Genomic DNA, 526540 nt, shown 5'->3' with positions numbered 1-526540 from the left:
AAATCCTAAACCCCAGTACCTCAGAATGCTACTGTATTTGGAGACAGGGTTTTTTAAAGAGGTAATTAAGTGGGGCGCCTGGGTGGCTCAGTCTGGTAAGCATCTGCCTTCTGCTCAGGTCATGATCTCAGAGTCTTGGGATCGAGCCCTGAGTGGGGCACCCAGCTCAGCAGGGAGTCTGCTTTTCCCCCCTCCCCCCTCTTCCTCTACCTCTTCCCCAGTTTGTGCTTGCTCTCTCTCTCTCTCTCTCTCTCTCTCTCAAATAAATATCTTTTAAAGAGAGAGACAGAGAGGTAATTAAGGTATAATGAGGTTTTATGGTTGGATCCAAATACAATATGCCTGATGTCCTCATAAGAAGGGGAGATTAGGACACAGACATGAGCATACACACTGAAGGAAAGGTATGTGTAGACAGGAAGGAGACGAGCATCTATCAGCTAAGGAGTGAGGTCTCAGAAGAAATCGACCCTGCTGACATCTCAACCTTGAACTCCTGGCCTACAAAACTGTGAGAAAATAAATGTTGTTCAAGTCATCCAGTCTGTGGTACTTTGTTATGGCAGCCTGAGCAAACAAATATGCTTGGTGACGTTTTTTGTTTTTATTTAGTTTAGTTTTGTTTGTTCATTTTTTAAATAGATTTTATTTATTTATTTGACAGAAAGAGAGCCCAAACGGGGGGAGCAGCAGAGGGAGAGGGAGAAGCTGACTCCCTGCTGAGCAGGGAGCTGGATGTGGGGCTTGATCCCAGGACCCAGACTCTTAACCAACTAAGCCCCCAGGAGACCCAGTTCAGTTTTGTTATTTAGATTCTACAAGACAGTCTTTGTGCAAGCATCTGTATTAGTGTCCCGGAGCTGCTGTAACAATTTACCATAAACTCAGTGGCTAACACCATCAAAACTGATTTTCTCCCAGTCTGGAGGATAGAGGTTTGAAGTCAGTTTCATTGCAGTAAAATCAAGATGCTGGGAGGGCTGCATTCCCTCTGGAAGCTCTGGGGGACATCCCTTCCTTGTCCCTTCCACTTTTAAAGGCTGCTGGCATTCCTTGGTTTATGGCTGTGCGGCTCCAGTCTCTCCCTGCAGGGGCATCTTTTCCTCTCCTGTCTGCATCACATCTCCCTCAGCCTCTCTTTCAGAGTGATACTTGTGATTATATCCAGGTTAATCTGGTCAACTAATATTCAACAAAGCAGGAAAGACTATCCACTAGACAAAAGACAATCTCTTCAATAAATGGTGCTGGGGAAATTTGACAGCCACGTGCAGAAGAATAAACTAGACCACTCCCTTGCACCATACACAAAGATAAACTCAAAATGGATGAAAGATCTAAATGTGAGACAAGATTCTATCCAGGTTAATCCAGACAATCTCCCCTTGTCATGCTCTTTCACTCAATCACTTTTATAAAGACCCAGTTCTCTGTGAGGTGACAGTTCCAGATCCCAGGGACGGGACCTGCTGTCTTTGGGACCCCTGGTGGAGCCCCTGACTGTATGGAAAAGGGGGGTGCCTTCAGATTCTCACTAGGTGAAACCAAGTTACCTTCCAGTTAGTAATGTTTCACGAGCAAGGTGTTTCATGTACCTGTTCATTTTGAGATCATGGAGAAAGGTGGAAATGGAAGCTAAGAATGCTGGGACTGCTAAAAACCAGCACAGAGGGGATCCCTGGGTGGCTCAGAGGTTTGGCGCCTGCCTTTGGCCCAGGGTGCGACCCTGGAGTCCCCGATCGAGTCCCACGTCGGGCTCCCTGCATGGCCTGCTTCTCTCTCTGCCTGTGTCTCTGCCTCTCTCTCTCTGTCTCTCTCTCTCTCTCTCTATGTCTATCATGAATAAATAAATAAAATCTTAAAAAAAAAACAGCACAGAATATTTCTGTAGTGACCTCCATTTTGAACTTTAGCTTCTTACGCCAAAGTTTCAGATTTTGTATTCTGGAATTGAAATAAGTAATTTGAATGTAAAAAGTAGGATACAGAGCTAGCCAATAAGTGTGGGCAATCTCTAAGTGTTTTGACAAATCTTTATATTCACTGTGAGGTTTTGTATTCCAGAAATCCTGCTCTGTGTCCACCCGCCGCAGCCAGTACAGGCCAATGCCAAGAGAGGTGGCAAGTGATTGTATGTTAGACCAGCTGATGTTCCTGTGGAGAAAGCACTTTTGACCTCTGAACTCCTAGTGGCAAAGGGCCCAGAAAAGAAAAGCTGACTCTTAGAATTGCCTTTAATGCCTCTTCACGGGAATCAGAAACTACCATGTCCCCATTTGCCCAGCACGTGAGCTCTGTACCTTTGAGTCTTTGAAGGCCTCCTAAGGTGAGCCCTCTGACCACTTTCAAAATGAGGTCAGAGATTGCTGGCTTCTGCACTGCCAGTAAAGTCTACTAATAACAATACCTCCTATTAGTCTAGATTAATCTAGTATTTTACAATAAAGAGCTCTTTGGTACAGGTTCCCTTTCCCAGTCACTAGGAACACAAAAGGAGATAATATACATTTTAGCTCTTAGGTATTATTTCAACCCAGGTAATTATAATTCACTGAATTCCCAAAACTCAGGGAGGAACATGAAGGAAGTATTATTATGCTCATTCTCCAAATAAGGAAGTTGAGTGTTAAAAGCTAATTTCAAAAAAAAAAAACAAAATGACTTTCGTATAGATTTTTAATATGAGCATTTATGAAATATTTTGTTAAACTCATTTGATAAGCAAACCAGGCAGATGGTACAGCCAGTTTAAAAAAGAAGTCAAGGGGCACCTGGGTGGCTCAGTGGTTGAACATCTGCCTTTAGCTCAGGTTGAGATCCCACGGTCCTGGGATCAAGTATCCCATCAGGCTCCCTGCAGGAAGCCTGCTTCTCCCTTTGCCTTTATCTCTGCCTCTCTCCCTGTATCTCTCATGAATAAATAAATAAAATCTTTCTAAAAATTTAAAAATTTAAAATAAAAAAGAAGTCAAGAAGCATATATTTTATGGTTTAAAGGAAGCTTGAAGTAAATTGAGAATAGAAGCCAAACTGTTGTCTACCCCCACCAGAGGCAGAGGGAGACAAAGGTCAATGAAACTCATACTGGACAGGACAAAATTTGTATGCCTGTTACTTAGCATGTAAAGAGTTATAAAATAACTCCTATGGAATCAAAACCAAGTAACTTTAGGAAGGGTGGGTAGGCAATATGTAGGGTTTCCCAATTAGAACCTGGATGTGAATCATAGACTTTCTGGCATCAAACACAGAGTTTGGCCAACCCCACTGTGTGGTCCCAGCCTCTGAGAAAGATATTGCTTTGTCTCCTTCATTAGGGGAAATAAGGAGGTCTCCAAAATCCGCAAATGAAAGCATGAAAGGTAAACCAGTTAGAGACTTCCTGCTATCCACAGTCAGCCCTGCTTTGCCTTGAAACACTCACTGCAGCAGCCAATAGACCAAGAGGCAGGTGAACCCAGCTCTTGGGGGGACCACCCAGACCTCTCCTGAGACTGGCATACAACTTCTGAATAAAGGCCAGCTCTGGAATTTGCTCAGATGCATACTACTTCTCACTGCAGTTGGAATAGCAATTTGAATTGGAACGAAAAGTAACTGTTTCCTTCCAAATTCAGGCGGAAAATATCTAAGAGTAGTCAAAAGTACCAGTATGTGTTGACTCAAACAGGGGCTTAAGTCAGAGACCTGGCTTGGTCATAACTTTAGGGAAGAAAATCTTCACCCTGGAATAATAAAACTATAGCAGTTTATGAAAATTTGACAGCTTACAGTCCTGAACATTCCATACTAGAAATAAATATAAAAGCAGCACAGTCTCAAATTATATATCTGTATTCTAAATTTTATTTGGTGTTTTAGATTTACTGAGCTTAAAAAAAAAAAAAAAAGATAACATTAACAACTTTACCTATCACCAATGACCTAAAAAATGTGGCAACTCAAAAAGAAACAAATAATCATTTCAGTGTCGACTTTCCCAGAAATCTAGGACATCACCAAACCTTGTGGTCCCTTTGGGCTTTTCACTTGGAAAGAATGATGTCCCTTTCTTTTTCTTGCCTTTATGCCTGAAGCCTTTTAAAATCCTGTTCATAAGCTAAATGATTTAGAAAAAAACAAACAACAAAAAGAAACATCTTAACACCAGATAGCAAAACACTGCTTCTTTACAAGAGGCATTATCATTTGTTCTGTTTTTGGTTTTACTTTTCTTGTTATTGTCATTTTCACTTAAAAATTTTTTTAATTATTTTTTCAAGGATCTTTTTCAGCTTAAACATGTTTAACATGAGTAAAATAGTAGGGACTATTCTGTAATAAATGTCTTTAAAGAATAATGTGAAGACCCCTAAATTCAAGTCCAAACCAAAGAAAGGTGAAAAATGAAGAGAATAATGAAACAAGGAGATGAGACTATCAGTGATAGCCCTGTGAGATTTATCTGAAATTATAGGGGAGATAAAGTGATCTAATTTGTCATTAAGATGAGAGAATAAACCACTGACATGAAGAAATGCTTTGATGGTTCATGGAACCATTCACTGCCAGACACTGTTAGGATTCAAATTACTCACATGGATTTAAAAAGAGGTAAAAAAAAAAAAAAAAAAAAAAAAAAAAAAAGATGATCGCAAAAGATATTAACACAGCCTGCTTAGCAATAATTTTCCAATGATACATTATGAATAATTGTAATTCTTCAATACCTTCTAACCTACCGAGTGTAGTTCCTGATTACTGACAGCCAGCCACAACAGGATCTCTAAAAGCAGGAGGAAGCAGTAGCCAAAAGATGCTTCTTGTCAAAGTTACCTTTCAGGGGACACCTGGGTGGCTCAGTGGTTGAGCATCTGCTTTTGGATCAGGTCATGATCCTGGGGTCCTGGGATGGAGTCCCACATTAGGCTCCCCATGGGGAGCCTGCTTCTCCCTCTGCTTATGTCTCTGCTTCTCTCTCTGTATCTCTCATGAATAAATAAAATATTTTTAAAAAAATTACCTTTCAAAAAATACTTGGATCATGTCACTTCTCTTCTTAAAAATTTTTACTGGCTCCGTGTTGACATTGGAAATGTCCCAAACTCTGGAACAAGATAAAGTTTGTACTCTAGTAGCTGGCCCAGCTTTACATGTCCAGTCCCATAATAGCCACTTCTATGAACTGAATTGTGTCCCCCCAGATTCATGCTCTGGGACCTATCCCCCAGAGTGATGGTATTTGGAGATGAAGCCTTTGAGACATAATTAGAGTTACAAGAGGTCATGAGGCTAGGGCCCTCGTGATGGGATTAATATCCTTATAAGAAGAGACACCAGAGACCTTGTTCCCCCTGTAACCCTAAGCATGCACCTAGGAAAGGCCATGTGAGGACATAGTGACAAGGCTGTTGTCTACAAGCCAGAAACAGAGCCTTCACAGAAAATGAACCAGCTGGCACCTTGACCTTGGACTCCCCAGCCTCCGGAACTGTGAGAAATAAATTTCTCTTATTTAGACCTCCAGTCAATGGTATTCTGTTAAGGCAGCTGAAGCAGACTAAAACAGTCACTTTTTCCAAACAAAACTCTAGTCCCACTAAAATCCCATCCCCTCACTACCTAAATGCCTTTGCATATGCTGTTTTTCTACCCAGAATCATCTCCCTCCCCTTCCCTGTGTTTTTAACAACAGGGGCAATTGCAAAACAAAGATCTGCTACTGTCAGCTTCAACTTTTTTTTTTTTTTTGTCAGCTTCATCTTTAAAATATTTTGTTGCTTAAAATATTTGTTTCTTATTGAAAGAGATGTACAACTTAAACTTGGGAGGTACATTGCAACATACTTGCATTTATCCATGCATTTCATTGGAAACTTGGCCTCACCTATGTCTACCTATTTTAATAGCTAGTCTTGGTTATCTTAAACATTATTCTGAAGATTCCTCTGTTAACTTTGATCAAAACTATCCTCTTCTAACTGGAATCTTGCTTCTGCTTAGTCTGTGACCATTACTATGGTTGACCTTTTTTTTTTCTTTCTTTTTTATTATTTTTTATTAAAAATGTCTTTCATTATTTGAAACCAAAGACACTTCAACATTGCCTTTTGGAACACAGACAATTTTGTTTCCAGATTGCTTTTACTATTTCCAGTCGTTGTTTGACTACATGGATCAGTTATTCTGAACATAATAATGATATACGCTTCAAAATGTAAGCAGATCCTGTGTTCATAACAAAGAATATCCCAGAAAAAAAGTACTTTACATTGCAATATTGAAAATTTATTCTGATTTTATCATAGAATCCTTCACCAAAGCCCCATGCCCAAATTCTATAAATGATGCTACACACCATATTAAACCAAAGCGAGTTGTATATCTATCACTTGAACAGTGCAATACTTTCTAAAGTATACATAGATCAATTAGGCAAATGCAATAACTAACCATTAAAAGAAAACTGTATTAATATGATAGGCTAATTAGATGAGATATGATTGTTAGTCTTCTGCTAAACTCAAAGTTGAGATTCATTTCTTCAAAAGTGGTTGGAACTGTATTTCATTTATGTCTGACCTTCAACAAGTACAGATACATATAAAAAACACCTAAGTTTTGTGTTGCTTTTCACGCTTCTGAAGATGCTCACATTATATTTCTCATACTACCAAGAACATGTGGTTCATGATAATCTCAAGCATATTGGTTAATATCAGATTTGCTTGCTGTTATGCTATGAATTATATAGAAATACAGGCAATGGGGAGAGCAAAGTCAGGGTCAACCACAAGTAAGTCCATTTCTGTCAGCCCCTCATGAAGCACCAGGAGATCCAAACCGCCACTGTACTACAGGTCTCTGGGATGGTTGTAGAGAGGCCAGGTCACACTGTCATCCAGCACTAGCATTTTGACTCTTTAGACTGTCTCTTAAAATATATGTTTTCCATTTACCCAAGTAAAAATTTGGGGGGATGTATTCTGGAATTGGTCCCTTAGTGGAAAGATTTATGATCTGTTTATGCTTAGACTTATCATAAGAATAATCTTAAATTCATTTTCTAATGCAGAATGTTCTTAATTCCTTATTGTAGAAACAACTGGAAAATTTCACTATTCAAAATGTGACTTTGTAGTATAACTGAAAGTCAAGTAAATCAGACCATCCTGTAAAAATTTAATTATATTTGATGATAAACCATAATGCCTTGAACATATTACAAAACTTGTATAACTAAATGAGATGTTTTCACTTATTAAAAAAAATTAGACATTGATCTAAACTTGTTGGAATTCCTCCTTTGAAAGCATCTTTAAGGCAGCCCCGGGTGGCTCAGCGGTTTAGCACTGCCTTCAGTCCAGGGCCTGATCCTGGAGACCCAGGATGGAGTCCCATGTCAGTCTCCCTGCATGGAGCCTACTTCTCCCTCTGCCTGTGTCTCTGCCTCTCTCTCTCTCTGTGTCTCTCATGAATGAATAAATAAAATCTTAAAAAAAAAAAAAAGAAAGCATCTTTAGAGACTGTTTTTAAGCCATCATCATCACTGACTTCTTTGCTTTATAGCCATTTCTTAACATTTTTTATGGGAAAAAATTAAAAACAAAACTATATTGCTCACATAGTAACTCAGTTTTTTTTTTTTAAGTAAAATCCTTCTTCAAAGAACAAATATAAATCATACTTATTCTTACTGCCCCCAAGAAACCATAAATACTGTCAGGTCACATGGTCTGGGGTATGATGAGCTAGAAGCAGGTAACTCAAAGACAGACCTGGCTGACATAATGGCTCATGAGCTGGTTGGATCAAGTGGTAAAAGACAAAAGCCAAAGTGAGGGGCTGGGGAAAGATCTAAGGACACCTGGATGCTAAATCTGTCTCCACCATCTTGGAGGAGCCCCTAGACCTCTTGGGCTTCAGTTATTTCACCTGTATTGTGAGAAAGCAGGCTTCAAGGATGTTCAAGGTCTACTGTTATAGTACTAAACCCATTTTCCTCTTCCATTGTATGAGAAGAGGTAAAAACAAGTATTTCAAAGTTATAAAGTTAGAGCATAAAGAAAAACCTAGGGGATCCCTGGGTGGCGCAGCGGTTTGGCGCCTGCCTTTGGCCCAGGGCGCGATCCTGGAGACCCGGGATCGAATCCCACATCAGGCTCCCAGTGCATGGAGCCTGCTTCTCCCTCTGCCTGTGTCTCTGCCTCTCTCTCTCTCTGTGACTATCATAAATAAATAAATTAAAAATAAAAATCTAAAAAAAAAAAAGAAAAACCTAATTATTTTTCCCCATATTTATACAGAATGTTGATTTAGAGAAAATTTACAATCAGGTACAATAAAAAATGTGTTTAACTGGGGATCCCTGGGTGGCTCAGCGGTTTAGCGCCTGCTTTTGGCCCGGGGCGCGATCCCGGAGGCTCCGGATCAAGTCCCGCATCGGGCTCTTGGCATAGAGCCTGCTTCTCTCTCTCTCTCTCTGTCTATCATGAATAAATAAATAAAATCTTAAAAAAAAAAAAAGAAAAAAGAAAGAAAGAAAGCAGAAAACAATTTAGTTTTTTTTTTTTTTAATGTGTTTAACTAGGTATAAGGCCTGCAAGTGCTTTTAGAGTCCCCGGAGAAAGAGAACAAACAAAAAATGGAATTCTTTGGGCCATTTTCAATCTTAGGCCTGCCTTTTTACACATCAGGTGCAAGGCCTTCCCCACAGGGGCCATTAAAACATCCTGCATTACAATAGAAACAATTTTGGTTTCCCCATCTCCCCCGCTAACATACAGTTTTAAATTTAAATTAAATTAATTAACATATAATATATCATTGGTTCAGAGGTAGAGCTCAGTGGTTCATCAGTCTTATGACCCAGCACTCCTTACATCACATGCCCTCCTTAATCTCCATCATCCAGTTACCCCATCCCTTCACCCCCTCCCCTCCAGCAGCCCTCAGTTTGTTTCCTAGAGTTCAGTGTCTCTTATGCTTTGCCTCCCTCTCTGATTCGCCTTGTTTTATTTTTCCCTTCCTTCCCATATGCTCCTCTGTTTTATTTCTTAAATTCCACATATGAGTGATGTCATATAATTGTCTTTCTCTGATTGTTTTATTTCACTTATCATAATGCCTTCTAGTTTCATCCAAATTGTTGCAAATGGTGAGACACCTGGGTGGCTCGGTGGTTGAGCATCTGCCTTTGGCTCAGGGCGTGATTCTGGAGTCCCGGGATTGAGTCCCACATCAGTCTTCCTGGATGGAGCCTGCTTCCTCTACTTATGTCTCTGCCTGTGTGTGTGTGTGTGTGTGTGTGTGTGTGTGTGTGTGTGTGTGTCTCATGAATAAATAAATAAAATCTTAAAAAAGAAAAAAACCCAAATTGTTGCAAATGGTAAGATTTCACTCTTTTTGATGACTGAGTTGTATTCCCTTGTAATATATATCTTCTTTATTCATTCATCTGTCGATGGACATCTGGGCTCTTCCTGTAGTTTGACTATTGTGGACATTGCTGTTATAAACATTGGGATGCAGGTGCCCCTATATTTACATCTTTGGGCTAAATACTTAGTAGTGCAATTGCTGGGTCATAGGGTAGCTCTATTTTTGACTTTTTGAGGAACTTCCATACTGTTTTCCAGAATGGCTGCACCAGCTTGCATTCCCACTAACAGTATAAGAGTGTTCTCCTTTCTTCACATCCTTGCCAACATTTGTTGTTTCCTAACTTGTAAATTTTAGCCATTCTGAATGGTGTGAGGTGGTATCTCATTGTGGTTTTAATTTGTATCTCTCTGATGCCAAATGATGTTGAGCATTTTCTAATGTGTCTGTTGACCCCCCACCCAACACACTTTAATGGACATGCTGATCAAATAAATTTAGCCCATTTGACTAAATAGCATTATTATCTTCGGAGAAATTGTTTTAAAAAGATGAGGTGGACATTTTCAGTTTTCAAGACCCTATACAGGAGTGTTCTTTTTCTGATCTAGAAAGACACTTTCCTAACATAGTACATATGGTATCTATAAAGTTACTTTCCTTTTTTTCAAGTTAAATTCTTCATCTGGTTTCAGATCATTATACAAGAAAGAGTTGAGGCTATGGAACATCATTTATAATAAACTCAACATTAAAGTTTTCAGGCCATATTCATTTATTTCTTTTGGTCAAATTCTAGGCTTATAATTATCAAATTTGAAAATTGTTGAGGTATCCTTCACATAATGCCAGGTTTGATACTTGTAAAACCCTACTAGCAAAGATGACAAATATGAAAAACAGACAAGTACTGTTGCAGGATTTATCTGCCTTTACTGCCTGTGGTTCTTGGTCACGTAGCTTTTAAGAATGAAGAGGTAGACCAGAGAAAGAGTGGTGGGCAGCAAAGCAAAGTTGATTGAGCAATAGTACAGATCTCCTGGAGAGGAAGGGGACCTGAGAGGGCTGCCCTCAGAGTTTCTAAGTTTAGGGGTTTTTCTGAGCTTTTGCAGTACTATCTTCAGCAATCAGGGTGTGCTTAGTTGTGCCATTCAGGGCTTTGGTCACGCATCTGTCTACCTATTAGGTTAAAGTTCACGTACTGATGGTCTTTTTTGCTGACATCTGGGAGTATGTGTCTTAACTGCCCCTTGGTCATGATAGTGACAAATGCTTTGTGGTTAATTGTCTTATTTTAGGACATTTTGCAGAAGTCATTTCTGCAAAGGCTGCAAAACAAGATGTTAGTGCTGTTTTCTTTTCTTTTCTTTTCTTTTCTTTTTTTTTTTTTTTTTTTGCTGTTTTAGTTGTCCTGACTCCATTACTTTCTGTTGGGAACCCCAGCCCTGACCACTGAACTTTCCAACTCTTAACAGTACCACATGATATAAGAAGCTCTGTAATAGAATACCTAAATCCAGTTTGAGAGATTAAGAAAGTAGGATATGAACTGGAACCTGAACAATGAGTGGGGATTAGCCAGATTTGTGCAGGGCTGGGGGAAAGAGAAGAATGTTAGGATAGAAAGAGCAGTATTTGCTTATATGTAAAATTTGGACCAAAATACTATGAAGGTCCAGCAACAATTATACCTTAATAACTAATAAAACAAGGCATATCAGAATCTACAATTTAGTAAAAAACAACAAACAAACAAACAAAACCAGTCCCCTCAAATTGGGAAAATAAGCAAGGGCACTTTTGGTTTGCAACAGGATAGTGGATGGTTATAAGAACTTTTTGGAAGCCAAGCATCAGGGATGCTTGACACCCTGAAATATTACAGAGAATACTGCATAATATCTATTGTCTAAGACCTTGAGATCACAACTAGAGCCAAAACCAAGACACTTAACTCACTGTACCAGTCGGGCACCCTAGTAACATCTGTTTTTATCTTTGTTTTAATTTCTCTTTTAAAAAATATTTTTTTTATTTATTTGAGATAGAGAGAGCAAACACAGAGGGAGAAGGGGAAGCAGACTCCCCTCTGGGCAGAATACCCAACGAGGGACTCGATTCCAGGGCCTCGAGATGGTGACCTCAGTCAAAGGCAGACGCTTAACTGATTGAGCCATCCAGGAGCCCTCTTGTTTTGATTTCTTAATACAAACAAACTCTTTTCTCCCCCTACACTTAATTTTACCTTGGCAGACACTGACTTCTATGCATTTTCACTACAGTCCTGATGATGAGATATTAGTGTTCACTTTTGAGGGGGAACTAGATGTGGCCAGTGAGGAAGGCTGTGTTCTAGGGTCTGAATTCTGGATACTTGGCTTGGAATTCTAATTTCCCACTGATGTGTTCTAAAATCTTAGGTGAGCCAGTGACCTTTCTGGATCCTCTTTCCTCATCTGTAAAATGAAGGTTATAAAGAACCTATCTTCTGGGGTTGCTTAGAGCAGTAGAAGAAATAATGTATGTCAAATATTTTATACAGTATCTGCAACAAAGTACTTCACAAAAAAACAGATGGCATTTAGGGTTAAGGATAGACTTTGGAGAGATGAGGGTAGATAATAGTGAAAGATAAGACTGGACAGGCAAGTAGGACCAGGTGAACAGACATGTTTGTTAAGCATTAATTTCTAAACACTGCCCACATGATACATCAAATCTTTTTCTCTGCTACAAACATACTTAGAAAGTGAATTGTCATTTCTGGGGCACCTGGCTGGCTCAGTCAGTGGAGTGTGCAACTCTTGATCTTGGGTGTGAGTTCGAACCCCACATAAGGCAAGGAGATTATTTTAAAAATAAGATGTTAGAGCAACTTGGATGGCTCAGTCAGTTAAGTTTCTGGCTCTTGATTTTGGCTCAGATCATAATCTTAGGATCATGAGATATAGTCCCATGTGTCAAGCTCTGCACTCAGTGGAGAGTCTGCTTGAGATTCTCTCCCACCCCCTCTGCCCTTTCCCACCCCCTGCTCACACTCTCTTTAAGTAAGTAAATAGATAATTAATTAATTAAAATTTTTTTAAAAATAAAGCAAATTTCATTTCTACAAGAGAGAAATTAAGGTTCAAAGTAAAGTGCTTTGTTGGCATTTATTTAATAAATATTCATTCATGAGACTGTCTCCTCAATCCTAAAATGTTAGGTGGTTGGGAGAGGAATGTTAATAGCAGGTGCTCTTTTGCTTTTCATTCCTAAACCACAGATTCCACACCCTTCTGCATAACCTATTAGGAAATCCACCCATGACTCTTGTAGGATTTAAACCTTAGACTGATTCCCTAAGGGGTCGTTGGCAGAAATAAAAAGTGACTCATTCGACAGAATTAGGATCCTGGGATTCTTGATTCTATTTTTAAAGGTATTAGGGCTGGAAAATTCAAGTTATAATAGCAAAACTACATGGGTAAGTTAACTGAGAAAGAATGACAAATCTAATTTTCCCAGGAGTGCAAGTTGCAAAGTCACAATCCCTTGGCAAGGTAGGAACAAAGCTTGTACACAGTTGATTAATGTGGTGACTTGGCCACCAGGTGTGACATATGCTAAGCTAAATCCAGACAAAAGAAGCTTAAGTAATATAAAATTAATGCAGACTCTGTTTGATCTTTGCATTTATTGTTCCTTTATTCAAGGGTCATTGAACAAAATAAGGCCTAGGACATTGTAAGTGAGTATGTGGCAACAGCAGGATTCCTGGTATTTTATCAAGTATAATCCATGGCGTTATGTCTTCTCAATTCTTTCTAGGTGCTTTCAAGTTGGGAAGAATAAAACACTATTGGAAATAATGAATGAAAAAAAATCTAGAAAATAAATCTGGATATCCAGATTCAGTGACTTTTTTTTTTACAGTGATCTCTACTCCATATTATAGTCTAAGTATATCATAGTTCTGCTATTTACTAACTGGTAAGCTTCCCATCCAGGAGAGGTTGGGGTTGGAGATGTAAAAAATAAAAATCATATTCTTAGAACAAATACGATTGTGTGACACTGCATTTCAACGAAAAAGTAATGGACATGTTGGAACTTTCTCAGAGTTAGACTAAAAATCAATCTTAAACCATGGTAAGGCCAAAAAAAAAAAAAAAGGTGGGGGGAAGGAATTTATTTATTGTGCTAATTATCTGAACAGTTCATTGCAGGACAGCTGTGAACAGAAGCAAGAGACTGCACCAGCAGGCTCTTTTCTCCACCTCTGGCTGTTTTTCCTCTGTTGTCCTTGTTCTTAGGTCTAAGTGCTGGCAAAGGTGGTACCTGGCAATCTTTGTCAAAATGCCATTATCTCTCTAGCTGCAGATCCCAGTAAAAGGGTGCATCTCTCTGCTTAACAATTAGAATTGCAATCCATAACCTAGCTTGAATTACGGGTCATCCTGACATTTGGGGAACTGAGTAAATTAACAGGTTAGTGTCTATTTCTGACACTTATACATTGTGCCATGACCATGACCCACTAGCTTATGGCTGAAGATTAAGATCCTTTAAATTTTTCTTTATATAATGTACTTGCAATAAAATTATCAACAAACACACAAAATTTAATTTATTACCATTATATAGATAGATGTTTATTCAATCTATTGTTCTTGGAGCCAATTTTGAGAGTGGAAAGGGGAGCCACAGGGATGGGGGCGGGGTGGGGGAGATAGGCTCCAGAGACAGAGAACATCCAGTATTTCCTGTTAGATGTGAGAGAGGGTGCAAAAAGAAAGAAAGAAATGATGAAAGAAACAAAGAAAGAGAAAGGAGGGAATTTGTGAAAGCTGGCACAGTGTCAAAGCATAAACAAAATGCCTTCCAGAACAGATTGTATAAAAGGCATTTCATAAGTTAAACAATCCTCTAACTGTCAAGGTTGTGAAAGAGACCAGAGGCTAAGAAAGGAAGGAGTCTCTCTTCTTTCTGTATTGGTTAAAGCAGAAATTCCCAGGATCTTCCTTGTTGTTTTCACTGCCAATAGTATGAAAATTGATAGTCATTTAAATTTAAATTAACTCAGTCCATTTTAAAATATGTTCTTTATACTCACAGTGGACTACAAAAATTTACTTTTGTGGTTTTAAACGTCTTTGTTGGTAGAATGGAGAGACAATCTTATTCCTTCCAAACAGCATTATATCATGTTTTTCAAAGACATGGTAAGTATTGCGGAAAATTATTTTCTGAAGATACTTACAGATTTTAGCTGTTGATAGCTGGCATCACTCCTTAAGGCGATTCTGATTTCACTGACCAAATAAAATAAAATGTCAAACCTTCCTCAGGTTTGACTGAAACTAATGACAATCTGAGCCAGTATAGAAGATGTAATCTCTCTAAAGGTCTATTGTTTTTCCAGCCTGGAAATGGCTTTTCACTCCCACTTATTATATGTTGACACTGTACTGGGGCTTCACACGTATTTTATCTAACAGCTTTCTAGGGTAGATGCTACTGATCTTCTCAAAGTTACCTAAGAAGGACCTGAGTGAGACTGGGTAGCTGGGCTAAGTTGTAAAGCTAAGACACGGATCCAGGTCTGCATGAACTAAAGTTCATGTTCCTTCCACTTTACCTACTCCAGCATGTATAATTTTGTTGGTTTGATACACAGATAGAAGTAGAACAATCTGGATGCTAGTTATTGTGTCCCTATATCTACAGTAACCATTGTCTAAGTCCAAATTTTGACAAATCAGGAGAGCAAACCAAGTTTGAATTTACTGACAAATACCTGCCATCCTGGTATCTTGCAGAAGAACATTTAAATGTTTTCTAAACCAGATGTAGAAGAGGCATAGCTGAGTTTCTTTTAAATGAAAATTAGAACAAAAAAATGAGAAAAGGAAAACATAGAAAAAATTAGAGATAGCTATACCCTTTGCAAAATGAAGAGTAAGTCACATCTTTGTGCAAAGGTAGGCTGTGGGGCTGACTTAGGATTGGGGTTAAAGCTTTTCTTCACAAGCAGGTTGATGCTCCAGATTCCACACAACGAAGCTTGGAAGCAACATACATCGGCAAGAACTCTTGCCTGAAAGTGACAGAAACCCACTTTGAACCAATATAGAAAAAAAGAAAAAGAATTAGTTATCTTACAACATGTAAAGGAGTGAACATCCAAACTACATGAAAAGCAAAGATGCAGTTGGGTTGCAGGACACTATAGATCAAGAATTTGAATGTTACCAGATCGCTCCTCTCTCTTGCTTATTTTCTCTCTCTCTCACTTGCTGTCTCTGCATTGTGCCAATTTTTTGGCACACGGAGGTAGGCTTTCTTCATGAGGCAGGAAATGTGATCACTCACAGCACCCAAGTTTACATTTTAATTCCATCATAGGACAGACTGCCTATACTACATTCCTGTTCCCAAGAAACAATCAAAGGGATGCCTGAGTAGAACAGTTGGGTTTAGAAGCCCATCCCTGGAGTGTCAATGCTTTCTAGGAGGCAGAGTTAAACAGAGAACAGCATGATTGCAGTGGAAAGAGAAGTAGTTTCCAAAAGATAGAGTTGCTTTTTCCAGAAGAAGGCAGGAGATTTACAGTAGAACAAATAGCAAACAGACTCCATAAGATTGTCTTGTCTCAGTGACTTTTAAAACCAAAGATTATAAATTGTCAAATTCTCCTGTATGATAAATTTAATCTTTAATTGATGGATAAAATATTTCATTTGCTAATACCCTATTTTATTGTGAAAGGGGTTTAAAATAACTTAAAGGGATCCATGAAATATATAATAAACTGCCAAATATGCCAATAAATCATAAATTTATACAAATTATATTAGGAAGAAAATGGAAAAACAAATATGGGACAAAAAATAGAAGTAAAATTGAATTAATTGAAAATGCAATCATGCTGGCATTTTGAGGCTACAGATTTTTCTTTATGGCAGGGAATTAGAAAAGGGAATCTGGTAATATAATTCATGATATGTGTAAAATAGAACAAATTAATTTCTCAAGATGAGCAAGACTATTTGTTATACTAGAACCAGAAAATAAATGTTCTAAGGTGGTTTTGTTTTTTTTTTTAAGATTTATTTATTCATTCATGAGAGACACAGACTGAGAGAGAGAGAGTCAGAGACACAGGCAGAGGGAGAATCACGCTCCTCACAGGGAGCCTGATGCGGGACTCCATCCCCGATCCCGGGATCACGACCCAAGCTGAAGGCAGGCCCCCAACTGCTGAGCCACCCAGTCATCCCTCTAAGATGTTTCTTGAAGTAGAGGGTGTGGTTTCTAATAACATGAGTTCCACAGGAGGATTGATAAAGACATTCTCAGTACAATCCCAGGGCATCATACCAAACACAATTCAGGAACAATTTTAGAGGGAATAAAACAATATATTCTGGAAATACATCTTTTTTAAAGATTTTATTTATTTATTCATGAGGGACACACACACAGAGAGAGAGAGAGAGAGAGAGAGGCAGAGACACAGGCAAAGGGAGAAGCAGGCTCCCTGCAGGGAGCCCAATGTGGGACTCGATCCGGGGACTCCAAGATCACACCCTGGGCCAAAGGCAGGCGCTAAACTGCTGAGCCACCCAGGGATCCCCTGGAACTACACCTTGTTGCTCTTTTCATTTTATTTTATACTTTTCATCTCTTAGCTCTTAAGAGGCTTAATCCAGTGGTAAATTTCATGCATTCATTCAATTAACAAATATTGTGAAATACCTACCCCTTGACTGACATAGACGTTTGGAATACAGTGAGAATAAAACATAAAGGAATGAATGAAATGTGTATCCTTCCAAAATCATCCATGGACATTGTTTCTCTTAATGGAGCTTTTAATAGATACTTGAGTAACAAAGAATTCAAGAATGTATCTCTGGCAAGTAGCTAACAACTTCTCTGTCACCAATTAAGGACACATTCATATGGCTCCTGAGGGGAAGAGCTAAGGTTAGAATGGATAACTTGTAAGAAAACAAAGAATGTGAAGACATTTTCCTGAAGCCATTCAACTTCTCTAGGAGGTGAAAGCCATAGGCCCAACCAAGATCATCCTTAGAAAATAATAAATGTCGAAAAGCCTCAAATTTCTCTTCCAGATAACTTGACAATTATTTTAGTTGACAATTATACATCTGTGTATCTGAACGTTGATCCCAACATTGTAAGATTCCTGTGATAAGTCAGGAACACCAAGTTTTGAACTGCTGTGTGGTCTTGCATCCAAAAGAGACTCCTTGTCACATCAGTAGAAAAGATATCATGCTACATTGATTCCTAATAATAGTTTAAAGACAGAATTATCAACCAAAAATAACTTTGAAGTAGTTATCCTTTTGTTTGTTTTTTTTGAAGAGGCAATAGTTAATAAAACAAACTGTCCATTATAGACCCTACACTACGATTTACAAAACTGTATTATGCATATCTATTAAAGTAGTTTCCAAAGATCTATATGCAGGCCTATGGGGTAGTTCCTTTTTGAGTACACTGTATCCTGATTCAGTGGCTTCCCTGAAACAGCCACAAAAGAAGTATCCCAGAGAACTCAGTGGGTTGTTAATGTTAAATTCTCTCATCACAATGAGGAGTTATACAGGATTGACTGTACACCAAAATGACAGTTTGGGTTTGGGTATCATAGATATTGATCTAAGGATATTATTATTGTTAACTTTACTGTCATCAGCCAATAGATTAAGTTGATTTATGAACTCATTCATGTAATATCTATGAGGATATATCCCTTATAATTTGCTTTGTCAAGATAGCATGAAACTTATTAATATGCCAATTTATTAATTGCGCTGGTTTACTGACTCCATTTTGTAATGAAATTAACCTATCAGTTCCTTTCCACTATTATTTGTGCGTGTAGTTTTATGATAAACTCTCTACATCCACATGGAAAACCTGCTATTTATATTAAAATAATTAAGTTTAGCCTATAAGATCTATTAAATCAAAAGATGACAATAAATCAGAAATGATGCAAAAATTCTGAACTTTTATTTCTTGTCAGATATGTGAAAAAGAGCATTTTACCTAATGCTTAGGATGCTGGGGTGGCTCAGTTGTTTAAGTGTCTGCCTTTGGCTCAGGTTATGATCCCAGGGTCCTGGGCTTGAGCCCTGTGTCAGGCTCTCTGCTCAGTGGGAAGCCTGATTCTCCCTCTCCATCTGCCTGCCATTCCCTCTGCTTGTGCTTCTCTCTGCATCTAATAAATAAATAAAATCTTTAAAAAATTGTTTACCTAATGCTTGTCTATTTTTTATAAAGGAATAGACATAGTCTGGCATATATGATGCACTCAGCAAATGTCTGTTAAATGAACTCCACTGAGCAGATGACTCTATCATTTAAAGAAGACAGAGGGTTTCCTTTTTGTAAATAGATAGACTATTTTTTAGCTCTTAGTGCAGAAATTGAGGTGAGTTAATTCAGGTGATCCTGACTTTAAATTGTGAGTAGCTCTAGGGATCTGTGTCTATCTAAATTGATTAGTCAAATACTCTAAGTAGTATTGTTAGTTCTGTTTAGAGAAAATTCTATTATAAATTTCTAGTGAAAACTTGACTATCCAGAAATCTCTGGGAACTAAATATTCTAAAAAGCCAAGCAATAAAAGTCGCTAAGTGTTACTCTCTTCAGCTGGAAAATTATTTGGCGGTACTTTTTGTTTTGTTTTAACCATTTAAAATAGAAATTTTGATAAATACACAGGTTTCTGTTTTTCTAAACAGAATCTCCTGAACACATCTACTTTTTCTTATGTGCTACAAAATGTTATTGTAGACACCAGTTACAGCATTGCCCTCAGCACTGATTAAAATATGTAGTCGCCGAGACAGATTTTTCTTTTGATTTTTATTTTCCTGTCTGAAAAGAACTATCAACTGTAGGCACAATGTTGCAGAGCAGATCTTTAGAATTTATTCATCTTGTGTACCTATAAGAGCTCCCTCTGCCCCCTCCCCTAGCACCTGGCAACCACTTTTGGTTATATATCCAAAAGAATAGAAATCAGGACTTTTTTTAGGCTTTTAACATTTATTTATTCATGAGAGATAAGAGGGGCAGAGACATAGGCAGAGGGAGAAACAAGCTCACTGAAGGAGACCCCAATGTGGGACTCGATCCCAGAACTCTGGGATCAAGCCCTGAGCTAGAGGCAAACACTCAACCACTAAGCCACCCAGGCATCCCAGAAATCAGGATTTTAAAGAGATATCTACCCTCTCATGTTCATTACATCATTATTCATAATAGCCAAGAGATGGAAACAATCTAAATGTCCACTGATGAATGAATGGATAAAGAAAATGTAGTAGATACATAAAATAGAATATTATTCAGCCTCAAAAAAGTAGGAAATCCTGCCATTTGCAACAACATGGATGAACCTGGAGGGCATTGTGCTAAATGAAATAAAGCGATTGTCGGAACAAATATTGCATGATTCCACTTACATGAGATATCTAACATAGTGAAACTTAAAAAAAAATACAGGGACTTTTTAAAAAAATAGAACCTGCTAGTTCTATGAAAAAAAATGAAAAAAAAAAAGCAGAAAAATAAATCTTTGTCAGAGAAACCAGGGTAAATATGGAAACTTAGCATGAGTTGCTTTTTTAAATTCCCAGATGGCTTTGAGCACACTGGCTCACATCTTAATTGGAAATCCATCGTGTCTGGCATCAGTTTGTGCTTCCAGACACTTGTTTCACCACTAAGCTAGTTCTAGCCTGATAGTAAGATATGGAGTCCTGAGCTTCTGAGCTATTATTAACACAGAATCACCACACAGTCTTAAATTAACCTTAAAAAGTTAACATGTTTGGTAGAAACCACAGACCTCTCTTTAAGTTTCCGCCATTTGTTGGTCTGTTATTAGAAATGTTCATTGCCTCCTGGGTTTAGATCTCCTTCTCTTTAGCAGGACTATACCTATTAGATTTTATTTCATGCAATCTTGCTTCAAACTCTGGAAAATGCAAATTTTCATAAGGGAAAATAGTAGACATGTATATAGGATCTTAGTATGGAACACTTAATAATTTTATGTTACAAGGTCCTTTATGAGGACTCTTTATTAATTTTGAAAAAGAACTCTTTCCAGTGTATATTTGTAAGAAAAAAAAAACCCTCTAGGCTTTTAGTATGCCTCTGCTTTTTCATTCCCAAGGGAGTCAGGGAAGACAAGAGGCTGAGTGAGATAGCCAGGGCCAGAGACAGAGGGACAGCACACTCACAGGCCAGGACCAGCCTGGCTCATGCCAGAGCAGGAGGTAGCCAACAGCAGCCATGCCAGAAAGAGCTGGCAAGGAAGCCTGGGTCATGCAGCCAGAGGCAGCCAGGTCAGGGGAGGTCAAAGCAGAGTGTAGCCTATCAGAGTTCTCAGGACAGAAGGCTCGGCCCTGGCCCTGCCTTTCCCTGTGACCAGGCATTCTTCAAGTGGTTGTATCTCAGGTGCTGATTCCCATTACATTGCTTTTCCCTCCCCACCTCCAGTGCTTCTGAATGACGGTAAATTCCTTTGTGTTGGGGCTTCAGCAGCTCATTCTGAGTCTAAAGTTAGTATTAGTCATATATTGAACCCATGTCAATCAGGGCAAATTGGAGAAACACAATCAATAAACAATTTGGCCTGACTGACTTCTATGAGAAATGTTGGATTATTTTTTTAAGTAAATGCCTTATTTCCAAACATAATCTCAAAGACTTTTTTCGTGTATTAAAAAAATAGTAAGTAATGTTTCTTTCCTGTGTGGTTTATAGTAGAACCCATGTATAGTACAACCCTTGTATAGTAGAACCCTTTTATAGCATGCTTTATTATTTAAACGGATTTGTGAATGAAATAAGACACAAAGCCATTATTTTCTATGTCACAAATACAGCAAAATTGTATTACAATATAGATGACTTTTTGAAGTGCCTTTCAAACTAATGTTAGAAACAAAACTATCTTTTTAATCCACTTAAATCTGAGCAGCTCTGTAAAGTTATGAATAAGTAAAGTGTTTTGTTTGTTTTCCTTTCTGGGATCTACTTATCCCCATAGGTTCCTCTCTTATCCCACTGAGCACCTTTGCCCTTGACCCATGAAACCCTGCTGCCTATAGGATGGGTTCAGGATCTAATTCCTAATATTTTCATCACCCAAATCCTCCTCAATTACCTATCCCCTTTCTTCTTCTCTCCATGTACACAGACATCCAAAGTTTTAAATAATTTCCTTGCCATCCTGACAAGTGTGATGTCACTTTCAAGCAAGGAAACTTGTTCTCTCACTAGCCTGTATGTAACATGTAGAGACTATGCAGAAATAGGTCCTCTTTCAGAATTGGTGGTTGTGAGCTTCACCACTCTGGAAAGCAAGACTTGGAAATACTCTGACAAAGGAGGTATCAGTTCCCCACAGCAGTGCTGCCCCCTCTCCCTTATTTCTAGAGAGAGAGCCAAGGGGAGAGGGCAGGTCCCAGGGAGACAAAGAATCCCAAGCAGGCTTCACGTCCAGTGCAGAGCCCAATGTGGGTCTCAATCTCATGACCCTGAGATCATGACTTGAGCTGAAATCAAGAGTCAGATGCTTAACCAACTGAGCTACCCAGGCCCCCCTGTGTTGCTCTTTTCAATACAAGGTGCTGCTCAAAGTGACATGAGTGTCAAGACAGGTTTGCTGAGTCCCAGCTGTTCTGACTGCAATGATTAACACTGGCCTTGGACAGCACTTAGTATCTGCATTTTGTGTCTTCTTTTATAAAATGAGGGGTTAATCATCGCTAAGGTCTAACTTATTTGCTCATCTTGTTCCTACAAAAGGGCAAATAGAGAATCAGGAAATCCCAGTTCCATTTCCAGCTCTGTGTTGAAAGACCAGGAGGTAGGGCCTGCTTAAATGCTATTTCCCCAAATGCAAAGGATGGATATCTTGAGTAACTCACAAAAGTGATAGCAAAGTTATAATAATTGGATTATAATGGTTTAAATAATTTAAAATAAGAATGTAAGGGGCTCTTCACCTAAACTTAGCTTAGTGCAATGGTACTTATCAAGATAGACTCATCTGACTTTTGGGGCAGAAGACCTTGCCTTTGCTAGTGAAAATAGCCAAGCAGAACAATGGTGTCCAACCCAGGACTTCACGAGCTGAGCCAAGAACAGAGGATGGAAACAGACAATATTTTTCCTGACCTGGTGTGTGCACCAGTCTCATCCTTTCTGGCTCAGGGCACCTGCCTTTACTAAAGCAAAGTCTGGCTGAGGCTGGAAGCTACTGTGGATAATCTAGGTTTGCATGTGCCTTGGGGGCTCTTAAGGAGTAAAGAGGACATTCTTGAGCAGCTCTTCATCTCAGTGAATTCTTTTTACCAGCCCCCCCCCCCTTCCCTGATCCTGAGGTCTATATCTTCTCAAACATCTTAGGTCAACTCAGGATTTTTTTTTTTTTAAGGATGCTCTGCTGCTGCTGTTCACATAATGTCAAGTCAGGGCTGTCTTAGCTTCGAGTTTGTACCACCATCAGGAGCATTTAATTTGATGTACTTTGTTTTAAGGCCAGCCCTGAATAGTACTAGTTGTCTTCTGTCTCTTTCTGAAGTGCGCTTTCTCCTCTTTCACAAATGTTTATCTTCTTTAATAAACATTAAAGGCTTTTACCCAAATGTGGGAAGCAGCTGAGAGTTATTCTGATGCTGAGGCTTCAGTCACTTCTATTTCTCCGAAGAACATTATTATGTGATTTCACTAAGGGAGGGAAGGAACAGAAGCATATGCTGTTTGTTTACAGTGTTTCTCTGAGTACAATAAGCAGAGAGATTCTGGAGGAGCAGATTAGGATGTGGCCAGCTCATTGGACTCTGGAATATCTGAGAGAGATGTGGGTACTGATTCAATACCCAAAAAAGATGAGGCATTTGTGTAGTGACATCAGTTTTAATGAATGGCCTACACAGGCTTGCATTCGATCTTTCCAAATCACATTGGAAATGAAATTAAGCATCTGATAAGTGATCTTTAAGTCAATTTAGGGATAATTTAGTTTTTGTGTGAGTTGTGTTTGTTTTCAATGTCTTGTTAATTAAATCACAGTGTGTGGGAGCCAGGTCCTAGACTCAGGCCCTGGCTCAGAAATTGATTTTACTGTCCTTCCTACTTACAAAATATGGGTGATATGAACAGTCATAATGCCTTGGGGGAACATAAAATGCCAGTGAAGCTAGCTCCAGGAATTCTGTGAGAAGGATATCAGGGGCAATTAACTTTGGCTCTTCCTTTGTGTACAAGAAACTCAATAAAACATCTACATAGAACAAAATTTGTCCAGGAAGGTCCAGGCAAATCTGGCAGGGTGATGTCAGAATTTTATCCTATGCCAGTTCTGATTATACTGGAATTAATGTACAGTTCAGATGAAAAGAAAAAAAGAAAGAAAGAAACAGATACGGATTTAGGGTGGTTGGGTGGAAGATTTAGTTTCTCACCTAAGTTCATAGGTGGAATGAAGAGGAGGTGAAATTTCAGAGCTAAATTTGGAAGCCTGCATCTCCCCATTTGGTCCTTGTCACCATCCTGAGTCACTGAGAATCCACCATTCCCACACTTCAGATCTGCTGCTGCCACCAAATGTCCATAATCCCTGATAAAGTACTACCTATTCCAGGGTTATCTGTCTTTTATTAAGTTATTCTAGAAGACATCATAATCATCAAAGGAACACATGGGTAATTTTGTGTCCCGCAGCTGCGTACACCTCAGACTTACCAATCTTAAGGAAGAGGACAAGACATGTATCTCTTCCCAGGTTTTGTTTCCCTCAAGGGAGAGTCAGTCCAGAGAGAAACCAGCAGGCTATTTACCAGATATTAGCTTCAGCTTTATCGACCTTTAGAAATGGACAATACTCTTACCCTTCAATCCTTTGAATACTGGAAAGAGAATTAGAAAGGCCCACTCTTGCTTTCTGGGTCTTTCTGTTCTCTCATCCATGCTCTAAAAGACATGTAATTCTTCTAATGAGAAAACTATCTAAAGTTTGCATTTTTATTTTTAAGACTTATGTGATAGAGTTTTTCCTGGGGCAGTGACTTGATCCACCTTGAGTAATCATTAGTATCAACTCATAATTACTGATTTGCTTACACACTTTTTTTTCTCCAGCCCCATCTTCCATACTCTGAATACATTCTGAATTGTTTATATAACTAAAGAGAAATGAAAATAATGTTGGTTTATTTATTTAGGAAATTATCTGTTTTAGCAAGATAAATTAACTTAGTTTGCCACCTCGGGTATTTCCCTGGAGTGGGAAGCACACACCTTCAAGATCAGCTTGCCATTGCTCCTGGAAATGTACCATAGTAGCTGTGGGCAGGTGAGGTTCTGGCCCAGTATTATCATGCATTCTCTTTCCTTCACTGTCAAGTGTAAGGTCAGGCATGAGAAAGATCTGTGAAAATGGTACTGTCATTTCAAAGTAGGAAGTGATAACAATTTATAAATATTGGGGTAAGACAAATGTCACTTAGTAAATATTTATTTTTCATAAACTATCATCTTCCCCTGGATTCTGGGGATATAGGAATACACAAGATAGACAACAGACCCTGTTTCTAGGTCATTTGGGGTTCCCTGACTGACACAACAAGCCTTAATGGAAGGATTCAGCTACAAATCTCAATTGGTAGGGCATATTTTACTCTTCAGAGGGTGATCTCACAGGCCGGCTTAGTGGTTTCTGGGTTTTCACAGGGAGTTTGTCACATGTGCTCAAAAATAAACCCACTGATGATTTTCTGCCTAGGTTCTTCCTCATTGCCCATCGGCTTGAGAGAGAGCCTGAGTCTCTGCCCTCTGTGAGGACATGGCTCCCCTGGCTTCCACGGGTAACCCTGCTGCTCTCTCCAGCTCTGCAGCAAAGTTGCCCTTGACGGTACACAAGTGGAAATGAATTTCCCTCTGTCCAACACGGTGTCATAATTTGTCACATGGGTTTGAAGCAGCACTGAAACAGCTCTCTCAGCTTCTGTCTGCTATATCTTCCTTGCTAGGATGCCTGACTTTACTTCCAGGATCTACCTGAAGAAAAGACAAACAACACTACTGAGTGCTCATATGCATTAGGCACTGTTCTAAGCATTTCACTTGGGCTCAAGCTTAAATGAACTCATTTAAGCTGCACAAAAGCCTATGTTGGGTGCAGGTGGGCAGTGCTATTATCTTTCCCATTTTAGAGATGAGAAAGGTAAGGTGTGATATATTAGTTTTCTGTTGCTACACAACAGAAAACATACACCACAAACATAGTGGCTTAAAACAACAAACACTATATCACATTTTCTATGGGTCAGAGCATGGCGTAATGAGGCCTCTTCTTAAGGTGTCTCACAAGAGTGCAGTCAGGGTGTTGGCTAGGGCTCAGGTCTCAGCTGGAAGACTGACTGGGAAAGGCTCTGTTTCCAATCTCATGCACGTGGCTGTTGGCAAGATTCAGTTCCTTTGGAACATTGAATTGAGGGTTTCAGTTCCTAGCTGGCTGTTGTCCAGCAGATGCCCTCACTTTCGTGTCATGTGGGTCTCACCAGCATGGTGACCTGTTTCATTAAAGCCAGTAAGGGGAGAACCCACCAGGGAGACAAAAGTCATAATCTTTTGTAAACGATAACCCAAAGCCTTTGACATATTCTGCTTAGAAGCAAGTCACAGATCCTGCCCATACTCAAGGTGGAGAAGATTATACAAAAGTGTGCCTACTAGGAGACATAGATCATTTGGGACCATCTCAGAGTCTGTGTGGCACACAGATAGAGGTTAAGTTTTATATATAAACTTATGTATATACCTAGTTTTTTTTTTTTTTTTTAGGATTTTATTTACTCATGAGAGACACACAGAGAGAGGCAGAGGCATAGGCAGAGGGAGAAGCTCCCTGCAGGGATCCCAATGTAGGACTTGATCCCAGGATCCTGGGATCATGACCTGAGCCAAAGCCTGACGCTCAACCACTGAGCCACCCAGGCGCCCCAAATTACCTAGTTTTAACCCTTTTGGGCTATTGTAACAAAACACCACAGACTGAATGGTTTATAAACAACAGACTTTTTTTTTTTTTTTTTCTTTTTTCACAGTTCTAGAGGCTGAGAAGTGCAAGATCATGACACTGGCAGATTTAGTGTCTGGTGAGGGCTCACTTCACTATAATCTCATGTGGCAGAAATGGCCAGGGAGCTCCCTGGGGTCTCTTTTATAAACACTAATCTCATTCATGAAGGCTCTCCTCTCATCAGCTAACGGCTTCCTAACGGCCCCCGCCTGTTAATACTATCACCTTGAAGATTAAGGCTGCAACATATGAATTTTAGGTAGAGACATGAACATTCACTCTATAGCACTTGCCCCAGGATAAGCCACTAATAGAAAAGCCAGCATCTGAGCACAGACTATCTAGCTCCAGAGGGAAATGAGACTCAAATAGCTTGAGGATTGGCTGCCCACAGAAGTAAGTCTGGACTTATATTGTGTCACCTTTCAGGTGAGTTAAGAAAACAAGGGTTGCTGATGATGTAGGCTTTTTTGAGGTTGATCATCTTCCCCCACACAGGCTTACAAAAAAAAATAAAAAATAAAAACAACATGAGGTGGTTTTGACACAATTATCTAAATCTCCAGGAGCTTTTACAAAAATAATCAGAAGATAGGGTAACACTCCCTGCTCCATTTTCAGGCAGCAGTAGCTCTGGGCTAGAACTAAGTAATGACTTTGTAACAATGTGCTTCTCTGATCCCAACAAGTGCCTTCGGCCCACTTCCTGTTACTAGCAGGCCAGGGAGCTGCAGGCTGGCAACTTGCTTCCTCTGCAACTGAACAGAGATGAGGGTATGAGCACTGAACAGTGAGCTCATTTCCAGGATAAATTAAAAGTGGTTTTTCCCAGATACCTAACCTATATACAATTTCTGTGAATAATGTGAAATTGATACATTGAAATTAACTTTGTTAACCTAAGAGCACATTTGGGAGTGGGGTAATATTTAAAGTTACATTTATATTTGTAGACAACTGATTGAGACTACTTCTTTATTACCCCCACCTGGGAGAAGGCTGCCTGCTTATGGCTCCTGCCCCATTTGGTTCAACCTAGTGGTGGCTACCTGAAATGTAAACACAACACCGTGCAGGTACTCAACAGCCTTTCTGGGGACAAAAGTATTTGTGTGTTTATTTGGTCAATGGATGTATATTTTGTGTGGTAGGAATTATATTAATGTCTTATTATAATAACTGAGGGGATCCCTGGGTGGCGCAGCGGTTTGGCGCCTGCCTTTGGCCCAGGGCACGATCCTGGAGACCCGGGATCGAATCCCACGTCAGGCTCCCGGTGCATGGAGCCTGCTTCTCCCTCTGCCTGTGTCTCTGCCTCTCTCTCTCTCTGTGTGTGTGACTATCATTAAAAAAATAATAATATAAAAAAATATATATAATAACTGAAATTATGAAACATTTAAATGCACATAATTTCAACAATGTCGTAGGGTGAGTCTGTGCTATAAAAGAACAGTACCAGGCAGCCCCAGTGGCTCAGCGGTTTAGCGCTGCTTTCAGCCCAGGGTGTGATCCTGGAGACCCAGGATCGAGTCCCATGTCGGGCTCCCTACATGGAGCCTGCTTCTCCCTCTGCCTATGTCTCTGCCTCTCTTTCTCTCTGTGTCTCTCATGAATAAATAAATGAAATCTTAAAAAAAAAAAAAAAAAAAAAACAGTACCTGGATTTTTTACTTTTTCCAACATTCCATGGCTCCTTGGCTCAAATTCCTCTATTTGCCTACAGCTGCAAGGTTGATTTGGGGTTATGAATATTATCGTTGGTAGGTTCTTTCTAAATTACCATATAATTTATGCTAATTGTCATATTCTACATACCTCAAAGAAACTTATATAGAAAATATAATTACAGCTATTAGATTCTAAACTCCGGCAATTAGGTGATTCAAAGTGGCTCTTTTTGTAATTCCTTACAAGCATATCACAAAAGAGGAAGGATATTTCCCACTGCAGTCCCAGCTGGGAATTCCAATTGTCCCATGATTTCCCAGCTGAAATCATCCCCCACCCTCTCACACTTGTCTCTGGCCAAGGATGCTTTCCTTAATTAGTACATGACTTAAACTTCAGTCCAGACTTATCTGTTGCCTTGGTCCCTGGGCTACCTGAGCATAGGCTCGTCTAAGAAAGAAAACCTTCTTGTATGTTGATGTTATTTTCCTGACATTGAACGAAAGGAAGAACAATTTGTCTGATTGTTGAATTTGCCTTATCAACAGAATTTGCATTCTCTGGCAACTTCTCTCTCTTACAGTCTAGTCTGGTGCTTAGGCTTTGTACTTCTCTCTCTCTTTTTTTTTTTTAATTTTTATTTATTTATGATAGTCACACAGAGAGAGGGAGAGGCAGAGACATAGTCAGAGGGAGAAGCAGGCTCCATGCACCGGGAGCCCGACGTGGGATTCGATCCCGGGTCTCCAGGATCGCACCCTGGGCCAAAGGCAGGCGCTAAACTGCTGCGCCCCCCAGGGATCCCAGGCTTTGTACTTCTCTTTGTGATGTTATTATACTCTTAGGGTTCTCATTATCTTCCCCATCTTAAGAATGGCCTTTAGAAAAAAAAAACACTAGGAGCTATGCCTCCATCTAAACCAGTGCAAGACAGCCTGCAGAGTGTGTTTGGAGGAGTTGTAAGGTCCTCCTTTTTTTGAGGCAGTAGGTAGCTCAAACTTACCTACTCCTTATCATGAAACTCAGGTGAAACATTAGAACGCACACGATTGACAATGTTAACAATGTCCTATAGCAAGACCTCTTTTTTACTTTAAATTTCCAGGATTCCTTTCACTCCTCTGGGAGATTAAGCCACACAGATGATAGCTTTGTTCTAGAAGTCCATGTCAACTGTGTATATACTAGAGAAGAGAGAATATTTGAGGAAACCTGTGACTTGTGGCATTCTCTCTGATTGCCACTGATGTTTTAGATACATTTCCCTTAGAAAGGGCACTAAGAGAAGTTTATCCAAGGAGTTAGAACATAGGACAGAAAATGAAAATGGGGATAAGATGAAAGGAGTAGAGTACATATTTTGTTTATGAAGCAGCAAGTATTCCTTAAGTATCCACAGTATGCACGGTAGGATACTAGGTACTGAGGGGAGATACAAAACCAATGCAATACACACCTCCAGGGATTTGAGATCCTCTGTAAGCTGACATACATTTGTAAGACTGGTAACACCGCCATGAGGCACAGGTCCAAGTGCTGACAATCAATAGTATGTGCTATAGCAGTCTTTCACAGAGGACATGGGGTTGGAGATTAAGAAGGAGGAAGTGGCTGACCTTCCTTACATGGGCACCGGTGACCTGGAACTGTACTATGCATGGTGTTTGATGCAGAAGAAAAGGAAACTATTCAGGCTAGAATGAAACATGTTCTTTGAGCCACTGAAGGCAGGTGTTGAGACTTTACCAATGGGCCCTGGCCATTATAGATATCTGAATAGACACATAACATTATGAAAAGGATGTCTTAGGAAGAACTGTGTCAGTGGTGGGTTTGAGGGGGGAAACACTAGATGAGGAATGACTGGTAGGGAACAGCAGAAATCCAAATGTGCCTAGGATGGTAACTAGGAATAAATGTGAAAGACAGGAATAAAGGGGTTTTTGTGTACGTGTGTGTGTGTGTGTGTGTGTTTTGTGTTTTGTTTTGTTTTGGATTGCTGGGCATGGAAAAGTACTGAGATAGAAAGGGTAAAGAGGATTGAAGTTTACAGCCTGAGTGACTCAGCCTGAGGGGGTGACCTAGTATCAGCTCGGTGATGCAGTAAAGGGAAAAGCCCCAGATTTCAGTAAGTACAATCATGGAATCATGAGGTTTTAAAGCTAGAGAGGGCTCTAGGGATTATTTATTCTGGCACTTCATCTTGTAGGAGAGCAACTGAGGCAAAGGGCAGATATGTGACTCAATCCAGGATAGTGAGCAAGGGAGGGAGGCAAGACTGTAGCAGCCCCCATGTATTCTCCCACCACGTCATCCTGCCTGCTTCACTGTCCTTTCTGCATCATTCTCTGTCTCTCAAACTCTGGACTCGCAAGCAAATTTGACAAAGTAAGAAAAATAGACTGAATTTCTCAAAAAGCTAAATTTATTCATTTAAAGAACTGACCTTTATTCTGTGATTATGTACTGGCTAATGGTGTTAAAATCTCCTTTCATGTATGAAATGAATCATTAATATCAGTAGTGCCATTTTTTACCGTTTTTCTTAGCACAATAACACAATAAGAGCGAATAATTTAAGTTCTTTCTTCAGTTTGGGATTTTTTTTTATACTGGTCTTGAAAATCTAAATATCCGAGAGTCACTTCTCAGGAGGATGGCAAATTATGTGTGATCTTTTCCAAGCCATACCGGTTGGCGGGGGGTGAGGTGGGGGTGTAAATAGTAGCCATAGAAAAGATTACAGAACAGTGTTTTCCTGTCTCTGCTTCCACCCGCAAGGCCAGGATTAGTAATTTTTTATCAAAAACAGGTCTCTTGCTGGTACTGGGCAGGAGCCCAGGGGATGGACACTGGTCTATGGGGAGGGGATGAGAGATGCCCCCTCCCCCCACGATTCTGAATCTGATTCTTGGCCTTAGACCAAGGCTTGCTGGTAGTAGCGGCCCAGCAATGAGCCCCAATATGGACCCCAATTCTTTGGCATGGCCACGTGATACTTCTTTAATCCTCAGTCATTTGTAAAGTCTTCTGCGAAAGTGGCATTCAAGGCACCTTTCCATGCAGACCGCCTTGTTGCAGAAAGCCCCAGGCCCTTACGGAACTAGACCTTGCTGGGCTATCCCGCCTGCGTCCCAGGGAGGCTCCGCGACGCCTCAGTCCTGGTCTGAGCTCAGTCCCGGGATAGGTAGAACCTGCAAGGGACACTGAGCTGCAGGACTCAGGTGCATTGGGTTAGCAGGCAGGAAGGCCCGTGGCAGCGACCTGCAAAGAAACCTGCCCCGCTGCCTCCTCAATATGACCTAATGGGAAGGGAAACCGCACCGAGAATTAAGGGATCTGGCTGCTTATCCTACAATTTAGGGAGCTAAACACGCCAGTCCACATGGGCCTGGTTCCTCAATTCCCGAACTCCGAGTCTACGATTCCTTCTAGGAATACAAGATCCCAAAGTCCAAGAGGGCTTGGTAGCAGTGTGGGCGCGGAAACAACCCCCACCCCCCAGACGCGCCAAGCCCCAGAGTCTCGGGACCCCACCCTGCAGCTTCCGGGCGAGTATCCGAGGGCGGAGTGCGCGTCCCCGCGGGGCTCGGCGCGCGCGTCTCCGCGGGGCTCAGCGTGCGCGTCCCCGCGGGGCTCAGCGTGCGCGTCTCCGCGGGGCTTAGCGTGCGCGTCCCCGCGGGGCTCAGCGTGCGCGTCTCCGCGGGGCTCAGCGTGCGCGTCTCCGCGGGGTTGCAGCCGCCGCCGCTGCCGCCGCGGTGGCCGGGCCGGGCCCGTCTGGGGGGCGGGGCCGAGCGGGGCGGGGCCGGGCGGGGCCGAGCGGGGCGGGGCCGCCTGAGGGGGGCGGCCGCCGGGGGAGGTGGCGGAGGCGCCGGCCGGGAGGAGAAAAGGCGGCGGCCCGGCGGGGCTGAGAGGCCCGGCGGAGGAGGCGGACCGCGCGGGGCTGCGGGGCGCGGAGCGGCCGGGACCGCGCGGAGCAGCCGAGCACGGCGGCCTCGGCAGGCAGGGCCTGGGCCGCGGTTCGGCCGCGCGGGGCGGTGAGTGTCGGGAGGCCGGCGGGGCAGGCCGGCGGGGGAGGCCGGAGGCGGCGGCCGGGCCGTGCGAGGCCCGCGGCCGTGGGTCGGTCCCGAGGGCCGGGCCTGCGCCGAGCGAACAGAGGCCCGCCGAGGAGGGACGGCAAATGGCGACCCGACGCCGGGGACCGACCCCCGAGTCCCCGGGCCTGTCTGTGGGCGGGGGGGGCGGGGCCCGGCAGCCCTCGGGACCTCGAGAACCCGGCGTCGGGTCCCTCTGCCTTCGGGAGCTTGGGTGACGGGACAGACGGTCCAAGTAAGGCGGGGACGCGCCATCGCGGTCCCCCGGGATGAGAGAAGTTGGTGACTTTGCCGTTCCTGGTGGCGAGCGGGAGCGGCCGCCGTCCTAGCCTCAGCCCCTGCTAAAGGGAAACTCCCTGATCGCCAGGGCCGGGGGCTGCTCTTTGCGGCGGGTGCTCGGAGGGGGCGGCGGGGCGCGCGCTGGGTCGGGTCCGGCCGCCGGAGTCGGTTTTCGGCCGCGCTTCCCGCACTCGGACCGCCTCTTGCTTTTCTTTCCGAGCCGTGTCGTAAGCCCCAGATAAAGGATGGTTGGGAAGGAATTGACCTTTTATCCCACAACTGCTTTGTTGACTCGGATCCAAGATGACGCTATTTATGGGCATTCTGATACCAGCGTAGGCTAAAGCTTAAAACTTTGAATAAATAACAAACTTCCCAGACTCTTTGGACTATTCGTGCGTGTGCGTGTACCGCGTGGTGTATCCTTTAGAGACCTAAGAAGTTACAGGAGCAGGTTGTGCATTTGCCCCTATTTATTACCGTTTTGGAAAGCACTCCGGTTTTCAACGCAGCAAAGGGAAAAGAATAGCATAAAGTGTATGTTTAGGATTTTTCTTTTCTTTTCTTTTCTTTTCTTTTTTTAAGAATTTTTTTTTTTTTTTTTTTTTTTTTTTTTTTTTTTTTTACTTGACAGAGCACAACCCCGGAGCGGCAGGCAGAGGAGGGGGACGAGCAGGTCCCGGCGCCGCAGGGAGCCCCGTGGGGTCCGCCGGGGATCCCGGGACCGTGAGCTGGGCCAAAGGCAGACGCTTAACCGACCGGGCCACCTAGGTGCTCTCACTTCCTTTTTTTTTTTTTTTTTTTTTTTTTTAAGAAAATACTTTATTTATTTATATTAAGAATTTTTCTAAGGGTTCAGTTTTTCGGTATACAGTTTCCGCTGAATCACTGTTCTTTATGCTTAGTCACAGTTTCTTACTCCAGAAGCTTAATCGGGGATAACATGGTGTTTTGGTAACGTGTAAGTTGCCGATTCGTTTTTATCTAGTACTTTAATGCAGTGACATAAGGTTTCTGTGTGTGTGTGTGTGTGATTCTGGAAATACTCGGTGGAGTTTTGTAAATGTTCTCAGAGAACTGAAGTTTTTTGATACAGGCAAACTTTTATGCACTCTGGGTGTGCTGGGTATTTTATTTCAGTCCAGTATTTCTCCATCTCTAGCGTTGGACACTTTTAAAAAAATACAAAGTGTCATAATAAAATACCTATTAAAGGACAATAACACTTTGAAATAACACTTACAGTTAGGCAGGTACTTTGAGGTCACCACGTGGGTGTGGTTAATGTGTGTTTACTATTTGATACACTGTATTACTGAAATGTGGCTTTTAATGGGATAAGTCCTATGCTACTTTGTATGATTTTGGATACATCTTTTTTTTTTTTTTTTTCCTTTTTTTTTGGATACTCTTTTAACTGAGTTCCTAGGATTGTTTGTTTCATTCAAAGGAGGTATTTGGCTTCTTTGACAGTCTTCAATCATAGACTATGTAAAATATTTAATTTCAAATTCAGGTTGATGAAATATGTGAGATTGGCATTGAGCTCATGGTTTTTACATTGTAGGTAGCTAGATAGTTAAATACAGATAAGCATACCTCAATTAAAATCCAGTCTCTGAAAATCCTTTACAAAAAAAGGTACATCTTTTCATTGGAAAATGTTAACTAACATAGGTTATTTTCTCATACAATTGCTTTTTATAAGGTTTACAAGTAGAAATGACCTGATATAAAAAATAGTTTTACAGAAAGCTTTGCCTACATAAACATGGCTGTTGTGTAAAGTGAGTACATCCCTTTTCTGAGTATTAGACTGTATCCTGTTGGATATACACATAACCAATCTCTGTAGAGTTCTAAATTGTTTTCACAGTAGAGTAATTGCCTCAAGGTCACAAAGCTGAGATCCCTTGGAAACCCCTTCCCCTGTGCCATGCTGCCCATTTTAATAAGCTGAGTACCACCATTTAGGTGTATTATTTTTATCTGAGGATCGACGCAAACAGGTTCTAGTCCAAAGCATTAAATATTAATATTATTTTAAGTTCTGATGTAAGTCTGTAATAATTTCATTTGCTTATTTAGTGGAGAACATTGCAAGTAGTTAGAACTATCACTTTGGAATTAGCTACTCATGACCATATTTAGACACAGAAGGTATATGTTTTGATTATATCATAACTGGAAGGGAAACATTTGACAATTTTCCATATAATTAGGTCGTCATTCTATAAATAAAAAGAGCTAAAATTTGATAAAAGGAATGAATACAGTGTAACCCACTTAGCCATTTTGGACTCATCAGGAGTGCAAGTGCTTTGAGTTTGGAGTTTAAGGTAGTGGATTTTTTAATCTTGCCTAGTCACCGCACACCCCCCCCCCCCCCCCCCGCCACACACACACACACCCCTTTTAAACCAGTGAAATAAGATGTCCAGCTGAGGTTATAGATTTGCTGTGGTCTTTAAAACTGCATTTGGTCAGCAAATCACCCAGCAGGTGTTTGTATTTAATATTAATTGTACAACTAATTGTATTACTCTAGTACTATACAAGAAGGATGAGACTTACTCAGAGGAGCTTATAACTGATTGCTAAATGTAAAATTTCAGTCACAGACTTGTGTTAACTAATTGAACAGGTCTGTCTAGTTGTATTTCAGCCTCACATTGAAGCAACATAGAATAGAATTGTTTCATCTAGTACCATATTAACTGCAATATTAAACAGTTGGCTGATGCCACTTCCTTTTTTGAGCTGCTTTTCTTAGCCCTGTACCTACTTAGGCACGTGCGTATGTGTGGACACCTCAACCTCTGCTTTTCTTGTTGAAACTGATGCCTCTATATCCAAGTAACCAGTAACCAGAGCACACAGTTGATTAGGGAGTTAAAATAGTGGAAAAATATACGAGTAAATGTTTACTTCTGTGCCTTTTATGACTATTTTTTAAGATTTTAAGATAATGGAAGGTTGAAATGAACTTTCTTTGATTTCCTTGTCCCTTTGACTTGCTTTTTTTAATAGACGGTTTATCTTACTCTATATATAATGCTTGGAATGTATGATTTAGGAACTCAGTAAATGTTTGAGCACTATAGACTTTTTATAGCTGGTACAATAAGGTAATTTTGACTTAATTTGTGTAATACTAGGTTTGTAAAATTGTATTTTTTGATGAAGTATATGTAGTTTTCCATGAAATCAAGAATCTCGTTTTGGAATCCATTTGCCTGTTTATTATAGTATAAATCTTTCGTTTATTCATTTTTCTAAAATAAGTGAAGCTCCAATTAGGCACAGTCTGGAATATAGGAAACATAGGAATGGATGAGAACGAGATGGTTCTGCCACCTTCATGGAGCTTATAGTTTTCCTGTGGAGGTAGATATTAAAGGATAATGACTAGTTGTGACTAGTATAACCAAGGAAATATACAATGTGTAATGAGCACACAGCATCGTATGAGATCCATACCTTTGTCTTTGGTATTTGGAAAGTAACATATGGGCTGAGATTAAAGATTTGAGGCAGGAGTTATGGGGTGGGAGGGCGCCGCCCATCTTTGCATGTGTCTTGCTGACAGAGGTACACATAGCAGCAAGCTGTGTTGAGTACTTTGAGTGACTTGACTTAGCATATTTTAAAATCACACTAACTTGCAATGCTTTATTTATCTCCTTAATTATTTTAACGAATCTGGAAAAATAAAGAAATGGTTTTCTGAAGGCAATTATTTTTATGTATAGAAATAGCTTTAAATAACAAGGCCTCCTTTCACTGTATGGGACAATGCCATGTCTTAAACTATTTTTATGGATTGCTTGTCAGTCACAGAGTATGAATTGGCCAAGAATTTCTGTTTGAAAAAATTGAAACTATTGTAAGACATTTAATCATTTACAAATATTTTCTTTTTTTTTTTTACTTTTTTTACAAATATTTTCTAATCTAATGAGACTTCTTCCAGTTGCTCAAATTTAAGTGTAAATTATAGAGATGTTAAGATTCGTTTTCAAGAGAGTTTAAGAAAACTTAATATTGAGGAGTTTTAAATTAAGGTTTTGTTGAACTTGAAGCCTCAGTTTTAGCAACATGTTTTCTGATGGGCCTGCTGTGTGTTCAACTGATGTATCAGGGACGGATGTTTTAAACTCGTTTCACAGAATTCATGAGCAATTGCAAGATACTTTATGGAGGCATATTTAATCTGATAATGATCTTGATTAGAAAAAGGATGGATCAAAAAAAAAGAAAAAAAAAAAAAAGAAAAAGGATGGATCTGAAAGTTTTAATTTCTGAAGCAGAGGGTTTTATTCCCAGAATACTCTTTGGTTATTATCTAGTCCATTTTCTTAACTTATTTCTTAATATATTTACTTGTAAAATGAATTACACTTGATTCTTTGTATAGCTAGCTGTCTTGAAAATGGCTAAATTTATATTTTTCTGCAAATTTTACTATTTCAAATGCAAGTTATTTTAAAATTAGTCTTTAAAACTGATATTCAAAGCAAAGCTATGTGCTATTGTAATCACAGAGAGCCAAAAAGACTTTCTTGACCACAGGGGTGATTAAGTGTTGGAATAAACTACAAGCAAAATTGTGTAATCTCCATTCCTCAAATAACATCTTAAAATTGGATCACCAGTTACTGAAGTGCTGCCTGTTTTCTTAAACTTTTATGAGTAAACGTATCTGTTGTTGTCCATGTGCATTGATCCAGATCCAGATTGAAATCCTAGTTCTGCCACTTACTAGGGGATGACCCTGGACAAGTCCCTTCAGCCTCTCTGAACCTCAGTTTGCTCTTGGTTGTTATGAGGATTAAAGAACATTAAGTGAGAAATTTGGTGACAGGAGAAAACTGGTACAAATTAGTGTTCTTTTTTCCTTCTAAGTCTGCTTCAGTAAAGAGATATTGTGCACTCATTGCTGTGGATATTTTTATTTTTTAAAAACAGTTTTCTTTCTTTTTTAAAAAAATATTTCACTTATTTATTCATGAGAGACACAGAGAGAGAAGCAGGCTCCATGCAGGGAGCCCAACTGGCACTCATCACGGGTCTCCAGGATCAGGCCCTGGGCTGAAGGCGGCGCTAAACTGCTGAGCCACTCGGGCTGCCCTTAAAACAGTTTTCTTATTCTGAAGGGAGTAGTGTGGAATTAACTATTTACTTTGAAGCTTGAGAGCCCTCTATGTCTTCCTTTCAAACTTGTTGCTGTTTTACATTGAACTTAGTTGTCTATAGCAGTTGCTATTTTAAACACTTTGAATTAAGTGATATTTCAGAGATGTGTTCGGCCTAGTGTGGTCATATGATGTGCCATAACATAAAGTGTTCCTACAAGTTGCGAGAGCAGTGGTCACTTCTGCGGAACTGCTTGTATTTTTAGGTTCTCTCTTAGTAACAGGCTTATAACCCTCAACATGTGAGATGAACTCCATCTAGTTGTTGCAAAATAAGAACACTACAGCTGCTTTCATAATCTAATCACTTGGTAAAATTCGCCTTAATTCTTAATAATGTTTCTTTTTTAACATCTGTTTAATTTACAAATGTTTGTCGTCATTAGGCTGTCATTTCTTCTACTGTGACTCTTTAGCATGTCTGTGTTTAACTTATGGGTTCTGTCTTAACCTATAAACATTCAGAAGTATTCAGATTCATAATTTGTAATTTTTAAACACAATTTAAAAATATAATTTTGTTTTTAAATGCATGCCTTTCCCCCCCCCACCCCTATTATCAGTAAGTGCCATAATATCAACTCAGAACTTCTCTACTTAATCAGTAGAGCTCTAACAATATGAGGTAGACTTTTGTTATTTTGTTTTTGTTCGAGGAAATCATCCCTGGACTGGACAAAAATAAATAGCAATTTCAGGAGTAATTATTTTACATTAGCCAACTGGAACCCAGAGAGCACTTGTGGAAAAATATGTCAGAGAATTAGGAATCTTGTATGCATTGAAGTGATGAAAACAGGCTAAGAATTGACTTATTTACGCAGCAAATTGTTGTCTATTACAGTGTAATTTAATTTGGGGAATATTGAGATGAGTTGCCTGTCTCATTTGGCTATAGAGATCTGAAGTTTGGGAGAGGGATCTGGGCAAGGGTTATAGAGAAGTTTTCAGCATATGGGTGGTAATTGAAGCTTTTGAGAAATTGAGAGCACCCAGGGAGGATGTATAGAATGAACAAGAAATGACATGATTTCTGAGGAGGAACATTTTAGAAGAAGAGATTAAGAAATAACCAAAAAGGTAGGGAGAAAACCAGGGAAATAAAACATCCTAAGGAAAGACAAATTGTTCAAAAAGGAGGGAATAGTCATAATGAAGTCTGTAAAAAAAAAAAAAAAAAAAAATTGCCCTTTGGATTTAGCTCAGAGGATCTCAGAGAAGTTTTAATGACTGGCAGTCAAAAGAAAGCCAGATTAGAGGACTGTAGAGCTTATGGGAGGTATGAAGGGTTTTTGTTGTTGTTTTAATTGGTTTTTGGTTTTATTCTGGAAGCTTGAAAAGGAAAAACAATAGTAGAGGGAGATACTGTTTTATTATTTAGGTTTTAAAAAATGAAATAGTTTTTAAAATTTTTACTGCTCGTAGGAACAAGCCAATAAAGAAGTTGAATATTATAGACCAAAACACATTGAATAGGATTAGTACTTATATTTAAATCAGTATATTGTGCTGATATACTGCACAGTGATTTCCTGTTACCTAAAGTCTGAACTCCTTAGAGCAACATATAGCACAGTCTTCATGATTTGCTTTATTTCTATCATCCTGCCCTATCTCTCACAGCTACCTAGCATTACACCTTGTGATCCAGCAATGCTAGGAAATTTGTGGTTTCCTGATCATGTTTTGCTACTTGTTTTTCTCCATTTACATATGCTGTTGCTTCAGCATTCAATACTTCCCTTCCTTGCCAATGCTCTCCTTCCATGCTTAAGATTTCCCATCTTTGAAGATTACTATGAATTCTTCTCAAGCCCCTACACTTAGTGATAATTATCTTCTCTGTGTTAATCTGATTTTACTTTTGTCAGATTGATCACATAATAACATGACATGACTTTTACTGTTGTATCTCTGACCTCCTGCTCTAGCTCCTTGAGAGGAGGTACCATGTCTGACTAATCATTATATTGCCAAACCAAACACAGTGCATAGTAGTTAAACAATAAATAGGTGTTGAATGAATGAATGGAAACTGTGGCCCTCAGAAGTAAGTGATTTGCGCATAGCCAGGAACTGGAGCTGGAACTTGTATTTTGTAAATTCCCTGTTTGTTTCAATTAAGGCTTACTGTGGTGATTTGGTGTAGAATGTATTAAGGCATATGTAGGAGTGATGAATAGATGAAATCTTAAATGAATTCCTGTATTTAGGGGAATAAAAAGAAAACTTCTAGTAGTTTTAGTTAAATATATTCATGAAATTCAGATCATTCTCTCTTAGGAATATGATGAGGTCAGTGTACTATGGAGTGCTTCAGAATCAGTTTATTTGAAACTGAAAAAGTGAAAGCTAAAGCATTCTTTGAAATCTAAAAGTCAGGGTAGCCTGGGTGGCTCAGCGGTTTAGTGCCGCCTTCGGCCCAGGGCGTGATCCTGGAGATCCGGGATCGAGTCCCACGTCAGGCTTCCTGCATGGAGCCTGCTTCTCCCTCTGCCTGTGTCTCTGCCTCTCTCTCTGTGTGCCTTTCATTGATAAATAAAAAGCTTAAAAAAAAAAGAATAGCTTCCCCCTTAAAAAAAAAAAAAGAAATCTAAAAGTCAAATATAAAAAAATAAATAAATAAAAAATAAAAGTCAAATATGCATAAATTTGTTTTGGGCATCAATTTATATACTACACAGTATACTAGAATTGTAATAAGCATTATATTTTGAAACATTTGGCCTCTTAGGCATGTTGTTATATGGTATATAGAAATGAACTTTTGCATTGTTACTTGATATGAAGTACTCAAGTTGTTTCAAGATAAATTGATTATATGTAAAATAAACTTGTTTAGTATGCTTATTTTATATATTTCATCGTAAGATAAGTCACTATACCTTTATGACTTGATTTATGTTATTCAGCAGTTTTTAAAAATTAACCACTTTTTGCCTAATTTCTTTTTTCCATCTCAACAACTAGAGTTGGACTGGCCATTATGGAGGAGGAGCTGCAGCATTCACACTGTGTGAATTGTGTCAGTAGACGGTGTATGACCAGACCAGAACCTGGGATTTCCTGCGACTTGATTGGTTGTCCATTGGTGTGTGGAGCAGTTTTCCATTCTTGTAAAGCTGATGAGCATCGACTTTTATGTCCATATGAACGAGTGCCTTGCTTAAATAGTGACTTCGGATGTCCATTTACAATGGCTCGAAATAAAGTTGCTGAACATCTAGAAATGTGTCCTGCAAGTGTGGTGTGCTGTACTATGGAGTGGAACCGATGGCCAGTTAGTTATGCAGATCGGAAATCATATGAAAATCTAAGCAGAGATGTTGATGAAGTGGCACAATTAGATATGGCCTTGGCCCTTCAAGACCAAAGGATGCTTTTAGAGTCTCTCAAAGTAGCCACCATGATGTCAAAAGCGACTGATAAAGTATCAGAACCTAGAGAACAAATCTCAGTTAAATCAAGTGTCCCAGAAATACCACATGCTAATGGTTTGGTGTCTGTTGATGAAGAATCTTACGGTGCACTTTATCAAGCTACTGTAGAAACAACCAGAAGTTTGGCAGCTGCTTTAGATATCCTGAATACTGCCACAAGAGACATTGGCATGTTAAGTACAAGTCTTTGCACTTCCCCAAGTGAAATGAATGAAGAGCAAAATGCCAGGGGAAGCTTGCAGAATAGACACTTGAACGACCAGGACCATCTTTATGACGATGAGATAGGAGCAGTAGGTGGAATTGACCATAACAACACAAGTCTGGATGTCCAGTGTGAACAAAATGGTTCCAGTGATTTATTGTGTGACTCGAATACCAGTTCTTATGGCACTTCTGCTCTTTGTAATGGCTTTTCTTTGGAAAATCTATGTACACAGGCCATAGACCAAAATCAGAAATTATATGGTGATTCAAAACAAAGTACCTTAACAAATGGAGAATGTATAGCATCAGATGGCACCTCACCACCTTCCAGTTCACTTTCAGTAGCAGCACAACTTAGGGAAGCACTACCATCTAGTGCTCTGCCTAATGGCACAGTTCAGCATATCCTCATGCCAGATGATGGGGATGAAGGAGCTTTGTGTTGGAGAAAAGTAGATTTAGGAGACTTGAGGAATGTTGATGTCTTATCTTTAGGTCATCCTCCATTCAAATTTCTTTCTAACTCCTGTTGGTCTAAACCAAAAGAGGATAAAGCAGTAGATACATCAGATTTGGAGGTTGCAGAAGATCCAATGGGCCTCCAAGGAATAGATCTAATTACAGCAGCATTGCTCTTTTGTCTAGGAGATTCTCCAGGTGGGAGGGGTATATCTGATAGTCGCATGGTTGATGTTTATCACATTGACTTTGGGACTCAGACTTTTTCACTTCCATCTGCAATATTAGCTACAAATACAATGGTTGGAGAAATAGCTTCAGCTTCAGCTTGTGATCATGCCAACCCACAGCTTTCAAATCCAAGTCCTTTTCAGACACTTGGGCTGGATTTAGTATTGGAGTGTGTTGCTAGGTACCAACCCAAGCAGCGTTCAATGTTTACATTTGTTTGTGGACAGTTATTTAGGAGAAAAGAATTTTCTTCCCATTTTAAGAATGTGCATGGTGACATTCATGCTGGACTCAATGGCTGGATGGAACAGAGGTGTCCTTTAGCATACTATGGTTGTACCTATTCTCAGCGTAGATTTTGTCCATCAACACAAGGAGCAAAGATTATACATGACCGCCATTTGAGGTCATTTGGAGTTCAACCATGTGTATCTACAGTATTAGTAGAGCCTGCTAGAAACTGTGTATTGGGATTACATAGTGACCATCTAAGTAGTCTTCCTTTTGAGGTCCTACAACATATTGCAGGCTTTCTTGATGGCTTCAGTTTATGCCAGCTCTCCTGTGTATCCAGATTAATGAGGGATGTATGTGGCAGCCTGCTTCAGTCTCGTGGAATGGTCATACTGCAGTGGGGGAAAAGGAAGTATCCAGAAGGAAATTCGTCATGGCAAATAAAAGAAAAGGTTAGTTGAATCTTAACTATATCATCCCCTTATTTGACATACAGTAGATACTTAATGTTGCAGAATTAATAAAGTTAAAATCTTGTTGAAAAATTGACCATCCTTTAAAACTTATACTTTAATTCAACAGACTTTTTAAAAATAATGATAATTAATGAAAAACTAGAATTTTTGTCATAATCACATGTTTACTACAGCCATCCTAGTACTAGGTTCTAATTTAATATGAAGAAGGCCACTTCTGTTACTTCAGTTGAGCAGTTCTATACTCCGTTCTTCTGTAACAACTCCTTTTGAGTCTGTGCTAACTGCCTTCTAATTTGAGTTCCATCTGAAACATTTTCACTGTAGGACAATGGAAGAAGCAAGAAGAGGTTTTCTGCTGCTTATAATTGGCAGTTTCTTTCCATTCCTAGCAACTTCTTTCTTAGAACTTAGTATTTCAGGTAGAACTTAAAAAGAGGGAAATGAGAAGAGTTATAGATGCTACTACTAGTAAGTGACCAATGGAGTATTTGGGGGCTAGAAAACATGATGGATGTGGAAAAGTGTTAGGTCGAAGTGAGGTAAGAGTAGGGTAGTTAGATTTGATATTGGTAGGGACTCTGGGTTTAGTAGAGTACAAGAGAGTGTTGCATATTGGAGGCATTACCTGTAGATGTAGCAGATCTGGCAGCAAGTCCTGGTTCCACCATTTTTCTCTTGTGAAAATCCATTTTAGCCCACCTTTATTTTATTTTGTTTTATTTTTATTTATTATTATATTTTAAAGTAATCTCTACACCCAACATGGGGCTCAAATTCACAACACTGAGATCAAGAGTCAATATGCTTTACTGACTGAGCCAGAAAGGCACCCCTACTTTTGTCTACTTTCTGTTTGAGGCACTAATAGAAACTAGAAGTCATTATAAATATATTTTATTGCAGGAGTTTTTCATTTTAGAATATAAACATTTTGCATTTTATAAAGTAGGAAAAGTTTGCCAAATTTCACTTTGGTTGCAGAGTTCAAATTTCTGGCTTTGTTTTTACCACCCTTAGTTTTTCTCAGACTTTTACTCATTGCTTCAGTTTTTCAGAATTCTACATCATCATCTGTGTTCTTCTGAGGCTTTGACCAACAATTTGAATATACTATTTATTTTATTATGTTTTTCCCCAAATGGGAATTTTGATGGCAGAAAGTTTTATACTTGCTGTGTATATGTGTGTATACACATACAGATAACTTGGTATCTTTCTACCATTTGAGATGGGGTACTTTGAGCATGATCTCTTTTTGTCCTTGCCCACTAATATTGACCTATGAGATGAAATATTTTCTAGGGATTCTATTCCTGCAAGAAAATCTTACCTACTCTTGGAGTTTAAATTATCATCATTTATACAGATTACTCATACATCCATATCCTGGCCACTTTCTCCTGAACTCCACAGTGTTATATACAAGCATCTTCACTTGATTATCTCACAGGTTCATCAAAAGCAGCATGTCCAACCTACTCCGCATCTTTATTCCTCTTTAAAAAAAAAAAAAAAAAAGATTTATTTTATTTTAGAGAGTTTTGTGCACATTGGGGAGGAACAGAAGGAGAGAGAGAATGTCAAGTAGACTCCCTACTGAGCACAGAACCCACTGTGGGGCTCAGTCTCACCACACTGAGACCATGAACTGAACTGAAACCAAGAGTCAGATGTTCAAACCACTGAGCTACCCAGGTGCCCCTCTGTCCCTCTTAATCTCAGCGAGTGGCATTATTATTTATCAGATTGCCTAAACTAGGAATTTGGGAGTAAGGGTTGACTTCTTTTTTCCCCCTTTATTTCCATATCTAGGTAATCATAAAACCCTCCTGAGGCTTCCTTCTTCATACCCCTCAGGTTTGCTTTACTGTTCCCACTGCCTAGTTCTGTCCTCTTCAACTCTCTCTCCACAATAGCCTGACTGGGTTTCTTTTTTCTTTTTTTTTAATTTATTTTTTATTGGTGTTCAATTTGCCAACATCCAGAATAACACCCAGTGCTCATCCCATCAAGTGCCCCCCTCAGTGCTTGTCACCCAGTCACCCCCACCCCCCGCCCACCTCCCTTTCTACTACCCCTTGTTCGTTTCCCAGAGTTAGGAGTCTCTCATGTTCTGTCTCCTGACTGGGTTTCTATTCCTAACTGGGTCACTTCCCAACATACTCTCTATATAAGGACTAGAGTGATAAATATTTTCATAAATACAGTTCTTACACTATAGTTTTTAATAGTTTTTAAGTTTTTATAGTTTTTATGTTTGTTCATTGCTCTGGGACAGAGAAAGACTCCTTAAGGAACCATTTAAGACTTAATAATCTTGTTCTTACTTACTTCTTCAGTTTCTTCTTGTTATTTCATATTCCAGCTATGTTGATTTACTTACAGTTTCCTGATGTTTTCTTTCTTAGGGCCTTCAGATGTGTTTCCTACATCTGAACACTTGCAATATCCTAGACTTCTGTTAACCTATTTACTCTGTCTCTATTTTATGGATGAAGAAATTGAAGTTTAGAGAGCTGAAGTAACTTGTCCAACCAATTGATGGATTCACATCTAGGAAACCTGTCTCTGGAGTTTGTGGTGTTCATCATCTGCTCATTTTACAGATCTTACTTCTTTAGGAAAGCCTTCTGGAACCCTACCCTGAAGCTTTCAGGGAGGTATACTGCTCTGTACTCCAATATATTCTTCTACTCTGCATACCCCTACTAGAGCACTCTGTATGCTGTTTCATAATTCACTGATGAATTGTTGGTTTCATTGGACTGTAAGGTCCTTGAGAAGTGAGACTCTCTGGGAACCAAATATCTACTGCCTAGAACCTCACTGCCATGTAGTGGGCACTAAGTAAGTACTTGAGGAATACTTCTGGATGAAAAATTGGCCCATTATTAAGAAACCATCAGGAGATGGGAATCATCCATTTTTTTCTTAGTGTTTCACCAGATTCTTGTGGAAGTGGGGAGGCTGTCTGCCGTGATTGAATCTTTCATGAATTTGTTCTGCTGAGGCTTAACAAAACTCCTAATTCTTCCTATAGTTTCTTAGGTATGGGGAATTGTAAGGGAGGCTAGTGATATCTGTAATGTCTATTGGTAGCTACTCTCTAGGCCTTCATGGACTCCTGGGAAAGAACCCTACAGTAGGCATAATCAATATAATAACCCTAAGGAATACTGGGAGTAAGTACCTTTTATGCTGAACAGTGGTGATTTCTGTTGCCAGCTGAAAAATAAGTGTTCCCAAAGAAGTTGAAGGTATCTGGCCACCTTGGAAGGCATTACCTTCCTTTCATGAGACAGTCTAATGAGTGCTGAAGGCTTTCTTCAAATCCGTGACTGCTTTCTTAGAGTATCTGCTGTTTACTGGGCATTAAGTGTGCACTAACATTTGCCTGGTGATAAGCTTAGCTAGGATGCCTAGGCTTCATCTGTCCCATTCATGCTTGTACCTGGGTCTGTCCTCCATTTGTGCTTATTACCTGTGTTTGGGTAGCTTTATATTTAGAATTGTAAAGATGAGAAGAGGCCACAACTGTCATTGCTGGACTAATAAGATGACATTGTTTCAACACTTAGAGTTGCTGAGCTGGCTAAAGGGGAAGTAGCTCATATTTTTACCAACAGACACATGAATAGGGATGGTAGCTGAATTTTTGTCTAGAAATGGCATTTTACAATGATTTGGAATAAAGTAAGATTCATTTTACAAAAGCGTTTTTTTTTTAATTTTTATTTATTTATGATAGTCACAGAGAGAGAGAGAGAGAGAGGCATAGACACAGGCAGAGGGAGAAGCAGGCTCCATGCACCGCGAGCCTGATGTGGGATTCGATCCCGGGTCTCCAGGATCACGCCCTGGGCCAAAGGCAGGCGCCAAACCACTGCGCCACCCAGGGATCCCACAAAAGCGTTTTATATAAATTTTCAGAAACGTGTTGAATAAATTGAAATACCTGTACTCATGAATATTACTAAGTACCTTTAGTGCTTATAAATAGTGGAATGATAAGGCACTTTGGCAAAATATTAGTGTATTTTTTAAAGGTTTTATTTATTTATTGGAACATGCACGAGTGCATGAGCAGGGGAAGGGGCAGAAGGAGAGGGAGAAATAGACTTCATCCTGAGAAGGGAGCCCATTGTGGGGTTGATCCCAGGATCCTGGGATCATGACCTCAGCCAAAGGCAGACACTTAACTGAGCCACAAGGCACCCCATATTAGTGTATTTTTTAGTATACTTCATGTAGTATAATAGGAATGGAAGAAAAACTTCAGAAAAAAAATAATACGTGTATCACCAATATCTCCAGACTCTGAGTAATTCTATATGTCCAATTGGATAGGATGAAAGAAGAGTGTGTAATATATTATTTTAGGAAGTACCTCTGAATTTACAAGGTTATGATTTTTTAAAAAATTGCTTAGGGGCACCTGGGTGGCTTGGTGCATGGCTCACGTCATGAGATTGAGCCCTTTGTCTGGCTCAGCATGCTCAATGGGGAGTCAGCTTGAGATTCTCTCTGTCCCTCTCTCCACTTGGGTCCTCTCTCTCCTTTCTTCCCTCCTTTCTCTCTCAAAATTTCTTAAAAAATTACTTAATAAGCCAAGTTGGATGTAGTATTTAATGTCGATTTTTGCTTTTCATTTATTTTTTTTGGTTACTGCATTTATCGAAGTTAAAATATCATAGGAGTGATTTATTCTATAGTTATTTGATAAACAGATTTGTCTCCAAATGGATTTACTCCTTTTCAGTTTTGTAGCTAACTACTTGGAACTTTATAGGATATTTCTCTAACAGTAGAAATGTTTGCAGGTGGAGTAAGAAGTGTATTTTGATTTTTGTAAATTGACTTGTTTAAATCTGAAGTAGAATTTTCTTTTAGGTGTGGCGATTCAGCACTGCATTTTGTTCTGTTAATGAATGGAAATTTGCTGACATCCTAAGCATGGCTGACCACTTGAAGAAATGCAGTTACAATATTGTAGAGAAACGGGAAGAAGCCATCCCATTGCCATGTATGTGTGTGACACGAGAACTCACTAAAGAGGGCCGTTCACTCCGCTCAGTTTTAAAACCTGTACTTTAAAAACTGTAATTCTACTTGCACACACATGCAAGCACCTAGTATAATTTCTTTGTAATATGTGACACTTTATTAATGTATTAAAGATTACAACTAGCTAAATTTATTGCCACTATGTATATAATGTTTTGAAGTGACATATATTTTTATAAAGTACTGTTTAGTTGGGAAAAAGTTGCCTTAATGTTTGAAATGTGTGAAATTTTTGGAACTTGCTGGACAGGGTGATTTAATTTTTAGCTGCATAATTTTCAGAATTAGTATTTTTAATGGTGTGCATATTTTAGTTTTTAAATTTTTTGTTTCTTAAACTAACAAGATCCTGACCAATTTGTCCCTCATGTTTTTTGTGGGTTATAACCCATGCATTCAGAAAGCAAAACTTTGATTCAAATTTTTGCAGCATAAGTTTTTCAGATAAAGACATTCAATTGTTTAAGGACTGCCATAAATCAAAGGATTTTTATTTTAGTGCTCCCCTTATACAATTGTTGATACATTGATGATCTTTAATATATATTTATGTAATATTTAAAATCATGACTAATGTTTGGTAATGCATTTATCATGTTTTAAAAATACCCACAAAAGTGTTTTCATCTTATGTATTTGCAGCTCTTATACAGAGAGTGACCACATGCAACTTCCTTTTTTTCTAAGACACCACATCCAAAGACTCTTAGCAATGTGTTTTATAAAATGAAAGCCAACAAAAAGCATGAACTTATTTAAATTTGAAACTGTTCATGGTATGATATATTTGCTAGGTTTTTGATATTGGAAAGAAGAAAATATACCTCATTTAAAGTTCAGATTGGACATATTGTATGAATAAATTTCAAATAATCAGAATGCAAAGGGCTTAACTTTATTTCCTAAGCATTTAGAATTTTTGCCTTTTTATGTTTATAAAAGTCACAACTGATACTATTTTAAGACATTTAACAATGTGAAATTTGGGGTCTTTGTAAAGTGACAATCATGAAATGGAAAAATATGTCTCTGTTGACAGTTTCCTTAAACCATTTCCAGGTTTATTTCCCATTTACTTCTCTACCAAAATGTAAGAATTGCATCTTTGTGTGAAGATTAAGGTATAACAGAAAAATATTCGGAGTCCTATTTTTGAAGTATTGTATTATAGTTTTCAAATTGATTTACACTATTATTAACCTAATGTGGTCAGTTAAAAAAATGAATATATCAATATTTAGAAATAAATTTCAAAGATTGGGGAATACTTAAATAATTTGTTTCAATTAGCTTTCAGTATTTGGTAGTCTAAAATGGATGACAAGTTATCTTGTTATACAATATCAAACTTATATTGTGTTTTCTCTTGCTACATTAGTCCCTGAGAGTGCTCTATTGTTACTAGGGTAACAACACTATGGCAGTTAAACTGGGCAGATGTGTTCCTTGGGCATTAGAGAAGGACTCTGAACTGCTTAAGACTCCTTTTGGTTGGATCAAGCCCTTATTACAGTTGAAAATATAGCATTAAAGACTAATCAATTACTTTGTCTCACCTATCATTTCAGTTAGAACATTTCTCAGTACTTAAACTTTCAACTGTGAGATTGAATTATATAAATTGTCTATTTCTGAAAAAGTCAGAAATAAGATAAAAAACTCTAAGATAGAACTGCCTTTCCAAGTTTTGCTGAAGAATGTGTCTGGTTAGGATAGCACAAACATTAATGTTTTGTTTTATGGTTGTGCTTGTTTGGTTTTTAAGTTTAGATTCCTTGTTTCTACACTGGATCATGAGATATTTAACAGTTTTCCACCTTATATTTCTTTTACACATCTTTGGCTGTTTTCTTTTTTGTTTGTTATGCCACCATATGATTTTGTTAAAATGTTTTCTTTGTGCAACATTTGTTCAAATTCTAATAAAATTAATATTTTTCCTTTATGTGGCTCAGTAACTTAAAAGGAAAAACTTTTGTTTAAATAAAATTTTAATACTTGTTTGAAAGATTCCAAATGCAGTGTTTCTAAGTAGATTTTCTGCATATTGTAGGAGTTGTTTGTTATCATTGCTCACCCATGTTTTACTGGTGAGAATTTTTTTTTAATATGAAAAACTCAATTAACTTTCTGTGCCCTTTCAGTGTCCTCCTGAAAGTAGTCCCATCTAAGAGTATTGAAAGGCTGAAGAGTTTCTGGCGATACTGTTTTTCTAAAACCTGTCATGGGAACAAATCTATCTAGCCTTTTAAGTGTGAAAAGGTTTGTATGTCATTTAAATGTCATTGTCATTCTTTGCTCATTTCTTAGTTTTTTCTAATCAGCAAGATAAAGGGCAAGTATGAAGATGGAAGAAAATATCTGTATTCACTTTTATCTGCTGCCTCCTTTGCCAGAACTGCATGTCTTTCTCTTTCTCTCTTTAGAATGCATCTTGCTCACTCCTTCTCTCCCTCTTTTCATTAATTTAGTAACTACAGTATCACCTTTTATCTACTTATCTCCCTTTCTCTGCCCTTCTCTTTCTCTCTGTCTATTGAGATTCACAGATTATTTACAGTAGAGGTTCCCAAAATGTCCCTGGACCAGTAGCATCAGCATCACCTGGGAATTTGTTAGAAATGCAGATTCTTGGGTCTCTCTGTAGACCTAACCAGAAGCTCTAGTGTGGAAACTAGTAAGTCTGCTTTAATAAAGGCCTTCAGGGGATTCTGATTTCACAGTTAAGTATGAGAACTTAGAGAGGAGCCTGGGACTTGCCAGCTGTTCTCCTGAATGATGTGGTATTGGAGTGGGTATGTTTGTGTATATATACACGTATAATCGAAAATTAAGAGTAATGGCAAGTTATTTGTTACCATTTGGTTAAGTTAAATGATGTTTGTTGTTTCCATCTTATAGCTATATGTCAAAGTACATTGGGTACTATGGTGGTTGGACATTTTTTTAAAAACTAGTATTTACTAATATTTAAGATTTACTGTTATTACTAGTATTTCACTTGTGTTTCTTCTCTTCAAAGTAAATTGCAGTGCAACTTACAGTTTATTAGCATTAACCTTTAGCCATCATTTGTTCTCATTCTTGTTCAGTGGTTGCAGTCATGTGAACATACTAGATTTCTAGGATAAGAGTAGAAGTAGACAAATACTGGGTTAAATCCTACAAAAATATGAGAATCCTTTCAACCCTATCATTAGGAGATACTAACGATTGAGTTTCTGGTTTATTAGTAGTATAGAATCTGTTTTACTCTTTAACCCTATGCTACATATCCCATCAATGTACTTGCTATTAATTATCCCCTGACCATGGATATTGGGATCTTTGTAACTTTGAAGATAATATGGTTTTCAACAAAACTTCCTTATCCCTTGAACATATGGTAGCTAATGTTACTATATTAATAGCATATGGTTAACCTCTGGCAATCTGAATGTAGTTTTTGGCATTTAGAAGTAAAATAGATTTCTTTACATGTTGCATCCCAATCTAAAAAGACCTAGAATTTATTAATTTAAAAAATTTTCTAAGGGATAGTTATGCAAACATTAAAAAATGTGTTTCCTGCATGATGCATCATATCAGAAGGTGATGGATTGGGACCTCCAGGGGTGAATGTTCAGAATTGTAATAGAAGAAAGCAATTGGCCCGCATTCTCTCAGTAGACTGGACAAAGTCTGGATGGAAGGAATTTCACTAATAGGTGTTTTGGCTGGTTGTCTAAATATTGCTCTAAGTAGTTTTATTTAACACACTCATGAGGCCTAGAAAGTAAGAGAATATTTGTCATCCCTTTAGAGAATATCAACTCATCAATGACTCATCGACTGTATTTAATGTAATTCAGTGATGGGTTTTGTTAGGATTTGATCTAAATCTGATTTCCAAAAAAAAGTTTTGAGGTGTGTAAATGAAGGCCAACTTTAGTAAACTTCTTTTTAAATAAGAGAAGAGGAAGGATGGTTTCCTTCTAATGTCACCTTTTATGTAATTATTTTCTTTTCTTTGATTTAAAAGATCAAAGTAAGTTCAAAAGATAAATCTTTCCAAGTTTCTATTTTAATGATGAAAAAACTGAGGTACTCAGAGTTGAGTAGTGATGACTTTCTGGGGATACTTCAGAGAAATGTGTCCTGACATGGTTTACTTTTCTACTTTACAAATGCAGAAAGAGAAGGGACACTTAGATACAAGGAAATTACTTTGGAAAATACTGTTGCCTACCATACTTGATTCCTAATATCTGTTTTGGAAAGTTATATTGGGTAATACCAAGAGGGAAAAAAGTAGAAATAAACGAAGTATGGGTGTTGTTCTGAAAATCCTTTGCAAAAACTAGGTCTTCTGCTGAGTTTTTACAAGTATTTATTTGCATGTATAATCTCCATAAATTGGCCAAGAGGATTTTAATAGATCTTGAGGTATATTAACAGAGATACATCTTGAGGTGTTTTTTTCCTTTTTTACCTTAGAACATTTTTTTTAAAGATTTTATTTATTCACAAGAGACAGAGAGAGAGGCAGAGACACAGGCAGAGGGAGAAGCAGGCTTCGTGCAGGGAGCCCGACGTGGGACCTGATCCTGGGTCCCCAGGATCACACCCTGGGCCGAAGGTGGCGCTAAACCGCTGAGCCACCAAGGGCTGCCCTCCTTAGAAAAATTCAAAACTGACATTTTTGTGTTCAGAATGCTTGACATTCAAATGTGTTATTTAGGGAGTGACTTTTCATTAATTCAATAGTTACAAAGAAATGGTTAACAGGATGCTTCATGAATGTGCTCTATGTAGTAAAAAGTCATTGATATGAATCTACTGTTTTATGATTTTTTTTTCTCTTTGACATGCTGGTCTGAGTATTGTTTACTATAAAGAAAAGCATTTCTGAAGCAAAATGACAACTTAAGTTTTTTTCTTTTCACTAACACCAGGGATTTTAAGCATCCCCCAAATCATTTTATTAATCTATTTGCATGCAAGTATTGTGATAGGAAATGGTTCTTCAATACATAGCTAGTTCTAGTAGTGATAATATAGTGTGTTTGAAAGTAATAAAACTACATTTCTGTTGAACTCTTTAAGACTAACCAACTCATCAAGTCAAATTATCCTTTCCCAGGAAAAGCAAGTTCATAAGGTTTAATTTTTATGTTCTTCTAATATAAAGTGCTAGAATTCTTTTTTTCTCAGACAAGATCCTGAAACAGATAAATAGATTGATGTAAGCCTTGGTTCATTCTATGGCAAAGAAACTGACACATGATAGCTTTCCACACCCCTTTTCAGTCAAAGAGTAAAATTAATTGTTACACTATTCATTGATCTAATAATATAAAAACAGTAGCGATAATGTGTTATTGCTCAAAAGATTGAAGTTGAAGATAGGAGATCCTGCTCTTTGCTGTCCTGGAATTCTCTTTTCAGTGAAATCCTTTTTTTTTTTTTCCATGTTAATTGTCATTACTGCTTTTTTATGCTACGACTTCAGCTTTCTGACCTGTTGATCAAAATAACCGAGATGAAGTATGTAGAGTTTTAAAAAACTTGTTCTAATCAGCATTATGTCTAGTAGTTTTGGTAAGTTTAGATTTGATTAAGTAACACATTCAGCTTCTTTTAAAGTCTCAGCTTACAAATTTGTAGCTATAAAAAACAAGTCAGCATTCAGATTTAACTACATTATTTGATTATAAGAAGTCAAACCATGGAAATGGAAATGATTTAAGTATAACATCTGTCCAAGAGTAGAATTACCCAGTGAATATTTAATTATGTCACATGGGTGTCTTTTGTATCAATTGATAACTTAAAAAAACTATGACTTATATTAGGAAGAGATTTAAAATAGAGAATGGTATTGATTTCCTACAACATTCCAAAAGCTTTGTGATAAAAACTCTGGCATATGAAATAAATTGTTTTGAATTGTTACTAATTCAGTGGAAATGAATTCTTAAGATTTTTGTGCTGCATATAAAACGTTGTTCATTTGATCAGTGTTCAAGCACCAATCAGTTCTAAAAACTTGAATGCATTCTGAAAGGTAATTGTACTGACTCATTCACTTACCTCAGATGTCATTTAGATTCCAATATATCTTTTCTTCCCATGATTTACATTTATGGTTGGTTTTTCTGAAATGCTAAAGGGTATGGTAGTTCTTGAAAAATTTGTGAAGTAAAAGAAACTAATTATATTTAGTTATATTAGTTTAGCCTTTTATATAAGGCTACAAATTGTGATTCCATTTATGTGAATTATCCAGAATAGGTAAATCCATTGAGACAGGAATCAGATTAATGGTTGCTAAGGGCAGGCGGGGAGGAGTGGGGATAGTGGGAGGTGATTGCTAATGGGAACTGCTTTTGTTTTAGTGATGAAAATATTTTAGAACAGGATAGTGTTGATTATACAACATTGTGAATGACTAAATATGCTGCTGAATTGTACACCTTAAAATGGTAAGTTTTATGTTGTATGTATTTAACCACAATTACAAAGCGGGAGTAATTTGCAGTTATTACCAAAGCCAAAAAGCACCTTGCTCTCAAGTTTTGTGAAATGCTCAAGTTATGAATTAATTTACAGCATTAGTAATGTGACAAATTTATTCAGTTTAAAGTCCTAATGAAATTCATGAATCCCATAACCGAAATACTGCTAACGGCAGCAGAAATAAAGTTGTAATTCATCACAATTTATTAATACAATTTGAACTGAGCAATTGGCTTTAGTGTCAATGTTCATCTTTCACCTTTTACCTTATGATTCTTTGGGGAACATTTCAATCACATTTTTTAAAGGTCTGTTTTTAAAATCATGCTTTGAAAACAATTTGTATAATTTTCAGGATCTTTTTTATAGTTTTATACGTTGTGTTTCTTTTAAAGAGTAAATACAGTGATGTATTACATAAGACTAAATTAATAAATTGAATCATTGTATACATTTTGTATTCTTTTGTATTATCTTGTGGGAGAAACATTTGAATCTTGGGATTGGTAGATACTTTAATGATTGTTTAGGGTCTCATTTGATATTTGGAGAAATGAAAGCTGAATTTGTCACTTTGTTCATTCAACAAGCATTTATTGAGCACTCATGCCAGGCGTAGTGGAGGCTTGATTCTGGAAGGTTGTGACTGAGGCTACACAGGGAATGCCTACTTCCTTTCCCTTCCCCTCCTGCCCTTCTCATAAAATCTAGTAACTATGCCAGACACACGGACAAATGGAGAAGTTCCAGAGAAGGAAATGCTTTAGGCAGAGATTCTCTCTCAAATAATAAATAAATCTTAAAAAAAAAAAAACTTTATCAATTAACTGAATGAGGTTGATGGTGTGAACTAAAGGATCAGAATAAACAGTAGATGAAGAGACTTGCAGTGCAGTAGCTTTACCCACTGCAACAGGGTCTGAAGTCAAAGAGAATCAGAAGAAGGAAAATAATTGCAATAACTTCTACTGTAATAACTTTGTTGTGATTTTTCACTTAATGATTTCTTGTTAATTTTATGATATTGTAATAGGACTTATTACCAAATACATCATTTGACCATATTTCCTTAATCATCAGTTCTTATTCCATCTCCTTGTAGGCTATATTCCTGCACCATTTCCCAAACACCGAATATACTTTTGGGTCTCTCAGCCTTTACTTATACCTTTCCTTTGTCTAGAATGCCCTCCCCCAACTTCTTTGTTTGGTAAAACCTTGGTTCATTGGTGAGGATCCATTTCTGATGTCACTTGTTTTTTTCTAGATCCTCCCAAGCCCTTGAATCACTCTTGTCTATGATCTTTGCCCCCCCCTTTTTCACTTGTACCTCTTTTCAGTATTTATCACACTGTACTGCTCTTATCTATTTGCTGGTATCTGTACACTTGTGGGTCATTCTAGGTAGAAACCATGTCTTACTTGACTTTGGATTCCTGAGCTTAGCAGAGGGCTTTACACACATAGATACCTGTTGAACTAATCATGGAAAATGAATGAATAATTTTCAATGCTGTTTCAGTTAGCTTTTGCTGCATAACATGCCACCCCAAAACTTCATGGCTTGAAACATGTTTAATTAGCTCATGATTAGTTGGTTGGGCTATTCTGATCTGGCTTAACTTGGCTGATCTCTGTCTGGTTGGCTCACACATCCATGGTCAGCTGATGGGTCAGCTGGAGGTTAGATGATCTAAAACAGCCTTTCTGACATGTCTGGCAGTTGGCAGTCTTTGGCAGGGGTCATGGGAATGATTAGGCTATATGTCCCTCATCATCATCCCTCAGGCTAGCCCAAGCTTATTTACGTGAGAGTAGCAAGAACAGCAAGAGAGAAAGTCCCAATGTGCAAACCCACTCTAAGTCATGGTTTGCCATATTTGTTAATGTCCCATTTTCCAAAGCAGTTACATATCCAAGCCCAGATTCAAAGGATAGGGGCAGACTACTTCAATGGGAGGAGCAGCAAAGTCCTATTGCAAATGAGTGTGTATCTATATGGGAATGGGGAGAATCGTGCCCACTTAAGTCTACTACAAATGCTTAGGGAACTCCCAAATCTGGAAGTCCCTCCTTCCCTCTTTAGATTTTTCTTATAAAAACCTTTGAATATTTTAAATTAGGGACAATTAAAAAATCAAAATTATCTTCTTTGTTTTTTGCCAACTGGAGAGGATAAGAAAGTATTGAATTTTGTTCTTCAGAAAATCTTCAGTATTTCTCGAGATGGAGTCAGAATAAAAGAATCACATTCTTGAAAGTCCTCTATGTTTCACTCCTTTCTGCTCAAGGGAGGACCAGGAAGTTATCAAATCCTGTTGTTTACTCTTACTGGTCCAGTGTGATGCAGAAATAGCAAGACTTTTAAATTTTTTTTTTGTGTGTGTGTGTGAATTTAAATTCAATTAGTGGCAAGATTTTCTATCAAGGATGCTGTGGTAGTACAGGGTAAACATACAAGTTATGGAGCAAAGGTACCAGAGCTGGAACATGGAGAAAAGTTTGGGAAACTTTGGGACCCAGGGTACGAGAGAGAAAAGGTTGTTTTGAAAAATACTAATACAGCTTATGTTGTGGAATATTTTTTTTGATGTTCTTTGGCAGAGACAAATAAAGCTTGGAATTCTTATTCTAAAACCTTTTTGACTTATGAATCATGCTTCCTTGAATGTAACTCAGTGTAATGACTGAGCCACATAGGACACCAATTACGTTCAGTTTACAAAATTAGAATAATAGCCCTGAAGGTATAATGTTGATAAATTAGTAGGCTTCAGAAATATGTTATGAGCGGAGAAATTTTATGACCAAAATTCATGTGTGGAGCTAATTCTGAGTAGCAATGCAGTCTGGGGCTGGGGGGGGGGGGGGCATTCCTGAGGGTTGCGTTCGCAGCTGCCAGTGGTAGGCGAACATTGTTTTGGGAGCAGGGACAAACTGCCCAGGGCAGAGGAGCAGCAGCAGAGGGAGCATGGTGCCAGGAAAGGGACTCCTTATACTTGGGTTTACAGGATCTGCATTCATGGCCTATCTCTCATGACTAATATTAGTAATTTGTGTAACCCCCTTTTTTTTTCTTTATCACTTATTATAGGGGATTATGAATTTATTAAATTTTTCAAAGAACCAACTTTGCCTTTCTCCCTTGTTTGTTACATGACACTGACTCTTGCCTCTTCTCTTTATTTTCTTTGTTTCTTCCTTGTGTGTAATTTGCTCTTTTTGCTCTTTTAAAACAAAGTTTTTTTACTTATTTGAGAGAGCACGTGCGTGAACATGCGAGTAGTGGGTGGGGCAGCAGGAAAGAATCTTCAAGAGGACTCCCTGCTGAATGTGGAGACTGATTTGGGACTTACTGGCCCCCAGGAACCTGATATAACCTGAGCCAAAACCGAGAGTCCGTCTCTTATCCGACTGAGCCACCCAAGGTGCCCCTAATTTGCTCTTTATTTTATTTTAAAAAAGATTTTATTTATTTATTTAGGAGAGACACACAGTGAGGCAGAGACATAGGCAGCAGGAGAAGCAGGCTCCCGTGGGGAGCCTGATGCAGGACCCCATCCTAAAACTTGGGGATCAGCCCTGAGCCAAAGGCAGGCGCTCAACCACTGAGCCTCCCGGGTGCCCCCAATTTGCTCTTTATTTACCAGCTTCTTATTGGTGGAAATTTAGATAAATGATTTTAAGCCTTTTTTTCTTTTCTAATATATGCATCAAAAGATAAAAATTCCCTTAAACCACTGCTTCATTTTCATCCCACAAATTTTGATATTATTTCATTATTTATTTCAAAAATACTTTTTGACTTCTACGATTCCTTCTTTTATTTATTTAGAAGTATGCTATTAACTTTCCAAATGGGAGGAATTTTATAGATAGCAGTTGTTAATGATTTCTAATTCCATTGTGTTCAGATTTTTCAAACTTTTGAAATTTATTGTGACTTTTATTTATTTTTAAAATTTTTTTAAAAGATTTTATTTATTTAGTCATGAGAGACACACAGAGGAAGAGACACAGGCAGAGAGAGAAGCAGGCTCCATGCAGGGACCATGCAGGGACCCCGACATGGGACTCCATCCCAGGACTCCAGGATCATGTCCTGGGCCGAAGATGGTGCTAAACCACTGAGCCACCCGGGCTGCCCCAATTGTGACTTTCATTTTACGACCCAGCACACGGCCAATGTTGATGGCAACCCATGTGCACCAGATGGGACAGAATGTGAATTCTGCAGCTTGGGCTGTAGCATTGGGTAAGCATCATGCAGATGTTCTATTTTCTTTTACTGATTTCTTTTGCACTTGCTCTGTCAATGATTGAGAGAGAGGTGTTTAAATCTCCAACTGTGATTGTGGATTTCTATGTTTTCAGTTTTGTCAGTTTTTGCTTCAGGTATTTGAAAGCTTGTAACAAGCGTATACTTTATTATTATTATTATTATTATTATTATTATTATTATTATTATGCCTTCCTGATAAATTGACCCTTTTGTCTTTGTGAAACATTATGCCTGATCTCTCGTAAAAGGCCATGGAAAGGAAACACTATGGAAAATAAATAAAAATAGGAGAAAGAGGAATCAGGAAGGAGGGGGCGAGAGGCAGCTTGCAATTTAAAAAAGTGATCGAAGTAAGCCTCCTTAAGAAGACAACATTTGAGCAAAGACTTGCAAAAGTTAGAGTGGCTATCTAGAGGAAGAGCGTTCCAGCCAAGCTGCAGTGGCACGTGCAGATGCCCCTGAGAGCAGTGTGCTAAATATTTTCAAGGAAAATTAGTGTGGCTGAGGAGGTATAAGTGCTGGGGGAAATAGCAGGAGAGACAGAGGAAGAGATAATGGGACACGAGATCAAGAGCCTTGAAGGTTTTTGTGAGCCTTTGCGTTTTATGTGAAGTGAGGAGTCATTATGGGCTTTGAGTCTGACTTACTCCATGCTGAGGTCCTCTTAAAGGAATCATCCTGGCTGCTGTACTGAGTCTAGGTTATGGTGGAGCAAGGAATAGAAGCATGAAAACCTGTTTGCAGCCTATTGTAATCCAGGCAAAGGAAGGGGATGATTTGGGCCAGGATGTTAGCAGTGGCTTTAATGAAGTATAAGAGAAAAGGAGAGATCAAGGATAACTTCAAGTGTTTTGTACTGAATAAGTGAAACTATCATCCCCATTGTCCAAGTAGGAAACTAATCTATAACTCAATTCATTAGTAACTCCTCAGAAGATGGGTAACAGGGAATTAACATTTAATGAGGCTTTTGTTAAGAACAGCTGTTGTGTGGATGGAGCTAGAGTGTATTTTTTTTTTTTTAAAGATAAATGGATGGATGGATTGATTTATTTATTTGAGAGAGAAAGAGTAGGAGGAAGGGCAAAGGGAAAGGGAAAGTGCAGAGCCCGATTTGGGGCTCGATCTCACAACCCTGAGATCATGACCTGAGCCCAAATCAAGAGTTAGATGCTTAACTAACTGAGCCGCCCAGCTGCTCGTATAGCTAGAATGTATGATGCTAAGTGAAGTAAGTCAGTCAGAGAAGGACAAATACCATGTGACTTTGCTCATATGTGAAATTTAAGAAGCAAAACAGATGAACATAGGGAGGAAAAAAAAAAAAAAAAGAGAGGCAAACCAGAAAAGAGACTCTTAACTATAGAGGACACACTGAGGGCTGCTGGAGGGGAGGTGGCCTAGGGGATGGGCTAGATGGGTGCTGGGTGTTAGGAGGGCACTTGTGATGAGCACTAAATTCTACTCCTGAAACTGATATCACACTGTTGGTTAACTTACTGGAATTTAAATAAAAACTTGAAGAAAAAAAAATAGCTGTTGTGATAGTTGTGTCTATGGCTCTCAGACAGTAAAGGACACTGTGCGTCTTTGGTTGAATGTGATAGAAACACTTGAGGGGCATCCTTTAAATGAAATATTTTGTGATGTGGGCAAAGGAGGCCAAAACTTCTTACAAATTAAGTGAATTCTTTTTTAAAAAAAGATTTTTATTTATCTATTTATTTCAGAGAGAGAAAAAGCAAGCACAAGCCAAGGAGAGAGGCAGAGCGTGAAGGAGAAGCAGACCAGATGTCTTGCTGAGACCTAGCTGGATCCCAGGACCTCGGGACCCCAGGATCATGACCTGAGCATAAGGCAGAGACTTTAACTGACAGAGACACCCAGGCACCCCACAAATTAAGTGAATTCTTTAGCTAGTAACAAAGATGCCTGATGTTATTTGTAATATTGCCTTAAAATCCATACAGATTATACTACCAAAAGCATAATGGGATTTATGAAGAGTCTCACTCATGTGCTGTGGAGAAGGTATGTCTTGCATAATGTAGGTATATTTGTGGGAATTTTTGGAAGTGAACGTCGTAAAATGCATGTTGTTCATGTAAGAACATGAGATAAATCTGCTATTCTAAGAAAGATGTTTTAAAGTGTTAAAAAATAGTACATGTAAAATATAGAGATGTAGGTTATATAGGTAAAAATGAGAACTATTAACATCAAATTTCTTTTTTTTTTTTTAAGATTTTATTTATTTATTCATGAGAAGCACAGAGAGGAGAGAGAGAGAGAGAGGCACAGACACAGGCAGAGGGAGAGGCAGACTCCATGCAGATGTGGGACTCGATCCCGACTCCAGGATCAGGCCCTGGGCTGAAGGCGGCACTAAACCGCTGAGCCACCTGGGCTGCCCCTAACATCAAATTTCTATCACCCAACAATAATCATACTTAACTACTTTAGTTTTTATATTTCTAGATTTTTCTTAAGCATATTTTTTACTCATACTTAACTACTTTAGTTTTTATATTTCTAGATTTTTCTTAAGCATATTTTTTACTTAATTGATACTATACTGTAAATATCATTTTGTGAGTTATTTTTCCCAATTAATGATTTCTATTTTCTTTTTCAGTAAATTTTTGTCCTACCTATACCCAGGTTATATTCAATAATACCCAATTCTACAAAATGTTCTTTATAGTTGGTTTGTCCAATGCAGTATCTAATCTAAACCCACATATTACATCTGGTTGCTATATATTTTAAGTGTCTTTTTAAACTAGCACAATCCCTTTTTTAATGACACTGACTTATTGAAAAATCTGGACCAGATTTCCTCATTTAGCTTTTTCCTGCATTCCTTGTATTACTTGAAAATTGAAAGTTGAGTTAACCATTTTTGACTAACCTGTATCTTAGCAGATACTATATGTATGATACCTCTAATACTTTAAAAATATGACAAAGGATATAATTAACATAAAAATTACACATAAAAATAATTCAAATCTCTCATTTAGTCATCAGACTCAACTCTATCTTTGTGAAATTCTTTGCCACAGCAACACAGGGAAAGTGAAAGATAAAGTTTTATATCCTTTGCTTTTCTTTTCCCTCTTTCTAGGGGAGGTACACATGAGAAATGAAATGTACAATTGACGAGCAGAAGAAAAACAAGGGAACTTTTCATTTATAAATTATGTAATATGTACTATTAGGTCATAAATTTATTTCATTATTTAAAATCTCAAAATATGAGAGTGACATTATTGAGAATATCAGAGTATGGACCTCAAATGTCCTCTTCTACATAAGAGTAATGAAAATACTGGTAAATATAGTCAAAATAAACTTTTTTTAGAACTCAGGAAATTAACCAAAGATTTGCAACAATCCAGGGAACATTTATTCAAGGAAAATGGCTGAATCTCAGTAAGAACAACAAGCTTTGTGGCATTTTGACCTACGCCAATCCCATCTTCCTCTCCTAAGCTCCACGGAAATCTTGACAACCAACAACTTATAATTATGGTGAAGACTGGCAGCCTAGCAGCAATGGGAGGAGTCAGAATGGGTTTGGAGGTATTTCAAAGTCCCATTTTTAGAGAAATGTAATTATTTAAACTATCTGGAAGTTTCTTTGCAAATTCCACTTGCAATGCATATCTTTATTTGACCTGAATGAGAGATCACCCAATGTGAACAGCCTTTATCTAGGGGCATTTATTGGAAATAACCAGTGATAGCTAAACTCTGTAGCTATGCGAGGTGATGATAATAGCTGGGGCAAACATAGTTTAATGAAAACATTTAAAAGGAAAGGCTGAGGAATGCCATGTTCATGGAGGGTTTTGTTGGTAATCTCTAAGTCTATGAGCACACGTAGGGCTGTATGCATATTCCATAAAGACCTAAGAAGGCCATAAGCCCTTACCTTTGACTGACTTTGAGGCTTTACGTAGAAGGCTGAAAATTGAAATCATGTCCCACCCCCATGTGGAGACCTTTGAGAAAGAGTGGACTTCTGAGAAAGAACCTAGACAGTAGATCAAATCCACATGAGGAAATAAAGAGCACTAGTAAAAGTAACTGTGCAGGTAAATATAAAAGTCAATATAAATGCAGTTCTTACTTGTGAGTTTTTTCATCTTAAAAGATAGTTCTATAATAATTATAAATCTGTATACATGGGCATATAACATATAAATATATAATTTATATAAAATAACGGCACAATAGAAGGGGAAGGAAAGGAGATATATAGGAGCATAATTTTAATGCTTTTGATACTAAGATGGTATTAACGTGAACTATATTGTTTTAAATTATGATGTATTAGTTTCCTAGGGTTTTCACATCAAATTACCACTAATTGAGTAGCTGAAGAACGTAGGAATTTATTCTCTCCTAGTTCTTCAGTCTAAAAGTCTGAAATCAAAGTGGCAGGGATTCCAGCCTTCCTTGGAGGTTCTAGAGAATGCTTCCTTTGCTTCATTATAGCTTTTGGTGACTTCTGACAATCCTTGGAATTTCTTGGCTCTGGCTGCATCACTTCAATCCCTGTCTCTGTCATTGCATGGTCTTCTTCCCTATGTCTGTCTCTGTGGGTCCTCTCTTCTTAAAAAGACACCAGTCACTGAATTTACAGCCCATCCCAATCTAGTCTGATGTCATCTTAACTAATTGCATCTGCAAAGACTATTTTCTGAGATTCTGGGTTCTGGGTAAACATGAATGTCTGGCTAGACATTCAACCTAATGTTAATTGTAATCCACAGGGTAATCTTTTTGTTGAAAAAAAACCTAAAAATATAATGAAAGAAACAAAAATGAAATAGAAATGATACACTGAAAACTATTTAGCATAAACAAAGGCAGTAATGGAGGAATAGAACATAAAAGACATAAAACATTTAGAAAATAAATAGTGAAATGGTAGACATAATAAATAGAAGGGAAAAATTGATGAAATCAGTATAGTCTAGGGTATGATATACTGTTTACAAGAAATACCTTTAGATTTAAAGGAATACATACATTAAGATAAGAATGCAAAAAAAAGATATATCATGGAAACAGTAACCAAAAGAGAGCTGAGTGGATATACTAATATCAGACAAAATAGACTTAAAAAAATTGTCTCTAGATACAAAGAGGGAAATTTCATAATGATAAACTGGGTAGTCCATCAAGAAGATATAATAATAATAATAATAAATATATATGCATTTAACAAGGGAAGCACAAAATTCATGAGGCAAAAATTGTCAAAATTGAAAGGAGAAATACACAATTAACAATAATAGTTAAACCTTCAATAATCTATTTTCAATAATAGAACAAGTATTCAGAAAATCAAGGATCTAGAAAACTTGATTAACACTATTAATCAACTAGACCTAACAGACACTTACACATTCCATCTGGCCATAGCAGAATACTTAATCTTCTCAAGCGCACAGGGAGCATTGTCCAATGGAGATAATATTTTAGACATCAAACAATACATTTAAAGGCATCAAGCATACATAATATATTCTCTGACCACAACACAATGAAATTATAAATCAATAATAGAAGGAAATTTGGGAAATTCACAACTATGTGGACATCAAGTATCACACTCCCAAATAACCAATGGATGAAAGAAGAAATCACAAAATAAGTTAGAAAATACTTTCAAATGAATAAAATTGAAAAAACAAAATACATATGGGATGCAGCTAAAGCAGTGCTACAAAGAAATATATAGCTATAAATATCTACTTTAAAAAGAAGAAATATCTCAATTAGTAACCCAATCTACTTTAGGAACTTCAGAAAAAATAAAAAAGCAAACTAAACTCAAAACAAACAGAAAAGAGGAAAAATAAAGACCAGAGAGTAAATAAGTGAAATGGCAAATAGAAAAAACATAGGCAATATCAACCAACTCAAAAGTTATTTCTTTAGAAAGATCAACAAAATTCAGGCACCTGGGTGGCTCAGTTGGTTAAGCATCTGCCTTTGGCTCAGGTCATGATCTCAGGGTCTTGGATCCTAGCCACGTATCTGGTTCCCTGATCAGTGGGGAGTCTGCTTCTCCCTCTCCCTCTGCCCCTCCCTGCCACTCATGTACTCGCTCATTCTCTCTCTCACTTGCTCTCTCTCTCTTTCTCAAATAAATAAAATCTTTTTTAAAAAAAGATTTTATTTATTTATTCATAGAGACAGAGAGGCAGAGACACAGGCAGAGGGAGAAGCAGGCATCAGAGAGCCTGACGAGGGACGGGACTCGATCCAGGGTCTCCAGGATCACGCCCTGGGCTGCAGGCAGCGCTAAACCGCTGCGCCACCGGGGCTGCCCCCCAAAAATAAAATATTTTTAAAAAATCAACAAAATTGATGTATCTCTAGCTAGACTGATCAAGCAACACAGAGACAAGACAAATTACCAGAACAAGGAATGCAAGAAAGGACATTGCTACCTCCCTTATAGAAATAAAAACAACATAATAATGGTAATACTAAACAATTTTATGGCAACAAATTAGAAAACCTAAATGAAATGGACAAATTCCTAGAAAGACACAAATTAAAAATGACTAAAGAAAAATCGGATATCTGAATAGACCTATAACAAGTACAAGGTATTGATTAATTATTTTAAAACTTCCCCCAAGAAAAATCCCAGTCCTATATGGCCATGCTATTGAATTCTGCCAAATATATAAAGAAGAATTGACAATAATCCTTCACAAACTCTTCCAAAAGATAAAGGGGAGAGCATCATGAGGCCAGTATTACTCTGACACTAAAACCAAATAAAGACATCATAAGAAAACTATAGCTGAACATCCCTTATGAATATAAGTGCAAACATTTTCAGCAAAGTGCTAACAAACCAACTCCAGCAACATGTAAAAAAATATGAACCATAGCATGTGAAATTTATCCCAGGAATTCAAGGTTAGTTCAACATAAGAAAATTATTTCATGTGATAAACCATATTAATAGAATAAAGGATAGAACCCACATGATTAAATAGTCACAGAAAAAGCATTTGACAAAATACAACACTCTTTCCTGATAAAACCATTCATCAAGCAAAGAATCGAAGGGAACTTTCTCAACCTGCTAAAGGGTGTATACAGAAAATCCACATCTACTGTTAAACTTAATGGCAAAGACTGAAAGCTTTCTTAAGTTCAGAGACAAGACAATGATAACTCTTCTCACCATTTCTTTTTTTTTCTTTTTTAATTAAATTCAATTACCCAATGTATAGTGCATCATTATTTTCAGATGTAATGTTCAATATTATCAGTTGCATATAACACCCAGTGCTCATCACATCATGTGCCCTCCTAATGCCCATCACCCAATTACCCCATCCCCTCACCCATCTCCCCTCCACTAACCCTCAGTTTCTGGTTTTTCTCCCTCTCTGATGACTTCCCATTCAGTTTTTCATACGTTCCCCCTATGATCTTCTGTGCTGTTTCTTATATTCCACATATGAGTAAAACCATATAATTCTCTTTCTCTCATTGAGTTATTTTGTTCAGCCTAATACCCTTCAGTTTCATCCATGCTGATGTAAATGGTAACTATTCATCTTTTCTGATGGCTGATTCCATTGTATATATATATATACCACATCTTCTTTATCCATTCATCTGTTGATGCACATCTTGGCTCTTCCTACAGTTTGGCTATTGTGGACATTGCTGCTATGAATATTGGGATGCAGGTGCCTCTTATGATTATTACATTAGTATCTTGGAGGTAAATACCTAGTAGTGCAACTGCTGGGTCATAAGGTAGCTCTATTTTTAATTTCTTGAGGAACGTCCATACCGTTTTCCAGAGTGGCTGTACCAGCTTGTATTCCCACTAACAGTGTAAGAGAGTTCCCCTTTCTCTGCATCCTTGTCAGCCTTTGCTATTTCCTGTCCTGTTAATTTTAGCCATTCTGATCTGTCTTCTCACCATTTTATTCAACATTGTATCAAATGTTCCAACCAGAGCAATTAGGCAAAAAATTAAGTTTTAAAAAATCTGAATTTGAGGGATGCCTGGGTGGCTCAGTGGTTGAGCGTCTGCTTTCAGCTCAGGGTATGATCCCATAGTTCTGGGATCAAGTCCCACCTCAGGCTCCTTGCATGGAGCCTGCTTCTCCTCCCTCTGGCTATGTCACTGCCTCTCTCTGCCTCTCTCTGTGTCTCTCACGAATTAATAAATAAAATCTTAAAAAATTAAAAAAATCTGAATTTGAAATGAATAAGGAAAACTGTATTTGCAGACTGATAAGATCTAGTATATAAAAAATTCTAAGGCATATACTACAGGACTATTAGAACTAATGAAAAGTTCACCAAGTTTGCATATACATAATCAAGTTTAAATAAATTGAATAAAAACTTTAAAAATCAATTTTATCTCTTATAGAAATAAGAAATTAAAATTAAAGAAATCAGTTTAATTTATAGTAGCATCAAAATAATATTTAAGAATAAATTTAGCCAGGGTGCCTGGGCAGCTCAATCAATCTGACTCCTGGTTTCAGCTCAGATCAATCTTAGGGTCATGAGATGGAGCCCTGCACTGGGCTTCATGTTCAGCATGGAGTCTGCTTGAGTTTCTCCCTCTCCCTCTACCCACCTCCTAAAATAAATTAAAAAATCTTTTAAAAAAATTAACCAAAGAATTTCAGCCTATATGCTAAAAGCTATAAAATATTGTTAAAAGAAATTGAAGATCTAAGTAAACTGAAAAATAGTTTGTTTGTGGAAACAAAGCCTTAATATTGTTAAGATGGCAATATTCCCCAAGTTGATCTATATATTCAATATAATTCCTATCAAATCTCCAAAATGTCTTTTTTACTTAAATAGACAAGCTGATCCTAAAATTTGCATGCAGATGCCAAAATAGAATAGCCAAGACAATCTTGAAAAAGAAAAGTTTTTTCTCACCTTTTCCAATTTTGAAGCTTACTATAAAGCTACATTAATCAAGACAGTATGGTCCTGTTATAAGGATAGACATATAGACTAAGAGAGTACAATTAAGAGTCCAGAAATCAACTCTTACATTTATAAATTTTCAACAAGCATGCCAACACAATTCAATGGGGTGAGGGTGTCAAAGTAGTTTTTTCAATAAATGATTTTGGGACAATGAGACACCTTCCTCATGCTACACACAAAAATTTACTCAAAATGGAGCAACAATATAAATGTAAGAGCTAAACTATAAAAATTTTAGAAGAAAAAAAACATAGGCATAAATATTTGTAATTTTGGATTAGGCAATGTTTCCTTTTATATGACATCAAAAAAAAAGCAACAAAATCAAAAACAGATAAATTGGCCTTCATCAAAATTAAAAAAATTTTCATGTCTTATCTTGACATTTTAGAAGCTAAACATTCTAAAATTATTAAATCATCCTTTGCTGGCATTATATTTTCCAGCTTTAGATTCTTCACCTTGCTTTTATCTAAAGTTGTCATATATTGATTTTGCTTTTTCTCAAATCATGTTAGAGTCTATAGGTATGCCTTTTCTTTTCTTTTCTTTTCTTTTCTTTTCTTTTCTTTTCTTCTTTTCTTTTCTTTTCTTTTCTTTTCTTTTCTTTTCCTTTCTTTTCTTTCTTTTTTAAATAGGCTCCACACCCATGAGAAAATTTCATGTCACAGTATATTATCAAGAGAGAGAAAAGACAATCTATAGAATGGGAGAAAATATTTGCATATTATATATATATGATATCTGCAGTATCATGAATATATAAAGAATTTAAAACTCAACTATAAAAAGACAACCCAAATAAAAAATGGGCAATGGGTATGAATAGACACTTCTCCAAAGATGATAAACAAATGGCCAGTAGCACATGAAAAGCTGCTCAACTTCCTTAGTCATTAGAGAAATGCAAATCAAAATTGCAATGAGATAGCACTTCACACCCACTAGGGTAGCTATAATTAAAAAGTAGAAAAATAACAAGCATTGGCAAGGATGTGAAGAAATTGGAACACTTATACATTACTGATGAGAATGGAAAATACTGCAGCCACCTCACAAATAGTAAAATTGTGTTTTAATTTTAAAAAGTTAAAAAATAGAGCTGCTTACTATATGGCCTTGTAATCCCACTCTTAAGCATATATATTGAGAGCGTTGCAAGCATATGGTTACACAAAAACTCGTGCACAAGTGTTCCTGGGAGCTTTATTCGTATTTGCCAAAAAGGAGAAACAACATAAATGTCTGTCAGTGAGAGGTGGATAGACAAAATACAGAATATCCATACAATGAAATATTGTTTGGTGATAAAAAGGGATGAATTATTAATGCATTCTATGACTTGGCTGCATCTTGAAATATTGTGTTATGTGAAAAATGAAGCCACATGCAAAAGGCCACTATTGCATTGGTCCATTTGTATGAAATGTCCAGAATAAACAAATCCATACAGAAGGAAAGTTTATTAGTGGTTTCCAGGGCTGAGGTAATAAAGGTATAGACAGTTACCCTTTATAGACAGTTATTTATGAGTATGGGGTTTTGGGAATGGTGAAAATATTTGTGAATATACTGTAAAGCAGTGAATTTTACATTTAAAAAGAATGCATTCTATGGCATATCTTACAAATGTGTCTCAATTTAAAATATCCAATATGGGGGTGCCTGTGTGGTTTAGCTGGTTAAATATCTGACTCTTGGTTTCAGCTCAGGTCATGATCTCAGGGTCAGGGGACAGAGCCTAGTGTCTGGCTCTGTGCTGGGCATGGAGTCTGTTTGGAATTCTCAAAAAAAAAAAAAAAAAAAAAGGAATTCTCTGTCTGCTTTTCTGTGCCCCACCTCCTCGGCTGTCTTGCTCTCTCTAAAAAATAAAAAATAGGGATGCCTGCATGGCTCAGCGGTTGAGTGTTTGCCTTCAGCTCAGGGCGTGATCCTGGGATCCTGGGATCAAGTCTTGCATTGAGCTCCCCACAGGGAGCCTGCTTCTCCCTCTCCCTATGTCTCTGCCTCTCTCTGTGTGTCTCATGAATAAATAAATAAATTCTTATAAATAAATAAATAAATAAATAAATAAATAAATAAATAAATATCCAGTATGTAAAATTCACAGTTTAATATTGTTAACGTAAAGAGAGTTTTGAAAAGTTTGCCTGTGCTTTGTTTTGTCTGCTTTTAATTTGATCCATTCACACTGTGTGTTGTTACAAACAGAAGTGTTCAGAGCATGAATCTCGTTTGTTTGCCGCAGAGTAGATCTACCACTCATAATTTCCTCATTTATCTTTGCTGTTATCTGCATTAAAAATTTATCCATGTGTAAAATTAAAAATAAAACAAAACTGATTACAACATCACCACTCATAAGCACTTTCAATAATTCATTATTCTTGCAAAGTAAAAGGTTCAGCTGCCATAGTCCCCCATTAGTGAGTGTGGCGCAGAAATAGACTTGGGGTATTTACCATTCTCTTCATGTTAACTCTAACATCCTCTCCATTCTTGCCCACTCAACCAAACATTTCTGGAAAGCCAATGTGTGGAAAGGACGTTTGTACAGGGATGAACTTTAAACAGTGTTCCTGTCAAACTTAAGATCTTTGACACTAATAGAAATTATTATAAGAGATGCTGGAGGTGAGTATTTGAGAACAATGCAAGTCTTAGGTTACTGAAATATTAGCCTCCTGAAATAGCCTCCTAAATATATAGTATCTCTTTTTTGGATTATTATGTTCATATTGCCATTCTACCATTATTCAGCTCTGCTTTCACCTTTAATTAGTGCTTTCTTGGAGTTGCCGTTGCTACCTTAGGGAGGTAAAGATGGGCCTTAGGAAGTCCTGATATCAAAGAGTGAGTGGGGACCTCTAGCTCATTGTTTTCATTGAGTGCTGTCAGGGTGCTGATAACACTGAATGTCAAAAAAAGTATTTTCTAGACAAAACACTGAAAGGAATGCAGAGCCACCCAGCCATGCTGTGTTCCTGACCTGTCTGGAGCATCTCCATCTCTTCCTTCTTAGCAGGGAAACTTGGTCCTAACTTCACAGAAAATAGAAGACTGGGTAAGAAGCATTTTCCTACCCATATTTATTCCAACTTTTTCTGCATGTGTACCATCTTTAGTCCTCAATCCCCCCCTTTTTTCTCCTTAAAACACTCCTCCTTGATAACAAAGCTAATCCACTGAGCCAGTGTTTGGGATTCCATCTTTCTCTCCTAGCCCTCAGTGGAAATGTGCTCCATTGACCAGCATTTATTGCTCTGTACATCCAAATTCTATCTCCATACTAACTTTCCCTCAGTGTGCCAATATGATTATCTTCTCCCTCTCATTTCAAAGCAGAAAGCTCCACATGTGCTTCACTGTCCACCTCCCTTCCATCCATCCCATCCTATCTCCTGACTCTTTATGTTGAGCCTCTTGAAAGAGCAGTTTGCTCTCACCCTGCATTAGCTCATGTCTCAATCACTAAGCACCTTGAGCAATTTGACTTCCCTTCAACAAAGGCAAATAAATCATTCTCAGCAAAGACTAAAAAAATTTTTTTAAAAGAATTTATTTATTTGAGAGAGAGAGCAAGAGAACATACACTTGAGAGAGAATAGGAGCAGGGGCAAGGGGCAGAGAGAGAGAGAGAGAGAGAGAGAGAAGCAGACTCCCCGTTGAGCAAGAGGCTGATGTAGGACTAAATCCCAGGACCCGGGGATCATGACCTGAGCTGAAGGCAGACTGTTAATGGACTGAGCCCCCAGGTGCCCCAGAAAATTTGAATTTTCAATTCCATTAGGGTATTTGAAACTCTTGTTCCTAATTTTTTTTTCTTGTTCCTAAATCTCCCCTTATACTACATCCTCCTACTTTTCCTGTATTTATTTTGGCTGCTCTTAGCTGGACTTCTCTTAAGTGCATGGACCACATCTTATTTGTCTTCCCTTTATCAATCTTGGTGCATCAGACAGAGCAAACACAGAAATATTTGTCAAATAAATGAATAAATACTCTTTCTCCATCTCCAGGCTCTTCCCTAACACCAGGGCACACCAGAGCTTCATCCTTGGTTCTTTTCTTCACTCATTCTGCCCATTTAACTGGAAAATCCCATGTACTGTTGTTCACCTTCAGATACTCTAGATTTGGTAACTTCCATATCTAAACCTCTTCTAAACTCTGTAGTGATTGAGCCAATTGTCTTCCAGTTAACATCTCCTGAATGGCCTGCACATACCACAGTTCCGCATGTACAAAGCCTTCCTCATCTCTCCTGCCAAAAACACTCCTTTATAAGAGTATTGATCAGTTGTTAACAGCCTAGATACTGAGGCCAGACTATCTCTGTTCCCATTTAGTTGCTCCCTGGGTGGTGCTTTGCTACCTTTGGCCCTCAAAGAGAAACATTCATGAGACAAATCTTTTTCTTACCAATAGACTCCCTTTTTATAGCATAAGCTAGGTGAGTCTCTGAATTTTTTCTCTTTGCCAAAGCCTTAGATTCCTTCTTCGATTATTCTAGTTTGGGATGGACTAGAGCCTGAAGGAATCAGTGGGAAAGGTACGTGTGTGTGTGTGTGTGTGTGTGTGTGTGAGTTCCATTATGTGAAAAATTATGATAAGAAAAAAGAGGAAAAATTACATTTTGCCACATAATAAAATAAATACATTTTAAAATCTTTTTATGAGGGCAGCCCTGGTGGCTCAGTGGTTTAGTGCCGCCTTCAGCCCAGGGTGTGATCCTGGAGACCCCGGGGTTGAGTCCCACGTTGGGCTCCCTGCATGGAGCCTACTTCTCCCTCTGCCTGTGTCTCTGCCTCTCTCTCTCTCTCTCTCTCTCTCTTTGTGTCTCTTATGAATAAATAAATAAAATCTTAGAAAAAATATTTTTATGTATCTAGAGATAGATACTGAGCATCAAAAGATTTAAAAATTTTTCAAGCACAAATGTAGTAAGTCTATATTACAATCATATTACTAGCTCCTGAAAATTGGTGGTTGCTAAGTAATTTCTTTTTCCTTTTAAAAAATATTTTATTTGTTCATTTGAGAAAGGGAGAGAAAACATGAGCCTGGTGAGGGGCAGAAGGAGACGGAGAAGCAGACACCACACTGCATAGGGAACTGGATGTGGGGCTGGGCTCCATCCGAGGACCCCAAGAGATCATGACCTGAGCAGAAGGCAGACAGTTAACAAACCAAGACACCCAGGTGTCCCTAAATAATTTCACTTTCTAAAACTTATTCAGTTATATCTCATTGACCTATCTGCTTGTCTAGAATTGCCTTAGATATTGATTATAAATAACCACTGGGTTAATACTAATATACCCAAAGTTTTTATCACTTACTTGTTTAAGTAAAAAGTAAATGTTTCCAGGGGTGCCTGGGTGGCTCAGTTGGTCAAGTGTCTGACTCTTGGTTTTGGCTCAGGTCATGATCTCATGGGTTCTGGGACTGAGCCCTGTGTGGGGCTTCATGCTCAGTGGGAAGTCTCCTTGAAAGATCCTCTCCTCTGACCCTTCCCCTGCTCTCTCTCTCCAAAAATAAATAATTAAATCTTTTTAAAAAAGTAAATTTGTTCACAGTTTATAGATTTGTACAATGAACAGTTCAAATATATCATCGGTCCTAGGATGTTTTACTATTACATCTTAATTTATTCAATGGCTTTTTTGCTTTGATACTCAACTATCAAAGCCAAAAAATTAAAAGATTAGTAATTATATGACCGCATTTATTTAATGTGAAATATATTTATAAAAATGCAAAAAGTGGGTATATAATTAGGGAGTCATGATCAATGAAGAACAAAATTAATCCTATGACTGGGAATGAGCATCTATTCATTGTGCTGTGAGGTAGGCAGGGTAAGTACTTTGCTACTGTCATTGTCCCTATATTCAAGATGATACAACTGAATCAACATGACAGAAGATTCCTTACCTTCCTTAGCAGGTGAGACTTTAGAGGAAGTCTGATGAGTAAGTAGTACTCCCCAAAGTGCTTCAAAGGTATTTGGCCATTCTCTGGCTTCCATTTCTACTATGAGAAAACAGCTGTCAGTCTAGTTCTCTTTCCTTTTTTTTTTTTGTTTTCTCAACCTGCTTTTAAGATAAACTCTTTATTATTGGTGTTCTTTGTTTTCATTATGATAGATTTAGGTGTGGATTATTTATTTATCCCATTTGAGATTCATCATAATTCTTCAATCTGAAGATTTATATCTCTCAAGAAGACATACTATAAATGGCATCAAAGAAATGTGAACAGTAAATAGAAGGAAGCGGAGAAAGAGAGGGGTTTAGTTAGTTTGTTTCAAAATGAGAGAGGTAGTTACTGATGTATCTGATCTGGTAAAGAAAGAAAAATTGGTGGCACATTGGGGAGGGGCTGTTAGCATGCCCTTGAATAGATGAGAGGGGCTGAGATTATGCAGAGTTGGAGTTAGCCTTAGACTGGAGGACTGACATGTACTAAAGAAGGACGAGTTCATACATGTTTTATTAGGTAGAAAAGGTAGCAGCAAGAGTGTGTTATTCTTTTTTTATTATTTCTATATTTTCAATAAAAATTTCTTCAAATTGGCTTTTTCATATGTTGCTATGTAAGTCAACGTGAAAGAGCAATTTGTGTCAGAAATTTGTAGGGAGCTTAGAAAAATGATATTTGTCTAGAGCAGTGGTTCTCAATCAGGAATGCTATTACAACCCAGGGTGACATCTGGAGACATTTTGGTTGACATAACTGCAGATATGCTACTGACATCTAGTGAGCAGAGGCCACAGATGCTGCTAAACATCCCACAAAGCACAGAAAAGCCCCACGAAATGAAGAATTATTTGGCCTCATAGGTCAATAGTGCTGGTGTAGAGCAGTGGTGAAAAGCTTTTCTGTAAATGATAAGATAGCAAACATTTTAGGCTTGGAGGCATTTGGTTTCTGTTGCATCTACTCAGCTCTACCATTGTAGTATGAAAGTAGCCAAAGACAACATGCAAATGAGTGAACCTACCAGTGTTCTAACTAACATCATTTACAAAAACAGGTGAATGTCTCATTGACCAGTTTCCTGGCCCATGATCTAACAGAATCCTTTACTTTTTCTGGAAGCAGAGTTTGGACTTATTATAGTTGACAACCATGATTAAAGCCTCTGCATGCCTGTTAAATGTTGGCTATATACCTAGTTGGTGCTTACTGAATACTTTCAAATCCAGACAAATAATTCTAAGTAAGTCACCTATTTTTTTTTATCTCAAACATTAAATATCTTCTTGCCACTTTTTCCCCATGAGATGACCTCTTAGTAGCCACTGTTCCTATCCACATCCTCATAATTTGGGGCTTCTCATGTCTACTTTTCCCCATGACTAGAGTGATCTCTTTCCTCCATACCCAGACCCATTAGTGGTCTTACACACACATACACACAGCCAGACAACATTGAAAGGTGATTATTTTTTTAAAAATTTTTATTTATTTATTTATGATAGGCACACAGTGAGAGAGAGAGAGGTAGAGACACAGGCAGAGGGAGAAGCAGGCTCCATGCACCAGGAGCCCGACGTGGGCCTCGATCTCAGGTCTCCAGGATCGCACCCTGGGCCAAAGGCAGGTGCTAAACCACTGCGCCACCCAGGGATCCCACAAGGTGATTATTTATTATTGACCTCATTATCCATCTAATGGTTTATTTTTCTCCTAACATTTTTTTAAAAGATTTTATTTATTTATTCATGAGACACACACACACACACACACACACACACACACACACAGAGAAAGAGAGGCAGAGACACAGGCAGAGGGAGAAAGGCTCCATGCAGGGAGCCCAATGCGGGACTCGATCCCAGGACCCCAAGATCATGCCCTGGGCCGAAGGCAGACGCTAAACCACTGGGTCACCCAGGGATCCCCATTTTTATCCTAACATTATTACTCAGCACATACACATACTAAACAGATACAGTTTTTCATTTCATTGAAAAAGACTCACTAATTCTCTTTAGGATTTGTGAATCCAAATATTATGATATTGTAGTTTAAGCAAATCCTTAAATCATTCAAAATCGTTTTGTCTGGTCAGACACTGAAATGATATTCCTTATAGTACTCTACAATTTATTTTATTACTTTACAAATTTCAGAAGTCAAGAAAAACGCTACCTTTCACCTCTTTTTAAAGTCATATAAGTTTCTTAGAAATCTATATCCATTCTTGATTTTGAGACACTAAGTCAGAATTATTGTCCAGTTTTCTTCATGTTATCTTTAGCTTAGTTCCAAAAAAAGAATCACATCTAGATAGTGAGTAGAAAAATTATCTTGGGGCAGCTGGGGTGGCTCAGCTGTTTAGCACTGCCTTCAGCCCAGGGTGTGATCCTGGAGACCCGAGATTGAGTCCCACGTCCAGCTCCCTGCATTGAGCCTGCTTCTCCCTCTGCCTGTGTCCCTGCCTCTCTCTCTCTCTGCCTCTCATGAATAAATGAATAAAATCTTAAAAAAAAAAAAGAAACATTATCTTGATATTTTTAATATTTTCCACTGAAGATGTAGCTTGTATTATGTTTGAGAACTTATATGTACTCTGACTATTGAAAACTTTTTTTCCTCATACCATAGTAATTAGTTTTGTATTTATTCTCAGCAAGGCTAGAATTCATTATACATATAGATCTTAGATCTTTAAAGTATAACTTTTTTTTCCTAATAATGGATCACTCTTAATGTACTGTGAAGGAAGAAAGATAGCTAATGTGGTTCAGATATTTCAAAAGAATTTGTTAGAAGTTGAAAACTAAGATAAATAAAAGAAGGTAGGTCAGAGGGTAAGATGATTAGATGAAATAGTAATTAGCTTATGGAAATTAGATGGAAGAGTCAAGTAGAAAACAAAAGAATTCCTGTGCATGATAGGCAATGAAAACCATGATAAAGAATGCTTTTTTAAGCTTCTACTTTCATATCTTGAAAATGTTAGGTGTATCTTGAAAAGGTTAGGTTGCACAGGAGCATTACTCCAAAGATTTCAAGTTTTCTGCTTCAGAATAATATCAAACTCATACAAGATGAATTAAAAACTTCTCCACCAAAGTGTATCTTTATCATAGCAAAAAATGGATAGACTTGAGAGGCAACCAGAAAAGATCTTACCTCTGTGAATTTGGGAGTTAAATTCCTCCTGTTGATTATCTACATTATTGCACTAATTAATACATATCCCCCCCCTCCAATTGCTTAAATTGATTCACAAGAATGTGAAATCAACATTTAAGAAAATAGTATTTTTTGTACTTCTTAGTTTAATTCAACCTTTTTAGTATTAAATATTAATAATTACTTTTTTAAGTTAGAAATACATTTTCAAGGATGGTATGGCTTCTATTTTTTATTTATTTATTTTAAATATTTTATTCATGAGAGACAGAGAGAGAGAAAGGCAGAGACACAGGCAGAGGGAGAAGCAGGCTCCATGCAGGGAGCCCGACATGGGACTTGATCCCAGGTCTCCAGGGTCACGCCCTGGGCCAAAGGGAGGCACTAAACCACTGAGCCACCCAGGCTGCTCCTGGCTTCTATTTTTAAAAGTTGATCCCTAAATCTCTACTTATATAATTTTGAATTGTTTTGATAACCTTGATTTCCTCACTTCTCAGGACTATATTTGCTGTGTAATTAATTTAATGTCATTTGAACTGTAGCATTTTTTATGAGGTAGCAATAAAATCAAAGCCTCCAAATATTTTATAAAAAAGTATAAAGCCTTTAGAGTCAAAAGCTTTGGATTCAAGTATCAACTCAGCCACTTGCTAATTTGTAACAGAGAAAAAAATTAAGTAACCAGTTAAGTTTCAGTATCTTAACCAGCAAAATGGAATCATAATTTCTAGTTAAGGGGATTTTATTAGAGAATGTAACCAAAATCTGAAGCTCAGTGACTGCCACAATGTAGCTCCTATTAAATTATCACTTCTATTATTACCAAACTATTTAAGAACATTCAAGTATTTTGAAGAAATTAGACATTTTCCTAAATATTTTGCATTTTTATTCAGATGTTTTGCTTATCTAAACAATGAGGTGCAATTTAGACTGTTCTGTATAAACAAATACTAACCCTGTGAAATTTCTTTATGCCTAAAATAGTTTTGTTTTGCATATTTCTGCTTGTAGAAAAATGTCACACTTTCAGTTTTCCAAGTACAAATTGTCAAACAGGTCCTATCTAAAAGAGAGCTGTTTTCTGAAGCCAGTAAATACAAGGGAATTTAGTAAAATTTTCCTGATTTTACCATTTTCCCATTGTTACTTAGCAACCAGCTAATACTTTAGAAAAACCTCCTTTTTATACTAAATTACCATTGAAATTTGTTTCTGCAGCCAAACTGAAGATCAAATATGCAATCATAGTTTCCCTGAAGGACACAGTTGGAACCTAGCTTATACTGCCTCATCACCACTAAAAGCCCAATGTTTTACCCTTCCTACTTAGAAATATCATTATGTGTTGTTACTTATGCATAATAAATTCATAATAAAGTTTCTGAGAGTGGCTGTGAATGGTAATGTGTTGTGCAGCCAACCAGGCCTCTTTAATACCTAATATGTGCCAGTCCTCCAGAAACATTTAATGTTTTGAGAACACATTAAATAAAATGTAATATGAGTAAGGCAACAGTCCATTCTGGTTTGCCTGAGATGAATCTAGTTCATATCTATTGTAAATCAATTAACACTGTTAACTATTTTACCATCTTTTCTCATTCTCAAAATTTATCTGCTTTAGACAATAAGTTACATGGTCACCCTGGATCTGAAAAATTTGGAGGCAGTTTGGAAGAGGGCAATAGAAATAATTAGAGGCATAGGAAAAGTTTCTATGAAGAAATGAATAAAAGAGTTAGATTTATTTATTGGTTGAAGAAAAGGGTAAACTTAGGGAGATTATACTCTTCAATGAGAAAATACAGAAGAAGGTACTCTAAGAGGAATCAAAAGCCTTGGTCTGCTTTCCAACTCAGGTCTGCATAGAATTAAAACTGCTACATTAAAGATCTGCTGTATACAAAGTAGAGATTTAGAAGATGTACATGCTGGATTGCACCCAATAAAGGTTATTGTTTCCTATTTTGAATATTACTTAAAGAACAAATAAGCTATGAACATACTCTATGGTTGCAGTTCTATTTTTTTTTTTTTTTTTTTTTTTATTCATGAGAGACAGAGAGAGTGAGGCAGAGACACAGGCAGGAGGAGAAGCAGGCTCCATACAGGGAGCCCCACGTGGGACTCGATCCCGGGACTCCAGGATCACGCCCTGGGCTGAAGGCACCAAACCACTGAGCCACCCAGGGATCCCAGGAGTTCTACTTTTACAGAACTACTTATATAGTTTTGGTTCCCAGAGACACTTGTGCAAATGTACACCAGGATGTACATATCACGCTGTTAATAGCTTTATGTTTTTTTCTTAATTTTTTAAACCCGGAATGTTTATAGTGACTAATCGCTGAAATCCTTAAGATGAACTGGATGCTGCAGCAGCTGCCCTCTTGAGCTTAGGTGTCGTTCGTTCACGGAATCCAGGCCTGAATCTGCGGTATACAATTTTAAGGTGCCTCATTCGACTGGTCCGGTGCTAGTCGTACCAGCTTTTAGCCTTGGCCCTCCAGTTATACTTTCCCTTCCGCTTGGCAGGGGAGCCACATTTGCTGCAGGTGGACTTCTGAAGGTGGTAGGCCTTAGAGCCACGCGGTGGCACAACGTGTGCTTCTTATTGTGACACTTTCCAAACGATGACGTCCCCTTTGTCATCTTGTTTCCGTGGCAGACGCCCAAAAGCTTTATGTTTGTAATAGGGCCATACTGAAAATAATTCATCTATTAACAATGAAATTGATAAAATATGGGATATTTAACCAAAGAAATATGCTGTACATAAACAAAAATAATTGAACTATATACTCACATGCCACAATATGTATGTGTTTCCAAAACACTGTTGAGCAAAAGGCTTAAGTTACAAAAGAAAACATGCAACATGGTTTCATTTCTACAAAATTCAAAAAAATAGGTGAAACCTAGTTTCTTTATATGGGTGCTCCAGAAGCAAATCCTAAATCAAGGATTTAGGTTCAAGTATTAAGTTGAAACATATGAAACTAACTGATACTCAATCGTTTGTGATTTACACAAATGGCAAATATGGTTCAGTGAAAGAGTTTATTTGGGAGGGAATGAAAATGCAGTAGAGGTGGGGAAATAGATAAGGAACAGAAGCAGATGATACAGGGTATATTTTCAAGCCAGTTACCACTGTGGATGACGAGAGCCTAATCCCATCAGGGAAACTCAAGGGAGCCAGAATTTTGGACATACCAGAATTAACTTATTTTAGGGGCAAGGAAGGTAAGATATTTATACACCATTTCCTATTCTTTTTTCTGAGAGGACATGCAGTAAATACGATGTAGGGCAGATGTGCTGCCAACCCAAGAAGGACATGTAATATGAGAGGGACATAAACCCTGGTGGTTTTAGGTCATAGATATCTTGAGGACTTTTGTGACCAAATCATCACCTCGTCCTGACTGAACACCTAATGCTTCAGCCTTTCCCAAAAGGCTGCTTGAAGGGAGTGTGTAGAGAAAGAGAAAACAATAGGGAATATTTCATAGGTTGGAAGTTGGGAGGAGAGATTCATCTTAAGTAAGTGGGGTGTAAGACTAGTGGTCTCCTGGCTGGGGAGATAAGGAACAGCATCAAGATCAATCCCCATTTACTTTGAGGTCCTTGGTGGGGAGGGAGATTGTCCTCCCACTGGAAGGTAAAGTAACATATGAGAATGATACACCTCCAGTTCCTGAGTACAGGGATCAGTGTATTTTGTTGCAAAGGGTCAAAGATCCTCTTCTTTTTTGGATGGGTTAACCTGGAAAGAAGGTAGGATAATAAATTTCTCTACTCTAAAGAATTTTAAGATTGCTCTTGAACATAACCCAGGACAATACAATTTCCAGAAACATTTTATTTGTTTTGAGAACACATTAAATAAAATGTAATATGAGTAAGGCAACAGTCCATTCTGGTTTGCCTGAGATGAATCTAGTTCATATCTATTGTAAATCAATTAACACTGTTAACTATTTTACCATCTTTTTCCATTCTCAAAATTTATCTGCTTTGGACAATAAGTTACATGGTAACTTTTCAAGTGGTATTTATTTCCTTGAATATCTCAAGGGAAGAAGTAGGTTTAAAATGCTGATGATATGTGGAACTATAACCTTTAAAGTATAGTAGAAGATATTCTTAAAAAGCTTTATAATTTTACTGTTCACAAAACCGAAATATCACTAATATTTATTTTCTTGAAGAAAATAACTTTTCTCAGTCATTGATGGTGTATGTTCTGGTGGATGAACCATTAACACTTGAAGTTACCACATAGAATGAAGAGAAAGAGCATGGGAACAAGAGGAAGTGTGTCTCTCTGATAATCCTTTATGTTTTAGAAATTTAGATGTATAGATGAAAACAAATAAATGAGAAACTTAAAAAATGTTTTTATAAGAGTCCCAGTTTCCTCATGTATCAAACAAAGAGACTGGAACATGGAGCTCCTTCTGGCTTTTAAAACTCTGCCATCCTAAATACAATTGTTCTTTCTTTGAATTTTCTAACTTAGGGCAATGTGGTAAACCAATTCTATGAAAGTGACTATTCAAGGCATTAATCTGGTGATATAAATTATGTTTTCATTTATTCATTCTGTGGAGGAATTTCTACATTGATCATAGAATCAATTGCTCCTCCACCTGGCACATAAAAACTTAATTAAACCACAGTATTTTTTTTCCAGGTGAATTTACTGGCCCTGCAGTGACTATGTCAGAGCTGGACACTTACTGAAAATTAAAGATTCTGGAAAATCAATCCTTTCCCCAAAGTGATAATAAATCATACTTTCTAAAAAGAATATTATTGCAGCCCAAAGATATTTACTTAAAAAAGCAATCTCATGTACCTAATGTAATAATACTTCAGGAAGTTTGATAGCTAAATGAGAATATTAAATATATATTAGCCTTGCCATGATTAATACTGTTTGCCTGCTAAGCTTGTGGGTGGTGCACTCATATATATACTCACTGCTACAGCTAATATAGCAAATAGATTAGAACAATTTACAATAGGGCAGCCCGGGTGGCACAGTGGTTTAGCACCACCTTCAGCCCAGGGCATGATCCTGGGGACCTGGGATCGAGTCCAATGTCGGGCTCCCTGCATGGAGCCTGCTTCTCCCTCTGCCTATGTCTCTGCCTCTCTCTCTCTCTCTCTCTCTCTGTCTGTCATGAATAAATAAAATCTTAAAAAAAGAACAATTTACAATATACTAATTCTTGCTATTATGAAATAGCATAATTGAGCTCATGTCTTCATATTGAACTAAAGTGTATGAAATGGTTCACCTCTTGATTTTAATAAATTTGATATCCTCTCTTTGGACAGTGAACACCCAAGATATTTTCTTTTCTCTATTTCCCATTTCTTCATTATATAACATATAATAATAATATATGGTCATTATAATATGCTTTTTTCCTTATTATTTTTATTAAAAATTGTGAAACATGTGAGAGCATATATCTAGTTTAACATGTAATTGATCAATGCAAAATATGTCATATAGTTATCTTAGAAAAAACATTTTCTGGGATCCTTACCTGTGTTAATCTAACATTACCTTAAACATGCTTTGAGATTTTCTCTTTCTGCTTTTCTTGATGCGGTTACTTGACTTGGAATACCAGTGTTCTTTCACCTCCACTTCTTTCTTGTTTTCTGTCCATTACAAGCTCTGGTTGAAAGTCCTTCATGATCTGATATCAGACCCAACCCATCCAGGTCCTTGGGGCTTCAGTCCTCTTCTGACATTTACAATGCCTGTGGCTAGTTGTCAGTGGCTGCTTGGTGACAGGTAATTTAGTATTGTTAAATTTGAAGAAATTAATTTTTGTGCCATAATTTGGCTTTTCAAGTGGTATTTATTTCCAGCAACTATACCAATAAACTCTTTGAGAGCAAGAATCACATCTTATATTTGTTCATATCAAGTCACCTAACCAATGCTGTATACCTCAAAAGTATTTGTATATTGGGGTGCCTGAGTGATACAGTCAGTTGAGCAACCAACTCTTGGTTTTGGCTTAGGTCATGACCTCAGGGTTGTGAGATGGAGCCCCATGTCAGGCTCTGCACTCAGCTTGGAGTCTGCTTAAGACTCTCTCCCTCCCTCTGCTTCTTCCCCCTGTGCTTGCATTCCCTCCGCTCCCCCCCCCCAATTAATAAATAAATCTTCAAAAGTATTTGTATGTTGATTGTCTGTTGTGAAATAGTTGTCCTTTTTGGAAGAATTTGAAAAAATAAAAAGGTTATTCTTCCTAACCTTCCTAACCTAACCAAATCAGTACCTTAGAGTATGCTGGAGGGAGCAAATCCTCCTCGGTTCTTAGGAACCAGGTTGATGTGCATTTTCCTTTGAAAAACAGGAGTTCAAAACTCAAATGACTTAAAGAGACCCACAGCTGATCTAATAGTTGACTTGCTGTTTTTGGTAATAGTTTTATTGAGATATTATTCATATAAGTCATTTATTTAAAGTGTATAATCCAATAGTTTTTTGTATATTCACAGATTTGTGCAACCATCACCACAACCACTTTTAAAATACTTTTAACACTCCCTCTCCAAAACCCTATGCCTTTTACCAGTTACTCCTCACTTTTCCCCATTCTCCCCTTGTTTTCTGACCTGGAACAACCACTAATCTCCTTTCCATCTCTGTAGACTTGCCTATTCAGGACATTTCAAATAAATGGAATCACATAATATGTGGTGGTCTTGGGACGCCTGGGTGGCTCAGCGGTTTAGCTCCTGCCTTTGGCCCAGGGCGTGATCCTGGAGACCCAGGATCGAGTCCCACATCGGGCTCCCTGCCTGGAGCCTGCTTCTCTCTCTGCCTGTGTCTCTGCCTCTTTCTCTGTGTCTCTCATGAATAAATAAATAAAATCTTAAAGAAATATATGTAGTGGTCTTTTGTGACTGGCCTTTTGACACAGCATAACATTTTCAAAGTCAAGCCATATTATAACATACATCAGTACTTTATTCTTTTTTTTTTTTTTTTTTTTTTTTTTACCTTTACTTTATTCCTTTTAATGGCCAGATATAGCACATTTAGTTGATTTGGTCATCAGTTGATAGACATTTGAGTTGTTTTCAGTTTTTGGCTATTAAGAATAATGTTGGTATGCACATTCACTTGCAGATTTCTGAATGGACATATTTTTTCATACCTTGTGAAGGAGTGGGATTGCTGGGTCATATGGCAGCACTATGTTTAAACTTTGGAGGAACTGTCAAATTTTTTTCCAAAATGGCTGCACTATTTTACATTTTAATTAACAACAAAGGAAGTTTCCAATATGTCCACATCTTTGATACTTTCTTTTTAATGCTATCATGAAAACCAGTAAAAACAACAGCAGCAGCAACAACAACAACAACAACAACTCTTGGTGTATGAGGATGAACAGCAACTTGGCCCCAATTTCAGGGAGACAATGTGGGCGTGGTGGAGACTGGAGTGTCAGGAGTTCAAGCGCATCCAAAGGGGGAGGCAGACCTTTCTCAGCTCCAGCCCATTGTGCCTTGGAAGCTGTGGCCCCTTCCTGCAAAATCTAGTTTTTCAAGAGAAGACAAAAATTTGGACATTCCTGTGAAATTTTCTAATATTTATATTTTGGCAACGAATTAAATAAAAGGTCATGTATGCCTGACAGTTGTGGTCTGCTGTTTTGTGCCCTTTGCTACAGAGAGTACCCCCAAGTGTCTAAGATCAGGGTCCAGTGATGTTGCCGCCACTATGTTACTTCCCTCAGAGGGAACAACAGTTGCTGTTGTTACAATTTTTCCATCCAGAGGAACTCCTCCCTACCCTTATCCCACTCCACCCCCCTTTGTAAATCCTACAAGCCCTTTTTAATGTGGAGGCATAGGGAGAATAATGCCTCACTCTATTTGGTCACAGTTCTACCTGAAATTAAAGGGGAATGTGCTAAGTCAGGTTAAGAAAACTGTTTCTCTCATAATAGCGGTCTCTGGCCTCCTTCTAAGGAAGGAAGCATTTGAATTTTTGTTTCCTGTTTCGTTCATCTCTTGGAGTTCCCTGAGCTACAGAAGGGCTGTGGAGTGTCTGGTGCAGTTCCTGCATAACCGAGTCTTAGCAGGGAGTGCAGACTCTCCCACAGGGCAGAGCCCAAAGGCCCACGATATCGACATAGTGGATGTATATAACGTCTAGGTCACTGTTTTATTTATTTATTTATTTATTTATTTATTTATTTATTTATTTATTTATTTATTTATTTATTTATTATTCATGAGAGACACACAGAAGAGAAGCAGAGATATAGGCAGAGGGAGATCCAGGCTCCATGCAGGGAGCCCCATGTGGGACTTGATCCCGGGACTCCAGGATCACCCCTGGGCCAAAAGGGAGCGCTCAACCGCTGAGCCACCCAGGCGTCCCTAGGTTCTAAACCTAGAGACCTCTGTATTTGTCCAGGCTGCTGCATATATGCTGTTTACAGCTGTAATTTCACTAAGGATCTGTCCCAATGAATAGTATTGAGATGTACCAACTGTATCTAAACAGTTGTGTGTGTGTGTGTGTGTGTGTGTGTGTTTTGGTTTTGCTTTCTTTTGTTTTTGTTTTTACATTTTTAGAGTAGGGCTGTAGCTTATATATGCCTTTTTGAGAATTGGAATAATTCCCTGCCAGCAGAAGGAAATAGTGAATTTTGTTAGCCTTGAGCAATCTCAGCCCCCAAGACTTTATATGTAGATTTGCCTGGTGGCACTAGGCTTACCCAGGAGCAGATATTTTATGGGAGGAAAGAGGGACCCAGAACAAAAGGTTTGCAAGTGCAGTATGGACTGAGTTTCAGCACTGCTCCTGCACCCCTCATCCCTTCCTCCCAGGGCTTCTGTGCTGGATATGAGTTACACAACTATGTGCTGAGTCTTTGCCTGCAGAGGCTACTGGGTCAGGAATTTCTGGGTGCAATTCCTGCTTCATCATTTGTTAGCTGTATGGCCTTAGGCAAATCAGTTACTGTTCAAACAATTTGTGTTCTTTTCTGGATAATGGAGATTATAACTATGTCATAAAAATGCTGACTAGATTAAATGTGTTTGACACTCAGCTCAGTGCCTAGCCCATGGTAGATAGGAGTTCAGTAATCAAGATGTTATTATTATACTTTTTTAAAAAAATATTTTATTTATTTATTCATGAGAGACATAGAAAGAGAGACAGAGGGAGAAGCAGACTCCCTGTGGGGAGCCGGATGCGGGACTTGATCTCAGGACCCTGGAATCACAACTTGAGCCAAAGGCAGAAGCTCTACCACTGAGCCAACCAGGTGCCCCTATTATACATTGTTAAGAAAAAGTATCCAAAACCTAGAACTGAGGGTGACTGCCTGTCCTGCGCGCTGGAACAGTGTCCTCCGGGTCCATTCGAATTATTTCATTCTCTACAAGATTATTTGTGCCTGCTTTATGTTACTACTTACTATTGGTTAGGGCCCTCACCCCCAAAGCTATATATTCAATATTGTAGATGTTTATCTGTTTAAGATGCAAGTGATTTCTGTGAGGTAGGATAGATAAATCCGAAGGTTACAGTTTTATTGCTCAGTGGGAAATTAATCACTTTTGTATTTAATCTAGTAATCTTCTAGCAGTCTTTCAGAGTCTATATACATTAGATCTGTAGTTCTTTTTGAAATATTTTTACCATCCTTCTGGTTCCCTCTTTAATTTATATGAGAGCCATTTTGGAAAATTATACTTTGACAATGTCCATAGTGCATGTTTGGACAAGTATATACTTTTGAGTAAGTGGCTAGTTCCACTGATTAAAGTATGAGTACACCTCCTCCTCCTCAACTATTTCTGCATTTCCAGGGAAGCTCATAGTCTTTACTCAGCTCCTGCTTTATCCTTTCTTTCCTATTAAAGGTCAATAGGTCTTCTATTTCACTTCAGTCTTCTCCTTTCCAGTTACTATCAACTCTTGCTTTCCTTTGCAGGATCCTCATCAGTGTCCAGTTGAAGTAAAGCAATGTTTTCAAACCAACCTGTTTGTCCTCCTTTCTCCATGTCAGAAGTAAGCACCCTAAATAGTCTCACTTTTAAAATATTTTTTACTTTTGATATAAACACATACAATGATTAGGAAAATAAGCAAAGGGTGGATTAGAAAGTGTTCAAATTCTTAAAAAGTACTTGCCAGGCTTGCCTCCCCCACCCCTTGCCCCCCTGCCCTGCTGTCCTTCCCAACCTTATTCTCCATTCCCCATTTAAGTATAAATGAGCCAGCTCTACTTTTAGCTAACCTATTTCCTTTTTCTCAAACTCTTTGAAAGGTCCCTTGGGAGTTTCAAATCATCCCTTCCAGCCACCACTCTTTTATTCCTAAGGGTTATCAAGCCCTCTACCCTTTTTGAGAAAGGTGCTAACTAGCCTGCCGTTCAAATTCCCACAGACCTAGGAGGATCTTTTTCAATTTGAAGGGAGCTCTAAACCGTGTCTCTAATCTCAAGGTCCAGCCACCTGGCTTGACCCTCTACTTTCCCTAGGAAAAGCCAGTTGAGGTCATTGCCTAACAGAATCCAGGCTTGATCGACCTGTTGGGAAGTGCCCAGAGGAGGTGTGGGTATTATAATGCTGACACCAGCAGGTGTAGGAGGGTGGTGGGATGTGCCAGGGAAGGGACAAGTCAATGTCTTTTGAAAAGGTGTATGCTTCAATGTAATTTTATACTTATACTGTTTAAAAAAATCAATATTTCTATAGCATAAATTACAGGAAAAATGCATGGCTAAACTGACTCTTGGTGATACAATAAAAATGCAGTACTTGTCTATATGGTGGGATGGGGTGGGAAGTGGAATTGCTGGAATCTCCTGCAGATAGGAGATTTTTATATGTATTAACAAAGGACATGGATTTTTTAAATAGTTGAGAAATGTGGAATTTTTGGACAAAGCCTTGGTATAGTTCAAATCTGTCTATTGCTCCAGATCCTCAAAGGGATTTTCAAGTAGCTTAACCTACAATTTTCCAACTCAGAAAGAAGTAAGCTGCAATATGCAAAATTTCTGAGCTGTAATCAAATTCTCTAAGGAAGGTTTTGTTTGTTTTTATTACTTTTTTTAAGCTACAAAATTGGAAATAGTATATGTGGCACATTTAACTCTTAGTATGTTCTGACAAGTAATAAAGTAATGCTTATAACGGTCCCTGAACTATTTGGGTGAAATATGGTTTGCATCAGTGAGTGTGTGTATACATATACAATATTATAAAGGAAGATTTATGATAACTCACTGACTAGTGGAAAGATTGCTTCAGAAAACATAAATTACCATAGTTGCAAATAATAGCTTTCCCTGAGGGAGCTTTGAAAGAATTTACATTTGAATTGGATCCTGAAACTGTAAATGTGAATTTATCACCCATTCTTTAAGAAATATCATGGCTATATATAAGATAGCACTATAGAAATGAAATTCAATGACAACAAATTAGTTTGGTCTTCCAAAAATTATTATCAGAATTATGTTACTTTACTGAGCTCATTCTTGCTCTAAATTCAGCTTGTCTTCAGAGCATTAAGAATCTGACCTCAAATGGATTCCATAAATAATCACTTTTATTAAATACCATGATTCTTTGAGATGTAAAAAGAAATATCACATGGAGAAACTCAACCAGGAAAAAAAAGGCTGGGAATAATGCAGCTTAATAACTGGTGAAAGTTTTCACCTTGACTTTTCAAATTTGTGTTTCCATTGTCAACAAGGTAGATGTATAAAGGAGTAACAATGACTATTTTCTGGGGTCTGAGGTCAAATCCACTCTAAATACCACGATATCTGTGTCTTTATAGACTCTTGGATTATTTTAGATTCATCTGTTTTCATCATTTCTAAGGATGAAATTGGTAATAGGAAATAATTATAGGAAGTTATTTTTCATTTTAAGAGCTAGTGGAGAATACCTCACTTAAGTATGGTGGGATTTAAAGGCATTCTGTAAGTGATTTTCCTAGAAATCAAATTATGTATACATTATGTGTATTATATATCCCTTTAACTGTAAGTGGAAAGAATGACTTTCAGCATTGGCTCTGTCCCTTCCTTGCTGTGGGCTGCTTACTAAAACTCTGCACCTTTCCCTCAAATATTAAAATGGAAATATAATATTTGTTACTTCATAGGATTGGTGAGAGAATTAAATGAGATAATATGAATTTGAAAACCACATGCTTAGTTCATAATAAGGGCTCAATGGCTATTACAATTTTTGACAAACGATTGACAAAATATGATTGAGGCTTTGGAATATGTCCTTCTGGTCTTGTTCTTCTTTCCAATTGCATCTTACTTAATTCACAATGTAGCCATCATATTTGTACTATATTTCAATCTATGCCATAAAATAAGCTTTATTTATTAAACATAAACAAGTTTTATTTTAATGCCATTAAAAATAACGAATGAGATACATTTGTAATCATAGAATTATGGTCTTTGTTTTACTTTGGAAAGGCCTTGGAAGTATATTCTCTATAAGGGATTAAAGGGGGTACTTCCAACTGTTAAAATTACTCCTTTATGATAGAAAAGGAAAGAAAATAATGCCTCTTGAACAAATATATTGCCTGCTTGCTTTTTCTTTTCTTTCTCTCCTTTTCTTCTTTCTCTTTCTTTCTTTCTTTCTTTCTTTCTTTCTTTCTTTCTTTCTTTCTTTCTTTCTTTCTTTCTTCTTTTCTTTTTTCTCTTTCTTTCTTTCTTTCTTTCTCTTCCTTCCTTCCTTCCTTCCTTCCTTCCTTCCTTCCTTCCTTCCTTCCTTCCTTCCTTCCTTCCTTCCTCCCTTTCCTTTCCTTTCCTTTCCTTTCCTTTCCTTTCCTTTCCTTTCCTTTCCTTTCCTTTCTTTTTTTCTTTTCTCCTCCCTTCCTTTTTTTCTTTCCTGCTTCCTGTTCTCTCTCCTTTCTTCTTTCCTTCCTCCCTTCTTTCCTTTTCTCCTTCCTCTCCTTCTTCTTGTTGCTATTTTATCCACGGAATGGGCAGTACTCACTTGGGACGAGCTGGTGGGAATAATGCCATTTGGAAAGTATACAGCACAGGCTGCATAGCACAACACAATAAAGTCCTGACCTGTCAGCTCCCAGGATTCCTGCATGACCAAATGACTCTTAATTTCCCAAAATTAGTCTAAGAATATTTTGTAACAGCAATTTGAATAAACTGACTCACATGCCACTGTGATTTAATGTGTGCTTTGGTACTGAATCAGCCATGTTTGGCCAGCCTTGCTGTCTTCACATTTTTCTTTGTGTTTATCCTTAGCTTAGCAACCAACCAACCAGTGAGTGGAATATCAATATTTAAGAGTGAAGCAGATTAGTTTACTGACTGTTCCACTGAGAGATCGAGTTTGTATGGTTTACATTTTTATTCTTCTTTTTGTACTTATGATATTCTGAATGCATGAAATTTTGGTCCCCCCCTCCCCCATTTTTCACAGGGTTTCAAATACTTGTAAAAATGTGACTTAAGAGATATTTTATATGTCTCTAGTTTGGATAAGAGATTGCTGTGTTACGTGTTGATGAACATACAAATGTAAGAACAGAAGAACAACTTTATCAAAGAATCAAAAAGTAACACATATGTAAACAGGACAGATGGTCATCTTAAGGCAGTAACAAAAATTAAATACGTCTCCCAACCCATGCAGGCTTTTTTTTTGACCCAACAGCTGTAAATCTGTATTTCTTGACATAAAAACGTTTTAAGTTGTTTACTGAAAGCAAATTTCAAACAAGTTTTATTTTAATGCCATCCAAAAATAATGATTGACATACATTTGTAATCGTAGAATGGTCTTTGTTTTACTTTGGAAAGGTCTTGGAAGTATTTACTCCGAACCTGTTTTACAGATATTAAAACTATAACAGTTTTTGAAAAAAAGAAAGCGAGCCTGTGCTATTTCAGGCATCGAATTGGACTAGGCCCGGGAAAAGTAACCGGTGCTTTTGTCGCAGGAGCCCTGGGCCCACCAACCGGAGAAACCTTCGGGGCGAGCGGGGTCTTCCGAGGGGACTGTTCTACTCCCTCCTCGCAACGAGCGGAGGCCCACGGGGAGGGCCGGGGAGGGGCTGGGGGGGGCCGGGGAGGGCCGGGGGGGGGGCCGGGGAGGGCTGGGGAGGGGCCGGGAGGGGCCGGGAGGGCCCACGGGGACGGCCGGGGAGGGCCGGGGAGGGGCCGGGGAGGGCCGGGGAGGGCCGGGGAGGGCCCGGGCGCCCCGGCCCCCCGCCTCCTCACCGTGCCGGCCGCCTTCCACGCGCCAGTCCCTTTTCCCACGACCCGCACCGACAGAATTTCGAGTCCGGGGAAGAGGGCTGGAGGCCGCGGGGCTCCGGGAGGCCGCCGCGGGGGGGGGGGGGGGCGGGCAGCGTCCTTGCCGCGGGGGGACACGTGTGCCCCGCGTGATGCTGCCCAGGCCCGGGGCCACCCACGCCGGGAGCCGGGAGCCGGGAGCCGGGAGCCGGGAGCCGCGCCGCCCGCCGCCATGCGGTTCCGCTTCGGGGTGGTGGTGCCGCCCGCGGGCGCCGGGGCCGCGCCGGAGCTGCTGGTCGTGGGGTCGCGGCCCGAGCTGGGGCGCTGGGAGCCGCGCGGGGCCGTGCGCCTGAGGCCGGCGGGCTCGGCGGCGGGCGGCGGGGCGCGGGCGCTGCAGGAGCCCGGCCTGTGGCTCGGGGAGGTGGAGCTGGCGCCCGGGGAGGCGGCGCGCGACGGGGCGGAGCCGGCCCGCGTGGACACCTTCTGGTACAAGTTCCTGAAGCGCGAGCCGGGAGGAGCGCTCTCCTGGGAAGGTACGGGGGCGGCCGCTCCACCCGCCAAAGCCGAGGCCTCGGCCTCGCCCCGCCCCGCCCCCGGCTGCCGGCCGCACGGGCCCCGCGGCTCCCGGCGCCGCGCTCGGCCGCCCGCTCGCCTTGGTCCCCGCGCGCCCCCCGCCCCCGCCCCCGCCCCCCGCGCGCCCTCCCCGGCGCCCCTCCCCCCACCCCTCCCCGCCCCGCCTTCTCCCCGGCGCCCCGTCCCCCCCGCGTCCTCGCCCCTTCCCCCCGCCCCCGTGCCCCTCCACCGCCCCTCCCCCCTCCACCGCGGCGCCCCTCCCCCCGCGCGCCCTCCCCGGCGCCCCGCCCCCTCCCCCGCGCCCCTCCCCCCGCGCGCCCTCCCCGGCGCCCCGCCCCCTCCCCCGCGCCCCTCCCCCCGCGCGCCCTCCCCGGCGCCCCGCCCCCGCCCCTTCCCCCCGCCCCGCCCCGCCCCGCCCCCCGCGGGCGCTGAGGAATCCCCCGCCCGCGAAGCCCGCCTCTTGGCTGGTGCCGCTGCTACTTCCTGCATGGTAGTTAGTCCTTTTTCTTAGATTGGGGAGTGAACGAAATGCAAAGACATTGAGTGTATCTCTTTTTGGGTTTTTAAAAAAATGTATTGGGATATACTCTGATTTCCTAAGATTAAAAAAGCCTATATAAGCTAGTTGTAAAAAAAAAAATAAAATCAAATTTCAAGGTAAAAACTTGTTTCCTCCACACACCTTAAGCCCACTTGGTGCCGCCCAGTACGTGTACGTCTGTCCACCTACCTATCCTGCATCCATCTCACACACAGATTATATATTAGTCCGTATCTTGCCTTTTCTTGCTTAACGGTATGTTGTGGATACCTTTTAGTGTCACTTTGTATAGATGTATTTCATTTTTTAAATGGCAACAAAATACATTTTTAAGAATTTTTATTATTTATTTATTCATTCATGAGTGACACACAGAGGGAGGCAGAGACACGGGCAGAGGGAGAAGCAGGCCCCATGCAGGGGCCCGACGTGGGACTCAACCCCGGGTCCCCAGGATCAGGCCCTGGGCTGAAGGCGGTGCAAAACCGCTAGAGCCTCACGGGCTGCGCAATGGCAACAAAATATTGTGCATCTAAGTACACTTTTAAGTGGTTTTCGTTTCCCTGTTAAAAACAATAATTAGCTTAATTGAAAGTCCGTGTATAGAGTTACCTTTGAGTATTTGGCAGTGTTGCTGTAGGGTAGATTCTGAGAAGAGAAAAATGTTAGGTCAGAGTATGGCCTTATTTTACATTTCAATAAGGACTGCCAAATTATACCTTGAAAAGGTTATACCAGTGTAGGCTCGCGTCTGCCATATGTGAACTTAGCTCTTTAAATGTGGTGTGCAAAGTAGAGGATTGGAATTGTGTGACTCCGTAGTTGTCTAAAGCTGATTAAATGAACGTCTCTGTAGAAGTTTATATGACAAAAATGGGCCATTTAATCCATAATGATGTGGAAACCATCAGTAAAGAACATGAGTTTTGTTTTGTTTTGTTTTGTTTTTTTAAAGACTTTCTGACTTATTCATGAGAGACACAGAGACATAAGCAGAGGGAGAAGCAGGCTCCCTGTGGGAAGCCTGATGCCGAACTCCATCCCATGACTCTGCCATCAGCACCTGAGCTGAAGGCAGATGCTCAACCACTGAGCCCCCCAGGTGCCCCAAGAGTCTGAGTATTTTATAATGCATTTATATATTATCCTTGTCCCACTGGGTTTTAGGGCCAGGTGGCATTCATTGTCATTTTGTATTACTATGCCAGAAAGGGAGGGTATCCTTGCCAGTTTATGCCCTTCTTTACAGGACACTACTTTTATTGATAATATTATATAATTTTTCACAATAAAATATCTGATAATTTTAATAAAAGTTAAGGACTTCCCCTTCCCTAGACCTCTCCTTTTCTATTTTTAGCTTTTCTGATATTCCTTCCAAAGTTCTAAGTAATTTGCCTATCTTGCTATTAATGTATCAAGTTTAACTTTTCTGTTCTTAGATTTCTGAGTTACTATATAAATTATAAATAACATTTTAAAATTAAAATTAGACATATCTATTGACAGCAGCTATTTATGCATAAATTTAACCATCATACTTCCAGTGAAATATGAGGAAATTAAGTTCACCACCTCTTCGTCCCTGCTGATTTTTCCGTTTTTATTTTATATAAAAACTATATATGTATATAATTGTTGACTTGCTATTATATAGAAAATTCTGTTACAGTGATTCAATTATGTAGAAAGTCCTATTTAAGAGGATAAGGAAAAATATCTTACCTACACATTCTTCTCCCTGTCCTTCCTTTGGCTAATTACTTTCTCTACATTGGTAAGTTTAATATAACTTATATTTTGTTTTATAATTGTGACTATCCTTTCTTGTTTTAGATTGACAGGTTGATTCTAAGAATGGTAAATTAACAAAGAGCATCATGAGAAGCATCCTAGTCAGTGTTTAGAGCAAGGATTCTGGAACAGGATGCCTGAGGTCACCAACCCATGTATAACCTTGGGCAGGTTACTTCACCTTTCTGTGCTGTTGCTGAAAGAACTAAGCTGGCTAATAAGTCTAAAGGAATTAGAATGGGACTTATATTAAGTGTTAAATAAGAGTTAGTCGTCGTTATATTTACTGTTACAATTAGGAAATAATTATTGCAGAACCAATTAGTGCAATTAGACTCCTAAAAAAGGAAAGGTAATTCTGTGATGTGGAACCTGTGCTACCAAGAGGAAAAATTCTTTTTCTCTTCACCATAAACCATGATCAGATTTTACTTAAAATGATACCAGGGTTTGTTTTACTTCATATTTAGCTGGTAATGTTCTTCTACAACTTGTTTAAAAATTTCTCCTTAAGGGCAGCCTGGGTGGCTCAGCGGTTTAGTGCCACCTGCAGTCCAGGGTTTGATCCTGGAGACCTTGGATCGAGTCCCACATCCGGCTCCCTGCATGGATGGAGCCTGCTTCTCCCTCTGCCTGTGTCTCTGCCTCTCTCTCTGTGTTGCTCATGAATAAATAAATAAAATCTCTTAAAAAAATTCTCCTTAATTTTTTTTATCTTTTATTTTTATTTTACCAGAAGCAACACATTGATCATCAAATTTCCTAGTTTGATTGTGGTATTTGATGAATGCAAATTTCTCATTTTTTGAGAAATTTTTGCCTTGAAAAATTGGGATTCTTGTTCTCATTTTCACTGATGTATAGCTTTCAGAGAACAGCTATCTGGGACTTTTTTTTTTTTTTTTTTTAATTGAATACCTGTGTTAGTTACATTGTTTTGGATTTCATGTCTTCCTCTTTCTTAAATATCTCACTCATTTTGTTGGATTGTATCCTAAAATAATTTTGAAGAAACAGTAAATGGGAGATAAAATATCCAGGCTCTTAAATGCCTGAAAATGTCTTTATTTTGCCCTCACACTTGACTGAACATTTGGTAGACTATTCTAGTCTCAAATTAATTTTCCCTTTGAAGGCTTTGCTTCAGTACCTTGTAGTACCCAATGAAATGTATAATTATGATGTCAAACTAAGCCCATTCCTTTATATGCAATGTTTTTTTTCTTCCCCTTTTGAGGCTTTACAATCTTTCCTTAAATTAGTTTACCAGGATGTATCTGAGTTCTCTTTTGTTTATATCATTTGACAATGGGCTGGCTCTTTCCATTTCAGGAATTGTGTCTTTCAACTCAGAGAGATTTTTAATTATTTCATTTCCTCCCCTATTTTCTCTGTTCTTTCCTCTGAAATGTCTGTTAGCCAAGTAATGTACCTTCTGCATACATGTGAGTATCTTTTAAGTTTTGTCTTATATTTTCCATGATTTGTGTTTGGATGCATTTTCTGGACAGTGTTTCCCAGATCACTGAATGGTTTTTAATACTAGCTATTCCATTACCTAGTCATTACACTGGATTTTTTTTTTATTTTTGGCAATCATATTTTTAGTCTTTGCATTTTCCTGTTGTTCTTTGATTTGTTTGTTTGTTTGTTTTTCAGAGTTGCTTGTTTTTCCTGTATGGATACAATTAATGTCTGAATCTTTCCAATGACATTAAAAGTTGATTCTGTCTTGCATTAACATTTTTCCTTTATGGGCATTTGTTTTTTTTATACTATAGGTTTCCCTCAAATATTGGACAATCTTTGGATGACCATTCATTTTTATGAATAAAGAATATATTGATTAGCATAGGTAGTTGGACTAGTTTCTTATTTCAGTTGCTTATGTTTACCCCAAATCCCCTCTAAATGGGAGGACATGCATGGGATACTGTGTAATTTGGCAGATTTTGCAGAGAGGTTTCCCTCCGTAGGGTATGAGGCTGGGGAGCCAGCAGGCTCTAGGTGCTTACCATTAGCAAAGTAAAACCAGAAAAACAAGCAAATGAAATCTTACTATGGGGAAAAATATTTAGCATATTTTATTCCTAAATGGAGTTACCTTTTCTTTCTCTTCTTTTTTACTTTCACCTCTACTGGGTGGGTCCATATATCTCAAGATCTGTTTCACCTAGATCTCTAGCCTGTACCCCACTGGGGCCCTTTCCAGAAAGACCTTTCCCTCTTATGTTTAGAGCATACTGAATTCATGTTGAGGATAGGGTGGGCTGGAAGGAGGTGTGTGGGAAACCTTTCCTTACAGTCTTCTCCAGGCATTTGTGTATTTGTTAGGTCTCTTCTTACCTGTTTTTTTATTTTATTTTATTTTATTTTTATTTATTCATGAGAGACACAGAGCGAGGCAGAGACATAGACAGAGGGAGAAGCAGGCTCCCTACGGGGAACCCTATAAAGGACTCTGTCCTGGGATCCCAGGACCATGACCTGAGTCTGAGGACAGATGCTAAACCACTGAGCACCCAGGCATCCCACCTGTTGCTGTTTTTTAGAAGTCTTTTCTAACTCTTCCCTCAGTCTTTCTCATAATGCCTCTTCTTTCCCTCATACCTCATCTCACAGTTTAAAATTACATTAGTTATATTAACCTAGACTCTGATCACAAGTAATGGAAACAGAGTATGAACCAGCCTAAAAATTATTAACTCATATAACCAAACTAAAAGAAGCATAGAGTTTAACCTCTCTCTCCTCACTCACTCTCCAGCTGTCTCTCTTCCCCTTGGGTTTGCTTTACTCCAGTCAAGCAAATGCTTGACTTCATTCCCTCATGTGGACTCTTACCAAGCTAGACTTCCCAACAAGGAGCTCCAGGCTTACATATTCAAAGCCAGAGAAGAAAATATATTCTTCCCTCACAGCTCTAGTTAGAAAAATGTGTGGGGAAAACCTGGAGTTTACCTTCCTTGAACTAATTATTCTTGCCAGGAAGGTGGGAGCACAATGAGCATGTCCAACAGCAAACACTTCTTGGAGCAGAGGAGAAACACTTCTCTCCACAAAATGTGTACTGTTTCAGGGGCAGTTTAGAATGCAGAGGGCTGTAAGTTAACAGAAAAACACAACAAACAGTTGCTTAAACAAATTTAACGTTTCTGCTATTTAATGTACATAGATAGATGGTGGTAATAATACTCCACAGCTCATGGATGTCAGGAGAGGTATCATTGCATCTTCTTGGCTTTTTCCTCAAGACAACAGCTGCCACTCTAGTCATCACATCTGCATTCAGTGGAATATGGGGAGGAGAGAGAAGAGTAGAAAAGTCAACCATGGGTATCCCTTTTATCTGGAAAGCGGTAACCTCAGCAGATTACTCTCCTCCCCACAACACACATAATTCTTTTCAGTTGGTAATTGTGAATAAAGCTGCTATAAAACATTGATGTGCAAGTTATTATGTAAACCTAAAGTTTTCAAATCAGTTGGGTAAATTACTGGATCATATGAAATTGTGTTTAGCTTTGTAAGAAACTGCCAAACCATCTTCCGGAATGGCCATAGCATTTTTCATTCCCACCAGCAAGGAATGAGAGTGCCTATTGCTACACATTCTCATCAGTGCTTGATTTTGTTCGTTTTTTTGGGTTTTAACTATTCTTATAGTCGTGCAGTGGTATCTGATTTTTTAAATTTACAGTTCCCTAATAATACATGATGTTGAGCATCTTTTTACATGTTTATTTGCCATCCGAATATCTTTTTTAGTTGGGTGTCTGCTCAGATTTTTTCTCCATTTTTTAGTTAGGTTGTTTGTTTTGAAGAGTTCTTTGATTTTGAAGAGTTCTTTGAATATTTGGGTAGAACTTCTAAAGAGATATGTGATTTGCAAGTATTTTCTCACTATGAGTTGTCTTTCATCTCTTAACAGTGTTATTTACAATGTAAAACTTTTAATGCAGTCCAACTTACCATTTTTTTCTTTTGTGGATTATGCTTTTTGTTTTGAAAAAACTCATTTCTAAATCCAAGGTCATCTAGATTTTCTCCTGTGCTATCTTCTAGAAGCTTTTTATACTCTTGCATGTTACATTTTGTGTTAACTTTTATTTATTTATGTGTCTAAGTTCTTTTTTTATATGCTCATCCAATGTTCCAGCACCATTTGTTGAAAATTCTTTCCTTCCTTTTTTTCATGTGCCTTTATTAAAATTCATTTGACGATATTTGCACTGATCTGTGCCCATTCTTTCACTCATGTCACACTGTGTTGATTACTATAGCTTTGTGTTAACTTGAAATATTAGTAGTATGAATCTTCCATCTTTGTTTTCTTCAGTATAGTGTTGTCTCTTTTTGGTGTTTTGCCTTTTCATTTACATTTTAGAATCAATTTGTTGATATTATGAAATAGCTTGCTGTGATTTGATTGGGATTGTATTGAATCTATCAAGTTCAGAAAAATTGACATCTTAACAATATCAAGTTTTTCAGTTTATGAACCTGGAATACATCTCCATTTAATTAGGTCTTCTTTGATTTCTTTCATTAGTATTTTATAGTTCTCCACATACAGATCTGTACATGTTTTGTTAGATTTTTACATTTTGGGGGGTATGTGTGCTATTTTAAGTGGCATATTTAAAACCTTTTTAATTTTAAATTTCAGTAGTTTATTGCTGATATATAGGAAAGATTCATTTTCATATCTATTGATGTTTGGATGCTGGACATTTAGTTTTTCATTATTTTAGAGTTTGGAATTTCTTTTCTGGTAGTTATTTGTGGATTAGTTTGTTACTTTTGAAGATTATCTTGAAAGTTCAAAAGGCAAATCTGTAATAGTTTTTAGTGTAGGGCTAATTTAGCCCTACTACTAGGCAGTGGACCTCCTATGTTCTCTTTTGAATGCCTCAGTGTATTAAATAAGATTTCCTCACTCTGATGGAAATGCAAATGTTTCCTGGTTTTGTGTGAGCTCTGCAAGTTGTTTGGCATTCAGTATTCAGAAATTTATTCTATTTGTTTTTTTTCTGTGGCTTGCCATTTGTTCTTTGTATGGCTCTATCAAATTTCATCTTATGTATCCACAGATTGGCACGAAGCCAAAGAATCTAAGATATCTTTATGTAGATTTATGGAAGTCTTTCCTTTCATGGCTTTCTCATTTCTGGAATTTGGCCTTACAAATTCTAATCAACCTAAATTTGGATTTCTAGTTCCTCAATCACTGAGACTATTGAGTTCTATTTGGAATCCCATCCCTGTATCATGGTTCAGAAATTCTCTACAGGTAGAAATTCATGACATTCATATTGTTCACCTTGTTTCTTTTTCTTCTGTCAGAACTTATACTCATATGCTGCCTTTTGTTCAACATTTAAAAAGTGTTTTATATATTGTGCCATTTTTTTTTTTTAGTTGTTACTTTTATAGGCAGGAGAAGTCTTGGACTGATTTTTAAACATTTGCAGGTAAGTATTTTTCCAGCATATTTTTAAAAATTTTGTAAAAGAATTCCTGATTTTGTTGTTTATTTCTAATATATTTATGTATATGTGTGTGTATATATGTACATGTATTCATACATACATACACAGTCTAGTCTATATGTCTCTTGTTAAAATTAGGTTGTTTTCTTTGAGAGTGTCTTCTAAAAGGGATAATTAGTAACCACACTAAGGTTGTTATGAGGACTAGTTTATAAAATGCCTGTAACAAAGTAGTAGCTGTGACTTTAAGATAGCCAACAATTTATAGCAGCTGAATTTCCTTGGTCTTTCCATTTTCAAGATGAAATTTATTGATCTTAAAGATAGTTTATGTTCATAGAAGCAGCAACAGTTTTATATAATATTGGACTAATCCATACACTGACCCCAAAGTATTTGCCAAATATATTTTAGACTATCCTGCAATCTCCCAATAATTATTTGCCTTACCCATTTCTACTTGTACTTTTTTTTTTTTGAGATTTTAAAATTTATTCATGAGAGACACACAGAGAGAGGCAGAGACATAGGCAGAGAGAGAAGCAGGCTCCATGAAGGGAGCCCAACGTGGGACTCGATCCCAGGTCTCCAGGATCACGCCCTGGGCTAAAGGCAGGCGCCAAACTGCTGAGCCACCCAGACGTCCCACTACTTGTACTTTCTACTCCAGCTGTAATATACCTTGGTGAAGACTGGGTTTGAGTGGAGGATAGTTGGACATGTACAAAAGGCAATACAAGTGGAAGGATCTGGCAGAGAGTTATGCGAGAATAGCTGAATGAGATATGAATGACAAGTATAAAGATGACTTTGAAGAGTGACATATGGCATGGTCAAGAAAGATTTATTTTAGTAATATTTTATTACAGTTGTATGAAAAATTCTAACTAAAAATTATGATAAATGAAATTTTACTATTTCTAGGTCAGTGGCAATTGTTGTATGGTGATATCATATGATAATGGAGAAAGTGGGGCCCAGAGAGGCTTAGCAAATAACCTAAGCCCACACACAATGCTAGCCTGTGGGAAACACAGGCTGTGGGAAACACCTTCTTTGGGCAGGTGACATGATTTGGCACTAGGCAGGGCATGGAAATTTGGTAAGTGAATTATAGTATTCCATACATGAACTCTAACTCTAGGACTTCATAGATGAGGAGGAGTTTATGCTGTTTGCATGAGATCTGGGATATCCAGGACTTAGATATTGAGCATCTGCCTTTGGCTCAGGTCATGATCCCTGGGTCCTGGGATCGAGTTCCGCATCAGGTTCCCCGCAGGGAGCCTGCTTCTCCCTCTGCCTGTGTCTCTGCCTCTCTCTCATGAATAAATAAATAAAATATTAAAAAAAAAAGATCTGGGATTTTTCTGTATTATCAGTGAGAAGGGAATTGACAGAGAATGAGACAAAATAGAGAAGTGAATTGATACTCTCTTTACTCCAAAGGATCCTTCTCCTCACATTCTCTCATCCTGCCTCCCTACTCCTTTCTCTTCAGAGCATTCATTTAATATGTTCCATTAGCCAGAATGACCTAAAGTTTTAACACCATCAAGGAGGATATTCAAACCAAAATAAAAAGCATTTTTTCCCCTCTTGGATCAAAACCAGTTGTACCAGATGGAGGAAAATAATCCAGGAGTAAATATTACTGCAGTTTCTTGTTCCATCTCCCCAGTACCTGATCCTCCATCATTTACCAGAGAGTTAATGGGAGCAGAAATGAAAGTGCTTGCTGCTTTTAGAGGATTTGTTCATGTCTCCTAGAAGCAGAATGAGGTTCTAATTTTAGGGAAAGTTGGAGAAAATATTGTTGCATGCTCACACAGTGGGGAGGGAAAAAAGTTATGAACATTTTTTTTTTCAAAAGGTGGTAAAACAACTACAGTCTTAACAATGTTCTTTGGTGCTCCTATAGAGATAACATAATCAGCTGGATAAAGCATTAGTTTAAACAAGTATAACATATTTTATGGTGTTTAATTTGGAGATATAAAATGCATATACTGGAAATTTTATGCTTCATTAAATGTTTCTTTGTGTAAAGATAATGCTCCTGAGTATTTGGGATGTGAGTGTCAAATGAGGAAAAGGTTTACAAATTGGATTTGTAGAAAACCAGAGAATGGATGGATAGCTTAATGAGGCAAGAAAAGTATAAGGAGATTTCAACTTTCTGTGCCAGAGAAGGGCTCAGCTGGCCGGTCAGGTCTGACTAGCTGGGCTTCCACTGGGTGTGAGAGATGGCTCTGTGTCTTTGTAATGGCACTGGTGCCAGTGCTTCTGGACAGGAAAGCTCATTAAAATGTTCTATTATTCCAAGATCATCCTCAACTTGAATATTGTTATCTGGAAAATTTTCTGTTTTCTGCTCCGATGGTGGGATCCTGGGCTGTGTCCAGCTAGCTCAGAGCTGTATTATAGCCAGTATATGCTGAGTGAGAAGCTTGACAGTTTCAGTCCTATGACCTTCGTGTTTTTAAATGTTAAATCATAATGTCACATTAACATAACATAGAGCTTTATCCTGAATTTTAGTTAATTAAACCATAGAGGATTAGAGGAATGGTTATGATGAAATCATTTCCTTTTCAGTTTAGTCGTAAAAGGCTCTATATTATGTCCACGAGCAAAGACAAATTTAATCATTTCACCTATGATTGCTAAAATTTCTGGATGTTATATTTGTAGATTTTATGAACTATTTGTACCTTTGTAAAAGTTAATATAATATTTAAATTCATGTCTTTTGTCATAAATTACCAATTTATTACCTTCTTCATTTGATTGAAATCACTAAAAATCTATCTATTTGATGAGCATGACAACCATTACCCAGAACAATTCCTGAGCTGGAGAAATTTTGAACTCCCATACACAGAAAACTGTATTTGGGGTTACACTGGTTTTTTTTCCCACAATCTTAGGTTCAGAAATATTCTTAATATCTATTGAATTCTGAGGTTGGACAAATTCTGAGTATTGAGTACAAAAATACGTTGGTTTAAAGTGTTGCTTTAACATTTACTAGTTCAGAATAATTATGAGGAAGTGTTGAGCTAATACATGTGAACATTCTTTGTAAATGGATGTCATAATTATTTTGTATTAAAAATATTGACAAGGTTTTGTCATTGGCTTATTTATGTTTATCATTTTTTTAGTGATACTTCACATTTATTTGCAATGAAGGAGTATCCCATAAAATTTTTTATTAGAAAAGCACTTTACCCTTGAGCTGTATATATATTTCTGCAAAGGCTTCAGTCTTCACTTACTAATCTGTTTAGAAATTTGAATCTGCAGTTTTTACTTGATATACTTTTTGATTATGATTAAATGAGGTTTTGTTATTTTTCAGAGAGATGCACTTAGAATTCATTAGTGAATCAATATAATTAGGTGTGAGGAATATAGAGAGACATAATCCAAATCAAACTTAAAAAAGGGAACTCTTTTAGGTACTCTGCTATTACAAAGGTGAAAAAATACTATGAAAATAAAAATGTATTAATTTCATTAAATGTCACATTTTAGTATTGTTTGAAACCTTATTTTGGTATTAGCCATTGAGAGAGGATGTCTATAACTTTCCTTTCCTCATTTAGGAAAATAAAAAAACCCTAATAAATCAGAATAGGTGTTGGGTTCATTTATTCAACCCATTTTACACACAATTTTGAGGTTCCGTTATCCACCTGGCATTGTGATAAGTGCTGGGAAACAATGATGAAAAATTCACAGCTCTTGAATTTAAGAGATTTATATTCTAGCTGAGGAAAATAAAAGGCTTATCATCAAGGAAGGAATATAACAGAAACCTGAAAATCTATGCACAGTGTAGTGGAGGAAATTTGTCCCTGTAATAATTCAGGAATGGAAGAGGGGTTGGGAAAGTTTTATGGAGGGGGTAGTATTTTAAACTTGGTATTTATTTATTTATTTATTTATTTATTTATTTATTTATTTATTTTTTTAAATTTTTTTTTTAATTTTTATTTATTTATGATAGTCACATAGAGAGAGAGAGAGAGAGAGAGAGAGAGAGAGGCAGAGACATAGGCAGAGTGAGAAGCAGGCTCCATGCACCGGGAGCCTGATGTGGGATTCGATCCCGGGTCTCCAGGATCGCGCCCTGGGCCAAAGGCAGGCGCCAAACCGCTGCGCCACCCAGGGATCCCTAAACTTGGTATTTAAAGAAAATCAGGATCTTCCCTTATTATTTTTCTTCTGTAATTATGAAAATAAGAGCAACACAAGTATTCTTAAAAATCTGTCTGATGTGAATCCAAGAGGAAATTGGTGCTCTGACTTTACCTTCTATGAGTGAGAATTATGGTTTTATTGAAGTGACAAGGGAAAAGCCAGAGTCTGGGGATTCAAAGGCATTTAGTATTTAAGCTTTTTGTGGTAGGTCTCCTGGGAGTCCTGTGGTGGGTGACTGAGTTGTAGAGTTTCTGGTGAAGGAATGCTGAGGGAGAGCGCTGGAGGGGCAGCTGGTAAGAAATGTGGAAATGAGGACTTCAGGAGACAGAAGGGCAGTGCTTCTGGGGTGGTGAGTAGGGCCTTCTTTCTTTCACCACTCCAAAGGGAAACCCTGTGTTATACTAATCGATCCCCATTTTTCCCTCCACCCATTCTTTGGCTAATGTAGTAATGTACTTTCTGTCTATGGATTTGTCTATTCTGAATGTTTCATATAAATGGAACCATACAAAATGGCTCCTTGTAACTGACTATACATGCTTCAAGCTTCATTCATAGTTTTATTGCTAAGTAACAATTTGTTGTATAGATATACCACATTCAATTTATTCGCTCATCGGTTGATGGACATAGGGGTTGTTTTCACTTTTTGAATGATGCTGCTGTGAACTTTTGTGTAGACATATGTTTTCACTTCTTTTATTTATTTGTTTGTTTTCACTACTTTTGGGTATATATCCAGAAGTGGAATTGCTGAGTCATGGTAACTCCATGGTTTACCTTTTGAAGAACTGCCAAACTTTTTCAAAGTGACTGTATCGTTTTATATTTCCACCAACGTTGTCGTTGTGGGAGAGTTTCAATTTCTCTATATCTTTCACAACACTTGTTATTGCCTGTATTTTTAATTTTAACCATCCTAGGGGGTGTGAAGTGGCATCCCATTATGGTCTTGATTTGCATTTCTCTAATGACTGTAACCGATAGGTAATATTGAACAACTTTTCTTTCTTTCTTTCTTTCTTCTTTTTTTTTTTTTTAGATTTTTAAATTTATTTATTCATGAGAAACACACAGAGAGAGAGAGAGAGAGAGAGAGAGAGGCAGAGACACAGGCAGAGGAAGAAGCAGGCTCCATGCAAGGAGCCTGACGTGGGACTGGATCCCGCCCGGGTCTCCAGGATCACATCCTGGGCTGCAGCCGGCAAACCGTTGCGCTACCGGGGCTGCCCCTTGAACAACTTTTCATGTGCTTATTGGCCATATGTCAATCAGAAGATCATGTGTGAGTGTCTCTTCTTGAAGAAATATCTATTTATATCTCTGACCATCTTTAGTTAGGTTATTTGCCTTTCAGTTGTTGTTGTTGTAAGAGTCCATGTTTTTTAAAAATCTACTTCTGGTGGCTATACAGATAAATACTACCAGCTATACCGCGCTGGTAGGCAGCTGACACACCTAACTTGGGCTGAACATTGAAGTCTTTACTTTGAAATGCATGAATTGGTTTTGTATAGTACTTTGTTGTAAACAAGTAAGGCGATATGGTTTAATGGTGATTTAATGGAATTGTCTGTTAAATACATTTATCTTCCTTGGCCTACTATTACCAAGTTCTATTTTTCTGTGCACCACCAGTAAATATAAGTGCCCTTTGAGCTTCTTTCTTCAGATCACCTCTTATCTTAAACTACATTCTTCATTTGAAGGACTGTCTCCATACTTGTGATGATATAGCCCTAGCTCTAATCTCTCTTCTGGACTGATCCATTATTCTATTGTCTATAAGACTTTTTCGTCTGGATGTCCTGTAAGTACTATAAACTCAATATATCCAAACCTCAACTACTGGTCAACCTTCACGAAGCTTTCTTTTCCCCTGTGTTCCTGATTTAAAGACACTAGCTCAGTCACTTAAGTATGTGGAAGCATAACTTCTTAGGCTGAGCTGATTGCATGATGAACCCTTGAGGTATGCCAAGCATTTCCTAGTCCACATCCTTAAGAGATTTTGATTTAATTGTTCTAGGATTGGCCAGGGAATAAGAATTTTACAATTTCCCCAGGTGCTTTTGATAACCAGCTGGTTTGGGAGATCATTGTAAGAGATTCTATAAGTTGAAATGTTTTAGTTCTCTCCCCACTCTGCCTCCAAACTATCTCTTTTTATTTTCTGTTACCTCTGTTACGTTTTGGTTCTTTGGCGTTTCAGTGGCTTTTTGCATGATCTAACTCCTTTGTGTCCTTTCTCTATTCAATACTTCCTCCATGCTCTTGCCAGAATTATCTTTCTAGAATACAGATTGGACAGTGTCGCATGTGCAAATAAAAATTCTTTGATGATTTCTTATTTCCTGTAAGATAAATCTAAATTTCTTATTATGACTTTGAGGCTCCTAACAATCTGTCAGTCACCTACTTATGTCTGCACTTCTGCCACTCCCTGAAAACAGTCTATGTTTCAGCCACCCAGACTCTTATTCCCCCCAACATTTTATGGAACTTTTTGATAGTGCTATGCCCTTTTCTTGGATTTGTGTCACAACTGTGCCAGTCTTAGATCTGCCGTGAACCATGCTACATTATTCCATTGGCTTTGGTGGAATAATATGAAAGCCAATCAGAAGTAGCTTCTTCAGATAATTTATATTTATTATACAATTCTTAAATACAACAAATGATTATATAATATAAAGCTATTGGATTTATTGAAACCAAACCTTCTGATTGATGCACAACACTCACACATGCACATACCTATTTCTTTGGATTAGGGATACAGAGGATTAGTATCTTAATCTCCATGGGTGTCTGTCATGGTCCATTAGTGGCATTGTAGGAAAGATCTTTTTCTTTTTCTCTGGCAGCTGCCGAGGCCATCAGTGGTGATTGGATTCTGTGTGAAGGCTTTCATTAGAGCTTCTGATCAGAGACTTATCCTTCCAGCATTAGCAGAGGGAGGGAATAGTATTCACTCCTTCAGCTGGAGTATGTCATATTGAGCTATGAAAATAGCACGCAGTTTAGTGAACTCACATGGTTTGGTCACATATATGATTAGTGCACATGCTGTCTCCATTGCCCCCATTCAATGGTTGTGATTTTTATATAGATTTAAGTTGGATGACTCTAATGTGTTGATCCAAGGTATAATTTGTATGCATTTGGCTCTGATGAAGCTTCAGTTTTATTTATATGTACATTAAGCAATCCAGACATGTTGCTTCTGATCAGATGTGGTATCCTTCACTGGACACAGGCAACTTTCATGAGTTTATATCGACAAAATGCTAAATCAGTACTGAGACTTAGAGCCATAATTCAAAATTATAAACATTCTAAATACCTTTCTATTTGTTTAATGCATACTTATGTGTATCTCACATGTTTGATACCTACATAGCCTAAGTCCTCCAGCCTTCTATGATAACTCTTTTTTGGACCATTTATTTAAAAATGCTTGAGTTCTCAATGGACATACCAAGAGATTTTACTTCTTTTTGTAACCCAGAACCACCTTTCCCATGGGGTATGACATACTGCTATTGTTTACCAGTGTCCACATCCTTTCCCTGTGGGTGAATTATTCTTCTTTGGCCTGCTGAAGAAGAATATCTTTGTCATATGGCTTATTTTGACCAATAGAACATAAGAGGAAATGGTGTTGCTTTGTGCACTCTTTTCTCTCAGCCAAGAGATTACTATTGATGTTCCAAATAGTAACTGCTCTGTCTGATGATCCCAGCATGAAGATGATGAAAATGTGAAGAATGGCCCTGACTTAACCAGTCTACAGTGAATGCCACCATGGGCAAGAAGTAGACTTTTGCTCTTCTATGCCACCTGATAACTTGGGTATTTATTATCATAGCATGTCCTATGATCTAAAACAATGCTAGCATTTGGCAAATTTTCATTAAATGGTTGATGAATGAATGAACTCTTGAGCAAGGCACTTTCCAGGTGTCTCAACTTAGTATACTCATACTCTCTGTGTTCCCATCTTCATTGTATTTCTGGACTAGTGACTTTGTAGCCTAGGTTAGAAATGCACCATTGTCTTCAAACAACATTTTTTCTAAAAGACATTTGAGGAAAAAAAAAAAACACATTATTTCACGAAGGAGACATGTAAATAATATAGAATATAACACAAACCTCACAGGAATTTTTAAAGGAAAAATACAAGCCTTCCAAGAATTTTCATGACAGTGGGGTACTGGATCAAGCTATGTTTCTGAAACCCCTTGAAAATATTGGAGAAGTCTTGATAATCTTTGAGTCTCTGTTTTCTCTTCTCTAAAATACAGTAATTAGATGAGAGTAGTCAAAGACCCTTTAGGAGGGGCTACATGGTGTAAACAGCAGTGACCTAGGAACCAGCAGCCTTGGGCTCCGGTGTCTGCTTTGCTCCTAAATATGCGTAGGACTCTGTCAAGTCATTTAATTGACTAGAACCTCTGAAAAAGATGTACTCACACAACTGCTATCTGTCCTACTGGATTTTATTTTTGAGGAATAAAAGATTTGAAAGTACTTGAAAATTATTAAGCTTTAATTATAATTAAAATTATTAATTATAAAATTATTATCATTCCAATTGAAAATTGATAGGAAATTCTTGCAATCTTTTCAAATTTGAGGATTTCATTGATGTTGTAATTCCACTGGGTGGCAGTATTTCACTTGTACTCTACTATGATCCTATAGTTGGTGCGTAAGCTTAAAGAAAAAAGTTTAATCACAATCTCATTCTCTCCCAAACCTTATCTTTCCACTTTCGCATCCTCTGTATTCCCTATCTCCCAAAACAATTCTGAAAAAGACAGTTACCATTCATTTAAAAAAGATTTAATGACATAAATGTGAAGACAGTCACTCTAAGCAGTTTATCCAGAACTTTTGCTTCATTTGGGAAGAAGTGTTAAGATAGCTTAATTTTGCTTAGATGTAAGCAAATTAATGTAGGTAATTAAAACCAGTTAAAAATCACCTACAAAAATCTTGAAGTTGGCTTTTTTTGGTGAATGCTTTAAAAATGATTTTTTTTTCAATAAACTCAGGTAGACATTTTTGATTGATAATACTATGGATGCTTATTTTATCCTCTGTATCATAAGATCATAAGGTCGTTATGCCAATTCCTTTGATGTCTATTGGAAACATTCATCATGGTTCCATATCAGTTAACTTTATGCCAGAATTTCTTAGAGAATTAATACTGCAAGATGAGTTAAATAAGACAATTACCTTTATAAAGCTTGGTAAGCGATTCCTCGCTTACTCCTGTTGATATTAAGGCCTCAATGTAAGTGGTGGGCAATGTAAGTGATGGGCAAGATCTACTAGCGTGGTCTTGTCCCGTAGCATGGAAAACATAACAGTTCTTTAGCAACATAATAGGATGCTAGTTTTCATTTGTAAGGAGATCATTGATGCAATTTTTAAATGGCCGAAATTATTTCATTCTGTACCAGAGAAAGCAGCTACTTTGAAAAAATTAGGCTGTTTATAAAACTTGATATAGAGAAATATTCATTTTTAAATGGTGATATTTGATAGCAAATTTTAATTTTGTGCCAAGTAAGTCTTTGCTGTTTTCAGGGAGAGAAAAAAAAAAAGTTAAAAAAATGGTTGTCTAAATTTGAATTGATATGTAAATGAAAATTTCATCTCTTTCTCTGATGGCCATAATTATAAAGCACAATTCCTTTTTCTAGTATACATAATATGATAAGCTGTATGCATTGTGTGCATGAGCATTGAAAGCATTTTTTTGAGGAAGATTATTCATAGCCTTGCATTTATTCTCAAAGGAACTTAGGACACACAGAAAGTAAAAAGGAACGTTGATGGTTCACCATCATTACATATTTTTAAGTAGCTTTAAAATTGCTTTAGAAGTCTTACCTCATCAAATAATAGTCCTCATTTATATGAGGGGAAAAATGGAAGAACAGCACATCTTGGTTTGAGTAAAGAATTTTAGAAAAATCTCCCAGTGTTTTGGTCCACAAATTAGAAAGTGACAGCTAACTAATAGATGAGATAGGTGGATTCATGCAGTTGAACAACTGAGCCTAATGTACTCTGATTGATGAACCAATACAACATAAGGGAGAGTGCAAGTGGCTTTTTACACACACACACACACACACACACACACACACACACACAGCCACTTTTTACTTTATTCTAGATCTTTTCCTGCTAAATCTTTATATCGGTAACCTGGGAAGCATGCTTATCAAATTTCCTGATAAGAGATAACTGGGAGAGATAGTGGCTATTTCGCTTGAGAGAAGCAGTATTCAAAATATGAAGTCCCCAAAGTAGGAATAAACCCAAAAGAAGAAAATAGAAGTCAAGTCTTATATTTGTGTAAGTTATTTTATAAAAATAGAGAACTAGAGAAATTTGTCTTGATAACAATTCAAAGTGAAAAGATTTGGGAGTTTTGATTAGTTTTGATTTTAGGGAGACGAAGCTGGCATTGTTTGGGAAGAAATTGGTCAGAATTTATAAAGTCGGTGAGTTGCCAGAAAAATCAGTGGCCTTGTCTTTGGAACATGAGCCCATGTGGAGTTACTGTTATTGTAGTCTTGTCTTGAAACATACATGTCTGAACAAAGCTGTTTTAAAACAATTTGAGCTCATTTTGGAATATACCTGTTTTGTTAGTGTACAGTTTGCAAAAAGACAAGAAAGACTGGAAGAGATGTAAGAGGGGAAAATGGCAGTTAAGAGTTCTTATTGAACACGAGCTGTGGTAGGTCATCTGCTAAATCCTTCATGTGGATTATCTAATAGAATTCCCTCACAACAACCCTGTGAGGTAGATAGTACTAGGATTCCTTTTTCGCAAATGAGACCACGGAGGCAGATATTGCTTACGTGAATTTCTCATTACTGTTTACAGACAGTAAATAGTGTGGCTTGGAATGGAGTCCCAGTCTGGATCATGAGCCCCTGCATTTAATTGCTCTACTATACTGCCTTCTAGAAGAGAAGTATTATGGAGCCAGTAGAGGAAAGATTTAACAGAGAGTGGTCACTATCTTTATATGCTGTAGGCAGGTAAAGAAAGATGAAAAATGAATCTGACAGGGGATAACTTCATTTCAAGTTTTTTTCAGTGACTTGTTGAGGGCAGATGTCAAATTGTAGTGCTCTGAAGAATAAATATTGAAGGAGGGTGTATTTGGTGAGGACAGGGCTAGTCAGGGGAAAGATAAAGTTATAAGAGATGATGGCCAGGCAGCCAACAGGAAAACTGGAAGCAGAGGCATGGGGAGTTTTATGGCTAGAAATGGAAGGACATTTTCTGTTACAGTAAAGAGGTTCTACAAACCAAACATATCAGGAACTATACAAATAATCTGTTCTCTTTTCAACTGTCTTTTGGGAAGTTTCAGTTTTTCAACATAAAGTACACTAAAATGGTTTTAGTTTTGGGGCACCTGGGTGGCTCAGTCGGTTAAGCATCCGACTCTTGGCTTCTGCTCTGGTCATGATCTCAGGGCCAAGAGGCTGAGCCTATGCTGGGCTCTGTGCTCAGCAGGGGAGTCCACTTGAGATTCTCTCCCTTTTCCTCTGCCCCCTGCACCCGACTCATGTGTGCGCACACACACACACACACACACACACTCTCTCTCTCTCTCTCTTCCTCACTAAAATAAACTTTAAAAAATGATTTTAGTTTTACTTTTGATTTATTTAAAGATACTTTACAGTTTACCCAATACATGCATTGGGTACTTTTGAATGAAATTAGGTAAAGACATTGATACCTTAAGAAATGTTGTTTTTCCTCTAAAATGGTTTGCTAGAGAAAGATGACATGCTTAGACTCATCACAATTACTCTCAGTGGCCTAATTAGCATTTTTCCCTACCCCGACCCCCACTTTTCTTGTCTAACAGAATCTTGATTTACTTTCATAGCACTGGGATGGATCGTTATTACTTTAATCTGTGTGGTGCTCTTATTCCCCCGAGCTAGCAGTTGGTCTAAGGATAGCTGTGTTACCTAGTTCTGGTTAATGAGATGTAAGAAGTCTTTCAAGTTAGGCTCCTAGGAAAGCTTTCACTTTTCTCATGAAGATGAACAGAGACTCTGCCCTTTCTCATGGCTAGGAAGTGGAGTGTCCAGACATGATGCCTAGGGGTCAACCTTTGAACATGAGCCGACAAGTATGACAACAAGGTCACTATGTGAAGGATGGCAAAGCAGACATTTAGAAAGCACTTAGTGTTACATCAGTTCTGGGCTCCTCTTGTTATGTGAGAGACCTGTATTCACTCAAGTCACTGTTGGTCAGATTTTGTGTTGCTTGCATCAAAGTCCTAAGACCAGCAAAATCCTTCTTCAGCTGTTTCTTATAAGGATGTGGTTTATGGTTATGGTAACGTTTAAGACCATCTCTCTGATCAACCCTCATTACAGCCTGTAATGTCTCATTAAAAGGGTTGAAAACAATATGGCTTATCCATTTCAGAAACAATTTAGTCTTTAAAAATTATATTTGACCACTCTAGCCTGTATTTCAGTTAGTTGTGCATTTCTAGTTTCTTTCAAGTAACTAGAGTAGTGCCTGCATTATGTTTGCATCAACTCTATAGTATCAGAAAATATTTGTGCTGTGAAAGAAACCAAAGCATAAAGACATTAGAGATGGTTTTCACTTCAGAACTAGATCAGTTCAAGGGAATGTTTTATTAAACCCTTTGTCTCACATTCTAGAAAATCTTAATTGAAGAGAGATATTGTACCTAAACATTTACTTACTATGAAACTGCTGAAATGTGTGTCTCTCTGGTTAGCATGAGGTTAAATGTAAAATAATCCTCAATGTTCTTCCGAGTTCCTGGGATGAATAGGATTATTTTGTGTTCTTTGCATCTAAACGTTCACACTCTTGAAATATGGCTGCTAGGGAAGGTTATCACCTTCTGACTCGGCATTGTTTGGCTTAAAGTACGCAAAGATAGGTGACATGGGAGCTTTTGTAGTGGGCATAAAGGTATGAAAAATGAACTAGTGAAAACTGGTTGGAAGGATTTTCTATCTATAGTGAGTCTAATACTATATAGATGCTTTATCTATTTTTAGAGTGTGACTTGGATTTGTGTTCAGATGATGAAACACAGTGAAATTTCTAGTCAATTCTAAGAGTGCTATGGAGAGAAAAATTGACCTACCAATTTAAAAACAACGAAAGTCTAGACACTACCATAAAAATGGTTTAAATGACAGTGGGGAAAATCAACATTAAACATTATTAGCGCAATAAACAAAAATTTATTAAACACATGAATAAACATCTCTGCATGTGACATAGAAAGTAAATGCAGTATCCAGGAAATATATCCAATTATCCAGAGATGGAGCATTTTAATATGCCTATCTTCTTGTTTAAGCTCTTGAGTCATGGCATAATTAGCTACCAAAAGATTTGATCGCTTCAAATCAGATGGTCAAATCTTTGGCTTTGCTCTTGACTATCACCACATTAAGTGAATTATTAATATTTTAGTCTTGGTGCTTTGAGTCAAGCCTAATAAGAGCTATCTAAGGTTCAGATTTTCCTTTAAAATTATATAAGGAGAGCTCTGTTACTGTATTTAATTTTAAATCGAAGTGTAAGTTCCGGTTATGCCATTGTTTGGGATACTTTTCAAGAAAAGCTTCAATCCTTGAGATGCTTTCCATTTTGAAATGTGTGTATCATCATGAATCACTAATTAATGTGAATCTTCCACGTTAAAAAAAATCAGACTTCTTAAATAATAGCTAGAGAAGTGGTATCTCTATTCTCTGCTTTTCCAAGTCAGTTGTTTTACAGTGCTTGCTTTAGAATTTGGTAAGTAATATGAACCCACCTAGACTCTATTAGGTCATCACTTTACTCACTGGGATAAACAGATTTGTTGCTATTATCTATTTTCTGCTTTGAATCATACTCATTCATACATTGCTGTGCCCTCTGCTATGTATCCAGAACATACCCTGGTGTCAGTCACAACTTGAGGGTCATCCCCTCCATCACAAATCCTTTCTTGGTAATTCTGGCTCATACCGGTCCAACCATCCCCATTTTTCAGCCATCTACATCCATGTACACTTTGGGAAACTATCATAGGCTTCTTTCCTAGTGAGCCAGTTGCTCCTTACAATACATTTCAACATAATATTCCAGTCACCATACGTTGAAAGTGGCATCAGAAAGGAAACCTATTTGCCATTCTTGAATATTCTATTTATGTGTTAGTACTTTATCATGTGGTTTTACAATTATTTTCATAACTTAAGGTAGCTTTGTTTCATTCACTAATTGCTTTGTGTAATCTTTGTCTAATGAACAGGGTTTATTCATTGTGGGAATCATATTTTCAGTTTCATTTGTCAACCTCACTTTACTGCAGGACTGGATATATAAGCTCTCAATAATACTTGGATATGAACTGGATTAAACTCTAGAATATTTCATGTATATATGAGTGCATTAGTCTGCTTAGGCTGCTATAGCAAAGTATTAAAGACTGATGACAAATAACAAAAATTAATTTTCTCACAGTTCTGGAAGTTGGGAGTCCCAGATCAGAGAGCTGTCAAATCTGGTGAGCACCCCTTCTGGCTTGCTGATGGCTGCCTTCTCACTGTGTTTTCATGTGGTCTTTCCTTTAGGCCTGCATAGAGAGACATCTCTGGTGTCCCCTCCCTTTTTTGTGAAGACATTAGTCCTATTGGGTTAGGGCCTCACCCTTATGATTTCATTTAACTTTAATTACTTCCCTGAAGGCCCTATATCTAGATACAGTCCACCTTGGGGTTTAGAGCTTCAATGTATAAATTTTGGGGAGAACATAATTTAGTTCATAACAATGAGATATTACATATTGATAAATCTTTTAAGAAAAGAACTATTGAATTTTTCTTTTTCTAGAAGTTCTTTTCCCCCCCTCATATATTTTTTCAACCTAGCTTGATGTAAGCCTCCCTTTCACCCATATCTTTCTGTAATCATTTAAGTTTCCCCTTCTAATGTTTTCTGCTTTGTATGGTTGGGCAGGTGTTAATTTTTTTCTTAAAATTCTTAGCTGGAACTGATCAAGGTTTTTCTAGGAATTTACTTAAAAGATTCCCTGTGGAGGCTTGGCAGAGAGTGGGTCCAAGGTTAAGCTTTATTAATCACTCCTGCTGTTCCTCTTTTTTGCACACCGCAAGCTCACCTTTGAGAGGTCCAACACATCATATCTGGCTACCAGACAGCTGTCTCAAGGACTTTTGCGGATTATCCCATAGAGTTTGAAGCATGTATCAATGGTCTTAAGTCTGATTATTAATGAGAAAAAAATGAGTCAAGGCCTATTATGGACAAAGGTATGAGCCTGCTGACTTAGAGTTTCATCAAGTAATTGTCTTAGGCTGAATGACTCATTTTTGACTAAAAGGGTTAGGTAAGTTTCTATGTCCCTATGTACTGAGAGGATGATATTTATGTATCCCACATTTCAACTTGTCATTTGCCATAAAAATTGCAAGCATCATTAATCATCAGTCTTGTGCTTTGAAAGACAATCACACAGACACACATGTATACACAAGTGCATGCATGCATGCACATGCGTGCATACACACTTGCATGCGTGCACACACACACACACACCTGAGCTAGGTGTTTGATTTATTACCATAATCACCGTGTCACATTTGATATTGTCTTTCTTGGTTCTCTAGACTCTAGCCTCCTTAACAAATAATATTTTCATATCTTTCATAGCAAAGTGTTGTTATCTCTAATTCCTGTTTTTATCATTGCTAAGTGGGCCACTTACTTGTGTTTGTACTCATTATTATTTTTAATCAAAACCCTCAGAGCTCTTCCTGAATTTATTGGATTGTTTTGTGTTGGATTTTTCTTAGGAGTTATTTCAGCTTTAACTATGTAAACCTCCTATTATTTTAGTGGAATACAATACAGGAATGGGGCTTTGTCCCCTTTTGCCTGAGTTAGTATCGAATTTTCTTCATATCCCCAGGTAGTCATTGATTTCCTAGTCTTCATTTGTCAGATAACATTGTTTTTGCCATTAGCAGGAAGTGTTGTCTACTTACATTTTTCATTTAATATTTGTGCATTTCTTTAATGAAATAAGATAAAAATATTTAAAAATATTCTATTGAAGTTGTATTATTTATCATTTTCTTATTAGAGCTCATTGTTTTATTTCTTAACACTTCATTCTGTTATGCATGTGCAGGTTCTGAATATAGATATTTATTTTACTATATAAATGTAATCAGTCCCTATTCCTAAAGATTTGGGAGTTTGGAACCTCTCTAATTTGCCTGTGTAAGCAATGAAGGCTTACATCCTCATGGTCGTCCTTGACTTTGGTTTCCTGCTTCCACTCTGCTTAGCAGATGTGCCTTCTTGTGGCACTGCTTAGGCTACCCTATTCTACATCAAGTCAATGTAGGCAAGGAATCCAGTTTTGTTTTTTAAAGATTTTATTCATTTATTCATGAGAGACAGATTGAGAGAGAGAGAGAGAGAGAGAGGGAGGCAGAGATACAGGCAGAGAGAGAAGCAGGCTCCATGCAGGGAGCCCAACGTGGGACTCCATCTTGGGTCTCCAGGATCACACTCTGGGCTGAAGGCAGCGCTAAACTGATGAGCCACCTGGGCTGCCCAGGAATCCAATTTTTAAATAAATTTTTATTCTTGGATTATCTTCTCTCCACACAAGAAATTGATGTGAATGTCATAGATTATATTGAGAGTTGGAGAAAGGGAGAAGAGAGGATGTTACAGAAGGGCAGACAGCTTCATATTAAATACCCAAAATGCTTTTACCTGCTCTTTGGTGTTCTCATCACCAGCTTGTTCTGATTATCTGCTTCACCTTATGTAGTTTACCAGCTAAGTCTTCTCTTTCCTCTTTCTCCATCTTACCTTTCCTTCTTAATCTTCACATCCTTTTCCCCCATCCTCTCTTTCCTTGATTTCATCTGAGTCCCCTAGTCTATAAAGTAGTTCAGCTGTCTCCCATTACTAGCCCCAAACTCAGCTATTTCTACCATTGCATATTGCAATTCATCAAACTGAACAATTGGAACAGTCTACTCTCAAGAGGCATTTGGTTGAACAAAAATATTTCTTTGTGTTTTATTTTGTTTTGCATTTGCCATTAGAACCGAATATCAAAATGCCAAAGAGTTGGTAATGATTATACCTTGTTTGTACAACTTTATGCACCAATAGCTTCTGAGGTAGTAACAGCTGGGGCATGAGAGAGATTTGATTTGGGTGAATTACTAGCTAGAGATTAATGTGTCAGGTTCAGATTTTATGTTCATGTGCTAGAAATCAAACCTTCAAAGCAATTAAACTACAAGGAGGATAGATTAAAATAAAATAACATGAATAATAATTAGAATTTTAATTTTAAGTGGACTACACTATCCAGTAGATTTTGCTTATGCAATATAATTTCAAAACTTCTAACTTTGTAAAAAGTAAACTTACTTTAAGCTGAATTTTCAAACTCATACAACTATTCGAAGTCATGTGTTGGTTTCTTACTCTTTGGTTTTTATTGGAGTGTCAGGGAGCAGGCCTCTTCTTTCTTCACATTTCTTCACTTTATTTTAACTTACCTACTTTGCCTTGATGAACAAATAACATGATGGCCAAATTTGCTAAAGTAGGTGCTTAATGTTAATTAAATCAACCCTTTCTGCCAATAAGAGATCAGTTTATCCTACTTCAGTGAGCTGTTTGTATGTTTATTTATTTTAAATTAATGCTAATGAATAACTGGCAAAGGCTAGCTCTAATCTGGACAGATAATTTACTCGTACCTACTCTCCCCCCCCATTCATTCTCCTGCCACAAAGTTATTCCTTTAACCTTGTACAGCACAGCCAACTGGCTCTTTTATAAGGGTAGATGAGAGTTGGAAAAGTTAACTGAACTTCTAGTCATAAATCATCACTGTGGCATTAAACAGTGTGTTATATATATTGTATTCTTAGGCCAGTCTTCTGGAACAGAAAATGAATTGGAAGCCTAAAAATGTTCCAGTCTTTCTGGAAAAAATAAAACAAAAACACCCAAGAGTTATATGTTTATTAAACTTTTTATTTTGAGGTAATTGTATATTCACAAGCATTTATTAGAAATAATAGGGAAAGATACTGTGTTGCTTTTATTATTTCCCTCAAGGGTAACATTTTCATTACTACAAGGATCTCCAGGTTACTCTTATAGCCACGCCCACTTCTCCTCCTCCACCAGAACCCTAGGCAACTACTAATCTGTTCTCTATCTCTATAAATGTTTTCATTTCAAGAATGCTATATACATGGAATCTTACAGTATGTAATTTTTTGAGATTGTCATTTTTTCACTTAGCATAATTCATTGGAGATTCACCTAGGGTGTTGCACACATCAATAGGTCAGTCATTTTTATGGCTAAATCATGGTGTTGATGTATTATAATTTGTGAAAACATTCACATACTAAAGGACATCTGGGTTGTTTCTAGGTTATTTAATGAATAAAACTACAGTAAGATTCTTCTACAGGTTTTTGTGTGGATAAAAGTTTGGTTTCTCTGAGATAAAGGCCAGGAGTAGAGTTGGGTTGTATAGTTCTTCCAAGTTTAATGTTTCTAGGTTATTTAATGAATAAAACTACAGTAAGATTCTTCTACAGGTTTTTGTGTGGATAAAAGTTTGGTTTCTCTGAGATAAAGGCCAGGAGTAGAGTTGGGTTGTGTAGTTCTTCCAAGTTTAATGTTTTAAAGAAATCGCTTAACATTTTTCCAGAGTGATTGTACTCTTTTATATTCTATTAGCAGTGTATGAGTTATCCAGTTTCTCCCAGCCTTGTATCCAGCATTTGGTGGTGTTATTATTTTTTATTTTATAAAAATAAAAAAAAATTTATAGGTGTATAGTGATCCTCATTTTGGCTTTAATTTGCATTTTCCTTAAGACAAGTAATATTGAACATCTTTTCAAGTACTTATTTGCCATCTGTATATCTTCTTTGGTGAAATGTCACTTCTTATCTTTTTCCCAATGCTAACTGGATTTTTGATTTACTTACTGTTAAATTTCGAGAGTTAATATTCTGGATGCTAGTTCTTTGTTGGGGCATATATGATTTGCAGTATTTTATTCTAATCTATAACATGTATTTCTCCTAACAAAGTCTGTTGCAGAACAAAAGTTTATAATTTTGATGCAATCAAATTTATACATTTTTTTTGAATTGTGCTTTTAGTGTGAAGTCTTCTAACTGAATACTAAATTTTTTTTCCTATTTGCTTTTCTAAAAGTTTTAAGTTCCACCTTTTATATTTAAGTCTACAATCCATTTTTAATTAATTTTTGTATAAGATGTAGAGGTTGAGTCATCCAATCCATTAACATGGTATGTCTTACCATTTATTAGATCTTTGATTTCTTTTTACCACATTTTGTTGTTTTAAGCATACAAGTTGTGTACATGTTTTTCTAAGAGTTATGTCTAAATGGATGGTATTTTATTTAATATTAATGGCCAAATGTTCATTGTTAGTATATGGAAATACAATTTATTTTGCATGCTTATCTTTAACTTGTGGCTTTGCTAAACTCTTATTCTAGGAGATTTTTAAAAATTATTATTGAATCCTTGTGATTTTCTTCATAGACAATCATGTCATCTGTAAATAAGTACAGTTTTCTTTCTTTATTTCGTTTATCTTTATATCAATGCCCTATGTTGAAGAGATTGTATAGAATTGGTATTGATTCTTCTTTAAACATTTGGTAGAATTGTTCATTGAAACTACATGCGCTTTGAGAGTTCTCTTTTGGGGGTTTTAAAATTACGTGTCCAATATCCTTAAGAGTTATAGGGATATTCAAATTATGTATTTCATATGAAATGAGTTTCGGTAATTTGTGGTTTGAAGATGGTTTATTTATTTGTATGTTTATTTTTTAAGATTTTATTTATTTGAGAGCATGAGTGGGGGCTGGGGAGTGGGAGGCATAAGGAGAGGAAGAAGCAGACTCCCCACTGAGCAAAGAGTCCAAGATGCATGGAGCTTGATCTCAGGATCCTGAGACCATGACCTAAGCCAAAGGCAGACACTTAACTGACTGAGTCACCCAGGTGCCCTGGGGATGGTTCATTTCATCTAAGTTGTTAAATTATGTGTGTGTTTTTTTTAATAGTTTCTCTTATACTTTTGATACCTGGAAGGTCTTTAGTGATGTCCCTTCTTTCTTTCTCTCTTTTTCTTCCTTCCTTTAATAATTTGTGCCTTTTCTCACTTTTCTTTGCCAGTCTTGTTAGAGATTTGCCAGTTTTAGTGATCTTTTCAACAAATAAGCTATTTGTTTCATTGATTTTCTCTGATGTTTTTCTGCTTTTAATTTCATTGATTTCCATTCTCTATTCTTTCTTTCTTTCTGTTTGCCTTGGATTTATTTGGCTCTTCTTTTAATTTCTTGAAGTGGGGCTTAGATAATAGACTTGAAACTTTTCCTATTTTTACTGTATGCATTTAGTACTATTAATTTCCCTTACGGCATTGCTTTAGCTGTGCCCCAATATTTTGATATACATTATTTTGATTTTCACTCATTCCAATATATTTTTAATAACTTTGAGACTTCCTTTTGACCCATAGATTATTTAGAAGTATGTGTATTAATTTCCAATTATTTGAATATTATCCGATTATCTGTTATTGGTTTCCAGTTTGATTCTATTGATGTTGGAGAAAACATGTGTGATTTAATTCTAAAGTTTTGATATTTTCTTATGGTCCAGGATATGATTTATCTTGGTATATGTTCTGTACACACTTGAAAACATGCATTCTACTATTATTGGGTGGTGTGTTTTATAAATGTCAATTAGATTCCATTGGCTGATGGTAATATTGAGTTATTTTATTCTTTGTTGATTTTTTGTCTAGTTGTCCCATCAATTGTTGTAAGGGAGGTGTTGAAGTTTCCAACTATAATTCAAGACTTGCCTATTTTCTATTCAGTTGTCTTAGTTTTTGTTTCACATATTTTGCAGCTCTGTTTTTTGGTATGTACACCTTTAGAATTCTTATAGCACCTTGACAGATCGATACTTTTAACATCATATATTTTCTCTATATATCTCTAGTAATTTTCTTTGCTATGAAGGTTCTACTTTATATAATATTAATGGAACCACTGTGCTTTTTAAAAAATTTTTTTCATGGTATATCTTTTTCTACACTTTTACTCCCCACCTGCCTATAATTTGAAGTGAGTTTCTTCTAGACATAATTTTTTAAAAAGCCTACTCTGGGGGATCCCTGGGTGGCGCAGCGGTTTAGCGCCTGCCTTTGGCCCAGGGCACGATCCTGGAGACCCGGGATCGAATCCCATATCGGGCTCCTGGTGCATGGAGCCTGCTTCTCCCTCTGCCTATGTCTCCACCTCTCTCTCTCTCTCTCTCTCTCTCTGTGACTATCATAAAAAAAAAAAAAAAAAAAAGCCTACTCTGCCACTCTCTGTTTTTTTTTTTTTTTTTGCACTCTATATTTTATTTGGTGTATTTAGACTATTTATGTTTAATGTATTTATTGATTATGTTAGGACAAGTTTGTCTTTTTTTTGTTTGTTTTAGTTTTCTGGGTTTTTTCCTACCTTTATATTGGCATGTATAGTTCATATTTGAACATTTATTTTAGAATTTCAATTTGATTTACCTACATTTATACATACCTAACTTAACAGAATTGACTGGTGTCATTATTTTGTTCATTTGAATAAAGTCAAGGAATCTTACCTTCCTTTTTATCCTTTTGCACTTCTCCATATAATTGTCTTAATATTTCCTCCCAATACACGTAGAACCACATCAGGTAGCATTATAATTTTTGTTAGAAACCCAAAAGGAGAAGGAAAGTCTGTTGTTTTTACTCATATATTTGCTTACCCTTTTTGTCCTTCCTGATGTTTAATGATTTTCTTTCTGCTTAGAGATCTCCTGCTACTCATTCATTTTAGAAACCTACTGATGTTAGCATTGTTGTTCTCCTCAATTGTTATTTTTCTCTGGCTACATTCACAATTTTTCCTTCATTTTTGGTTTTCATAAACTTAATTATGATATGTAGTTGCATGGATTTCTTTGTGTTTTTCCTGTGTGGAGTTTGCTCAGCTTCTTGAATCTGTAGGTTTATGTTTATTGGCAAGTTTGGAAAGTTCTTAGGCATTATCTTCTCAAATGTTTTTCACTTCACACTCTTCTCTCTTTTCAGAACTCCAATTACATGAATGTTAGATCTTTTGTTATAGTTCCACGGGTCTTTAAATTTCTATTCTTTTCTCAGCCTATTTTCTCTCCTTTGCTTAGTTCGAGTAATTTCTATTGTTCTACCTTGCAGCTTGCTGATTCTTTCTTCTGTCTCCTTCATTGTACTCTTGAGCCTATCCACTGAGGTTTTTATTTCAATTGTTGTCTTTTTTAGCTCTAAAATTTCCATTTGGCTCTTCTTTATGTTGTCTAGTTTTTGCCGAGACTTTCTATTTTTTCACTTGTTTCAAATGTGTTTTAATGGGTTGTTGAAGCTTAAAATCTTTTTCAGATAATTCTAACATCTCTGTTATCTTGATGTTGGCATCTTTCAAGCATTTAAAAATTTTCAGTTTGAGACGTTTGTGATTTTTGATATAATGAATGACTCTGTTGAAACCTGGACATTTTGAGTATTGTATAATGTGACCCTGAATCTTATTCAAATCTTCTGGTTTAACTGGATTCCTCTAGCACTGCTCCAGGAGGAGAGTGGGAGTGCTACCTCATTACCCAGGTTCCCCATCCATTGACAACTGAAGGGATTGAACTATTACTACTGAGTGGTGTGGGAGTTCCAGCTCTCCATTAGGCCTCCACTGATATCTCCTTGGATGAAAGAAATAGAAGTGTTTTGTTACTTCTCCTAAAACATATATGTGTAAAAATGAATAATTCAAAAACCTAATTCCAGGAGTGAAGACTTCTTAAGAAGTTGATGTTATGTAAATAATTTTTCTTGAACATCATAATTTATGTGTATTTGAGCTCCTCAAAAGTAGTATTTATTTAAGTTGTTACATTTAAATTGTAAGTCTAGTGGTGCCTAGGTGGCTCAGTTGGTTAGGCATCTGACTCTTGGCTTCAACTCAGGTCATGGTCTCAGGATTTTGAGATATCAGGCCTGCACCCTCCTCACAATTGGGCTCTGTGCTCAGCATGGAGTCTGCTTAGGATTCTCCTTCTCCCTCTCTCTCTGCTCCTCTCCTCACTTGGTCTTGCTATCTCTCAAATAGATAAATAAATAAATAAATAAATAAATAAATAAATAAATAAATAAGATTTTAAATTGTCATAAGTCTAGGGGCACCTGGCTGGCTCAGTTGGTAGAGCACCCAACTGTTGGTAGAGCACCCAACTGTTGATATCAGGGTCATGAGTTCAAGCTCCACACTGGGCATGGAGCCTACTTAAAATTAAAAGTAAACAAACAAATAAATTGCTGTAAGTCTATTTTACTGATATTATACTGAACAGTGGGAGCTGCAGATATTCTTTTATTAAACCAAAAAGTAATAAATACTTGTGCTTTGTGACAAATCCAACAAATTCAGAATAAATTGGTCCTCTTCATCCCAGTTCCATTCTCCAGATGTAACTATTAACAGTCAGACATGCATTCACCCAATTTTTAGTCTTTATTTACACTTAAAAAAAAAGATTTTATTTATCTATTCATGAAAGACAGAGAGAGAGAGAGAGACAGAGAGATAGGCAGAGGGAGAAGCAGTCTCCATGCAGGGAGCCCGATGTGGAACTTGATCCTGGGACTCCAGGATCAGGCCATGAGCTGAAGGCAGACACTTAACCACTGAGCCACCCATGCGTCCCTTATTTACACTTTCAATCATGTTTCCCCACTTCACTTACTCACTACCAGTCTTTCTCTCCATTTTCTCTTTCAATGTAATCTTTGTAAGCTCATTCTTCTTTATCCAGCTATTAAATGTTGGGATGCTTTCAAACTTGGGTCTAGAAACCTTTTCTTCTACATCACTATTGTTTTTCTTTGTGACTCATCTATATCCTTGCCTTAACTGCCATTTACACTTAGAGAACTCATACATTTATTTCATACAAATATTTCATATCTTAGTGAATGGTACCACTATATATTGAGTTCTCTTTGCCATAAGCCTAGAGTTATTTTTGGTTCTTTTTCTCCTTGACCTCTAATGTCCAGTTAATCACCATGCCCTGTGGTTTTTCCTTCTTAAATCTTTCCACTCCTTTCCATTACTACCTCTAGGCTTTCATCATCTGTCTAGGCTAGAGCACTAGTTTCCTAAATGGACTTTTTGCTTTAATCTCATTGCATTTGAATTAACATTTTTTTTAAAGATTTCATTTATTTATTCATGAGAGACACACACACACAGAGAGGCAGAGACACAGGCAGAGGGAGAAGCAGGCTCCATGCAGGGAGCCCAACGCAGGACTTGATCCCAGGTCTCCAGGATCACGCCCTGGGCTGAAGGCGGCGCTAAACTGCTGAGCCACCCGGGCTGCCCCTGAATTAAATTTTTACTCTGTAACCAGAGAGATAATTTCAAAACAAAAATTTAGTCATGTTACCTGCCTACTTAAAATATTTCATTTTTTTTGTTTTTCCTATGGTAAATACCGAAATCCTTAACATGACCTAGAACAAGGTAGATCATGTAGTTAACTTTTAATAAGTATTTGTGGGAAAATGAATAGATGAACTTTCATAGTTTAGAGTATGTGCTATTAAAATAGTATTGTTACACACATGTATCTCTATGTATCTTTTAAAATTCTTGTTATATTTCTATTTGATATGTTTCTAGAAGTGGGGTTGCTGGTATAGCTTTGTTTTCATCTATGAAATATAAAGGGTAAAGGACTAGTCGGTGTAGTGCCTTGTAGCCATCAAGAGAAAGAGTCTGATCAAGGAAGATCAGTGATGATTTATTAAGGGAGCTACCATCTTGTATCTCCCACCTGATGAAAGGGAGTTTTATCCTAAAGAATTGTCCAATGACTTAAGGATTTTTTGCCTTTGAGATTTTATGCCAAATAACTTTAGGTAAAATATTTTGTAAGACAGAGCAAGGAACAAATAAGTCAGATTTTCATATTTGTAACAAGTGTGACTTATTCCTATCTTTATTTTGCTTACATGTTTTTTGTATTAAAGACTATATTCAGAAATTAGGTAGTTTAAGGAAAGGAATGATTTGAAATGGTGTGGTCACATAAGAAGGGCAAATAGAAATAATTTATGAATTATAATTTCGTAGAAATAAAGGATCTGTTTACTAGTGTAGTAGATACTGGGCAGAATGTGATATAGGCAAATAGTGTTTTCAGAGGTGTGCTCTTCCTTCTCTGTCTCTTTTGGTTCATTCCGTGGAGGGAGGATGGTGTGTGGTGGTGCTTATAAAGTAGGCATAAAACAATATGAAGGCATCAAATGCCTGAAAGATGGGGAACTAAAGGTATCAGTTTGCTCCTAGCCCAGCACTTGCCAGTTTTGTGACCTTGAACAAGGTAGCTAATCTCTGTGATACTTAGTTTCCCAACTGAAAATAGTACTAACCACTAATTTTCATGCAGACTAGGTTGGATGTGATCATTTGTTTTATTATTTATTAATGTATTTATTTTAATAATTCATTTGTTTGAGCTGATACTGAAATAGTTTATTACTGATTCTTTTTATTACTGATTTTAGTTATGAATTTGCATACCAGAAAGATAAAAAGGCTGCAAATTGACTCACAATGGGTGGTTAGGGTACTGAGAGGTATCACTAAACTCTGAGAGTTAATGCTTTTAGAAATATGCATGTATTCAAAGGGAGCACAGAGCTCTATGAAATTTGTATGTAACTACAATTTTTTGTCTGTTTTTCTCCTCTAGTCCATTCTTTGTTCATACTGAAATGTGTAGATTAAGCAGCTTTATTTTCTTCTTCCTATTAATTTTGCATCAGTTACTTTGTGGCTATTTAAGCAAAACATTCACTTAATTGCTCTGTTTGTCTTTCTTCTTGTTCCAGGCAATGGACCTCACCACGACCGTTGCTGTACTTATAATGAAAACAACTTGGTAGATGGTGTTTACTGTCTCCCAATAGGACACTGGATTGAGGCCACTGGGCACACCAATGAGATGAAGCACACCACAGACTTCTATTTTAATATTGCAGGCCACCAAGCCATGCATTATTCAAGGTAAAAATAGTGCCATGTTTATAAGCATAGAAGTAGGACAAGAGGTAGTATTAGGACAATGGAAGTGTTGACTGTGTTCAAAACAGCAGTGTCTCCCTTTGGAGGGGTTATAGGCCTGCAGTATTTTAAGGAGATAAATTACAGTGAATCAGTATGTGAGCTTTTCTGGTTCTAGATGTGAAGGATCCTTTGTATAGAATTTTTTTTTATTAATTACATATTCTGGCATCAAGTTATTTTGACCAGATTGCAGTTAGTCAGTCTTTCTATTTACATAGTAATTCCTAGATCAGCATTGATTTTTTTATGCTACTAATGAACATGGAAACAAAAACTGGTGTCTCTTTTAAGCTTTTATTCAGATATATTTGTGAAAATGTAGGCATAAAACTAGGTTAGATATGACCATTTACTCTATTATTTAGTAGTATATATATTTTTTTATTTTATTTGTTATGCCAGCAACATGTGCCGTAATAAAAATTCAAACAAAAAGGATGCTAACTGCAAAGTAAGGTTCAATACACTCTTCTTCATTACTGCTCATCAGAAGTAATTATTTCCAATGATTTTATGGTTAGTTTTTCTGGAGTTTAATTCCAAGTCTTAAATAATATTCATATACTTTATTTGTTAATGTATCAATTTTAAAAATAGCTATTGTTTCCCATCTATGGCATGAAAGATATTAAGCTCACTTATACTTATTTTCTTTCCCCAGTCCCAATTCCTACCAACTTATTAAAAACATTCTTTGTTATTTAACTTCATAGAAATTCTATGTTTTGACCCATAAATTTTTGACAGTGCCTCTTGATTTCCTACTAGGTAAGTTCCTGTATTACCCAGGAAAATACCTGTGTATTTTCTTCCACATCTACTTCTACCTATTAACTCCTGTTTTGCATTATTTTCACATTTTCATGGTTTATGGTTAAATCATCAAACTATAAAAGACATAGGCAGAGGGAGAAGCAGGCTCTCTGCGCGGAGTCCAATGTAGGACTTGATCCCAGGACCTGAGATCACGACCTGGGCCAAAGACAGACACTCAGCCACTGAGCCATCCAGGTGCTTGACCTTTCCATTTTTGTTGTTAGTTTTAAATATAAGTTGAAATTCTTAGTTGTTCGTATTTATTATTGGAAAGGATACACTTTCATGTGTATAACATGATTTAATATTGGTATACACTGTGAAATGATCACCATAGTAAGTCTAGTTTCCTTTGTCACTGGAGAAGTTACATAATAAACATATGATATTATTTTTTTAAAGACTTTATTTATTTATTTGTGAGAGACAGAGAGAGAGAGAGAGGCAGAGACATAGGCAGAGGGAGAAGCAGGCTCCATGCAGGGAGCCTGACGTGGGACTCGATCTCAGGACTCCAGGATCACACCCTGAGTCAAAGGCAGATGCTCAACTGCTGAGCCACCCAGGCATCCCTACATATGATAATATTGACTATAGTCACCATGCTGTACGTTACATCCCTATGACTTATTTATTTTATGACTATAAGTTTGCACCTTTTAACTCTTTTCTCCCATATCACTCTACCTCCTAACCCTTCCCCATCAATATGTTCTCTTCATCTATGAGTTATGTTTTGTTTTGTTTGTTTTGTTTTTTAGATTCCACATGTAAGTGAAATCATACTGTGTCTTTTTCTGTCTTATTTCAGTCAGCATACTCTCAAGTTATAGCCATGTTGTCGCAAATGAAGATTTGATTCTCTTTTTATAGTTGAGTAGTATTCCATTGTGTGTTATCTGTGTGTATGTATGTATGTGTATGTGAGATAATCATGTCTTTTTCCATTCATCCATCAGTAGACATTGGTTCTTTCCACATCTTGGCTATTGTGGATAATACTGCAATGAACATAGGGATGCATATATGTTTTTGAATTAATGTTTTCATATTTTTAGATAAATAACCAGAAGTGGAATTGCTGGATCATATGGTACTTCTATTTTAGTTATTTCCATACTTTCTTCCACAGTGGCTACACAAATTTGCATTCCCACCAACAGTGAATGAGGGTTCCCTTTTTTCCTTTTTTTAAAAAAGATTTTATTTATTTATTCACAAGAGACACGAGAGAGAGAAAGAGAGAGAGAGGCAGAGTGAGGAGAAGCAGGCTCCTCGCAAGGAGCCCAATGTGAGACTCTGTCTCGGATCCCAGAATTATGCCCTTTGGCATGAGCCCAAGGCAGATGCTCAACCATTGAGCCACCCAGGCGTCCCAAGGTTCCCTTTTTCTTTTCTTTTCTTTTCTTTTCTTTTCTTTTCTTTTCTTTTCTTTTCTTTTCTTTTCTTTTCTTTTCTTTTCTTTCTTTTCTTTTTCTTTTTCTTTCTTTTCTTTTCTTCCTTTCCTTTCCTTTCCTTTCCTTTCCTTTCCTTTCCTTTCCTTTCCTTTCCTTTCCTTTCCTTTTTTTCTTTTCTTTTCTTTTCTCTTTTTCTTCTTCTTTCTTTCTTTCCTTTCTTTCTTCTTTCTTTCTTTCTTTCTTTCTTTCTTTCTTTCTTTCTTCTTTCTTTCTTTCTTTCTTTTTCTTTCCTTCTTTTCTTTTTTTAAAGATTTTATTTATTTATTCATGAGAGACAGAGACACAGGCAGAGGGAAAAGCAGGTTCCATGCAGGGAGCCCGAAGTGAGACTCGATTCCGGGTCTCCAGGATCACACTCCGGGCTGCAGGCGGCGGTAAACCGCTGCGCCATCGGCGCTGTCCCCTTTTTTTCTATGTCCTCACTACGCTTGTTATTTCTTGTCTTTTTTATAGCAACCATTCTAACCTGTTAGCATATCTCATTGTGATTTTTTAAAAATTATTTATTTATTCATGAGAGACACAGAGAGAAAGAGGCAGAGGGAGAAGCAAGCTCCATGCAGGGAGCCTGACACGGCATTTGATCCTGGGTCTCCAGGATCACACCCTGGGCTGAAGGCCCTGCTAAACCAGTAAGCCACCCAGGCTGCCCATCTCATTGTGATTTCGATTGCATCTGTGTTCATCACATTCTAGCAGATGTTAGCAGGATATCTCATTGTGATTTTGATTTGCATCTGTGTTCATCAGAGAGATTGGCCTGTAATTCTCTTTTTTTGTGGTGTTCTTGTCTGATTTTGGTACTAGGATAATCCTGGCCTTGGAAAATGCTCTTGGAAGAAATCTTCATATTCAATTTTTTAGAAGAATTTGAGAAGGATAGATATGAAAATTTCTTTGAATGTTTGGTAGAATTCACTGGTGAGGCCTCTGGTCTTGGACTTTGTTTAATTGGGGGGTTTTTGATTACTGATTCAATCTCCTTGCTAGTAATTAGTGTATTCAGATTTTCTATTTCTTCATGATTCAGTCTTAAAAGATTCTGTTTCAAGGAATTTACCCACTTTGTCTCAGTTGTCAATTCGTTGTCATATAATTTTTCATAATAGTCCTTTATGATTTTTTATATTTCTTTGGTATCATTTATAACTTTCCCTCTTTCATTTCGGAAGTTATTTATTTAAGACTTCTCCCTCTTTTTTAAAGTGAGTCTAGCTAAGGGTTTATCAAATTAAATTTTTTTTTCAAAGAACCAACTCTTAGTTTATTTTTTTCTATTGTCTTTTTAGTTTTTGTTTCATTGATCTCTTTTCTGAGCTTTAGTTCCTTCCTTTTACTAATTCAGGGTTTCAATTTTTCCTTTTTTTTTTTTTTTCTAATTACTTAGGTGTAATGTTTGCTTATTTGGATTTTTCTTATGTCTTGAGGTTAGCCTATATCACTATGAATTTTCCTCTTAGAACTACTTTTGCTATAGATCATAGATATTGGTATATTGTATTGTAATTCTCGTTTGCCTCGAGGTATTTTTTTATTTCTCCTTTTCTTTCTTTGTTGACTCATTTGTTCAGTTTTCTTTTTGTGATTAATTTCTAGTTTCATATCATTGTGGTCTGAAAAAATGTTTTGTATGATTTCAATCTTTTTAAATTTGTTGAGACTTGTTTTGTGGCTGGATTATGATCTACCCCAGAGAATGTTCCATGTGCACTTGAGAAGAATGTGTATTTTGCTACTTTTGCATGGAATATTCTGTATATAGTGGAGTATTAAATTCTATTATTATTGTATTATCTTGCCAGATTTTTCCCTTTATCATTATGTAATACCCATCTTTGTCTTTTATTTCATTCTTTGTTTTAAAGTTTATTTTATCTGCTGTAAATAGAGCTACCTCAGGTTTCTTTTGGTATCCACTTGCATGAAATATCTTTATCCTTTCAGTTTCAGTTTGTGTATGTCTGTATATCTGAGGTGAGTCACTTGTAGGCAGCAAATAGATGGGTCTTGATTTTTAATCTATGTATTTTGGTTAGAGAATTTATGTGAAAGTAATTATAGATAGATATTCTTTTGTCAGTTGTTTTCTGTTTTATAGTTTCTTTCTATTCCTTTCTTTTCTTACTCTCTTCTCTTGTGATGTGATGACTTTCTGTAGTGTTATGTTTAGGTTCCCTTCTTATTTTTTGTGTATTTGCTATTGGTTGTTGCTTTGTGATAACCATGAGGCTTACATCTATCAATCTATCTATATTTGTGCCAGTCTATTTTGAGTTGATAGTGAGTTAAGTTTGAATGCAGTCTAAAACTCTACATAATTTATTGCCCCCCATGTTTTATGTTTTTTTTTTTTTAAGATTTTATTTATTTATTCATGAGAAACACAGAGAAGAGGCAGAGACACAGGCAGAGGGAGAAGGAAAAGCAGGCTCCATGCAGGGAACCTGATGCAGGACTTGATCCCGGGTCTCCAGGATCACGCCCTGGGCTGAAAGCAGTGCTAAACTTCTGGGCCACCGGACTGCACATGGTTTATGTTTTTGATGTCACATTTGACACCTTTTTATTTTGTGTATACCTTAACTAATTTTTCATTACTTTTACTACCTTTGTCTTTTTAACTTCATGCTAGCTTTTTAAGTGATTAGTACACTTCTTTTACTCTATATTTATTTTTAACAGATTTTTACTTTCATATGTTTTCTTATAACTAATTAATGTCCTTTATTTTTAGCTTAAAGAAGTCCATTTAACATTTCTTATAAGGCTGGTTTAGTTTTTGCTTGTCTGTAAAACTTTTAATCTTTTTTTTAATTCTGAGTGAATAATCTTGCCAGGTAGAGAGCATTTTTGGTTAGAAGTTTTTTGCTTTTAGGACTTTAAATATATCATGCCACTTTTCTCTGGCCTGCAAAGTTTTTGCTGAAAAATCTGCTGATAGTCGTGTGTGTGTGTTTGTGTGTGTGTGTGTGTGAGTGTGTGTAGTTTCCCTTGTATGTAATAATACAAGTTTCCCTTGTATTATTTTTCTCTTGTTACTTTTACAATTCTCTTTTTGTCTTTAACTTTTGATTATAAGTTATTTGATTAAAATTAATTAACATTTTAATTATAACATGTCTTGCTATGCATCTCTTTGAGTTCTTCTTGGAAATTTCTTGACTTCCTAGATATGGATGTTTGTTTCCTTCCCCAGGTTAAGGAAGTTTACAGCCATTATTTCTTTAAATAGGTTCTGTCCCTTTACCTCCCTTCCTTCTGGGACCACTGTATGAAGAATGTTGTTCCTCTTGATGTTGTCCTATAGATACCTTAAGCTGTTTAAACTTAAAAAAATTTTTTTTTCTGCTCTGTTTAGGAGCATTCCACTATTCTGTTTTCTATGTCAATGATCCTTTCTTCTGCTTCATCTAGTTTGCTATTGAGCCACTCAATAGTGTATTTTTCACTTCATTTATTGTATTCTGTAGCTCTGTGGCTTCTGTTTGGTACTTTCTTCTATTTTCCATCACTTACTTGAAGTTTTCTATGTTCATTCATTCTTCCAAGATTGGTGAGGATCTTTATGACCTCTTTATCAGGTGATTTACTTGTCTTTATTTCAGTAAGGTTTTTTTTTCCCTGGGATTTTATCTTGTTCTTTTGTTTGGAACATGCTCCTTTGTTTCTTCATTTTGCTTGACTCAATTTCATTTTTTAAAAGATATTATTATTTTTTTTTATTTTGGAGAAAGAGAGAAAAAGAGAGAGAGAGAGAGAGCACACATGAGTGGTAGGAGGGAGAGAGGAAGAGAGAGAGAGAGAGAAAGTGATGGGGGGAAAAGAGAGAATGAATGAATCTCAAGCAAACTCCACTCTAAGCATGGAGCCCAATGCAGGGCTTGATTCCAGACCCTGAGATCATGACCTGAGCTGAAATCAAGAGTTGGCCACTTAAACTAAGCCACTCAGGTGCCCTGACTCTCTTTTGTTTTTATGTATTAGGTGAAACAGATATCTTTTTTAGTCTTGAAGGCATGGTCACAGAAAGATCGGTCGTGTGTTTAAATCTGCTCTCCGTGCAGTTATCTGTAGGTAGTAACCTGCCAAGAACTATCTCTCTGATGTTTCATCTCTGTGGGGCTCACAAATATAAGCTTCCCTAGCCATCAGTGCCAGAATTCAGGAGAAAGTCCTCTGTGTGGTCTGCATGCATGGCTGGCTTTGGCAGGGCTCTGGGGGAGCACTGGTTTGGGGTTACTCATCTGCCAGACCTAACGGGACAGAATTGTAGGGGACCATTGAGCTGGGGCATGCCTACCAACTGGATTTAGTGGAGCAGGGTCACAGGACAGTGTGCAGGCCCAGTGAGTGGTGCTAGTGAGTTAGAGAGAGAGAGTGCAAAAATGGTGATTGCCAGTGCCAGCATTGTCAAGTTCAAAGGAGAATGCACAAATGATGCCTGCTAGCACCTCTGTCCCTAGAGAGAGCTCCAATAGCCAACTGCCCCTTTGGCAGGTGCTTTAAGATTAGCCAATGAAACTCCTTCACATATAGTCTAGATGTGTTTCACCCTGATACTTTTTCACTAGGGGCTCCAGGTTAGTGAGTCTGTGCACGACCCCTTTAAGAATCTCATTTTCCAGCAGCCCTTTGAGTCTCCTGGATGTAACTGTTGGTTTCCAAGCTGGATGTTTGGAAGGCTCCTCTCTCTAGTGTAGATCCCAAGGGTTGGTGTAAACTGAAGTAGGGCTTGAACAGTGTGCTTGGTATTTGTGAAATCCCATATGTTTGTGCTCGTGCAGAGGTGTAGCTCCTATAGGACTAGGTCTTTGCCTCTCTTACCCATTTCAATTTGGCTTTTTAATCCTTTGTTGTAGAGGAGCTGATCATCCAGTTTTCAGGGCTTTTTCAAAGAAAGTTGTGTATATAGCTGTAGATTTGATGTGTCTGTAGGAGGAGGTGAGCTCAGGGTCTTCCTACACTGCCATCCTGAACTTGCCTCATTATTTTTTTAAAAGACTATTCGTGAGAGACACAGAGAGAGAGAGACAGAGACACAGGCAGAGAGAGAAGCAGGCACCATGCAGGAGCCTGATGTGGGACTCGATCCCAGGACTCCAGGATCACGCCCTGAGCTGCAGGCAGATGCTCAACTGCTGAGCCACCCAGGTGTCCCTATTTTTTTATTTTTTATTTTGTATATTATATTTTATTTTTTAAAGATTTTATTTATTTATTCATGAGTGACAGAGAGAGAGAGAGAGAGGCAGAGACACACAGGCAGAGGGAGAAGCAGGCTCCATGCAGGGAGCCCGATGACTCAGTCCTGGGTCTCCAGGACAATGCCCCAGGCCAAAGGCAGGCACTAAACCACTGAGCCACCCAGGGATCCCCTGTCCCTATTTTTTTTAAATATAGATTTGTGGGTCCCCTGAGTCCTGGGAATCTTTCTTTCTAAATTCTCCATATGATTCTCTTAGACATAAAAGTTTGAGAATATGTGTTATTAGTTCAATAATGACAGTAGCTTAGAATTTATTTATTTTTATTTTTTAAAGATTTCGTTTATTTATTCATGAGAGACACAGAGAGAGGCAGAAATGTAGGCAGAGGGTGAAGCAGGCTCCCCACAAGGAGGCTGTTGCAGGACTGGATCCCAGGACTCACTCTGGGATCAGGACCTGAGCCAAAGGCCAGTGCTCAACCACTGAGCCACCCAGGTGTCCCAGTAACTTAGAATTTAAAAAAGGATGGTTTTATGTATCTTCAGTCATTTTAGTTCAACTGCCCTTATGAATTAATTCCAGCCACCATTTATCTTCATGTGAAACTGGACAAGATAAAGATGTGAGTTCAGTTTATAAGAGTTGTAAAGACATTCATATATTTCATTATTAAGTTCAAAACATCTAATTATTTGCTTACTATATTCATCTATGTATAATGCTAAGGTAATTTGTGAATTTATTATAGCTGTTGAGATAGATACAATATATGTCTGAACATATGTAATAGAGATCCTCAAACTTACCTAGTAATTTTGTAATCTCAAATGATCATCCATTAGTTTGAATATGGGAGTGGAATTATGCCTGTACTTTTTTTTTATGGTTGGGATAAATCTTATTAGACTGTTGAGTTGTCACTATTCTTCATAATGACAAGATTTTCAAGAATACAAATATCTAACAGTTAAATTTTACATAATGTGGCAAATTCATTCACCCAGTGAAAATTGTGTGGGTTATTCTGTGTAGTCCCTATGTTCAGTGCTAGATAATCAAAGATGGAGAGCCTATGGTCCCGGCTTTTAGAAACTCATGTTCTTATGAAAATGTAAGCAGGTGCAATACAATGAGAAACTTGTTTTGCTGAAGTTGTATATGTGGTGTAATGAAGGATGGGAGGAGAAGTCTTTAGTTCAAGGAAATCTTTATGAATAAAACTTGAATGAAAGGGTGCTTGGTTGGCTCAGTGGTTGAGCATCTGGTTTGGCTCAGGTCGTGACCCCAGGGTCCTGGGATTGAGTCCTGAGTTCGGATCCCTTCAGGGAGCCTGCTTCTCCCTCTGACTGTGTCTCTGCCTCTTTCTCTCCATGTCTTTCATGAATAAATAAATAAAATCTTTAAAAAAAATGGAAACGTGAAGGAGAACATTTAGGGGAGGGAAGTCAAGTAAGAATAGCATGTGCAAATATATGCAGGTATGAGAATAATGTTCAGCTGACCAAATAATTTTATCCAGTTGGGATAATTTTGAGAGTAAAAAGAGGTACTTTTAATACTTAGCCTGCACAACATGTTAAAATAGGACTCTTCTGGGCACACCAGAATATAGGGCAACCTGAAGAACATGTCATCCAGAAGAGAACCTTCTGGTACCTCTTAATATTCAGATCCAGAGAGATACACTGATAAAAACTCTGGGACTATGGATATTCTTTTATAGAAATCCACATGCATTATGTAATATATCTGTGTTTAGGGAGTATATGTCGTACATCTTGGTTTTCAATTTTAACAAAGATACACATATTCAACAAATTTAGTAGATCTACAAGGTTTATTATGAAAAGAAGTCTTCCTATATCCCTATATCTCCCCCAATTTGGTCTTGTACAGGCAACCATTTTCACATCCTTAAGCTAATTATTTGCTAATTACCTTCAGGTAAATGATAATGTCATTATATTGCTACTTCTTGGTTTTAGTTTTAGGTATTACCAATTGATCTCACACTACAAAATGTGAAGATTTAGATCTTTTTTTGGTTCTTTCCCCCGACAAATCTCAGTGACATCTCTTCTATTGTTGTCTTCCCAATATAGTTATACAATAATTTTGATAAAATCAGTACTTTACATGTTTATTTGTATGCCTGTGTAAATGCTATTTAACACATCTAACTCTTCACAAATATATACAGTTCCTTTGAAGGATGTAGAGCTTTCATGGTTGCTATTGAGAAGTCAAAGTCATTATGGTTCTTTATCCTTTATGTTTGAATTGTTCCCTCCCCCACCCGAGAAGCCTATAGAATCTTTTCATTTCTAATATTATGAAATTTCATGATGGTACATCTTGATATAGGTCTAATTTATCTATTTTGCTGAGTGCTCATTGAGTAGACTTTTGAATTCTGTAAACTCAGATACTTCTTTGAAAGTAAATTTGAGTTATTTTTTTTTCTTTGAGTTATTTCTTTTCTTTCCTTTCTTTGAAAGGAAATATTTCTATTTCCTTTCTTTCTAGAACTCCTATCATTCAAATATTGGAACCCTGGGCTGAGTCTTTCATATTTTGGATATCTTTGTCTATTTTTTTTCTCTTCTAATATATTTCTTTCAATCCATTTTATCTTCTATCACTGCTGTTTAGTTTTTATTTTATTTTTTTTTAGGAGCTCTTCATTCAATTATGAGAGACTTGTTTAACTTTTGCCATAGAATAAACTGTCAGTCTTATTCAGGACTAGGGAGAGAAAGTTTTCCAGCTGAGGAAAGTGGGAAAATGAATCTGATGGTCCAGCTGCTTCTCATACAACTTGCAACTAGTTTTTATTCCTTTCACCTGCATCCAGAATGCCTGGTAATACCAGTGTCTGAACCTGTTGGGGATTCTGTAATGTAATTCCAGTCTGTTCTTAGCTTTTTTCCACTCTTGGCCTTAGGATTTAGTGTTTTTAGGTCTTCTAAGTTTTTCAGTAATTAACTGTTGGCTTTGTAGTTTCCAGAATTTCGAACTTGTCATTTTTTCTTCCTCTTCTTTCTTGTGGCTTTATGTTTTTAATTTTTCACAAAATCTCTTTAGATTCTTTTTTTAAAGGGATTTGGTGAAAATGTCATGTTACATATGTGGAACCAACTTGTTGAACATAAAACTTGGTAAACAGTAGCTCAATAAATATTAAATTCATTCATTATTTCTTGGATTTAGGTTGTATTCCGTTCTTCTGGTCCATGTAAGATTCTACCTTGCTGGAATAAGATTTTAAAAATCAGCCACATTCAGGCTATACTTGGTACCAACCGATATCTCCATCTTCAATAGATTTTTTTCAATGGAAAAGAATGAATATTTTCATTAAAGACACAGATAACTAATTTAATGAAGCTTTAGTGGAAAGGGATTGTAATTTCTGTATTTTGAAAAGACTTATTGCCAAATAAACACATTTCAGGAGACATAAATTAGACTTTATGAAAATCACACTTTACATGCTTTTAAAAAAGTTATGGTTCAGAAAATATATTATGAAAGCATGCTTTTACTTTGTAGCTGCTTTGTTTTATAAAGAAAAGATATACCATGATTTTCAAAACTCAAAATTATTTTAAACACTGTAGAACAATAATTTTGCACTTTAAAAAATGCTGTTGTATCTAGCACATTTTCTAAAATGAATGAAATTAATTACTTTGGAGAGAGAGTGAGGAATTTGGGTGCCAGCCCAGCTCTTTCATTTATTGCTGGGTAACCTTAGGACAATCCTGTAACAATTGTGGATTTCAATTTCCTGATTTGCAAAGTGAGCTCGTTGAACTAGATGACTGTTAAAGGCAAATCTGCAAATAAACAAGGAATAAAATTAAGTTTAAAAACTAAGGCTTATGCAGCATTTTGCCAATATATTACATTGGCCTAACAATGACTACATTTAATATAAGCTTCTCTGGTTTTAGACCAAATACCTGCAACATACTGCTGCCTCTAGGTGGTACTTTCTCTAATTTCTGTACGTTCAGTCCAATTCCAGAAGCTATGTTTAGAAATACACATATTTTATAGCCTGTGTACACTCATTAGCAAGTATGTATATACTTATATAATAATATATTTACATTGCTTACATTTATAATAGAATTTTGACAATAAATCTCTTTCGGAATAAAGAATAGCCACAATATTTTGTACGCAACAGGATCAATCACATTGTCCTACTTCTATAGTTCATAATCAAGACATTATTGGTTAAGGGAAGAATCTAGTTTCACTTGGCATTTACGTCTGATTGAATGATTTGAGATTTTTTTAAACATTGAGGCCAAGATTGCCTTCATCCTAGTAGGAGAAGAAAAAAGCATAATCTTCCTTTCTGTTGAGTTCTTCTGATTAGGCAATGATTTTTATTGAGTATTAACTGAATATGTGAGACGGCTCGAATAATTCCTTTTTTCTATATAAATAAAATTGTTCATATTTTATAAGGTCAAATTAATTGGTGGATATCTTCTTTTTCTAATATTAAAATATATTTTATATGAAACATTTAAATATGTTAAATAAAATAGATATTTTATATGTATATTTATACTGGGATGATTTATTTTTCAACGTCATATCAAAAAATATTAGTGATAGATAATAGCATTCTATTTTTTTTTAAAGATTTTATTTATTCATGAGAGACACACAGAGAGAGGCAGAGATACAGGCAGAGGGAGAAACAGGCTCCCTGCAAGGAGCCCAATGCAGGACTGGATCCTGGATCCCAGGATCACGCCCTGAGCCAAAGGCAGATAGTCAACCGTTGAGCCACCCAGGCGTCCCAGATAATAGCATTCTAATGATAGTATGGACAAATACAAACATACTCCTTAATTCTTGTTTAGGAGTCACTTAAAACATATCTAGTAATATAACTTCTTGCTGGTGTGCTGTTGTGGAATCCTACAAGTATAACAAAAGTAGCTGGATTCTGGGCAGCCTGGGTGGCTCAGTGGTTTAGTGCTGCCTTCGGCTCAGGTCATGATCCTGGGGTCCTGGGATCGAGTCCCATGTCTGGCTCCCTGCATGGAGCCTGCTTCTCCCTCTGCCTGTGTCTCTGCCTCTCTCTCTCTCTGTGTCTTTCATGAGTGAATAAATAAAGTCTTTTTAAAAAAAGTAGCTGGATTCCGTGCTGCCTTGAATTTTATCAACAGCATTGTTAAATTATGATTGAAATGTCTTGAGCACTACTGAATGAGAGAAATGCTTGATTGAAGGAAGAAACTGTTGTCAGATCTCAGTTTGTGTCTGAATGGTAGGAATTGTAGTAGGAGGACTATTCTGTTATACTAGTTAAGCAAACTGGATTACTAAGTCATTATGTGGGTAAAATATGAAAAATTTACTTTAAAAATATGAATTTTTACACCAAAGAGCAGAGAAATGAGGATATATAGGGCAGGAGACCGTAATTATTATTTTATTTTATTTTAAGATTTTACTTATATGAGAGAGAGAGAGAGAGAGAGAAAGCAGGGGGAGGAGCAGAGGGAGATAGATAAGCAGACTCCGTGCTGAGTGTAGACCTGATGCTGGCTTGATCTCACAACCCTGAGATCATGACTGGAGCTGAAATCAAGACTCAATGCCTAACTGACTGAGCCACCTTGGTGCTCCAGGGGACAGTAATTTATTAGATGAGTGCTACTGTAGAATGTTTCAATGTTAGAGAGCATCTCATAGGTGTTTGAGAAAAAGTAATGATTACAAAAAAGGAGAGCTGTAGGCACAAAATCTTTGTGTAAGCAGGAGTGAATTGAATCCAGAACAAACAGTTCATGCATGGTCATGGGAGGAAGGCAGAGTGTTTGGGCATGGGTGCAGGTAGGTCAGTGTAATAGTGAAAACATGTGGAAGTTCAATTTTTCATTGCTTCTATTTTCTTAGTGAAATAGGAAGCAAGGTCATCAGATGACAGTGATAAGAGAGAGGAATTTTGGCTTTGGATGAGATATAGACACTAGGTAACTAATGGAATGTAAATGTACTGATTCATGAATTTTAATTTTTACAAGACTTTCCCAATTCCAGTATTCTTGTGGCCATGACAACCAAAGAAGGGTTATTCTCTCATAATAAGTGAATACAGAAGACAGAATATTTTTGACAAACTGAGATAACCTTTTTTTTATGGTTTCTGTGTGACTCTAGCCAGATCAGAAAGGAATCTATTTAACATATTAAAATGGAGTCTTGGTAGGTTGGGGATTATATACCATGTTTTTTAGAGCTATAATTAAATTTATTATGTTTAGCCATTATGGAAGGTCCACTTCAGGAAGACCAGTGAATGTATTTATATTAGAATCAGTGAATACATCAGGGAATTCTATTTGTTGTCAGGGGGTTGGAATATTAGATCATGTTGTCGTAACTGACTAGTTTCTCAGATGATAGCTTCATCTTTGCTGAACAGAATAGAAGGGTTATCAAATCCATGGAGGAGGGTTCAGTTAAGAAATAGTAGTCAAGGGGATCCCTGGGTAGCTCAGTGGTTTGGCGCCTGCCTTTGGCCCAGGGTGTGATCCTGGAGTCCCAGGATCAAGTCCCGTGTCGGGCTCCCAGCATGGAGCCTGCTTCTCCTTCTGCTTGTGTCTCTGCCTCTCTCTCTCTCTCTCTCTCTCTATGTCTATCATGAATAAATAAATAAATCTTAAAAAAAAAAGAAATAGTCGAAATGCATATGTTACTGTATATGAGAATCAATTTTGCTGTTGGCTATTTTCATATCATATAGACTCTATCATGACTTTTCTGTTCACAGCCTCTGTTTTGAAAAATGAGATCTTTATTTTCACACTTTGATAAATTACAAAATGCCATCCTCATTCTTCTTTTTTCTAAGTCCTTTAAAGTTTTTTCTTTGAATGTCATGTAGATTTATGCTTCTTGATAAATGAATCAATAACAAACATATTAACTTAATTCATTAGCATGTGTAAACATTACTCTGAAAAAATACAGGTGTATCAACCCACACACTCACACACACACCACATACAAGTATACTTGGAAAGGTTCTTCATTGTTTTCTACCTGCAGGCCACACGTGTTTGACAGAGTGCTGGGACAGGACTACATTAAGACCCAGGGTAATAAGAGCAAGTTTTAGATGTTGCACAAGGATTGTAATGAGCAAGTAAAACCAACATAATGCTTTATAACCCCTTGACAACTTCTGAGTGTGAGAGAACGGGAACCTTACCCAGCATGATCTCATGTTACTGAGAAGCATAGTAGGAACCAAAGCTGTATAATAGCTGACTTCATTCCTAGATTCTCCTCCATGTAGCTGTCTTCCCCTCATAAGAGAGGGCCTCCATTTTCTTGTGCTAGAGCATTTTACTGTCAACTTCTGATCAAAACACATTTTGGAATGCAAACAAATGACCAAAACAAGCCCATTTATTTTTGCTAATCAAATTTTATTTTGTTGTCTTGAAATCTTTTATTTATTTATTTTAGAGAGAGGGAGGGAGTATGCAAGCAGTGGGGGAGGGGCAGAAGGAGAGAGGGGAGAGCATCTCAAGCAGGCTCCTCACTCAGCATGGAGCCCAACATGGGGCTCAGTCCCACAACCCTGAGATCACAACCTGATTTGAAATCAAGAGTTGAATGCTTAACCAACTACGTCACCCATTGCTAATCAAATTCTAAAGTTTATATGGTCCACATAAATCTAGATAAGTTAAATTAATTATAAGAAGAACCTGAAAACTTTTCTTTTTTTCCTAGTACTTTCATGCCATTTTTTGAAAAGTGATATTTACTCACCTCTTTGCCTTATAGTTTTAACTCACTTGCTTATCGTTTTCCACCTTATCTTGAACTATTGTGCCAGTTGCTTATCTTATTCCTTCTTCTCCTAGATTGCAGATCCTGTCCCAACGCCTCTTTCTTCCCTAAGACTCCTTTTTTGGCCTGTTTTGTTTTTCTTGGGCAATTATTATTAATCTTCTAAAGTTAGTTGCTAGCATTCCCATAGCTACACCCTTTCCTCAGAATGTTTATTGCACTTGCCATTATGAATAGGTGTTCTGGTTTTAGAGGAAGGCATTTTATGAGAGGATCTTCCAGTATAAACTATGTCTCGTTTTTCTACTGCTACTCTAACTTAATTATTGAGGTCTGATTCCTCATGCTAAATTTTATGGAAACTGAGTATATAAAGTCCCAAAGCTCAAAGAGACATATTTACATTTAATAGGAAGTCACCAGAAAATTCATTTAAATGGTGATCTTCCCAGGGATTTACGAGTTTATTTCTAGGTTTTATTTATTTATTTATTGGCTTAGTTTTAGGAGGGAAGAGAAACCTAAAGCTAAAATTAATGATCAATCAGGAGTGAAACTTAACTCAAAAATGACAAATCAACAGGAAGCATGGTGAAGTTGTTATAAAAATAGATTTACACACATTATGAGAAGCCATTTTGTTGTGCAAGTGAAGTATCTGTATCAGTAAAGCTACTTGTATGTTTAGTTATATCCTAGAAAAATTAGAAAAGAAGAAAAAAGAAAGAAGGGCAGAGAAGATAGTGGGAAGGAAGAAGGAATATAATTGACTTTTTTGGGTGGGGAGAGGGTGGCTTGGCTACTTTTCATTCAATTTTTCTAGGGTAGCAGATGGTAACATGGATTATTTTTTCAATCCCATTTCCTTCTGAAGCATGCTCTGTCCCTTGAAAGTTCATTCTGAATAATCTATTGTTTCTGGTGTTACTAGAGGTTTTGGAGTAGGGCTTCTCATTTGTCTTACTGCTTACAGCCATGGTGAGGTCTTTTCAAAGAAAACAAAGCCCAGGGATGCAGTGAAAGAAGATGCATTCTCAGAGGGATCAGCAATGCATTGATCAATGGTTCTCCACCAGAATAATCACTGTTTACAGTTGCTAGGGTTTTGAAAGCTGTTCTTTAATTTGGGATATTCAAATTAGATATTGTTAATTAAGTCAGGGCAGAGTCAATAAAAATGGTATCACAAGATTTGGAAATACATGTGGTTAATTGATTATAGAAATAGATTTAAACATTAGAAGACCAAATTCCGAAATACCCTTTTTATGATCTTGTTTAACATTATTTCCTGCTTGAAAAGAAACAAACCCAAAAAGCTGAATTTAGAAGTGTCTTTTTGATTCTATACCATGTGCCCTGTACTGTGTTATGTACTGTTAAAAATTTTCTACTTAAATAATAATGAAATTATACGGCATTTATTTATATCACAGAAGCATTCTTCACTTTGTGAAAAGATTCCCTTACATTTAGACTGGAAAACATTCCCAGCATAGAGCCAAGTGTCACATCACTCCCTGGCCTGAATTAATAGCACCCAAGGGATGTTTATGTCCTGGTCACTGTCACTATGACTGGGAGAAAGTAAGAAAGAAAAAAAAGTTTCAAAACTGTAAACAGTTATTAGCCAGTGAATTTATATTTCAAGGATGAGTAATGAGAAGTTTAAGCTGAAATTCAGGCTCAGATGAACTGCATTTAAAATGGGACTTTGCTTACAAAATCTTATTTTTTTTAATAGGGAGAGACCATGGTATTTAACATTTTATGAATTAAGGAAATTAGTTACAGTTTTATTTACCTCACATTCTTACTTTCTCATCCTAATAAAATCTTTTCAGTAATCACACTGCTGAGTTATAGAAAATGCCTTCTGGGTAAAGCACAATGCTGGCTTAAAATTGTGCTTTCAATTTTTATCATTATTAAAAAGTAAAACTTCATAGAGGGTTGGGTAGAGGATCACTGGCTTGCACAAGGGCAGAGCATGTGATTCATATCATAGTCTATGTGACCTCACTTTCTCGCTCCACTTGCTTTGTACTTTGTGAAGACTACTTTGCTGTAGGTAAAGGGCTTGGTTCAGTAATAATTTTAGACACCATATAGAGATCTAGTTGGTGGGCCTTGTCTATCTTTTGGGTTGATATATACTTTAAAATTTTATAGTAGATTTGTGGCCCAAGATATCATAAGTTCTAAGAAGTTACCTGCATTAATATGTTTTAGATTGTCAGTCAAGTGATTGATAGTTCATCATATTTCCTCTGGGACTCTGCTTGAGCTAACGCCTCTTATGTTATTTAATCTGTAGGCATATCCAACTTCACATTGATGAGGTTTAGAACACACTACCCAAAATATGCCACCGTGGCATACTGAATATTTTTTTTTAAGAGTTTAAATTATTTATTCATGAGAGACACAGAGAGAGAGGCAGAGACATGGGCAGAGGGAGAAACAGGCTCCCCACAGAGACCTTAATGCAGGACTCAATCCCAGGACCCTGGGATCACAACCTGAGCCGAAGGCAGACACTCAACCACTGAGCCACTCAGGTGCCCTAGCATATTGAATATTTTAAGCTGGAAAAATCTGAGAAACAGCATGTACAGAAAGGACTTTCTGATCTCCCCCCAAGTAGATCGTAAGACCCTTGTGTGAGAGGTGTCCTCCTTACACCTGGAGGAAAGGAGCATCTGTTTTTGAAGTCTGAGAGGACTCCAAATGCATAGGCCTTGTTAGGTTTCTCCTAGTTTACCATTGCCTCATATCCTTTTGCCCTCACATTTTCGTACCACTTTCCATTCTTCATCAAAATGAGTAGTAAATGCTCAGGTTTAACTACTTTATGTAGGTCCTAATTTCCTTTTGAGGGCTTCTATGTCATAAAAACATATTAAATATTATATTAAATATAAAAAGTCATATTAATATAGAGATATATTTGTACACTTTTCTCCTGTGAATCTGCCTTTTGTCAGTCTAATTTATAGAGCCCTAGCTGGATAACATAGAAAGGTAGTAGGAAAAAATTTTTCCTTTACAATAACAGTCTGAAAAATTATTCAGCAGCTTGTATAGGAAAAGTATCTAAACCTAGAAATATCTAGGAAACATTTAGAGAATGTTTCTAAATACTGTAGGAAAATGGAGATTAAAAAAATACATTACTTAATCTATTGGCAAGATTAATAGTTAACATTAGTTTCATAAAATCAAAACTACTTCTGGATTTTGAATTTAGAAAGCTATTATGGCTTTTCACTGCTTTAATTTATAAAAGGCAAAATAGATTTTTCTAATACTTAGGATTTTGAAATAGCCTTATAATGCACATGTCATCCCAGAGTAAATTTTTTATTGCTTAATTATGAATTGGATTTTAATGGAAACAACCTAACTTTCATCTGGAATTCAGTGAACTGTGCCATTACAGAATATGATTGAAATAAGATATTTTAGTTGTATTTTAAATGAAAAGAATAGGAAAGGCATCTGCTGGGATTTTTGCTTTTAGAAATAAAAGTAAGAAACAACTAACTCTGGCTGAAACTATCTCAGAGTTCTAGTAATTGTAATAAGGAGAAATAATGAGTTTGGGAGCAAAAGTCACCTATGGTGTTGTAAATGGTGAGTCCAAACTACAGATCTTCATGAAGAAATAAGAAGGCTGTAAAATTTTAAAATTCTATAGAGTGCAGAAAAGGTCAGTTATTTAATGGAACATATCTATAAATAAAATGCAAAATAAAGAGAGGGGTAAAATATGACTGCATGCTTGGACGGATGCAGACAGTATTTACTATGCAAGTATGGCTTAAAGTGTTTCATTTTGTTGACTAATTTCTTCAGTTTATTTAAAGATGTTTGTTTTTGGATGCTTTCTTGCTAATGCAAATACTTTTTTTGTTGTTTTTGGAAAATCAAAATAGTAAATACAGAGTGTATACACATCAAGGTATCTAGGGTACTGAGCAAAATTAAGGAAATGAAGCAAACAATTGAGGAAAGAGTTTTAGGATATACTAAGCTGGTGGGAATTTGGTATTATCAGTTTTGGAGAAAGTTGAAGGGTAGTCCAGTGAAGTATGCCACCTGTGTGCCCATATGTCTGAGTTCAGCAGATGCTGGGCACAGAGATTGTAAATCTTCAGATGTTTTAAGAGTGAAATGACAGTCTTTTGATTAGAGCATGACATTGGTCCTTAAAATGAACTTGAAAATCTTAACAAAAGGCCACTTCCTGTTCTTCCACTTCTAATAAAAACCCTCTCTATAGCAGCCTCAGAATCCAACTGACCAAACAAATTTTTACAAAAATTCCACTTACGTTGCAACTCAGATCCTTGATTATGGATCAAGTGTTTAGAAGAAGCTAGCATAGAGAGAGAAGGAGCAAATGGGAGAAAGGGAAGAGAAAAGAATGTAAATGAGAAAAAGCAAAGGACAGAAAGAAAAACTAAATATATCCTAATGATGAGAATAAATCCTATCTGTCAGGAAGTATAGCTTCCATAAAGAAAATTCCAACAAAAACTACAGCACATACCTGGAAAAATTAGAATCAGAAGGATTCAGTTTCTCAAATAAAAAAAATGGAGCATATTCTTTTGTTTATTATAATTTATCACTGTTCAAATTTTATTGTTGATTCTAAACCTATTAGAGACATTCTCTAAAATGAATCCTGCCTTATTTTCTTAGTAGACACAAAAAATTTCTAGCATTTCCTACTAAATAAGGTAATAGGTAAGGTAATAAACCTAAGATCCAAGAGAATATTTTACCCCATCAGTGCAATATTGAATTGTGTCCATTTTTATCTACAAAACTGGGCAAATTTCATGCTGCCAGGCTATCAAAGGATTGTTGAAGAGCCTTGTAGAGCAGGGATTTTTTTTTTTAAGACATCAAATATCATGCTTGACGTTTTATGAATAAGAACATCAGTAGTCACAATTTCCTGGATCAGGAAATTGTTCCATCCAACTTCATATGGCTTCTTTGGTAAGAGCATTGTAACCATGTCAACTATTTCCCATCATGTTGACATTATGTCATCATACAGACATATATATATCTAGATATTGACCAGGGCCTTTCTCTGATGCCACCTCCCACGGATCCTTCTCTGGTAGTGGGTGTAGAGACCTGCCTATTTCATCCACTATTGTATTCCCAGCCTTGCTTGTATTCCCTATCCTTTGGTTACATATGCTTGTTGATCACTTCTTATCTTACGGGAAAGTTATTTAAAAATGCATCCTGACAGGAATACAATATACTCCTTCAGTGCAGGATGTGTCTGAATTCAGCTTCACATTTATTCACTGCGTTTAATACAATGCCTTGCATATAACTTTATATGTGTAGATTGAACGGTGAACTTCATGAACTTTAATGGATCATTATTATTTGCCATCTAGGAACTTACCCAAAACTTTGGGAATTCATAGGTAGGTCTTATGTGGTGCCACAAAGTGGGGTGGAGGGGAAAACAAATGAATTGTTACAAAGTTATAGCATGGCCATCATCAGGCCCAATGCCTTCTCCCCATACTTGATTCTTTTCCCTCAGTGCCAGAGAGTCTCCCCTGCTATTGTTGGCAATTCAGAGGGGATCTTTTTCAGAAGTAGCTTAATTATGATGAGTACAAATTTCTGTGGATAGAGTGGGCCCATGGGCATAGAGAAGGGTGAAGAAATCTAAATTATAAGAAAATTATAAAGAATTTTAGAATGTTATGGGGCAATGTTACAGAATCATAGAGGGAAACTCAGATTAAGGTGGTTGAATATTTCATGTTCACTGTGCAAAAACAGAGTAGGCCTGAGATTGCCTGTTCTTAGAGAAACCTGCTTTCAAGTTTGGCCCTTCTGGTGTTCTCTGAGGATTTGGCTAGTAAATGGTACCTTGGACTGATTGAAAACTTTCCCTAAATAAAAGTGGTACTCACTGTGCCTAAAATATGCAAAGAATGTGTTTATGTTTAATTCTTGCCTTCCTTTTGGGAGTCCAGAATTTTGGTTTGTGCTTTGCAGGGAGTGCCTACATAGCAGTCCCCGCCCTCCCCCCACAGTAAAAACCATTGGCAGTGTCTCTAATGAGCTACTCTAGTAGATAATACTTCTTATTTATTGTCACAGCTTGTTGCTAGAAGAATAAAGCATAAGGAGGGCGGAGGACTCTTGGAATCTTGCACCTGGTTAGACAAACTCATGTGCACTTTTTCCCTTTGCTGATTTTGTTTTATATCCTTTCATTGCAATAAATCTCAGCTGTGAGTACAACTATATGCTGAGTCTATGCGATCTTCTAGCAAATCATAGAACCTTCGATGGTCTTGAGTGGCACCTCTAATCTGTAGGACCCAGTCCAGCTAATGTCTTGAGCCAGTCCTGACCATGACTGCAGGCTATCAGAAGGCTCATCACCACCAATCAGTAGGGGCATAGGTAGCCATTTTGCCTTAGACCAGTATCTGGTCAGCTAGTATGAATCCAAGGTACATATGTGCCTGTAATGTGTAGGTGGGTTTTTCATTATATTTTAAAATTAATTTCTGCTTTTATAACGTGGGCATTAAAAGCATGGGCTCTGAGTTGGGATGCCAAGGTTTGAGTTCCAGCTTTGCTATTTCCTAGCAGTAGGACTTTGGATACATTACTTAACTGTAGTGCATCATCTGTAAGATAATGATAATAATAAAACTTACTTTAATAGCCTATTGCCAAGCTGAAATGAGATAAAGTATTGTGCTGATTCTTTTGGCTTGGCTCAGTGGTTTTCTATTTCAACCATTTCCTGTGATTAGTAGTGTAAGGTTGGGCTCTTCTATTAGTTGCAGACCTGTGATATATTCACTCTATTGGCTTTGGGTTAGTTGTGTTTCTGGAGGCAGGTTTTGCAAGCCTGTGTCCATGCTGCCATTTTTCCTGGAAATCAATCTACTTTTAAATGTTCAAAATTGATACCATAAATGAAACTACAAGGTGCTGACATTTAATTAGTCTTCTATTTCTTATATATTTTTCTTAGTTCATTAGTAGCAGGGAAATGATTGAAAACATAAAAATAAGTAAGTAAACAAAATTTTACTGAGCATCTGCTACCTACTATTATGTTAAGTAACTACTTGGACTAATTCATCTTATTCTTCCAACACTTTATAACATGGATATTAATATCCATATTTTAATGATAAAGACCCTAACCCAAAGACAAGTTAAATCCATTCACTACATTAGGTAGCCACTAAATTGCAGAACTGGGATTCAAACACAGGACTCTTGGTTTTAAGAACTGCTGTCCTTAAATACTGTCCAAGTATTATGCTATCTCATTATGAAAAACATAATGAAAGTCAATACTAATTCTAATTTCAGAAATGAAAATTAGGAGATAAGAAAGAAGACCTCTATGTTTGCTATATATGCTCATTTAAAAGCATATATAGTCATACTTTATGACTTTTAAAGTCATACTTTCTGAGATTTTTGTAGCAGAATTTATTGTGGTTTCTGTGGCCTAACTTTTATCATCATTATAGACTTTTGAAGTCTAACACCTTAACTGATAACTTCCTTACTCTTTTGCATATTAGGAAATTTCTGGATTTGCTCGGAACATTTCCTTTTCAATTATTGTGGGAAAAATAGGTCTTAGCTATATCCTCAGACTGCATTTTTGAGTCAAAAACCTAAAGATATCCAGCAGTAGCAACTCTTAAAAACATCTTCCCAACATGAAGGATTAAGCTGGTTTTTGGCTTTATGATATAGTTAATTTTAATTAGATAAATTTATATATTTGTAACAACTTAAACAACTTTTGAATTAGTAAATGCCAATGTTCTATTATTTTCCTTCTTTTTAAAGTAGTGTTTTGGGTTTCATCAGAACCATTTCAATAGACATAAGATTTTTACCTATGCCAATCCCTGAAGAAATTCTCTTTTAAAGATTTAGGGAGATCTAAAGCCTGACAAGCAACATCTTCATCAAGTAGCATATTTCTTGCATATTTGAGTCCTTCAGATTTCAAGTTATTATGATTTTTAGAGTAATTTTGTTTTGTAAACTTGAAAATAAATTATGACTTCCACCTCTCAAATATTATTTTAGAGGACTGGTGGGTGTCACTGTTTTGAGAGTTCTTTCATGTTAAGAACTCTACCTCATTTACATCCATATTTTTGCAACCCATTTCAGTGACTAGGTACTAAGTACATAGTCTAAAATGCTAAGCAGTTCCTTGGATTGTTTTTTTCTTGATCATTGTAGCTATACCTGAGTAGCTTTTACTTAGTAGCTGTTTTGCACTTCTCTAGCTGCTTTGGACAGTTTCTAGTATGTACAGGAATAGATGTTTAGGCATTTAAATAATACTGTATGATAGAATATAATGGTAATAAACCATTAGGAAGGCCAGTCCTGTTTTCATTTCACAGTGGAACATTGCTGTTTGGAATACCAAGTTCCTGGAACTTCCAAAAGTCCGGTTATGCTTTAGTATCAAAATAGCATGCGTGTATGTGTGTGTGCATACAACCTAATCAAACCTAATAAATCAAACCTAATAAATCAAGAAATCCATCCAGTCTTGGGTAGTGACAAAGTAACTCACAATGGTAAGAATGTTACCCTCAAGAAGCTGACAGTTTAAAGGAGGAAATAGACTTATAAACATCCAATCAGTGATGGCAAAAATCTAACATTAAACAAGTAAAGTAAGGGATTATGGAAACAGGGAGATTGCCCCAAACTTTAGGAACTTTAGAAAACAATTCTATTGACACCTGAGACTCAAACTAAGCAGAAATTGGTTTTATTTATTTATTTTTATTCTTAAACATTTTATTTATTCATGAGAGACACAGAGAGAGACAGAGGCATAGGCAGAGGGAGAAGCAGGCTCCCCACGAGGAGCCTGATGTGGGACTAGATCCCTGGACTCCAGGATCATGGCCTGAGCCAAGGCTTAACTGCCAAGTCACCCAGGCATCCCAAATTGGTTTTAATCTTAGCAATTCAGTAGCTAGTTAAACTATAAGCCAAATTCTCTGCTTCACTTTATCCTTTAAACTTTGAGTAATCAGGAAGTGGTATCAGTGAGAATAGATCACATATACCTTCCAGTGCTGGGAAAATAAAGAAGTGAGTTGGAATCTAGGTCAGGTGGTGATAAACTTGATAAATCAACTTTGTAAAGCTCCTAAGGCAGCCAGGAATTTCTGTTGAGCTCTGAGTATGGTAGATCAAAACCTTTTCTGTATTTCCTACAATCAAAAATTTTTAATAACATAGCAAGTTAATTATTTCTTAGTTAATTATTTCTTGGTCCTGAAATGATTTTATGCTTGTCTGTGCTTTTATGCAGTATTAGAATTGCATAGCTTGTGCAGAAAATGGTAAAATTGACACTTTAAGAGTATATCATTTGATCAACAAATATAGGGGGTTCTGAGATCAGAATGATGCAAGACCAAAGAAAAGCTCCTTGACTTCTTGGAGCTTACTACCCAATTGGAATGGTAAGGCATTAAATGTCTGAACATTCTAGTAACAATGTATACATTAAACAAGTTAAGAGAACAATAGACTTGCTCCTAGAGGTAGCATGTGATATACATCTGTGATTATTAATCGTATGTATTGGATTTCGTATCTTGGGCCACAGCACCCAGATATTTGGTCAGTTATTATTTTAGATATTTCTGTGAAGGTACTTCTTAGATGAGATTAACATTTAAAGCAGGAGACTTTGAGTAAAATATATTACCCTCTACAATGTGGGTGGGCCTTATCCAGTCAGTTGAGGACCTTAATAGAAAAAGACTGACCTTTCCAGAAGAGGGGCTTCTGCCAGCAGATGACCTTTGGATTTTAACTACAATATTGTCTCTTCTCTGAGTCTCCAGCCTGCTGGCCTACCCTGTACATTTTGGACTTGCCCACCTCTAGCTGCTTGAGCCGATTTCAGAGAATAAATCTGTTTCTCTATGTGCATATGCAGTTAATTCTGTTTTGTTTCTCTATAGAATGGTGAACACTACAGTACCAATGGCCATTAAGTACTGTGACTTGAGCTGAAAAAAAAAATTAGCTGTAAGATTGAGTGTCATATATATCTTCCTTCCTTCTCCCGTATTTAATCTTTCTTCCTAGATGATGAGCTCCTAGAGATCAGTGCAAACAATATCAAAGGGCAGTTTGGATAAAGACATTGAGGGAGAGTAACCTTTAATTCCTATGTTTAAAGCAGTCAGAGATTAATGTACAAAAAAGCTATGCTTCTCATATGGATTTTGCTCTTGACTGGTTATTAGGAGGCTTTTAGAAATAATAAGCAGTCCTTTGGAAAACATTAGATGAAAAGTCTAGACTTCACTCTCCGAGAGTTGCATGGCATTATACAAATAGGCCTATGTTACTGGGCCTCCGTTTCTGCTTATAAATTAAGCAAAGATAATAGAAGTTCATGAACCCACCAAAAGAGGCAAAACTAATCTATACATTAAAAGTCCAAAAAGTGGCTATGCTCTAAAAATAATTTTTTTAAAAAAATTGAATTCCAGTGTAGTAAACATACAGTGTTATATTAGGTTCAGATGTACAATATGGTCATTCCACAATTCCATATATTACTCAGTACTCATCAAGATAAGTGTACTTTAATCCTCTTCAACTATTTCACTCATCTCCCTACCCACCTCCCCGCTGGCAATTATCTATTTGATCTCTATATTTAAGAATTTGTATTTTGGTTTGTGTCTCTTTTTTTCCTTTGTTTTGTTTCTTAAATTCCACATATGAGTGGAATCATATGGTATTGGTCTTTCTCTGGCTTATTTTGCTTAGCGTCTTATTCTCTAGATCATCCACGTTGCTGTAATTGGAAAGATTGATTTTTTGATGGACACTTGGGCTACTTCCATAATTTGTTAGTTTTTTAAAAGATTTTATTTTTAAGTAATCTCAATGCCCAACAGGTTGCTCAAACTCATAACCTTGAGATCAAGAGTCTCACTTTCTACTGACTGAGCCAGCCAGGCACCCCTAATTTGGCTATTGTAAATTTTGCAATAACTATAGGATGCATATAGCCTTTTGAAATAATGTTTTGGTATTCTTAGCATAAATACCTAGTAGTGCAATTACTGGGTAGTTCTATTTTTAACTTTTTGAGGGAACTCCATACTGTCTTCCACAGTGGCTGCACCAGTTTGCATTTCCACCAACAGTACATGTGGATTCCTTTTTCTCTCCATATTCTTACTAACACTTGTTTTTTGTATTTTTGATTTTAGCCATGTTACAGTGATGTTGAGCCTCTTTTCATGTGTCTGTTGGCCATCTGGATGTCTTCTTTGGAGAAATGTCTGTTCATGTCTTCTGCCCATTTTTAAATGATATTATTATTATTATTATTATTTTGGTATTGAGCTGTGTAAGTTCTTTTTTTGTTTGAGAGAGAGAGAGAGGGAGAGAGAGATTTCACAAGTGGGGGAGGGGGGGCAGAGAGAGAGAGAGGGAGGAAAGAATCTTAAGTAGACTCCACCCTCAGCACAGAGCTTGATTTGGGGGCTTGATCTCAGGACACTGAGATCATGACCTGAGCTGAAGTTAACAGTCAGATACTTAACTGACTGAGCCACCCAAGTGCCCCTGTAAAAGTGCTTTATATATTTTGGATATTAACCCTTTATTGAATATGTCATTTACAGATGTCTTCTCCTATTTGGTAGATTGTTTTGTTGGTGGTTTCCTTCGCTGTGCAGAAAATCTGTGATCTGTTCTTGAGGATGTTCTTTTTTTTTTTTCTTTTTTCTCTTGTTTTTTTATCTTGAGGATGTTCTACGTGTACTTGAAAAGAATGTGTAGTCTGCTGTTTAGGGTGGACTGTTCTGAATTTGTATGTTAAATCCATCTGGTCCAGTGTGTTTCCTTATTGATTTTCTTTTTAGATGATCTGTCCATTGACATAAGTGGGGTGTTAAAGTCCCTTACTATTATTGTATTACTATCCATTACTTCCTTTATGTTTGTTATTAAGTTTTATGTATTTCAGTGCTTCCATGTTAGGTACATAAATATTTACAATTGTTACATCTTCTTGTTGGATTGTCTTCCTTTTTATTATATAGTGTCCTTCTTTGTCTCTTGTTACAGTCCTTGTAAAAAAACTCTATTTTGAGTCCTTGCAAAACTCTATTTTGTCCAGTATTAGTATTATTCTGACTTTCTTTTGATATCCATTTGCATGATTAATGTTTCTTCAACCCCTTGCTTTCAATGTGCAGGTGTCTGAAATGAGTCTCTTGTAGGTTTGTTTATTTAGATTTATAGATAGGTTTATTTATTTATTTATTTATTTATTTATTTATCCCTTCCATCACCCTATGTTTTTGATTGGAGCATTTAGTCCATTTACATTACTTTGAATGAATTAAATGCCATTTCCACACAAAGTAATTATTGATAGGTATTTATTGCTATTTTCTTACTGTTTTGTGGTCATTTTTGTAGTTTTTCTCAGATCTTTTTTTCTCTTACTGTTTTCTCTTATGGTTTGCTCGCTTTCTTTAGTGATATACTTATATTCCTTTCTCTTTATTTTTTGAGTGTCTCTTAACTGGTTTTTGGTTTGTGGTTAGCATCAGGTTTGTATATAACATCTTCTGTCTTTTTTTCTTTTAAGATTTATTTATTTATTCATGAGAAACACACAGAAAGGGAGGCAGAGACATAGGCAGAGGGAGAAGCAGGCTCTTCTTAGGAGCCCAATGCAGGACTCAATCCTGAATCCTGGGATCATGGTCTGAGCCACCCAGGTGTCTCATAACATCTTCTGTCTATATTAAGTTGATGGTCACTTAAGTTTGAACCTATTTATTTGCTCCTCCCCTCTCTACATTTTAGGTATATAGTGTCTTACTTTATGTCCTTTTTTGGTGAGTTCTTTGATTTTTATAGATATGCTTACTTTTACTGCTTTTGTGCTTCCTACTTTTCTTACTTTTACTTAATAATCTTTCTTTTCCACTCAGAGTCCCCTTTAATGTTTCTTGTAGGGTTGGTTTAGTGGTCATGAACTTGTTTAGCTTTTGTTTGTCTGGTAAACTCCTTATCTCTCTTATTCTGAAAGATAAGATAGTGGATATCTTTCTAATGATTATAAAGCAGTAAGAAGAAAGTCTTCTAGGGTTTGTAGTTCTATTTCTGGATTTGGGTGCTGGCTATATGGTTATATTCAGTTTGTAAAAAGATTTATTGAGCAGTCGACTTATATGTATTTTTAATGTATGCTATTTTCAATAGAAAGTTTTTAAAAGTTCATGTAGCCAGTCTTGCAAATACTTAAAAAATTGACAGAGTGAAAAAAATCCAAATGTGTTACAAAGATAAACAACCAAAATGACTTGTTGCAACATTTCAGTAGTTTCCATCAGAAAATTAGGTTCCCATTCAAAGCAAACAAGTAGGGATGGTAAAATAAAAGGCAGAGTAAAACAAAATTTTTTTGAAGTCCATTAACTGATTTTCAGTAGATCTACTTAAATTGTGTTTTAGATCTGTGATACTGTACTTATTTTACTTATTGATGTTTATCTCAAGAATGTGATAGGCCAATTGGTTGTATTTGTTAAAGTGCTTTCCAGTGTTTGCTAAAACACATTGGAAAAGCCAACATAATAGCAGTATAACCTTTTATAGATCATAAAAGAAACAAAGCCTCTTAAAAGTATATTTGGAGCTTCATGGGTCCTAGTCAGAAAATGAAATTCTTTAGTGATTCAATAAAGCCATGGGACCATCATCCTTTTATGCACTATAAGTATCATGCCAGCTGCATGCCTACTTTTAATATCAACAAGAAGTGGATGGATAGAATTTTCACTTCCGTAATTTGTGTTGGAAACAATAAAACATACATGAACATTTTCTGCAGATCCCTTTGATCTATTTAATAAAATAACCATCCGAATTATGAAATTTTTTTAAAAAGCTCTTGAGTTGCTGAGGGACATACTATAGCAGGTGTGTTGGTCACTAGGGTGGGCATCAATATTACTTAGAGCTCTCAATCACTGCCACACACCCTCTTCTGTTGTGGTTATTTTATATTCATGACCGTTCTTATTCCTTTCCTTGTGTAAATGTAAAAAATCCCACCACTTAATTCCTGATTCTGTTTGCTGGAAAGAGAAGGCAATTCATTAATGTATCACTCAATATTTCTCACTGCAGACATGCTATGCATTGCTAGGCAGAGGTAAGGGCTCTCAGGAAAGCTTCCTTTACATTGATAGAAACAGGTGTTCTTTTTTAGTTGTCAAGTCAGCTCCCTTCTGAGAATCTCAGATAAGTGGTCCAAATTACATCTAAGAGGAAAATTCGCCCAAGCATAATTACTTTTCATCAGGGTGCCACAAATAATGAAAAGAACAGAACACTGGAAGTATATTGTAGTCTACTTAATCACCATCATTTTAAAAAGCTGATGTTGAATTCCTTACTTCAAGACAAATTGTATAGCTTTGGTGGAAAACTAGGCATATTTTCTAAACACTAAATTATATTTCTTCTAATTCACATTTGGCTAAGAAAAGCTGGCGAGTCCTTATAGCAACAAAGTATAAGAGATAAGGTTTGCAGCTGCCATTTCAAACAGTCATTTTTGTCTATTCTTTAATAGCTTCCTGTGTTTTTATTCATATTGAATGAATCCCCTTCTTTATCTTTCTTGGCAAGATAAATTTCGTCAGGGTTGCCATCGATGCAGGACATAGGAAGATGCCTTAAGTCACCTTGCCCCCTCATCTCCTATTGTCTCTCACCTCTACCCAAGAATGAAACTTGTGGAAAGCAACAGATTATTAGTATGGGTAGAAATAGTAAAGCTTTGCCCAGTGGTGAACAGTGGCCTAGCACCATGCCTAAGAAATCCTGGTCATCAGAATTTTAGATAGCATTTTTTTTTTTTTTTCACTTAAGAGAAGTTCTAGAACTGAAAATCTTCAGTTGAGGCGTGATGGAAAATCTGAGACCAAAAAACTGGGTGTGACTACAGCCTCAACCATTGACTAGATATGGGGAAGTTGCTTAAACTTTGCATGGCTTGGTTTATTCATCTATAAAACTATCCTATCCTGTAATAATACCTATCCTAAAAAAATCAAGCAGCCTAACAAAAACATTTTTTTCTAGGATTTTATGTGATTAATAGTGGTAATTATAAATGAAATATAATATTTTGGGGAGGATGTATAGGCTTTGGGGGAGAACATGGGAGAAAGTTCCTGTTATACATTAGCACCTTCAACCAGGGTCAAAACCTTCAAGACACCTTCTGTTTTCCCAATTGCTTTGTTTGTCTCCCATCAGCAGTTCTTCCTCTGTGATCCTTGCTTTTTATCCTTTCTAGCCAATTATTGAGAGCCTCCTACCCTTATAGCCACTCTCTCTTTCCATCCCACATTGATGAACGTTTCCTTTGTTCCTTCAGCCAAATGAGTTTATGTACTAAATATGCCCATTCATAAAATCAAATTTGTCTGTCTTGATGATTAAGTTATTCTGGGTAGAGCTGTAGGCTTCCCAATACATTACATGTAAGGCAGTGTTCAGTAAGCTTTTCTGTAAAGGGTTGGGCAGTATGTATTTTAGGCTCGCTGTATCGTATGGTTTCTGTTGCAGGTAGTCAGCTCTTTTGTTGTAACGTGAAAGTAGATATAGACAATATGTAATCGAATGAACATGGCAGTTTTCTATTGAAACTTTATTTACAAAAACAGATGGTGAGCTGGGTTTGGTCCATGGGCCACAGTTTTCTGGGTCTCCAAGACAGATGAATCATACCTTATCAGAGTTTAAAGGGACACAACAATCATGTAGTACAGTTTTCCTAAAAATGTGCTCCATAGAGAGTGGTACTCCTGCCATCAAAGTTAATTGGTCAAATATATTTTTGAAATGCTACATAATTTTTCCCTTCTTAAAGGCTCACCAATGCATTAATACACTAAAGGCCCTGACTCTTTTTCAGGGTGTAACATTATTAATAGGAAAGCTAACTAATGTTTTAATAGTGCTTACTATGTGCCTGAAATGGTTCTAAATGCTCTGACATGTATTATTTCATTTAATCTTCCTGTGAGATATAGAGTATTATTAATGCCATTTATAGTCGATTAAACTAGGCACCTTCCAAGGTATAACATAATTAGTGTGGCTGGGATTCAAAGATAGGCAGCCTGGTTCCATAGTCTGTGCCCTGGCTGCTACACCTCCATGTAACATCTGGACACCAATGTGTAGTACCATGTAAGCTAGGAACGTGCTTCTTTACTCCAATTCCTTCAGTTTATACATTAGAAAAGTGAGGTCTAGAGAGATTCCAGTGACTTTGCAAGGGTCACAAGCATAATTAATAACTGAGATAAGTCTACAAATCAATTAAATTACTGCTTGTCACTTGAAGAAATGTTTAGATCAATCCTTTATAAAGACAGAAAATCCTTTTTAAAATGAGTAATCACCTCTAATTTCCTTTCTCCAATTCAAGTTTTTATAGCAAGTTCCATTTCAGTAAGGTAAATGTTTGATTTTTAAAAGGTGGAATTATTTTCACTTAAAAAAACAGGATAGGCAAATCTTTGTCTCTCTCATCTCTCTCTCAGGCTCCAAATCAGCATTCCTGACTCAGTGCACATCAGAATCACTTGGGATCCTTGGAAAAAATGATGCTGAGCCCCAACCCCACCACCTTAGAAATTATGTTGTTGTTGTTTTTTAAAGATTTATTTATTTTAGAGAGAGAGCACAGGGTAGAGGGAGAGCAGGAAGGGGAGAGAATTTTCAAGTAGACTCCTCATTGAATGGAGAGCCCAACATGGGGCTTGACCCATGACCCATGACCCATGAGATCACGACCTGAGCCAAAACCAAGAATTGGATGCTTAACTGACTAAACCACCCACATGCTCCAAAATTCTGTTTTAATTGAGGATCTGACCTAAATATTTCTAAAGATGTCTCCAAGAGATTCCAGTATATCCAGGGTTGTGAATCACTGCTCTAGAATCACATTTGTTATTGTCTGCTAAATTTGTCCACCTACATTATCAGCTAACATTTAAAATACTACATGGAATGAAACAAAACTTATGTGGGCCATGGGTTATAATTAATAAAAATGTGACCACATTCCAAGCATGAGTGGAACTTTATTATTGCAGATAAATTGTGCTGGCAGCTATAATATTCAATCAATTTTATGTGAGTAGGACCTTTAGATTGATATGCATAACTGCAGAACCAGACTAACTCCAAACTGAAGGATTCTGGTAGGTTACTACAAGTCTGTATGGCTTAAATAGTTTAATGCCTGGGACTTATGGTGGAAGAAACAAGTATTTTGGAGGATTGGGTTTTTCTATCATTCTTCAACTACTTACAAATGTAATCATTTATGAGAGAAAACTTTAGAAATAATGTATAGAAGAGTTTAGCATAGAAATAGACCTCCATGAGATGAAATAGGATTGAAATTATCAGAACTTGAGATGGTGTAACTATTACTATCAAATATTAAATTTGTCTTTAGGTTTTTTGGCAGTAAAGGCAAAAAAAAAAAAAAGGAAACACGTTAAGGAACATAGTTGTACATTTTGGCTAAAAATGACTTCCACATTTGCAGAGAGAATTGTTATTTTTGAACTAATTTTAACCAATAATTTAATACATATATCTTTGGGATAGCACAGTTAAAATATCCTTACCACAGTTTTGCAAAAATCATAGAAATTCTGATCAGTTGATGATAGTTGAATGAATCCTTATATAGTTGAATGAACCAAATATCATGAATAAGTAAAGACAGGGATCCCTGGGTGGCGCAGCGGTTTAGCGCCTGCCTTTGGCCCAGGGTGTGATCCTGGAGACCCGGGATCGAATCCCACATCGGGCTCCTGGTGCATGGAGCCTGCTTCTCCCTCTGCCTATGTCTCTGCCTCTCTCTCTCTCTCTCTGTGTGACTGTCATAAATAAATAAAATTAAAAAAAATAAGTAAAGACATTTCTATTGTTGTTCATTCACTCATTCATTTTTTCAGTCAGTCAGTCACCTATTTGCTTTCAAGTGCTAATGATATATACCGGATGCACTGTTAAGTTCTGGGAATATGGTGCTCAATAAGATAATTCTTGCTCTCAAGAAGTTCACAGTACAGAGGAGGAAATGCTCAGTAAAACCAACATTTCAAAGTGAGAGAGGCTAGAGCTGGAAATAAAGGTGTGTGGTCACTTATTTGTTATAGGGACAAAAAGAAGGAGGACCTAGGTGAGACAATGGGGGATCAGAGAAGACTGAATAGGCTTAATCAGATAGATGAACACTGAAAATGCATTTCAAGAGGAAGAATAGCAGGCTAAGCAGCAGGGAAAGAGTACAGGGCCTTTAGGAGAATAACAAATATCTTTCCTAACCTGGAAGGTGGGGTTTACATGGGGATGTGGAATCAGAGATGTATGTAGGGGTCAGATTCCAAAGATCAGGCCAAAAACTTACAGACTTTATATGAAAATGATGGGTAGTCCTCTCACTATTTTAGGCAGAGGAGTCACGTGATCAGATTTTTGTGTTAGAAAGATTACTCTAGCCAGTGTGGAAGGGAGACAGACTGGGAGGTCACTTAGGAGGTCATTGGTGTAATTCACTTCTTAAGTGCTGAAGATCTGAAGGGAAGCAATGATAACATAGAAAAGGGGACAATTCTACAGCTATTTAGGAGATTGACTTCTATGGGTTAATGACTATAAGAAGGGGAAGAGAGAAGAATTAAGTAGTTTCCTAGCTTAGATGACTGGGCAGCTGTGAGACTATGTACAGAGATCAAGAATACCAGAGGAAAATTAGATTTGTGGGTAGGGAGCAAAGAATGGAAGAGGGTGAAGATGAGTTCAGTGGTAATTATGGGACATTGAATGGAAAATTCCAGTAGAGCACTGAGGTCTGAGTACAGGCAATAGTTCTGGAATTTACCAGCAGGTAGATGGCAGTTATAGATGGCAGTGTATATTAGGGAGATGACTTAGAGTCTGGGACTCTGAGAAATACACTTAAAAGGCTTGTAGAGGACACAGAGTTTATGAAGGAGAGAGAAGCATAGTAAAAATAAACTGGATGTATGTGCGGTAATGGAAGTGATCAATAGGATGCACGCTACTACCTAGGCATGCCATCTGAAACAGAGATAGAACTGAATAGTAATACATTAAACTGTCTCTGTGACTATCAGTTGTTCTAGATGGGACTTGATAGGTGTTGGATCTCTGACACCAGATTGAATTCTCTTAATAGGAGCCCATGGGTGGTTCATATTGCTTAAGGGACATATGCTTTACATATCAGATATGTTTCGAAAGTTTGAGATCAAAACCTTTCTCCATTAAGCCCAGTTGTGAATGCAGAATAAATATCTTCAATAGTCTTTAAAAAAAAAAACCTAAGCACTTGCATAACACAAGGTAGAGATGACAGTGTTCTGGGCTATGAAACATGGAAGAGGCAACTTTAGCTTAAAAAAAATTAAGGCCAATTTCTATTAATTAAGCACTTCAATGAGTGCTCAGTGGAAAGGATGATCTTAAATAAAATTGTATTGTGAAGGTCTTGCCAGAACAAATTAGCTGCAAATAAGAGCACCATGTAACTGAATGCACTCTCATGATGACTAAAATTATTTATGATTACTAATTTAAATATGACAGTTTTAGGGGCACCTGGGTGACTCAGTTGGTTAAGCATTTGCCTTCAGCTCAGATCATGATCCCAGGATCCTGGAATTGAGCCCCACATCGGGCTCCCTGCTTAGTGGAGAGTCTGCTTCTCTTTCTCCCTCTGCTGCTCTGCCTGCTAGTGCTCTCTCTCTCTGTCAAATAAATAAAATCTTTACAAGATAAAGAGATAGATAGATAAATAAATAAATAAGACAGTTTTAGCTTGGGTATGATCGATACTTATTTTGTTTGTGAATTGTATTAGACTACATGTCTGACTGTTTAAGACCTTTCATAGTTAGGAATAACATAAGGAGAAGAAATATTGCCAATACCTGGACTCTTTTCCCATATCTATGGATCTTCAGGATCTCTGGATAACTTAAAATAGAGGCCTTTTTGATTTACATATTCTCAGGAGGGTTTACTGGCTATCGTGACTTCTTTCTATACATTGTGAAATATATATGCCCTGACGTCAGGCTGAATGAAAGAAGCAAAATGTCCTAGGGATTTTGTAGGTCTCAATATTAAAATGTTTGTAGTTTAACATCTCTCCTCTGTTATCATCTTAACTACTAATATTTCATAGAGGAATAGGAGGTATTGTTTGTTTGTCTTTCTGGAGTTTTATCTAATTTTTAACACCCCTGGCTGCAGTACTGCTAATGGCATCAGTAGTTTTTGATCATTTAATTCCTGTGATATCCATAAATTTGAAGTCTCATATGAATTTTCCCTAATTGTCAGGAAGTATATGTAAAAAGTCTCCAACTACATTTTAAAAAGATAATACAAAGGGAAAGGAAACTGATCAAGAAGCTGATGAGCAATATAAAATGGAGACAAGAGGAATGTCTTAGAGCCAAGGAAGGTTGTTATGTAAGATAGTCATTTGGCTTCTTACAGATTCTTTACTGGACAATCAAGAAAGAGGGCTTTTACATTTTAAAAAATATTTTAAAATGTTCCATAATCAGTCAAATTAAAAAAAAAAGGTAGTCTCTGCATGCTTAATATTAGGCCTCTAACATAAGCATCAATAGTTCAGATAAAATGCTGTGTTTCTGTTCTAGCAGGACGATCTTACTTCTGTTACTTATCAGTGCATCTGAGTACTGAGTACTGAATTGTAGTGAACTGTTGTGAAGTATAATAAAATAATAATAGCATCTAGATTGAATACCATTATTAGAATACTCCTTGCTATAAGGGCCAGCAGCCTTGATACTACAGGGGAGCTTGTGAAAATGCAGAATTGTAGGCTGCAGCTTAGATTTACCAAATCACGATCTGCATCTTAAGATAATCCTCAGTTGATGGGTCTTCATATTAATATTTGAGAAGCATTGGTCTAAATTAATAATCATATAACTATCCCATACTTTTGTTTTTGTCAAGAAAGTTATAGTGAAAAAAACTATTGTATTCAAAGTACTGAATAGAATTTTTTTCACTCTAGAAATTCCTTGTATTTTAAACAATCAAATGATTGATCAGTAATGAAGAATTATTGTTAAAAAAGAAGAATCATGATTTTCTTTCATTTACTGTCATGTGTTATAAATTCCTTTTTTGGTCTAGAGCTGAAATAAAGACCCAGGATACAAAAAAATAAATTTGAGAAACTATCTCTTTAGTGAATTGATTAAATAAGTAAATCAATTTTGTTTGTACCACTTTACCTGCAATGGATATTTCCTTGGTACAAGATAAATCTAGTAGATGGTCAACTTATCCTGTGTACAAAGTTTATACATCACTAAAACCCTACATTATTAACCCTTTTTAAATGGAAATAATTGTTGGAGTGGAAAACCGAAAGGAAGTTTGAATAGTTTTTTTTATATATATATTTTTATTGGAGTTCAATTTGCCAACATATAGCATAACACCCAGTGCTCATCCCGCCAAGTGCCCCCTCTGTGCCCATCACCCAGTCACCCCAACCCCCCACCCACCTCCCTTTCCACTACCCCTTGTTTGTTTCCCAGAGTTAGGTGTCTCTCATGTTTTGTCACCCTCACTGATATTTTCACTCACTTTCTCTCCTTTCCCCTCCATTCCTTTCACTATTTTTTATATTCCCCAAATGAATGAGACCATATAATGTTTGTCTTTCTCCGATCGACTTATTTCACTCAGCATAATACCCTCCAGTTCCATCCACGTTGAAGCAAATAGTGGGTATTTGTCATTTCTAATGGCTGAGTAATATTCCATTGTATACATAGACCATATCTTCTTTATCCATTCATCTTTTGATGGACACTGAGGCTCCTTCCACAGTTTGGCTATTGTGGACATTGCTGCTATAAACATCGGGGTGCAGGCGTCCCCGCGTTTCATTGCATCTGTATCTTTGGGGTAAATCCCCAGCAGTGCAATTGCTGGGTCGTAGGGCAGCTCTATTTTTAACTCTTTGAGGAACCTCCACACAGTTTTCCAGAGTGGCTGCACCAGTTCACATTCCCACCAACAGTGCAAGAGGGTTCCCCTTTCTTCACATGCTCTCCAACATTTGTTCTTTCCTGTCTTGTTAATTTTCACCATTCTCACTGGTGTGAGGTGGGATCTCATTGTGGTTTTGATTTGTATTTCCCTGATGGCAAGTGATGTGGAGCATTTTCTCATGTGCTTGTTGGCCATGTCTATGTCTTCCTCTGTGAGATTTCTGTTCATGTCTTTTGCCCATTTCAGGATTGGATTTTTTTTTTTTTTTTGCTGTTGAGTTTAATAAGTTCTTTATAGATCTTGATACTAGCCCTTTATCTGATATGTCATTTGCAAATATCTTCTCCTATTCTGTAGGTTGTCTTTTAGTTTTGTTGACTGTTTCTTTTGCCATGCAGAAGCTTTTTATCTTGATGAAAACCCAATAGTTCATTTTTGCTTTTGCTTCCCCTTGCCTTCATGGATGTATGTTGCAAGAAGTTGCTGTGGCCAAGTTCAAGAAGGGTGTTGCCTGTGTTCTCCTCTAGGATTTTGATGGATTCTTGTCTCACATTTAGATCTTTCATCCATTTTGAGTTTATCTTTGTGTATGAATGATGTAAGAGAATGGTCTAGCTTCATTTTTCTGCACGTGGCTGTCCAATTTTCCCAGCACCATTTATTGAAGAGACTGTCTTTTTTTCCAGTGGGTAGTCTTTCCTGCTTTGTCGAATATTAGTTGACCATAGAGTTGAGGGTCCACTTCTGGATTCTCTATTCTGTTCCATTGATCTATATGTCTGTTTTTGTGCCAGTACCACACTGTCTTGATGATTACAGCTTTGTAGTATCACCTGAAATCTGGCATTGTGATGGATAGAGGTCTTTTCTGATTCCACAGAAATCTTAAGATGATTTGTTCCAACTCTCTGAAGAAAGTCCATGGCATTTTGATAGGGATTGCATTGAATGTATAAATTGCCCTGGGTAGCACAGACATTTTCACAATATTAATTCTTCCAATCCATGAGCATGGAATAATTTTCCCATCTCTTCATGTCTTCCTCAATTTCTTTCAGAAGTGTTCTGTACTTTTTAGGGTAGAGATCCTTTACCTCTTTGGTTAGGTATATACCTAGGTATCTTATGCTTTTGGGTGCAATTGTAAATGGGATTGACTCCTTAATTTCTCTTTCTTCAGTCTCATTGTTAGTGTATAGAAATGCCACTGACTTCTGGTCATTGATTTTGTATCCTGCCACGTTGCTGAATTGCTGTATGAGTTCTAGCAATCTTGGGGTGGAGTCTTTTGGGTTTTCTAGGTACAGTATCATGTCATCTGCGAAGAGGGAGAGTTTGACTTCTTCTTTGCCAATTTGAATGCCTTTTGTTTCTTTTGGTTGCCTGATTGCTGAGGCTAGGACTTCTAGTACTATGTTGAATAGCAGTGATGAGAGTGGACATCCCTGTCTTGTTTCTGATCTTAGGGGAAAGGCTCCCAGTGTTTCCCCATTGAGAATGATATTTTCTGTGGGCTTTTCATAGATGGCTTTTAAGATGCTGAGGAATGTCCCCTCTATCCATACACTCTGAAGAGTTTTGATCAGGAATGGATGCTGTATTTTGCCGAATGCTTTCTCTGCATCTAATGAGAGGATCATATGGTTCTTGTTTTTTCTCTTGTTGATATGATCTATCACATTGATTGCTTTACAAGTGTTGAACCAGCCTTGCATCCTGGGGATAAATCCCACTTGGTCATGGTGAATAATCTTAATGTACTGTTCGACCCCATTGGCTAGTATCTTGTTGAGAATTTTTGCCTCTGTCTTCATCAGGGATATTGGTCTATAATTCTCCTTTTTGGTGGGGTCTTTGTCTGTTTTTGGAATTAAGGTGATGCTGGCCTCATAGAATGAGTTTGGAAGTATTCCATCTCTTTCTGTCTTTCTGAACAGCTTTAGTAGAATAGGTATGGTTTCTTCTTTAAACGTTTGATAGAATTCCCCTGGGAAGCCATCTGGCCCTGGACTTTTGTGTCTTGGAAGATTTTTGATGACTGCTCCAATTTCTTCCCTGGTTATTGGCCTGTTCAGGTTTTCTGTTTCTTCCTGTTCCAGTTTTGGTAGTTTGTAGTTTTCCAGAAATGTGTCCATTTCTTCTAGATTGCCTAATTTATTGGTATATAGCTGCTCATAATAAGTTTTAAAATCGTTTGTATTTCCTTGGTATTGGTGGTGATCTCTCCTTTTTCATTCATGATTTTAATAATTTGATTCTTTTATCTTTTGTTTTTAATAAGGCTGGCTAATGGTTTATCTATCTTATTAATTCTTTCAAAGAACCAACTCCTGGTTCTGTTGATCTGTTCCACAGTTCTTCTGGTCTCTATTTCATTGAGTTCTGCTCGAATCTTCATTAATACTCTTCTTTTCCTGGGTGTAGGATTTATTTGCTGTTCTTTCTCCAGCTCCTTTAGGTTCAGGTTAGCTTTTGTATTTGAGTTCTTTCCAGTTTTTTGACGGATGCTTGTATTGCAATGTATTTCCCCCTTAGGACTGTTTTTGCTGTATCCCAAAGATTTTGAATGATAGTATCTTCATTCTCATTAGTTTCCATGAATCTTTTTAATTCTTCTCTAATTTTCTGGTTGAACCTTTCATCTTTTAGCAGGATGGTATTTAATCTCCACGTGTTTGAATTCCTTCCAAACTTCTTCTTGTGGTTTAGTTCTAGTTTCAAAGCATTATGGTCTGAAAAAATGCAGGGGACAATCCTAATCTTTTGGTATCAGTTACGACCTGATTTGTGACCCAGTGTGGTCTATTCTGGAGAAAGTTCCATGTGCACTTGAGAAGAATGTGTATTCAGTTGCATTTGGAAGTAAAGTTCCGTAAATATCTGTGAAATCCATCTGATCCGGTGTATCATTTAAAGCTCGTTTCTTTGGAGATGTTGTGCTTAGAAGATCTGTGTATTGTAGAAAGCACTGTGTTAAGTCTCCCAGTATAAGTGTATTATTATCTAAGTATGTTATTTAGATACTAATGGTTTGGTTATTTGGTTATTAATTGGTTGATATACTTGGCAGCTCCCACATTCGGGCCATAAATATTCATGATTGTTAGGCCCTCTTGTTGGATGGATCCTTTAAGTATGATATAGTGTCCCTCTTCATCTCTTATTATAGTCTTTGGGATAAACTTTAATTTATTTGATAGGAGGATGGCTACCCCTGCTTTCTTTTGAGGACCATTTGAATGGTAAATGGTTCTCCAACCTTTATTTTCTGGCTGTAGTGGTCCTTAGGTCTAAAATGCGTCTCTTGTAGACAGCATATAGATGGGTCTTGCTTTTTTATCCAGTCTGAAACCCTGCATCTTTTGATGGGATCATTAAGCCCATTCACATTCAGAGTTACTATTGAAAGACATGAATTTAGTGTCATCATAATACCTATTCAGTTCCTGTTTTTGTGGATTGCTTCCTTGGACTTCCTCTTTCTTTTACAGAGTCTCCCTTAATATTTCTTGCAGAGCTGGGTTGGTGGTCACATATTCTTTCAGTTTCTGCCTATCTAGGAAGCTCTTTATCTGTCCTTCCATTCTGAATGAGAGCCTTGCTGGATAAAGTATTCTTGGCTGCAGGTTCTTCTCATTTAGGACCCTGAATATATCCTGCCAGCCCTTTCTGGCCTGCCAGGTCTCTGTGGAGAGGTCTGCTGTTAACCTAATACTTCTCCCCATAAAGATTAGGGATCGCTTGTCTCTTGCTGCTTTAAGGATCTTCTCTTTATCTTTGGAATTTGCAAGTTTTACTGTTAAATGTCAGGATGTTGGATGGCTTTATTGATTTTTTTTTTGGGTGGGGGAATCTCTCTATCTCCTGGATCTGAATGCCTGTTTCCTTTCCCAAGTTAGGGAAGTTCTCAGTTATGATTTGTTCTAATATAGTTTCTGGTCCTCTGTCCCTTTCAGTGCCCTCTGGAACCCCAATTAAATGTAGATTTTTCCTTCTGAGGCTGTCATTTATTTCTCTTAACTTTTCCTCATGATCTTTTAATTGTTTTTCTCTTTTTTCCTCAGCTTCCTTCCTTGTCATCAGCTTGTCTTCTATGTTACTCACTTGTTCTTCTACCTCATTAACCCTCGTCCTTAGGACCTCCAGTTTGGATTGCATGTCATTTAATTGATTTTTAATTTCTGCCTGATTAGATCTAAATTCTGCAGTCATGAAGTCTCTTGAATCCTTTATGCTTTTTTCCAGAGTCACCAGTACCTTTATAATTGTGCTTCTGAATTGGCTTTCTGACATCCAATTGTAATTCAAATTCTGTAACTCTGTGGGAGAGAGGACTGTTTCTGATTTTTTCTTTTGTGGTGAGTTCTTCCTTCTAGTCATTTTGCTCAGTGCGGAGTGGCTAAAAACAAGTTGTACTGGAAAAAGGAAGGAAAAAGAGAAAAAAAAGGGGGGGTTAAGAAACAAAAAACAAAAAACAAGAAGGGGGTATCCTCTGATTCTATATACTGTAAGTCCATAGACTTCCCCTGGAACTTTCCTGCGCTGCTCGGTCAAGAATTTGCTCTTCCCCTGTCCTTCCAGCTGGTCTTCTGGGGGAGGGACCTGCTGTGCTGATTCTCAGGTGTGTGCACCTGGGGGAGCCGCCCCGCCCCCTGCCAGGTGCACGGCTCAGTGGGAGCTGTTTATCCTGTGAGGCCCCTGCTCCCTGGTAGCCCCGCTCAGTCCCAGGCACAAGGTGACACCAGGAGGAATACCACCAGTGGTGGCGGCCAGCTCTCCACCCCTGGAGTCAGCTCCAGGAGCAACCACCGCAGTCTCCAGGTCCGCGGGGGCCTGACGCTCCAGCGGTGGGGGCCACCGATCTGTACAGCTCCGGGGCGCCGGTTGGCAGGAGCGTTCTTGCTGCCCTGTGTCCTCCCGGCCTCCGCCTGTCCTGGGGGGAGTGCCAGATCTTGGGCTGTGTCCCCCTGGTGCCCTGGGCTCCGGGGTCTGTGCAGCTGGATCGCTCCCGGCCCGACAGCCCCCTCTCCGCGGAGCCTCCGCCCGAGCTGCCTCCGAGCTACTCCCGGGTCCAGCTGGGCGCGCCCTGCGGCCCTTTAGGGAGCTCGGCCACGGGGTGTGGCCTGCTCTTTCCCGGGGCGCAGGTGCTCTGTTAGTGCCCCTGGGAGCCTGAGGGCACCCTCCCCCTTCTGGGGTTCTGCCCGAGCTCCCTGCGAGCGCCTTTCCGACTGGGAAGGTTGGTGAAGCTCCTGCTTCTCCGAGACGGGTCTCTCCTGTCCTGGGGGCTCTCCCCGCGTGGCCTTAGCCCGGCTCCTCGCGGGGCCCCTCCCCCTTAGAGGCTTTTTTATTTCTTTATTTTTTTTCCGTCTTCCTACCTTGATAGAAGCCCGAATTCTTCTCACTGTAGCATTCCAGCTGTTCTCTCTTTAGATCTTAGGCCAAATTCGGAGGTTTTCAGGATGATTTGAAAGTATCTAGGTAATTTGGTGGGGATGGGTGACTTGGGTCCCTACTCTTCCCCCATCGTGCCCCTCCCGGAAGTGTCAATAGTTTGATGTCATCAAGCCTTTAGGCATGTGGATGCCATTAGCATGATGCCTGGTACAGAAAATGTTGGTTAATCCGAAACTTGTAAAAACACATAGTAAACAAACTTAGCTATAGGCTTCACTGAAGACCTGGTTAAGAAACTAGATTTTGGAGCACCTGGGTGGCTCAGTGGTTGAGCGTCTGCCTTCAGCTCAGGTTGTGATGCTGGGGTCCTGGGAGGGAGGGGTCCTGGGATGGAGTCCTAGGTCGGGCTCCCTGAATGGAGCCTGCTTCTCCCTCTGCCTGCGTCTCTGCTTCTCTTTCTGTGTTGCTCATGAATAAATAAATAAAATCTTAAAAAAAAAAAAGCCCTGTAGATTTTAATATCATATTAGTAAACTTGGGATCATTTTTGAATTTTCAGTTTCCCTCAACTCTTTCATCTAATTAATGTGCAAGTCCTGCTAATACCAGCACTACATTACATTTGAGTTAATCCACTTCTCTCTCTGCACCAGTAACTGTGTTCCAAGCCATTACTATCCCAAAGGTCTTCCCTCTTCCTCTGTAGTTTCTGCTCTATCTTCTGGCCCATGTTTCCCACATAACAGCTCCAGTCACCCTTTAAAAATGCTAAAACAAGTGCCCGTGACGACTCTACTTAAAAATCTGTCACTGCTTTTTCATGGTTTTTGTATTGTTATACAAATTCCCTAGCACATCAATAAGGCCTGGCAGGGTCTTCTCAGTCTAACTGGTGCCCTATTCCTTTTTTGCTCACCTCACTCACTCCCTGTTTCTAGGTTTCTCTCAGGTCCAAAAGCATACCTCACTCTTTCTCACTGTAAGAATGTTGAATGTCTCACTCCTTTTCCCACATTAGGGGAGTAATGTCACCTTTTCAGGGAGGACCTTCCCAACTGTCTAATCTGAAATCTAGCTTTTCCATGATTCTCTATTTTAATTCCTTGTTTGTGTCCTCAATAGCACATTACAAGTAAATTTTATATATTTTTGTGTGTTTCTTTGCTCATGGCCTGTCTTCTTCAAAGAATGTAGGCTTAAATGATGGCATACTTGTCTTGCTCACCATTGATTGTTAAGTGCCTGGCAAAAAGCAGGCATCATTACATATTTGTTAAATAGATGGAATGACTTTAAAACAAATACAGAAAAAAAGTCTTACATTTAATTTTTAATTACTTCCTTGATCTTCAGTGGTTCCTAGTTCATTATGCAAGTGATTAATTTTAAACAAATCCTTTCAAGTTCATTATGTGAGAAAGTATTAAACATGACATTTTACTCTTTCAAGGAGTGCTCAGCATTGGAAACAAAATTAACATGCCAAGAGGATATTTTAATAGAACATTTTGTTGAAATTTGTATCACAGTAACCAACTGAGACTGCTTAGCCTAGTTAGTCGCCTCAATCTTTGTGTTACCTTGACTATAAACCAAATTTCAGGGCAACAAATGCTCAAAACCAAGAAAGCCAAAGTCCTTGGACTCAGAATCATCTCCTCCTCCTCCTCCTCCTCCTTCTTCTTCTTCTTCTTCTTCTTCTTCTTCTTCTTCTTCTTCTTCTTCTTCTTTTTTTAAAGATTTTATTTATTCATTAGAGAGAGAGAGAGAGTGCGTGAGCACAAGCAGGGGAAGCGGCAGAGAGGGAGAGAAAGGAAGAAGCAGACTCTCTGCTGAGCAGGGAGCCTTATTTGGTGCTCAATTCCAGGACCACAGGATCATGACTTGAGCTGAAGGCAGGTGCTTAACTGACTGAGCCACCAAGGGGCCCCTTGGACTCAGAATCTTAAGAAGTTGTGAATCTGAAGCCTGTGCTCTTCTGCATTTCAGGTGATTGTCCATTGAGATCCATTTTCTGAAAGCCAGCAAAAAGGCCCAAGACATAGTGTATTTATCAAAACTAGGTATCTAGTTCTAAAGTTCAGAACTTTAGAACTGAGTTATTAGATCAAGAAGGAAGCCCAAATAGCACAACAGGGGCCTGATATTTTTGTCTGCCATGTTGGAGATGTTTAAGTGATGGACTGAAGAACATGAATCAAGGACTAAGAGTAGGTAGTACTGTTGTATGAGAGGACAATTGGGATGCCACAGTCAAAAGTTAATGGTAGAATTTCAGAGATCAGGATGAAAGGTGAAAAAATATCTATTAAAATGTTTTACTTTAAGTATACCTGATGTATGGATATTTGAAGAATCTGGATGATTGAATGTATGTATTTTAAATCTGAATATTTAGATTTTGTATTAGTTTGCTGGGGCTGCTCTAACAAAGTGCCACAAATCAGGTGGCTTTTAAACAACAGAAAATTATTGCCTCTGTTCTGGAGGCTAAATGTTTGGGATCAATGTGTCTACAGGCTTGATTTATTCTGAGGGCTTTGAGAGAAGAATCTGTTCCAAATCTTTCTCCTGGTCTTGTAGATGGCCGTCTTCTTTTATCTTCACATCATCTTCTCTCTGTATGTGTCATACTGGATTAGAGTATTAATAGGTATACTGATACCCTAATGACTTCATTTTAATGTAATTATCTCTGTAGAGACCCTGTCTCTCAAGTGAGCTCACATCTAAGGTGCTGGGGGTTAGGACTTCAACACAAATTTTGGAGAAGCACAATTCAACCCATAACAGACCTCTATAACTAATTATATGGTATTTTTAATATAGAAAATAAAAACATATGTCAAAAATATTTGCTTTGTGTGGCTATAAGCTACAAAACATATAAAAAAAAGTCTAAGAAATGATACCTGTAGAAATTAGCATGTGCTCTCTGTATACTATTGTCTATAACCTAGAAGCAAATTATAATAAAACTATTTTTTTAAATAAAGAAATTAGTATCACTCTCTAAATTGAAATTTGTCTTTGGCAGTTATTCAGCCTTAACTAGAGTATGTTAGAAACAACCTTTGATATAGACATTTGGTATTAATGACATAACAATTGACACTAGAGGACAGATTTTTAGCAGAAGGAGTTACATGTGCTAATGAAGCTTGGAGCTTACTGGAGGTTGATTTTAACGTTTCTCTTGCTTTCCCACTAATGAGATCTAAATGATAGGGCTGATAGACTTTTTTCTTTACCCATTATTTAAAAGCCAGATCACATTTTAATTTCACATTGAATTGCCTATAAAATATTAAATAAGATAAATGCAGCAAAATTATCCAACTTAGAAAATGTACTAATCTTTTTTTTTTTTTTTTTTGGCTCTTAAATCATTAGCTTAGTTTTATAAAGAACCTCAGTAAAATCCATTTTCTCCTTCTTTGAAATGGTACTGTGTTTATTTGGCTAGAAAGAGGGCACTGCCTTCAATAGTTGTGGTCTCTTGGTGTGATAAGAAATAAACAAATCCTGTGTCATACATTGATCCCATCATCTTGTGTTTCATAACATTTTTTCTTATGGACAAAATATAATGCTAATTTTTACCTTCAGGAAAAGGTTATTCTGCCATTTTTCAAGGCCATTAATGATGGAACTTGTGATGTGGTGTCCACACAACTCGCCTATTTGTTGATATCTTCTGTTTTTCCCATGCCCCCTCTTCCTGTTAATAAATACCCAGTGGTATTTTTTGCAGTGCTTGCTTGCTCATTCTGTCTGATGTACTCATTATTGCCAGTAAGGCCTCTTTTGACTGACAGCTGAGATGGAACAAGAGGGCTCTGATTCATACGCTTCAGTTGCTGTTGTAAATAGGTCCTAGTCTGACGGCTGAAGTGAACAGTGTAGTATTATGATGTGATTACCTGGAGCCACAAATCCAGATTCACCCAAATGAGTGAAATTGATTTTGATTTGCAGTCCAGCAAAGTAAGGCTCCAGAATGCCACCCATCCATCCACCCCTTGGACCCACCCCCATCTTTAGCTGTTATATTACTAGGATGGATTTTATTTAAATATAATTTTGTTGAATAATGGAGGCACTAGTCAAAACTCAAATTAGCCTTTTATCTGCAAAAGTAAATTCTTCTTCTTCTTCTTTTTTGTTTTTTTTTTACAAAAGTATGTTCTTAATGAATATTGCTATATTAAATATTTGTCATGACTCAGAAGTAGATTTGGTTTTGGCTCTTTAGAAGATACTACCCATTAAACACATAGACACACATCCTCGTAGTTACTATCTCCTAATAGATAGTTTCCCATTCCCCATTCTCTGGGAATCATTTTTAGTCTTGAAAGTATTTTTGGAAAAAGACAAGGACTTAACTCTTGTGCGTGTGTAGGGCTGAGCAACCCATGCCCTCTCATTGCCATATTTATTTTGCTGCTGTTAAAAGGTATTGAGATCACTATACTAAACTTCTACATGTTTATTGGGATCTGTTAGGATAGTGGCTTTGGAATCTGGCTGCAAATGTAATATACATAACCTGGTTAATTTCTTGAAAAAAAAAATCTACAGAATCATAGGCCTCACTCCATAGCCACTTAATGACCATCTCCGAACAAGATGTTGTTAATACAAGTTTTTATAAAAATTTATGTGGCTTGAATGCAAAGTCAGATTTGGGAACTTTTGGGTTGATGGAGTGTCAATACCCATTTGGTACTGTGGATTCCTCTGACCTTTCCAAATAATCTATAGTTGAGCTGCCAGAAATCCGATATAACTCATGATCAATAGTGAGCTATTCATAAAGTAATTCTTTAGAAGTTTTACAGTATAATTTATAATATAATTGTGAGCCATATATTTTTTATTTCATTATTAGATCTTCAAAATTTGGTGTGTCTTGCATTGAAACTACCTTTACAGAGAATTTTTATTTCCTAAATCCCATATTTCAACAAGCTTCTTTTTTCCTTAAAAACAACTGATTTTTAACATTGTTTAAAGTATCACTGGTGCTGAAAAGATTAAAAGTAGGATGAGATGAATAAAAATTGATTTTTAATGGTGTCAAATCATTCTCTTTTGAGTGGGTAAGTAAAAGTCTAATTATTGTTTAGAAAGTACATCATGCATCTTATTACCTCCAATGTATCATGTAACTAGAAATATATCACCTATTATTAGAGACAACAAGCTGAAATAGGATGCATATAAAGGGCACTTTAGCTGTCTGAGGAGGCAAGATCCATTGATTTGTGTGTTTCCAACAAACTCAACCCTTTGGTTTCACATCTCCTATAATGGTTCAGTACCATTTACTTTATAACTTTAATTCTCTGTTCTTCAACACAGCACTTGTTTTCAGAATTTATCTTTAGTGATCTATTTCCTAGGTTCAGCATATCTTGCTTTAGAAAATCAGGAATTTAAGAATTTATACTCATTTCTTAAATATGAACTTTGATTTCTGGCACTTCTAGAGGAAAAATTAATTATCAAAAGGTTAGAAATATCTGATTCAGAAGCTAGTGTTTATATGCGTTTATATGTATGTGGGAATGCATGAGTGTGTATATCAAGGGCTTATGTCCATTAGAATCTTGGTGTGGAAAATATACGGTATCAACTTTGGGCCTGTTTACCTTTGACTTGTTCTGAGTTTCTTAAAGTCGCCATTAGTTGAAATACACTTGAAGACCAGGGCTGAATGAGATGGCAGAGTAACACCATATTTTTTTTTTTCTCCAGGAACACAGTGTGATTCTATATACTGACTCTGGTTTGGGATTCTGATTTGTTATTTTGCATGATTTGCTCTTTGTATATCTCTATGAACTATTATTTTGTCTTTATGCACATCTTGCATGCCAGCCACTTATTTTGGCATTTCTTCTCCAGCCATGTACTAAGTGCTACCCACCCAAAGAGTGCAATATTCAGGAGAACTCTGGGTAATGTTTGGAATTTAGCTTGCCTGTCATGAATATTCATTTTAATATTTTACCAGTCCACTTCACAATTTTACCAATAAAAATCCATTGTTGCCCAAAAGGTTATATTTCTTGGTTATATAACTGGGGTGTCTACTTCCCTCTTTTCCAGCTTAGACACTTTAGTATGTTCAGTTAAACCATACAATATAGTATGACAGCTCACCACTGCCGCACACTAAGATGTCAGCAGGTAACTGGAGGAGAAATCTTTAATGGATAGTGAAAGGAGGGATGGAACATTTAGGTAGAGGTGGTTCCTGCTGTCACTCAACAGCCAGAGGGAAGGGCCAGTGACCCAGGGTGTGTGTCATTTCTAATCCTGTGAAGACTGAATACTCAGCTAACAATGTCCTGGTCAAGCACATCTCTTGAGCACTCTAAAAGTGTCCCCACTAACGATTTTTCTGCTAGCCTACTGGCCTAATGGGATATTTGAGAATTCTTTAGGGTCAAGAATGAAGTGAAAGGCTTTTGGATCCCATGCTTCTCTTCACAATCCTATTAAGTCTTTTCTGTGTTTCTAAATTTTTTTTTTATTTTAAATTTTATTGTCTTTATTTTTTCCATAATCATCTTCAGTAACCCATAAGAAATGCCTAATAACCTGTTAGAGCCCAAGCAGCAATAAAAAGTTAATTTATCTTTTCCTGGAGGGTAAGTAGGATTCGAGTTTTAGGAGATGCTAGATCTTGAGAGATATTTTCCTTGAGGAGGAGTAATATCCCTATTTGAGTGTTAGTCACTTGGCTTCCTACCTTAGTGTTAACAATGATAACAACAACAGCCAAAAGGAACAGAAAGAACTAAAACACAAAAACAAGCTAGATTGCATTTAAGAAAATAGAGTGAGTATTCTAAATTCTGTAGCATTCAAATGAAGGATACACAGAACAATGGAAAATTATCTGAATAGTCATTACAATACAATATCAATTACTAAAATAAGAAAATTATAACAATGAGACATAAGTGGCACTTGCATTTATTATACATCCACTAGTATCAGTCCTATTCAAATACCTTATTTAATTGTCTTTACTTCTCACAAATTAGTTATTTTTAGACCCATTTTAGAGATGAGCCCACCAAAGGCTTAGAGATGATAAATAACTTGGCCTAATGTCACACAGTTATTACCAAATGCTTTTAAAATTATCATGCTGTGAATGGCTTTTTTTTTTCTGAATTATTTTTAATGCCCTTCCCATTACAGCACACTTAAAATGTTGTCGTACTGTTTGATTATGTAATAATAGACTTTTGCTTCACTCTCTACCTCTCTCTCTTATGTGCATACATATACATTTTAAAATATGATATGGAATATCATTTTATCATCAGAATGATATACCTGATGAACCACAAACTGTGTCAGATATGTTGGTCTTATTCCTGCCCTATATTCCCTTTCTTCCTCCATATAGTAAGGAGTTCTATTCCACTTTTATTCCCCTAAACCAAGGCTTCTTGATCAAAGCCTTGGTTTAAAATTATTATCAAGTCCAAAATTATTAGCATTTTGGACTTGATAATTCTTTGTTGTGGAAGCTGTCCTGTGCAGGATGCTTAGAAGCATCCCTGATCTCTATCTCTGAGGTACCATTAGCACCAGCCACTGTCATCATCTTCAATGTCTCCATAATCATTGCCAGATATCCCTTGGGAAACAAAATTGTCTCCAACTGAGAAGGTTTCTTTTAAGCTTAATATGAAAGTAACTGAATAAAAGTGTAATCTCTCTGCTCAACTTCTTTCCTGTGTATTAGGGACTTTGAAGAATTAATTTTCTAGGCATTGTATTAGAACAAGTCAGGTTATGCTGTGGGAACACACAGTGGGAACATACAATGAGCCATTGGCTTTCCAGGGCAGCTGGCCTCCTGGGGTACCTTACCATTCTTAACTACTTTAGTCTTTTAGTGGCTCAATGTCCACATGTGTTTCCATGATCATTGTAGCAGGGCAAGACACAGAGCATGAAGCAGTGTCTATGGGGTCATAAATATGTCCCTCCAGAAGGGACACATGTTACTTCAGCTTACTTTTTATGAACAAAAATAAATGAGAGGGCTAACTTTTAGGCAGAGAATTAGTTTAGTCCTCCATGCTTGAAGGAGGGTAACTGGGAACACTGGTGAGCATCAAATGATGTCTGCCATCATCACTTATGAACTGTTATCTGAATGCTTTATATTGAACCTAGTGAACGGTATGCCTGTTTATCTCTTGTTTTTTTTTTTTCTTAATGTCCAATAAAATTTCATAAATCTTTCTGGTTAAATGTATTCCTAGACGTTTTATAATTTTGTTTTTATTTTTGAACGAGATTCACTTCTACCTCTCCATTTATATCTGGCTATTACTAGTACAGAGAAAAGCTGTTTGATTTCTGTACATTTCCCCTCATCTATATATCTTAATACTTTTAATACTTGGCATAGCTTTTGTAATTGAATCCTTTAGGGAGTGGTTTTGCCCTGAACTAGTAGCATCAGTATTGCCTGGGAACTTATTAGAAGTCCAAATTCTTGGACTCTTGACCCAGATCTACTGACTCAGAAACTTTGAGGATGAGGTCCAGTCTTTGGGATATCAGATATAGGAACACATTTGAAAAATTAGTGACAACGTCTTCTTTGTCCCCCCCACCCCCCCAGATAATTATATTTCTTCTTAGCTTGTAGGTTGTTGTTTTTTAGTTTCTGGTGTTTAAAAGTTCTCCTACTATTTGAAATTTTTATGTAGAGTTTTGAACAGGAATAATGGCTGATTTACTGATATAATCATTAGAGTTTTGCCTTTAACTTATTAGTATTTGAAATATCTTGATGAGTTTCCTAATGTTAAACCATATATACATTCAAGGAATAAATAAATAGTGGGTTTATTTTAATATGTTGCTAGATTTGGCTTGCTAATGCTTATTTCCTAGTATTTTAGTTAACCGGATTATTTGTTTCCCTAAAAATGATACCACCGGTATTTTTTCTTTCAATAACATTGTTATTATATCAATAATATTGTTGTATCATCTAATATTGTTAATGCAGCTTTTCCTGTGCCAGACTTAAAGGTTAATTGCGTTATATTACTACATGTTTTCTGCAGCTCCTCGGATCTCACACCATAACAATAACAATAATAATTGTTGCTTCTATATATTCTCATTAGAATTTTACCAAATATCTGGCTGGGTAGCTGCCCTCGTCAAGTGGAACATATAACCATCAAACTGAAGCATGAATTGGGAATCACAGCTGTAATGAATTTCCAGACTGAATGGGATATTGTACAGAATTCCTCAGGCTGTAACCGCTACCCAGAACCTATGACTCCAGACACCATGATTAAACTGTACAAGGAAGAAGGCTTGGTCTACATCTGGATGCCGACACCAGATATGAGCACTGAAGGTAAGCACCAAAAGAACCTTTCTGGCTTCTTGTTGAATGTGTTTCAGAGAAGTCCTTGCTGTCTGTTCTTCTCTCTGCCTATCTACCTACCAACCTACCTACCAACCTACCTACCAACCTACCTACCTACCTACCTACCTACCACCTTTCTGTTTATAACTGAATGACTTAAATATGAATGATAGAAACGGAATCAATATAAGGCTTTAGGCTTAATATATTTAACCCATTTTGACACCTTGGCTAAGATTCTGTTTAACATGATTTGTTTACTAAACATGTATTTATTGTGTTTCTAATATATGTGTGGCATTATGCTGGCAGCTAGGAATACAGTGGTGAGGAAAAGCAAGCACAGCTCATGTCCTCATGGAGCTTATAGTCCTAAAGGAAGACATGCATTAATCAAATGCCTACAAATAGAAATTTTTAACTGTGATGAAATTTTTATTAGAAAGGTATTGCTATGAAGGCATGCACAGGCAAGTCAGAAGTAGGAAGAGCGTCAAGAAAGGTTTTCTTGGGTATGTTTGAGCTACATCTGAAGGGTAGGGGGTGAAGTGGGATGAAGGATCCCAGTAAGGGCACTCCCAGCTTGGGTAGTCTCCACTGCAGGAGAACGTAGAGTGTTACAGGACCTCAAAGAAGGCCAGTGTCGGTGTAGGTCAGGGAACGACCTGCACATATGGACCACAGTAGGGATTTTAGACTCTACCTTAAAAGTAGTAAGAAGCAATGGAAAGGAGGGGAGGCTGGGATATGCCAAGATAACCTTCTTTACCTCCTTCAGAAGTGCAGTTGGCACTGAGGGCAGTGGATGGAAAGTGGACTCAGGGTGGATCTGGGGACACCAGTTAGGGGGTGAGAGTTTAAGTGAGAGCTAACAAGAGGTGACACAGCAGGGGACAAGGTAGCAATGGCAAGATTGTAGTTATAGCACAAGTACTGGCTGATCATGTCTTTGTGAAGAGGACTTATGCGTGCTGCTGGGGAAATGAGAGACAAATAAGGCATCATTTTGATCTGATGGCAAGAGGCAGAAAGAGACATTCCAAACTAATTACAGTATAGAGAACAATGTGATGTGATGAAGAAGTGTCGTGTTCCTGGTGGGTTATAGGGTAGGGGGAGGAAGCACAAGGAGGCTGTATCAATGTCATGGCATTTGAGGTGGGCATGGTTTTGACAGGTCAGTAGGGAAGGCGGAAGGGTTTGCCAGATGGAAGAAATACCATCTTAAAGTCCCAAGGAATGGGGTTTTACAGGAATGCTCTGTTTCAGCTTGATGGTAGAGGAGGGTGCTTGTGCGAAAGGATTGGAGGAGATATCTGAAGGTGAGAGAACGGAGTTACAACTACTAGTATCAACCAGGGTCAGCAGGGGGCAGCAGAGAGCTGTGGGAATGGCACAGGCTAGGGGAATTTGGTGAACTACAGTCCTGGGGGAAGGAAGGAAGGCAATGGTGCCTGCCCATCAGGAAACATCTCTACCATCAGTTCTCTTCCCCTCAAAGTACAAAATATATCAGACACTGCTAAGAAATTCCATGCCTTAACTCATTTAATTCTGACAGCAAGACTCCAGGCAGATGTAGTTCTCTCCATTTTGCAGAGGAAGGGATAGGTACAAAAATGTGAAGTAATGTGGTCAAGGTCATAGGAAAGAGTCACAGCCTGGATTTCACAGGCAGTCAGACTCAGAACATTACTACAGACACTGTGCTATGACACCTCTCCTTGCATGCTCATATGGGCTCTTCATGAATATTCTACAGACCACTTTAATCCCTTCTAGTCATGATCACCTAGAGATAGAGTCATGAGTTGCTAGGGTGGTAGCTTATCTCTCCAGAGTCAACAGTCCAAGATGTGGGTGGGGACAGAAGACCTGGGAGCCTGGTGTTGACCACTTTGGCCCTTTATGAATCTTAGGTGGTTTTCAAGCTGGACTGAATCATCACTGGGGAGGAGATACAAATTTTGTTCCTGGAGGAAGAGATAGTTTGTTTACTCCTCTTGATAGTGTTGATCCAAAGAAACTTGATTTAGCTCTGCTTGTTTTCAAGGAAAAAAGATAACTTTACTTGCATGGAAGATCATTGGTTGAATCTAGGCCCACTGTAGTTGTGCTAAAATCTTTTTGGGGTCACACAGTCACCAGGTCCCATTGTAGCCATACAATGGAGCACCTTCCATACTGAGGCAGTTTGGCAGCACCCCTGACAGCAGAATGGGAGCTCCCGAGTGGCTGTGTGACATCAAGCAGGCTAGTTACTGCATTTGGAAAATGGGGTAATAATTTCTGCATAACAGGATCATAACAATAGAGTAAGATGATTGATATGAAAGCACTTTGTTTCTCTGGTTTCAAAACAGGAAGATTGTTAGGATCACGTGCCTGTAGCTTCTAGAGGGCATTCTTATTTTTGCTTCTTTACTTCTGATTTTATAGCATGTTGCCTGATGGAGTAAAATGTGAGATGAAGCTTAAAGTAGCTGAACTGCTAACTGTGGCATGCATCCCACTCCAGCTTTCCACTGACTGCCCAAGGACCCCATGACCAATAGATATTTGCTCCATAGTTTGGGGTATGCAGAAGCCTGAGGGAAAACTCTATCCCCAAAGGCATGGTGCAGTTGTGGTAATATCTTTTTGGGGTCACAGGGTCACCAGGTCCCATCTCAGCCAGCCACAGCAGTGGGGCACCTTCCACACTGAGGCAGTTTGGGAACATACCTGACAGCAGAATGAAAGTTCCCACTAAAAAAGGCCAAACTCTGGGGCACCCTCGTGGCTCAGTCAGTTAAGTGTCTGCCTTCAGCTCAGGTCATGATCCCAGGGTCCTGGGATTGAGCCCCAAGTCAGGGTGTCTGCTCAGGGTGGGGGGAGTCTGCTTTTCCCTCTCCCTACTTATGTGCATGCATTCTCTCTCTCTCTCTCTCTCTCTAACAAGCAAACAAATAAATAAGATATTAAAAAAAGAGAAAAGACCAAACTCTAAGACTAAATGAAAGTTCTCTGGTTCTGCATGACCAGGGTAGTCACCAAAGGGTTAATGACCATTCCTGAGTTGCAGGGGAAGTTTTGACCAATAGATTAATCTGTGTGGCTGACAATATTAGCACAATGAGCATATAGATTAATTCAGCTGACTATTTTTGGAACTCCAGAGAAAAATCCATCTGGAAATGTTTTGAGCTGTAGCATAATGCTGTCAGATAAAGTCTGAGAAAGAAGACAGTTTGTTAGGCCTGACTGTCACCACTAGTTGTCACAGACCTGTTACAATCAATTGTACTATCGATCCCTTACTCTTGTACATTTTGTCATATGCAGAGGAATTAGGTTATTTTCTTTCCTTTTTTTAAAAAAATTTTGGTTTGTATTTTTCACCTGAGACATGCAAAGCTCCCAAATCTAGCCCTTACCTGAAAAAAAAAAAAAACAAAAAACAAACAAACAAACAAAACAGATCTGTTCATTAAAATTTAGTTTTCCTTCAGAGGAAGTACTCAGATTGTGTTTTGACCTCTGTCAGGGCACTGCTGGTGATAACAAATGGTCTGCCCTAGCCTCCCAAGTGAGGGCATATGCTTCCCAGAGTCCTTGGCTACCCCTGTGTCATCACACTCTGAGTTCTCTCTGATTCAACAAGCTGTGTGCAGCTCTGCTGTGATGTGGACGCTGACCTTCCAAGCACCTGGGCTTGAGCCTCGCTGCCACCACATAGATATGTGATATTGAGCAGGTTAGTTCCTGCATTTGGAGTATGGGGTAGTCATTTCTGCCTTACAGGATCACGATAGAGTAAGATGATTGATATGTAAGGGCTTTGAAAATTACAAAGTCGGGGCTTTATTTTTGGTCCTAAGTTCTTAAGTTTCTTACTGAAGGACCTGCTAGATAATATGGGCCTTTTCTGTATTACATTGCAAAGTTGGAAAAGGAGATACACTCAAATAAAATAATAATATATTCAGCCATGAACCTGCCTAGAGTAAAAAAGGAAGGGTGTGTGTGTGTGTGTGTGTGTGTGTGTGTATGTATGTGTGTGTGTGTATGTTGGAAAGGCTGAAAGTTTGGTCCAGAAATAATTTCTTTCAAGGTCAACCTTAGGTACAGGGCATCTTGTCACTCCTCTCCCTGATTTCAGGTTCTAATGCCACAGGTTGCCCTAACATGTCCTTCTCCCCCTTCTTACAACCTTTGTTTGCTCAATGCATGCTTTCCAGAAGCTTTTGATCATTCCAGAGTTGGGTTAGCCTAGAGGAAGTGTGGGCTGCAAGTTAGATTAGAGGGGTCTAGTAGTGTCTCAGATCTAATCAGTATTACTGGATTTTGTTTCATTTTATTTTTCATTCATGCACTTAATAATGCTTATTGAGCATCTACTGAGAGCCAAGGCCTGTTTTAAATTCCAAAGTAAGGATCACAGACACTGAAAATGTTCTGTTAGACTTGCACAGGGTTTAAAGTTTTCAATTTAGTTGCCAACAGTTAAAATTTGGACTATTTTATATAAAAATTCTGAATTTCTGTCTTGCCTTTAGGTATTATGATTTTTATGAATGGAAACTTTTTATCTAATTAAATTATCTATGGAGCCTAAATACATGGAACATAAAAAATTAGAGGCTCTTGTTGACACTGGCTTTATTGTGCCAGCTCTGATTCTGGGCACCCTATTTTTTATTCCTTGGTGGGTTATGTATTAGCTAACTCATGATCCCTAGAATGGGTTTTCTAGCAGAGGTACAAGGCCCATTGGGCACAGAGAGAGCCCCCTGTAGAGTAGGGCAGAGGCTAACTCACAAAGAAGATGTTGCTTTCACCTGGGTTAAAAGCAACAGTGTGACTAGGTTGGGGGGCGGGTGTGGTGGAGATTGATGAAGAATTCAGATTGACAGAATGGGGCCAGCATGCAGGATAGAAAAGGGCAGTAGTACAGTGGTTAAGACCAGAGGCTTTGGAGTTGTGCTGGCTGGGTTTGAATGGCCACTGGGGAATAACCCTGGGCAAATCTCCTTGCCTCAGTTCTCTCAAAAATAAACTGAGGATAATAATAGTATTGACCTCATAGTTGTTAAAAGGTGATTACGAATGAACTATTGCATGTACAGTGCTTAGAACAGCACTTGGTGGGTAGAAAGGACTCAGTCATCAATCAAAGCTGAGTGATGTATAGTCCCTAGACGTCAAAATAAGCAAGAGCTCCAGTTGAGGCCAGGCTGAAACAGGTAGGCATCCTGGACCATGTCTTTTTGTCTGATGCTCTTTTCTATTATTTATTTATTCTTTATGTTATTTAAATATTTGTTTGCTGGTTCTTAAGTGGGGTGGCTAAGTGATTCTAGGAGAAGACCACTGTGAGGTGAAACCTATGTTTAAGCTGGGAGCTTTCTGGAGTTTCCTGGTGGCAGCTGTCATTTATGCATGGATTGCATGTATGAGGTCATAGAATTCCAAGCTCACACACATCCCTTTTCAACTTCTAAACCATGTACATGCCTCTTAAAGAATCTTTTTCAGATAAGGAAAGGGAGAGATACTGCATCATTTGGGCTATTTGATGGAGACCCTTCCTCATGGAATCTCTGGCCAGAGAGCAGGTGGGGGAAGGGATCCCAATGGGTCCATGTGAACCCTGGTTTGGGCAAGTCGGTGACACTGATGCCGCTGAACACCAGGGGCTGGGACTCTGATTCTAGAAGCTCCTAATGCGTATGGCCTCTGTGGTCTATTTGTATGCTGGGCATTTAATGAAAATCCATGTTAAAAATACTTCTCAGGGATGGAAAGTACAGCATTGGGAATAGAGTCAATAATCTTGTAATAACGTTATATGGTGATGGATGGTGATTACACTTTCTGTGCTGAGCATGGCATACAGTATAGAATTGTCTAGTCCCTATGTAGTACACCTGAAACTAACACTGGATGTCAACTATATTTCAATGAATTTTTTTTTTCCTGCTCCCCCCCTGGAGATGTATATGGTAGTTGGAGAGGCAACTGTAACAGGGAGCTTGTTCAGTGATGTGGGCCATGGCGGGAAGAACCAGTTCCCAGTTTGATCAGTGGTCATTCCTTTTCAAGCCAATGTTATGGGAACTCTACCTCTAACACCCCTTCAGCAGAGCAAAAGCCTTGCACATGGGCAGGCCTCACCCTTACTGGCAGGGTTGCTCAAACATACTTTGGAAGTTTGCTTCCTCCAATCTCCCAGCTCAAATGGTGGCATCAACTATACAGTATGCTCCTTGAGACACATAGTGAGATGTCTCTCTGGTACATAGGGCCTTTACACTTTGTTCCATCACTGGTGACATTTTACTGCCTCTAGAGGAGTGCCAGGAGCAACTGACTATGTGGCATGTCCATCTAGCTCTAACCTCAGAGTGTCCCTGCAACCTGGAAGGAAGTGCAAGTCAGTTATAGTTTATGGCTGAGTTTGGACTCTGCGAAATCATGTGGCACAGAGGAGCTGGCGTGTCTTCCTTTAGATATACTCAGAGACCAGTGAACATAGGGCGACAGGCAGTAGGGAGAGATGGAGCCTGAGGAATTGTGAGGTGTGCTCTGACTAGAGGCATCTCAGTTAAAAATGTCTCTGTACTGCTGCGTGGGACCTGTAGCATTAGGTCCCTTGGGAAGACAGATAAATAGAGCACTGGTAGCAAAATTAGAATATTATCTTGGCTTCCATGTAGGTTTTCTACTACTAACTCACAGCAGGCTGAGCCTGCAGCTAAGAGACCCATCCTGGATGGAGTGGTAACTGAGAGGGCCTTCAGACCATGATGAGGTCTTGCAACATCCATCCTTCTAAAGTGCTATGCCTGATTGCTGTATGTTGTGTTGGCCTCTTAGGGGATTTAAAAGAGGATATCCAAAGAGAGGAATCTAAATTTACTTGAATGGCTCTCATAACTTCCAGGTTCCATCCCACCATAGAATTCTAGGCCTTAGGATCTGCAGTGAAATCATTTGAGGGTTTTTTTCCCACCTTTCCCATCATCCAGTGGGATGGCAATGTGAAGTGCCATTGTGCCCCTTTGGGATTAAGAACAGAGTAACTAGCGAATGTCACAAAGTCACCGGCACATAATCCAGGACTCTGTACAGTTTTCTTCTTTCATCTCCTTTTGAAGTAATTTATATTGACCATTGTCCATACTCCCCACCAAAATCCACTGTCTTTGCTCTGAGAACCTGTGTGCAGAAGAAATCCCAGACATCTAAGAGTTTGAGACAGGCAGGCCGGAGCAGAGTGTTGAGTGTGTGGAAAGAAGAAGACATTTGATCACCTAATAATCAAAATAGTAGTCATGAAGTAAGAGCAACTATCATCACAGGGCCCATAAGTGTCTCAGTCAGTTAAACATCTGCCCTTTGGCTCAGGTCATGATCTCAGGGTCTAGGGATAGAGTCCAGTATCAGGCTCCCTGCTCAGCAGAGAGCCTGCTTGTCCCTTTCACTCTGCCTGTTGCTTTGCCTACTTGTGCTCTCTCTCTGTCAAATAAATACATAAAATCTTAAAAAAAATAACTATAATCACAATTACCCAGAAAAGAAGAAATGGAATCATTCCAATACTCAGTCTATTGTGAGAGAATGAACGTGTGATTGGTTGTTGCATGTGTGTCACTTAATGTTTGCCATCCCATTAGCCAAATGAAAATTGGCATACATTGAGTAAATAAGATTGACTCCTTTCACCAGTGTGAACTAATTGTGTGTTTTGCATTGATCCGGAAGATCTGTTTGGATTTAAGAAAGTCCGGGTGAAATCCTCTAAATCTCTGCTCAATCTGTGCAAACCTTTCTGATGGATGAAAGAATCCATTCTTCCGACCATAGGCAACGGTTAACTTTCCTTTGAAAGGAGATTTGCGCTGATGCAGGAGTCACTCAAAGCAAAAGCAAAGGAAGGCTCAAAGCTGACCCATTGCCTCTGGAGTGCTCTTTCTACTTTATTCTTGCAGGCTTTGATATTGGCTCACCTTTTCCATTGAACCAAGGGGATGGAGCAAGCCCAATATCCCTGCCTCTCCCTGCAGGGCACCAATTTCACCAGGCACCGGAAGAGTTATTATTAGTGGTGATATTGGGGTGTCATTATTCATGTGTATGTGCTGTGCTTTCTCAATCCCAGGCCGAGTACAAATGCTGCCCCAAGCCGTCTGTCTCCTGCACGCGCTGCTCGAGAATGGACACACCGTGTACGTTCACTGCAACGCCGGGGTCGGCAGGTCCACCGCGGCCGTCTGTGGCTGGCTCCAGTATGTGATGGGCTGGAATCTGAGGAAGGTGCAGTACTTCCTCATGGCCAAAAGGCCAGCTGTGTACATTGATGAAGACGCACTGGCCCGGGCAGAAGAAGACTTTTTTCAGAAATTTGGGAAGGTTCGTTCTTCTGTATGCAGTGTGTAGGTGGCCTGTCTGCCTCCTTACCCTCCCAATTTCTTTAGGAACCCGATTTGCTTAGGTGATATTAGTAGAATGACCTAGAAACAATGATTCCACCAGAACTGAAAAGACTGCTCACTTGGCTTTTCCCACAGCCCATCCCCTTGAGTTTGGAGCTGGCTTTCTATTATGCTTTGGTTGGGGTGTATTTTTCTTTGAAATATTTTGCAGTGGAAGCTGTGACTGACTGACCCACGAGAAAAAGCCACAAGCAATTGGACTGTGCAGTGTTCTCGCATTGGATAGAAAAGCAATGTGTGCAGTTCCTGCTGCCTGTAGGCAGACCAGCCCTTGGCTTTACAGATGCTGCATTTTTGGGATTATGAATTAATGACTGCACCTTCTCATTGCATTGTAATGTGACACACAGAACAAAAGATGGGGGGATATGTAGATTTGATCACTTGCATACTGATGTACACACAAACACACATATGCACAGCTTTTCTGCTCAGCTGAATTGAAATGATAAAATGAGAGCTGATCAGTTGCCAAAGAAGGGAGTATGGATAGAAGCCTGAAGCTCCCATGACTTGAAAGTGATGGCTTTCTAGACTTTGTGTTGACATCCTGCTTCCTACTTATTCAAGTCAGTTCCTGTGCATCACCTTTTCTACCCACAACCCTGCGTGCCAACCACAGTAGAGTTATTGTCCCTTTCTTTGGTTTAATTGAGGCTCATTGAGGTTAGACAGCTTGCTCAAGGTCTCATGGCTAGTCAGGGACCAGCCAGTGTTTAAAATTCACGTTTATGTGACTCAGTGCTTTCAACACAACTTATGGTTTTTCCAGCATTATGTAGTGGATTCATAGTGTAGTGTTTCTCCCTCTTAGAGTAAGGTCAGTTTTTCTGCAGCACTTTCTATGGTGAGAAATGGAAGAGCATTCTGATTAGTTGCCAAGGAATTTAGGAAAGTAGTTATATTTTGTGCAACCTAATCTAAAACATGATGGACTGTGTCAACACCCAGGTGGTCTGAGACATAGCTCAGGAGAGGGGCTGTCCTACTAGGAAAGCCCAAATCTGTAGATAATTGTTGCACAGCTTAGAAGCTATCCTGTTTCAGCCCTCAATTTAAAACAATACACAGTTACTGTGCCTCCAGAATATGTGGCTCACTATCCTAGGTTCCATAAGAAATATAGACATGAACAAGTCTTTGCCTTCAAAACGCTCACAGCCCAGAAACAGCCCAGGGTTCAATCAACCATACCGCAGGACTGAACTATGAATGCTATGCCAGAATAGAGGAAGGAGAAGTAGGTTTATTGGGTGCTTCATATGTGCCAGGCGCTTTACAATTTTAATTTAACCTTCACAGTACTCTATGAGGCTGTTTCATTACCTCCGATACCTAGAGAGAAAACCAAAGTTCAGAGAGTTCAGTCAACTGCCCAGCATCACATGGTGAAGAAATAGATGAAATGAGATACAAAGCTGGATTCGTCTAATTCAGCACCTGTGCTTTTTCTATTAAACTGTAATACCTGCTTATTTTCCTGCTCCTTTTTTTCTTCCGTACTTGTTTATTGATAGATGTGAAAGGATCTAGATTAGGAAGTATGGGGGCTAAGGAGGACACAAGGTAAGTTGAACTCCAGAGGAGTTCAGAGGAGGCAGAGATATCTTCACTGTGGGAGTTGGGGGTGGCTTTTAATTTGTCAGGGAATGCTAAACAGCTCACATTTCTCCTGCAAGTTTACAAAGTTAAATTTATAAGCCAGGATGGAATATTATGAAATATAGCTCCCTTACTAAAAATAACTAAAGATAACAATTATATCCAAGTAACCCATTTATGGTTATACTGTGTTGTGTAGAACTTAATCTTAAAAATGGAATATTTCTAACGATTGTGTGTGTGTGTGTGTGTGTGTGTGTGTGTGAGAGAGAGAGAGAGAGAGAGAGAGAATTTCTTTAGTGCCTAAGAAGCTCAGCTATGTAAACTCTACTATAGAAAGACCTTTTTGGGTGGATTTTCCTTTTTCCTCTGATAGGCAAAATCAATTTAAGGCTATTAAAGAATGTTTTGGAATAACCTCTCTTAGTTCTTAGTAAATAGATGTTCTTAGTAAATAGATGTCCAGTGTATTTCAAAACCACCTGGAATTTTGCTGAATGAAAGCATTAAAAATGACCTCTGATTATAGGATTAAAACTTTTTATTTTATTAACTTAGTCTGAAATCTAGGAGAACAAACTGTGTTTCCTTGAAGAAGCAGTCAGCTGAGCTAAATTGTTTTTCCTTGCACTCTTATTTTCTCAATCGCTGATGAAAATTGGCAGTTACAGGGCAAAAGGAAGACAAAGGTGAGGGCCCCGCAAAGAAGTGAGGATGAAAACCTCAAAAAGGTGTCACAGAAAATCAAAGCAGAAATGATGCCATTAGCTGCTTGTCACTTGCATTAACAAAACTTTTAGGTCACAGATTTCTTAAAGAAAATCATGAAATCTCTCATGGTTGTGAAATATCTAAATAAGTTTATTTCTTTAAACTTGAGTCATTGTCCCTCAAATATTTTTTGTGCAATGTTAGGAGATAACTAGAAAAATAAACACATTCTTTTGACCAACTTAAGGTGTGAGTGAAAGCTTGGGCTTTGCCTAAGAGATAATGATGAAAAAAATATGATTGGGACCTCAGAAACTAAGAGAATAATGAAAGATTACTCTCTTAGCTCTGAAGATGAGTTAGATGGAAGCAAGAATTTTCCACACAGGAAAAACACTGAATCAATGTGTTCAAAAGTTATAACTGAGGATCTTTCCAGATAATCTAGTTAATTCCTATATTTACAGAGGAGCAAATTGACACCCAGAGACACCAAGCAACAATTCCTGTAGCAAGAGTTTTAATTGAGGGCCAGAGGAGAGGGAAAAGCTAGGAAGACATGTCAGGGGATTTATTCAGATTCGCTGAGGGGCCACAGCAGAATTCATGAACAAGAACAGCCAGTTCTGAGAGTGGGGAAGAATTGGTGTGAGGATTAATGGAAATTGAAATAAGTGGAAGAAAAATGGCTAAAATGAGAAAAAAAGCAAATGACAGTGAAATTTTCAAAGGGAGAAAAGGCAAAGGTTTCCTTGGGAAATTGAGAAGGAAGGTGTGATGACAGCGAGGGATGAGTCAAGATTATGTTCCCTAGAGGGGGGCATGTTCTGTAGCCATTGACTTCCCTTTGGGACTAGATTACATCAGGAAAAAGGATCAGTTGTAAATAAATGAAATCTTAAAAAAGGGGTAGTGGAGGGGGCGTCAGTTGGCATGATCTTGGGGTGTTGGGATCAAACCCTGTGTTGGGCTCCACACTCAGGGAGTCTGCTTCTCCCTCTGCTTATGCTCTCTCTCTCAAATAAATAAATAAAATTTTAAGAAAAAAGAGAAGAAAAAGGAGGAGCTGGATGGAATGTGCTCACCACAAGTGGCTTGTTACCTGTAAGGAAAAAAGGTTAAAAAAAAAAAAAAAAAAAAAAAAGAAAGGTCCCACAGAAGACAGGATTGAGAATAAATAGGAAGGGGTGGATTAAGTTACCCCTCACTCCAATAATAATAATGGTAATAATAGTAATGGGAAGAAGAAGGACAATTGTAGTAAAGAATTCATTCATTCTAACAACAGCAGTAACAGTAATAGGAAGAGGAAGGATAATATCAGTAACTACTTCATTCATTCTAATAATAAAGGCAAAACACTAAAGGTAAGAGTCAGGACAATGATAATAACAACTTCATTCTCTCCTCTTCATCCTCAACCCATTATTCCAAACATCTTTCCTAATTCGTTTAATGGAAACATACTTCCTATTGTTTGGGTTTGAACCTCAGAGTCATTCTTAAATCCTCCCTTTCATTCAAACATCACATTCAGTCCATCAGGAAAACACGGTCACTTCTCTTGTCAAAGCATCTAGAGCCTAATTATGTTTTACCTCCTCCACTGACTAGATTCAAGAAACAGCATCCCAACTTGGTCTCTCTGTTCTCTTCTTCCTCAAATCTACTCTCTCCTAGTGGCCAGGGTGATCCTATAAAAACGCATGTCAGATCATGTCATTCCTATGCTCAAAACCTCCACTGACCTGCCGTGTCATTCAGAGTGCAAGTGTAAGCCTTTCCAGGACATATATACCTGTCCCCTGTTTTGTCTCTCACCTCTTCTCCCACTGCCTCCCACCTCATTCTGCTGTAGCCACATTGGCCTTCTTGCTCGTTGAGTGTTACAAGCCAACTCCTACCACAGGGCGCTTTCACTTGCTATTCTGTCTGCCTGGTGTGCACCAGCTCAATCTCTAGCCTCCTCCATGATGCTTTTCTGGGCCAGCCTATAAAGAAATGCCATCCCCAACCCTAGCCCTCCCTCTCCTCCTTCTCGGATTCATTTCTGTTCATGGATCTTAGTACTGGACAACATGTTACATAATTTGCTTATTTGTTTTATTGTCTGCATCCTCTCACTACAATGTAAACTTCAGAAATGCCAAAATTTATATTTGTTTTGTTTGGTGAGGCACCTAGAGTGCCTGGCATATAGTCCAATGAGTGCAGGACAAGAATAGCTAATAACTACTGGGAGCAAACATGTTCCATGGACTGTTCTCTGATGCTTTACACATATCAGCTTATTTTGTCTTCCCAACAATGCTATGATATCATTTTTACCCCTATTTTGCAGGTAAGAAACCTTGAGACATAGAGAAAAATGTTAACTTGTTTTCAGGCAAGTAAGACCATTTCACCACTGGTTTGGGGAAGTAAGCTCCTAATGACCTCCCTGTATAAAGTCTGGGCATAGGACATGTGTTGGTTTGCTAGGGTAACCTTAAAATACCACAGATTGGGTGATTTAAGCAGCAGAATTATACTGTTTCAGTCTTGAAGGCTACGGATGTGAGGTCAAGGTATCAGCAGGGTTGTTTCCCTCTCAGGGATGTGAGGGAGATATGTTCTAGGCTCTCTCTCCTAGTTTGCTGGCAATCTTTGGCCTTCCTTGGGTTGATGGAAGTGTCACCCTGACCTCTCCCTTCATCTTCATATGGTGTTGTCCCTGTGTGTATGTCTGTGTCTAAATTTCCCCTTTGTGTAAGGATACAAGTCACTTTGGATTAGGGGGTCCACTCTACTCCAGTATGACATCTTAACTAGTTACATCTGCAAAGACCTTCTTTCCAAATAAGGTCACATTCTGAGGTATTGGAAGTTAGACCTTCAGCATGTGAATTGGAGGTGGAGGGTGGGGGGTATAATTCAAACCATAAGACTACAAACAACAACTACCTGAAGTCTATGGAGAGTGAAAGACCCAGGTAGGTTGGAGTAGAGTGGCAATTTGGAAGAAGGAACCAGGATGGCTGCAGGTTCCTTTTTTACAGGTTTAGCTTGATGTCAGGCCACATTTATAGTGTGACTGAGGAAGCAAAACAATAGTGACAGAAAACCTCATTTTTGGTTCAGGAACCCAAAATTGGGCCAAAAAATAAGCCTTTCCTTGGTGACAGAGATTAGTTGTAGAAAAAACATGTACTTTCTCTGTGGGGTCCCTGAGATACTGGGAGAATTTCTGAGGGCTACTGGCTACAGTTTTTTCACTCTGGAGAAAGAACTATAGGAAGAGATGCTCTTGCTTCCTTTGGTGGTGATTGTGTGTGGATGGGTGTTCCCCACTATCTTCCTCCCAGCCTGGGAATAAGCCAACACAGAACAACAGAGGAAAGGGCCTGAGGAAGCTGGAGTTCCTTGTTAAGTTAGCCTTGAAATCTGCCCACTTTCTTGACTTCTAGTTTTGTATGATGACACTTCTTTGTGTTTTGAGCCAGTAGAGTGGTACTTTCCATTGCTTACAGTGGAAGACATTGTCATTGGTACACTACCAATACATAAATTCTAGTTTTAAGAACAGTATCTACTTTTGTCATAACTTGTGGCATTAAAACACATTTTGATTTCTTTTAAAAAATTTTTATTAAATTCGATTAATTAACATATAATGTATTATTGGCTTCAGTGGTAGAGTTCAGTGATTCATCAGTCTTATATAACACCTAATGCTCATTCCATCACGTGACCTCCTTAAGCCCATCACCCAGTTACCCCATCCCTCCACCCCTTTTCCCTCCAGCAACCCTCAGTTTGTTTCCTATGATTAAGTCTCTTATGGTTTGTCTTCTCTCTCTGATTTCATCTCGTTTTATTTTTTCCTCTCTTTCCCTATGATCCTCTGTTTTGTTTCTTAAATTCCACATATGAATGAGATCATATGATAATTATCTTTCTCTGATTGTCTTCTGATATAATTTGAACATCATATGTTTTACATTTTGCTTCTCTTGGGGACAGTGCCTAAAAGTGGGTTTCAGGGGATAGTTCTTGAAAGGAAGATGGAGCTCTTGAATGATAATCAAATCCAAATTTTGTGACAGAGAAAAGTAATTTGTAGTGAATCTATTAGACTTCAGAACCTGTATATATTTGTGATTTCTTGTTATTGTCCTTTAAGCAGTAGTTCTTATCTAGCTAGCTGAAAGCCAACCTCAAATGGAAGACACTGAGAAAACTCTCTCCATTTATTCTTGGCAATAAACAAATACACTCCACAGAATTACACCTTCAGGTAATCTCCAAGCCTTATATGACATAGGTAATCTTAGCATCTAGCCAAGAAGCTAACAAAAAATGAAATGGATGGAGCTGGCTTGACATTTATGACTTCTTTTCCCCTACCGTTAGACAGAAATTATACTGAGAATAAGATTTTTTTAAAGAATAAGAAGAAAAAGGTAGTATGCAGAGGAAGAAACAGTAAAAATAATAGACTTTTCAAAAATGGAATGCTTACTTATCCCCTGAGCATATGAATTGGGTTTGCACATTTAAAAGTAGAATTCTCAAGTAGAAATTTAAATGAGAGAAACTTAAGATGATTGCTATGACAATGTTCAGTGTTTCCAGTTGTACACTTACATTATAAACTCAGAACAAGTTCTTCTCTAATAAAATTTATATTAAAAAATCTAGTACAATTCACATTCAAAACATTCTTTGGTTGAATAATCAGCTATTTTTTCTCATGTAAGGTCATTCAGAGTGTGGTAAAAATGTGTTTGTATATTTCCTATCATTGACCTTGTACTGAGAAGCTCTTTTATCACCTTTTAAAGATACTCTCTTAATCATTTTTGTTTGTTTATTTTTGATTTCTCAGCATTAATTTAGTGTTGACATGAAATATGTGGTTAAAATACATTATAGTAGGAATGGAATAGTTAAGCATTGGGCTCCTGTAGTTAGAGGATATGATAGGATTTCCAAGAATCTGTCCATGTGGAAAAGACTTTAAGCTTAGTACAATCTGGAAGTTCTCATTAGACTAAGGATGAATTGTAGACAGCTGAAAGAGTAGTCAGAAGCAGACAGGATATGTGGGGCCATTCAAATAAAAGACAGGATGAATTCCTGTACTTTAATTGTGTCAGGGATTGTGCCAATATTACTACAGTAAATAATGCTTAGCATTCAGTGAATAGGTTTGCTGTCATTTAAAACCTGAACTGTAAACAATTAGTATTAAATGGTCTAGCATAGGGTCAGAATGTATGGATTACAAAGGAGAAATTCAAAAGGAAATGGATGGTGAAAGAATAGATAACTGGACCTAGAATAGAACAGAATAGATAATTGCCATTGTCACACCTATCAAGGCTTTCATGAGTTCTTAGTGAAAATTCAGAATTCACTGAATGCAATTTAGTTTGCTTTATATGGCTGTTGAAGAAAATGAAATATATTTTCATTCAATAGAAATTCTGTTGTTGCCTTCTTTTTTTTTTTTTTTTTTTTTTTTTTTTTGTTGTTGTTGTTGCCTTCTTAAAGTTAAATGACAAGTCCAAAAGTGGATTTATGGTCTAGACAATTTCAGTGAAGATTTTGTACCCTGTGGACAAACAAGGTAAGCATCCTCTATTTCTTACAGAGTGGTATTCAAGCAAAGCTTATATCTGCCCAGCACCTCACAAGTTCCAAGTACTTAAGCCTTTTCTGTTTATTGTGATTACTGATGTATTTGATCTTATTTCTATTTGCTTTTTCTGTTTTTCTCCTGTCTTGTTTTTATTACTGAGTTTAATTATTTCTTCTTCCTTACAAGGAAAGAATTTTGACATTGACTTATATTCACTGGTCTTTACCTTCCTTCATACTGACATTATTATAATCATAATTATGAGATGCTTTTGATATACTTTCCCTTTTCTGTTCTTAGCTTTTAAGAAAAAAATCTATTAGAGATTGCAAAGAAAATGTTTGTGAGGACATAGTCTTCACTGCCAGACTAACAATGACTACTCCATCCACTTTTGATTTCTTATGTCTCCCAACTTTCATTATAATTGAGAACTTTAAGCCCAGTCACTCTGAGCATATTATTATCCACTTCCCCTGGGGTTCTGCATCTCCTCATTAGCCACAGCTTTCTTTCCTTTAGTTAGTTCATTGATCAGCACACTTCCAAAAGCATTCTTTCATGCTGAAATATCTGCTGGGTAATCCTTTTTACCTTTCTCTTCATTGTTGCAGGAGGATTTCTATCTTCAAATTTTAGGTTGTGATTTCCATTCATATGTCAGGAGGAATAGTGTATTTGCCATTTTAAATCAGAATTTTCTCAATCATCATCTAAACTAATGACACCCAAAGCTCAATCTCAATTCTAAAGCTGTCTTGAGGACTAGGGCTATGTATCAAATTTTTTTCCTGCACATTTTTATACTGAAGTTTTCTTTCTTTTGCCAAATCTCTCATGTTATTGTTTTTGTGTTTGTTGGGCAGACTGTGGCAGCACCTTCTCTCCAGTTGCTCACATCAGAAAACGGAATGTCATTTTTGCCACCTCCCTCCCATTTTTCACCCCCTTCTAATCACTCAACAAGTTCTTTCAAATACACCTCCTACATACTTCTTAAGTGTGTCCACTCCCAACTATCAGCTCTGACATTTTGTTAAAGGGATTCTGACTTATCTTTCTACCTTATCCCTCTCTGGATCATTTTTTACATTGCTATCAGAGAAATGATTCTAAAACTCAACTATGATACTGTCTCTTCCTTGTTCAATACTTCTCAATGGCTGCTTATTATTGTTCTTGAGAAAAAGTAAAGGAGTTCTTATTGTGGCATATAAGGCACTTTACGATCTAGACCACCCCTTTCCTTCCAGTCTCTCTTGTCTTTCCTAAGTTCCCAAAGAGTACTCTTTAGGATGGCAAATTACTTAAATGCTCTATGACCTTTGTACTCTCTGGTTTTTGCGCATACTGTTTCCTCTGCCTGCAGTCCTCTTTCCTCCCATCTATGGCTGGCCAGCATTGAATTCAACCTATGGGTCTCCAAGGTGATCTTCTCTGAGATATTTCATGAGTCTTCAAGTTTGCTCCTCCCAGGCATTTTCATGGGACCCCATGTTGGTTGCTCTTGAAGCACTTAACACACTGCACTATATAGGACTTATAAATAGTGGTAGGACTTATAAATAGTGTTTAGCAACATGGGCTTTGGTACACTCTCATATTCTTTAAGTCAAATACTTCTTTGGATCCTGTGCCCAGATCTAATTTATACTTTAAGAGAAATATGAGGAATACATTTCATGAAAACTTTTAAAATGTAAGTTAATGATTGGGGTAATTTATTTAATGAAAATACTATCAAAGACTTTCTTTTGTTCTTTTTTTTATTTTGAGTGTTTTAATAACTATTTCTCTACATACTACCAGTATTTAATGATATTTAATCACAACAAATATCATATATCAACCTCAGAAAGCCACGATCCTATAAAATACTGAATTGCATTTTCAACCCAATCTGTTGCTGACAGTTGCTATATTCAATTCCTCTTTGGTTTCCCATCATTCACTAATACAGATGGCCTTCCAAAAGGAACATTCTTATGAAATGCATTACTATGTGCACCAAGAGTATTGATTGTATTACGTTCCACGGTATTTTCGCAGTGAGTGATCTCATGGAAGAAATTTCCTTATGGCCAAGGAATTAAGCACAGTTGTTATTTTCCTGAGCAGTAAAAAACAATTCTTTATGCAACTGTGAAGGTTACTAATAATTATATTTTCCTTTTCTCAGTAACAATTGGGATCATGTAGTATAAGTTTTTGAACTATACTCCTTGACCTGCCTTGTATTTCTATCCATTTTTACCCCATTGCATCATTTTCTTATTTCAAATTTTATTTTCATTTTGCTACATTGTTTGATCCATTATAAAATATCATACTTAATTCCTTTTGGAGAAAGAGAGGTACAAATAAATACACAAATAAAATACTTGCCATGCAGTCTATAGATTCAAAGCAATCTCTCTCAAAATAGCAATAGTATTTTTCACAGAATTAGAACAAATAATCCTAAGATTTGTATGGAACCACCATAAAAGACTCCAAATAGCCAAAGCAATTTTAAGAAAGAAGAACAGACCCAGAAGCATCGCAATCCCAGTTATTAAGATATCTGCAAAGCTGTTGTAATGAAAATAGTGTGATATTAGCACAGAAATAAGCAAATAGATCAATGAATAGTATAGAGACCCCCAAAACAAACCCATGTTTATATGGTCAATTAATCTATGACAAAGGAGGAAAGAATATACAAGGGGGGAAAACAGCCTTTAACAATAAATGGTATTGGGAAAATTCGACAGCTATGTGCAAAGAATGAAATCAAACCACTTCCTAGCACCATACAAAATAATAAACTCAAAATGAATTAAAGACCTAAATGTGAGACCTGAAGCCATAAAACTCCTAAAAGAAAGCATAGGCAGTAATTTCTTTGACATCCGCCATAGCAGCATTTTTCTAGATATCTCCTTAGGCAAGAGAAAAACAAAAATAAACTGTTGGGACTTCAAAAAAATAAAAAGCTTTTTCACAGCAAAGGAAACCACCAACAAAATGAAAAACCTACTGATTGAGACAAGATATTTGCAAATGATATATCTGATAAAGGGTTAATATCCCAAATATATAAAGAGCTCAATACCAAAAAACGGAACAATCCAATTTAAAAAGTGGACAGATGATCTGAATAGACATTCTTTCAAAGAAGACATACAGATGGCCAAAAGACACATGAAAGGTTGTTTAACATCACAAATTATCAGGGAAATGCAAATCAAAACTACAATGAGATACTGCTTCACACCAGTCAGAATGGCTAAACTCAAAATGACAAGAAATAACAAGTGTTGGCAAGGATGTGAAGAAAGAGGAACACTTGTGTACTCTTGGTAGGAATATAAATTGGTGCAGCCACTGTGGATAATAGTAAGGAGATTCTTCAAAAAACTAAAAGTAGAAATACCATATGGTCCAGTAATGCCACCACTGGGTATTTACCCACAGAAACTAAAAACAATAATTCTGAAAGATATGCACCCTGTGGCTATTGTAGCATTATTTACCATAGCTAAGCTATGAAAGTGACCTAAGTGTCCATCCATAGATGTATGGATGAAGAAGATGTGGTATATATATATATATATAGAATGGAATATTACTCAACCACAAAAAAGAATGAGATCTTGTCATTTATGAAAATATGGTTGGAACCCAGAGGGTATTATGTTAAGTGAAATAAGTGAAAGAAAGACACACACTGTATTATTTCACTTATATGTGGAATTTAAAAAACAAAACAAATGAACAAACAAAAAAATGGAAACAGAATCATAAATAGAACAAAGTGATGGTTGCCAGAAGGGAGGGGAATCTCTGAAACTAATATTACACTGTATGTTAACTAACTGGAATTTAAAAAAAAATGAAGAAGGGGGGATGGGCAATGGCTAAAATGGGTGAAGAGGATTAAGAGGTACAAACTTCCGGTCATACAATAAATAAGTCATGAGAATGGAAAGTATGAAGAGTACAACCTAAGCAATATAGTCAATAATATTGTGATAATTTTGTATGGTGACTACGTTCATTATGGTGAGTGTTGCATGATATAGAGAACTGTCAAATCACTATGTTGTGCACCTGAAACTAATATAACATTGTACATCACTATATTTCAATATTAAAAATTAAAAAAAATCAAAGAAACAAAAAAGGAATAACGAAGAGACAAACACTATTAACATTTTGTCATATTCAGTCCAACCCTTGTTTCTATCTGTAGGGGTGGATATATGTATATTTTGCAATATCAAAATCATATTTTATATAAGAAATAGTGACATATTGAAGCACCTGCACCACAGAGAGGCTTACATTATGAATACTATTGGTGCAAATGTAAAAAAGCCAGGTGAAATGTCATAAATTTTTCAGGGTAAAATTCTAACTTTTGGAAACAAAGATACTCTGAAAATAGTATTGTCCTTTATCCTTCACTTCATGGACACAAATATCAGAGCAGTGTCTCAAACTTATAGAATGTCTCCGTACTTATGTGTTAATTTGATTGATAGATGCATTCTCATGACTGAGCAAGATGATGAGCTAGAATTTAGGTCATCATCATAAGTTTCCTGCACATCTAGAATTTTACAGATGAAGGAATGTATTTTCCAACTAATCCAACAATTTGCCTAGTTTCTATAATTTCTCTTATAATCCAGGGAGTAAATAATCTGTTGTGACCACCTGTTCTTCCTTCATATATATTGTTGAGCATATAAACAGCTGCAGGCCTCAGAAAGTCATAAATAAAGCCCACAGCTAAAAGATTAGGCAAACCTAGTGACCTGTTACATTTTTGGTGTCTGAGTAGTGGAATGCTCTCTTCCAGAGAAAACTGCAGACTCTATAGTGAGTGTCATTACATCGTCAGTATTTTCTTTTAAAGTTAGCACCAAGTTTTGATTTTTTCCCTACTTATAGTAAATTATTTCCTCCAAGGATAATAAAAAATTAACTCATTCCTTGAAACGATTTATATTTATGTACACAGAAAATTTTAAGTCTTTTTGTTTATTTAGTTTCAAGTTATTTATTTATTTATTTATTTATTTTTCAAGTTTTTATTTAAATTCCAATTAGTTAATATATAGTGTAATATTAGATTCAAGAGTAGAATTTAGTGATTCATCACTTACATATAATACCTAGTGAGTTTTTGTTTTTCAAGTAGGCTCCATGCCCAGTGAGGAGCCCAATGTGGGGCTTAAACTCATGACCCTGAGATCAAGACCTGAGCTGAGATCAAGAGTCAAACACACTCAACTGACTGAGCCACACAGGCACCCTGAGTATTTTCAATGTATTAAGCTGATGATGAGAAAATGGAAGTGACACTTTTTGGAAGATACTGGATCATTACATACACAAACCAGATTGATAAAGGAACCCTACCTACAGTCACTGGCAAGCAGGGGTAGGAGTTGTGTACAAAGAAAATTTATTTATTTTATTATTTATATATCTAAGTGGTCCTGGATATGTATAAGGAATAACAAATGATATAAAACATATTTCTTCTGCAAGATGATTTTGAAATGTCCTAAGCAAATGTCCTAGTTTAGTTTGAAGCATTTGCCAATTTTCTTTCGCCAAGCATTACTTTCACAAAAATAGCTGTGGTTTGTACAGAATATATCTTCTCTCTCAGTGGTCTCTTTTTCAGATCACAAAAAAGGACTTTTGACCTATGATATATAATTTTGATCATCATTTTTAGTGACAGAAATAAAGGACACATAAACTAAATCCACATTTTAGTCCAGAGTCAGTCTTCCCGTGGCTCATGGTAGAAATGTTATCAATAAAGTATTTTGCAAAAATACAGAAGGGAGAAACCTGGATTAGTGGTTGTTCAAGTGAAAACAATCTAGGTTATTTAAATGAGCCAGCTATTTTTTTTTTTATTTTTATTTTTTGCTGCTAAGAAGGCTGACAAAATAACAGCTGATTTGTTATACACAAAAACATACAAACAAGGAATGCTCAGGTCCGGACCACAAAAAATGCAAAACTCTTTCTCTGACTACTAATCAATTGAAGGATTATCTTCAGTTCTGTCAACTTTGAAGTAGGATATTGACATTTCCAGATTAGACAATTTTCCAAAAAGGACTTCTGATTTCTTCCAAAGTATAGATAGAGAAAACAAGACTCAGATCTTTTTGTACTATCACTTCCAAATTTTGAACAATCATGCAAATGCTTACTGTCTTCCAGGTGTTGGGTGGGACTTCACTCACTCAGCAATCATGGTGGCTTTGTTCAGTGGATGTACTTATCAAAATATATGGAAAGGAGCTTAGGAGGATTCACTTGGAGAAAAAGAGACTATAGAAAGAAATAATACCTTTAAATATTTGAGGGATTGGTATAAATAAGCACTTGCTGTTCCCAGAGAGCAGAAGTAAGATCCATGGTCAGGAGTTATAGGGTGGTAACTTTCCTCTTCCTTTGAGACAGGACTTTCTAAATAGAATTGGAAGATGGTAAAACAGATTGCTTTGTCAGATAATGAGCTTCCCATCACTAAATTAGTTTAAACCAGAAGTTGAAAAATTTCCCTCCAAAAATGTTTTAAAGAGGACTGATTACTAGATGGAAAATTTGATCATATGACTTCTGAGATCTTTTTCATAGATAAGAATCGATGCTTCAAATTTTTATTGATTTAGGTCAACTTTCAATTTCCTCTTTTTTCTTGAACAGTAAAAGCTACAAATTAACATTTACTAAGACAACTAAAGGACATGGGAGGAAAGCACAAAACTCCTTTGATGCTCAAAGAGGAAACTGAATACTCACTCAGCTCTTACCACTTCCAAGTGATGTTAGAGAAGACAGGATAAAGAGAATGTGCAGCCTAAATAAGTGTGAACATTCTGTATCTTTGTAGAGGGTTTCACATTATGTGTGTCGGGAATCCTTCAATAAACTTGTCTGAGGCCAAATTGAGTGAGCTGAGGTTAGTTTTTCCAATGAGAAGAACTTTTTTCTTTCTTTTAAAAAATATTTTATTTATTTATTCATGAGAAACACACACAGAGGAAGAGACACACAGGCAGAGGGAGAAGCAGGCTCCCCATGGGGAGCCTGATGTGGGACTTGATCCCAGGACTCCAGGATCACGTCCTGAGGCCCAAGGCAGATGCTCAACTGCTGAGCCATGCAGGTGTCCCCAGTGAGAAGAACTTTAAAAGACAAGCAGGATCATAACCAGTAGAGATGAAATGGCCATCTTTGCCACAGCAGTCAGCCTCTGAAATCATGTAGGGTTTAAGTAACTGGCTTGATTGAGTGTAAATCATCTTCTCCATGTACTTTCCATGTAAGATATTTATTCAGAATTCTTTATGAAGATTTCACTTTAAAACATGTGACAAAAATTCAATCTGTCAGTGAAACAAATTTGAATTTGATGACTCTTGAAACCAGTTCTAGCTTATTGGCTGACAATTCTTGGACTGTTGTTAGATGAGATATATTGACCCTTGCCTCTCCATTTATTATTTTAACTTTGAGCAAAGTATGAAGTCAAATCAAATTAATTGATTCAGAGCACTACTCTAGGGAAGTATATCAGACATGCCAGGATTGTACTAGTTACCTAGCCTTCCTACTAAATACCACTCCTGCCCTCCCCTTGGAAGAAGTTGATTGCTTTTACTGTTTCCTAAAACAAGAACTCTTTACTGTGATGACATCTCGGCCAAGTACATTAAAGAGAAGGATACTTGTGAATATGATTGTATTTCTCAAATAAATAATCTCCTGAGTTGTTTTCTCCCTATTTCCCCTGCTGTTTAATTTCTTCCCTTTGACATAATTTGCTGCCTGTTCAGTTAGAGCAATTAGATATTTGTGTTAATTAGATGCTTGTTGTCTATCCTGAAATGGAGGTACTTAGCTTGTGAGGCAAGCTGGCTCTTAGATGCTCATTCTGAGAGTAACTTGTTTTGTTTTTCTGTTTTCTTGGTGGCACACTTGTATGTATTTCTTCAACTGTGTATGGCTTTCTCAAAATACATTAAACTTAAATGGGCCCTTGAAGAAGCACTTCTTCTGTACCGACTGTTGTTTGAAAATGTGTTGATTGTGCTTTTTTCTTCCTTTGTACCTCTGGAAAAGAGAGATGACCAACTAAGGAGTTAAATGAATATTTCCTCCCATTTGTCAAGATCTTAAACTGCTTCTGAGAGGGGAATACATGTGCAACGAGTGCCAGGGGTTAACAAAGCAATTTTTCCTGTGAGTACAGAAATAGTCATTTTACAAAAGAAAATATTATGGAAGAGGCATTAATGAAGTAGTTTAATTCTGATACTTTTTCTAGCTTTGGAAGGTGTGTGTGTGTGTGTGTGCGTGTGCCTCACCTTGTGTGTACACAGAACTCTTCTGAGTCCTGTGTGCTCTCTGCCCCCTGCATTCAGCCAAGTGTCCAACCACTGGTATTGACAGAGGTCAGGGAGGGGAGAGAAGCAGCAAAAGGTTACGAAAACAAGTGCTGACCTCACCAGAAAGCATGAGCTTTCAAGTACACATGTAATTGTCCTTTTACCTGCTCTCCTTCTTGGCTTAAATTACCCTGAATGTGGGACAACTTGCGATGGAGATCATAATTGAAGGTTGAAGAGCAGTGCCATGTCTTTTCCCAGATTCTCTGTTCTGCTCTTCTCTCCATCAGAGCAGCTTTGTCATCCCATTTCAAGCTACAAACTCATGTCATTTTCACTTCCTCTGTCATCTTCATTCTGTTCACACACTTTATTGCTAAACTAAATATCATTTTGTCTCATGCTTCCCATCTTAGGTCACCTTTTTCTCATGCCTGTTGGCTAACACACCTGTCCCAGATACTTTTAAATTTTGTTATTTTGATCAGCATCACTCTCCTCCTGGATTCCCTGCCTATACCTATTACGCACAAATCACTGTTCTCCTTGCAGCCTGCATTGTTTTCTTCTCCCATCTCTTAGCCTTTTAGCATTCTTCCCTAAGCACCCTTTCCCCTCTTCCCTCAAAGCCTTGTAGTATGTTGTCATTGGTTATATTGTCCAGAATTCTAAGATGTACATGCTGTACAGCACAGCCTGTGAGGACAAGCCTTGAATTTCATTTCCTTAGTATCTATTCTTTGGATCATGGGTCTTTTCTCATGTTAGACAAATCTGTCCCAAACTCCCATGGTATAGTCATTCCAGTCCAAATGCCAAGCCTTCAAGGAAACAGCCCCATAAGCCAAGAGCATTTTCTTCTTTTAAGTCCACCCAGTAGGGATGCCTGGGTGGCTCAGCGGTTAAGTGTCTACCTTCAGTTCAGGGTGTGATCCTGGAGTCCCCGGGGTCGAGTCCCACATCCGGCTCCCTGCATGGAGCCTGCTTCTCCCTCTGCCTCTGCCTCTCTCTCTCTCTCTCTCTGTATCTCTCATGAATACATAAATAAATAAAAAAAAATCCACCCAGTTGTGTCTCTCCTATCATTAAACTGTCACAATCCTTGCTCTTCCATGAACCTTTCTAGATTAACCAGAGAAGACTTACACTTTGTCTTGTGGAATACAGGATTCTCCAGTAACTTTATTATCTCAGCAATCACTTTTTTTTTCTGTTTTAACTTTTGTCTTGTTTCTGATGTCAGTATAGCACACCCATAGGTGATGTTCTTATTTGGGTATCACAGAGTTATATATAAGCTGCTCTTTTGCAGGCTGTGTGTACACATTTGCGTTTGCAAACTTTGAGAGGGCTCAATCAATGAATTTATGTACATAGCATCTAGCCAAACATGTGCTATAAGTATACATCTGATTCTTTGAGATGATGATAAAAGCGATATCAAGATATCACTTTGGTGCTAAACACAATAGTACCAGTAATAGTTTAAAATGAATTGGATTTCATAACAATTCTTTGATGGAGGTACTATGATTGCTCTCATTTGCTGATGAGGAGACTGAGATACAGAGAGGTTAATATTTTTGTAAGGTCACACAGTTTGTGTTTGAAGCAGAATCAACATCCTGCTGTCTGATACCATAATCCCTACTCTCCAGTGTTATGCCATGTTGCCTTATAGCTGATTTATTTTTTAAATCTATATCGAAAGCAACCCAAACTATATCCATGGCTTTTAAAATAGAAAAATAGCATTTAAAATATTTTTTCTTTTTTTTTTTTCATTTAAAATATTTAATAAAAAACTATGAAGCAAATATTTCTGTCTTGGCATTGATCAAATAGATTTTGGTTAGTAATTTAGAAATGTTTTCCACATGAAATTGTAATACAATATATAAATATTTAAATGTGAAAAATTAATATAAAATGTAAATACATGCATTTAAAAACATACATTTTAAAATTTATACCAGGGTGTTGAGGTTATTTTTCTATATACAAAATACAAGTGGGGAAAAAGAATGATGATGTCTAAGAAATTCAATAAATTACACAGTTAAAATATGCCAGATTAAATTATATACATGTGCTGCCTACAGACATTCATGCAACGAATTAAAATAGCTGAATAGGGGATGCAAACACCATAAACAATTGATTTCTTTTCATGTGGAGTCAAAATTTTCTGAATTTATTTCTGGATTTAGTTTTCATTTTCTTAGTTTTCTTTTTGTTGGAAGTGAAACTGAATAAGAATCTAGATTGTTGGTAAAGAGATTATCAGTTGGCAGAAACAAATTTCCATAGCTAATCACCAGGTTTGAGAAGTATCCTGTAATAGGATAAAAAGCTGTAAGATGAATAGATAGGATTACATATGGCTTCTTTATCAATAAATCCAAAGTGCAATGAGTTTCCTTTTTTTTTTTTTTCACAATTTATCCCTAACCTGGTTAAATGTGCCATTTTTTGATGTATCACTTTTTTTAAAGTTTTTAAAATTGAATTTAATTTTTCTTTTTAAGTAGGCTCCATACCCAGTGTAGAGCCCAAGGTGGGCCTTAAACTCATGACCCTGAGGTCAAGCTGAGATCAAGACTTGCTTTACTGACTAAGCCACCCAGGCAACCCTGATGTGTCACTTTTTGTTATTTCTTCCTTTGAAAGCAGATTTTTGTTTTGTTTTATTTTGTTTCTTTTTTTTTAAATTGAAGTATATTTGGTACATATCACACTAGTTTCAGGTGTACAACATAGTGATTTGACAATGTTTCTTTTTGACTATAGATTTTTAAAATTTTAAGTTTTAGTCTTTTTAATTTTAATGGACTTAAATGTTAAAAGAATATTGGAAATTGGATGCCAAAAACCCCACCCCATTTATATCTGGAAAGTAGCATTATAAACAATGTGTCTTTTCTCTGCCTGAGAATATTCTGAATGTTTGTTTTTTTTTTTTGTTTTTTTTTTAATGTGAGAAAGGGAGTGTGCCTGTGTGTGGGCGGGGAGGGAGGAGCAGAGGGGGAGGGGGAGAGAAAATCCTAAACAGGCTTCACAACCAGCTTGGAGCCTGACTAGAGGGGCTCAATCTTGTGATCCTAAGATCATGACCTGAGCTGAAATATCAAGAGTCAGTTGCTTAACCAACTGAGCCACCCAGGTGCCCCTGAATATAAGTTTTCTTGAATGACAGCAATGTTGGTCTTCCTCTGAGTCACATAAGTATTCCTTTTTGTTATTTGCAGTCAGCATAATCATACCCCTTCCTTTCTGTGTGGTTGAACTTCAAGATGAAGAATTCCTGTTTACCACTTTGTTTCAGAGAAGAGAAAAAGCTAGTGGAACAGTTTCTGAGGTACACACATCACGGTAGGACCAGGTACCAGGTGTGAGTGATATCAAAGTGAGGGCTGGTGTTCAAGCTGTTCAGAGTATGTTTTTTTTAATGTTTCTATAAAGGATAAGGAACAGAAAAAAAAATCCTTTAAATACTCAAATGAAAACATGCTAAATCAAGGGGTATTTTACTTACCAAGTATAGCATGTAGTTTCAATCGTAATTGTTAAATAATTATTGTTGTTGTTGGAAATTCTGAGCAGTCTTTTTCTTAAAAAATAAGAGGCAGGTTGGCAGTTAAAGCCACTTTTTGGTTTTCAGGACCAATTTTTCTCTGAAAAGTCAACCATGAAACTTATAATCTGTCCTGGCAAAGTTGTGTATTTAACTTTTACTGTCTTCTTGCTGTCTCTTTAGGCATGTTACTTTTCTTAATTCCTTCCTTTCCTTCCCCTACCCCCTGTGGTGACAATAGGCCATATGAATGTCAGAGTGCCTCACTCTGGTTCCTCTGCCTGTCCTCCTCAGTTATAGGTCTCTCCCCAAGGTATTGGATGTTCCTTCCTGCTTGGGACTTACTTTCAAGGTTGGGCTGTGACTGTAGTCTAAGTTCTAGATGCAACATGATTAAATAATAAGAGTTGAATATATTTAATGCTGTCCCCAAAATTAGACACCAAAATGAAACGTGCTTCCACTGCAGAAATCTCTGAAGAAGGAATCCTAAGTAGTGAAATATCTGACATTGTGATGGTCAAGGTGACCTCTGGAGGCCAGTGATCCTTACTAGAGTTTTTCAAACTTAGATCTTTTAGCACACCATCTACTACTTATATTTAAGACTCTCATGATTATTTGAAAGGAGAAGATGGAAGGAATGGAGATAAAATACTTTATTTTATTTTTAAAAGAAAGTAATATTGTTGATGTATTTTGCGGGAGAAAATGAGAAATAAAGCATCTATTCTCATTTACCTATTTTTCTCAAATTGTCTTCCTTTTCTGTTTCTTTGAAGGATCTTAGTGAACTATTTGATTTATGGAAATGATTCTCAGGCTCTGGAGCAAATGACACTAAATACTGTGCATTTTTTTTTTTTTTTGTAAATTAGTGTTCTTTATATATTTTGACGATTGTAAAAAAACTAAATGGGGAAAATTTTCTTCATGGGAAAAACATTTCATGTTGAATAGAGTATTTCCAGATATTCTTCTGTGCCTGGGTTAGATTTTCTAACAGTAGCTTTTTGTAGAGTCAGTATAAAATTTACATTTGTCAAGAGCAAGATGAGGGACGCCTGGGTGGCTCAGCGGTTGAGCATCTGCCTTCGTCTCAGGGAGTGACCCTGGGATCCAGAATCAAGTCCCACATCAGGCTCCTTACACGGAGCATGCTTCTCCCTCTGACTATGTCTCTGCCTCTCTCTCTGTGTCTCATATGAATAAATACATAAAATCTTAAAAAAAAAAAAAAAGGAGCAAGGTGAAGCTAAAACTGAATTATTTAAATATACATATGTTTTTTTCTTTACAGAAATCAAGTTTGTTAAAAGAGAATTATCGTAAATGGTTCAATGTGCCCAAATGTCTAATATATTTTTCTTGATAATGATAGTAAATTCCTAAAGGAAACTTTCAAATCTTTGTATACGGTAATATTACCCAGCACACATAATAACATTTCTCAAATTCCCAAGAAGTACAAACTATTTTATTTCCTAAAATGTTAAGTTTTTAAAAATGTATACACATTTTAGAGATTTTTCTGCAATGCCCCTAAAGACCATAAACTCTTTATGGTTATCCAATTTGGCTTTTGTGAATAAACATTTTATTGTTTATAATTCTGTTGGGTAAAAATCAATCAACAAATTTCCATCGTATATATTTTAATGAAAATTCTCCCCACATCTTCAAATTTACCCTGAAGGCCTTTTCCCCTCCATTTAAATTACTTAAGATCCTGTTAGTGGTTTGGGATATGAAAATGTATTTTGTATTTAGAATCACATAGCTCTTAGCTTTTAAGCTAGAAGGGAACCTAGGAGATCATTTCTAGAATAATTTCTTCCATCTACAGGTTAAAAAAAAAAAAGGAAAAGAAGCTACATAATCCACATGAGATACTTGGTAGATATACTAATTCTCTGTTCAGGGCACAAATCAGTTGAGTAAATGTTTATTACTTACCAGGGATTTCTAAATAACTGAGAAATAATGTCAAACTTCTAGGAGCTTATAATCAAGTAGTGTGGGCAGACATGCTAATAGAGAATATCAATAGAATGTGTTAAATATGGTGATAATGGCAAGTATCGGATAAACAGATAAAACAGGAAGAATTGATTCATTTGATAAGTGCTTTTATTTTTCTTGAATGAACATTTATTGGGCACTTACTAAATGTCAAGTGTTAAGCACTTATGAACTAAAATGGACATAATCCCTGATCTCAGTATTCTGTCTTTGGGAGGAAGAGATGCCAATGAATTAATCACATAAAAATGTATAATAAAAACTAAAATAGTGCCTTAACTGCAGTTCTAGGAGGGCACACAGCAAAAGAACCTGACTGGACTGGAGATTCGGGAAAGATTTCACTCCCATCCAGTCAATGGGGCAATACATGTTGAAGGGTCAGGCTCACTGACTTCAGTGGTCAGGTTTTAAAGAAAAAGTTTTGAAAAAAAATGGAAATAATAGTTTATTTTCTAGATAGTTTGTGCAGAAAAAGCATACACTATGGAGTATTTGTAGCTTCACAGGCTTGGGAAAGTCACAGCCAGAAATGAGACCACGTTGCACCAGTGGAGGTGGCTTCAGTGGCTATTTCCTCTGTGGCCACAGAGACCACAGAGAATCTTGACAGCACAGGGCATGGATGCCGGCATGAATGCTTCTGTTGCTGTGTCTTTGGACCCAGGATGTCTCAGTCATTTGGTTAACAATTTTTTTTTTTATGTGTGTATGGTAAAATTTGGAAAAGTAAGCAATTTCAGTCTCATCAAGTTAAGACTTTTTTCTGCTCCTACTTCCCCTCCTCTTGTGTCAGATGATTTTGAAGCTGCTCCAGGAATTTATGAGACTCATCTAAGAGGAAATTGATTTAGGGTATTTAACTTGCATTTAATGGGATGTTTGTGTCACTTACAGCCACTTCTCAGCAAAGTTAAACTATTGATAACCATCCTGATATAGACATGGCTTCCTGAAATACTCCTCTTGCTTGCTGTGCTAACTTACCTGGATTGTAATATGAAGATACAGGGCCAGAGGTCATATCATAATATGAATGTGGCTTCGAGGGGCCAACTCCACACATTTGTGAGAAATGGAGGAAAACAAGATGTGAAAAGTACAGTCAGAGGTAGTCTGTGGAAAATCCTTCCGATGATCAGATCTGTAATACTGTAAGCAGATGACCTGGTTGTCATGATATCAAACCAAAAGTAAAGTTGACCCTTGCTAGTATAACTTGATAATGTTTCAAATATACTTATCAATGCACCAAATTAAATTAAACTAAATTACATTAAGTTAAATAAAAACAGGTAAATTCTGAGAGCTGTAGTCAGTATAGGTAAAGTGATATCAAGAAGGCTATACCACATCCTATATTAGAGTCCAATCAGGAGACCGAAATGTCACACAGTAATATAAACAAGGGAAGTTTAATATAAAGAAGTATTAACTATTACAGAAGATTACCTACTAAGGAGTAAAGAAAACATAAGAATGGAGGAATAAGAGCAGACATGGGCTGCTAAGACTGAGGTGGAGCATCCAAGGAAGAAACGAAATTGGAAGATCCTATCTTCCTCTCTCCTGCGACAACATGAGATTCAGACTTCACTGGAGACACCACAACCATGACCTGCTGGATGGTGAAGACCTTGCAGAAGTGCTGTCAGAACTCTGTCCTCTAGTATATGGGAAGCCATCCATGAGAAGGTGCCCTGCTGAAGAACTCATTGAGAAGCCATCTGCTGGGATATTGCCCTCTAGGGTGCCAGTGGAAGCTGCCCGTAGGGTGTCCTGTGCTGCAGATTGCTATAGGAACAAAGTGAAAAGAGCATAACCAGGCATCAGAAAATCCCTTTTCTCCTTCAGTGTCCTTCCAGCACCCTCTACTGACCAAGCTTAACATCAAGCCAACTGACCAGGGAAAACTATTCTAGTATCACAAACAGACAATGAAGGGTGGATTTGGAAAAGAGAAACAATAAAAGAAATAAGTTGATGACTGAAATGCACTCTTTAAGAAACTTTCATTGCCAGTAACCTACAAATCAAGTGGATATTGCAAAACCCAGGGGGAAATCTGAAAAATAAGGAAAACTTCTCTTCTTGTATGTCTCTTCTAATCTCCATACTCTGCTATAATACTGCTTTGCTTCTTATACCTCTGATCACCAAATGTGTGATTCCGCCCTCTCAATACAAAGCAATTTTGTGACACCTGCTGGGTGACCTACAATTTAACTCAACTCTGACACTATTTACTTGGAGATACCATGAGATCTCACAGTTTAAGGGCTCTTTCCCACAAAACTTCCCACCCCGCAAAAGCCAATCCTAAGTCCAGGCAGTCACCAGTGCTTCTGACAACCTGACTCTAAATTGAAAGTTCCCACAACCCCTCCTTGGGTTTAACTATCTTACTAGAGCAGGTCACAGAACTGAGAGCAACGTTTTACTTACTAGAATACTAGTTTATTATAAAAAGATTTAACCCAGGGACAACTGAATAGAAGAGATGTAAAGGGCATAATATGTGGGAAAGACACAGAACTTCCATGCTCTCTGCAGGTATGCCCCTCTCCCAGTACCTCCATGTGTCCACCAATCTGAGAGCTCTCCAAGCTCTGTCCTTTAAGTTTTTATGGAGGCTTCATCACATAGACGTAATTGATTAAATCATTGGCCCTTGGTGACTGATTCAACCTCCAGACCCTGTCCCCTCCCTAGAGGAGGAGGGGGTGCTGAAAGTTCCAACCTTTTAAGCCCAAGTTGGTTCTCTTTACAACCAGTCTTCATCCTGTGAGCTTTCCAAAAGTTGTTTCATTAACATAGACTCAGAAGTTTTTGAAAGGAGCTTGTTATGAATAACAAGAGAATTCAGTTTTATATCACTCAGGTGCTATTTTAGGAATAGGGAAGAAAACTAAATATGATAATAAAAGATGTCACTTTGGCCCTTATGTAGGAAATGGCAAGGGTTCTAGGAGCTATGAGCCAGGAATCACAGATAAAGACCACATATATATTTTTCGTACTATAAGTCACAGTGTAACAAGTGTATGTTGAGAGGGAAGTGCTCTAACAGTAAGGGTGGGATTGGGAGATTGGGGAATGGAGTAGGAGGTGGCCATAAAGAAGACTGTTATCGTTGCATGTAAGGAATACCAGTTTTCTGTTGTCAGAAATAACAGAACTAGGCAGAGATGATAGAGGGGTTTTGTTAGAAACTTCAGTGGACTGAGATCTGGCCACATGACCTACCTTCTTGCTATCAATCTATTCACTGTATGTAACTGTAGGTGTAACACTGTACTGTAACAGTACAGGAACACTATAGGTGTCTGCACACACACCAGAGCTGCTGACCTTAAGGGGAAAACAGCTAATTATTTTATCAGCAAAATGGCTATATTTTGGAATAGAAAAGGAATTGCAGTATGGTACAAGCGAGCTACAACCAAAGTCATAGGTAGATTCAGAGAACAAAGGAGAGGAATGCTGTTTTGCAGAGGAATGAGGGAGTGAGGGAAGGGCTGTTATACCAAAAAGTTCATTGGAATAAACTGGGAATTTGAAGTGTAGTGGCTTTTCATTGGCTGAGCTCAGTCTGTCAGCGACTGGGCTCTGTTGCCAGGCAAGGAGAAAATCTTCCTTCTTCCTGCTAGAGTAGTAAAGTAAGCTTCTTCCAGGTGGGAATGAAAGGTATGCCTTCTGTGGAAAGGCTGGGAGTGGTACCCTGTGAAAGCTCTCCCTTCTGGCTTTGCAACTCTGTTTTATTTTATTTTATATGTTAGTTAAATTCAGTTTGCCCAACTCCATTTTAAGTGAGATTTCCTTTATTCAGTTTCACAGAACTGAAGTGAATTTTGTTGATTACTGTTAAGTGAAAAACTCCAAGTAGAGCACAGCTTGCCTTATTCCTGAATAAGAGAATAAAACACATATCTTATAAAATGTACAAAACAAGAGAAAATTGTGTAGAAAAGGATAAAAATCGAGTTTATCTCAAATCTACTTCATAAAACAATAAATATAGACAATGATTATTACAGCCAATGTATGAGATAAAAATGGAAATAACAAGTGTAAGAAAGAAAATAAGGAAATAACGTTTTTCTCAGATGATGTGATGGCTAAAAATAGAATAGAATATACAAAAACTTAGAACAATTAAAAGTTTAGCAAGGTTGTCAATTGTAAAATCCACAAATGAAAGTTGATAGCACTTCGATATTTCAGGAATAATCAATTAGAAAATATAATTTAGATGGGAGGGCAAGGTGGCAGAGGAATAGGGTCCTCACCTCACTGGCCCCACCAACTTACCTAGATAACTTTCAAACCATCCTGAAAACCTACGAATTCGACCTAAGATTTAAAGAGAGAACAGCTGGAATGCTACAGAGAAGGGTTTTGGCTTCTAACAAGTTAGATAGGAAGGCAGAAAAAAATAAAAATAAAAAAGAATCAAGTTGGGGAGGGGCCCCGAGGAGCCGGGCTAAGGAGGGGGCCAGAGGCTCCAGGACAGGAGAGCCCAGCCCCGGAGAAGCAGGAACTTTAAAAATCGGCATGGATTCTTCCCGGACGGAGAGGTGCTTAACAGGAAACTCGGGGAGAACCACAGGAGGGGCAGTGGAGCCCCCAGATTCCCGGGGTCACTAACAGAGGAGGTGTGCCCTGGGGGAGAGCGCGCCACACCGTGCAGACCGAGCTCCCTAAAGGGCTGGAGCACTCGGCAGGGCCTCGGGAGCAGCTCAGGCAGCGGCTCCAGGAGGAGGGGGCTGCGTGGCCAGGGAGCGCGATTCCAGCAACACAGGCCTGGAGCCCAAGGCGCTGGGGGACACAGTTCAGGATCCTGTGCTCCCTCCGGGAGAGGCAAAGGTTGGGAGGGCACAGGACAGTGAGGACGCTCCTGCCGCCAGAGGTCTGCAGGACCCGAGCTGGGCAGGTCAGCGCCCCAGGGAGCATCCAGGCCAGTGTGGACTGGGAAACTGCAGTAGTTACTGTGGGAGATGACTCCAGGGCTGGGGACCTGGCTGCCGCCAGTGGGGTTATTCCTCCTGGTGTCACCCTGTGACTGGGAGGGGCAGGGCCCCAGGTAACAGGGGCCTCACTGGGTCAACAGCTACCACTGAGCGGTGCACCTGGCAGGGGGCTGGGCGACTCCCCCAGGTGCACACACCTGAGAGTCAGCACAGCAGGCCCCTCCCCCAGAAGACCAGCTGGAAGGACAGGGGAAGAGCAAGTTCTTGACTGAGCAGCGCTGGAAAGCTCCAGGGGAAGTTGAAGGATTTGCAGTATATAGAACCAGAGGGTACCCCTCTATTTTTTTTCTTCCTTTTGCCAGTACAACTCGTTTTTATATCAGACTGTAAATTTCCAATTTTTTTCTCTTTTCCCACCTTAGCTACAATATTTTACCACCTCTTCATTTTTAAGATTCTTCCCTTTAAAAAAAATTATTTATTCATGAGAAATACAGAGAGAGGCAGAGACACAGGCAGAGGGAGAAGCAGGCTCCATGCAGGGAGCCCGACGTGGGACTTGATCCCAGGTCTCCAGGATCACGCCCTGGGCGGAAGGTGGTGCTAAACCGCTGAGCAACCCGGGCTGCCCAAGATTCTTCCCTTTTGACTTTCATATTTCTACAATTACAGGTCCTAGATATAGTTTCCACTTCTAGATTCCTTTCAACATACTCAACTTAATTTTGAGAGATATACAAGAGTTGTTTTTTGTTTTGTCTTGTTTTGTGTTTTTTGTTTTCTCTGCCTCATTTTGTACAATAATGGCAGAAGGTAATACCTTCTAAAACGTGACCAGTGTGCACCTAGAACCAAGTGGAACACCGAGCTAGTTCATTCTGTGAGATTTCTCTCTTCATTCTCATTCTGCACCCCCCCTTTTATCTAATTTGTGTTTTGGTGGTCAATGTTGGGGCCTTCTACAAGTATTTCTGGTTTATATAAATTTGGGACTAAGCATCTTCTAACATACAAAACTTAATATACTCAGAACCAAGAGGATCACCCTCTACAACTCCTCAGGTAGACTACATTCTCCCTCCACTACAACTTTGTCACCACCACCACCTCCCAGTCCCTCCCCCCCTTTTTTTTTTCTTTTTTTCTTTTTTCCTCTTCTTCTTTAGGATTCTTCGCCATAAATGTTTTCCTACTTTGTTATCAAATGTGTTTTTCACTTTAGTGGTCCTTTTGTTTTATTTCGGTCTGATCTTTGTTTTCAATTTCTGGTCTCTGACCTCATCAGAATCATCTAGGATGAAATTTACTTAGGTTGTGGTTGATATTCTCGACTCATACAGCCATTCTGCACTGAGCAAAATGACTACAAAGAACTCACCACAAAACAAAGAATCAGAAACAGTACTCTCTGCCACAGATTTACAGAATTTGGATTACAAGTCAGTGTCAGAAAGCCATTTCAAAAGCACAATTATAAGCTACTGGTGGCTCTGGAAAAAAAGCATAAAGGAATCAAGAGACTTCATGACTGCAGAATTTAGATCTAATCAGGCTGAAATAAAAAATCAGTTAAAGGAGATGCAATCCAAACTGGAAGTCCTAATGATGAGGGTTAATGAGGTAGAAGAAAGACTGAGTGACATAGAAGACAAGTTGATAGCAAGGTAGGAAGCTGAGGAAAAAAGAGAAAAACAATTAAAAGACCATGAGGAAAGGTTAAGGAAAATAAATGATAGGCTCAGAATAAAGAATCTATGTATAATTGGGGTTCCAGAGAGTGCCAAGAAGGACAGAGGGCCTGGAAGCATATTTGAACAAATCATAGCTGAGAACTTCCATGATTTGGGGAGGGAAACAGGCATTCAGATCCAGGAGATAAAGAGTGCCCCCCCACCCCAAAATCAGTAAAAACCATTCAATACCTTGACATTTAATAGTGAAACTTGCAAATTCCAAAGATAAAGAGAAAAATCCTTAAAGCAGAAAGAGAACTGATCCCTAACTTATATGGAGAGAAGTATTAGATTAACAACAGACCTCTCCACAGAGACCTGGTAGGCCAGAAAGGTCTGGCAGGATATATTCAGGGTCCTAAATGAGAAGAACCTGCAGCCAAGAATACTATATCCAGCAAGGCTCTCATTCAGAACAGAAGGAGAGATAAAGAGCTTCCAAGATAGGAAGAAACTGAAAGAATATGTGACAACCAAAACAGCTTTGTAAGAAATATTAAGGAGGACTCTGTAAAAGAAAGAGGAAGGCCAAAGAAATAATCAAATCAAAACAAAACAAAACAAAACAAAACAAAAAAACAGGGACTGAATAGGTAATGCGATGATCCTAAATTCATATCTTTCAATAGTAACTATGAATATGAATGGGCTAAATGATCTCATCAAAAGATGCAGGGTTTCAGACTGGATAAAAAAGCAAGACCCATTTGCTATCTACAAGAGACTCATTTTAGACATAAGGACACCTCCAGCCTGAAAATGAAAGGTTGGAGAACCGTTTAGCATTCAAATGGTCCTCAAAAGAAAGCTGGGGTAGCAATCACCATACCATATAAAATAAAAGTTTATACCAAAGACTGTAGTAAGAGATGAAGAGGGATACTGTATCATACTTAAAGGGTCTATCCAACAAGAAGACCTAACAATCATGAATATTTATGCCCCGAATATGGGAGCTGCCAAGTATATCAATTAATAACCAAACTAAAGAGATATTAGACAATAATACGCTAATAGGAGGAGACTTCAACACAGCACTTTCTGCAAATGACAGACATTCTAAGCACAACATCACCAAAGAAACAAGAGCTTTAAATGGTACACTGGACCAGATGGATTTCACAGATCTAAACAGAACTTTGCGTCTGAATGCAACTGAATACACATTCTTCTCAACTTCACATGGAACTTTCTCCAGAATAGACCACATACTGGGTGACAAATCAGGTCTCAACAGATACCAAAAGATTCAGATTGTCCCCTGCATATTTTCAGACCATAATGCTTTGAAACTAGAACTCAGTCACAAGAAGAAATGTGGGAGAAACTCAAACACATGGAGGTTTAAGAGCATCCTGCTAAAAGATGAATGGGTCAATCAGGAAATTAAAGTATTAAAAAGATTCATAGAAACTAATGAGAATGAAGATACAACCATTCAAAATCTTTGGGATACAGCAAAAGCAGTCTTGAGGGGGAAATACATTGCAATACAAGCCATCCCTCAAAAAATTGGAAAAAACTCAAATACACAAGCTAACCTCACACCTAAAGGAACTGGAGAAAGAACAGCAAATAAAACCTACACCAAGTAGAAGAGTTAATAACGATTCAAGCAGAACTCAATGAAATAGAGACCAGAGGAACTGTAGAACAGATCAACAAAACCAGGAGTTGGTTCTTGGAAAGAATTAATAAGATAAACTATTAGCCAGCCTTATTAAAAAGAAAAAAAGACTCAAATTAATAAAATCATGAATGAAAAAGGAGAGATCACAACAAATACCAAGGAAATACAAATGACTTTAAAACTTATTATGAGCAGCTATATACCAATAAATTAGGCAATCTAGAAGAAATGGACACATTTCTGGAAAACCACAAACTACCAAAACTGGAACAGGAAGAAATAGAAAACCTGAACAGGCCAATAACCAGGGAAGAAATTGGAGCAGTCATCAAAAATCTCCCAAGACACAAAAGTCCAGGGCCAGATGGCTTCCCAGGGGAATTCTATCAAACGTTTAAAGAAGAAACCATACCTATTCTCCTAAAGCTGTTCAGAAAGACAGAAAGAGATGGAATACTTCCAAACTCGTTCTATGAGGCCAGCATCACCTTAATTCCAAAACCAGACAAAGACCCCACCAAAAAGGAGAATTATAGACCAATATCCCTGATGAAGACAGAGGCAAAAATTCTCAACAAGCTACTAGCCAATAGGGTCGAACAGTACATTAAGATTATTCACCATGACCAAGTGGGATTTATCCCCGGGATGCAAGGCTGGTTCAACACTTGTAAAGCAATCAATGTGATAGATCATATCAACAAGAGAAAAAACAAGACCCATATGATCCTCTCATTAGATGCAGAGAAAGCATTCGACAAAATACAGCATTCATTCCTGATCAAAACATTTCAAAGTGTATAGAGGGAACATTCCTCAGCATCTTAAAAGTCATCTATGAAAAGCCCACAGAAAATATCATTCTCAATTGGGAAATACTGGGAGCCTTTCCCCTAAGATCAGGAACATGACAGGGATGTCCACTCTCACCACTGCTATTCAACATAGTAGAAATCCTAGCCTCAGCAATCAGGCAACCAAAAGAAATAAAAGCCATTCAATTGGCAAAGAAGAAGTCAAACTCTCCCTCTTCACAGATGACATAATACTGTACCTAGAAAACCCAAAAGACTCCACCCCAAGATTGTTAGAACCTATACAGCAATTCATCCATGTGGCAGGATACAAAATCAATGCCCAGAAATCAGAGGTATTTCTATACACTAACAATGAGTCTGAAGAAAGAGAAATTAAGGAATCAATTTCTCTTATAATTGCACCCAAAAGCATAAGAGACCTAGGAATAAACCTAACCAAAGAGGTAAAGGATCTCTACCCTAAAAAGTACAGAGCAATTCTGAAAGAAATTAAGGAAGACACGAAGAGATGGAAAAATAATCCATGCTCATGGATTGGAAGAATTAATATTGTGAAAATGTCTATGCTACCCAGGGCAATTTACACATTCAATGCAATCCCTATCAAAATGCCATGGACTTTCTTCAGAGAGTTGGAACAAATCATCTTAAGATTTGTGTGGTATCAGAAAAGACCTCTATTAGCCGGGGGAATATTGAAAAAGAAAACTAGAGCCGGGGGCATCACAATGCCAGATTTCAAGTTATACTACAAAGCTGTGATCATCAAGACAGTATGGTACTGGCACGAAAACAGACATATAGATCAATGGAACAGAATAGAGAACCCAGAAATGGGCCCTCAACTCTATGGTCAACTAATATTTGACAAAGGAGGAAAGACTACCTACTGGAAAAAGGACAGTCTCTTCAGTAAATGGTGTTGGGAAATTGGACAGCCATGTGCAGAAGAATGAAGCTAGACCATTCTCTTACATCATTCATACACAAAGATAAACTCAAAATGGATGAAAGATCTAAATGTGAGACAAGATTCCATCAAAATCCTAGAGGAGAACACAGGCGACACCCTTTTTTGAATTTGGCCACAGCAACTTCTTGCAAGATACATCTATGAAGGCAAGGGAAACAAAAGCAAAAATGAACTACTGGGCCTTCATCAAGATAAAAAGCTTCTGCACAGCAAAAGAAACAGTCAACAAAACTAAAAGACAACCTACAGAATGGGAGAAGATATTTGCAAATGACATACCAGATAAAGGGCTAGTACCCAAGATCTATAAAGAACTTATTAAACTCAACAGCAAAGAAACAATCCAATCCTGAAATGGGCAAAAGACATGAACAGATATTTCACCAAGGAAGACATAGACATGGCCAACAAGCACATGAGAAAATGCTCCGCATCACTTGCCATCAGGGGAATACAAATCAAAAAAACCACAATGAGATACTACCTCACACCAGTGAGAATGGTGAAAATTAACAAGACAGGAGAGGATGTGGAGAAGGGGATACCTTCTGTACAGTTAGTGGGAATGTGAACTGGTGCAGCCACTCTGGAAAACTGTGTGGAGGTTCCTCAAAGCAAAGGACAGCAAAAGCAGTCCTGAGGGGGAAATGCATTGCAATACAAGCCATCCCTCAAAAAATTGGAAAGTTAAAAATACAACTGCCCTATGACCCAGTAATTGCACTGCTGGAGATTACCCCAAAGATACAGGTGCAGTGTAAAACAGAGACACCTGCATCCCAATGTTTATGGAAGCAATGTCCACAACAGCCAAACTGTGGAAGGAGCGTCGGTGTCCATGGACAGACGAATGGATAAAGAAGCTGTGATATATGTATACAATGGAATATTACTCAGCCATTAGAAACGACAAATACCCACCATTTGCTTCAATGTGGATGGAACTGGAGGTTATTATGCTGAGTGAAGTAAGTCAATGGGAGAAGGACAAACATCATATGGTTTCATTCATTTGGGGAACATAAAACATAGTGAAAGGGATTGTAGAGGAAAGGAGAGAAAATGACTGGGAAACATCAGAGAGGGTGACAGAACATGAGAGACTCCTAACTCTCGGAAACGAACGAGGAGTGGTGGAAAGGGATGTGAGGGGGGGTTGGGGTGACTGGGTGATGAGCACTGAGAGGGGCACTTGATGGGATGAACACTGGGTGTTATACTATATGTTGGCAAATCAAAATCCAATAAAAAATATACAAAAAAGAAAAAAACAGAAAATATAATTTATAAGGTAAAATATAACTTTTGTAACATATAGAAAAAAAACATTATTTACTTCGATATTCTACTAAAAGAATATGTATGTAATTTATAAGGAAAATTATAATACTTTGTTGAAGAAAATAAAAGGAAATTTATATACATTGAGGGCTATATCATGTTTACAGATGACAGACGCAGTTTGCTATAGACATTTAAGTGACTCATTAAAAAGAAAGTTACCATAGAATGGCCTAGAATGGAGTCTAGTTACAAAGAACTATGATCATACGTATAAGGCAGAGTCTAATGAGATTTTTAATGTTTCACTCTTAAATATGTAAGAAAAACTAAGGATTACCACGTACATAGGAACTCTTCCCATATATGTAAGAAAGATATCAGAATATACAGAAATGGGTACAGATAATATAGAAAACTGGGACACCTCGATGGCTCATTTGGTTAAGTGTCTTCCTTCAGCTCAGGTCATGATCCCAGGGTCCTGGGCTTGAGCCCCATGTTGGGCTCCCTGCTATGCAGGGATAAACTATGCTTGTCCCTTGTCCCTCTATTCTCCACCAGCTCCTGCTCTCTCTCAAATAAATAAATAAAGTTTTGTTTAAAACAAAATAAGAGAATAAAGGCCAGAAGAACAGTGTTTAAGTAGTAGAAATTTCAGAAAGGGAATATAGATAAAGCATTGGGGAGGAAATTGTCAAAGACATAGTAAAGAAAATCATCCAAAAGTGAGGGACATAAATTTTCAGATTGAAAAAGTTCACTGAATGGGATCCCTGGGTGGCGCAGCGGTTTGGCGCCTGCCTTTGGCCCAGGGGCGTGATCCTGGAGACCCGGGATCGAATCCCACGTCGGGCTCCCGGTGCATGGAGCCTGCTTCTCCCTCTGCCTGTGTCTCTGCCTCTCTCTCTCTCTCTCTCTGAGTAACTATCATAAAAAAAAAAAAAAGAAAAAGTTCACTGAATATTCAGCACAATAATATTCAGTAAACTTTATTCCTGAATGTTTAGAAGTAATTAGAAAAGTCATATCAAGACATTTAATCATGATATTTTAGAATATCAGAAGACCCTAAAAGCTACCTAAAATTAAAAGTAAAGAAGTCAGATACAAAGAATTTGAGTGGCTCAAAATAAATATTGGATGATAGAAAACAAAGAAGCAGTCTTCCCATTAGGAAAACAATTCTATGCCTAGCCAAATTATCAATCAATAGAAGTGCAGAGTAAGATATTTCCAGACATATAAAGTCTTTAAAAATTTATTTCCTGTTCAGCACTTCTTCAGAACCTAATGAAGAATGTTTTCCTGTCAAAACAAGTGAATAAACCAAGATTGAGGAAGACCTAAGATCCAACGAACAGGATACAGCATAGAAGAAAGTAAAGAGGAATGACAATTCTGTTGAAGGCTTGGAAAGAATCCAATTCATGTGATAGTCAGAAGGTAAGAGAGTTCTTGGAAGAGTGAAAGTATCTCTAGTTAAAAAATGGAACCATTGGGGATCCCTGGGTGGCTCAGCGGCTCAGGGGTTTAGCGCCTGCTTTTGGCCCAGGGCACGATCCTGGAGTCCCGGGATCAAGTCCCGCCTCAGGCTCCCCGCTTGAAGCCTGCTTGTCCCTCTGCCTGTGTCTCTGCCTCTCTCTCTCTCTCTATGTCTATCATAAAAAAAAAAAAAAAAAATCTTAAAAAAATGGAGCCATTACCTTGTCAGTATGACGGTGTAGAAAAGTATATTGAGTGATATTTTTATATGATTGTGGAAGGTATAGGAAGCCATCCATAGATTTAAAGAAATGAAAATAAATGAAATAAAAGAGAGATATTTTGTAATTCCAGGAAGAATTAGAAGAAGCACTAGAAGAGGAATTAATATAATGAAAAGTAGAGAAAATATCTACATAGTTATAATAAAAGTATTCAATATATATACTATAAAACCTGTGATATAACAATATTGAGAACATGGGAAAAGAGGAACAGGAAACCTAAGAGATTTTAATCTAACAGGATAATTAGTAGGAAGTCTAACATAGTTAACAATATGCATCAGATGTATATTTTTTAGAGATGTGGAGCAAATCCCAAAATAAATAGCAAAAGCTATAGAAAGTGATTGTTCCTGGGTAGTGGGAGTGGGGTTGGGGATGTAGGAGAATATTTTTGTCTATGCTATATACTGAACATGTTGTAATGTTTCCAAATAGGGTCATTATTGGGTTTTGGGCGTCAGTGCTTTTCTTCTGGGGAGCATCCTATGCATTGTAGGACATTTGGCACACCTAATCTTTGGATATACAATGCCAGTAGCCCCTCCTGGAACTTGTGACTAATCTAAATACTCCTACATTTTCCCTAAAGCCTTCTGAAGGAAAAATGGCACTACTTGCAGCTGAGAGCTATTATGTTTCTTCAATAAAGATAAAGACTAAGTATAGAAATTATAGAACCTGTGGGATGTAGAGAAAGGTGTACTCAGAAGAGAATCTGTAGTGCTAAAATAATTTCATTATAAGAAATATATAATAAGTGGAAACATTCACTTAAAAAACTTGAAAAAATTAAAAAACAAAATAAAGAAAAGATAGTTAAGATTTAAACAGAAATGAATGAATTAGAAGAAAAAAAGTAGACTTGATATATAAGACCTAGCTCTTTGAAAAGGTCAAAAGACTTAAGAAGCCTCTGACAATATTAATCAACAAAAAACATCAGGAAAATACAAATGTATTATATGGAAAATAAGTGGTACAACTACAGATTAAAAGAATATATTTTTAAAAGATTTTATTTATTTATTTATTCATGAGGTAGAGAGAGAGAATCAGAGTGAGAAAAGGCTCCTCATGGAGCAGGGAGCCCAATGCAGGATTTGATCTCAGGACCCTGGCTAGGATCATGACCTGAGCAGAAGGCAGATGCTTAACCTACTGAATCACTCAGGCATTCCCAGATCAAAAGGACATTTTTTAAAAAATGGGAACACAATGCCATATTATAAAAATATATTTAAACATTTTAATGAAACATAATTTTCCCAGCAGAACTGAAATTATAAAAAATAATGAGGAAAAAGGAATCTTGAAAAGAAGAAATATGTTATTAAAAACTTATCTTCAGAAAACCAAACACACACTTTTAGAAAAATACAAAGTTTATATTACACAGAAGTTCTAAGAATCTTCAAGGAATAAATATTTCTACATCACTGGAACTATTTTATAAAAAGAATGGAAAGTTTCCCATATAATAATAATATGAAAATGGAAGTTATGAGTATACACATGCAAATCCTGAAGACCAATTTATTTATTTGACTATTTTTATTTGCAAATAGTCAAATTCTAAATGAAATATCAGCAAACTTTATTCAGCACTATAAAAAAGCACTAATAAATTACCAACCATGTAGGAATGTTTCACCAGGAAATCTATTAATATATTTTACCAAAGGATAAAAATTATTTGTTAATCTCAGTAAACATTAGTAAATACATTTGATGAATTACAACATACATTACTGATATGGTGTTTTAGAACACTAGCAGTATAAGGATACTTCCTTGAGTTTTAAGGAAGTTGTTATTTGGAACAGTTAAGTTTCCTCTATTATTATTTTGGGCTAACATTTTGTTATTAATGCCTGGTTTTATCACACTGTGTTCCAAGAGGCCAGATCCCACTGGCCAGCATGATTATTCATCAGTGGGCTTTTCCGTTAAAATCGAGATACAGACAGGGGTGCAGATAATTCTTATTACTGCGCTATTCTGGACATGCTACTCAAGGAGCTAAAGATAAACAAAAAGGAAGAGAAGGGGGGTATAAAAACTTTTGCAAACAAAACCAAAAATCATTATTTGCAATGATATAATCGCCTAACTAAAAACAATTATCTGGAAATGAATGGATTGAAATGTGGCTGGTTTCAAAATCCATATGCAAAAAAAAATATTTTTGTCCTCTACCTAGAATAAGTGACTGAAACCCCCCAATTTAAATATTTTTATTTTAAAAAGCAACAAAAATGTGAAATTAAAAACCTATGGTACACGTATTACATCTTTGTATATTTGAACAAATGAAGAGACACAATCTGTGAAAAGAGTGTGTACTTAAAGAGTATGGGATCTCGATCTTGGGGTTATGAGTTTGAGCCCCACATTGGGTGTGCAAATTACTAAAGCAAATAAACTTGAAAAAAAAAAGAAAACTGGCTCATTTCTAATGATATTTTTTTAAAAAATAAAAGATCCATATGAAACTTTTTATTCTGAGAACTTATTAAATAAATTTATACTTAATCTAAAAGAATGAAGAAATATTAAAGTTGTAATATGCAATTTCCATAACTGAAGCAAGATGGTTCTGATGTCAGAGAAGATAGGCATATCAAAGAATGAAATAAAATACAAAAAAGACCCCCAAATTTATAACTGAATACAGTAAATTTAAAAACTAAAGTTGGTGAGGGACAGGGATTATTATTCCAGAATATACCATGAATTAAATATTTAGATTTTTAATTGTGTATGTATTAAAAATATAACTTCCAATGGCAAGATGGAAGCAACAAAAATGGCGCTAAAAGGCAAATGACAAACCAGGAAAAATCAGTTACAAAATTCTAATACATCCTTAATATATAAATCACTATGAAAAAAAGTTGGAGAAAAACACAAATGGAAACCACACAAAGTCACCAGACATGGTATATCAATGGCTCCGATAGCTGTCTTAGATTCTTGTGGTAGAAATAAAATCAACTCTTGTGTAGGTAATTTTAAGCCATTTATCAAAATTCTTCAAATTGTACACACCCTCCAATCTAGCAATTCTATTTCTAGGAATTTATCCTAAGGAAATAATTGAAAAAGTACACAAAAATGTATGTACAAAGATGTTGACCCAACTTGATCATAGTGCATAATTTCTATATATTTTAGGATTTAACTGGCTAATATTTTATTAAACAATTTTCATGTATGTTCATGTGCAGAGATGACCTATACTTTTCCTCTCATGATATCCATCTGGTTTTGGTATTTGCAGTGATATAGGCATCATAGTTTGAGTTAGTGTTGCCTCTGTTTTTATTTGCTAGAAGGAATTATGGAGAATTAATATTAGTTCTTATCTAAAATTTGATAGAATCCACCAGTGATGGGATGCTTGTGTAGCTCGGTTGGTTAAGCGTTGGCTTCAGCTCAAGTCATGATCCTAGTACATCCCAGGATTGAGCCCTGCATTGGGTTCCCTGCTCAGTGGGGAGCCTACTTCTCCCTCTTCCGCTCCCTCTGCTTGTGCTCTCTTTCTCTCTCTCTCTCTTTGTCAAATAACTAAATTAAAAAAGAAAAAAAAAAAAAGAATCCACCAGTGAAACTATCTGGATATTGTACTTTCCTTTTTTGAAGATTATTAATTATTGATTTAGTTCCTTTAATACATATATTAATAGCTACATACCAATAAATATATTCAGAATTATATTTCTCTTTGTGTACGCTTTGGTAGTTCAGATCTTTTAAGAAATTGGTCCATTTTATCTAAGTTATCAAACTTGTAGATACAGAATTGTTTTTTAGGATTTCTTTCTTTCTTATCTTTTTAATATCCACAAGATCAGCAATAGGAACCCACCTTTTCTTTCTCACATTGGTAATTTATATCCTCCTGTCTTCTCTGCCCCTTCCTTTTTAATTTTATTGATCTTTTCAAAGAAACAGCTTTGGTTTTATTATCTGTTGTTTTTCTGTTTTCATTTCATTGATTCCTGCTCCAGTTTTTATTATTTTCTTCTGATTGCTTTAGGCTTAAATTGTTCTTCTGTCTCTATTTTCTAAGAAGGAAATTTAGGTTATTAATTTTACTATTAATTTATTAAATTTAGATGAGATTAGATATTTAGATATTTTCCCTTTATAATGTATACATTTAATGATGCTACAAATTTCCCTCTAAGCACTGCTTGTGCTGCTTCCACAAATTTTGATATGTTTAGGTTAAAATAGTTATTAATTTGTCTTGAAACTGTCACTTTGACCCATGTGCTATTTAGAAGTGAGTTGTTTAATCTCCAAATTTTTGGATATTTCCAGCTTTCTTTCTGTTGTTAATTTCTAGTTTAATTCCATTGTAGTTTGAGAATATAGTTTGCATAATTTCTATTTTTTGGAAAATTTGATAATGTGCATTTTATGGTCTAGAATGTGGTCTAAGTTGGTGCATGTTCCATGGGATCTTGAGAAGAATGTGTACTCTGCTGTTGATGGGGGTTTTATAAATGCCAACTGGAACAAGTTGATGGATGGTGCTCTTCAGGTCAACGAAATCCTTACTGACTTTCTGCCTGCTTGATCAATTACTGAAAAAAGTACATTGAACTGGTTTGTCTATTTCTCCTTGCAGTTCCATCAGTTTTAGGCTATCATGTGTTGATGCTATGTTGTTAGGCACGAACAAATTAATGATTGCTATGCCTGTTTGAAGAATTAGACTCCTTTGTTACTATGTAATGTCCCTTTTCATTGCTGATAATTTTCCTTGTTGTGAAGTCCACCATGTCTTAAATGAATATAGCTACTCTAGATTAGGTTATTGCTAGCATGGCATGTCTTTCTCTAGCCTCTTGCTTTAATCTGCCTGAGTTTTGATATTTCAAAAGAGTTATCTGTAGACAACTATAGCTCAGTCTTATTTTCATCCACTTTGACAATTCCTTTCTTTCAATTAGTATATTCAGACCTTTTGCATTTAAAGTGATTATCAAAATAAATAAATAAATAAAGTGATTATCAATGTGGCTGGATTAACGTCTGTTATGTTTGTTACTATTTGCTATTTGTTGTGCTTGTGCTTTGTTTTTCTTTTCACCACCTTTTTGTGCTTTCTCTGTTTTAATTAGGCTTTTTTTCATGGTCCATTTTATCTCCTCTCTTAGCATACCATTTAGGCTTCTTTTCAAAAACTTTTTTGCGGTTGCCATAGAGTTCAAAATATGCATTTTTTATCTAATCTAAATCCATCTGCAAATCCCACTGTACCACTCTGGGTGCAGTGCATGTACCTCCTAACAGTATTCCCAATTCTTCCTTCCAGTCTCTTATGATGTTCATTTCACTTTTCCATGTGCTATAATCATCTGATACATTGTTACTATTATTACTTGAAACAATGAATTATTTTTTAAATAATTTTAAATAAAATATTTTATTTTACCTTAATGTGTTCCTGTTTTCTGTTCTTTAATAGATCTGAATTTCTGACCGATATTATTTTCCTTCACCCTGAAGAACTTCTTTTAATATTTCTTGCAGAGCCGTCTGCTGCTGATGAATTTTGTTTCTGTTTGTCTGAGACATTGTTTCTCTTTCACTTTTTAAAGATAATTTTGCTGCATGCAGAGTTCTAGAATGGTGCATTTTTCTTTCGGCACCTTAAATATTTCATTGCATTCTTTTTCTGTTTTCTGTTTTTTTTTTTTTTGACTTGCACGGTTTGTGATGACACATCTGCTATAATTCTTAATCTTCTTCCTCTACAGATAAATTATTCTTATTCCCTGCACTTCTTTTAGTAGTTGGTCTTTGACTTTTTACAGTTTGAAAATGATATGCCTCTGTATTTTGACGTTTAACCTGTTAGATGTCTCTGACTTTCTTTAATACTTCCAATATTTATTACAGAATATTTCCATCCTACCTTTTTTCCTTAATGTTGTATTCCAAATATGTGCATTTTATGCCTTTTGAAATTTACTATAGTTCTTGGATATCCTTTTTTTCTTCATTTTTTTTCCTTCTTTGCATTTCAGTTTAGAAGTTTCTATCCAAACATCTTCTAGTTCACTGATTTCTATCCAAACATCTAGTTCTCCTTCCTCAGTGTGTCCAGTCTACTAATGAGCCCATCAAAAACATTCTTTATTTCTGTTACAATATTTTTTATTTCCAGCATTTCTTTTTGATGTTTAGAGTTTCTAAATGTAGCATTCTCAGTGCTACATTGCCTATTTGTTTTTGCATGTTTTCTGTTTTCTATTAGGTTCCTTAACATATTAATCATAGCGATTTTAAATACTTTGATCTTCGAAGAACTGTGTCATATCTGAGTCTAGTTTTGATGCTGGTTTGGAATCTTTAGACTGTATTCTTTATTTTCTTTTAGTATGCCTTGAATTATTATTATTATTATTATTATTATTAATTATTATTATTATTATTATTATATTTTATTTTTTAAGCATGACATGATGTATCGGGTAGTAAGAACTGAGGTAAGTGGCCACTGGTTTGACCCTCCATATTGTTAATCTGGCTAGGAGACAGGATGTGTTTAATGTTTGTTGTAGGTGCCAGTGGCTTCCAGTTTCTCTGATGTCCTTGTTCTGGTCTCTCCTTTGTCTTTACGGTTCTCTAAGGACTCCTCCTAAAGTAGTCTGTGCCTTATAGCACTTTGGGCTGTCATCCACTATTCTTATATTGAAGCCCTGTTTTGACATGGTGTTTTGGTGTGAGTGAGAGGAAGTGTTTTATAATTTTAAGATTAAATCTCTGTCTTTTAGTGGGCCTGTGTCCTTGGGCTGTGCCTTTACTCATGTTGAGCTCTTTCCCTCTACCTAGGTGAAACAGAGGGGTGAGAGGAGGCTAGAAAAAGGGTCTTGCCCTTCCGCCAGGTGAATAAGGCTCTGATACAGTCTTTTCCCTTTCTTACGGAGAACATTCCGGCCATATTTCAATATGATTGTTCTCCCTTCCTTCCACCAGGGACATACTGGGAATCTGTCTTGGCTTTTCAAGGTACGAACTTTGTGAGACCTACAGAAGTCTTAACTTTCTCAAAGACAGTAGCCCCCAGGAGTTTCTTATTCACATTCTAATTCACACTGAGACTCCAATGGTCTGTCAAAATCATCAATTTTTTGTACCAACAGTGCATGGCTCCAGCAACTTCTGCTCTGGGTACTCAGATGTTGACTGTTGTTTCTGTATTCTCCTGTCTCTCCAGATTTTAGCATTAGAGTTTGCCCTATGACCTTAATTCTCTGATGGAGGTAATTGATTTTCAGTTTGTTTAGTGTTTTCTCTTAAGGATGGCATTGACAATTTCCCAGCTCTTTATATGTCAGAACTGAAATTGGATGTTGGGATTATTTTTCCTAAATTTTATTTTGCTTCTGTCTCATTTATTTCTTTTTAAAATTTAAATGGTACAGTGACCATGCACCGCATGAACAATCTAGATCTTAGTAGTCTTCCCATTAATTCAAGCTGATCCTCTTTTGGCCTAACATCAATCAGTACATGAAACTCAGACCCTTGGCTGGTTTTCACATGAAATCCAATTGCACTCACCATTCATCATCATTCTTCTCTTTTTCTTAGTTTTGTAGTCTCTACTTAAGATTAATGGAGGCACTGAAAAGGATGACAGTCACATGCTGCACATCATGCCCCAAAACAAAGCCCCATTAAAAACATCTCTTACAAAGTCCCCCTGTCCTGTTGCTGCTGTAGGTATTCTGCTTTGCTGCCCTCTGGACACCTGCCTATTCTCCCCAGCAATGATACTCAGCTTCCACTTCTCAAGAAAAATGTTGGATTCTGTAAATGAAGTACTTATTATTTTATGGAGGTCAGCACATATGTGAGAGTGAGATAGTGAAATGCTCTGTCCAGTTGCACCTTAGATTATACTTTCCTCACCAACAGCTGCTTCCAGGTAGCTCTAATTCAAACACCCTCTCACAGTGGTAGCCGCTTTTGTAAACCACCTCCAGATTGCCTACGCATTCCAGAAACTTGGGTTATTTCTTACAGTACAACACTGTATTCTGTATCCTGATGGTCCTGATACATCCATTTGTCACAATATATTGTTCCCGAGTCTTTATCTGAATGTTTCCCTCTGATACTAGAAGTGTAAGTTTATAGAGTATAAAACTTAAGTTGTACACTATATTTTAGTTATCTTTTAATATTTAACATCTTGCAGTATTTTTGGCATATGGTGAGTGCTCAAAAATATTTAGTGAATGAATGACTTATAGGTAATGATTTTTTTATCAACAAAGTGAGAATGTTTGTATACATTTATGATACCAAGGGAAAAACAACTTATAACAATGAATGCAGATTACTATGATTTTTACACATTAAAGTTTTTCTTAATACTTTGCCCAAATTTGAATCACTTCTGAATTAACTTTGGGATTACTAATGAAACTGGGATAAAGTTTCCTGAAGGGCATTTCTCAAAAATAACTCAATTATCCAAGGTAAGCATGTTCCACATGAGGAATTTTAATTCTGTTCTCTAAGGAATTAATTCATGAATTGTACGATTTGTCCATTCTTATTAAAAGGAGAATCAATAGGACTTTAAAGTAAAATTAATTTATTTCACTATAGCACTCATGGTTTTTATTAGTTTTTTTTCTAATATGAAAGAATGTTAAACTGAGATTATATATTTTTTTCCCAGAAGATAAACATGTCAATACTATACTCACTGAGGTCTACAAATCCTGTATTTGGCAATGAAGACACATTATTAAGGCATTGTAGTTGTCTATGTAATGCATTATGGTTTATTAGAGAAACTTATCCTGAGGTCTTTGGTGTTCATTGTCAGCAATTGATAAGCATTCCCTTAATACATTTTGAAGCAGAGTGAATGGCAGCTAAGTATGTAAGTGATTTTCCAAACAAATTACTCTCTGATTTGTGCATATATAACTTATATTTAACTCGGAGGTTTTGTTTATGAGGTTTCACCAACATTAAATTTTCATTTCCAAATCTCTTGATAATTTGAATTATAGAGAATAGGATGGATTTATTTAAGAAAATGGCATACTCTTTAAAGTTTTAGATATTTTGTTACATTTTATACCTCATCAAGCATTCCTTTAACCCAAATTCTTGTGCATTGTGTTTTTTCCTTCTCTTGGGAATGATAAAAGACTTGGGTAAAGTGAGAATTATGCTCCATTATGACAATTAGAAGGTACTCTATGAATTAGGTACTCAATTTGTGTGATACATTGCAAGGAATTGCAAATTATGTTTTGTCCCTAGCTTCACCTGTTTGAAAAAAAAATTAGTCCCTTCTTTCCCCAACTTGCTGTACCAAGAGAATTCTTATCTACAGAAGTCAAGGAACAGCTGTTTACTAATGGATCACAGCAGGAGAATAAACACAGCAGTCTGGGCAGAGGATATTTTTCACTCTTGTGCAACTTGTTTCTCAATATTTTGTCCTGTGTTGTGGATTATAAAGTGTGTATGTGAGAGTAAACATCAGGCAATCACTCTTCTTCTCCCTGCATGAAGAATAACACTTCGAGGCATATTAGTAATTCATATATTCTGAGCCATGTGCAATGCAGTTCTTTATTGAATAAAATGAGTACAAAGTAGAAACATGGATCGGGTTTACTTTTCTCATTAATCATAAGAACAGCATCGTAAGATGAGAATGTTTCTTTCAGATGGGGCATCCCTGATTTGGCTGTTTTTATATTCTGTTATATTAAGCTACTACCAATTACTGCATGCTTTCCATAATTACATGGCTATTGCCTGGATCTAGGTGAGACATTATGAGGATGAACTAGAGAAGTGATTAGAATGAGAACATTTCAAGAAGATAGGAGTTTTCAAGAGTTTTAAATACTTGAAGGAGGTCATGTATATAAAAGGAAATTAAAAATCCAACCCAATACCATTCACTGGATTTGGCAATTAGGAGCTTTTGGTAGTGTTGCAGTCAGCTTGGAAGTGATACTAAAAAGGATAAAGATTATATTAGTTAATGATTACTCTTTCAGGCAGATTGGCATTAAGGACCATCAGAGTTCATTTGGAGTTTTGCTTTAGATGAAGCAGGAAGTATGAATTTCTTTGGGTTGAGAATATATCTGGAATTATTTCTATTATGTTAAATTCTAAAGTTTTTTTCTTTGAAGTTGGGTTTGGGTTGTGGAGGATGCTTAGAAATTACTATTAAATAAATAGGAATAGAGAGCTCTTTCTACTTCCTGAATGGGATGCTGCCCAATTTGTGGATCTTTGAAGAAAGCCAATTATCCTTTCAAATTAAACATAAATGATTGAATAGGAGAGATCATTTTGGAGGGGGGCACATGATTGTCTCCACATTGTATAAAGATCGAAATAAAGGAATACATTTTTGAATGTATATCTTGTGTATACCTTACCATATTTCTTTATTTTCAGGTATAGTGGTATTCACTGTTGTCTTCATTCATATTAACACTGTTCAAAAAATAGATGCCTGGGCTATAGACTCAATGACATGGAGTGGTCATATAATTTTCAAGGGGTAAACAATTTTGATGGGATAGTTTGGTATTTGACAGTACCCTGCCATTACACTGTGTATTGCTTGCCTCCCTCCTGAGTGCAAAGGTTTAGCTTGGAAAAATAGTAGAAAGAATAAGATCTCTATACTAATTTTTAAAAGACTTAATTTAAAAAAAAAAAAGGACTGCGAAGAATATGTAACAGGAGAAAGATTTAGTATCCCACAGTAAACAAGCAAAACACTAGACAAAATATATAAAACAATGACTTTTAAGACACTGCATCAAGCAATGAAGGACATTGAATGATGAGAGACAAGTGACTTGAGCACAGTGACTGTCCCACTTACTGCCTAGCAAGAATCTCCAGGCTGTGTCCAGGAAGGGGGGATCTAGGTGGTCCCCTGAGCAGGCTCCATGAGAGTTTGGGTTGATCAGAGCAGCTAGATTTTGCAAGACAGAGTCCTGGAGAGGTGAGAACTAGACAGAGAAAAGAAAAAAAAAAAAAAAAAAGAATTGAAAGTTTACACAGACCTGGGAATTGTGCCTGTTCTTGCCAACCATTATGGAAAACCTAATTTATGGAAATTTTTTAAGTACCTAACTTATGGAAATTTTTTAAGTACATAAAAGTGCTTTACATCAGAATTGTGGCAAAATTAGCTTTAGGCTAAGTGTACTCTGGTCCTGCTTAATCTATTTTAAATACAAGACTTAACAGAATCAAACTGTTTCCAAGTAACTTAATTATATGCCAAAACAAAACTAAAAAATGATGATATATATTATAGCCATATAGCAGACTTACACTATGTGAAATGTTGAAGTACTTTAGACAGACGATACCAAGTGGAAATATAGATCTAATCAGAAATAAAGAGAAATGAAAATTGGGGCACCTGGGTGGTTCAGTGGTTGAGCATCTCCCCTCGGCTCAGGTTGTGATTCTGGGGTCCCACATCGGGCTCCCTGCAGGGAGCCTGCATGTCCCATGCCTGTCTCTGCCCTTGTCTCTGTGTCTCTTATGAATAAATAAATACTTTTTTTTTTAAAAAGAGAGAAATAAAAATGGTAACACATGGGAAAATTTATGAGACATTTTTATTATTAAAATATTTTTGAAAAGATGATTTAAAAATAATAACAATTAAGTCTCAGGTTTATAATGTACATAAAATTATAAATCTCAAAGACCAAGAGAAGAAAAATCGAAATATACTATTACAAGGTTATTACATATGAAATGATATAATATCACTTAAATATGGACTGTTATAAGTTAGAGATTTTACTATAAACCTAAAGCAATCACTGAAGTAACAATACAGAGAGTTACAGCTAAAAAACCACAAAATGAAATAAATTGAAAATAAAATTCAATTAATCCAAAAGACAGAAGAAAAGGAGAGACAAGGGAAAGATATATGGCAAATAAAAACAGAAATAGTGATAGTAAATCTAGCCATATCAATAAGCACAATACATATAAAGGGTCTAAATATTCCTTTAAAAGGCACATATTGTCAGACCCAATTGTAAGCTACCCAGAAGAAAGGTACTTTAAATGGAATGACATTCCTAGGTAAAAAGTTAAAAAATAAACACATACCATGCTAACACTATCAAAGAAAGCTGTAGTGGTTGTATTTTATCAAAATAGATAACAGCCAAGAATGTTCTGATGGGTAAACAAGGTCATTTCATAATTATAAAAGGGTAGATGGGTCGAGAAGATGTTACAATACTTAATGTTAGAGGATCTAAAAATAAGGTTTAAAATACATTAGGAGAAAGCTAATAGAACTTTAAGAAGAAACAAACAAATCCATAATTGTAGCTGGAGATTTCAGTCTTTCTCTCGAAAATTGATGCAAGTAGTTGGAAAATCAACAAGGATGTAGAAAACAAACACCATCAACTTAAGCTAATTGACATTTGTAGATCATTCTACCCAATAATAGAATTCATATACTTTTCAAGTGCTCATTAATTATTTGCCAAGGCAGACCACATTCTGGCCCATAAAAAAGAGTCTCAATAAGTAACTTGAGCTCAATAAAAAATCAAATTCAGCATACCAAAATTTGTGGAATGCTTCTGAAGTCATAGTTCACAGGAAATGAATAATTCTAAATGCCAGTATTAAAAAAAGAGGGTCTCAAATCAATGATGTCAGCTTTCACTCCAAGAAACTAAAAAAATGAGAGAAAATTAAACCTAAAGTACACAGAAGAAAGAATATTATAGTGTAAATTGGTGAAATAGAAAACAGAAATATACAAAAAAGGCAATTAAACCAAAATTGCTTATTGAGGTCAATGAAATTGATAAATCTCTAGCCAGAGTGATGAGGAAAAAAAGAAAAAGAAGGAACAAATGAGTCAGATTAGGAATGAGTGGTGACATAATTATAAATTCTATAGATATTAAAGGATAATAAAGAAATAATATGAACAACTTAAATTGACAAATCAGAAGGCTGAGTTTCTTAGAAAATACTGACTACCAAAGTTCATGCAAGAAAAAGATAATCTGAGTAGTCCTTCACCAATTAACAAAAGTTTGCAGATAGAAATTTTCCCACAAAGCAACTACAGGGCCTGACGGCTTCACAGTTGTTTTCTACAAAAAATGTTTACTGTAAACCCACAGTTATCAAGACAATGTATTTTTTAAAAAAGATTTTATTTATTTATTCATGAGAGACACAGAGAGAGAAAGAGGCAGAGACACAGGCAGAGGGAGAAGCAGGCTCCATGCAGGGAGCCGGATGTGGGACTCGATCAGGAGTCTCCAGGATCATGCCCTGGGCCAAAGGCGGCGCTAAACCACTGAGCCACCTGGGCTGCCCAAGACAGTGTATTATTGGCACAGAGAAGGACAGAAAAGTCAATGGACCAGAATGGTAGTCCAGAAATAGACTACCATATCTATGACAACTGGTCTTCAACAATATACACAGGTGATTCAGGAGAGAAAGTATGGTCTTTGCCACAATAGTACTAGAACAGTTGGGTGTCTAAGGGCAAAAACAAAACAAAACAAAACAAAACAAAACAAAACAAAAAACAAACAAACCAGAATAACAACAAAAAAAATCTTTGATTTCTATCTCACAGCAATAAGAAATTAACTAAAAAATATAATATACCAAAGAAATCCTAAATATGTAAAGCTCACTAGAAGAAAACATTGGGAAAAATTATTGTGATGTTGGGCTAGACAAAGATTCCTAGACATGGCATCAAATGCATGATCCATAAAAAAGAAAAAAGAAAATCGGACTTAATCAAAATTTAAAACTTCAGCATTTGAAAGACACTTTTAAGAGTGTGAAGACATAAGTCATAGAGTGGGAGAAAATATTTTCAAATGATATATATGATACAGGACTTCCACCTAGGATATATAAAGAACTCAACACATAATAAAAAAAATAAGCCACTCAATAAAAAGATGTGCAAGTTTTGAACAGACATTTCCCCAAAGACCTTCCAAAGATAAGGGCGAATTAACACAGGAAAAGATGCACAGCATAATTTACCATTAAGGAAATGCAGGTTAAAACTATAATAAAATACTGCTTTCTGTCTATTAGAATGGCTAAAACTAAAAAGATTGACCATACCAAATGTTGGAGAGGATGTGGAAGAAATAGAACTTTCATACAGTGTTGCTGGGAATATAAATGGTTCACATTACTTTAGAAAGCAATTTGGCACTGCCTCAAAATGTGAAACCCAGCACCCACCATATGATCCAGCTGTTCCACTCCCACATATTTACTCAGGAGAAAGGAAAGCATATATTCATACTAAGGCATTCATAGCAGTTTTATTTGTAATACTCCAGACTGGGAATAACTCAAATAAACCTGTCGATCAACAGGTAAATGAAAGAATGAACTCCTGATACAGGCAATGACTCAAAATAATCATCATGTTCAGCACATGAAGGCAGACAAAAAAAAAGTACATAAGAAGTTATCGATTCCATGTATATCGAACTCTAGAAAAATGCAAATAAAAAATGAATGAATGATTGCCTGAGGTTTGGGATCAGAGTAGGAGAAATAGATCATGAAAGTAGTGAGGAAATGTGGAGGGACAATAGATCCATTCACTATCTTGATTGTGGTGATAGTTTCACAGAATTTATATGGATCAAAACTTACCAAATTGTACATTTTAAATATGTGCAGTTTATATCAATTAGACAAAGATTGTTTTAAAGAAAGAGTTGCTATTCATTCCTGGTCATTGGCTTTTAAACTGTCAGGTTTGTACTTTTGGATATTATATAAATTAGGACAAACTGCTGCTGTGTTGTCCTAATGACAATATTTCTTGACCCTGAAATCTGACCCCTAGACTCTTTCCTACAAATCTCTCATTAATTGGACATGAAAAGGTGAAGAAAGTGCAGAACAGAAGAGGGTGGCTTTCCCCAGAAACCCATAACACCAGGGACTAATTTTTTCCATTCCCCTTGTAGCATTGCTTCTGAGGTCTTGAACAGTTTTTTTTTTTTTTTTTTTTTGAGAGGGAGAGAGAAAGTACGTGAGCGGGGGTGGCGGTGTGGGTGAAGTGGAGGTGTGTGGTAGGAGGAGGGGCAGAGAGAGGGGGAGAAAGAGAATCTTAAGCAGGCTCTGTGCCCAGCATGGATGCAGGGTTCAACTCCCAACCCAGAAATCAAGTCTGAGCCAAAATCAAAAGTCCAGTGCTTAGTGGACTGGGCCACCCGGGCCCAGGAACAATATTTTTGAACAGCTTAGGGACAGTCTTCCAGGACAGGAATTTGAGGTGAGAGAGAATGGGAAGCCAGCATATATTAAGATCTTTGGAGGATGGGTTGATGTGTATAGTTTTGAAACAAAGCAGATCTATGTCCTATTTATGGTTTCTTTTTTGGTGATTTTTACTTTATTTTGATTTTTAAATAGTTTTAAAAAAGGACAGTGGATTTTTATGTTCATGAAAGAGGAGATTAATAAAGATTAAGAAACACTATTTTAGGATATTCTTATTACTTTTTATTTAGTGGCTCTTAACTTTTTGAGGAGTTTTGAGAGCTATAGGCCCTTTCCCTGGAAAAATGAATCCACACATAATGTTTTGTAGAATTGTAAGGGGTTTCACAGAAGCAACCGCCAGGTGCCCATGGATTCCAGGTCTATAGCTTGTATCTACAGTCATCTTGTTTCAGATGCCCTCAGGGCTGTATTAGGAACAGTAGACCCAACATGTGCTTCTGGAAATCTTTTTTAAAAATGCAGGGTGCCTGGGTGGCTCAGTTGGTTAAGTGTCTGCCTTTGGCTCGGGCTATGATCCTGGACCCTGGGATGGAACCCCCTGCCCCTCCAAGTCAGGCTCTGTGCTTAGCAGGAGGTCTGCTTCTTCCTCTCCCTCTGCCTTTCCACTCTGCTTGTGCTCTCTCTCATAAATAAATAAATAAATAAATAAATAAATAAATAAATAAAATTTAAAAAAGATGAGTCTGACTGGTAAACATTGGGATGATGAGATTATATTGGCCTGCAGCCTTTGGAGAAGAAGCAGAAGGTAAGCCTTGGCTAAGAATATTAGCTTTATTTCCTGCTACCTGTGTGATTTTGGGGAAAGCACCCAACTTCTCTGAATCTCACGTTTCCTCATTTTAAAATGGAAGGAGAATCCTATCCTGTCCAATCTATTTTACAAGCATTGTATAAGGCTCAAATAAGACATGATTAACATTGACTATGTTAGTGTAAAAACTATCAAATGTGGATAATTATTACTCTGCATAGAAAAGACAGGAACTACCTAAGTCAAAAGGGAGCTTTTAGATAATGCATTTGATTATATGCTTTGAGATGGGACATAGATTTTCATCTATGGTATTTGCATAGTACTCTTACAATTTCGCATAGCTTCTTCTTTTTTTTTAAAGATTATTTATTCATGAGAGACAGAGAGAGAGAGGCAGAAACATACAGAGAGAGAAGCAGGCTCCATGCAAGGAGCCCGATGTGGGACTCGATCCCAGGTCTCCAGGATCAGGCCCTGGGCTGAAGGCAGGTGCTCAACCACTGAGCCACCCAGGCATCCCACAATTTCACATAGTTTCTTGATCATTCCAGAAGGCAATGAAAATCAATCAACTTGTTTCCTAGAATGCATTTGCCATTGCCACTAGGGTGCATGAATTTTCTGGTTTCATCAGGTGCTTTCCATAGTCTGAGGCTTGTTCTGCCACAGGGTCGCATGCTGGCAGAGGTAAGGCGGTGAGGGGGCGTTTATGAGGTCCCTTGAATGTTCTTGCATGAATGGTTCTGTCTCTTCACATTATCAGGCCCAGATAGTATGCTGAAATGATTCTAGTACCACTAAAGAGTAAAACATGTTTGTAAAATTCATGCTGCTTAACCAGGTGTTTTTTCTTTTCTTTTCTTTTCTTTTCTTTTCTTTTCTTTTCTTTTCTTTTCTTTTCTTTTCTTTTCTTTTCTTTTCTTTTTTTTCTTTTCTTTTTCTTTCTTTTCTTTTCTTTTTTTCTTTTCTTTTCTTTCTTTTCTCTTTTCTTTTCTTTTCTTTTCTTTTCTTTTCTTTTCTTTTCTTTTCTTTCTTTCTTTTCTTTTCTTTTTTCTTTTTTAATACCTGTCCAGGCTATTATTATAAAAGTAGATTAAAAGTAGATGTTGACTGTACCAGCCTTGTAGGAGTCAGGATAGAGTCGATGCTGAAGTACCATTTCACTTTTTCTTTTTCAAAGTATAAAGCTTTTAAAGAGGTATAAATTTTCTTGAACAGCATCTCAGCAACTTGTATATCAGTTGGTTTGGTTTTGAAAACTCCATGCCTGTGGTTGCCTCCTCCCCCTTTCATTCCATTGTATTGGCCACATTGACACCTCCAGTACAAACTCATTTATAGTCTGGGCGCCAGCAAACTGGCGCTGCTGGAACACCTCAAGGGGAAGTAATTATTCCATCAGAGGACTCTTATTGTCCTCATCATGCCACTAATTTCTGCATGATTTAAATGTGCATTTTCCACTGCCTATTATTTGCCTGCTGCTGACACCACAGGTGCTATTATCAGCAAGGGCCTGGCTGGCTATCTTTTTCTTCCCTGTGGTGTCAGGTTGGTATTCTGACATTTGAAAAGAGAAAAAAAGCATGGAGGAGATTGGAATCTAGTTCTTGGCATGCCCTTACAAAGCACTTTGCACTGCACTGGAAGTCACAGATCTGGGCTCCTATTCTGGCTTTGCATTTACAGGTCATGTAAACACGGTTAAGTCACTCAGCCTCTCAGAGTTTCAGTTTCCAATTTGTAAGATGACAAAACACTGGTTTCAGCCTGTTGGAGTAGTCCATTTCCTGAGTATTATCTTATTCTTGGCCCCCTGGGAAAATCTGAAATGCAGAACAGGTATATTTATATAAAGATATAATAACAAGTTTAATTAACATGATCTAAATGAATATAAAATGACATTAATTATGTGGCAGCCTTCTGTCATGCTGTCAAATTCTTGATCTTTAAGGCTGGAGATATGAAATGCTTCTTGTCGACGAGTGTGAGTGGCTGGAGAACTTACTACTAGGCTCTCTAAACACCCAGCCTATCCTGAGGAAAAGTTACATATTCTGGGCAGCTCACAGAGAATGGCGGGCCAAGATGTCAGACTCTGGGGGATTGACCACTGGGGTATCTCTGCATGATCCCATAGAAGCACCAGTTGTTCCTTGGCATGATCTGGCTTTAGGATTCAATATCCGTATGATGGATCAAATAATGGTACCTGACTTATCTTCCAGTCAGTGTGCGTGGTTGGGGAAACAGAGTGTGGCAGGCACAGCATCCACTAAATTTCATATACTTTCTTACAGTTCTCAGGCTCCCCTGCAGTTAGGTTGGGGTCCTGTGGCTAGTTCTGACTAATGAGATAGGAGTAGATGTATTGGTGCCTCTTACAGATATAAGCATAAGAACCAGTCTACTTCCACCAATTTTTTTTATTCTGCCTTGGCAGCACGTTCTAGAGGATATAACTACAAGATGGAGCTGGCCGGTCAATTTGGATTGGACTTTACCGAAGCAAGGAATAAAACCTTTGTTGTTTTAAGTCATCCAAACTGGGGGCTTGTCTATTGCAGTAGCTCGTGTTAATTATCCCATTTAAGACAGGGTAAAAGGTATGGGAGATTGAGGACAAGTACTTGAAAGTTATTTAGAAACAATTTCAGTTCTCAAGGAAGAGTATTCTAAGAAAACTTTTCAAAAATAGGTTGGTCAAGAAAAAAATATTGGCTTATCCAATGAGCTAGTTAACTGTGTCTGGGTTCACCACAGTGTTTAAGAAGATATGCGTACACGGGATGCTGTTAAACAGCATCCAAGGTCTTCCTGCTGTACCTGTTCCCCTGATGGTCTAGGGGAACCTAGTGAGGGAGACCCACTAAGATGACGCCTGTGAAGCATTGCATGAGTGTAAGACAGCGTTAACAAACGCTTACAGAGAGTGTACCAAGCATGTTTTCCCTTTACCAAAGCCAACTTACTCTTTTGTGATTTCCAAGGAAGACTTCAGACTCTGTTTATTGGATTTTCAGTGTCCTTTTATAGTACTACTAAACCAGAATGACTTTGACATAGGCACCAGGCACTTTCCTTTCCTAATTTACTAGATTTCTTCAGGTCTTAGGCTACTTTTGCCTTTAGGATTGTTGCCAGGCAACAGCTGAAAGTCATTGGTCTAAAACACCTTGGAGAAACTCTTCTTTTAAGAAACTTTAACAGTTTCTTTTGACCCCAGTAAAAAACAAAAGATTGACTAGTATTTTGAAAGGTGGCTTTCAGTACCTTCTGAATGTTCTTTGTTTGCTGTTTTGGGTTTTGGTAAAGGGTTTTTGCTTTCTCACTCTCAGGCCACATAAAAGCAGCTCCCCTTCAATAACTTTCACTGGTCAACACTTAAGAAAGGAGTGAACAGGAGTGCCTGGGTGGCTCAGTTGGGTGAGCATCAGACTCTTGATTTTGGCTCAGGTCATGATCTCAGAGTTGAGGGATTGAGCCCCCACATGGAGCTCTGCACTCAGTGGGGGTCTGCTTGGGATTCTCTCCCTTTCCCGCTGCCCCTCCCCCTACTCACATTCCTTCTCTCTCTCAAATAAATAAATAAATGAATCTTTAAAAAAGAAAAAAAAAGAATGAACATTGTGGTCAAGGTGATCACCACTCAGCAGTTGGTTATGACTACTCTTCTCACTTTGAACAAGGTGTTGGGGGCTTTATGCAGGCAAGAGATCAGGCTGGGGGCTGCAGAGTGAGTCAGAGGAAATTCAGGACAAGTCATGCAAATAGAACGTATGTGAATAAGAGAGCCAGCCACCAATAATCCAGGCACTGTCCAGAGAGATAGTTGCCATTTCTATTTTATGCCAAAACAATTCTTCAGAAATATTAGTGATAGAAGTTATCTTAATGATGTTAGTTGGTAAATATTAATGATAGAGGAAGCTTTGAGCTCTTCTGGTCCAAATTCTCTAAATTTCAGGGGTTTGAAAGGCAGCAGCAAAGATATGGCTTGCTTAGTGTCACAGAGTTAATGGCAGATCTAGGACTAGCATTCAAGTCTCTGAATTTCCAGTCATTGCCTTTTGTATTATACCACTGATATGTTCTTGAAGATGATTATGCAGACAATGCACACAATTTTTGGTAAAACTCATCTATCTAAGAACAAATAGCCCCAGGATATGAAGTTACTGTAACATACATTCATTCATTCATTCATTCCTTCTGACCTTAAGGAGCTTCTATTTGAAAATAATATTAACTGACCCAGACATTGACTTAGAGCAAAGATTTGCATATTTCTTTCCTTCTTAAGCACATCATTGTTTTGTGGGGCTCATAAAACATGTAAAAAAGCAGTAGTCATGCACAGGGTGCCCCATTCCTGATTTCGGTTTCCTGAGGTGTAATGGTTAATGCTTCTCTCTTTCCATTATGAGTAGAGAGAATTCAGCTCACCTATTCTACTCTTCCAGAGCTTCTCAGGGCAAGGAAGATGGCCTCCTGTGACCATTCAGACAGGTTGACACCCATCCTTTCTCAGGACTGTGGATTTCAGAAGGCCACCATCCTTCCAAGAAAAGTAGTACTTTCACTCAGGTTTTCCTTCTGCCAAGGCTCAGAGAGCAAACACAATCTTATGCACAATCTGGAGCTAGACCCCAGCAGCCACCCTGTTTGGGAAGGGCGTTGGAGCTATGAGAGCAGGAGAGCTGGTATGTGTGTTAAGATGAGTTTTCCAGGTGCCCCAATTTGAACCTAGTTGAGTTCATGTTCCTTCTTTCTTGCCTAGGTACTTCTCCCCTACCGTTTCATAAATAGCAACTTGATCTGAGCCTTCAGAGGAGGTTACAGCTGCTTGAAGCCCTGCTGTTATCTTTCAATTGCATCTGGTGCACCAATAAAACCAGGTTGCCACGAGCACTAGTTGTTAGTACTATGTGTTAGGATTGTGACATTTTCGGGGCAGTCAAATAGCAGGTAAGTTAAAAACCATGGGATCATAATGTGGGCATTCCATCAGGAAGGGTGGCCAGTCTGAGGGTGCCAAGACGAGAGAGAGGAGACAATCTGAGTCAGGTGTGCTGAGGGCCAACACTAGAAGGTGAGACTGAGGCCAATGGAAAGCTTGGGGACAACCAGAGAAATAAAAGTTCAGACTAGTCAGCAGGAAGGGCATGAGTCTCCTGTAAGCCACCCAGGTACAGTGTTCTAATGCTGCCCCCATCAGGGAACCCTGTGTTAAGACAGAGATGGTGGGGTGCATGGGTGGCTCAGTCGGTTAAGTGTCTGACTTTGGAGTTCAGCTCAGGGTCATGGGATTGAGCCTGGTTAAGGCTCTGTGCTCAGTGGGGAGTCCTCTTGGAATTCTCTTGCTCCCTCTCCCTCTTCCCCTCTGCCTACTTGTGTGTATGAGCTCCCTCTCTAAAATAAATAAATAAATAAATCCTAAACAAACAAAAAACACAAAACAGAGATGTTCACTGATGAGAGGATGCTAAAAGCTGCCTGAGGCTTATATGACAGTAGCAGTGGTGATTTAAGCCCTTCCTTTGGCACAAACACAGAAATAAGCTCCAGACAAATTTAAAAGGCTACAGATTATCTGGGCCACCTTAAATGTGAATGTAACATTGGCTTTGATAGGTGGTTGTGTCAGGATCCACTACAAGACTTCCCACCAACACCTGCAAATACATATATACCCCACCCCCCTTGTGTATGTATTACATACTTCATAAACATGAGTAGTTACATTCATGACATTACAGTTTATGTACTATATATTAGTGGTAATATATATATATATGACATGAGTTACAACACAGTAACACACACACACACGCGCAAGTAAATTTTGCAGGACCCTGTGTCCTCTTCAGAGGCTGAATGATTTTTTTCCCCTTCCTTGTGCTGTGCCCGCCTACCTTCCCTGCATTCATCATGATTCTTCTGTCATATGCTTGGGCAGTGCCATAGGTTCCAAACCTCAAATGCCCTATATTTTTTGAAACTTACCTGCTCAGTGTCCCATTTCCTAAGAACCTTTTCAGTGAGGTTGATTCTAATCTAATAATCTAGTTCTCCTCGGTGGTTGCTAATGACTTACTGTGTTATACTATTCAGAGAATGTAATTGTATGTTAACTGAGTCCTTCTGAGCTTTATCCCAAATGTGCTGCTGTCAGGGCCTGGAAGAGGTGAGGTAAGTGGGGTGCCTTAATTTAAGGAGGTACTTGCACTCCTCAGAGAGTAAGTGTCCCCTTAGATTTTGTGCCTTAGGAGCTTGTGTTACCCCACCCTCTTTCAGGCCCTGATTGCTAGTGCTGGATGGAAATGTAAAGCACTGTCGCCAGCAAGAAGAGACATAATTCTTGTCACCTCCAAAATCACATTCCATAAGTATCTGCTTGCTTTGAAGCATTAACCTTGGGACAACTTAGGTCTTAAATTCACTTGCCGAAGTCAACATATAAAATACCACATAAGACATGTCAGTTTGTCAGGATATTCCTTGATGATTGAAACATAGCTTAAAAAAAAAAAGATTCTGGGTAATAACAACAGAGGAAATCGGGCACAAGATGATACTAACTTGGCACTGACCTAGTTTTATTTTAGTAGAATAGAAATTCTGGATTATTATGGTATTAAGGATGAATTTAAGGCCTAGAATGTGACACAATCAGTAAAAATGGAGTTTGTAAGGTCAAAAACATAGCTGTATTTCTCAGATAGATTGATTATCTTCCAAGGCGAAATTCACAGGATTCTCAGAGGAAACATGCTAGCATGGGCATACACCATCATTAAGGGGGCTTCTGCCCATTTCCATTTCCAGGTACAAATGGATGGGTGTAATGCTGATGTTTGTTGACTTCTGATTGCCTTGCTTAAGTCACAGTACAAAGGTAATATTGTGATAATAAGGAATATGTAGTGCAATCGTTTTGAAGGTTCTAGAAATCATTCTAGTCACAAATGTTTTTTTCCAAATGGGAAATTAAATGAACAGGAAAATATTACATTATTTTCTTATTAAAGGAATAGTGGTTTTGAACAATTGCTTTTGAAAACAAATGGGCGATTATTTCACATCTATCACCAAGGGCTAACTATATTAGCTAAAAATAAGTGATAGGGGTTTTGTTGCAGGCATTCCTATTAAGGAAGCAACGGTACATAATTTTCTCTAGTAGATGCATGCTAATGATCTTGAGCTTCAGAAACTTCCTCTAACTCCCAGCATTCTTCTCCAAGGGATACTTGATAGACTGGAGCTATGGCATGTAACCATGGAGGGGGAAGGAAAAACACTGATGGAGCTGGAGTGAAACTTACTGCACATGTTTTCAATAGCATTAAAGAAGGGATGGTCATGTGCTTATTACTTTTCTATATCACCTATTTTTTTCCTTATTTTCTACATCCATGTTTAATGATTTATTCAGCACTGTGGTAAGGGGAGAGGTGGGTCGACAGATTTCTGCAGGGATTCAAACCCTGTCTTAAACCTTAGTCTCAACTTTTTGATGCAAAAACAGGTTAGATTTCTTTGGGTACACAATACCTAAGTGCAAAAGTTAGAAATGTTTTATTGATATTTCTGTTTTTCCTCTTGTACCACCATATCCGGATCTCAGGTTTTCTCAGCTTACAGTAAAATTCTGACCATGCTTCTCCAAGCTGCCATCTTTTAATGACTTCCCATTTTTCTGGCCATCAAATCCAGATGCTTAGCCAGTAGTAAGCCCTGCATGACATGACCTCTTTTGGCCTCTCTACTCTCATCATCTTCTACTCATTGTGTGCCAAACGCATTGGCTTCTTTTTGTTCCTGAAATATTTATGACTTTGGATTTTTGCATATATTCCCTCTCTCTGGGATGCAGGAAGTGTATTAATACACTGGAGCAGCAGGAGAGAGAAGGGAAGGTCTTTGAGAGGTAACCAGAGAGAATGAAGAGGGTCCTCTGCAATGGAACAGCAAGGAGAGAGCTATGAAGCTCACAAGGGAGTGTAGACTGGGCAGCAGTTCCCAGGCAGCATCCAAGGGTCAGGGGCAGACAGATGGGTGGCACCCGAGGCGCCAGAACTCAGCCTCCCCCAAAACTATCAGGCCCTGAGTGGACCATCAATGTGTCAGGGTCCTTGATCCTGAAGAAATCACGCACTCTGGACAATGATGTTTCAAATAATTTATGTGGACAGGTGACCAGTGGCCTCCTCAGATCTGGATGCTCTATCAATTCAGGGAAATGAGCCCTTAGCATTGATTCAAGTTGCATTTCCTTTCAATCTGGGCCGGAAATAGGTTGATCTAGAAAAGAAAGATGTTTCTTGCACACCTGAATTTGTGAACTTTATTTTATACCTGCTACTCTAGTGATTTATTTAACTTATTAAATTAGTGATTTATTTAACTTATTAAATTAGCATGATTCATCCTTCTTTTGTATTTGTGTTATATCTCTCCAGCTCTATCAAAAGCTCCTGGAGAACTGTGTAATTTCACACTCTACTAGAATTTTCTGCATACAAATAACAACCAGGTTTCTGTGTACAGAAAAACTGGGGACACTGTCTGGCATAGAGACTTTAATTAGTCACTTGATAACCATTGTCCTCATAAGTGGTCCAAGTGCTGGGAAGTAGTTCACATGCATTCAGTAACCCAACCATTATTATAGAAATAAGAGAAGATATGTGAGTCAGGGAGTGGGAGAAAAAACAGATAGGTCAGCTGTTAGGGCTTGCCTGACTCAGGGCTATCATTTATAATAGTAACTGCCATTTGTGTGTCCTTACTAGAGCAGGGCCGTGCTGCCCCCACCCCCCTTGCTTTGTTCCAGTGCTTGCGTTAGTAAGGTAAGAAATGCCACTTCAAAATCAAAACTAAAGAGGTGCCCATTAATCAGTAGGACAAAACTGTATATAGGAATTACTCTAATTTTGTTGTTTACATATCTGCATATGTATGTATTTGGAGAATACACACCCACAAATATTTTTATGGATATGAATGAAAATATATCTCTCTATGCCTATATCTATATCTATAAACTCTAATCCCGGTGATCTCTGGATGGTGAGACCCCTGATGACTTTTATTTATTGTTTATAATCCTCTAAGATTTCTACAACAAACACACTTTTTAATATTCAGGAAAAATAGTAAATGGTTCAATTTTTTAAAAGACAAGTGGATAGAGGCAAGATGCATTATTTTTGATCCATACTTTATTTTATAGCAGAGTTAGCACAGTATTTATTCACTTGACATGTATCTGGGAAAAGAACCATGGATCTACATGTTCAATTATTGTCATCCTCTGACCTGTGTTCTCCAGAATATTTTTAGTGAAACATTTTTTGAATTGTATTACTAAAATCAATTTTACAAATCAATAACCTTAACGTACAGGATATAGAGCAATTTGGTTATAGCTCTGTAACTAATATATGAAGACAAATTCAAAGTGATTATTTCAAAATGAAACCAATGGTCAACTAAAAATATTTGACAAAGCTAACTGTTTATTAGATATATGGTTTTAAACAGAGGAAGCATTAATAGTTGAGTCAGTGGTAGAGCTACTCCATGCCTTTTTTTCCCCAAATCTGACCAAAACTTCTGTCTGTCCATGCCCTTGAAGAGAAGGGAGCTAACTCTTACTATCTCTGAGTGGGCAGTAGCCTTATGAGTACCTGAGTCCACATAATTATGTATGAGTATCAGGTGAGCAAGAACCAGCAGATGTATCTGATTTAATTTGCCAAGTAGTTTCTTTTTCTTTTCTCTTTTCTTTTGACACTGTTTAAATAGGAAATGCAATGAGAAAATTTTACATAAAAGAACTAGATTTCCAGTTTCTCCTGAATTCCAAGGTTTGGTAAAACCAGTCTCATTTGCCTACATGGCATGACATGAGCCAGATATCAGGGTCCCCACCTGCCATGTTTCATACAATTCATTTATCTGCCTGGATCCTGCAAGCACTTCAATTTACAACCCATGAAAGCCCTCTAAACCCAGGACACCAAGGTTTGGGACTTTGCTTTAGCATAAACATCAAGCTATTTCCTAATGCTAAGTCATCTAACTAGACCACAGTCCCTCGTCATTAATTGTGAAATGCAACTGCCTGGAAGAACAAAAGTTTTGGCAGCTACACTTGACCTGAGCTGAGGTTAACCTTCTATAGCAATCATCAAACATTTTAATCTCTAGACTCCTTTCACTCTTGAAAATTACTGTGGACCCCAATGGTCTTTTGCTTATGTTAGTTGTATTTATTCATAGTTACCACATTAGAAATTAAAATGAAAAGTTAAAAAAATATTTATTCATGTTTGTCCTCAAATAACAAGTAACATGCTAACAGAAATAATATTTAATGAAAATAACTACATTTTTCCGAGCCAAAATTTTATTAAGAAGAGGGATTATTATATTTTCTTGCAAATCTCTTTATAGGCTCACTTAACAGGAGATAGCCAGAGTCTCTTATCTGTTTCTACATTCAATCTGCCCTTAATATCACACATCAAGGAGCACCTTGAAAACTTCACTATACATTCAGAAAAGAGGGAAAGTGAGAAAGTTAAATGTCTCAGTATTTTTATAAAAATAATTTTGGCTTCATAGACCCCTTGGAAAGTTTTGGAGATTTCCAGGTATCTCTAACTTATACTTTGAGAACAGTTGGACTCTTATAATTTTTATTTATCCCACTTGATAGGAATGTTCATGTGTTTCACTGGAGAAAACTACTGTGTTTGATTATATGGTGTGCCACAGACTTGAGGGGAATGGGGACATATAGTATGTACCCTATATAAATTTTGTAAAATATGAAAAACTCAAAATTTCCCCCAAAATCTGTCCTTAAAGTTTGTGGATAAACAATTATGTACCTTGTACACTTTCTCAAATAAATTTGTTTCATTGTAACAATCCAAACTGAAAACACAAATTAACAACACAATGGTAATAATGAAAACCTCAGCATAGCACAGAGGCAGATATACTTCTGAGAATTTAAAAATTTGCAGCATCTGGAGATACAGCATGATTGAAGAACTATATCCCTATATTTTGATACATCCCTTTATTCATCCAACAGATAGTTTTTAATCATCTACTTGAACATCTATGATAGTCTTAGTTCTAAATTACTGAAATTACTTAAAGCTGGTGAAAAAAAATCACACGGTTTGATGAAATTTCCAACCCATGAGAATATACATGAGTATTTAATTTTGTGGGATGATTTAGATGTTGATAGGGAGTTTGCAAGTGCCGATAAACTATGGCTGGTGGCCCAGACCCTGCTCTCTGCCTGTTTTTAGAAGCACACAGCTATGTCCTTTCATTTATATATTATCCAAGGCTGCTTTTGTAAGACCTGAGACTGTATGATAGCAAATATTTCAAAGCCTGAAATATTTGCTGTCTAGCTCTTTACAGAAATGTTTGCTCACCCAATCTTGAATGTTGATCTGAATGTCCCCTGAACAACTGGAAAAATAAGATCCAGGTTTTTATATGATGAGTGCTTTATGACTTTTATGTTGTGAGACATCTCTGATGATTTTAATTCCAGAAAAGTGTGGATTGCATCAAGAGATTCTAAGTTGGTGGAATACATACTGAACAGAACTGATTTACTAAGAGAAGAGTTACAATGGAGGCTGATTGGTCTTTCTAGATGAATTTCACTGCTGACTTCACTGTTGCCTCCTGGGCTGATGTCCAAGGCCAGGGTCTATCCATAGCACCAGTTTGTTCAAGTACTTGATGTGGGTAAGAAGCTTCCAGTTGGACATTGGTGCTCCAGATGTGGCCTTCCTACCCTCTGTTCAGTGTCAGGGTCTTATACCATTCAGTGCTGGAGCCTTTTAACATTTCTTTGAGACAGTTAGATCAAACTACTTCTGGTTCTTCTTTTCACACAACTACTTGGATCGCAAAATGAATCGTAGCTTTGTGAATTGTACACCTGAAGAGTTTGAGTTAGGACCACAGAGAGCAGAGTGGATAATGTTGTCTTAATGTAATTATTGTGTCAATCAGCCTCAGATTAACTGTGGTGAAGAGATTTGCTTCTTATGAAGTCAGGATCAATTAATTTACTGTATTGATTTGGTGTTTACTTTAAGGAGAATGTATGGTTGGAAATAGGGACCATCCACAGACAAAGTATGAAGGAGTAAATTTGTCTCTCTTCTACCATCCTATTAAAAACTTCCTCTTTCCTGAGATGATTATTTTTTTAATTGACACTAATGGTATTGGATAACTGTAGTAATAATTATAAATAATGTAAAATTCATACAATTTAATCTCTATCCATTATTTATTAGTTGCATATAAGCTTATACTTTGCCACAACTTTATTATGTTGATCATAGAAACTGAGACAAAGAAAACAAAGAGATTTGGCCCAAATCACATACTCGAGAAGTAGGAAATTGAGATCAACCCTTGGCTTTATTCATTTTTCCAAATCCTTTGCCTCTATTATCTGTAGGATTCCCAGGACCATCCACTCAATTCTAATTTTGGTCCTTTTGGATAATTCCCTAGGCTCTAGGCATTGCCTGTTCGTGTGCCCTTTTATTTGTCATCACAACCAGCTCCCAGATAGATTGCTGATTGTCAGAAATGTGAAAAATTAACTCACATTGGGACTAATTGGGATTGATTCATTTATATATCGAAATGTTGATGGCCTCTTTTTACCACGTATTTTGCCTACTTCTAGATTCTAAAAATGAAGGCAATATGCCTGCCCTCAGGAAGCTCCTGGCTCACAGACATATATACTGGACAAATAATAACCATATATTGCCTTTACTCCATGGTATATATATCCATTTTAAGAGGGATAGTGTTGTAATGATGAAACTTTAGGCACCAACCCACCAACCTTATACAAGTATAATGGAAGAGTGGGGATGAGGGGTCCAGGGACCCTAGGATCTGTAGCAGCTTTGCATAAGGCTCATTTTGTTAGAAAACAGTCCAGTTTAGGCTGCTACCATGCCTATAATATTAATAATTGGGAAATTTATCAAGATTTATCTCTTATTTAAATCCAAATTTTAAAACGTAGCCCAGTAGGTTGGTTTTCCTCAATGACATTTTTGGCAAATCACAACTTTGGCAAAGTGGAAGGTAAAGTGACCCAGAAATCCCGACAAACCGACCTCATTAAACTAATCCTTATCACCCTAGTTACTTCTCCACCACTTACTACCCCTAGTCCAAACTGCTTTGTCCTAATTATTCACTAATGTATTGTTTGTTTGTCTAAAAGGTATATAAGCTCTCTGCTCTGGTGACTTTTTGAGGTTTTCATTTTCTTGTGAAGGCCCCCATGTACATGTAGAAATGCAGTAAAATTTGTATGCTTTTCTTCTGTTAACCTGTTTTTGTCAAGTTTAATTTTCAGACCCTGCACAGACCCTAAGAGGGTTGAGGAAAACCTTTTCCTTCCCTTCAGCCCTATTATCTCCTGCCAAAAAAAATGGAAGATTACTGATGGAAGGTTACTCTTGAAATACATCATTTATGAATTTAAAGATATAATGAAACACTGCCATAATGATACCATGCTTGCATAGAGACATCTTGGTTTTAAGTTTTATTTATTTATTTTTTAAAAAAAGATGGGGGGAAGAGAGAGAGAGAGCAGGGAGAAGGTCAAAGGGAGAGGGAGAGAAGCAGATTCCCCTCTGAGCGTGGAGCCCCATGTGGGGCTCAATTCCATGACCATGAAATCGTACCTAAGCTAAAATCAAGAGTCGGACGCTCAACTGATGGTGCCATCCAGGTGCTCCAGGGACATCTCTTTCCTGTGTGTCCAGTGAAACACACACAGATGATCTGTTAAAATTGCTCTACTTTTATTTTCTATTTTTACATGGATGTATTATCACACTGGAGATAGAAGAGACCTCAGGCATGCCATGGTTTGCTATGAGCAAAAGGTCTCTCTTGCTTTTTAACATGACTGTACAATATTTGCAGATATACACACCACTAGAGTTTCCTTGATTGCTATGAACAAATATAACTACAAACACAAAAAAAAGTCTCAATGAAAATCATCATAAATACTTCAGATGTGTTCAAGGAAAGAACAGAAATCAGAGACATAAGCAGTTATGTGATTTGAGTGCACATATTCTTAAGGAGAGGAAAGTCAGCTCTCTTCAGCAAACATGTGTCAGTCACTCTAAGGAGAATACTGCTGGAGGATAAGGTGAAGCACTTCAAGTTGCTCTGCTTAGAGTTTTCCAGCCAGCATTCAGAGATCCTGATGCCAAAGGCTGCTCTCTAGAAAATGGGCGGACTCTTATTTCTTGTATTAACAATATTACCTTATAATTATAAGTGCCTTTCCTTCTCCACTTGTTACCTCATTTCCCAGAGCTCTAAATACCTTCTGCCTTCTAAATATTCCCTTATTAACCTCAAAGCTGTGGTGAAGCCAGCAGGGAATTTAGAAGTACTGTTCATCTTCTGAACAGCTCAGAAAATTCTATCACATCAGGGTCAAGCCACTTGCAAGATCTCTGCTCATCAGAAATGCATTCGAACCTTCTGGCTTTGCATTAAGAAATGAGGAAAAAATAAAATTACGTCAGTGGTAGTCACCCAGAGGAATGGAAGAGCATGGTCGCCAAGGTGTTGGTTGAAGGCATCTCCACAAGTACACAGCGTGAGGCCTGGGTAGTCTTGGAGTGCTTTTAGATGTTCTGTTTACAAAAGGATTGTTTGTTAAAAATATAGTCCTGGGACAAAAACTTTAAAAATATATATATTTTATTTATTTACTCATGAGAAACACAGAGTGGGAGAGAGAGAGAGAGAGGCAGAGACACAGGCAGAGGGAGAAGCAGGCTCCATGCATGGAGCCTGACGTGGGACTCGATCCCGGGTCTCCGGGATCAGGCCCTGGGCTGAAGGCACTAAACCACTGAGCCACGGGGCCACCCCAAAAACTTAATATGTAAAAATGTAAGTTTTTTTTTTTTCATTTAATTGAGTGGCTTTGGTTGTGGAACACAAAATGCAAGCAGATACAAAAGTAATGGAATCTGGAAATAGATTCTGTATGCATAAAATGCTATGACTGCAAAAAAAGGTTAATGTGTAGTTTAATTAATGTTCTCCATTACAGAGTCTTGTCTTTGCTAGGCTGCATCTACTTGAGGAAGCACGAACTTGAGTTGTTTACATCAGAAAGGTCAGGGTACTACTTAGGGGAACACAAAAGAATAAATCCAAAAGGTGAGAGGGGAAGAAAAAAAAAGTTAAGATTGCTAGGCAAGGCAAGGTTAGAGAACCTTTGGGATACTGAGACAGCTGTGTGCCTGTGTGTGTGTGTGTGTGTGTGTGTGTGTGTGTGTGTTTTAAGATTGAGAAAAAGAAAAGGAATTTTAGAGATTTCATCTGTGGATTAAAAATTTAACATCCTTATTTATTTTTGTTTGTTTCTGGATGTTGTTGAGGGGTTTCTTTTGAAACAACACTGATAGTGCTTCAAAGCAGCTTGGTTTTAGTAAGCAAAACCTATGAAATGGCTGATTTTTGTACATCAAACGTAGTCAAATATTGCTGATTTTTCCTGGGCCGCCTTACATTTGGACTGAGGTAGTTCATGCACAAGGACTGGTATAAGTATTCCAGGCAGAGGAACTCACAGGCACAAAGGGAGGCAGAGGAGGAAAGGCAGGCACTGAGGCTCGAATGCCACTACCTGCAGAGGATCAGCCATGACCTAACGCTGATACTAGACTAACCGAGTGCTATCTGTATGCCCTTTATTTCGTGTGCTAAGCACTGATAGAACAGCGTCCAGTACAGCCTCACAAGGATCCTATGAGACGTGTTATTAGTTTGCATTATTCTCGTTATTATTTTACTAATGAAAAAATGAGCCTGAGATAGTTAATTTTATGTGTCAACTTGACTAGGCTGTAGTGGTGAGGTGATATGGTTAACATATCATAACATAATAACACATTAGACATTGAGTGAAGCATATCACCATAGCCTGGGTGGTCCTCATTCAATCATTTGAAGGTCTTAAGAGAAAAGACTGAACCCCCCTTTTGAGAAAGGAATTCTGGCTCCAGATGACCTCTGGACTTGAGACTACATCAACTCCTGTCAGAATTTCAGTTTGGGCTTGCCAGCCCCCACAATCGTGTGAGCCAATTCTTTAGGCTCAACCTCTCCCTCTCTCTCTTTTCTCCCTCTGTCTTTCTTGCCCTGCCCCCTGTAAACTATGCTGTGGGTATAACTTGTTCTATGGTGCTTCACTTGATTGCACTCTGCAGATCTTGTTTTTTACAGATCGAAGGCTTATAGCAACCCTGCATTGAGCAAATCTGTTAGCACCACTGGGTCACATCTTGATAATTCTCTTAATTTTTCAAAATTTTTCATTCAGATGATGATTAGCATTTTTTTAGCAATAAGGTATTTTTAAATTAAGGTATATTCATTATTGTTTTTAATGCTATTGCACACTTAATAGACTGCAGTGTAGTGTAAGCATAATCTTTTAATACACTGGGAAAACAAAAAAAATCATTCAATTTGCTGTATTGTGAATTTACTTTATTGCAAGGGTCTGAACTGACCCTGTAATATCCCCAAGTATGCCTGTATGTATATATACTATATTTATAGAAATATATATATTACATGTTAGATATACTTAAAATATATAATATGTCATATATATAATATATAAGAACATGTATAAATATACATATATACATATAAATATATAATGTACATATACATATCCTATTAGTTCTGTTTCTGTGGAGAACCCTAATACAGAGTCTTATGCAGGGAGCTGGAAAATTATGGAGTAGGGGCAGGAAATCAAGGTTTTTCTGGTTCCAAAGTCCATACTTTTAATAACTTCATCATACTGCTTCCCCCTTAGTTTTCATTATGAAAGTGTCATCCTATATTCCCATCATTTGTTTATGTGTTCGTTTCCTCTACTAAGCTACAAACTCAAGGGGGCAAGAAGTTTTATATCCCTGACATCTAGCACAATGCCTGTCACATGGCATTGCTCAATACATATTTTTTTTAGAGTCTGAGACAAAAAATTTATACTAATGTGCTTTGAAAACTACAAAGCACTATCAAAATATGGGTTTATTTGTGACATGGCAAATACATAATTCTTGTACAGTTATTTCCTTATTTATTTATTTAAAAATTTATATATTTATTTGAGAGAGAGAGAGAGGGAGCATGAGCAGGGTGAGGGGCAGAGGGAGAAGCAGACTCTTCACTGAGCTGGGAGCCCAATGTTGGGAGCCAATCCTGGGACATCCCAGGATCATGACCTGAGCTGAAGGCAGTAGCTTAACTGACTGAGCCACCCAGGCACACATTTTCTTGTTCAGTTATTTATAAGCAAATACAGAATGTGGGTACCTAAAAATCAGACTGTGTATGCCTAAGCCATTGTGAATGTCTAAGCCAATATGATTACTTGTTATGATTTTTACCCTTTGCCAGCAACCAGAAGTGAAAGAATATTTCCAGGAAGGAAAATAAAATTATATTTCTCTCCAAAACAACTAAAGAAGGAATTAGCAATCATAGATCGTTTTCCATATAGAATAAAGCCAGCAGCCTTTAAGTTGGAAAAGGCCAAGTAGGTTCAATATCAAATTCAAGCTTTGATTGATTGGAAGGGCTGTCTACAGCCCTTGAGAAGATTGTGATAGCAATTGGCCCCTCAGTAAAGAGTGTCATGATTAACTAGCAAGGACTGCCTTGTACAGAGGATTGGGGGGTGGACAGCACGAGTGCCATTTTGTCTCCTGCTCTGATTTAAGCAATACAAGACTAGTTCTTTTATTGTTTTTGTGAATTAGTGAGGCTCACTGTTGGAAAGAGGACAGGAATAAAGGTTCAATTTTAAAGGGAGCCAGAATGAATTTCTTGAATCAGGTAAAACGTTCTGAGTTCCTAGATGAAGATTAATCTCCTTGATGCGTCTTTAACAAAGAGTATATTCCACAATTTTTTTCCCTGTAATCACCAAAATCAGATAAAATCAAATTAATCAACATTTTTGGGGACATGTTTACTGGACTAGAAGAATAAATTGCCAGGGCCCTGTCCAAAGGGTAGGATAACTGGGTAGAAATATATACTATTGGCTCAGCTGGTTAAGTGTCTGACTATTGATTTCAGCTCAGATCATGATCTGAGGGTCATGAGATCAAGCTCTTGAGTTGGGCTGGGTGTGAGTCTGCTTAAGATTCTCTCTCTCCCTCTCACTTTGCCTCTCCTCTCTCTCTCTCTTTCTCTCTCTCAGAAAAATAAAAAAAGAAATATATACTATTGTTAGAGGGTATTTTAGTTTTCACCTACATTTCACCATAAATTAGACATTAATTTCATAGTTTTATACACTCACTGGTTGGTCAATGTCTTTGCACACTATTCCTTTTTGCATGCCAAATATTCCATCTGGGATCACTTCACTTCTATTTGAAATTTATATAGTGTTTAGAATCCATGGTAGTAAGGATCTTTTGGTGGTAAACTCACTTAACTTTTTCTTTTGTCTGAAAATGTCTTTGTTTTCTCTTTGTTCTTGAAAGATACTTTTGCTTGATATGGAAATTTAAGTTGGCAGTGATTTTCTGTCATTTTGCTTTTCTGCATTCTTCTGGTTTCCATATTTTATTATGTGAAGTCAGCAATCACTCCATTTATCTTTCTTTTGCATGTAATCTTCTCTTACTCCTTTGAGTGTTTTAAATATATTTGCTTTTGTCACTTTGCAGTGTCACTATTGTGTGTCTAAAATTGAATTTGTTTTACTTCTTTTTGAGATGTATTAAAGTACTGCATCTAAAGATATTTCAATACTTCTTAAAAGTTCTCAGCCTTTTTATCTTCAAATATTATCTATTTCCAATTCTTCATCTTTTTCTGAGTCTCTAGGCATTTTATAGCCATTATCACTCTATCCTCCATGTCTTTCAATCTGTTTTTTGTATTTTACATCTAATTTCTTCATGGCTTTGTTTCAGTTCTCTGGTTCTCAGTGAACAGGCATTTCATCTGCTGTTTAATCTCTCTTAAATTTCTATTTTTTTTATTTTCTCTTTCTTTTTTTTTATTTATAAATTTCTAATTTAATTATTAAAGTTTTATTTATTTGGTTTTTATATAAATATATATTTTGGGGGTTTATTTTAGATATATTATCCAAATGTAGTTTTATTTGATTCTTCATCAAATCTGATCATTCATTCTCTGTCATGTCTAATTCTTTGCACATGCTTTCAAGTGTGTTTAATTTTTAAAAATAATGTAAACATATTAAACAGTGATTTTGCATCCTTTATTTGATAATTCTAATGTCTGACATTATTTTTAGTCTGTTTCTATGGTTTATTCTTTATGGTACCTTTTTCTTGTGAATTCTTGGTTTTTGTACTGGGAACTATTTGTTGTCTTGGTCTGTATCTGCATCACATCTTTGGTTGGGATTGAATTTGACATCGTAAAAAAATGACTTACATTTATTTATGCCTTTTTGTTTTGTGTGATACATTCAACTCAAAACCATTTTATAATTTAATTCTTAATGTTTGGACTACAAAGTGTGTATTTGGGCCAAGCCCATTTGAAGACCAAGTTGAGCTCTCATGTTCTTGGGGTAGGCTTTTTTTTTTTTTTCATCTCGGGTCATAATCAAGACAGGCTAATTTCCTTACTTTCTCCTTTAGTGCCATTAGGGTCTCTGTTTTATACATGGTCTCCTATTGGGCTCCCCATCTTCAGTGGGCACTAGGCTTTTCTACCTCTCCTCATGTACAAAGAAGCTAACAAATCAGAAGCTTAGCTTTCTGTCATTCAGCAAAAATCCTTGAGCAAAAGCCAGTCTTGGTATTTACTTAACTCCCAGTTACTATTACACCTAATTTTTAGGATCTTTGGAGTCCTTATTTTTTTGTGTGTGCTATTTCATCAGTGCACTTAAAATGATTTCTAAGAAAATAATTTAACCCATTTGGAAAAGTCATTTGAGTTGTATAACCTGTTATATTGCTGAAAAGTCAAAATCAAGTTTTATCCCACCATGCTTTAATCATACTTCTGCTGGGGGCATTTGACTTGAAGACATGGAATCTCTTCACTCACAGAAAACCACAATCATTGAAGGTATTTAGGGGTTTCTCTGATTTGGGGGCTGAAAGCTATAAATGCATTTACCGATTTATGTACTTCTTATTGTACTGGACTCTACAATGTATGAATAAATGGGAATTCACATTAATTCTGGTTAGAAGACTCCTGGAGTCATTTCAACTCCCATCAGCTTTTACCTGTATATTAATAGATCATGTCAGGGCAGTGATGGAGAATATTGAAGTATACTGTACATGAGGTAGCAGCAGAGAAACAGGGCCATATGGCTTTGCAAAATTTCTTATGGCTATTATGCCACACATACTCTCACTCTGGGATGAAGGACCCTGTGACCATAAGTTTGTGCTAGGAAGGGCAGGCTGCTCATCATAAGGCACCATCTGGGAGAGCTTATCCAGATGCAGTTTCCCTTAGCTATTTTCCTATGCTCAGCTCCATTACCATAATGGATAGATTTCTATCATCTGTTCCTTGGGAATATTTTATAATATCAGTGTTTACAGTGTTAAGATTTTTTTTAAAAGATTTTATTTATTTATTCGTGAGAGACACAGAGAGAGGCAGAGACATAGACAGAGGGAGAAGCAGGCTCCCTATAGGGAGCCCGATGCAGGGCTCGATACAGGACCCTGGGATCACGACCCGTTTCAAAGGCAGACGCTCAAACACTGAGCCATCTTGGTGCCTACAGTGTTAGGCACCAAGTGTTAGGATTTAAAAAAAAAATTGTTTTTGGCAAGTAACTAAAGAATGTGACAATTTATTGTCAATGAATTTGACGAGTAAAATATTCCTTTGCTCTGAGCTCTTTTGCTCAGTTTTGCCTCACGAATACCCTGTTCCAATTACTTGAGTCTTGAGCCAATGGGGAATCACATTGGGTTTTGGGTAGTTTTGCTACCATGTGAATCTTCTTTCCCATATTACCATGACATATTTGGTATGTAAGTAAGATTCTGACATGGAATTACATCACTGCAGATAAAATACCTTGTTTAAATCATAAAAACAATTTTAGGATTCTAATTCTTCAAAACAGCATCATATTGCTTTATACTGTTTTGTGATGACAAGCAGGCTTATAAATTTTAAACCAAAAATAAGGATGGCATTTGAAATAAAATTGCCTTTATCATCTTTAAATGTAACAGATAATAACATCTAAAGAATTGAGCAGGGTGGTAAACAATCTTAGTGTCTATGAATCATAACACATGTGTTTTCATTATTTCTTGGGGCCATGACCTTTTGCTGTGTAATTCTGCCCACATCACTGGTATTTTTGAAGAATTTTCATGTACAATAGCAAGAGATAACTAAAAGTAATACTTACGGAGGTGCCTGTCAAATAGAGTGTCTCTAGTCCTCAGTGTAGTTTACACAGTAAAAATTATTATTATTATTATTATTAGTAGTAGTAGTAGTATTATTTTAAGAGAGATTTTTGGGGAGGGACAGAGGGTGACGGAGAGAGAGAATCTTAAGCAGGCACCATGAGCAGCATGACCTCGATGCAGGGCTCTTCCTCATGATCCTGAGATCATGACCTGAACTGAAATTAAGAGTTGGACACTTAACCGACTGAGCCACCCAGGTTTCCCAGAATAAAAATTCTTAATATAAGTTTACAGGGTATATTTTTCAACCCACTACACAGAAGTTTGGCTATGAAAGAATCTATCCATTATTTGAATATGAGATTTCTGAAGGACATGGCATTTAAATTGATTTTCAAAGGATGCCTCTTAGTGTGGAGAAACCATATTTTTTAACAGTAGAATTTTCCTCTAGGAAGAGCCTTGTTTTATTTGATGAGTACTCTGACAATTCTATTTGAGGTGGGGTTCTGAGGCCACTTAAGTACGGGCTATGTACCAGACTTTTGATTTCCTGAGTAGAATAAGCAAAGTGAGTATGAGCTGAATTCAGCTCTTAAGAAAATAAAAAGAATTTTTAAAGGCAGCAGAATGCAACAGATGGAAGACAAATGAGGTGTCTTCAGGGAAGAGGCTTTTAGGGGAGAAGAGAGAGATCAATGGGGAATCACATTGGGTTTTGGGTAGTATTGCTACAATGTGAATCTTCTTTCCCATATTACCATGACATATTTGGTACAATACTCACTTTAATTTTAATGTATTCTGGAATTAAACCTACCAATGTCCTGCTTCAAGGCTGTTGCCAGAGGTCTAGTCCCTGATAATTAATGGATAGGGTTGTGATGATAGTGAACTGTAGTATTTTTCTTATTTGGGCTCTTAATAAAATTTACAGAGAAGGCACTTAAGGGTGTATTTTCTGGCAAGTGTTTGAAGTCCAAATAAACTCAACTCTTCATTGAGAGCTTATTAAAATATTATAGAGGGCACAGGACAGAGAGTGAAGTTGGTGGGCCTTGATGGAAATTGAGGGCTCTTGCCAAAGAGTCAGAGGGATGGGTGACCATTTCAGTTCCACATGGAGAAAGAAATGAAGAGCATTATTTAATCACAATATGGGGGAGTATGAGGGAAAGTGGTAAGAGACAAGGCTGGGAAAATAATCTAGAGCCAAAGTATAAAGGACCTTGAATGACAAGATTAAGTATTTGATTCTTTTTTAGAAATAAAGAGAGTCATAGAATATTTGTTTTAGGTGGTAATTTGGATTTATAAAATGCTTTTTATTACTTCTAAAAACAATACATTCTTATGAAACCACATAATACAGAAAAAAAAAGAAAAAAGAAAATAGATATCCTGGTATCTTACCACCTATATTTTTTATATTCTTTCTATAATTTGTTAATACAGGTTTTAAGAAGTAAAAATGTCATTATGATGCTCATACTGCTTTGGCAGCTGCAATATTTTATTAATCATTGAAGACTTTGATGGAGATTCATTCTATGTGAATGAATGTGGTTGCAGTGAAGTCCTGGGTTGTAGTGAGCAGAGCCTGGAGTACTGGCACAGCCCAGGAGAGGTCTCAGGCAGGGAAAGGTCAGGGTCAGTAAGAAGATGGAAGAGGCCAAGGAGAGCTGGTGGGCATGCTGCTTCCTGGGGGAAATTGAGGCACAGGAGGGCTTTGTGGGCAATGATTCCAGTTTTGAACCTGAAACTGTTGAAAGGTTAGGCAAAACAAGGAGTTAGGATGGAACAGTTTGTCAGTTTTGATAGGAAATTGCTAGGTTTGACTTGAGAGTTATGTGTAGCTGCCAGCAAATCTGGGTTGGAAATGTCCGGTATAAATCAGAACATTGGGGCATGGCAACTAGGCTAGAGGATGGGAAGAGAGGAGGGAACAGTAGTTGAGTGTTTATTCATGCACATCTCATTAAATCCCTCAACCTTGCAAAGTAGGAATTCTCATCTCCATTTTATAGGTAAGAAAGGCTCAGCCAGATTATTATTATTATTTTAAAGATTTTATCTTTAAAAAGATAATAAAAGAGACAGAGACATAGGCAGAGGCTTCCTGCGGGGATCCCAGTGTGGGACTCCAACCACAGTGGCAGACATTCAACCACTGAGCCACCCAGGTGCCCCTCAGCCAGATAATTAAATCATTAACCCACAGGACTACTAAATGGCAGAGCAAGAGATTTCAATGCATGGCTCCAAATGCTAAGCTCTTCTGTCTTTGCTATGCAAAGAAATGTTGAAGGGGTAGAATGAGTGGGGAAGATCATTAAAGAAAAAGTTTTTGTATGGGAATATATGTGTGTGTGTGTGTGTGTGTATGCAAACGTGTGTATATGTATTTTGAGTGTTCATCATGACCGAGCCCTGAAGCTAAGAAAATAACACCCCCCCACACCCACACACACACTCTCGATACTGTTTCTACAACCATGAAGCTTACATTTTAGCAAGGGAGACAGTCATTACACTACCAAGGATCAATTAATTTCAACTAAGTGTCCCGGAGGAGAGTAGAAGGAATTAGTATTTAATAGGAGGACCGGACCCAGTATTGTGGTCAGGGAAAATTTCTCAGAAGTGACATCCTTTTAGATATAGGTTTCAATGGAAGAAAAGGGAGAGAAAGTATTCCAGTCATGGAGAGGGACTACCTTGAGCAAATTCTAAGGTGGGAGAGAGGCTGGCAGGGCAGAGGTTCAGTATGTCTAGAGTATAGAATGGAGGAGGAAGATGGCAAGAGATTTAGACTGGAGCTGCAAGCAGGGTGCTTCCCTGCAGGGTTTTGTAGGGCACTTTTTTTTCTTTCTTTTTTGAGGGGGGGGCATGTTTTTCAATGGTAATACAGCCATTCAAGAGTATGGGAAGGGGAATAACATGTTTATTTAAATTTGTTTACTTAGAAGACCTCTCTGGCTTGATGTGGGGAATAGGCAATAGGTAGTGTGGTATGCTGCATTATCTTTTCCAATTCTGTATTCCCTCCACAGTTGGAATAACGGATCCTTGCTTTTAACCTTGTGACTTCGTACCTTTTTCCACTAGATTCAGGCAGTATATGTACATACCTGCTAGATGGTAGGCTTGGCAATGTGACATGCATTGCCCAGTGGAATGTTAGTGAAGGCTCTGGGTGTGTTTCGAAGGTTTGTCTTGGCCTCTTGGCTCTGCATCAGTCATGAGACAGCACGCCCATGTGCCACAGGTCCCAGGATGAGACTCAGACAGACCTGAGCTAAGCCAGCCTCCAGGCCTTGAGTGAGAAAAACAAATGACTGTGCTGTAAGCCACTGAGATTTCATGGCAGGCTTTTCTAGCACATACAGGAGGGTATCAGATTGAAAGCAAGGAGACGGTCTGGGTGAGAGTTAATGGTGGATCAGACTAGGATAATGGCAGTGTAGAGATGATGGAAAGAACTAAATAGATTCCAGAGATGTTTAGGCTTTTGGGTTGGTAATATGGATGACTGATTGGATGCAGAGGTAATGAGAAAGAAAATGCCAAAGATGATATTTCAACCAAAGACTTTTATAGTATTGTCTAACCTTATGGTCCTAAAGATAATTGAATATGCCCAGAGCTTTCAAATGCTGTATGTCATTTTATTTGTGACCACAGAGATCATTATTTTGTGAAAAAATTCAATAGTCAAGCCTCCTTCTCTGAGGAGCCCCTGGGGGAGGTCGCAGGCTGCTGCTACTGTTCCCCTCAAGCCTTCCAAGGACCAGTGGCCATGGGCTAGTCAGAGCACAAGCCCTGACTCTTGACGTGATTGATCATCTAATGTCCTGTTAAGGCTCTGGGGCTGTCATAGGCATGCCAACTTTTCCTCTTAAGAAGCACTAAACCTATCACTTTTACAAGGCAGCAAACCACCACCCCCCAACTCCCATTTATTACATTTTAGTGTAGGATGCTTGTCAGACTTTCTGCCTGAGGCACACTTTATGCCTGAACTTGGATCCGTGGCTTTGTAGCCTGCCTTTTCCCCACACAGTTTCCCGATTAGTTCTGGGTAATTCTAATGGCTGGGTATTTATTTTTTTTTCACAGAGAAGCAATAGACTATTTTCTGTCCATTAGTGAGCTGCAAGCAGCATGGGTTTCATTAACATAGTGAGAAAATAAATGTTGGCAGTTCAGTTGTTGGGAAAATGAGGTTGCAAACTGCACAAAGTCAAGAATCCAGGCAGAGTGTGACTCACTCTATCACTGAGCAGGTGGTCTTGTGGTCCACAAGGGTGTGTAGGCAGCATGCTTGCTGTGGCCTCCTCCTGATCAGAGGGTTAGGGAATCAGAACCATTCGCGAGTCATTCTTCAGGCAGTTTAGCCTGTTCGGTCTGATTTTCCCTGTTCTGCCTGCTGCATTCGCCTGTGTTAGACTGAACTCCAGCTTAGCAGTTGGTCTCCCTTCTCCTTTCATTTGGATTCAGCCATTACAGGATAACTAAAAAAAAAAAAATTTGACATCAGAATTAGGAAGATTAATTACAGTTAATTCTTAAGTGTTTCAGTAAGATGGTAAAGTTGAGATGCATGAATCTTATTTGGTCTTGTACATCCAACATTCCTTTAAGATTTGCATCAGAGCAGCTAATAAGGTCTTTATAAAATATACTGATGTGTGTTTCTATCTTTTTTCATTTTGTAGCCCTTGAAGTCTAGGGAAAATACGGCCCAATAAAGGGAGAGAACATGACAAAGATCAATGTAGGAAGTGGTCTAGAAAATCTCCAAGCCATGTCCTGAAAAAAGCTCCTCCTTTTATGTAAAGCCAAATACAAAACAAATGCTTTTTACCTTTTTTTTTCTCCTTCAATTATCAGAGATACTTTTTCAATGGAAATGGCAGGACATTTGGAACCAGTAAATTTTGTTTTTCTAGTTCTGACTCTGCCAAAATTTATCGTATGGCCTTAGGCTGGTCATTTAGTACTTCTGAGCTGTAGAAGTCTCCTGTGGAAACTGAGATTTTTCTTGGATGATCTCCATGAGGACCTTTTTTAGACAAAAGTCTATGTTCTTTATTCTGTGAATTGGCAGTTGATGCTGGCCTGGATCTATTATTTTATAATGATATTGTTGCTGGTGTAGACACCTTTCGGAATTCACAAATCATTCTTTGACCTGACAGTAATTTGACTATATTGATTATCCTAAGTGCCATTCATTTTTCATGATTAAAAAAAAGGAGCATCTTTTGTCTCCATTCTGTTTATATTTTTTCAAGGCTATATTTCTCATCCCTTTAATCTCATAAGTCTAAATCTAGCAATGGAAGGTGCTAAGAAGTGCAAACACAGTGAGCAAAATGAAATACAAAGACAAAATCAAGCACACAATTAAACCAACAAAAACTAAAATCAAAATATTAGAGGCTAAAAAATCCAAAGCAAGATTTAAACTATCCAAAGGGGTCTAGCTAGGAGCTCTGGCTTAAATTACCTACAAAATGACATCAGGTGAAGAGGATCTAATTGGCTTTGAAAAAAGTGTTTTATTTCCTGGTTATTTTGACCTTTCAGTAAGAGCTCTTTGCTTTAGCAATTGACTTCATTATTTCTGCATCTTCTTCACATACTGCTTTCATTTATGCAAGTTGATTAATTTTTTAAAAGATTTATTTATTTATTTATTTATTTATTTATTTATTTATTTGAGAGAGAGAGAGCATACATGTTGAATGGGGGAAGAGGCAGAGGGAGAGTGAGACCAAGAGTTAGAAAGAGAGAGAGTCTCAAGCAGGCTCCCCAAAGGAGTGAGGAGCCCAATGTTAGGCTCAATCCTAGGATTCTGAGATCATGATCTGAGCTGAAACCAACAGTTGGACATTCAACTAACTGAGACACTCAGTTGCCCCTGTGTAAGTTTCTTAAGATACCCTTCTATGGGTACCTCAAAGGATATTTCAGGCACAACTGAAGATGACTTTGAGCAGTCCCTACCCAGAATTTGTGACTATTTACCCATTCCTGTGAAGGGGTCCAGAATATGCCAACCCAATCATGCCACTTTGGCATATTTGATTATTTTGAGCTAAAGGCAATTGTGAAATAACAGACCCAAAAGAGCTTCCTGCCCTCCCCTCATCTGTCTGAAAAAAGGGAGTAAATCCCCCCCGCCCCTGCCCACCCACACTTCAGACCAGGACGAAGAAAGAGACACTTATCACTGGAGATGGAGAGTTGGCACTGAGATTGGGCCGTGTTACAAACCTTAGTGAGAGGACTCTTTTCTTTCATGATTAGCTCTTCCCTGTATTTCCAACTCACTTCCCATAGTTTGTGAGCCCTGGAAGCCCACATGCCTTTCTTTTCTAGTCATGTTTCGGCAGTTCACTGCCCTTTGTGAAATGTTACATGAGCCCCTGAGTCTGACTGCTCCTTTGGGTTTTCATGTCTCTCTGATGTCCCTATGCACACAAAATTTTAAATATTGAGAAAATTTGTATGCCTTTTCTGTCAGACTGTTAGTCTGCCTTTTGTTAGTTTAGCTCACAGGCCCCAGTCACTGAACTTGAGGGAAGAGGAAGAGGTTTTTTCCCCTCCTATATACCTGAATTCCATTTATCTGCCAGGAGAAGGCCAGGAGTCACTCTGCCATCAAACCCTAACCGTGGTCTTTGATATAGGAACAGGAGTGAATCTATACAGTTGTAATGGCAAAGGGGATCAGGAAGGTAAGATGCACTTATCCCAAGTAAGATTTGGCCAGCAGGGAATCATTAACAGTTCTTCATGGTTGGAAAGTGGTCAGAACCTTTGGAACCACATCTTTATTAAGATGTAGACTTGACTTCTTGTTTTCCTTCCAGTCAGGTGTTTTATAGTTTCGTAGTCTGATAATATTTTCCATGAATTTGTCCTACATTCCTTTGAAGTAACTCTCTGTTTTATCTAAGAAGACTTAGCCTTGTTTACTGTTAGCTTCTCATACAGACAGCTGAGTTTTTAAAGAAAAATAAATGTATTTACAGACAGAAAAGTCTAAAACATGGTACATGTGACTTGGAAATGTTCGATATTTTTGCCATATGCCCTGTGACTTACAAGGCACAGAAACCAGAATTCTATGTGGCTTAGGTGGATTTTTGTGCACGGTATTCTTCTCTAATATATCACACTTAGAGAAATTGATGTTAATTTGTCTAGTACAGACCTCTGGAGGATCTTTGGCATTTAATGGCTATCATTACAGTGATATTCTTAATTCTGCTTCATTCATTTATTAAAAACACCTGTTTAGAACCTATGAGATGACAGATACTGTGCCAGTGCTGAGGGCACAAAAATGAACATCCTAGAGTGCTCAACTCACTTTGACTCCTTCAATTGGCATATATGGAGGCATCTATTGAAAATTAGGTCAAATACTTATGAAATCTTTAATTTTAACTACTTAAATTATGTAGATTGTTTGCATGCATGATGGTCCCAGAAAATTTTGGCTTACAGAGTAAGAATAATTCAAAGTATTTTAATTTACTAGAATGGCTTACCATTAAAAATTCTAATAAAGAACAATACTAAATAAATATATTTTTTCCTAACTACAGTTAATAATTATTTTTAGTACTTCACAAAACTGTTTTCATGCATGCTTAATTTCTTAATTACAAGGAATCTGCTCACACCTTTAAAAATTAAAAAAAAATAAGGGGTACCTGGGTAGCTCAGTGGTTGAGCGTCTGCCTTTTGCTCAGGTCATGATCCTGCAGTCCTGGGATTGAGTTGGCATCAGGCTCCCTGCAAGGAGCCTGTTTATCCCTCTGCATATGTCTTTGCCTCTTTCTCTGTGTCTTTCATGAATAAATAAATAAATTTTAAAAATTAAATAAATAAAAATTTAAAAAACAGAGTGTGTGTGTGTTGAGTGTTACATCTTCACAAACAGTCCAAAGTGGCTGCCACTTCTGTCTTTTACAGGCCAAAATTTATATCTGACTTTGAATTGATTATTCTTATTTTGTAATGGAATAGAAATAAGAACAGATTCTGATAATTATAATTACTCTAAATTTTAATACAGTCTTTTAAATGAAAATTAAAAATAATTTCTGTCATATACACCTGTCTTCTGGGTTATCAATATTTCTAAGTAATGTTAGGGCTCTGGATTAACCATACACATAATTTTAAATCTCAGTGTTTACACTTTTTTAAAAAAGCTTCAGAATGTGCTTAATGGGAATTTCTAACAACCTAAATAACATTAAATGTCAAGAGACCTTTTGAAAGGATAATTTTTTTTCACACTTTTTCATATTCTTTGCTTCCTCTCATGCATCATATTTATTTTGTTAGGTGTGTCAAAAAGAGAAATTTCCCTAAAGAGAAAAATGTTTTATTCTTTACCTACCACTTGGTTCAGCTCAAACTTGACCAGGACATGGGTTTGGAGATTCTTGCTTTTGTTCAGAGCTGAAAATACATACTTTCAGATCTCTTCCTACTATATGATTCTCTCATATATATATATGAGAATCCCTGGTGTCATGAAAGAAAATCGTTAAGGGTTGATTTGTTGGATTGCTAAATCATACCAGGTAAGAGGAGAAGGGAGGTGTGTAATGCTGGGGTGAAGCAAAGATATATCCAGGAGGGAGGCCTTCCTGCCCCTCAGAGATTAAGGTAATTTTGGCTCAGCCCCAGCTCAATGTCAGAATTCTGAACTCTTCTCACCATGTAGTATCTTCTGACATAATTCTTCTTTGTGGTTTCCTGTGGACTTTTCCCACTGGTGTTTCAAAACACCAGAAAAGTTTAAAGTATTAATAAAAAAGTTGAGGTACAGTAAGGTTAACAGATTAGGAGATGATTGCCTTTGAAAAACTAGTTATTCACAGTTCCCAAGAGGGGGAGTCATGCCAAGACTGTGAGGCTACGCAGGGAAGCACGCGTGGGAGTCAGCCTGAGGCAGGGCAGCAGGGAAAATTCGAGCAAGAACCTTTAATGTGGTTTCTGTAGGAAGGAACAGGCAAGGCAGGGTAAGCAGCCTTGGGATTGACAAGTCAAACAATTTCACCAGGCTCTGGGGCATAGAAGCTGTCCCTAATTGTTTGAGACAATTAGAGGATGTGAATGGTGGCCCAGAGTAGGAGGCTAATAAAGGAGGTGGTTGGAAGCATGGGCTCTGCATTACTTGGTTGGCATTTGAAGCTTGCTTCCAGAGCTCTTGGAGAGTGGTTTACTATCTCTAGGAATTGGCCAGCTCTGGGAGAGTTAGCAATAACCCAGATGTCAAAGCATCAGAATATGTGGTTAAAAAGACAAGGTTAATAGAACTAGGTCTAGCTCACTATCTTGGTTCTTCCTCTTATAGACCTAGACTGAAAATACAGCCCCTTCATCAGTGTCCACAAAAGTTCTAATCACAATAAGAATTGTATTAGTTTAGGCTTGAAGTGTTCTAGGGAAGTTACAAGGAGTTATAAACAACTGCGGGCATTATCTCTTTTCCTGTCTTTGTCTAGGTCCTTCCCTCTCCAGTGCAAACAATTTCCCCTCCTTGCCTCTGGCAGGCAAATTCTTATATTCAGTCCCTCTAAGGTCTTAGCTTCTACTCAACCAGGAGTTTCAAATAATTTTCTGAGCATTGGTGGATCTCTTCTCCTTATGATAAATGCTTCTGTCAACTGCTAAGAAAATAAAAATGCCCTATCTCATACTGATAACATCACAAACATATATAAACATCAAACTGATAAGATGGCTGGAGGAGAACTGAAAATAACAAAAAAGTAAGAAGTGATTTTATATTAACCACAAAGTTGAAGTGAATGTGGAGAATGTGTCACCTTTGAATCCTAAGTGACAGTTTTGGCAGCAGCATTGATAAATGTACCAAGACTTTGCTCCCTGAAGCAAGATGTGATCTGTGAGATTGTGTAGAGGAATTTATCATGTATGCTTTCATTATTACAATGCAATTTGTATTATCATTTGGGGGGAGCCAAGGATGGTTTGCTATGTAGCAGGAGAAAGAGCTCCTGGGTGCATAAAACACTGGCCTCTGAGGAATGAAGCTGTCTCTATGACATGTGCCCTGAGTTATTCTGTGAAAATGACCTAGGAGCATCTTTGAATATCTGCTGTCACAGGATGTGTGTGATGGTTAATCTTATGTGTTAACCTGAATGGGCTGCAGGATATCCAGAGAGCTGGTAAAACATTTCTGGGTGTGTCTGTGAGGGTGTTTCTAGAAGAGATCACATTTGAATTAATGAACTGGGTAAAGATCACTCTCACCTTGTGAGTAGGCATTGTGCACTCCGCTGAGGGCCTGAAGCAGATAAAAAGGGAGAGGAAGGGCAGATTTGTTCTGTTTGAGCTGGGACATTCATCCTCTCCTGCCTTGAACATTGATGCTCCTGGTTCTTGGGCCTTTGGACTCAGACTGAATTACGGGTCTGGCTTTCCTGGTTCCCTATTGGTTATGTTTATCTAGAAAACTAATACAGCATGAGCAACTGGGAGCAAGGATTCCTGGCATCTAAAATAAGAGCTGTACAATTGGTTTGCTGGGTTCCCTTGGGTCTTTCTGGGGTTCACAATCTTCTCATCTACAACATGGGAATAATGTCTGTATCACGTGATTGTGCAAATTACTCCAAAGAATGTATTTAAGTGTTCATCCCTGCATTTAGTTGGTGGTTACCATTCTCTGGTTAAATTGATCTCAAATACAGTGATAATCTAAATCTTAGCATAATAAACACTCTTATTTGCCTGGAACTAATTGGCACAATACTTATTACAACATTCAAATGTTCTTTAAAAAAAGAAATTTGATAGAAATTTACTTTTTTTTTTTAATTTTTTATTTTTTTTAATTTATGATAGTCACAGAGAGAGAGAGAGAGAGAGGCAGAGACACAGGCAGAAGGAGAAGCAGGCTCCATGCACCGGGAGCCCGACGTGGGATTCGATCCAGGGTTTCCAGGATCGCGCCCTGGGCCAAAGGCAGGCGCTAAACCGCTGCGCCACCCAGGGATCCCAAGAAATTTACTTTTTAAATATATTGTGGCCTATGTGTTCTTGTCAGCTACAAATTTCTTAAGCTGAATTTCAGGGGTAATCAAGTCATATGGTGTGAGGTACTCCTCTTGATTGGACCAGGGCTGCTGATTGTTGCTCGGGCCTCATCATCAACAAGGAAGTGGCACTTTCAAAAGCCAGAGAGATAGAGAGAGAATATGGAGTGGGATCATGAAGAGCTCTTGATGAAGAGCTTCCAGAGGACTCTCTGATTTGCATCCAGAGAAATCAGGAGTATGCTGCTCAGGGACCTTGGTTTTGCCATAGCTACTTCCTTATTCTTTCCAAGTAATTATTACCAAGTTATATATATATATATATATATATATATATATATATATATATATATATATATGTATATATATTTAACATATATATAAATATGTTACATTTAGTGAATAGTGAATAAAATTATCAGTGTATTTGTGGCTAATCACTGCAGTCAGGATATGGGACAGACTGGAAAGCAGAGGATTAAAAAGCCACCATAACCCATGTTCTTTCTATTGGTTCTGAGAGATTGAATATATAAAGGGACAGTGGCCAGACCATATATAAAGATAGAACTTTAACTCACAACCTACAACAACTTGTCCAGGAAACCAACCCCTTATCTACAATAAACAATCCAGGAAGACAGCCTGCTTGCTATAACTCAAACTTGAAGGAAGCCAGATTTCTACCTCTAGTGACAATTCAAGAAGCTAAATAATGAGTTCTGTAACAGTTGGCCCCAAATAGCCAGAACCTGATTAATAAATGACACCTTCTTGGGGCACCTGGGTGGCTCAGCTGATTAAGTGTCCATCTTTGACTCAGGTCATGATCGCAGGGTCATGGGACCAAGACCCATATCAGGCTCCCTGCTCAGTGGGGAGTCTGCTTGTCCTTCTTTCTCTTCTCCTGGTTGTGGTCTCTCTCTCAAATAAATAAATAAATAAAACCTTTAAAAATAATTTAAAAAATAACTGACATTTTCCCTATTTTTTTGCCCCCATGTCCAGTTTATAACTAATAAGAGAAAGCCAAATACATATTATTAACCAATCACAGAGCACTTCTAGCTAGCCCACCTGCAGCTTCCTTATGCTAACAGCTTCCTATCAGGGCACACTTGAAGCCTTACCATTTTCACCTTAAAATTTCTAGCTCCTCTGCCTGTCTTGTGGACTCCATTGTTATAGCAAGTTCAGAATGAATAGTCTTTGCTTTCCTCATTGGTTGGTGCTCATTTCTTTCCAGAGTTTGGAGAAGGACAAGAGGGCTGAGTGTAGATGGCTCCATACAAATGCCTCCCCACTGCAGGAGAACTCAGTGACTGCCAAGGCTGGGCGGTGGCATCTCTCCCTAAGTAGACAGCCCAGTAGGTTTGTGTGTGAGTGGGTGATCATAAAGATCCAATGTGTGTGGGCAACCAAACTTCACATCTTAGCAATGAACGTGAGGGATGGGGTAAAGGCATGGCAAAAAAAAAAAAAAAAAAAAAAAAAAAAAAAAAAAGCAGCCACAGCCTCTCCAGAAGGAGTCCAAGAGAATTAGGTAGAAAGCCAATAGCTTGCAAAGACCCACGAGATACAGCTGTACTTTTAACTGTCCAATGTGTTGCTGTTAAATTTTAGAAACTTATTGACTTTAGCAATTTTAGGACAATATTTTTCTAACTTTTAAACTGCTTTGACATAGCCTTGAAATTCATTTAAGAGGATTTCCCCCCTACCTTAAACACATCAAAGCAGGGCTTCAGGCAAAAAAATAACTCAGTTTTACTCCTATGAAAGTCAATTTGGGAAAGATAAATTTGCAAAGTCAAAGTGAAGTTACCAAAAGCATCATCAGAAGAAACAAAACCCAATTGAAGCTACTAACAACAGAGCATTTTTACTCAGTTTCACTTACCAAAAATAGCTGTACACATGACACAATTGTGATTAAGAACTTCTAACTGTAAAATGGATCTTCCTCACCTCGTTGGTTTTCAGTGCTAATTGAGCTGTGTTTCTTCATTTATTTTATTGTTCTTATTTATGTACTCTCAGTTACAAAGGTCATCACTGCAATGCTGGGAGTCCTCCCTGAGTATTTAAGAATCTAGAGGCTTCCACTTACCCATTTAAGGTGGTGTTTTTTTTTTTTTTACCGTCGCAGGTCATTAGAACCATCCTACCTCAGATCAATTAAATCATAACCTCTCAGAGCATTTAAAAAATAGCTACCCAGGTGATTCTAACATGCACAGAGTGTTGAAAAAAATCCTAAAAGAGGCAAGATTTCCTTCACAGTGTCACCTTGAGTTGTGTTCATTTTGTTTGAGGATTGTCAAAATTTAATAAAGCAACTTTTACCTTGTCCATTTTAAAGTGATGATAATGCCAATGTTATAAACTGACTCGTTGGAGCCTTGCTGGACTTGTTCATAGCTGCTGTCCCAGGGTCCAAGGTGATGGTGGTGGTGGTGGTGGGGTGCTCACCAGACTTGGGGTAATGAGACAGCAGAAGGCAGATTCATCTATTTCTTCTCTGTTGCTTTGGTGTTCAGTGTGAAAATGACCAGCTAGCTGATACAGGAGGCAAAGAGATGAAGCACACACATAAGTCAGGTAGGTTGTATGAACAGTCGGTAATGACACAGGGTCACATGCTGGCTCCATTAGGGAGTACAGTGTCTTTTCACCACTGCAGGTGACCACCCAGAGGACACAGAGCCTACAAGTAAGGTGGCACCTTTGCACTGATGATTAGAGAAAGCCTTGAGAAGCTGGTTTGGAGGCATGGAATCTGGGTCTCAGATTTCAGTGCAGAAATAACACCAAGTGACTCCATATGAGGAATTTTGTTTTCTAGAATTCATGAGACCACAAATGAAGTACCATCTCTTTTAGAATAGAGCAAATAGAAACTGTGTGACTATACTTTAAAGTTCTCAGTACCTGGGCAATCAGAGGAGGGAAGCAGGACTGTCAGCCCCTTCACCAGTCTGCTCCTGTGGTAGTGGAGGGTCCAGCCTCCCAGTTTCTGCTGACTGGACCTTTCCTTGAACAGGTATGTTTAGGGACAGCATTTAGGGCTTCCTGACCCCTTAGAAGGGGCTCTGCATTCCTGATTTACTTTGAACATGTTTTAATAGAAATGACTGCTTTAGATTGTTGCTTAATTTCTCCTGCCCCACTTAATCGTTAGAGACAGAAATATTCTCATTGTTTTTGAACTTCTCATTGATCTAGGAGAAAAGAGGCTCAGAATAATATGCACTCTCACTCAAGTTAAAGGAGTGTCTTGAAAGTACCATTTTATGCATAGTCCTTTCAGAGCTGGGGGAGGGGCCCTGGCAGGCTGAGTTGTATCCTTATTGCTTATCTTCTGATGACTACTCTTCCAAAAGCACAAAGTTCACCTGTGAGTAAAACCCCTCCAACATTACCACTGCTTTCACCATTCAGCAGATTATCAATGACATTTGCTAGTGGAACAGGAGGCAAGTGAAGCCATAAAGAATATTAGAGTTAAAAATTTTTTAATTTACAAATTTTTAGTAGAGTAGTTTTAGGTTCACAGCAAAACTGAGTGAAACTACAAAGATTTCCCATATACATCCCACCCCCAAGATGCATAGCTGCCCCATGATCAGCATCCCCTACCAGGGTAGTACGTTTATTGCAATTATAAACATAGATTGACACACTATTATCACCCCAAGTCCATGGTTTAGATTAGGGTTTACTCTTGGTAAACTCTTGTATATTTTATGGGTTTGGAGAAATTTCTAATGATAGCAATTATAATGACCATAGTGTCATACAGAGTCATTTTACTGCACTAAATCCTTTGTGCCCTGCCTATTTATCTTTCCCCTTCCTTTACAGTTTAATTTTAATTACTAAATTTGACGATTCCTCTTACCAAACACTTCCAGAACTATGTTCATTTATTCAACAAATATTGTGTGAATGTATTCACTGATCTAGGCCGCACACTGATGTAGGCACTGGAGATACAGGAATAAACAAGCAGCTTGAGATCTGTTCTCTCCTGAGTCTTATATTTTAGAGGGACAGCAATAAACAACAAACAAGTACAAATTAAAAAAAAAAAGTAGTAATGTGAAGAAAACAAATGAGTGACATAACAGAAAGTGATCGGTGTGAGAGGAAGGACAGGGCTCCTCTATAATGGATGGTTGGGAGTCATCTTTCTGAGGTGGGGGTATTTAAACTGACATCTGAAATATGGGAAAGCCTGGGCCATTCAGAGATTGGGGAAGTGTTGCATAGAGCAAAGAACAAATTCAGTTTTTTTGCCCAAACACGAATAAGTTGGTACATTTGAGAAATGGAAAGAAGCCCCTTGTGCCTGGGGCATAGTGAGTGAACTAGAGAGGGGCAAGAGCAGGGGGGCAGAGAGGTAGGTGGGGCTGGACAGCACAAGGCTTCCCAGGTCATGTCAAGGCACTGAGGGTTTTCTCCAAGTGAAATGGGGAGGCACTGTAGTGTTTAAAAAGGGGAATGCAAATTTTATGAAAATCATGATAGTTACTTTGTGGAGACTAGTGGAACGTTGTGGACAAAGCAGTGAACCTGAATTGGCAGCTATAAGTAGGTTAGGAGGCTATGCAGGGTCTAATGAGGGATGGTGGAGGCTTGGGTGGTGGTGGCGGCAGTAAGGTGGAAGGAAAGGAACAAAGAGGTAGAGTCCAGGGACTTGATGGATGAGAAACAGGGTGAAGGAACAAGGGCATTGAACATGACTGTGGTATAAACATTTACAAGACAGGGAAAAATAAATCAAGAGCAAGTGTTTTTGTTTTGTTTTGTTTTGTTTTGTTTTGTGGGGAGGCTTGGGAGAATTAGTAGTTGTATTAGACCTGGAAAGTTTGGGAAGCCTACCATCGTGTTCATGTTGAATCAACAGTTGAATGTCCAAGTTTGATGCTCAAGAGGGAGGATGGGGCTGAATGAAGATGTAAATTTCAGAGTCACCAGGGAATAAATTGCATTTAAAGCCAAGGGACTAGATGAGATCATCTAAGAGAAATAAGCAGTAATCTGGAGGGAGTGGTGTGAGGTCAAGAGAAGATTGATTTATTTACTTTTACAGCAGGGCTACTAGAGCATGTTTGTTGGCTGATGATAATGGAGGTGAACTGGTCAATGTTAGTGTCAAACAGCAAAATCTGGAGGCCTGGTTGTAAAGTCTCCCCTACCACCTCATCCAGCAGGATTAATTATTTCCTTGTCTCTACTCTCATAGGGTTTGCTCAATAGTATTTATAACGTTTTATTTTGGTAAGTTATGTAATTTTCTGACTCCCAGGTGGATAGTAAACTCCTTTTTACTATCACAGGTATCATTTATTAATTGTCAACTATGTCAAGCCTTTATTAGGCACATGATGTGTGTGATCTTAGTTACTCTTCACGATAGCCCTTTATGGAAGACATAATCTTCTCCAGTCTACAGATAAAAAATTCAAGCTCAAGGAGGCTAACTGACACACAATAATTTTGGGTTGGAAGCAGAGTTGAGATTCAAGTACAGATCTGCTTGCCTCTTAGTCATATGCTTTTCCTTGCCACCCTTCTTTTTCAGTGTGTTCTACTGTGTATTCTGGTATCTGTTTAGCACAGTAACCATCAGGTATGTGCTAACCTGAAATTCAGTAATGGTGAGTGAAGTAAAACAAAGGTACAGTAATAAGCCTTAAAAATCTGCAATTTGCTAATTCTCTCATTTCTTGTTGAAATTCCATTTGTTGATCTAGGAAGAATATCCCAGATTTTTTGAACCTACACTTGTCCTTCCACTGGAATCCTGCTGTACTTCTTGATCAGTAGAAAGACAGAAACAGGTGATCTGGTGCTGGAGGTCAGTTGAGCAGATGTTGGCAGCTGTTGAAGCTCTACTTGAGAACTTGCTGGGAAGAAGGAGCAGTGGAAAGAGCAGAACCTTTGGCCAAGTAAGTGAATATGATTTGCTGCAATTTGGCAACTACACAAGTCAGAGAATGTAATTCTTTGCTTAACATCAAAATGATTATTTCCTTTTGTTTGGTCATTTTCCTTCTTAGGAGTCTTTTGCCAAATTTGTCAGATTATGATGATAACCTCATGCAATTTATTTGCAAAAAAGATAGATTATTTCTTTTGGGGGATCTTTTGTATTTATTGCAATCATCAGATACACTCATTTATAAGTTTCACATAAATTTGATGTAGTAAAAATAATTTTGTCCAGTAGCCAGAATGGTAGCTACTGAGTCTAGAAGCAAATATTTGCTATAACTGAATGAAACCAATTTACTATACTTTATCTGTGCTATATTAGCACTCACTTGTGTTCTATTCTAGTATACCTGAGATCAACTGGCCTGAGTGGGGATTTTGCAGGTCCTGACCCTACTATATCACCAAGGGTAAAACTGCAGGACTCACAGAGTTCATTGTTTACCAAGTGCCTGTTCTGTGTTGCCAACTCTTTTCTATACTTTGGGAACTACAAGAGAATTACTATCCTTAGGAGTTTTCATGCAACTGGGATTTCAGGATTTCAACAGATATTTAAACCATCATAATGGTTGGACTCAATTAAGAGCTAATCATTCATTCAGAAAGCTCATACTGCCTTTTATGTACCCTTAACATTGTGTTAAGAACTACAGAAAGTTGAACAAAACAAAACAAAACAAAACACACCAATATTCTGCCCTCAATGAGCTCAGATTCAGAAGAGAAACAGACAAATTAAAAATGAGTAATTTACTATATGGAAAATGTCTTGATGTAGATAGGAACAGGATGCTTTGGGGACACATAGATGGAAACCGTAAACTCACTAAGAACCCCTGAGAAGGCTTTTTGGAAGAGGGCAAGATTGAGTTAACTGTAAAGAATGAGCAATAATTAGCTAGTTGAAGAAGGTGGTGGAATAGGGAAAAGCATACCTGGAAATAGAAATGCATTTGTAAAGGTAAAGAGTTGAGGAGTTGGCTGTAATTCCATGTGGCTGGAGCACTAGGTGAACATGATGTGCTGGGAAGCAGTGAAATGTGAGGTTTGAGGCAAGCAGGCACGAGATAAGCAGCTGCCTAGTTTTTCTAAGGAGTATGGATTTTATCCTAAGGCAATATGAAGCCTCCACTGAGACACTTTAAGCAGGTTTTTAGGAAATAATACTCCAGAAGGAATGTGGATAATGGCTTTGAAAATGGACAAAGCCATAGCAAAGAGTCTGGGAAACTGCCTGGGAAACTGCTTTAGTAATCTAGTTTTGAAATTTTGTGGGTATAAATTTCTACCTGTGGGGGTGGGACTGGAGAAAGAAGACAGTTTAAAAGGTAGAGTTAGGTGATGAAACCAACAGATTGTAAATTATTTTAATGTTGCTGGTTAGGGAAGGAGGTCTAGGAAGTCTTGATTTCTGCCTTACATGGAATAGATGAATGACACGTTCTCTGGGTCTGCTGGTGGAGGGGGCAGGGAAAGGGTAAAATAGTGATTTAACCCCAGAGCATGTTATATTTGAGGTACTTGCTCTGCATCCAAATGGAGACAGCCAACAGGTAGAGAGTATCTGTTGGATGCATAGACAGGAAATCATCTCAAAACATGCACTATTTAGAGCTAGGGTAGTTAATGCAGAAAAGATGTAGAGATGTGGATCTTCAGCATTTGCAGATCTTAAATTCTTTGACAACCAATCACTCTCATAGATATTGTCATTGTCAATACATCTAATTCCTCCAGAATCTTAATTTCATCCATTCCACTCTCCGACCACTGCTTCCTAAATTTATAACTCACTCCCTCAGTGTACTAACTCCAATGATGTGTCTACACCCACTGGGACCAGCAACAATCCTGTGTTTAAATCTTTTTCATCTAATAGTATTTCACCATTTTTTTCACTATCCCTTACTCCTTCAAGGTTCAGCATCCCTGCTTATGCACATTAAATTTATGGTCAATCATTCTAATCATTTTCTTGCTCTCTCTTGCTTCACTGTACTTACTTGACAAACAGTAACCTTGACTAAGTCCAATCCTTTGTCTACTTTTAGTGCCTATGACTGTGTAGCTGATTGTGATTGGAAAAAAAACACACACAACCACACTGCCTGGTCTCATTTCTACATCCTTGACCATGGATTTCAGGTGGTTCTTTCAAGTGCTACCTGACAATAAGGTAAGATGTCCTTATCTCTTATTGTACTAGATGGCTATTTTATACCTTCTTTCATTTCTTCATTCCTTCTTCCCCAAACAGCCCCTAATCCCTTCTTTACTCTCAAGAGATGAATTTGCTGTTGGATAATTTACCTGAAAACATCGACAGAATCCCTCCATCACCTCTATCCCCCCAACAGAATCTAGTGCCCATACTCTGCTTTCTTGTCCATTGCCATAAATAAAGTCTCCATATTCATATTGAAAGCCAGACATTCCAAACATGTATGCACTAGATCCTGTGTTCTCCTGCCTCCTCAAGGACATCACTGCAGCAATCTCCTCTCTTTATCTCATCAATTTTCCACTCTCTGCTCAACCATTCTCAATAAAACACAAACTAAAATAGTTCCTCATTAAAAAATAACCGTTTCTCTCACCATCATTTTTGGTCCTCTTTGGTGCAGAATTCCAATTTCCCTTCTGTTCATTCTTAGTCCTCCTCCACTCAGGTCTTCATCTCCACCAAAATTGCCCTTATTAGAGTAACCAGGAACCTCCATGGAACCCACTTCAGCTCTCATTGTCCCTTTTTATAGCACCTGACATAGCTGATGTCACCTGACTCCCCCTTCTATGTTACTTCCTTTGGCTCCAGTATCTCAGCTTTCTTTCTTTCTCCTCCATTGCGGGTTGCTTCTTCTCAATTTTCTTTGCTGGCACCTTACCTCTTAATATTTGAGTGCTGTAGGTCTCCGTTTTTGATCCTTTCTTTTTTTCCCATCAAAACTCATTTTCTTAGTCATATCTTTCTGTTATATAACTTTAAATACTGGGTATATGCTAATGACTCCTAAATTTATAACTTCTGTCTAGACTGTTCTTCTGAATTCCAGATTTATATATTTGACTGCTTGCTTAATATTTCCACTTAGTTGTGCATTAGACACTTCAGGCTTTCCAGGTCCCAAACTGATCTTCCCATTATCTGTCCCCCCTCAATATTGTCTACCCACAGTTTTCCTCATCTCAGGTGGTGGTGACTCCATTCTTCCACATGCCAAGGCCAGCAATATTGAGTTGTCCTTAACTATTTTGTCTCTCATATCCTCTAATATATTGGGAAATACTGTTGGATATAACTTCCAGCATCTCCTGTACAGGTAACTGCAATAGCCTTCTGATTGGACTCCTACTTCTACTCCTGCCTCTTTAATCCATACTGAATACCCCAGCCAGAGTTGATTCTTCTACTTAAGCCACATAGCATAACTTCTAAGCTCAAAACCCTACAATGGTTGCTTATTTCACTCAGAATAGAAGTACTTACAGTAATCTAAAAATTCCTGCATGACCTTGGTCACCATCATCTTTCTGAACTCATCTCCTTACTATGCTCCCCTAGTTCCTCTGTTGTTCTTTGGCAAGTTTTTATTTAAATTACAGACAGTTAACATACAGTGTGATATTAGTTTCAGATATAGAATTTAGTGATACATTACTTACATTTAACACATAGTGCTCATCACAATAAGTGCCCTCCTTAATACTCATCACCCAGGTGACCCATCCCCTGCTCACCTCCTCTCCAGTAACCCTCAGTTTCTTCTCTATAGTTCAGAGTCTGTTTTCTGATTTGCCCTTCTTTCTCTTATATCCTCTATGTTCATCTGTTTTGTTTCTTAAATTCTACATATGAGTGAAATCATATGATATTTATCCTTTTCTGGCTGACTGATTTTACTTAACCTAATACTGTCTAGCTCCATCCACACCATCACAAATGGCAAGATTTCATTAATTTTTTTGGCTAAATAATACTCCATTGCGCACACACACACACACACACACACCCCAGTACCTCTTCTTTATCCATTCATCAGTCAATGGACATTCACACTTTCCATACTTTGGCTATTATTGATAATGCTGCTATAAACTTCAGGGTGCATGTATCCCTTTAAATCAGTATTATTGCATCCTTTGGGTAAATACCTAGTAGTGCAATTGCTATATCATAAGGTAGTTCTATTTTTAACTTTTCAGGAACCTCCACACTCTCTTCCAGAGTGGCTGCACCAGTTTGCATTCCCATGAACAGTGTAGGAGGATTCCCCTTTCTCCACATCCTTGCCAACACCTGTTGTTTCTGTGTTGTTAATTTTAGCTATTCTGACTGGTATACCTCATTGAAATTTTGATTTTTATTTCCCTGAGGTAGGCCTGTGTTGCTATATACTTCCCTCTGATGACTGCTTTTGCTGCATCCAAAAGATTTTGAACCATTATGTTTTCATTTTCATTTGTTTCCATGTATTTTTTTATTTTGTCTTTAGTTTCCTGGCTGACCCATTCATTCTTTAGCAGCATGTTCTTTAACCTCCATGTGTTTGTTGTCTTTCCAAATTTTTTTTTTTTTTTTTTTTTTTTTTTTTTTTTTTTTTTGTGGTTGACTTCAAGTTTCATAGCATTGTGATCAGAAGAGATGCATGGTATAGTCTCAGTCTTTTTGTAGCTTTTGAGGTCTCATTTGTGATCTAGTATGTGATCTACTCTGGAAAATGTCCCATATGCACTTGAAAAGAGTGTTTATTCTACTGCTTTAGGATGAAATGTTCTGAAAATATCTGTTAAGTCCATCTGGTCCAGTGTGTCATTCAAAGCTATTGTTTCCTTGTTGATTTTCTGTTTGGATGGCAATGATGTAAGTGGAGTATTAAAGTCCCCTAGTATTATTGTATTATTATCAATGAATATCTTTGTGTTTGTTATTAATTGTTTTATATATTTGGGTGCTCCCAAGTTGGGGGCCTACGTATTTACAACTGTTAGGTTTTCTTATTGGATAGTCCCCTTTTTATGATATAGTGTCCTTCTTCATCTCTTGTTACAGTCTTTTGTTTAAAACCTAGTTTGTCTGGGGGCTCCTGGGTGGTAGTCAAATGCCTGACTCTTAGTTTCAGCTCAAGTCTGATCTTAGGGTTTTGAGATCAAGCCCTGTATCAGGCTCTTTGCTCAGGGGAGAGTCTGCTTGGGCTTCTTTTTCCCCTCTCCCTCTGTCCCCTTCCTCCCCACCCCTAAAATAAATAAATTTTTAAAAATCTAATTTGTCTGAGGTGCCTGGGTGGGTCAGCCGGTTGGGTGTCCCACTCTTGATCTCAGCTCAGTTCTTGATCTCTGGATCATGAGTTCAAGCCCCATGTTGGGCTCCATGCTGGGGGTGGAACCTACTTAATAAAAAATCTATTTTGTCTGATGTAAGTGTCACTACTCTGGCTTTTTTTTTTTTTTTTTTGATGTCCATTTGCATGATAAATGGTTTTCTATCACCTCACTTTCAATATGCAACTGTCTTTATGTCTGATATGAGTTTCTCGTAGGTAGCATATAGATGGGTCTTGTTTTTTTTATCCATTCTGACACCCTTTGTCTTTTGTTTAGAGTATTTAGTCTGATTACTTCAGAGTAAATATTGGTAGATATGTATATATTGTCATTTTATCACTTGTTTTGTTGTTTCTGGACATCTCTATTCCTTTCTAATATTTGACACTGGGTCTTTCTTTTTCTGTGTGTGTGTGTGTGTGTGTATGTTTTAAATCACCTAGACCCTAGAATCTAGAAGAGTGTGTAACAGAATATAGATCCTCCACAAATATTTATGGAAATAAGTAATATTGAATGAAAGAATACTTTGCTTCGAAAAAATGTACATATAGAAAATAATTTGTATTAACTTCAGAGGCTCGCTTATCACCATACAGGGTTTATCCACTGACTCTGAGCTAATTACCCATGGAGAAATTAAGAACGACAGAAATCAATTGGCACATAAGCTTTTTAGGAATGGCTGAAAAAAGAGGAATATAAGAAGGAGATAGATGGAGGGTCATAGATGCAAGTGTGAAGCCAAATCTAAGATGCCACAATGTTGGTTGTGGGGTTTTGTGAACAGTGTCACATGCTACTGAGGAAATTATTTAGGAGGTGAAGACTGATGGCAACTGTTGAGTGTTGGGATTAGGAGACCATCACCTAGTGAGGTGGAGTTATTAGGTAGAAAAATGAATAGAAAAGAGAGCAGAAATTATAGGCCGTATCTCAAGAAAATTGATTAGGAGCAAAAGGAATTAGGTAAATAATTGAAGAAGCTGCCTTGTTATAAATATGGGCAAAATCTTATTATGTTAATATGCTGTAGGGAAAGAACTTTAAATAGTCAATGAGGGATATGGAATTCCCTCAATGTAGTTTGGGGGAGGAAAATGAATCTTAAGAGATGGGTAGGATTTGACTGTGTGAGGATTCAGTCTCAAAATATGAGACAAAAAGTTTGTCTTATACTGGTTGAGATTGTGCCCTCAGTAATTAGAGTTAGTATTGTAATCCTGCTCTGCAATTTACTAGGTATATGACTTTGGGGATGATTCTGAGTCTGAATTTCCTCATCTGCAAAATGCAGCTAACAACAGAATCTTCCTCATACAGATATTATGAGGGTTGAATGAGATAGTTTCACGACCTAGATGTCAACCTGAAACTTACCTGCCCCTCAAGTTCTAGGGAAAATTGGTTTAAACCTTTCCTGGTTCCATAATATTCAAAAGTCTAAAGACTTTCTCCAAATCTTTTTGACCCCCTTGGATTTTACATTCCTAGGTCACTTCGTTCCCTTCTTCTGTGTGCTCCTTAGCAGCTTCTATGTACACTGTACTCACTCTAGGAGGGCCTGTCTTCTTTCTGTGGCATCCTTAAAAAAGCCTAAACAATTTAAAATACAATTAAAAAGCCACCATCAAAACAAAACAAAACAAAAACCCATTCAATGAGTATTATGGAAAATTGGTAGGGAGAAGAGTGCAGTGGAGGGAAGATTATGTCAGCAATTTCAACAATCCTGGAGGCAAATGTCAGCGGCAACCTTCCTGTACTGTTTCTCCGCTGTATTTCACCTTCTCTGAGTCTTGAGTCTCTCTCCATGTTGCTACTCCTCCCTCCCTCTCATTTCTTCTCTCCCCTATTCACTTGCAGGAGTCAAATCCCCATGGTGGATTATATAGGGAAGCTTTCTCTCTCCTCTGAAGTCTGGAAGACTCTCAAAAACACAGCCTAATTAATAGGGGTTTTCCCTCCTAATCACTTAATAAGATTCCTCCAGAGGAAAACAATTCTTTTAAGAGGAATTCAGGAGCTGACTATTTAAATTTTCTTTATCCTGCAACATTTGTAAAGTACTTGAGTAAGCAAATCTAGCTCTATTATTGTTATAAAGAAAATGAACATTTAGTTCAATCCAAGGCTGGGCTCTGGCAGCAGAGTATGGAAGATCTGGAACTCTTCTTATTTCCATGTTTGCTGTGTTTTGACACTCCATCCTTAACATGCTCCATGTTAAGCTCCAGCCCTGCCTTTCCAGCTACCAACTCGGTCTCTACTTCTGAATATCTGGTTGGTATCTCACCTGTTACACACAATTTATGTTTCAATAGAATGGGCCATTCTCTATGCTCTCTGTGTCAGAGTTCTCGATTGCTACTCTGAGGTCATAGTATAGGCTACCGTAGTGGTTGATGGCAGGGGGCAAAATGAGAAGAGAAATTATTAATTTCTCCAACTCAGGATAAATATGTGGTATTCTTAGTTTCTTCTACTCAAGGATAACTGTTAGTCAATTCTAGTCACAGAAAGCGATTAGTAGACTTACTATGTCATAACCTTTATTTTTGTGAGTTTCACACAATCTGGAGCTGATCCCTGGGTAAATGCCATTCTGATTCCATTAAGGTTAAATTTCAAACAGACAGTAAAGGGCAAAGCAAGAGCTGAAAGTAATTACAGAGAAGAGTGCACATCTGCTCTTCCAGAGTGTCCATCTTGCTGCTGATGCTGAAATGGATTAGTCCTTTCTCAGAATTGGCTGAGCAGCTTGAACGGTAGGATGTTATTAAATGACAAGATGAGTCCATTTTGGAATGAAGTCTAAAAATCAGGGTGCCGAAAATAAATCACACCAATAACAAAGTACATTTCTCCACTTCTCTGGAATCAAGTAAAGTTCTCTTGCTGAGAACGCAAAACATTGACCTTTATCCTAACCAAAAACTTCTAATGTTAGTAACTGGGATATTTGAAAAATGATATATGGTTCATTACATGTAGAACAGTAACCACATTCACCTTCATGTAAGGTCCTTCTGTAGTAGTAAGTTGTGATTTTAAGACAATTTACAAAGTCCTTCAAGCCTTTGGAGAAACATTGAGTTCCTGTTATGGTTTATGGGCTTTGTATCTACATGATAATAGAAGGCAAATCTTTTAAGTGGCTTATCAGTTGGAGTGACCTCAGGAGCTTCCCCACAGGCTGCTAAAATGACTTTTTCTATAAATTGAGTGTTCTAAGTTTTATTTTTGTGTCTCATAGATGACGTAGAAATCTAATCATGGTAGTGTAGCACATGATACTATTGGAGACACCACCTAATGAGTTTATGATAATCCACCATAATCCTAGAAGACCCATATTTCTGTCCAAATAGGACATGGAATTTTTTAATGTGCATCTTTAAGTGCCTGCCTGACTCCTGAGGATAATACACTATCCACTTAGTGCCTCATTGTCTCCCTTCCACAGATGCCGCTAAAGTGAGCATATTAAAGATATTGCCTACCAATCATATAAATTAGGTAGTTTTTTTACAATGACAGAAATAATTTTTATCTATTGCCATTTAAGTAGTTCTTACATTATGCCTTTTGAAGCTCTTCTGCTTGTGATAATGGGTTATATGAAAATAATAAAGTCTTTGGGAATGTCACTTCTGAGAAGCTCTGTTTGTAATAACACAAGATATTCCTTGGGGAGCCCCCAAACAGAATTCCTTTAGACAGGTATATATTGCTACTTGCCCAAGGCAACTTTTTTATGCCCTTACCTGGGAGACAAGGCTATCTGAAGCTCAGATCCTTGGAACCAAAAGCCATTGCCTATTTTTTCTTTTCTTTTCTTTTCTTTTCTTTTCTTTTCTTTTCTTTTCTTTTCTTTTCTTTTCTTTTCTTTTCTTTTCTTTTCTTTTCTTTCTTTTCTTTCTTTCTTTCTCTTTTCTTTTCTTTCTTTTCTTTTCTTTTTTTTCTTTTCTTTTCTTTTTTCTTTTCTTTCTTTTCTTTTCTTTTCCCTTTCCTTTCCTTAACTTTTTTTTTTTTAAGATTTATATATTTATTTGAGAGAGAGAGAGTGAGCATGTGCACAAACAGGCTTGAGCAGGTAGGAGTGGGGGTTGTGGGGGGAGGAAGGCGCAGAGAGGGAATGAGATAGAAACTTTAGCAGACTCCCCACTGAATGCGGAGCCTGCTGTGACAGGGCTGATTTCATGACCCTGAGATCATGGCCTGAGCCTACCCAAGAGTCAGCTGCTTAACCAACTGTGCCCCCATTGCCTAATTTTATTTTATCTGGCCACATCCTTCCCTATTACAGCCCCACAGAGGCTCTATACATACATGTTTATTTTTTGCAGGTGAGAGAATCTCTGGGCACACATGAGATACACTTAAGCTAGCTCCACGGTCTCACAGTCCTACCATGGTGGCACAAATTTAAAGTGGCATTAATCTCTGATGCTTCCTGATATCCTGTCCTCACTAAGATCTTAGGGATCACTATTGTTTTCTGACCATCTCTACCCCTCCTTAATTTTATCAGTAGGCAGGGACTAGGCTCTTAGCTGCTCTAAGCTTGTAGGTCCTCAGAAAGGCAAGGACAGTTTCTTGTCAGGTCAGTCCATGTGGTCTTTGAACTTGGTTACAGGTTCAAGTCCTCTCCTGGAAATTCTTTCATCTTTTCCAGTACTTTGCCTAGAGGACAGTAGCTACAATTGCAGTTACCACCTGATTGGATTTATACTTCACCGTCAATATCAAAAACTCATTCATACATTCAGTTAGGTGAGTTAATGGCACTATGTTAGGAATCACCATCCCTGCAACTTGCAAGTCTTTGATGATGGCAATAATCACAGCAGTTGTCCCAAGAATATGGGAACATTTGGTTGGCTATCCTGTTAGGGAAGAGAATTATAATTGGGCTCTGTGAACCTCCACTCTGACCAGCTTCTAGTAACATTGGATCATTAAGTGTATGAGTTCAAGGTCAATGTTCAATAATCCTCAAAAATATTAGTATGTCCCCTTTCCCCTATACATAGTCACTGTGGTAAATGGATGCAGGTTCTTTTGGGAAGCCTACAAGGAAGATCTCCTGTATAAACATGTGGCAGTGTCTTTGGTTCCTTCCTCATGGGAACCAGACTCTAATATGAGAATTTAGTGAAAGGCTGGAAAAACTGGGGCCTCAATCTCAGCTCTGTTTACAGTACCTCAAATTTTTGGTGTCTACAAACTGAGTAATAGTTTTGTAGGCTGCCCATCAATTTCAGTCCTAGACAGCATGATCAGTTGTAGTCATTACCAGATCCCTGATTATTACCCCAGTCCTGCTGCCCTATCAGTATCCATGCCCTCTCTGTCTCTGGCTATCAAGTGGTATCTGCACTACAAGATCCCGTCATCCACACTGATATTAGGGAAACTTTCTTAGGGCATTCTGTCCCTTTGTCATTGCCTATTGTCAGAAGACAGCCAGGGTAGAGCTTTACCAGATATCCATTGCTTCCAGCAATATATTCATTAATGCCTTGAAGAAGGGAGTGTCCTTTGGGTCATCCTAAGTGGCATGGTTAGAAGTAGATAAATGTTCTCCATGATAAATCCACTCAAATCCGCTCATTGCTTCCAGATTTCATCAAGCTTCCAAATTTCTCTATAATCAGGATTTCTCAACCTTGACATGACATATTTTGGATCAAATAATCATTTGTTGTGAGGGGTTGCCATGTGCATTGTAGAACGTTTATCAACATTCCTGGCCTCTACCCACTAGATGCCATCAGCTCCTCCCTTCCATTTATGACAATCAGCATCATCTCCAGACATTGACAAATGTCTCATGGGTAGGATCCAGGGGAGCAAAATTTTTCCTGGTTGAGAAATACTGCTCTATACTATTGTGGAAAATTACGGTTGAATTCGGGTATCAGGGATCCCTGGGTGGCGCAGCGGTTTGGCGCCTGCCTTTGGCCCAGGGCGCGATCCTGGAGACCCGGGATCGAATCCCACATCGGGCTCCCGGTGCATGGAGCCTGCTTCTCCCTCGGCCTGTGTCTCTGCCTCTCTCTCTCTCTCTCTCTCTCTCTGTGACTATCATAAATAAATAAAAATTGAAAAAAAATATTAAAAAAAAAAAAAAAGATTTCGGGTATCAGACAAAGAAAACCATTACAGCAAATTGTTAAAAAATATTTGGCTGTTGCAGTTAACACACTGAATCTACATTTTTAAGTAAATGTATATATATCAATAAATTTGACTTAGTACAACATTATGTTTATTCTTGCCTGATCTACTACCCTTAGAGTTCATTCCTGTTATACTCCCTATATTTTTCCTGATATAGTTTGGCGGAATCTTCCAATTATTTCCACATATGATCTGTTTCTCCTTGGTTGAGACTTGTGATTAAGGCTTTGGGGTTTGCTGGTATCTGACTCTAGTTATGGAATCCGGAGACAATCTGGAGGGTTACAGGTAGCCCTGAGAAATACCATCACCCACTTGCAAGAAAACTGCTTTTGGTGATGTGGAAGAGACATTTTCTTCTCATCAAAGAACTCCATGTTCCACCATACTTTTTAGTCTCCTTGCAATGATGGAGTTCCTCGTTCTGGTAAATGTATTGGAGGAGTTCACTGAGAGGACATGACCTCTGGTTGGCCTATGAGCTGAACCTGGGCAATCAGATGCTGCTCATCCCCTTCCCTGTCCTTGGAATTTACCCTCTGCCTCTTGTTCTGCAGTGGGAGCTGCCCAATGACCCCTTGAGATAGTAGGATGTTGTTGGGACCATCTGGATATTATATGTAACTAAACCCAGTCAAGCCCTCTATATAAACTCTTAAGATTCTGGCAGGTGAATGTGGAGACCTACTCCTCTTGTGACTACCCAAGACAAGCTTCATGTATAAGTTCCCTTGCTTAGTAAACCTGCCACCTAACAATCTGGAATGGTCTGTCTCCTTTGGCCTCTCCCTGCCCTCCTTGTAAAGAGCTGGCTTTAGATTTTGATTTCCTGAGGTTGTGGACTAACAAAGAGGAATAGGTGATACTTTTATGCTGAGGTGTTTGAGAGCTGGTTTGGGAGTCTCCCTTTGCCTCTTCCCTACCAACAGCTACCATGTGCTCCACCAGTCTAGCTGCAAGTTGACTGAACTTCAACCAATCTGGAGCCATAAGCATCCATGTGGAATAAAGTCCCTGCCTGTCTCCACCAGATAGGTCACATAAAAGAGAAACACACTCTTGTTATGTTAAGTCACTGAGGTTTTAGAGTTGTTGTTACTACATCATAGCCCATCCTGTCCTTATTAATCAAGGGGGGCCATTAGAGAGTTTTCGATTATGGGGATGGCAGCCCCATCAAATAGGGGAGAGCCCCAACTTCTGCTGGCAAAGGAGGTTTAGTAGGTATTTTTTCCTGAAAACTACAGTTGATAATTTAACTAAGTACTTTGCCACTTGCATGCCACGAACGATCAATATTCATATTTCTGTTGGCAGTGAAGTCATCATTGCCTTCAGATCTAACTAGGTTAGATGAACTGTCCTCAGTGCCTAAACCTGATAGTCTGCTTCCTGGAATCCCTTATAATATCAGATTCTTTTGGTAAGAAGAAACAATCTTCATTTGAGGAATCTTGCTGGCAAAAAATTCTGGGGAAAAAAATGGCTTCCAGATTTGTAAAATGTTCTAGATCAGAGATGGTATTGACTTGCCAAAAGAATTCCAGCCTTTGCCAAGTATTTCTCTTTAAATTATGTTCTCAGCTTATTGTGAATACCCATTATTTGTTTTTCTGCATCTATTAATGTGAGAATCACTGTTAAAATGTTATTGGCTAGCAGAAAGTTTGAGATATTAAATGCTTGTGGTACATGATAAAAATGATCGATATGGAGGATGTCTTATGCTTAGGATTGTTGCCATCTTATGCTGGGTTCTTCTCAAGGATAATGGACTTGCCTATTCGATTCCAAGTTTACAGTATATTGAACAGTGCCTAGAATATAATGTGCTCGCTAAAAGTTATTGAATGACTGACTAAATAAATGTGCATTTCAGCATCTTAAAAACATGTATTGAAAGAACAGTATAGGCCAGCTCTGGGCTACAATTCAAAGAATAAAGATGACCTTAAGGAATTACAGAAAGAAAGTTGAGGGAAAAATTATAAATACAAATTTTGAATTTATTGTGTACAGGGAGCTATCAGAACACAGAAGAAACCCAAACAATATCTGATCAGAGTCTTGAAATACTGGCAGGAATTTTTTGGGTAAAGTGGAGGTGAGAAAAGAGGGTATTGCTGTAGAAAGAGGAAATAGCATAATGCCCTAGAGAAACTATACGCAGTTCACAAATTTTGGAGAATAATGTTGGAAGGTGGAAAGGGCAAAGAGCCAGGCTGAAGATGTAAGCAGAAGCTATTCTCATATTGGAGTTCAGTGCACTGGTCCATGCTTCCCAACTGTTTTTAACGCTATGACCCTTCTTCCCCATCTAACCTAGAATGCCAATTATGTAAACCAAATAAAAATAAAATGTTATTAGTATATTTTTAATGCTCAACATTTATATAATACAGAGGACAGTGAGAATAATGTGTATTTTTATGAAATAGAGACTTTGAGAAATTGTATATAAGATATTTGTGCATTTTTAGTACAGTTTAAAATATTTTAAATTTATGTATGTATGCATGTGCATACATGCAGATCAAGTGAAAAATTCAGATCAAGTGAAAAATTACTTCTACAAAATAATAGGGGTTTGAAAAATTCTACTCTAGGTGATACACAACTATTAAGTTTTTTTGTAATCAAGAAAAGACCAAAACAGTCAGCTTGCATTTTAGAGAGAAGAAGCCTAGAGCCAGTGTGGATATATATGTAAAGAGAGAGGAGACTGTGGCTGGGGGACCTGATGCTTACTGGATGCCTGTAAGTGCACCTTCCTTCTTGGCCTCCTTTTCATTTAGGTTAGAACCATGTGACCATGACCAGTTTGGATCAACTTTGTCACTTCCAGGCTGAATCAGAAAAAAATGAGTGCAGTTACTCTATCCTGTCTCTTCCTTTTTTGCAAGGCAGTCTTGGGTACTACTGTTGAGACAATGTTCTCACAAGTTGGAAACAGCCTGAACTGTTGTCATGACACAGAGGACAGTGACCATAGAGAATCAACTCTCTCCCACTGGCCCTTGAGTGAGAGAGAAATAAACCTGTACTCTGTTATGCCATGGAGATTTCAGACTTAGTTTCTTATCAGCATAACCTACAGCCAATGGACTCATAAGATAATAAGGGATGCAAAGCAGAGATTGAAGAGAGGGGAAAATTGGAAAAAAATTAGTATCGAATTGGCAACAATTTGTAATTGATTTAATTGAGGGATTAGGGAATGGAAGGCATATAAATGACTGTAGATGTTAGGCTTGAGCAACTATGCATGAACATATAATCAAAATACAGAAATAGAATATAGTATTAAATGAGTTTATATTTATATTTCATTTGTAAAAGTACTTTTCTCAGTTCCAGCTGCATAGTAACTCAATAGATATTTTTTTTCTTCTATTCTTAAAATTCACATCATTTTATGTACCATAAAGACATTTAGCAAAGGGCTAATTTTCTTAAATCTTTTATAAATTATTATTATAAAACTAATAATTGTTCTGCCTTGAAAATTGGAACTTAATGAAAACAGGGAAAAAGTCATTTGCAGTACCAACCCTGTCTATCAAGTTTCTGTATCTACAAACAAGCTCAACAATTTCACCCACCAGGCACTTATGGCTGCTCTTTGCGGTGTTTGCAGCAAGCCTTCTGAACCCTACTTGCTTGTTTCTGATTTACTTCCTTTCATTCTGTTTCACAAAACCAGAAACTGGAGAGTGGGCCAGTTTGAAAGGAGATCAGAAATGGGCTAGGTAGTGAGTCCCCTTGGGCTAATTCCTGCTCATTGCCAGTGGAGGGTTTGTACAAGCCAGGTGCCACCCCTGTTAACAGGTTGACTTCTTTTGCCATGCCTTTTTGTTTGTTTGTTTTCATATGCTTGAAGTCATATTATATATTCAATTTAGAAACTTATTTTTACTAAATTTCTCAACCTACATTTTTCCATCGCTACTGCATTTTTACTTAATACACTTTATTTATGGCTGTAATCCCATTTTATCTTGTGAATATATAATAATTTGCCCTGCCTTTCCTGTACTTTTAAACTTTTAGGTTTTTTTCACCTTTGCTGTTTTTATTTTAGTTTTTTATTACTGTTAGTCATGATGTAATGAACAACTTGATGTCTAAGGCTTTGTGTAATTAAGCCTATTTTGTGGGGAGGGGTGCCTGGATGTTCAGTTGGTTAAGTTCTTGACTTGGTTTGGGCTCAGGTCATGACCTCAGGGCTGTGAGAAGCAGCCCCACAGTGGGATTCTGTGCTGAGTGCAGAATCGGTTTGAGATTATCTCTCTCCCTCCCCCTCTCCCCACTCATGCATACTCTCTCTCTCTCTTTTTCTCAGACAAATAAATAAATAAAATTGTTAAGAAAAAAAAAAAAAGACTATTTTGGGGCGAGAAATGCCAGGAGTGAAATTCCTGCATCAAGGATAAGGCTGCTGCATAAATATTGCAAGTTCTTTCTGAAACTGATCTGATAATTTATATGCCAAAATTAATTATTAGATTCCCCTCTTCATACCATAAGGATTTCATTAAAAAGTAAAAATAAACATACGAATATATGTACAAATTATTGTTTTTCTGAACCATGTAAGGTAAATTGCAACCATGAGGTGCCTTTACCTCTTAAATAACCACTATAATTACTAAAATCAGGATATTAACAATATTAATCAATTATTATTATCAAATCTTCAGACCTTCTTTATATTTTACCAGCTGTCCCCATTACTACCTGAAAAGCAGAAAAAAATAAACGATATATATGTATACATATATATACCTGTATATACTGGGAGAGATGAAACACATATGGTAAAAGGTTAACAGCGGGGAATCTGGGTGCAGGATATACAGGAATTTTTGGATTATTCTTGCAAATTTTCTGAAATTATTTCAAAATAAAAATTACTGAAATTTTTTCAAAATAAAAATGACAAAAGAAAATAATCAATGATCAGAAATAAAAACCTCTCCCACACTAAAGTTTTTCTCTACTTACTGTTGGTACAATTTTAATACCAGCATTTAGTTAATAGTTTTAGTAGTAATAATATATGATAGTCCACAATAAGGATTTTTATTTATAAGTTATGTGGTATCATGATTATGGGAGCATCACTAGAAACGTTTAAATGGGATACGACAAGGCTAAAGCTTAAATTAATTGTCCTTTCATTTAGAATCACTGCTCTGCAAAATAATCATGCACTCAAAATCATTTTAATGCATGTTTGTAATGAGTATTACCACAAATCTGCATTAAAATCGTTGTTCAATTCAACGTAATGCTTATTCAGTGAAAACCTGAAGGTCTCAAGATGTTAATTTTCTTATTGATTTGCACATTCAGTGTGTGTCAGACATATATATTAATAGTCAGGGTTTATGTTGGGTTCATTGACTTTTATTAAGCACTTCCAATTTGCTAAGTGCTACATACATGATAGGAGACAGTCACTGTTTATTTTCAAGGTGCTTTCCTAAGATTGAATAATAAAGACAGCTTGAGCAAAGCTGGCCCTGTGCCAGGCTTTAATAAGGCTACCACCCATCTCCTCCTTCTTCCAGATGGGGAGGAGGGGGTGGGTAACACGTGCTGCTTGGGGATGTGGGAAGAGACCGCAGGTGAGTGCGGGTGCACCTCCTCTCTGTAAGCAGCTTCCTCAGCTGTCATCTCTTCTTCAGGAAAGTCATTTATTTGGTGTTGTGCAGTCATTTAGAGGACAGTTCTCTGTGGCTCACCTCAGGATGACTTTGCAAAAGCAAGGAACTCTGGAAATGATGCAGGCAGAGTTTGGCCTCTGCCGGAGCTGTGTGGCAGATGGCAGCTTTGGGAGGCAAGAGGCTTGGCTGGGTTTGGTCTGGCCAGAAACCCTGGACAGCAAGGAGATGCTCAGAGAGCAGAGGAATTCCCATCTCTCTCTCCTGGCCATCTTGATCTATCTAGCCTGACACTTACCTAGTTAGCCAAAGTTTTCCCTGAATAATCTGAATTCACAGCGGCTCTCCTTTCATTGACTCTCAAGGGTTTAGCTGTGGGCTTTATTCTACTTTCAAAGTCTTGCCTTGGCCTGGATTCATGCCTTTGTTGCCTTGCTTGAAGGGTGTGTGCCTCGGTATTCAATTAGGTATAAAATCTCCCTCTTTCTTCAGAGACCAGGAGCAAGAGTTCAGTGGTGCAGGGTTCAACTCCAGGTTCTTTCTTCTACTCCAACTCTAAGACTTTGGAGAAGTATTTAAGCTCTTTTAGCCTGAGCTTCTGTGTCTGTTAACATAATAAGAAGAAGCTTTTATTACAATGGTTACTTCTACCTACACCTCTCTTCTTCAGGACCTTGCCCTTGGGATTCTGGATTAGATGGAAGTAAATTGAATAGACTAAATAAACAATTGGGAGATTTCACTAAACTTATTATACGTCTCGGAACGTAGGTGATACGTAGTGATGGTTACAGGCTCACACAGAAGAGAAAACTTTCATTAGCATTGTGTAGATGTGTTCCTACCTAACAGAACAAAGTCTCTCACTATGCCTTCTTTCTCCACTCTTTTCCACTCTGTAATAATAGGCACCCTCTAAATAATTGTAGCCAAATGGGAAGCTACCCTTCCAGAGTTTCTGGACTAAAGTTCAACTTTGTGCTTTAGGACAGATGGGTCTACAGTAACCTCAATTTTATATATTGGTACGACTGGAGGCAATGGCTCTGAGTTCTACCAGATGGCCACAATATTTTACAGAGAGGAAAGACTCAGGAAGTAAAATAATTAGGATAACAAAAAGGACAAGAGTAAAGGAGCCATGTGGCTCTTCCAGGCGATTCTATCTCGAAATCCAGGACCACACAGGTTGAGTATCACACAACCGTCTTTGATGCCCCTGGGAATATTGCTAGATACGTAATTTGGACACAAAGGAAAGTTTCAGAATTTTTTTTCCTGTTGGTTAGTTTTGTCCCAAATTCATTTGATTATTAAAAATTTTGTGATTGTTATTATAACTCAGTAATAACAGGAGCCTGAATCTTTATATTGTGAAACTCTTCGACATCCACATATAAAAGTGACAAATACTACAGTTCCTGTGTTGAGAAAATGTTAGCTGTTATTATTATTACAAATGTCATATGCATTACTGAATCCTGCCACATGTGAAATATGGCTCCTCCCAAAGCTTGATGAACCAGTCAAATTACTCTAGCACCCTTACTTATACAATTACCAATAAACTGAATCTGCATATTTAAACTACTTGCGTTTCCTACAAACCAAACCTCTGCCATTCCCAATCATCAAGCTTACCAAGCTCGGGCTACATCAAAACTAGTAGAATCATGTGACAATTCTACACATTTCTTTCTTTCATGAAAGCCAGCATACTCTAATTTCTCCTTTCTGTTTACCTTCTTTGATTTTTACGAAGAAGTGAAGTGTGGGTCTGGGTGCTTTCTCAGTTTTTCAGCCTAATCAGAGTTGAGGATCTTTGCTAGAAGGGAGAAGGCAAGTCAAGGCAAACTGTGTGAACATGTAATTTATGATTACAAATTTCCACATCTACTACACTTGACTCCATTGTAGTTTAAAGTCATTTTCTCCCATGTCAGATTAAAATGTATAAATTCTGTTTATCCTTAGAAGTAGGCATCTGAGCCTGTAGGGGCCAGGAGAGAGGTTCTTCAGAAATATCTATCACATAAGGTCTGGGGATCTTAGGAGCCAGGTGTTGATATGAGCAAATTTGAAGTAACATCCACAGGAACTGCTGACAAAACCGCTTAACTCTTCTCATCTGCCTCTTGTCTACTGACTAGTCTTGTAAATACCACTGCACCACGTGGGGGTTGACCCCTAAATGGCAGGTGTTGGTCAGTAGCCCTCTGTGCCCTTGGTGGTGAGTGACTCTCTTCCACAGGCCTGCGTACTGTTACCTGATATTCAGGTAGGTATCAGCCAACCTCATTGCTTAGATTGTGTAGCTAGAGGCATAACTTGGAAGGATTCTTCTCTTGGCAGTTTCCTCAACCTTACTGGGGCTTTAACATCAAAATGCAAGTCATAGAAAATCAAACAGAGTGGGATTTACATGTTCTGGAACAAGACGGTTGCTCCTGTTTTATTTGCTTCACTCAAAGGGCTTTGATGAAGGATGTTTTGATGAGACTGTTTCTCTGAACAGTTGGAACATCCATATAAATGATTGTTCTACAGCTTTAAAGGAAATTCTCTCATACCAACTCACAAGTTCTTTTTACCCAGCTCTAATTACATAAATTGTTATATAAACAGATGTCTGTTACACTAAAGTCTACTTCACTTGGGAACTCAAATCTTTCTGAGTTCATATGCCAGTGGGCTAAAAGAAGCATCTTTTGATGTTACCAAGGAACATTTTATGCCGTCAGGATGTGAGCAGAAAGGCAGTCATCAATCAGGCTCCTTTGCCTTCATGCTCCAAGGAACAGAGAGAAAAGACCCAGAAGAGAGAGCACACTACAAGTCTCGGCTTGATCCCTAACGGAACTCTTTATCTTGGTTAAATTAATTCCTTTTCCCAAAGTACACACTTTTGTCAGTGTCTCCTCTATAACTGTGATAAAGACAATAATATATAAAAGACTTTCCTCTGCAGAGTTTTATTGATCTTTATAAGAAAGTCACGAAATAGGTAAAGGAGAAACTGTGGTCTTCCATTAGACAAAGACTCATATTTCAAAGCCACAGTGCTAACACCAATTCATTCATTCACTCACTTATTCATTCATGCATGCATGCATGAAACAAGTATTTTTTTATTGTTTACTATGCACCAGGCACTGTTTTTGCTTCTACAGAATGAATGACTACAAACAGACCTGAGCATTGCCCTCAAAAAATTTACAGTTGAGGAAGCAGACATTAATCAATTAATAAGAAGAAGTTGACAGGATGCTTTAGTGGCTTAGTTGGTCAAGTGTCTCCCTCTTGATGATGGCTCAGGTCATGATCTCAGGATCACGAGATTGAGCCCTGAATCAGGCTCTGTCCTAAGCATGGAACCTGCTTAAAATTCTCTCTCTCCAGGGAGACAACCACAAGAAACTTAATCATAGGGAGCAAACTGAGGATTGCTGGAGGGGAGGGGGTAAGAAGACGGGGTAACTGGGTGATGGACATTAAGGAGGGCACGTGATGTAATGAGCACTGGGTGTTGTATAAGAAACAATAATACATTACATGTTAATTAATGAATTTAAATGAAAAACAATAAGGGAGGAAAAAAAAGATTCTCTGTCTTTCCTTCCCTCTGTCTCTCCCCTCCACTCTCTCTCTAAAAAAAAAAAAAATAATAATAATAGTTGATAATTATAAGCCATGGTAAGCTTATGATTTGAAAGTATAAGAATTATAAGGGTATATAAAAAAGATACTGAAAAGGATCCGTCCAAGAAATGAATTTTGGGTTGAGTCTGAATAATGTGTAGGGTTTGCTTAGGGTGGAGCAGGTCAAGGGAACACATGAGGTAGGGCAAAATACATTATGCTTTGTGATCCTGAAAAAGACCAACTTGACAGGAACTTTACCAGGGAGAAGGCAGGGGAGAAGAGGGGTCAGAGGCAAGGGATCAGATTGAGAATAGCTTTATGTGTCATGTTCAGACTTTTTCCTCATTCTAAGAGCAATATGACAATACTATAGATATATATTTTTTGAAAAGACACATAACCAGACATGTATTTTTAGAAGTAAGTCTGAGTATAGTGTAACTAATCAGCAGGAGGGATCAAAATTGAATGGGAATTACTAGCAAGTTGGCATTCTGTAGTCGGTTGTCTGTGAAGGAAAGACTGGAGTTCTAACTAGATCTGGATAGAGGGGCATGAACAGATTTTTATGGATATTTAGATAAAGTTTAGAGGCGAGTATCCTTAGCATCTCCTACCTCGAGAACCTGGATAGAGTCCTCTTTTAGGATGCTCTGCAACACGACCTGCTGGAACTGATGGTCTTCAGCTTTATATCTGGGGCAACCTCTCAGTTATGCTCTCTTTGGAGCTCCAAGCACTGGCTGCAGCTGCTGCCTTGGTCCACATATTAGTAGACACTTAAAGACTCTGAGCCTACCTGAGACGCAGAAGCATGGCATTTCTTGGCTTCTATCTCCAAATCCATCAATTTTTCTGTACCTGATCCCACCCTTGCCTGTGATCTTAGGAGCAGAAACATCCCTTTATTTGCTGAAGGTTGACCTGGGCTTCTGTGGGCTGGACCTCTTTCCCTGTCTTCTGCCCCAGGACCAACACTTCACGTCTTGCCTTCCACCAACGTCTGAACGCATTTTTGCCTCTGCCCACTTCTTTCTCGACGGTCTGTGATTCACTCATTTCTCTTTCTTCAATGTCCCCTGGCTGCCACCCTGTGCCACCAGTCAAGGCCACGGGACCACAATTTGTGTCCACTCTCTTCCCACACAAGTCATTCCTGCTCAGTTTTCCACTATTTCACTAACAATCTCCTGGATCTCAAGTCTGCTCTGTAATCATCAGAGCATGTTTTTGAATAATTCCCCAGCATTTGATGTTATTAACTACTTCCTCCTTTCAAAACTCCTCTTTGGGCTTCCACGACACTACTCTTTGCTGGTTGCCTCTTTTCCCTCTGATGATTCCTTGCTACAAGGTTTCTCCCATTTTCCTATTGTGACTTCATTATTGGCCTAACGTTACATTCCAGGGTACCTCCCTTTTCCCTGCTGCGACATGTGATGCTCCATTAGTTTTGACTATCACACACATGTTGTACTCACAAAAGGAAATTTCTAGCCTATACTTCAGTCCTTGATGCCAGTATTTTCTTTGTAAGGTGACGTGCACACCTATACTTAAACACCAAAAAACTGAAATTAAACAAAAACAAAAACAAACCCCCCAAACTCTTATGCCATATATTTAAGATATTAATGATAAGAAGTGAACTGTCTTAGTCCTTTTCACTGGACATATTCAAGCTGAGTATAGACAACCATGTCTTGGATATACTATAGAGAAAAGCCAAACATTGAAAAGGGGGATAAAGTTAAATGAAACCTTTTTTAAGGACTCATGCAACCTGGAATTTAATCATTCAAATGCCTTATATGGACATGATGACGGTGATACATTTGGCATTCACATATTTAGTTTTATTAATTCTCTGTATATCCTTGTTATTTAAGTATTATGTCTGTATTTCTTGTGTGAACAGAAAGAGGACAAATTATCCATAATCACATGGCAGAATATAGGTGGCAGAGCTGAGAGTTGGAGATTTTATTTATCTCCTGACTCCAAACCCCATAACTTTCATATGACAACAGATGCTTCTTTGATGCCTAAGTATTATTTCTTCAACAGGATTGTTATCTTTTGAAGAACGATGAAAATAGACATTTATTATTTTAATCCCTTAGAACGCCTTGTCACTGTTCTGAGTGCAGGTGTAGATTTAGATTTCATGAGGGTTGAAGCTTGTAAAAAATTCGAGGTGCCGCTCTTAGGAAAAATGTATAAATTTATGAAGATACCTTCTGTGGCTTTGGCAGGGGCCCATACATTTGGGGGGCCCTGAAACTTAAACCTCATTAGTCTAATTACATGAATTGCAGAACTTATACTTGTTACCTAAACAGAATGATGTGTATCCTAAACCATTAGAGAAAAGAGTAGAAAAGCCCATAGAGCCACAATTACTCTAACCATTTTAGCTGTTTCTAATCAGTGATGTGATACTTTGGATGGTTTCCAAAGGAATTAGCCTATTTGTCTAAAAGCTGAAGCTCTTCAGGAGTATGTGAAACTGACGTTCAACACAGATTTATTTGTTAATATTTGCATGCCATTGGAAGTCATATTCTTCTCATTAGAAAGATATATTTGTAAGTATAACTTCTGAATGCTTCTTAGCCAACTGAGACAGACTTAGAAACCCAAGCAGAACTGTTGTCCTGTTCAGATAGTTTCTATGAGACAAGCCTCCAATGAGCAGATGTGAGAGATACTTTGACAACAAATGAAAGGTGAGGGGTTTGATCACAGTGATGGCCGGAAGCATGAAAGATAAATTAGGTACAAAGCAAGGAAGTTATTAAGAAGTGAGTGTTTTCAAGACCATGAAATATGTGCTCAGGCACCCTTGTTTACCATTACAGCTTGTTCTTGTCTAATATAGAATTGCTTGCTTTTCTCTGGAGTTCTAATCCAAAGTCACCCTGAAACGTAGCAACAAAGTTTATGCCTGAATGATTCACTTCCTTAACAGTGTGTCTTTTTAGTCATTACTGTAGGTAAGAGGATGAATGAAATAATATCGCCAGTTGTATTTCAGTCTTCAGGGAAATGGTGGATGGATGATTCTCTTGCTCCTTAAATTCCAACTTCAAAAATAGGCGGCTGAAAAAACCCTTACTTAAGCTTCCATCCTTGTTTTAAGAGGAAAGGAAAGAAATTAGCTGTCTTTGTTCAAGAAAGGTGTAGAAACATTCTTCCAGTGATAGCCAGCTGAAGACTGAGTGAGCTACCAGTGTTTGTTGAGAGTCAGCTACACTGAGGAGTTTGAACTTGGGACTAGCTAGACATATTGCTTATGTGCTACAGAAAGGGTTCAAACACTAGTGTGCCTTGGTGGTTTAGTAGTGAACGTAGCTGCCTTCCAAACACCAGTGAGTAGGTTTAACTGGATTATCTTCAAAGCAACTTTTAACTCTGTGAGATAGGTTTATTTTTTTATTTTTATTTTATATATTTTTTTATTGGATTTCAATTTGCCAACATATAACATAACACCCAGTGCTTATCCCGTCAAGTGCCTCCTTGTGAGATAGGTTTAAATAATGACTATTCCATGCTAAACAACAAAGTTTTGATTTAAAAAAGAATAAGAGAAAGAAACTTTGATGAGCTTTTGTTTTTCCATTTGTTCTTCTAATTGACATTTACCATTGTGCCAGTAACTGCACCAACATATAGCAAATAAACTGGTGAAGATTATGTCTCACGATAGATCCTAAGACATGTGCCAAGACATCACATGGTTTTGTTTCATGTGGAGCTGTCCATGCATTGCCAAGTAACATATTATTCAGGCATTGCATTTTACACTTGCCCTTGAAGCGATTCTTTAAACCACAGGAAAAAAAAAAAAGAAGAAGAAAGAACAGCTATAATTTAGGACATAAATAATCAATGCAATGAAACAAAGACTATGGATAGTGACAAATGAAGACAAGAATGCTGACTATAGATATTAATGCTGATCTTAAACAGAAAAATTCATAAAACAAAATGGGTACTTATATTTTCTGTCACCAGGCTTCAGTGAATTTCTGCTTTCAATAGCTGCACAAAGCCTTTTCTCCAAGTGCATATGAGGTTTTCATGTACTATGCTTACTAATGACCCAGAGTTCCTTATTTTGTCCAAGTAAAGATTATATAGAGCTTTTTCCATTTTACACTAGCAGCAGTTACTTCATTTTACACTATCAACAATTTGTTTAAGTAAATAAAAACAAAATAAGTAGAGACTATCTTCTTTGATACTGTGGACCAGGATTAAACATATTACCTTGTAATAATAGTCTTTATTGTCACCTGCCTGCTTTAATGAAAAGTAGATCAAGCAAAGTATGTGAGTTCTATTTCAAAAATTGTTATATGTTCCAAAAATAAACAATAATCATTATATTCAACTTGTATAAGACATTTTAAGTCTCATTGGAAACGATTATATTCCTCCAACATGATTTCTTTTAAGCCTGAAAATTAAAGCTGGGAAAAATTGCTGAATGATATTCTGTTAACTAATGATATTATTTATTACTATTACTTAGCTAATAGTGCTACTTGAAATCACAGTGAATGTGAAGTTGTCATTTGCAAATCCTGTAGTGCTCTGTTATCCAAGAGAAAATGCAAAGGTGCACACATAAGACCCAGGAACTCTGTCAGTGGGATGTTCATAGTTCCCCAAAGAGAGAGATGAGGAACATGTTTACAAGTTCTTATAGTACCTCTCCTCACAGGGAGTATAGATTTTTCTCTTGAATCAGGCATGATATTTGTTACCAGGTATTTGTTTGGTGGCCTCAGTGAATGCTTATAGTTTGGTCTGTATGTATTTATTCATCCAAATATGTTGCTTATGATCTGATTACATTACTTATGAAGAAACTAAAGCATCAGACTGATTTCAATTTAGGGGCTCTATACATACACCATCTGTTAGAAAAATAATAGATCTTAATTTTTAACAATGACACTGTGTGTATTATCATCTCTGTATCATAAACAATCCCCAAACTTAGCAGTTTAGGACAATGACAGGTTGTTATCTCATGGTTTCTGTGTGTCATGAATTCAGGAGTAGCATGGTTGGGCAGTTCTGCCTCAGTGTCTCTCATGAGCTGACAAGTGAAAAGTAACTTCTGTCTGGATAAAATAGACCTTTTAATTCATTTCTGGTCTCAAAGTAAGAAGTGAAAGAAATCTTTTGGGGCATTCTTCACCACTACTCAAAGGTCATAAAGGACCAGTGAACAAGAAGCAATCACAGATAGCCAAAGTTGCTCTGAGGGCAGATGATTGTGCTAGCTCTATCATCTATTGGAGACTAAATCTCTGATAGTTAAAGACAGAAAAGCTGACACTGGGAATTCTTCATTAGCCCATACAATTTTAAGGGGCTAGACTGGTCCCTGAACACAAATTCTTTTAACTTCTAGTAGAAGTGAAAGTAAATTTACTCTGGCCTATGCTCAATATTTGGAACAAAAAAGGACATATAATTACAAATATAGATATTTAAAACACAGTAAGTGAATATTATGAGTGATTGAAGGCTGACAATTTTGAGAATTTATGAAATGGAAAAATTCCATAAATAATAGAATCTGTCCAGAACTAATTCAAGAAGAATGCCTAAATTGTCCTATAATGACTAAGTGAACTGAGTCAGTAGATACAAAGTTTCCAGCAAAGAAAATACTAGGACTCAACAGTTTTGCAGGTGAGTATTACCTTAACTCTTACATTATAATTGGTCTATGAGGTCAGTATAACTTTATATCAAACTCGGCTCTTACGCTTCTGTTTCTGCCACAAAAGAACCTTCACTAGTTAGCCTGCTAGTTCAGGGAGGATGACAGATACATGGGACAGACCAGACTCCTCCCCCACCAAGTTTGGCACCAAAGTACACCTTGATCCTGCTTAGGTCAGTTTAACTATAGTCTACCCACAGATACATGAATGAGTATAAATAATTATCGTTTTAAGCCACTGAGTTTTGGGGTGGTTTGTTATACGGCATTATTTTTTTTTAAGTAGCTACCTTATTCGCTGTAGAAAAAGCTTTTAATAAAATTTGACAACTATTCATGCAGGACTATTAATAAACTAGCAATTGAAGATAATTTTATTTTCTGTATAGAGTATATCTCCCATAAAACTATACTAGGTATTATGAAAATTTGGACATTCGTAATCCCCATGCACTACAAGTTTCATTTCTAAGAAATGCCCTAGAGAAACTCTTTTACATATGCACCAGAAGGAATATGCAGTCATACTTGTAGCATTTTTATTAATATTACAGAAAACCAGAAATAACCCTAAATATCTATAAAATGAAAATAAATTGTTGCATATTTATATAATAGAATAGCAAAAAAATAGCAAATAGCAAAATCAGTACATATGAATAAACTATAATAATATGCAACAACACAGATAAATCTTACCCACATAATACTGAGAATGGCAAAATGTTTGGGACTGCATACATTGTGAATTAATTTGCATAAATCTCAAAAAATGGAAGCTCTTAAGTTCAATATGGCTTCATAAGAGTTATTTTGCTATTATGATTATAATTTGTGTGTCTGTTGCATATACCTATCTGTATTTATCAATATGATATAAAATATGATAGTATGAAAAATAAAATAGAGGTTTCTGTCAGAATGACATTATTATAATAATTTCAGTTGGTCAGTCAATAAACATTTATTAAAGACACCATATTTTAGCCTCAGTGGCTTTTATGAAGAACAGACAATGTGCAAAGATGAAAGTGATTTGAAGTATTGCTGATTATGCACAGTATTATATTTTGTGGTTATTTTTGCAGCTATAGAAATGCAAATGTCCCCTGAATAAAACAGGTGACAGGAAATTTGAAGCTTTTGAATATTATGTCTTATTTATTTGTGAATGGCCATTATGCGGTCAGGATGAATATGATGGTATCTATTCTCAACACTACTATTCAAAATTTTATAAAGACTGAATATAAACGGGACACACATGCTCATATGTATGCATTAGTTAGGGAAGGATAAAAATGTCATTTTTACACAATATAATCATCTACCTAGAAAATTCAAGAAAATCAATCGAAAAAACTATTAAAATTAAGAAGGCACTTGTATACAAAATTCAGTACATAATAACTTCTCTATACAAGGCAATAGACAATTAGAATATATCATGGAAAAACATCCCAAATCACAATAGCAACAGAAACCAAAAAAAAAAAAAAAAAAAAACAACAACAACAAAAAAAACAAAACCAGTAAGAATTAAACCTAGTAAGAGTTCTAAAAGACAATTATAAAAAACAATGTAACACTTTCTGAAGAATACATAAACCATCCTCAATAAATGCAGAGACATAACAAGTTCCTGGAAGAGAATACATAACATTTAAAAGATGTTAGTTTTTCCCAAATTAATCTGTAAATTTAATGTAATCCCATATAAAACCCTAAAAGAACTACTTATGGAGCTTGACAGATTTAGTTTAAAGTTCAATTGAAGAAGAAAATAGCCAAGAATATTTTGAAAAAGATCAAAGGGTGATATTTGCCCATCCATGTTAAAAATATCTAGTGTAAAGCTATTGTAGCTAAACCTATGTAATAGTTCAGGAGTAGACAGCTTGATTATATAGAAAAGAGTAGTGCAAGATCAACTACAGCTACCTAGGGAAATTTCATATGTGACAAAGGCAATGTCATATGTTACCTTGGGAATTAGTGGGGAAGGAATAGGTTGTTTAATAAAAAAGTCATGGGACAATTTGAAAAAAATATTAAGTTTTGCCTCATCTCACACCCTCACAAAATTGTTTGGAAATGTATCAAGTAATTATACATAAATAACAAATATAAAATTATGTTTAGAAAATAAAGAGACTATTCACTTGTAATTTAGGGTCTGGAAGAGTCTCCTGATAAAGGGTCTAAATCCAGAAATCATCAAGAAGAAAGTTTTCATATTTGCCTACACAAAGTTACAAAATTTAAAATGGCAAAAGTCACAATAAGTACAAGTAACAAATGTCTTTATGAGAGAAATATCTCCCATTTGCCCAAAGGTGGAAATATAAGGATTTGATAGGAAAGAAAGACTGGAATCAAACTATGCATCCATCAATCCTAGATTAGTTGATGCCTGAGATCTCTGCACTGCAACGTAATCATATAGTACTATGCATAACAACATGGAAAGATCTCCAGTACATGTTGGAAATGGGAAAAGTAAATTGCTGATATTAAGTATAAAATTATGTCATTTAGGCAGAGATTGCTTCAAGTAAAATTATGTGTAGATATATAAGCATATAAAAATGCATACATGTATATATGTATATCTTATATTGCATAGAATGTCTGGAGGAATTTACAACCCACAGTTAACCCTGGTGACCCATGGAGAGGGGAATGAGATCCAGATACGGGGACAGAAAGTGACGGTTGACTATCTGTTCTTCCAGTGTAGTACTTCTGTGCTTGAACACTTTTTACAAAATATATTTTCTTTTTTCTTTTCTTTTTTTAAGATTTTATTTATTTATTCATGACAGACACACACAGAGAGAGGCAGAGACACAGGCAGAGGAAGAAGCAGGCTCCATGCAGGGAGCCTGATGCGGGACTCAATCCTGGGTCACCAAGATCACACCCTGGGTGCTAAACCGCTGGGCTACTGGGGCTACCCTATATTTTCTTATATAATTAAAAAAATATGAAGAAAGAGAGCTTAAAATATAAACAAAAGAATATTTTTTCATATCTGTATAAAAATTTTGGTATTAAGTCATCTACAGCTTGGTTAATCATACTACTTACATTTGCCTACTTGATTTATATTTGAAGCAAAAGTAAGACTTTCTTACTACAGTTAAAAAAAAAGTGTTCAACAAGTCATTGATGGTGGTAAATTCATGCGCTTCACAGTTTCTTGTGCTGAATTTTAGGGACATGGGTTGACATGTATACATGTTTATGGGGGAGTGAGTGAAGAATGGCCTTTGACACACAAACTTACTGAGTTCTGGCTGAATTGATGTCATTCCCACCTCAATAAAAATTCCAACAGACATCTGTGGGGTTATAGCTGAGTTGAATACCAAGCTATATTTTAAGTTATGAGTAACATTCATTGCTTTGAATTGCTAAAGGTAGGTGTGTGATAAAATATTCTATATAAAAATGCTTTTGGATGAGTAAGCTAGTAATACCTAATCTTTTGAGAGTTGATGAAAGTTAGGATCTTCAGAAAAAAAACCTCAAGTGTAAAATTTTGTATACAGTGTCTCTTCAGTAAATTTCCCACTTGACTTTACACAAAAAGGGTATGACATATTTGCTGCACAGGGTTCAATATCCCCTTTCCCCTGACCCAACCACCTGCAATCCTACAAATATCCTTGGGTAATTTCAAGTACCAGGCAATGTGGCACACTCTCCCTTATTCAATGTTCCTGGAAATATCAAAATATAAGACAAGAACTCTTGCACCATAGCAGTATATATTTTTAAGATTTATTTATTTATTTGAGAGAGAGAGAGAGCACACTGGAACAGGAGGCTGGGCAGTGGCAGAGGGAGAGCGAGAGAGAGGGGAGAGTCTTAGCAGACTCCCTGCTAAGTGTGGAACCTAGTGAAGGGCTTGATCTCACAACTCTGAGATCATGACCTGAGCCAAAACCAAGAGTTGGTTGCTTAACCAACTGAGCCACCCAGGTGGCTCAATATATGAGCCACTCATATATTTTGTTAAATAAAATAAATATGTATGAAATAATAAAACAATATAAATTTGTTGGTTGGTATTTTAATACTATATATTAGGTACATAACTAATGCCAAGCACTCTTCTAAGGGAAAATGGGAAGTTCAGGAACTTGCCCATGATCTCACAGTGGGTGGCAGAGCTGGGATTTGAACCCAGGCAGTCTGGCTCCCAAGCCTACGCTTTTGAGTTCTATGATATATAGACTGTCAGGTCCCATCTTCTTTATATACCCATATGCTGGCTTTAAGGTGATGGGAGGTCTTCATATGTAGTTTTGCTATGGCTGGGCTTCCAATTGTCCTTGAAGATTCTCTTTCTTCAAGGATCCCTCTGAAATGCTTGCCCCAGAGCCTCAAGGCTAGAGCTCATGATCACCCAAACCCAAATATTTTGCTGGGAATAAGAGGAACTAATTTACTTTTGCTTGCACTGTGTTCTCTGTTTTAGAGACTTTATTCATCTCTCTTTTTCTCTCCTCCAGAAAGTTACTTCCAGTCTCCTCAGGAGACCTTTTCTCTTCAGACAATTAACAGACTCTTTTTCCTGTGACACCTCACACAACATATGGCATTCATTGGGTTTTGTCTTTATTGCTGTGTCATTATTGTAAATGTACATATGAATGGAGCCTAATCCAGTGCAGAGGGAGAACAGGTTGTGTCTCTTCTTTCATCTGGTCATCTTTATTTCACTTGCTGCTTTTCTCCTAGGCTGCCAGCACTTTGTTATACATAAGTGTGGCATTGCCTTTGAAAATTGCTCCCTGAATGTGAAAACCTCCCAGCTGCCTCCTATTCATATGTCTTCTCCAATCCCTACTGTATTGACTGCAGTGAATTCAAAGCAAAGCAAAGCCAAACCCATCACCCCTTCAATTAAACCCAGATGACTAAACTTTTTACACAAAATGGACTCATTGCATATGATTTTTTCCCTCAACTTCTCAGATTAGGCAGGAGTATTTCTTTGGGATAGAAATATTTTTCCAGTCTTCTAAGTAGGCTTAGATCCCACCTTAAAAGAAAGAGCATAGCTGATAAGGGTTGGGAACAGAAATGGGATTTAAAATGTACACTCAGGCTTGTGAATGAATGAGGGGATTGTTGAGACAGTGGGGCATATGGCAGTCAAAGTGTTTGATCCTTTAGAAAAAGGCCACTGAAGGCAGAATAAAAACTGCTAACTACCAGTTTTATATTACTATTTCATGTTCATATACTCATGTAGGACATTTGATACACCAAATCTACACAAAATTTAGAGGTATTCTTGAGAGAACATGTCTGGATTTGACTCTTAAACGTTAAAGCTGGAACTGATTACACTGGTGGCTTGTTAAAGAGAATATTGCTTCTGTTAGATGGATAGATATTTTTAAAAACTTATTTTGTACAGTTTTCCCCTAGGACACAAATGTTATATGCTAAAACCCCAACCACATAAGGAGTGGATAATCCATCACAGTCTGCTCCCAAATGTTCACGATCCACTCTCCTCACACCCTGACAACCCCCCTACCCCCCCATCATTCTGGAGTCCTCTGTCCTCCCCTTCCAACTCACACTGTATATGGAAGGAAGTAAGGAAGTAAAGAATGAGGGAAGGAGGGAAGACAAAAAGGGAAGGAAAGAAGGCAAGAAGGAAGGAAAAAAAAAAAAGAAGGAAGGAAGCCAGAAAGTGGGTTAACTTTATTTTGAGGATTTACTGTGAGCCAGCCCAATGTGAATTGCTTTCTTTATATATGCTAATTAATCCACTCACCCAGTTTAATGCACAAAATAAACCAGCATTTCCAATGTAAGGTACTGATCTGTCATCTTATTTTATGGATTAGGAGACTGTGGGAATGGGGAAGAAACTGCTCAAGATCATACGTTGTTTAGTAGACAATGTCAGGAAAAAGGTACAAATCTCTCAGCTCCTGGTTTAAGGTTTTCCTAACATTCCTATTAATCTTTGAATAGGACTCACAAACTTACCATATTCAGTAGAAGTTTCAGATCTTACAAGGTTCTAGGTACTCTTCAATCCAGCCAATATCATATCAACTCCTTAGCTAAAGACAGTGGCAACCAGTTCTTACCCATCTCTTCTGACAGGAGCAGGAGGAACTGGTTCGTATTTCCCGGTATGGTCCAACCAGGCCTTAAAAATTCAAAATTATGACTATTTTAATACAAGGAAAGATATTAAACTTAAGATATGGAAATGTATATTCATTTGTAGCTTTCTACTAGCTGCCTAAATTTAATGGAATCACAAACTAATCTGGAGCTCAGTTTCCTGAATAGTTAAATGAGGGGTTTGGGAGGGATCACCGTTAGACTTTTCCCGCTGTAGCAGGACTTAATGAATTAGGGAAACCATTTCCAAACCCAGTACAATACAATGGATGAGATAGATCTTTTTCCGAGGTCCTTTTCCTAAATGAGTGATCATGTAATAATTTGGTAAGGGTACAGGTGCAGATAGGAAGGGAAGGGAGAGGTACAAGAAATGGAGTGGAAAGGTAGCCATCATTTGTAAAATAATAGCCAAGGGCATGGATATTTGGGGGAGGATTCCAGGTTATTACTGTCAATTGTTGAAATATTGTGATTTGCATATTTCCCAATTCCAGTATCTTTTCTTTTTTTTTTTAAAGTCACAAATTAACTTTTTGAAAATGAGTTGTTTAGAAAGTTACCACTTGAGGAAAGTTGGATGAATAAATATTGAAAAGCAATAAACAAAAGATCTCTCTCTACATTTTAAGAGTATTTATTTATTTATTTATTTTCATTTTAAGAGTTTTTAAAGTGTGGTTCTCAAAGCCTGAGTGTAACTGGTTAGTGAGGTTTGTTCTGAGCATTGCCCTGAGCTATTGACAAGACTTCTCCTATGACCAAATTTTAGTCTTCTAAAATTTGGCTTCTCTGAACCCTCGTCTTAATTATGCTTTTTGACCTTGCCTTGTCTTTAGCAAGAATCCTATTCAGCCACTTTAGCAAGAATCCGCCACATCAAGGACCTCACTCTGTGCGTTGGTTGTAAATCACCCACTTATCCCTATTGTATTCAGAGTTGAGCTCTCTCCTGTTACAATGGTGTGACCTCTATTGCAGTAGTATTGAATGCAGATTTCTGTACCATTTTAACAAGTGGTAAATCATATTTCTTTGTCATGGTTCTATGTGGAACACTGGGAAGAAAGTATCCCTCCTGACCCGAGGGCCTGCCTGCACGGTGGAGCACATGTAAGGTTTACCTACAAGACACATAAGAGGCCACCTCGAAGACTATGAAGAATGTTTGGGGACACTGAACTTCAATGGTTTGTGATAGAAAATCTAGTAGCCCTTTGATTTCTTTCCAAAAAAATTTATCTTTGACGTATTTTAATTAGTGTACTTAAAGCAGGGGAATATATGGCACTAACAAACTCTCAGTAAATGAATTGACAGCTAGAGCAAGACTATCTGGAGAGAATGTCTATAGAACTTTCTGCCCCATGCATTTAAATGGGTGCTCTAACTGGGCAGGACTGGCTGATAAATTTGTCCTGTGAAATTGGAGGAATGCCGCTTTCTGTCTTCCCTGCACCTCACCCACTTCCCTGCAGTGTGTCTTTCCCACACTGATAAACTAGGGATTCAGCTCTGGGGAGATTTTTCTAACTACTGTTGGGATTGGTATGAGGCAAGATTGAATCTAAGAAGGAATGTTCTAATGCCTAGAGAAAAAAAAATTCATCCCAAGAGAAGAAGGAGTCTTGCTTGGCAAATCCAGTATGGGGACTAACCAGTATATTTGTGCCTGTGAGCACCTGGGGAGAAGAATGGCTCCGGATGAAAATAGATCCAGTTTGTTTTCAAGTTTGGCAATACTGAGGGGCAAAATAATTTTGGCCTTTCCCTAATGAGCACCACACAGAAGGAAAGGTTGTTTCCTCCCAACTCTTCTGGAGCATTTATTATTGCCTGGGGAGAATTGGCATGGACTGGCTTTGAACAACGGTGGTGGATTACCAGTAGCAAGTGACTGATGAGAGAGCAAGAAGAGAATGATGGGAATTCCCAGAGAGACTTTAAGAAAGGAGCTCCAAAAAGATTTGGACTTCCCACATGGGCTAGTGAAGCACTGGAACTCTCTGGATTTGAATATTAGTATTAATGAAATTGCAATTGCTTTAGTAGGCTTGAAATATTATAGACAAGGCATCACTGATTCAGGTTACAGATTTTGTAAGTATTGCATAACATGGTTTTTGTTTTATTTATTCTACTCAATATTATGTTTGTATTGAATAGACTTCAATAATTTTTTCCATTCAGAAAATCCGTTTTGCCAAATATCACAAATAAGCAGGTCTCATTGTGTGAATCATGCACCTCTAGCTGCTCAGAAGAAAAGTGAGCCCAGATTTGAGAGTCAGCAAAGGGGAGTTCTGGGTCCTGCTTCAGACCCATCTGACTGTACCTCTGTAAGTCACCTCATTTCTCTGGCCCCAGATTCTGACTGGCCTATTAGGATGTTTATCATTGTTCTATATTTATAATAAAAAATTAGGTCAATGTACAGTTGATATAAATGGAAAAGAGAGGCACAAGTGGCAGTTTTTTTGGCACATGCAGTAGAGACAGAATTGCTTCACTTAAATTCTGCTACTTATAGTAGTAGAACTTTGGGCAAATTAATTTTTTGCCTCTATTATCTGTAAAATAGGAACAAAAATTATACTTAACTCATCTTGTTGTGAGCATTAAATGAGCTAATATATACCAGGCTCTAATAAACCTCAGTGCATAATAAACAAATATGTTTGAACTTTGAAACTTTTGTTTTCTTATAGAATCTATTTGAATATTTCAATTTTATAATGTCTTATACTGCTTTGATATCACCTATAGAGTGATTCAAAATTAGAGATACCTAAACATACATGAAAAATATGCATTAAAAATGTCAAGATGATCTATATCATCTTGATGATATAAGATAAGTGAATAAACATAATTTAGAATGCTACTTGACAGAAGAGTGTAACTTAATAGGAAAATAAGAATTGGATATATTTACTCTTATTTCCTTTTCTTTTGTTGATATAATTGTGTACCACATTTTTATAAATAAAATTAAGTCTTCAATCTTCATCCCCATTTTCTCTATCTCTATCTTAATCTTTATTGGCACCAAAGTGTCCCAGCAGTGAAAATGTTTTAATTGGATATTTTAAAATGAATTTTCCGGGCAGCCCAGGTGGCTCAGTGGTTTAGCGCCGCCTTCAGTCCAGGGTGTGATCCTGGAGACCTGGAATAGAGTCCCACGTCGGGCTCCCTGCATGGAGGCTGCTTCTCCTTCTTCCTGTGTCTCTGCCTTTTTCTCTCTGTGTCTCTCATGAATAAGTGAATAAAATCTGTAAAAGAAAAAAAAATTTTCCAAATCATATAAATATTTCATTTCACCTTTACATTTGAAAGTGTCATTTATTTGTAATTACATACACACACATATACATATTTAGTATAAAAATTTGATATGTATTGACTTGGAGGAGAATACATCTAAATGATACTTCTGTATCTTCCCAATTTCATTGGTTACCACTATATAGTTTAAACAATCCCATAGGCCCACATATTTAGGTGCAGCATCCCCATATATTACCATATTTTCCTCAACTACTGTTATAAGTAAGTGTATATGTGTATGTATATATATATCCACATGTACACAAATATTTTTATATGCACATATATAAACATATACCCATACACACATATACATGCACAGACATGCATGATATTTTTGTACAAAGTTATAAACAATAATCATTTTCTCCAATTATTCTTTGTTATTTGCAACTTAATTTCATTGAGATCAAAGGAGGTGAATTATATATAGATTCCTTAGAATTTGATGAGGTTAAATTTTCAGGTATAGCATGGAGTCAGTTTTCATCAATATGCCCTATATTTTTGGAAAAAAATTGTATTCTACCATTAATGGATATAAAGTTTTATATATCTTCATTAGATCAATATTGGTAATTATGCTTTTTAAACTTCTACAGCCTTCTCTTAATTAACTCTATGCTAATGAGAGAAATCTGGTAAAATTTTGTACCATGATACTATTCTCCATGTAGATTTCTTGAAATTTTTATATAGTTTAAGGAAATTTCATTAAATGTATATTTTATGTACATAGTTTGATGCTATTGTATCTCACAGGTGAATTGAACCTTTTATCAGGACATAATAACCAACATTTCTAAAAAGGTTTTGATTGGTTTCTTTACTTGTTTCAATCTTAAAGCCCTTTGCCTTATATCAACTTTTCTTTGGTAGTATTTGCTTGTTTTATGTTTTTCATCATTTGCTTTTAGTATTTTGGTGTCCTTACATTTTACATATTTTCCCTTGTAGACAATATAACTGGAGTTTTTCTTAATCTAGTTTGAAACCTTTCAAGTTCTTTATAATGATTACTTTTGTCTTTGGATTTACTTATTTCTACCTGTAGTTATTATTGTTTTTAAAGATTATATTTATTTGACACAGAGAACACAAGCAGGGAGAGTAACAGAGAGAGAGTGAGAAGCAGACTCCCCACTGAGAAGGGAGTCTGATGTGGGACTTGATCTCAGGACCCAAAGATCATGACCTAAGTAGAAGGAAGATGCTTAACAGACTGAGCCACCCAGGTGTCCCTATTATTATTATTTTTACTTTTCCTTCTTCTTCCTCTTTTCTAACTTTTTTTTCATATTCTCCTTCAATTATTTTTTTTGTAAATGATTTGATAGTAATATACTCTGTGTCTTGTTACTCTAGTTAATTAAAAAATTTAGGTTATTCATTTTTTTAATCCTCCCACATATTAAAAGCAATTTAGAATTTTTTGTTCTAGACATCCACCACCAACTTATAAGCTGCTTTTGCCCAGTAATTTAGTTCCACCTATTGGCCCCACGAATGAGACATGATCATTAGAATTTGTCAGCTTTTTTTTTTTTTTAATTTTTATTTATTTATGATAGTCATACAGAGAGAGAGAGAGAGAGAGGCAGAGACACAGGCAGAGGGAGAAGCAGGCTCCATGCACCGGGAGCCCGATGTGGGATTCGATCCCGGGTCTCCAGGATCGGGCCCTGGGCCAAAGGCAGGCGCTAAACCGCTGCGCCACCCAGGGATCCCGAATTTGTCAGCTTTACCCACTTATTTACCCAGTGTCACTGCACACTATTCCTCTCATATGTGCCATCTAGCCACTCTTTTGTGGCTTTCTTTCTCTTTCTCTCTGCTACCTAAAATGCATCCTTACTTATTCCTCTTGTGAAGGTATTCCATAGTTAAGCCTCTGAAATGTCTTTATATTACTCTCATTCTTTGTAACATAGTTCCTCTAGGTTTACAATTGTAGATTCACAATTATTTTCTCCCCACGCATCGAATATGTATTTCCCTTCATTTCTGGTTCCATTATGATTTTTTGAGAAGTCAACTGTTTCACTGTCATTCTGCTAGCAACGTGACTTTCTTTCCACCTGCTTTTAAGATCTTTCTTTACTGTCCTGCAGTTTGTTTTGGTGAGGCTAGAAATGGATTTGTATTTATTTATATTCTTGGGTTTTCTTTTTTAAATTTATGTACGTGATGATTATTTCTTTTAATATTTTATATGTCCTATTATCTACATCACTCCCTCTGGGATACTGATTACATGTATGTTAATACTTATTGAATTTTGTATGTCTTTTAATCTTTTTATCTCCTTGTCTTTCTAGATATATTCTAGATATTTTATTCATATCTGTTTTTAAACTCACATATTCTTTCCTCAAGCATATTTAATTGGCTGTTTAATTTTGTTTAATGCTTTATTTTAATATTTACTATTTTATTTCTTGAAGTCTTATTTAGCTTCTTTACATATTTGCTTATTCCCTGATCATATCTATAAATTTCTCTCTCTTTTTTTTCTCACTTGAAAATTTTATTGGTCAGGGAGAAAGGAAGTCAGGCAGCCCCCAGCTTCCCGCCCAGGGTGCCACAAGCTCTCACTGCTTCCCATTGTCATTGAAGGGGCGGTTCACGAGCTCGGGGGACACCAGGAATGCCTTGAGCTTGAGTCTGGTGCTGAGGCGTGCCACATAGGCCGAGAGTAGGGGGAAGGAGTCCAGGCAGCTGGGGGCCAGGACCTGGTGAATCAGCAGCAAGTCCAGCAGTTTGTAGCCCCCAAAGGAGATCTGGTTGCCCGTGATGAGGGCCTGGCCCCCCTCATTCTGGGACAGCAGCATTTCAAAAGGCTTCAGGTAACCTGGTAGTGCCTTCACATAATTTCTCAATAATTCTCTTCAATAATTTCTCTCTTATTAAACATTGCTATTAGATATTACATCTGATATTTTCAATAACCTGACTTAATATTGATATTTTTTCCCCTCTGTTGTCTGTTGTGTCTGCTAGTTCCCAGCTGTATTTCTTTATTTCTTTCCTGTTTCGTGAAATTGGATAGTGAGCTTCTCATTTTTCTTTGCGACCCCAGGTTGAAGTTGAAATCCTACAGAGATTTGCATTTATTTTGCTAGTTACTTGGTACCATTTTAAATTAAATTCTAGGAGGAGTTTTTGAGTCAGCCCAGTAGTGTAAATTCAGATCTTAGATGCACTACAAGGGCCAGTCTGGGATTACAAAAATTCAAAGAAGGCTTTTTTTTCCCTACACTTGGCCCTGGACCTGAGACAGGGAAATTTTCAGAATCCCTTTATGTGGCAAGATTTATTTTGTGTCTGATTCTACTTCTCACTTTTACTGTGAGTGTAGCCCTTTCAGGATCCATTCTTTTATCAGATTCTTTACCTTGGAAACATCCTAAGTTTTATCTGTTCTCTTCCACATCTTGTATTACCATGGAAGCTCAGAAACAGATGGGAGTCATTCTCTTCAAATTGAATGATGGAACAAAATACCCAGTAACACATGATAATGTACTTGATTCATCATTATTTTACTTTGTGTTAGCTAATGACCATGGAACCATATGCCAAGGGAAAAGTATTCATGAATTAAATACTTTTTGACCTGCTATCCCAAGATTGCCAGACTCTCAAATTGATGAGGAAAACACTAACAATGATAAAGTGAAAAAGAAAATTATTTCCTCAGGAAATCCTACCCATCTTAATCCAATCTTTGCACAGCTGCAATATATTTAAGGAGCACCAGGGAGAAATTATAGCAAGAGGGCTTAAAAATTTTTTTTTAACCACATAACATTGTATCTATTAGAGAAAAAAAGTAGAAAATTGTCTCTTTCAAAAACTTATAAGAATTTTTATTTTCTGAACGACAGGGAAGGGGATATTTATCTGGATGGAAGACTCCAAATGGTGACGATTTTCTTCTCTCCCACCTTCCTTCCTCAACCCACACCAAGGATTGATTGTAGGTAATATTTTTTTCTAAATGATCTGATACAAGTAACTTCAGAAAAATAACATTATGCTTCTCTGGGTAATAAATTGGATGTTGGGATAAATTGCGGGAAAATTTCATGAACAATTTTAGAGATACCACTTCAAAAGTAAGGGGTTTTGGAAAACTATTTAAAAAATAAATACAAGATTATGGTCCTTCAGCTATTTGTTACAATATACAAAATGCTTGGGAGTCCTGAGTACCTATTACCTGAAGCCAAAGAGTTCAATAAAAGCTCTGTATCATTTTGCAAATGAACAGGCAAAGAGGAATTTCACATATGCAGAGAAGACAGGTGTTTGGCTTGCAGAGCATCAGGAAATTTCCCATATCCCCAGATGGCTTCCTGTCCCCAGTATATACACACTCAGTGCTATTGGAAGGTATATTTTACTACTAAAGATCCACTTAAGATGTGTAATGCTTCTATAGAAATACTTTTAAATCCAAACACTCCTTGGAAGTATAAAATTATTTTTTTCGAGTTTTTCTTTAAATTCTAGTTAGTGAATATATAGTGTAATGTTGGATTCAAGAGTAGAATTTAGTGATTCATTACTTCCATATAACACCCAGTGCTCATCACAACTGCCCTCCTTCATACCCATCACCCATTCAGCCTATCCCCTACTCACCTCCCTCTATTAACCCTCAGTTTGTTTTAGAGTTGAGTCTCTTATGGTTTGCTTCCCTCTCTTTCTTTCCCCTTCTCCTATGTTCATCTGGCTTGTTTCTTAAATTCCTCATATGAGTAAAATCATATGGTATCTGTTTTTCTCTGGCTGACTTGTTTCACTTAGGATAATACATTCTAGCTCCATCCATGTTGGCACAAATGGCAAGATTTCATTCTTTTTGATGGCTGAGTAATATTTTGTTTATAAATATACCACATCTTTGTTCATCAGTTGGTGGACATTTGGACTCTTTTCATAATTACCTATTGTTGATAATACTGCTATAAACACTGGAGTGCACGTATGCTTTTGAATCAGTATTTTGTGACCTTTAGGTAAATACTTAGTAGTGTAATTGCTGGATCGTAAGGTAGTTTTATTTTTTACTTTTAAAATAAATTTGATTTATTTATTTGAGAGAAATAGAGAGTGGTAGGAGGGGCAGAGGGAGAGAGAGAGAGAGATTCTCAAGTAGCCTCTGTGCTGAGCAGGTAGCCTTACTCAGGACTCAGTGTCACAACCCCTAGATCATGACCTGAGCCAAAACCCAGAGTCTGATGCTTAACTGCCTGCTGCCCAGGTGCTCCTATTCTTAACTTTTTGAGGAACCTCCATACTGTTTTCCAGGGTGGCTGCACCAGTTTGCATTCCCACCCATACTGTAAGAGGGTTCCCCTTTCTCCACATCTTTACCAACACCTGTTATTTCTGTGTTAATTTTAGCCATTCAGACTGGTGTGAGGTGCTGTCTCATTGTAGCTTTGATCTGTATTTTCCTGATGATGAGTATTGTTGAACATCTTTTTGTGTGTCTGTTAGCTCTCTGTATGTCTTCTTTCGGAAAATATCTATTCATGTCTTCTGCCCTTTTTTAAATTGGTTCATTTGGGTTTTTTTTGGATGTTGAATTTTATAAGTTCTTTATATATTTTAGACACTAACCCTTTATCAGATATGTCATTTGTAAATATCTTCTCCCATTCTGAAAGTTGCTTTTCAGTTTTGTTAATTGTTTTTCTCACTATGTAGAAGCTTTTTATTTTGATGAAGTCCCAATAGTTCATTTTTGCTTTTGTTTCCCTTGCCTCTGAAGACAAGTCTAGGAAGAAGTTGCTATGGCCAATGTCAAAGATGTTGTTGTCTGTGTTCTCCTGTAGGATTTTGATGGTTTCTTGTCTCACATTTATGTCTTTCATCCATCTTGAATTTATTTTTGTGTAAGGTGTAAGAAAGTGGTCCAGTTTTATTCTTCTGCATGTTGCTGTCCAGTTTTCCCAACACCATTTGTGGGAGAGACTGTCTTGTTTCTGTTGGATATTCTTTCCTGCTTTGTCGAAGATTAGTTGAACACAGAGTTGAGGGTCCATTTCTAGTTTTTTTATTCTGTTCCATTGATCTATGTGTCTGTTTTTATGTCATTACCATACTGTCTTGATGACTATAGCTTTGTACTATAACATAGAGTTTGGAATTGTGATGCCTCCAGCTTTGCTTTTCTTTTTCAAGATTGTTTTGGCTATTTGGGGTCTTTTTTGATTCCATACAAATATTAGGATTGTTTGTTCCAGCTCTGTGAAGAATACTGGTGGTATTTTGATATGGATTGCATTAAATGTATAGATTGCTTTGGGTACTATGAACTTTTAAACAATATTTGTTCCTGCAGTCCATAAGCATGGAATGTTTTTTCCATTTCTTTGTGTCATCTTCAATTTCTTTTGTCAGCATTTTATAGTTTTCAGAGTACAGATCTTTTACCTTTTCAGTTAGTTTATTGCTAGGTATCTTATGGTTGTGGTCCAATTGTAAATGAGATCAATTCCTTGGTTTTTCTTTCTGCTGCTTCATTATTGGTGTATAGAAATGCAACAGATTTCTGTACATTGAGTTTATATCCTACAACTTTGCTGAATTCGTCTATCAGTTCTAGCAATTTTTTGGTGGGGTCTTTCGGATTTTCTACATAGAATATCATGTTATCTGTGAATAGTAAAAATTTGAGTTCTTCTTTGACAATTTGGATGCCTTTTATTTCTTTTTGTTGTCTGATTGCTAAGGCTAGACTTCCAGTATTATGTTAAATTCAATGCTGAGAGTAGACCTCCTGTCTTGTTGCTGACCATGGAGAAAAAACTCTCAATTTTTTTCCATTGAGGATAATATTAGCCATGGGTCCTTCATATATGGCCTTTTTGATGTTGAGGTATGTTCCGTCTGTTTCTACTTTGTTGAGGGTTTTTATCAAGAATGAGTGGTACATTTTGTCAGATGCATTTTCTGCATCTATTGAGAGGATCATTCTCATAACTTTTTTTTATGAATGTGATGTATCATGTTGATTGATTTGCAAATATTGAACCACCCTTGCAGCCTAGGAATAAATTCCACTTGATTGAGGTGAATAATTCTTTTAATATACTGTTGGATTTGATGTGCTGGCATTTTGTTGAGAATTTTTGCATCCATGTTCATCAGGGATATTGGCCTGTAATGCTGCTTTTTAGTGGGGTCTTTGTCTGGAATCAAGTAATGCTGGCCTCATAGAATGGGTTTGGAAGTTTTCCTTCCATGTCTATTTTTTGGAATGATTTGAGAAGAATAGATATTAACTTTTCTTTAAATATTTATTAGAATTCCCCTGGGAAGCCATCTGGCCCTGGAATTCTCTTTGTTGGGAGATTTTTGATTACTGATTCAATTGCTTTGCTGGCTATGGTTTGTTCAAGTTTTTACTTCTTTCTGTTTCAGTTTTGGTAGGTTATATATACATTTCTAGGAATTTATCCATTTCTTCTAGATTACCCAGTTTGTAGGCATATAACTTTTCAAAATATTCTCTTATAATTGTTTGTATTTCTGTGGTGTTCATTGTTATTTCTTCTCTCTCACTTGTGATTTTATTTAAGTCTTTTCTCTTTTTGGTAAGTCTGGCTAGGGCTTTACCAATTTTATTAATTTTTTCAAACTAGCTCCTAGTTTCATTGATTTGTTCTACTGCTTTTTTTCTTTATATCATTTATTTTTCCCTAATCTTTATTATTATTATTTATTATTATGCTGGCTTTGGGCTTCATTTATTGTTCTTTTTCTATTGCTCACTTCAGCAGCATATATACTAAAATTGTTCCTTTTCTAGATCCTTTAGGTATAAGGTTAGGTTGTATATTTGAGACTTTTTCTGCTTCTTGTGGTAGGCTTGTATTGTTGCATATTTTTCTCTTATGACTGATTTCCTGTATCCCAATGGTTTTGGATGGCCATATTTTCATTTGTTTCCATGTTTTTTTTTTTTTTTTATTTCTTTTTAAATTCCTGGCTAACCCATTCATTCTTTGGTAGGATGAGTAGTTTTTTGCCTCCATGTATTTGTGGTCTTTCCAAATTTTTTCTTGTGGTCGACCTCAAATTTCATAGTATTGTGGTGTGAAAATATGCATGGTATGATCTCAATCTTTAGTGCTGGTTGAGCCCTGATTTTTGACCCAATATGTGATCTAATTCTGGAGAATATTCCATATACACTCAAAAAAGAATGTGTATTCTGCTGCTTTAGGGTGAAATGTTCTGAATATATCTGTTAAGTCCAGTGTCATTCAAAACAATTGATTCTGATGCTTAATGATTTTCTGCTTAGATGATCTATTCACTGATGTAAGTCGGGTATTAAAATCTCCTACTGTTATTGTATTGTTATCAATAAGTTTCTTTATGTTTGTTATTAATTGATTTATATATTTGGTTGCTCCTAAGTTGTGGGCATTAAGTATTTGCAATTGTTAGGTCTTTTTGTGTGATATACCCCTCTATTATGACATAGTGTCCTTCTTCATCTCTTGTTACAGTCTTTATTTTAAAATCTAGTTTGTCTGTTATAAGTATAGCTACTCTGGCTTTCTTTTGACATCCATTAAGCATGATAAATGGTTCTCCATCCTCTCACTCTCAATCTGCAGGTGTCTTTATGTCTAAAATGAGTCTCTTGTAGGCAGCATATAGATGGCTCTCTCTCTCTCTTTCTCTCTCTTTAATACATTCTGATATCCTGTTTCTTTTGACTGGAGCACTTAGTCCATTTACATTCAGAGTGTAATATGGTAGATATTACATATTGATAGATATGAATTTGGTGCTATTGTATTATCTGTAAAGTGGTGTTTCTGGAGATTTTCCCTGTTCATTTCTAGGCTTTGTGCTTTTGGTCTTTTTTTCCCACTCAAAGAGTTCTCTTTAATATTTCTTCCTTCTGGTGTAGTGGTCACAAACTCTCTTAGTTTTTGTTTCTCTGGGAAACTCTTCTCTCCTTCTATTCTGAATGACATCCTTGCTGGATATTCTTTTTTTTTTTTTAAGGTTTTATTAATTTATTTAAGAGAGAGAGAGAGTGAGTGGAAGGGAGAGGGAGAGACAATCTGAAGCACACTCTGTACTGAGTGCAGAGCCCATGCAGGGCTCAATCCCACAACTGTGAGATCCTGACCTGAGCTGAAACCAAGAGTTAGATGCTTAACTGACTGAGCCACCCAGGCACTCAGGCACTTTGATAAAGTATTCTTAGCTGTGTATTTTTCCCATTCAGCAGACTGAATGTATTGTGCCACTCTTTTCTGGCCTGCCAAGTTTCTGTCAAAAGATCTACTGCTAACCTTATTTGTCTTCCTTTGTAGGTTAAGGATTTCTTTTCCCTTGCTGCTTTCAAGATTGTTTCATTCTCTGTATTTTGCAAATTTTACTGTGATATGTGCTTGGTGTTAGTCTGTTTTTGTTGATTTTGATGGGAGTTCTCTGTACCTCCTGGATTGGATGTCTGTTTCCTTCCCCAAATTAGGGAAGTTTTTAGCTATTATTTGCTCAAATAAACCTTTTGCCCCTTTACCCTTTTTTTTTTCCTTCTGGGGTTCCTATGATACAGATGTTAGTATGCTTTACGGAGTTGCTGAATTCTCTAAGTCTACATTCCTGATCCAATATTTTTCTTTCCTTCTTTTTTTCAGCATTACTATTTTCCATAATGTTGTCTTCTACATCATTTATTCATTCCTCTACTTCTTTCATCCTCTGGTCATTATACCAGTCTGTTTTGCATCTCAGTTATAACAGTTTTTATTTTGGCCTGACTAGTGTTTAGGTCTTTTATCTCTGTGGTAAGGGGCTCCCTGATTGTTGTTTTAAATTCTAGTTCAGGCATATTACTTATATCTGTTTTTATTAGATACCTGGTTGTAACCTTTTGTTCTTTCTTTTGAGATGAATTCCTCCATCTTGGCATTTTGTCTTGGTCTCTGCCTGCTTTGTGTTAGGAAAGCCTGTCATGTTTCCTGCTCCTGAGAGTAATGGCTATATTAAGAAGAGATCATATATTGTCCAGGGCCTGACACTTCAGGAAGTGTCTCTGGTTATACTGTGTGCACTCTGCTGTTTTGTTTTGGCTGCTCTTTCCCTTAGTTCAGTCCTCTGCAGTGTTTCTCTTTGCGGGCAGTGGGGAGTGTTTGGACCTTGTCCACTGTGTGGAGTCTTAACTAGATGTGTTTTGGTCTGCTTGTTAGAAGAGGATAAATCCTATTTCCCCTAGAGCTAAAGCTTTGTAATATTCTATGGTCAATAGGCTTGGTGGGTGTGGGGGTTTATGCTGGTCTTCTGGGGGAGGGGTACACTGCTATTCTGACTCTCAGGCACACTTGCCCTAGTGAAGAAGCATGTGTATAGTGAATGAGGGCAGAGCTTGGTGTAAGCAGCTCATGCCTCCACTGCACTGCTTGCTGAAGTCAGTCTGTGCTGATGAGTGGGAGTAAAAATGGCCTCAGCTGGCACTCTCCTCCCCAGAGAGGGGAGTTCACACTGGTGCTGCTCAGAAAGCTCTCACAGAAGAGTGAACAGTCTCTTCCCATTTGTCCTAGGTATTCCTCAGATCCCTGTGTCTTAGCTGTCTGCCCATCTGGTGGCACAGTGCTCCTATGTTTTATCAGCATGTTGACTAGGTTTTAAAACTCCAAATCTCAGGGACCTATCATGACACAGACTCCATTTGATCCTCTGGGGGTGGGTCTTGCTGCACTGTGGCTAGTTCTGGTTTGTCCCAGAAGAGAGGTTGCACGAACATACAAAGGCTTACAGTTTATAGTAAAGTATAGCAAAAAGCTGGCATCCAGGTTTGCTGCCCTTAGCAGCTGCCTCTGCTTCTATGCTAATGAATGGGGCGGCTCAATGATGCCCATTGGCTCTTTTGTCCCTGGAGAGGCAGTGCTGCCACTGCCTAACATAGTCCTAGAAGGGATACTATGTCTCCCAGTGTGATTCAGGGAGTCCTCAGACCATGCTGTCTGCTCCTGGGCCTCTGCCCCGCCCTCTGTCCCCCCCCCCCCCCCCCCCCCCCGCTTCTCCACAGAAGCCCACCAAGCTCTACCTAGCGATGGTGTGGACTTCTAAAACTGCAGACTTTGAGCTCCACTGCTTGTAAAAACTTGTAATTATCAGCCCCTCTTGTTTTCCCCATCAATGGTTTTGGGGAAGTGTTTTTCTTATGCAATTCCCTATGCCCTGCTGTCTCTCTCTGTCTTCTCTCACTCTCATCAGGGCTCCCTCTCCCTGCAGCACCAGAGATTCGTTTCTCTTCCAAATCATAGCTCCACTCCTCTTACCTTCCATGATGTGGCCTCTTTTCTCCTAGTTGTGCAGTTTGTTCTCTCAATCTTTAGATCGATTTCCTAGGTTTCAGAACAATTCGATATATATCTAGCTGTGTTCGATGAGGCAAGCATAAGGTCCTCCTACTTATTTCCTTTTTACAATTATTTTCACCAAAATATGGAGTTAGTCTCTTTTGGAAAATAGGGATGAGCATCTGAAATTTAGAAAGAAGTAGACAGATTTACAGCAGGCAGTGAGAAAACAGAACTGAAAAGGCCCCAGAAGATGCTCTGGTTAACACAAAGCACAGAGCAAGTAAAGAAAAGCACAGTGCTATGGAGTCTAAATGTACCTGTTAGGGGCCAATGAGCAGAGTTCAGGTGGGCCATGGTTGCATAAAGTAGTTCTGGTACCAGCAGTTGATGCCTGGATTTAAAGAGTGGGATTTAGAGAAATTCTCAATCCTGAGGGCATCAGGGCAGGACTCTGTCAATGAGTTGGGCTGTTAATGAAAGGAGAAGACTAGAGAAGAACCAAGGATGAGCCTGACACAAGAAGCAGATTAAGAAGAAAATTTCAAATGAGAAAATAATAAATGGAGTTCTAAAGAAGTCTTTTGGCTTGTGGTTTTCTATGCTGACTTTTGGTCTCAGAAACCCTTTAATGCCTAAGAAATTACTGGCAGTCTCAAAAGTAGCATATTGTTTGTAGCAGTATATTTTCAATTGGGTACATAGAGGTCTATTCTTCAAAATGGGGGGAATATTATAGAAGCATTTTTAAATTACTATGCATATTCATATTTAATACAATACCAGAACTCAAGAAATGATAATTCTTTAAAACTTTGTTATAGTGCAGAATCTGAAACTGTATCAACAATGTTACCTTAAAATCCATTGGCCTATCTTGTACTTAAAATAGATGTTGTACCTATGCAGGATTTTGTGATATGGATTGGTCATTTCAAAATTATTAGTGCCCAAATAAGGCAGCTTTTTCTATGTTGATTAGTTTCATTACACAGTGTTAAAAAGATCACATATGATAGGATTGCTGTTAATTTCATTAAAGAAGTTACGTATTTTAGATGCTAACAAAGCTACTGATGGCAGATACACATTTTCTATATTTCTAAATTCAAGCTCAAAGCTTGAATTTTATCATTGATAACAAATGCTATTGCATATTTTTTTGTGAAGTGACAGGCTTACATGGTTGATTGCAGACAAAATATCTGTCAAACACCCAATCCTGAAGAAGCAAAGACTGACCCTCTGAAATTCTTTCCAGGAAATATGGAATTCCAAATAATGTTAACTCCTTGATAAGATGGAGTAATAGGAACTGGATTTACCTAACTGCCTGAATTTTTAAGAAAAGGGCAAAGTATAGAAACAACGATTTTGAAGGTATTTGGAAATGATCCCTGAGAAATGGAAAACAAATAATATATCTCTTTTTTTTGCTCCAGGTTATAACACTTGAGAGTTTCTAGGTCATGGTGCAGGAAGGGGAAACCAGGACAGAGCCTATCAGATTACCCAAGTGCAGAAGGTGGAACTGAGACTCCAGACAGAACAGGGCAGCTAGAGTTAATGGGACAAAGTACAGGAAAGGAAAGAACTGACAGAGAAACCTAGATATCTGCATCAAGTTCACCAAAGAATATTCATCTGCTTACTAATCAGCATATGCTTATAACAAAGTATTCCCCAAAGTCAGGGAAAGAATCACCCAAATGATTAGAGGCTAACAGTGCTATGATCCTTTTTGTGTGTGTCTTTTGGTGAATATACATATACATTTCTGCTGGAAATTTCTGCCTAGGAGTGAAACTGGATTAATAGAGTATGTGTTTGTTCACCTTTAGTAGATGTACCAACTTAACACTTCCACCACTGCTGCCAGTTTTTCTACATCCTTTTTAATGCTTGTGTTGTCTATTGTTTTTATGTTTGTCACTCTGGTGGGTGTAAACTATTATCTTATTCAATTTTAATTTGCATTTTCCTGGTTACAATGGAATCAGTTCCCTTTTATATGTCCATTGGCTTCGTTCATATAACCATTATGGTATAACTAATCATTAAAATAACTTTGTAATGAAAACCAATTTCTTGTTTTATTGAGTTAATATAATTTTTTTTCCCACCTCTCTAGAAACAACACACTCAGACATCAAAGTTTAGAGGAAATTCTTTGTCAGAATTGTTTGACCATCTTGCAAAGAGTCCACTGAAAATCTGAAATTTAGGAAAAACACTATTTAGTAAGTAGCTTTGGAAAAGCTTCATTGATTGCACTGGCCAGAAATATTTTACCAAACTGAATAAGTCTGCTCAAGTTTTAATTAGATAGTGGGTGATGATAAGATCTCAAAATGAACTGAATAGCAAAGCCTTTCCTCATGGGCTTGTGGGGGAGGCTTGCTATTTCCAGTCTTCGTGTTAGAGCAACTTACCTCTCACAAAGTAAGAGGCTTGGTTGGGTACATGGGGCAGAAGATGTTATCATGTGATACTGGTAAATTTTCTCTCAACAAAATTAGAACAAATTGACAGACCTCTGTCAACTTTAGAAATAACTTTGCTATGTAAATAAAAATAAGACTACATTAAAGGGGGCATCTGGTGGTATAAAAATAGACTGCACATGGCCCAGTGAAAATTAGCTATCATGAAAGGGTTTGCTAATTATTTTTTCTTTGGTGCTGTCATTCCTGAAATACCTCTACCACCTGAAGCCTTATGCTTAGCTTTTCTCAAATCACTTGACTTAAATGTTTAAAAAAATTGTAATGGGTTTCTAAATATGCCAGAAGCATACTCCCAATTAACATAAAGAATCTGTAAGTCACAGTAGTCCAGACAAAGGTGCTAATGGATATCAGTAGAAATTCTATATCACCCCTTAGGTAAGAGCAAAGTCTTTGAAACCTCCCACATAAAACAAAATATCACAAAGTAAATAGATATGAAATAGCTCCCTGACCCTAATGCTTCTGCTTCTTAAATTTTGTACTATTCATTTTGATGAGACCCAGTTTTTCATTACAGTTCTCATGCTATACTCATGATTTCAACAACTAAGGGAATGTTTAAAAAAAATGTGAAGGACTCTTTATCTGAATTATGTCTCCTTAGTGAAAATACAATGAGATAAATCATTTTTTAAGTTGCAAATTTTTAGCCTGTGTATTGTCTCTGTGTTTTCATTTTTCTGTTTAAGTAAGTAAGGTAAGCAGTGATTCAAAGAGCATGTATCTTGGGCACTATTGTGGTAAGGAATTTGGCTTATAGTCTAACTATAGAGTTTGGTTGTTTGAGCAGAAATTGTAGTTTTAGGTGAAACAAAAATAGCAATCTCTAGGAGAATTTATTAAACATCAGGCATCATGCTAATAGGTCTGCTTTCATCGATCTTCTCTTCTTCCTATTGATTGTACAAGTTAAGTATATTGTTTCTATTCTGCAGATAAGGAAACCGAGGCTTCAAATATTTACATCCTTTTCCTTTTTCCTTTTTAGTATTCTGACTCCTTAGAAGTTTCTTTTGCTAGTCTCTTTCTTCTCCCCTGCCTTTCAGAGCAGTTTCCCATGTTCTGTTTTCTTTTTTCCTCTGTAGGAAAGTTTGACTTACATTATGGTTTCCTGTAAGTTTGGGTAATGATATAGAAAGTGTTAAATACACCCCCAATTAAGTGTGGAAGCCAATGACAGGTGAAGGAATACTTCATTATGGAACCTTAAACATTCTGCATATTTCAAATAAATAACTTTTTAAATTAAAACTGTAATAGAAAATAATCACAATACAGTATTTACTTCAGTTAACCAATTAGGTGAAATCGTTACTGTATGCCCTTTGATAGAGAAAAACTATATCTTATACATATTTATGTTGTGAAGAATTAGACAGCCATTGACACAGAGCCGACACTCAGTATTCAAGAAAGAAAACAATACTGATATGATTTTAACTCTTTAATTCCAATAGTCCATGAAGTATAATAAGTCCTATCAGTTTAATGTAATGTAAGTCTTTTCAGAAGTATTAAAAAGTAGATATGAATGCTACTGCTTGCCAACCAACCATAGCATACATTTATATAGAATATTTACATCCCACTTTCTTTTTTTGGTCTAATCCTTAATATATTCAGTCTAATCCTCATTCCTCTGAGTCATATTGAGCCATCAAGAGTTATGCATAAAATCATGGTGATATGCTTATGATCTTGGAGTTTCAGACACTTTAGTATGAACATTCTGGTGATTTCAAGGTTTATTAAAAAGTCCTTGTTTTGTCATTGCAATACATTTTGAAGTTCCTTTTATTTTATGAAAATAAAAGTTTGGTTTTTATCCTTGTAGACATTGTCGAGCCATTGATATTTTTAAACATTTTTTAAAAGATTTTTAAAAAATTTATTCATGAGAGAGACACAGAGAAGGAGGCAGAGACAAAGGCAAGAGGGAGAAGCAGGCTCCCTGCAGCGAATCTGATGAGGGGACTCATCCCAGGACCCTGGGATTATGACCTGAGCCAAAGGCAGATGCTCAACCACTGAGCCACCCAAATGCCCCATTTTTAAACATTTTTAAAACCTTGAAATACAATAAGATTTGTATTTGAGAAAATACTGAAAACAGTATGCAAGGGAAAGTTATAAGGGCAGGAAAACTAGAGGTAAGGCATTAAAGAACAGACTTAGGTAGTAACCAGCTAAGAGATAATGACACTCCCAAACTCATATAGTCAGGATGAAGAGGGAAGGGCATATTTGAAAGGTATTAAAAATATGGAATTAACATAATTGGTAGCTAATTGGATGTGCAGAGTAGGGGAGTAGGAAAAGTTTAAAATATATTGATCAAAAAGGATAAACAGAAGTCCTTAAACCAAGTTTCTCAGGTGTGTACCTGGGTGAAAGAATCAAATGTGTTGATTTCTTTCCTTCCTTCAAACATATTTACTGAATACCTTCTTTATACCATGTTTTTGTAGGCTTTGGGACTTCACAGTGAATGAAACTCATTTCTGCTCTCAAGACACTACATTAAGGAGATATAGAATGAATAAACAAGTAAATGTTGTGGATGTAACATATTATGGAGAAAAAATGCAACAGAATAAACTTCTACTTTTTTAAAAAAATTATTTATTTATTTGACAGAAAGAGCACAGCGGCGGGGGGGGGGGGGCAGCAGAGGGAGAGGGAGAAGCAGGCTTTCTGCTGAACAGGGAGCCCTATGTGGGTCCTGGGATCATAACCTGAGCTAAAGGCTGATGCTTAACTGACTGAGCCACCCAGGTGCCCCTAAACTTCTACTTTGAATTGTGTTAGAGTAACTGGTATCAAACCAATTGTCCAACTAAAAACAACTGTAAGAGCTAGGATAGATAATAAATAAATGAAAAGGACAAGTATTTGAAAACATCAGAGAATATCCAACATAACCAGGACTTCAGGAACAAGATTCTAGAGGAAAAGGATAACACAGAGATGTGAACCTGATATACTGTACTCAATTTTCTCTTTGAGGAAGCCTTTTGGGGCATTTGCTGACTCCAAAGTTATGCATGTATGGAACCGTTTTCTAAGAAACCAAGATGAAGCAGTGACAAGAGGCTAAAAAGCTAAAAGAAACTTTTTGTAGTATCAAGAAAAAAGTGAACCTGCCAAAGAAGGGAGATTCTGGCTAACAACCCAGGACTAGGCCATAAGAATAAGAGTAAGCAAGGAATAAACTACCATCAGCTGGATCAAGGAGATCAATCAGTACATTATAGGCCTTCCAAAATAGCATTAAATACTCTTTGGAAGAAGATAGCACCACCTGGTGCTATCCATAACTTCTCATATATGTCTGCCTTTCTTTCTTTTTTTAACTTAAAAAAATGTTTTTAATTCCAGTATAGTTAACATACAATTAGTTTCAGGTGTAAAACAGAGCAATTCACAATTCCATACATCACTCAGTGCTTATTACAATGTAGTACACTCCTTAATCCCTTTTGCCTATTTTACCAATCCTCCCACTCACCATCCGTCTGATAAACATTAGTTTGTTCACAATAATTAAGAGTCTGTTTCTTGGTTTGTCTCTCTCTCTCTCTTTTTCCCTTTAATCGGTTGTTTTGTTTCTTAAATTCCACATATAACTGGAATCATATGGCATTTTTATTTCTCTGACTTATTTCACTTATTATATTCTCAAGCTCTATTCATGGCATTGTAAATGGCAAGATTTTGTTCTTTTTTTACGGTGGAATAATATTCCAGTGTGTGTGCACACATGTGAGTGTGCATGTGTGTATAGTATATATAGTATATATACCACCTCTTCTTTTCATCTGTCACCAAATACTTGGGCTGCTTTCATAATTTGGCTGTTGTAATAATGCTGCGATAAACATAAGGATGCAGGTATCCCTTTGAATTAGTGTTTTCGTATTCTTTGAGTAAATACCCGGTATGATGATTAATTGATCTTAGGTTTGTTCTACTTTTAATTTTCTGAGGAAACTCTATACTTTTTCCACAGTAGCTGTACCAATTTGTTTTCTTACCAACAGTGCATAAGTGTTCCTTTTTCTCCACATCCTTGCCAACACTTATTTGTGTTGTTGATGTTAGCCATTCTGACTGGTGTGAGGTGATGTCTCATTGTAGTTTTGACTTGAATTTCTCTGATGATAAGTGATGTTGAGCATCTTTTCATGTTGGCCATTTGTATGTCTTCTCTGGAGAAATGTCTGTTCGTGTCTTCTGCCAATTTTCAAATTAGGTTATTTGCTTTTTGGGTGTTGAATTGTATCAGTTCCTTATTTATTTTGGATACTAACCCTTTATCACATATGTTATTTGCAAATATCTTCTCCCATTCCATAGGTTTTCTTTTAGTTTTGTTGATTGTTTCTCGCACTGTGCACAAGTTTTTTTTTTTTTTTTTAAATTTTAACGTAGTCCCAATAGTTTTGCTTTTATTTCCCTTGTCTCAAGAGACATATCTAGAAAAATGTTGCTATGGCTGATGTCAAAACCTTACTGCCCATGCTCTCTCCTACGATCTTTATTGGTTTCAGGCCTCACACTTAGGTCTTTAATCCATTTTGAATGTATTTTTGTGTATGGTGTAAGAAAGTGGTCCAGTTTCATTCTTTTGCATGTAGCTGACCAGTTTTCCCAACAGCATTTTTTGAAGAGATTGTCTTTTCTCCATTAGATATTCTTTCTGTTCTGTCAAAGATTAATTGACTAATAATTGTGAGCTTATTCATAGGTGTTCTATTCTGTTTCATTGATCTATGTGTCTATTTTTTGTGCCAGTATTATATTGTTTTGATTACTACAGCTTTGTAACATAGCTTTAAGTCTGGAATTGTGATGCTTCCGATCTTTTTCTTTTTCAAAATTGCTTTGGCAATTTAGGGTCTTTTGTGGTTTCATATAAATTTTAGTATTTTTTATTCTAGTTCTGTGAAAACTGCTCTTGGTATTTTGATAGGGATTGTACTAAACCTGTAGATTTCTTTGAGCAGTATATAAATTTTAACAATATTTGTTCTTCCAATCTATGAGCATGGAATGTCTTCCCATTTCATTGTGTCATCTTCAATTTCTTTCATAAGTGTTTTACAGTTTTCAGAATATAGGACTTTCACCTCTTTGGTTAGGTTTATTTCTTAGGTATTTTATTATTTTTGTTGCAATTATAAATGGGATTTAAAAAAATTCTGTTTCTACTGCTTTATTATTAGTGTATAGAGATGCAAGAGATATCTGCACATTGATTTTGTTTCCTGCAACTTTAGTGAATTCATTTATCAATTATAGTAATTTTTTGATGGAGTCTTCAGCATTTTCTATATGGAATATCATGTCATCTGCAAATAGTGAAGGTTTTACTTGTTCTTTACCAATTTGGATGTCTTTATTTCTTTTTGTTGTCTAAATGCTGTGGCCATGAATTCCAGGACCATGTTGAATAAAAGTGGTGAGAGTGGATAATCTTGTCTTGTTCCTGACTTTGGGGGAAAGCTGTCAGGTTTTTCTCATTGAGTATGATGTTTGCTATGAGTTTTTCACATGTGACCTTCATTATGTTGTGGTATGTTCCCTCTAAACCTACTTTGTTGAGGGTTTTTATCATGAATGGATGTTGTACTTTATCAAATGCTTTTTTTGCATCTATGAAATGATCATATGGTTCTTATCCTTTCTCTTGCTAATGTATAATGTTGGTTGATATGCAAATATTGAACCACCTTACAACCCAATAAATCCCACTTGATTGTGGCAAATGATTTTTAAATGTATTGTTGGATTCTGTTTGCTAGTATTTTGTTGAGGATTTTTTGCATCTACATTCATCAGAGATATTGGACTGGAGTTCTTTTTCTGAGGTGTCTTTATCAGTTTTATATCAGGGTAATGCTAGCCTCATAGAATGAATTTGGAAGTTTTCCTTTCTCTTCCATTTTTTGGAATAGTTTGAGAAGAATAAGTATTAATTCTTCCTTAAATGTTTGGTAGAATTTGCCTGTAAAGCCATCTGATCCAGGACTTTTGCTCCTTGGGAGTGTTTTGATTATTTATTCAATTGCCTTGCTGTTCGAATTTTTTATTTCTTCCTGATTTGGTTTTGGTAGATTATATGTTTCCAGGAATTTATCCATTCCTTCAAGGTTGTCCAATGTGTTGGAGTAGTTTTTCATATTCTCTTAGAATTGCTTGAATATTTGTGGTTTTGGTTGTTATTCCTTCTCTTTCATTTGTAATTTTATTTGAGTTCTTTCTCTTTGTTTTTTGATGAGTCTAGCTAGAGGTTTATGAATATTTTTTAATCTTTTCTAAGAACCAGCTCCTAGTTTCATTTATCTGTTCTAATGTTTTTCTAAGTTTCTATTTCATTTATTTCTGCTCTCATTATTATTTCCTTCCTTCTACTGATTTTGGGTTTCATTTGTTGTGTTTTCCCCTCTAGTTCCTTTAGTTGTAATATTAAATGGTTTATTTCATATTTTTCTTGCTTCTTGTGGTAGGCCTGTATAGATATAAACTATCCTCTTAGAGCTACTTTTGTTGCATCTCAAAGGTGTTTTTTTTTTTTAAGATTTTATTTATTTATTCATGAGAGACACAGAGAGAGGCAGATATATAGGCAGAGGGAGAAGCAGGGTCCATGCAGGAAGCCCAATGTGAGACTCGATCCCAGGATTCCAGGATCACTACCTGAGCCCAAGGAAGATGCTCAATCACTGAGCCATCCTGGCTCAGGTCCTAAAGGTTTTGAATCATTTCATTTTCATTTGTTTTCATGTACTTTTGGATTTCTTCTTTTATTTCTTGTTTTCAACCAACTCACTTTTTAGTAGCGTATTATTTAACCTCTATGTATTTGTGGTTTTCCAGAGTTTTTTGGTGGTTAATTTCTAGTTTCATAGCATTGTGGTCAGAAAAGATGCACAGTATGACTTCATTTATTTTGCATTTGTTGAGACTTTTTTGGTAGCCTAGTATGTGATCTATTCTGGAGAGTGTTCTGTGTGTACCCAAAAAGAATGTGTATTCTGTTATTTTAGGGTGGAGTGTTCTAAGTATATCTGTTAAATTCAGTGATTCAATGTGTCATTTTAAGCCGTTGTTACTTTGTTGATTTTCTGTTTGGATTATTTGTCCATTGATGTAAGTGGGGTATTAAAGTTCCCTTATTATTATTGTATTACTATTAATTAGTTCCTTTATATTATTAACCGTTGTATGTATTTGGGTGCTCCCATGTTGGGTGCATAAATATTTATAATTGTTATATCTTCTTGTTGCATTATCTCCTTTACTATTATATAGTGCCTTTTTTTTTTTTTGTCTGCTGTTACAGTCTTTGTTTTAAAACATATTTTGTCTGATACAGGTATTGCTACTCTGACTCTTTTTTGACATCTATTTGTAAGATTAATGTTTCTCCATTCCCTCTCTTTCAATCTAGAGGTGTCTTTAGGTCTTGAATGAGTCTTCTGTAGGCAACAAATATATGGGTCTTGTTTTTATCCATTTTTCCACCCCGTGTCTTTTGGAGCATTTAGTCCATTTACATTCAGAATAATTATTGATATATATGTATTTATTGCCTTTTTTAAACTTGTTTTGTGGTTGTTTCTGAAGATTTTCTCGATCCTTTCTTCTTTTTCATGGTTTGCTGGTTTTCTTTTTATTTATTTATTTATTTATTTATTTATTTATTTATTTATTTATTTTTATTTATTTATTTTTATTTTTTGCTGGTTTTCTTTAGTAATATTCTTGGATTTCTTTCTCTTCATTCTTTGCATATCTATTGGTGGTTTTTGATTCGTGGTTACCATTAAGTTAGTATATAACATCTTTTGTATATAACAGTCTATATTAAATTGATGGTTGTTTAAGTTTGAACCCATTCTTTATTCCTCTCCTCCCATGTTTTAGGTATATGGTGTCATATTTTACATTCTTTTATTTTGTAATTTCATGAGATCCTTGACTTATTTTTTACATAAATGTTCATTTTTTTCTCCTTTGTGTCTTCTGCTTTCATACTATCACTTCTGGTTTTTCCTGTTAACTCAAAGAGTCCCCTTTAATATTTCTTGCAGCACTAGTTTAGTGGTCATGAACCCCCTTAGTTTTTGTTTGTCTGGAAACTCATTATCTTTCCTTTTATTTTAAATGATAACCTTGCTGGATAGGGTATTCTTGGCTATATAGATTTTTTCCCCTCCATTCAGCACTTTGAATACAAGTCATTCTCTTCTTGTTTGCCAAGTTTCTGCTGAAAAATCCAATGATAGCGATACGGGCTTTCCCTTATATGTAACTGTCTTCTTTTATCTCGCTGCTTTTAAGATTTTTTTTCTTTATCACTATATTTTACCATTTTAATTGGTAACAATATGTCTTGGTGTGGATCTAGTTTCATTGATTTTCTTGTGGGTTCTCTGTACATCCTGGATCTGGACATCTGTTATGTCCTGGTTGCTTTATCCTTCAAGCCAGTCAGCTGCAGAGGCTCTTTTTGTCTTTTGCAGGCAGTGTTTGGTCCCTGGCCTGAATGTGGCATATTTTAACTAAGTGTGCTCTGCTCTGCTTGTGAAATGAGACCTATCAGCATTGCCACTGGAACTGAAGCCCTGCAAAGCTTGCTGGTCAGGAGACAAAGTGTGGGCAGGGGTTTGGGCAGGGGTTTGGGCCAGACTTCTGGGGCAGGGAACTGCTGTGCCTGTGCTGGGACTGAGACAAGTAAGATGGGAAAGGCAGTTCTACTGGAGTGTGGGGGTAGGACTTAGTATAAGTAAGGTAGGTAGTGAGTGTCATTACTGTGCTGGTTCCTGCAGGTGGTCCTTATGCTGAGGGACAGGGGAAGCAAATGGTGTCTGCTAGTTCCTTTGCTCCTAGAAGGGTCTCTCCATGAATGTAATCTGTCAGGGAAATGCTCTGGGATGAACCAACCTCCTCACTGTGTACCCCAGGCAGTCTTCAAATCTCTGTTTCCTAGCTGTATATCTGCAGGCTGTTTGCTCTGCCTTCTGTCCAAGTGCAGCCCCAGTGCCCTCCAGACTCCCTGAGCCAAACCCACTAATCTTTAAAACTCCAGACTTCGAGCCTCGCTGGTTGCAAGAATTCACGGAATTTGGCCCCTCTTACTTTCCAAACCAATTGCTATGTGGAATTATCTCCCCTATGTTCTCCTCTGGTGTTAGTCTGTCTCTGGTCCTTCTCTGAAGCGGAGGCTCCCCCATCCCACGTGGCCACAATCTGTCTCCCAAATTGTGTTTCCATAGTTCCTACCTTCTTTTCAGTGGCCTCTTCTCTACTTTTAACTGTGGAATTTGTTCTGTCAGTCTTCAGATTGAATTCCGAGGTACTTAGGATGATTTGCTGGTTATCCAGTTGTATTCGTGAGATTAGGTTAGCCTAGGGTCCTCCTACTCCACTGCTATTTCTCTCCTCATACCTGCCTTCCAATAAAAAAATTACACAGCATGTTGCAAACATGACCAAAATGAAAACCAAGAGAAAAAAAGACAATAGGAAAAGGTCTACTGATGATCTAGACATCATAGTGTGCTAGTTACTTTTTCATAACATGATATCTCAAAACTTGGTGATGTCAAACAGATTGATGATTTTGAGGATCAAGAATTTGGGAAGAGGTTGGCAGTTTTTACGTGGAGCGTTTCATATAGTTGCAGTTAGATGTTGGTTAGGGCTGCAGCTATTTGCAGGCTTTAGTGGGTTATATAACCAAGGTGGCTCTTCACATGTCTGGCAGTTGATGCCAAGTGTTGGCTGGGAACTCAGCTTGGGCTAAATACGGGTGACTAAGCATAGCGTCTCTAGCATTGTGGTCTCAGTGTAGTTGGACTTATATGGGAACTGGTTCCCTCAGCATAATCATCCCTGAAGGGTCAGGCAGAAGCTGTAAGACCCTTGTAACACATCATTGGAAATTACATGGCATCATATGTGCATGCTTTTTGGCTCCATTAAATATAAAAACATGAGAGACACCTAACTCTGGGAAATACACAAGGGGTAGTGGGAAGGGAGGTAGGCGAGGGGTTGGGGTGACTGGGTGATGGGCACTGAGGGGGGCACTTGGCAGATGAGCACTGGGTGTTATGCTATTTGTTGGCAAATTGAACTCCAATAAAAAAAATTAAAAAAGAAGATAAAAGCTGTGCAGATTCAAGGAGAAAGAACATAGATCCTGCCTCTCAACAAAAGGAGTGCTAAAGAATTTGTAGGCTTTTTGAAATTTCTAAATGGAGATATAAAATATAGACTTTAAATAATTATGATAATTATGTCATCAAAATGGTAGAGTAAGGAATTCTGAACATTTACTTCCCCATAAAAGCAAATTTAAAAATTGGCCCAAACTGTCAGAATTAACTTTTGAAGGACTTTGGAAATTAACCAAAGGCTTGCTGGATTGGGGATCATTTATTCAAGAAAAATAGTTGAATGTCAGTAAGCACAATGAGCTCTGTGGCATTTTAAATTTCCCCAACCCCATGTCCCCTCTCTCTGCTCAGCGGTAGCTTTAAAAACAACAGCCTAGGTTCTCAATACTAGAAAGAGCAGGATGGACTTGATTTACAAAGAAATTTGTTTTGATTGGTCTGATGGCCCCCTGGGAGACTGGCTCATGAAAGGCTTATCTTTATTTCACCTGACTGAAACCAGCACAGGGCTAGGGCTGCTAGTTGATGGTCATTTATAGGCAAATGTTTTAGCTGTTACTGTCTAAAGTGGTAAGTGCTATGGGGCAAACAATAGACTAACCAACAATCTTGGGAGAAAAGCCTGGTGCAAAATATGTCCATAAAGTTTTTGAAAAGCTCTGACATATTTTTAAAGGCATATTCTAGAAGGACACATATATACCTAGGGCTATACTCAGGAAAACTTGAAAGAGCCCTAAGCTTTTACCCTTGGCTGACCTTGAGGTTAGAGAAGCAGGAAGTGAAGGTGAAGGCAGAGTTAGAAACTCCCCATGCACACATAAAGCCCTTTGATAGGGATTGGGAAATGTTTTGGCTCTAGACATTTAAGGAAATTTTAATCTAATCATTACCTGACTACTAAGCTGATGAAACTGGTCTTCTGTAGTCATGTATGACAAAGAATAAATGTTTTAGAGAATTAGTTTAGAAAATTCACAAAATAAATAAACAAAAACTATAATAAGCACAAGAATAACAAAACTAGGTGAGGGAAGGGCATTTTATTTCCAGAGCTGCCACATTTATAATATTAAAAATGTCCAGTTTTCAACCAAAATATGAGACATGGAAAGAAACAAGAAAGTATGCCTTATAATGCAAAAGGAACATTCAATTAGCAGTTGTTTCTGAGGAAGCCCAGACATTGAATTTTCTAGAAAAACAAAACAAAAAAACAAGAAAACCCTTTAAATCAGCTATTTTAAATATGTCCAAAGAACTTAAAAAAATCCAAAGAAGTAAAGAATTAAAGGTATCCTAGAGAACCCAAGAAAAGTGTGAAAACTCTCCAAATAAAGACTATCAATAATGAAGTAGAAAGCATAAAGAGAAACCAAACAAAAACTCTGAAATTAAAAAGTAAAATTGAAATGAAAATTCACTGAGCTTAACTTAACAAAAAGTCTGAGCAGGCAAAAAAATGCATCAGTGAGCCTGAAGATAGGTCATTTGAGATTACCCACTATGAGGAATAGAAATAAAAGTGAATACAAATGAACAAGTAAAGATAAATAATCTAAATAATCCAATTTAAAAATGGGTGATGCTTTGAATAGACAGTTCTCCAACTATTCTCCAAATAGCCAATAAACACATGAAAAAAGGGTCAATATCATGAAGTATTATGTAAACACAAATCAAAACCACAGAGATAACATTCCATACCTGTGAAGATGGGTATAATCAAAAAGAAATCCAGTGGCAAGTGGATGCAGATATGAAAAAACTACAACTGTAATATGTTGCTGGTAGAAATGTAAAATGGTCTACCCACTATTGAAAAGTTTGGGCACTCCTCAAAAAGTTAAGCACAGCATTACTGGAAGATGCAATCATTCCATACACAGGTACATCACCAAGGGAATTGAAAATATATGTTCACATAAACGTGTCCATAAATATTCACAGTAGCATTATTTGTAATGGTGAAAAAATGGTAATAAAAATATCCAGTAACTGATGAATAAACAAAAGGGCCATATTCATAAAATGCAGTATCATTTGGCCTTAAAAAAGGAACATGCTACAACATTGAAGAACCTTGAGGACTTTGAAATATAAAGAGACAGGTATCGTAGGAGTCACTTATATGAAATATCTAGAATAGGCAAATCCACATACACAGAGTAGATTAGTAGTTGACAGGGGAAAGGCTGAGAAAATTAGGATGACTGCTAGTAGATATGGAGTTTCTTTTGAGGATGGAATTGGAATAGTTAATTTGGAATTAGATATTGGCGATTTTTGTTCAACATAGCCAGAATACAAACAACTGCTGAATTGCACACTTTAAGTTGTGGATTTTTATGTTATATGAATATTTCAATTTAGAAATAACTATGATTAGTATTTTCAAGCCAGTAGATAAAAAGATGGATATTTAATTAGAGAACTAGATCTTATTTTTAAAAATTGAATGAAAATCTCTGAAATAAATATGATTGCTTAAACTAAGAATTCACTATATGGTATATAACAGATTAGACAGAGTGAAAAGATCAGTAAAGTGTAAAACAAATAGGTTGGTAAGAAACATTCAGATTTAAGAGAAGGAAAAATAGGAAATACAGAAAAGAGACCAGTGGAAAATGGTGGAAAGATCTAACCTGCTTATATGTTGTATCCCAGAAAAAGAGGAGAGAATAGAACAGAAAAAAACATTTTTTTAAAAGAGATATTGGTAGAGGATTTTTCAAAAATGACAAAAGATATCAAGTCACAGATTTAATTTAATTTAATACTTTCAAAGAAACAATGCCTTAAAAGAAATACTACAGTGTGTTCTTCAGGTAGACTGGACAAGATCCAGTGCAACTACATACATAGAGAAAGAATGAAGAGCATTGGAAGCAGTATGTGTGTAGTTAAATGTACAGGAACATTCACTGTTTAGAATAATAAAAGTAATTATTATGAGGTTTAAAATACATGAATAATTACATATATGTAAAAATATCTAGCCCCAGGATGATCATTTTTAAAAACAATTTAAATATATGTAACCAACAAGCTAATAAATAGATGGGGGGAAGGTAGAATGATTTTTAAAAACTCGTTAATCCAAAAGAAGACAAGAAAGGAGAAAACAGAAAAAAAAAAAAAAAAACCCAAAGTATAAGATAAGAAAAGAAAATACAGGACAAATAAAAAAAAATCATGATAAGTTTAACTCTTCAAATATCATAATTCCATTATATATGAATAGACTAAGTGTTGTAAATAAATGAAAAAAACCTGTTTAAAAAAACAAACCGGGACCCTGGGGTAGCTCAGTGGTTAAGCGTGTCTGCCCTTCTGCCCAGGGTGTGATCCTGGAGTCCCTGGATCCAGTCCCACATCAGACTTCCTGCATGGAGTCTGCTTCTCCCTCTGCCTGTGTCTCTGCCTCTCTCTCTGTATCTCTCATGAATAAATAAATAAAATATTAAAAAAATAAAAAAAATAAGAAAACAAACCAACTATATTTTGCTTATAAAGAATGCACTTTAAAAATAAGAAAGTTTAAAAATAAAAAATGGAAATTTGTAATTCATGAACACACTAAACAAAAAGCTGATGCATCAAAACAAAGTGCATTTCTTGAATATAGCATAAAATTAGACTTTTTGTGTGAGCCAATTTAAACATATTTTTCTTTTAATGAATAGATTAAAGACCATTTGCATTTAAATTAGTGATTCATCAAATGTGTTTTGTTTCAGCTAAGTCAAATAGCTTAAATTATATTTTCAGCATACATCGATATAATTACTGTATGTCTTACATTGTACTATCTGTTAATGATTGTGTTTTTATTTCTTTTGTTATTTAGAAAGACTTGTATTCATGTCCTAATTATTTTCTCTATATTAATACCTATAATATACCTATAATACCTATTATATATATACCTATAATACCTATTATACCTATAATATAATACCTAAATAATGACCTTAGTTCTTTTTTTATTGTTGTTTATTGTTGATTTATCAGCTTGATGTAATATCCTTTGACTCTTAGTTAGTACCTCCAAGGCAATGAAATAATTCATACTTCTTTCCACTTGTTTTTTTCCTTCTCCCTTTTTTTGTTCTATTGTTTGTATGTTATCTGAGCATATAACATATATATGTTATTTCTCCAGCTTCATGTAGATCTCATTTAAAAATATATTTTATTTATTTGAGAGAGAGTGAGCAAGCACAAACACGGGAAGTGGCAGAGGGAGAGGGAGAAGTAGGTTTCCCCCTGAGCAGGGAGCCTGATGTGGGGCTCAGTCCCAGGACCCTGGGATCATGATCTGAGATGCAGGCAGACGCTCAACCTATAATCAGTCCTTAACACAATTCTTCAGTTGAAATGTCCATAATCTTTTCATTAGATAAACTCATCCTTTAGTAGGTTTCTCATAAGGGCTCATGAGCAAAATATTCTCTCATATCTTACATGCTTAACACTGTATTTCTATATGCTTGACATTAAAGGAAAATATAAATATAAAAACCATGGCTTATACTTTTTTGCATGAATTCTTGAAAACTTTGTTTTATCTACTGTCTAAAAATCTGATACCTCCTGATTTCTTTCCCTTGTAAGTAGTTTGGTATTTTGCCTGGAAACCAAGAAATTAATTTTTTTCTTTATCTTTAAAGTTTAATCATTTTACTGGGATACACCTTGGAGTTTACCATTATGTGTCAGGTTTACCAGATACACAGGAGGTCTTTTCAGTATGGAGTTCCTTAATTTTATAAAAGGTATGTTATCATTATTATCATCATTATTATTACTGCCCCATTCTTTTGCTTTTCTTCTTTCTCTAATCATATGTATGTCGGATCTTTATTGTCTAAATTCCATAATTCTCAGTTTTACTCTAATCTGCACTGCTTTTTTTCTTTGCTTTTCTAAATTACTTCAATTTTTAAAAAATCTCCTATCTACCTTAACTGTGTTCTCAGTCAATGCATATAACTCAATCTTAATTTCAAGATCAACTTGTCTTCTCTTTCCTCTAGTTTGGTTAAACTCAGTTTGATATTATCCTATGGTTTGTCCATATCTACCCTCCATTTTGGAATTTTAGTTCATGATATTTTTTCATATACACAACTACTTATTAACATCACTTATTTGAATTAGTGATTGTATGTGGCAATATTGCCTTATAGTTTTATCTTTTTCATCCTAACTATTTTTGGTGTTTTTATATACTCGAAACTTTTCATTCTCATTTTCTGTTTTATTTTTAAAGTAACTTTGTATAGATGTTGAGAATTTTGTTGATTTGCTCATTATTAGCTCTACTGGTTTTCCTAGACAAGGAATAAAAGATCATTCTATAGACTGAGGAAGCTGGGTTTAGACCTAAAACGATGTGACTTGCTTGGTTTCCACAGTGATGGGGAGGGGCAGAGGGAGAGAGAGAAGCAGGCTCCTCGCTGAGCAGAGAGCCTGATGTGGGGCTCAGTCCAAGGATCCTGAGATCATGACCTGGTCAGACACTTAACCAAAGGAACCACCCCTACATCCCTACCTGGTTTCTTAAGTCAAGAGCACTACTGTCTGTGAAGCACAAGGTCTTTAATAAAGGTTCATTATGGGGACAGTCTTTCTTCCTCTGATGCTTTGTTAATATTTTGTTTCTATTGAGTCATTATCATCAGATGCTTTCTTCTTTCTCATCACCACCAAACCTCTGGGAAGCATTTTCACAACAAAGCTGTCATGCTCTTCCCAGAAGCTGTGCCTTCCTAGGGGTACCTCTGCTGGTCCTGTGCACTTTCTAAGATGCTCTCTTTTTACTCCTTATTGTCACTGCTCACCTATGGGGTTGCAGATCTTTTCTTGGTATTCTTCAAGATACAACCCTTCCCTCCTGTGAGTAAACCTTAATCACTATTCTACTACAGCTAGGATCCTGGTGTATTCTGTTCTCTTCTGCATAAGCCCCATCTGATTCTCTACCCTGGTTTGTAATCCAGATGTTTACTTACATATAAATCAAAATTTTCAATGTCCTCTACTTCCTTGCTGTTGTCATAGAGTATGGGTGATGTCACTTGTTGTTGTTGTTGATTTGTTGTTGTTGATATAAATGTTTGTGGGGCAGTATGTCTGGGAGAATTTGAAATTAGGTGGCCACAATGAGCCTATGAGAAACCACAAGCTCTAGTTTTCTTTAAAATCTGATGTTTGAAATTAGGAAGACTGGTAACATACCTGGAAAAGCCTCAGATTGTATAAATCATTATTTTAGAATTCATGTTTTGTATGATAATTTTATATTTTGCTAAAAAAATTTCTGTCCAAAGTTGAGACTGAATATTTTTTTTTCAGCATTCTTCTGCGCCTAGATTTAGTTCCTTAGCACCAGTTAATTTGGCAGTATTTTGGTAGATCATTTTTCATATTCATCTTTAATTGAAGACAAGCAAATTCACTGCTTTTAAAATATCTAATCTAAGATATCAGACAGATGGAGTTGGAAAAAGAAGAAATTTCATTCCACTTATCTTCTGTTGTATATTATTACTAAGTTTTGCCTTGTATGCTATCTATGATTTTTTTTAACTTTCAGTTTCCCTACTGAAAGGTATTGATATAATTGTCTTTTTTTGATCTTTGGGGATTATTTGTTTCTTTTGTTTTCCCTCAAATATCTTTTTAACCTGTGTTGAAAAATTCTACTAGTCACACAGAGCAGCATTTAGGGCATTTGTTTTCCAGTCAAATCAAAATATAGCAATTATATATGCTTTTTACTTAAAAAACAAATCTCTTTATCAATTCTTTTATAAAAAAGGGGTAAGGGGCAGCCTGGGTGGCTCAGCAGTTTAGCGCTGCCTTTGGCCCAGGACCTGATCCTGGAGGCCCCGGGATTGAGTCCTGCGTCAGGCTCCCTACATGGAGCCTGCTTATCCCTCTGTCTGTGTCTCTGCCTCTTTCTCATGAATAAATAAATAAAATCTTAAAAAAAAGGGGTTAAAATTTTTTTCCTGTTTTACAAAAAGTCATTGGTAATATTTATGGGAGACATAATTTTTTTCTGCAATAATGTGCATGTATCATTCCTTATATTAAAATCTTATATTTCATTTTTTTTACCATCATAAAGATAGTTAAGGGGAATGAATAGTTCTAAGTTCTGCAAATATTCAAAAATCCAGGATATTTGATCACATAATTTTACTTTTCCTGGGTGTATGATGATAAAATTAAAGTTTTAAATTCAAACTATTGTAATATTCTCTATATTTTGAGAAATATACATTAAGCATCTGGTATATATGCCAAGACTTGTTCTAGGTGCATAGAATATAGAACCAAATAATATAAAAAAGACTTTTGCTTTCAATAGGGAAAGAGATTAGACAGGCAAAGAAGTGGATTGAGGGACAGATTAAAATATGTCAGATTATGGTAAATTTTTTACTTAACTAAAATAAGGTGAATGTGATAATTAATGGCTAGTTTAGATTGGATGGATAAGGTGAAGAAAATTTTAGGGAATGAAAACAGCTTAATAAAAACAGAAAGATGGCCAATATTGACAGAAAAAAAGTCTGGGGATGAAGAGAGTTTATTTTTCTTTGCAAAATTTTTGCTTTTTATTGAAACTATCAAATTACTGTGAATTAACATTTTTGTAGATAATATTTATAATATTACATAATAAATGTGGTAATAGTATTCTCATAATTTGAGAATCTAGTGATCTGAGATTGTTCACTGACTTAATTATTTCTCATTGAAAAACCTAATGGAAAAACTCAGTTTTGATTATGAGCTCTCCTGTACTGAACAGAAATCTGGAAATGTGGTTTTAAGGAATCTCTGCTCCCTTTGAAAGCAATATTTCCCTAAGGATAACTTTTCAACACTAACAGCTGTGTAACTCTCTAGTTTAATGAAAGGAAGTGCTGGAGCAAAGGAAATATGGTGTCTGCTTCTGCAGTCTTCCAAATGGTTCTTGAGGCTCTTAATGTGCAATGAAGATGAGGTATAAGTGTCGCATGTAAATGGTAAGGTCTTCTGAAGTACCTTATCTTCCTCACTGTGTTTACAAAGCAACATGTAAAACTGCCACAGCAAGGGAAGAAAAACCATTTTCCCTCAAGTAAAGCTCAATGATGCATAAAAAAACATGTATGTGAGAGTGTGTATACATTATAAATTATAATCAAGAAGAATTATATAATTTTGTGTGATGTGGATAATTGTACTCTTTTCTAAAAATTAGGATGATTCTCCCACCATGAAGAATAGTTAATGTATATTGAAAGAGAGAGAGATCCATCTGGGTATTCAATGTTACTCAAATAGAGTAACAGCTCCACAGGAAGGAAGGGCTCTGCTGTACAAAGAATTCAGGTGGCTATGGATGAAAAGTGTTCAGAGTGAAGAAGACAAATGAAGGTTAAGTACCTGAACCTATGAAATAGGAGAATACTGTCTCAAAATAATAAAGAGATACCACGAAAACTAAGGAAGGATGATATAAGATGAAAGGAAGAAGGACATAATCATTAATTTAAATAATTTGTTTTGGTTATTGAAGAAAATGCAAATCTAAATATGTGTATCTAATTTTGAAGGCTGCTGGATGGAACAGTTCGATTAAGATGCATAACATTTGGACCTCCAAGGGATGTGGAGAAATGAAACAGCAAAAAGAAACAAACAAAAACTATCAGTGCAAAATGTCATAGAAAAAAAAGAAGAAAATAAGAAAACATAATAAACAGAAAGTACAGGATGAAATGGTACAAAAATTTAAATATCCACATTTAAATAAATATTAATGGGATTAATATATACTCTTAGATTGGATAAACTAAAGATTGATCTCTTTCCTGGATTAAGGACACACAGTGAAATATCACTTAAAATTGAGAATAAAGCATTGGAAAAAGAAATTTCCAGCAAATACTTAGAACAAGGAAGTAGATGTGGACATTTAGTAAAATTGGGTAAATGATAATTCAAGTTGAAGGCTTTGAATGGAAGAGGACACACAAGAATGTTTTATATTGAAAAATAAAATCTGCTGAGAAGACACCTGCCATTGTTTTTGCCTAAATGACTTCAGAGGTGTCCTAATTGGTCTCCTTTCTTTCACTTTTGCCCCGGTACATCCTCTTTTTAATAGAAAAGTCAGATTTGGAAACATCATTCCTCTAATTACCCCTCCACTGGCTTTCAAATTCATTGCGACCAGAAGCCAATTCTATACTAGAGCCTTGAAGCTCTAACTCCGTCACCCCCATTACCTCCTGACAACCTCATCTGCTCTACTCCCCCATGACTTACTTTGGTCAAGCAAAGGAAACTTGTTGCTCCTCAGATGTGCCCCTAGCACCCTCTTGCCTATGGCCTTCCCACTAGCTGTTCTGTCTTTGTCTCTAGACTACTCGTTTACCTTCAGAATTTGCCACCCTACTTAACATTACTACCCTCCCCTTCAAGCTCCACATGGTTATCTTTACCTTATCTCCCATTCACTGGTCTTATAAAAACAATATTGTATTAGCTCTGGGGAGCAAGCAAGGGTAGGGATGTAAGGCTGGCTCTCTAATTTTGCCAGAGGCAGTAGGATGAAATTTATTTGAATCATGCTAAGTCAGGAAAACTTCTGTGCTCTGTGGAAGAAAATTTCTTTGAACTCCATGAATGATTATACAAAGCAAAAATTACCACCAAGTATAAAGGAAAAAGTTGCTTCTCTTTTCAAAGCTTGATATTATTCAGAATGAAATGTATATCTACACACTTAAATTGAAGAAGAGAGTCTTTTTGATGAGTAAGGTCATCTTTGAGTACATTTTGAGAATGATCCAGGAATTTCTGGAGGATATAAACAGATATTGAATAAAATACAGTCTCTTTGAAGTCAATTAAGAAAATTGATGAAAGCAAAGGAATACAAATGTGCACTAAAAATTGAAATGTCACATGTAAAATATTTAAAAGATTTTTAAAAATCAAATTTCATTTCAATTTTTGGCCTTTCCTGATTTTTCAATTTAATAAGAACCTAAGAAACTTAAGAATAAGTTAAGAAACTCCAGAGTAAAAGAAATTGATATCCAAATTTGTATGTGGTGTTCTTACAAAAAGAGAACAATATGTGTACACATGTGTGTATATTTTTCTTCTTAGGTGATTTCAAGAATGCATAGTTGTATTTGTTTCTGCATTGTTTTTCCTCTGTATATTTAACACTTTGCTCTACTATCTCATCTTTAGAAATGATATTAATTCATTCAAATATTTAGAATAATACATGTTACAGTGTTAATTGTGGAAATTAAGACATTTCAACACGAATCTGGTTTTAAGAGCTTGTACTGCCAGAGGAGAAAGCATAGAATATCAACCACAGAATTCAGTGGAAGCTCCTGGAGGGAGCACACAGTAAATACTGCTACACCCTTTTCAAAGCTCATTCACAATTATTTTTCATTTGAGTATTATTTTTTACATTTGAATTTCTACATAGGTTTTTATATACAAAATTTAAAATATCTAAGTTAACGGATTTTGGTTGAAGAGAAAGATTTAATTTTCATGAGCTTCATGCGACTGCTAACATTTGAGACTTAGTGGGGAAAGTACCTAATAATAATACTTATATTAATTAGTTTAAGTGGAAAGGCATATCTTTGAGCTTGACCAACCAAAGATAATAGGAAGGAAACAGGCAGTGCCACCTTCCAGCTAGTGTCTAAGTGTCTTTCTTTCTAGACAGCAAATACCTTAGAAGAAGGAAACAATCCCTTGAAATCCAGCCTTCCCAACAGTGAAAGTATAAATGACAACAAATGGCATTCTTGACTGATATGATCTCTTATTCTTTTCTATATCATTCCCAAGTATCTGGCTATTTTATAAGAATGAGTTGGTTTATATAAACAAAGTATAGCTAGTTTGGCAAACTACCTCATGAATCTTAAAAATGCTCATTCCCACTGTAATTTTACTTCCATAAAATATTACAAAATTCAGACAATGACTTACATAGAAAGTTTTTAGTTGAAATTTTACATATGAGTAAACACACAAGCTCATCTACATAGTCTACATACTATATTCTACCATATATAGCTATAAAACTATCTATAATAGACAAATAAGTAGATAAAGTATAGATACATATAGATCTACTAGAGTATACTACTATAATAGTCGACCTATATGTATCTGTAACTGTATCCAGTAGAGGGACCACACATAATAGTAATACTTCTAAGAACACAGGGTGTGCATTGTGAATTACATATTCACACTGTAATGTAGACTGTGTAATGATTTATGCTTCTACACTTCTGTATGCTTTATTTTTCTATAACTAATCTAATTTTTCTGAATAGACCATACCCTGCTAGGCATTAGGGTATAAATAACTTAAATTTAAAATTTTCCAATTAATGCTTTTTCTCTCTCTCCCAGTTTAGTAATTTCCTTTTGTTTAAAACAAGCTCTCTCAGACAAGTATATAGTCAATTCAAAACTACACTCACCATCAGGCTGTTTCTCTATTCTGCTTCTTCCTTGTCTGATATGGTATTTGGAATTTAGGGGAAGTTTATTGTCCTGAAGGGCTGGGATAGAGTGCAGGCTTTTTGCTAGTTTTAGTTGTAGGACTGCTGGTAGTTGGTTGGTATTCACCAAGGTATGGAAGGGCTGGTCCTAATATAGTCTCCTTGCTGCTCCTGTAGACCACTGCTGATGTAACTTGTGCTGTGTTCACTTGGGCAGTGCTCTAGGGCATGTAGCAATTTGTTCCCACTCATCTCACAGATACCTGGTTTCTGGCAGAGAAACCCATTTACTCTCTGGACTAGTAATGTACTCTATAATACTTACCTAGGAATGATTTCTCCAATGTAATAGTGACCCCTGAATCTTTCTGGAAATTTCTCTAGCCATTTATTCCCCTCTAAATCCGGCCTAGGGAGTTTGGAAAAATATATAGAACTACTGAGCATTTCCTTGCCAGTGAGTAAAAGGTGATGGGGAATTGCTTCAGACTCAATAATCTGAATGCTTTCCTGTTGCTACTGTGCTATCTGTTGCCATACTGGCAACACACTGGCAAGCTCATCATGACTGGTCATCCCTACCCAAAGTTCTAAACAGAAAGTGGGTAGAAAGCCTTTGGCTTACTGTTCTCTCTTGTTTGGAAGTTTTATGCATATGAGAAAGTCAGGACCCAAATGTCTGAATATTTTCTTTTCCTACTTCTGACTTTTTTTCTCTTTGTACAATCTTTTCTTTTTAATTTTTATTTATTTATGAGAGAGAGAGAGAGAGAGAGAGAGAGAGGCAGAGACACAGGCAGAGGGAGAAGCAGGCTCCATGCACTGGGAGCCCAACGTGGGATTCGATCCCGGGTCTCCAGGATCGTGCCCTGGGCAAAAGGCAGGCGCCAAACCGCTGCGCCATCCAGGGATCCCCCTCTTTGTACAATCTATAGTGTTCAGACTTCAGTTCAGGCTTCCCCCTTCCCTAGGACAGGACATACCCCATTAATATCCTCTAACTTCTGTACTCCTGATTGTGGTAAACTTGATGGTCAAGACTACCAAACTTGAGTGGAAAAGCCCTTTCCCTTTTGTCAAAACCTTTGTGTAACAACTATTGTCATGGTAGGGGGAAAAAGCCAAATAAACAAAACATAACATTTGATATTCAAAGCTGATAAATTACTTTTTCTCCTAGATGGAATGTATCCTTTCTCAGAGCAATGAAATCAGTACAATTTTGGAAAAAAAAAAAAGTAGGGAGGTCTAAATCAAGTGTTTAAGAAATGGTTGGGGAAGACCATTGTGGGATATGTAGAAAAAGAAGAATAAATTTTAAAAAGAGATAGAAGAAAATACAAAATAAAAGATGGTGAAAAATTGGAAGCATAAGGTATGGAAAAAGACCATACATTTTATTATACACTTCACTTTTCTAAATCCTCCTTTAAGCTGATTAGTAAAATGGACTGTAACTAACAGTAACTAATATGTGACTAGAATTTAATACATTTGAAAATATGTGACAAATATTCCTTCTTGTAAAATATAAACAGGGCTAAACATTATAGGGTAGAAGTGAGTTAGTGTTGTGATATACATATATATATATATATATAAGATTGGAGATTAATTTAAAATATCTGAAAGTGCCAGTTTTATACCTTTCATAGCTAAGAATACTTTATTTTTCTATTTTCTATTTTTCTTTATAAGTCAAAGAACTTGTGTTGAATACTTAGAGCAAAATCTTTGGTTGCTTAATTGTTAAAAATAACAGCACTCTTGTTGGTACTACCTTGTTGATCATTGGTGGCTTCATACTTGTAGTTTAGGAATGGAATTGGGGAGGCAATTTAGTTTGAAGGAGTAGGACAAAAGTAGGATAAAAATAAAATTATATCATCATTGTAGTGCATGTAAAACTGAGAAAAAGTCAACTGCACATATCAAAGAATGGTGGTAATAGAGCTAGCAATGGTGGGTAAAGACATTTTGACCCTTGCCTAGAGGTTCTCACTTTTCCTGGTGGCCTAGCTTCCTGAGGAGGATGAATTGGCTCAAGTTTTAGTGACATGGAGCAGTTTGAATAACATTTCTGGTTTCCAATGACATAAAGATAACAAATTTTATAGTTTTTGCACAAGAATTTACAGAAATATATGGCACATCTATAAGGACAAATTCTTTGACTTATAAAGAAAAATAGAAAATAGAAAAATAAAGTATTCTTAACTATGAAAGGTATAAAACTGGCACTATCAGATATTTTAAATTAATCTCCAATCTTATATATATATATGTATATCATCAAACATACATATACATAGTCTGTAGATATATCAATGGCTTTTAAAAAAAATACTTTATTTATTTATTTATGAGAGACACAGAAAGAGAGGCAGAGACACAGACAGAGGGAGAAGCAGGCTCCTTGTAGGGAGCCCAACATGGGACTCGATCCTGGGTCTCCAGGATCAGGCCCTGGGCTGAAGGCAGGGCTAAACTGCTAAGCCACCCAGGCTGCCCAATATATCAATGGCTTTTTAAAAAAATCATAGTGTAGGGGCTCTTGGCTGGCTCAGTCTGTAAAGCATGTGACTGACTCTTGATCTTGGGGTTATGAGTTTAAGCCCCATGTTGGGGGTATAGTTTATTTAAAAAAAAAAAAAAAAGAAAAAAAAGGGCACCTGGGTTGGTAAAGCATGCAACTCTTGATTTCGACTCAGGTCATAATCTCATGGGTTGTGGGATCAAGCCCTGAGTTGGGCTCTGGGCTTAGTCTTAAGGATGCTAGTCATAGGATTTTCTCTCCCTCTCTGTCTGCCCCTCCCTCAGGCTTGCATGTACACCGTCTCTTTCTCAAATAAATAAATCTTTAAAAAAGAAAAGAAAACAAAATCATAGTGTAGAACTTCCTATTATTTCTTTTAGTACTTTTTTTCTCCCTAAATTGCTCTTTTATCTGATAGTAGTGTTATTTTGTTTAGTATTTGTCAGTTGTATCTCTTTCAGTTATCTTGTTTTAAACTTGCCTTTTTGCTTCAGATATATTTCTCATAGATAGCATGTATCTCTTTATTTTTAGTCCAAATCTGATATTATCTACATCTAAAACCTAATCCATTTATATTTGTTGTTATCACTAGCACGTTTGAACTTTATACTATCTTATTTCAGTTTTCTGTGTACCCTTTTCTTTATTTCTGCTTCTTTTTCCTTACCTCCCAGTGAAATGTGAAAGCTTTTTACAAATTCTCTTTAATGGTTACCTTTGAATTTCTTTAACAAACACTGCTCTAATTGTCCCCACAACTTTCCATAGAAATCAAAATTGCCCCGCAATGCTCTTTTCCCCTGTTCTTAAAAAATTATACAAACGCATAAACACAATAGTAGAAAACTCCCTTCATCACTTCCCCAAAATTATACAACAGCACGGAAAAATCTTTTGTTATTCAATGCTGAACAAAAAATGAGATGTAAAATTTGAGTGCATCATGGGTAAAACTATGTAATATAATGTTCTTACAAAAAGTATGCTTCCCATTTGGTCCTTCTTTGTCCATTTATAGCATTTTATATACTGTATCTTATCTCTCATTGATGAAATAGTGAATGAAACTTGTGAAACAGACTGAGTGATACCACTCTGATGTAAGCCATAGTGTTACCAAGCATCAAGTTTCACAAAGATTTGCTTAGGTAAGGTACAGTTAAATGGTATAATTATGATCATAAATTACATACTCCGTTGTCCTCCTGCCAATGTAATTATTGTTGAAATAATTAGAAGTTTCCAAAGTGGATGTTCACTGCCAAGGTAAGGAACTAGTTAGATTCATGATTAGCTCTTAAATTTTAATTACCTCATTTCTTTGAACTAATGTTTCTTACCTGTTATATAAAAGGAACTTATAAAAGGTATACAAAAAGCAATGGAGAGGATGAAGTTATAATTATATGCATGCACCAGCCTCTGAAATTATCGATGCAGCAAGGATAAAACATAATTTTAAAAGTTCCAGTAGGAACATATGGTGAACAGTTTGCAGAAATTGCAGAATATCATAAGCATATGGGTCTATTCCATATGATCTTAAGCAATTTTAGGGGCAGAGAATATCATATCAAAGAATATGCTCTTTTAAGTGTCAAAATAGAGCAATATTAAACATTGTTGGCCTGAAAACTATGGGGGTGGTGAATATGTGTCTATGTGTGTAAGAGAGAAAGAGAATAGAAAAAATGACTGATGACTTAATAAAAATATATTCATTATAAATAAGTAATTGGCCCCTTAGGAGTCCATTGTGTCAAAGCTGACTGACAGAGACTATGATTTTGATTTCAGTGTTCTTAACATTTCTCCATTGAAAGAAGCCAGCAATGCACAACAGAAATGATGACTCTTATTAAAATATATTTAAAATTTTTATTTAGGTATATTTTTTAAGATTTTATTTATTTATGAGAAACAAGAGAGAGAGAGGTAGAGACACAGGCAGAGGGAGGAGCAGGGTCCATGGAGGGAGCCTGACATGGGACTCGATCCCAGATCTCCAGGATTACGCCCTGGGCCGAAGGCGGTGCTAAACCGCTGAGCCACCTGGGCTGCCCTAGGTATTTCTTCAACATCTTAACTATTCAATGTTTAATTCATGTTTAATTTTAGCTCATTAGTGTAGATTTGATTTATTTGAACTATTTTTCTTTTTGTATCATTCACATTTGTTATCTTTCATTAATGAATAACAAATTATTCAGAAAGTTTTAGTACCATGTTCTTTTAGATTAGTAGCATTCAGTTAGACCTCTCAAAAATGTTTTCTTTTTGACACTGAATGTTAGTTATTATATAAGCACACTGAAGGTCTTAATATTTAATGCAGTAGAAGTTTTCTAAAAACAGAGTGTGTTAAAGAAACACAACAGAATTTTTTCAAGCCAAGTAGTCTTCAAAAAATTGAAGCCCTCTGTGCTGGGGCATTAAAATATGAAAAGACTCATGGAGTCCTAATGAATATATATGCTACAAGTTTTATCATTGTGCTTAAAGCAACTCACATCAAAATCTTTCACTATTTCTCCAATTTTGAGATTTGATTCCTGTTTCTATTCCTAGACTTCCATCTGCTTTTGCTTTAAATTTTCTTTTATAACCTGTCTAAACAGTTGTATTTCTGAAATAGTATTTTATCAGCTCAAAGGGTGCTAGACCTAGAAGGACCTTTGGAAATATCCTAGTACGGCAGAGTATTTTCCACCCAGCACATCTGAAGGATAGAACACACTTCTGTTAGTTATGAAGCCTCTATGGATTTTAATTGCCGTGGTAAGGCAATGCATGGGAGTGCTGAGGAGAGGGGACAGACTTTTGACAGAATTTGAATGAGAAATGCATGTGTATGGTTTTAAAAACATACTTGAGAGATCTGGATATGCCTTCTCAAGGTGAGAATCTTAGACTGAAGGTAAAGCAAAATAGGAACAAATAAATTGCAGCTGTCTATAGAGGAACTAGAACTAGAGGCACAATTTTGTCTCTTGATCCAATACTTTTTCTTTGGTATGAAGTACCAGAAACTGATTTGTGGTGCTTTAATTCATAAAGACGTTTTTTGAAGTACATAGGATAGCTTGGTGGAAGTGAAAGGAAAACGGAACAATCAGATTTCAGAGCAGCAGGGCTGGATATTTGCCTCTGGGAATAGTCATTCTTTTACTAGCAGCATGAATCAGATCAGCAGTTCATGCGCCAGTCTGTTAATGGATCAAATTCAACCAACCTGAGGTCATTTTCCCATCCTTTGGCAGGAATGGTGTGGAGTATCTTGATAAGAGATACCACCAAATCTTCAGAAGGGTTTTCCTAATGAGAAAATTAGAGTGACGGAGGAACAGGTAGTGGGCAGCCAGAACAACATCTGTCCACTCCAGCTCTTCTTGAGAGAGGTCTCGTTCCAGCAGAGCTATAAATCCTGCTTTTTTGGTGTGTGACAGTCGGTCCTGGTGTAATTTCTGGCTGCCTCTGCAGTGGTCACAGGCAGAGATCTCTTCCCGAGCTCATGCCATTCTTCCATTTGGATCTTCCTTCTCCTGAGCCTCCAGTCATCAGATGGGATGGAGCACACAAAGGGAGGAAACATTCCTGGAAAGAAGCTTTATGGAAGGAAACATAACAGTGAACAAAAGCTGAACAAAAAACATTCAGCATTGAAGGGAAAAAAAATTGTGGGAATTTACGCCAGCTCTTCTCTGTTTTCTCACGTAGGCATTTACTGAGGAGAGAGTGAGGAGAGTTGGAACCAGTGTACAGCAGATTAGAGGTAATTTAGAGGTTGCTGAATAGCCTGGAACACCCACATGAAGGGCAGAAGTGTGCAAGGGCCAGGCCAGGTGCCTAAACAGTTGTCTCCTGGCTCTATTCTTCTTCCCATGAGAACTGAAGGAGGACAGAATCTGGAATGGAGAGGCGAGGGATTAAGGAGTAGCAAACTAATAGGGTTCTGAGGTGTGAATGTGGTTCACATTTGGATTGTGGGGTCAGAATGGAAGGCAGCACCTAACGCCAATGAAGGAGGTTGGGGCACGGAACAACTGGGCACCTGGAAGCTGTCATGTCGAAGGGCTACAGGGTTGTGACCACAGGGAAGATTTTCAGTTTGCCAGATACAGGCATGAAGTCTGGGTGCAGCTGATTCCTGAGTATGGCTAAGGTGAAACGAGTGCAAAGTGATGGGACAGGAGCAAAGACTAAACTGAGAAAAAAGTCACACTCTGTCTCTCTCTCTCTCTCTCTTTTTAAAAAGATTTTATTTATTCATGAGAGACAGAGAGAGGCAGAGACAGAGGCAGAGGAAGAAGCGGCTCCCTGCAGGGAGCCCAATGCGGGACTTGATCCCAGGACCCTGGGATCATAACCTGAGCCAAAGGCAGATGCTCAACCACTGAGCCACCCAGGCGTCCCAAAAGTCACTCTGTTGGGTTTAAGAAAATATCTGAGTAATACGAATATAACATGGAGTAATGATAAGTGATTGCCTTGAGTTGCACTTAGAGTCAAATTATATTGGAGTCTCAGCCAGAAAATCCATCCTGTAGTTCTCTTTTGGGAAGGTTATTCTTTTACCTGCATAGATGAATGTACTATGCTAGGAGAAACACACTAACTGAAGAGAATTTAGCCTCCGAGCCTGACTAACTCAGTACTCCATTTTTCAAAAGCTATAAAATGGTAGAAAACTGACAGGCCAAGTACTTGGAATGCTGAAGGGTCAAGGCATTTGTGAGACTGACAGTTTTTAGAGTCATATTCCTTGGCATGAGATGCAAAAGTATGTTTTTCTGCATGAAGCACAGCCATACAGTTTTATAGACTACTTTAGAATTTGATACTATTGAAAACCAGGATAGTAACACAAGCTTGAAACGCTAAGTAGGAGCCAGCTAAGGAGAAAGCCAAATTGAAATAAGTGAAGAGCAACTAAAACCTCTGGGAAACCTTATCTAAACTCCAGACTGCGCACCCCCTCTGATGAGCTGCCTAAGCTTGGTTGGAAATGCCAACCCAGTCTTAAAATTGCCTCAGCCAACAGGCAGCCTACTTAGCCAGGAGAGCGATTTCAGCCTTTAGGGGAAGAGGCTCAATTCCTCAACAGAGGAAATTTTTCTGTCCTCTAAACACCCTGTAGAAACTCTTCTAATAGATTTTTTTTTTAAATTGTTTCACCTTTTCTTTTAAAAAATGCATTTAACTCTGGTTTGGTTCACAACCTTGGGAATTTTCTGGGTGAAATCCAAAACTGGTCCCCCTACCAGGAGGGCAAGGAGAGATCTAAGAAAAAGCAGGCTACTCCAGCTTTGCCGGTGGCAGTTTTTAATAAGCAAGGGAACTTACATACAAGGCTTGTCCTGGGTAACAACAAAATGAGTAGATCTCCATGCCCACCCGCCAGATTCTTAAAATTCACAGAGAGGCCTTAATGGGGTTTAGTCACATATACCATCCAGATGGTCTCAACAACATCTTACTCTCTCAAGGCTGTGTCCTTTGGCAGCTCCCACTGTGGGAATGATGGGCAGACGGTACATTTGGAGGACAGAGGAGGAAGTGAGAAGCCTTTAAGTGCCTGGGTCCAGTTTGAGGTTCAATTTGCGATCACATCCTCTGGATGACCAGTGCTTATAATCTTAAATGCCCTTCTCTTTTGTAATGTGCCCTGAGCTGTAGCAAGGGGTTTACTAGCATGGAGGTAGTTGGTTTTGTGGCTACCTGGCTGTATTGGAGGTGGAAACCATAGCAACAATTTAGGCACATGTAAGAGAAGCAGATTAAGATGATTCTCAAAAAAAACATTTTTTTTCCCCACCAACAGCCATTGATTCACTAAGTCCCCTAGGCTGGGGCTGAATCACTCAGGGCATTCACTTGTGTTTTTATGTGATTTAATAAAAATGATATTTTAGCAGACTTATCAGATATGAACATATAGGTTTTTTTTGGATAATGGCACAGGTGCTTCCTTGCAAGGCAATAATAATATCCCGGACCATCCCTATTTTAGAGGACAACATTTTTCATTAGAGACATTTCAGTGTTTGATAAGGACAGGCTTTGCCAGCTATCATTTAGGGTTTTTGGATAGATTTAGTAAGGAGATATATATATATATATATATATATATATATATATATATATATCCTTATATTATATGATATGATCTCCTTATATGATATGATATAATATATAATAACTACATATTGATGATTATTATATTAATAATTATTTTAAAAAATCTGTTGCTTTAATCTTCTCTCTCTCTTTCCATTAACCCTGCTGCTTGCAGATTACAGGGGAGATAGGACCTTCATTCAATGACATGTTCTTTTGCTTAGTCTTGCACATCATGACCTTTGAAATGTGACCCCATCACTGTTTATTCTACGAGGGTATCCATGTATGGTACTTGGCCTCTTTACTCTCCTAATAGTGGCAGTCTGACTTGCACAGTGACAGGAGGAAGCTTGGGTTAGGCCAGTTGAAGAGTCCACACAAGCCAAGGCGTATTTAGAACCCTCACTTGCAGGGAGGGAGCTAATATAATTACTAGTGGATGGCCCCAGACTTCTTCAGCAGTTGCCTTGGGCATGGTTTAGAAGACACAGGGCATGCTATTACTGTATTAATCCAGTCACTGTGTTTTAAGGGCAATCCAGTATCCTTGGCAATATGCCATTGCATCCACGCACTGTGGTGACCACTCTTTCTCTGTATCCAATCTGCTGTATATGATGATGAGTCAGTTGCTAGGGCTCATACCCCACTTAGAGTATCAGCTTTCTAATTGCCAGAGAGAGTTGGTACTTTATGAGCAGGGACATGGAAAACAATGAGGTCTGCCTCAGGCTCTTATAGATGAACTCAAATACCTTTTTACATTTTGACCCAACAAGGACTTATTTCTGATCATCCATTTTTTGACTTCCCATTGTCTGAGCCATAGGGCTAATGCCTTTAGAATAGTCCAAATGTTAGTGCGAAGTGTTAACAGCCAGGGCTCATGAGTGATCACCAATCAAACTGCTCTGTTTCTGGTTATTCCTGTTTCCATCCAGATGGTGCTGGATAACAACTGCAGTTCATGTGGACAGACTGTCTCAATAGACCAATCTATACATCAGGCATCTGTGGGAATTTCCTGTGTTCCCTGTCTACAGGTCACAGGTGCCACAAGAGAAATAGGAGCATTTAGAAGATCTACATACTCTATGGGCTTAGGAGTATCTGCAATTTTAGAGACAGTGGGTTGGTGGACAGGGTTTTCCTCTATTGCAAATAAGCATGCCACTTAGTAAAAGTGGGGGTTTGAGCCATGACAGAGATTGGTCCATGGGATGTAGTTTTAATCCACCCCTTGTTAGAAAAGGAAGTTCTTACCATGATATGCCATTCTTTTGTAAGGGGGAGGTTATACCTGGAGGAGCACTATGTGCACTGTTAGGAGGTGTTGGTGGTATGTTGGGTTTCTTCTCCCTTCTGGAACTGGGACCAAGATTCTGAGGGTATTATCTCTTTCTGTTGTCTCTGTCAGCCCAATCAATACCTTTCAGAGTCATAGACACATCTAATTCCAATGGGAACCCTACCTGGGAGATGCCCAGAGTTTTAGTCTGTTTCACTGGTATTTCTGCCTTTGCAGAGGTGGCTTGCCACTGTGATACCCACTTGCTCTTTCTTTACCGGACAGTATAAGGGATGGAGGCACTGTGCCAAGTGAGGAATAAAAGGCTTCCAAACACTCAAATCCCAATAAAGGCTTACAACCATTTCATGTTTTTAGGGGTTGGATAGGCTTGTGCCTCAATACAATAAGAGCCTCTGGGATAATGCACATATTGCCTGACCAAACAACTCCTCAAAACTCCCAGGGCCTGGGCCCTTAATTTTCTGTGAGTTCACTATCTATTCTTATTCTCTTACAGATGTTCCAGCAAAGTCTGCAGTGTCTTGTAGCAGAAGCAAGTCTTCAAATGTTAACATTTTTTTTTGTTAATGTAATGGGCCCATTTTACTTATGTGGGATGGTAGCCAGTGACGAGTCTCTGGCTACTATCCCATGACATATGGTGAGGCTGTGTAAGTAAACTTGGGGAGTACTCGAAAGGTCCATTGTTGCCTCTCCCATGTGAAGGCAAACTGATCTTATAACTTAGTGGCCAGAAGTGTATTGAAAAAGGCATTTGCTAAGTACAGCACAACATGGTGTACTCTTAGGACCATAACCGAAGTATTTAGGATGGTGGCAATGTTGGGCACAGCCACATAGATGGATGCATTACCCTGTTTAATTCTTGGTAGTCCACTGTTAATCTGCGTTGAGCCATCTAGCTTCTTACTGGCCATAATGGCCTATTGAAGGCACTATGGGCAAAGTATATAATACCCACTGGATGTAGTTCTTGGATAGTTTCTCCTATCTCCTTTACACCTCCCATGCAATTTTTATTGTTTGACAATTACAGTTCTTTGCAGGGATGGCATGGTTATTGGTTCCCAGGTGCATTTCCCCTTAGCACTGGTTTGATTATTCTAACCTGCAGGTGGAATTCACTAATAGAGGTTTGCAGAGTTTGACCTGTAGGATATCAGTGCCCAATATTCTCTCTGGTATTGGAGAGATAAAATCTTCATGTTATTGGGAATGGTGGGAAGAATGCCCAGTTTACCATGTCAAAAGGACCTTCCTGACCATAACTATTTTTCCCACATAACCATCAATGATGCTGAGGGGGCCAGAAAACTTGTAAGGGTTACCATGTATTAGAGTACATTTGGCTTGAATATCCACCAGGACAGTCACTTTTTCATTGTTTCTGGAGGGCCAATGAATAGTGAACTCAACATGAGGCTTCTGATTGCCTCCCCTCTGATGGCCTTCACCTAGAGTCAGTTTTGACCTGCATCTTATACCCAGGGCGTGGGAAGCATCCACTCTGAATAGGACTGTATCCCTAGGGTTTCTGCTGGAGCAGTCAGGGCATCAGTGACAGTAGGAACAGATAAGGCAGGTCTGAACTATTGTTCAGATTTTTAAAGCTTTCCATGGACCCACCAACACAGTGTTAAGTTATTGATCTGTCTGTTCAAGTGGGGTCCCCATAGCAATGAGGTCAAACCACATTTGCTTCCAGATTATCTTTACTGGCTTATTTTTACAACCAATTGGGATAGCCTTTTGGCCTTCTGAGTTCTCTCTTTATTTTGGGTCTTTCCCACTGCCCATACCTGTTTCTGGGATTCATCAGTTTCCTCCAGATCAGCAATGGATCAGCCCAACATCAGAAATACCTTGTCCCATGCATGTGCTCAGCATGGATATCAGCATCCCATACCAGGTGCTGGGACAGAACAGAGTCTTTCATTCCTGCAGTGAATGTGGCTGGATCAAGGCCTTCAAAGACAGGGGCCTGTCTCATTCTCAGCTCCCTAAGAATTTGGCATAACTCCTCAGTAGATTTCTAGGGACCCGCATGTCCAGGGAGTTCCCCCTCATTGGGCCAAGCCACCCTGTAGGCCAGGATAATCCAATTTAGAAGGGAATGAGTAGCTTGAACCCTCTGAGTGCTATGTACGCACTGTCAGAGGGCATTGCATGTGGTGATATTACTCGTTTTCTTTGTTCTCTGCCAGGTCAGAGAAATGTCACCTCCTCCCCAATGTAGAAGCCTGGCTATTGTGCAGCCATGCATTTCCCTTCTCCACCATAGTGTGCTCTGCACAGTGCCTTAAACAAGTGCATTAGACAGGCTGGTATTTTTAGGGCATCCCCATACTCCTTCAGTGGTCCACAGGCATCTAACATATGGGCCTCCCCTTCCCACATAAAGGTCAATGGCCAACTTGGGATTTCCCTGGCAGATGCCTCTCTCAAGGCCCATTTCTTTGGTCGCCTGGCTGACTCACTAATTATTAGTTTGCAACCTCAGGAGCCTCCCAGGTAGAATCTAAAACTGGCCCATGTGCAAAGATAACAGAGAGCAACCTAAGGAAAGGCAGTCCACTCCAGATTGATAGATGGTAGGTTTAATAAGCATGGGAATTGACTCATGAGTCTTGTCTTAGGCAACCCCAGGATGAGTAGATATCCAAGCTCCTCTAGCAGCATCTTAAAAGTTTATGAAAATGCTGAAACTGGATTCAGTCACCATACACAGTCCAGATGGTCTTAACAACACCTTACTCTCTCAAGGTTGTATCCTTGGGCAGCTCCCACTGTGGGAACAGAGGGTGGAGGATGCATTCCAAGGACGGAGGGAGTGAAGAGCCTCTAATTGCCCAAACAAGCTCTCAAGTCTACTAGTGGTCATGACATCTTGATTACCCTCTCCAATATCTGATAATAGAGTAACAATTTTTAAAAAAATGAAGAAATCAATTTATATTTCCTAGAACCCTTAAACATAAATCACCTTCATACTATTATTGGTTTGCTTATTTTGTAACAAATCACCTATATTTTAATAACAAGAATAAAAGCACATCCTGTAATGCTCTCAACTTGTAAGTAAAAGCATTTGAAACAGTTTTCCCTCAGGAAATACGTGACAACTTACTCTAAAATAGAAACACCCTTGTCTAGCCTAAAGACAGGCCATGTGCAAACTCTTCCTGTAGCGGTAACACTCAGCTGTCTGTGATCTCCCAACATTATCCTCATCTTTCAGGCTTTCTGCCATCTCTGTATTTATCTGCTGGGCTTTTCATTCCTGCAAGTCATTGGCACTCCTATTGCTCAATATGTTCTACTTCTGGGTAATAGGAAAAATTCATGAAAACTGGAGCTGTTTTTATAATCCTTTATAAAAACAAAAGCTAGTTAGTAGTGGTCAAGTTTTCATGAGAAAAAGCACTGAGGAAAGTCTAAGTTATGAAATGGGGCATCATCTAGTGTAGTCCCGATGGTCACACTTTAGTATTATCACAAATGTTGGAAAATTGACTTCATTTTGCGCTAACATCAAATCTACATTAAGAACAACAACTGCAGGACAGCCCGGGTGGCTCAGCAGTTTAGCACTGCCCAGGGCCTGATCCTGGAGACCCGGGATCGAGTCCCACGTTGGGCAACCTGTGAGGACCCTGCTTCTCCCTCTGCCTGTGCCTGTGCCTCTCTTTCTCTGTCTCTGTGTCTCTCATGAATATATAAATAAAATATTAAAAAAAGAATAACAACTGCAGACCTTCAGAAGGATGGATATCGTGTCTTAGAATCATGCATTGATGTGGGAAGAAAACAGGAACTCATGTAGGTCTCTAAGCTGGGGGTGTTAGATTACTCCTTTCTTTGGCAATTGCAGTGATGGACACCCTCATTCAGAGATCAGGGTCAAGACACTGATTTCAAGATCTGCAGCTGGGATTGGGTGGTGATGGAACTTGACTACAGGACACAGAGCAAAGCAGAACTACAGTCTTTGTTCTGGAGTAAGGCAGGCCTGATAGGTAAAGGACCTGGTCAAGTCTGAGGGAGAAGGTGGAGAACAAGAATGGTAACCAAATCAACAGCTTTGTAGTTAGGGTCAGAAAAGCATGAACAAATGGGCTTAGGAGGCGGAGATTTACCTGAGCAAGAGAACTCAGGGGGTGCAGCTTTCTATGGAGAACAGAGCTTGTGGGAGGCAGGACAGCTATTATGTGCTCTGAGAGGTTCAATCATAAGCAGAATAGTCATAATCATTGCAGATGCATTTTTAGACTCAAATAAGATAATGTACACAACTATTTTTAAAGTGTGACACAAATCAGAGGTGTCATTATTGTCATTAACATTATTATCACCATCATAAAGCCCTAAACATCTAAAAGTCTGTATGCTAGAAAAGATTAAAAAGAAATGATAGGAACCTGATTCTTCACCCAACTATTTAGATGCTAAATATCAGGCAGAGTTAGAACTGGAAGTAAAAGGATTTAACTACTGTATGCAAAACCTAAATTAAAAATGTATCTCATGTACAAGTTTAGGGGAAATTTATATTCATCGTGGCAAGCTAAGGTAGGTGCATCTGTGGACCTAACATGTCAAAAATTGTCAGAGTGAAACAAGTGGTCCTTCTGTGAACAATGTGGGAAGACCTCACAGATGAGAAGAGATTTCAGAATTTCTTTGAACTTTACAGAAGCCAGCTTTACGGTCTAAGTGAAAACCTGCACATTGTCAAGTCACATATTTTAACATAGTGAACATTCTTTATTTCTTTTGATGCGTTCTGTCCTGACCGATAAAAGTGAAACTCCCTGAAGACAGCCCTTAAATTCCCTGATCTTGTAAGCCAAGAAAAGTGCTAAATACTCTGCAGGTATTTGATTTAGTGAGCGCTTGGTGATTACGACTGAAGGAACAGTAGTCAGCGCGTGTCCCAGTTTTGACAAAGGAGAGAGCCTAAATGGAGTGGGTGGGCAGAATGATAGGAAACAGAAGACAAACTAGGACATGGGAAAAGGAAAGGAGCCAAATGAGGCTTTTGAAAAATGGTTTAAAGAATAATTGTGTAGATCTGTAGGAAGCCACCATAGAACTTTCTAAAATGAGACACATAAGAAAAAACAAATGGCTGAAAAAAATGGAGATGATGACAATCGGTTGGGCAGAGAAAGGGGTAGGGTATTTGCAAAGGTGGGAAATCCAACAGGGAGAAATTGTGGGATAGCCTAGGGGTTGGGAAGAAAGTGTTGTTCAGGGGACATCCAAGTGGAATTTGCAGAGCAAAGTGTAGAGAAGAGGACGAGAGTGAAGGGTGGTATTTGTGTAAGAGGATGTGAAAGCAGGACTCTCTGTTTCAGTTTTGGTTGAAGACTCAAAGGAGGGAAAAGCAGAGGTGCTAAGTATGAGTACTCCTTTAGTATTTCAGGGTATCCTCTACATAGAAACTATACAGAGGGGAAAACGAAAGAAAAAACTCTAAGGGTATTTAGGAAGTTGATATTACAAAGATGGCAGACTAGTTTTGGAGAAGTTTCTTCAGAAGCAGCTGATTGAGTGCCATGATATCCTTTACCACCCCATTCCTACCCTGGTTTGTGAGGTACAGAGACTGGTACCAGTCCCACATCTAAAAGCCAACAGGCAAGACTGTAGCTGGCCAGCTGCTCAGGACAGCAGAGCTGAATGGGCTGTTTTGGGAGTGGCTGTACTTGTATGAAGGTGGAATTATGGACAGTGTTGGCCTGGAGTTATTTTGACCCCAGAGACTCTCCTGGAGGGCTGACGGAATTTGGGCAGGGTCAAGCCCAGATTGTGTCAGTGCCATAATCATGGCAATACTTACCAAGTAAAGCCTTCCTGGTTTTCCAGTCCTCTCTCCTACTCAATCCATTTCTAGAGAGAAGAAAAAGGCTATCAGAGAAAGGGGGGTGAAGAGAGGAGTATAAGGAAGGGAAATAAAGGGCTGCCTAAGCAGCCCACCATCCCTGTCTCTTTCAGATCCAGGAGAAGAAAGTAAGTGAGCCAGTCCAGTAGTGAGAAGTTTTTCAACTGAAAGCCTTATAACTTATAACTTATAACTATGGCCAATAGAAATCTACAGGGGCAATATTAGTTTCAATATAAGGAAGGACATTTAAAAAATTGAATATATTTGGCATATAACACTATTTAAATTTAAGGTGTGCAATGTGTTAATTTGATGCATTTATATATTATAATATGATTGCCAGTGTAATGAAATTCAGCACCTCTGTCATGTTATGTAATTATCCTTTCTTTTTAGAGGATGGGATAATTATATTTTAGTCTTTTAGCAAGTTTGATGATTATAGTATAATATTTTTTTCTATATTAATTATACTGTGCATTAGATCTCTACGACTTATTTACTATTTTGTTTTCTTAAACAACATCAACCTTCTCCCTCCACCCCTCATACCTTGGTAACCACTATTTTAGTCTCTTTTTACAAGTTTGACTTTTTATTATTTATTTATTTTTAAGATTTTATTTACTTGAGACAGAGCATGAGCATGGGGGAGAGGGGGAAGCAGGCTCCTAGCTGAGTGGGGAGCCTAATGTGGAACTCCATTCCAGGACCCTGAGATCATGACCTGATCTGAAGGCAGATGCTTACCCAACTGAGCCATCCCCAAGTCTGACTTTTTTAGATTCCATATGTGAGTGATTAATGTCACACAGTACTTGTCTTTCAATGTCTGACATATCTCACTTAGTATAATGTGCTCAAGATCAATCCATGTTGTCACATATGTCAAGATGTCCTCCCTTCCCATGGCTAAATAATATCCTGTGTGTGTGTGTACCACATCTCTTAGTAAAATGTCAAAATCAGGATTCAGTGAATTCTACCTCATGAGGAGTTCCTCAGCATTTCTAGAATGGTTGCAGTTTCACAGAGTGCTTAAAGGAGATGATACTGTGAAGATAGAGATATTGTAGAGGTGATTCTAGCATGAGGTAGATGTTGGACCCCATGTCTCTTTAATTTATTTGCTATTAAGATTCTGTGAATCTTCTCACAACTTCTCAGACTTTATTCCTGACTTCCTTCAAGTGCCAGATTTAACTTTACAGAGAATGGTGATAATTTCAAACTACATAATTAAAATTTAAGTTTTCATTATATAAAGTTGTCATAAGCCTTTAATGGCCCCCATGAATGCTTTTGAAAATAATTTGGCTTATTCTTTGCTCTCGGCTGGGAGTCATGCTCTGAAATATAGCCAGGCGGCTAAGTCTTCATGAGGTTTTCTCCTTGACTTCCAAGGTCTCTCCAGACAGTCTCTGTTTTTAGCAGCATCATTGCATTGAACTCATCCAGTGTAGTGACCTTCCAACTGAGAATTGTTCATCAATGATGCACTGCATTGTTCTTATGCTTTTCCTTTTACCCAGTCACTGTTGATTTCACCACCCTTAGTCAAACAGAAAACTGATAAGACATAAAGAGCAAACCCTGGCATTTGTCTGCATATTCAAATTACCACAGAATCCTATGTGTCTGCTAAGTTGGAAGGAACTGGTGAAGTCAAAGCAGGACTCCGAACAGTGCCCCAGGGGAGCCAGGCCGCACAAGACCCTAGATGACTTTCCTTCCTTTTGTTGCCATAGCAACAGTCACAGGCAAATCTCAGGGCCTATTGTGAAAACACATTTCCTTGCATCCTAGAACTATGACAAGTACAACAGGATGCTCATTTATTTAACATGACAATTCTGACAGAAGTTCTACATTTCTCTCTACTGATACAGGCAATGGGGTGGATGAGAAATGAACAAGAATCCAAGCCTCCATCAACTTGTTGAATTCCTCAGCAAATATATTCTGAGTTCTTATTATGTCTTGAGTAGAGTTCTGGGCTCCATGGGAGAGGCAAATAGAAATGAGACCATGCTACCCTATACTTTACAAGGTTATAATCTAATTAAGGGGTCAAAATCAAACCAGTGTTCAAGAACAATGCTAAGGGTTATTGGAATTCAGTAAAAGGAAATAATTAATTAGTTTTTTTAATCTATAGAATCAGTTGAAATGCCACATATTATACTCACCCACTCTTTTTTTCCTCTTCTCTTTGATATCCTTGCTTTTGATTCAATAGGCTTTTGTAAGATGACTATGACATCTCAGATCCATCTATTAAGGATATTTGTCAAGAGTGTGTATATTATATGTACTTTGATTTTCAACTATGTACTGATTCAAAATTATGTTTATTCTATGTATAATCTTAAATAATATGTGCATATGAGCATTGCCAAGGTAAGGATAACATTTTTTATTAGACCAACACTGTACCTGGAAAGGTGTTTTTGGAGGTTGCATCCTCTCCTCGTTCTACTTCTGTTGTCAGAGACCCAGGATGTTTAAGGCCCAGGATGTTACAGACATGAATTCAAACATCAACTTTATTACATACTAATTGTATATTCTTGGAATGTTTGTACCCTCTTTGAGTTTTAATATAAAGTAACGTATAAATCATTGGCATTTGTGGGTCAATGATTTTTGTACCTGGGTGATGGTATAGGGGGTTTCATTGTACCATTGTTTATGATTGAAATTTTCATATTGAAATATTTTTAAATGCCTAGCACGTGCAGTATTGTATGTTCTAATGTGTTTTGAACACTCTCACATACCATCTCTTTCCCTCTCCAAAATTAATTGGTTTCCTCTTATGATCTCCATCACACTGATCACCTGTACCAATATTATAAAACTGATCATCTTTTGCCTGCAAGTGGCATTAGCACTGTCAAGTATTTTTGGCTCAGCTCTTTGTATAATCAGATATTTAGTAAATATATTTTAATAATGATTGTTTTTTTTAAAGATTTTATTTATTTATTCATGAGAGACAGAGAGAGAGGCAGAGATACAAGCAGGCTCCATGCAGGGAGCCCGATGACTCCACTGAGCCACCCGGGCATCCCAATAATGATTGTTTTATCTTTAAATTAGTCAAGTCATGATGCCAGGAACAGTACCAAGGAAAACTGGTTATATTTGTGGTTTTCATATATAAGTTCAGAAATGAACTTATTGAGAAATGTATATTTTCATCTTAGAAAGAGCTGGGATCGGGATCCCTGGGTGGCGCAGCGGTTTAGCGCCTGCCTTTGGCCCAGGGCGCGATTCTGGAGACCCAGGATCGAATCCCACGTCAGGCTCCCGGTGCATGGAGCCTGCTTCTCCCTCTGCCTATGTCTCTGCCTCTCTCTCTCTCTCACTGTGTGCCTATCATAAAAATAAATAAAGAATTAAAAAAAAAAAAAAGAGCTGGGATCTTTCATACTGATGAGCCCGGAGCACTGGTCACTGATAAGTATCCTCAGTCAAGTTACAATAGCCCTTCTGGCCCCAGTTCAGAATTGGTGAACACTAGTATTCACGTTGCTGAGTCCATAGCATATGTTTTCACAGAGGAAATGTAAGTAATTGTCATGACCTCACCAGTTCATGAAGTAGTTTAAAAATTCCTCATTTCGGGCAGCCCGGGTGGCTCAGTGGTTTAGCGCTGCCTTCGGCCCAGGTCGTGATCCTGGAGACCTGGGATTGAGTCCCATGTCGGGCTCCTTGCATGGAGCCTGCTTCTCCCTCTGCCTGTGTCTCTGCCTCTCTCTCTCTGTGTGTGTCTTTCTTGAATAAATAAATAAAATCTTAAAAAATAAATTCCTCATTTCTCCCCTCTGTTAGCTAGGCTGCCATTTTATTTGACTATTGAGTTTAAATTGTGAGGTCATTAAAGAGAACAGGTCAGCCTGTATCTGTGTGTAATATGCTAATTCATAACAAGAGTTATTTTTTGTGGACCAGCTGCTTTCTAAAAATTCAGGGGTGTGGCTGGAGAGAGTCACAGATGATAACAAATGCTGCAAATGGAAACAAAGTTGTAACATATGTTTTTTTATTTGCTTTGTATTTCATCTCAGACCCATTCTGTCTAAACAGGAATCCAAGCTCTCAAAACTAACGTTTCTGGTTTTTACCATTAGCACCCTCATTCTCTAGATTATTTGAGTTTGAAGACATGGAGTCAACAATGGTTCTCCTCAGGCATTGTCCAACACTAACCGTTGTTCATTCTTGTTCCAAAATGTCCCTGACACTCCAAGTTTAGGTCTTTATCCTTCCAAATTTAAAAAATTCCAACGGCTCCCTTACTACCTTACTCTAATACATTTTTTTACTACCAGCTTAATTTTACTGTGTTAATTTCATTATGTTAGTTGCATGCTTTTCTCTTGCCTGCAAGGATTAAATCCCAGTTCCCAATTTGGCCCTTACTGTGTTCTAATTTCCCATCATTCATCTTTAGGAATACTCAGACACATTATACTCAGTCATCCTTGGTTTTTTACATTATTCAGAAAAGCTCTTGTTGTTCACATTTTCTTTTCTCCTCACATTTACAAATCCTGCCATTCCAAATCTATGCCACTTCATCCTTTAGGTTTTCTCTGCAATACCAAACTGTATTGATCTCTCTTTTGACTCTTCTGTAGCATTGTCTCACAATAACTCCCATTTGGTAACCAGTTGCATTATTGTTTTGTTTTCTAGGTTTATGTGATAACAATTATCCAAGATAGCTCCCAATATCTATAGTCTTGTGTTCAACTTCCACATTGAATCAGAGCTTTGTGACTAAGTGTATGAAGAAAGTGATATTGTTTGACATCCAGACTAGATCATAAAAGATATTGCAACTCTAAACTTCTCTCTTGGATCACATACTTGGAAGAAATGTCATAAGAATACTCAAGCAGCCCTGTAGAGAGGCCAAAATGGATACATACTGATTTACTACTATCAACTTGCCAGCCTTATGTGTGAGTCACCCAAGAAATGGATCCTCCAGCCATCTTTTAGACAAGAAGGACAACCACATGAGAGGTTTGAGTCATAACTGTCCAGTGCAGCCCCTTTCAAACTGCTGACTCACAGAAATTGAGAAATATTATAAATGATTATTATTTTTTAAGCCACAAAGTCTTGAGGTGATTCTTTAAATAATAAATGGAAAAATAATAGTGTATTACTTGCTTCTCAACTGCATTGCAAACTCCTCCAGCATAGAACATTTGTTAGAAATCTTAAAATCCAGGCTATTATTCAGATACCATTCAACACTATAGCAAAATTAGATATTGCATTTAGAATTAGAGAAGGAGCCATCATTTACTGAATGTCTACTAAGGGAATTTACATATGCATGAGCTTTATATACATGGAAATGGCTACATACATAGATATAGAACAAGATGTTCTTTAAAGACATAAAACACTGTACCCAAGCTGCAAAGTTATGAAGTCAAATTTTCTCTTTCTTTTATCATCATTTCCCAGGCTTTTTTAAAAAGTAAGATGATGATTTTGAGAGCATTTAATAAGCTACAGAGTGTTCTGTAGACATAAGGCATTATGGCTTGCATCTATTTCTTTCTCTATTGAGTGCTTTAAAGGAATGCTTTGATACTTCTACTCTGGTGTTTATTTTGCTTTGCTAAGACTAGAATTAGACTTTTCCTTGTGATACAAACATCTCAAGTAAATGGCAAAAGAAAGTACTTTGGTATTGCATTGTCTCTCTTGCTATGTGCCTAATGAGTGTTTGTTAAAAATTACATCAGTTGAAGTCTCTGAAGGGAAGAGATGGCCCACTGAGATGGGTAATGGATGAAAGTTTAACCGGGTTAAGGGAAATGAAAGGAAAGATATGGACCCCAGAGAGTGTAATGAAACTGCAGGAGAAGGCTGGCCAACAACTATGCGTCTTGGTAGAGAATGAAGCCAACTGGATTTAACCTTGTAATGAGGGACCAGAGGGAATTAGTTCTTTGACTTTACCCTCCTTGTACATTTTGCTCTCCTGTCCATGCTTTCATACTGGCTGACTGCACCCCAAAACCAGAGTAAAGAAGCTGGGGGATGACGTTTATACTGGTCATCTTTCTGGGGCACAGAGGAGGACGGAGAATAGTAGATAATTAATTGAAGAACAATGGAAAATATACAATGGAAAATATCCAATAATTGCTACAAAGTGTAGCATTATTTATATAATAGCAAAATAACCCATCTTCAACAGCTTATGGTAGGCAGGAAAACCAGAGATTTATTTGAAGGGACAGCTAGACACAAAGCTTTATATCAGGCAGGGTTATGCCCTCAACTAGTAGCTGGAGTCTTTTTGTTAATGAGAAAAAGTCCTTTAAGTTTGAAAAGGAATATTGAATATATAACTATGCTAATGGCATTGCCATTGAAACTGGTTGGATCTAACTTCCTAGCTACTTAGCTATGTAAATGTGACCTACCTAGAAAATACTGAAAAACCACCTAGAATCAAGCTTCAGTCAAACGGATAGTATTTTTTTCTGTATCCATTTATAACTTCTTCATTTGATAACTTCTTTTAGAATAATTTTGGTAGTATTATTCCATGTCTGATATGCATGAAGGTTCATATTTTAGCCACTAACTTAACTCTAAAACATCTTTCAATTTGAACTATAAAATTTTTATAATGCCAGTAAAGGGAAATTCAGACTCATAACTTGAAAAAAAATCTGCTGCTAACTGGCATTTTATTTTAATTCATGTGGTACTTCCATAATTTTAAATTGTGATAATCCCTCACAATTATAAAAAGCTGGTAATTTTCTCATATTTTGCCTAGGTGTGCAGAACTTTCAATATATATGCATTTATGCTGTAACTTTTTTTTTATTTGCTCTCATTATGTCAATGTGACACTATAAGCCTATAAAATATTCCTAATTATGTGACTGATTTTAGATACTCTTTGGGATTATATAGCCTCTGACAGGAGTTTCTTAGCTGCATGCTTGGAGATCATATTTTACCTAAGACAGGTACTTTTCTCAATTTATTGTAAATGCCTAAGATTGCTCAAATTAAAGCAAATGTTTTAAATAATTTTATTGCATGTCAATTGTCTCGATGTACCAGGGCTAGGTTTATGAATATAGTTTCACCAGAAGAAAATCTCAGATGTCCTTTATCATCTGTATAACAGGTTTTTTCTCCCCTAGTTTTGGGTAGCTTTACTGTTAAACCAGGGACTGGTAGAATAGAGCCCTGGGTTCAGGCATGGATCTTGTTGGGCTCTGCACACTTTGCATTGACACTGGGCATGATTCCACTTTGCCCACACCTCAGCCAGCTCCTCTCTGGTAGGGCCTCCAATCAAGTCTTCATTCCTTTAGCAAATGATTGCTTCTTCTAGACCAGTGGTTTTCAAACTTGAGTGTGCAGCAGAATACCTGAAAGGTCTTGTTAAAACAAATCACATCCCAGAGTTTCTGATTCTATAAGTTTGGAATGTGGTCCAAGAATTTGGTCCATTTTTGGTAAAAAGCATTTCTTATGTATGTGAAGGTAGGTATTTATAGAGCATTTCATCAGACATCATTCTTACTACCACTTTCACATGTAATAGTCACCTCATTAAGGTGGAAATTCAGTGATGATGGATGAAGCAGTTTTGGTGGCAGCACCCTTGTTCTTGAAGCACTGCCATCAGACAGATAGATCTAGCATTATATTAAATGTCTGTATGAGAAAAAAATGGTTGTTTCAGGCTTCTGGTGTATAATGCCAGATCTTTTTGAAAGTTACACGTTCACCTTGCTGTGGCTACCCTTCCTATTGTGGAAGAAATGAAAAGCAGTAACTTTAGTTCATTTTCAAACTAATTAAATTAAAAAATATATTCTTTAGTTGTACAAAAAGTGACAGTCTTTGGCAGTAGCAGCCTTTGGCCTCTGGCTATGAATATGTTATTTCAACAGCAAAGAAAACTACATTAGTAATCTGAAAAGAAAGAAAATGATTTGCATATTTTGCATGGTGTTAAAGAAATATAAACAGAGTTTAAATAATATACAGTGATCTGAATATGTATTGGGGGAGGGTAAGAGAACCTTCACTATTAATTATTTTCCATAAAAGTTTTTAAGAAGTAATTAATATTCATGAATAGTTCATTCTCAATGATTTTGAAAGAATATCACTTGTGCAGCTTATAATAGGATAAAATTAACATACAAAAATGGTGGTATACTAGAAAACAGCTTTCGACAGTTTCCAGGATGACTATTTCTGACCTGCAGACTCTAATCTAATTCTCCCTTCAGCTATAGCCCCAAGTTCATAAGTTGATATTAAATTCAAAACTTCTTTCAGAGGCAGTCTGAAGTAAAATAATAGCTCTAATTCTTATTCTTTGGTGCTAAAGAAAGAATTTTTGGTCCAGTATTTTTAAGATTTAGAAAGGAGAGCTCAAAATTGATTTTGAAAGAATGGTGTGCAGGTGGGATACAGTCTTGCATGTCTGCATGTGAGGACACCCTGAAAGTGCCCTCTATTCAGCCTCAACCCTTTGAGCTATTATTAGGGCCAGCCCAGCCCACACAGGGACCTGGCAGGAGACAAGTCTATCCATTTGTCTAGAACATGGTTTGCCAAACTCAATCTTGGCTGTAGAACCTGATAGCTCTGGGGTTTGTTTCCACCCCCTTTCAGCCATGGTCTGGGCCATTCCTGCCAACACATGGACTCAATCTAGTGACCAGACAGCAGTTCTCACAGGAATCTAGCAGGAACTACACCTGCCATGTACCTAGTAATAGGCTTGCTGTCTAAGAACCCGGCTGCAGATTCTGAAGTGGATTTATGTTTCACTGCCACTCTACTGAACAAAGTACTGGATGCAATTCTATTCGCACAGGGACTGGACAGGACCCATGTCCACCCAAACCTCTGAGCGTAAGCTCATCAACCATGTACCCCACTACTGATCCAGTGAAAGCCTCATAACCAGCACTAACCCAGTAAGACTTCAATTCCAGAGGTAATCCCATAAGATGAGGAATCAGATGGGGGATGTCTATCTACTGAATCCAGTCTGTAAAGACTGGAAGAGGAGATGGCTCCTTCAAACACAGAGACACAAATGCAAGGTTATGTGGGTCATAAAGAATTAGGCAAGTATGATACAACCAGTGGAAATTTATGAAGCTATGGATAGATAAGATAGATAAGATAAACCTTCAATGAGAGTTGGTCGCAAGGGACAATGAAGTTCATTTCATAGTGATAAAAGTGTAAATTCATCAACAGGATGTAACAATTATAAATATATATGCATCCAGTCTTGGGGCACAAATATAAAGCATATTAACAGAACTGAAGGGAGGGAAAAAAAAGAACTGAAGGGAGAAATAGACAGCAATATAGTAACAGTAGGGGATTTTAATACTCCACTTCAACATTGGATAGATCCTGCAGTGAGAAAATTAATAAGACAACAGCAGATCTGAATAACACTACAGACCAAATAGACCTAACAGACAAATATGGAACTTTCACTTCCATCCAACAGCATCAAAATACATATTCTTCTCAAGTGTACACAGAACATTCTCAAGAATAGATCATATATTGGGCTACAAAGCAAGCCTTAACAAATTTAAGATTGAAATAATATCTAGTATTTTCTCCGGCCACAATGCTGTGAAACTAGAAATCAATAATTGAAGGAAGCCTGAAAAATTTACAAATGTATGGAACTTAACACATTCTTAAACAACCAATGGGTCAAGAAGAAATCAAAAGGGAAATCAGAGAGTTATCTTAAGGCAAGTGAAAACACAACATATTAAAACCTCTAGACAACAAATTATATAATCTAGAAGAAATGGATAAATTCCTAAAAGCATACAACCTACCAATACTGAATCACAAAGAAATAGAAAATCTGAACAGACTATTAAAGACTAAGGAAATTGAATCAATAATCAAAACCCTGGGATCCCTGGGTGGCGCAGCGGTTTAGCGCCTGCCTTTGGCCCAGGGCGCGATCCTGGAGACCTGGGATCGAATCCCACATCGGGCTCCTGGTGCATGGAGCCTGCTTCTCCCTCTGCCTATGTCTCCGCCTCTCTCTCTCTCTCTCTGTGTGACTATCATAAATAAATTTAAAAAAATTAAAAAAAAAATAATCAAAACCCTCTCAAATCAAAGAAAAGCCGAGTACCAGATTTTACCAGTTATTCTACTAAATATTTAAAGAATTCATGCCAATCCCTCTCAAACTTTTCCGAAAATTGAAGATAAAAGAATACTCTTAAATTTAATTTTTAAGGTCAACATTACCCTGATACCAAAGCCAGATAAGGACATGGCATGAAAACTACAGGCTGCCAGTTATTGAATGTATAAGTCATGGGGAGGAAAGGTACAGCACAAGGAATATGATTAATGGTGTTGTAATAATGTTGTTTGGTGATAAATGGTGGCTACACTTGTGGTGAGCATAGCTAATGTATAGAGTTTCAAGTCACTATGCTGTACACCTGAAAATGATATACCATTGTCTGTGAACTATATTTTAATTAAAAAAAAAGAAAATAGCAGTCCAACTCCTTGGTGAATATAGATGGAAAAAAATCTCAACAAAGCTCTAACAAACCAAATTCAGTAGCATGTTAAAAGGATCATATACCAAGATCAAGTGAGATGTATCCCTGGGATGCAAAGATGGTATATAAATTGATAAATGTGATATACCATATTAAGATACTGAAGAATAAAAATCAAACTAACCTCTCAATCGATACTGAAAAAGCATTTGACAAAATTCAACACCCTTTCACGATAAAATCTTTGAACAGATTGGGTATAGAAGAAACATCTCTCAACATAGTAAAAGCCCATATGAAAAACTCACAGCCAATATCATCCTCAATGGTTTTTCACCATTGAAAAATTGAAAGATTATCTTTTAAAACCAGGAATAAGACAAGGATGCCCACCCTCACCATTCCTACTCAACATAGTACTGAAAATCCTAAACAGAGCAATTAGGTAAGAAAAAGAAATAAAAAACATTCAAGTTGGAAAGAAGAAAGAAAATTGTCTCTGCAGGTAACATGATCCTACATAGAGAAAAACCTAAAGATGCCACCAAAAAACAAAACTCATAAATGAATTTGGTAAAGTTGCAGGATACAAAATCAACCTACAGAAATTAATTGCATTTCTATATACTAACAACAAAACATCTCAAAGAGAAATAAAAACAATCCCATTCACAATAGGGAAATAAAAACAACCCCGTTCAAAAACAATAAAGCACTTATGAACAAATTTAATCAAAGTACAAAGTCTATACACTGCAAACTATAAGACATTGATGAAAGAAATTGGAGAAGACACAAATAAATGGAAAAATATCTATGATCGTGGATTGGAAAAATTTGTATTGTTAAAATGCTTGTACTACCTAAAGCTATCTATAGATTGGATACAATCCTTATGAACATTCCAATGGCATTTTTTTCAGGAATAGGAAAAATAGTGCTAAAATTCATATGGAACCACAAAAGATCCCAAATAGCCAAAGCAATTGTACGTTCTTTCTCAAGTTAGAGACAACACATTTCCTGATTTTTAAGCTTTGCTATAAAGCTGTAGTAATCAAGACAGTATGATAGTGCCATAAAAACAGACATCTAAACAATGAAACAGAATCAAGAGCATAGAAATAAAATCACAAATATATGGTCAACTAACATTGCCAAGGAAGCCAAGAATACTCCAAAGGGAAGAGATAATATCTTCAATATGTGGCATTGGTTAAACTGGATATAATGAAATTGGCTCCCGATCTTACACCATTCACAAAAATTAACTCTAAATAGAATAAAGACTTAAAGGTAAGACCTGAAATCATAAAAATCCTAGAAGAAAATACAGAGCAAAACTCTTTGACATTGCTCTTAGCAGTGATTTTTTGGATATGATACCAAAACCACAAACAACAAAGTAAAAATAAACAAGTAGGACTACATCAAACTAAAAAGCTTCCACACAGCAAAAGAAACAATCAGCAGAATGAAAGACAACCTATGGAATGGGAAAAATATTTGCAAATTATATATCTGATAAGGGGATAATATTAAAAAAATTATAAAGAATTCATACAATTTAAGAGCAAGAATGCAAACAATCTAATTTTTTAAAAGATTTTTATTTATTCATGAGAGAGACAGAGACATAGGCTGAGGGAGAAGCAGGCTCTATGCAGGGAGCCTGATGTGGGATTTGATCCCGAAACTGGGATCATGCCCTGAGCCAAAGGCAGATGCTCAACCACTGAGCCATCCAGGCATCCCAGCAAACAATCTAGTTTAAAAATGGTTGTCAATTCTGTTATACTAGAAAAAAAAAAAAAGAGAAATGGGCAGAAAACTTGTATAGACATTTTTCTAAAGAAGACATACAAACAGCCAAGGGGTACATGAAAAGATGCTCAATGTCATTAATCATCATGAAAATGCCAATCAAAATCACAATAAAATAGCATCTCATAACTATTAGAATGGCTATTATCAACATTAGACAAGAGATAATAAATGTCAGTGAGGATATGGCAAAAAGGAACCCTGATCCACTGTTAGTGGGAATATAGAATGATACAGCCACTATGGAAGACAATATGGAGGTTCCTTCAAAATTAAAAATAGAGCATCATATGATCTAGCAATTCCACTTCTGTGTATTTATTTGGAGGAAATGAAATGATTATCTCAAAGAAATATGTGCAGAGGTGCCTGGGTGGCTTAGTCAGTTAAGCGTCTGCCTTCAGCTCAGGTCATGATCCCAGGGTCCTGGTATAGAGGCCCAAGCTCCCTGCTGAGCAGGGAGCTTGCTTCTCCCTCTTCCTCTGCTCCCCTGCTCCTGCTCTCTCATTTGCTCTATCTCAAATAAATCAATAAAACCTATTTTTAAAAAGAGGGAGATCTGCAGCACCACACATGTTCACTGCAGCATTATTCACAAAAGTCAAGACATAGAAGCGACCTCAGTATCCATTGATAGATGAGTGCATAAAGAAAATATGGTATATGTATATAACGGTATATATTTAGATATGTATATTCAGATATAAAAAGAAGGAATTCCTGCCATTTGTGATAACATGGATGGAAATTGAGAGCATTATGCTAAGTGAATTAAGTCAGAAAAAGACAAATACCGTATGATCTCACTTATCTGTGGAATTAAAAAAAAAAAAAAAGAAAACAACTCATAGAGGCAGAGAGTAGAATGGTAGTGCTAGGACCTGATACATGGGGGGTGGTGGGGAGATCTTGGTCAAAGTGTATAAACTTCCAGTTATGAGCAAGTTCTAGAGTTCTAATATTCTCTATGGCGACTATAGTTACCAATACCGAGGTATATATTGCAAGTTGCTAAGAGAATAGAATACATGTTCTCATCACACACACAATTTTTAAATATATGAGGTAATGGATGTGTTAACTAACTTTATTGTGGTAATCATTTTATAATACATATGTATATCAAATCATTATATTGTATACTTTATATGTATCAATATCATATGTCAATTATATATCAATACAGCTGGAAAAATTTTTAAGATTTTTTTTAAAAGAAAAAAATAGGATGGTCTGCATAGGACAGTGTTCTCTCAGGGGAATCTTATCATAGTCATTTCTGTTTCTGAAATGAACTTTTATCTTTTATCAGTTTCTTATTGAACTCGTTCTCATTTAGTACTCACGGCACTGATAGAAAGCCCCGCCTTAGGATGAAAGGGCTGTCTGGTAATTACATGATATAACCAGAAGCCACAGCCAACAAACAGTTACGGAATTTGGTTCAGGAAAAAGACTATTGTCATCAGAACATAGGCCATAAAGTTGACAGTGAGCCACTGTGTTTGTTTGTCCAACCACTGAATCAAATTGCACTTCTAAAAGAGGGCTATAATGAGTGAATTTGACTGATTATACATGAAAATTCAAATCCACCATCTTCTTAGGTGGTGCTTTCCTGTAAGCCCACTTTTTCTAACACTGTCAGCAGCTTTTCTATTCACAGCAACAGTGATCCAATTAAAATGGCCATCAGAGCAGAGCTGAACTGCATTAAATGGTTCCCATTAATGTCATATTTAATTTAGAAGTACAGCATTGAGGATGTTCGTTATTGTCCTCTGCAAATCTTCATTCAGCTTGCAGACATCAAGTTTTCTGAATTATATTTACATCTTTTAGGAAAGATAAAGATCAACTTGCTTGTATTCCAAAACAACTCTGCCAGATTTTTTATGTCCTTTTAAATTGGAAATATTCCAGTCACCAGGTTTAAACTAGTTTCTGTAGTAATCTTTCATGAGGTGTGAGGAAAAGGAACATGTACTTTAAAGCGAATCCCCAAGCAAATTGCAAACTGCTAGGAGCTATATTTAAATATGTCTTCCAGGAGGTGATGGACAGAATCAGAACTGAATTATTCTATCAGATTTCCAGGATTGACAATGTTATTGAGCCTATTTTACCACATAATTTAGAATCAGGAAATAGGAAGCTTTAATGATATTAAAAAAAAATAAATCTAAGGAGTGCTATTATTGACATGCAGTAGGGGTCCAGCTGGTGTCATGTGACCATGGCCATACTCCAGGTTTCCTTGGAGCCTCAAGTCAGCACATGACTGAATGGTGAGCTCTCACTGATTTCTTCAGTCTACACACCATTATTCTGATCTTCATATGTAATTTTTAGACAAATGTGTATACACTTTAAGAGACATCCAATGTCTATAACAAAGATTAGTGTATAAAGAAATATGCATCAATAATAAGAAGACAAAAACAAAAAGATTAAGAATGGGAAGGATATATGAACAATCAATGGAGGAAAAAAACTAGAGTGTCTACAAATACATGGAAAACACATTTAAACATAAGACTAGTCAGAAAAGTACAGATCAAATAACAAAATACAATTTCATAATTATCAGACTGGCAAACGTTTCAGTGTAATAGTATCAGGTTTCAGGAAAGTTATGGAAGTTTGGGAACTCTACACTGCTGGAATGTAAACTGATGAAACAACTCTAGGGAGTAATTTGGCATTAAAATAGAAAATCCACATATTCTTTGAAAAGAAGTCTCCAATCCAGGTTCATACCACAGAAAAAAACTGAGACACACATATGGGTATAAAGTAGATTTGATTCTATGAGGAAGTATTTTTTCCTTTTAATTTTATACTTTGACTTAAGTTCAAACTTACAGAGAAGTATCTAGAACAATGCAAATAATTCACCCAGATATTCCAAATGTTAACCTATTTGCATGTTTTCATACTCTTTATCTGTAGTAAATTATTTTTCTGACCTATTTGACAAAAAGTTGCAAACATAATGTCCCCTCACTCTTTAAATATGTCAACAAATGTTTCCTAAAAATAAGAACACATTCTCACTTAACCAGAATATAATGATCAGAATCAGGAAATAATTAATATTAATTCCATATTATTTCCTAATCTGCAGACCTATTCAAATTTCATTAATTTTCCCAATCTTATCCTTTATAGCATAAGAAAATGCCAGATCATGCACTGCATTCTAATATCATGTCTTTGGTTTTCTTTAATCTGAAGATTTCCTCAGTCATTTTTTTGTCTTTCATGACATCTGACACTTTCAAAGGGTGATGAGCTGATTATTTTTTGAAAATCTCCTTAATTTGGATTTATCCAATGTTTCCTTCTGATTACATTCAGTCTGTGTGTGTTTGACAGGAATAATGCAGAGGTAAAACTGCATCCTCAGTGTGTCTAACGGGAGACACATAATGTTGATCTGTTCCATTATAATGTCTTTTTTTTTTTTTTTGGTCACTTGGATAAGAAGCATTTACCAGTTTTCTCCACTTACAAGTTGCCATTTTTCTGTTTTGTAATTAAGAAGCATTTGGAGAGAGATAAAAGTTTTATTTTTCCTTGGAGAGATACATTCATTTACAAGGGGGCACTGCTTGCCATTGTGGTATATCTCAAAAAAGTGATCAAAGATCTTAATAAAGTTAGGATAAGTTCAATTGAAAAGATCAGGAAAACAAAATATTATACACACATACTCATGGATAGAAGTATGTACATAAATGCTCCATGAATAATAAATGCTTTCATTTTCCCATTAACTTAATGCTTAATTTTTTTGTTCTATTGAACCTTAATGTGTATTTTTCCTACCCATTTTCGTAGGCTTGACTACTGTCAAAAAAGATGAATGAAACATAATAATAATAGAAATGTCTGTCCTATTAAACTGGTGCATTATTACAAATATTGTATTAAGTACTATATTAAGGGCTATATTAAATTATTAAACCCTTAGCCAAGTCAAAAATTAACTTTATTAGAGATTTCTTAGTTTAATAGGGTTCTTTCTGCAGAAATACTCTTTTTTAGGGAATTTAGATTACTTCTAAAGCCCCAACAAGCAGATAGCAAGCCACACATCACCCATCCTTCTGGCCAGAGACAAATAAATGATTTGACCAAGTACAATTGGAAAGCTTGATCAAATTGAACTAGTCTGACTGCTTCTTAGGAATTGTGTATTGAGATACAAAAAATATAGAAAGTTAGCTATAGGCAAGGACATTCAAGGTTGAGGCTGACCAGTCAGTCACCTTGCATATTGAGGCAGAGCAATCTGGTCTCAAGAAAAAAAGAAAGATGATGTACACGTGTAGCAAACTTGAGCAAAACCAAGACAGCAATAGTCAGAGTATACTTGAAGAGAGTAAGAGTGGGGGAAAGAAAAAAACACCAAAAAAAAACCAACAACAACAACAACAACCTAAAACCAAACAAACAAGAAACCCAAAAGCAAACAATTAAAAAAAAAAAAACAACTCGGGATCCCTGGGTGGCTCAGCAGTTTAGCACCTGCCTTCGGCCCAGGGCGTGATCCTGGAGTCCCGGGATCAAGTCCCACATTGAGCTCCCTGCATGGAGCCTGCTTCTCCCTCTTAGGCAGCTTCTCCCTCTTAGGCAGCTGCCTGTGTCTCTGCCTCTCTCTCATTCTGTGTTTTTCATGAATAAATAAATAAAATCTTAAAAAAAAAATAAAACAACAAAAGGAAACAAACAAGAAATCCTACAAAAACAAAAACAAAAAAACAAGAAGAGAGTGAGACTATACAAAAGAAAGAAAATGAAAGCAACACAGGGGTAAACACATACGGAAAGAGAATGAATCCTTTTGTGTATCTGAGAAAAAAGGTATTCTTGGTAAACGTACTGGGAAGGTTTGGCCATAAAGCTGACAACATGTATTTTAGAAAGTTTATGCCACAAAGGACACCTTTTGTCATTTGTAACAAGGTGTGAAGACTAATTTTATAGGTCAATTTGACTGGACAGTGGTGCCCAAATACTTAGTTAAATGTTATTCTGTATTTTTCTCTCATGAGATATTTGGATGAGATATTATTTAATTTGGTGGACTTTGAGTGAAGCAGATTGTCCCCCATTATTTGAGTGGGCTTCATTCAATCAGTTGAAGGCCTTACTAGAACAAAACTGATTTCCTCTGAGCAAGAAGGAATTTGACCAACAAATTGCCTTTGGATTCATAGGCCAATTTCTTAAATTAACACAGCCTCTGTTTCTCTCTTTTTTTTCTCCTCTCTCCCTTCTCTGCCCCTCCACCCACACCTGTTGATTTGGTTTCTCATTCCCTGATGAATGCACAAAGTCGAAAAAGAAGTCTTAATCATTTTTAATCCTTTATATTTTGTTCTGCCATGAGAATGTGTGTTTGATATTTTCTAATATTTCTGTAAGTTCTCCTCCCAATTTCCAACTGCAAAGGAAAGTAAAGCAGATGTCCTCCCTGACAGTAAATGTTAGTAGTAGATTCCCAGGGGAAGATGGTCAAGGTTGTGACCAAAAATGTCAAGGACAGAAGAATCACTCTGTATACTCTTGAAGAATGGAGGGTAGGGGACTTTTACTGCTTATCAAGGAAGGAAGCTTCACAGAATAAGGTTGAGAAATCACATATTCATTCACCCATCAAATATTTATGGAACACAATTATGTGTCAGGGATTGTTCTAGGTACCATTCTACCCATCCTATGGTGCTTACATTCAAGGGGGTGGGTGGTAGAGAGTAAAAAAATAATAAATATGTAAAGTATTAAAAAGTGGTGAACAGTTGCGGGAAAAAAAAGGGGGCAGAGAAGGGTTAATTTTGCATTTTTAAATATAGATAACAAGATAAGCCTAATTGAGAATGTGATATTTTTGTAAGGAATTAAAGGAGGTAAGGGGGCACTGCCCAGGGTTGTGTGGGGGAAAGAGGAACAGCAGAATGAACAATCACTATGAAGACCTACCTTTGGACACATGTCTGACACCTTCAAGGAACAGCTTGGAGCGGCTGCTGTGAATGCTACAGTGGAGCGAGGGAGGGACACATTAATAAGGAAAGAGGCCAAGAAGGATAACAGGAGAGTCCAGTTCTTATGGAGCCCTCTGGAGCTTCATAGGCTGTTAGAAGGACTAGGCTTTTGTTCTTAGTGAGACGGGGAGCTTTTGGAGGGTTCTGAACAAAGTGACAGAATTTGATTTTTTTGAAAAAAAACTTTCATTATGAAAAATTTTAAGACACAAATAAAGAGAGTAGTAGTATATCAAATCCCCAAGCACTCACCACCAAGCTGCAAAAACCACTAATGTTCTGCCATCTTTGTTTTAATTATTCCCCTCTATTGTTTTTAACTTAATTGTGAAACACCCAAGTCTCAAAATCAAAGTCTGATGAGGTGGGAAATTGTGTATGTCTGTGTAGCCAACACCCAAATAAAGATATAGAACATTTCCATTACCCTTGAGAGTTCCCTTATGCTCCTTTCTGGTCAAATCCATTCAATGGGAAAGGAAACCACTATTCGAGTGTCGATCATCATAGTCTCTTTCAATCTTCATCTGCTTTACCCAGACTATGCACCCGTCTCCAGGAATGAAACTATTGTGACGTTTAGCTCACTCATGATAACTTCATCCACATCTGGAATTTTTGAATCCACATTTTTTCAAAGCTTTATAAAAGTATATATGTCATATCATTTTTCCTCTTTGCTGTTACCATGGGAGCAAAAGTCCTTCTCACACCCTCCTACCACATACGGAACTACCCCTGACCTGATGAGACCTTCAGACTGTGGGAGTAGACAGAAAGGAGATGAGGACCAAACACCAAGCCATGGAGTGCTTTCCTCCAGTTATCTGAGAAAAACAGGATAAAGAGCTTAGGAAATTATCCTGGAAGACACAGTGAATATTAGGGAAGAAGGAAGGGTTGTATCTGGAGCTTCCCCTTAATCTCTGTTGGTAGAAGCAAGGCCATCTGAAGAAAAGTGTCTTTAGTCCCCATGTATGGGTCACGAACTTGATCCTTGTTGAGAAAGTCTGGGGAGGCTCCATGATATTCCTATAACACAGAATTCTCTTGTCCCCAAAGATCCAGAGGTAGAAAGTTTGCAGAAGGAGGGTCTTTGTCCCAGTGTGTAGATATGCCCTTGAGAATATTGTTGATTGTATAATATTATTCTGAGAAGATAATAAAGTAGTTCCTGTTGAAAAACTTCTGGAACAACTGTCTATTTCTTATGGTTCTAACTCACTATAAAAGGAAACCACTACTTCATTTGTGGGTTAGTTAAAAAGGGATATTTCTGCTGTTTTGGCCAAGAATTCCCCTAAACCAAGTAGGTACCTGAAGATTCTTCTGTTCCTGCCTCTAGTCCTCTGTGATGCTCAAGGATGCTACCTGCTGTTGGAAGCCCTAAAGTATTTTAATAGTGAAAGAAATTCTTTAAAAAACAAAAACAAAACTTAAGTCACTTAAGTAGATGTCTGTTATTGGCACTCAAAAGATCCTAAGACAAGAGAAAAAGCCTCTGATTATGACAGATGATGAAATTTGGTGTAAGATTGCCTGCCCCATACCTGGCTCATACTTTTAGATTCCAGTCTTCATCTTTTTAACTATCCCTAAATCTGCCTACCTGTAGTGATACCACACTACATGATATGGAAATCTCGTATCTGGATATGGTCCTTTAATTTCCCTTTTGCTAGGGCACATATTTAACTGAGACAAATGGCTATAGTTAAGACTTATTAAGCATTCTAAACTTGGTTATTAAATATGGAGAACTTTAAAGAAAAACACCAAAACTTTTCATTTTTTCCCTATTTGTAACAATACAATTTTAACAGGCCAAGCATCAGTAGAATATCTAGCAAGGCCTCTGTTACATGATTGAAACTCAATTTCAAAGGTTTTAGAACTATGTAAAATAATTGCTAAACTTCTAAATATAGGAACAGTTTAATAATTCAGATTACTTATAGTATCCTTTTGTGTTATACAAAAGGCTTTTTATTTGTTTTAAATACAGTTTTGTTACAATATAGCACAGACTAAAAATCAATAGTGTTCATAAATAGAAGTAGTAGCAGGAACTGCTATAATGAACTCATTTATTTGTTTAACATAGCTTTTGAGTGGCCGCTCTGCAAAATGCTGAGCTAGACACTATGATTATATTAATTATAACTATCTTGGATTTTCTGCTATTTAGAAATTGAATATAGCTGGCTATAATCATACCTTTCCCTTAAATCTTATTTATATTTTCAAGAATCTGCTATTGAATGTAGTACTAATGTAGTTCATTAATTTAGTAACCAATAAAATAGTAGAAATTGGAAAGCATTAGAGATCTAAATGAAGTCTCCCTGTAGTATAGTTCCGTTTACAAGAATCTGAACTTTACATTCAATTTTAAATCCTTGTTTTCTAGCTAAAAGGAAACTGAGAGGAGAATATGAAGAAATACTGAATGAGAAAAATTAATGGGTAAGAAATAATGTATGGTATGAAATGATAAAAAGTAGGAAAAAAAAAACAGATTCATATATGGCAAGCAACAGGTTATCACACAGATAAAATGGGAAAATTCAAACTGTTCTTGGTTCTAATTATCATCAAGGTTTATAAGATTGGAAAGTCTGGATACAGAAAGTCTATCATTTTGACAATTTTTTATTATGCCCAATTCTTGACTGAAAAAAGTTTTGAAATATGAAAATATTTCATCCAATGTCATGTAAATCAAGTGCAGCCTATGTGAGTTTGGTGATATTTGCAATGTGTCATAAAAACAAAATCAATCCCACCCAGTTGGTAACTTTGTTTGAATGTTTGTATAAAACAAAAATTCAATAAATGGCTTGAATACAATGTTGTCACCAGAATATTTTAAAGGGTTTCCCATTTATGAAGGAACTTTTTTTTTCTTTTTTGAAGGTAGAGCTAAATTATAAGATCCCAAACCAAATACACAATCTGAGTTATCCAGTCAAAAAACTGGTCATCTTGGAGCACCTGGGTGGCTCAGATGGTTGAACGTCTGCCTTTGGCTCAGGTCATGATTCTGGAGTCCTGAGATTGAGCCTAGGATTGGGCTTCTTGTTCAGCAGGGAGTTGGCCTTTCCCTCAGCCCCTCCACTTGCTCCTGCTCTCTTTATCTCTCTCTCTCAAATAAATAAATAAATAAATAAATAAATAAATAAATAAATAAATAAATTCTTTAAAACAAAACAAAAAACCCTGTTATCTTATTAGACTGGAGGTTACTCAAAGGCAAGGACCTCTCTATCCTTAGCACCTCCCTAAATACATGATATCTTTTGTTCTTGAAGTCATATGCCAGTTTCTAGTAATGTCTATATTTTTTTTTCCAAGTGGGAATAAGTGATTTTTACTTTATTTTATTTTTATTTTTTTTGGAATAAGTGATTTTTAAAGCCATTCTGAAGTTTTTTAACAAAAGGTTCTTACCATTTTGTAGGACTCTAAATTAATTTTTTGTTTCACTTAAAAAGTTTTAAAAACATTTATTACTAATATATCAATTATATTTTTCTCAATACTTAAAAGATTATTAATAGTGGTTCAATAGCCCTGTCTGTGTATTCTTATTTCCTCCAGATAGGATTTATGTTTCTATGAAGACCTAGTTGTTCCCTTATCTCTACATCTTTTTCCTCAAGAAGTTTATTCTAAACTTTCTGTTTTGAACTGAATATCTGTGACCGCCTGCCCCCCACTGCAAAATTAATAATATGTTGAAATCCTACCCTCCAACATGATAGTATTAGAAGTTTGGGCCTTTGGGAGGTGATTAGGTCATGAAGGTGGAGCCCTCAAGGATGGATTTAGTGCCTTTATAAATGGATTTAGTGCCTTTTATAAAGGGACCCCAGAGAACTCTCTTGCTCTCTTTCCACCATGTTATGATACAATGAAAAGATGATAATCTGCAACCTGGAAGGGAGTCTTCACTAGAACTCGACTGTGCTGGCCTCCTGATCTCAGACTTGCAGCTTCCAGAACTGTTAAGAAACACATTTCTGTTGTTGATAAATCACCCAGTCTATGGGTTCTTTGTTACCACAGCCCAAACTAGGACACTTTCCAATGTGAAGATCTTTTTTCTACTAAATTAAGGGGGAAGAAAAGTGGTAGCTAGAACCGTCATTTTTGCTTTTGTTAATTATGGTGAGTAGTATGAAGCACCACCAAAAGCTCTCTCCAGGATCAAGAGACATTCCCCAGCAGCTGGGAGTGCTTTTAGCTGACAGCCTTTCCCAGGAAGAGCGACTTCCACCACTTTTTCTGAGGCAGCCAGCAGCTCATGCCAGGTCATGAAGGGGTATGAAGCCTCCAAGCCCCAAATGACAACTCTGCAGACTGACGAGTTTTAGAGTTTCCTGTGAAGTCATTTTGCACTTTTATTGACAAGAAATCCTAAGCCAAGTTTTCCCTTTGCCCTTCCATTCTCCAGCAGGTGTTGATTTCAAGATTACTCCCTGAGAAACTAATGTCCATCTCAGAGACTGCTTTCCCAGAAATCCAATCTACAACAGTGATCTTTCTAAAGAAGAGGTACATCTTTTTCTTGAAATGTTCTTAACATAGATTTTACATGCCCTTGTTAGGACTTACATTTTTGCAAACCACACTTAACTGAAAGAAGAAAATTTAGGCTTTGTGATTTTCCCCCTGATAGGTAGGAGTCATTACTGACTGCCTAAGGACTCCCACAGATATATTGGAAAATAATCTCAGGACTCTCCCCCACTCCCCCCAAAAATACTAAAAGGGGGAAGAAAATGGGCAAGGACAGGCATAGAGGGAAGAACAGTGCCATGGCTATTATGAACACCAATCTCAGGTCCTTGATAGCACTCAAGAATCAGGGCAAACTAGATGCTTGAAATAAGAAGTCCTTGAGACAGCATGAGCTATTTAAAAGATTCTAGAACATAGAGAGATATGGAAAAATTTCTTCAGTTATAAATATGCCTTAGAAAAATATATTTCTAACAAATATAAATAAAATATTAATAAATCAAATCTAGTTTACCAAAAGAAGAATATATTCTATTAATAAGACTTCTCCTAGGAATACAAAAGATGCTTCAACATTAAGAATCTGTCAACATGGGGTGCCTGGGTGGTTCAGTTGGTTAAGCACCTGCCTTTGGCTCAGGTCATGATGCTGGGGTCCTGGGATTGAGCCCCATGTCCGGCTCCCTGCTCAGTGGGGAACCTATTTCTTCTTTCCTCTCTGTTTGTGCTCTCTCTCACTATGTCTGTGTCTCTGTCTCTCAAATAAATAAAATCTTCAAAAAAAAAAAAAAGGAATCTGTCAACATAATTTATTACATTAATACATTAAAGGAGGAAAAATATGTAGATGGTAATAGTAACGGAAAGGCATTACAGAAATTCAGCATTCCTAATAGAAATTCTAAGGATAAAAATAAATATGATAAAGACCACCAAAAAGTAATAGTAGATATGATAATAACTAATACACTGAAAGCTTTTCCATGAAATCAGGGATACCTCTTATAAAGCATTATTTTAACAACAATTTTCATTAATAAGAAAGTTTTAAAAATCCATACAAAAATTGGGGAAAAAAGGTTCAAGTTACCATATTCCTAAAAGATTTATTTATTTATTTTAGAGAGGAGAAGAGAGAGTGTGAGTGCATGGGGCAGGGCAGAGGGAGAGGGGGACAGAATCTTAAGCAGACTCTGTACTTTGCACGGAGCCCATCATAGGCCTCGATCTCACAACCAAGATCACAACCTGAGCTGAAACCAAGAGTCTGGCACGCAGCACCCCCAAATTATTTGCAATTGCAAATGATAATCTTTTATACCTAGAACATCCATACTAAAATCAATAATTTGGTCACTATTCAGTTATGAATGGAAATTGAAAAGAACTATAATTGTGCTAAAAACTACAAAATATTTCAAAATAAATTTTCCAAGAATTGTGACTGATCTCTATGAAGAGAGATATAGTTTTCTCATAGAGAAAACTATAAAGCTTTATTGACATAAATGAATTATGTCCCAAAATATTTTAAATAAGAAAGCTTAATCTCATAAACAATGTGAATTCTTCCCAAATTGATAGATATATTTAATGAAAGTTCAATCAATATTAAGATTTTTGGAATACTATTAAGTCATTAATTTCATGCTGAAAAATAAATGCTTGGAAATTAGGCACATTTTAAAATATAATCACATATTTGCCTTATATGATATTAAAACTTACTGCAGGGATGCCTGGTGACTCAGCAGTTTGGCGCCCCCTTCAGCCCAAGGCATGATTCTGGGGTCCCAGGATTAAATACCACATCGGGCTCCCTGCATGGAGCCTGCCTCTCCCTCTGCCTGTGTCTCTGCCTTTCTCTCTCTCTCTGTGTCTCTCATAAATAAATAAATAAAATCTTAAAAAAGAAAAACTTACTGCAAATAAAATCAGTAAGCATACTGATTTTTATTTTTTTGTTGATGCAGGAATAGGCAAACCAATGTAAGATATGAGCAAGCCCGGAACTCAGTATGAATACTTGAGATTTTAATAAATGGCAGGTTTGTATTTTGTTGCAATGGAAAATGTTGAAAATACTGGTGCCAGAATAATTTATCACTGTTATAGTAGAAAAAAATTTTCATACATCTTCCAAAAAGATACTCCTGGAGATTTTAAATACAAATATATATATAAATATATATTGGGGCACCTGGGTGGCTCACTCTGTTAAGTGTCTAACTCTTGCTTTTGGCTCAGGTCATGCTCTCAGAGTCCAGGGATTGAGCCTCCAGAGGGCTCCAGGCTCAGCGAGGAGTCTGCTTGAAGATTCTCTCTCTCTGCCCTTCCCCTTACTCATGCCTGCATGCATGAGCACATGCTCTCTCTCTCAAATATATAAATCTTTAAAATAAAACCAAAAACAAATATATATTTTTTATTATTTATTTAATACATATTTTAAAATATTTTTTATGACCTTAGATTTAGGAGAAACCAGAGGTCATGAAAGAAAGATAGATACTTTTGGCTAAACAAAACTTAAGGAGCCTATGTTTTATTTATTTAGTGATAGACTAGATTAAATATTCATAAGACACAGGAAAGAGAAAACTTAATGACTCTAATTTACAAAAAGCATCTATAAATTTATCAGAAAATTAATCCCAATAGAAAAATGAGACCAGTATATGTGTAGGCAATTTAAGAAAAAAGTCCAAATGGCTAGTAAATAGGGGAAAATATGCTCAATATCTCTACTAGTCAGGGAAACGAAAAGCAAAGCAAACATTCCTATCTATTGTATCGGCAAAAATTTTAAAGAATGACACCGTGCTGCTGGGTGATGATGCAGGGAAGCAGGCACCTTCACTCACTACTGCTAGGCAGGCAGATTTCTTTATTTGGAAAAGAAATCTGGCAGTATCTGTAAAAATTATAAAGATACATACATATCTTCAATTTAGCAGTTTCATTTTTGAAATGTTATCCTATAGAAATAAGGTTTTTTGTTTGTTTTTTAATGCCTCAATTCTCTGTGGTGGCAAAAACAACAAAACTAAATGCTTATTAGTTAAGGAATATCTGGATTAATTATAGTGCACTCAAATTATGGAGTATTATGCAGCCATTAAAAACAATGATTAGTGCTACATCTATTGAACTGAGCAAATATATCTGTTCATGATGAATTAGTGAGAAAAGCAAGTTGATAAATAATGAGTAATATATTTCTCATTTCTTTTTTTTTTTAAAGATTTTATTTATTCATGAGAGACACACACACACACACAGAGAGAGAGAGAGAGAGAGGCAGAGACACAGGCAGAGGGAGCAGCAGGCTCCATGCAGGGAGCCCGACGTGGGACTTGATCCCAGGTCTCCAGGATCAGGCCCTGGGCTGAAGGCGGCGCTAAACCGTTGAGCCCCCCCGGGCTGCCCAATATATTTAATTTCTTAACAAAAAACACAGATTGTGTGTATACACATACACATAAATATTAAAAACACAAGTAGATATATACACATGTATACACAAAAATATATGTGTATGTATTTGTGAAATGTGTATTTACATATATGTGCACATGTACATATACATATATGTGTAGTGCTAGTGTACGTACACGTACATATTCGTATAAGCTTGGAGAAAGGTTTGGAAGGATAGATCCCAGGTGTAAGCAGGCAATGCCTATGCCCCATCTAGATGCCTTTTTCTTTCAGCTCTGTTGTACTCATCCCAGCTTTGAGATGCTTTGTTAGTAAAACTTCATCTGTGACACTGAGAAAACTGCTTTGGGCACTGGAGCTAACTCATTAAAAGAACTGGAAATACTTAGAGTTATATGTCCTTCATGGGCTTTGTACTGGGATAAGCATAAAACCTTTGCTTCTGGGCATAATTCATACTCCAAAGATTTCTGAGAGAAGGTGGAGTTTGGGACTTCCCCTGAAGTTACACCCTTACCTGGCTTCTTCCTCATTCTTATCCTATTTCCCCTGTTTCTTTTCTTTTAAATATTTTATTTATTTATTCATGAGAGACACAGAAAGAGGCAGAGACATAGGCAGAGGGAGAAGCAGACTCCCCGTGGGGAGCCTCATGTGGGACTCGAACCCAAGACCCCAGAATCATGAGCTGAGCCAAAGGCAGACTCTCAACCACTGAGCCACCCAGGTACCCCTCATTTCTCCTATTTCTTAACTGGTTTCTCTTGGGAGTAAATCCTTAATAAATCACTTCCATCTGAATTGTCTCAGGAGTTGCTTCCAGCAGAATTTGACCTTAAGGCTCCAGTCCAAATTTGGTGACTTCAGAAGGGTAAGGAGTGTATCGATTATTATTTATGCATGTATTGTGGGACTAGTTACAATAAATATGTCTTACTTTTTAATTTGAAAAACAATAAAACAGGCACTGCACCTGGCTGGCTCAGTTGGCGGAACATGCAACTCTTGATCTTGGGGTTATGAGTTTGAGCTCCAAGTTGGGGGTGTAGATTGTACTTAAAATTTTTTTTTAAATATACCTTTTGATATAATTTACTTATATTCTTTACTTAGGATAGTTAAGAGAGGATTTCTTAGTTGTGCCTTCTTATTCATCACACAGAGAAGTAAATACATATAACCCTATTTCTCAAGTAGCACCTGATGTTATATTGCCATATTTTTGCTTATGATTTTAGGCCAGAATACATCAGAATAAAGCAAGCGTTCTGTACCTGGTTTCATTTGTTCCTGTTTTCAACCACACTGAAGAATCAGAACAAAGTTCCAGGATTCTCTTTACTTCAATTTCCTTTATCATTTTTTAAAAATCTTTTATTTGAGAGAGACAAAACAGGGGTAGGGACAGAGGGAGAGAGAGAAGCAGACTCCCCACTGAGTGGGGAGCCCACCTTGGGCTCGATCTTGGGACCCTGAGATCATGACCCGAGCTGAAGTCAGATGCTTAACTGACTGCCACGCAGGGGCCCCTTCCTTTATCATTTTTAAGATAGCAATTCAAAAACACTTGTGTTTTGTTATTTTTCCAATGCTTCAACCTCCAATTCCATTTTTCTCCTATTATTACCAACAGGTGACTTACAGAAATACTTTGTAAGTGGGAATGTCTAGAGACAAGTTTTGTTTTTAACAAAAGCTGTGAAATCTCTCATACATGCACATCTATTTTCTAATGGTTTTCTTTTAAAAGGAGCTCTGAGATATGCTTTCTTGCCAAAGAAAACTAGTCCTCTTAGCAGATGGCAGCTAAATTCAAGCTGTATTCAAATATTTATGTTAAAAACAAGTAGCCTTTTAGGTAAACTGCTGTCTCAAAACAAGTAACCTCCTAGATTGTATCAAAGAAAATCTGATAAGAAAATTGTATTTCTTGGTATTTTCATTCTTTCTTCGGTTCAAACATGAGTAATTCTTAATCCAAATTATGTACTCACTGGAGCAGGCATAAAGTAAGATACATCACTGATTTATCTTGTTGACTATCTTTTGTGATGTACAACTGACACTTAATTGTGTTCCATGTCATCACATTATATTTTATATGACATAATTTTAAGAAAAAAATCTACTCTGGTGAACTATTTTGCAGGACAGAGAGTTTTTGACACAATATTTACACAGTATTTTCATCCAACTTGATACAATTATTCTCATCTAGGAAAAAATATCCTATAAGTGAAAAAAAAACCTAGAACACATATGATGTACATAACAAAGTCTCTTCAGGTGAATGAAAATCAATAAATTGAGCAACTTGCCAGCACATTTATAGACTATTTTGCAAATCAAGGAAAACACACTTTAATATTTTGTTGCATCCAAATACATGTACTCTATCATGATATATATTTTTGAACTGATGAGTGCTATTCATTTGGGCATAGTTCCAATGAAAATGATTCAGTGGAACATAAAGTATTGAGGAAAGCCTAATAAATGTAGATATTTGTAGATGGATTCAGTGTTTACAAATAATTTCTCTTTGAATAATGGATGTAGTATCTTGAATTATTTTATTGAGATATACTCTACATAGAGTAAAGTGCACATAATCTTAAATGTCAAGTTCAATGAGTTTTGGCAATTGCATGTACCTGTGCAACTAACAAGCCAAAACATAATACAGAATACTGCAATCACTCCAGGAATTAACCTCATTGAGCTTTTCAGTCAATTCACCTCAGCAGCACCATATTCTGACTTTCATTCCCACAGGTAAATTTTATTTTTTCTTAGACATTATATATATTATATATACATATATAAAGAATTATCTAGTAAATAATCTTTTGTATCTGCCTTTTTCGTTCAAATCAATGTTTTGACAATCCAGTCGTCCCTGCTGCTGTATCAGTAAGCCTTTTCATTGGTCAGTAATGTTGTGCTCAATGAATGTACCACAGTTTGCTTATCCCATCCTCTTCTGATGGACATTGAAACTGTTTTGACTATTGTGAATTAAGCTGCTGTGAACATTCGTGTACAGGTCTTTATGTAGACATATATTTTTGTTTCCCTTGGGTCAGCATCTGGAAGTGGAATTGTTGGGTCATGGGGCATATGTGTGTTTAAAATTTTAAGAGCTGCCACACGATTCTCCAAAAAAATTGCTTGATCTTACTGCCAGCAATGAGCAAGAATCCGAGTTGTTCCATATTCTTGTCAGCATTTTTGGTGTTGTCAGTCTTTATTTTGGTTCTTGTAAAGGATTATTTTTTGGTATATTTCATGGGCTTTTCCACTAAAGGTTCTAGGAGGAGCCTGTTGCAGTCTACCACATAGGCCTCAGGAAGTGAGACAGGTGTTTGCATTAGGAGAGAGGGTTGGAAGTGTTTGCCTGATGCTAGTCCTGTTTGAAGTTCTTGAGGACTTGTGTGTTTTCTCATCTTTTTTTTTTTTTTTTTAAACTTCATTTTACACTTATCCCATGACACGTGACTGTTGCCTTCAGGGTCCACAGTGCAGAAAAGCATCTTGTTTTGCTTGGCACCTCCTAGCAGTGCTCTGATCCCTCACCTTCACGCTGGACTGTGATCCTCTGGCCAGTGCTCACACCCACTTTTGAGAAGATGACCATCAGCTTCCTCTTTGCTCTTCCATGGCTCCAAGTTCCTGCCAAACTTGTCCATATCCTTCCCTAGAAGGACTTTCTGGTGAGGCCCATGCTGAGGAGCCCGTTCATCTCCAGCCTCCAGGGAGCAGGATCTGGTTCTCTGCCATGTTGGTCACTCTCCCTGGAGCAGATACATCCATCAGAAGGACAATGACACCTCAGAGTCAGAGGCAGCACAGAGTCAGGTGGCAAAGGGAAGCCAGCCTGGACAGAATCACCTCTCAGATTCAGAGTGCTGGCCCACGAGCCAGGTGTGGGGGCCACTGGTGGCCTCCTATCCTTGCCTAAGCCAGAGACATTGGGCAGTAGAGAAGGCCCATAAGCCTTCAGTGGGACTTGTCTCAGGCCCTGCCATCCCTTGTCCCAGGGAACTGTTTGCTACCATTATGAAACCTGCTTAGCATTTTTCAGATGTAAAGCATTCATACAATTCTAAAAAGAAAATACTAGGATCTTATTGTTCCATTGCTAAAGCACAAAGGTTGTAAGCAATAATCTGTAAAAGACGACACACAAATTGCTTAAAAGCATATGACAGTTGACTAACCTAGGGAATTAAAACCATTTGTTTCATTATTTATTAATCTCATTTGCATACTTCTGAGAATAGTGCTCAGTGTTGTCTGTGAAGAGTGAAATAGGCACTCTCATCTATCACAGTTTGTTTTTAGGAAACAATTTGTAAATAAGCATCAGACAATTTAAGAATATATATAATATACTCTGTTTTATACATTTAAGTCTTTTATACGAAAATAATCAGGAAGACATCAAAAAATGTGTGCATAAAACATTAATAAAAAATTGTTATACAACTTATATCTAAAAATACCCCAAATACTCAATATTTGAGAAACTCATTTTGCATGGTCATATAATGGAATATATTATACCACTGGAGGGGCCAAGGGCCCTAAAATGGGCCATTTTTGGCATGTGGCTTATTTTGAATTGAAGATGATCGAGACCCTAGGGGTTCAACAGAAACTTTTGCCCCTCCCTTAGCTACATAGGAGAATGTAAATTTGAGGATCTTTCCAGAATAAGGGTTATTATCAGAGATAAATTTAATCTGAGTAACCAAACAGTATGGCAGGGCAGACATTTATTTACCAAACATTTTCTCTTTTTCATCTTCCTATAAATTGAATTCCTTCCCTTTGAAGTCCCAGATCCCTACCCCCTTCTCCTTAGTTTAGAATGACATATATTACCTCCTATGCCTGTCTTTGCAATTTTTGTGTCTGTGTGGATTTCCTGAACATTCACTGTTAAATTTTATTTACTGTTAATCTATTCCGTTTTCATTCTTAGTGCCACTAGAAGGACCATTGAGGGGAAAAGTAATTCTTGCTCCCTGATACCACCATTAAGGTTTTATTTACAAAAATATTTGTAATAGAAAAATGTCTAGAAGTTAAAAAAAGGAATGATGCAACATTTTGATTATGTGATCTCAATTATTTAAAAGTTTCTTTAAGTATTGAAAAATATATGCCAGATGTTAACTGCGCTTTTTTTCCTGGTTAATAACATCATAGATATTACTTTTGTTCTTTTAAGATATTTTGTGTGCTTTTCAAATTATCTTTTAAAATCACAAAAAGGAAATTATGTATATAATATACATATATTTAAAATCTGAATGATGAGAAAAGCCCAAACTTGAACTTAATTATATGATTTTGCTTTAGTAAAAATCTTCAATACTGAGCTAAAAAGTGGATAATAAAACTAGATTATGAGTAAAAAGCCTAAAATTCTACTTGGGAAAATTTGAAGATAAAAAATTCAAAATGTCACAGTGAAAACATTTCATATAATAAGAAAAAAAATCAGTAAATTTACTAAGAACAGAAGAGAACTAAGTATTCAAAAACATTTTAAGTTTTGCTTATTTAAGTAATCTCCACACTCAATGTGGGGTTGAACTCACAACTCTGAGACCGAGACTCACACTTTCTGACTGAGCCAGCCAGCTGCCCCAGGAACTAAGTCTTAAACTCAATAAACAGAAGCCAGCTGTCTTGGAATGCTCAGAATACAGCTCAATTTGAAATTTCTTGATAAATATTATTGATTTTTTATCATTCTTCCTCTGAAAATAGAATTTTCCAAGAAGATGGAAAACATGCTAAATTTAAAACCCTAAAAGGAAGAGTATTTTTATTGCTGTAATTAAATGTAATCAAAAAGTTGGAAATTATGCACTCAGAGGTTGAGGGCTGATTTAATACTCATGAAACAAAGCTCAGACTGTGATTTATGAATTAAGTAATTTTGTCGAGTGATAATAGTTTCTAAAAAAAACCTAGGGCAATGAGAGAATTTCAGTGTATGGGGAAAAGAACTTCAAAGGGAAATGTAGATAGGGCTGATCAGTTTTTCTTTCCCAACTAGCACTGTGAGATGCCCCCCCCACCCCCTCACATTACTGTGTGAATCCTGACTCAGCCACTCAGTAGCTGATTTTCTTGGACCAGGTACTAAGCATTTCTGGGCTTGAGTTTTCTCTTAAAATGTGTCTGTTGTAAATGTTGCCATTCTTTTTCCAGTTCCTTATTCACTTTTAATTTACTTTTCAACAATTTAGTGCAATTCAGTCTTGACAGCTTTGAAAATGTGATAGGATTGTACTTCCTTGCCTTCTTGGATCTGGGTGGGACCATGTGACAAGTCCCGGCCAATCATTCGTGAGAAGCAGAACATTATGACCCATGCAACACAGCACGGGGCTCTCTGTGTCTCTCATGACAAGCAGAAAACTGATGGTTGCTGTTGCGTTACCCTGAATTCTGAAAGGCGGTTAATGTGGAGCAGAGCCCCAGGCTAACCTACAATGGACATGTCTCATGACAAGAAATAAACTTTGTTGTTTAAAGCTGCTGCAATTCAGGAGTTATTTGTTGCCAGAGATAAAGCCAGGCTATCTTAACTGATATATAACTAAAATATTAAACAGTACAGAATTGGCTAAATGATTAATGATGTAACATAACTTAGAACCCTGCATATCATTAAGAATTTTAATGTCAGATTATACTTTGAAGTGAAGCGATGGTTATTGTTACAGGAGAGCTTGGTTCTTGTCTCACGGAGTCGAAGAATGAATCTCAAGGACAAAGGAGAGTGAATAAAGCCATAGAAGTTTATTAAGTGAGGATACAGGGAAAGCTCTCAGAAGTGAGAGGGTTCCTTCAGGGTTGCCACTAGGGGCTTGTAGGGTTGGTCTTTTATTGAAAGCTAACCAGGGGACCTAAATCCTTTTAACATATCTATTGAAATCCATTGAATAAGGACTAGTGATAACATCTTTAATGGCTTACTTCTCTGGGGTCTGGTTACCCCTCTTTGTCACAGGTGACAGTCATAAAAGACACCTTCCCTGCTTACATCTAGGGCTGGGTGCTCTGGCTTGCTTCCTTATCTCTGGTTTTCTTACACCTCAGTGTTTTTTTGGGATTTTTGTGAGCCTGATTCCATGGCCCCCTACCTATCTCTCCTTACCTAACCCTGTTTGTCCCTAACTCATTTAACATTTTATTGAAAAAAAAAATGCTATAGATAGATAAATAGGTAGATAGATAGATAGATAGATAGGATGGTCTTATTTTAATGCAAATTTACACGCATTCATTTGCATAAAGGATTAGACTGTTTTATACTAATATACAGCAAAATATTACACACCAAAATATTAGTCAGGATAATAGAGTAGTATTTCCACAGGTGCTGGGTTGTTTTTTTCCCCCTAGTTATTTCTATACTGTGTTGTTTTCTACAATGGATATATAAAACATTGATGAAATAATGGAAGTTTTTAATAAGAGAAGAAAAATATGGGAGTGAGCTGCAGTGTGACAAGTACTTTCTATATAATTAAATACTAATTTTCCCAGTGCCCAGTATCCAAATAAAACTGTGTAACAGACATTCTTGATAAAATTGGAGGACACTTACTCTAGGGTAAAAGGCTGTTCCCCTGACTGTTAACAATCATCATAGCCTAAAATATCTTGTCTTCAGTTGAAAGACAAAGGTTTCAATTATAGAGGAAAATTCTGAACATGTGACTCCTTCCTGTGGTGACAATAAGACTTGACAAGTAGTATTTGCCCCTCGGCATTTCCTGATTTTTATTTTTCTCTTTAGAAATGGCTCAAAAGGTCTCTGTTAAGGAACCCCTCCAGCAGAAGTCCTACCTCCTGTGTTTGTTCTCAAACTCCATTATAATAAGAGTTTCTGGGTCTTGTCAAAAGAAAATAGCCTCAGGGTGTTCATGTTGGTCACATTTTAAGGCAGCTTTTCTTAAGTAATGTTTGGAAACTTCTAGCAACACTGGGAGAGATTAGTTCAACTTCCTGAACTTTTCCAGCGCTAAAAATCTTTGGAGTTTATTTTATCCCTCAGTAAACTGGGCACAAATTCCTCTGCGGGACTACTGACAGATTTTGGAGGGTTTTCCTTAGGCCGGAGGGCATACATTTTTTAAAGTTTAATGTAACCTTCTAATCTATTAAAGGCATCCACAAGAGGGGAACTGCTTAAAGGCTTTCCTTGGATGGTGTATTTTTTAATTGATATGATAATGAAGCCAATGAACTTTCTCCTCCTTTGCAAATGTCCAAGACTTTTCCAACAGAGCCAAAAAAGCACAATCCAAAAATTCTTTAAAGATAAATCAGCTCCCAACATTCAAAAGGTCAACGTAGCACTCTTGTCTTTTAGGATATTGATCTATAAATGCAGACAGAACCTCTATTTCTTTAAGTAAATGAGAGTTAGTTATATGGCTTTACATAGTACTCACAAAGTTTGTTGGAGGGTGTATATGTGTGTGTATGTCCCACCTAGCTAATAGTTGTTTTGTTGTGTATCTAATAACCCATATTTTGAGAAATATCTTGGGATCGTCTTGCTGCAGCCACAGAGCTGGACACTACTGTGTTTTCCACATCTCAGATTTGTCTGGTGGACCGTAGATGCTATTCCCAGTGTCCTGTAGGTGACAAGACCCTGCTTCCAATACTCTGACCTCTCACTGAAGCCTGCCAAATGTCACTGCCTTATCTCAGTTGTGCAGATAGGAACAAAGAAAGGTCTGGCTTCCTCCTACAAGTGAAGCTGGATGGAGAACTGCCTCTGCTCTCCTGTGGCAAGCCCTGGCTGGAAGCCAGCCATATCCACCAGAGCAGTGGTCTCATCTGAATCGCCAGTTGTGTTGCTAGTGAAGGAATGACAAGATTTAGGGGAAATGGAAAAGGAAACAAAAAACCTTGGTATTTTAGATTTAGACTCTACATCAGTTGTTACCTAATAGTATAATGGGGAAGTCAAATCTGTTCCTAAGTTATTTTAGTATAGATAATTAATACGAAGCTATAAACTGAAGTAATAGTCTAGAAGTTTTAATTTGAGGGGAAAATTAATTCACTGGGAGAAAATTGAATTTCAGATCCCTTCGAGGATTTCCAGGCTGTGGATAGAAAGAGATAGTTTCCATTCCAGAGTGTTATAGAGGCAACGTTGTCCTGGCAATTAAGTGGATATAAAAAGTCCTTAGAAGGAAAAATTAGAGATAATATTAAGGTTTGGGTCATAAAGTGGCACTATTTATGGCAATAACAGTGATAAGAAAATAAAGAGGTAGTAAAGAAAAAGTATTGAAGAGAAAAGAGAAAACAGCTAATTGCTATGGGAAGATCCTAAAAGAGAAGAGAGGGAAAAGTCAGGTATAACTAGGGAGGGTGGGGATATAAGTACAGGGAAGGAAGCTAGATTTCAAGGAACCTGTTATGCCAGGACATATTCACTGATCCCTTGACTGTGTGTGTGTGTGTAAGAATGTAAAAATGTAAGGTCTTTTTGCACATCCAATTGGGGAGTTTGACAGATACTTAGTATATATCAAATTGAGCAGGGGGCCTTCCATTCTGGTGCCAGAAGCTGATGACAGGCACGAAGTGTAGTGGGTCTAGCTTTTGATTGCCCAGAAAGAGGAAAGAGAAAACTAAGCGCACCATCTAGAGGCAGAGCAAGGGTAAGGAACAAAGGAAGCAGCCCAAGAGAGCTCATCCAAAGAGCTCAGACAAAGGGCAAAAAACTGGCCCCTGGGTAAAAGGTCTGCTGTGAGTACAGAAGACAGAATGAGCGGAATCTGGAATGGATATACGGTACGCAGGGGTGAGACCCCTGAGGAGCTCATTTGGAGTCAGGCCCCTTCTACAAGGCAGGGGCAGTCATGTCCTTGGCCATGCCGAAGGAGATGGAAGTATTAGAGTTGATCCTTAGGCTTTGAAGACATACAAATACATAGCAAATGCCATTTGTGTTCAAGAGAGTGTCCAACCGACTATGTGGTTGAATTTTTAAGGCAAGACAATGTGAGTTTTTTTCCCAGTTAAATGAAAAATGATAATTAGGATCCATTCATTTATTTGCCCTTTTATTTAGTACAAGCATGCAATACATCAGAAATGCAGAGTAGTTTATTTCCCTTAAAATTTATTTTCCAAGTCAGATTTTTTATTTTATAAGGCATCCAACTCTGTGTTTCATTAGATAGAGTACCTCTCTTTAAATTCCCAAATACAAATTTACTTTTGACCTGCTGAGCTTTGATTTTTATGGCTCTGATTAATGAAGAGCAGAAGTAAAAAATGCCACCTCTTTAGAAGTGTGAAACTGATTTAAGAGATGAAACCAACGCTTATTCACTGCATATCCTAAGTAATTGATCTTTCCATGAAAGATTTGATGGACAAATTGCTTTCATTAGTAAGAGTTTTAGGAAGGCTGATTTAACATAAACCGGTCAAGTAGGTTCCAGTTTGACTTCTTTTCACATAAGCCACTTTTGCAGAGTTAGTAAGTCTGACAAATATTAAACTCTAACTTTTTATGTCTTTCTAAATGGCCTTCCTGTTTTGTCATGTATGTAAATTCCCTTCCACATATTAATCATCAGTGCCTATATGTTAAATTGAGCTCCTTCCCATGTAATCCTGCCCCATGTATCTATTTTGTAGGTATCAAAACACTCCCTTCCCTTTGGCTCTGCTCCCAGCATGGAGCCCAACATGGGGTTCAAATTCACAACTCTGAGATTAAGATCTGAGTAGAGATCAAGAGTTGGACACTTAACCGTCTGAAATACCTGGGTGCCCCCAAATACTTGCCATTTAAAATGTCTTTTTAGGGTATCAAAAGTAGGGTTTCAGCTTTTGTGTTTTGTTTTACATTGTTTTTAATTATTCTCTGTTGGTCACCTGGGCCATTGTCAATTTTGTGTCTTGGGAAATGACACCTTTTAGGTACATATCTTAGCTCGATCACTTACTGCAGTCTGGGTGTAGGGACTCTCAGAAAAACGGGAAATGGAAGCCAGAGGAAAATGCAAATGCCAATTCTTCCTGAGGAAAGGAACAGAGAGGAAGAGTGGAACATAGGTGAAGAATGTCCTACAGGGAAGAGACAAAGCTGGGAGCGGGCTGGATGGTCTGGACTGAGCGCTGAAGATAGAGCACAGAGGCCAGCATTGGCCTGTACAGCTTCTCAGAGCTCGGTTCACTCTTCTACCCGCAGAAGAGGCCTGGCTCTGTGCTTTAAAGATTAAAAGAAGTAAAATATCATTTTATAGCTTAAGAATGATGCTTTTGATGGCAGCTTTACACACAACGTATGCTTCTTATACATGTAACCATGTGCAAATAATGGTTCTTTTTGAAAGTGGAGGGCACACTAATGTTTAATGTTCTCATATAATCATTTCATTTATTAGTTCTTAATAAAAATGAGAACCTAATATTAAAGTTCTCTGAAGGGCTTTCTACCAGACAGTAAAATTATAGCATCATAGTTTACGGTTTTCAGGAGATGGTTTTATAAATGAAGATAGAAGCAGAGCTCAGGATAAATTCTGGATTTCCTCCCTACCATTGTACCTAAACTGCTCTCACTGCGATTACCCTGACTTGCCCATTGCTAACTTCTTTGGAAACCTTTAGGCCTAACATCATTTCACCTTTTGGCAGCACTTACCACTTCCTCCTACTTAAAATACTGTCTTAATATTAATAGTTAATATTTAACATGCGTGATGCTAAGAATTTTACTTGCAGTTAACATTCCAACCGTATTGTGAACCTTATTTACAGATGAGGAAACTGGCTCAGAGGGTTTAAGTAGCTTGATGAAATCTTTATAACTGTCAGAATTCAAACTCTGTGTGTCTGATCCCAAAGCTGGAGCTCTAATCAGTATGGCACTTTGTCCACCACCTGCCTTCCAGGCTCTTCTCTTCTCCCTTTTCTTCTGGTTTATCTTACTTGGTGCAACAACAGAGTTTGAAGTTAGCAGTAGTCCTTAGCCCAGACCATACAGCAGTGTTGCCGGGGGCTTTCTGTTAAATGCATACGGCTGTGCCTTGCCTGAGAGCACTGAACCAAAACCCTTAGGGATGGGCCTGCCCGGCTACCTGTAGGTTTGAGAAGTTCTCCAGGTGACTCTAGTGGCAGAAGGAGTTGAGAGAACAAAGGCAAATCTAGAAGAGTAGTTCCCAAACAGAATTTGTTACTAGAATTAACTGAGAATTTTAACATCCTGTCTGGGGTGGGCAGTGAATCTGTGTTTTTTTCAAGAACTCACAAGTGATTCTGATTACCAATCAGATTCCAAAACAACTTGAAGATACCCTCTCAGTTATCCACCGGCTTTATCCAGGGACTTTGTGGTGTAAATCTTCTGTGTTGTTTTAAATACCAAACTGCTGCGAGCAACAAATGAGATTTTGAAACAGAAGTAGAGAAAATTGGTTTTCAAGCTCCTTCCTGTGACTGACAAGGGTGTCTGTGGCTGACACCTGCTTGTTTCTGCATCACTTCCTACTTCTTCCTTAAAACCTCATTAAATAGAAGCATTCCCAGAGTTGAATGCTGTTTCCTGTCTTCATCTCTTATATTCTTTCCCTCGCCAGGAATTCCTACCTTTCACACCCAGGGCTGACTAACTCTGTCCTCTGAACCACTCAGGTCTTTCTGCATCCAAGAAGCATCCTCCCCAGTGGGTTTGGGCTGGGTGGCATAGGTATGTGGTTTCCAGGACCCTGTGCGTTCTGTCACTGCATTTATCACATAATATTGGACCGCTCTGCCCATGTGTCTGCTCTCCGACCAGCTTGTTAGTTGGGTAAGAATGGGGACCATGTGTCATCCACCTCCGTATTCTTAGGCTCTAGCAAAGTTCCTGGCAATTGATGTTATTTCATGAATGTTTGCCAATTTGATGCTAAAATGACCTGATGTCACTTCAGGTAATCCTTCCCCAAGTCAAACAGTAACTCTCAGAAAAAAATGGAAATATATCAGATGATTAATTCTAAAAAACCACTTTTTATGTAATTGTAAAAATAAAATATCTATTGAAGAAAACAAAAAATCATAGCTAGAAAGATAAAAGCCCCCAGAGCCCTAGAGATAACCGCTATTGAGGTTTGGTATATTTCACTCCTTTCACTACTAATTATGTAGTGAAGGTATTTTCTGTATTATATGTGTGTGTGTTTCCTGGTTTCCAGGACCACAGATCTAAAGTTTTGAGAGCAAATTCCCTCTCTACTCTCTGAGAATCTGACTCCTTTTGTGCCTGTTCCCCATCATTCATTGTAGCCCTGTCACTCTCCCTACCAGGCCCAGGATCCATTACATTTTTGGCATCCAATTCGATTCCAAAGATAATGGTTGAACAACTTAGCTCAGAGAAGTCACTGTATTAAACATTATGGAGAGTATAAAAATGAGAAAGATGCAGATTCTGTCCTTAGGAGCCTATTAGCAAGGAGAGTACAAAAGACACCAAATAAAAGACAAAAGATGCTAAATATGGGGGTCCTGTGTAAAATAATTTTATTTAGAGGGGGAATCTAGAACTGATGAAAAGTGGTGAATCTGAGCTGAGCCCCAAGGGTCTGGCAGGTGGGCCAGGGCACACCTGGAGAGGAAGTGGCAGTTCCAAAATCAGCACGAAGAGTAATACTTTCCTCAGGCTCACCTCGGTTGCTTGCTAAAATGGCAGATTCCATACCTACTGGATTGAGGAAGGGTGGCAGTGACAGCAGGAATCTGCCATTTTAACAAGCTCTTGAGGTGATCTCATATGGCTGCTTTACAGACAGGCACTTGAAAGGATTAGAGTATGTTCAGTTTATAGCCTTGGGTTTACACCACAGACGATGCAATGTGAGACATGGGAACACCGATTTTTGGATGATGTAGTGGGAAGCAAATGACACCCTAAGCAGTTAGTACCTCATTCCTGGGGTAGTAGGGAGCCATGGAAGGTTTTTGAACAAAGGGAATGACATCATCAGAGCTGTGAATTAGAAGGAGGGAAGCTTAAGGCTTAGTTCCTAATCTTTGGTATCTATCAGAATCTAAACTGAGCTTTTAAAATATACAGGCCTGGTGCTTCCATGTGGAATATAGAATCTGTCGGCCAGGATTTCCATGGGTGGTCTAAAAGTCCATGATGCTATGTCAATGGCAGATATATTTTTATGGGGGTCGATCTAAGAGTTCTGTGAGATCTTGCTTGCCAACTTGTGGTTTCTATTTCTCTGAATGAGACAGAAATTTTTTTTCCATCACCTCAGGAGACCTGTAGGGTTCTCTCTTCTCTAGAAGATCTCCCTGAACTAAATCCCTTAGGTTTTGAAAAACTAGAAACTAGGTTGCTGCTCTAGCTAAACTCCCTTGAAAGCATCACCTGCCATGCATGCTTAATGCTCATGAGTGAGCTCACACAAAAAAATACTGAGTCATGCGAAATAGGCATTTAAGCCAAATTGAAGTATTCGAGGCCAGAGTGATCATAATACTCATTTTAGAAATGGAGACAATAGAGAAAAAGGAAAGTTGCTTAATGTCAAGTGGTAATCAGAGATCCTTATGACTGAAACTCTAAGTCATTGCCCTAGAATATGTTAGAATATGTTCCATTCACATCCACAAACGGGCATTACAATTTCTAGCATATCTGCAAAGTAGCTGTTATGTAAGAAATATAACTTATACATGAACGTCCTTAAGAACTAGATGAGCACAGTCTCATGTTTAAATTATAAAAGCAAGTTTCTCAGACCTAATGTTCAATAGAAAGACTATTATCTGGTAAACATTCTTTACTTACATGTAATAAACTTCATATATGTTTACAAATTCTATAAACTTGGAAGAAAGTATGATTAACCAATTAACTTTCTCTTTTTTTCTGATATGAAAACTGAGGCTAAACTTAGGTAAGTTGTAGAGACAATACATGAACTCCTGTCTGTCTGCATCCATAACATTCTGCTGTCACTTTGCTTAGGATCCTAGCTTTGACATCAACTAGCTGTGAGAGATTTTATGAGACATTTCTCTCAATTTTAATTTTCCTTATCTGATAATATGGACTTAAATTTGTTCTTTAAAATTCCTGTGTAGTATTGAGATTCTACAACCTTGCCTTTCACTAGTTGTTTACTTTCTAAAATAAACCATACATGTAACTAAAATCGAATTATTTAGATGCTCCAGATTCCCTAAGCTACATGGATCATTGTTCAATCTTTGTTATAATATTTAAGATCATAACAGAACTTCTATTTTTCATAGTACAAAGAAGAAATTCTGTTGTTCTTATTTACTTGAATTAATTTTGCCTTGCATTCAAAATTAATAGACAAGCCATTCAAAGCTAAACATTTCCCTTTTGAAGATTTTCTGTCTTATGACTTATTTGGAATTGTTTTAAATTTGCATATACATGGAGATTTTATTTCTGTTTTTGACTTCTAACTTAATTGTGTTGTAGACTGTGAATACTTTATAAGAAATTTCTTTGATGCTACTGAGACCTATTTAGTGGAATTAGTAGAACTTTCCTTCATTTTTCCATTTTGCTTAGGAAGGCAGTAGCAATTGGATGCTGACCTACACTAAATCAGGCTGTCCAAATTGCTTATATCTTTACTAATTTTACCTATGAGGAATAGAGGATTGTTTTGAAATCTCCCACTATGTTGGTAAACTTTTTCAAATCTCTTTCTATATTGTGAGGATAATTCATGTGTATATAGATTCAGAACATTGATATTCTGATCAGTTGAACCTTTTCTCTTTATGCGGTGATTCTCTTCATCCCTAATGGCATCCTTATAATATATTTTTTCTGTCTTAAAATCTATTTGTCTGCTATGCAAGCTTTCTTTGGTTAGTATTCACCTGATAGCTATATGTCAATATATTTATTTCTTTGAATTCTCAGATATGTTTCTTGTAAAAGGCATGTACCACCAGGTACATAACTTTTATTGTTATTGCTTATTGTTATGTATTAGAGGTAGAATTTTAAATATAGGTTCTCGATTTTTTCCTCTCTTTTTCAAAATCTTCAAAACATAAGCAAAGTTCTCGTCTTGCTTTTTTCTTTTAACACGACATCTTAGAGAGCTTTCTATAGTGGTCTATAGGGCATCTACTTATTGTTACCCACTCTCTGCATCATGTCCTCCTTTTTTTTTAAGATTTTATTTATTTATGAGAGAGAGAGAGAGACAGGCAGAGGAAGAAGCAGGCTCTCTGTAGGAGCCCTGTGTGGGACTTGATCCTGGACCCCAGGACCACGCCCCGAGCCAAAGGCAGAGGCTCAACTGCTGAGCCACCCAGGTGTCCCATCATGTCCCTTTTGAAACAGTTCTACTGATATACATTTGGGTTATCACCAGCATTTTTCTTACAAGTACTAACTTTGGGTATCATTTCACATTTCACATGTGACAATACATCTGGAGAATAGATTTCCAGAAGTGCAGTTCCTGGCTCAAAGTGTCTATGCATTTGTAATTTGAAACATGATGCCAAATTGCCCTCTAAAGAAGACTGCACGAATTTGAACTTCCAAGAACCACGCACGAGAATTCATAGACTCAAAGGGAGAACATTATCACACTGTTAGATATTTATCAATGTGCTTGGTGAAAGTAGAGTTTGAAATTACATTTCTCTTATGATTAACATTAAGGCTATTTTAATGAGTTTTAGGGGCATCTGTGAAATGTCTGTTCATAACTTTTGCTTATTTTTCTGTTCCAGTGTTGGCCTTTTTCTGCCTATAACAAGCACTGTAAACATTAGATTAGTCCTTCATCATGAGTTGCAAATGGATTTCCAATCTGTCATTTATTTTGACTTTGTTTTCAAGTTCTTTCCCATTTTTTACTATGTACAAATTATTTATTTTATGTGGTTAAATATGTCAAGTTTGCCTTTTATAATTTATAGATTTTTGATTCCTAACACTTTAGAAAGGAATCTCTCTTGTTGTAGTAATTTTATGATTTTATTTTTTTTGTATATAAATCTTTGATCTATTTGAAATTTTTTCTGGTAAGTAGTGTGAGGTGTGGGTCCAACTGTATTACGTTATCTTTTAGAAGCCTATACGTTTATTTCATTTATTCATTTATTAACTGGTCCATAATTTCCACATGGTTTGAAAATGCCACCTTTATCACATACTGTATTCCCATATATGTTTTGATCTGTTTCGGGACTATGTCTTCTATACTGTGACTCTATCTATGTTTCATGAAGCAAGACTACTTTGTTAATTACTGAGGCATTATAATCATTATAATATGTACTAATATGTGGTAGTTCGATTATTCCCTTCAATGATTTTATAGTTTTTCTGGTTATGTGTATATGGATTTTTTTCCCCATATAAATGTAGGGTCAATTTATGTGTACCTGAAACCTATCTCCCATGGTTTGTTGAATATATTGGGAGATTATAGCCTTCATAATCTGGGAAGAATTAACATACTTATGATGCTGAGTTTTGCTGACTGAGAAACTCAGTGTTTCCTTTTGTTCAAGACATCATTGGTGTTCCTCAAGAATGTTCTTAAATCTTACTCATGTGGGAATTGTGCACCTTCTGCAAAGTTTATTCCTGGAACTTTTTTTCTTTTTTACTGCTATTACATGTGGGGTCTTTTTCCCATTGCTTTTTTCAAATTGGTATTGTTTATACATATTGCTATACATTTTTATACATTATTTTGTGCCTTGAGATCTCATTAAATTTTATTATTTGCAGGGATTTTTCTAATTAGTTTTCTTGAATTTTATGGTTAAGATATTCATGTGATAATTTTAGCTCCTTCTTTCCAATTTTTATACATTCAATTTTTTCTGTCTGATTGCATTGGTTAGTGCTACCCATAAAATGCCAAATAACAGTAATAAAACTGGGCAGGCTTATTTTATTTCTGACTTAAGTGAACGTCATATTTAGAATTAAGCATGATGAAGATTGGGGATATCAGATAAATATATTTTATTATGTGGAGAAAAATATCCATCTATTCTTTAATTGAATACCTGTATAACAAATTGAAGAAAAAATTGAAGACATTTGTCAAATAAAATTTTAGTATCTGTGGAAATAATCATAGGATTTTTTAGAGCTATTAACATGGTGAGTTTATATTAACAGATTTACTAATGTTAAATCATCCTTGCATAACATAAGCTTAAGATGTGCATTCTCTTAATATCCTACCAGATGTTTGCTAATATTTACAGATTTTATACTGATAAATTTTTCTTTTTAATAGAAAACTTTTTGGGTTTTTAATTCAATATTATAGTCACATTTAACAAAAGCGTTTGAATTTTTCCCCTTGAGTATGTGTTTAGAAAGGACATTGCAAGCATTGCAAATATCATCTCTCTCTGTATTTATTAAAATTCTTCTGTAAAATTGTTTGTGCTAGATTCTTTTTCTGCCAATAGTTGTTTTACCAGTTTTGCTATTGATTTTTTTTTTTTAAGTGTTTCATGGTCCCTTAAAGAGATAGTGCATATATTCTTGATTTTCTGAGTTTGGAATTCATATTTATCAATCTGAACGACTTATTAAATATGTTGCAGGACTTTTTAGTCTTATTATTTTTCCACTTCATCATCAACCAAGAGAAATAAATAACTGCTGCAATTGGTCTGTTCATACTATTTCTTCCTATGTCACCTGATATTTTTATTCACAAATCTTGCTGCTATGTTACTTGGTACATAAATATGCAAAAGTATTAGGTATTTATTTTGAATTGTAGTGTTAAAATCATTATCTGTCTTTTGTGTGTGTGTGTGTGTGTAATTTAACTATTTTTGGCTGAAATTCCATCTTTTCTTAAATATTCTTTTATTTTTTTATTTGCTATTCTATTGAATCTATCTTACATAGCTCTTACAAACAGAATTGTATTTCCTTTTTGATACAATCTTTAAATGTTTTTTAAAAATAGGTGATTGTTTTAATCATGGTTCTGGGGGAAAAATGCCCATTTTAAGCATGTCAATGAGAAAAAGAGAGTATTAGAGGCTTACACAACTGCAAACACTGGGAAAGAAAATCTCAGGAGGCTACTTTAAGGAAATCTGGAAGCACTAGGGTAATAGGGGAGCCTCTATCAGTGATTCCAGCTGCCTATAGCACCAAAGTGGACATGGTTCTCAGGAGTAAACCCCAAAGAATTCACCACCAATTTTCTGAGGTACCCACGTACAGAAAGTATAATCTCAGCTGATTTCGCACAGCAGATCTTTTTGGGAGGACCCAGAAAGTATCCCTGATGATCTGGTTTGTCTGTTCAAAACAGCTGCCTATGGCCTCCTAGAGCATCTAGTAAGGTTCTTGTAGCATGACATCATCAATGATTTGGGCCTGCAGGTGGTCCTGAGATGATCAAAGAAAATTAAAACATGATTCCATTATCTTTCAACTTCCTGTATTCCTGTCCAGAAATGTGTTGTCATATCCTTTGCAGGATTCTCTGTATTTCAATTTTCACTTTCCCTGTTAAGTTCTCTTATCTTTAGTGTTCCACAGTTTTTTAAAAAAGGATTTTATTTATTTATTTGAGACAGAGAGAGCACAAGCAGGGGAGGAGGGGCAGAGGGAGAGGGACAAACAAACTCCCTACTGAGCAGAGAACCTGACAGGGGGCTGCACCCCAGGACCCTGTGATCATGACTTGAGGCAAAGGGAGATACTTAAAGGACTGAGCACCCAGGTACACCTAGAGTTCTACAGTTTTAATAAAATGTTTCTTGGCATTGTTTTTGGTTCATCCTACAGAATACATCAGAGTTTCTGAATCACAGTGATGCTCTAAACACTTGACTCAGGACAATTCATTTTTTTCCAATCTCTTGTGTGTTCATTGTTTCAATCTCTGGATTTAGCTTGCTATTATTTTTTTTTTTTTCAGGGAAAGAGAGGAAATCTTCAGAAATTTAATTTTTATTTCCTGAGAGTCCAAAATTTAATAATCAGTTTATTATGTAGAGTATATAGTTATATTTTAGTGGGAAAGGATTTCAGAATACTTTCAATTGAAAATATTCAGTCCAGATCACCTACCATAAATTCTATGTCTGAAATAACTTAATTTGTTGGAGTAATGGTATGGTGTGAAGTGATTTTTAAAGTGATTAAAACACTTGGTATTTTAAAAACAGAAATTCTGTAAGTACATTAAAAATAAATTCAGAATTTGTAGATATTAAGTCTTTCTTCCCTTTAATTACTATCCTAGAGATGATTCTGAGCCTGCTTTGCTCCTCAGTGATAGAAAGGTTCTGAAGGATTTACTTTTGTTTAATATTTATATATTCCAAATTTCATGCTCTTTTCCTGAAGGCAATATATATATTCATAGTGAATTATTTAGCATCAATCATGGGTAACCTTGATGCTACTCTTCCCATAGGTATTCAATGAAACATGGTTTTGAGAATCTTAAGAAAACAGTATATTACTAGCCTTTAAAAATGTAAGTGAAATGGTTCATTTCCCACTATTAACATTAATGTAATGAGATTTTTATTTCTGGACTAGCCAATATCCTCAGTAATAAAAATTTAAGTTAATATTCACTCTTTAATTCTCTTTGCCAATTTTTTCAAACATTGTCAAAAGATAATGTATTATGGTTTTCTTCTTAAGAACAACAGAGACAACAATCTCTCTTGTATCCAAAATAAGAGGGCTCATCCTCTATAAAGTCAATCATATGTTATTAATAAATTATGGAACCTAGAGTTCTTATTACACATTTTATTCTAGATGCTAAATGCTTCATGAACCACCTTCACCTACACAACACTCTCATGGAGAAAGAGGATGCAGTTTTTATTAATTCCCATTTTCCACATGGTAAACACGAAGCACAGAGTGATCAATTGTCATAACCCAGAGATTTACTTGCAAAGCCAGAGTAAGAGCCTAAGGCTCCCTTTATTTTTATCCAAGAGTTTGTTTCCTAAAGCCTCTCGAAATAAACTCAAACCTGAGAAGCAATAGTAGTAGTCTGAGACTGTGTTTTCTTTCTTGTGTCAAAGAAATTAAGGATCCCTCTCACAATCCATGTTGTATCAACTCCTTGTGGTAATTTTAGGTTACCAGTCTCCTGTATTTTTTGGGGGGAGGGAATTTCAATGAGTTTCATACCAAGGGTATGGGCCAGTGAAAATAAAAATGTATTCCTTTTTTGTTTTTGGCCAGTAGAGTCTAGGGAACGGCTAAGCTCAGTCAGTGGGCCATCATGCCATCAAGTCCTCTATGTGCTTACTCTCATCTACATCCTCCTCTGGATGAGACCCTTGCTTCTACCTGGGCTTCATATCAGATGCCATGCTGGGCAGCTTCGCTTCAGCTACTGCGTGGCCCTGCCTCTGCTCTGTTTCTTCAGACTACAAACCACTGGGACTTGTCCACATGTCCCCATTTCTTCTCTGCCTTGGATTCTATTCTAATTATTCTATTCTATTCTATTCTATTCTATTCTATTCTATTCTATTCTATTCTATTCTAGTTGTATCTTGTACACAAAATTTCATGCAGCACTTACTGATATTATTATTTCTATTTTATAGAGGAGGAAACTAAAGCTTAGGGAGATGAAGTCACTGGACCCAAAGCACCAGAACTTGCACCCGATTGGTTTGATTTCTCAGGCTCCTTTCTTTACCACAAGCCACACACATACATGTTGAGGATCTTCACCTGGCCTTGGTGCACGAAGCAGAAGCAGTATTCTGAGAAGCGTCACCGAATATCCCTCTTGTAGTGCTTCTCTGCAAAACTTCACTTGCCCTGAAGCAGGGACAGCTTTCCTCTGATCTTTGATTATTCGTTCTTCCAGCGCATTGACCCTCAAAGTACCCATATTTTCTCTCCCTAGGGGTGTTGTGGACCCCAGTGGATGCACACATGTGGGGGTGTGGCTGGGTATGTACCTGCGTGACTGCCAGTTTGCCTATTCTTAAGAGGAAACAGAAATCAGGACAAATCCTTTTCATAAAACTTTCCCTGAGACCTAGAAAGCCTTATGCAGAAGGTGGGTCCACAAAAGACATAAGACTCTATGTAGGAACTTGAAGTACTCAGTAAATAAAACACCAAGAGTGCCCCTGGCTTTCACATGTTACCCCTGGACTGGAAGCTTCTTCAGAGAAGAATCCAGGTTTACTTGTTGAATATTCCCCATGTGTTGTAGGCACCATAAGATGCTTATCTCTGCCAATTGCACACAATGTAGGTGTGCCAACTGTCTTTTTACTGTTCCTAGTTTGGCCTTTAACCCCCCCATTATAAGTACCTTTCTCTTCTCCATTCCAGGCAATTTCAGAGGCAGCCAGAGGAGGGTCCCGGGACTGGTCTGAGAAGTTTGTGCCTTGCATTAATTTTTCCTTGAATAAATGGTCAACAAATGAAATTAGGAGCTTTCACATAAACATCCAGATTTCAGACACTTCATGCTATGTCAGGAGACCAGACAGAACTGGTCTGGAGTGAGGAGCAAGCATCCCAGAGGGGGGGTGGGGTGAGGGTGGGGGTGGGGGGGTGGGCTTTCTGTTCCTGACCCTCCCTACCAAATTCCAATGGCTGAGGCCAAAAAGCATTGCCTGCAACTGTCCCACGCTGCTGATTTTGTTAGAAAGGAATTAAAAGGCAGGTAGAACAATTCATACAGTCATTTTTCTATTCCAAGTGGGAAAATAAAAGTGTGTGTTTCAAGAAGAAAATGTGCGAACATATTTTGTTGCTAAAGTGAAGACTACCCCTATGAGTTTTATATAAAGAATGTTTGTGATAAAAGAAAAAAAACCTGAGATACTATGAAAAATAGGCTGTGGTAAAAACTATAAAAGTATGGGAAATATGCTTGACTTAAAAATGAGAAAAACAACAATATTTAAAATACTTTGCTTTTCAAAGTGATGTTGCTGCAAAACACAACTAGGATTTAAGAAGTCTAGTTTGCAGTTCAGTTTGAGACTCCTGGGCTAGAATGTTGGACTTTGTTAGCCTGCTTGGGAAATTAAGCACTAATTATTTAATCTTATTGCCATAATAATGACTGTTGTACGAAAGAAACTCTTTAGGAGCTATAGTCTGTCATACAAAGCTATGTAAGATGCAGCCCCTGCCCTTTAGGTACTTTCTAAAGGTTGTTCCTCATTATTTAACGTTTATTGGGTTCCCCTGAGGGTCAAACACTGTGCTGGATTGGTGATATCAAAATGAATAACAGTCTCATCTCAGGAGAATTTTATAGTCAAGTTGGAGAAGCATATCACTAGGCCAGGAGGTACAGTGCAGAATGATTAGTGGTGGGGAGAGGGTGGGAAGAGAGCACAGTGACAGCCTAATGTGTCAGAAAGGACAGGCATGGGGGCATGATGAAGGTAGTGAACAACAGAACCAGGGAATCTGTTGGGAGGTGATTACCCATGGAATCTCGGGCGTTTCTTGCACAAAGAGGCACCGAGTTATAGTTTAACCTATCTTTTTGAGGATTCTGTATAGCAAGTAGCCTTAGAAGATAGAGAAAAGTCTCTTCCAGGTGAAGGGCAAGCATGCAAGTGTCCAGTACAATAAAGACAAGGTAACCCTCTGATAACTTCTTCTTATAAAAGATTTGGGTCCTTTAAGCTCAGGGTTCCTCTTCTGTAATGCAACCCACTGAGTATACAGCTGCCATCTGGGCCCATACATATTGCCCCCGTGGCACTTGAGGGCAAAGAGAACTGATGCAGATATGCCAATTCTCCCACTGCTTGCTGTGCTGTGAGCAATAACATCTCCTGTCTCGGACCCAGAAACCTCATGCTTCTGCCGGCATCCATAACTAGCAAACCAACTTGTTAAGCTTGTAAAGTAGAATAAAGTCTCAGACTCATCATAGTCCTTGGCATAGCCTGCTGGCCAAATTCTGTTCTCTACTCTGTTCATACAGAAACTTGTGTTTTGGTGGCATCTAGATTGGGCGAGGGATCAATTTGTTAATTAAAGTAAAAAAGAAAAAAGAATGAGGGGAAGTGCCTTGAGAAAATAGAGATTCTGCTCAGCACAGCTCACATTTCTGTGCAGGTTGTATGCACTTAAGGACAATCTTGAGTGAAATAGAAGTCAGAGGAGGGGTTTCATAAAACAGCAGCACGTGGCTGAAGAGAGCTGTGGAGTATTGGAGACATTAATATTGCTTCTCACCAACTAGGGCCATCAAGTTAAATATTCACTTCAAACCTCTAGGTGTATGTTTCTCTGTCTTTCTATTATCTATCTATCATCTATCTATCTATCTATCTATCTATCTATCTATCTATCTACCTATCTATCATCTATCTAGTGTAGATAGTGGAGGTACATTAGCAGGTTCCTACAGTCTTTTCTCATCCCTTCACATTTATATCTGTCTTCCAGCCAGACTGAGCCCCAGCTCCTGCTCTGTTGTACCCTCCAAATGGTACTGTGCAAGGTCACTCATCAGCCATGCCATGCAACATCTTTGTGGCAAGATGTGTCAGCATCCTGAAAAATGTTAAAGAACCCAAAATAACCAAATAACCTCTTGATAAATTATATTATATTTATATTATATTTATATTATATTATATTCCGAAGCTGGTTTAGGTTTTATGTAACTCCACTCTCCTCCTTGAAGCCCTAAGCCCTCAAATGTGTCTATTTTTGTCTCGAACTTTTTCTGTTCATAAAAAATGTAGTTATTTTGATTGGATTTGCATTTGTTCTTTCTGTCACACAGAACAACACCAACATCTCTGAGATGTGATGCTGGATTCACAGTCAGAGGCATACATGCTTCTTCCTGTCCTGGCATTTAATCTGTGTAAGCAAGTCACCAATCACTAGAATATTAGCATAGTTAGGGCAGTCATACACTTTATAGAAATATTTTAAAATAAACAAGTTAAAATAAGGCAGGAGAAGGTTGTGATAAAGTTAATAAGGAAAAAAATCACTTTCCACAAAGCAAAGGGAAAATGTAAGAATCCCATCCTAGGGCTTGGCAGGGACAAGTGCCACGTAGCAGATGATGGCTGTAAAACCTGGCTGTATTTTTCTCAGCCTTCCAGTCGCTGCTCGTGTATGCATTGTTCAGTCAACAGTCCATAAAACAGGATTTGTTTGGTCTGTTTGTGTTTTTTTTGGTAAGTCTGTGGGTGTGATGGTAGAGGAGGGGGACTGTGTTCGTTAAGGAAAGGAGAGTGGAGGGGTATGAAAGTGGAATGTACTGAAAATGGCAAAAAGCAAACAAAATCCAAAGTGAAGAGTTTGTGTGTCATTGACAGAGAATGGTGGTCTCTGCCGGACACCATGCTGAGCTTGGAAGCCCAAGCCCTGCAGGGCGATGTCAGGTGTCAGCCCTCTGCGAGACACCCTTTTAAATCTCTTTTTTTCTCTCTATTCCCGCAAGACCGGGTATTGTCTACTCTGGCAGGGCTTTAAAACTCCACTCGACTACAGATCTTTTGCCACTTTTTTCCTTTCCCTGGTTGCTGCATTAACACCACGCTCGCAGGCTCAAATTCTCTGCCTAAAGGAAGGCAGCACTCATGTGCTCTGGAAGATGACAGTTTATCAGCCCAATTGAAATGCGGTCTTTTAGGATTTGTGCTGTTTTTCTCAAACTCCACGCTAATCCTCCTGTTATCATCTCTGTCGGATTTGTTGACTACAATCAGTTTGACACTCAAGGTAGGCATATCTGAAGACAAGTCACTAAGCCTACATTTCAGGGCTTTTGTTTGCCAAGGCTAAACCTAATAAAGTTTTTGACTGTGAACCACCTTTTATTAAATAAAACAAAAGCCATCTATCACCTTCCATCTCTGTATTTGCCTATTTATATGCACGAATAATTGATAGACTTCATTACTTTCATAAGCAAGAGAATGCAAGTTCAGGAGTCTTGGTGATTTGTTTACTGATTGGTGCTGCAGCCAGGGTAGGAATCATGTATTCAGTGCAATATCTACAGGGAAAGCGGCTAAGCAGTTGGAAATGTCTTTGCCTCAAAGTTCACCCAGAAGCACATGTCTACATACACATACTCTGATCCCACTAATCTTGGATTTGTAACAAAAGCAATCTAGATGAAGAAGATTGTAGACATTAATGTAACAAGCTAGGGAAAACTATATTTGATTCCTTCTAGAAAGAGCTATTTGGGGAGATTACACTTTGATGGATAAATAAAGGTAAAGAATTGTATTCTAGAGTCTGTTCAACCTTCAGATGATGATCTTTTAAGTGTTGGGCATTAAACAAAAAGGGAACTTTGTCTTACTTCTTAGAAAGGGGAGAGGGGAAAAGGAGAAAAAAGAGGCAAATGTCAGTGACATTGTAGATCGCTGTGGTTTGAAGGAAGAGAATTTTCCTGTGACTCTCACTGGTAATTTTAGTCAAACTCAAATTAGTTTGTGTGGACAGAATTTTGTGAAAAGTGAGATGTTTAATGTGTGTGTCCAAGCTGATCTACAGTAAAGATTGCTACTCTCATCGAGCAAATAAGTGTGATAAGGAAAATAAATCAGGGTATTAAAAACAGTTGACTGGGGCTGGCCTGGCTACAGATGATGAGGAAAGGGCTTTTAAATGGGATGACATTTAAGCTAACTGCAAAGTTAAGATGCCCTTCTTTCTTTGGAAATAGTTTATGTTCAAATGTTTTGCTAGTTGATTGTAGGGAATGCAAAGATGGAAATGGTAGTTCTGATCTGCAAGGTAATTAAAGTCTAAGAGGAGGAACAGGATACAACAAAAGTATAAAGCTTTTAATAACGTTCTATACACTCATTCAGAAATAGCTCTGTAACATACATCCAGCTGGAATTAATCTCTGTGAGAACCAAGAGAATGACTGACTAGCTCCATGTTGAAGAAGTCTTCTTAGACAAGGAAGAGCAAACCAGTCAAGTGTTTTGGTTGCGAACTTCAGAATCTAACTCAGGCTAACTTCATAAGAATGAGGAGTTGTTGAGTGTGTGTAGAGGGGATCTCAAGAGTGGTAGAGAAATGGAAGAACAGTCTTGGCAAACAGGCAGGAAACAAGATGCTGCTTAAGATTATGCAGTAGCAAAAATTTGGCCACCATGCCACCATGTCACCATTTCTTTATGCCACAGTCACTGCTGTGGACATTGTCTCCATGAGGGAGGCAACTCCTGGCACAGCCATTCATAGACTGCACCAAAAAAACCAAATTGTTACTGTCTTATGCTCTTGAATCACTTCTATGAGTTCAAAGTCCCAGGCAAGTGCATCTAATCTGCTGAGGCAACATATCATTTCCATTCCTGGATCAGGGGGCAGGGTTACATCTGGCTTCCATAATGAGAGATAAAGCTCTGCATTTTACTGCGACTCACACAAAGGGATTCCTCTGAAATGAGAAAGAGGATTGGATTCTGAGCAGGAAAATGATAAATATGCAATATACTTCACCGTTTTTGGCTGCTTGCCCAACAACTATGTATATATACCTTTATCCTTATGCTACTATTCCAAAATAAAAAACTCGTGCCTAATATAACTAATATTTGTATTGTCTAAAATTGTACTTACCCTACCCCAAGACCAGAATCTCTCCTCTCCCCTCCATATAAATTAAAATCTTCTATCTTCAAGTTTGTCACAATCCCACTACAGTGGTGTACAATGAAGATCCTATATCACTATCTACCACGGACCAATCGCATTATCATAATCTGGGAACTTGTTAGAACTGCAAATTCCTTGATCATTACCTACGTCTACTGATTTAGCATCTTTGACCACAGTGCTTAGCAATCTGAATTTTAATAAACCCTTTAGTTGATTATAAGAGCCACTGGTTTCTAGGACTTTCTGTGATGATGGAAATATTCTGTATCTGTACCACTCAATATAGTAGTCACTAGATATATGTGGCTATTGAGCAAATGTTACTACAGTGTAGAAATTTAATTTTTAATTTAATTTAATATTAAATTTTTAATTTAATTTAATTCTAATTTTAATAGTCACGTGTAGCTAGTGATTATCCTGTTAGGCAGTGTAGGGCTCTAATATTACCACTGCTGACTCACAATAGTAGGAAAAAAGGAGAGAAAAGAAGAGCTTTACCCCTATAACTAACCTGTGTAGTCTGCTTACAGGAAGGGGTTATGAGTGTAACTTGTGTTTATAGCTCCCACATGATTTATTCTGCTTTTGTTTCCAGCTAGCGCCTGTACTTCTTAGAGCCCTTTAGATAGTTTGGTGACCTGAAGTTTATTCTGGAGGGATCTTGATCTGTTAGTCCTGCCAGTTTTGTGTAACTGGTCAACTTCCATTAAGATTTCCCTCTGGATAGGGTAATAGAAGGAAGCGCCTCAGTAGTCTCCTAAATCCCATCAATATACCCTTATTCCCTCTTGGTAAAATAGCAACACTTGGCCATATTAATAGGGTTAATTCATATTCTATCCAACACCTAACTTTAGCTTTCACTCTTTTACCAATAGCATGAACTATTCAGAAGCAGACTGTCTATGGTGGACTCTGATGCACAGTCACCCAATCTTCCTTCTGTTATGTAGGGCCTAATACTCCAACTGCTAAGATATCTGCTGGCAAAGAGCCTCAGCTGTCATCCCCCTTTGGGGACTGCCTCAGTTGGAAAGAGCCATCTCACTAAAGTCCACATTCTCTTTTGAGGTGACTTGCATCCATTGACTGGTAAGACCCAGGGATGTAAAGACCTGGTCTTCTTACCCAATTTAGAATAATTCTAAAGGACCATCCATCTTAGCTACCCATAGGGTCCACTGAATTTTCTTGAGATCACAGCACAACTTGAATTCACCCTTCACCAAGTCCTGCATCCATATCTCTTCCCTTTCACTGGTGTAGATCTCTAGAGCACTCCCTGAAAAATCTGTGTGCAAATCTTCATCTCAGAGTCTATTTTCTGAGCAAATCCACCTGTTTTATTTAAATTCTGAGGAAGAATTGTGCCCACTATGGGAAGCAAATTCTTCCTTGGACATTAAAAACCCAACACCTCAGAAATCAGAGTTGCAGGAATGGAAAGCAGACATTTTGTCAGTAGATCATTTTTTTTTTCTGAATGCATGTATTCTGACATGAAAGTAACTACTCTATATATTGTTTGTTGGTTCAGAGCATCTATTACATCCAACAGCTCTGCATAACAATCTCTCATGGCATTGTCTCTAAGCTGGCAGGAACCATAACTAGCTTGTCAATCATCCTTTCTTTTATTTTTCCAAGGCCAGCTGCTTCTGGGTACGGGATAAAACCATCGACTCTCTTTGGAATCATGATGGAAGTGGGGCATTTCTCTCCACCCATTTCATATCAAGAGAGATTCCCTTCAAATGGGAGGGCAGTTTAGATACACACAACTGAAATGTTGACATATTGCAGTGGAGACTGCACTGGAGGCCAAGAAATTTTGTAGGATGGTGCAAATACACTCTAAATGAGAAGAAGAATAAGATGAACATGCATGTAGCTGAGTAAATACTAGACAAGTTCATGAAATAGAAAGTAGTCTGACTTAACCAAAATTGAAGGCAAATATTCACATTTTAAGACAAATATTATAAATACTGTCAATGATTAAACATATCCATTTAAATACAAATAAATATTTGATATCCCAGTTAATTATTCTCACATGTTTTCAAATGGGATCTTGGACATTAAATCTCTAGTGAGCATAATTTGAATTAATTTACATGCCCTAAGGTAAAAAATAACTTAATTCGAAATATTAGATAAATCTGACTCATAACAGAGATGAGTATTTTTGCTATTTAGTCTGACAAGTGAAATTTCTGTACATGTTACATTCCATGAGATATAAGTGACCATCTGGACCTTACCCAATGTAGGATGATCACGGTCATTCAAAATTACTCCATCAACTGAATTTTTAAAATGTGCATTGGAATGCAAATGTCAACTTATGTCTGGAAGCTTATCAAGATAATTTGAATGATTAGCTGTGAAACTTCATTTTGAAAACTTTGAAAATTAGCAGCAGTTGGATAAACCAATCTCTCATACAGACAGAATTTAATTTGTCGTGCTTGTTGACTTAGTATGAACTAAAAGTATCTTTAAATTTTTTTACATATGTGTAAGCTTCATCTCCTTATATGTATAAACACATACAATCATAAAAGTAAGATTAGGTAAGTCTTCCCAGAGTACATGATACTTAAACTATATTATGAAGAAAGATTTCTCCACCTGGAGAACAATTGTATTAAATACCAGTGTATGGAGGTAAAACTATAAAAGATTTGGTGTGGCTGGATAATGGCATATATATTAGAATGGCAAGGAATAGGGTTAGAAATGAATGGGGCTTAGGTCACAAGAGGCATTGTATGTCATGCCAACATATTTGGCTAGTAGTCTATACTTCAGCACCACAACCTCAGACCTAATCTCCAAGCTGCTTCCTAAACTACATCTTCAGTCATTATTCCTCTCATTCTAGTAGGGCTGACTGCTTCTGGGAACAGAAGAGAAATCTCTTAATACCTATATTTAGCTAAAATAACTAGACATTTCAAAACACGTAAGTAATAAGAAAGATTAAAAAATTAATTTTGTACTGAATTATAATAGTCACACAGTAAAGTACACAATTTATAAAATACATATTGCAGGTTGTGAAATGATAGAAAATATATGTATTGGTCTTTGTGCCTGGTTCCCAGCACAGATTTTTAAAACCCAGGTAATTTTCTAAATGATAAGAGCCACTAGGAAAGCAATAGGAACATCTTGTGTTCTAATACTTGGTCTTTGATTCTGGTTTCACACACGAGAACTCCTTGGATCCCTTGAAATTCCTGAGTGACAAGAATGTCTTTTGTTCTAATGAGGCAACTTCTGGTGGGCTATAGAGAGACTATATCACAGTTAGAAGCTTAGAACTTTCAGCCTCACCCCCGTCCTCCAGGAAGGGAAGAGGGGCTGGCGATTAAGTTCATACCTGAACACTTCCATGTGACGAAGCTTCCGTAAGAATCCCCAAAATATGAAACTTGGAGAGCTTCCTGGTTAGTGAACACATGTCCATGCTGGGAGGGCCATACATCTCAACTCCACAGAGAGAGAGAGAGAGATGCCCCTGCATTCAGGACATTTCTAGATCTCACTCTATATATCTTTTCATCTGGCTGTTCATTTGTATTCTTTACCACATTCTTTAAAATAATAATATGGGGATCCCTGGGTGGCGCAGCGGTTTGGCGCCTGCCTTTGGCCCAGGGCGCGATCCTGGAGACCCGGGATCGAATCCCACGTCGGGCTCCCGGTGCATGGAGCCTGCTTCTCCCTCTGCCTGTGTCTCTGCCTCTCTCTCTCTCACTGTGTGCCTATCATAAATAAATAAAAAAAAAATTAAAAAAAAATAATAATAATATGTAGGAAAACTTATTTCCTTAATTCTGTGAGCTCTTCTAACAAATGATTGAAGAGAAGGTCATGTGAATCTCTGATTTGTAGTCAAGTCAAACAGAAGTTTTAGGCAACCTGTGAGTGGTATCTGAAGTGGGAGACATTCTTGTGGCACTGAGACTTTAACCTGGGGGTCCGCTGCTATCACCAGCCAGTTTGCATTAGAATTGCTTGATGTGGAAAACCCAATGTGTGGGTCAGAAATGTGAGTAGGGTAGTAGTGTAAGAGTGAAGAAGAACACAGTGCATTGTCCCTATGACAGGTTAATGAGTTACCACAAACAGAACGTATCATGTAACCATTACTCAGATCAAGAAATAGAACTTCAAAGCATCTCAGAGTTCTTCCTGTTGGTTCCCCAGAGGTAACCATCCACCCAGTCAATTTTTGACAGCATAGGCTAATTTTGCTTGTTTTAAACTTTCTATAAATGGGATCATACAACGTGTATTCTTTTCTGTCTGATTTCTTTTGCTCAATAGTGTGTGTAGGGATGGGAGGAGGAGAGATTCATTAGTATTGTGTATGGAAGTATTTTGTCCATTTTCACTGCTGAACAGTATCAATTTTGTGAATACATATAATAATTTATTCATCCTACTGTGAATAAACATCTGAATTGCTCCCATTTTACAGTGATGATGACTAGTGTTATTAGCATTTTTGCATGTGATTTTTGTCGCATATAGGTATACATGTTTGTTGTATATACACCTAAGAGTCAAACTGCTAGTTCATTGTATAGGTATGCTTAGCTTTAGTGAAATTCAGCTGGACAGTTTTCCAAAGTCATATATATCAGTTTTTATTTTTACAACAGTATATATAAATTCCAGTCACCCTACGTCCTTGCCAACACTTGATACTATAAGTTTTTTGAAATTTTAACAATTTCACCAAATGTTCTGTTCAATCCCACAATGAAGCATCTATGCTGAAATTTGGCTAGTCTTTCCCAAGATACAAGTATGAATTAGACGTGATCCACCATGCTCCAAGGCCTTCTTGCCATTTATTTGAAATAATTCCATAACTTAATTATTCCTTTTCATCAAAGTCGATGATGTTATATAAAAAATTATCTGAGAAAGACAATTCCAAGGCTCTTTAAATTCCCAGGAAGTTACTTTGGAAACTAGATCCATAAATAGGTGAGAAAATTATTCCAAAATTTTGGTGTAATTAACTTAATTACTCTGAGGAAAAGTCTAGAGGCAGTTCACATATTAATAAGACTCTCATTAGCAATATGCCTATAAACTGCTGCACCAAAATAAGACATTAAACTTTTCACCTATAGCAATTAATAAGGAATTTCACCATAAAAAGAAGTAAAATTTTTAGAAATAAGATTATTGCTTGAGTAAGCTTTTCAGGCTAGATGCTTATTGGAGTAATGTTGGAATGCAATTTTAAGGTAATTATAATGGGATATTTTTTAGGATATAAAACAGAGCTCTAAATAATGACTTATTTTAAGCCACTTGTCAAAATGAATAAGAAAAGGAAAAAAGTGAGCAATATTTTATAAAATAGAGGTTTTATACCCAACTTTGGGAGTGAGGTGTTTTTGTTCTCAGGATTTAGTAAATATAACATCAGAAACACTAAAGAGCCCCTTTCTGGGGCAGGACAAAGAGATATGAGAAGAAAGAAAGCAAAGATAATTTTTAGGTATCCAAAGAGTTATTGGAATGACTTCAGTCTACCTCACTGGCCTGTGGGCTACCAGCTCAGAAGTCAGTGGATGGGACAGCAATCTTTTCTGTGTCCTGGGTCATATACTGCTTCTCCATAGTGAACCTCTGGAACACCTTGTTAGGGGCACTTTTCTATCTATGATGGAGGAGAGCACAGCCAGAGGTGAAATCCTTCAGAAATAGACTTCCCATATTGTTTCAGGTGTCCATTATGTTCACTCATATAATAAGCTTTGATTGAGGGTGCACCTGCTGTGTGAGTTGATGGCTATATCCATGGCGAAAAGAGACGCAGGCCAGGTGCCTAATATGTGATAACTGAGCCCTGGCCACAGTGTCCCTCCCAACTTGCCCAGTCAACTATCCTAACTGCTTATCCATAAAGTCTGAAATTAATGCTCATATTAATGCTCTCCTTTATGAAAAACATTTTCTGCCTATGGTCCTTTCAGAGTCTGAGAATATGCCCGGAAGATGAACTGCTTTGTCCTATAACAAAACAGATTGGAACCATATGTGTGCTTAAAACAGGGAAGAATAAGAGAAATGCGTTCTTTTTTTTTTTTTTTAGACTTATTTGAGAGAGAGTTGGGGAGGGGGCAGAGGGAAAGGGTGTCTAAAGCATACTCCCCACTGAGCGTGGAGACCCACTTGGGCTCGATCTCACTACCCTGAGATCACAACCCTGAAATCATGACCTTGAAATCACGACCTGAGCTGAAACCAAGAATCAGAGGCTTAACCAATTATGCAACCCAGGGGCTCCAAGAAATGCATTCTTAAGGGAAGGGAAAATATGGAAAATATCATGGAAGGGAAACATTTCAGAGATGTCTAAAGAAAAGATTGATCTCCTTCATAATGTTGCATGTAACTGACATCACATAATTATCTTGAGTGTAGATCCCTTGCTGATGAAAAGTGGAAAAAAAAAAAAAAAAGAGGAGAAAAGGACAAAGTGGATTAAACTTACCTCAGGCCCATAGATTCTCATTCGATTTTACTTTCTTTAGGACCTAGGGTTCATCGTCTAGTGGTTATTTTCATGACTGTTATGTCAACAATTACCTTCCTCTTCCCTGGATTTTGCCTTGGTTTTCAGACAATGTTGTAAGGAATCTGAAATACATACTGAAATATATTGAGGTAACATGATTATTCCATCTGTTGCTATAATTTGATTACCCTGATTATTCTCCCAAAGGACATAGTATTCTTAACAATCAAAATAACAGAAAAGGAAAGTAATAAAAAAATTGCTATTCACAAATATAGGCTGTTCCCAAAGAATGTTTTGCAAGGTGGATGTGAATATATAGCTACTCAATGCCAGGCCTATTCCATAAGATGTGTTGTGTAAGGTAAATTAAGGAAATGACATCTTTAATGAGATAAGCTGTTATAAAAATATTCCCTGACCTTAGAGTTCGCATTGGGAAGCTTTTGCTAGTAACATGTTCATTGATGTTGCTTATATGATTTAACCAGGTCAAATTTGATGATACTCACATCCTTAACAGTTTAGAGTGATTACTCTGTCATTGGGTCTGGAGTTATTATTAGGCAATGATAGAAAATGCAGGGAAGACTTGATGTAATCATAAATTTTCCATGTCCCTCTCCTCTCTGTTGGGATATAGAACTGAAAACCATTTTCCTTGCATAATTTAATTAACCTGTCACTTTATTTTGGAGGCTTGCTAATTCATGATCCAAAAGGACTGATTTATGGAGCATTATGAGGACAAAAGCTAGATGCTGAATAGAATTAAGAAGCATAAGTATAATGTAAGAGTAGAATTATTTTTGAATTAACATCGATTATAAAATGAGTTTGAAAGATTATTTACTGCTTAAGCTGGAAAGTCTGCACTTTATTGACCTGATTTTTTTTTTCATGTGACTAGAGTTTCCTGCTATTTCTTACTGAAGATTTAAAAGAATATTGAAGGATAGTAATAGCAACTTTTAATAGTACCAGTTATTTAACACATATTATGGTAGTTTCTATCGATATGTACAATTTTTATTCACAGAAAAAGTTGCTAGGTAAAAATTATTCCTAATGATTATCAGATCATGCTTGGAGAGTGCTGTTATTCCAACTTAGTTTGCAAAACTTATTATGATGTCAAAAGAAAATTAGAGCATATGAAAAATGGGAAAATAGCCACATTTGAATTTGGAAGACTCTTCCTCAAAAAATTTTAAGTATTAAGAATTAGTTGAAAGAAACATTGTTTTCTGAACAATATATAGATATTCTCTTCTAGAAGATCAGGAAGGTATCTCAGAAAATATAAAAGCACTTATACTTTAATGGCTGGGAGCATTTATAAACAAAAGGAGGCTGAGTTATACCAAAACAGCGAGAAGGGAACCAAGATACCACTCTCTTGGCCTTTGAATGTTAGTCCTTTCCTTGTTAGGGACTTAGAACAGGGCTATGTAGAATGGAAGCTTAGTATGTGCACAGTAGGTCAGAAAGGGTCTTAACAGAAGGGTGTGAGTTGGGTGGGGTTCTTTGGCATCTTCGGAATGTTCCAGTTATTCTTCTGTATTCTTGCCAGAGGTCATTATGAGTGGATCCAGGGAGTGAGCTGTAGGGTGGATATCCTCTATTTATAGGCAACTATTTCTACCCTTAGACCTAAGTAACAGGGACCCCCACTCTCACATCCACCCCACCCTCACATTATAGAGGGCCCCTCTTGACCCTCTTCTGGCTGTGCCTTACCCCCTGGAGTTGGAGTTCCTGGGGCAAATGAAACATAGCCACCTGGACCCCAAACCTCTCTCCTTCTAATCATGTGTGGGTACCCGGGGTCTCAGAATTGCCTGCCCAATGGCCCTGAACCTGCTTTCAGGGCTCTGTGAGACTCTTTCAGTTTCTGATTCCTCTGAGGATGGGCCATATCACACATATGTATGATATGTATAATATATCACACATATGATCACTTTTATACCTAAGAGATAGTCAAAGGGAAGCTGTGTGCAGGCATGTAGACAGAGTCTGGACATGCATGAATGTGGGCTACCTCCTGATATGGGATAAAGCCAAAGATGGCAAAAGAGGTGACTCAGTTAAGGATTAAATGCTGGGGCATGCTTTTCCCTCACCTTTGGTTCCAGCACAGATTTCCAAAGGCCCAAGAATTCTAATTAAGATCCTATCCTTCCAGCGCATTATGAAAGTATATTTGTCAAAGTAGGAGAATAGAACATATTCTATTTAACAGATTGTGAGCTTGACTAAAAACATTTAAACATTCAGAGAACAGCAGGTGGATTTCCATTTGTACTCCTGGTCCAGGCATGCCCTGCTGATGCCAGGGCCCTGTGGATATTGGGCATATCAAATATTCTAGGTAAAACTACTTACACTTATATTCCCTAAGAACATAGACTCTTTCATCTTTAGCACCTAGCACAATGCCTGATGTCTAGTAAGCACTCAATAAATATTTGTGGAACAAAGGACTAAAGTGGAGTTGTTCTGGTAAGCTGAGTCATGAAAATTCACATCTCTGGAACAGATACTCCTAGTGTGGGAAGACGTAGGAAGCAATATTTTCTACAACAACAGAGAGTATATTACTTGTGTAAATCTCTTAGCAGTATTTCTGTCACTTAGTAGACCCACAGTAAATGTTACCTACCATTATTAATTATATGGCCCATGAATTATGAATTCCAGAGATTTCATCAGTTGAGGTTCTGTAGGTGTAGTTTGTGTAGGCGCTTTAAAATATGTGATCAATTTTTCACATCATAAAAGTTTCTACAAAACGATTTCTTGCCACCTGAATAATTTAGCATCTATCCTAATTGGTAGATTCCAACGCTCGTTGAACTATTTACGTGATTAACTCTACGGCTATGACATCCTCAGAGTAGATATAAATTTTATTTCAAACTATCTTTTAAGTGGTAGAATTTTGTTGCCCTCAAATACTAATGTGCCTGTTAGTTCGAAATTTTCATATTTGATGTTTTTCTCAGGCTTCTTGGTCCGTGCCCAGCCTGTGATTTCAAAAACACCCATGCTGGAGCCAGCAAAGGGTTTAAGTTACAAGAGGAAATACTATATATATTTGATAAGTGCCTGAGGGAATGAGTCTCATTTCTTAAAGGAACCTGTCTGAAGGATAGAGCATCTATCCATTAGTTTGTCCAAGTTTATGCCTGACTGTAGTTTGCCCGAGTTTATCCTTACTTTATCCCAGGAAGTGGCTGAGCCATAATTATTTCAGGCCTCTTCAAAAAACAAACAAAAATATCTTGGCTGGGTTCGATTCATATATATTCTACCTTTTAAAAACTTCAATACCATATTTGCCTATTTGAACAGTGTTTCTCTAATAAAACATGGATTACAATGGCCCTTCTGAGTTTAGTGTCAGATAAACCCTTGCCTTTCCAGAAAAATTTGTATGGCAGTGGTGAGGGAAAATAGTTGATTGGAGTATACGACTGTGTAACATGAAGTGAGTCTCTTTCTTTAGCAGCTGACATAATTCAACCCAATCCAGTTCCAAAGAATAGTGATTAGTTCATTGTAGGAGACAGGTAAAACCTACTTATGTGGTTTTCATATGGGGGGCTCTCTTTCATTTTCATTTTTAATTTTCTCTCCTGTTTTTGACTTTAAATTCAGTTGTATATACTACTCAAAATCCTCTTGGGAATAAGCAGGCTATAAATACTATATGCTCTGTAGTATAAACTCACGGAGATAAGGTTGTACATTTTCAGTACCTGTTTCAATGCCTGTATCTAGTATGCTTGTAACATGAATGCATGAATAAATGAGAGTAGGGAGATGGGAGAGCCTTTGAATATTCCAGAGAGATCCAAAATTCTAATAATAGGTTTAAAAATTCACACTGAAGCTATAATTTTTCAGGATGAAATTTTATCCTGAGCAAGAGAAACCAAATTTGAGTCTCCTAACCTCGTGCCATCTAGTAGCATTACTGACGAATCTACCCAGGGAATTGCAGAGCCTGTTGCCTGGGCACAAGCACACAGGATTGCCAATCTTCTGAAAAATAATCTGTCCTATACCCCTCTCTTTCACCGAAGAGGTATTTAGATGTTTAAGAGAATTCTGTTTGGGTTTATCGCAATAACAATTTAAGCTATGTGGGAAAAGCACATTTGTCCTCATCCTTCCAGATGTTGTTCCCCAGCATTCCTAAAAAGCCCCCGTTTTCTCTATATATGCCTGCCTGTTGCTCACACCGAGGATCTGCATTCTTGCTGCTCTGTTGAGGCATATTGCCTCACCGGATGTGAGTTTGGCATCAGTAGAACCAGTCGTGGAAGAATTGATCGTGGGCAATTGTATGATGATCGACAAGTGAATAAACCAATATGTTGTTCACTAGTCATTGTAGTCTATAGTCTATGAGACTATAATAATATACGGATGGTCCTTCCAAAATTATGACTATATGTGGTCAGAAGAATGATGGTAATTGTATCTATCTATCTATCATCTATCTATCTATAGCAATATAAATATAGCATATATATATATGTATGGTGTATATGTATACATATACTGTATATGTATGTTTAATATTGTATTTATAGCCTTCACATTACTAGTTTGAGCCTAACAATATCTCTGTGAGTTAGAGAAAATTATTACTAGTATACTCATTTCAGAGTTGAGAAAACTAATGCTCAGAAAGACTGAAGAGCTGGTTCAGGCTAACATTACTCACATTGTCACTAAGAAATGCAGCTTTGGGCCATTTTGTCTCTCTGGCTCTGTCCTACAGGATACAATTAAAAAAAAAAGTTAACCATAGGGAGGAAGGAGAGAGTGAGGCTTAGTTTGCTAAGAAGGGATGTTTTTCTGAAGATTCTGAAAGGATGAAAAAGGAGAGCCAATTTAACTAAAGTCCTTGGGAATAAATAGTAATAAATAAATAAAGTCCTTAGTATAAATAGTAGCCAAGGCTTTCCCAATCGCAAAGTGTTGGAATTTGAAAACTTACTTCAAAATGGATTCAATACATGTACTATATTGAGCCAGAACTACCATAGATTAGATGAGTATTTTCATCTTCTAAAAAGTGACTCCATTTCAATTTAAATAAAATTAATTTTTTCTTTCTCCCCAAAATGTGATGTTCTCTTTTAAGTAACAAATGGCTAAGTCTATTTACTACATGTTAAGTACTCTTCTAAGTAAAACTATATATTTTAACTGTGATTGAATCCTCACAGTAACCCTAGCAATTTGTCCTAATAATTATGCCCATCTTACAGATTTAGAAATTGAGACATAAATTGGTTAATAAATTTCCTGATGTCACACAGCTTATAACTAGCGGAGACAGAGTTTGAATCTGTCCCACAACTTTTACTTTAACACTAGGTTCTGGTGTTTTAAATAAACAACAGACCTGCATTTTTCTGGTAGAACATCATAAACAATAAAATTTCTTAGTGAAGAGCTTTCTTTCCTCAAAATTACTGCCAAGTATAAAATACAACATTTTATTTTGCATGCTTTCTACTCCACAATAAGAAATGTGAACGTGTAGTCATTGTGATTTCAGAATCAAATAAAATAAAGCAACACCAAAGGCTTTATTCTCACTTGAGCTTCTGGGCACTCCAGATGCTAATGCTTATTGTGCTTTCATGCATTTTTTAATGGAAATCTTGAGGAGGAAACAAAACAGTGATGAAACCATAGTGACCACCTGGGGATCGGGTGAAGTGTGTCACATTTGCTAAATCCCTTGAAAATAGAAATTAAATTACTTACATAGAAAGTCACCACTGTCATCCTGAGACTGTCCCTCAGAAATCTTCCTTAGGAAAACAGACACAGAAGCAGTATGATCTTAATTGTAAAAATAAAAAGTGTAGAAAGAAATATGCCAATATAAAATAGACTGCTATAGACTGATAATGGATTTTTAAATATTTATGTTGCTTAAAAATTTTCTAGTGTAGGAGCACCTGGGTGACTCAGTGGTTAAGTGTCTGCCTTTGTCTCAGGTAATGATCCCAGGTTCCTGGGATGCAGTCACACATCAGGCTCTCCAGAAGGAGCCTGCCTCTCCCTCTGCCTATGTTTCTGCCTCTCCCTCTGTGTCTCTCATGAATAAATAAATAAAATCTTTAAAAAATTTTTTCTAGAGTAAATGTATGTTTATTTAAAAATTATATGGAAAGTAATATGAATTGCTTTAAAATTATAGAAAATACACAGGAAAATTAATTATTAAGGTAATTGCTAAGAAAGTAGATCATAAATGTTCTTATTATATAAAAGAAATGATAATTATGTGATGTGATGCTGATGTTAGCTAATGCTACGGTGGCAATAATTTTGCAATGTTCACCTTAAATTACAATATTAAGATTTGAGTTTGATTACTAATCAATGACTTATACACAGAGAATTGACTATTATAAACTTCTATAACAGGGATTGGCAAACTTTTCTGCAAGAGGCCAGATAATAAATGTGTTAGGTGTTGCAAGCCAAAAGATCTCCATCACAACTACTCAACTCAGACATCGTAGCGTGAAAGTAGCCATTGACTATATGGAAGCAAATGAACATGGCTGTGTTCCCATAAAGCTTTATTTACAAAACAGTTAGTAGGGTAGATTTGGCCTGCAGATTCTAGTTTGTGAATCCCTGTAGAAAATATTATGTTCCAAGTTAAGAGTTAAAGAATATTAAAGCTAAAGGAAAGTAAAAGATTATCTGAGCCAAACTCCCTCAATTTGTAGATGTTCCCTGAAGAGACAGAAGCAATACTAGAGAGTAGTAATAAATAAGAACTTCAGTTTAAAAGAGACCATGGTTTGAGTTGCAAATTACTGAACTTCTCTAAGCTTTAATTTCCTTATTGGTAAAGCAGAGATTTTAATAACACCTCATAGAGTTATTGTATGTTAGGTAACAGTTTAAGTTAATAGCTTAGTTCAAAATCTGGCATATAGAAAGTATTCCTTAATTATTAGCTAGTATTGATATCTGTGGTCACATGTTGCCTGATGGCCAAGTCAAGCATCTACGTCAATGTTGTTACAGCCTCCTGACAGGGCTTTGACTGTAACTACTAATTTTAGCACTGGGAAAAGTTGTGAACAAGACCTGCTCTTACTGCTCTGACCTTATAGCAAGTAGGATGGAGATAGAATATAACCACATAAATCAATGAATAAATAAGATAATTTCAGGTAGTAAAAAGTGCTCTGAATAAAATGACACAACACAATGAGATATATAGTTACTGAGTGGGGTACAGATAAAGGGGGGCTTACTTTAGATTTGCACTGATCAATAAGGTAGCTACTGGCTATATGCAGGTATTTGAATTTAAAGTGATTAAAACTAAATGTGAAAAACATCCTTTCTTCAGTTGTACCATGTACTTCAAGATTTCAAGAGCTATTGTCACACATATCTAGTGCTATTATATTGGATAGCAGAGAACACTTTCATTATTACAAGAAGTTCTGTTAGTTCCAGATGGAGATATGACTAATAGAAAGAAGGGAAGGAAGGAAGGCAGAAAGAAAAAGAAAGGAAAGAAGGAAGCAAGCAAGCAGGCAGGCAGATAGAGTCATGGAAGTGCTAGAGATAGAGACAAAGATAAAGATAGGTATATATGGTGATTGCCTCTCTGGGGGGGTGATATTTGATCTGAATAATGAGAAGGCACTAACATGAAAGTTTCAAGGCAGAATGTTCCAGGGAGAAGGAAAAATTGAATATGAAGGCTGAGACTGAAACAAGCTTAATGTACTGGAAGCACAGCCATAGTGAGGAAGGGGAAGAGTTGGGGAGATAAGGAGTAAGTCATAAGTAAGTCTCCATAAGGGACTTAGGGTCACTGGGGATATTTTAAGTAAGGGAGATACTGATCTAATTTACATAAAGATTAGGATTGGTCAGGTACCTATGTGGAGAATGGACTGTCAGGTTGCACAATGCAAGTATGGGATCTTAGAGGAGAGCACTGTAGGTGGGAGATAATGGTGGCTCAGGATGGAGGTGGAAATGATGAGAAAGAATTTAGATTATATTTTGAAGGTATGGTCAACTAGATGAACTGTTGGAGGAGTAGAGGAAGAAAATCGGAATATTAAAGATAATTTATAACTCTTGAAAATAGAGGTGGTAGTGGTCATTATGAATAGAAGTTAGAGCAGAGTTAGGGGAGACAATCAGGAGTCCTGCCCTAGAGCACTAAGTTGATTGCCTGTTAGACATATGTATTAGTTTCCTGTGGCTGTAGTTAACAAAATACCACAAACATGGTGGCTTAAAAAACAGAAATTTATTCTCGCATAGTTCTAGAGGCTAGAAGTCCAAAATCCATGTCAGTGACTGAATTCTAGATGTCAACAGGCCCACATGTCCTTTGGAGGCTCAAATCCATTTCTTGCCACTTCCAGCTTCTAATGACTGCTGGTACTACATGGCTCCATGGTCACATTGCCTTCTCTTCTTCTGTGTGTCTTCTCTTCTGCCTATGTGTAATTTTTTCCTCTCTCTCTCTCTCTCTCTCTCTCTCTCTTTTTTTTTTATAAGGACACATATAACTGCATCTAAGTTCCACCCAGATAGTTCAGGGTAATTTCCCCATCTCAAAATTCTTAGCTTAGTGACATCAGCAAAGGGTTTTTTTTTTTTTTTTTTTTCCTAATAAGGTCACAATCATAGATTCCAGGGCTTAGGATGTGGATATTTTTGGGAGTGGGATGGGGGCATTTTTCAGCCTACTACAACATCTGAGAGGAATATTGAGCTGAACACATGCACCTAAACCTGAAAAGGTTTAAGGAACTGATGAATTGAGGAGTTGACAGAGATGGGATAGAGAATCAGCTATTGATTTTGGTAAAGAGGAGTTAGTGAGTGGGGAACATAAAATTCCAAGTAAAATTGGTGAAGAGGAAATGGAAGTTCTATTTCGGGCAGTATGGTGTTCTCAATAATCTGACAACCTCACAGTTTAAAAAAAGAACTTGAAATGTTTGATAAAATATAGCAAACATCCTCTCAACTATATGGCAGAACTCACAAAGAAAAAAAAATTATAGAAATCTTCAGAACTCCAAAGCAAAGAGGAAGCTGAAAACAGAGGGTGAAGCCATTATAGAAGTTCTGCTGGTTTGGAAGTATTTGTCCATCTAAAATGTGATCTTTAATGGCTACAATGTTTTGGTATTGAGATACATACCTAAACCTGCCGTGAGATGTGATTTATGGCAATATTTGCTTTCTAGAAAGAAAGATGACAGCAAAATCTGTCAAATTTAACCTGAGATCTGGATTTTAAAAAAATCTGGACAATTTTAACCACAGTTCTAGTCACAAGGGTTGGGTTTTGAAATTATAGTATTGTCCGGGGCAGTAAATGCTAAGAAATTAATAAAAGTGATCCTGGTTCACAACAACCCTGGGTGGTGAAAGAAGACTAAGAAAATCTACTCTGGACAATAATGGTGTACTCTCAATCCAGAAAGCATAGAATTTCTAACCCTAAATACAAGATTATACACACAAGAGGAAACAAGCTGCCATAGTTGAACTGTAGGGAAAAATCAAGAACAGAGTTGGACTCCTATGACTTTCAGATAATGAAAGCTGATTTCTTATTTTATTTTCTTTAATGAGTTAGCTTTAAAGAAATAGTATTAAAAGGTATAAAGAAATAAAATGCTGAATTGAATAAATGAGAAAAGCTAATAAAAAAAAAAGATTGAACAAAGTACCCAACAGAAATTTAGAAATTAAACACATAATAATTGAAATTTAAAGTCTGTGGGTGGTAAAATAACATGTTAAACCCAGCAGAAAAAAATAAGTAAATTAGAAAACAGAGCTGAAGAAATCACTTCTAAGGGAACAGAGACACAAGAGAATGGAAACTCTGAAAGAGAGGTTAGGAGATGTAGAAGAGGGAATGAGGTATTAGTTATCTACTGAGCTGTGTAAAAAACCACCTGAAAAGAGCAGATTTTTTTCTCATTCTCTGGGTTGTTGGGCAGTTCTGTTGATAATTCCTCCTAGACTCATACTCACATACCTGGGAATTTCTCAAGTGTTCAGCAGGGAAAACTGGGATAGCTGTTCAGCCCCAAAAAGGCTAGATCACCTCTTCACATGGCAGTACACTGTTCCAAGGCACCAAGCTCTCATATGCAAGTGCATTATTAAACCTTCTTGTATCACATTTGCTAAATGTTCAACAGGCAAAGGAAGTCACATGGACAAGCTCAGAGTCAATGTGGGAGGGAATAATCCTGGAATACCAGGAAGTATTACAGTAGCATTTATTACAAATGAGAAAGCCTAACATGTATCTCAATGGAATTCCAGAAAGAAAGGAAAAGATTAACAATTAAGAGAAGGGAGGGGAGGGGACAGAAGGAGCAGACTCCCTCCTGAGCAGGGAGCCTGACATGGGGGTTGTTCCCAGGAATCTGGGATCATGACCTGAGGCAAAGGCAGGTACTTAACCAACCACCCAGGCCTCTAAGATAGTCTTTTTAAAAGTTGAGCCAAAATAATTGTTTACATAGAAATCTATACACCCAATGAATCATCTTTCAGAATAAAACTAAAATAGAGATTTTCAGAAAATTTAAAACTGGCAGAGTTTGCACATAAGTGATTATCAATAAAGGAAAAATTTAAAGAATATATTTCAGGAAAAAGGAAGTGACTCCAGAAAGAAGTCTGAGATGCAGAAATCCATGACAAGAAAAGAAATTGAGAAATGCAAGTGCATCTAAACTAACATTGGTAGTATAAACAATAATAAAATGTCTAATCTGGAGGGTACAAATAGTGAATCTAAAATACAAGGAAATATAACAGTAAATTGAGACATGCAATGTTAAAGAATATGGATATTTTTACATTAGTCAGGAGAAGAACAAAAATGTTGATATATTTTAGGATTTGTTAGGTCTGAGTATTCATAATTTAGAAAGAAGTACTAGTAAAATAGAAATAGAATCTAAACAAGTGTAGATAATATTTCAATTTAAAAAGGCAAAGATGGAAACAAAGCAGAAGAAAAACATTACAGGAGAGGCAAGGTAAATGCAAAACACAATATGTATATGTATCAGTAATTTAAAGAAATATAAATGGTGTAAAGTTCCATTTCAATATAGTGATAAAGGGAAAAGAAGGCAGGAAGGGAAAAAAGGAGGGAAAGAAGAAAGAAAGCAGGCAGGCTGTACCTATAGGTTTCTAGCAGAAGCACTCTTAAATATAAGAATACAGAAAGGTTAAAAGATAAAGGTATAAAAGGTATAGGCCAGAAAATATTAACAAAATAAAGATGGCATAGCAATATTAATATTATTTAATGTGGACCCAGATTCTAGATCAGCTCTTAAGGACCCAGGCTCCTGACCTGCCCCAGTCTAGATCAGCCCCTGCAGACCTAAATTTAAGGTTGGTCTCCAAAACCTCAGGCCAACGCCTATAAACCAAGCTCCAGTTTAACCTTAGCACCAGGTGGGCCTCCAGAGCACAAGTCTCCAGGCTGTCTCCTGCAAAACCATGCTCCCGACCAGTCACAGCATTGGACTGGCTCTTGTAGATCTAGATGGCCGGGTATACCCCAGTGGTTCTTGGCACCTGTTTGGCCTTGTGAACCCAGACTCTACACCAATCCTTATGTACCCAAGCACCAAGTGTGCCCATCTGCTGACCTAGGAACCAGAATAGTCTGTTATAGGACTCCAGCAGCAAGCCTGCCAGGAGATACTATTAGATGGTCTAGTCTGGGTCTCCATACAGGCTGACTGGTGCAGAGGACTTGAACAGGACATTTTTACAAAGAAGACATACAGATTGCCAACAGATGCATAAAAAGATGTTCAACATCACTAATCATCAGGGAAATGCCAACCAAAGACACAATGAGATATTACCTCACACTGGTTAGAATGGCCATCATCAAAAAGACAATAGACAAATGTTGGTGAGGAGATGAAGAAAAAATCCTTATGCACTATTGGTTAGACTGCAAACTAGTACAGTCATTATGGAAAATGGTATGGGGTTTCCTCAAAAATTAAAAATAATACTACTATATGATCCAGCAATCCCACTGATATATTTTTTAGGAAATGAAGCCACTATCTCAAGGAGATATCTGCACTTCATGTTCATTGCAACATTATTCCCAATGGCATTTACCTTAGTGTCCATCGACAAATGAATGGATAAAGAAGGTGTGGTATACATATATGTAAGTACAATGGAATATTATTCAACCATAGAAAAGAAGGAAATCCTGCTGTTTGTACTAATAATAGAGCTAGATCATGGAGGCATTATACTAAATGAAATAAATCAGATACTATATGTTTTCACCTATATATGGAATCTAAGAAAGCCAAATTCACAAAAATAGAGAGTAGAATGGCACTTACTAGAGGCTAGGGGATGCAGCAAACGGGGAGATGTTGGTCAAACTTGATGGTCAGAGGTGTTGTTACAAACTCCCAGCTATGAGATGAATAAATTCTGGAAATGTAATGTACAGCATGATGTCCAAAGTTAAGAATTCTGCATTAGATACTTAAAAGTTACTAGGAAAGTAGATCTTAAATGTTATTACCACACACAAAAAAAGGGTAATTATGTGAAAGGATGGTGATGTTAATAACCTTATTGTGGTAATCATTTTGCAATATATATGTGTATAGAATCACCACATTGTAACTTCAATTTACATAAGTTTTATGTCAATAATTTCTCAATAAGTTCAGAAAAAATAATAATCTAAAATGTAATCAGCAATTAACTTCAAAATATATTTATAGAATTATAAGGAGAAATTAACAAACTATAATTTGGGGAAATTTTATACTATTCTCTGTAATGAGCAGATGAAGCAGAAGAAAAGTCAGTAATTCTATGTAAGGCTTAATAAACTTGCCCTATGGATATAGAGAACACTGCATCTCAGTTTAAAGATTACACATTCTTTCTGAGCACATTTGAAACATTTAGGGAAGAAAATGACAGTAGAGTATACCATAAAACACCTTTTAACCTTTTAACAAATTCTGTAGAATTAATATCATAGTATCCACATACTCTGGTTATAATACAATTAAGGCAGACATTTTTTTTAAAAGTTACTAAAATAATAAATAGATCTGAAAATTAAAAACATACTTCTAGGGATCCCTGGGTGGCGCAGCGGTTTGGCGCCTGCCTTTGGCCCAGGGCGTGATCCTGGAGACCCGGGAACGAATCCCATATCGGGCTCCCGGTGCATGGAGCCTGCTTCTCCCTCTGCCTATGTCTCTGCCTCTCTCTCTCTCTCTCTCTCTCTCTCTCTGTGACTATCATACATAAATAAAAATTAAAAAAAAAACATACTTCTAAATAATCCAAGGGTGAAAAAATCATAAAAGATACATGAAAATACCTAGAACTCTTCAGTAACAAATAGACAATATAGCAAAACTTTTGAGCAACAGCTCTTGTAGTCACTATAAGAATGTTTTAAAATTAAAGTACTATTACAGAAAAAGAAAAGGAGAATGATCATGAGGGAAGTAGAATAGATAAAGCAATAAAGATAAGTGGAAATAAATGAATTTGAAAATAAACATTCACAGAGAAGGTCAACAAAACTAAACACATGTTCTTTGGAAAGGTTGAAGAAGCACTAAACCATTGAGAAGGTTAATGAAGAGAAAAGAGAGAAGCCACAAAGACACGTTTGGAACAGAAAGAGGTATGTAACTACAAAAAAAGGAGAGATTAAAAAGACTATAAGGAATGCTAATTTTTTTTACATTTGCATATTTGAAAGTTGCCAAGAGCATAGATTCTAAAAAGTTCTCATCACCAGAAAAAAAAGGCTGTGACTATGTATGGTGATGGCTAACTAAGCTTATTGTGGTGATTATTTTGCAATACATAGATAATATTGAATCATAATGTATATCTGAAATTAATGTACTGTTATATGTCAAATTATTCAATCAATCAATCAGTCAGTCAATGGCATCTGCACTGGACTGTCGAACCAGTTATAGGAAGGAAGGGAGGTAGGAAGGAAGAGTGACATTGAGAGAGTTAGTACAAATTGGCTTTTTTTTTTTATTATTTGTTTATTCATGACAGAGAGAGAGAGAGAGATTGAAAGAGAAGCAGAGACACAGGCAGAGGGAGAAGCAGGCTCCATGTCCCAACACGGGACTCGATCCTGGGTCTCCAGGACCACGCCCTGGGCGGAAGGCGGCGCTAAACCCCTGAGCCACCCAGGGTTCCCCAAATTGTTTTTTATAATAAGTAAATTGAAAGAGCAAAGGGAAGACTTTCAACTAACTCACACAGCACCTGTTAAAGTCTAGAGTTGAGTCTATCTAAAGAAGAAATATGGTCAGTTTTTACATTGAAGAGCTTCAGCAAAGTCATTTGAAATATTAAAAACAACAACGACAAAACAACGCTAAAATAATTTCAGGACAATAATTTTTGGAAACTAAGAGGAAGTAAGTTATTTTCTAAGGAAAAAATGGCTTGTAAAAGTGAATTCCAAATAAAGTTGAAAATCTAAGAAGCCTCATAACCATTAAAGATTTTGAAAAACAATTCTAAATCTACCCATAAAATCACGCTACACTAAACTATTTTATTGGTGTAACTTAGCAATCATTCACATTAGAGATATTACTTACCTGTACAAATTCTTCCAGGAAATGGAAAAAGAACAGTCACTCTGTAACCCATTCTATGAGGATGGTGAATCTGACTTTCTCATGTAAATATGGGAAAGGGGCATACATAAAGAAAAGGAAAATCAAAGGTGATCTCACATATAAACAGAGATAAAAAGGTTTTAGCAAATAAAATAAATAATGTTTATTTTAAAAAGAATTCAATATAGCCACTATGCTATATGCCCTGGATGTTTTTGTCTTCCCCCAAAATTCATATCTTGAAATCTACCTCAGTATGATGCGGGTTGGAGATGGGGTCTTTGGGGGTGATTAGGTTATGAAGGCAGAACCTTCATGCATGAAATTAGCATCCTCATAAAAGAGTCTGCAGAGCACTCCCGACTCCTTCCACCATATGATAATATAGTAAGAAGACAGCTATGTATGGACAAGGAAGTGAGCTCTCACCAGACACCAAATCTGCTGGAACCTTGATTTTAGATGTCCAGCCTTTAGAACTATGAGAAAGAAATTTGTTGTTTATAAGCCACCAAGTCTATGGTGTCCTGAGTAGATTAAGACAATGACAAACTTTGGTTCATTCTGGAAGTTCTACAATAGTTAAACAGAAGATTAAATAGTGTGACACAATATAAATTAAAGAACCCATATAGTCAGCATTGTTTTTCGTAGGAGAAAAACAAAGTTCACAATAACAACAGACAACATAATGTCCATTATAAGAAAAATAAATAAATAAATTGTGACATTTATTCTATGGAATAATGTATCACAAATGAAAATGTGGAATTGGGAGACAATGCACCACCACAAGTGAATCTCACAAAAATAATTTTGAGTAACAAAGGCAATTGATAAAATATATATAGTATAATATGATTGTTATAAAGCCTAAAAATATGCTGAACAATTCTGCATATCTTTAGGGATGTGTGTGTGTGTGTGTATATATATATATATATATATATATATATATATATGAAGTGAAAAGATATGTAGGAAATGATTTTCAAAAAAAATTTAAACATCAGAAAAACACTTAGTATTCTGGTTACTTCAGAGGTCCTGAAGGTAGGAATGAGTTCAGAAGGAGTTTCATATTTTAAGTAGGAGAGAGGATAAATGGGTTTTCATTACATTAATCATTAGTTATCTTTTATGTTTGGAATATTATTAGTGTTAAAATAAAATAAAATAAAATAAAATAAAATAAAATAAAATGGAGACCAGGCTTAAAGATCCTCTAGGCAGAACAAAACTAGTCAAGCCATATAAGTAAAATAGTCTATCTTCTTTCATGAAGGTAGGCTAAGCTTACATTATTTCTTGGAAATACCTCTGATAATCATTAACAAAACTTAAGTCATCTTCCTAAAATAGTATAAGATAATCAATTTAACCAATGTCTTGCTGTCTGGAGATTCTCATTTTAATAACCAATCATTGTAAAACTTGAACAACCTCCTTACTTTTACCTTGTAAGCTATCCTGTAATATCATGCCTGTGAACTTCATACTAGTTTCACGTTGAAAGTACACCTGTTTGTGAATAGTTTACTCCCCATTCCATAAAATACTTCTATCAAATAAAGCTCATTGAATTTTCTTTTGACATCAGTGTATAAATTCTTCTATGAGTAAGGTAAAGTAAGGAAGAGTAAGGAGGATAAATCTGATTGTCAACACGCTGTATGTCCTAATAAGTTTCAAAGTTTGTTGGAATGGAAATACTAGAAAAAAGGATCTGGAAGGATATGAGACAAAAGTTAGAAGCCAGATGCCTGAAACTGAGTTTCAGAAATGCAAGATTTAGGGTCATAATGAAATCTGTAATACATCTGTGGAGTGGATGGTTCTGATAGGAAGAAAAAGATCATTGCTGTTGAGGAAGTCACAAAACTATAAAGTCACTGTGCTAGATCAATCCTCTCTCTGGAATTTGAATTTGGCCAGAATTACAACACAACTATGGAGATGAAGCATGGGGCAGTTTTAATGAATTCCTGGGCAAAGTCGATAAGTCTCTGCTGACAATGTGGTAGAGTCAGATTTTCAAAAGACCTGTGTTTTTGGTTTGTTTTTGTTTCTTGTTTTGTTCTAATAAACAAGGGAGAGAAAATATTTTAAAGAGTAAATGAAAAGAAAGGAGACCACAAATACATGCCGGTCCTGGAATATGAGGTTGAGTTTTGGGGAGCCTTTCCTTGATGGTACTCCAAGGGAGGCAGGATGCTCATGGGGTCGCTCAAGTCGGTTACAGCTGGATCCTGAAGCAGTGTCCAGGAAAGAGACAGAGAATTGCTAGAGGCTGATGCTATTGCATTAACTATGTTCCATAGAGGGCACAATCCAAGTGTGTGGGAAGATGAGGGAAGGTGAGGTGGGCTGGAGATCATGCCAAATCAGGTAATATATTCAAGAGTATGTATACTGGGATGATGGAGATTCATCTGGGAATCTTGAGCATCTGACACTTACTGTGATACACGGTGGGAATACCCTGGAGGTATCTACAGGAAGGGGGCAATGGTTGAAGTTAAACACCAGGGTATTTAGAGGCAGAAGACAAGCTTTGTCAGCTCAGAATTCAAATTTCTCTCACTTCCTTGGCCTCCTGTCATCATTCCTCCACATGCACCTCCACTCAGATCAATCCCTCTCCTCTGTGTCCTCTGATTCAGCTATGGATGTGGTATCCTTTCTGCTTTCCCATGAAACTGTGATGGTCCTCCATAGCTTGTTTTTTCTTTTGAATTTCTGACAGCACCTAGCAAAATGCTGGATGCACAGTGGATATTCAATAAATATTTGATTGATTGAGCTATAAATTTTATTTGTCTAGGTTATAACCAGTACTCAGACACTTGAGATGTGGGTATAAATTGGAAAGCAAAGGATCTGAGCTTTTATTGGAAACTTTTTCATGTTTGAAAGAAAATCTTGGCTTGTAAAGGTTTTGCTATTACTCTTGCTTCTTCCCCAGCTCATCGCAATCTAAGATTTATAAAAACATAAGTAGTTGCCGTGGAGACAATTGCTGGGCACTAGAGGAGCCATTTGCGAATAAAAGCAAGAGGTGCTATAATATTCAACAGCAAGATTTTACATTCATCTTTTTGCTTTCAATAGTAAAACTGAGAATAAAATACAGAAAAAATATTGAGTACTGTGAACTTGCTCTCTTTGTTACAAAGCTGATAATCATCTGGTACATACCAATGATATCACCCTTTAGTGATAAAAGCCTTGTGAAGATTTCGGAATAATCCCACACCAGTTGAAAAGAGTCAATGCTCCTGGCAGTCCATTGAGTACTACCCCATGTTCCTGGCCCAACGTCCTCTGCAACTTCTTATGATACAGCAACTCAACTTGACACCTGGTCAAGTAGGAGCTCAGCACTACAGCTGTAGCTTGCACACCAGATGTCATACATGGTGTACCCACTGGCTATAAAATATAGTAAATATCATTTCTTACTATATTTGTCAGAGTTATAAACTAGTGTCCTACAGACATGATTTGTGTGGCCTTCCCAGAGCTTTATATTCTTCTGAAATTATTAAGTAGCATTTAAAATTCCGGTGGCTTCATGTAATAATCCACATTTTTATTTCCTCTTGAATAATTGGAGGTACCCATAACATTGGGCTTTTATCTGCCCCCCCTCCCCCAAATAAGTCATGGAGTAGAGCAGCAATCGTCCCCTTGAAACACTGTATACAATCTGTATTGGCAGGCGCTACCACCTCTCATTGTCAAGCCACTGGATTGCACCTTTTTATGTTACTAGTTACCCAGTGGATGTTTATGTTCCACACCAGGTTCTACAATAACCCCAAATCAAATTGCTAGGAGCTGTGCTTGCTTCTAGACTTGGGGGTCATTTGGTGCCATACCAGCTCAGTTCAGCACACTCTTGCTTTGTTGCCAACTCTTCCACATGCCTTTGCTTCTAGCAGTTATAATCTTGCTGCACACCTCCCTTCAATTCTAATTCAGGATGGTGCATCCAAACTTTGCAGACAAGACAACCTTGTCTCTGATGCCTATATTCTTAAAATTTCACAGAAATTGGGGAGAATTATGTACATTAGTCCTGGTATTTACGATCAAGAAAAGATAGGAATGAAATTTTGTGACCTCTGCCATATATCTTTGCTCAGTAAATGAAAAATTAAATCTCCTACAGGAAAACTGCTGCTAGCAATTATGCTGCTATTTCTGGGAAGGAAGTGCCCCAGCAGGGACAGGCCCAAGATTTCTACCTGCTTACCTGCTATTTTCTCCCTTAACTGTGACTACCACCTGCCAGCTTGCGAATTCACAGCTATACCTAACAATAAACAAGAAGGAATGTTCTGACACCATATTTAATCAGAATCCTTGCCTCTGTTTTCTGTTGCTGTGTGACATACCATTCGAAACTTAGTTGCTTGAAGGCACGACTGTTGATTTGCTCATGCTTCTGTGATTCAGCAACTTGGGCTAGGCTGGCCAGAATCATTCATGCCATTGCACTCACCTAGCAGCTCAACTGTGGTCTAAGATGGCCCCTTGCACATCTCTGGCAATTACTGGGGAGTGCAGGGACAGGCACTGGGTTCTCTTCCACATGCCTGGGCCAGGTGTCTTGACATAGTGAGCTCTGAGCAACATTCTAGGAGGGTGAGAACAGAAGCTTTGGAATGCTAATAATGACATTTCTGTCTCATTCTACTGGCCAAAGCAAGTCACAAGGCCACCCAGACTCAAAGGGTAGGGAAGTAGATTCCAGTTTTTGATGACAGGAGCTGCAAAGTCATGAGTATGCATTCAGGAGTGGGAAGAGATATGACCACCCTGTGCACAGTCTGCCACATTCCACGTTGTAACAGAAGAGAGGATTTATAGCAGAAAACCTTTGAAAATGTATTAGAATCACATAACATACATTGGAAATCTCTAGTGAGATGGAGAATGCTAAGATAAGGGAGACTGGGGAGGATTTCTAGTTTGGAATTCATCAGGAAAGTCCTGAGAGTGGAAAGAGAGAAAGAAGGAATAAGTGGGGACAGAGAATAGAGGAGGGATGGTGAGGGCAGGAGCGTCTGAGAAGGAGAAGCCCCATCAAGGACCTGAAAGAGCCATCTGCCAGTGGCCACAGCTCAGCCCAATCTCACTCCCTCCCTTTAGTGATAAAAGCCTGGACTGTGTTTTCTGATTCATCCCTCCCCACCACTCAAGTATAGGACCTCCTCATCTCAGATCTAAATACTATGATATTGTCCAAACAACTCCTTCAGGGTTTCCTCTTCTGGTACATCCTGAACATCACATCTGCTTGGCTTAATTATTAAAAAAATATTTTTATTTCTTTATGAATAAGTAAAGTTGCTCATGTTACAAAATTCAAAAGTCACACAGACAGAAATCAGAAACTTGGAGAAGTTAAATGACTTATTTCCTAACAAGTGGCAGAACCTGGACTTGACACAGGCTGACTGTAAACCCATGCTCTTAACCACAGCACTGTTGACTTCTAGCATCAGGGCTCATCTGCCCTGTGCACAGAAAGGTTAGAAATTACATTTTCTCCCAACTATCAAAACTAGCAAATTTACCTTGATTAGCAAATGAGAAGTGTAGACCTGTACTTCTTATCTAAAAAAATAAACTTAGAAGCAGTCAGCTTTGTCTCTTTCACAGAAATAAGAAGTTATTGGAATCAGATACCAAACATTACTCATTTTAAGACACCGAATCATACCTGTACACGTTGTCATGCCAATAAAGGCACTGAAATTGAAAGAGAATTGAAAATTGGATGTGACCTGCATCTATCAGTATCCCAGGAGTCAAGGTGAAATGTGGAAGGGGAGAGAGAGGAGACTTTGGGAGGTGGGTGTTCGCCACCCAGAGAGGAAGAAAGGTCCCCTGGCTTCTGTCTCCCTGTCTAGCTTCCTTACTTGAAAAGTTGCCTTGGATGAGAGAACTCTTATATTTGTGCTTCATCAGCTTGGTGGAGAAAAGAGACATAGGAAGGAGCATGACCATTTAGTTTCAAAATCACAAACCCATGGTCTTTGTGTAATGCATCTTGATATATTCATGCTACCGGCAGTACAATGGGGTGTGCATGCTTGGGTCTGATCATACGGCATTTGCTGGCATGTGCATGTTGTCCATAGAACATTTACCTGCCTGTTAAGGCCTGTTGAGCTTTAAACACTGGAGTTGTGGCAATACAAGAAAGAAGAAGGTCATCCTACCCACTGGACTATTCATAGGCCCATCCCAAAGCAAGGCAGACTTATCTGAAGCTGGACTTTCCAGCTGTTCTTCTGCTAAACTTTCGGTTACTCCTTTCCATTTATCACACAATGACATCTTGCCAAAAAGGCTATTTGTATATTTCTGGCCATTTGTGGCTATTCTGTAGTAAGAGACACTTGTACCCAAAAGGATAGGTTTCCCCCACTTTTTGGAAAAGTGATAGGGGCAATTTCTGTTCCTGGTTTTTAATCAGCCACCTAAGCCACCCAGATTAGTGGGAAGTAGATGGATCTTCCCCCTGCTTGATGAAGAGAACTTCTTTTAGCCATTATGACCGATATAACATTAATCCTCAAAGCTGAGGTTTGAGTCCTCTTATTAGAAGGAAATCTTTTATCCCCTCCCTTGAATGTCATAAATAGACCACTCTGGAAACAAGTCCTCCAAGGATACTTTGGTGAGTAAATGGGTCAAGAGAAAAGTGGGAATGCTTTTTCTCACACATTACACAAAATCCTTGTGATTGAACCACGAAAATTATTTACCTAAACACTGAAGTTCTTCCCCACTAAAGTGGGTAAAACGAAGGACAGAAAAGTCAATGAAATTTAATTTTACCATAAGAGACTATCCCAACTCTCAAAAATACCAGACCATGCATCTTCAAAAATCACTCTTCCACTGCATATGATCTAATTTTCCAGAGAAGATGTTTGCGGATTTGTAAAGTATAATTTGAATTTTTAGGTATAAAATACAGTACAAATTATCTGATGTTTTATATATTATATCTGAAAGGTCAAATTTTACAGTGCCTTCTTCATTCTGTGTGTGTGTGTGTGTGCGTGAGAGAGAGAGAGAGAGAGAGAGAGAGAGAGGGAGGGAGAAATAAGAAGGACGGTGAAGAGCTAAATTTCCAGTTTGCCTTTCTAGAGACAGAAATATGCTTTCTGTGCCTTTAGCAATTATAGTGTGAATGGAGAAAGCAAAATCATGACCTCCAGGGTCCCTGCTCCAGGGATCACCATGGCAAAGGCAGGCTGGTCCTAGAATCAGGCTCCTCAAAAATAAGGGACTCATATCAAATTCCAGATAATTGAATGTAAATTATACCTTTCTGTATTCTATGTTGCCACACTCTTAGTTTATAGTGACTCAACAATAAGCAAACTTCTCAAACAAAATATCGTTTGAATGATGGAAGGTAGAGGTGAGAAAGCCCTCAGTCCCAATTCCTGACTTTTCCATTCCTCCTTTGCAAATCTGCATCTGAAGCAAGTGAGAGGACAGAGATGAATATGGTCTTGAGGAGTCATTCCCTACGTGCAGCACCACAGAGCAGACACATTTATAATTAAATTATTGAAATCATTGGGGGTCAGATGCAGTCTCTCACAGACTATCTAGGCAGTAATGGTGAGAGAGGAATAATGACCCCTCCTCTCTTCATTCTTTTAGTGAGACCTCTGTGATTGCTTTAAAGAAAATCTTGGTGTCTGTTACAAAAGAGACAGGAGTACAAAGGGATTGCTCTGAACAGGCCATTAATCAGGATCAATACCTGCCTCACAAACCCACCAGGTAATTCCTGCCCAATTTGCCATATATATATATATATATATATATATATATATATATATATATAATTTTCTCTGACATCTTCCACTCATGTATCAGGTCTGAAAACACTAAAGTCTTCAGACAAGTAGAAAAATGAAGTGCATGCTGAAACTCTAGGAGAAGCATCCTGTTTGTCTCTGTTACTTCAGCAAAATTGCCTTCCACTTCTCTACTCACTGCTTCTTTCTGGAACAATAGCCTGGAATCATTGTCAAAGTCAATGCCCACTTGACATGAGGGATGTGTTTAAAGATTTATTCTGGAATCTAGATTCCAAGTACACATTTAAGACATGGGTTGTTATTTACCAGCACACCTTCCAAAGTGGTCTTGTTTCTCTATAGAAATGACAAATTAGGGATCCCTGGGTGGCGCAGCGGTTTGGCGCCTGCCTTTGGCCCAGGGCGCGATCCTGGAGACCCGGGATCAAATCCCACGTCGGGCTCCCGGTGCATGGAGCCTGCTTCTCCCTCTGCCTGTGTCTCTGTCTCTCTGTCTCTCTCTCTGTGACTATCATAAATTAAAAAAAAAAATTAAAAAAAAAAGAAAAAAGAAATGACAAATTAGACACATGCCTGACTCATTTGTCTGGTTGTGGTTTATTATGGGGAAAGTTGGTTGCCTGACCAAATCAGCAATGCTGAGAGACCAGTCAAGAGATGTTTATGGTTTACCTACTATAAGTAAGGTAGTGGAAAGTCTGAATAGGTATCTAAGCTTCATTTAGATACTGAGTAAAACAGAGAATTTGAAAATGAAACTATCCTGAAAAATTTGGATGCTGTGAAATTTACATGCCCACACTGTATGCCAGAAAATGCTATTAAAACCTGTCATCACAAGTAAATGAGTAAAGAAAAGAATTAGTGCAAAATGTATGTAACATCACTGCCATTCAAATAAGTGTTTGCTTTAAACAGCAAATAATACAAAATACATCCTGAGAGTCAATGCTGGGTACTATGCCCAACTGGCCATCAACACACTGTTCAACTTGGGCAAATTCCCCTCCATATGTGAGTTTTAATTTCTTCATCTGTAAAGCCAAGTGGCTGGAACAGGATGACCTATTACGTCTCTTGTAGTATGAAAACTCTATGATTTTGTGATTTGACTTTACTCACTCTTCCATTAACACTGAATTACTTTTAACAGAAAATAGATAATAAACATCAAGATAGCAAAACATATATTTTGCCTTTCATCATTAGTATACATCTCTGAACACTTAAATGCATAGTATACCAAATTGTATTACATAATTACCATGCAATATCTATTGGTATTAACTACAAATGCTATAGTTTGTCAAGAGTCAGTTTCTTACAATTATTAAAAATTCCGAACATTGAATTCTTTACAAAGTGCACTCATCAACCACTAATACTCATTTTTATTTTGCTGTGATTAACTTCCTCTTGGCATATTATCATAATTGGTTTGTAATTCCCTTGTTCTTCCCTAGCTATACAATCTTCAATGAACGTTTAGGGGAACATTAAAGGAATTGGTATTTTCATAATAAAAGTAGAGGCTGAGGTACAGTTAATAATTACTTTTTGGAATGTGAAGCAATAGATGACGATCAGCTAGTTTTCATCTCTACGAAGAACAAAGACTAAAGCAGCAACAAGAAAGTTTGTGATTACCAAAAAAGAATACCTTCTGATCATTGTTACTCAGTAGAATTTGATACCAAGAGACTTGGCAAACTTATTGTTCTGGATATATTTGAAAATATGGCAGATATATTTGGGGTTGGTGAAATTAAGAGCTTCTTGAAAACAAGACAGAAAGTTAACTTTTCTTCTAATCCTATTGGAGAAGTGGTTGGAAGAACACTAACAGCCTACCAGTCCTGCTATAGGTCTTCCAGGATCACTACTCCTAATTCCAGAAGACCTCAGTGTATTTCACAGGCAACCAAGAACATCTTTCTATTTTCTTCTACAAAAATTGAGACTCTATTCCCAAGTTTGTATCATAAATAACACTGCCAAACATAGGTTCTATAAAATATATATAAGCTCAGCCACATCAATTACACAAGTATGCCCCCAAGGAAGTCTGGAACAGACCTATCTTGCTTCAGCATTTCCATAGAAAAGGTTTCTGAAGCATTTTGGCCACTCCTTTGGGGTTATATAAGCAAAAGAGGAATGGTGGCATTGTCATCCATCAACCAGATGTTACTGCAGGGGAGGGAGGGGAGGATGAGCTAAAGCAGCATTTCATAAGAATTAAACAATAAATGAATATTAACAACTGCTATATTTTACCGTACTTTTTGTAATCCCTCATATAATCCTCACAACAAACCCAAAGCCATACTCTCAGAAATATTCACTCACTTCAGGTTGCACAACTACTAAGTGGAAGAGTACGAATTTGAATCCAGATAAATGTCTTTATTTCCAAAGTGTTAATGAAAGGAACAATCATGGGCACATTTTCAAATAGATGATTTCTTGCTTGGCGTCTTTATCTGAATATTTCAGCCTCATTTATCTCACCCAATTAATCTAGGATTCATAGTTATTAGAATTTCAAAGTAGTGAAGAAAAACTGGATTTATTTTAAAAAAATAATATTGGGTAGCCATACAGGAAAAAAACAAAACTAAGCTGGATCCTTTCCTTTGCATTCAAACTGTTCAAAGATCTTAAGTAAAAAATGAAACTATAAAAATAATTGAAGAAATAGGGGGAAAATTTAATAATCTCAGAGTAGGGAAGTTCTTTCTAAGAATAATACAAAACTGAAAGACATAATAAAAAGTATGATAAATTAGACTGTGCTAAAAATAAATTAAACATGGCAAAACACGATAAGCAATGTCAAAAGAATGCCAACACCTAGGAAAAAATTGCAATTTGTATCATAATCAAATTTTTTTAAACTATGAAGAATGTCTGCAAATGAATGTATAAAACACCCCAAAACAGAATGTTGATAATGGGGAGGCTATGTATATATGGGGGTAGAGAGTGTGTGGAAATCTCTGTACCGTCTGCTCAACTTTTTTCCTTCTGCTCAATTTTTCTGTGAATCTCAAACTGCTTTAAAAAAAAAAAAAGTCTCTTAAAAAAACAAACCCACAACCATCCAATAGAAAAATGGACACAGGACAAAAAGAGATCATTGACATTAAAAAATTTAAAATATTTCTTAAATATAAGAAAAGATACTTAATCTCCCTTATAAAAGAAAAAAATAACATCATAAAGATACCATGTTTTATGTACTAGATTGGCAAAAATTAAAAGGTCTTATTCATACATTTTGTTGAAAAATGTGGAGAAAAGGGTGTTATATCAATCTCTCACACATTTCTGAGTTGATTGCTATACCCTTCATATAGGGCATCCCAATAATATCTTACAAAATTTTTAATGCACATACTCTTTTTCTCCAGGAATTCATCATTCTGACATAAACCCATATGTGTGAAACTATACGTAACTATATGTACAATGTTATTCATTTTCAAATATTCATATTCATTGCATTTTTTTTGTAAAAGCAAAAGATTGAAGATTCATATTCATTACATTTGGTAATAAGAAAAGTTTGGAAGCATCTGTGGTGTTTATCAATAGGAGACTAGTTAAATCAATTACTGTTCATTCCTAATGTTTGGTTTGTGGGGGGGATGTTATTGCCACATTTTTTTGGTTTTCATCAAAAAGAGCTTTTCCTAAACATTCTAATTTCTTGTTCAATCATTTACTGAAGTTAGTGGCCTAATTAGTGAGTCTGAATGAGAGACTGGGCCATGTAACTAAGCTTGTCCATCTTTCCTTTCTGTTTCACCAGGGCATGAGCCATGTAGGCAGGCCTGTGGCTCTTGAGCTGCCTATGACTAATGGTAAGTCTGTCTAATATGGGAGTTCAGTATCAGGAAATTGTTGTTGTGCATCTGAGCTGCAGTCTCTAAAATCAATTTATCGGTAATAAACATTTTGCTCTCTATCTGCTTTGTGTTTGTCTTATTTTTTAAAAAAATATGAACTCCAAACTTAGGTAAGAAAAGGATAGGTGTCATTTACATAGTACATACCTTTCATCCTCTCCTCTCACCCAAATGAGAAATCTTTTTGTGGTGCAGGTAGGTGATCATCTCCAAGTCAAATGGAGAAAAGAAGAGCAAGGTGCAGAAGACCATGTGCAGAATGCTACCATTTGGGTAAAAAGAGTGAAGGAGAGAACATATGTTCATCTGTATCTGTATGACATAGCTCCTAAAGGGGACAATGGAAGCTGATATTGTTGGCTGCATTCACACAGCAGGAGAGAGAGGCTGGGTGAGGGGGGGGAGGTGGGGGTCAGGGAGTGGGGAGAGGGCACACGGGGCATAGAGAAAGCAGCAGATTTTCCATGGTGTTCACATCTGTACCTTTTAGAGTTTGAATAGATGATTGCATATGAGCACATGAACTCATTTCTTCTGTAGTATGTTTCTAAAATTACCTTTCTCTTCCCCTCTCTTGCTCCTCCCCCCAAAAAATTCTACTTTGTTAGTGCTGGTGTTAGTAAGACAATATAATGAACTAATATAAGAGGGGGTAAGAATTACTCTATGACTACTCATCAGCTTTCCTCTCCCCTGAGAACTAAGAAGACCTCTTCCTGAACTTTTCTCCCAAGAAAGACTCTTTCCATAGAGTGAGTGGGGCTTGGAGACATAGAAAGGGGAGACAGGGATGGGGTGGAATAGGTTCAACAGGAAAGGGGGTTGGAGGGGCGCTGAGGTTGTTGGAAAGAGATTGGTACAGACAAACTGGGATTTGGGGGGAAAGTAGGTGGGAGAGAAGCAGGGACTTTTAGGAAGTATCTCTGAGAACTTGCATGAATTCCATGCTTGTTGGCTTCTGACAGGACCGTGTGCTCACAGCTTCAATGGAATTGCAAATATTATGAGTTGGAGCTGAAAACAGTCATGATGGTATCTTGCTGCCTGGATTTTCCCAAATATCACCACCCTGCAGACACATAAAAACAGCTTATGAGGATTAAAACCCTCCCATAGGTAGACTTTTACTGATTCATTTATCATGGAGAGATGTAGCTTACAACCTAAGCCACTAATGAATCATCAAACCACCTATTTGCTTTCTGTTTTCTTTTCTTCCTAAATGGGGGTACCAAATAGCCTTAGTGTCCTGGGAGATCCCAATGACCAGTTTTGTTCACCACCAAATACCAAATATCAGCCCTGGACAGCACCCTGGACAGAAAGCTAGTTTAACCAGCACTTCCATGCCTTAAGGCTCTGCTGGAGGATTCTCTCCTGCAGTGAGGAGAGCTCACCTTAGATACTGTTCCCAAACCCATGGACCCTACAGTCCACATCTTTCCCAACCTGACTATGTTTCTCATCCCCAGTTTAATCTCCAAAATGCCCAGTTTGGCTATTCATAGAAGACATATTTTAATGGGACTAGCTTACCATTTATGTGTAAAATACAACATTCCACAATTCTAAGGCAGATCATTAAGAAGTATCACATTGTCTTTGTTACAAATATTCTTTCACCTCAGTGTGAAAGCCTGTTCACATATTTTCAGTTTTTACAGTTTGTTGCTCACATAGCTCATAACTTGGAAATAAGCACACACACACACACACACACACACACACACAGGGAACCTTGGGCTTAAATGAGATTTAGTGACACTGATCCTCTCTGCTAAGATCTGATCAGGAGTTTGTTAGAGTCCTTGGGTTTCCTGCATTATCATTTGTTTCTATGACGATGGTAGTGATGGAAAATAATCACCAGCAAGGACTTTCAACCTATCGTCAGAAAGGTTTGGGATATGAAGAGAAAGCAGTGTAGAAATTTAATTTAAACCTCTAGGGGAAGAAATTTTGCCACAATAAATGTTGACTGTCATTCAAATACCTAAGTGGAAGTAGAATTCCCTATAGAATAGAGACTACTCTGAAATACACCACAATAAGGAATCCGTTCTTAGACTTTTTATTATTATCTATGAGAGTAGGAAGAACAAAGATAGCTAAAAAATGACATGCTTTGGATGTCTTTCAATGCTCTGATTCTATTTTTGGCTATCTCCCCTTCTCATGGAAGTCAAATCATCTAGCCAGATACTGTTCATTTGGAAATGCTGCTTACAAGAGGAAGGTAACATCAAATTTCTATTATACATGTCCTTTCGAAACCCTACTGCAGTTTTCCAGCATTTCTAAATTCACAATATTTCTTGCTCAAAGGAATCAATAATTTATTGAATCACTTGTGGATTAATGAATTTAAGTCTCTTCATCTGCTTATACAGAATTGTGTTCCATTTCATACGACATCACCAGTGAACTACCCTGTCTCCCCTAAACTTCAGTCAATTAGAGTGAATGATGGCAAATGAATACCTCTTCCTCTTTCTTCAAGGAAAGCTGCTAACACCAGGCCACACATTAGACAATGAGTATCAGTCCTCCTTGCTCTAATGCAGAGAGGAATAGTGAGATTTTACCTGGATAGAGTCCTGCAGCCTGGGCAGCTCCATTGCCAGGGGAGGAATTAGCCAAATAACCCAGATCAACAAGAATGTTCTAGAGTTGTGGCCAGAAAGGCAACTTGGGGCAAGGAGTTCTGCAGCTCTGTGCTATTACCATCAAATACTCTTCTGCCCAGATTCTTCCCAAAGCCTCCCATTTCTTTTTTTTTTTTTTTTCTCTCTCTTGAGCTAATTTCTGCTTTTCCACATCTTTGCAGCCCTCACATTTCAGATCGTGACTTCAGCTTGGAACCGTGCAAAGGCCAGCATTTAAAGGGCTAGGCAACACGTGGTCTAAAGGCAAGTATGACACAGAAAAGGGAGGGAGTGTGTGCTAGAGGCGAATATGGCAAGGAGATAACAGTTGTAATCTTGCTTTGTTCTATTTTCTATTGTGATGAAAAATTAGACCAACGAAAATCACGACTCTCTTCTCAATTTATCCATCTAATTACAGAATGTTTGAGGGTTCCTTCTCATTCTCCATTGTGATGCATTTTGCTTTTCTCTTTGGGATTTGGGCATTAGATTGGGTGGAAAGGACAGGCTACAAGGCACCTTCTCATGCTACTGGTATGGTTAAAAGTTCTATGATGCTTAAGTGCTATTTTGTTGCTATAAAACCGTATGCATGAATGATCTGGCAATGAAGCCTGAAACTTAAAGGATAAACAACTACTACATCTTGGTTAGAAGACAGCAGCCAGAACTAGACTCTGCTCAATTTGGCTGCAAATGACTGATGATTAGAACAAAGTTAGATTACTCCAAGTTCAGGTCACTTCTTCAAGCTAAGGCCTTGGTTATCAGAAAACTGCTTTGCCACTGGTACTTTCAAGAACAAGATTGCAGTCCTCCTAATTAAGGTGGTGGTAGAATGGCTCAGTGATTTGGTGATTCAGCTTGTAAGCAGAATGAGGAGTTGATAAGGAGTTGACACCGCTTCTTGCCTGGTCTGCCTTTATACGAGTCAGGACACCAGGGCAGCTCTTAGGTGTTTGCTGAGAATCTGGAAATACATTTGCCTCTGACAGTGTGGCAGGTAAAATCCACATGTGGTATTGATTACCTTTGGGAGCAAATTCTAAGGGATTACCAACAGGTGACTGCAAAATTTCAAAAGATTCAATCAGGCAGTAATTGCAGGATTATTAATCAGGCTCTTTCAAGATGGCAAGAAGCAAAGACTCACTCAGGTTGCCTCAAATAATAGACAACTGTTGTAAATAATAGGGAAATGAAGATACAGGAATTCTTCTCAAGAGCCTCATAACCAGGGATTATAGATCCTGAAAGCCTGCTTATAAGCCAACAGGAGCCAATGGACTCTCCTCATCAGAACTGGACATCTCCTGCTCCACTTCCACTCTTAGCCATTGTGATGAGTCTACAGTTCCAGGTTTCTGCGCTTCTGCAACTGTTGACTCTTTTCTCTCCTTATGTGGTGGTTTCCCCTTATTTACAGCTTCATTGCCTCATGGTTTGATGTTCCTCTTGATTCTCTTCTACTGCCTTTTTAAACTTATTTTTTTGCTTCTACTGATCCCACTGCCAGTCTGCTTTGCGTGCATCTCCTTCAGGTGCACCACTCTTCAAGTGAGAGGATTTAAATAGTTTGGCCAAATCACTGCTGCACAGCATCCTGCTGGACAGGAGTCTCATATCGAGCTGGCTTGCAGGCCTCTGGCCACACAGAAACCACTGCTTTGAGGTCACTCAGCCTGTCCTAATCAGCTGTAGCCAAGGGAGCAGGGACGTATCATACAAAAACGACCCACAATGTGGAAGGAGCCTCGGTGTCCAACGAAAGATGAATGGATAAAGAAGATGTGGTTTATGTATACAATGGAATATTACTCAGCCATTAGAAATGACAAATACCCACCATTTGCTTTAACGTGGATGGAACTGGAGGGTATTATGCTGAGTGAAGTAAGTCAGTCGGAGAAGGACAAACATTATATGTTCTCATTCATTTGGGGAATATAAATAATAGTGAAAGGGAATATAAGGGAAGGGAGAAGAAATGTGTGGGAAATATCAGAAAGGGAGACAGAACGTAAAGACTGCTAACTCTGGGAAACTAACTAGGGGTGGTAGAAGGGGAGGAGGGCGGGTGGTGGGAGGGAATGGGTGACGGGCACTGGGTGTTATTCTGTATGTTAGTAAATTGAACACCAATAAAAAAAAAAAAAAAAAAAACGACCCACAATGTGTTAAGGGACATCTCAGAAAGGTGTGGCCGATACTCTGAGGACAACTAGAAGACCTCTTTCCATGGCTGACCCAGTACCTCAGGTAAACAGGGTAACTTTTTCCTGACTGTAGCTCAGGAAATAGAAGCCTAGTCAGTTGTATTGTGCTGTGAGAACAGGCACATTTCCAGAAGATGAAAAGCAAAATTCCAGATCACAGTGGTAGTTAAATCACTACCCAGCAGGGAGCATATCCAGGCAGGCAAGCCCGGAGGTCACCTGAAAATTGCATTTATTGCAGAGATATGCTGTTTCCTTTGAAGCCATATTTTAACCCTCCTTGTTCTGAGCCTAGGCATGCCAAGCAGCATTTAGATAAAGCCAACTTTATGTAGTCTGCATACAAGTGTGAATGGCTTTGTCAACATGAGTATGCAAATCTACCTGACAGCCAGTCATATTTCTCATTGTAAAGAGAATGTAAAGCCCTTCTGGACTGTGTGTGAGTGTGAGTGAATATGTGTGTGTGTGTAGCATATAGCTGTTTCTAGACACTATGGATAGATTTATATAACATATACTAAATAATAACTATCTACCAATAAATTCTGTTATATATGATAGAATGTATATTATACATTATAGAAATACATAGATGTAGACAAATATGTGATTATATATTTCTATAATATATCATATATTCTATTATGTACATTCTATTATATTTATATATACATATATTTTAATATTTGCTGACATTAATATATTCCTGAGAGATAGAGGAATTCACCAAATTTCAGCTTCAGTGCATCTCTCCCATACTCTGCACCTCTGCCACAGCATGAACAATCAGCTTGCTGTTTGAAACTTCAATACAAAGTGCTTCTTTCTCAAGAGAATCTCATTAGTTTGTATTCAATAATTAATAAGGGTTATTTTAATTTAAGCAGACTGTTAGCCATAACATTGCACACACATAAAGATCAGGTTTTCCAAACTGAACTGTAGAATATAGTCCAATGGAAGAAAAAAATCTTTAAAGATCTCCTCAAGAACAATCTGAAATTGAGATAAATATACTATTATTGGGGATTATGGGCTCAAACTGGGCTGTTAACATCACAGTCCTCAACCTCTACTCCTACCTCCACATATTTCCACAACTAGTAACTCTCATGCATACACAGATCGAGGTTCAGTAAGGTGGTGTGCAGGTGAGAACCATTTTTCCACTATTCCATCTTCCTGAGAATTTCAAGGGTATTGGTTCCATTGCAGTCTAAGTGAGCGCTATCTGGAATTTCATAGTATATACCTTATGTGACCCCATGCATTGGTGCCACAACTGCATGTGATAATACTAACTCTTTAAATAAATAAACTTGTGATAGTGGCTAAAGAGCAAAGGACAAGAAAATGATGGAGGTAATTTGAGGGGCAATAGCACCTTTGATATATGAAAATATTCTTCTGAAATGTGACCATTATTAGACAGCTGATAAGGCCATTAAAAATAATTTAATAATTATCTTAAATTTCCATGTCAAATGTTGTTGAGCAAAGACTCCTTAATGTGAGAAGTAACATAAGCATTATTGAATAGAACAAATTGAGTATTAAAACAGATGACAAGAAATTTTATGTGTTGAGAACTCTACCATTAAGTTGTTCAGAAGTAGAAGATAAACTTTGGGGAAGACTGTGAGGGTATTCACATTATTCCAATAAAACTCATAGCATATATTTTTGCTTTCAAGCAGGAAAGAAGGGGTAATATTGACTGATTCAGGTCCAGGTGGGATTGAATTGTTAATTTCCTTTGTCTTTCTTTACTAACTTCTTGAAGGTACTATAAGTAACCCAGAGCTGTCACATACCTATTTATAAGAAGCTTTCTTTCTTTTTGATTTATTTAGAGTCTCAGTTTAAACTATTGCTGTCTCTTCACTTTTTCTTTTGAGTTCTTAGAAAGTGTGAAAGAACCATAATTACAGATAATTAGGAAACAAAAGACATCACTGTACACACATTTACTAAAAGCAATCAGTGATGAAATGTTTAATGTTCGAACTCAGAAAGAACCACAGTGGCCGACATCATTCTTTAAGGTTCTGAAAGAAGTAAACTGCATAAAGAGGAAATATTGCTTTGTTGGGGTCAAGCCTCGAGAGATAAACGGTAAACATAAGAAATTCCTTGGTGTGGGTTTACCTGTGGTTGGTAATTCCAGAAAGCACACTATACTTTCATCCTCTGGAAATTGGCTTCTTTGATGTTCCTGTGTGTGTGTGTGTGTGAGAGAGAGAGAGAGAGAGAGAGAGAAGAGAGAGAGAGAGAGAGGAGTTGGGGAGGGGGAGAGAAAAAGAGAGAGAGAGAGAGAGGCTAGTTATATGCAAGAATGTCTCATTTCCTTCAATCAGAAAAATAATTTTGAATAAAAATTTTTGATTGTGGGGGTGGTTATGAGATCTTTTCTGCTTAAAAGTAGCAATTCTCCACCCCATTAATTCCCTATTCAAAGTTCTTTGTTTAAACACTGATGTTTGTCTCCTGCTCAGAGCTGCTGATTTGGAAAGAATCCTGCCACATTCATTAACCACCCAAGCATCCAGGGTTCTTGTTGCACTATCTTATTAAATGAGTGGTTATTTTTATGATGCATTATAAAAAAGCACAAGATCTACTCCCTGTCATAAAATAACCACACTGATTAAAAAACAAATCCAGCAGAGTGGCCTCAAAATTTTCTTTTGCCAAATTGACAATGACTATGAAAACTTTAAAGATTTCTGCAATATAGCTTTAAGATGAAACCCCACCGCCAACTATTATTGCAAGGTAGAACAGCACTAAAATAACCAGTGTGAGGAGAATCTGGCAAGGCGGAATGGTCTGCATCATATGCTAAAAATGCTTAGAAGCATTTAAGGTGAGCGTGAATCAGAGAACTAAGGAACATGATGTGAGCAAATCGAGCATGGCTCTTCTCGCTTGCCTTGTCCATCCCCCTTCCCCGACTGTCTCTCTAACAGTACAATCTCACGGGGCCACAGAAATGTTCTTACTTAGATTTTAACCCGTTAAAACTCCTCCATGTTCCCTTTCTGTGTACAGATGAGGTCTGCGAGCTTGTTGGCACTGTCAGCAGTGCTTTCTGAGTTATGATTTCTGTCCCTTCAGATGAGGACCATCTGCCAGCCCCATGGGTCCCCCACCCCCTGCAAGTTCTCTCCTCATCTCCAGATTTTATGCTGAGGGTCCTTCCTCTCTGGTCTGCATTTTTTTCTGGGTCCTTCAAATTCATATTCAGAGATAATTTCTTTTTTTTTTAAAGATTGTATTTATTTATTCATGAGAGACACAAGAGAAGCAGAGACATAGGCAGAGGGAGAAGCAGGCTCCCTGTTGGGAGTCTGATGCAGGACTGATCCTAGGATTCTGGGGATTACTGCCTGAGCTAAAGGCAGATACTCAACCAATGAGCCACCCAGGTGCCCCTCAGAGATAGTTTCTGCAGGGATTCCTCCTCAGACTCCTTTTCTTCCTGTAAACATATCGTTGCATCATCCTGTAATGGGGGTGTCATTTGGGAAGGCATCTGCTGGACGTGGGTATTTGGGATTGGGTTTATTGCCTTTAAGTTGTAGTTGCTTAAGCAAACACACTGATTCTGTAGACTGGATGCTCATTTGGGTAATTTAAGGATGCTGATGGAGATATGGTTGGTAGGGGGCGCTGAACCCCTCTGGTCCATCTGAGCAGCAGGAATTTACAGAGCATTTGTATACATCTTCTATTCACACCTGCATTTGAACCCCTTTGGGGCAGAAGCTTTCTCATTCCTATGTCCCACTGGCTAGTAGGGTCAGGCACTCTGCAGTGCTCAGGAAATGCTCGCTGAATTGGATATTTTAATCAGAAGAAACATATTTTGAATATTTCAGTCTTAACAAACAGACTAACTTTCCTGAGAAAATGATAGTGATTAATAAGTGAACCAGTCTTTAGGATTCCTAAGGAACCTGATGCATGCTGCATTTAACCTCATAAGTAACTCCACAAACACAAATTGTGGCATAACAGAAGCCACCATCAAAGGAACACAAGATATTATTAGTTTTTGCCTTGCCCCCCCTCCCTGAGTCCGGCGTCATCCTTCACCCCTCCCCCACCCTGCTGCCACCAGGCAAATGTTGTGTCACAACCAAGACAGGCTGTATGGCTGGCAGCCAAGAAATCTCACAAAGTGACTTTTACTACAGTAAATTCTCCATGGTCCGAGGCTTAGCCCATAGTCTTGAAAGTTCGGAAATTCAGCTACAGTGACTTTGTCAGAATTTTAATATTTCCCCTCCAGGAAGCTTTCCCCGAATTCAAAAACATGGATTAGACATCCTTTCTAAATGGTCCCATAAGATTCTGCATTTACCTCTGTCCAAGCCCTTAACTCACTATTGTTAATACGCATGTCTGTCTCCCTTATCAGACTATTGATTTCTTGAGGTCGGGGCTGGTCCTGTCTATTTCTCTATATCTCCCTGTGAGGAGGGTGTCAATACATGTTTGGTAAATAATGAATGGATGCATGTATTCAGTTTGAAGATGCTTAATCTTTTGAGCAAATGTCACAAGATTCTTAAGTCTAAAACTATTTTGTCAGTTTAATCGTTCCTCAGTTAGAAATATAGCTGCCAAGCAATGGCACCTTCATTTCTTTGATGACAAGGTATGTGGCATCTGATCTTTGCATTTCCAAGATGACCGACTCCTTGTTGGGATACATTTTAGTCCTGTACTCTTCAGTTCTGTGGTTTTGTAGCTGACCAAACTTCTGTTCTTCTGGGCACATTCCTCTCTCAATACATGTATACCGCTAGCCCAATTTCTGTTGATTCTTTCAATAGAAAGGAGTCATTCTAGCTTCTCAGGATGGCCTTGCATATTTTTTCCTGATCCATTACATGCTGACTCATAATTTAACTCTCAAGTGGGGTGTCTCAGGGAGCAAATGGGTTTTAATTACACCCTGTCACTTCATATAGCAGATATTATTTCCCTATTTTACAGATGAATAAAACAAGACCAGAGAGGTCAAGTTAATTGAACAAGATAATACCACTCTTAAAGGACAAAATTTGGACAAAAATTTGATGTCTTTTGCTTCCTAGTCTATGCTGCTTCTGTCATTCAAAAAAAATTTGTTGAAGTATAATGCCCATGAGAAAACTGTACACCTCAATGAATTTCTGTAAACTGAACAAAACTGTATAACCACCAACCAGACCAATCATCATCATATTCCTTTTTTTAAGATTTTATTTATTTATTTATTCATGAGAGACACACACAGAGAGTGAGAGAGAGAGAGAGAGGCAGAGACACAAGCAGAGGGAGAAACAGGCTCCATGCAGGGAGCCCAACGTGGGACTTGATCCCAGGTCCTCAGGATTAGGCTTTGGGCGCTGAAGGCAACGCTAAACTGCTGAGCCACCTGGGCTGCCCACCATTATATTATCAACAACCTGGAAACCCCATTCATACTCTCTTCCAGTCACTGCTCTACCCCCTACCTGAGGCATATACAGTCTCCGGTTCTGGGCACAGATTAGTTTTCTCTAATTTTACACTTTACGTAAATGGGATTACATAGTATACATACCTTTTGCATCTGTCTTCTTTTATTTAACATTCTGTTTAGGACATATATCTATATAATTGTAGTTATTCATTCTCATGGCTGTATTGTATTCTATCTTATGAAAAGATCACTATTTGCTTATTCATCTGCTCTTGATGGGTGTCTATATTGTCTTTAGTCTGGAACTATTGTGAGTAGGGCTGCTGGGTATTCTCTTCCCTTCAAATTCTGACTATACATCTCAGATTTTAGAGATACAAACACAAATTCATGGCAGAATGAATCAAGTCACTTATTTTTTAAATGTTGGTTTTACCCTAGCATGTCAAGGGTGGCATAGTATTAAAAAGTAATAAATATAATGAGCAACATTAAAAATGAAATGAGAAAAGATATCCTCTAAAGAGAGATATTTTTTTCAATAAAATTCACTATTGATTTTCAATAACAACTCTCAGTAAGTTAAGAACAAAAGGAAATTTTCTTAACATATTAAAGGACTAGAAAAATCCTACAGCAAAAAAAAAAAAAAAAAAAAAAAGAAAAATCCTACAGCAAACATCATACTTTTTTGAAGTGGGGAAACACATTGTTTTTAAGATCTGGAGCAAGACAATTGTGTTTTTTCTCACTACTATTCATTATGCTGAAGATTCTAGTAAGTACAGTAAGATGTGAAAAACAAATAAGTTGTAAGGTTAATGAAGAAGAACAAAAGTTTTATTATTCATGGATGATATGCTAACACAACAAATAAAAAACTATACACATAAATTATTAGAAATAATGGATGTGGAGAAAAGGGAACCCTTGTGCATTCATTAGTGGGAAGGTAAACTGGTGCAGCCATTGTAGAAAACAGTATGGAGGCTCCACAGGAGAATAAAAATAGAATTACCATATGATCCAGCAGTTCCACTTCTGGGTATTTATCTGAGGTAAACATAAACACTAACTCAAGAAGATACATGTATCCCCATGTTCAGTGCAACATTATTTACCATAGCCAAGATACGGAAATAATCTAAATTTCCATCAGTGGATGAATGAACAAAGAAATTATGGAATGGAAATTAGGGAATTATATTATTCAATCATAAAAAAGAATGAAATCTTGCTATTGTGACAATATGAACTGACCTTGAGGGCATGATGCTAAGTGAAAGAAGTTAGATAAAGAAAATATTTTCTCTTTTTTTTTTAAAAGATTTTATTTATTTATTCATAAAAGACACACACACAGAGAGAGGCAGAGACACAGGCGGAGAGAGAAGTAGGCAGAGGGAGAAGCAGGGGCTCCATGCAGGGAGGCCAATGTGGAACTCGATCCTGGGTCTCCAGGATCAGCCCCTGGGCTGAAGGCGGTGCTAAACCACTGAGCCCCACCCAGGCTGCCCACATTTTCTCTCTCTTATATGTGGAGTCTAAATAAACAAACAAACAAAACAAACAAACACAAGCTCAGAGATACAGAGAACAGATTGGTGGCTGCCAGAGGTGGGAGGCAATGGGAGAAATGAGTGAACTGCGGTTGACTATTTTTTTAGTTAAATAAATTGAATAAAAATTTTAAAAATAAAATAAGTAACAAAAAAATTTATCAAGTTTGCTAGTTGTAATATAAATTTTTAAAAGTTTGAATTTCAATATATGAATAAAAACAGAATATATAATTTTATTAAAAATATAGAATTTAAATAGCATTATAAATGTAATAATCTAAAAGTAACTTCAAGAAAATAACTCCTACAAGTCATTAAGAAAATGACATGAAAGTGTTGACAAAAGCCTTGAAAGAAGCATTTCATTGAGGAAGTCCCTGTAGTACAGACGTAGAAAATAGGCTCAATCTCATGAGTAAGCAAGGAAATGCACACAAATTCATCGGAATTCATTTTCTTTCTAGCACATTCACAAAAATTGTCTTGTCAAAGATATGGAACAACTAGTAAACTTACACGCTGCTGGTAGTCACTTCAGAAAACCTCTTCAGAAATCACTTCAGAAAACAATTTAGCATTATCTGGTAAAGTTGATTTTGTACAGTGAATATAACTCAACTATTCCACTCCTGGATATATACCTTAGAGAAAAACTTGGATGTGTACAAATGTCTATCTACAGTAGAATTGAAAAAAAAAATTGGAATCATCATATGAAAGATTACTATATATCAGGGGAAATAACCACATGTCAGCTACCTGCAAAAACTGATAAATATCAAGACCATAATACTGAACAAAAAAGCAAAGTTGAAGATTAGTACAGACAGTATAATTCCATTTATATGAAGTTTAAAGACAGAATAACTCTATTATGAAGGCATTGGTGCATATTTGGTAAACCTATAAAGCAAAGCAAGGAAATGGTAAATATAAAGATAAAATGATCATTACCAATGAGGGAGGAAAGAATGGGATGATTTAAGAAGAGTACACAGAGAATCTGAAAGATAACAAACAACAATGGCCTTTACACTTTTCAACTGCATGGTCCCAACCTAGGCAGGGCTGATATGCAGCTGGGCAGAGCCCAACTATTACCTCCTACTAGCTGCCAAGAGTTGCTTCAAGGAGACCTCTGAGCGCTCCCCTCAAACACTTGCATTGCTCCCACCTCTCAATTCACTTGCATGCAATTTAATTACTGATGTTTTGAGTTTTGATCAACTGACTATGTTACTATTTATTTTCTCTTTGTCTTATCTATTTTATGCTCCTTTGTCCTCTCTACCTTCTTTTGATAGCCTTTATTATTCCCCTCTATATTTTCTTTTATCTTTGAGGTTTACATTCTTATGTATTTTTTTAAAGATTTATTTATTTATTTATTCATAAGAGACACAGAGAGAGAGACAGAGAGAGACAGAGACATGGGCAAAGAGAGAGAACCAGGCTCCTCACAGGGAGCCTGATGTGGGACTCGATCCCGGATCCCGGATCACGCCCTGAGCTGAAGGCAGATGCTTAACCACTGAGTCACCCAGACATCCCAATTCTTGTGTAATTTTTATTACTGGCTACTCTAGAGATCAAAACATGTATCCTTATTTCCCCACAACCTGCCTAATACTAACACTTTACCACCCTTGCAGACATGCTGAGAATCTTGCAACAGTTTTATTCCTTTTATCCAATTTCGTGCTATTGCAGTTACACATTTTGCTTCTACATAGATTGTAAGCCCCACAAAATATTGTTGTGATTGTTGTTTTAAATTTACCATTTTTAATCACCCCAATTTTTACCCATTCTGCTGCTCTTCATTCTTCCTGTAGTCTTGTGTGTCTATTCAGGATCCCTTTTCCTTCAGCCTGGAAAAAGTCCCTTTAGTATTATTTGTAGTGTAAATCTTTTATCTGCTGAAAAGTATTTATCATAATTTTTAAAGAAAATTTTTCTGGGCGGAGGACGTGAATGGATATTTTTCCAAAAAGGACATACAGATGGCTAACAGACAACATTAAAAGATGCTCAACATCATTTATCTTCAGAGAAATGCAAATCAAAGCCACACGGAGAATATCATTTCATGTTCTCTCTTTCCAGACCTGGCTGAGCAGGAGGCACCATCATGGGAGTCGACATCCGCCACAAGGACCGAAAGGTTCGGCGCAAGGAGCCCAAGAGCCAGGACATCTACTTGAGACTGTTGCTCAAGCTGTACAGGTTTCTGGCCAGACGAGCCAACTCTACCTTTAACCAGGTTGTGTTGAAGAGGTTGTTCATGAGTCGCACCAACCGGCCACCTCTGTCCCTTTCCCGGATGATCCGGAAGATGAAACTGCCTGGCTGGGAAAACAAAACAGCTGTGGTTGTAGGGACCATAACGGATGATGTGCGTGTCCAGGAGGTGCCCAAGCTGAAGGTGTGTGCACTGCGCGTGAGTAGCCGTGCCCGGAGCCGCATCCTCAAAGCTGGAGGCAAGATGCTCACCTTCGATCAGTTGGCCCTGGACTCCCCCAAGGGCTGTGGCACCGTCTAACTCTCTGGTCCACGCAAGGGCCGAGAGGTGTACAGACACTTTGGCAAGGCCCCAGGAACCCCACACAGCCACACCAAACCCTACGTGAGATCCAAGGGCCGGAAGTTCGAGCGTGCCAGAGGCCGCAGGGCCAGCCGAGGCTACAAAAACTAACCCCAGATCCTGCCTTGTTATTAAAAAGATTTTGAATGCAAAAAAAAAAAAAAAAGAATATCATTTCAGACCCATCAAATGACTAGTATTAAAAAAGCAAGAACTAACAAGTACTGGCGAGGATGTGGAGAAAGGGGAACACTGTGCACTGTTGGGGGGGAAAGCAAATAGCTGCAGCCACTGTGGAAAACAGTATGGGGGTTCTTCAAAAATTAAAAATGGAACAACCACATGATCCAGCAATTCCACCTCCGGTATTTACCTGGGAAAATTAAAACACTAATTCAAAAGGGTGTATGCACCCCTGTGTTTATAGAAGTATTATTTACAATAGCCAAGTTGTTAAAGCAACCCGTGTCCATCAATATAGATGAATGAATAGAGAAGATGTAATATATATATATATTACATTACATATATATATATAAAGGAACATTGCTCAGCCATAAAAAGTATGAAATCTTGGGATTTGCAGCAACAGGGACGGACCTTGAGGATATTATGCTAAGTGAAATTAAGTTAGACAAAGAAAGATAAATACCGTATTATTTTACTTACATGTAGAATCTAAAAATCAAAGCAAACCAACAACAAAAAAAGAAACAGACTTGTAAATATAGAGAACAAACTAGTGGTTGCCAGAGGGGAGAAGAGTGGAGAGATGGGCGACATAGTGGACAAGGACCTACAAACATCAAATTATAAAATTAATAATTCATGAGGATGAAAAGTACAGCATGAGAATATAGTCAATAATATTGTAATAACATTACATTGTTGTAATAAATCATGGTGACAGATGATAACTACACTTAAGGTGGTGAGCATTATGTAATATATATAATTGTTCAATCACTACTTTGTACACCTGAAATATAATATTGTATGTCAACTATACATCAATATAAATAAATGAATAAATAAATAAGATTTTTCACTTGTTACAGAATTCTAGGTTGGAAGTTTTTTCTTTCAGCATTTAAAGATGTCAATCTTTTGCCTCCTATTTCTATAATACCTGTCCAAAAGTCAGATAAAACTTGTTATTGATCCTTTGAACTTAATGTGTCCCTTTTGTTAGTTGCCCCCCCCCCCCTTTTTTTAATGTTTCTCACTGTCTTTGATCAGGTCTTAATTTAAAATTAGCTGTCCAAAATGATCGAGTTTTATGGAATAAACAAATATAAGTTTTTAGGCAGCGGGCTTCTTTTCTTCGGTGGTAGGTTTCTTTTCTGCAGGTTTCTTATCAGCTGCTGGTTTCTTGGTAGCTGCAGCCTTGTTTCCTACCAAAGTTTTTTTCTGCTTTTTCACACCAACAGCCTTCTTTCCTTTCTTCCCTACCATGGGCTTCTTGCCTGGAGCCCCCTTCTCCTCCGATTTGGCTTCTAAGGTTGCTGCCGCCTTATCCATCCGGAGTTTGTGATTCCTGGCCTGGCAAAGAATGGTGTTCCAGCGCATGGTCTTTGCATACGGGTTTAGCTTCAACATGATTCTTCTTTTTTTTTTTTTTTAATTTTTATTTATTTATGATAGTCACAGAGAGAGAGAGAGAGACAGAGACAGAGAGAGGCAGAGACATAGGCAGAGGGAGAAGCAGGCTCCATGCACCGGGAGCCCGACGTGGGATTCGATCCCGGGTCTCCAGGATCGCGCCCTGGGCCAAAGGCAGGCGCTAAACCGCTGCGCCACCCAGGGATCCCTGATTCTTAGGTTCTTCAGTGGATTCTTCTTCAGGACTCTAGGATGAATCTTCTTGCGTGGTGCTCGGAGGGCTCTTTGGATCTCTGGGCTTTTCAAGATTCTGCTGAGGTCTGTATTAAGCATTTTATGCATGGGAAGGTTGTAGTTACTCTTGAGGGAGGCAGCCTTACGCCAAGTGCCATACAGATCGTCTAACTTGAGGAAAGCACTTTCAGTCCAAAAGCAGAAACGTCCCACATGCCCACCAGGAGCAAGTTTCAGAACGTTCAGTCTGCTTACATTAAGTAAAGTAATTCCAGGGATGTTTCTGAAGGCCTTGATGATACCGTTGTCTTCACTGTAGATGATGCAGGGTCCCCTGCGCTGGATACGACGACGGTTTCTCATTTTGCCCTTGCCAGCTCTCCTTCGCTGAGAGGCATAGACCTTTTTGATATCATTCCAGGCTTTAAGTTTCTTAAGAAGCAGAACCGCCTCCTTGGTCTTCTTGTAGCCTTCAACTTTATCTTCAACCACCAAAGGAAGTTCAGGAACTTCCTCAATACGATGACCTTTAGACATGACCAGTGCTGGTGAGGCTGAGGCAGCCAGGGCAGAGCAGATGGTGCATCGCTTTTGTGTTGTGGTCACTCTGCGGTGCCAACAGCGCCAGGTTTTGGTTGGTGCAAACATGCGGCCTCCACGACACATATTTCCAAGAGCACCCTGGCCAGAACGGTGAGGCCCACCCCTGAACTCTGGGAATTCGAGCCACAGCCCTGCCAGTACCCCAAGACTCAGCACTGGTTTGATGACCTGCTAATTCACTGACAGCATATGGTTGTCTGTTGTTTTTGCGCAAGTTGGTGTGAACAGAGTTCACGATATCGGGTCGAATGGGAGCCTTAAACACAGCAGGCAAGGTAACATTTTTGCCAGATGATTCCCCCTTTTCGGAGTACACAGATATCAACGGACGAGCACACGACCTCCCAGGGAGAGGAGAGGGCCACGCTCCTCTCAACCCAGGCTTGTTAGTTGCTTTTAATATTTTTATCCATTATTATATTTCTCTTATATACTTTTTGTTTGATTATTCTTTTACAAACTTCAATTCTCTGATGAAAACTTCCCACCTGCAATAATTTTGGCTCTCACTTTCTTTTTCTTCAATCTATTATTTGTAGTGTATGTGCTGTAATGGTCTCTGATTAAAATATTTAAGTACACAGTTTCTGAGAAATTAGCAATTTTTTTTTAAAGATTTTATTTATTTATTCATAGAGACACAGCTAGAGAGAGAGGCAAAGACACAGGCAGAGGGAGGAGCAGGCTCCATGCAGGGAGCCTGACGTGGGACTCTATCCAGGTCTCCAGGATCACACCCTGAGCTGCAGGCGGCGCTAAACCGCTGCGCCACAGGGGCTGCCCAGCAATTTTTTATAAAATCTGGAGGGAAAGTTCCTCATGGCTTCTTTCTTACTTATTTTAAATCTAATTTAGGATTCTTCGCCCCTAAAAATCCTTTGAGTTTTGAATTATCTGAGTGGGGGGAGGTTTCTTTGCATAAGGGAAACCCAAAGTTTTCCTTTACTTGCTTAGACTGATGATATTATTTCAATATCATATGTACCTGACAAGACGCAACCTTCTTCAGATCCCATTACAACTTTATTCCTAACTTTTTTAACTTCAGAGTTATCTTCCTAGCCTGCTGCTGAGATTATAATTTGATGCCAAACTATGGTGTTAAACACATTAAGATTGAATCAAAACACAGCAAAGGAAACTTGATGCTTTGGAAAAGGCGCATTCTCTGGTTAAATGTGAATAAGTGTTATAGATCCATTGTTGGATGTGGGCATGTCTCATTGGTCTGGCAAGCTGGTAGATTCTTTGAAAGCAAGGCCTTAAATTCTTTTCAACTCTCTTGGCACTACCTAACACAGCTTTTAATATGTATGTGTTCAATTGATGTCTGTTGTAACCACTCAAAATTTGATGTGACATAAAGAAGGTATTTCTGTGTCACTTCTGAACTTAAGACCAAGAATTAACTTTTATTATCTGCTAATTTAAATCAGTAAAAAATGTCTCGAGAATATGAGTACACCACATGTACTTTTAAAGAGAGATAGTTCCAATGGCATCAGGTAAAGCTGTTGAAAATAATTAAGCAGTTTTGTTTTACTATATAGCTCTGATCCCTCTGTCCTTCTATAAAAAAACTCCAAGAAAATATGGTTTGAATAATATAGTTTTAAGAACGGTCAGCACAAAAGAGTTTAAGTTTTCAAAACACATTGTATTATAGCATTTGGTGGGAGAAGGAACACATATAAGGTAATTGTAAATAGCTGATGTTAGAGGTGAACTCAAATTGCAGAGGCTTAGCATAATGAAGATTTTTTTTCTCAGTCAGTCAAAACCCAGCACAGGCTTAGTGGCTCACTCCATCTTGAGGTTATGGAGTCTAGAACATGTGGCCTCAAAGTTACCAAAGCACAGCAGACTGGGGTGGAGGAACTGGGAAATATTTTTAAGCACTGAAATTACTTGACATATTTTCCATTGGCCAGAACACAGTCATAAAGCCTAAGCAACTACAAAGGGGGACCAGAAATGCAAAGGAAAATGGCTATTTGGTGACTTAGTCTCTGCTACAGGAATGATAGGAGAGAATATCAACACAATGTCAAATTGTCTAACCTGGATTTTTAACTCTTCTATAATTAGATGGGCATAGAAACAGAAATCTTATAGTGAAAATAAGAGGGGTTATTGGGTTTTTAAAAATAGATATTTCCTTGCATTCATTTAATAAGCATTTATTACTGGACTGCTATAACCACACACCTCTTGTAACACAATGAAGTAGAAATAAAATAAATTGGTAAAAACACTTTCTCTTGAGGAACATAGAATCTAAGAGTGAAGATAAAGGCAAATCTTGGAAGTTTCCTCAATTGTCATTTCTTTTATCTGTCTTCACAAACGGCTGTGTTTTTTTTTTTTTTTTTTTTGCATTTGTTAACAAAACGAAGCTGGATTCCATTTCTGAGTATATACCCAAAAGAAATGAAAACAGGGTATTCAAAAGATATCTGCACTCCTCTACTTAACTGCACCATTATTCACAATAGCCAAGATATGGAAACAACCTAAGAACCCTTTGATGGATGAATGGGTAAAGATATGGTACATATATACAATGGAATATTATTCAGCCATGAGAAAGAAGGATGTTTTGTCATTTGCAACAACATGGAGGAATCTTGAAGACATGCAAAGTGAGATAAGTCAGACAGAAAAAGACAAATACTGCATGTTCTCACTTATAGGTGGAATCTAAAAAAGCCAAATCCATGAAAACAGAGGGCAAAATAGTGGTTACAGGGCCTTGGAGGTAGGGAGATAAGAGAGGAGGAAAGGTGTTCTTTAAGAGTACAAACTTGCAACAAGTAGTAAATAAGTTCTGCAGCTTTAATGGAGTTTCACAATATAGTGAGAAAGACAATGACATTGTATTTTAATCGTCAAACTTGCTAAGAGACTAGATCTTAATTATTCCAATCCCTAAAAAAGAAATGATAATTAAGTGACATGATAGAGGGGCTAATTATCACTACAATGAAAATTGTATGAATGTATCACATCGACACATTGTACACCTTAAATTTACACAGTGTTATATGTCAAATGTATTTCAATTTTAAAAAACCTACTTAAACACTATTTTCAGTGTTTCATTTTTTATTTAAAGTAGAAATTGTATTCTTATCAGCTTCTGCAGGCTTAATGGTCAGCTGTTCAATTAGTATTAAAAAACCTAGATAGGGACAGCTGTAATATTTTCGTTTCATGTGATAGGAAGAGTATTTTTCTAGAAATCGAAACACTAGGGCTTTTATTTTCCTCCTGCTACTACTGACTAGCCCTGTGACCTTCAAGAAGCCAGTTATCCCTAAGGTCTTTGGTTTCCCTGCATTCAAAGATGTTCTCCAAGGTCTCTTCCTAGTATGGATTCCATATCTTCTCTTTTTAGGTTTAGATTCACAGTTTGTCTCATTCCTCTCCCTTCCAATTCAGATACCTTCCTCCACTAGTGCCTGGGTACCCTATTGTGGTATCCCAGATGAGTTTGACATTTCCCCAAGGAGGCTCAGTCTCCAGAATCTGGACCATCTTGAATCTCTTCTTACTCTGCTGTAATATGCTCTTGTCCTGTGGACCATTCCTTCAAGTCCTGTTTTTGCTCTGAAGGACTTAGCTACTCAGATAAACTAGCAAGTACCAATATATTAATGAACCTGTTGCCTCATTCTTATGTCAAATAACACAAAGGCTAGGCAGGTGTAGTTTTGTGGGGGAAATTTCTTCCTACAAAGAGCATTGCCATAAGGGCAAATATGAGGTTGCTTGGCTGAAGGGAGGAAAAGAGAAGCCCTGCATCTTTTGGCCAATCAATTTTCTGCTCCTCTGACCAAATGAAAGAAAGGAAGAGAAGGAGGTAAAGAAAGAAAGAGAGAGAGAGAGAGAGAGAGAGAGAAAGACATGTCTCTATTTTGCTGTTGGTAATTTCACAAGAAAATACTCCCTATGATATTCCCTCTCAAACAGCAACTCTCCATTTAAACAAATTTAATACCCTCCTGCGGTTACATTGGCTATACAACCATGCATAATGAAAAGGTGTTGAAATTTTATCCAACACTTTTTCATGTGTAATGAGCTGATCTGGTTCCCTCCTTTATTTTGTGACTGTACTGAATTATGTCTACTGATTTCTGAGAGTTAAGCCAAACTTGCATTCTGGGAATAAATCCAACTTTTTATATGTTCCCATTTTTACATATTCCTAAATTTGATTTGCTAATATTTGGATTAGGATTTTTGCATTTATAATTTTCTTTTCTTGCAATGTCTTTGTAAGTTTTGGTATCAAGATTATGCTATACTCATAAATAGAGCTGGGAAATATTTCTTCTTTTTTTATTTTTTAGACAAGCTCATGTGTACTTAGTGTTATTTCTTCATGAAAAGTTTATAGAGTTTGTTGCTAAAGCCAGGTGATCCTGGAGCTTTAATTTATTGAATGGTTTTTAATTACATATTTATTTTATTTATGTATCTTAGTAAGATTTTATGTTCTTTGTATCAGTATTAATAAGCTGTGTTTTTTCAAGGAATTGGTAAATTTCATGTAAATTTTTAAATTGATTAGCATAAATTGGTTATATTTTCATTATTCTTGTAATGGTTAAAATATCTGTAATGTTTCCTTTTTTATCCCTGGTGTATGCAATTCACATTATTCTTTTTCTCCTGATTAATGTTTTGTTTTTATTACATTTTTCAAAGAAGTAATTTTTGACTATGTTTATTTTCTCTTTTCCATGGGGTTGTCTTTTTAAATTTTATTATTTTGAGTTTAGTTTGTTATTTTTCTGATTTATTTACATGAATACTTGATTTTCGGACTTTCTTTTTTTTCTAACACATGCATTTAGAGAGAGAAATTTCTAAGTGTAGCTTTAGTGGCAACATAGGTGTTGATACATCATATTTTCATTATCATTTAAGTAAACGTATGTTCTAATTCCTATTGTAAAGTCTTCTTTGATCCATTATATGCAGAAACGAGTTAACACACCAAACCTAACTGCTATCTGTTGAAAGGCCTGATCACAAGGTTGGCCATTGGCTGACGTCTGGGAACCTTATCATCATCCCCCCACCAACTGGTAAGAGTGGTTCACTATTCCTAAACTATACAAACAACATAGTTTATACCGATCACCTACTTTCCTTTTGGGAGCCTGGAATTTTGGTATATACCAGGCAGAGGCTACCCTTATGACCAGCCCCCAGTAAAAACTCTGGGCATGAGGTGTCTATGATTCCGTGGTTGGCAGCAGTTCACATATGTTGCCACAAATTGTAGTTGGGGAAATTAAGGGCATCCTGTGTGACTTCACCAGGAAAGGATTCCAGAAACTTACACCTAATTTCCCCTAGCTTTCATTCCATGTACCTTTCCCTTTGTTGATTTTGCTCTGTATCCTTTCATGTAATGTATCATAGCTTAGTATGACTATGTACTGAATCTTTGACTCCTCCCAGTGAGTCACTGAACCTGAGAGTGGCCCTGGAAATCTTCAACACTCAAATGTTTAAGCATTTTGGAATTTCCCCCTTAAAAGTACAATCATTTAGCTTAATTGCATTGTTGCCAGAAAACATATGTTGAATGATTTCAATCTTTTAAAATTTGTTGAAACTGGCTGTATGAAAAGTTAATTTTATAAATTTTCCAGATGCACTTATAAAGAATATATATTTTGAAGTTGTTGTGTGCAGTGTTTAAATATGTCCATTAGGTCAGGTTCATTAATTGCATTTTTCAAATATTATTCACTTATTCTTCCAAGTTTTTATTTAGATTCAAGTTAGTTAACATACAGTGCAGCATTGGTTTCAGGAGTAGAATTCAGTGATTCATCACTCACACATAATACCCAGTGCTCATCACAAAGAAGTGCCTTCCTTAATGTCCATTACCCATTTAGCCCATTCCCGATTTCCGAATATTTTAAATATTTGATGATTTTGTTTGCATATTCTATCAGATACTGAGAGAAATGCATTTTAAAAAGACCTATTATGATGGTGATTGTGTATGCTTCCTGCTAGTTGCATTCATTTTTGCTGTATATATTTTGAAGCTACTTTATTACTTGCATCAAATTTAGAATTGATATATCTTCCTGATAGATTGACCATTACATTATATTAAAACATCTCTTCTAATCAGTAATAATATATCTTGCCTTAAAATCTACTTTGACTAACAGTAAGACCTTATCTTGTGTGTGTGTATGTCTTTGTTTTGCTTAGGTTTGCGCAGTCTGGATCTCTTCTTTTTTGTGACTTTTATCTTTCTGTGTCTTTGTATTTAGGTATGTCTCCTATAAACAACAAATACTTGAGTTTTGTTATTTTTATCCAGTCTGGCAATTAAATTCAATGTAAATAGTAATAGTTTTAAATGTAAGCCTACTATCTTGTCCTTTGTGTTATGCTTGTCCACTTCTGGGAAATAACTCTGGATCTTTACTGGTATCCCGTATGGTTCTTACATTCCTTTATATACCTTTACTTTTTGTTCTTTTTTGTTTTCAGTGTTAATACGTTTTATTGACTTGTTTTCTAATTCACTAATCTTTTCTTCTACGTGTCTAATCGACAGTTAAACCATCTGTTGTGTTCTTAACTTCGACTATTCTATTTTTTGCTTATATGTTTTGCATTTGATGTTTTTATAGATCCCAATTCTCTGGTAAGGTCATATATCTTCTCATCTCTTTCCTTTGACATATTAATCATAGTTACGCTAAAAATCCAAGTCTATTAACACCAATATCTAAATTCCTGTGGTTCTTTTTTTATTAACTTTTTTCCTCTTAGTTTTCAGTCACTTGTTACCATCTTCTAGTCTACCTTATAGACCAATCATTGCTTATGAACTGTTGTAGAAAGAATTTGAGGATCTTGTTAATGTTCTTTTTTTCCAGATAGAATTAACTTTTGTTTCTTGCGTATATTCAGAATAGGACATGTCATCTTAAACTAGACTGGAACATAACTAGTTTGCAGATAAATTTTTTTCTATACACTGGTTAACTTCTTTTTGAATCTTAATCTTAGAGTGCTGATTTTGTACGGTCCTAACTGCAAGTCCAGAGGCCTCTCTTCTGCTTACAGGCTTTGATTCCAGGTGTAGTGTTCACACCTTTGTGAAACTATTGAGAATTCAGTTTCCCAGGCTCTTAGTCAAATCTTTCTGCTTGGCTTTGTAGCCTTTTGGTTCTTCACTGTTTATGAATTGGCAGATACCTCAAGGGGGAAAACAGTGCAGACTATTGGGATCACTGTGATATGTTTTTTGTTTTCCGAACATCTTCATTTCTCTCAACTCTGGACTGCTATAGCAACTTTGGAATCTTAGTGAGACTGTTGAAATCTTAACTCAGGATCCCAACTCCTTATCTGCCACTGATTCTCAGCTTCTTATACTTTTACTGAAATATCACAGAGGAAAATTTCTACAGAAATCCAGACCTAATCAATTCATTTTTCTTATTTCTGGGGTCCTGATACCTCAAATCATGGCTTCCTAGAGAGCCTTCTAATGCCTTTGAACATATGTATATGCATTCACACACATACGTGCTGTATTGTTAATTCTTTTTATTTTGATGTTAGTCTGTAGCAACATATACCACCTAAAACAGGCAACCCTGACATATTCTTTATAAATCTGAGATTTTACATGTGACCACTTCAAACTATAATGTGAGTTTCATTTCTAGTAATCAGAATTCTTTTTTTTTGGTAAAGTCTACATTTATATTATTTTGACAGCCTTGCCATTCTGCGTTCTTACATTGACTTTATAGTCTAAAACTCCCACATATTTTTCATATGAGCAGCTATTAAGCAGTGCTTTTACTAGTTGAATTTATTTAACTTAAATGCAGAATTTTACTTTGAAATTTATCTTGTTAATTTAAATCATTCTTTACAGTAAAAACAGAACCAAACTAGGAATTGAAGTTATCATTTCTCACAGTTTTATATTTTCAGTAAATCACTGATGAAACCTTGATAAAGCCATGAGCTCTTCTATCTTTGATTTTTTTTTTTTTTGCTCTTAAAAGAGATTTAGAAACATTTAATTCCCTTAGCAACTGGTTGAAAATTCATTGAGAGCTAAAAGCATGACTAACTCAGTCTTGAATCCTTTTGTACCTAATGGGCAGTGCTTTTTATGTACTAGATCTACTGTATTTTTGGAACGTTCTTTTGATTCTGGGTGTTTAGCTTTTTATAACGCCATTTGTATAGTTCCATGATGCTTTTCTATAATTATTACTGATTACATAAATTTTTCCCCATTATTTTAAGTGTTTTTTAAAAGCACAAAAAATTTTGGAACACTCACTATAAATGGTTGTCTTTCTTCTTCCTTGGATCATTTGTGCCTAGGTTACAAACTTTTCTTTTTGAAAGATTTTCAGCAGCCTTGAGCTAATTTCTTTCCCAAAATTGGTTTGCTGGATTGTTTTCTCCCCAAACTTGTAGAACCTGCTTTTTTATGCTTTTGTTCAATGTCTGGTCTCAGCATTCCTCTCTTAGATATAAAAATGCTAAGATGGTGAGTACTTTCTTTTGAGTCTTACCTTACCTTGATAGCACCAAAAAGACATTCTTGTTGATTAGAATTAAGTACAGAATAGTAATTCTGGTTGTTTCCCCTTTCTTGAGAGAGAGCAAACTGTCAAAGGAGTAAGTCAAAAATTTATCAGATTTGCTGCTTTTAGTGAAAAGAGATTTTCAGCAGATGCACAGCTTGTTGAATTACACATAGTCCTTACTAAATCTTGCTTCTCTGATAGTTGCGTGATTTGTATTAGATCACAAAGTCTCAGTCCATGAAACAAACATAAGGGGAAAATGCCAAAATAGAAAATCAGATCAGGAAAAAAATGCAATGAAAAATAATTTTACATACAAATGAGTAAATGGAGGAAAAACACAAACATATGTGAGTTCTAATTAGATGTTGATTTATTTCTAAATGACAAATATATGATCACTTAGCTATATAGAAAACTGGAAATACTTAATATAAAACATATTTAAAGAACACAGAATTGGATTTCAAGTAGAAGTTGACTTTGACTTTGGCACAAAGACTGCCACGTCTGGAGGGAAAGCAGGGGAAAGGCCTGTAAACTTAGCCAGCCAACTTATTCCAAAAGGTGTACCAAATGCTGGTACATAAGTGCTTCCTCCAGGCCAGTGATATCTGTACCTGCAGCTAGCCAAGATCAAGGAACAAAGAAATCAAACTGTGGTGGAACTGTTGCATCCAGGATTTGGCGAGCTACCTTCAAGACACATTCAGATGGAACTTAGACATTAATGGATTTGGCAGTTAGTGTAGAATTTTCAAATGGGTCTTTCAGTTTAGCTTGAACTCCAAGAGCCAGATCTAAGGTGGCTGCAAGCTGTACTGCTTTCCATTTGCCTTAGGATACAATTGAACAAGCCATCCTGAAGTTGGCCAGATCCTCTTCTCTGGTTCCCTACAGACTTATTCTAGTTCTTTTTTATTTTTATCCAAGCCAGGAACCAGGCTGAAATTCAATATCAAATAAAGATGGTAGGTTTTTCTGATTTAACAGTAATTTGTTTACATACAATTCTATGTGGCAATGATGGTTAGCTGTTCCCCAATCACTGTGCTCTCCTTTCACAATGCAGTTGTGGGCGGGGATGGGCTGCTGCATCTGTAAGTCTGTCCCCAGAATCCCTATCTTCTATGTAGTGCTGTGGGACTGGTTCTCACAATGGAACATAAGCAGAATGGTGCCACTTCTAACCTGATGTGGCTACAAAGTACATACATATATTCTACCCTCTTTTTTCTCCCATCTGTTGGCTAAATTTTATTGCCCAGAGAAACTTGAGAAGCCACTTCTTTAATCTCCTCAGGAAGGGTTTCTAAACAGGTACAAAGAGTGTGTTCTCTCCCTACCAAGCAAGAACACATATACTAGACTTTTACAGACCAAGAAAAAATACTTGTTATGTTAAATTGCTAAGTTTGTTTTAAGATCTTTCGGTTTCAATAGTTAGCATTATATCAACCAATAATGCCTTTATGTCAGTCATATTCATGTGTCTTCACACACACACATACACACAGAAAGATCAGCACTCTTAGGCAATTTACCTCTAACATCTCACAGACTAACTGTATTAATCAGGGTTCAATCAGAGAAGTGCCACCCCTATATACATACATGTCTATATATTTCCATAGATGTGGGATGTGTGCATTCACATGCATGTGTGTAAAGGTATTTGCTATAAGGATTTGACCTTACACAGTTGTGAGAGTTAAGCAGACTCAGTAAGGCTGTTGATTCTACACCTGATCCCACAGCTTCGAGTAAACAAGAAGCTATCTGAAGATAAGATGTCCGGGGAGTCAGGGAAAGTAGGGGCAAACTGGATCTCACAGGGACAAATTGAAACCAGTTCTCAAATCTCAATGCTTCCAAGCTAGAAGATGTGAATATTCCACAGAACCCACTGGCAGTCGTCATCATGGATCTGAACACACATGTGGCAGGAGTTAAAAAAAACTCCAGAAGGATGTGGGGACAGATGAAACAGGTGCAGATTTGGCTGCCATCCCATACTGAGGAGGTGGGTCAACAAATACTCAACAGTGTTCATGAGCTACAAAAACACCTGATGACCTTGCTTCAACCTTTGGGCACTAAAAAAAGACAGTTGCTGCTTCACTTCCACTTCCAAATCTTTTGCAAAAAAGTATCTTATGGATCAATAGAAAAATTTCATAAGAGAGAGATGTTGTAAACAGTTCACCCTAGTCAAGTCAATACTTTGTAAAGCCCCGACACCAGTCCACAGATGGAATTAGCAGCAGACTTTTGTTCTTTAAAAAGTTACTACTCACTTATTCTACAAATGTGAATTGAGTGACACCTATTTTCTGGTATTTGGGAAATACTGGAGATAAAAATATGAGTAATATATGCTCCAAACTTCAAGAAATCGCTTTCTAGTTGAAGAAGCAAAGCTATAAACAAAATCATAATATAATGTCATTGCATGGAATTGCTATTCATATGGCATTGTTCGAACTCAGAGAGGAAGCAATGCAGGATATTGATTACACTAGGCCACCTAATTGTGGGTTACAATTACAATAACAATAATTGTTATTGGGAAACATCACACTGCCCCCAAATCAGCAACTTCCAATCTGCATTTTGTAGTCAGCAACATCACCTACTTTCTTTCCAAGGTGCTAGATTGAGTCCTAAGTGTAGAAAGAAACAGAGAACCTCATCTTAACTTCAGAAGCCAGAGTTGAGGCTAAACACAGTCACTAGTCAAATGATGTTGACTGCCTTATTTTAAATTGAACACAATAGATAGGAGAGGCAAACAAAGAGTGAACAAAGATTTGGAGACATATGTAACATCATTTTACATGTACTAATCACTTGACCAGTAGCATGATTTAGTGATATAACAAGCATACAACTGACAAGAAATAGGAATTAGTTTTTCTTCTAACACTGAACAGTAATTCTATATAGGCCCATCTTCAAGGCAGAGAGCATTCAACGTGTTTTTCAAATTGTTCAGGCATTTTATCAGCATTCCCTAATTAACCAACAAACATCAACAGAATTAAAAACCAATTATTATAGCCCTCACCTGCCAAATTGGAAAACAAAGACAGATTTACTCAAAGTCAGGGAGGATTTGTGACAAAGTGAGAAATAAAAGCCATATCTCTAACTCTTTCTCAGAATCCACACTACTGGACTCCACCCCCTTGCAATGGACTGTAGAGCTCACAATACTACTCCTGCTGCTTTTCACCTGATGTGCCATTTTCTTCCTTCTCCTTATTACTTCCTAATCCCAGGGGGTATTACTAGTCCTGTTTATTCTAATTGGTTTAAACAAGTTGGAACATTATTTCCAAGGAAAGTGACCCTGGAAAGAGAGATGTAAATTTGTGAGTCCCAGAGTAAAATTAAAACTAAAGTAATTAACTCCTGGAATCTTGAAGCTTTAATTTACTGCATTGTTGGAGATATTTTGACTGTGACAATAGAAATAAATTTTTAAAATCAAAACTACAAAAGGAGAGAGAGAAATAATCCATAAGTGACTCTTAATAATAGAAAGCAAACTAAGGATTGATGGAGGGACATGGGGGGGGGAGGGATGGATGAAGTGGGGGATGGGTATTAAGCAGGGCACTTGTGAGGATGAGCACTGGGTGTTGTATGTAAGTGACGAATCATAGAATTCTACTCCTGAAACCAATATTATGCTATTAACTAATGAAGTTTAAATTAAAAAATACTGACACAAGTGGTAAAATTCTACTTGTTTTTTTTGCTGAGTGCTTAAGTCGGTACACATAGGTAGAGTAACTATAATTTAACATCCAAACTGGGATATTTTGAAAGTAAAAAAGTGCCTGTTAATTATTATGCCCAGAAAGTAAGCAGAAACCGAGACTGCATGGACAAACTTTGTGATGAACTTGACCAACTCACACAGTAACATGCCTTTTTGTTAGTGGATGTGTGGAAACAGTTGTACCCTTGGCGCATGCACACCTCCTGTATTATTGGTTTGCCAGGTATGCTTGCTAGCTCACTGCCCCTCCCTCTGGAGATCTAAGTTTAGGTCATGTATTAGTTTTCTAGGATTGCTACAACAATATACAACAACCTGGGGGACTTTAAACAATAGACATTTATTCTTCTACAGTTCTGGAGTCAAGAAGTCTGAAATAAGAGTCATTGTCTCTCTGAAAGTTTTGTGGAAGAATCTTTCCAGGCTTTGCTCTTAGCTTCTTGTGCTGCTGGCAATTTTTGGCATTCCTTGGCTTGTGAAGCATCACTCCAATCTCTTTGGCCACCATCACATGGCATCCTTTCTATGTGTCTGAGGCGGGGTCACTTTTCCTCTTCTTGTAAGGACACCAGTCATGTTGGATTAGGGCCCATTCCATTGACCTTGTCTTAACTCAATTACATCTACAAAGACTATTTCCAAATAAGATCATGTTTACAGGGATCTCGGGTTAGGAGGACTTTAACATATCTTTCTGGGAAACACAATTTAACTCTTAAAAAATGACAACAGTATCGAAGAGCATATATTTGGGTTTAGAATGAAAAAGTAGCAATGGCCCAGCTGCCTCTGGAGTCTACTTTGCAGTCCTTACTATTATTGTTTCTTGAATAAATAGATTCGGAGTGAGGCCAGAAGCATGTTACTAAAGAGACACAGGGGAATTAGAGAGCACGGAGGAAGTCATTTCACAACATGGTTCAAAATCCATCATGGAACGGATAGTCTTTAGGAATACAATATGCCTTCTTTATGACATATTCCCTTACTGAAGTCTCTGTGAATTCAGGCAACATACCTTTTAAATATTTCTTGGTTATCGTGCCAGAAAAAAAAAAAAATCACACTTCTGTCTTAAAATACTCTTGGAAAGGCTAGTGATCCAACACACATTGTTGTGCGCTCCTATGGTAAAAGCGAAACACGTGACCCAGGTGTTCACCTTCACGGCACACAGCTAAATATATTCACTGATGTCTTTGATAAATTATTCATGTTACTTCTTTCTAAAAGCAACACTGCCACTTAATGCTTATCAGATCCCCTTCCTCCTTCATATTCTTATTTTTTCTTCAGACACCTGAGAGAAATCATTATCATGTCTTCCTGAGGTAGAACTAGCACCTCCCTGCCTTCATTTTACAGGTTACATTACCCAGAAATAAGTTAATTATTAGCTGGAGTGATATAAAATCGGAGATGGATTGTTATCTAGAAAAGCAAAACTAAATGAGGGAGAAAATATTCATGCCTTCAGGCATTGCATTTCTGTTTATAGAGTATTTCACATTTTATTGTTCAAGCTTATTCCACTAAAGATGCTTTGGGTTTTTGTTCCTATAATTCATGGAGTAATGCATTTCCAGACTGTTTGTTTATTCACTAAAAATGACATATAGGCCCCTCTCTTTCAAAAGACAGAATCAAAATACAAGGGTATGAAGTTATTGTAAATTCATCACAATTTATTGGGAGAAATCAGTTATTATTATAAGCTCCATGGTATAGATCACTATTATTCCACACTATTTTCAGACCTAATTAAAAAGGAATCTTTTTCTTTTGTCCAGAAAACTTGCACTGCATTGCTAACGGATTTGTTTATTTAATGCAAATGTATACCGCACGCTGTTCAGTAACGTGTAAATTATGCATGCCTGCAACCATAGCGGTCATTTTGTGTTCTGTATGTTGGGGGGTTTATATTTTATCTTGCATTTTCATGTGTCTTTATGCAGACTTCCAAGAGACAGATTAAGAATGTTTTGAATTAAGGAGTTGGGGGGCATTTTAATCATGGGAGGTTTGAAGGGAATCTGATCAATACTAGAGATAAGGATGTGGTTTCTAGTGCTGCCATGACAGGTAAACGTGACAGCATTGGCCTTATACTGGAATGGAATGCTTAAAACTGCAACAAGATATCAATCTTTAAAACACCATCAAATGTCACATACTGTACTTAATCCATATTACAGTCCCTTTACTCCTAAATATCTTGGAACTGTGGTAAAACATATATTTTACATTTATAGACATTGTGACTCATTTCCTCTCACAATGTTTTTATTTTAATTCAGATAATGTGTGACAACTGGCTAATTGGTCAGAGTGTCTAGTTATGCATTTGTAATTATGAGTGCTTTTCCCTTTTATTGATTTGTGGTCATATATTTATTCTTCCCAAAGCCTCTTTAACTCTTAGAAACCTTTATGCTAAATAAGGCCAGCTTTGAAGTATTCTTTTAGGACACCCGGTTTGTACATTTGCTAGTGTAGCAAGCCAGTAATGACCTCAGAAATTATTCCAAATGGAGCCACTAAAAAGCAAACTTGAAGATTTTATTCTTTCTTTTTAACTAATATTTTGTAATACCCTCTACTGGGGGCTTGATCCTTTGATCTATTATTGCATTGAAGTCTGCTGATAGAGATGAGGGAAGGAATGTGAAGTCTGCATCACGTGACAATGTCATGGGGGTTTGGTAAGGCAGTGCTATGGACTGAATATTTGTGCCTCCCCATTCACATGTTGAAACACTACCTCCCAACCATGTGATGGTATTGGATGGTAGGGCCTTTGGAAAATAATTATGATTAGTGAGGTCATAAGGATAGAGCCCTCATGAATGGGATTAATACCCTTTTAAGAGGAATGAGAGAGCTTGCTTGTCTCTCTCTGTTCTCTTTGCCATGTGAAGATGCAATGTTAAATCAGTCCTCTGCAATGTGGAAAGTTTTTACGAAAACCCAGCCATGCTGGCAACCAGATCTTAGGCTTCTCATCTCCATAACTGTGAGAAATAAATTTCTGTCATTTATAAGCCACCTAGTGTATGGTATTTTGTTATAGCAAATTGGATTAAGACAGGTGGTTATAGCCAAGCTTATATTTATCCACCCTTTGTAACTTTGTGGAAGGGATTCATTTGTACATTCTTTGTATTGCTTTACAGATGATTTTAAGCCTTGTCATCTCTTTCTTTTGGTTAAAACTTTCATTGCCTGCACCAGAGGATTGTTGCTCTATAAATTGGTGACCCCTCCCCCCCCAAAAAAACACCCCACCACCAATAACAACAATTCCACTGGAATCTGGCTAGTATGCCTGTCATGAACTCAGAGGGTTGCATGTAAGTAATAGTAATAACAATAAAATATTAGCAGCCAATAGATATTATGCCAGGCATAGCCTAAGTATAGTACATGTATTATCTCACCTGATCCTTTAATCCTTACAAGGATGCCCCTAGAGAGGTAGTATCATTGCCCCTTTTTTAGAGATGAGTAAATTAAACCATAGAGTTTAAAATCTAGTAAGTAGCAAAACCAGTACTTGAACCCAGGAAGTCTGATTCTAAATGTATCATATTAGAGATATTCTGAACTGGGATAAGATTCACAGAGAAGCAAAGAGGAAGAGGGTCAGTGAACATAGAGGTACTAGTCGCTCGCTGGTGAGGGCTTCGTAGTGTGATGGCTGAACCTCTTGGACATAGAACAGTCCTTGAAACAAATATCTACAGGTGATACATTTGCTCTTAGCCACCACATGTGTCACAAGTCTTAACCCCACAGTTATTAATATGTGTTCCCTGCTTTAATTCAAAAGTTCAGAAAAGAAGAACAGTTGCCAAGGCTATGGAATTTCAAGAACTGTAAAAATACAGATAAGAAGCTAGGAGAAGCAGTAAAAGGAATTAATTTTGGTCTCAACTCAACTTTAAGCTAGATAATGCTTCTATAGTACAAGAAAATGTAGATTTTCTTTAGTATAAAGCCAACAGAGAAGTTCTTATTCTATCCAAGGTGGAGATTATATCTTTCCCAAGGCAGAGGGACATTCTTTACTATTGAGGTCCTCACATACTGCCTACTGGGAGCTTAAAGAATACCTTGTCAACTGTGCAGAATCCGAAGCTATTCCCAAGACACATAATCTGGTCCAATGTAGTCACTGGATTAATCCTCGACAGTGATGTAATCATTGGAAGTCACTGAGAATGAGCACAACCCAAACCCTGCCCTAACTCCATGAGCCACTTACTGTACACAACTCCTCATCAATCAAAAACTGGGAGTACAAGAAATAACACCAGGAATGATCAACATATGACCTTTGCAAAGGAAAAAGGAAAAGGAAAAAGAACTAAACCCAATAAGCATAAAAACATGAAATGCATTTATAGAAAGATGATTCTTCACTTGAACATTGCCAGGCTGAAAAAAAAAAAGATGATGACTAGGATGGTGTTCATACCCTTTATCATTTGTTGAATACTGAATGTGCTAAGCACTACAATAGACATTGACACTATGTATTTAGGGATTGTTGTCCCAAGGTTTTTTTGGATAAGTAAACTAAAGCTCAGAGAAGCAAAGCATTTTGCCTAAAATCCCACAGCCATTCTTTCAGTGGTGAGATTCAAACCTAGATTTTTATTGTTCCAAAACATGTGCTGTTCACTGCTTAGCTAGAGTACCTTTGTGTAGATGCTAAGAATCCAATTCCATGTTTCAGACTGTTGTAGACAGAATGTCTCCACAATGCTGCATTTCCTGCTTGACTAGAATGATATGAGAATACACTAAGGAGCTATCAAGGAGAGCCACAGGTGCTATGTTCTTCTGAAGATGGTCCAAAGTCCAGGGATCTCCTGTCCCTCTATCCATGAGGTTCCATAGAGGTCTGGTTATGCTGTGTATTTAGGACCACAGCAGCTATGGGGATTCAGAAAACATTTATGCAAGCCCACTGAAAATCCCTTTTAGTTTGTCTTTCTTCAGAAATTAATCTAGTCTCTGCTGAAAAACCATAGCATCTGAGAAACTTAAACATTTATTAGGACTGGAGCAACCATTTCAAGTGTGAATTCCAGTTCCTTTGGAAAACAAGCAGCAAATGAAGGATTAGGTATCTTTTCTAAAACTTATTGCAGGCTATTGAAACTAGTTTGTCTAGAAATCATGACTAGTCCTAGGCTGAATGATTTTGGGAAGTGGGTTCCTGGGAGTTCTGTGCACAGATTCTGTTGTTTGCTGACAGATCATATTAGTAGAATCACCAGGTACGACATCAGACAAAGGACTGATACATTATTAAAATTACCCCATCCTCATTCTTTTTTTCCTATTATTTCTTTCTTCTTATTTGTGATAATAAAAACCTAGACTTTAGTCCTAGGGTCCAATAATCTAAAATTATGCATGTTTAAAGCCTTCTCCAATGCTTTTGGCCCACGGGTTTGTTGGCAAGGAGTCTTAGAGAGAACAGTATTTCTAAGCATAGGCAATGTGAGGAATAACTACCTCACCTTGGCTGGGTACATGTCAGGCCTGTGCATATTTCACCTAGAAGAAAGGTAATAGGAAAACTATAGTAGGTATGGAGAGGCTTGCCCAAACAGATGTTGCCTCCATGACAGCAGTTGCCTCACAGACCCAGAATGTGGCCAGTAAACAGCTGCCAGGTGCCAGCTTCTTCATAGTCACTTCAAACTATGGAAAGCCATCTCACCCAAGGCCATAAGCTTCCCTGAGGCAACCTACATCTGGTGATTGACAGGCAAAGGTCAATAAAAGAAGTCTGTCAGGCAATATTTACTTGAAAACTTGGCATTTCCAGAAGTTGAACCTGTCCTCTGTCAAGCCCTGTCCCTTGCTTCCTTTCATTGGTGTTGATCCCCAACAAATAAATAAATTTTAGCCAAGTTCTACCTTAGCATCTGCAGCAAACATTTAACAAACATTTCTTGAGCCCTTATGATGTGCCAGGGAATCCTCTAAGATTTATATGCATTATCTTATTTTTTCTCCAACAATCTTACAAATTAGCTACTATTATTACCCCATTCTGTCAGAGAAGGAACAGACATGGAAGTCACAGACTTAGAATTTGGGCCCAGGCTGCCCAAATTTGAAACAATATAGAGCCACTTATTTTGTTACTTATGTTTGAGGCAGATTTGGTGTTTACAGGAAACTTGGTATATAGAGTGTGGTTAGAGGGCTGAGAATGGGGACACTTGGGTTGCTCAGTGGTTGAGCGTCTGCCTTCAGCTCAGGTCATGATCCCAGGATCCTGGGATTGAGTCCCACATCAGGCTCCCTGTGGGGAACCTGCTTCTCCATCTGCCTTTGCCTCTGCCTCTCTCTGTGTGTCTCTCATGAATAAATAAATAAAATCTTAAAAAAAAAAAAGAGGGCTGAGAATGTGAAAGAATTTGGTGAGAAAGACAGGTCTGAAACTCAAGGAAAAAATTGAGGTGAGGGTATAAAGCTTAAATTAACAAAAGGAATCGTATGAAGATGATCTATTGGCTATCTGTAGGGAGAGAGCAAAGCTGTGGGGATTTCTGGTTTGAGAAAATAGGATAAAACCATTAGCTCTGAGTCTCAAGAAGTCGCTTGGAAGAAGAATTAAATTAGAAACTGTGTGAGACCAAAGGAGACTCTTGCTGATGTGGAGGTGAAATTGGATGGTACTAAAAACAAAAAGTTTCCTGAAGTTTGAACTCTGCAATGATGCTGTGCAGGGTCAATTGTTGCTTCCTTATGTCTACTTTGTCAGCCCTAGGATTTCCCCACACTTTGTGGCCATCGGTGGGATACGTTGGCCTTCTGCTAAGAATCAGAGAAGGGGACTCAGCTCTTGCCACTGAAATGTAGGAGCAGGTTAATTAGAGTCCACAGTCTAGGGTCAAGAAATCAATCCAGAACTCAGAGAGCAGTCATAAACGTAGCCAGGTTACCATATGGGAACAGAAGGACAGAGATCCTTGGAATGAAACCCACAAACAGAAATTGAAATCAGAAATAGAATCAGATGAACCAAGCTACAGGCAGAGCATACAAGATGGCCGTTACATCAGAGTCAGTGAGTCAGTCAGCCAGAGCACTGGTTCCACAGCCCTGACTACACATGAGAATCCCCTGGGGAGCTTTTAGGGAAAAACATGAGCCCTGCCTCCAATCAGGATGGGACAGAACATGGTGTTTTTCAGATGAGCTTCATGCACAATGGCTGTTATGATTTAACAAGCTGGAGGCACAAAATGTCAAGAAGTGAACAGGATTCATACTTGGGCTAAGAGAGAATAGCCAGGAAAGGCCATTCCCAAGTTATGCTCAATCAAGATGGAGTCTCAGCTTTACTTTGACTCTGAGAAATCACCAAGTCAGCCTGCTTCACGACACAGAGCATGAACTAGAGGAGAATGGAGCATGATAGCATTCTCCTCAATATGGCCCCCAGGCAGCTCAGAAAGCAGAACTTCACACCTCTAGATTCTTTCATTGATGATGACGAAAGTGGCCATCCTTGAACACAAGGTACAAGAACTTCATCACATTCACCATATACCCATAGTATTTTAAAAGCAATTTAAGGTAGATAATATAAGTTCGTACAAGACAACTAATTTTGGCAGCCCTGGTGGCTCAGCGGTTTAGCGCCGCTTTCACCCAGGGTGTGACCCTGGAGACCCGGGATCAAGTCCCACATCAGGTTCCCTGCATGGAGCCTGCTTCTCCCTCTGCCTATGTCTCTGCCTCTCTCTCTCTCTCTCTCTCTCATGAATAAATAAAATAAAATCTTAAAAAAAAGACTACTAATTTTATTTTATTTTATTTTTTAAGGATTTTTTTATTTATTTGAGAGAGAAAAAGAGCAGGGTGAGTGAGAGAGAACACGAATGTGTCGGGGAGGGGAGGGCAAAGAGAGAAGAAGCAAGCTCTCGGCTCAGCAGGGCTCGGTGTCTTGATCCCAGACATTCAACCAATTGAGCCACCCAGGTGCCCCAAGACAAATAATTTTACTAGAAAAATCAGAGAAAAAGCAAAATTATTTCAAAATAAAGTTACCACATAAAGAAATATAAAATTAGTTTCTATGTAATAACTAAAGGCAATATTGACTCCAAACCACTGTCTTTTGCCCCCATCCAACAACCTGCTTCCTTCTTAACATCAATGTTTAGGTTAGGACAAAGATAAATGTCTGATTTTTGGAAAATTGGGTTTTCCCCAGGCTTCCTTAAAGGAGAAATAAGAGAAAGTCGGTGGGATTGACTCTGAAATTTTTTTTTTTTCTATTTAGCTAAGAAGATGGAGCCTGGTGAAGAGAAAGACTTTTACTGTATTTCTCCCTTCTTGTCTGGAGTGGCAGGGACTAGTGTTCTCAAGCTTTCATTGATATTAGACTCACTTGAAGATCTTGGTGACCATGAGCCCAGGCTCTATTCTTCAAAGAGCCTGCACCTCTGCTTTATCAGTTATGCAATTTCAATGCACATCAAAGTTTGAGAACTCTAGCTACAGCTGCAACCAGCCATCCTGTGTCTGGAGGAGATTCAGAGACACTGGTCCCCAAATGAAGTGCTGGACCCATCCCACACTTATCTTGAGGCTTCTTGCTTTGTAAAAAGATAGAAAAAAAAACCTGCTTAAGTTACTGTAAGTCAATGTGGCTAAAAGCATTCTCAGTTGATACACAGCCAAAGATAAAGCAAAGAATCACAATCAATTATAATACCCCCAATGCCCATAGAATCAAAATGTTCTAGTTGCTAAGAAAAAAATTCAATGTGAGCCCCAGGGCCCAAGAAAAATTCTTCCCTAGGCCTGCATAAAGGAGACACTGCTTGCCATGATGAGTAACACTTTGAGCAATATTCTTACAGGACTTAAAAAGAGAACATTTCATACAATCTCTCCATGGTGTCTCAATGCAAACTACCAAAGTATAGTGCAGTAAAAGTAACTCTGCTAAATAAGATGTAGATTGCAGGGGATCTGACTTAATCTAAGAATGAAATTTAAACTCTCTGGATGGCTAGCTGTTGCATAATGTATAAAGACAAAAATCAAAAAGCCAGTCTAAGAATTGACTGATTAGTGTGGGCTTCTCATAATTCTGTTTGATAATCTTTTTTGACTTCTGATACAAACATGAATTTCTAACTTTTTCACAATTACTCAATATTTACCAAATAGTCCATGCTAGCTCTACTTTCTTCCACTTCATCATTGAAGTATAAACAAATTTCAAACTCCACTTGTTCCAGGTGTATTTTATGTTGTTTCGCAGCTCCATGTGTCTTCTTGGGTTGGACACTCACCCATCCCAAGAGCTTCTAAAAAGTGTTCAAATATTACTGCCTTTTAAGAGAACAACCATAGAAAAGTGTGGTCAGGATTGCTCATGAAAAGCCAAGACAGAGCAGCCAGTAATGGAAGAATGTTGGTCTCAGGAATGCAGGTGCAGGGATGAGAAGGTTGCTCCAGTGCTGGCCTCACAATACCTCCAAGCCTCAGATCTGGACCTAATCATCAGGTCTCACTATATAGCAGAACCTTATGTAATAACAGAAATTACTGCTTGGTGCTGATTTGACTTAATTATAATTCACAGCAAACCCACAGTGCTATGAGCCAATAGCTTTTTCTGCCTAGGCTAGAGATGACCAAATACTGGGTGCATTGACATGAGACTCATGTGGACAGCTTCTTTGTTATCTTTCCCTTGACCTCAGATTTTCTTTGGGTTGGGACCCATTCTTTTCTCCTTTAGTCCTGTCTCAGAGGGAGAATTGGTCTTTTTGTAAAATAATTATTCCACTTGTTATCTGGCTGCCTTTTGTCCTTCCATTTTCTCAGTCCATCAATCATCCCTGTTCTTCATATTCAACCTTTCACTTTCCTCTTTCTTTTCTGCCCTTCCAACTACAAACATGTCTTTATATTCCTGGTCCTAAGACAAATCCCTCCCTTGGTTCTCCTTTCACCTAAGCTACTGTTTATTCTCTTCCCCTTAATAGGGAACTTCTAAAAATAACAGACTGTGCTCAGAGACTTCACTTATATTATCCCCTACCTCCCACTTCAATTTACTTTCCGATGGTTTGAAAAATAAGATTTTCACCTAACACTCCACTGTATCTTGTTTTTTAGAATAACTGCAATAAATGGATTATCCAAGTCTATTGTTTTACTGACATTCTTCTTTTCCACACCATCTGACACTGCTGATCCCTCGGCTTTCAAAATTTTCTTCACCCCTGATGTCAGAGGTGATACTTTATTCTTTTGGTTCTTATTGTAACTTCCACTTCTTTGACAAATTATTGCGGCCCTACCTTCTTGTATATACACAGATACACAGATATACACGTTTATATATGCATGCACATAAAAGCTGCCCGTGGAAGATTGATGCCATGTCTATTCTCGCCCTCAACTGAAAATGACTAATCACCAGGTGGCAGGACGTGGAGATTTAACTCTCTTACAACAGAGGCAACCTCAGGGCACCTGGATGGCTCAGTTGAGTAAGTGTCTGCCTTTGGCTCAGGTCATGATCCTAGAGTCCCAGGATCAAACCCCGCATTGGACTCCCTGCTCAGCAGGGAGTCTGCTTCTCTCTCTGCCCCTCACCTTGTTAGTGCGCTCTGTCTCTCGCACACACACAACTCTCTCTCTCAAATAAATAAATAAATAAAATCTTTAAAAAAAAAAAGAATCTAGGCAACCTTAATACCCCCAATTCTAAATAAATAAATAAATAAATAAATAAATAAATAAATAAATAAATAAAAAATAAAAATAAAATAAAAATAAAAAAATATCCCCAATTCTGTTCCTAGACCTTTCACATCTTGCTGTGGCAACTACATTAATCATAATTTCTACCTAAATGACATCCACTTTTATTCACATTTAGCCCTGATTTTTCTATCCAGACTCAGGCCAGGATGACCACTTGCCGGCCTGTTAGTATATGACTATGCTGAACATTTCTAATGCTTGATGTCCAAAGTCAAGCCTATCAAAATCTTCACCCACAACTCCCAGTACCTAGCATGATGTCTTATAAAACAAATGCCTGTTTAATTTTTTTATGCATTTTAAGAGTTTAAAAAATTATATACTATTTTAATAAAACTAATGCAAATTTGTGCATAAAAATGGTGACCTGGTCCAAATTTTAAAGCCATGAGGAGGTTTTACCACTGAGCTACATTGAATGACAAGGGCCTAAGGCACTTCTGGTTCTTTCCATTATTTCTCAAATATACAATTTTCAGACCCCTTAACAATACACTTGTCCCTGTCTGGTCAAAGTCTGCCTTGTTAATATTCTTTTTAAAAAATATGACTCCTGGAATTGTCAAAATAAGTTCAGCACTGTTGTGTAACTCAGTAAGTTTTGTAGACACAGCTAAACCTAATAACCTATTCAACCTTCTATGTGGCTGCTGGCTTCAATTTCAAGTAATTACTAAAACAGCATGGGCCTTGTGTGTGTGTGTGTGTGTGTGTGTGTGTGTGTGTGTGTGAGAGAGAGAGAGAGAGAGAGAGAGAGAGAGGTGGAAGAACAAAGAGTGGAATTTGCTTTTTGTATGTAACCTACCTCACAGTGGCCTTCCATCATCAAATATAGCATCTAAAAATGGACTTATTGTTTTGTGAAAATAGTTATGGGAGTAGAAATAGGTCTTTTAGCTGCATGGATGCTCTGCTATGATCCAATGATTAGACAACAGATGGACAAACACATAAACACTAAATAAAAAATATGTGCCAAATTCATGTCCAAGGATTTATTCATGAGCCTATGAAAAATTGAAGACTTATGTGCAGATATGCATATTTATGAAGCTGAAAACAATGGCATATTATTATTTCCTAACGACAGGCCTCTTGATTTTATGTGTGCATAAAATGACTAATTTTGAGATGCAATGTTTTTTTACCTGCATCTGTCTTCTTATATGATGGGTGAAAGAGAAATCCCCAAAGTCATATAGATTCATTTTAAGTCATAATGTTAAAATAGAACTCAAGACCTCATCTGACTATTGGATATTGCCCATTTCTTCGCTGTTTGCTTTATTAAAGAATTTAATGACTTTGAGTGATCTAAGATCTCACTAAAAACAACTAAAGCCTATATTAGCTACATAAAGAGCTGAGTTCACATTGATGCAGCAAAAATCGCATCTTGTATTATTTGTTACTTAGTGGAGTGAGGGAAAAGTGGAATTCGTTTCTCATGTTCAACATCTGGAAGAAAAAAAGCAAGAGCAATTAACATTTTTTTAGGGTTCCTATGTACCAGGCACTGTTAAAAGCACTTTACATATATATTAATTCACTTTAATTGCCTAATAGCCCATCAAAATGGGTAATGCTAATATTCCCATTATACAGATAAGGAAAACTTGGACCTAGAGCAGTCCCATTGCTAGTTAATAGTGGAGTAAGATTTCAATATGGGGAAAAAACTTCCAGAGTCAATATTTAACTTTTGTTACATAACTTTATGTTCATTGTTTCCCAAATAAACACAAGTAGCATTTTAATTTGGTGGCAATGCTATATGTATTTAATTCTCTCCTTAATTCCTTTAATTATCTTCATAATTCTGCTTAAAACTTTAGCAACTTAGCATTCATGTGAAAAGTCCAAAGTATAAGATGCCAACATTTTGAGTTTTCCCAATACCACCCCCAACTCACAAAACTTTTCAAGGAAATACCCCAATTTTTTGGAAACTGACCCAAACATCGCAATCCATTGATTTGAAACTGGAGTGATAATTTTGCAGCGTGACGCAGTCACCCCAGCCACAGTTTATTCCTGGGAGGGCACATGACTTAGACTGAACCAAATGATCTCTGCCTTGGGAACTTGGGGACAGGTGCTCTCCCTAGGTGACTCAGCTACAACACATAAAATGCAAGCCCTTTTTGAAAGTTATGCAGCACTATGTGGACTTGGGGACAGCACAAGGAAAGAACAGTGTACATTCAGGGGGAAAAGCCAGACAGAAGACAAGAGTAATATTCCAGGCTTTCCATAAGAGCTCCAATCTTGTGGTCCATTTTCTTGAGCCATTTGGGCTTCGTGCCTTTTGATCCCATAATACATTTTGGTATCCATGGATGCTTTGGGATATCTTTCTGATATCTTTTCTCTTTTTGCTTTGGCTGGTTCTAGTTGTATTTCTATTACTTGCAACCAAATGAATCCTAATGAGTTTCAAAAACAAAACAAAATATTGCATTTAGAAAAGGTATGTATATTTTATATGTTAATTATGTTTAATGAAATCTACAATAGGAAAGCACTTAAATTTTCTTTTGCTGAAACATTCATCAAATATTTTTACGAGCTACACCAATCTTTGAAGCTTAACCCTTTGAAAGGATAGATGAGAAAGAATATTGAATTTTATGGGCCAGGCTTATCAATGAAACTATTCATTTACAGTTTTACTTGCCTGGGGACATATAGTTGTTTTTTATATTTATTATCTAGGGTCATGAAATAAAGCTTCCCATATGTCAAAAGCATGCTGAATACACTGTTTCTTTTGACCTCTATTTGCTGCTCCTGGGTCAAAATGTTACCTGCCTTAGGCAACTTTTCAGCCAGGCAGTGGGTCTCTTAGCAGCCAGAGGCTCTGGGATGCAGGATGTGAGCCAGGCTCCATGTGGGCAGAATAATGGAATTTAAAGACAAATGAAAGTCTCCACCCTCTTTAAAAAATTTCCCTCAGATTCTTTCCCCAGTGAGAATGCTTTAGTGAGGAAGAGGAAAAGCAAAATCTTGAAACCGTTCCCCCACTGTCCCACTATTTTAGACAAATGCCAAGTCAGGAGTGGAGACAGGCATAGAATTAAAATGCTATCACTAAAATGAGCAGTGGTTAACATGGTACATTGACTAGGTAGTAAAAAATTAAATCAGAGCCAAAGCTGTGGCATTAGTACAGCCTGTATTTTATTTAACTGGATAGTTCTCAAGTTAGGTGGTATTTTATTATCAAGAGTCAGGTGGCTGGGATGTAATACTGCTGTGTCATTTAGTGAGAGTATTTACCCTGTAATAGCTAATGAGTGCTCAGTGTTTGAGAGGAAAAAAGAATAGGGAAAAATTATCATGGATAATCTGAGTTAATATTCAAAAGAAATCATTGAGGTTATAGCTTGGCAGAACAGTAAATGACTCTCTCAGATATTTGAGAAAAATCATTTGCTACTTAATTGTATAGGTCCTTCTTGTTTTGCCAGGGCTCTGGATAGTCACGTCTATACCTCGTTTTAGATGCAGATTCAGCAAATACTTATTGAACACTGACTACACATTTATAGGAAAATATGATGGAAAGATCCTTGGAATCAGATGAGCTTTGTTGCAAATCTCAGCTCATTCCCAGTTTGAGCTGTGAAGATAGCAAATTGAAATCAATTTTCTCACTACTGTTTTAACACTGACTTCACTTCTTCATTCCTAACACCTTTGGTCATGGAGTTAGAGGGTGCCCTTGCATGGCCAGTGGACTAGGGCAAGGGATACACAAGAACTCCCATGGCCCAAAAAGAGAGAAAGGCTTTCAGATGTCAGAGGAATGTCATTAGTGGTATATTTCAAATGACTGCAAAAGGGGCAGAGGAATATAAAAGCAGCCAGAACCTAGAGGTGAAGGCCAGATTCCTGGAGCTGAAGAGTATTCACCAGAATACATTCTCCTTGTTGAGAGAACTGCAGGATGGAATGTCCAGAGGGTGTTCTAAGAGCCCAACAAAAAGCCCCCAAGAAATCAGCTGTCCATTGGCCCCAAGAACCCAAGTCTATCTGGAACAAGTTCAAGCAATACTTTTCTTACATACTTATACTCTTCTCTCCTCAACTCCAAGTGCCAGAAAGTAGCAGGCCAAAGCTTTGGCTAAATTCTTTTTTTTCTTTTTTAAGATTCATTTATTTGAGAGAGAGGAAGAGAATGAGTGGGGGGAGAGGCGGGGGGGGGGGGAGAGAGAGAGGGAGAGAATCTCTTCCTTCTGAGCGTGGAGCCTGAGTTGGGGCTCGATCCCACGACCATGATATCATGACTGGAGCCTAAACCAAGAATCTAACCCTTAACCAACTGAGCCACCCAGGTACCATCCACCTAATTTCTGAATGGGAACATACTGCTCCTTGAAGTGACCTTGGACTCAGTTATCTAAAAATGAACAGAAAAGCATGGGGACTGTGAGAAATTTCAGCTCAAGGCTGGTGATGAATACATTTTATGAAGTGGCAAAACATTTATTTTAATTACATCCTGAGTTTTTCTTGTTCATTAACTTGGTAGAGTAACTGAGCCATTATTATTTTCCAGCCACTATATTACTAAGTGTTTTTCATGCATTATCTCATTTTATTTTAACTCTCACATCAAATATACAAATTAGATATAATTGTCTCTCTTTTGAAAATAAGAAAAAATGGAGCTCAGTATTTTGCCCAAGGTCACATATCTAGTAAGTGGAAGAGCCGAGAAAATAGCTAGGTCTGTCTGATTCATCCACACTCCTAATGACTATACTCTTAACCCCTACACTGTACTATTGGCATAAAGAAACTATTCATAATGCAGCAAAAAAGTTTGAGAGAAAGATCTCTTATGAAACAGCATGTAAAACATCCCAGTATTGTAAGAAAAAAAGATATATTTCTGTATGTATCTAGATGAATATATGTGATAACTATGTGTGAAATATTTTTAAAGTCTAGATAAATACCATGATTTTTCTTTGGCTGTTTGTAGGTTTTTCCTTCCTTACTTTTGTTTCTGACTTTTCTACTACTCTTGCTTTTATAAAAGGATGAAGAATCATTTATTTTTTATTAATTAAAAATATATATACCCCTTCTGTGTCTTATATTTTATTTTCTTGGGTTTAATTATGTGACTGGTGTTTCTTTAAGTTGATTTCAACATTTGTATCATCAAAATTGGTTTAAAGCAGTAAATTCTGCCCTCCTGAGAAGTCCAGATCCTCCCAGTCCCCATGTATAAGGACAGTGCCAAGCTCTCCCAAGTGCTTCGAGGTAGGGATGACAGCTCGGTTCGTCTTTCAGACAAGGATACTTGGTCAATTCAGAGCTTATTGCACAACATACCCACATTAATTCCTTTCTTTTTTTTTTTTTTTAAAGATTTTATTTATTTATTCATGATAGTCACACAGAGAGAGACAGAGAGGCAGAGACACAGGCAGAGGGAGAAGCAGGCTCCATGCACTGGGAGCCCGATGTGGGATTCGATCCCGGGTCTACAGGATCGTGCCCCGGGCCAAAGGCAGGCGCCAAACCGCTGCGCCACCCAGGGATCCCCCATTAATTCCTTTCTATTATCATATTACTATTAAGAATACAGTGAAACTGCATGACTCCATTTATACCACATTCAGGAAAGGAAAAATGAGAATAGGAAACAGACCACTGGTTGCCAGGGTCTGAGGTTGGAGGAAGGGTTGGCTATAAATAGGCAGGGGGTAATTTGGGGAGATAGCAAAATTGTTCTATAAGGTAGTTGCACACTATATATGTTCACTGAAACTTGCAGAACTGAACACTAAAAACAGAATTTTCCAGTAAGGTATATTGTACCTTAGTGTAAAAAAAAAAAAAAAAGGAAGAACTACACAATATAAATCTTGACATGCCCTTATTAGTTTTCCTTTTTAGTTTTATGAGAAAAATAATATTCGATACAAAATTTTATTGCTCAAACTCTCTTCTTATTTACAACACTACAATTGTTCTCCTTTGGGTCTCCTTTCTCTTCTCGAAGCTGGCAAATTCATTAAAGAAAACCATTGTGGCCCCATACAGAGGAAAGCCTTGTCCCGCCTCCCCAGCCTCCATGTATCTTGGACCAATGATTAATTTATTTTAACTCTACCTTTTGAATAATTAACTCAATCTTTAAATTCCACTTGAGGAAATAAAACCTTTTCTTTAAAAATGCTTAAGAGCATTATTTTATTTATTCTGGAAAACATTTAGAGCAGATTTTTTTTTTGTTTTTTGTTTTTTTTGTTTTTTTTGTTTTTTTTTTACCATGGCTGCATAATGGAATTACTTGAGGATCTTTATAAAAGTTACTGGATCGGGGGATCCCTGGGTGGCGCAGCGGTTTGGCGCCTGCCTTTGGCCCAGGGCGCGGTCCTGGATATCCGGGATCGAATCCCACGTCGGGCTCCCGGTGCGTGGAGCCTGCTTCTCCCTCTGCCTGTGTCCCTGCCTCTCTCTCTCTCACTGTGTGCCTATCATGAATAAATAAAAGTTAAAAAAAAAAAAGTTACTGGATCTACGGTCCAGCTTACAGGGATTCAGATATATTATTTGGGTGCAGACTGGGGACAAGAATTTTAAAGTCTTCCCAAACTATTCTAATGTTTCTAACCATTGTCCAAGTGGAGAGGCAGAAGAGAAACTTTTTAGAATATACTTTTTTTCTCCAACAGAAACTTCTTTCATAGTTACTCTTAAAGAAGGAAATGCTTATTTTTAGTGTATAAAATGTGTGTGCACACAGAAAGCCATTAATGTGATTTCCTTAAGCTGCTGAAGTGACTTGAGATCGTGTTCATGACTAATGATGATTCATTGCATTTTCTGCATTTTCTTTCCAGGTGACAAGTGTAGCTGCATAAAGGTCTCAGCAGCACCTTACCTTGGCGTCCAGCCTGGTAGTGGAGATGGCGGGTGTAGGGGAATCAGATCATCTATTTTTGCAAATTGTACTTGATTGGTAGCTACCTACTCCATCTGTGCATGAGGAGTAACATCATGCCACGTGAAGACAATTACAAAATCTGTCATAAAAGGGAAATGAGAATCAAGTCACAGGTGGGAATGAAAATGAAATATGGACAGCCAGGACAGTTCAGATTCACAAGATAAGGGGAAAGGATACCTGACTGCATTTTATTTTGGAAAATACATTTTGTTGGTGGTATCCAGTACAGAATTATGTCTAGTCTTCCCTTATCGAACTCCCCAAGAGTACCCAATCAACATAGAGAGACATCCTTCTGGGGAAGTTAAGCTGGTGAAAATGTATTATACACTTTTAATATTTACTGATTGTGGGTCTCTCCTGGAAATGGTAAAATTCTGAGCTGGATATCAAAAGGCCTATATAATGCTCCCACTCCAGCTTCCTGGGTGAATTCAGTGATTAAACCATTCTTACCCTCATCTTTCACACCTGGTAAATGACAGTAAGAAGTACAATCTACATAGATAAGTATTGTTTGGATAAAAGGTTATTATATCAGTGCTATAAAGTAAAGGCATTATCACCTAAATAGTAACCTCTTATTTTTTTAAATTTAAATTCAATTAATCAACATATAGTGTACTATTAGTTTTAAGGGTAGAGTTCAGTGATTCATCACTCTTATGCATCTTATTATTATACATCACTCTTATTACATCACATGTTCTCCTTAATGTCCATCACTCAGTTATCCCATCTTCCCCTAACCTCTTATTTAAATTCACAGAGGATATAATAAAGTCTAGGATCTAATGCATAACTCTCTGACCTTCCTATTTCCTTGCCCAGAAGCCCCTTCCCAACACTGGTGCTACTTAGCTTGAACCAGTTCATTCTAATCAAACAAGACTTAAGTTTTATTTACCATAAAACCAGACTTGTAGATTCTGCTCTGCCCTGAACCTCAGCTCTCTAACTGATCTCTGGCCTTTTCTCCCCATTCCTTAGTCCCTGTTCTCGTATTCTGAATTCTAACTTAATTCCTTTCAAACATCCATACTACTTTGCTCTCACCGATTCTGGTTTCTAAAGTCTTGGTCCTGACCTGTGACCTAATATCCTTGATTTCTGTCTGTCCTATGACCAGGCTTTTTAGGCAAGGCTTCCTTGACTCTGAGCTGACCTGCCAAGACTTCCCATCCTACCTCACAGACACTGAAAACAGATACAGATCATTGAGATTTTCAGTGGGCCAAGATCGGTGCCAAGCACTTTGAAGGAAGGTATTATTTGTCATTGTTATTTTCTATGTGAAGAAACTGGGGCTTAGAAACCAATTATTTGTATATGACAATGGTTTGTTGGATGAGTCTAACTCAGAGGAGTCCATGAGTCATGTGATATTTCTAACTCAACTCAGTATAATACAAAATAAATCATTAAATAAGAATTCAGATGTAAGTCCCTCTATCAAAGTAAGACAATCTTTCTGTTAGTTGCATAAAATGATTAATAACAACTAAAGAAATTTTGGGGTTATCACAGGATTATCATCCAAACTCTCTCAATTATAACTGAAGATGAAATAATCAAGCAAAACTCAAAAACTCTGGGCAATAACTATTTTTAAAAGTGTCTTGGTGGAGAACTTTAAAGGTGTTTAATTAATTTCTATTTAAAATGGTCTTCCACTTTGGCTGAGCCATAATCATAATTAGGGCCAATGAATTGGTCTTAGTTATTTCTGTGTTCCCATGGCCCACTCAATTATTCATTTATTTAGTATATATTTATGGAGTGCCTACAATGCAGCATGAACTATCATGGTTGGGTGTGCAATCATGAGGAAAATAGATATGATTATAGTCCTTGTGGCACTTATATCTAGTAAAAGAGAGATACAAAAATTAAAATAATTTTAGATAAGTAAAATGACTCTGAACAAATAAACAAGGTGGTGGGGCACTTGGTGCTCAGTTGGTAGAACATATGACCCCCCTTTTTTTTTTTAAAGATTATTTATTTATTCATGAGAGAGAGAGAGAGAGAGAGAGAGAGAGAGAGGCAGAGACGCAGGCAGAGGGAGAAGCAGGCTCCACACAGGGAGCCTGACATGGGACTCGATCCCGGGTCTCCATCAGGGCCTGGGCTCAAGGCGGTGTTAAACCACTGAGCCATCCAGGCTGCCCAGAACATATGACTCTTAATCAAGCTTATGAGTTTAACTGCCACATTGGGTATGGGGCCTATTTAAAAAATAAAAATAAAAAAAAATAAACAAGATACTTTAATAGAAATCCTGGGTTAGGAATATACTTTAAATGGAATTATCAAGGGAGCCATCTCCAAGGCAGAGGCATTTTAAACTGAGACCAGAAAAGTGGGAAATATCCAGTTGTGCCATGTGAAATGTGCGGGTGCTGAGAGAAGAGTGATCCTGGCTTGACAGATCAGCAAACATAAAAATAGCAACAAAGAGATTGGCATCTTTCAGCAATGGGCAGATGGCACTGTGATTAGAATAGAATGAACAATTTGGGAATTTGGCCTAAAATGAGGCTGGAGAGTGAAAAGGGCCAGGACCTGTGGGACCTTGGAGGTCATGGAAAGGAGTTTGGATTTCTTTATTTTTTTAAGATTCATTTATTTATGAGAGAGAGAGAGAGCATGCACACATGAGCAGGGGGAGGAGCAGAGGAGAGGGAGAGAGAGAATCCTCAAGCAGACTCCCCACTGAACACAGAGCCCAATGCAGGGCTTAATCCCAGGACCCCAAGATCACGACCTGAGCTGAAATCAAGAGTCAGCCCCCTTGACCAACTGAGCCAATCAGGTACTCTGAGTTTGGATTTTATTTTAAGTATGCTGGGAATCTGAGAATTCATTTGTGATGGCCAATTTTATGTGTCAATTTGAGTTGATCATCAAGTGCCCAAATATTTGGTTAAACATTAATCTGAGTGTTTCTGTGAGGGTGTTTTAGATGAGATTAATGTTTAAATCAGTACTGTAAGTAAGCAGATTGCCCTCCTTGTGGGTGAGTCTCATCCAATCAGTTGAAAGCCTGAATCGACCCCAAAGTCAGAGATAATTATTCCTGCTTGACTGCCTTCAAACTGGGACATTGGACTTTTTCCTGCTTTCAGGCTTGAACGGAAACATCAGCTCTCCCCAGGTTTCAAGCCCACTGGCATTTGGATAGGAACTATACCTGCAGTTCTCCAGAGTCTCCAACTTGCTGACTCACCCTGCAGATGCTGGGACTTGCCAGCCTCCATAATCATATGAGCCAATTTCTTATAATAAATCTCTTTTACATACACACGCATCCTATTAGTTCTGTTTCCCTGAAGAACCCTGACAACAGAGCAGTGAACATTTTCTTAAGCAGAGGATTGACATAACCCAATTTTATTTTGAAGACACCACTGATTATACAGTGTGGAAAGTAGTAGATTGAAGGGAGGTTGTGTGTAAATATATTTTTGTTTCTTTTTTTTATTTTATTTATTTATTAATGAGATAGAGAGAGAGAGAGAGAGGCACAGACACAGGCAGAGGGAGAAGCAGGCTCCATTCCATGTAGGGAGCCTGACGTGGGACTCGATCCCGAGTCTCCAGGACCACACCCGGGACTGAAGGTGGCACTAAGGCACTGAGCCACCCGGGCTGCCCATATTTTTGTTTCTAAATATTCTTCAGTTCTCCCTTTAAAAGAACATGCCTCCCTTCCCCTTCGAATCAATCTTGACCTTATTACTTGCTCTGGCCAATAAAATATGAGCAGAATAATAGATGCCACATAGGAGCAGGAGTTCTAAGAGCCACTGTGCAGTTTTCTGCTATTCTTTTCCTTTGGCCACGAGAGCAGCCTGTTCCAAATAGGAGCTTCTCTCTCAGCCTAATCCTCGGGTAAGGAACACTCAAGGAGCCAATATGCAATGTGAGCCAGAAACAAACCCTTACCAGTGTAAGCTACTGAGATTGGGGATTGCTTGGTACCATAGCATAAGCCCCATATAGAGAAGTTAGAAGGCTGTTGTATTTGTCCAGGTGAGGGCAGCTGGCAGCTTAACTACTAAAGGTAGCAGCCAAGGTAAAGATGCGTGGAAGGCCTTGAGGTAGCTTGCGCATCGTGATGGTTAATTCTATATGTCAACTTGGCTGGGCTCTGGTATCCGATTTTTTGGTTCCAGGGATTTGTGAATATGGTTAAACATCTATAATCACTTTGACTTTAAGTAAAGTGATTAGCCTTCAAAATGTGGGTGAGCTTCATGCAGTTGAAGACCTTAAGAGCAAATATGTGAGGTTTCTCAGAGAAGGAGGAGTTCTGCTTGAGACCTTTACAGAAATTCTGCCTGAGTTTCCAGCCTGCTGATTTACCCTGTGGGCTTTGGACTTGCCAGCTTCCACTACCATGTGAGCCAATTCCTTCAAGTAAATCTCAGTCTCTCTCTCTCTTTCTCATCCTTTTTCCCTCTCTCTGTTTCCCGCCCCCTCCATGTATATATGGGGAACCCACCACAGATAAATGACCGATGGGGATACAGGCACATGGACTGGTTTGTGATGGACCATGGGGAGATAGGCCCCAGGGGCTTGCCTTGGCACTTGGGTGGAGGGGTACATAACGCATGATCGACGTCTCTGACTGTTGTAGTAGGAAAAAATTGAATCTCTAATCAAAAAGAATCTCAAACATTTTTGGAAAGTTTGGACAGCCATTGGAATTTCACTGAGAAAAATCTTAAAAGGCAACAAAGTACCATTGGTTTTGTGGGGCTTTTTGGAAAATAAAAAATCTGGCCCAGAACTCTGAGCAGCCGTCAAGAAAAGTCCTGTGAAATTAAATAGTCGTGAAACGGCCTGTTGGTTTCCCACGTAGTTCTTAATGCACATTGAGAGCTATTCACTTGCATCCTAGTCACCTTAAAATGCTACTTTGAAAATGGTGAAGGTGGAAGAAAGCTTCTAAAATATGTTCTGAGTTTGAGAAATTGCATGCCCAACAGTTATTACGTCTGTCCCTCTGCACCCCCTCCTCTCGCGCCAGCAGCCAGGTGAGCCAGGGTCAGAGAAAGCCAAGACCTGCGAATATGGGGGGCAGGGGGGCTGCAGGAACAGTAAGAATTCCTCCAAGTTCTACACCGACAGTGTAAACCAGCAGCGCTCACACACCCAGGGTGTGCAATGCTACAGGTTTGGTCACAAAGCTAGACCAAGAGACCACCTGGAGGTCGCGAAAGGAAAATCTTGGGGCCCAAGGATTGTCTCTGCACCCCCCACTCCCCACCTCCGCAGTCCGAGCTTGGAATCACATTTCCTGGAGGCAGCATTCCATAGGCACTAGCAAGTTGGGGAGTTAGCGCCTTACAGGCCAGTGATCGCAGGCAAAGGAACCAACACACATTTTTCTCTTGAAATGTCTACTTATATTTACAATTATAAGTGTATAGGACAATGGTAATTAGTGTCTAATTTTCCAGATTCACTCTGGGGTCTTTTGTTAATTTCCCCTTTTTTGTTTGTTACCTTAAATCTTTTTAAAAGGTAAGTTCCCTGTAGCATCCACCTGACCTTTTCTTCCTTCCTTCCTTTCTTTCTTTCTTTCTTTCTTTCTTTCTTTCTTTCTTTCTTTCTTCTTTCTTTCTTTCTTTCTTTCGTTCTCTTTCTCTTTCTTTCTTTCTTTCTTTCTTTCTTTCTTTCTTCCTTCCTTCCTTCCTTCTTTCTTTTTCTTTCTTCTTTTTTTAACTAAGTTGCAGTTGTATGTTTTTGTTTTGACTGTTCATCAGCTATCAGGAATCTTATCAGTAGAAAAGTATTAGGAATTTTTTCTCAGATATGTACTCACTTCTGCTGGTGAAAAAGGTTAGTTATGATTTTAATGAACAGAGATTTCATTCGTGACTTAAAAAAAAAGGAATGTCCATTTTTATAGTGGGAATTAGATACAGGTTGCCATGGCCCCTCCTTGAGCCCCAACTTTTATTTTTTCTAAAATATTTTAATTACATTCAGTTTGCCAGCATATAGTATAACACCCAGTGCTCATCCCATAAAGTGCCCTCCTTAAAGCCTGTCACCCAGTTACCCCATCATCCCCCACCCCCTCCTCCCCTTCTGCAACTCTTCGTTTGTTTCCCAGAGTTAGGACTCTCACATGGTTTGTCTTCCTCTCTAATTTTTCCCCACTCAGTTTTCCTCCTTTCCCTTATATAGTCCCTTTCACTGTTACTTATATTCCACATATTAGTGAAACTATATGATAATTATCTTTCTCCAATTGACTTATTTCACTTAGCATAATACTTTCCAGTTCCATCCACGTTGAAGCAAATGGTAGGTATTCATCTTTCTGATGAGCCCCATCTTTTCTTTTCAGCCCATTCCAATTTTGCACGCACTCTTTTCCATCTTGCTGGAGAGCTTAATGATTGGTCCTGCAGGACGCAAGCTGTGTGGTTGACAATCTCAGGATATGGAAGCATGGACAGAACCATGGTGGCAAGGACAGCCAAAACAACACCCCATTTATCGTTTCCTCCCTTCTTCAAAATTCAATGTTGAACACATATTTAAACTAGCATTTAAACGCCCCCACTCCCACCACCCAACCACCCTAACAGCTGAAATAACTGTAGAAATTTGAAAGCAGAAGCTGAGAATCACCAAAGAAGGACCTTATCTGAGATTTGTGGATGCCACTTTCCTCACCTCTGCTGGACCCAGATCCTTCCAGGGATCTCTTTTAGATTCCTGGAAAATCAGACTCAGCCAAAGGGTCACATTTATGCATGCTCATGTCCCACAAAATCTTTGAATATTTTCAGTAGTCTGAAAATAGAATCTTCAAAATTTTCAAAACCCTTTTTTCCCCAGTGCTTCATTGATTGTCTCTCGTGTCTCCCTTGAGGTGTGGTGTGCCCATGTGCCACCCAGGGGAGAAGCAAGAAAGCACATATGTGGAAAGAGAATTCCTTTATTCTTCTGCTCCACTGCTGTCATTACTTCCCATCGCCCCTCTGAAGGGGGCGGCCTTATGTTTTTCCTGATAGTTCCTCCACAGAGGAGTGTTATATATGGGGGAAATTGTTTTTAAATCCCATGCCCAACATCAAAGGATTGAAGCCTAGCCCAGTAGTTTGGGGGGGTCAGTTTGTATTCCCATCACGTTATAATCATCCATCCATATTCTACACAGAGAAGGTGCTAGCAGGAACAAGCCCTTTCAGTCTTTTCTTTTTGTCCCAAGATAGGCATTTTGAGAATAAATTTGAAGCTGGCAGTTCAGCCATCATGAACTTAGAGGTTCCAACCTATTTCTGTATTCTAGAGGAGATATTGAATTGGTATGTAAAATGTTCAATGGTGACCAAGGTGGGCGGGAAGAGAATTATTGAGCATCGATTTCCTTTCAATTTTGCCATTCACCTTCTTATATGCTGTCTCATTAATCTAAAACCTGTCTGTAAATCAAGTATTACTATTCCATTTTTATATTTGGGTAAATTTCAGTTGAATGGTTAAGTGACTTGCTTAAATTTAACTCAATGTCATGTAGATTATAAGATTTACTCCTGAATGTTTATTATTTCTGACTGAACACACTCTCTTTCAAAAATAAGCCAATGCAAAGAAGGATGGGAAATATATAAAAGTTAGAGAAATTAACAGTCATTTTATAAGTAATGTAGGCAACTCTGTAGGTGATTTTCATGGGCTCTGGTGACACCCAGATGACACTCACTGACAAAATCCCTCCACTTTAATATAATGTCTTTAGATTAAAAATGATTCCTGTTAAAGAAATAAAAGAAAAAGAAAAGAATACAGTTGAACAATTCTTTATCATTTATACTTTTAGTGAAGATGCTCTCAATCTTTTTGGAAAGAACTACTTTTAGTTTCTTCCAAAGTACAGGAAACCTGGAACATTTGGAACTCCTCTGCTAGAATTTTGTTTAAGAACAATTTATCAACCACATAAGGATATCTGTTTCCTTGCACACATTCCCATTTTTTTAACCCAACTTCTCTATCTATCTTTTTATTAGACTCTGAATAGCTTTTGGTATCACCAAAAATGAAATTCAGTATTAAAGGATAAAGATTGGCTACTGCAGAAGATGGTCCAAAAAATGTGTGTTAAATCCTACAAACAATTTTAGAAATATTTTGAGCAAATGCAGAAAAGCCTGAGTAAGTCTACAACTTCTGAGGAGTTTGTTTTTGAAGGGGCTCAAACTGCTCTGAATGCCAAAGTTGGGTATATTTATTATCATTTTCATTACCTTCGAAGTAGCATTTCCTACCTGTGGCGTAAAAATTAAAGAAATAAATTTTGGAGACCCTCTTCTTTCTCAATTTTAGGAATCTAGAGGCAGAACATTGGATATGAACCTGTAATTCACAGAGGTACTTGTGGCACTACGTTTTTTCATTATGAGCATGACCTTTGTCAGTGTAAAACTGACATAAGATAAATGAATATATATACTCAGAGGAATCTTGGAAGAGTAGGGGAGAACACTGCATAATATATTTTTAAAAATACAAGGATAAAGCAATCAGATACTGCTACAATCCCCATCTCCTGAGATCTGAAAAGCACAGACAATTTGGCTTATCCATTGCAGTAGGCATTGGCAACAAATAAAAACTGAAGTTGGAACGTTCAGCCAAGTAGTATAGGACTAGGAAAGAGGAAAGGTAATAAGAAAGAAAAGATAAAATGTACAAATGTAGCACATGTTGGAAAAACTGTTCAGGTGTTGAGGACAAAACACAGAAGCAAGAGTTTGATGCCTCTGTACCAGGGCTGATTTTTAAAAGAAGGAGGAGGAGGAGGGGGAGTGGGGGAGAATAAGAAAGAAAAAAATAGAGTTATTATCTGATGAGAGAACTTTCTGGAAACTGACCGGCAAACTGGTAAGTATCTCTTGGGCTATTAATAATATGAACAATTGGAACATATTTGCAGAGAATTAGAGGAGCAAGTCTGTATTGGGAGATAATTCTCAATGGATCTCTCATACTTCAGCTGAAAGGCACAGAAAGCCTTTCTTTCTGGACTATCTTTTCAAGGACGTTTATAAAGCAAACAACTTTGGAAAATAGAATGTCTCCCTCTGGGGAAGAGGGCAGACATTTTTTGCTGTCCAGAGTAATAAAAATAATGTCTTCTGTGGGGTAAAGGTTGAGCATTGTCTGTTAGCAGCTTCTTTAAAAGACTATGTTTCCTCGGCTCAGGTTCATCACCTGAGACACAGAACTACCGTGTGTGTAGCATCCACATGGGCTGCTCTGCGTGGCCCACCTTGAGACTACGGAGCAAAGGAAATCAATGTGAACACGAACCCTATAACGCCTGCTGTGCCATGAGTAATAAAGTCCTTTGTCTCTGGTACAAGAGTTCCATGTCTCCTGCTAGTATCCATAAAATCATGACAGGCTACCTTTTTAGCTTGCAAGCAGGGTAAAAGTTCAGACCTTTCACTGCTCTGGACAGTTTGAACTTCCAAGGAGAGAATCACATAGGATCTTTAAATAATCTCTATCCAACAACAACTTTTATTTCCTAGGAAAAAAATTAAAGCAGGAATATAGGTCAATGAGAAAAAGATAGGTACAAGCAGAAGGAGAAAAATATTATCCAGCACAGAACCAAACCATATTTTAAAAGACTTATAAATAAATAAGTAAAGATAGATAGATAGATAGATAGATGATAGATGATAGATAGATAGATAGATAGATAGATAGATAGATAGATAGATAGATAAGAGACAGATGAAGATAAATAGATGATGGATAGACAGAGAGAGACAGAGATACAGAGAGACAGAAAGAATAGAGTGCATATTTGGATGTGTGAATGTATGCGTGTATTTTCATGTGTGAGTATGGCTATCGAGCTCTGCATTAATATGCAAGTTGAGAACATATGCACATAGGAGGGTAGAGGGATGGGGTAACTGGGTGATGGGCACTAAGAAGGGCACTTGATGGGATGAACACTGGGTATTATACTATATGTTGGCAAATTGAATTTAAATAAAATATTTAAAAAAGAACATATGCACATAAAAATAAAGTGTGTGTTTCAAAATTTGTAGTTCAGAATTTGTATTTTAAAAAGTGTCCCTCAGACAAAATATGGAGTCTTTCTTAAAGAGCTGAGTTGAGAATGGAATAAGTTGGTTTTCTCTTTATTTTTCTCTTTGATTTCTATCTTTGGTGAACCTTCAGGAGAAATGATGCTGTATGAAAATTAGGTCTAAAATTGGCTCATTCATTTCAATTTTATTGCTTGTTCCCTAAAAGAAAAATGGAAGAGCAATAAATGATCTCTCTCCTTAGCATTATCAATTTGTGTTCACTGTGCTTTATATCTCCCATTCAGACATGGCTGTGTCCTGACCTTCCTTTTAATTTAGTCACAATGTATTTTTAGCATTTTATCTCATGGTCGGTCTCAAAAACTTCTGGAGCATTTCGCAGCTTTCTGAGGTCACATTTCATGAAGATCTCAACCACTTAGCTTATGTTTTACACCCAGCACCCAAATACATTGAAAGCTTTTGTTTTAGAGACCTCATATAGTATTAGTATATTTTCCTCAGGCTTCTTTCTTTGGGATATTTGGCATCTCAGCTCCAACCTGGGTAAGGAAAATTGAGGCAAAAGATAGATTTTATTTAATCCCTGGAAGCCATTTTAGCAGCATACACTAAGTAAGAAAACCTTAATCTCCCTTCAACCATAAAAGAGACTTCAGGTGAGGCATCTACATGAGGTCAGAGCCTCAGAAGTAAGACCCTCAAGACATAGTTCCCCCAAACCTCCAAAATCTTGTGTCATTTTCATTTGGGTTTCTGACACAAATCCTTTCATTCATTTTTTTCCCTTATTTAAGTCTAGTAGCAGGTAAGGGGGTTGGGAATCTGTATCCTCAAGGTAGTTAGTACTCCTCAAGAATGAGGGCCTAACAGCTCCTAACACCTCTTGTTTCAATCTTCATGTTTAGGCATACTAATCTATTCACATTTGTTGTTATACATCACCCCTTCAACCCTGCACTATAACTTACCTTAATAATATAGCTTAATTTATAAATTAATTTCTTTTTACTTTGCTTCCATTGCAGATGTATATTTAATTTCATTCCTCTTGTGTGAGTCTCTTCAAAAAACATTTCTTTCCTTCACTTTTTATGTAACTTTGGATCCAGTTCCATTTTCCAGTAGAATACATATTTCTATATAAGTGTTTGAAAGAAGAACTATTTTGCTGACTTGCTCAGTAAGAAATGAAGTTGAAATAAAAATTGAGCACAACAATGTCCCTTGGGAATAAGGGTCTATTACCCCTGCTGGTCCTGATTCTCTCCCAAGAGTCCATTATTTTTCTCCTTATAGTTGTCAGCTTTGGAAGCAAAACAAAACCAGTGTCATTTCCAGACTTCACTAAGAACTAGGCAAGTGTCACCAACATCATATCTCTTCCTTATAAGTTTCTAGTTCTTTCTACCCTTTGCTTTGAACCTGTCTCTTCCTACTTTGGCATTATCCCTGCTTCTTTTCCCAATCCTCTGGGCTCATTTGTATTCTCAGCACATTTGTGAAACAGGTACACTTAAAAAGGCCCCTGATTTTTCTAAATGATAAAACTTTTCCATGATCCATTTGCCAGCTTTGTCACTTTCCTGAGCTTCTCTTTGATGACATGTCCCTAAGGTATGTGAACTTCTTGGGGTCTGCCATTATAATTGTATGTAGCAGAAGTATTTTAAATACACATTAAGAGCATGCTTTTGGTTCTTTCTGACTCTTCACTACCAAATGTTTTCTTTAGTCATTAAAAAATATATTGAGTATCTACCATGTGCTAGATGAGTTGCTAGGCACTAGCAACAGGGGGTTTCATTAGACATGGTTCCTGCTTTCTTTGAATTTACAACCTCTCAGAAATATTAATTGGTGTTTTCTTTTGTTGCACATAATCGATTATTAATACTCAAGTCCTGAAATGTCAGATGCATTCATTTATTTGGATTCCTCCTCAACTCGATATTGTACCTTTCACTGGGTGATTTACATAAATAAAATGTAAAATTCTCCATGGCTAAAACTGAAAAAAAAAGAAAGCCTAGATGGAAAGATACAGTCTTTTAACATAGATTTTATACTATGAGCTATTTGAGGAAGAATTATCTTAAAGTGGAAATGCAAGAGCTCTGAACTATCATTGAGAATATCTGGACACCATCACCAAAAAGCTACATGGCTTCAGAAAAGCTACTTAATCTTTTGAATTTCAGTGCTTTCATCTGTTAAGTGATAGGTGGGCGTAAATGTTCTCTTAGCTCTCAGGTCAAAAATTCAATGCTTCTAAATGCAGAAGTATTTCAGGTATGAAATACTATTCTAAACACATTGCTCATGAAGATTCAGTGAAATGTAAAAAATCAGCCAGCAGACAGAAGACTACTCCCTGGATAGAGAGGCTGGAGATTGCACTGAAGTTCCCCCCATGAGCAGTGTAGATGGTCAGGCCTGCCCTTGGCTGGCGACTATGCAGTCTCAGTCTTCTCTGGGTCTCAGCTTCCTATCTCAGCAAGGTCAGCAGAACATTATTGGCCAGTGACGGCTTTTCTTCTGCATCCAGTGATAATCTCTCCAAACTTTTCAGCAAAATTAAACTGAAATAAACCCTTTGTTTTTGGATATGCATATCAGGTTCCATAGTCAAATCAAGACAAAGAGGAATCTATATAATAATTACACACGTGATGGAAATGGATCTTTCCTGGATCTTGTACAGATCTGTCATTCCTAAAGCTGTGGTCTACAGAGAACCAGAAAATAACATGTGAATTACAGGCGTGACTGGAAGGCTCAGTTAGCTAAGCATCTGCCTTTGGCTCAGGTCATGATCTCAGTCTGGGGATGGAGCCTCCATGGGGCTCCCTGCTCAGCAGGCAGTCTGGTTCTCCTCTGCATGCCCCCCCTCCACCCCCACTCATGCTCTCTCTCTCTCTCTCTCTCTGTCTGAAATAAATAAATAAAATAATTTTAAAAAGATAAAATGTGAATTTTAAAATCATGATCGCAATTTCAGTGTTGATGATGGTAATAGTGCCTTTGCCAAGGATGAAAAAATAAACAGTAGACATTTTCTTCATGTAATTTAAAATATATATGGACTTAAATAAAAATGGCTCATACATAAAATTCATCTTCATGCAAAATAGTCTTGGAGATGAATAGCCATTGCTCACTTATTGATTAATTCAAACACCTTTTAGGTGTTGGTCTTGAGGGGAAAAATGTAATTTTTTTACTGCTTAAATAATCATTTTTTTCTGCTATGGTATTTGTTAAAGATGTATTTTTAAGACAAGCCCTTCTTAGTCTTTGGTACCATATCTTCATAGCATGAAGCTGGTATTTGGTTTATTCCTTACTTTACAGAAGATGTCATAATCTTAGTCTTAGTCTTAGTCTCTACTGAGTCTCTACTTAGTCTTAGTCTCTACTGACTCAGGGGCAAAGTCAATGACAGATCTCTAGTTTTCTATTTTCACTAAGAACGTGATGACTTATAAATCAATAAAGTTACATTCATTAGACCTTGACCAAATGTGAAATTACATAGCAAATTATCCATAGACATGTAAATAGTATTTTTTTGACATGTAAATAGTATTATAAAACAATGCTAATAGCAAGGATTACACTTATTTCCTGTTTTCCATGTTGTATTTTAGAACCATGTACTATTAATCAGTAGAGAAACACGATTTAACTCCCAGCATCCTAAAATCTGTGCTACAAGTAGGGAATTTCCAATGGCTTTAAAATGTATATATAAACACTATTTGTATTTAGGATATGTATTATTACACTCTATTATTATTTCAGCCTCTCAGGGGCAGCTCTTAATACTTTAAGAGCTTGGCTAGGGATGTACAAACTCCATACATATTCAACAACAACAACAATTTTCCTTGATACTATACAAATCAAATTAAAGAGTATATTGGATAGAAATAAATCATTTTATTTTCTTTTACTGTTCTAATTTAAAAAGTGGTATCAGACGATGGTTATTGGTGTCTTGAAACTTAGTGTGCCATAGTAAAGTGATCTCAAAAGGTGATAAATATTTATGAGTGTGTGAGTTAAATGGATGTGTTTGCGTGTTTCCAAATTTTATGTATTATGCAAAATAACCACAATATTACTTTAGAGTCACTAAAATTTATCTTAAAGTTTTATCTGTGATTTTTTTTCAAAGCTATCATTTCCTACTCCAAATCTCACCTTCTCATGAATGTTCCACTGGAAATTGCTGTGTGCTCACATAACTCATCTTGTGGATTGAGGCCATAAGTATTAACAAATTAGCTGCAATCAAATTTGGCACTTTAAAATTCTATCTATCCTCTTCAGAGCTTGCTGAGTCAGAGCCTATCAAGTGATAAAGGTCAGTTCAGGAGATATGAACTAAATTGTAATTTTCAGATTAAAGGAGAAGTATTTATGAATTTGCAATGTATGCTTTAAGTCAGTGACTTCTGAGACATACATTTTTCACTTTCACCAATCTCTTCCATCAAAAATGGGGGTATAATAACTACGATGTATTCTTCTTTTATAAATCAACAAAAAAGGACCTAATTGGGAACTTTCTGACTGATTTTCTGATAGTGTTGGCAGAGTTTCAAAGCAGAAAGGATATTATGTGGTATCATATGTGTTATTGAATTGTCTTGGGGCATAGCAGGCAGGATCTACTTGGAATAAAAATCCATTTTTCTCCAATAGAAAGATCACAAAGTAATTGGGAATGGGGGTGGGATGGTTAGCAAGTATTTGATTAGATTGTCCTATTTGTAAACATTCTTTTACTCATCTTTATCCTCCTATGGGTTCAAAAATGCATTCTTCTTTTCCCCCTCACAACAAGTTTGGTGAATTTAAGACTTTTTAATTTGGTTATATGTGCTGAATGAAATAATCAATTCATTAAAAAACAAACAAACAAAAAAGATGTCAGTATCAATTTACTGACTCTTGTCATTGAGAGCAAATCTTTATTTAAATGGAGAATGCAAGACACTTGTATTAATAAAAGTTATGTATAAATTGCATGAAGTCCCTAAATGGAGAAAACTGAAGAAATGATAAGAATATTATTAAAGCTTAAAAAGTGGAATTATAGGGAATTAAGTAGTAATAAAGAGAAACCACAAACGGTACTTTGCATATCTACAGCAAAAACAGACATCTAAGAATTATGATAATCCGTATTTCTCAGCATTTTTTAGCCAAGTGTTTGGGGGCGATCATACTAAGTTTTGCACTATAACATCACATAAATTAATCCTTATAATTTTATGTTTCCACTATCCATATTTAGTGATTTTTCCCTGAGTACCCTATTTTGAATAATATGACCTATGTTAATAATAAACCTAGGTTAAGCATTCCACTAAAAGGTAATCATCCCAATTACAGAAGTTCTCTGAGGACTTCTACATATAAAATGCATACAAATATGAAGAATATAAATTCAAGCATAATGCTGAAATGATACATTTTTAGACAATTTCTATCATTTTTATCTATTTTTCTTTGTTCCTAAAACCTTGACCTTGTTCCTAAAACCGGAAGTATATTTGTTTCCGTATTTCTCAGGAACTATGCTTAATGTGTATACTTTCTAATAGTGATTGCCTCATATACATAGATACTTAAATTATTCTCCATTAGTGCAATAGACAACAATGGAAATGAGAAGTCAAATGGGAATGAACTTCTATTTCACTCCCAAAGGAGATGTCTGTGTATGAAGATATAGTACACAACCACGTCCTTTGTGGAAGCAAAGTGTGATTCAGATTTGCCTTTGGAATTGACGTTTGTTCTCCTTATGAGGATATGAATGGCAGAGAATTCTTAGTTCTGGAAAAACTGTGAGTTGGATATTATGCCTTTTTTAAAAAATGAAGACTTGAATTAGTTCCTATTGCATTCAGAGAATATCCATCCTTTCAGAGAATTGACAAACTTCGAATCACACTGGGCAGAATTAAACTAGGAATTTTGAACTTATGTAATCAGTAGAGTAGAATACAGTTTTGGAATAAAGTCTGCACTAAAGGGATTTTAACCCAATTGTAGTTGCTACCTACAGATATATTTTTTAGATTCTCTTTTAGGTGAGAAGAAGTGCAAAATTATGAAAGAGAGAAATTTAGAGTAAGTGGGTTGTTAGCCAGATGAGAGAGATCTCTAACTGGGAGAGATATTGAAGTGTCCAGAACCAAGGAAAGAGTTGAAAAACACTGTGAAGAAGAGACTCTGTGGATTTTAATTCAAGCATCCAATTGTCTGTTCAGTTAGGTGTGCAGACAATTATTCTTCTGTGGGATTGATTAGCATCTTAAGCCTGTAATGGCTGAAATTTTCATTTCACTCTAATAGAGTGATTTTCCCCCATGGGCACCTCTCCAACTGGACAATGAAAACCAGAGGAAAATAGAATTCTCTTTTCAAAAATCACTTCATGTGCCTATTTTGCAATTCAAGTGATATGAAAATTAATACCTGCGTCAAGGGTTTTTCATCAGGCATGGGCTGGTGCAGGACACAGTGTCTTCCCACTGCACTGTTTCCTTGAAAACTGCAGCATTAAGATAAAGATGGAATGTTATTTTGGTTTGTTGTATTTACGCCTGATCTGTAGAACCACACTTGGGCTGTGGAGCTGAAAACTGGTAGGATTTGGACCTATGTGACTAGAACAGTATGAAAGATATGCGGGAGATTTGGCTCTTGTCTGCAACAGCTGCATATGCCCTGAGTGGGGGAGGAGGAAAAAAGACCTGTGTGCTTGAGTAGCTGCTGGGTCTCCACAAGATGATGCTATACTTGTTAAGGCACCTGCTTGTATCCTTCTATAAAACTAAGGAAATGTACCTTAAAGCTTATTTGTGCCCTGTGTGTCTAATTTGTACATCTACCTGTGACCATGTTGGTGTGATATCATACCAGACTTTTCTTCCTAGCTTAATCACCCTTCCACTTCATTCTCCAATCCTACAGATGCCGGGAATACCAATATATAACACAAAATGGAGTGTGACTCAATGAATATTTATTGAGTGCCTGCTATTTGGGAGAAGGAATGGGATTTTCAGCAGAATCTCTGGAGAAAGCTATTTCTCTTCATAAAAAAAAATGCACACACAGCTGCATTTGCACAGACATACACACAGCCTGCGTGTCATCTCTCTGCACTCAGGCATAGTAACATATGGGAGAAAAGTCATCTATTACTAAAGGCTGTGACAATCACAGAGAGAATTTACTGCAGAAGATTAGCCAACACTATTTCAGCAGGAGGTCCAGAAATTATCTATCAAAGATTCAGGGACTTGAGGCAACATTTCACCTCATTTATTCAAATGCCTTGGGCAAATAAAATTATGATAAAGCACCTAGCAACCTGTGTCTTGTACATTTTGACACGCTTACTGCTAATTGATTGTTTGGGTCCAGCTCATGCTCCAAGGGAAATAGATTACTATTAATTTTGGTTGACATTTCATATAAGGGCATATATTCTATTATTATTTATTTTTGTGAAACTGGAATCCAATTCTGTAATTCATCTGGAGGAAATGGAGGTGTCATGATTTTTCTCTATCCTGTGGCCTATATTTATTTATTTTAAAGATTTTATTTATTTATTCATGAGAGATACACAGAGAGAAAGGTAGAGACACAGGCAAGAGGGAGAAGCAAGCTCCCTGCAAGGACCCCAATGTGGGATTCGATTCTGGATCCTGGGATTATGCCCTGAGCCGAAGATGGCCGCTCCACTGGTGAGCCACACAGGCATCCCCATCCTGTGGCCTTTAAAAGCAAGTAACAAAGTAGCCATCCAATTAACAACACTATGAATAAACAATTGGTTAAGCATTGTAAAGCATGAATGTTAATACTATACCGCTTAAGCAAGCCAAGCAAACTTGGCATGGGGAGGAAGTTATACAAATAAGAATACAAACAAATTCCCAAAAGTGTTCCTCAAATGTGTTCCACAAGCTTAGTCACTTTCATTTAAGCCGCTACCAGTCTCTTAACCCTTCTTGGTGCTAGTTGACCTTGAATACATTTTAGCAGTTGTGACAGCCATGTTAGCAAAGGTTTGCAATAGCTCCCTACTTGGGGTCTGCTGTTAATGGATGCATAGAGCTATAATCTGGACAACATAAGTATTTCAACACAAATTTATTTATTTATTTATTTATTTATTCATTCATTCATTCATTCATTTTTATTATTATTTTTAAAATATTTTATTTTTTATTTATTCATGAGAGAGACACAGAGAGAGAGAGAGAGAGAGAGAGAGGGAAGCAGAGACACACGCAGAGGGAGAAGCAGGCTCCATGCAGAGAGCCCGACATGGGACTTGATTCTGGGTCTCCAGGATCACACCCTGGGCTGAAGGTGGCGCTCAACCGCTGAGCCACCGGGGCTGCCCCAACACAAATTTATTAATTGAAGATCCATTGTTACCCTTTGTGCCAGGCCCACAGGTAAACAAGTCTAAATAAGTAACAGATGCATTCTCAAGGAGTTCAAGACTACTGGAGATAGCTAAAGAGCTAACTAACATCAATGAAACATGGTGAGGGCAACAATAAAAGTATGTGTGGGCTATTTGGGGGTTCCTAAAGGATGTGCTAAGGAAGCCTGATCAGAGCAGATTTCCTTAAGATGACTGGATGAGAGTGTCATCGAACTGTGGAGCATCAGAACAGAAAGTGAATTTGGAGGTCTTCTGGTTCTAATCGTGAGTGTCAATGTCAAACTACAAGTAGGTAGTGTGAGCAGGTGTGCACTGAGAAAGTATATGATGGGCTTTCTTAACAAAGAGATTTTTGTTGGGCGGGATTGCACTAGAACTAGAAAAGCAAAGCAATCCTACTCAGAAGCCTGGTATCTATGAAGCCACTTGTGAGCTAAGGACAAGAAGCTGGAAAACACTGATATAGTTGGTTGGTTTTATGGATAGCACTGGAAACAAAGAATGAATGCCCTGTCTGAAGGTACTTCCAGTGACAATTTGATGAGATCCTATCACATACAAGGTGGTGTTTTAAGAATAGAATTAAAATGTGTGGTAAAATCTGTTCTGTCCAAGGACAGGGACAGGAAAAAGTTGCTTTCCTTTTAAAAAAAATTATTTATTAATTTGAGGATGGGGAGGGGCAGAGGAAGAGGGAGAGAGAATCTCAAGCAGACCCTCTGCTGAGCAAGGACCCCCACATGGGGCTCAATCTTACAACCCTAGGATCGTGGCATGACCTGAAATCAAGTTGGACGTTTAAATGACTGAGCCACCCAGGTTCCCCCAAAATGTTTTCCTTTTTTTATAGGAACTTAGTATGGGTGAGAATACGGGAAATTAGACAAAGAGAAATAAAAGTAGGTCAGAAAAAGTCATTCAGGTCATTACGAGCAAAGTCGAAGAGAAGGGAATATGAAATGGTGTCCCAACTGCACAAGAGAATGTATACTCCATCTACGTATTATTGTGCCTGATGATAATCATTGAAGAAACTCACCTGAGACTCACAAAGATGTGTTCATATCCTCCACCCAGTCGAGGCCAAAGGCCCACCAACTGATGTTTTGTGTGTCATCAGTTACCTCTATATATTGTAAACTTGCTTTTCATTGAAGAGGTCCCATCTCATTTAGCATTTCTTCTAATAAGAAATTTTTACTTAGCTTCTTGAAAAAAGGCAAACATTTTAACATTGGGAAACACATCACATTTTCCTTGTAAATGTTTTGTAATAAATGAGAAACTGTACAGCAGTTAGTTCAATATTACCCGTGCAGGATGAATCCTCTGAGCAATTACCTTGTTTCCATGGCAACAGCAGATCTGCCCATGCTTCAGTGTGATACTAGGAAACCAGCAAATTGGGTCTGCTCAGTAAAACTGAGGAAAACTTAGTCAATTAGGGGAGGAGGGGGATTGTAAGTTTGATACTAACTAGGTTAACAAACAAACTGCTATTTATATGAAGCGGTTCATTTAAGGAGCTTCAAACAATCTGCAAGGGGAACAGTGCATGCTGGAAAACAAAAGGCAAATTTTGTTACAAAGAAGAAAAGGAGAAGAAAGGAGGAAAGCGACGACCAGATTTTCAGGGACTCTTGTCCACACCCAATCCTTTAGGAGGAGGCCTCTGAAGGGCAGAATGGGAACAAATCTCCAGTAGACAGTCACCTCCTCACAGCTGTGGAACTTACACTCCACCCAGAGTTCGCCTGAGCCATAGTCGAAGCCTTTTGGGTTTTTTAGCAAATCCTGGGAAAGGAGGCCAGGAACTATGCCTGTGACATCCATGGGACACCATAGTGTCTGTCATTTGGCTGTTACACTCCAAGGAACTGTAAGAAAAAAGAAAGCAGAAACATTGTACCTGGACACTGAGCTATAACCGCAAACCCAAAAGCAGAAGGAGCCCCTTCGCAGCCAGACAGCCAGGTCAATTGCAGCTGCCTTTTTGAGGGGGGTGTAAACAGATTTAAAGTCCAAAATTAAAGATATGCTCCTCAGGGAAAAAATGGACATTATAACAGTGCTGTGCCCCTGTTACCGCACTGGATTTCAGGCTCTCCGGGGAGTTGGTTCCCAGACAGTTTTAGAAATAGGATATAATTTAGAGACATTTTCTTGGTGGGGATCATAAGGGAGGCTCTAAAGAGGGAGGTGGGAAGATAAGGTGGAAAATGTGCGAGGTAGACAGTAGGAAAATTGGAACCGGATATGCCACCATTTGATTCATAGGACATGTAATTACATCTAATTACAGGTATCTCTTGGAACTTGGACCATGAGGTTGAAGATAAATTTAAATACCTTGGAGAAATACCCTGACTAATATAATAAAGGTCTTTCTTCTAGTTAGAGGGATAAACTTATTAATGTGGCATCTCTAAATCAAATTATTATACATCTGAGAAATTTGCTTATTGAAAGGAAAAAGGAAATATTACTTTGGGAGACTGGGGGAATAAAGGAACCAAACAGTGGAACATACAAAATATTCAAGGGCTTATTCGACTTTATAAATTACTCTGCTTTCAAAGTGCTTACCTTAAAAAATTTAAGGGAAAGTTAAACATAAAACACAAAAAAACTATTTGGGAAGTGAAAGACATACATGCTTTAAAAATGATCTTAAAAATAGAGTTTTAAAATAACAAATATAATATGGCCCATAAATTCTGCTGATCTCTTTTCCACATGAAGACTTGTAACAAATTATTTATATTTTATAGATTATATATTTGCATTGCCCTATCAAAATGCCTCAAGACTCCTAGCAAATGTACCTACGAAAATAATTTTTAAAGAAAAATGTTTGGAAATACTATTTTTCTTCTATCTAAAAAAGCATATATCTCATCACATTCAGCAGTTGAAAATCTCACTGGCTAACTTAACAAATAGTAACAAAATCCCAAATATATTCAGATAACCTATGTTAATTCAAATCTCACAATATTGACATAGAAAAACACAATATCTGTGCCTCAACTCACAATTATAGCTGGATCAAACGACATAATATTCAATCTATCCAAAACTAAGGTACTTATTCCAGCAAATACCAACATCTAGTCTAAGAGATAACACTTGTCAATAGTAAACATTAAATAATTGTTAACTTAATTAATTAATTAATTAATTAATGGGGAGTCCAAATAATCAGCTTGTTTTAGTTCACCAGTGAATTCACTGCAGTTTGGGATTATAGGCATAACCACAGGTAACTCTAGAGTATCCATCATTAGATAAAGGACCTCTCTCCATACTCTAACAGAATTCTCTCTTCATCCAAAGTTCTCTCTGCAGGTTTCCCTTAACTTCCCTGCAGCCATGAGATCCATTTGCATTTTCCTTTTTGTTACTTGCAACCTCTGTGGCTTTGCCACTTCAAGATTTCCTTTGCTTCACTGGATTATAATTACACAAACACAACAGATTTACTGGGCATCACCTGTGTCAAATGCTACTCATGACTGTAGGGTTTGGGAGAACACACACACACACACACACACACACACACAAACCTGAATCCACAGTGAATTATTGGATAAGAGAAAATAGGTGGTAAGAACCAAATCTTATGAAGGGGCAATGAAGTGGAATGGATAGAAATTCAATAGATGGAGAGATACAGGGAAATTAGCATTTATTGAGTAGATCAGGCCCCATCCAACGGCATTTCATATATAGTATTTCATTTAACTCTCCAATCAAAATGTTGAGATACACCTTTTCATAACTTTATAAGATATGCAGCCCAGCAGGGTTTCAAAACCTGCCCATAATTCTATTGCTGGTAGGTCTCTGAGCAGACATTCTAATTCGAGTTGATACTATTTCCATCCCAAGCAGAAGGAACACTGGGTCACCAAGGCACAAAAGTAACATTATGCACAGGTGTGTTGGACAGCTAATGTTGGTGGGCAATCTTTTAGAGCAGAGCATTCAATGGGGAAGGTGTAAGCTTGGAAGTAGCAGGTCTAGAGACACTCAAACTCTTATTTCTTTTTGGTTCCTTCTTAGGATTTCTAAAGATAATTATTGAAATAATTAAAGAATTAGTGAATGAATGTCTTTCTTTTTTTTCCAGTTCTTACAGTGCCCATATATTCTTGTATGCTGTCTACTTTATCACCATCAGAGCCCCTGGTATCTTAATTATAGTTATTTTAAATTCCTGACCTGGACAAAAACAGACACATAGATCAGTGGAACAGAATAGAGAACCCAGAAATGTGCCCTCAACTCTATGGTCAACTAATATTTGACAAAGCAGGAAAGACTATCCACTGGAAAAAGGACAGTCTCTTCAATAAATGGTGCTGGGAAAATTGGATAGCCACATGCAGAAGAATGAAACTGGACCATTGTCTTACACCATACACAAAGATAAACTCAAAATGGTTGAAAGATCTAAATGTGAGACAAGAATCCATCAAAATCCTAGAGGAGAACACAGGCAACAACCTTTTTGAACTTGGCCACAGCAACTTTTTGCAAGATACATCTATGACGTCAAGGGAAACAAAAGCAAAAATGAACTATTGGGACTTAATCAAGATAAAAAGCTTCTGCACAGCAAAAGAAACAGTCAATAAAACTAAAAGACAACCTACAGAATGGGAGAAGATATTTGCAAATGACATATCAGATATAGGGCTAATTTCCAAGATCTATAAAGAACTTATCAAACTCAACACCCAAGAAACAAAAAATCCAATCATGAAATGGTCAGAAGACATGAATAGAAATTTCTCCAAAGAACATACATATGACCAACAAGCACATGAAAAAATTCTCCGCATCACTGGCCATCAGGGAAATACAAATCAAAACCACAATGAGATACCACCTCACGCCAGTGAGAATGGGGAAAATTAACAAGACGGGAAACAACAAATGTTGGAGAGGATGTGAAGAAAGGGGAACCCTTTGCACTGTTGGTGGGAATGTGAACTGGTGCAGCCACTCTGGAAAACTGTGTGGAGTTTCCTCAAGAAGTTAAAAATAGAGCTACCCTATGACCCAGCAATTGCTACTACTGGGTATTTACCCCAAAGATACTGATGTAGTGAAATGCGGGGACACCTGCACCCCAAAGTTCATAGCAGCAATGTCCACAATAGCCAAACTATTGTGGAAGGAGCCACGATGTCCTTCGATAGATGAATGGATAAAGATGTGGTCTATATATACGATGGAATATTGCTCAGCCATCAGAAGAGATGAATACCCACCATTTGCTTTGACATGGATGGAACTGGAGGGTATTATGCTGAGTGAAATAAATCAGTTGGAGAAGGACAATCATCATATGGTTTCACTCATGCATGGAATATAAGAAGTAGTGAAAGGGACTATAAGGGAAAGGAGGGGAACTGAATGGGAAAAATTAGAGAGGGAGACAAAGCATGAGAGACTCCTAACTCTGGGAAACAAACAAAGGGTTATGGAAGGGGAGGTGGGCAGGGGAATGGGGTAACTAGGTGATAGGCAATGAGGAGGGCACTTGATGGGATGAGCACTGGGTGTTACACTATACGTTGGTAAATTGAATTTAAATTTTAAAAAAAATGCAAAAAAAAAAAAATTCCTGGCCTGATAATCCCAATATTCCCACCACATCTAGTTGTGATGTTTGCTCTGTGTCTTCAATTTTTCTTTTTGGCTTATTTATTTATTTATTTATTTATTTATGCCTTTTGGTATGCATTGTAATTTTTTCTTGCTTGCCAGGCATGACATAGTGGGTAAAAGAAACTGCTGTAAAAAGTTGTTAGTAAGGTGTTGGTGTTGAGTGGAGGGAAGGGAAGCATTCTACAGTCCTGTGATTAGGTCTCAGTCTTTTAGTAAGCCTATGCCTGTGGACTTTGAACTTCATAAGTGTTTCTCATTTTTTTCCTATCTCCATAGTTGGGACAGGATGGGGCTGGGGCTGGTTATTTCTTTTTCTCATATCTGTTTGGCTCTCATAATATCCTGGCAGGTTAGGGTCTGGTTACACTCAAATGCTTTAACATAGCCTACAAGGTTCTGTATGGTCAGGTCTGGCATGTCCAGCCTCATCCAGGCCTCTCACTCCTTTGCTCACCTCCACATTCCAGCCACACTGGCCTTCTTTTGGTTGCCCCAGGAAGCAAGTTGTTTCTAGCCACCAGGCCAGAAGGCTGTTCTCCCAACCTGCTGCTTGGTAGACCCTTAACATTGCATTAGGTCTCAGCTGAAATATTGCCACTTTAGCGAGGCTTTCCCTAACTAGAGGCTGGTCTTCCTACCCATTCTCCCCAACTGTATTATTCTGTTTCAGTAATGCATGTTCCCTCTTTAGTGCACTTATCATAATCCTAATTGTTTTTATTTATTTGATTGTTTTCTTGTTTACTCTCAGTTTCCTGGCTATACTGGTGTACCTTGAAGATATTTAACCATGCCAGTTTTGTTCATCACAGTGTAAACTAAAAGACAAGGACTATGCCTGGTTTATAAAAGTCAGGCAACAGATAACTTGGATTAATTAAAGAAGGAATGAATAAATCACCTTTTTTCCTTGCAATTTAGTCTTAGCATGACTCAATAAACTGAAATAAGGTCCACTGCTATTGCTTAATATTTGTAGCTAAATAAGTAGTGAATTTGTGACAAGTCTATTTGAGAGTGACAGGTGTTCATTCCCAGAGGGCGACAACATATGGCTGTTGATAAAACAATAACTATAACATGCTGAGAAATCACAATATAATGAAACAAAGTATTTTGGAAGTTGCATATTGCTTGAATCCTTATTAGCTGAGCAAATAGTTGAGCTACCACTGTTATTTACAGACATCACCAATTCTAGGTCTTAGAGTTTTGAAACAAACAAACAAAAATGCTTGTTTCTGTGTCCACTGCAGGATCTGATACCAAGAGTGGGCCTCACTTTTGTCTTTGTTTGGGGCTGTTGATAAGCTCTGGACTCAGATTAAACTTGTCTCCTTTCCTTGCATATTTTTTGGTCTGCATTTTCTCAGTGCCTGTGGTCCTTGCATTAAGGAACAGATTTAACATCAAAGGTACTGCCATCACTAACAGCTCCTAACAGCATGTGCCTAGAAAAGGGGCTTACAGAAGAAAAAAAATATACATCAACCGTGGTTGTATTTGGATGACGGGGTTATAAGAAATTTTTACATGTTCTTTCCATTCTCTGTTTTTTAATTGGGAAAATAAAGCAAATGGCTTTGTAATTAAAAAATAGTAATAAAGCCAGCATGATCCTGGAGCTCAGTTATTAAGAAAATGAGCCACCTGAAGGCCAATTTCCTCACTGTTAAGGCTAATAATAGTGGTAAGTGAAAAGAATAGACTTTGCATATTGTTTTCCTGATGATGCTTAACCCCAACAGTATCACTAGGAATAATAGAGCGGATTGTCAACATTACATTGCAATATTAGTGAGAAATTACTAGGTCAGGCATTATGGTGAGTGTTTTCCACAATATTATCTCATTTAAGCCTCACAAAAAAAAAAATGGTGTAAGGTGATTACTACCACTATCCCCATTCTATAATAAAAAGAATAATTAAAAGAAGTGAAAAGATTAAATTGGTCCAGTATTCAGTGTTTGACTTTGAGCTATCCATTCCATGTTCTAATCTAAACCATTCCTTCATATATTCATTCAATAACACTATTAAGCATAAACTATGTGCCAAGCCCAGACATAGTCTTTAGAAATACATGAGCAGGTAAAAGAAGCTTCTGCCCTCAAGTACTCAAATCTAGTGGGAGACAGAATTGTGCAAAAAGATGATCCTGAGTAAAATGTATTAAGATGATAAGGGGTAGGTTCAGGGGTCTAGGAATGGATCCCCTAAACTAGACCTGGACAGAAAGGCTGTATATGACAAAGTAACTTGGAGCTGGTGATACTTGATCTAATTAAAAAACAAGTAGCAGTTGGCATTTTACTGGGTGGTTTGCTAACTGGAAATGATGAGTGAGAAAGCCTCTGATATGAGAGTCAGTGCAAAGGCCTGGGACAAGAAACATAGTGACATGAAGGGGGAGAAGTGCTATGAGGAAAGGAGGGATAAGACATGAGATGGAGAGACAGCAGGAGTAGGGATGGATAATGTCACACCTCCATTATACAAACATGACTTTAGCATACACCGACCAACTGAGGAAGCCAAGATTGGAGAGGCTAGAAGGCTTGTGGGAAGCTGCTGAAACATGAGAGGCAAGCGGAAAAAAAAAAAAAAAAAAAAAAAGCCTTAGCTGGGGTAGTGATGGCCAAGATGCATCAAAAAGGGAAGATTTGTGAGATATTAAGATTGATTTGCAATGAAGATGAGGTACAGAAATAAGTTAAAAATAACTCTGTTCAAGTTTGGAGTAGGTAGAGAGATTGGAGCTGAACAGAGATTTGAGGGTCTTTATGTTATTATCAGTGGGTGAAACCAAGAAGTTTAAGAAGAATCTCACAGAGAGTGGGTGGGAAATACAGCAGCTTGCACATAAAATATAGGATTGGAATTTTGAAGGGTAGAAGCAGCAGGAGGATTACATGGGCAGTGGGAAGTTATGGAGGCTTGGGGACAGGGACATTTTAGGGATGGGACAAAGAAGATCACACTAAACCCATACAGGTCAAGATTAATATTGAAAGTTTACAGAGAACCAGTAGTTCTATGGAAGGCAAGATGAAAGAGATTTTTTTTCAGGAATTAGGGAAGAGTCAAGAGCAACAAGGGTGGATGAGTGATTTAATTAAATAACATTTAGGAAAACACTTTTATTTGGAAATTATGTCATCATTGGTGTGTTGGTGAAATCAGATTGGTGGGGACAGAAGTCAAGCTGCAATTATTAGCTGAGTGAATGGGAGGGAAAGAAGTGAGAACATTAGATGGAATTACTTTCTAAAATTTTGAGACGAGGTAGAGAAAAAAGATGGATGAATTCCTAGATGAGACTCAAAGTCAAAACTTTTGGAGGAGATTGTGGTTTTTCTTCTTGGTAGGGAAAAAGTTACCTAGATCTGAGCAAGTTTATGGTTTTATATGTAGAAATCAGTTGAAAGGAAATGAAGAGGAATAATTGGAGTGGTAAAGTATCAGAAGAAGTTTGCTATGGTTTGAGTTAAAGGTACAGAAGAATGGGTTGGCCTTGAGAAGAAGAGCACTTAATCTACTAGAAATGTTGGAAATATGGGAAGAATGAATGGTTGTAGATAAATTTGTTAACAGAGACAGTAGTTGAAT

At 37.5% G+C, this 526540-nt stretch overlaps 2 protein-coding genes, 1 long non-coding RNA gene and 3 pseudogenes across 16 annotated transcripts; 3 read left to right on the top strand and 3 right to left on the bottom strand.

The window, feature by feature from the left end:
• Nucleotides 1–32035: 32035 nt before the first annotated feature.
• FBXO30 (F-box protein 30) lies at nucleotides 32036–49783 on the top strand. Of its 3 annotated transcripts, none has more exons than XM_077896094.1 (3): nucleotides 32036–32193; nucleotides 40695–42747; nucleotides 47665–49783. In XM_077896094.1, exons 2-3 carry the CDS (start codon nucleotides 40711–40713, stop codon nucleotides 47866–47868), a joined length of 2241 nt encoding a protein of 746 aa, XP_077752220.1. In that variant the 5' UTR covers nucleotides 32036–32193; nucleotides 40695–40710; the 3' UTR covers nucleotides 47869–49783. The 3 variants fall into 3 exon arrangements, with proteins under 3 accessions (XP_077752220.1, XP_077752227.1, XP_077752236.1); XM_077896101.1 differs by lacking the exon at nucleotides 32036–32193 and adding an exon at nucleotides 33164–33300; XM_077896110.1 differs by lacking the exon at nucleotides 32036–32193 and adding an exon at nucleotides 33347–33490.
• Nucleotides 49784–78821: 29038 nt separating this feature from the next.
• On the bottom strand, nucleotides 78822–79441 carry LOC144312918 (large ribosomal subunit protein eL37-like; annotated as a pseudogene).
• Nucleotides 79442–80204: 763 nt separating this feature from the next.
• Nucleotides 80205–371444, top strand: EPM2A (EPM2A glucan phosphatase, laforin). Of its 12 annotated transcripts, XR_013378555.1 has the most exons (10): nucleotides 91322–91637; nucleotides 125867–126041; nucleotides 178233–178474; nucleotides 186630–186880; nucleotides 206556–206665; nucleotides 221585–221754; nucleotides 276610–276804; nucleotides 278905–279029; nucleotides 316795–316890; nucleotides 369079–371444. XR_013378555.1 is itself a non-coding variant. In XM_077896056.1 (7 exons), the coding sequence occupies exons 2-7, from the start codon at nucleotides 86820–86822 to the stop codon at nucleotides 188353–188355; spliced, it is 846 nt and encodes a 281-aa protein (XP_077752182.1). In that variant the 5' UTR covers nucleotides 80205–80569; nucleotides 86788–86819; the 3' UTR covers nucleotides 188356–188438. The 12 variants fall into 12 exon arrangements, 6 of the variants coding, with proteins under 6 accessions (XP_077752182.1, XP_077752192.1, XP_077752202.1 ...); XR_013378550.1 differs by lacking the exon at nucleotides 206556–206665 and having other exon boundaries at nucleotides 316795–316886; XR_013378547.1 differs by lacking the exon at nucleotides 206556–206665.
• On the bottom strand, nucleotides 262401–287884 carry LOC144312921 (uncharacterized). The gene is made up of 4 exons (XR_013378579.1): nucleotides 287662–287884; nucleotides 273197–273409; nucleotides 267482–267616; nucleotides 262401–264265 (listed from the first exon to the last, which is right to left on the bottom strand). It is a non-coding gene; the product is annotated as an uncharacterized LOC144312921 (long non-coding RNA).
• A 94113-nt stretch (nucleotides 371445–465557) lies between the features above and the next one.
• On the top strand, nucleotides 465558–466200 carry LOC144283321 (large ribosomal subunit protein eL18 pseudogene; annotated as a pseudogene).
• Nucleotides 466201–467311: 1111 nt separating this feature from the next.
• Nucleotides 467312–478999, bottom strand: LOC144312484 (large ribosomal subunit protein uL4 pseudogene; annotated as a pseudogene).
• Between the last annotated feature and the right edge of the window lie 47541 nt (nucleotides 479000–526540).

The sequence above is a fragment of the Canis aureus genome, chromosome 1, assembly GCF_053574225.1.
Source record: "Canis aureus isolate CA01 chromosome 1, VMU_Caureus_v.1.0, whole genome shotgun sequence".
NCBI classification, from domain to species: domain Eukaryota; kingdom Metazoa; phylum Chordata; class Mammalia; order Carnivora; family Canidae; genus Canis; species Canis aureus.
Note: the sequence above shows the minus strand (reverse complement) of the source record. Positions and strands in the feature narration are given on the sequence as shown.

Coding starts and splice junctions, on each gene's coding strand:
- EPM2A (XM_077896017.1), top strand. CDS start 91,337: ATGCGGTTCCGCTTCGGGGTGGTGGTGCCGCCCGCGGGCGCCGGGGCC. Junction 91,638..125,866: donor AGGAGCGCTCTCCTGGGAAG/GTACGGGGGCGG, acceptor TTCTTGTTCCAG/GCAATGGACCTCACCACGAC. Junction 186,881..188,265: donor TTTTTCAGAAATTTGGGAAG/GTTCGTTCTTCT, acceptor TAACCTTCACAG/TACTCTATGAGGCTGTTTCA.
- FBXO30 (XM_077896094.1), top strand. CDS start 40,711: ATGGAGGAGGAGCTGCAGCATTCACACTGTGTGAATTGTGTCAGTAGA. Junction 42,748..47,664: donor CATGGCAAATAAAAGAAAAG/GTTAGTTGAATC, acceptor ATTTTCTTTTAG/GTGTGGCGATTCAGCACTGC.